Here is a 576,716-nt window from a genome sequence, read left to right as displayed (position 1 = left end):
CGGAACATCAACTTACAGTGATGTTTCATCTCCTAGGGAAATTGAATCTCCTGTTGTCATGACTAAGGATCTCATATTGCATGAACTATCTATTTTATCTGTTTTCTAGGTAATTTTGTTATTCTTTCATCTTATTTTTCTCTCCTCCAAAACAAGAATGAATTCTTGAAATGTTTCTTTATTCTGGTCTTTATCTAAAAAGACTGTTTCTTTGCACTAAGCTGATACTTTAAAGTTTTCGAATATTTCCTGGCTGGCATGCTGGGTGATTGGTCCATTGAAATGTGTTTCCACTGCCTCTTTTGCAGTTCTCCATTGCTTCGCATCATTTTAAATGTTTGTCTGAATTGAACTATATTTGCCATCTGTTGTTCCAGGCTCTAAATGATCTGAAACCTTTGAATTTTGTTAAATCATTCCTCATTATTGCCTTTTTAGTAGTTTCTATAAAGTCTATCCTTCTTCCTTCTCCCCATTTCCTTATGTCTGCCATTTACATATGCTCTTGTCCCCGAGGAAGGAAGTAAACAAGCAATCAGCTTCGAATGCACACTCCCTAGTCAAATGGTAGCTGATCTATTTTGAAATCAACTTTATCACTTTGCCTCTATTTCATGGTTGTTGTTTTCTTAAGTGTATTCATTTAGTGCTGACTACAACCAGTCAATGACATCTCAGGACCTTTAGTGTATTAGATCTTTACATGGTGTTGTTTTAGAAGCCCTCTCCCTCCACAGTATTAAAGATTTATTTTCTACTTCATTTATTTTATTACTTTAAGTTTTTTCTACTTAGTTTCCAAAAGATACTTTAATATTCATGTACACGAAGTGATCAAAAGAAACAAGCAGAGGCTGGAGAGTGACTAGGCAGTGGAGTGCATTCTACTTTTAGAAAGGACCCAGGCTCAGTTCCTCGCTTGCAAGTCAAGAGCATAATATCGCTCTCAAAGTAAAACAATAAAAATAAAAGCTTTCCTCACTTAAACTTTAGAGGGCCTTCCAAGAATTTTTTTAATTCTCCGTCATTTTCATTAACATATGCAGTACCAGGGCCTTCTCATTATCCTTAGCATCTATACATGGGAACACGTTCAAAGCCTCCCACATAGGTGGGAGTAGTTTAAGGAAAGAAAGGGCAACATACCAAGTCATGTCCTATATAATGTAATATTCCTGCTTTTATACAAGCTTTTATATCGATCAGTTGTAGTTATTTCTATGTCATTCAGTTATGTATAGTGAGTAAGCACAGGATTATTGCCTTAAACAAAACCAATTTGCTCCATCATGGGGTGGATGGGGATGCTTTGCTTTTTAAAGGCAGTATTAATTGGAACCGCTCATGAAGGTATATTCCTCTACAGTGCTGGAGCAACACTCTGGAACGGATATCCCGTTCACAGACCTACTGGGTGGAGAGGATTAGTTGGAACACTGAGCTTATTCTCCAGAAGCGTTGTTAAAGAAATAAGTACACTAGTGATCTAACAAAGAGAAAAGAAACCCTCCAGGTCTGTCATGAAATGGGTCCAAAAGTAGACCAATATAGCTTGTTCTACATCTAAGGATTAAAGGAGGATTCACAAAAGATCATGACTCTATCCCATGCCTCCATGAAAGGTACATGCATGTCCAGACTTAAGAATTAATAGCTTGATAGCTATATATAATTAATATTCTCCACATATGTTACAGGTATTAATTTCTGCATGAGATCCCTCAAATATATTTCCACTCATGGAAAGATGTAGCTTTGACTAAGAGTGCATGCTCTCATTTAAATTAGGTTTTCTGTCAGGCTTGTCAGATTCTACATGCTTTACCTTAAAGACTTTTGAACTTAAACATATAAGGTATAAAATGACCCACTACTAACCAACATTGATCAACATTAAAGAAACACAATGATCATAGATATGCACAAGAAATGGGAATGAGATTCAATAAGAGACCATAGTAATTTCATAACTATAGCTATGAAACATAAAGGAAAGGAAATATAAAACGAAACATAGCTAACAACATGTGTTTATATTTCCCAACATCACCCAAAATGTGGAATGTTTCTGATTTAATGATCCTCTGTCCTCTCTGGCAGTGTTTTTATGGTCCACAGTTCTTAGCACCGTGTACTGTCTAGGCTCTTGGCACCACTCTTTGAGGAAATTTCCATTTCCTGAGAACATGTTCCAGACTTTTATCTAATTAAATATCTCATCTTAGTTTATACCTATAGAAAGCTGAGATTCAATGCCTCCTCTTCTCTTTGAATTGTCTTTTTTCTTTTCAATTCAAATGCATAAAACATCTTCTAGTAAAGTTCTCTTTAAAACTTTATGGGCTTTCTACAAGCATTATGAGACTCTTTCCTTGATTCTAAAACCTAGTGGTTTATGATTTTATTATTGTAGCATCCTTCTCCAAGCACTAATTTCTGTCTCAGTCAGAATTCACTAACCAAAGCAAAAACATTGTAAACATAAGATAAAGGCTTTATTTTAGGTGTTAGACTTCTCATAATTGTAAGATAATAAATACAAAAAAGGGAAAAGATGGAAAAATTAGAAGACCAACTGGTCAACCTGAGTGACCAGACACAGTAAGATGACACCATGGGAAGCAGAACTATGAAAAAGTAGCCAGTAAAGATATTTACCAGAAACTTCATTCTCTGCGTTTCATCCAAAACCTTGTGTAATGATGGTTACTGGCATTCAGGTGTCAACACTCAGGAAGGAATCTCATGATGCATTGTGAAAGAGAGAAATATGGGACCTAAATACCTCTATGACTAAGTTGGATTAATTACCACAATCTATAGAGAATAATGGCTGCTATATCACTTCTAATTCACAAATTTCACACATTTCTCCATTAGCCAACTTTATCCCTGTACAAAGATAGAATTCTAAGCAATGGTGCTTTCAGTTTTGAGAAGTTGGTTGAAGATATTAAAGATTCGTCTAACATAGCCACAGACAAGAAGCATGTGTAGCAGACAGTCTCAACTGTAAACCCGACTGCATGGAGAGATGCTTTGGAGATTAGTGTGATGAGGTTCTGTGTATATTGATCATGGCATTTATATAGACAATTAGATCATTATGCCCTGGGATCATAAATAGATTAACTCCTTGGTGAAAGGAAATATGATGGCAACATTGAGAATTTGAAAGGTATGAGGTAGAAGCTAGCTGGAGAAAGTCAGTCACTGGAGGCTTGTCCTGGAAAGCTGGGTTTTGTCCTAATACTTTCCTATTCAGTCCCTTTCTTTGTTTACTGGCCAACAGGGCATGAAAAACTCCTATCCTCCTATCCTGGACGGACTGGAACCTAGGAAATAAAATCTAATCTTTCTTTTTACTTGTTTCTGACAGTTTTTGGTTACAGTCAAACTAAAAGAACACTGTTTCCAAAAAACCTTAGTGACTTTCAAGCAATATAGTGGATGCCTCCATAATAAATGGAGATCATTTTAGTCCAGTAATTTGTATACTTCAGAAAGATTGTTCAGCCATGACTCAAGCTTTAGTGTAATAATATAGCCTCTATTTAAACTCCAAATCTGCTATTCTAGTAATGTGGCCTTGGGAATATTTTAAAATTATTTTCCAAAACTTAAAAGTAATAAGAGCTATCCATTTTGTAACTATCAAAAATAGATAACAAAGAAGCTGGCAAATGTTAGGAAGGCTAAGCTACTCAACAATGTTATTATTATTGATGTTATGTCCTAAATGCCTTGAGCATGTTGGTCTTTAATATGTCTAACATCAGATACCAAATTACATAGAGGCCTGTAAGAATGTTTTTCCAGGATGTAACTAGGTTCTAACAAGGGAACACCAGCCTAAATATTGTTGAATTTTGCTTAATGATAAATTCAGTCTAGATTTTATAACTGCCTTCGATCTATATCATTCTGCCAAAAGATAAAACAAACATGGGTCAGCAATTGTACAAGAAAGCAAGTTTGCCTGTAAGCTTTCTATAATGACTTTATGATTTCTAAAAAGCACTTAATTGATATTGGCTGATATACAGGTCTTTGCTATAGAGGTGCTCTGGCTTCTTATGGTCCTGAAAAGAGTTGAGTAGAGGCAAATATGAAGCAGAAACAATTGATTAGCTTAGTATTAAGGGGGTGGGGTTGAGCAGATGGGAATTAAACTATTCACCCTCAGTACAGAGAGTAAGGGTCTTCATATTACTTAGGACAGACACAGGTTTTGTAGCTCACTTGCATCACACCAACTTTTTGGACATGCTCTGTTATATGTAGCTTTACATACAGCTTCATGCATTACATGCTTCATCACCACCTTAAATACCTATCCAAGGTGTGTGCTGTAGCATTATGAGCCATAGGTTTTTGTGTAGTCGGTCTGGACTGCTTCTGCGTCTGTCAGCCCCTGTGTCTAGGCCAGGGAAAGGCAGTGCTTCCAGCCTTTCTCTATGTTGACTATTATATACCAATTTTTTAAGGTTTTGTGGAAGGAGGGCCCTTCCAGACTTCCTGCTCTGTCTCATTATGCTTCAAGATGGCATTTCTATAGTGTATATGTAAATGGCCTTGCTGCCCATCACAGAGAAAAAGGACAGAAACTGAAACTGTGTTTCATTCAGAGAGTCAGCAATCTGAGAAGACCATGGATTAGCATCCTAATATTCTGTTTTAGGTCCCATCGTCAGGGAGTGAACATAAAGGTAGTCTTCATTCCAAAGCTTGATCTTGCCCTTCCAGTCAAGAGTTCAGTCCTGCCTCTGAGAGCCCTTGTGCCTGTGCCTTTCTATGTATCCTCTCAAAGTTGACATCATAGTCCAGCTTCTGTTTCAATGACTACAGAAACCTAAACACTGAATCCTCCGACTCCAAATCAAAGCACTGCTTAGGCTCCCATTTCCTTGGTTTCACAGGAGTCCTAAATACAATTCCAACCCCACAGCTTCCATAGGTTCTCATATGCCTTTTGTTCTACCCAATCTTACTTCATTCATTTCCAACAGCCATTTATCTAGAAAACACTCAGAATGCTCTCCATACAATTCTCTGATAAAAGCCTGTTCCTCAGAAAAACAAGGTTTGGAGCTGTTACTTTATACAAGAAGAGGATGAGGAGAACAAGAATTGGGGGTCTATTTATGATCAAATATTTTAAACAGGTTTCTATACAAATTCTCAGAATATACTCAAAACAGAGGTGTAGCATACAGCACTTTCAGCAGATATATGTTGATACAATATTTAGATGCAATTACCCTATTACATAAGGAGATGCTATTAATAAAAGACTGAAGAGTATATGTATATATGTTCCACAATGGCTTCTTTTCTGCTATCTGTAAGTACAGATGTCTACAGTTGTTTTGCATTCCTGCTTTATTTTCTATAAGATTCATAACTGGCAATGATATGTTAAGGTAGTAATGTCTGCCTCGAGCATATGATTACATTCACAGTAGTTCCAAACGGTGCTCATTTTTAGCCTCACTCCAACAGAAAATAAGATTTCAAGTGCTTTTTTAAAAAATGTACAACAGACTATTTAGAAGCAAAGAGAGCCTAGTAGTGTAGTGACGTGAGTGTCTAGCCAAGAACAAAGGCTTTTAAGCTGTATCTCTCTCTTTACAGAAAGAGAATAGTATTAGTTTCTGAAACTATCTTCCCAGGAGTCTCACTATTAGTCTCTAAACAGCAATCCTATAACACTATTGAAAGCATAGTCAGAATAGATTGAAGGTGTTTCTATTTGAACTGAGGGCCAGTGCTTCTATTACTGTGGAATCTCCAGAAAGATAAAAGAGAAAAATATTTTTACTATTTTGAGAGGTATCTCTACCCTTGGATCATTCTTGTTTTATTATTTGTTTAGTGTTGAGAAGTGGTGTGACTTAAATATTAGGGAGTAACTTCTCTGACTCACATAGAAATATCCTGACAAAGTCCCAGGCAGAAGTACATATTTAAGCAATTTTTAAAACTAGTGTGTTTATATTTTTAAAATGACTCATCATATTCTATTGTGTAAATACATATTTAGACTAGTAAATGGCTTTATAAAGCTATGAATTAAAGCCAAATGTACGTATTGGAGTTAATCTCTCCTGCCTGCTTTAAGCGCCATTTTGAATGAGTAGGGTAAAATTGGACATTGTGAGTGTATAATGATAAAAAATGAAGGGCTACAATAAGAAATAATTCTTTTGATTTCTAGAACAGAATGGCCTATGAATTATGTTTTAAATTAATGAATGAGAAGATAGAGAATGATTTGAATCTCATCAGTAGCTATTTTTCTCTTTCGCAGAGATAGCAATGAGCCATTTTCTAAGGGATTTGAACTTCTGTGAGCAAGTCCCTCTAAGCTTCTAAAAGGTCTTAATTTGAAGCTGAACCTTTTAATGATGATTTGTTTCACTTGAAAGAACAAACAAATAAGCAGTTGGACTTCCTGGGAGGTTTTCATTGTGGAAAGACAATTTCTTTCTAAAACTAAATGAGATTTTAACATTTGGGAAGATATGCACATTATAGCACATCCTCTTGCCATGAATGATCCCTCTTCCTTCAACTTCACAAGCAGCCATGAAAAGAGAAGTTATGCTCCCACAGAAAGCAGCTTAGATTTAAAAAGAGAGATATGTTGATTCGAGGAAATGTTCTTCTCTAATTACACTCTCCAACACTACATAAAGAAACTTGTCAGTACTGTTCTGTTCAATAGAGGACTACAGCTTTACTTGTTCTGTCTTCTACTGAAACATACTTTCTTTTTGCTGTTGTGCATATAAATGCACTGTTTGGAAAGATAAAATTTCTGGTGGTGGCAGAACCATACTATAAGACATGTTATGTATGGGTATTAGTGGTCCTGCAGCACACTTGAAAAGGTATATAATATAAGGTGTCTACTGCTGTACTGTGGACCATGACCACAGATTTACCATCTGTCATGGAGGGAAGTTAAAGCAAGGACTCAAGGCAGGAATCCAAAGCGAAGAACTAAGACGGAGGCCATGGGGGATGCTGCTTATCTGCCTGCTGATTTGCTTGCTCCTTGTGGATTATTCAGCCTGCTTGTCTACACAACTCAGAACACCCTGCTTATGGTGGCGCAATCTGTCTGGATCGAGTCAGATCGTATTAATCAAGAAGTGCCCTATAGACTTGCTTACAGGACTCTCACATGAAGGTTCTGTTAAAATCCAGTCTCCCTCTTCCCAAAAGACTATAGCCTGTGTTGACAAAACAAAACAAAAACAAACAAAAAGAAAACGTAGCATATGCTGATACAATAGCACAACTCTCGATGGATGGAGCATAAGTGATTGTTTACTCTTCAGCCAAATATTAATAGCCGTGTCCCATGAACACAGATTAAGGCTATCCAAAAGTTACTGTTCAAATGTTTATGAAATTCTTACAGTAACAGAACAAGGAAGTAATAAATCAAGGTGTCTCCAAAAGACACTGGTGTGCTTGCTTCCACTGTATTTATATAAAAATTCATATATTTGTTGGAAACATTAAGTAGGTGTTTACAGCCCAGGGGAACAGATGTAATCCTCAGTTGCTATCTTTGAGCATTCTTAGACAGCCTTTTGATTGGTGGAACTAGGGTTTGTTAAGCTAAAACATTTCAAATGTTTTTCATTAATCTGTTTTTCAAGATGTTACTTTATCTGTTAGGCACAATATGTTAAGTTCCACATAGAGCATGGCTATTTTTTAGGCTAACGGTAGCCCAAGAGAAACTGAAATTAAACTCGAAGCTTTCTACATCATTGATGCTTTAATCAGTCAATCAGCCTTTGGAGATAGAGACTGTTTTACCAGGAATTGTCATCCACAGCTAAAATCTGACCGATGTTCCAGGGCAATATCTAAACCATAAGTTTGCCCATTGGTAACCCTTCTATGGTGAAAGGTATTTGATCACACAGTGAATTCCATGTTTGTGTTATTTACATAAAATATCTGTTTCTATTTGAGATTTTGATTAGCCCTTAGCACATACCTTTAATCCCACTGCATGGAATGCAGACATGCCCTAGCACACATCTTTAATCCCAAAAAATGAAGATAAAGTTGGTTTGTAGAAGGACATGCCCATGTTTAAAAGTGATATCTAATTGAGTGGCAGACAATGTGATGAATCATAGAAAGATTTGACAGAATAGTATATGCCTAACTCTCATGAGAAAAAAGAAAAGAGAAGCTACTTGAGGGAGCAGTACAGAGAGGAAAGAGACAGTTTTATTAGGGGAGCTTTACAGAGACAGATTGAAAAGGGAACAAAACATAGGGTAAAAAGGGTAAAGACAAAAAGAGCCAGAGAATGAGAAGGAACCAAGAGATTAGAACATATTGCCAAACAGTATGTGTCTAAGCAAAGCAATTCAGTCCAAGGCTGAGAGAGAATTATGATTAAATCAGTCAGTTTGGAGAGAAGTTTGAGCTGGAACAACTTATTTGTACCAACCACCCAGAGTTTAGAAAGAATAAGAAAGGCCGAGTTTATCTAGCAGTAAGTCTCAGAGGCTGAAACATTCTATATCTAGATTAGATTGTACAGAGGTTAGAAGCTTCCAGGACTAGGCCTAGGTTAGCAGACCTCAGTAAACCTTGAAGACAATAATTTCTGTAGGAGAATAGAAATTATATTTGCACATCCATGTTTGCTTGTCTCAGGCCTACAATGCTCTTCAAAGTGAAAACAGTATGGTCATTCATTTCACAACTACTTTGTTCCCATCCCCTAAAAAAATCCTGTAGGTTTTTCATTCACCAAAAGTAACTCTTTCCACTCTTAGATTTCCCAGACTGTAGTGCCTACATCATACATTGTACACAAAGGGTCAATCTTCAGTGGAGTGTCAGTTTCAGAATTAGGATTTTACTTAAACTACTGTTAACTCCTACTTTTTTTTTATTTCACCGCAGTAGTGCACACTTTATGTGAAAATAAAGAAAATGATAAATTAAAAAATAAAATTAAATTTTATGCTGATTAAGATGTTCAGAACACTATTCATATATATATTCATACACACACATACACACACACATATATATGTATGTATATATATGCTATTACCTTTAAATTTTATGCTAATTAAGATGTTCAGAACACTATTCATATATATATTCATACACACACACACACACATATATATATATATATATATATGTATATATATGCTATTACCTTCTCCTTGTCAGTTGACACTCTAAATCTTTTTAAAAAATTTTTTCCTTTTAGGAGTTTGAGCATTGTGTTTTTTCCTTGAGTGATTTTACTTGAATTCTTATTTATGTGTTATAATTTTAGATAAGATTTTTATCTAGATGGCTCAATGAATATGAATTATTTTTCAACTACTACTGCCATTTCTGAAACCTTACATAGATTTTCTTCTGGCTGTTACATTTCAATGAAGTCATTATTGTCTACGTAGCTTTCATTCAGCCTTCTTTTTTTAAAAGAATTATTTATCTATTTATTTATTTAATTATTTATTTATTTGTTTTATTTTATTTTTATACTCCAGGTTTTATTCCCCTCCTGGTCCACCTTCTGAATGTTCCACATCCTATACCCCACCACCACCACCAGTCTCCAGGAGGATGTCCCCACCCCACCCACCCCATCAGACCTCTAAACTTCCTGAGGCCTCCAGTCTCTTGAGGATTAGGGGCATCTCTCTGACTGAACAACAAAGAATATTAAAAGTTGCAAGGGCAAGGGGCCAAGCAGCATACAAAGGCAGACCTATCAGAATTACCCCAGCCTTCTCAGCAGAGACTATGAAAGTCAGAAGAGCCTGGTCAGAGGTCAGGCTCGAAGAGACGTAAATTCCAGCATTCAGCCTGCTATGCTGCCATCTTTCTGTCCTTCTGCATACTGTTGGAGGACCCTGGGGTCTTTCACCAGCCTTACACCCATCTGCCTCGGGTCAAGGCTAGTCCAGGTTCCATTCTTCACCCACAGTCCTCAGGAGGAGCAGGAACATTCTTGAAAAGCCGAAGAATGTGCTGACTGATAGTCATCTGATCCTCTGGTCCAGAATATGGTTTGAATGCATATCATATGCTTGCTAGCCAATAGATTCAAAGGTCAATATGCTTAGCCAATAAGTTTAAACTGTAACCTTGCTGCCTACAAAGTATAAAATCTGCTTGTTATAGCCATCCAGGGTCACCTTCTAGTCACTTGTCACGAGGGGCTGATTGAGTCACGAGGGTTGACTCTGATGCTCTAGAAATAAACCTCTCGGGTTTGCATAGAACTTTGTTCTCCTGTCTCACTTGGGGTGTGGGGGTGGGGGGTCCCGGTAGTTAAGACTCACTTCAAGTCTTAGACTGTCAACTGTTCTTCCATATTTATCTCATAGAACAACTGATTCAGATATATTCATTAATAAAAACACACCCCAATTTCACCGAAAGCGCGTTCTCTTATTTTATGGGCATCCCCCAACTCCTTTGCTCTGCATGTCATTTCTCCTGATGTTCCATGTCTTTATTTTGTCTCCTGATGACTTTGTTCACCTTAATTACTTATGATGGCATCTATTTAATGCTGAGTCCTGCTTGACCATGTGGACGGGACAGTGGGACATGGTTTCCTACCCCCGGAACAGAGCCAGCAGGGCAGAGGCCTCCATGAGTGTTGACAGTTGCCAGGTGTAAGACTTGTTTGCATATTTTACTTTATCTTCCTTCTTCTGGGCGAAGTTCTCTCTGCCCAGGTTAATGAAGCCGTGATAATCAGAGATGGCAGGAGTCTAGAAGGAGAGGGTGTGTCTATGTCCTTAGCAAAACTGGTAAATGCTGAGAACTTCAGGGCAATGTTTAAGGCTATGGGAAAGAACTCTGAAAATATGAGTTCAAAATCTAAAATTTCTCAACTCTGTAAAATAGAAGGATACAATATCAATTGTATATGGAGCTTTTTTATGGACCTAGAGGAGCACAGACAGCTGTACTGTGAACCCCGCTTGTCAGAAAAATACAAAAGCAAATACAAAAGCAAACAGATTCCTGAATTCAAGATCAGCCTGGGACAAAGCCCAGGCATGGAGGAAATGGTAATCTCAGGGTGAGGCCCACCCACCCTACTTGTTTAGTCTGTCCTTAACAGAGACAGGCAAATTTCTAAGGTCTTTAACAGTATTAAAAATAAGTGTGTATTTGCTGTTCCTAAGAATCAAGGGGTTAGGGTCATTGGGTGCTGATTCATGGGACAATCAAAAGGGAACCTGGGCTAATACCTGAGATCTTATGTAAATAAAATACTGGCTTTCGATCTGCAAGAAATGAGCTACCCAGAGAGGTTTTGAAATAACAAGAGAAACCTGGGTCTCAAGCAGAGAGCTATCTGGAAAGCTGTGTCTAGCAGTCTCCAATAGAACAGAGGCGGTCAGTTTGTAACCCACTATTTGACTTTGAGTCATTGGTTTCTCTGCTCCCTGATATCCTTTCCTCAGAAACCCTCTTCAAGATGAGGCTGGCCCTTGGGACATTATATATTAAAGAATAGTGCTCAGTGTGTGTGTGTGGATATTTGTGTTGTGGTTTTCCCTGAAGTTATCTGTATTTTGATGCTAATTCCACTGCCGCAAGAACAGCTGCCTAGTCTTGTACTCAGGAATCAGGTGACTTCACCAGAACCTCATACAGGTGAAGGGCAGGTACAGGATAGAAGGAGGCCTGTCATTGGAGGAGAAGGAAGGATGGGTGGGAGAGAAGTTTGAAGGAAGAGGAGGAGACTGGGAGAGAGAGGAGAAGAGACAGGACAATATGGCGGGTGACGTTAAGATTCCACGCTGTACCTTAACAGTTGTTACAAATGTTCTTAAGGGATGGATGGTACTGGGTTTTGTATGTTTAGGTGGGTAATTATATCTTATCAATTGGGTCAAAGATTATTGTGTTGTGTGTTCTTTTATGTGATGGTTTGAGTGTAGGAAAGTGTGTGGCGACAGGAGACTCTGGGCCGCCGAGGAGTTGGGATGTGTTTCCGCCAAGTCATCTAGCAGATACCTTGGGGCACCGTGGAGCCGAACCTAGCGGGGTAAAAGACAACCATATTTTTTTTTTATGTTTATATTTTTACAACAACATATGTGTGTTTGTGTATGATGCCTATGAATATGTGTGTGCATGATATGTGCCAGTGTGCCCAATAGAAATCAGATGATAGCCTCCAGTGTCTGACACTGAAAAATTAACTGGTCAAGAAAATAAAGAGAATAGAATCTCAGGTCTTGGTGCAGACAGAATGTTCCAGTTATGCTATTCACTTGACCAAAAGACCACCTCTAAGAAGACATATTTATCTTGAGCCATGCTAAATTGATAGAATAATTCGGGTTTTATTTCTATTTCATAATCCCCACCTCAAATGGAGTGGTTTGCAGAATCACAGGGCCAGAGTGGGCCAGACATGTAGTGTTGTAAATATGCCTGGAATTTGTTGGTGGTGGTGGGTTTTTTATTTTTATTTTTGGATTATACAGAAAGGCATAACCTATCCCTTTCTTCTTTCTTGTTTCTAACCATGCTTTCCTTAATACTTTGCACACTACCCTGACATATGCACAAAGATGCACACGTAAGATTTTTTCATGTGCTGCTGGCCATACCCCAACTGTTCTTTTTGGGTTCTTTCTTGATGGTAGGCCGACAGGGAAGATCATCAGCTGGGGTGAGATGTTTAGGGCTGCTGTTTGATAATAAAAGTTTTACCTATCTTAAGTCTAAGTCACTATGCTGTCCTGCCTGAGTTCTTTGGGCCAAGAAACTGAAGTTTCTGGCATTTTAGCACCTCTTGGTAAAAAGCAAGAGATTAAGTAAAGGATTAATTGCTAGAGTCTTTTCCTTCTTATTCTCTTTAGTGAGACTAAGCCTGCCTTACTATTTAAAAAAAATAAAAAAGACCTGTCTGTCACATAGTTAGGAGAAGCCTGTCTGCTCCTTCTGCTTTCTTTGCAGCTCCTTCTTTTTTCCTCTTCCCCTCTCCATTCTACATATTGCTCTCTTAATTTTTTTATGTTGCCTAATAATTTCTAAGTTATTCCTCTCTGCATTCTCCTTCTAAATGTGTCCTCTCCTCCCGCTCTGATGCAAGTAACATTGTCTTTGCTCCCAACGCCATATTCCCAATGCTATGCCTTTATTTTTTAAGTTCTTCTTCGGTTCTGCTTTAATAAGTTCATGTTCCTCTCTTAGTCCTCAGCACTTACTAATCTTTCAGAATTTATAATCTCATTGTAAAAAGTTCACCACAAGTTTACACATAAATCATAAATTGAATAAGAAGTTTACAACAGAGATTATTTATATGCACATCCATTAAGAATATATGGTTAAACATTCATCATCTCTCCTCTCTAAAGATTCATGGAGAGTTAAAAAACACATTTTTCTGTGACTAAGTTATTAGCTAAGTTTTGTATAGAGAAACCCAGTCAATATTTTAACTTCTGTCCTTGCACCTATAGTAAATTGTTAGTTCCCTTTTTATAACCTTTGGTTTATGGTTTTACAACTTCTTGGAATGCCCTCTAAGTTGAAGATGCGGTCTTGCTATCTCAGGAGCAGTTAACTGGTGACACTTGAAGACTTGCAGAATTTTCAATGTAGTCTTGATTATCAGAAAGTATTTAATAGAAGTCTTATTATAAAAGAGCATAATAATAACATATTTTAGGAATTCATATAGAATCATCATTCAGAATTAGGAAATCATCTATTGTGTCAGTTTAAAATGTCACAACTTTTATTTTCTTCTCCTCTCCAGAAAGCTTTTGGAGTTTTGAGGTTTCACAGCTTGCCCACCCCCAAGCTTCAGTTTGAATCCCATCTTCCATTTCTGCTGTATCACTTGCATTTCACATTAGCTAGGACAAAGTCATTTTGTACTTTGCCCCTGTGGGTGGCAGGTTAGCTGGCCAATGAGCTTCCAGGATTCTCCTGTCTCTGCCTTGCCTTTCTCCTTAGGAGTTCTGGGATTTCAGAAGTACATCAAGCGCTTTGTCCACTGAGTCAATAAGCCATCTCTCCATTGATTTAATTTTTGTTTTATTCTGCAGAATCCAGCACCTGAGTTGCTGGCAATTCTTGGTGTTTGTTGATGTTTTGTTTTGTTTCCCCGGAGACAGGATTTCTTTGTGTCCCCTTGACTGTCTTATAAATACTCTGTAGATCAGGCTGGCCTCCATCTCACAGAGACCTACTTGCCTCTGCATTTGGAAATATTTGTCTCGTTTCAGACCCTGGGACAAAGGACCGAAGGACATATTTTATGTATCAAAACAGACCTGGCCTCCAGGTTCTCCTAGCATTGCTCAGGCCCTACCTGGCATACTCTGCCCCCAACTCTGAACTTCCTAGCTCAAGAGCTGACCTGCCATTCCTATATAATCCTCTCTCTCTCTCTCTCTCTGTCTCTCTCTCTCTCTCTCTCTCTCTCTCTCTCTCCCTTTTCCACTCTGTGTTTTCCCCATAGCAACTTCCTGGCCCCAGTCCTTGGCCCAGTGAACTGGCCCATCTGATAATAGCTTCCCAAAATCCCTGCTTTTAAAATAATCTAATCTGGCTTGAATTGGCTTGTTTCACCAGTGGAGAAATAACCTATTTTTTATCAATTTTATCTTGAAAAATCTGAAGGATTGTTTTAAGGTACGAAAATGCAAATTAACCCATTTTCTATAATGTTTTACATACCTATTATTTTTTTAACTACCGGAAAATAGACTTATTGGAGACTATGCTTCCAGTTATTGATATGGATTATCTAATTAAAGAATAATCTTTACTAATTTTTGAATACGTGAATATAAAAAAAAGTGACTTCAATTTTACCAGAAATCTAAGCCTGTTATAAAATAACAAAAATCAAAGTCAGCCACCGTACCATTCTTAGACTCTTTAAGACCTGCTCAAATTTATCCAGGCCATTATTAAAATGAAGAAGTCAGGCTGAGAGCATTATCAGGCATTTGCTTTGACCACTGACAAACATAATGAGAATAGGATGTTTTTTACCTTCATGTTCTAATAAAACATGTGGTAATAAAATCTAATAATCAGTTATATTTATATTAATATATTTTCTTTTGCCATTATTTGTTGCAGTCCAGGAGAATGAGAGAAGTGGGCTTTCTGCATGCCAGAAAAGTGCTACCTACTATCCACATTTTATGTTTGTATGGTGCATTTTTAATTGACAATATTGTCCACTTTCAAAAGTCCTGATGGTAGATAGGTAAGTAAGTAGGTTTTTTATTCTTAAATTTTTACAAATTTTTTATGTATACCAAAACCAGTATTTAAAACAGTAACTGCCTTTATATGCAACAAAGCAATGTGCAAATCAACAGCAGCAGTTCTCCATGGAGATTCCAAACCTTTGTGTTAAAGTTCTGGGTAGATTTGCGTAGGAATGTGCAGTTGTCTGAAAGAAATATTCACTTCACGTGTTAAAGGTGTTACGAACAAAGAACTGGAAAGACAGGTCTATGCAAAGGAAATTGATTCTAATTACCCTTAGAAATGTAAATTATTAAGGGAGAGAATTTGATGTCTATGAAAGGTCATGACTAGGCCTTGAGGTGGAAGAATATTATGAATATTATAAGAATTTTAGGAGAGAGACATCTTAAGTAAGAGTGTATAAAAATAACCATCTTATATCACATGATGCAGAGACTAAAGGAAAATAACCTTCAGAAAAAAAATTGAACAAAATATAGCTTATAAATATAATAACTGGATTGCGTGTTTTTATACACATTTATTGGAGTTGGAAATTACTACAACATATACATTTTAGGGTATGAAACACCATTCCATATGTTTTATGTGTGAAGAATGGCTAGGATCCCTGATTTCTCTGTGAGGAAGAAAGCTAGGCTAGCATTCAGCACGTATCCATATTCAGAGGCCTATCCATTGTTGGAAAACAAGGCTTGATTTCAGAGAGAGACAGAGGCAGCAGCTAAATGGCGTATTCTAACTGAGTCAAATAAACTCCTTGAGTGGGTCTAAGCACTCTCTTGAGGAATTCATACTGGTTGTCCAGGTAGACCAAAGACTCACATCCAAATCTGGTTATATTGATGATTAGATCTTCTATAATTCATGAAATTTGGGAGGGGATACAAGCTTCAGTCTATAAGCATATAATAATACATAGTTATTTCCACAATGAATATAAGTATAAATAATGTTAATTATAGATAATAGTGAAGTGTAATAAAATAATCAAGAAGTGAAGAGCTCTCTACTGCTTTCAGTTTTGATATATTTTCTATAACTAAAATTTGTATCATTTTAATTTTAATAAAGGCTAGTTTGATAACCAACTTGTAAATTTCTTGAACTTTGAAAACTAATTTTTGTGATCTGATATAAAGTAGATCCAGCAAACTACTGGATAAGTGGAAGATATTTCTTCAAGTATTTGAAGATATGCCATAGGAAAGATAAGTTTAGTTCTTAATACCTGAAATTATGATCATTAGATTCAAACATAATGTGACAGGTTTTAGGTCAATTTAAGAGCAGACTTTTTGTGTTTGTAACATATGTTTATGTATGCGTGTCCAAGAATGCCTATACAAGGTGCTAAACATTGAATCCAGGGCTTAAGTGTACTAAAAAGGACTCCACCACCGATCCTCACCCCAAATCACTCTGAGCTACAGACTTTTTAATGGTGAACTTTTCTAATGGGAACACAAAGCTTTTGTTATTATCCAAAAAAAACCCCACTGTTTTACTGAAATGCCCGACATGCCGAATAAACTTAAACCCAGAAATAGAGAGGATTTTGTTTGTACTTTGCTTTCATATTGAGTCATAGTATTGATTATTTAATATCTTCTTTGATAGGTCTTAATTTCAAATCAATTATTATAGAATTCACTTTTGAAATTATGTTTTGTTGGTTCTAATGGATATAACACTGCTTAAAAATCAACTAGGTAGAAAGTACATACCTTAGTCTTTTGCTAGTGTCGAAAGCTTACACATGTGAAGACAAGCACAAAGCCCAGCTAAAGTCCTAAATAGATAGGAAACCAATAGAAAAGTTAACATTTTGTACATCACCACTCTTTTGAGAAAGTGGAGAAAAGAGAAGGAAGAAAAGCAAGCAAAACAGTGTATCCACATTTTTCCTCAAAGGAGCTGCCTTGGCTCCTGACGTAACTATATTTGGTAGGAAATGTGTGAAGTTAACAAAGTAAGCCATGTTTGCAGAACAAGGGAAACCAAGTTTAGAGATTTGTCTCCATGCAGGCATCTCAGCAATAAATGCCCAATGTGGAAAATCGCACCAGAATTCATGGCCCCATCTGTCTACGTTAGGTAAAAATTTGAGAAGCCTCCATAAATATAAACTAGCTAAAAATAAAGCTGTCATTTCAGTAATTTGAATATGCAAGTATTTTTTTTGCAATTTCATTATAACTGTCAAAATACTTTAGTATCTTGTAGAGATTCAGCTTAAACAATGTGGAGATGATAGGTCAGGAGAATCAGAAACTGAAGAGTATATAAACATCACAGTAAGAGTAGAAAGAGTCTTAGTGATGTGGTAAAGGCAACTCTTCATAAAGGTGCAAGACCGTTGCCCATGATTGATGCCCTTGACTGTAGAGCTTCAAGCAGCCATCATTGTGTAATTAGTCAAATGAATTACCAATAGGCATATAGCCATGAGGCTGACTCACATTTGCACTTTATCCAGCTTTTGAAACATCAAGTTTTAATATGCTAATCTCAAAGTAAAAACTTTCATATTCTGATAAATTAACAGCCACATTAAAACCTGGTGGTACCAAAGCTGTGATGATGATGTAGGTAGTTAAATCTGTATTTAAGACCGTGGAATCCCACCTATAGGGTCTTGCAACCATTACCACCAATATGTAATAAGTACAGCAACACAGAGGTAATGAGTGCTCCTGGGAAGCTACTTTAAATTGTGGTTCAAAATGGTCCAAATTATTTAATGTTAGATGTCTTTTCTTATTAGTGCAAAATGCTTGTGCTTTGATAATATACTTATTTTTATAACAAAAATTTAAATTTAAAAGTGTTTTCTTCCTTTGTTTAGATTATTTACATGGTGAGGAAAACTCGTGTACACAACTTCCTACATACCATGACACCACACTCTCTATCTCTGAGGTTATTAATGTTCTTGAAATATGCACATTATACTAGTAAATTGTCGTATACTATTTAAGCTTGTTAAAGAAGATTCTGCTAGTAAGGGGGCCCTTGTGGTTTTCTCTAAAACTCCTCCTCTTGGGTCAGGAAGGCCTTCTGGATTTGTGATGGGGAAAGGGAGAAACAGCAAGCAGCTTGGGCTATTAAAAGCACTGCATCCTTCATGCAGGCTAGAAAGTAAACCATTTCAAAAGGCTTTGCTCTTGTGTCCCTCATGGTCTAAAACTGCAGTAAGAACAGGAAGCAGGAACTGATTTAAAGACTGCTCAGTCCTTTCCTCAGGAACTGGAGTAGATTGCTGCTGGGAGGTTTAAGCCCTGGCTTGATAATGTTACCTTTCTTTCCTCTTTCAATCAAGGTACCCCAATCCTCTCTGCTGAATGCTGGTAAATGCTTAATTCGATGAATTTTGCCATCTGCTTACCTATCTCTTTCTTATTATTTGTATTTTTGCTTTTGTTTGCTATGCTTTTACGAAACTCACTTGTTAGGACCTGGGAGCATTTCTCTTCTAGATAGTTCTTCAGATTGCACAGAGCAACACAGAGTGAATCTATTAAAATACTCAGGAAATGTTTGCATCCTTGACATTCTTTGACAATCACCTTTCAATCAATCATTAATGTTTAATTGCTCAAAACAAATTAATAATGTTTAGGAATGAGATGATTCATTCATTTCTCAAATATCTAGTCATGAAAAACCATCTTGGAGCCTATACCATATGGCCAGTTTTGTGCATATTCAAAATTTTTCATAAGAACTCATTTACTGGAAATGGCAATAATAAATTACCTATAGAACAGAGAATTGGAAGGTATCTATTGGAAATTTTCTGGTTTGGTCACTACCTTTCAAGAATAGTCATATTTAAATTCCCATAGATATATAAGTTTGCAACTTGGTCCATAGTACTACAGAACTGGAATACCAGAAACTATCTTGGAATGCCATTCTGCCTTAATATGAAGGAATTCCTTCTTCAAAATGACAAAATGCATTTTAACGCTGAATACCTTAGGCAATTTATGGACAGCAATCCAGAGAATTTAATCTAGTAACAATTTTCATCACTAAGGTCGATCAGCTTTGTCCTAATAAATGGAAACAATTTTGACGATCTGTTTCTGAAGCATACATGTTAGTGACAGTGAAATTAAAATGATTTAATTTTCTATATATTTAAAGATTGATACTTCATTTTAGTCTTCTTCTTGTTAACAAATTAAAAATATGTATCTTCAAAGCTTTAAGCAGTTTTTGACAAGAAGTAACCATAGGCTGTGCTAGTAAATTGAGTTAGCAGAGAGAACAAAGCAAATCTACTCCAATTCTGGGAAAGTGTAAAGAAAAGCTGAATTTGTTGGCTTATTTGTTTATCTAGTAACTAATTTCTTAACGAGAGAAAATATAGCTTTATGCCAGCAAGGTTGTCTCTATTCCTCCTTAATCTGAGAGGGTTTTTTTTTTCCAGATACTTGATAAAGGAATGAATGAATGAGTGAATGGGTGATACATTATCATTTCTGAAGACGAATTTATTTCTGCTGAGGAATTACATGAACTCAGTATCTGAAAAATAAGTGTTTGGTGTCTTGTCAAATACTGAAGTGTGTATCAGTTGCTTCTCTCATTATTATTACTACAAAATACTTGTCAAAAACAAATTAAAGAAGGAATGGTTCAATTTGGATCCGAGCGTGAGGTTATTTTCCATCATGGAAGATAGTGCTGAACCCGGTTCTAGCCATGAGGGCAGGAGTGTGAGGCAGTTGGCAACTGCAACCACAGACAGGAAGGGGAGAGAGGTGAATCCTGGTGTTCAGTAAACAATCCCTTGTCTTCCTTTTTCTTCAGTCTAGAACCCAGTGAATGGAATGATGCCCCCATAACAAGCTAAGTCTTTCTTCCCTAGTACAAATTATCTCCAAATGGAGCTGGAGAGATGACTCAGTGGTAAAAAAATGCCAATGCTCTTCCAAAGGGCCTGGTTCAATCCACAGCACTCACATCGTGTCTCATAACTGTCTGGAAATCCGGTCCCAGGTGGTCCCAGGTGGTGTGCCTTCTTCAAGCACACACAGGTACATAGGCACACATGCAGGCTAAGCATCCATACACCAAAAATACTAAATAAAAATATATGAAGAGCAACACAAAGTCATATAGTTGGCCTCAGGACTTGGAATGAAACTTTCACAGCCAAGACTCACACCACACCGTCCATGACAGAAGGCATACTTCATGACTACCACAATACGGCTCAACAAACACTAGTCCCTAAGAGTTCACTTGGATCTTGACCTGGGAAGTTGCTCTATGGGAAACATCTCTAGGCACCTTGAGTCTAAGAACAAGTCTATCTTCTCTATCAATAGAAGTATTAATTTATGATGTATTTTCAAATGTTAATATAAAACCCAAGACATTGATTATCAAGACATTGATATAGTTGCTATTACTGAGTTCACCACAAATATGAAATAAAAAGTGCAATGTGAGAGTCTGAAACTTGTTTTTTTTTAATATTTTTAAAGTTTTTACTCACTTTACATCCTGATCACAGTCCCCCTTCCTGCTCTCTTCCTAGTCCCACACTCGCAAGTCCCTGCTTCCATTTAGTATACTAACTTACCAAAATAAGGGCTAAGTGATAACAAATATGTGAAAGAATTCAACGAAGGAAGCAAGAGAAATATTAGAGAAAAGATTCTTAAGGCACACATAGCTTAAACAAATGATCCTGTATTCTCTGCAATACAAACAGAAATACAAATTATTATCATTTACCTTAGCATCGTTTCAATAAAGTGAGTCTGTTCCTAGTTGGCAAAGACTGAAAATCTGTGCCCATATACTAATTTTCAGCCCTACTCCCATTTCATCTAAATAGAGAAGACTCTCGATTATGCCTCTAGAAATAAGAAAGATGCACGCCAATACCTTTGACCTAAAGATTTCCATCTTTGCATTTCACAACACTCAAGGAAGATGCTACTGGTGCTCTTACTTGATAGATGAAAAAAGATCATATAACAGGTCCGAGGCTAGTAGGATGAGAGTCAAGGATTTATCTAGCACTTCAGCTATGTCTCTAACACTAGGAGGACATTTTAATGACATGTCTGCATGTCATTAAAATAATGCAGAAATAGTATTAAAATTACATATAGCTTCAGCTTAAACAGTGTTAATAAAATTATAGTGTATGTCCCATAGAAGAGATAGGACACTAGTATCCTCCGTGCTCATGAAATGGACACTTTTTGTTTTGTTTTGCTTATTCTTCATCAATGTACTAAATTTTAATTAATTTATTTTGGAGACTCTTTTAAAAGTAAAATCAAGTAGAATCAAGATTCCCCCACAAATGTCTACTGTTAACACCTTTAAAAAAAAAGATATAACAACAAAATTCAATTCTGGCTAGAATGTAAGGAAGACAAATGTAGTTTTGAGAAAAAAATGTTGGGAAAATTAATTGAGATACATCTCTGAAAAGCCTTGAGTGCCATGTATGTGAGACAGGGCTCTTTAGACACAAGAAATAAAATGTATACACACACACACACACACACACACACACACACACACACACACACACACACACACACACACTGTGGAATTGGTCCTCAGGTTATGTAGTTCAATATGATTAGCATGGTGGAGGTTAAAGTAACATTTCCCAAAGCATGTTACATGGTACATGTCTTAGTCAGGGTTTGTATTCCTGCACAAAACATCATGACCAAGAAGCAAGTTGGGAAGGAAAGAGTTTATTTAGCTTACACATTCACATTGCTGTTCATCACCACAGAAAGTCAGGTCTAGAGCTCAAGCAGGTCAGGAAGCAGAAGTTGACACAAAGACCATGGAGGGGTATGGCTTACCAGCTTGCTTTCTTACAGAAACCAAGACTACCAGCCCAGGGGATGGTACCACCCACAAGGGGCTCTCCCTCCTTGATCACTAATTGAGAAATACCTTACAGCTGGATCTTGTGGAGGAATTTTCTCTAGGGAGGCTACTTTCTCTGTGATAATTCCAGCTTGTGTCAAGTTGACACACAAAACCAGCCAGTGCAGTACATTTTCCCAACAAGAATGGGTTTAGAATCTTGGTCCCAGATAACATCATGGAAGTTCACAAGGCAGATGAGCATCTTAACAGCAGGGGAGTGTTTCACGATAAAACCTGATATCCTGGTTTCTCTTCATGTGCTTATTGTTTTGGGGTGTGAGCCTAGCCATTAACAGCTGAGCCATCTCTCAGGCTAATCCAGTGCTTTGAATAAATCCAGACATAGAAGGCTTTTTTGTTCTTTTCTGGTAGTATTTACTCACATCAGAAATAGTGTTAGAGTATATTAGTTAGTGAGTCCTGAAGGAAATCCTGCCTAAAGGATGGTTTGGATTTGGTGTGTGTGTGTGTGTGTGTGTGTGTGTGTGTGTGTGTGTGCGCGTGTGTGTGTCCTGCTAAGGTCACAAACTAGCAGTCAGTCAGCAAATAGTCAACAAAGACTGTCAGTCAGCCTTCCAATGGCATCTGAGAGGCACCCTCCCCATTCGACTGAGACCCCTCTTATTCTCCGTATTGTCAGGCTCCATTTACTTTTAACCCGAATGTCCCATGCTGAAGGAAATTGTGCTGCCACTTCATGCAGCACTTCGGGATTTTGTTCAATTTTGAGAAGGAATTTCTCGATAACAGAATTGCTGTGTTAAGTATTTGTTTAAAACGAAAGCAGAAAACCACTCATGAGTAACTCAGGCAGCTAAATGGTACCATCTGGAGCAAGAGGCATCTGTAAGTGTCCTTATTTAAAAACCAGTTTACAAATAATAACAGACCCCTGGAATTAAGCAGTTAGCTTCTTTGTCATGGATAACAGCATTCGGGGGAAATAGCTTGCTTCATTGCTTTTGAATCTTCACAAACAGAGCTACCCTGGTACGCTGGCTCCTTCCTTAGACTCAGACATGGGGATCTCGTAAATAATATAAAGAGTTAACAGGTAACTCACTTGTGTTCCAATTGCACTGGACAGGGGACAAAAATTAAATTTCATATTTAGAGGAGGGAGCAAATTAATATAAATGAGATTGCAGCTCAAGGAACAAAGGATAATTATGAGAGGAAAAATAAAAGCAAACACCACATTATAATAAATAGAAACAGGACCTCTTTTCTAGTCATCACCCATCATAAATTGCACTCTCTGTTTTTGTTTATATGACTAGCGTTTAACAAAATATTTTTTAAAAATTATTTTGCATATCCATGACATATTTTATGCGTTTAAGAGGTACTTCTAGACTAGGTATACATAAGAACAGAGACAGAAATGTAGTCATAGATACAACAAGGAGAAATTATCAATGACTGTTCTTCAATAAAACACAAAGCAACTTAAGTCCGAGACCCAGGATGCCAGGGCTCCTCGGTGCAATGTTTTCCTGTCATGAGATGGCATTTGTAGGGCACTGCTCCAAGCAAAACACACAGATGTCGATCACAATGAAAACTGTTATGGCCTCTGGCCAGCCAAGGTTTCACAAAACTGCATCCAGGCCTGTGGGGGTTAACGTCTCTGCAAGCTCTGCCCTCGGTGACTGAAATATTCTTTCCCTTGCCTGTCAATTCTGTCTGTCAGCTACCTTTATGCTAGCCTCCCTGAAAGCAGGGTTTTTTTTTGGTGTGAGTTTGTTCTTCACCCTCCCTTCAGATATTACTGAAGATAAATATTAGTATAACGGAGGATATTGAGTCCACTTCTAGTACACTCAAGCAGTATAACTGGTATGTTTTCATTTAAAATGCTTGATGCTTTTCTGTGAGCATCAGAAATGGCCTTTATGCCAAATAGATTAAAATATTCAGAATATAGCATTACACCCTACCAAAGTATCTCTCATAAAACACACACAGTCAGTGCATTAAAAATCTGTACAGACACTAAACTAGAGTTGGCTCTAGAAATTTGATGTGGATTTATATATTTGACATTCTTGATGTCCTCATGTGTAATATAATCTCCATATTCTGTGTTTAAGCACTTTTCCCCCCCTTACAGTGTTCTTAAAAGAGGCCTTGCTAGTGTCTCTAGAGAATTCTCAGTGAAGTAATGAATTCTACCTGCTGTATGAACTCCAAGGCAGTATACAGATGTAATTGCCAGATAGCAAGCCGCCAGACCGCTCAGCAAGTGCGCATGTGCACACTGGACAAGCGAGGGCTAAACTGCTTAGCAGTCATTTCGCCAAATACCTCCTGTTTTTTAAAAATTATTTATAATACTTCAATCTAAAAGCATCATGCCAACTATTTATCCACATGCAATGCTATAATTCTTATTACTTAGATATTAAATATTATAATACATACATAACGAAGTACAGTTTCCACACTTAGATTAGGCCGTGTGACTTGCTAGAATATTTTGTCCATCTTAGATAACCTCTGTCAATATGATGTTTCACTGGTTGCTTTTGAAGCAAGAAAAGGAAGGGTGTGGCTGGGATAATTCCTCAAATATTTGTTCCATCACACGATATATTCAGTCCAACAGTTGTGTTTCAAAGTTAGGTTCCCTGGGTAATTTTTCCATCACTCGATAGCTTCTTCAGAGGAGAATTCTTCTTTGTTTTCCCCCATTTCTATATATCTTTGCACACCTGAAGTAACTGTATCATCTACTGAGCTTTCAGAGACGACACAAAGCTTTCTATTTTGGTAACATTTGAGGTGCTCTTTGAATGTCATGACACAGTTTGGCAATTTTGGCAAAGAAAACAAAAGCATTCACTAATATATTATCTTTGCAAATAGGTACAATATGCCAGCTTTGCACAATGCTGCTTGAAATCAAAAGGCTTAATTTACAGAATGAATGACTACATAATGCAGTCTTTAAATATAGAGGGGGAAAAGCTTTCTAAAAATGAAAAGCAACTTAGGCATTATGTTTTCTTTTTTCTCACATAAATTTCTTAGAAGCTTTCTTAGACTCATCCTTCCCCCTCGGTGTAATTGTATCTACAGACTGCTGCTTGCATTTCATGTGCCCTGGGTACCAACCTCTCTTGATCTGAGAGAGTGGTTGAGAGTGGAGGCTGGACTACTAGTCAGTCTTCAAGAGAAGAGAAAGTGTAGGCAGACCCCGATGGTCTCAGGAAGGTAACTGGACACAGTGACCACCCTGCAAGCTGGTACCAGGACACAGACATGTGTTGTAGTCCTTGAGGAGGCTACTTCCGCTGTTGAACAGTTTCTGTGCCGGAACACAAGAATCTCTTTGTTTAGTCCACCTCTGCTCTCCACTTTTGCAAACAAATTCATACCTGTTCATCAAGGCATGGGGGGATTATGAATACATAAATATGATTGAAGCATTTAGTAAAAGTGGAAGGTTGCTATTAATAAAGGAACTTGCTGATGTTCATGAAATTTCATTTGTGGAACAATATGAGTGAAATTATTCAATATTTGATTGTTAGAGTTAATTTGGATTTAACATTTTTAGTTCTACCAATTCAAAGTTTACTGTTAAAGTACAAAGTGAGATCCTAGACTTGTAATTTGTTAATTAATTTTATTAGAATGAGAGCACAACCAGGGTCATATTTCCCAGACCATGTCATCATTCCCATGAGAAATGTGATACACACACCACACACACACACACACACACACACATACCACACATACACACCACACACACACACACACACACACACACACACACACACACACACACTCAAACCTGTTTTAGAAATCCTTCTATAGTCTGTAGGTAAGAAAGAGGCAAGTCATAATGTTTAATTTCTAAACCATGTTTGACTTCAAAAGAAAGGGTATGGTTGAAGCTATAATTAAAATTTATTTAAAGGGGGCTGGAGAAATGGCTCGGTGGTTAAGAACTCCGACTGTTCTTTCAGAGGTCCTGAGTTCAATTCCCAGCAACCACATGGTGGCTCACAACCATCTGTAATGGGATCTGATGCCCTCTTCTGATATGTCTGAAGATAGCTACAGTGTACTCATATGAATAACATAAATAAATCTTTTAGAAATTTATTTAAAATGTATTGGGATAAGATGAATTCTTCTTCATATGTGAACAAGGTGTTGACTAATTGTGACTATTGTATATTTATTATGCATCCGATTGAATGCTAAAAATATTACATGTAAAGACTCAGTTATTTCAAGGATTAAATGAAATGTATTCTGAAAAATGTGCCATCCCATTTTATAAGTGACAAAACCAATGATCAAATAGTCTGAAATATTAGAACTTTGTTGAGCTTAAGCACATACTATGACACTAAACACTATACCACCCTTCAGTGGCTTACATGATGGCAGACACCTTATATGTAACTGATCTTTAGAAAGCACATCAGGGTCATCTACATAGTAAATAGAGTCTGAAGTAGGAGGCATTACTGAAGTCCTGTATACTTTATTCTCTCATATCTCTTTCATACTACCTATATCTTCAAGACTACATTAAACAATGTAGATACTTGCGCAAGCAAGATGTTCAATAGATAAATGTGCTTGCCACCAAGCCTGGTGACCTGATTTTGATTCCCAAGATGCGCATGACCGAAGCAGAAAAGTCATACCTACAAGTCATCCTCTGGCCTTCCTCTGTTCACTCACTTCCCCGCCCTCACATCTCTGCATACACAAATGAAGACATTACAACAAAAAATAAAACAACACCACCAAAGTACGCTATCCCCTGGGTCGATGGTGGTGAGCATCAATCCCAGGAGAGCCTCCTCAGCACCTCCTATCCGAGTGAGAGTCTTACTCTTCAGGCTCTTCCCCTTAGTTCCACTGGGTATCAAAGACAAAATGGATGAGTGCATTCTATAAATATGAATTCCTGTACCAAACAGCAGTAGCAGCAGCAGCAACAACAACAGAGGTTACAAAGGACAGACAAAACCTGCAAAGAGTTTGCTTTTGTCTAAATGTACTGATCCCTCTAAGTCTAAAATACTAGGTCTCTAGGGGGAATAAAATAAGATCAGTTTCTCCCCGCTTCACCCTCTTCACCCTTTGATCCTCCCTTGCTGCCAGCCAGGCTTTTTTTTTTATTTTCTTTCTTTTTATTTATTTATTTACTTTTGCGCTAAATACTTCATATCAACTTGGTTTTCTCTTTGTGGTAGTGTTTGTTTTCCCTAGAGTAGAAAACAATAGAGACTCCAACTGAACGTTCAATTTTTTCAGGCATGCAACAAATAGCTATTTCATTTTTTTCTTCAAGCCTCCCACATCTTCACCTTAGTTCATAATCGAACTGAACATTTCATTGAGAAAACAGAGGCAACTAGAAGAAGTAGGCTTGTTTCTGCAGGTCTGCCAGTTGGCAGGTCAGGGTTTGAAAGTGCTTGGGGTCCTCTCTGTTTTCGTTGCTACTACAGAACAGCTGCTATTTGGATAAAAATTCACCCTCTTGCATAGTTAAAGACAATTTTCATTATCTCTGATTTCTGGAGTCATTTATTTCTCCCACATTCAGACTCTTCCTTTAAGTCCATCTCTATATAAAATAGCATTAGATGTACAATTTCAAAATGAAGGAAAGGAGGAGGTAGGGTGAAAGGAGGGAGAAAGATGGAAGGAAGGAAGGACGGATGGAAGGAAAAGGAAGGCAAGCTACATGACCCTCTGTTTCTGTTTTCTTGGAAGAAAAAAAATAAAACTTGTGCCCTACTTACCCCTCCTAGCTCCTCATATAATTTTGCCACATTCACTGATATTCTCTTCATTAATATTTCAAAGACCCCACTGCTGCTGCAGCATCCACTGGTACCCAAGCTGAACACTTGACTTCTTAAATGTCAACAGCCAGTTTCTTCTCATTCTGCTCATATCAACTGTCATCTCCTTGAAGAGGCTTTTAAAACCTCTTTAGATGAGACCTCGTAGTGATTATTTTACTAGTTATCATACCACTGAATGTAGTGGTTCAGAATATCAAGTGTCATACATTTTCTTTGAGGGATTCAGAAAAAGGTTGGTTTTATATTATAGATTGGAATTTTCCATGATATTTACTCAGATTCTTGTCCTCACTGTAGTCATAAGAGTCCCTCCCACAGTCAATGAACCACTTCCAAGATGGATAACTCATGAGGCCATCTCCTGATGGATGTGTGCAACAGACTGTGTATCTTTACCAAGTGGAGGACAGTCTTCCCCAGAGCAAACAATGTAAATGATCAAAGCAGAGACACAGTTCAAGAAGTCAACTAACTGTTCACTATATTTTACCAAAGAGTCGTTAAGAACGGAAGAAGGAAATCCACAAAAGGAAGTGAATACTGGGAGGAGAGGTAACTCATCCTTCATGAGCTCCAACACCAGCCTCAGCCTCTCTCTATCTCATGTGTTTATATTAATACTTAACATTTTGTAATATTTATTAGTCACGTTTTATTTATATCTTTGATATTTCATTGTTTGTCCTCTTACATAAATATAACCCAAATTCACTCAATGAATTTACTTCATACTCTACCAAGTACTGAGGTAACATATGGAATAAAACAGGTCTATCTTCAAAGAGGATATAGCATGTATATTAGAGAAAATGATGAATAAAAATAATAATAAAATCACAATATTGTAAATACTATTTTAAAAGATATTCTCCAGTCTTGGGAAAACAGTGTGTTATTGGACAGAATATTAAGATAAGAAAGGCTTCTGGGAAGAGGTTATCCATTTTACAAAGTTCAGGAGCAAACCCAGTCTCAACAGCTAATTATTGTACCCTTTCAAGCATGGAGCACATATGGAGGGACTGTTGAAGAATAAGGCTGGGGAAGCCTGGAAAAGATTCCAAATGAGTTTGTATACCATGCCAACAACATGACTGCTGCACTGAGATGACAAGGGACGGAACAAGAACAGAAGGCCTGGCACAAAGAATACCAGTGTAGAACGTTGTCTTGTTAGGATCGTGCTAGGTGTTATAACAGGTAATTTTAGAATTCACTGCTCCACCAAAATGGGAATTGTTTTTGTTTATGTTTTTAGTTAATTACTTTTTATAATGACTCAACAATTAAAGATGGGGCTAAAAATATTCTCTTCCCCCCCCTCTCTCTCTTTCTCTCTCTCTCTCACACACACACATATACACACACACACACACACACACACACACACACACAGCAAATGCCTGTGTGTGTTTTGGGTGTGTATTAATGTGTGGTGTATAGATGTATGTAAGTGTATGTGAAAGGTAGAGGTTGATTTTAGCCTATCAGAGTTGTTTTCTATTTAACACCATGACTAAGAGCAGCCTGGGGAAGAAAGGTTTTATATGGCTTATACTTTACAACAGTCATCTTTTTATATCTTGCTCCCACGGCTCACTCTGTGGCTTTACATCCCTGCACAAGTTGATTTGGATGGCATCACCTTCAGTGGGTGGTACCTTTTCAAATCAATCACTAATCAAGAAAGTGTCCCACAGACATGCCTACAGCCCAATAGGATAGACGTAGTTTCTTAATTCGAGTTCCCTTTTCTCAGAGGATTCCAGTTTCTGTTGAGTTGATAAAAGCCTTACCAACACAGATGTTTTCTACCATTCTTAATGATATTTGTGTTTGTTCATTTTTTGAGAGGAAATATCTCACTGAAACTGGAGCTCAAATAACTGGCTAGACTGGCTAGCCTGTAAACTCCAGGGGTTTTCCTGTCTGCCTCCTAGTGCTAGAATTGCAAGCACATGCTACCTTGTTCAGTTTTTATTCAGGAAATGGGGATCCAGATGAAGGTCTTTATGTTTGCCAGCAAGCACTTTACCCATTGAGCCAACTTTCCAGCACACTCCCTTGGGCTTTGATTCATGTTTCATTTATTACACATTAAGTTTTGCTAAAATCTTATCCATTTTGAAAAGGATTTTTGGAAAAGTCTGCTTCCTTTAGCAGTGTGGTACAACAGAGTACTGAGTCTTGATTGACAGTCATTCCAACTCTTGGTGGGGAAAGACTGGTGGGATAAGGAGGAAAATTCCTAGATTCTCTTGCAGTTACAATCAGGTATAATTAGTTTTCTTATTCAGGCATACTAATATAATAAGCAATTTGCAACTTAGTCAAATGGCAAATATAAAATACAAAATCAATATTACTAATAAATCGTTTTACTGATATGTTACTAGCAGAAGTGGCTATTCTGAACCAAACAGCTACATCAATTGTCTCATTATTCAGAAGCAATTCTGACTATAGTAGAGGGAATAACTTCTGGGTACCCCGATTCTATGGTTGTTGGGTGTTGTTTTAGGATCTAGCCATTACCGTCTTTTCTCAGGTCTCTCCGTGGCTGGCAGTCTCTGATTGCTTTTGATAGATTAAGAGTTCTTAACCTTTTTCTGCTTCCAACATTTTCCACAATGGAAATAGTGTTTAGATTTATTTTTAAATATATACCATGGTGTGTATATATGCCATTTATATGTAGAGCCCATTATGGTCAGAAAAGTATGTGGGAATCCCAAGAACTATAGTTAAAGGCAATTTTGAACCACCCAAAATGAGTGTTGGAAAAAGAACTTGGGTTCCGTTGGAAGAGCACCAAGTGACTTAAATGCTGGGTGATGTCTTCAGGGCCCTATTCAAAGAGTTTGATGTAACTGAAGGCATACAGGTATATAAAAATGTATAAAATTTACTGATCAAAAATCATAAAGAAAACTGTTTTAGACCAATTTTTGATATACATATAATTTACTGTATGTTAAAGGTGGAAGAAAATGCTACTGAGTTGGATATGCTTGATTACTTATATATAAAGAGTAGATTCTTGACTGATTACTTGATAGAGTAGCACACAGACCATCTTCAGTAATTTTCAGAGTTGATTGATATTTTTATTTTATAGCAGTCAATGCTAAAAGCACTACATTACATAAATACCTAGTGTCAAACAGGGAAATGTGTAGGACTATTTCAGAAGTCCAAATCCATCGAGTACTTTTTTTTTCATCCCCTTGCTCTCCTTGTTTAATAATTTCTTTAATGAAATCTGTCAATGACTCAAGAACAATTTCTAAAAATCAAGTATTCCAAAACGGTACAGTCAAAAGTTATGATAGTATGCACTTACATGCCAAGGAGTAAGCAGAAAACTCTTCAGTGCCCCTGTTTTCCATAATTCAACCACAAAGTTTCTGTAAGAGCAGACAAAGTTACATATGATGGAACATTGTAATTCAAAACATACAATCATGGGGCATATGAGTTGAGATCCTTCAGACTACACCATCGTGATGTGTGCACTGATGGCACATGTAGTGGAGAGCACACAAATGTTGTGCTGAGACCAAGGGTGGAAGGAAGACAGAAAATGTAACTTAAATCAACGCTGCCAGACACGTACAGGTTAGAGTCAGTCCAAGTTTAGTTTTCAATTTGTGGTCATTGTGCACTCAGAAACCATTTATTGTTCCCATATTTTGGACCTCCTGCATTCAGTTATTGAATCTCCTGGGGGGGGGGTCCCAACTCACACATTAAGAACATGTTCTTCTGCTGTCCTTAGCTAGAATGGACTTTGTTTTCGGTGTCTTGAAAAATAAATTAGTTAAAACAGCCAAAACAATACCCCAAAAGCCTTGTGTGAATTAATATTTGCACCTTCTTAATAAATTGCTCTAGGCAAATATCTACTTTAAGTTTAATAATAGTGTTAATAACAATAATGGACAAGAACTCTCATCTCCTCCATTCTCTGTGTTGTGAAATTTTGAGATTTCCTGGGATTCATTAAGTTCCGACTTTCTTCACCACAGCAGAGTCAACATCAGTAGGGAAGGACATGATTGACCAAGCCAATCCTCCTAGCTCTGCTGAACAGTTCCCATCAGGGCAGTGTGATCTCAAACTCAACCCTTTTCCCATTCTTTCTTGTTATTGGTCTTTCACGTCCTCGCCTCAAGGTACTAAGTCTTTTTTTATGCATTAACAAAATCTAAAGGAAAGTTACAGTAAAGTTTTGTTCTGAAATGTTGGGACTTCTAACCTCAGTGACTCCAAGCCATCGTGAGAATCGATACGGTCACAGAGTAATCAAGATGGAAAACGAGCATTTGAATTTGAGATGTTACTGCATTTTCAGAGAGATAGATGGGAATGAGTGCTCCGAAGAAGCTACAGATATGTGGAAGTCAGACTGACTGGAGCTTCCTGAATGTGGACAGTATGTTACAGACAGAGAAACAAAACCACATTGGGCTATATCTTTAATTCTTTTACTAGGGATTCATCACCAACTTTTGTATCTTACCTAACATCTTTGGAAGTATTGAGGAGATTTTTATAATTGTATTATTGAGCAGAACATTGCCTTCTACTGACATCTAAATCCAAAAGTATTTCACTGTCCCATGGTGCCTGAAACCCATAGAAGAGATTTCTCTCCGCTGTAACTCAATATACCCACCAGCATATTTGGTACATGCACTGATGTATGGCTTTCTTTTGTTCTATGACAGTAAACATTCTTGTAACAGTAAATCGTGCCATTCAGAGTAACGTGGATGTGTGTTCCTTGGCCATGCCCTCTCATGTTTAGCTTGGCATATACTATCTCTTATTCATTTTGGAGTGACAACTGTGCTTGCGTTGCAAGCCGCCGTGAGGAGAGAATAAAATGTAAGAAAAAAGCAGTGCTATTTTTAAATCCAATTTCCAATCCCTACGTCTTTCTCTTTCCCATCCGTTAACAAAGTGCTCTAGAAATATCTGAGAAATCCCACGTGTGCACATGTGCGTGCAGGAGATCAGACTACGTGAAAGAGTTAAGCAGTAACACCTGGTGCACTGCTTCCCCGGAATGACTGTTTAATGTACCATGCAGGAAAGGACATGCCTCCTTGTTTCCACCCAGTGGGATAGCTGTTTCTACTTTGGGTTCCGTCTACCAAAGAGACCTTAAAACCCTGCTCGCATAGCCACAGCATGCATGAGGAAGGCAGACAAAGACTTCCAGAGATGAAATGACAAAGAATAGTAGCATTACACAGCACTAGCCACGATTTGGTAGAGCATGAGAGAGGAGAGTAAAATCTCCCACAGAATGCAATTGATAAAGACTCTGCTCTTAAAGACTGCTTTGAAGCTGCACATCATAAAACACTAGTGCAATGGGGGAGGGGGAAATGACTGGAGAGGCAGGGCTTTAATTCCTTTTACTGAGCAGAATACCAGCTGCTTGTCTGTTTAGGCAGAGGTAAAAAAGCCATCTTTGAGCTGATCTTCTCAACTCTGCAGTCGCACAGTTATGCAAATGTGGGGAATAAAGTCTCTCTTAACTGAACAAGTCTCCAGTTAGACTTAGCAGGCTGAACCTAACTCTTAGTAACTGGAGCTCTGGAAATAGGGGCCCCGCTTTGCATAAGGAACCCTTGGCAGAGGAAGGAAGCAAAATCTCTGAAACCTCCCCTTTAGATTACAAATTAACGTAAGCCATTTGGTGGGAAGCGGCAGCCCTGACTGAATTCTGCTGACATTCAAGACTCCTAGGAGGAATTCGTGGGGGGAATGAAGAAAGTAAATGAGTGAATTTCACTCAGTGGTATTTACTAAAGAGGGAAGGCAACATTTACCCTAGCTTATGGCTATAAGAAAGGGACAAAAAACTATCCATGATCTTGAGTTCATTCACTGAATAAAAGTACAGTAGACATAAAGATCAAGTCACTTACTGTACTATCACTAGATAGGCAGAGTTAAAGGACAGGGTTCCGGCCACAGATTGGCAAACTTCCTGGATCAGCTTTGGAGAGTCAACTCGTTTTCATTTGGGGTGAATCAAGGTCTATATATTTTTGTGAGAAGGAGGTAGAGATTTCCAGGGTGGGTAAATATCATTGCCTAGAGTTTAGGGTGTGGAAGAATGCCTCATTTGCATGGAGAGGCATTTCTGGAATTCCAGGTGCTTGCTTGACAGGTTCTTACTGGGAGAAAGGAAGCTGAACCTATGATCTCACCAAGGCTACAAGACATTTTTTCAGATAGAGAGCATGGGGTCAGACAAGGTCAGAAAAGGGTCTTCCGTTTTATGGCAGCTCAGAGAAGCTATGGGGACATGATAGACTATGACCTTAATTAGCAGGGTTTCCCCACAAAAGCTCAATAATGGGGAAATGGCTCACTGAATAAATTACTTCCTATGCTAGGGTGAGGGCCTGAGTTTAAATTCCTGGGACTAATGTTACAAAGGCAGATACAGTAGTATGTATCTGTAATCCCAAATTACAGATGGAAGGAAGAAACAAAGGAATCTCAAGAGCCAGTAATTGTGGCATAAAGCACAAAAAACCAACAGAGAGATTCTGCCTCTAAAGAGTTGGGAGTGAGGACCTATACCGAGGGTTGTCCTCTGATTTTTACATACACACGGCAGCAAGCATGTACACAGCACACACACAAAACAAGTTTAAACAAATAAATCCTTTAAAGGAGAAAAAAGAAAATATTCAATCAAATAATTATATTCCTCTGAGATTCTTTCTCCACTTGTCTCTCAGAAGCAACACTGAGCTGTGGTAAGCCCAGTGGAACCATGCGTGCCCGATGTCTTTGCAGCCTAGTGTGCACTTGTGTATAGACTCCTCAGGCTTATGTTGTAAAAATGCAATGGGAAGAAAAGATACTAATGAAGAAGTAATCATTATAATCTAGAGTCTAGATCTAGAGGAAATATTAAGAATATTTGTTATAGTGGCATCTCCATTATTTCTTATTTTAACAATGTGATCAGAGGTTAGGATGCATGTTATGATGCACAGATATGATGATGACATATACTAGGGGTTGATGCTGTGGGGATAGCAAAAAAGAGGGGTTTTCTATAAACAGAAGCAACAGTGCTAAAGATGGAGAGAGCAGACAGAAAGTCGTGGCACAGAAGAGTGAACCAATGATAAACAGGTAAACGTCACCCTTGCCAAATGTCTACCTTGCTGCCAGGTGTCCATCTCGCCTTTGGCCTCTTGGGCCAACTCCCATAAACAGACGCTGCATATCATGTGGAATACAGATTCTTTTAATAGACATTCCTACTATCTCATCATGGAAGAGAAAATGTCTTTAATTTTATTGCTATTAGGTTGATTTTCTTTAAGTTTTATCAAGCTGGATCTTTGATAATTTTTTTTTCTGGATTTATTTTCTCCCAGTGGAAACATTGTCTTTCAAGGAGATTCGGTTCTACTAGGCTGTACAGATTTTGTAGCATTATTGGCTTAAATGGGCTTTGTGGGCTTACCCTGGGAACCTGGACACCATTTGTAACATTTCTGTAGGGAAAATGCAGTTCAAATTCTAAACTGCCAGATGTAGAAAAGCTCATTAGTAAACCAGGAATGCCCTTTCTTTTCTTTGCCTCTTCCCTGTCTGTGAAAGAAACAACCACACTGGTATGAACTGCATTTTTAAACTACCTTCTTTTATCAGTTGGAATGCTTTTGTCTGTAAGTAACAGAAGACCCTGCTAAATGCATCTTAAACAATAAGGACATTTATTATGACATTCAGGAAGTCCAGAGAGAAGCAGATCTAAGAACTGTCTCGGCTGCTTAACAACGCTTTAAAGTACCTGAGTTCTTGCTAACCTCAGGCTTCGCCATACTCGAATGTCACCGGTCCTCCTCATCCTGAGCCCCTTAGCAGCAGTATGCATAAAATCTTCATAACATCCAAAGACAGAAAGTGAAGAGGGACTGAGGTGTTTTCTCCTCAAGCATATTTCTTTTCTAAGAAAGAGACCTTTCCCAGAAGTCCTTGGCCAGAACTCAGTCAAATCCCAGACTCTGTAGGAATCCCTAATGACAGCAGGATGAGGTTATAACGGAAACATTTCATGTCTAATTCCTCAGGCTAGGAGGGACTCATCTATGCAGAGCACACCTTCCCCAGACATGAACAAATTTAGGTTTCAATTAGGAAGCAAGAAGAAGAGAAGCCTGTTTGCTGGGATGTAACCAATAGCATATGTCACGATGTAATTTTCCTCCTCTTTATTTCCTCTTGCTTGAGAGGTGTGCTCTAGCCCAGCAACATATGGTACTGGGAGACAAAGATGAGACTCTAATGGAACTCAAAACACATTAGCAAAACATGGGCTGCATTACAAAGCTACAGTTGTGCTGCAAGTGCGATTCCGCGACATCATACTCCTGACTAGACAGGATAAATAGTGCAATGCCTGTTTGGATGGTAGACTGATTTACTGAGTTTAAAGATAAGCACGGGGAGCTCCCTGAGAGCTCACTGGTGCTAAGGGTACTCACTTCTCATTGACGATGTCCAGTGAGCCCACCGATAAGCCACGTGGACTTCTCAGACAAGCAAGAACGTTAGTTAATGCGCATGCACTATACATTAAAGTTGTAGAAGCGGTTCAAAAATTAGTGACGCAAAAAATTCTTTGTCCAGAGACTATTAACAATTGATGAAAAGAAAAAAAAAGCTAAACACCAAGGGAACCTTTTATTTTTCAGTAATATTCCAGATACTATTTTCAAAAGAAATAGTTCTTCCTTTTGTATGGCTCGTCCTTTAGCATAAGGTTGTGTAAGATTAGTTTACAACCTAGAAAATGTAACTTTAAACACCTTCTTTGTCTCAGCAGAATATAACGACCCCTGCCAAAGACCCGTTAAAGGAAACCTGTGCTCCAGAAACAATTCAACTGGACTAAAGTAATCAGACACAGGCAGGGCTACAGCTCAGCTCAATTATCCATCTCCAAGACAAAGCCGCGCCGTTTCAATACATAGAACTAACAGCTGAGCAGATTTCTAGAATGCACTGGGGCAAAGAAACAGTCAGGGAAGCACCTGCCAAGCAAGCGTTGAGTTTGGAGCCTTAGGCCTCACATAAAAGCCAGATAGGTCAACAATGCCTGTAGTCTCTGTACTGGGAAGGTGGACACAAGAAGATCCCTGGGCCTTGCTCCCCAGCCAGTCTGTTCAGACTGGTAAACTGCAAATTCTATTAGATAGACTGTCTCAAAAAATAAGGTGGTTAAAATCATTTGTCAACTTGACAGGGGAGAGCCACCCAGGAGACAAGCCTCTAGGACTAGATTGGGTTAGCCTCAGGACATGCCTGAGAGGTGTTGCCTAGATTACACGTGGCTCAGGACAGTTCTAAGCGAGGTTAACTGAGACAGAAGCCGTGCTTTCTCTGAAGGCAGCACTATTCTATGAGCTAAGTAGAAAGGAAAAAGCCAGCCGAGCACCAGCACCCATGGTTCTCTGCTTCCAGTCTCTAGACGCCATATTACCAGCTGCCTCAAGCCTCTGTAGCCTCAGCTTCTCTACCCTGATGGATAGGACCCCGGAAATAGGAGCCAGCAAACCCGTTCCTTCCTGCCTGCCTGCCTGCCTTCCTATCCTCCTATCTTCCTACCTTCCTTTCCTCTTCCTCCTTACCTTTCCTTTCCTTTCTTATTTTCTTTTCTCTTTTTTGTCTCCTCTTTTCTTTTCCTTTTCTTTCTCTTTTCTTTTCTTTTCATTCCTTTTGTTTTGTTTTCTTTTCTTTTCTCTTTGAGACAGGGTCTCTGGCTGTCCTGAAACTCACTTTGTAGACCAGAGTGGCATTAAATTCTCAGAGGTCTGTCTGCCTCTGTAGGTGCCAACATGCCTAGCTCTTTTCTTTTTCTTCTTTCTTTCTTTCTCCCTTTCTTTCTTTCCTTTCTTTCTTTCTTTCTTTCTTTCTTTCTTTCTCTCTGTCTGTCTGTCTGTCTTTCACCTTGGTTAAGTTTTTTGATCAGAGGTCTTTTGGTTTTAGTGGTTTTTGTTCTTTTCAGCACTGACAAAACTATCTCTACACGTTTGATCTCCACACATAAGTGGATACAACAACCTGTGTACAGAACACATGAACATATGCACATGCACAAATCTAGGAAATTTCATGGGATGTGGTGTGATCTATAGAAGAAAAGCTAGTCGTTCTGGAGCTATTCTCTGCTTGGAGCTTAGCAACAAGATCCAGGTGTAAGGCACATTATATCCCTCGTATCACTTATCTTCCCTCTGAATGCAATGGAGTCATGTTAACTGTGTGTTACTATATCTTTCTTTGACTTATTCATCTTCCTGTAGGAAGTCAGAGCAATGAGGGTTATGACAACAGTATGATGTTTTTTCCAAACATCAATTAGAGTGGGAGGAAAAACTTTGGGAGAAAGGGTATTCATACTTCATGGGATATATGTATATTTCTGAAAATGAAGAATACAGCTACAAAAAGTATACAATGTTTCACCCTCCCCCCAAGACACACACACAAAGCCAAAGGAAAAGAAGGCATTAAAGAGCAGAAAACAGATCACACTTGCAATGGAAAGAAACATTTTTAACTGCATTTAAAGTTGACCTATTAATTTGCCTTGCTTTGTTATAGTGAGTAAAGTAACCTTAAAATTAGAAATTAATAATGTTGACCTACACATACCTATGTCATATCAGTTGGGATCCCCTAACCACTGTATTCTTTAATGGAATACTATTAAATTGCATGACTTAAAAACTTAACTTATAACTAAAGAATCAATAATTACTTAATAAGTGTTCAGCTCTAGGCTTAGATCTGTTTGTGGAATCAAGGACTTGAAAAAATACAAGGTTTGTCTCAAGGAGTTTGTAAGAGAGTTGAGGAGATGATTATTATCTTCGAACGGTAGGGCACAGTGTAGATCACATGCAAATTAAATGCTAAACTCACATGCAACCCTAAATGTCTACAATGCATACATTTTTAATATGTTATTTCTCATCTGCTTTCCACTTACGACACTCTGTATGTGCAGTTCCTCTCCATTACCTTGGCAATTGATCTTTTAAATGTGGGCAAAGCACCAGGCCTAATGCAGTAGATTTTCTCTAAAGCTGGTATTTGTGACAGGACCTGCCTGTCATTATAAAGCCCCAAATAAAATGACACTAAAGCCCTCCTAAGCTTTCTATAATGTGGAGAACATCCTGCTTGGTGAAATATTGTTTAGAATTGCTTCTCAGAAAAGAATAGACACTGGTCAAGTTGAAGAGTTAATTGGGCTTTCCACAGGTCTGTGATTATGTCGGAAGGCTTGTGCATACACAGAGGCTTCCCGGGAAATAATAAAGGGCTTTCCATACCCTGTAAAGCAAGAGCTGAAGCTGAAGCAATTTTTAGCATTCTTTGCTCATCTTGTTTTCTGTAAAACTTTACTTCCAAAAATTATATCTGTTTAATTAAAAATTCAGTAAATATTTGTGCTTACTTGGAGAACAGATAGAATTGACTTATAACCATATATATATATATATATATATATATATATATATATACACACACACACACATATATATGTAAACCATGACATTTAGAATCTAAGTAAATGAATAGATTTCAATCTATATATTTCTATCATGATTTCATTTTTTTCATTCATAAATTAGAGTTATCTAAAAATAGCCATGACTGACTCAGTTTTACATCAGATGTAAACTGTAGCACAAAACCTTAACAAGTGTCTACAAAACAGACATTGAAAATATTTTTTAAAAAGAGTCTTTTTTCTCCCCCTCAGCAATAATTTATAAATACATAACACAAATGCTGACCTAACCACCCTTTTCTGCCATTGATTGACTTTGGGATGTGGGAAATATTTTGGGTTTCAGTTTTCTTAGTTACTAATCTTAGTGGATTGGTGGTCTTCTTTTGGTTGTTTTTGGTTTTGTTTTGTTTATCTGTATCTAAGTGGGAGATAACATTTTATCATTTAATAATTGCTATGCCAGGTATAAAAAATTGCTCCTTTGGAAAAGTAGGTCAAGTAAAATAGGGCAACTTGTTTATGAACAAAAGTATTTTCATCCACTTACTCATAGTTCTTGGCTTTTGACAAGATGTGTATGACATCTGAAGTGGAAGTATTCACCATATAATTATACAACTTTCATATATATTTATATATATTCATGCTAAAAAAAAGTCAGATGAGCCTATTTAAATAGGATGGGCCATCATTAAAATTGGGAAATTCATTCCATTGACTCCAATCCCAAAACTTATCTTTGTATGACATCAGAACTTTTCCCCGAGAAACTTTTGTACACAGTATTAAAGTTACAAAACTTCTTCAGATACTTATATCTGTGGGCCACTTATGCTAATCAGGTCCTCAGTAGGATAAAGTTAATTTGTACACTGTTCCACAGGCCTTTACAACTAAATTATAAAGAGATTACAATGGACAGGGTGATGCATTAGCTAAATAGGGAAGCCATTTTAAAATTCTGTACTTAAAGATAGCAAAAGGAAATTGAAAATAAAATGTTATTTCAAGGAGTAAAAACTGATGTAAAACTTTCCTGTACTTAAAAAAAAAAAAAAAAAAGCTCTGTGTCCTAATGCTTTTTAATATGAGCCTTGTTATAGTTCTTACAGGATTTCAGAGTTTCCAGAGAATATTGTACTTCTGCCCACCAAATTTAATCATTACTGATATGATTTTCTTTTTTATAAAGGATCTTATAACTTATCTATCCCTTGAACTCATGATCTTCCTGAGTTACTTACTTAGACATCCTTATATCAGAATATTTAATTAATTGATTTATTATAAAACCTTGTAAATCTGTCACCTTATTACTTACTATTATTTCAGAAACATAAACTAATATTTCTATGAGTCAAGGACACTCTGAAATTTAATGGATAATAGGCAACACCAAAAAAAGTAAGTGGCTTACAGAAATTAGCACCCTTCCCACTCACCAGGTTAGCTGTAGAGCACCTAGGCTACAGAACCTCAGTGGGTCTAACCTGAGCTTCAGCTGTGCTCAGCTGGACGCTTAGGCATGGGAGTAGTCTTCATTCCATGTGTGTTCATACTCTGTTTCCACAGGTTCTTCTCATGGTAGTTGCCAAAATCAAGTGCTTGACAGTACATGTAAAGTCATGCGAGTATTCTGGTTGAATACATACTATTGGCTGATGTGGGTATAATGGCCAAGTTCAACATAAATGCAATAAGAAAATACAGTCCACTTACCCTGTAGGAAAGCAAATGTACAAAGGACCTTGTTGGAGGAGAGCTCTAGTGTGCAAATTACAGCCAAGAAGAAACAATCAGTAATGTTCTGAATTTTCTCAAAGTTTATAATAGGCACTTACTATTTTCAATTTACAAGTGTATTTACATAACTTAAATAATTTTCACCTGGTCATTATGATATCGTGATCTACACGTAACAATAGCTAAAACTTTAAAATATAGGTCAAACTCACACCCTTTTATATTAAGAGCATAGTTTAAGCAAACATTTACCACTTACTTCCATTGCTAACATATGTGAGCCCTTGTATTGTATCTCCCAGAACAAGCAAATGAAGAGAATGACATGTAACATATTAAGTAATATTACATTGTTTGAAAGGACCTTTTATTCATGATGACTAGAAATAAATTTTTCTGGCATGACTTTAGTGCAAGTCATAGCCAGTAACAGAAATGTAACATTTCTCTTACATGTCAAGGAAAAATACTTTTCTAATGTTGTTTGAACTATGCTCTACTGTAAACAATGTTACATAACCTCCTGTTATGTAATGACAGTAAATCTAATGTCAAGAAGAACTCAAGTATACTAAATTGTGAAGTCAATGAAAAACTCCTTCAAATCCTTCCTTGTGTACCCGCTCCAGAGCTGGCTGAAGGTTTCAATAATCAATCCCTTTGATTCTTGACACCACTGCCCAATGTGATAAGAAATAAAAGCCTGCTATATTGTAGGGTTTTTGTTTTTAATGTGTATTTTTAGTGCATGACTCTCTAAGCATTGATGAACAATATTTACTATGTCTAAAGTACAATGGCTACTATGGAACACAGAGATATATATGACACGATAGTTTTTCTACTTAGTGAAAGTCCTTGGTGAAGCTGGGTATTGTGCCAAATGTCTATACTTCCTGCAAATTTAGGATGGAGGCCGAGGCAGAAATAATGCAACAAGTTTGAGGGGTGTCTGGGCTAAAATAAGGATACTAGGATAGCTGAGAATAAATTTAGCAAGACTGCACGCAACTGAACAAAATAGTATATTGAGTAATTCCCAGTTTATCTACAGAATAAAACCAGTTTTGAGCCATTTACCTCTCTACTTTTCTCTACCATCCTCTTAACATCCTGGCAAATTAGCCTTTTCATCTTGACAAGTGTGCCTGGGTTTGCTCAGCTTTTAAAATATGTAGTTGTTTTGCAAGGCCCCTTATCTTCTGTTATTCATAACTCAAATGACCTTACAGCATTTTCTCCCATTATTAACTTAACTTTAATGCCTCAATACAATTTCCTTCACAAACTTTTCCCGAAACCCCTAAGGTTATGTGTGTGCTGCCCTCCACCATTAATGCTTGTATTTCTGTCCTAGGTCAGGTTCTCTTCTGAAGGTCATTTTGGGCTTCAGCTGTAGCCCAGGGGTGGAGCACTTGCTAACTATGGGTAAGGCATTGGGTTTGGTCTTCAGTAGCTCAAAGTCCACTTGGTTTATTTTATATCTTTTCTTTTGGTAAAGTCACTGATACCCGAGGCTATCTTATTCATCTGTGTGTGTCTGCCATATCATATTTCTCACAGTAGAAAACACACAGTACTAGAAAGTGTATTGAAGAAGGGAGTCTACTAATTTTTCTTCATTTGCCCATGAGTTCTCACAAAATGCTATAAAACCCAACTTTAGATTTAAGCAAAGCACCTGCATCACAGATATTCAATGAAATGTAACAGGGTCATTAGAGGTAATTGGATCTATTTGAGGCAGGAAAAGGCTGTGCTTTTTGCCTTGAGGTATTTAAAAATCAAAGATCCGACCTCATTTGTATGGGTTGGTTTGAGTGTGGGTCTGCATAACACTCTTGACCTCCTCAATGACAATCGTGGCTCTTTATTAGTAGTTTTCAACATTTACACAGTAAATGATTGACTGATGAAAATGAATACTACTGTTTTATTTATATGATTACAGATCTCTTTATAAATTAACTATTTTCACTTATATAAAATGGAAACGCTTCTAAGATTTTATATTTTCAGTGATTTTTTTCAATCTTTTGATTTCTTTTTTATCTTCCCTAAGTACAGGTTTTTTTTTATGTCACTAATTGCTCAAAACCAGAGAAGAACCCATTATTTCTTTATAGGCACAGGGTTTTAATGCTAGATGAGAGTAGCAGTCAACGATTCTTAAGTGCTAATTGTATGTAATGCCAACAGAAGCCCATAAAAATTATTATAATAACCTCAACCTCTGGGAGGTTAAGACAAGGCTACCGTGTAGGTCTGCTGACCTCCAACAGAATCCTATGTCTACTTCATCTCTACAGTTCTTTAAGCTCCCATTTTTCTAGATCTCTGCAGTGCAACTTCTTTCTAATCACTTGGACTTTTTTTCCTGTCAAAGAAAACCTTCACTCAGGGAAATTGCCTTGTATAATGTATGATATTTCATGATTTTTTAAAAGAATCCTTCTATCCATATTCAAGATCTGATTCTCTTGTCAGAAACCTATTCTGCTGTGACACCATGTAATGTCTTGAGTTTTCAAAGAATTATTGTGTATGGATCGAGTTCTATAGGAGTGGTTTTGATGGTTGTCCAAAGGAGTTTACAATATATTTAAGGAATGTAAAGATAGCCATGTATACAGAAAAAAGGGAGTGCGGGAATGTGGACACAATGTACCCTAAAGACACAATGAAGAGGGAGAGAAATTTTAGTTAAGAATATCTCAGTACATGAGTGTCATGAAATTTGTGTATTTTAAGGAAAATTCTAGAAAACAGCAAGCTCAATCAAAGACAAAGTTTGAACGTCACACAAGGACCAGAATGGACAAATAAACGGGAACAGCAAATAGTGTTCGGTGTCACAGGGCCTTTGTTTCCTTAAATGTAGTGGTAAGGAGCAAGAATAGGGATGTTGTGGTGACTCTTGGTCACAGACAATATTAATTCTCTAAGCTTCATCTTCTGAGAAGTGAGACTATTGGAGAGAGGCAATGTCCTGATGAGAGCTCTGCTTAGGAAGATTAAGTCAGAGAGAGTCTATGCTATGAAAGATGCATCCCATGACAGTTCATAGGGAGTTGTAGCATTATAAAGCAGGAAACAACTAGCAGGGACTTGAACTAGCACAGGAAATGGAGACGCAACTAGAGAGTGCGGAGTGTTACTACACTAAGACAGCTGCAGAAGGAAACGTGCGATGGGTAGGAGAGTGGGGAATAGACATTGCTGGGTTTAGAGAAGAGATGGGCAAGCTTGTAAATATGAATGGAGTTAGAGCAAAATGTTATTAACTGTGTGGTAGGATCTAAAGAAAAACATTAGACCCACCTTAGGAAAGAAGAGTGAGTTCTTTAAAGTCCCTTGTGAGTAGGAAGGATGAGGTAGTTTCAGCAGAAAGCTGGTTGAAGGTATCCTGTTAGAATAAAAGACACTGTATGTTTTAGCTTGTGATAAAGTAAGCCTTTCAAAAGTCTCAAGGACATCCCTGGATAAGTAATAAAAATGGGCTCAGTTAACACTGGACTTATATGATGGTTGGTAAGCCTCTTGTCTGTGGTCTGGGGAGCTGGGATGTTCCTCCTTTGCCTCCAGCCTTCTCCATTTTAGGGCTCTGCTACCTTGAAGCTGTTTTCAGAGGAGAAATATGCTTTCTGTTGTCTGTAACATGACAGATAACAAGAAAATCCGGGGGGTGGAGGGGGGGAGAGAGAGGTGGAAATATTGCAGTATTGCAGGGGAAATTATTTCAACATTATGTCCTGTTTGGGGATGGGGATCTTGCTATGTTGCCCATGCTAAGCTCCAAAACTGATCCTACAATCCCAGCTACACAAGGAGCAGGGATCACAAGTGTAAGTGTATATAACAAAACACTCAAATGCAGTAAGGTTTGCCTTGTCTTTAGTTTTTATTGATCTCTTTTTTGCTTTACTCCTTTCCATACAATAATATCTTTATAAATCCCACATAGAATTATTTTTTTAAAAAAAATCACATCTTCTCATACTACAGTAAATAAATGACCTATAAAAAGCCTGTACCCTAAATTAAGTTCAAGTACAATTTCTTTTTTTTTCCTTTCTTTTTTTTATTGGATATTTTTAAATTACATTTGAAATGTTATTCCCTTTCCTGGATTCCTGGCCATCTCCCTCCCCTTCTTCTATGAGGGTGTTCCCCCTCCCCAACGACCCCTCTTCCCACCCCCATCCCGACATTGCCCTGCACTGGGGTTCCAGCCTTGGCAGGACCAAGGGATTCTCTTTCCTTTGGTGCCCAACAAGACCATCCTCTGCTACATATGCAGCTGGATCCATGGGTCTGTCAATGTGTAGTCTTCGGGTAGTGGTTTAGTCCCTGGGAGCTCTGGTTGGGTGGCATTGTTGTTCATATGGGTTCAGAAGCCCCTTCAGCTCTTTCAATTCTTTCTCTAATTCCTCCAATGGGGACCCAGTTCCCAGTTCAATGGTTTGCTGCTAGCATTCACCTCTGTGTTTGACATGCTCTGGCTGAGCCTCTCAGGAGAAATCTATATCAGGCTCCTGTCAGCATGCACTTCTTGGCTTCATCAATATTATCTAGTTTTGGTGGCTGTTTATAAATGTGCTGTATACTCAGGTGGAGCAGGCTGTGAATGGCCACTCCTTCAGTCTCTGCTCCAAACTTTGTCTCCATATCCCCTCCTAGGAGTATTTTTGTTCCTCTTTTCAAGAAGGACTGAGGTATCTACATTTTGGTCATCCTTCTTCTTGAGTTTCATGTGGTCTGTGGATTTTATCTTGGGTAATTCGAGCATTTGGACTAATACCCACTTATCAATGAGTGCATACCATGTGTCTTTTTCTGTGATTGGGTTACCTCACTCAGGATGATATTTTCCAGTTCCATCCATTTGCCTATGAATTTCATAAAGTCATTGTTTTTGATAGCTGAGTAGTATTCCATTGTGTAGATGTACCACATTTTATGTATCCATTCCTCTCTTGAAGGGCATCTGGGTTATTTCCAGCTTTATTGATTTCATTATTTCTATGTGCATGGGTATTTTTCCTGCAAGTGTGCATGGAACATTGTGAAATCCCATGTAAGGGCCTGAAATCTAACCTGTGTCATCCTAAAGAGCGGCCATTGCTCTTAACCTCTGAGTAAGCTCTCCAGGTCCAGCTACACTGCTTTTAAAATATGTTTAGAAATAAAATTGTGGTGCATTCTAATCATGCACTAAAAGTAGCGTGTGCATAGATCCTAGATGCAGTAGAGATTTAATGTTTAGTTAATAATTAATATTTGTATCAATTTTAAGTTAATATCATTGTGTCTCTTCAATAAGACCAGATAATTATCAACAGATAAAAATTTTAAAAACAAGGCATGGAAATGAATTAACATGTACAAAATTTAGAGTGCACAGTGAGTCACAATACAATTGCATTTTTCCTATCTAAAGAATAGGAAAATAAAAGTATTGAATAATAGTTTTTAATGATGCATGCACATAGTCTAAACACTTGAAAGGCTGAGGTAGTAAGGTATTGAGTATGAGGGCAGCTTGGGAAATATACTGAGAATAATCAATTTCAACTTAAGGAGAACTTGTTTCAAAATAAAAGGAAATGAAAAAAAAAACAAAGAAAAGAAAACTGTTAAATAGCTTGTCTACAATTCTGGGGATGACACAGCATCCTGCTTCATTTTGCCAACTCCTGGACTTGGGAAGTTTGTTATCATTTGTCTTTCTTCTTCTTCTATCAATGGGTGAAGGCTGAAAGAAGCAGTTGTTAGCTTTGAAAAAGACATCCACAGTTACATATGTGAGTTCAAGAAGAAAACTGGGTGCTGGAGAGATGGCTCAGTGGTTAAGAGCACTGACTGCTCTTCCAGAGGGTCCTGAGTTCAATTCCCAACAACCACATGGTGGCTCACAACCACCTGTAATGGGATCTAATGCCCTCTTCTGGTGTGTCTGAAGACAGCTACATTGTATTCATATACATAAAATACAAAAATAAAACTTTAAAAAAGAAGAAGAAGAAAACTGATTGCTACAGGAAAGGTTGAATGTGTTTATGAAAGTATACAAGAAAGAAAAATCACCAATTCCCTCTCCAACTTGTCTCAAGACAACAACTGTTATACAAGGCTATATAAATAAATGAAATATAGCCTTTCTATTCGCTTTGTACTAGGGTACAGAATTTTAAATCAACTTTCTTAAAGAAAGATATTAAGTTTTTCATCTAACTGGCAGATGTTTTTCCTTTTCTTTTAATGGGTTTAATATAGATGTATCAAAGTATCTGTTTGTAGTAAAACTATATGTTTTTACTTGAGCTTTAAAGGCAATAATCAAATTCAAGAAAGTTCTAATTAAGATTTTAAAAATATTTTTGTATGAAAATATACATTTTGATACATTTGTATTGTAAGTATATTAAATATTTACATTGTAAACTTGTAAAAGAATCGATTTATGTAAGTATAATCCATTTTGAAACAAAATATGAAAAGCAGAAGTTTTCCTGATGTCAGAGAGCCAACTTCCAATACATTGGCATAAATAAATTCTACTTTATCAAGTTACAACACTTTTAACAACCGAATTCAACTGTAAAACTGAATTACAAGCCCAGCCTTTGTCTCTTTAAATTACCAGATCTTGCTTATGAAGAATGTTATCTCATAGGCAGACAGAACAACTGAGTCCAAACAGTGAATTGAATGATCTTACTTAATAACTACAAAACAAAGGGAAAAAAATCACAGTAGATTGCCAAAGAAAAATTCTACTATCCTCTATCTTCTTGTCATTAAATAGCATGATTTTATATAAATGTTCATTAAGGAAAGAAAGGGTTTCTTCTAAAGGTTAACGTATGTTACATGTATTATTCTTTCTGGGAATATATCAATATTAACTATGTATGTCACTTCACATGAATCCTATGTGTTCTAGATCAGGTCCAAATTGTTATATGCTGCAAATATTATCTTTGACAGTTGTGTCGATGATTTCTATGGTATATTCTGCCCCCGAGATTCTCTCTTCTTTCTCTTGTATTCTGTTGGTGATGCTTGTATCTACGACTCCTTGTCTCTTCCTTAGGTTTTTTATATGCAGGGTTGTCTCCCTTTGTGTTTTCTTTATTGTTTCTATTTCCGTTTTTAAATCCTGAACAGTTTTGTTCAATTGCTTCACCTGTTTGGTTGTGTCTTCCTGTAGTTCTTTCAGGGATTTTTGTGTTTCCTCTTTAAGGGCTTCTACTTCTTTACTTGTGTTTTCCTGTAATTCTTATTTTTTTTATCTTTATTAACTTGAGTATTTCTTATTTACATTTTGATTGTTATTCCCCTTCCCCGTTTTAAGGGAGTTCTTTATGTCCTTCTTAAAGTCCTCCATCATTATCATAAAATGTGATTTTAAATCTAAATCTTGCTTTTCCAGTGTGTTTGGAAAGCCAGTATTTTCTTTGGTGGGAGAACTGGGCTCTGATGATGCCAAGTACTCTTGGTTTCAGTTGCTTAGGTTCCTGTGCTTGCCTCTAGCTATTGGGTAGTCTCTGGTGTTTGCTTGTCTTGCTGTTTCTGGGAGTGACTTGGCCCTGCTGTAGACCTCTGTGTCAGCTCCTGTAGACCTGTTTTCCTGTTTTCTTTCAGCCTTTCCTGAGAACATGTGCTCTGATTTGAGGTGTGTCAGCGCTCCTGGAGACTGTCTGCCAGCTCTAGGTGTGGGCAGGAATCCAAGGGTCCTGCCCTGATTGCTCCTAGGTCCTTGCATCCTGCGGGCACAGTTGGCACTTTGCAGTTCTCTCTTGGGTCTGGACTGTGGGCAGAGGGTATTCTCCTCTGACTTCTCAGGAGTGTCCACACTTCTGAGGGTCCAGTTCTCTCCCTCACAGAATTTGGGTGCGGGGAGCTGTTTGGCCGGTTCAGTTCCATCCTGGGCGCAGACCAGAACTGTAGGTACTGGCGGCTGACTGTCCCTGTATTCCTGTGTCCAGAGGCACTGTGCAGTTTCCCCTTGGACCAGAGATGTGGGCAGAGATGTGCAGAAGTGCCAGTCTGTTCTGTGGTCTCAGGATGTCTGCACTTCTGGGTGTTCAGCTCTCTCCCCATGGGACTTGGGTGCCTATATGCTGCATATGGAAGCAGCTTGGTCCAATGCAGAAATGGTAGCTAGTATAAAATGTAGGAAAGCATCTTTGTTAGTATTTTGGTGTATTTTCAATATATAATTCCTTCCCAAATCCCACAACGAAGTAGAATGATGTAGTAGAAATTGAAGGATGCAAGGAAAAGAAGATGAAGAAGAAAAAAGGGCAAGGGGGGAGGAGGAGGAGGAGGAAAAGAGAGAGAGAGAGAGAGAGAGAGAGAGAGAGAGAGAGAGAGAGAGAGAGAGAGATCCATGGAGAAATAGATGCACGTCAATGATAGAGCACTCAATTAACATGCTTAATATACTAACTGCTATTGCCAGCATCACACACACACACACACACACACACACACACACACACACACGATACCAATTAAAATCCTATTAAGACTGTATTGAATTCCTTTCCAGAAAAGTCTCTTTCTAAAATAAAAGTTATGTGGCTCCCGAAATTTATCACCACAACAGCTTAACGTGGACAAATGGGTGACAGAGTGGTCTGGATCCTGTACCTTCACTGGTTCTCACACCTCATATCAGCATTCCTGAGAAATGGAGTGAGAGCTGAAAGCTTTTGCAGACTGAGTCTGGTGTTGACAGATGGGAGGAAGTAGGAAGCTAGGCAGGGATTCTCCATGGAGGCTTGTTAGAGTCCTGCTTCAGTGAACACCGATATGTCTATGTGTGTGATTAATTGTGTCAAGAACACAGTCTAACTTTGCAGAGGTGGGGGGGGCTGAAATAGATGAAATCTAAGAATCTAAGAATTAATGCGGAGTGAGGCACTGAACTTGAGAACATTGTCTTACCATCAATTCCTGTAAGATAGCCTGATTAGGCTAGAACTTTAAAAAAGCTTAAAAGCGAAAGAAACCAGCATACCACTTGCCCATTTGTATTTATGTCTCCTCTTTTAATTCAGTGCACTATTTACCTGACTTGTGTGGGGCATTTTAAAAGCCCTGCATCTTATATTATGACCTAAAAATGACCTTTCTTTGCTTCCTCTTTCTATTACTTCCTCGTGGACAGTGAAATATTCTCTGACAGTAACACACAATTTCCCCTGACTGGTTATTTTTCATTATATCTCAGAAATAGTTCAGCTCATGTGTGTTCTAGCTCTTGACGAAATTATCAATTAAAAATGAAGAAATTGGTCATTTTAGGAATGAGAATTACCAGTGGAAACACAAAGAAACAGATACACCATAACAAGTAAGAATCCTTAAATATGGGGTGAAAACCCTACATATTAAAGAGATCAAAATAACAAAAACATCTTTAAACTGCTATTCAAAGAACAAAGGTTGACCGTTGCAAGATAAGCAAACAACTATCTGTAGAGGTGTTTGGGTCTGGACCTGGACCGCTTTCTTCTGATGATTTCAAAACACACAGAATTCAGAGGGTTCCTCTGCACTGAGACAATCTGGTCAAGTGTGGTTCCTGCAGGCTGTTTAGAAAGGCCCTGCTTGTACCTTTACACATACACGGGTGCCTACTGATCCACCCAAAACTGTCAACTACGAGTTACCGTCTTAAGATGGAAACTGCTGTTCGTGCTGACCTGGGCATGCGATTGGGCACATCTCTTGACTTACAGACGACCACGCCAGGAATGGGCAGACTTTCAGTCTAAACTGGAGTTTACTGTGTATTTCCAGGTGACTGGAAATTTTATTATGTCCCTGTATGTCAGTTTTCTTATTGGGGAAATGAGGAGTTGGGCTGGATTATTTCTAAACTCATTTTCGGTCGTATGACGCTAGACAAGTGGAATGATGAGAGGAAAAAAATCCATGTGGTTTTATTGAGTTGCCTTTGTCCTTGGTCGCTAACAGCTTTGGACCTAAGGGTTGATTCATTATGGCCAGGAAAGAACATTTCCATTTCAATTTCTAAGATAATCATGGCAAACTTTAACCCTTTCAGATTAAATGTTAATTTTCTTATATTTTTTAGACCTCTATATTTGTTAGCCCAGGACTTCCCTGTAATTAGATGTCACTCTTTTGATTAATTCTGCATTTGCTTCAGGAAAGTGCCTATTTTTAACCCTGAGATTCTTTCTAATGTGTGCACTTCCTGCCCTATGTGTGCTTGCTCTGGTGTTTTTATGCCCTTTTCCCTGCACCTAAGTAGTACTTTACTTTAGATGATAATTCTCTTTAAGAGTCTGATCTTGCCCTTTAATAAAGATTCACCAATTCTATCCTAATAATATACAGAATGATGTCTGTACCTTTTTCTCTTTCTGCTTTAACTCAAAACATTTTATGTTAAGCACAGCAAATCATCTTCCTATTGTATTTTTCCTCAACCATCTATAATTTTCCTTAAAATAATGTGTGTTGTATATCCTAGCATAAAAACTATTCCAAAGTTTTATTTGTTATATGGGTAAGAATATATATGTCCCAGTATGTAACTTAGAAACTTATGGTGTTTGCTACAAGTAAAAAGGTTTTGTTTGTTTGTTTTTTTTTAAAAGTATAGTCAACAAACTGATGCCCTCATAGAAAATATTTGGACAAGATACAAATTCAGTTTAGTTGTAGGGTCATTAAATTCAAAGGCTCAAATGGCTATCCTAGATTATAAATTATAAGGTGTTTTTGTCACTCATGAAGGCATATTGACAGACTATTTTAATGATCGAAAAAATACACAAATGAAAAAAGAATATTTTATATCTGGCTTTCTTTCTCTTAACACGGCATCTATAGGTTTTCTTTCACTCTAAAGAAAAAAAGGGAATGAACTAGTGAGTCCTTAAAACATAAAAACTTAGGTAGGAAATAATTATGCTAACTAAACGTGTCTGAATTTCTCCATTGATTCATTCTCAGTGGCCCAAATAGCACTGTCATTAATTTACTCAATAATAGTTAAAGCAAAGTCCTAGCTGCTGACAATAGGCAAGGAGTCAGGTGGCTAAAGGTGGATAAGAAATTGTTTCCTTCAGCAAATGCTTAAGAACACAAAACCATACAATAAGCACATAAACACCAATTATTGCAAGGACGGAAGAATATGATTGTGCCATTATATTTCTGCTTCCTACACATACCTCAGAAGAAGTGCCCTTAGTTCTTTTCAGAGTCTTTTACCCTTCAAAGCTTTTTATAGGAACTCTTCGAGCACAGAGAAAAACAATATTAACATTGTCCAAAAAAAGGAAGTCTCAAGCTTCTTGCTTGGAGACTTTGATTAAAATTCTAAATGTTAAGCTCCCCAAATGGCAATTCATTAAAAAGTCATCCGGTATTTTAATGTTTCTATAGCATTCAGTGAGTATTTAAATGTTTTCAACTGTTGTAGGAGAAAGTGAAGGCATATGATATATGGAAAGTTTCCTAAAGTAAGTCACCTATTCAAATCTTCTTCTATACCTGCAACAACTTATACAAATTGTTGGCTGCATTTTGTAATTTATGTTCACTAACAATTAGCTTATAGTTTGCAATATATTGAATGTATAATACAGAGTTCTGGTTTTACTTGCATGCAATTTACGTCACACTGTATGTTCTTTAATAGTTACTGTGTTTATTAGTATATTTATACTTATTTTAAACATTATTTTATTATTTTGTGCTTATGGGTGTTTTGCCTGCTTGGATATCTGTGCACTATAAGCATGCAGTGTCATCAAAGGCTAGGAGAGGGCCTGAGATCCCCTGGGACTGGAGTGACAGGCACTTGTGAGCCCAAGAGCACTGAAAGAGCAGCCAGTGCTTTTAACTCGCAAGCCATTGCTCAAACCCGAACTTATACTCCTGTTATGGTCTTCATAAAGACGATAATACTTTGAATTTTTCTAGAGTTTAAATGCGTGTCATATGCGAATTGTTTTGTTTGTTAAAAATTATTTGCTGAATAGGAGTTGCAGAGATGTCTCAGCACTTTAAAATGCAGGCCATTCCTTCTACAGGACCTGTGTTTAATTTCCAGGATCTATGTGGCAGCCTACAACTCTGAGTAAATCCAGTCTCAGGGAACATGATTCCCCTCCTCTTGTGTTTGTCACCCCTGCACACACATGCAGCACAGACATACACTCAGGCCAAACACCCATACACACATAGATAATTTTTACGAAGCATTTACCGAGACTTGTGTGCATCAATGCCAGTGATTGAGCAACGAGGAGATTCTAATTTTGATGCTCTTGCTATGAAGAAATATTCTAGTCTGTCTCAACTAGTTATATTTTCCTTAATAAGACACACAGTGATGTGCTGTAATAAAACAATGATTTTTCCATAATTTAATTATGGTAAAACAATTTTTAAAATAGACAATGAACAGCTAATGCTAAATATCCTCATGACCAATTACCTTCAGATCATCTCAGCCGTTAGTTGCACTGAAAATCTAGTTTCCTCATTACTAATAATGCTTTGACTTTATTGCTCTAATTTTATGCATGGGAAATTCTACACATGTTATTGAATCTTATATTTTATAGTTCTACTCTACTGTCATCAGATATTTTCCATATGCAATATGATTGATTTTTAGTTCATCTCTGTTTTACTGTCCCTTCCTCCTTACTATCTACCCCATAACAATTTTTTTCCTGTTCAGTCTCATTTCAGAATCTTTTGTGTCATTCTGAAGTAAGAACAAAAAGGAAACCAGTAGGGAGACATCCTTTACTAGCTAACATGTTCTTGCCATCTGTATCAACATTGTGGGTGACTTAACAGTGGAATTGACGTGTCACATTGCTGTACTCTTAACATATTTCTGTGGCATATTGATATACTGTTAACAATTACCAAATGTTGCTATTTTGCAACATTATCAGTGTTTCCCATATAAAACACCTAGTCATAGTTTTTCTATGAAATTATTAATTGAAAAATCTTATTGTTTTTGATGAACTGTTGGGAGCGATGCCCCTGAAGCCCTCCATTATTGATGCTATTATTATGGTTAGAATTAAGTATGACTAGGTTCATGGAAAATCCCCAGCCAGTTACAGAAGACTAATACAAATCTGGTGGTCAAAATGAATAATAATATGATAGGTCAAGATACCCAAGGTGATGACCTGTAACCCTTCTGAAAAGCCAACATCCTGCTGACTAATAGATATGACAAACCTTTGACTTTTCTAACATCCTGTCATCATCAGCCGATTCCCTGACCACACGAATATTGTGTCCTTGGCCTGTGTAAATGTTTCTTACTCCCCCCCTCCCTCTGTTACCCCAGTTTTGGTATATATTCAGCCTTGGGGAAAAATAAAATTGTCGCCTTGATCAGACTCTTGGAGTCCTTCTTCGTGTCCCTTGTCCCCCATTCTCTTACAGGTACCCCCTGAACCCTTCACTTACAATGAACTATAAAGTCCCAAGAGTCATATGATCAAGTACATCTTTGTCTTGACTATCAAGAAACAGGCAACGGAGGCAATCCAAGCTTTTTCAACCTCAACTTCGACAGTTTTTTGACTCCTCATTTATGAGTACCAAATAAAGTTGGTATGGAATAATCCAATCCAATGTTCAAAATCTAAAACTTAAGCTTAACTAGTTACTTCTACTGGGTACTGAACTTTAGTCTCGAGTATTAACATATTCTTTGTCCATCATTTTGTTGAGTACTAGATAAATTCTTTTCTACAATTTGGATTTGTGCCAAAGAATAGTCTAGATTTCTATTAAATATTATATACATGTAAACCAGCATGGCCCTCTAGGTAATCGCCTGTGGTTTTGGTTTTATTGATACTTACATTTTTCTCTTTATATGATTAAGTGCAAGGAAATTCAATTTTTTCCTATACATTTTTTAGCTGACATAATAATTATATATTATATATAGCATATTATATGTATATGTGAGAGAAGAGTATAGTGTGATGTTTTATATCTGTATATCATAAAATAATCAAGCTAGCCCATTAAGTGTAGTCACTACCTCATACTCTACCATTTCTCCCTTATGAGAACATTTAAACTGCTCCCTTCAAGTTATTTTGAAAACTCACTATGAAATTAACCACCATAATCCTACAATGAAATAGCACATCTGAACTTATTCTTCTTATCTTAACATAAATCTTAATAGCTCTTTAAACGTAACTTTTAAAGGGTAATTGATTAGTTTGGCTGTTCTTATCTTTTATAATTTAATTTTTATTTCTTTGCTGTGGATTAATTAATGCTTTTGCATTTTCCACGCTGATAATTTCATTATAAACTATTTAAAACTTGTTCCAATGTCAGCAGATTAAAGTTATTACTTATAGTCAGATTCTCAACTTTGTAGATCATACAAGAGTAACACATGGCTAAATGCTTGGTCCTTTCTCATTGCTTTATTTTTGTCATATTTGATATGTTGCAAAGAAAATAAAAATTTATTTACTGAAAACAGCAAAGTTTTTATTTTACATATATTTGCATTTTCTACTATTATATTTTCACAATCCTGGATAATTGATAACAATATACTAAGTATCTTTTTAGCTACAGATCGAACTTAACATATGCTTTTAAATTTCCATAGAAACAAATTACGGAAATAGTAATACTGCAATTTTGTTTTGTCACACAACCCTGTTTATCTAGTTGCAGTATTTGAATCTACCTTTGTAGTATAAAGTTTTAAGAAAAAGCCTTAAGGTTAAATAAAAAGAGTTCAGTTGGGTCACAAAGCATTTGGCATTCAAGCCTGAAAATCCAACATCAAACTAGACAAGGTAAAGCACCTATAATCCTGGTGTGCTAGGAGGGAAACCGAGCCAGACTAAAGCAGTCCTTTAGCTGGCTAACCTTGGTTTTTCTGAGGAGAAGAGGCCTTGTCTTACACAAAGTGATCGGGAAAGGACTGATTCTTGAAAGTTATCCTCTGACCTCTACATATATGTCATGGCATGGGACTTGCAAGGCCTTACTCATACACATATTACTCATACATATGTGTACACACACACATACACACACACACACGAAGCTACATTAGAAAATAATTGATAGTATCTTTAGATATTTGCACCCAATCTTCTGGCTTCCAGTTTATAATTCAAAGTTTCTGCTAAAAAGAAAAAAAAAAAAAAAGGTTTCCACTCTGGAAGTCAATCTGGGGTATTCGCAGAAAACTGGAAATAGTTCAACTCAAATACCCAGCTAGGTTGCTCCTGACCATATACCCAAAAGATGCTCCACCATACCCCAAAGACACATGCCCCACTATGTTCATAGCAGCTTTATTCATAATAGCCAGAAACTGGAAACAACCCAGATGTCCCTCAACCAAAGAATGGATACAGAAAATGTGATACATTTACACAATGGAGTACTAGTCAGCTATTAAAAACAAGGACATCGTGAACTTTACGGGCAAATGTATGGAACTAGAGGGAAGTGACCCAGACCCAAAAGGTCTTGCATGGTGATGTACTCACTGATAAGTGGATATTAGCCATAAAGTACAGAATGCCCATGATACACCCCACCGACTCAAAGAGTTAAATAAGGAAGGCCTAAGCAAAGATGCTTGAATCCCCTTTAGAAGAAACAAAAGAGTCATTAGAGGCAGAGGGAGGTCAGTAACGGGAGAGGGGAGAAGGAGAGGAATGGGAAGGCAGGGACGGGTGCAGAGAGAGAGGGGAGGACCAGTGAGTCAAAAGAATAAACTGCAATCTTCAGCTACCTCAGGTGGAGGAGAGGGGAAATTTTCTAGGAAGTTCCAGAGACCTGGGATGGGGTTAGGCTCCCAGGAGTCAATGAGGGTGACCATTGCCTAAATGCAAAGTAGGGATAGAAAACCTGTAGAGGCCACCTCCTGAAGCCAGGCAGGACCCTCAGTGGAGGGATAGGGATACCAATCCACCCACTCAACCGTCCACCCCAAATGTGTCCCATCTAAAAGTAATGCAGGGATGGAGCAGAGACTGAAAGAAAGGCCAATCAATAATCAGCCCAACTTGAAAGCAATCCCATGGGCAAACGCCAACCCCCGACATCCTTAATGATAACTCTGTTATTCTTATAGACAGGAGCCTAACATAACTGTTCTCTGTGTGAGCAGAAACCCCAGGAGCAGACGGAAACAGAAGCAAACAACCGCAGCCAAACGTTAGATGGAGGTCGTGGATACCTATGGAAGAGCTGGGGGAAAGACGGAAGACCCAGAAGTAGATGGGAACCAACAGAAAGACCAACAGAATCAACAAACCCGGACCCCTGGGAGCTCTTAGAATCTGAGCCACCAACCAAAAAACAGAAATGGGCTGGAATGAGACTCCCCAGTGCTCACGTACCAGACAAGTGCTCAGTTGTCACGGCTGCCCTCTCTCTGGCTTCAGTGGGAGAGCATGAACCTATTCTGGCAGAGAATTGACGTGCCAGGGTGGCGGGATAATCTGCGGGTGGTCCCACACTCTCAGAAGGAGAGGGCAGAAAGGGACTCGGGGAGGGGGAGCAATGCAACAAATAATTAAAAATAAATAGGCAAATAAAAACAAAAATGGGTTTTCTTTAATCTATTTATCAAAGCATTAGACTAAAATGTTGGATGTATATTCTGAAACAAGTCACGATCAATCCTTTTTGTCAAATAACCTTATTTTTAAGTTCATGTTGGTCTAGGCCTAATTACCCAAAATGGAATATTTCATCGAACATTCTGTTATGATTTATTATAATTCATGAAACCCATTAAAGTGTGGTGATTGAGTGAGAAATGTCCCCTGTAGGCTCAGAGAGTTGTGGACTTGGTCTCAAGTTAGTGTGCTGTTTGAGGAAGTTATGGGATTTACAGAAGGAGGCTTACTGGTGGAATTATGTCAGTGGGGGTGGGCTTTAACAGTGTATAGCATTGACCCACTTCCAGTTCACTCTATGGGTTCTTCTCCCTCATCTATGCCTATAACCTAAGGGTTTTTTTCCCCATAGTATCTCATATTTCCAGTATGTTCCTTTTCTATATGTTTCTGTATTTCTCGTTTATTTGGTCTAGATTCTTTACTTCATCTTTGAGTTCTGTTAATCTGTCTTCTTCCTGCTCCATTCTACCTGTCGAGCTTCCCTTTGAGTTTCTAGTTGGGTAATTTGTTGTTTTTATGTTTTTTTTTTATATTTTTCAACTTCATCTTCATTTCAGATTAAGTTCTTTCTTATGTTTCCACTGCTTTATTAAATTCCATTTTCAAGTTCTAGATTATCTTTCTCCTTTCCATGAGATTTTGTTTCTGTTTTATTGGGCACCGATCAGGCATTTATTCTCCCTGCATTTTTCTCTTTAACTTCATCAAACTGTTTTATGTCTTCTTTAAACTCCTTGGATTCTGTCATAAGTCAATAATTATTCTCTAAAATTCTATATCCTGGGGTTTATCTGGGGTATATCCTGAGGTTCTCAACCTTCCGACTGCCATGATCATTTGATACAGTTCCTCATGTCTTGGTGACCCACAAACATAAAATTATTTTGTTTCTACTTCATAAATGTTTTCTTACTATTATTATTTTTTAACATTTATTTATTTATTATGTATACATCATACGGCTCTCTGCCTGCATGTATGCACCTGCAGGCCAGAAGAGGGCACCAGATCTCATTACAGATGGTTGTGACCCACCATGTGGTTGCTGGGAATTGACCTCAGGACCTCTGGAAGAGCAGACAGTGCTCTTAACCTCTGAGCCATCTCTCCAGCCCGTTTTCTTACTATGAATTGTAATGTAGATGTCTGACACACGGGACATCTGATATGTGACCCTATAGGGGGTGACATGCCCAGCTTGAAAACTATTGATCTAATTCTCATTTGCAGGCAGAAAGATTTGGCTTGAAAGGAGATATTCAATTTATTTTCTTAATATTTTTTCTGGTGAGATCTTTGTTAATTCTTTGAAATGAACAGAGAATGTTAGGCAGACAAAAGCATATATAAGTAGGTTAGACCTAAGATTGGAAATGGTTTGGGTGGAATGAAATTAGGTGGACAGAGGGGACATGGTTAAGGTGCAAAATGTGCATTCTGGTCCAAGCTTAATATGTGTGGATAGCTCTAATTTGGTGGGGAGGTTGGATGTTGTGTTGAGGGACTGTAAATAATGAGCACATGAGGTAGGTGTGCCCTGGCATAAACCTAGAGGTTGAGTGTGGTAGCAGCAGTAGTCCCCATCATAGGCTGAAACATCGGATGTGGGAACTAGGCAGATCTGGTGGGTTTGTGACAGCACTCCATTAGAAACAGCAGAAAATGAGGTCTGTAGGAACTACTATTCTGCTCAAAGCAAGGAATAAAACCAGAACTTGTTACTCTATGGAAGGAACGATATTATATATATAGCTGAATCAAAGTTTTCTCTGTTAGGTTTCAGTATAATTTCTGTAATATAAGCTACCATGAAAATTAAAGAAGCAGTATTTTGACTAAGCATAAATTGTGATTACTTACACAACACTTGACTCTATTTCTTTCCTCTAAGTCAGTGGTTCTCAACCTCTGGGTCATGACCGCTTAGGTTAGACCTGTGTGTCACGGGCTTTCACAGGAGTTGCCTAAAACCATTAGCAAACACAGGTATTCACATTACAATTCACAACAATAACCGAGTTACAGTTGCAGAGTGCTCGGGACCAGCAGAGGACAGGGCCCGAGAAGGGCGATGTGGAGAGGAATTGCACAGGCCAGCACCAGGTTGAATGTTTTCCTGAGGATGTCTGGTCTGTGCTCGCACTCTTCAGATAGATCACAGAATCGAAAGCGGCTCTCTCAGGGCCACGGGACTTACTTCTATTGCTTACAGGAGTGATTACATCATCTCCTGTTTGCATTTTAAAGAGTTTCTGATACATAATTATTAAAGGGAAACAAAACTAAATATCTTTTAATGATTGTAGTCTAGAGTTCAGCGGCCGCATATCCCGTGTATATGAAACAAATGTTTAAGCGGGGTTGGGATGGGGGGTAGAAGAGGAACTTTAATCTCCTTCCTGTCAAAGCTGCTCAGTTACACGTAGTAGACTATTGGAAGTCCGAGGGAAAGTGGATCTTACCTCTGATTTCAATGAACAAAGCAAAAACTGTAACAAACTGAATTATAACCAGTTTTAAGCCTTTTAAAGTCTTAAGCCTTGTGCATATCTCTCCACATGCTCTATGCTGGTTCCGCCATTGTGGGCAAGGAGGGTGCCACACTGTTGTCTCTACCAGGTTATTCTCCCTGTTCTCACAGACTCCAGTAAGATGCAGCAGGACTTCTAATGTTTAACCTAGACTCTCTTCTTTTGCATTTATTTCTTTTTAAAACTTAGACAGATATTATTCATACAGAATAAACAGGAAATGTCCTCAGTTTTGTGTGTGTGTTTCCTACATGTCCACAGACTTGGCCTCTGTCCCAGCCTCCAGGGACAAGGTAAAGACGTCCTGCATGATGGGTTTATTAAGTTACTTTTGACACAGGTAATATTTCCTGTTTATCTCTCCCAGACCATCTCAGAACACCAGTGTTTTTATTATTAGCATAGGAAAGAGGCAAATAGGGAACACTAGAAACAATTGCATAGATGAATTTTGTCCAAAACCGAACTGGACCTTCATCACACAGTCTTATGGAACGGAACTTGTAGAGCATGTTGGTCAATGGCTCTGCCAATGAAGTAGCAACAAAAATAATTTTATGGCTAGGGTCACCACAACATGAGGAACTGTGTTAAAAGCTTACAGTATTAGGAAGGTTCAGAACCACTGCTGTAAGTAGAAAAATTGTATTAGTTACAATCAGATTACATCATATCATAAGATTTAAGACATTAGGCATTCATTGAGTACTGGCTTCCAGGTGGCCAAATACTTAATTCATAAAGCATGTTCCAATTCAATATCCAAATTTCTATGGAACAGTGTCTCACTTAACTTAGCACATGTACGTTTCAGAGTTTGATCTTCAGCACTGAGATTTGAGCACCCAATTTTTGGAAATGTCATCTAACCCGTACCTGTTTTCTCTTTGAGTTATCCCGCGTTTTCATGTGTAAGTCTAATTTTTTATTTATTTGTATTACTGCATGAGTGAGGTCTGGAGACAGCTTGCTAGAACTGGGTCTCTCCTTTCACCATGCGGTTTCTGGGACTAGCTGGAGGTTTCCATGTGTTGACACAGGATGTTTGTGCTGTGGTAATAAGCGAACCTGGAACTATTAGGTGTAACGTAATGGTTGCTATTCTGCTTGTTCTATATGTTCAGGTCAGACCAGCGGAGAATTTTGCTTTTATCTCACTTTCAGACAGAAGGCTGGTAGACAGTGCAGCCACATCCTGGAAAACTGTCAATCACTCTGGCAGCAGGAAAGGCAGTTCATAAAGGTCTAACTCTGACAGTTAGACGTTCTGGCTCCAAGGGACTCATGTTACTTTTATTCACAATTGCGTAGACCAAAGCTCATCATATGGACTTCGCAGAAGGAAAAAGAAACGAGACAATCAAATTTGAATAGATGACCAGAGATTAGATGTATTTCTGTGAATTGCACTAGGCATTTCTACAGTACACTTATGCACAGCACCAACTACTATTTTGAAAGTAAATATTATTGACTGAACAGATCATTTAATGTTGTCTTATATGACAATCATCACTAAAATGTAATTCTAGCAGGTCACAGTTCCTTGCTGTTCAGAGTGAAAGAAGCTGACTTAAGAGCCACCTCCTGACAGAGTGCTTTGGTGACCTTTCTTTCCACTTTCAAAGCCTTCTTCTAATAGTAAGCTGGTGTTGGAAATGGCATTTCAAAAGACGAGGTGACGTCCTTACAAATATGTTCTGCAAATTGGTCAGATACTGGCAAGCAGCATAGGTGACTGGGGGACAGAGGCTGGGCAAAGGGAAAGTACACGAAAGTCTAAGTATCTCAAGCTGAGAAGAAGGTCAGCATTAAAAAGATATTTTCTGAAAGAGTTGTTGGAGCTCAGCCATTTGAGCTCAGCAATTTTGAAGACAGACAGTTATCCTGATAAAGTATATTTTGCCTGGCTTCTACAGAACATTTCCCAAGTAAGATGTTTTTATCAAATTCCTTTCTCAAAGCTCTGAGACGTATGAGGAAAAGGGACAAAGGAGGTTGAAAAGCTGAAGAGCCGGATGTGGTGGATGTCTTCAAAGAACCCACATGTGATAGACTTATCAGGGCTGAACTCACACATAAGACCTGGATTCAGGAATAAGACAAAAATCCAGGCACTGAGATGAGAAAGTGAACACAACCACCCCTGATGAAGAAGTTGTATTTGCTTAGAAAGGAAAAAAAAATCTGCTTTTTTTTCCCTTTTCCTTTTTTTTTCCATTGTAGTAAAACTTGTTATTTCAATCACATTCCAAGGCAAGTCTTATGGCCAAAAATAGCTGACCAACATAAACAAAATCTATAATTTTTGAGGGTGTTTCATTTTATTTTAGTATATTGTATCTTATTGGTGTTTTGTTTGTTTTGTTTTGATTTTTGTGTTTTTGTTGTTGTTGTTTTGCTTGGGGGAAGAGAGAGAAAAAAATGCAAAGTGAAGTTGGGTGGATAAGGAGATGGATAAGATCTGGTAGGAGTTGAGGCAGGGAAATAATATGACCACAACGTTATAATTTTAATAAAATTTAAAATTTTTAAATGCTGAAAGTAAACGTAGGAATCTTAGGAAGCACTCTCTGCCTACTAGATCCCCTTAGGGCATGCCCAGCCATGGTGAACTAAACCCTGTCCTTTGCGTCCCATTTTTGAGCCACAACTCTGCCTGCTTTCTTGCAGGCCTTGTGGGCAACAGGGACCATCAAGGGTCTAAAGGCCAGCTTAAGAACACAAAGGACAAGAGCCAATATGACACCACGATGGCTCAGCTCTCCTAACTGAAGCAAGCCCAGGAAATCCTAACACAGCGGAATCATAAGAAGATGACCTTAAGGTGGACACAAACTACCCATATGGGAGAAAGAGGGCTCTGGGCTGGAGGCAGAAGGGACAATAGGATGTGTACTCAGTGACGCAGGGGTCCAGATCAATTTAATTGCACTGCCAGGGGATGCGGAACTACAGGAGACACCTAGGGAATCCCTCCTCCTCCTGGGTCTTGATCATGGTAAAAAGAAATTATAAGACTAGTGTGCCCTACCAGGGCGACCGAGAGTATTGGGACACCCGTGCACAAACGCCTCCTGTAACCCAATACTAATCAGATTCACTCAGAAAGGCAAAGAAGAAACAATGGGATGGCTAAAGAAAAAAACTTGGGGACTCAGGTTGTAAAAATTGGGGTATGATGATTGCCAAGGTGAGAGAAGAGCTAGCCAAACAGAAGGAAAAAGAACAGAGCCAGGGCTGGTTCGAGTCTTGGTTTAACTCCTCCCCTTGGCTAACCACCCTCATATCCACTTTCTTAGGACCCCTAATTGTTCTCCTGCTGTTGTTGACCTTTAGACCCTGTGTATTGAACAAGCTTATAGCCTTCATAAAAGAGAGAATAGGTGCAGTACAGCTGATGGTCTTGTGCCAACAATATGAAACCCTGAGAATAGGACCTGAAGAACATAAGTTAGTCACCAGAAACCCCTGAGGATAGCTCCAAGATTGAAGCTTGTACAAGGAAAAGGGGGAATGAAGGACCCTAGGGGCTTTCACCAGCCTTACACCCACCCTCCCCAGGTCAAGGCTAAGCCAGGTTCTGTTCTCCACCCACAGGAACATTCTTGAGTAGGAAATTCTCAGAATGTACTGACTGGTGCTTGCTAGCCAATAAATTTAAAGACCAATATGCCTAGCCAATAAATTTGAACTGTAACCTTACTGATGCAACCTGTGCCCCTAAAAAGTATAAAAACTGCTTGGAATAGCAATTAAGAGTCACCATCTAGCTTCTAGGCACTCGCATTGAGGAAGTATATTGAAGGTCGACCCCAATGGAAAATAAACCTCTTGTTTTTGCACCAGAAAAATAAAAAAGAATATAACTTTAAATCTAACCTTCTGAAGAAAGACTATTAAAGCCTCAAGGCCAAGTAACACATCAAAGCACATCTATTAGAATGAAACCTGGGCAAATGACTTGGAGTCTTTAAGAGACCAAAGATGCCATCCCAGACTACTATACCCAGCAAAAGTTTCAATCACCATAGATGGAGAAAACATGTTAAAACCAAACTTAAGCAGTATATATTTACAAAGTCCCACCCAAGATACTAGAAGAAAATTCCAACTCAAGGAAGTTTACTACACCCAAAAAATCACAGCAAATAAATAAAGTCATACCAGTAAATCCAAAAGAACACACACACACACACACACACACACACACACACACACACACAGAGAGAGAGAGAGAGAGAGAGAGAGAGAGAGAGAGAGAGAGAGAGCTATTATTACTATCACCAATATCATAACAGGAATTAACAATCATTAGTCTTTAATATATCTCAATATTGATGAACTCAATTCCCCAATAAGAAGATATAGACTTTCAGAATGAATGCGAAAACAGGATTCATTATTGTGCGGCATACAAGAAACACATGTCTGTGGCATGCATCTTAGGGTCTATCTATGGTTCTGCATCCTCCATTTCCTCCCTCAGGGTCTCCAGGTGCTATTGTACACAGGACTGGAAAAATGAAGAAGAGTCTGGAAGAATTGAACAGAGTCTTGCAGATCCATAAAATTCCAAGAAAAATATCTACCAATAGAACATCTCAATTCTGAACATCTATGCTCCAAATGCAAGGGCACCCACAGTCATAAAAGAAACATTACTAAAGTTTAAACCATACATTGAATCCCACACATCATTTGTGTGAGACTTCAACACCCCACTCTCACCAATGAACAGGCTATCCAGACAGACACTAAACAGAAAAAGTAATGAAACTAACAGATGCTATGACTCAAATAGACCTGACAGAACATTATACCCAAACACAAAAGAGTATACCTTCTTCTTAGCACCTCATAGCAAGTCCAAACAGATACAAGTCCCAATAGATACAAGAAAATTGAAATAATCCCCTGTATTTTATCAAGCCATCACAGAATAAAACTGGACTTTAACAAAAACAGAAACCCTACAAACTCATGGAAAATGAACAACTCTACTCAATGACCACTTTGTCAGGGAAAAAAATCAAAGAAAGAAATTAAAGACTTTCTAGAATTCGATGAAAATGAATATGCAATATACTCAAACTTCTGGGACACGATAAAAGCAGTGCTAGGAGGAAAGTTCATAGCACTAAGCGCCTTCATAAAAAACTTGGAGAGGGAGCCCGTGGGCAGAACCCCACGAGCGAACTTGAGCCTCGGGACCAAAGGTAAGACTAACTTATCTGCTGCAAGTGACTTGCCGGGTGGAATCGGGACAACAGAGGCAGAATCCCTCTAGGACCAGGCACGTCCTGTGTTTACCGGAAGTCCCACACCCGCGGAGACGGCATCGGAGCTATTGGCGGGACTGGAGTTCCGACGGGGGCTCTTCCGATCTCCTGGTCAGGTGGGCACTCCTGAGGCTGCAGAGCGGAAGAGATCACCAACACTGCCCACCCCTGCCCACATCCCTGGCCCAAGAGGAAACTGTATAAGGCCTCTGGGCTCCCGTGGGAGAGGGCCCAGGTGAGGCAGGAGCCCTGCCTGAGACACCGCCGGAACCTGAAGGAAACAGACCGGATAAACAGTTCTCTGCACCCAAATCCCGTGGGAAGGAGAGCTAAACCTTCAGAGAGGCAGACACGCCTGCAAACCAGAAGAGACTGCTCTCTACACATTGCTGATTCCAGAGGAAAACACGGAGGCCATCTGGAACCCTGGTGCACGGAGGCTCCCGGAAGGGCGGCGAGATCTTCCTGGTGCTGCCACCTCGGAGAGCCCGTGGGCAGCACCCCTTGGCGAACTTGAGCCTCGGGACCACAGGTAAGACCAACTTTTCTGCTGCAAGTGACCTGCCTGGTGAACTCAAGACACAGGCCCACAGGAACAGCTGAAGACCTGTAGAGGGGAAAAACTACACGCACGAAAGCAGAACACTCTGTCCCCAATACTGGCAGAAAGAAAACAGTAAAACAGGTCTACAGCACTCCTGATACACAGGCTTATAGGACAATCTAGCCACTGTCAGAAATAGCAGAACAAAGTAACACTAGAGATAATCTGATGGCGAGAGGCAAGCGCAGGAACCCAAGCAACAGAAACGAAGACTACATGACATCATCGGAACCCAATTCTCCCACCAAAACAAACATGGAATATCCAAACACACCAGAAAAGCAAGATCTAGTTTCAAAATCATATTTGATCATGATGCTGGAGGACTTCAAGAAAGACGTGAAGAACTCCCTTAGAGAAACACAGGAAAACATTAATAAACAAGTAGAAGCCTACAGAGAAGAATCGCAAAAATCCCTGAAAGAATTCCAGGAAAACACAATCAAACAGTTGAAGGAATTAAAAATGGAAATAGAAGCAATCAAGAAAGAATACATGGAAATAACCCTGGATATAGAAAACCAAAGAAGAGACAAGGAGCTGTAGATACAAGCTTCACCAACAGAATACAAGAGATGGAAAAGAGAATCTCAGGAGCAGAAGATTCCATAGAAATCATTGACTCAACTGTCAAAGATAATGTAAAGTAGAAAAAGCTACTGGTCCAAAACATACAGGAAATCCAGGACTCAATGAGAAGATCAAACCTAAGGATAATAGGTATAGAAGAGAGTGAAGACTCCCAGCTCAAAGGACCAGTAAATATCTTCAACAAAATCATAGAAGAAAACTTCCCTAACCTAAAAAAAGAGATACCCATAGGCATACAAGAAGCCTACAGAACTCCAAATAGATTGGACCAGAAAAGAAACACCTCCCGTCACATAATAGTCAAAACACTAACCGCTCAAAATAAAGAAAGAATATTAAAAGCAGTAAGGGAAAAAGGTCAAGTAACATATAAAGGCAGACCTATCAGGATCACACCAGACTTCTCGCCAGAAACTATGAAGGCCAGAAGATCCTGGACTGATGTCATACAGACCCTAAGAGAACACAAATGCCAGCCCAGGCTACTGTATCCTGCAAAACTCTCAATTAACATAGATGGAGAAACCAAGATATTCCATGACAAAACCAAATTTACACAATATCTTTCTACAAATCCAGCACTACAAAGGATAATAAATGGTAAAGCCCAACATAAGGAGGCAAGCTATACCCAAGAAGAGGCAAGAAACTAATCGTCTTGGCAACAAAACAAAAGAGAGGAAAAGCACACAAAACACAACCTCACATCCAAATATGAATATAACAGGAAGCAATAATCACTATTCCTTAATATCTCTCAACATCAATGGCCTCAACTCCCCAATAAAAAGACATAGATTAACAAACTGGATACATAACGAGGACCCTGCATTCTGCTGCCTACAGGAAACACACCTCAGAGACAAAGACAGACACTACCTCAGAGTGAAAGGCTGGGAAACAACTTTCAAGCAAATGGTCAGAAGAAGCAAGCTGAGTAGCCATTCTAATATCAAATAAAATCAATTTCAACTAAAAGTCATCAAAAAAAGATAAGGAAGGACACTTTATATTCATCAAAGGAAAAATCCACCAAGATGAACTCTCAATCCTAAATATCTATGCCCCAAATACAAGGGCACCTACATACGTAAAAAGAAACCTTACTAAAGCTCAAAAAACACATTGCACCTCACACAATAATAGTGGGAGATTTCAACACCCCACTCTCATCAATGGAGAGATCATGGAAACAGAAATTAAACAGAGACGTAGACAGACTAAGAGAAGTCATGAGCCAAATGGACTTAACAGATATTTATAGAACATTCTATCCTAAAGCAAAAGGATATACCTTATTCTCAGCTCCTCATGGTACTTTCTCCAAAATTGACCATATAATTGGTCAAAAAACAGGCCTCAACAGATACAGAAAGATAGAAATAATCCCATGCGTGCTATCGGACCACCACGGCCTAAAGCTGGTCTTCAATAACAATAAGGGAAGAATGCCCACATATACGTGGAAACTGAACAATGCTCTACTCAATGATAACCTGGTCAAGGACGAAATAAAGAAAGAAATTAAAAACTTTTTAGAATTTAATGAAAATGAAGGTACAACATACCCAAACTTATGGGACACAATGAAAGCTGTGCTAAGAGGAAAACTCATAGCGCTGAGTGCCTGCAGAAAGAAACAGGAAAGAGCATATGTCAGCAGCTTGACAGCAAACCTAAAAGCTCTAGAACAAAAAGAAGCAAATACACCCAGGAGGAGTAGAAGGCAGGAAATAATCAAACTCAGAGCTGAAATCAACCAAGTAGAAACAAAAAGGACCATAGAAAGAATCAACAGAACCAAAAGTTGGTTCTTTGAGAAAATCAACAAGATAGATAAACCCCTAGCCAGACTAACGAGAGGACACAGAGAGTGTCCAAATTAACAAAAATCAGAAATGAAAAGGAGACATAACTACAGATTCAGAGGAAATTCAAAAAATCATCAGATCTTACTATAAAAAGCCTATATTCAACAAAACTTGAAAATCTACAGGAAATGGACAATTTCCTAGACAGATACCAGGTACCGAAGTTAAATCAGGAACAGATAAACCAGTTAAACAACCCCATAACTCTAAGGAAATAGAAGCAGTCATTAAAGGTCTCCCAACCAAAAAGCCCAGGTCCAGGCGGGTTTAGTGCAGAATTCTATCAGACCTTCATAGGAGACCTCATACCAATATTATCCAAACTATTCCACAAAATTGAAACAGATGGAGCACTACCGAATTCCTTCTATGAAGCCACAATTACTCTTATACCTAAACCACACAAAGACCCAACAAAGAAAGAGAACTTCAGACCAATTTCCCTTATGAACATTGACACAAAAATACTCAACAAAATTCTGGCAAACCGAATCCAAGAGCACATCAAAACAATCATCCACCATGATCAAGTAGGCTTCATCCCAGGCATGCAGGGATGGTTTAATATCGAGGAAAACCATCAACGTGATCCATTATATAAACAAACTGAAAGAACAAAACCACATGATCATTTCATTAGATGCTGAAAAGCATTTGACAAAATTCAACACCCCTTCATGATAAAAGTCCTGGAAAAGAATAGGAATACAAGGCCCATACCTAAACATAGTAAAAGCCATATACAGCAAACCAGTTGCTAACATTAAATTAAATGGAGAGAAACTTGAAGCAATCCCACTAAAATCAGGGACTAGACAAAGGCTGCCCTCTCTCCCTACTTATTCAATATAGTTCTTGAAGTTCTAGCCAGAGCAATCAGACAACAAAAAAGATCAAAGGGATACAGATCGGAAAAGAAGAAGTCAAAATATCACTATTTGCAGATGATATGATAGTATATTTAAGTGATGCCAAAAAGAGTTCCACCAGAGAACTACTAAAGCTGATAAACAACTTCAGCAAAGTGGCTGGGTATAAAATTAACTCAAATAAATCAGTAGCCTTCCTCTACACAAAAAGAGAAACAAGCGAGAAAGAAATTAGGAAACGACACCCTTCATAATAGACCCAAATAATATAAAATACCTCGGTGTGACTTTAACCAAGCAAGTAAAAGATCTGTACAATAAGAACTTCAAGACACTGAAGAAAGAAATTGAAGAAGACCTCAGAAGGTGGAAAGATCTCCCATGCTCATGGATTGGCAGGATTAATATAGTAAAAATGGCCATTTTACCAAAAGCGATCTACAGATACAATGCAATCCCCATCAAAATACCAATCCAATTCTTCAAAGAGTTAGACAGAACAATTTACAAATTCATCTGGAATAACAAAAAACCCAGGATAGCTAAAACTATCCTCAACAATAAAAGGACTTCAGGGGGAATCACTATCCCTGAACTCAAGCAGTATTACAGAGCAATAGTGATAAAAACTGCATGGTATTGGTACAGAGACAGACAGATAGACCAATGGAACAGAATTGAAGACCCAGAAATGAATCCACACACCTATGGTCACTTGATTTTTGACAAAGGAGCCAAATCCATCCAATGGAAAAAAGATAGCATTTTCAGCAAATGGTGCTGGTTCAACTGGAGGTCAACATGTAGAAGAATGCAGATCGATCCATGCTTATCACCCTGTACAAAGCTTAAGTCCAAGTGGATCAAGGACCTCCACATCAAACCAGACACACTCAAACTAATAGAAGAAAAACTAGGGAAGCATCTGGAACACATGGGCACTGGAAAAATTTCCTGAACAAAACACCAATGGCTTATGCTCTAAGATCAAGAATCGACAAATGGGATCTCATAAAACTGCAAAGCTTCTGAAAGGCAAAGGACACTGTGGTTAGGACAAAACGGCAACCAACAGATTGGGAAAAGATCTTTACCAATCCTACAACAGATAGAGGCCTTATATCCAAAATATACAAAGAACTCAAAAAGTTAGACCGCAGGGAGACAAATAACCCTATTAAAAAATGGGGTTCAGAGCTAAACAAAGAATTCACAGCTGAGGAATGCCGAATGGCTGAGAAACACCTAAAGAAATGTTCAACATCTTTAGTCATCAGGGAAATGCAAATCAAAACAACCCTGAGATTTCACCTCACACCAGTGAGAATGGCTAAGATCAAAAACTCAGGTGACAGCAAATGCTGGCGAGGATGTGGAGAAAGAGGAACACTCCTCCATTGTTGGTGGGATTGCAGACTGGTACAACCATTCTGGAAATGAGTCTGGAGGTTCCTCAGAAAATTGGACATTGAACTGCCTGAGGATCCAGCTATACCTCTCTTGGGCATATACCCAAAAGATGCCCCAACATATAAAAAAGACACGTGCTCCACTATGTTCATTGCAGCCTTATTTATAATAGCCAGAAGCTGGAAAGAACCCAGATGCCCTTCAACAGAGGAATGGATACAGAAAATGTGGTATATCTACACAATGGAATATTACTCAGCTATCAAAAACAACGAGTTTATGAAATTCGTAGGCAAATGGTTGGAACTGGAAAATATCATCCTGCGTGAACTAACCCACTAACAGAAAGACATACATGGTATGCACTCATTGATAAGTGGCTATTAGCCCAAATACCTGAATTACCCTAGATGCCTAGAACAAATGAAACTCAAGACGGATGATCAAAATGTGAATGCTTCACTCCTTCTTTAAAAGGGGAACAAGAATACCCTTGGCAGGGAAGAGAGAGGCAAAGATTAAAACAGAGACTGAAGGAACATCCATTCAGAGCCTGCCCCACATGTGGCCCATATATATACAGCCACCCAATTAGACAAGATGGATGAAGCAAAGAAGTGCAGAAGTGTAGATCGCTCCTGAGAGACACAGCCAGAATACAGCAAATACAGAGGCGAATGTCAGCAGCAAACCTCTGAACTGAGAATAGGACCCCCGTTGAAGGAATCAGAGAAAGAACTGGAAGAGCTTGAAGGGGCTCGAGACCCTATATGTACAACAATGCCAAGCCACCAGAGCTTCCAGGGACTAAGCCACTACCTAAAGACTATACATGGACTGACCCTGGACTCTGACCTCATAGGTAGCAATGAATATCCTAGTAAGAGCACCAGTGGAAGGGGAAGCCCTGGGTCCTGCTAAGAATGAACCCCAGTGAACTAGACTGTCGGGGGAGGGCAGCAATGGGGGGGGGTGGGGAGGAACACCCATAAGGAAGGGGGGGGAGGGAAGGGATGTTTGCCCGGAAACCAGGAAAGGGAATAACACTCGAAATGTATATAAGAAATATTCAAGTTAATAAAAAAAAAAAAAAAAAAAACTTGGAGAGATCTCATATTAACAACTTAACAGCACATCTGAAAGCCCTAGAACTAAAAGAAGCAAACACACCCTAGAGGAATAGATGGCAGGAAATAATTAAATTTAGGGCTGAAATCAATAAAATAGAAACAAAGAGAATGATCCGACAAATCAATGAAACTAAGAGCTGGTTCTTTGAGAAAATCAACAAAGTAAACAAACTCCTAGTCAAACTAACTAAAAGGCAGAGAAAGAATATCCAGACTAATAATATCAGAAATTAAAAGGGGGGACATAACAATAGACACTGAAGAAATCCAAAGAATTACTAATTCTTACTCCAAAAATGTGTACACCACTAAATTGGAAAATGTAAGCTAAATGGATCATTTTCTTGATAGACACCAGTTACCAAATCAAGATCAGGTAAATAAACTAAATAGACCTATATCCCCTAATGAAATAGAAGCAGTAATTTAAAGTCTTTCGACCACAGAAGACCCAGGGTCAAAACATTTTAGTGCAGAATTCTACAAGGTATTTAAAGAAGAGCTAATGTCAAAAATTCTCAAATTCTTCTACAAAACTGAAACAGGAGTATTTCCAAATTTATTTTATGAAGCCATAGTCAAGTTGATATATAAATCACACAATGGTCACCTTCATAATTTCTTGGTTGAATCTTTGTGTGGTTAAGATATGAAGGTGACTGTTGGTGTCTTATACAGTAAAAGAACTTTTGAAGGTATCACCATCCCTGATTTCCGGTTGTACTAGAGAATAATAATAATTAATAATAATAATAATAATAATAATAATAACCCATATGACACTGGCATAAAAACAGACATGTTGACCAATCAAATCAAATTGAAAAACACATGTAAATCTATACACCTAAGAACAGTTGATTTTTGACGAAGAAGCCAAACCTATGTAATGGGAAAAAGCATCTTTCACTAATAATGCTGGTCTACCTGCAGGTGTGCATGTGGAAGAACGAAAATAGATCCATATCTATGACTGTGCAAAATACTGAAGTCCCAGTGGATCAGACTTCAACATGAATACATAAATGTGACAGAAGAGACGGTGCCACAAGGACTCTTGTTCATCTATGTCCATAGCAACTTTGTTCACAGTAGCCAGAAACTGCACACAACCTAAAGTTCTCTCAACCAAAGAATGAGTAAAGAAAACGTGGTACATTTACACAATAGAGTATTATTCAACCATTAAAAACAATGACATCCTGAGATCAGATCGATCTAAGATGACGACTGTGGAACCTGGAACCAGAAACCACCCCTGCCAGTAATCCCCCTCCTGCAGAAGAAGAAAAAAGCAGAGTTTAATCAGGAGGTTGCTAACCCAGAGCACTATATTTAACACCCTCTACAGAACAGGTGGGCACTCTGGTTTTTTTGTTTTTTTGTTTGTTTGTTTGTTTGTTTTTGTTTTTTTAATGATAAAAGCAATTGGGAAACAAACCTTCAATTCATCTCTATGTTTGATATTATTGAAGACTTTTGGGCTCTATACAACTATATCCAGTTATTTAGTAATTTAACACCTTGTTGTGACTACTCACTTTTTAAGGATGGCATTGATCCTATGTGGGAATATGAGAAATACAAACAGGGAGGACAATGTCTAAAATTACATTGAACAAGCAGCAGAGAGGAAGTGACCTCGATCACATTTGGCTAGAGTCACTGCTGTGCCTTAGTGGAGAATCTTTGAATGACTACAGTGATGATGTGTATGAAGTTGTTGTTAATGTCAGAGCTAAAGACGAAAGGATAGCAATATGGACTTCTGAATGTGAAAACAGATATGCAGTCCTGCACGTAGGGAGTGTATACAAAGAAAGGGTAGGACTTCCTCCAAAGATAGTGATTGGTTATCAGTCCCATGCAGACACAGGTACGAAGAGTGGCTCTACCACTAAATATAGGTTTGTTGTTTAAGAGGACCCCTTCTGAGTATTCTCTCAGGAGACTGCATCACAGTCAAGATTGGGAGCTGAGCTAATGCCTCATCAAAGCAGACTGGACTGTACTGAAGTTGATTCCATTCACATGATGCTAAGATATAAGAGAAGCCTCATTCACCTTTGTCTTGTACTTCTGTGTTCATTCTCCTCCCCCATCCCCAATTTTTGCTAGTGTGTCCACTATCCCAATCAAAGAATTACAGTATTTGTCACAGTAGAACCAGCAGATGTGTTCCTGGCCTGCTCTGTAACAGCCGGGTAGAATTACCATGACATACACACACACTTGCCTTTCCACAGTATTTGAAAAAGAACGTGCATTCCTATCACCTTAGCAGGAAAAGATCTGGTTTTGTTCCACTCCACGCAGAAGCAGATTTTGTTGGTGTGAGAGTCTGAGTGTAGCTTTGTAGCAACCTTCGGTTTCCTGTCACAGCATTGGACTTGCTGTCTTCTTGCTGATGGCTGCTAGATTTTGATTTGTTTGCTTCCCTCCTTGATAGCATTAGTTGATTCTGATTTTAGTTTTTCATTCGTTTTGCTTTTGTTTTTTTTTTCTTCATGTAACATCAGTGAAGGGTCGAAGTATATGATGGAAAGGTGGAATAAACTTTAAATTTATGCATTCTTTGGTACCATTTTTTTTGTAACTACAAGGTTTTACTACAAATTTATGTATTTCACTCAAATCAGTGATCTATGTGTATGATCCCTAAACATAATTGCAGACTGTAAAAATATAAAACTCTACTTAACGTTCCTCACTAGAATGAGTGTGCCTGCTTTTGTATCTTTATGCTGTACTTTAACACTTCGTATTATAAGTTGTTCTGCTTTGGTACAATGGCTCAAGTAGAAAAGCAGTCCCATTCATATAAAGTCACTGTACAAAACTCTTAAATAAAATATGTATACTGAATTGTTGTAGTGGCTATTCCCGGTTGTCAACTTGACTGTATCTGGAATGAACTACAATCCAGAATTGGAAGGCTCACCTGTGATTCCGATCTTGAGGCTGGGAGATACAAGTTTGTGACCTGGGTCTTGGCATGGACCTCTTGAGGCATAGTGACTATGAAGCCCAGGAGACTAAAGCAAGGAGACTTCTGAGTTCAAGGTCATCTGGGACAAAGAAAGTTCCAGATCCAGGCGTGGTGGTACACACTTTTAATCTGGAACACACCTTCTGCTGGGGACCTACATAAGGACATTGGAAGAATGAAGAATCTCTCTCATTTTCACCTGCCTACCTGCCTTGCGGGACTGAGCCACTGCTAGATCCTTGGACTTCCATTCACAGCTGCTGCTGACCATTGTTGGGGAGTTTGACTACAGACTATAAGTCATCAACAAATTCCCTTACTGTATAGAGACTACCTATAAGGTCTGTGTCTCTAGGGAAACCTGATTAACACAATTGTCTTTAAAAAAAAATCATGAAATTTGCCAACAAATGGATGAAACTAGAAAACATCATTCTGAGTGAGGTTACCCAACACCCAGAAAGACAAACATGGTATGTACTCACTTATAAGTATATCTTAGTCATAAAGTACAGGATACACACTGCAAAACACAGACCCAAAGAAACTAAATAGCAAGGACAGGTGGAAAAGGAAATAGATTAGACATGGGGCTTGTGAGGGTACAGGGAGGATATTGAGTTGGGAAGGGGTTGTGGATGGGAACAAGAGGGATGAGGTGATCCAGGGGATAGAGGAAGAGAGTATTGGGAAAGACAACCCATCTGTGGGATGAGCTAGAAATCTAGGACAACAAAAATCCCCAGGAACATATTAGGGTGACCTTCACCAAGACTCCTATCATATGGAGCCTAATCTGGCTGTCTCCTATAACTTCCGTTGGAGGTATTAGAAGACCAATCCAGGCATACAACCTCAGACCCACAATGTGTCCTGCCTACAACACTCGCAGGGGTAAAGATGGAAGGAAGGGCCAACCAATGATTGGCCCAGCATGAAACCAATGACGTGAGAGGGAGCCCACCGCGGATACTATTAATGATATTCTGATATACTTACAGACAGGAGTTTAGTGTAACTGTCATCAGTGAGGTATTACCGAGTAATTGATGGACACAGATACAAAGACCTACAGCGAAATCGTAAGAGGAGCTTGGGAAATCCTGTGGAAGATGGAGAGGAAGAATTGAGGGAGCCAGAGAGGTCAAGACACCACAAGGAAACCTACAGAATAAACTACCCTGGACTGATAGAGACTAAACTGCCAGCTAGAGAGGCTGCATGGGATGGATCTAGACCCTCTGCACATATGCAGTCGTTGTGCAGCTGGGTCTTCACGTGGAACTCCTCAAACAGGAGCAACAGCTGTCTAACTAATCTGCTTGACTTCGGATCCCTTTCCCCTAACCGGGCTGCCTCGTCTAGCCTCAGTAGAAGATGTGCCTGGTCTTACTGCACCTTGATGTGCCGAGACTAGATGATATTCATGGGAGGGCTCCCCTCTTCTGAGAAGGGGAGAAGGAGAAACTGGCTGGAGAAGAGGAAGGGAAGAAGTAAATGGTATATAAAGCCAATCAATAGCTAATCAAAATAAAAATAAAAGAAAACAAATGAAGAAGAAAAGACTACAGTCTCAAGCACTGGAACCTCTTCCCCAGCACATTGCAAATACGAAAGAGAGAAACAGATGCATGCTACATGTCAGCGATACTGTGTCAGTGCTTCTGAAGATCTCCAGTGAGTAGAACAAAGATCAACATGGCTTTTCATGTAACTTCTTACCTTCTCTGGGATGATGAACATCTTGAAATCAGAAGAATACTCCAAAGACCAGAGATGCATCTTGTGGATGCTGCGTGAGAAATAGCCATATGTATGCATATGTATGTATATGTGTATATGTATGTATATATGTACATACATATATATATATGTATACATATACGTGTATGCATATGTATGTATATGTGTATATGTATGTATATATGTACCCACGTTGTGGAATTGAGTAATGTTTTGCATTAATGTTTCACATTTTTGCTATTCTGAACTATTTAATAGGGAGGGGAAAGTAAAATAGTTGTAGTAATTTTTAAATGTTGGGGAAACTGAAAATAAAATAATGATGTAAAGTAATTATTTTTATACTTATTTTAAAATGCAGAAATGTATATAATTGTTAAGATACGTAGGCAAGTCTATGTTTGAATACAGGATAGTTCTGATTTTAATTCTGGAACTTCTTCAGTTCTGGAATTACAAGTGTGTCCCATCACACCAGCTTTAAACTTTGCTATCATTAGATAATAGTACATACAGCTGAGATTTCTTGATTGTGTGTCAATGCTTGCACACTGAAATGATCACTATAAAATGTGTTTTATACACATTCATATATTTTATCATTATAATGCATCGGAACTGACAATGGCACTAACACCTGAATTCACAAACAAGGCCATTGATACAAGGTCTGAGAGCGGGAGCGATGGCACGATAATTAAGGTCTAGTGTTTTGCTTACTGAGGACAGATTTCAATTCCCAGTGCCCACATGGTAGCTTGCAAACTTCTGTAACTCCAGTTGTGTGGAATCTGAAATTTCCTTCCAACTTCCAAGGTAGCAGGCACTTCTTCAGTGCTCATATACACACACAGGCAAACATTCATACACATAAAAATAAAATAAGTCTAAAAAAATTAAATGCAAAGTCTGATTGCAAAACTTCTGTCCATACTATTTTAAGAATATTGTCTTTGGAAACAAAGAAGCCAAACAAAGAAATCCCTGACTTAGGAATCTCATCCTTCCATTTAGTAAAAGTAGCAGCTAAGTTTGATGGGTGCTGAAGTTCTGTAAGTATTGATTTCTTCATTGCTAAACTCAAAAGCTTACCAAGGAACTGAAATTACTTAGCTCACTGTGTTTTCCCTAGTAACTATGTGGATACTAACCAATATTATAATTTATGATGTCATTGTTTTCACTAGGTACAGAGGAAAGCATCTAGCATATTTTCAAGAATACAGAAAACACTTAACAAATACATCTTCAAAAATCTTCATGAGCTAAATTGATCAGGGACTACTTCGTATGTGAATAAATCTCTCTGGGATGGAATCCCATGGGAGTTTTGAGCGTGTGTCTGTGAATGACCTTGGACTGAAAAGCCAGGCACTCCTTTTAATCCTGTTTCTAAATTTAACTGTGTCATAGTCTCATATTCTTCTTCTTATGCCAGAGAGTCTGGTGTTCACTTAACATACACTGGGAACATTTTTCAGTGGATCAGCTTTCAAATCCTGGCAGAGAAACCATTTCAATGACTATTCATATTTCCTCCAGAGTGGAATTTAATAAAAGATCTGTGGACTGAGATGGGGGACAGGGTGCCAGGATATGAAAGATTTATGACAGCTCTGATATATTTCTTTCCTCATTTCAATAGCAAAAATCACAAAGCTCTTTTAAATTACTGAGAAAATTGCAACTGAATTGTTAGCAGTCTTTAAATCCAAGCACCATCAATGTGTGATAAAATGAATACAGTACTAAAATGTGTTTGAGATTCAGTCCTTGAAGCAAGAGTTATGTGAGTACCAAAGGAAAATTTTGTACTGTCTAGTTACGGACATCTGTCTACAAAACTCAACCTCATGGAAAACACTGAGCTTAGGTCAATTTAATTAACATATATATATATATCATTATTGTGTTATGCTTTTGTTTTTCCTTATCAAAATCAGAATTTTCCAATTAAAAGAGATTAATCATTCGTCTTCTCACCTAGTGCTGTTCAAGAACAATGCTCTTCAAAACTCCAAAGTCACAGGTTAAGGAATAGCTCTGTTGACAAATTAGCTCAACAAGTTCAAGAGGTGTGGATAAAGATGCTGTGATACTCTTATTTCTAAATAGGTTTTTAGAAATGCCAAGTATAATTTACAAAAGCTGATCAAAGGTAAACCTGGTCCTTTTCTGTTATCCCACCAAGTCAAGAAGAAACTCACTCCAAATATCATTGTGCACTCAAGAAGAATTTGGGCTAAGAATTGTCATAAACACTAGTTCAAAAATGGTTAAAAGTATGTGAAAGCTTCATTAGTTTTAACAAAAATTAACAATGTATGTGAAACTTGTTTGGCTTAATATTCATAATGTGTTTTGTCATATTAAAACAGAATGTAACATTTACTACTAACATTTAGTACACTTATGGATGTTAACTTATCTGGAGTTGAAAGTTTTCTTTTTTATTTTGGGACTTTAGAATGTCTCATTTAGTATTATCTCATTGATAAAGATGGGGAAATGCAAAACATGTATCAATCAATCAATGGTAATAAGCACTTTGGTTTTGCAAATGTTACACTGGCTGGTAAAAGTCTTAGTATTGCTAGAAAATTGAATCTTTGTTTTACTGTGCAGGAGAAATTGGTTGAAGCAATAAATAAAATGAAAGCTTAGTCTTCTTCAAATGCTACTTAGGAAAGAAAAAACAAAACAAACAAAAATCCCCTTCTCTCTTTCTTCTTCCCATGTAAATCATTCTAGGTGACTGATCAGTAGAGAAAATGATTTGACACCATATGCAAAATCCCAACTACAAAGCTTGATAATGAAGTAATATCTTCACACAATGAGCTTCTTCTTTTATAAATTAGAAAGTGAACTGTGGCCAGGGATCTGATGCGTCACTTCTGAGGAATCATGAGCAAACCAACTGCCAGTTGCTTGCACCCTGGACACAGTAAGCACTGTATGTTAGTACAGTTGTGCACTGGACCCAAGGATGGGATGTTAAGATTGACCATGGGTTGTACTATATGTTTCTTGATGTCTTACACCCTAAACAGAGTCTTTTGGCAAGATGTATGATCGATCAATGATGAATCTCATAAGTTGCAGTTCCTTTGAATAGCTGTGAAGTTTTTAGCATCATCCAAGAAGAAATATGTTAATAATCTCGCTAATTGGGGCTGTGGAAATATAAACAAGCAATCAAGGGCTTATTGTAGTAAATCATTTCTCAGTTATAGCATAACATACTAAAAGTGACTTTTCATTAATAGTGATTTATAAAATAATGTGCTGCATTCTAAAAATCATTTGTGAGAAGATAAAGTAGAGGTGTCTTTATGATTAGTTCTTGGCTTCTGCTCGCTAAAAGATTAGGGGTTTGTGTGTCATTGTTAAATTAATATAAGGCTCTTCCTTCCTCTGTAATTCATGGGCACCAAACATTTTTTTTTTTTGGTCCCAGTTTGACTGTCTTCCTTATTCAGGAGGAAATACTCTGACATATGCTCCTTGACAGGAAGATTCCACAAGAATTCCCTGAGAAGACAATCGCATACAGCATGTGTTAGGTTTTTCATTTTTATTTGGCATCTTCTGACTCAACTAATTATGTTATCACTCAATGTAAACTTTAAAAAAAGTGCTCAGTTAAGAAAGAAACAACAACAACAACAACAGCAACAAACCAAACCATAAACCCTTAAGTTTTTTGCCTGACTTCATAGTTATTCTTGCCATCTTTAAAAAGAATAAAATTAGTTTGTATTTTTAGACACTGACATCATTTTAACTTTCTTTCTCTTTCCCTCTATGTTCTTGTTTTTGAGTTCTTTCTAACTTACCAGCACACACTACTTTATATATCTACACACACATATATGCACATAAATATGTGTGAAATGATCACATAAAGATAAAATTATATTTGTATTTTTTATAGCTTCTTATCTCTCTATCTCTCTTCTTTCCCCATCATTTATGTGTCGATAACTCTGGAATGATTTTCTTTCTCCTTTGGAACATGTAGCCTTTATTAATCTAAACAGAATTTGCTGTCCCTTTCTCAATTTCTAATATTCCTAGAGACTTACATGTTATAAGTCGTCCATCAAATATATCTAAAACATAAGTCTTTCTCTGTTTCTCAGGTTGTAAGTTATGCAGACATTTTGCAAAATGTAAAAAATTAAATGTTCAGGCTTAACATGCATTGAAAAATGTGGCAATGAGCACAAGCACAAGCTACCAGGATATGTATAATCTATAATATATAATGGAGTTATAATCTCCATTGTACACTTGAGTATAAGGAGTGTCACTGGGCATGTGGGAGCTCTTCTTGGTTGTTAACTTGACTACAATTGGAATTTAGTAAAAACTCCAAAATGACTGGGCACACCTCTGAGGGACTTTTTGCTTACTTGGATTATTGGAAGTAGGAAGACACACTTTTAATCCAGATCTTTTAAGGGAGGGAAGAGAGATCCACCTTCAATTTGGGCCACACCTTCTGCTAGAAGCCCATATGAAGAACATGGAAGAGAGAAACATTTTTTGCCTGCTTCCTCCCTCCCTCACTAGCAACTGATTTCCTTCATGGGCATTAGAGCCTCCTTCATTGGGATTCTAATGTAAACTGAAGATCATCTAAGACATCTAGCCTCATGAACTGACCCATTATTGGATTCTTGGACCTTCCACACATAGGTAGCCATTTTTGGATTATTGGGACCACAGCCTGTAAGTTATTATAATAAATCCCACATATTAATTCATATACAGAATATATTCAAATGAATATATATACATATTCATTCTTTAAGTTCTGTTACTCTAGATAACTCTGACTGATATGCATCAAAGAAAAACTAATTGCACTTAAGCTGAGCTGCAAAATGTACTCCTTGTTTATAGATCAAGAATATGAATGGACGGCAGCACAGGCCTGGTGAAGTGTGGTTAGCTTATGATGTTGACACACTTTCCCCTTTCATATAATTTGTAGTTTTAAAAACATCTAAGGTATCAGAGGATGCCTGAAGAGGATATTGAATACCCTGGAACTGGAGTTATGAGTCACTATGTGTGTGCTGAGACTTAACTTAGGTCCTCAGCAAAAGCAGTGTTGCTCTTAATCATAGGGCCTTCTCCCAATCTCCCTCTCCCACTTCCTGTCCAGGGGATTATTTTAACTTCCCTCTATCTTCCTCTGCATTGGAAATAAATCTACCTGGAAGTATTTTGCTGACTCTGTTTGATTTTAGGATACAAGTTTTTTTGCCCTGTATTTGGGTTCCTTCCAATTTATGTCAAAGAATTTGGCTTCTCTCACTACTGTGGAATTAATTTTATTTATTCGGTCTTCAGATAATCAGGGACAGTCAATCAGAGATATCTAAAAGCTGACACATGATTCTCATGATCTAGTACTATTATATTATCCCTGACTAAATGAACTATTCCAAAAGCACATAACAATTTTAAAGATATTTGATGACTTCTTTTTAAAAACGTGAGAGAGAAGAGGTTGGTCCCCTGTGCCATTCATCCTTCTTAATACCAATTTTCCTAGTTTTCCAAAATATAAAGGGAAGAGGGTACCCAATTATTCTGGTTTAAGCTCACAGTCCTTATTAGAGCTGTGCGTTCTCTCTCATCTCCTAAGGGAAAGTGGTTTAATAATTAAAAAGTTGGTACCATAATCCACCCAGCTGGTCAAAGAATGAAACTTGGGACTCTTCCTTGTGAAATGAATGATTTGCATTCATCGCTGGTTCTTAAAGAATTAATACTTTTGTCCTTTTGTGGGGAAATTCAAGTAAGTACAGATAGAAAAGCAGGTGTGAAAAATGAGAATGATGAGAGATGTTATCTACATGGTTGATTGTCTACATATTCACAGTGTATTGTTAGAACTCTAGTATTAAAATCAAGAATAAGCTTCGGCTTAGGGAAACATTCACCTAACCTCAAGGAGAAATTTCTAAGAGCCACATAGCAAATAATAGGAATTTATTCTCCTTCATTCCTTCCTGTCTTCTTTTCTTCCTATTGTCTTTCCTTCCCTCCTTCCTTCCTTCCTTCCTTCCCTCCTTCCTTCCTTCCCTCCTTCTTTCCTTCTGTCTGTCCATCCTTCCTGCCTGCCTTTCTTCCTTCCTGCCTTACTTTCTGCCTTTCTTCTTTCCCTCCTTCCTTCCTTTTTTCCTCTTTCCTTCCTGCCTTCCTTCCTTTCCTCCCTCCTCCATTTCAATTTCCTCCCATCCTTCTCCTTGTTTGTTTCCTCTTCTTTTCTCTTGCCTCCCTTTGCTTCTGAATTTTTTGAAAACCTGAGCTTGACCAAACATTAGGAATACAATAATAAAAGTGACTTCATTTCACCCATTGTGGCATTTATAGTATCAGAGGAAATAGACGTAGAGAAAAAGGCAATTGTGTTATATATGCGATCTACTCTCGTATTTGGCATATCTGCCTTTTTATTAGAATATTAAAATATGTTTGTTTATATATTAATTTGGAAATGATTTTGAACTTCTAGCTAAAGGAAAATTTAGTCTCCTTGAGGCTTCCTAGGTCATAGACAACTAACAATATTCTACGACAACAAAGTAATAAATAAGAATGAAAAGAGTGTGAAGTAGGCTAAGAATTATGTTGATGATAAAGATAGAATCACTCATACTCAGGGAAGACATTTATTTTTAAGCCATTTGAAAAGCCCTAGACTTTAGTATAAGAAAAATGAGAAACTACTAAAGGGTCTTAAGAAATTATTGTATTGATTTTTTTCTATTTTTAGCATCCCTGGGAGTTAGAATGAACTTGAGACAGGCTACATTGAATGAATGATGGGAATTAATAGAAAACTATTGCAGTATTCTGGATAAAGCCACAGTGGTGGGAATGAGAGCTGGATAATTGGCAGTAGAGTTGGAGAAAAGTGGAGAAACTGAAGAGCAGTTGAGAGATAAAATTGTTAACTAGTCACTTCCAGTTATTGTCACCAAATACCTAAAGCAAATGGTTTGAAATGAAGTGTGAGGAATTCAGCTGTAGGTCTAAATAGATCAGGACTAAAGACCACACCTGAGGGCTCTCGCCCTAGCGACGGTGTTCATCTCATGTCAGGACGAGACAGAGGAAGTGGCCTCTATGATAAGGTCCATATTTCAAGGACTTGGAATAATGTTCAGTAGAAGACTACTTGGCCACTCTGCCAAACATTCTGGCCTTGTATCCTTCGCACCATATGTGTAAACTCTTTGACCTGACCTCACCGATACAAGCGGGGCTGTGTATTGGAGGTGATGCTTGTCGATAGTCAATATTTACCATAACAATGAAGAATAAAATATCGACCGCGGTCCAAAAACATTTCTTCCTTTTGTTTATGTCAGATATCTTGCTATTGTAACGCATACCATATGAATTTAAAACTACAGTCTGATTTGTCTATTCTATGATTCCTTAGTACTCTGTGGTGTAGAGGCAGAGGAAGCTCAGAACTACTGCATTTCGGCAGGTTTTTTTTTTTTAATGGTAGTTTTATTACTGTTCCTATGGCTCTGATAAAATATCACTAAAACAGCTTGAGGATGAAAGGGCTTATTTTGTCCTACAGTTTTCATTCCATCATTCAGGGAAGTCAGGGCAGAAAGTCGGAATAGGAACTTGGAGTCAGAAAGTGATGCAGAGGCTGTGTGTGAGGGATGCTTCGCGGGCTTACCAGGGCCTTGCGCTTGCTAGGCAAGCGCTCTACCACTGAGCTAAATCCCCAGCCCCTCGTGGGCTTATTTCTACTGGCTTGCTCATCCTCCTTTCTCACAGAACCCAGGACATCCAGACAGGATCATCACCACTCACCATGATCTGGGCCTCCCCATAACAATCTTCAATTAAGAATGTCAGACAGGCTTGCCCACAGGCTGATTTGGCTGGATGTTCTCATGATTGAGGTTTTTTTTTTTTCTTCCCAAATGTCTGTAGCTTGTAGTAAGTTGACAGAAATCTAGAAATCTGGTTCTGAATACCATATATATATACATATATATATATATCACAGAAATTGCTCCCAGCCCTTCTTACTATCTTATTCTTTAAAACGAGTATTTTTCAAATAACACAAACCTTTATGAAGCCACATATCTGCTTATTTATTCATCATGCTTTGGATTTATTTTTCTTAAATTTTGGCTAATTTTGTTGCTTTTTCCATGCCCTAATTTTTCCCCTTTCAGACACTACTGCATCTTTTACCTCTATAAATATGACGTTATTTTCTTAATATGTCTACTTAACTTTTGAGACATATGGAGTTCAGGTATACTAACGCCTTGCTGTCCTTGATTCTCCTAATTCTTACGCCTGTGTCAGTTTTGAGTCGATTTTGATTGATGGCCTCCTCCATTGTGTCTTCCTGCTTCACAGCGTGATTGACTGCTAGACCTCATGGACTTTTTTGGTTGAGTGACTATTTTCATATTTCCATAAGTACTTCTAACTTGTATGCACTTAACTTACACAGAGAAAGATAGTGTAGGGTCTTAAAGTTGTAACTGTCTATGTAGTTCCTGGAAAATGGCTATTCTAAGCCTAACTATTCCTGGGGTTAGAGAAAAGACTTTTCAGAAAATGAAATCCTATGATATATAAACTATGGCTTTTCCTATCTAGCTGTAGAGAATGGGTATTTTTTATTGGCTCTGTATAAATATAAAGAACATTCTTTTTAATTTTTCAGTATGGTTCTTTGAAAGGTTGTGGTAGTTTCTTCAATGCACACACTGAACAGCATTTCAATGAACGCTCAGTAGGGAACCTTGGCATATCTGAGAGTCTTTCTCTGTGCAGATATCTTCTTTGTGGTATTGCGTTATGAACTCTAGGTTGTCTCTTCCACACTCAAGCTTCCATCTCATGAAGCATCTTCCAGATCCTCTTCCCTGAGCTGTGGCCTGAATGTTGCCAGGGCTTCCTTAATTTCCTCTCTATCTATTTGGAAAAACCATCTTTGCAGGATGTCCAGTACCTATTATTTCATGGTTGATATTAAGTCCTCCCATCTCAGCTAGAAACTAACTCTTAGCTGCTTTTAATAATCAAGAGAGCATTTAGGAAGATTTAGAAACTAAACATAATTATATAGAAAATCAGTATCATGCCAGATGCCTGTAATCCAACATTTGGAAGATTGAGGACACAGGATCAGTTCAAATTCAAAACCAGCCTCAGCTATAGAAAGCCTATTTCAAAACAAAACAAAAATCTTAGTTTCAATATTGAATCAACTTCTTAACTATTGACACAACCATATACATACATGTATATATATATATATATATATATATATATATATATATATATATATATATATATCTTCCTGCCAAGTATTTATTTTAATGGATGAGAAATGTATTTCCCACCATGTGGACAAAGAAAAGTAAGGAAAAATACAAACTTGAACACTTCAGAAATGTCTTGTCCTTTAATGAGTACTGATATCTTCACAGTGGCGTGCACCCTACTTCTGTTCCCCAAAATCCCTTTGTATTAGAGCTCTTCTTAGATCTTAAAGACTTTTTTTCTACTTCATTCCACCGATGAGACGTTTTGAGCTGTCTCTGTCAAACAACTTTTTTTTTTTATTTCGGATTGAAAGCACAGTGTAACTAATAGAATATTGAGATAGGTGGAAGGATAAACCTTGTGAAATAATTCGATTGTTTTAGGAAACGCTACCCTCTCAAATGAGAGTTAATTTACTGCGCATTTGTGGACGGAGGTATGCAGAAATACCTGCAAGATTACTTAACACTGACAAGTTTTCAACAGACGTTTTGATATAGGTAAGCTTACATTATTAGTTCACGTTATTAATTTTATGCAAAAGCAATAACTTCCCAGAATAAGAAACCCTTTAGCATTCAAAATGAAGCACAGCGTCCTAGATTTCACTACATGCTCTTTAAATAGTAAACTATTAAAAAATAATTAAATAGTATACTATTTAGTGGTTAACATATCCTAATACAAATCGTGGAAAATAGGAAACATCAAGCAACGCCAACCAACCAGAGCTTCCAGGGACTAAGCCACTACCTGGGCTCCAACCTCATAGGTAGCAAAGAATAGCCTAGTAAGAGCACCAGTGGAAGGGGAAGGCCATGTTCCTGCCAAGACTGAACATCTAGTTAATGTGATTGTTGGGGGAGGGTGGTAATGGGGGAGGATGGGGAAGCCCATATAGAAGGGAGGGAGGGGTTGGGGATGTTGGCCCGAAACCGAAGGGAATAATAATCGAAATGTAAATAAGAAATACTCAAGTTAATAAAGATAAAAAAATATGTAGAAGGCTTAATTCTTATTTAAAAAAAAATCAGTTTTAAACTTCTCATTGGCTTAAACAATTCACTGCTACAAAATTTGTTTCGGTAGCAAAACCCTCTGTGTTACATAGATAAATGGGAGGTTTTTTTTTTTTGTCTTTTTTTCTTTTTTTTTTATTGGTCATTTTATTTATTTACATTTCAAATGTTATTCCCCTTCCCAGTTTCTGTTCCACAAGCTCCCTACCCCCTGCTTCTATGAGGGTGCTTCCTTACCACCCACCTACTCCTGCCTCAAGGCCCTAGCATTCCCCTACCCTGGGAGCCTCCACAGGACCAAGGGACTCCCCTCCCATTGATGCCAGACAATGCCGTCTTTTGCTACATATCTAGCCGGAGTCATTGGTCTCCCGATAAGAACTCTTTGGTTTGTGGTTTAGTCCCTGGGAGCTTTGGAGGTCTGGTTGGTTGATATTTTTGTTCTTCCTATGGGGTTGCAAACCCCTTCAGCTCCTACAGTCTTTGCCCTATCTCCTCCATTGGATGTTTGGCTGTGCAGATGCATCTGTATTGGTCAGACTCTGGCATAGCCCCTCAGGGACAGCTATACCAGGCTCCTATCAGTAAAGGCTTCTTGGCATCAGCAATAGTGACTGTGTTTGGTATCTGCTGATGGGATGAATCCCTAGGTGGGGCAATTTTTGGAAAAAAAGTGGGGGAGTTCTTATTGAAATTAATTTCAGAATCAATAATCTGGGAAATATGAGCTCAAATGTCAGAAATTAATTCTTACAATTTAGGATACTTATCTGTTTCTCTCTATATTTCATTTAAGTCCATGTTTTAAACTTTTTAGCATGTAACCTACAGACAGTCACTTTTCTTCTGCTCCCCTCCCCCCACTGAAGATCAAGTTATCGCAAAGTACAAAATGGTAATTAAAAATTTCTAGTTCAGTGCCAGGCACACATTGTTCCTTTAATGAATCAGATTATCTCAACTTTGTAAGGATTAATTAGGTACTTGTAGCAGTTCCTTTAAATTTCTCTGAACACTGCCACCAGATAACTAAGTGGCAGCCTTATAAACTCAAAGAGTTAATAGAAGCTCAGAAAATCCATTACACTTAATTCCACCAGAAGAGACAGGAAGTTTTGATTAACTACAGCATTAAAATATTATTATAGTTTTTCATTTAAACATTAGGCACAGATTGAGGAAGGGCTGAATATCACTGGGGGGAATAGATAGCAAGTACTATACTTTTTTCTTCTAGAAATAAAGACAATACAATATTTGTAATGAACGATTTTAATTTCTCTACAAAATCAGTAAACATTAAGATTGTAACAGAGGTGATAGCATAATTAAAATGCATTTTGCAGTAATTTTTACTTAAAGGTTTTCAAGAGAATACAGAGTTCTCATATGCCTTCTATCCAACTTCTTGTGCTAGCATTTGCTACATGCATATTTAACAAAATAAAGAACCTGACATTTGTATAGACCACTGATACTCTTCTGTCTTCTTGGTGGGCTTTAAGTGTAATGGACAGGGATTTCACAGTTTACCTTTGGACAGGGATTTCACAGTTTACCTTTGCACATTATCATGTGATTAGAAACTCCGCTTAGAAGTGAGTATCTTAAAGGAAAAATGCTTACCTCCATCACATCGTATGAAGAGTGTATAGACTCCAAGTATGATGTTGCTCTAACCTTGATGGGCTAATGTCTATTCTGAAAGATTTCTCCACTGTTTCTCTTTCCGTATTCTATTATTTCAAAGTATGTAGCTAAGTCTAACCCATATTCAAGCAGAAGAGATTAAACACCACTTCTTGGAGAAGGGAGAGTACAAATTATTTGGAAAATTTTAAGAAAGGAAGATTTTCCCTTTATCTCCTTGTGATGATTTGTATATGCTTGGCCCTGGGAGTGGCACTGTTGGGAGGTGTGGCCTCATGGGTGTGGGCTTTAATGACCTTGTCCTAGCTGCCTGGGATTCAGTCTTCCACTGGCAGCTTTCAGATGAAGATGTTGAACTCTTAGTTCTGCCTGCACCATGCCTGCCAGATGCTGCCATGCCTTGAAGATAATGGACTGAACCTCTGAACCTATAAGCCAGCCCCAATTAAATGTTGTCCTTATAAGAGTTGCCTTGGTCATGGTGTCTGTTCACAGCAGTAAGTCCCTAACTAAGACACTCCTATTTTATTTAACTAGTCATTTCTATAAAGATGTGTAGGCTTGCATTTTCCAAAACCCTCTTTAATAAGTATACTTAAATGCACTAACCTCCCTTTTAGCCTACCACCCACCAGAGTTAGTGGATTCGTTAATAGGACGTGGAACTGTTTAGAAATAGTTCCGTGGGCTGGATCCAATCTGCATTGTCAGGATATCAGCAGTTCAGTTCACAGGAATCAGCAGCGCTAGCTTGGTCTAGTCACAAACGCCATTCAGCAATCAGTAATGGCAGTCTGATCCAGAAGAAGCTGCCGCTCAGCCTGAGTCCACGGAAGCAGCAAGAAGCTGCTGGAACACCATCAGAAGTTCTTTGATGTGTTTCTTGTGACAGATGATGACCAGGAAAGAGTGGCAAGGTGACCTGATACCACACAGATTCATCGACTGCCTGTTGTGCATCATTTATACCCTTTCCAAACATCAAATGCTCGCTCAAGCTTCCTAGAGAGGTCTAATTGGCCTTTTCAAGGGATAGGTCCCCTGATGGTTACTCAATCCCAAGTGATCTACCTAAATGTATATGCATACAAGCAACAATGAATTGACTCAGCAGGTTACGTGTGTGTGTGTGTACCCATATAATGATAAAGAAGCTATAAATTTGAGAGGAAATTGGGGTATGGGAAAGGTTTGATGGTAGAAGGGTTCGGAATGACTTATATATGAAATTCTCCATAAATTAAATTAAAAATAAAAATTGTTTTTTTTAAAAAAAACAAACAAAACCAAATCAACCATTCCAAAACAAACAAATAAGCAACGCACGCACACACACACACACACACACACACACACACACACACACACACACACAGACACGAGAGAGAGAGAGAGAGAGAGAGAGAGAGAGAGAGAGAAGAAACCCTAAGATTGGTTTATCATATACCTATTTACCTATTTTTACCTGACCTCAGAATCGGCTTTTCTCTCTCTTTTTTTTTCTTTCCTTTTTTTTTTTTTTTTTGACTAAAAATGATGTTTAGAAACAAAGATGAGTATATTTCCTATTGTCTTATTTCCCTTCTATTGATTTGAAGAGACACCGTGACCAAGGCAACTTATAAAAAGAGTTTAATTGGGGACTTGCTTAGAGTTTCAGAGGGTGAGTCCATGAACACCATGGTGTGGAGTATCTCTGAGGGCAGGCAAGCCTGTACTGAGGCAGTGATATCTGTTCCACAGGCATGAGATGGGCAAGAGAAGGGAGGAGCATCTGAAGGGATCTGAGTGAGCACTAACTCAGAATGGTATGGGCCTTTGATACCCAAAAGCCCATCCCCAGTTACATAGTTACTCAAATAAGGCCACGCCTCCTAATTCTTCTCAAATAGCTTCACCAACCTGGGAATAAATATTCAAATATATGAGCTTAAGGAAACCATTCTCAATCAAAACTCCACAGTGGGATACTAGATGAGTATCTCTGCCTTTTTGTTTTGTTTTCCCAGCTGTTTGGAAGACTGAGATCAAGAATCTATGTAGGTCGATTCCTCTGTCTCCTGTGTGAGATACGTGTCGACCCGGGATCCCGCTAAGACCTGGGATCTCCAATAAAAGCTACCTCATGCTTTTACATCAAGAATGGCTACTCGTGATTCCTGGGGCACCCCACCCTGCGATCAGAGCGTAGAGACACGTCCCCATTTTGGGGCACGCTCTTTCATTTGGGGGGCCTGTCCGGGATGACCCCCGAACCCGAATGCCCCTTGGAGGCGTTGGTGTGAGTGTTGAAAGCGCCGCTGTGTATGTGTGTGTATGTGTGTGTGTACATTGTGCTTCTTGTACTGTGTATTGTGCCATGGTCTAAGGTTTAAGTTGGGTACCCGGGTGGAAGGGCTTCAACCCCGAATTGAGGCACCCGTTTGTCTGGGCAGATGGGTTTCTGCCCGTCACTGGGCGGAAGGGTTTCCCTGACAGACAGACACCTTGGGCAGATGGGTTTCCTGCCCGATTTGAGTGTACTGAGCGGAAGGGTTTCCCGGGACAGGCGCCTGTGAGTAGAAGGGTTTCCTACTCCGAATAGTCTTTTTCTTTCTTTTTTTCCTTTTTAGAAAGCGCACCGGGGGACGCCCCAATCTCGCAGGCTCTGGGACGAGTGAGAGACGTTCCGCGAGCCAGCCTTTGTCGGAAGGACCCGGCAACTAGCAGTCAAAAAGATCTGACTGTGACTTGACTTTGGAGGTCGCGTTCGGCTGCCTATTTGAGTATAGGCACGGACAAATGTGCTTAGATGTGTTAGTGTCTGTTGTCTGTATTCTGTTTCTGTGTTTGGTATCCCAGAAGCAGCTAAGGTTAAGCTGCAGTTTGGGCCAGGTACTGAAGGTACCAGGCATCTGTGGAAATTGGTTATAGGATGCTTTGTCTTGGTCTTGTTTGTCTGGATTGTTTTCTGTGGTATTGTCCAGTGTCTTTTTGACTTTTTGTTTCGTGTTTGAATTTGGACTGACCCGTGTTTAAAATCTTGACTAAAATCATGAAACTGTTTGCTTTGTTCGTCAAGAGTTTTACTTCCTCTTGGTGCTTAGTTAAAAGTTGAAAATAATTTGCTTGAGAGAAATTGTTTTCTGCCAGGAGTTTTATCTTTCTCTCTTTGAGCCTCCTCCCCAAGGAGAGATGCCCCAGGTTGGGGGACAAAAAAGAGCCCCTAAAATAGTTTCAAAGAATCTAAACAAGCTGTAAAGAACTTTGTTTTGTTTTGCCAGTCAAAATTTAGAATTCAGGCTTTGTGGCCAAGGTCAGAATTAATGTGTTCTTTTTCCATGGGCCTTTAAATCCAGTGAGACAGTTTGGTAAAGGGCTGCTACTGAGGTCCTGATAGCCCCAGGTGAACTGGTTACACAATTCTTTGTCAGCTGCTTAGCATCAACCCAGGTTCTAACCATCTCTCCATCCTTTTTGTTACTAGTTGTTACTAGAAGCCTAGTGTCATTTGGAGGTTGGTTCCGTGAACTTTTGCCTTGAGAGGCAAAGCCCAGCCTTGTCTAAATCTAGAGAGATAGTGGATTTATCTGCCCTCTCTGCTTGCCTTTCTGTTTCATAGACAAAGCTTGTGCTTAGCTGTGTGAAAATGCTGTTTGCCCTCTTCACAAGATTCTCTTGTTTTTCTCACCATCCCACTTGAGATGCTTGTTAGTAACTGTTAGAAGTCTTCTTTACCACTGAGGAAAGACCAATCCTACTAGAGGCCAGAAAGAATGTTCCAGACATGGGTGGAAGGCCCTCCTCCTGACTCTCCCTTTTTCTGCCCCAGGCTCAAGGTTTTCTCCCTAAAAATGCCCCACCAATCTGGCTAAGATAAGGAAAAAAGATATGAAGAGAAAGTTACAGAAATTTGAAGGGTTAAGCTAAGTCACTGAGGGAGTTATTATGTAAGTTGTAGAGAAAAATAAGTTGATGTATGGTTCAGGGTCTGTGCAAAAAAAGTGGACAGCACCTAATAGCTGTAGAAGAAGATTGAAAAAAAAAAAAAAAAGAAAGAGGTAAAAAGAGCAGGAAGCTAGGGAAGAAAAGAGACAAAAAGAAGAGGAAGTTAGAGAGCTAAAGAGAGATAAAAGACAGGAGAGGAACATATACTGGCCACAGTAGTTAGGGAACCTAGGAAGACACTACCTGGCAACAGAAGAGAATTCCTGGCTAAAGATCAGTGTGCCTAATGCAAAGAAAAAGGACACTCGGACACGGACTGCCCCAGAAAGAACAAGAGGGGCCACTGGAGCTTCTTGGTCCTAGAATGCTGGGTATGTACAGAGATAGAAGGGAAGCCATTGTTTTGTGGACAGGGACCCAATCTGTATCCTATGCCCCCCCAGTGGGCCAATATCCAAAGACCTTGAATGCAAGGGGCTACTGACAAACAATACTTATGGACTGCCAAGAACAGTGGACCTTGGCGTGGCCGGTAACCACTAGCTGTGATGGTCATCCCTGACTGCCCTATCCCTTGCTCATGAAGATGCATATCTGCAGACTGTGTCACGTGGGGCTTAAGACTTGTCTCAGTACACCAGTACCTGATGCTGGGAGATGTGTGGCTTAGTTCTGTTCTGCCTGGAACACACATTCCTGCCAGCCGGGCACTGACAATTATCACCCAATCCAGGACTTAAACAAGTGGCTGATGTTTGCCTTTTGAATAGAGGTCCCAAAAGATGGGACCACTGGTCAGCTGCCATGGACTAGATTCTCCACTGGTTGGACAATCTGGTCACCTTGCTGCCCAATCCGGACCTGGAGCCACCACAGCACAGAAAAAAAGCACTGACAGAAGCCCATGGGTGGAGGAAAGACCTCAACTGGCTGATTGACCCCTGCTGAAAGCCAGGACCTTGTCCACAGAAGGGGAACAGTTCTCTTCATGAATGAAGGTCAGAGACAAGGGTGCTGCCATGGTGGACAACACGTCATCTGGGATGGCTGAACTTCTACCCTCCCAGCACATCAGCACTGCAGATGCCTTTACCATCTCTTGATGCCTCAAATCTGTGCTATTCATTGCTCAGGATATCAGGAGGGAAGAGATTCAGTGGCATGGGGCAATACAGACAGATCAAGTGGCTAACAAAAATGGCTATAGGAGCTATCCTGGTTTTGCAGGCCTGCAAGAGACAGCCACTGAGAACTGGATCGGACTAAGGGATGACCTCACTAGAAAAGGCCCAAATTGCTTACAAGATAAATGGACAATGACACACTTGAGGAGAAAGCTATACTCCCCAGGGGAAAAAAAAAAAAAATAACTTAGCAAAAAAAAGAAAAGGAATAACTAAGAAAAAAAGTTTGTCCAAATAGTTAAGGTGTATGTAATAGACTTTAAGATTTTAGCCAGAGAGACAGTAGAAAGTATAATGTCAATATTGAGCAAGCAAACAGGGCAAAGAGACCTTTTAGTGAAAAGTTAACTTCACTGAGATAAAACCAGAAAAATATAATCACAAGTATCTCCTAGTGCTTGTAGATACTTTTTCAGGAATAGATAGAAGCTTTCCTCACCAAATGAGAGACGGCCTCTGCAATCATCAAGAAGATACTGGAAGAAATCTTCCCCCGATTTGGAATGCCCAAGGTAATCTGGTCAAACAACTGGCCCTACTTTCGTTGCCAAGGTAAGCCAGGGTGTGGCCAAGTATTTAGAGGTCGATTGGAAATTACATTGTATTTACAGACCTCAAAGTTCAGGACAGGTAGAGTAAATAAATAGAACTCTAAAAGAGACCCTGACCAAATTGACCATGGAGACTGGCACAGACTGGGTGACACTCCTTCCCTCTTGCTCTCTTCAGAGCAAGAAATACTCCTTCCAGATTCAGCCTTACCCCCTTTGATATGGGGCCTCAGCTCCTCTGACTGTATTAGGTGATGTTACTGAACCAACATGTCATAGTAATAATGATTTGTGTGCCAGGCTAAAAGACCTACAGGTGATACAGAAAGAAATCTGCTCACAGCTGACAGCAGCCTATGCCCCGGAGACCCCTGAGACATCCCATCAGTTCCAGGTCGGAGACTGCAGCTACACTGAGCCCAGACATTCGAGCCTCGCTGGAAAGGACTGTACCTGGTGCTGCTGACCACTCTGACAGCCGTCAATTTTCAGCCCTCACCAGCCCTGTACTAGCTGTTAGGGCTGAGAGCTGGGACCTAGAGGGAAATTCAGTCATGTTTGTCCTGGGTTCTATCAAGATAGGTGTGGGGATAGGCTTGATTTCCATTACAAATGATGTAACATTGCATATGTTAGTACTCCTAACACTTCTTGGGAATGTGCCTCAGGGATCATAATCTGTATAAGTTTAGAAGTTCTAAAAGCTAGTCATGACCTTGGTGTGTGTGGAGGTTTGAATGTCCACAGATTGGAATCCTGATGCTAAAGACTTAGTAAGACACAAAAAGGAGTTGAGAATTACTTAGGGCTAAGGTTATCTAGGTGCTGCAAAAGCATGTAAGGACATCTGCTGTTGCAATGCAAGGCTTATAGAGAATTCAGAACTGCCATTCAGGAGTAATTAAAAACTGCATGAATAAACTTAGAGAAAGGTTAGACAAAGGCAGACAGAGAAGCATCAGGGATGGTTCGAGAGCTGGTTTAGTAGATCTCCTTGGATGACTACTCTGGTATTTTCCCTTATGGGACCCTTCTCTTTTGCTTCTGCTTCTGATTATAGGTCCATGTGTTAGAGAAACTAGTTAATAGGTTTGACTCCTACAAAAAGATAGAGATGCTCAACAAGGTTGGTTTGAGTCTTGGTTCACACAGTCTCCCTGGATGACTACCCTCTCTCTGCTATATGGCTGGGCCATTAAATAATAATTTTCTTGGTTTTTAGTTTTTTGACCCTCTGTGACAAACAAGTTAATTGCTTTTGTTAAAAATTGAGTGGGTGCTGTGCGGTTGATGGTTCTGAGACAACAGTACCAGTCGGTTAGGACAACTGGTGAGACCAAATACGAGACTTGATGTCAAAATTCTAAGATTAGAATTACTTAGTAGAAGAAGAGGGGAATGAAAGGAAAATTATACAGATGTAAGGTTTAAAAATATGAAGTTAAAAGAAAATTCAGACTCAGGATTAAACACTGTGAAAAAAAACAAGTCCAGGCAGCCCCGCCCTGCGCTAGGGACAACAGACCATAAAGATAAAGAAAAGGGAATGCAGGAACCAGCCTTGAGTTATCAGGACTGCCCCAAACCATCTGGCAGAAGGGCACCTCCCCAGCTTACTCAGAGTCACACCTTAACCAGATGTCCTTCAAACCCTGATACAGCTCCTAAAATCCTGTACGCCTCAACAATACTAATTACTCTCCTGCTGTAATCTCACTGCCATGTTTAAATGAGCCAATCACCTATAGCCTCGCCAGAAATTAGCCAATTGTGTGTAACCGCCAAACCCCTAACCTCCCCTATATAAACCCCTGAGTTTGGAGGTTCTGGGTCGATTCCTCTGTCTCCTGTGTGAGATACGTGTGAAATGCCGGGATCCCGCTTAAGACCTGGGATCTCGTTAATAAAGCTACCTCATGCTTTTACATCAAAAAAAAAAAAAAAAAAAAGAATCTATGTATTATGCAAACTGACATTTACATATAAGACATGGTTTTCAGTATTTGTTTTTCATGTGCACACATTTGTATTTCACAGATGTGTATATTTATGTCTGTTAATTCATCACAGACTGCCTCTGCTACACTCCACCTACTGTGTGTTTGTAACTTCTTTCTCAGATGAAGAAACCTGGTGCTGATTTTCTACAATTTACTCACTTATTTATCCAACCATGATAGATAAGTGAAGTGTCTTCAGTGCTCCCAGCCAACTTGGGAAAAAATAAATAAATTTTGGTAAATTCAGTCAGCCCAGAACAGTTTTATCTATAGTTCTTTTTGTTTTTATCTAGTGTCCAGTCAAAACGTTGCTTTCTAAAGTTAATTCAGGTTGTCCTCTCTTTTTTCATATTAAATAATGTAGTATGAAATACAATTTTGGCCAAAGTGTTGCTTAGTGAGAGACCCATTGTAAGCGTATGTGAGGCTTGGGCTGATTCTTAAGTACTCAACCAATTCAACAAATGGGAAAGAACTTGATGGTTCTCTTGTATAAAATGTACAAGATACAGCCAAGTTCAACATCTCCGGCTCTCCTAAATTAGAGTTATGTTGGGTTAGTTTTTTCCTGGTGATGATCTTACAAGCATCATAAACTAACTCATTTGAAAGTCTCATGTGAAAACATGTGTTAGCTTGCAGTTTACCAAATCAAATTGCCATAACTCAGGTGGCTTGAAAAAACAGAAACTTATTCTCTCACAGTTCTGGCCCAAAGTTTGAAGTCAAAATGTTGCCAAGGCTATTCCTCCTCTGGAAGCTCCAGAGGAGACGTTACTTTGCTTCCTTGGGCTTTTGACCTTTCAATCACTAGTTTCAGTCACATTGTTGTATGTTCTCTATGCTCTCCTATACGGCTATGTAAGATTTCTTGCATATCTAGATGCTATCCCCTTAATGACACTCTTATTTATAAATAAGGGAACTGCCACTGGCTCTGAGAATTAGGATATATTTGGTCCTCTTGGAGAATGATCAATGTCAAATTGATTTTTGTCAAATTAATGCAAATTTAGATGTAATTAGGAAGAGGGATCATCAATCGAGAAAATGCTTCCAGACAGTGTTTTTCAACCTGTGGGTTGCGACCCCTTTGGCAAACATCTATCTCCAAAAGTACAGTTATGAAATATCAACAAAAATAATTTTATGGTTGGGGATCACCACAACATGAGGAACTACATTAAAGGGCTGCAGCTTTAGGAAAGTTGAGAACCATTTTCTAGGAGATTACTTATTGGTAAGTCAGTAGGGTATTTTCCTGATTAATTATTGATTCAGGAAGACCCTGCCCACTGTGAGAAGTACCACATCTGTGAGGAGCAGGTGGTCTTGGGGCTTAAAAGAAAGCAAAGTGAGAAACCCGTGGAGAACAATCCAGTAGGCAACATTTGTCTATGATCTCTGCTTCAGGTTGTGCCTCCAGGTTCCTTCCTTGAGTTCCTGCTTCGACTTTCCTTCTTGATGGACTATAACTGTATGAAGAAATTAGTTCTTTTCTTCTTAAGTTGCTTTTAGGCAGTGTTTTATGACAAAATAACAAACAAACTCATTTGACTGCTACAGTGGAAGTCAACAGTGGCAGACTGTGTTCTTATACTTTGTGCCAAGTTCCCTACATGAAGCTCTTGTCGTTTTGCTCTGTGTCTTAACTTTATGTGAGGGATTCTCTCCATTGACTTGAACCCATGTTTTTAGGTGTCTGGTTTCTTCTAGATTGATTTTCCAGGAATCTGAGCTTCATCCAAATGTTACTAGATACTAGTACTATTTAAAATTTATGCATAGACCTAAAACGTGTCCTGCCTACAAGACGTGCAAGGACAATGATAGAGCAGAGATGGAGGGAATGACCAACCAATGACTGCTTCAAACTGAGACCCATCCCACGGACAAGAATCAATCCTTGACACTAGTAATGATGCTCTCTTATGCTTGCCTGGCTTAACTTCCTTTGAGATGCTCCACCCAGCAGCCAATGGAAAGAGATGCAGAGACCCACAGCCAAACATTAGAAGGAGCTCAGGGAGTAATCTTATGGAAGAGTTGGGGTGAAAGATTTTGGGACCTGAAGAGGATAGGGACTCTGCAGAAAGATCAACAGAGCCAACTAATCTGGACCCTTGGGGGCTCCTAGATACTGAACCACCAATCAAAAAGCAAGTACGGTCTGAACCTAGGCCCCCTGCTCATATGTACCATATGAGCGTCCTAGTCCTCATGTGGATGCCCCAACAACAGGAATAACAGGAATAGCAGGAGTGTGGCCTGTCCCTGAATCTGTTGTCTGCCTTCCTGTGGGTTGTATTCCCCTAACTGGGATGCCTTATGTGGTCTCAGTGAGAGAGGAGACTCCTAGTCCTGCAGTGACTTAATGAGTGGTGTGTGTGTGTGTGGGTGATACCTAGGGGGGGGTTCCCCCTTCTCAAAGGAAAACGGGAGAAATGAATGGGGGTAGGATCTGGGTTAGGGGATACTGGGAGGAGAGGGGGAACTTATATTGAGATGTAAAGCAAATACATAATTTTAATAAAAATATATAGAATAATTAAAATTTAAAATATGCATAAAATCTTAAATGATTATAAAATATTCTATATTACCACTTGAATTTCTTTTCATATATGACAGCCATTACAAAACAGTTCTGAAGACTATCGGCTCTACAGAAATTGTACCTGGGTTCAAATACTTAGACCTTTCTTGAGCACGCTGCCTTGTTCAGTGCTTTCTATGCCTGAGGTCTTCCCACAAGCTCACTGAAGACCCTACACAAGCACAAGAACATCCCTGCTGGACGAGTGTGTAGGCTGGAGGAAGACTGCATCAACAGCTATCAGTCTGAGCAATCAGTGCAGCCTGCTCTCAGGATAACACCTGACTGATAAGCTCAGCTATCCATCCATTCTCATATTAGTCTGTGCCTAAAATGTTTGCAGAATTTTCAAGGGAAAGTCTAGAAGTGCTGAAAATTTCAGGTACAAAACTCTCACCACAGATAATACACAGGCATAAGGAAAAGTGTAACGGAGTGAACTAAAAATTGCCATTTTAGAATCAGGAAAATTGGTTCAGTTCTAAGGGAGAAACCCTGCTGTTCAGAGGATTTGTTCACCTTTAGGTCACTGCTTCTCATTCAACCTGTGACAAAAGTAATTGAAAATCACTGTCCTCTAAGAACTCTTCCAGGCCAACTTAGGAAAAGTTGTTTGCCTCACTCTGGTTTCAGGTGGCAAAATTCACATCACAGAGAACAGTCATTACATGGCATTTAAGTATTTAAGCATTAACTTTCTTCTCAGTTTTCTGAGAGGCTTGGCAGCTGATAGAGGGAGCATGTAGCAAACCTGCCTCTGCCAAACTTAATATGGACACCAGGAATCATAAATCCTACCGAAAAGTTGATACAGTGCTGAAAATTATGGATTTTTAAAACAGTCATTATCTACTACTAAAAGCACAGTCAACCCCCATATAGCATCTACTGTGTGCTAGATATTATCCTACCAATGTATTAAGTTACCAAATATTCAAATATAAAGAACACATTTTGGAAAGTCAAGGGACACAGAGGTTGAGTGATTTCCCAATGTTTTAAATGGCGGAAATAATAAATCAGGCAATCGGATCACAGTTTGTTTTTTAAACTAACACTTTTTCTTATCCTCTTGAAATCCTTGGTCAGTTGTAACAGAGGAAAAACCCAAACAACCCAGTCGAAAAATGGGGTGTAGAACTAAACAGAGAATTCACAACAGAGGAATCTGGCTGAGAAGCACTTAAAGAAATGTTCAAGGTCCTTAGTGATCAGGGAAATGCAAATCAAAACGATCCTGAGATTCCTCCTCACACCAGTCAGAATGACTAAGTTCAAAAACTCAGGAGACAGCACATGCTGTCGAGGATATAGATAAATAGGAACACTGCGGGCTGGGGATTTAGCTCAGTGGTAGAGCGCTTACCTAGGAAGCGCAAGGCCCTGGGTTCGGTCCCCAGCTCCGAAAAAAAGAACCAAAAAAAAAAAAAAAAAATAGGAACACTGCTTCATTACTGGTGAGATTGTAAACTGGTACAACCACTCTGGAAAATCGATCTGGAGGTTTCTCAGAAAATTGGAAATAGATCTACCCGAAGACACAGCTATACCATTCTTGGGCATATACCCAAAAGATGCCCCACCATGCCACAGGGACACGTGTTCCATTATTTTCATAGGAGCCTTGTTATTGATAGCCAGAGGCTGGAAACAACACAGATGTTCCACAACGGAAGAATGGATACAGAAAATGTGGTTCAATCACCAAAAGGAATACTATTCAGCTATTAAGGAGGAGGACATCATGCATTTTGCAGGCAAAATCGATGGAATTAGATCTCAAACTTCCTAACCATCCTACTAACAAAATTCCACTGGTAAGAATATATGTGGTATACTTAGCATATGTGGTATACTTAGCATATGTGGTATACTTAGCATATGTGGTATACTTAGCATATGTGGATACTTAGCATATGTGGTATACTAAGCGATAAGTTTCTTAGTTCTGCTGATTTTTTGTCTTATTTACCCTGTGAACATAAAATCATAGCTTCACTCAAATATTTAGATTCAACATAGACAAATTGGGAAATGGCAAGCAAAGACTAGTGTCAAGGAAACTTTTTTAGTTAGGGTTTAGTGCTGTGAGCAGACACCATGACCAAGGCAACTCTTACAAGGATAACGTTTATTTGGGGCTGGCCTACAGGTTCAGAGGTTCAGTTTATTATCATCAAGATGGATACATGGCAGCATCCAGGCAGGCAAGGTACAGCAGGAGCTGAAGATTCCACATCTTCATCTGAAGGCTGCTAGCAGAATACTGACTTCCAGGCAGGTAGGAGTAGGGTCTTAAAGCCCACGACTACAGTGACACACCTACTCCAACAACACCACACCTCCAAATAGTGCCACTCTTTGGGCCAAGCCCATACAACCTTCCCAGACACCAAGGCAGTATCTCTTATTTTTTGTGCCCTGCTTCAGTGATGCTCCACTATTCTTATGGAATCATCTTATCTTTGCTTACTCTGTCTTACCCAGGACAGAGTCACAGCCCATATCATCAACAATGCATTAAGCAGTGGTAAGTTAAGAATTTTGCCTATTAGAATAATATTTGACTTCTCAATGGAGATGTTAAAACTCAGCAAGGACCTGGGTAGATCAATAATTAACAACTCTAAGAAACTACATATGCCAACTTAGAAGATTTTAACCAGCAAAATTTCCTATCACAATAGATGGAAAAAATAAGACATTCCATGATAAAACCAAATTTAAGCAATATGTATCTACAAATCCAGGCCTACAGAAGGTGCTAGAAGGAAAATTCAGGTCGAAAGAGGTTAACTGCACATTATCAGGTGCAATTGTTTCATTGAGTTTATCATCATTTCGCCTCCTTGGGTAAAGAGACATTTCTCCAATCTCCCCAAAGCAAGTCATGAAAAATAACTGTTGCACAAACAGGCCAGGACAGAACCAAAGATGAGTTCCAGAGAAGTCTTACATAGATGGCTTCTGTGTTTTCTGGTAAGGTGTGCCACTAAGGTTGGTCTGTTTGACTGCAGCTCATCCATACTGATGTGGCCCTTTGCCCTATGTTGTGTGTGTTGGTTTATCTAATGCTTTCTGTGAGTGATAAGACCTGTAACCAAAGTAGAACTACTTGATAATCGATCACCCTTGTGGGGAAATCCCAAGGTGGTCATATCCCACTACACCATGTTGGTCAGCATTTTTATTTTATGCAATGGATCAGCTACATGACTGAGTAGCTGTCCCCTTCCCTGAAATGGCCAATGGCCTAGAGAAGATATTACAATTTCTGAAGGGATTACCTGTGAGGCAAGAATATAAGCAGGCTGTGTTGTCAGTTGTATGCATTGCTGTAGGTCATGTCTGCACAGAAGGATCTTGCCTATATAAAGAAGTAATTACAATGGGAAAAAGACATACAGCTGTTCCCTCTTGCATTAACCTGTGGTTTGGTTGGGAAAATGGAGGTCAGGAGAGAGAAAGGAGGAGATAAAGGTGTTAGTACAAATTATGTCTGTACTAGATGCATTCCTGGGATCCAAAAATTTGCAACCCATGGGAATACCAGAATAAGGAGGAGGGAGAAAGAAGGTGGGAGATATCTCTTCAGGTCTAATTTCTAATACAGAGGAAGAGATAATCACCAATACTGCATGCAGATGGGGTTCTCAATGACAGAGTGCAAGAAAATGTAACAGTCAGGGAATTCAGTACATCTGAACTGCTTGAATTAGGGCTTCTCCATGTGAGCATGTGTGTGGTTGTGTCAGTGTAGGCACAGGTGAAGGACAGAGGTTGATATAGTGTCTTTTTCAATTGCTTTTCTACTTGATTCAAGTTATTTTATGTATGAGCTTTTCCCCCCATATATGAATGTACATTGCATGTGTGCAGGGGTCAAAAGGGCATCAGATACCCTGGAACTGGATTTACGGATGGTTATGAGACACTGTGTTGGTGCTGGGAAGTGGCCTATGGCCTTAATTACTGCCATCCCTCCAGCTTACTTTGTCTTAAAGTAGATTTATTTTTATCTTTTAAAAATACGTCTGTGTGCATGCGTGTTTGTGGGTATGATGTGCCTGTAAATGCCTAGAGTCCGGAGACATTATATCCCCCCCTACAGCTGGAGATGAGGTGGTTGTAAGCAGCAGACGTGGGTGTTTGGAACTGAACTCAGGTCTTCTGTAAGAGCAGGGTGTGCTTTTAACTGCTGAGCCAGATTTCTATAACCTCCACTTTATTTTTGGAGACGGAATCTTTCCCTGAAAATGGACCTGTGCGTTTCTACATTTCTTCAAGGCTGGCCGGACAGTGGGCCTGGGGATTCCCTTCTTCCCACCCACCTCATGCTGGGTTTACAGGCACAGATACACCATCATACCTGACTTTTATGTCTGCTGGAGATTCATCTCCTCACTCTGAGTATTAAACAGAGCTTTAATTATTTCTTGCAGTGTGACTCAAACATCTGAGGGACACAAGATAATGTGATTGGTACAGATGCCCTGGAAGCAGAGAAATCTGAGCAAGGTCACTAGCACTCCTCCTTGATAGGAAGATTGCATAAACTGAGGCAGTGTGAAACCAGCCATTCTCTGATGGACTGGGTTGTGGGAGCTCTTCCAGACAGGAGCTCTCGCTGACAGCAGGTCTCCCATGAATTCCAAGAACTGGGAGATTACTGGGGGATGGACAAGGATTACTCAGAGAAATGGCCAGTGAGAGGAGAAGTTTGCTGCTTACTTCAAAAGGCCTGCTAGGACTTTGCTTACGGTACAGTTAAGGAGTTATCCGAGCAGGGATTTAAGGACTGAGATGAGGCTTTAGTGGCTTTGCTGAACCCCTATCATGGATACAATCTTTAAGGGGCAAGAGAGGTTGCAACCGATAAGAGTGATTTAGAATAGCAAGTAAATCAGGTTCTGAAACTGCTAACAAATCAAGAGAAACGAAGGGAAAAGTAGACAAAAAAAAAAAAAAAAAAAAAAAGAGTCTACTTAGCTCTTGTCAATGACAAACAAGACTTTTTTCTAGCTGCAGTACCTAAGTGGGAAAACTAGTAGGAGTCTAAACAATGGAAAAGCAGTGCAGGGGAAAGTACTTTTTGTCCTGTGTTGTACAATCATTTCCCAAGCATATGCTATACACATTTTGATTCTGCAAGAAAGTTTATTGGGAGTAAAGACTTTTCACTCACCCCTAAACGTTTTTCAGCAGTCAAACATGGCTGATGTAGAGGTAAAGGCCATGGTTTTGACCCAGAGCCTGCTCGATCTAGGAATCTGGCTTGGACTGCAGGTCTAGCAGGTAAGAACACAGCTCTGATTCTCGCTCTTCCCCCACCCCCATGCAAACCTGCCCTTTCTGGGGTGGAGAAGTACATACATCAGCTCTAGGAGGAGAAAGCATGGCACCGTGTGGAGCATGATCACAGATTATAGTATTAAGGTACAATTTTATCCATGCTGTGGTCTCCAACATAGCTTTATTTATATATTGACTTTTTTTCCCCCAGAAGTAATTGATACAAGTCATGAGATCTTGTCATGCTGTATTGGACATTCCTCATGCCAAATTTTAGTATTCCCTTAGTTGTTAAATCCCAAGTCCAATGTGCAATTTCTAGAAGTGGATGAAACTTCAGAGACAAAGTTCACCCTTTGTGAAAACATTTTATTGTATGATGCTGGCCTCTGGGTGCCACACAGATTTGTAGAAGCGTCCGGGAGGAGGATAAAAGAAGGAGAAGAGGTCGAGCTAGGGCAACTCGTGCAGGTGGGAAGAGTCTCCCAGCCATAAAATTTAATATCAGAGTGCCAGAGAGGGGCTATCTCTTGACTAGCTGTTGGCTAGAGACATCTCAGGGTTGGCAAATCATAAGGGTCATTGCCATTGCTGTTGGCTGCACGTTGGAACTAGACAGGAAGTTCTTACTGCTGAGACAGCACTTACTTATGTGACATGAAGAAATCAGGCTGAGGCTAAGACAGAGTCCCTTCCATCCTGCAGCCATTTGTGTGCCAGAAGGCAGGAGATAGTTACTGGGGATAAACACTGTCATTAATATTCTTCCTAAGCTGGGTCCTGCACGTCATATTACCAGCATACCAGTTATGCACACTGGTGACAAAAGGGCAGGACTAATGGGGGCAAGCACCTGCTTTCCTATTGGACTGAAGACTTACTTCATAGAGAAGAGACTAATCTGGTAATATAAACACGGGCAAAGCCAGTGACTGGGGAGGTTGCAAGGCTCAGGTGGGACAGTAATTGAAATGATTTCTGTTGATCTACATCATCAAGTTTGTGGTACACTACTGCAGCACCCCTGTGAAGCTTAAAAAAAAATCTAAATTACTTCTGCATTCCTTGGGCATTTATCATAAATTCCACATCTTCATTCCACCATCCTCTCAGTATTAGTTCATCATCTTCTCTCCTAGACACCAGTGCTGGTTCCTAATTCTCTTCTTTCTGTTCCTCTGCTCTGCTGGACCATTTGCCAGAGAGGGTATTTCACTGTTTTCATTTTACGCAGTTTAAATGTTTGCTTTACATCTCAATATCAGCCCCTCCCCCTTCTCTCCGTATCCCCTCACACAGATCCTCCTCCCTTTCCCCCTCCCCTTCTCCTCTGAGAAAGGGGAGCCTTCCTCCTGGGGTATCAACCTCCGCACTGGCTTGTCATCAACTCACTTCAGGATTAGGTGCATTCTTGGGGAGGGTATTTTAAACACAAATCAAATCCTTAGTTTTCTCCTCAAATCCCTCTAACTACAGATCTGCAAGACCAAACAGGTACCCAGCACTAGCTCACTTCCTGGCACTGTCCTGCTTCTCTGGACACTATTGAGGCTACTTTCCTTTCTCTTCTTCCCTTTACTCCTTTGCCCTGAATACCTCAATTCCTCATTCCAGAAACACTGACTCGAATGCTATTCCTCCATGGCTGCGTCTTATTGCAGTACAACCTAAATGTCAGCAGGAAATGGTATTCTGTGAACACCAGAACTAAAAGAGGTGCATTTGATCAGTATTAATTCTGGTGCTCCTGCTCCACTGGAAATGGGCTTATGTGATATTTATGACAGTCCCATTTAGCTGTACTATGTGGGCAAGAGGTTGGTATATAAAACAAGGTAAACTAGGACCCCGATCTTAATAAAGCTTGCTTTTTAAAGATTAACACGAAGCTTACATTGTGTTTACTTTAGCATAGAGAGAATGGGCTGAAGTAGTTTATTCAGAAAGAATTATGGGCTTCTGATTTTAGCTGTCTTAGTGATGACTGGAAGGAAAGTAGCAACAAACAAACTAAGGAAGAGAATCCCCAACAAAGTAGAAATCTCAGTGCTCTCAGAATTCTCTCAGATGACCTTCTCTCAGAAGGTCCATGCCACTGCAGTACAAACTACAGTTTGTATAATGTTTTAAGAAAGACCAAGTTCATATTTCACTCTAAGTGAAATGGCAAGCCATTTAAATTGTTAATGACATTATCTGATGTATACTGTAGAGTTTAGCTAGTCTAATTATGTAAACCTGGCAGCATCAGTATCCCCTGAAAGTAGTTAAAAATATATTCTGGTATATGGATCCCAGACTCAGAATGCACATTTCACCAAGATAAAGAGGTAGCTTGCAAACTCCGGAGTAGCAGGATTCATTTCTCTTGGTGTCCAAATCTGTGCTTTTTTTAAAGTTTCTGTGTGTGTGTGTGTGTGTGTGTGTGTGTGTGTGTGTGTGTGTGTGTATGCCTGTGTATCAGTATACACGTGCCAGGGGTGAAAAATATGTGAAAACTGATTCTCTCCTTCCACAACATGGGTTCTAGGGATATAATTCCGGCTATATGCCTTGTCAAGAACTTTTTACCTAGTGATCCTTTATTTCATCAGGCCCCCAGTCCGTGTTTAAAAGGAACCACTGGACTGAAAGCTCAGAAGGTAGTTATACTTGGGAGCTTGGGCAGAAGAGTTCGTGCTTTATCACTGTTATTAAGCAGGAGAGTGCAGTACGCTTTACTGACGTTCTCCCAGTCATGTCTCACAGACAGTTTTCGTGGTGAATAGCTTGCGGAAACATAAATGCCTTTCTGATTTCTGTAGGGGGAACCAGGAAAGTTCTTGTTTTTGCTGTGACTTCAGGGATCGTGCTATCCATGTATATATCCATGCAACCTTCAAAGACTCTCTTGGTTACTCATGAGACACATTAAACTTAGGGCAGTAGGGTTGTTAAATGACATTAAGATTCTCAATAGTTTCACCACGTTATCTACACTTAACTATTGTCCTGGAGAATTTTCTACTGTTTGAAAACTATCATCCCTAGGAAAAAACCTCAGAAATGAGAGCAGGTGTTTGAGGAGAGGTGACCACTAGGCAGGAAGGGGAAGGGAGAGCAAATGGTGAGACCCGCCTCCCGGTGACTAGCCAGCACTGTTCAGGGCTCCAGGGGCCGGCCCTGTGAGTGGGCGGGGGCCGCGCTGAGGACGTGTGTCCCGGGCTCACCCTGGCCCGCTCTGCGGCTATAAAGGGCAAGGCCCCAGCGGCTCGCCTAGGCTCGCCCGGCTCCGCCCTGCTGCTCGCACACCACTCGGGCCACTCGACCCTCTCGGGCCTCGGCTACTTGGGCTGCGGCGAAGATGGCGGCGCCGGCGGCTCCTGCGACAGAGGAAAAGGGCTCCGAAGCTCAACTGAAGGCCGCCTTGGCCGATGTGCCGGAGCTGGGCCGACTTCTGGAGATTGACCCGTACCTGAAGCCCTACGCCGCAGACTTCCAGCGCAGGTACCAGGGGACCCCTCCACTGCCCTCTGCCTGCGGCCAGCCTCCCCGCGCGCTCCCCGCCCTTGTCGCCCTCCGCGCCGCCCCGCCCCCTTCGCGCGCCAATCATGTGGTGGGCGTGGCTCAGGCTTCCCGGAGGGTTCCTGGTGCCTGGAGTGTAAACTTCTTGCTGCACGTCCGCCCCGTTCGCGCGCAGTCCCCGGCCGCGCGCCCTCATCTACGTGCTGTAACAAGCCGCGCTGGAGCCACGCAGCCGCTTCTGGAACTCACAGGCCGCGCTCTGGTCCTGGGAGTTGCAGTGGACGTGACCTAAGGCGTGTGCGATTGTGCCTTTCAAACTTTGTAGTCTACTTCCGATCAGCCTTTTTGCAGTCTTCTCAGGCAGTCTTTCAACACCTTGCACCCCAGTGTTTGCTCTTGTGAGTGCATTAATCTTCTTTCACTTTAATCGTTGATCAGATCTCTTCTGGCTTAAACCAACATAGAAGAGCGACAGTTGAGCGGGTGTTGACCTCACCTTCCAGGAGAGGGAAGAGGGCATGGATAGCCAACTTGCAGAGCCCAAGTGAAAAGCCTTTAATTTGAGCTCCTCTCCCACTAGGCTTCCCACTTATTAGAATCTGCTCAGGTTTAGTCTGAAAATTAAAATAGCTAATATATAAACTACAGTAGTTATGAGTCCATTTCAAGTCTTTTGTTGGCAGTCATATTGTGATACTCGTTTCGTTCTTAAAGCCTAGATACTTCAAAAATCAAAACTACCTTGGCAACAGATTACAGACTTTTTTTTTTAAATCACAGAAAACATCGAACTAGTTAGTGACATTGGTAATTATGAACATGGGTTGATATGACTTGAAAACACAAAAACCCTTAAAGCTCACATCCTAGCTTTGTCATGTTATTAAACATATTCACATAAGTAACTTTTGAGAAAACTGCTATTTTTGAGATTCTAAAATGGTAGGTATTATAAGCAGCTCACTCCAGAGTTATTCTAATAGAGGAACCCCCCTATCCCCCAAAAAGCAACCAGCTGGGCTGATGCTCTCTTGGAGCATGTAATTGTGACCTTCGATTAAGTACTGGGGAGGAGTCTGGCAACATTTCACTCAGAATACTTAGGCCTGTGTCCCCTGAGATAATTAGCGTGTACTCCTTGAAGTTAAAAGACTTGATCAGATTTTGAAACAAGTGATTTTTAGAACAAAAGCAAACATTTTATCTATTTTTGTATGAAATATATTTACATGGATCAAAATGAAAACAATATAGAAAGGAATGTGATAAAGACTTTCAGCTCTGTTCCTGTCTATTTTCACCATATTTTTAATATATTAATATATATTATATATAAACATATATTTATATATATTTAATATAAAAATCATTTTGTTATAATGAGCACACAAATTAAAACAGGCGATTAAAGTTAATGCCCAGCTTTGTTAGAAGTGCTTAATTTTATTATGATTTTACTTGTGTGATTTGTAAAATGACCTGTAAGAAATTTCTAAAGCAAGAGTTGTGGGAATATTTTGCCTGTGTCCTGTTTCCAGTTTCCACTGGCCACAAGCAGACAAACACCATTTATTCACTTCCTTTTGTGTGTGTGTGCGTACTTCATATTCAACTCCACTGGGATTGAAGCAATTACAGTCATCGTTCATGGTTTGTCAAACTTAATGAGAGGAACAAAGGGCAGAATAAAGAAGTGAGGGAATCGGTGTCTTGGTGAAAAGTCTGGCCCAGCGGGTCCTTATGGCTTCTCTGTGACCTGCTTTCTACTTATGTCCTTGGTTCTGGGTAATTACCATTTTCCAGCACACATGTTCCATTTAGGCATGTCAAATAGTAATTTGGCATTTGGCAGTGGTGACTTGTATTGTTAGCCATTGGAGAATAAAAACTTTTTCATAGTGTCATCACGACCATTGATTGCTATGGTTTGAATGTGTCCTTTACACATTTTAGGTGCTACGGCTGGAAAGAGCTAGACTAAGCCATGAGGGTTCCTTCCTCAGGTATGAGGTAAAGCCCTTATCCTCATAGTCAGCTTGAAGCCTTGGTTAAGGAAACATCCTTTGGGAGTGGGCTGTGGTCCAATCAAAAATCGGACTTTGTGGACATCCATGACACCCATTCTAATGCTCAGGGAACATTACGGAAGAAAGGACCAGGGCTGTTAGAGCAAGAAAACGGGGGCCATACTGTAAAAATCTGTCTTTGAAAATGGCTTTTCTATGGCTGTCACGAACACACAGCGTCTGTGACCACTTTCACAGGATAGGCACCCACCCATCGCACTTCACAGCTTCACCCAGGGGCATCTTAGACGCCTCAGTCTCTCAAACTGTGAGGAGATACGTTTTTACTTTTAATAAACCATCTCTTTTTGGATATGTTGTCAAAGCCACAATACTAGTACATTTCATTTTTGGTTTATTTTAAGTAACTGCTTGTGCTTGGCCTAAAATGTCAAGACAACCATTTAGTGGCAAAGTGTGCTTATTAAATACTGCAGAAAATTTGAGGCACAATTATCAATATGTAACAGTGGGGACAGGGAGACATTTTCTTCTCGTGGATAGATCATTGAATCCTTTCCTCATCAAAATTGCTGTTTGAAATTCTGTTGTGGGGGTTCCCTTTGTCTTCTGTGATATCCAAATCTAGTGCAGAGTGAGTTGCTTTGCATTGTAAGGGTAAAAAGTAAGTTCATTAGTGTATGGTCACTGTGTCATTGATTAGCTCCTGTGGTGACGTCTCCCACTTGGCGCTTTCTAATGTCAGTAAAGCTGTTGATGTACTCCAGTCAGTTCTCATTAGTGATCGTATTTGCTTGCTCACATCTTATATGGCACTGGGAGTTGGCCACGGGCTTCTCCTCACAGCAGTCATTCACTGATCTAGGATTATGAAGGATTTGTTTTGAAATTTCCTTTTCAGTTCTTGTAGCCTGGAAAAGAGAAAGTGAAATTATGATTTTCTTTATTTTTTATTTTTCCTAGCAGCAAGCACTTCCTATTGAGATGTTACTCCACGCAAGAGGTTCTCAGCCTTTTGGTTGTGACCCCTGGAAAACTCATATTTCCGATGGTCTTAGCAGACCCCAATTCTAAGTTTATTTTCATTGCTACTTCACAACTGTAATTTTGTTACTGATTGGTGTCTCCGTCCCTAAGACACTGAGAACCACTGGTTTGGCTTATCTCCTTGTCTAAACAGAGGGCTGACATTTTGAGCACTGGTCAGATACATACAATGCTTGATTCCCAGTGAGTATGCTTTGTTTAAACTTTATATACTATTTCAGTGCATATTATGATATTTCATCTTTCAAACATCATCTTACTAGGATACATAGTTTTTCTGGCTTGCCTATGAAAATCGGCATAATACCTGGCAATACTCTACTGAGATTAATCTTTCTTTACTAATACTGTTCTTTTTATTTTTATCTGTGATTATGTGTATATGTGTTTGTGTGTGTGTAGGTAGTGTGTCTTTGTGAGTGAATGCCGTGTGTGGGTATCTGTGGAGGTGTGTGTGTGTGTGTGTGTGTGTGTGTGTGTGTGTGTGTGTGTGTGTGTGTAGGTGTGTGTTGTGTGTGTATCTGTGGAGGTGTGTGTGTGTGTAGGTAGTGTGTCTTGGTGAGTGAGTGCTCTGTGTGGGTATCTGTGGAGGTATGTGTGTGTGTGTATGTGTAGGTAGTGTGTCTTTGTGAGTGAATGCTGTGTGTGGGTATCTGTGGAGGTGTGTGTGTGTGTAGGTAGTGTGTCTTTGTGAGTGAATGCTGTGTGTGGGTATCTGTGGAAGTGTGTGTGTGTGTGTGTGTGTGTGTGTGTGTGTGTGTGTGTAGGTAGTGTGTCTTTGTGAGTGAATGCCGTGTGTGGGTATCTGTGGAGGTCACAATTTGGAAGATGAAGTTATAGACAGTTGTTTCCCTGTGTGGACTGCTGGGAACTGAATCTTGGTACCCTGCTGGTGCTCGCAAGTGCTCTCTCTTATCCACTAAGCCATCTCTTTAACTCCTATTAAAGTTGTTCAGAAGAAGTTCATAAACATTGAGGGAGGAGAACGTATTGAAAACAACAACATAAATTAAAAAAGAAATCCATAAACGTTGTCTTGATAATTTATTATATAGATTCCTTCTCATTAGCACTGTATAGTACTGGCTTTCTTGGCTCCTTGTAACCATGGTCTTCCTTTTTCTCCATGACTTTTGTAGGTTTTACTTCGGTATCCTTCAGACCATATGGTATAAGTCATCCAGGGTGACTCCCTATTCGCCATGTCTTTATCTTCTTTATATGCTGTTTAATTTCTGCATAATATTCTTTCCTTAGACATTTAAATCTTCCTTGTAGTTTCAACCTCTTGAAGATACTAAAACTCTGTCTTCGCTCTAGATTTTTGTGCTGGTCTGCACATTATTCTAACGGGCTCAGTCTGGGGCCTATAAAGCCCAGCGTACATAATCTGAATGTACAGATTTTCACCTCAAAGCTGTTTTTTTTTTCATACCCCATCTTGCTTGTAGTATCTTCACTTATGAGCAACTCAGTCGTGAAACCTAGCATTTTCTTCATGCATGTGTGATCATGTGTTGGGATGAATGGGTTCATGTGTGTATTTAGCCTTTTTTGGAATGATTCTCTCATTCCTCGAATTCAGTAGGCTAGACTGGCCTAGTCAGGAGCCCCTGGGGTTTGCTTGTCTGTCTTCCGAGGCTTGTCTAACAAGAACAGTGCACACCATCTGCCTTTTTACCTATGGCTTCTGGGTATTGAACTATGCTTACAAGGAGAGCACCCTAACAAGTGAGTCATCTTCTATCCCTGATAAGTTCTCAAGTACTTTTCCCTTCATCTCTCAGTTTAGCGATTGCGTCATTTGCCTTTTTGAATATGTGCTATGTGCGAATCTGCATGGCTATTGTTACTTTATTGCAAGCTGCTGTGCATCTAGACAGGTGTGAGAACAGGTTCCAAGCTGCTACTTCCTTTTCAGACTTTTCGCCCTACTCCATCTGTTCTGCCCTCTTCCTTCCCAATTTTCATGACTGAATGTTGAAATAGGTGTATGTGATCATTGTCGTGGTTTAAATGAGAATGTCTTCAGATGTGCCACTGTTTGAATCCTTGGTCCCAGTTGGTGGTGTCGTTTGAGGAGGTACAATAGGTACAGCCTAGCATTCATGGTTATAGACAGGCTTTGTATGGCTAAATTCTCACCTACTTCTGGTTTTCTCTCTCTCGGCTTTGTGCTTGCATTTCTACCTGTGAGCCGTCACTCCCTGTTCCTTTTGCCATTGCTCCACTTCTCCATCATGGACTGGTAGCCCTCTGGAACTGTAAGCTCAAGTAAACTTTGTTTTATAAGCCGCCTTGCTCATACTGTTCTCTTACAGCGGCAGAAAAGTAACTAAGACAATTAGGACACTATTCTGCCTGCACCTTTGCAATAATCACTCATTTCTGTTAACCTAGGCCCATCTGCACTGTCTGCTCCTTGTTCTTTGTTCTAATCTAATCTCTATGTGTATCTCAGATCCTTCATCGCTCAACAAATCTCAGTTTGTTCCCTCTAATAAGATATGGGGCGGGGCTGCTCTGTAAGGGATACTAAAAAGTCTTTAAAATAATTAGGAGCAAGGTATCTTTTTTCACAGTTATGTTCCTTTAACACTGAATGTTGAATATTTCCTTCTTATAATTACCTGTATATACAGTTTAGGAAAGTCATTGGATAGAAAGCAGGATGTCAAGAAGAGACATAAATTCTGTTCGTTATTGTAAGAGTGAGTTTTTTAGCTTAGTACAAGAAAATTATTATGCAGACCTTTTCTTGTATCTTTGATACAATAATGAACAATACATTATATCAAGTAGACATTTAATACACTTATGGATTCTAGCATAAAGGTGTGCCAACACATGCCGCTTTACTGTGTAGTGTGTGTTTTGATGGAGCTCCAGATCAGGCTGTGGTTTTACATGTGCTATGACTTCTGCTTCGTGCATTTTTTGCTTCTGTCCCATGACAAAATCCAGTATACGTGTTGGGACACAGCTTAGAATGTTTGGGTTTGAAGTGTCAGGGATCATACCCACATTTTTTTTCTCATAGCACAAGACTTTTAAATGTGACCTACTGGTCTACTTTTCCCCCTTACCCCCAGCTACTCTCTGGATTCTGAGGAACATCAAATGTCAGTGGTTTTAGAAGGCAGGGAGAAGCCAGAGTTCATGCAGCTGACCTGCTTTCCTATACTGGAACACTCATTTGCAACAGAGTTCTGTCCTAATTCCAGAGTCACTCTTAGGTTATTGATAGCAGTGGCCAAGAGTCCCTGACCTCTTGTCATTTTCAAAGTGTCTTGAAGTGACATGATAGGACTTCTGTTTAGAACAGGCTCCTGGGCCAGCTGCACCACCTTGGAATAAATCTCTCTTTACATGATAACTTCTTGGTTTCATTCCAGCTCTCGTGACGCTGGGCCCTAGGTATGTGATTACATAGTCCTTATGGAGTGTAGGAGAGGGTTAGAGCAATTGTGCTCTTATTTGGAAACATAGGCTTTTGTTAACAGATATTAAATGAATGGAAGTCTGCTGTTCCTTCACTTAAAGTTAGGATGGCATGTGCTGTAAGAACACACACACACACACACACACACACACACACACACACACACACACACACACACACAGAGGAACAGAATTATTTTCTCATGGTGATATCTGCTCACCAGTATTTGTTCATTGCTTTCGTGAATCCAGGCTGATTTTATGCTTAATGCATGGAGCCCTACTTCATTTTGTGTTGGAGGTAGAAGGAACCTGGAACCTCAACAAAAAGACAACATTAAACATGCAGTTTTATAATTCACATTTATTGTTTTATTTAATCATTTCATTGCATATTCTTTGCAACTGTGTAGCTATGGCAACTAACTTGTAAAACTTGATTTGTGTGTGTGTGTGTATGTGTGTGTGTGTGTGTGTGTGTGCGCGCGATTAATGTTTTCATCTAAACCTAACTTTTTTTGAAGGTGAAAAATTAATTAAAATATATCACTTTCCATCTCTCCCTCTTCTACCTTACCATGTCCCTCACTCCCTCTAAAATTCATGGCCTCTTATATTAAAATTATTGTTTTATACACACACACACACACACACACACACACAGACACACACACACAGGAACAAATATGTAAATATTTGTTCATTAATTATAGCTTGTTTTTGTATGTTTTTTGGTACAAATGACTTGGTATTGGATAGCCAGTTAAGGGATCATCCTTGGGGAAGACTAGTTATCTCCCAGTAGTCTCCAGTTGCCTGTGTAGCTCTTCATCTGCGACTGGAGCACTGTGAGATTTCCCTCACCCACATTGCCATGCCAACTGGTGGTGTTCTAGTTCAGGTCCTGTTTAGGCAGTGATACTATTGTGTGAGGGTTTTTTTTTTTGTATCACACTCTTGCAGCAGACGTCCTGGACCTTTCACCCTTGGACTGTTTCTGTCCCCCCTCACACTGTTCCCTTAGCCAGGAGTATAGGGTTTGTGTTGCGGACATACACACTGGGGTTGGACACTCCTTGTTCAGTGGCTCAACATTTAGTAGTATAGCTTTTTATATACAAATAATCCGGATAATTTTCTCTCTACCCTTAGGTTCATTACATGCTAAATATGAAAACATTATGGAACGGTTGTGTTATAAAGTTTAGGAATAAGACGAGGCTGGATCCGCAGCTCTTATAATTGTCAAATAGTTTGAGTCCAGGGATGGCACTTTCATACTCAGTGGACAAAACACAGAAAGGTGCTTTTTAAAGTCCCTTGAGGACTAAGGATATATGCAAAGATCCTTAATGTGCCACAATTTGATGCCATTAGATAACTGTCCAGCTTAAATATTATTTTCACTGCATTTTATTTTGTAACATTCTTTAGTTCACTTAAAAAAAAAATCAAGCTCAGACCCTCCATTCCACACTACTCTTTGTTTTTCTAATTAACTGTGTTGTTCTTTCTGGAGGGACTCACTCTTTGTCCTGGAGGTGATTGGATGAATGAGGTGAGGCAGGTGGCAGTTTTAATCACAATGTAGTAGAGAAGGAAAAGAGCATGTTTAAACCTTGATCCTTAATTTCGAGTGGAAATGAGGAGGTAATTGCCAGGTTCACTGTAAGCTGAAGGCAACATGAGTCCCGGGACATAAGAAGCACAAAGCTGCTTTCTCTGAAAGCGGTAAATGCTCGCCTGCAGACACCCAGACTCCCGTCCCCTTGATCTGTCCTCCTGTCTTCTCTCTTTCATCTGACTGGTAAGTGTTCATATTCTTGAGCATCAAACAGCTGCAGGGATTTTCTTCCCCCCGAACTCTGGATGTTTCAACAGATGATCACACTGAGTTTACTAATAGCCAGGATAACTTTGAAAATAGGACCGATGTGCAAGAAGGAAAACAGGAAGATAGTCACTTCAGTGTTTGAAAATGAGGGTGTGGTCCAAACATGTTATTCATGATTGTTTGTTAGTGAGAAAAAAGCTATAATTGGTGGCCCTGCCTTCTTTTTTTTTTTTTTTTGTTATTTGATCTTGGATGATGTCAAGGTAGTTTTTTAATAAACCTGTTTTTTTTTTTTTTTTAACCTATAGGAAATAAAGGGATGGAATCTTTATACATATTTAGTGAAGCTATTGAACAGTCATCTACAATGAGACACATCTCTCGGCAGATACTCTAGTACTGTAATCTCAGACTGATGTTTCTGAGTTTATATTTTGCACAAGTACAGTTGGAGTTTTTAAAATATCCAGCAACTATTTGCTTTACCAATGATATGCATTAGTAAAAACCATCTACTTAGTTTTCTTTAGTAAGTTCCTAAGGGTTACATTTAGGCACACTGTTAAAGAAATATGGGGCTATCTCTTACACATCTAGTTCCACTTAATAGAAAAGCTAATGTTATAGCAGTAGAGGGTTAAATTTCTCCCAGAAATTAAAGGTGAAAAAGTTTTGGCTTTCAAAAGGATCGGTTTATAGCTTTCTGCTCTTTGACATTTAACTTTAGGATTTGATTTCTATCCTCATAAGATTAACAGGCAAAGCCACATCCATGGTCTTACTGTGTAGACATGTAGATTTACACTGTTTATTTAGTCAGACATAGGCTAGCTATCTTGATCTTTCTGAGTACCAGTTGCTAATCAAGAGTGTGCTGTGGTTCCTTACCTGGAAGTGAGCCTGGGCCAACAAGGCTTTAAGTTGCATAGCCTCTGCCTAAGAGATGCCACATTCCCAACTCACAGTGCTTCCCAGAGCTCTTTCCCTTTCCAAAGAGGAGGCATCAGTCTGAACAGAAGAGCCCCAGTGTAGGATGATGTCATACAGGTGAAGGCAGGTACAGAGGCCTGTCATTGGAGGAGAAGGAAGGATGGGAGGGAGAAAAGTTTGAGGGAAGAGGAGAAAGCAGCGGATAGAACATGGAGGCGGATGTTAAGATTACTCTCTGCACATTTACAGGTTGTTATGAATATTCTTAAGGGATGGATACATACAGGGCTTTGTATTCTAGGTGGGCAATTATATCTTATCAATTGGATCAGAGGTTATTGTGTTCTTTCATGTGACGATTTTAGTTCAAGAGAGTATGTGGTGACTGGAGACACTGGGCCGCCACAGACTTGGGATGTGTATTTCCGGCATGGTGGCAACCTGCTTTGGGAACTAGATGGGTAGAGAGATTGTTACCAGGCTCGGAAAGAAGCCTGATATGGGATGGAGCAGAGCGGGTGAGAGAGTTTGTTGATTGAGATAAAGCTATTCACCAGATATTTTGGGGCACTACAATGCCGGATTTAGTGTGGGGTAATAGACACCTTTTTTTTTTTTTTTTTTTAAATAATTTTATAGCAACACCGCAGCAAGGAGATCAAGGAGTACAGTCCATCATTTCTAGGGATAAATACTCCTGAGCGACATCCAGCCCCTCCCTCCTCCTGGCCCCCCAATGTCACTACCATATGCTCATCACTTGGGAGACCTGATCTGTGTTTATTTTAGATTCCTTTCTTGGAGAACTGTAGAGACATTTGGCTGCCTGGCCTCAACCATGCTGAACTCTTTGTTGCCTTAATCGATACCATGTCTTGGGGAGCTCTATTGTCTCCCACAGACAGTGTATTCTCTCTCTCTCTCTCTCTCTCTCTCTCTCTCTCTATATATATATATATATATATATATATATATATATATACACACACACACACACACACACATTTACATTTCAAATGTTATCCTCTGTCCTGGTTCCCCCTCTGCAAACCCCCTATCCTCCCCCGCTCTCCCTGCTTCTGTGAGGGTGCTCACCCACCCACACACTCCCATCTTTCTGCTCCGACATTCCCCTACATGGAGCTTTGACAGGACCAAGGGTCTCTCCTCCCATTGATGCCATACAAGGCCATCCTCTGCTACATATGCAGCTGGAGCTAAGGGTCGCTCTATGTGTACCCTTTGGTTGGTGGCTTAGGCCCCGGGAGTTCCTGGGGGTCTGGTGGGTTGATATTGTTGTATTCTTTAAAAATAAGAAACATTTAAAAGAATTGCTTCACACATTATTAATGATAGTTGGGTTATCTTTCAGTTATTTGGAAAACGTGATATTTGTAAGAGAAAATAATGGATTTAAAATGTCAGTTAATTTATGTTCTGTTTTTTTTCTGTGTTTGTATGTGATGTACATGTGAGAGTGTATACATGCACACTTGCATATGATCTTGTGTGTAAGTGGGGGTATAAATATGCCACACTATTCATGTGGAGGTCAGAGGACACCTTGCTTTTGAATCAGGACCTTTTTATTGTTGGCTAATGTGTGTCCTACATGATTTGGCCTATTAAACTTCTGGGGATCCTCCTGTCTCAGCTTCTAAGCAGCACAGAAGCTCAGAGATAACCGGCACCTGTGCTACTGTGGCTGGCTTTACGTAGGTCTTCGGATTCAGACTGAGGTCTTCATGTTTGGATGCTTTACCCATTGAGTGATCTCAACTCCTGGGCTCAACCTTTAACCAAGAATTGTTTTGTTGTCTAACCATGGATGTACAAACTTAGGAAACTTTGCTGGTCAATCATTCTGTTTTGCTTTAGAGATTGTGATGCATAATTAGAACTGTCTTGTCAGAGCGTACTTTTCAAATAGATATAGGCTTATGTCATCACAGGCAAGTGTCACAGGCAAGTGAAGTGACTTCATCTCTGATGACAGAGTAAAGGACAGTTTGTGCCAGGTGAGATTCCCTTTTGGTGTCAGAGGACAAGGGATTTCTGGAGTCATACCGGTGTTTTCTTCCTAAGAGAAAGGGGTCAATTTTCCTTTATCCTTCTCTATTGTTAGAGACTGTAGATTAATTAGTCACCAGTACCTGAGATGCTCCTGCTTTAATTAATTAGTTTCTGCAATTCTTCCCTCAGGTAGACTCACCATTATCCCAGGATTCTGAAGTGAGTTCTCAGTGAGTTCCTGGCTGATATTTCTGTAGTCCCCTTTCCCAGCCATTGTCTTTGCATATCAAGAACAAACAAGCTCCCAACATTTTGATCCTTCTATTCCTTCTGTTCTTTTGTGTTTCTGTTACCTGTGAGAGCTGTCCATCCTCTGGACCATTTCAGGTGGCAGGCCTGGTTTTGGTTTTGAAGCTGTGTTCCCCATTGCTAGAAATATAGTCACTGGAGATCTCTTTTTGTTTTACTTCCTCCTTGTGGCTTTCAGGAAAAGCTATCTACTGTCCATGCTGTACAAAGCACAAGTCGCTGGACAACACCACACAGAAATAGGAAGACATGACTAGAAATACTGTTATCAAAACACAGTATTTAATGTAACAGGTTAGCAAGGGTTTTAAACTCCTAGGACATTTAATGAAAGAATTACAAATTGTATTTAAAACCATTTCACTTCGAAGCAAATAAAGGCTCACAGGAAGTTTCAAAAATAGCACAAAGGAGGCTCCAGGACCCTTCACCAGGCTTGCTTTTGTGGTATTCTATTGAATAACTGTAGTGTGGTACCAATACAAGGAAGTTGAGGTTGGTGCAACCCGTAGACCTTATTCACGTTTCTTCAGTTTTACAAATGCTTATTCTTGTGTGTGTCTACTTCTTCATGGTTTTATCAATGTATATATTAATGAAACTGGCACCGCAGTGGAGATATAGAATTGTTCTGTGACCACAAAGAAATCCCTCATGCATAAAATTCATATTACTCCTGTCCCACCATTCCTAAATTTGACAATTACTGACCTAGTTTCTAGTTCCATAACTTTTTTCATTTTGAGAATACTATATATATTATATTATATGTAATCTTTTGAGACTGACATTTCTTCTTCCCTCCTCAGCACAGTGCCTTTGAGGCATAGCCTAATTGCATGTAACAATGCTTTGTTTCTTCTTGTTACTGAGTACTATTTCATTGTGTGGGTGGGCCACCCGCCCAGTTTGTTTATCACTTACCTGTCGGAGGTCATTTGGTCATTGGATTATCTTTAGGTCTTTGAACTATTTCACTAAAATGCTGTGAACCTTCATGTACAGATTTTGTCTGAGATAAAGCAAGCTAGTTATATAATAAGCATGTATTTACATGCTTAGCATTATAAGAAGTTGTCAAACCTCTTCCCAGCGTTTCTGTTTCTGTCTTATCATTTATGAGCAACCCAGTTCGGCTGCATGCTTGTCAGGGTTGACACAATATTTTATTAGCCTCCCATTAGTTACGATGTATGTATATGTATTCATCCTTCTAATTGGCATTTTTTCTCAGAGTTCATTAAAATTATCATTGAGTTATTTGCTATCTATATGCTTTGTTTGCTGAAATGCCTGTTTATGTATTTTGTTTAGTTTTCAAACTACGTTAGTTTTCCTTCCTTTAAACAAGTATTTAAAATTGAGAATTTTTTACATATTCCATATTATCATTAAGAAATCTTTTCTCTCAGAATGTGGCTTGTGGTTTCACCCAGAAAAACAGCAACAAGAAATTCAACAACAGCAACAACAGCAACAACAACAACTAGGACAATGATTCCCAGAACCCATTTTCATTTTGAAGTCTAATTTCTTGAACTCTTTTTTTTTTTTAATGGGTTATATTTGGTTTTGTTCTTATGAAGACACTTCCTAGTCTTAAAGATCTGAAGTTAGTTTTCTAATGGTTTTACATAGTGCATTTAAAAATGTTGGCTTTTCAGTGTGAGTTATTTTTTGTTGTAAGGGTTAGGTTAAGCTTACTTTATTGACTATGAATCTTGGATTCTCATTTTATGTTATAGCATGCTGGTCTTTTCTCCACCCTAACTGAAAATATATAAGCAATTATAATTGTAATATACATTATGGTTTAATTACAGTGTGGGGATGAAGTATTCTATCACCTTCCTTATTTGTAATGACATCTTAAACACGTTTCGCTTGGTATCTTAACATATCTAAAAACTTTAGGATGCAGAGGAAAATCTGAGAAAAAAATAATTTAATCTCAAATGGGTACTTTTATTGTTTTTCCGGTGTTTAATTTTCTTTTCTGTCATTTCAGAAATTATTGATTTATATTCTAGTTGTTGAAAATTTATGTAGCCCTCATTTTATTTTAGACTTTAATTTATAATCTTATTTTGTTTTAAAATGTTCTAAGATTTTATGTGATATGCTTAGAATGTTTTATTTGGCTCTATTATGTACTAATGGGATAAATATAAGAAATACATGTTTTTAAAATCTTTTACTCAGTTATTTTTTCACTAGATCTAAATGACAGGTTAATCCTTTCAACCTTTTTCTGATGTTTGTAACTGTAGGAGTGAATTTGTTAATTCTTAACTAATGCAGTATCAATATTTTCCAAAATTAGCTTCTTTTTATCTAACTGAAATTGGCCTTTGGTTTATTTCAGTCTTACTATTTACTTTGATGTTTATCAGGGTTGATTGTTCTAGAAATACTGCTAGCAATTGGAGCACATCAATTTCCAAAGAATTTGGTTAGATGTTGAAATAGAACTGTTAGTACACTTATTTCACAAAAGTTGCAAAACTTTATGTACCTTTACATATGGTGAGAAGTTTTACAATATAACTCACTCTAGGGTACATGGCAGTCCATATATTAACTCAACTAACTAAGTTCCTAGATTGGTTCGAAAGACATAATAATGACTTTTTCAAACCCTGACAGAAGGGAAAAGGGATTCCATCATGGCCATCATGGGCACGATCCAAGTTGCTTTTTCTTGCCTCTTCAATATGACTTTCCTGATTGTCCTTGGAGTTTTAGGGTGACATATAAAAGGTGACTTGCACAGAAGACACATTCCCCAGAAATTGTGTTCCAGGCACCTGAGTCGTGGTCTGCTCATTAATTTGGTCTGGAAACCTATTCCCACCATTCTCTTTGTCTCCGGCATTTTTCTACAGGACATAACAAGTGCAAATACAACGGGCTCCCTGCCTGACAGCTGCTCAATTAGAGATGAGAACTTAGGCAGGAGAATAAACCCAGTGTACTACTGACGAAAGCATAGTGGTCCTGCTAAAGAAGGGGCATGCACCACCAAGAACTGCGCTTTCAATTCTTAAAATTATTTTTCTCTAAAAGGAAGGATGGATCTTTCAGGATGTGGACAATTTGATGAGACTTGAGATTTAAAGCACTAGATAAGTCATTAATCTTCATTAAAATAATTAGTCAAGGTATCATGTGACCTTATACAGGGTTTTGTTACTTAATTTGGAAGATTCCTTTCAAAAAAAGGGTTCAGTTGCAAAATTCGCTTGTCTAAGAATTGCCACATTGTGTAAGCATTGAAGCTTGTAAAATACACTGTAAATCATATCTAATGATAGACCAGCATGCTTCTAGCTAAGCTTCTAGACAAGCACACTTTGGAAATGAGAGTTGACTATTTTTAGAGGCAGTGAGCAATTTCGAAGTAAGCTAAGGTACTCCATTTTTGAATGAGTCAGGGGGATATTAAGCTTAGTGTCACTTGGCTAGGTAGATTCTAGGGACACAAACAAGTGTCTGGTGTTTCATCCTTAGCTTCCCTTAAGTTTCTTGCTTACACCAGCCTTGTCTATTCGTAATATAATATGAACCATGTGTACAATTTAGAATTTTCTAGTAGTCACAAAGGCAAAATAAATGGAGTCATTTAAATGTCCATTATGTAATTCACTGGATTCCAAATGTCATCCCAACATGTAACTAACAGAATTCTGGTCATATACTTTATATTTTACAAATTTGGTCTTCATAATCAGTTTGTTTTCCCCTTACATCACATCTGGGCTCTGTAGCAGGTGCTAGTGGCTACTGCGCTCCACAGGGAGGGTGTAGATTATGCGTCAGGCGTAGGGGCCATTCTGGGAGAGTTAGCATGACCCCCACAAGGAGGATGAAGATAAAGATTAAGTAAGTAGCAAGATTCAGTCTGCTTTGTGTTTGCAATAGAGGTAATTAGACCCACAGAGATTACAGTTTTACCTAAGAGACTCCCCAGTTATTGAACCCTGTTTTTTTAATACTCAAAGATTTAAAGGAATGGTATCGGTAAACATCAACAGAGAACAATCCCACGCAATTAACTGGATGGAGGTAAGTGGGTAGCCATGTTTCCCCTCCATCCTTTGAGCCAGCTAATCTGGCTCTTAATTAATTAAGGTGATTTTTATTGCCAGATTCATTTCATATTAAATGAATTATATCTGTCCCATAAAGCAAAAATCACAAACAATATAATGCAAAAGTATGGGCCAAAGTAAACCTGGTAAAGATTTAGTTCTTGATGAAGGGACTAAGAATGTGCCCCCGCTGTTTAATTGAAGACCTTTCTGGGCACGCCAACCTCACTTACACTTAGGCCAAATGACAGCTGTTCATAACTCTGCTGTCCCAAGGATTTTGCTTCAGAGCAATGGTGACTCATTATGACTTGCATTATTCCACAGTGGACTTTAACAGAGAGGAGGGCTGGAAAGATTGCTTCTCTGTCACTCTTAAAATAGTGACCACGTCCTAGTAGGTTCCTGCATGCTGGACACGTGGGTGTCATGTATTTTATGACCTTTTCTTCATGACATATGCTTGTTTCCTCTAGATCAAAAATTTATCAGTGTTCGTACTTGCATTTAGTGGTCACCTATTTCTAATACCTCATCATTCACCCTGTAATGATACCGGAAACATTTCTGTTTATGGGTATTTGACCTGTAGCTATCAATCATGCTCTTACCCGAAGGCTGCTTTTTGCTCTCTTCAATGTTATGTTTGCCTTGGTCCAGCCTGGTTTACCTAGCATCCCTGGATGCTACATGCGTGCCTTGAATTTAAGAATAGAAGAATATGGTTAGGGAGCACATTTTTGTCTTCTGGTGCTTTCTTTAGCACTTAGAATAGAGGTTTCCACTCTAGGGGTGTTTTGTAAATATCCATTGACTAGGGGTCTGGTCCAGCTTGTTCTGTAATATTAAAAACCTAGAAATATTTATTACTGTAGTTGTTTGGGTATCCCTAGGAATGTTTGAGAGTAATTCTTCAATCATGTTGTGTCCTGTGGTGGGCAAACCCCGCACACGCACAGCTTAACCTTTCTCCTGTCTAATACAACTGCGAAGAAGATTGTAATTTGTGCATTGTGCTTTTATCGGGTTGCTGCTCCCAATGCAGTTAGTGTAATTTTTCATTTCCTACAGTCCTCGGGCAATACTGTTTAACATGCTTTCTATTTCAGAACATTCTTCTATTTAAAAAACCGGTTGTTTTTTTTTTTTTTTTTTTTCCTTCCTTGCCTCAGGGCCCACATGGTTTTCTAGCTAGGCCAGTAATTTCTACCCTTGCTGGCTTCACTCACCTTCACTGTTAAAATTCTAAGTAGATCTACTTTGGACGTCTTAACTGATTGCTTCAGGACAAAGTTAATGCTGGGATGCTGCTGATTTGCTCACATTATGTCTGGTTGGCAACAATGTTATTTATTTTTATTTTTATTCTTGTGGTGGTGTATGCCATATTTAGTTACTAAATGGAACTTGGACTTTCTACTTATTGAAAGATAAAATTTTCCAAGATGACATTAGCCACACTAGAAAGGGAAAGTGATTCATTGATAGTTACCCTACCCCACCATTTTTATAGTTTCATTCACTAGGTAGTCTTAAGGTGGTCTTCTTAAGGCTACAGATTAGTCAAACAAGTTGTCTGCATCACTAGCTCCAAGATCATGGATTAGGTTTGATTTCTTTTTAAGATGAGATAGAATTCTAAGGGAGATTTTAAAGCCATTCTTTGAGATAGACTCTGATAATAAATAATCTAGAGAGAATTAGATTTTTCTTAGACAATGCCCAATAAGGAAGAGCGTGGACAACCAGGCCTTTGTTCTCATTGTTGAGGGAGATGCTGAAGCAGCCGTTGACGTCATCAAGAGATTTTAGGAAATGCCTATGTAGAGAACTGAGGCTATGCTAAAGTCAGAACTTGGGTAGGCTATAAATACACGATTGTGTGTATCTTAGATGCGTATTGTCTGTGTAGCTTTGACGTCACGCTTTACCTTGATCGGAATTTGGCCTCTTATCCACTGTGCTTATTTCTGTGTACAGACATGAGGGAAGGGCTTTTCTCCATTTAGAATAGTGAGCCTAGTATTAAGGAGCAAGGAAGAGCCCTTCTCTTGTTGATGGATGTAGTTTGCTTTGAAATTTATGACTGCTCCTCTCAGTTTTCGTCTGGGTTGACATATGGGAATCCAGTCATTGATTTACCTCAAGTGGAATATGCAGCTTGTTTTGTCTAGTGGAATGCCACTGGACATACCAGCCACACTTCAGAGTAGGCCCCCTGCCTAGGTGGATTTGGCCATTACAAAGCAGATTCCATTTCTTTTAGTAAACTTATGTTTTGTATTGATATTTTTGCATCACTATTATTAATTATTGATATTGTTTTCTTTTTAGACCGATGGCGAGAAAGAACATGGAGTTCATAAGTGTGTGTGTGTGTGTAGGCAGATGGGGAGGATCTCAGAAGAGTTACTGAAGGGGTTGGGGATTTAGCTCAGTGGTAGAGCGCTTGCCTATGCGCAAGGCCCTGGGTTCGGTCCCCAGCTCGAAAAAAAAAAAAAAAAAAAAGAAAAAAAAGAGAAGAGTTACTGAAAGGGAAAAATACGAAAAATATGATTCAAGAGGGAAATAATATGATAAACATATTTATTATAAAGGAGGGGAAAGACATGATAAATATATTTAATTATGTGGGAGGGGAAGAGTGTGATATATTGTTTGAAATTTTTTAAAATAAAAGATAAATTATAAAAGCAATTTACACTTTATTATTTTTCTTAAAGTTATGGTATGTAGTCCTGGGTTGCCTAGAGTTCATTTTGTAGACTAAGCCGGACCCAAACTTGCTGCTCCACCTCTTTCTCCTCAAGTGCTCGGGTTCATCATGTGTGCAAGTGTGTTCTGTTCAGCTTACACCTTTAAACGCTGCTGAGGCTCTGTTTCTCACGGCAATGCCAGGTCTGAGGCTCTGTTTCTCACGGCAATGCCAGGTCTGAATTGGTTTTCTTTGTCCTTAAAAATCATCGAACATTTTGTCAAAGTAAATATTTCTCAAGCTTTTAGTGCTTCTAATTATTATTTATTATTAACCACTTTGAAAGTGAAGGGAAACTTTCCACATAAATTCAGGGACAGTATTAAAATGTTAAGCACTTAATATTTTATAATCTCAAAGAGATGTTTGTAGAGAGATGTTATTGGTAAGTGCCATTTCCTGGTATTGTGGGTTTATCTTCACTCTTTTAAAATTTAAGTATAATCATTGACCTGTGAAATAGTATACAACTGAGTAAACAGAAACCAGGTTTGGGGTTATGTGACCTATGTCTGTCTGTCTGTCTGTCTGTCTGTCTGTCTGTCTGTCTGTCTCTCTCTCTCTCTCTCTGGTAAATGATTTGTGCATTGACCTTTGTCTAGTAACTAAGTGGCCCAGCCACTTGACTTCTTATGATATTCTTTAATGATAGTTACAATGGATTTTCTGTTTTGATAAAAACGACGTTTTTGTTTTAAACAAATCATGTGTGTAACAAATTGTGTGCGTGTGCGTGTGTGTGTGAGTTTTATGATAATTTTAAGCAACTTAGAAGTTTGTTGTGACTCCCTCATGTATTTTCAAGCCTGATGATGACTTGGTGGAATAATCTAGTCACCTTTAGTACTAAAAGCTGTGTAGCAGAAATTAGGGAGGAGGGTTATTTAGGGCCAGTAAATTTGAGTAGTGCTACAGGCTAAAAACCAAGTTGTATAAATCTCTCAGACTCGTTCACTTTCAGAATGGAAAGACCAGGACCGAGGGATGTCTGTGTTGCTGGGAAACAAGGCTAAGCAGTATTTACAGTAGCTGAAGATACACTTCATTCCTTGGGAGGAATAATAAAGCTATTTGTTTCTTTAAGTGGAAGGCATTCCAATGACATTCTTTTAAAGAAGGGGAAAGTATGTGATGCTTAGTTAAGAACTAACTAAAAAGAAAACGGTATTCTAAGAGCACGTTAGGTTTTCTTACATAACATGATAATAAATACAAGGCTCTCAAAACTGAACAGACACAAGTGGGTGTCATATGAACAATTAGTCATTTCGATAACGTTAGGGATAAGACTGTTTTTAAGTTTCTTCTCATAGAGTTGTCAGAAATAGCTAAGGCAAAGCTACAAGTCATTTACATTAGATTTCACTGGGATTATGCTGGTGTTCTGCACCATGGGTTGTCAGGATTGGTGTAGGCTATAGAATGTATTCGCTAAGTTAATACTTTTTTCCATCCCTACAGTGTAGTTTCTGTATAACATTGTAGAAGCTAACTAATCACTTCAGAGCCAAATATACATCATTTTGTTTTATCAATCATTTTGTGCTAACTGCTCTGTGTCTGGGATTTCCTCCTGTTAACTTTCTTCTGGTTCCATTTCTGTCCTCTGACCTTTAAGGTTCGTTTTTCTGCTAGCTAACAATGGGAGATTAAGGAGATTAAAACAGAAAATGACTTAAGTGTATATTTGAATGACTGACAGTGCATGCTTATGGTCCAAGGTCAGCCTTTTCATAGGCCATGAGAGCTTCAGTTGTGAGTGGAAGCTTCATCTGCTCTCCACCCATTTGGCGAAGGAAAAAAAAACGAACAAAACAATGTAAACAAAGAAACAACCTAAAACAGTCAGTCATACCCTATTTGGTTTCATGTTGCTTTTAAATGCCCGTTTTTATTTATTTGTTTTTGATTTTCCTTTTCTGTAAACGCACTAGGCAGAAGAAAAATGAAATAGAAAGAGCTTGCTGTAATAACCAGCCAAAGGCTGCTAATCAGTCCTGACCTCAAACTGAGACTTGTTAGCTAACTAATGCCGTGATAACATTGTTTATTCTAACAGTTCACCTCAGTAGTTACTGAGTCACTTGCTGCCCGTCGTCTCCTGAAGCCTGGGAACGCGCCTGTGAACTTGCACGTTCCTGCCTGTGCAAGACCTCTTCAAGTTGTCAGGGCAAAACTGCGTGTAGTTGGTTATATGGACTACTCACATTCCTCCACAGCTTATCCACTTTTTTGCTAGCCAGGGAGGGCTGGACCTTGGTTACTACATTTACCTACCTATGCTTTTGTGAATGTGTGTGCTTGCGTGTGTGTGTGTGTGTGTGTGTGTGTGTGTGTAGGCCAGATGTTGATATCTGGTATTGTCTTCCATTGCTTTCGATTTATTTGTTGTGGAAGAGTCTCTCAATGAATCTGGCAATCAGTGTGTCAGCTAGATTGCCTGACCAGCAAGCCCACGGGATCTGCCTGTCTGTCCGGATAGCACTGGGGTTACAGAAGAGCACTGCCCCACTCGGCTTTTACATGGGTGCTGGGCATCCAAATGCAGGCATGTTTGTGCAGGCAGCAAGCAGCTTACTCATTGAGCCATCTTCTCACCCCATATCGCTGCTTTTATATTTTCTTTAAATCAACGCTGGCATGGTGGACCCATCTATAATTGCACACTTGAGAGGTTGTGATGGTTTGAATGCTTGGCCCAGGGAGGGGCACTGTTAGGAGGTGTGGCTTTGTTGGAGGAAGTGTGTCACTGTGGGGGCGGGCTCTGAGACCTACCTCCTAGCTGCCTGAGGACAGCCTTCGGCTGTTACCTTTGGATCAAGATGTAGAACGGGCTCTGAGACCTACTGCCTCTGCCATGCCCTAGATGATAATGGACTGCCTGAGGACAGCCTTTGTCCCTTATAAGAGCTGTTAAACCTTTGAGATCAAGATTTAGAACTTTTTATTTATTTACAGCCCCCATTTTTTTTCTTGGATGCTGCCTTTTCTTTTTCTTTTTTTTTTTTTATTATTAACTTGAGTATTTCTTATCTAAACATCCCTCTTGATGATAATGGACTGAACCTCACTGATCCTCTAAGCCAGCCCCCATTAAATGTTGTCCCTTATAAGAGCTGCCTTTGAAACCCTAACTAAGACAGAAGTAGAGACAGCAGCAGATTTATAGTTTTGAGACCAGACTGGACTTATAAAGTTAGACTGTCAACAAAGAGACAAAACAAATCTCATAAACACCTTCAACACTATGTCTTTGAAAATAAAATCCCTAAAACTTTTCAGCTAACATTATTTTTTTTAATCTTTATCCCAATTTTAATAGTAAGGAGTGTTTACTTCTTCTGCAAGTGGTTATCAAAGATGGAAGGGTTTCTATAGAAGGATAACTCATTCTGATTATCTTCATGATGAGCTGAAAATAAGACAGTCCATCTTCAAATGTAGTCTAGTGATCACGTAAGCATCCCTCCAGCATTACCCTGCTTGCTTCTACGTCTCCACGTTTGTATCTTGATGGTAGAATATTGCTACCAAGTCCATATTTGAGCTGCAGTAAATCATGGTTTTGTATATCAGCTTCATTAGACTTGATTATTGTGCTCAATCTTTGTCATGGAACTTAGTGGGTTCATACTGGAGATTAATGCAGATAATTCACCTATGAGATTGTCTGTTTGGACATCACCAGCACATTAATCGAGAGGGCCACTCTGACCCCGAATCCAGTGGGCTGTGAATCTGGATGAAGTTAAGCTGGAATGTGGGAGAAGGCAGATGGTGTAATCATTGTCCTTTTCCCTACCTGGTCTGTTACTTGTTTACCATCCTCAGGGTTCAGGGCCCAGAAGCTGAAGCCAGGCACCCAGTCAGCTGTAGGCTGAGAACAGGAAACTGTGAGGTAAATTAAATCATTTCTTCCTTAAATTGTTTAGATCTGTTGTTTTCACAGTAGTGAAAAAGTCTTAACTACCATGCTTATGATCCTTGAACTGTGGGAAATTATGTAACATCTAATATTTAAATGTCCACAAATCCAGAGAAGGATAGCTGTAGAAAATTAATCAAGAAAACTTTCAATACACTATTCTGGGAAAGTGATTTCTGTAAAAGGAGTCAAAGGCCCAGAGGGCAGCTCAGAAACTGAGGCAAAAGGTTTATGAAAATCTTAGGTTAGCTTGGGCTATACAATGAGAGACCCTATCTAAAAATTAGTTTCATGCATTGTATGAAGTGAAAACAGTACCAAAAACGTACTAAATGATTAAACTGTGGAGCTTGGCTTTGGGACAAGGTTTGAGTTTTGGCTTTGCCTTGGGAAGGTTTTATTTCAAAAAGTCACAGTTTTTCATATCTGACAAAGGCACCACATGTCGTTTTGTGCCAGGACTATCCTGAAAACTAACTTTAGAGGAATATTTATTTGAGGATTGTGTTTCCTGGCAGGCACTGGACACTGAAAAGAGTGATGTGCAGTGTTGATTTTATTGCTTTTTAATTTTCTTGGTGCTGAGAAAGAACTAAGATATGAACTATACAGAATGGAAAAGTATACATGAAATAAAACTATCGTATAACACATAGTATGCGTGATATAAATTGAGACAAGATTGTCTGAGCATTGTCTACTGGAGCCTGGACTTAATGTATTTGAGCATGCTGAAGTGGTTTATATGGTTTGCTGAATTATGTGAGACTTGATTCAACAGTGCCATCATTTAATCTCTTTGAGATTCCTAATGATCACTAGGTAGGAAAGAAGGAAGGAGACGTGGGCAGACTGGTAGCATACGTCTTGCATGTTCTGGGCTCTCTTCTACCACACTCAATCCTTGTGAGCTACTAGAAGACCTGCCATTGATTCCGAAATTGAGAAATATGTTGGTGCAAGGGAGACAGACCTTGGTGGCAGCTGTAGTCTTCGGAATGTCACAGGGATATGCTGCCACCAAACTTATAGGCACCTTGATTTCAGTGGCCATCATGGCTTCTCTGGAGTGTAAAGGCCTTGGCAGAGCTTAGGTTTCAGGAGTAAAATAGCTGTAATTTTTATGATAGGCTTTACATGTGGCATGGCAGCCTATAGATGCACATAGAGCCTTCTGTGCTGGTAGCTGATGGATCACAGTGTCTTTAGAAATGCAGTAGATTGGCAGCACTAATGGGGCTTTACTTATTTCTTATGGTGGAAATTCTAGGTAGGTTCAACAGAAACTTGACTTGTATACAGGAGCTCTGTAATAATGGAAGACTGAGTTTTCATGAGAGAAGACATGGAATACCTACCATAAATAAATACTTTAAATCCTGTTGTTTACTAGGAACATGCCCATGCCTGTAAAAATTAATAAAGTATGTTCACAGACCTTGGGTGAAATTTATATGCACGTGAGATCAACTGTGATAGATAAGTGGAATTGGACCTTTCATTCATTTATTTATTTATATATTTATTTATTTAGAGTTTGAGTTGCTTATGTATGCAGAGCAGATGTCAGTCTCACAGTCCTCTACCTCAGCCTCCTGAGTGCTGGAATCATTGATGTGTGTTCCTATGCTGACCCTCAGTAAACTTACTATTGGTTGCATTTGTGTCACTGTGAGTCCAGGGGATCAACTAGCAAACCCCATTCTTTCTATTTCTAGAAACATCATTCTTTTTATTTCCTGATGGTGGAAAGATGCGTGTAGTTTTTAGATGTTTTCCATCATGATTTATTATGGAATTTATTATGGAATGTAAGCTATTTAAAGGGACCAAACGGGAGCCCTAAGCTGCCATTCATTAACAAAAGACAAAAAGGCTAGCTAGTACTACATTCCTGGCTGAATTCGGAATCTTGCAGAGTCTGAAGGGAACAGCAATAGAGATTACCAAACATCCTATTGATTTACTATTTTTGAAATTTTTATTTTTTACGAATTTCAAAATGTGCATATGTTGAAATATGATTATATACAGTTCTCTTCCCTATGTCTTTCCAACTTACGCTAACTCCTCCCAATAGCTTCCCTCCTAAGTTCATTTCCTCCTCCTCTTCTACCGCTTCTCCCTTCTCCTCCTTCTCCTCCTTCTTCTTTTCTTTGATAACTCAATAACTCTCATTGGCTCTGTTTATATGGAGATAGTTTTAGGGTCAACCACTAGAAGACTAGAAAACTCCCACTGACGCCACCTTTAAGGGAAAATGATTTTCTCTCCTGTAGTTATATAAACTGCCATTCGCTTCTAAATGAGGCATATGGTGGTAACATTCCCATTTATATGAGAACTTTGGCTGGTTTACCTTTTGTAGTTTTGTGTAGGTGGCCATAGTTAGTGTGAGAGAGGCTTCCTTACTTTATAGTACGCAGTGACCATGATGGTCTGCTGGTGAAAGCACAGACGAGGCTACCTTGACTCCTTAACTAGTATGTGTATGTCCCCACACCACCACAATATAAGGGCTATGGAACAGGGAAGAGCCATGAAATACTTCCCTACAGACAGGACACAGTTGTTGCACACATGACTGGCTAGTTTTATGGATGGGTCTTAGAGGACAATCATAGTAGGGCAATCAATCTCATGCTTTGTGTGTGAATTAGTAAGAGCACTGAACATCTTTATGATTTAATGATAACATGACTATTTTCTTCATCAAGACGTGGTACTTTGGGATGTAATCATCTGAATATCTTGGACCTGTCATCCAGGTCCAGCATATCCTTAGACATAATGATACCTTTGGACCTGGTGACCCCAAGCAGCAGTGAGTAGTCTAGACAAAGGTCTTAGCAAGACTCACAATGGGAGAAGGTGGTCGCTAAGCTCTGAGCTGTTGGTTATTGCAAACCTGGATTTAGAAACATAAAAAAGTGCTGATTCAGCATCTTAGACTCTCTAGGTTTTACTTTCCTCTAACGTCTGGTCTGTATGTGAGAAAAACCAAATCACACTCCCACTTTAATCAACTTAGCATCAAACTTCTGATATATGAATTTCTTCATAGCTTTTTGAGTTGAGTTTTATGTTAAAATTGTGATTTCTTTTAATTGAAGGTCTTTAACTAGACAGTAAATATATGAAATTAAATATATATTGTATACATGTATACTCACAAAAATTTACATAGTACATAAACAACACATCTCTAGCCTAATCAATTTTATGTAAAACCATAAAAAATTATTTTAGAAATAACCTAACGCTTCTAGTCTTAAGTTGTTTCTCACTGTGTCTAATGCCGTTGCACAAGTAGAATCAAGTTAGTAGAATAATAGGTGATGCTAGATAATCATTTACTGTTTGTTCCAGAGAAGGAGGCAGCCATGGTTGGGATCTGGGAAATGCCTGCGACTTCTTCACGGAATCTGTGTTCCTATGCATTGAAGTATTTGACATCCGTTCACAGGGACCTTCTCTTCAGCATCCACAACTTGACCGGCGCCAACTTAAAAGTTTCTTTTCTGAGCAATTTTCAAAGATCTTTTGTTCTGATTTTTTTGTTTCCAAGTCTCACAGTTGGTGTTTTAAAGCCTAACTAACAATACTCATGGGAAAGTCTGAATGTCTTGCTGCTTTGGAATTCCCTCTGTGAGGCTGTCACCTTTGAACTTAGTTATGCACAGTCCTCCAGGGCATTAGCTAAATGCAGAAGTGTTTATTTCCAAAACTTAACATGATGGCCTCTAATCGTGTTTTGAACAGTGTTCCCGCTCAGTAAAGGCTCAGTAAAGTCTTTTTTCTCTTTGCATTCTGAGCTCCCACCAGAACCACCCTTTAAGCTTGGCGATTTAGCATTTGAAGCTTTTTCCTGCTTGCTTCAAATGTCCCCAAATTCCTCCCACATATCACCTTTAAAGGTTTTCTGAAGCGCTTGGACAGGTATGGTAAGAGACAGCTGCACTGCTCAGTGGCAGCTTTGTATATTAAATATGTTTCATCACTGCAACAAAATGTCTGGATTATACCACCTAAAGGAAGGAGAGTTCCTTTTGTCCTCCCTTGAGCCAGTCCTGGCTTAGGTCTGTTACTTTCAGGCCTTGATTAGTGAGTTTGACAATTATGGGGAGATGTATGTAGGAAAGCAAACCACTTTCCCTCTTGACAAACAGAGATAGACAAACCTAGGAGAGCTCTGGGGGAAAGATGTCCTTTTCAGAGGGACCTATCTGCTCTAACAAGGTCTTACCTATTGATGAAGATGCTCTTCTTGTGCTACTGTGTAGCCAAGCTGTAACAGTGCTCCTCCAGTTGTGCGAGCTACTTTGTCTTTGTTCTCACAGGCATTCCAACAGAAATTAAAGCATCTTTGAGGATAAATAACATCTTCAGGACGTTAAAAGGAAACAGATGATACACACTGAAACAGTCTTTAGTAAGTTTACTTAGGAGAGTAATCTTAGTATGGTGCAGTGGGTCATTTCAAAGACTTACTTTTTGAGTTATCACTTCTGTGCCGAAAGATAGGAGGGAGAGCTGTTCATGTAATTCTGGAAGTCAGTTGCCAGGAGGGTGTGTGGAGAACTAGTGTTCCTCTCCCTTCCCAGGCCCTAGTAAAGCTGCAAGTCTATTGATAGGATCTGTTCAGGGCTGTGTTCCTAGGGCAGAAGACCTGGCATGCGATGATGGGAGATGAGACTGAGGAACATGTGAAGGATGCCTGACAGTCTGCTCACTTTGCCTCTGGGCCCATGTTCTTTTTCTTTTCCAATCCCAACTTTGATGACATGTAAGAGTACTGCAAGTCACCTTGTCGTTGAGTGTTGTCAGAGACCTGGTACCCTACCCAAAACATAACACTAGCTACCCCAGTCTTCTTACAAGGTAGCCTGAGACAAAAAGAGAGGTGGGTCGAACGCAGCACAGTTGGAACAGGCCCGTCCCTGTGGATGAGCCCGAGACTCCGTTTATATTACTAGTATTTCTCTGTTGGCTGTCTGCGGCTTCTCGAGGCTGCTTGTGAAGAGATCTGTAATGAGGGAACTGCATGGCTTGGGCCCTGTTTTGTTTTTCTTAGGAACTCCTTTTCTCTTTAAGGGGTTAGAACGTATGTGAGCTGCATATTCCCATCCTATATTCTGGGAACCTAATGGTCTCAACACTACACTAGACCACTTATTTACTCTTTGCCTCATCTTCTCTGCCTAGTTTCTTTTGTTAGTATTTTCCCTGCTTTTATATTTAGGAGAAATTTGGGCAATGTGATTTTGTATTATTCCGTTATCCATCTTTGTTAGAATAGATGTATGGTCAGGGCAATTAGGATGCTTATGAATATAATTAGAATAAATCAGCTTTTCTTGCATTGTCGTAGTTCTGCTGCACGCCTACCCATACAGCTCCTACGGCAGAAATTACTAATTTTTTTTTCCTACAAACTTTAAATTACTTTTGATACATTTAATTATATTTAAGATGACAGTTGCTTTTGTTTCTATAATATGTATGTGGACCAGATTATTGTTCCAAGAGACATTTTAAAATTCAGACAGTTTGACATTGTCCTCTCTCCTCTTTAGTATTGTTGAGTCCCTTGGTTCATTTGCTGTGCTTTATAATACTTATGATTCTAAATATATATACAAATAAAATAGATACCATCAGGAAAGGACTATTTATTATAAAGGCAGTAATTGGGAGAGTAATTGCTATTTGGACTTAACTGGATGATGAGATTCTAAATAGTGACTGTGTCAGCATCTTTGAAAATCATCTTTGTGTGTGTGTGTGTGGCTGGGTGTCAGTGTTAGAGAGAGAAGGCTACATAAGAATCCGTTGCTTAGGAGGCCATCAGGATAGGCTGGAGTTATGAGAAACCAAATGTCACTTCAATTTATTTAGCATGAATTCATCATCCAAAAAGAGCTTCGAAGCACACTGTCTACATTTTTCTTATCTTTTCCCCGGGTTTTATTTTATGTTGACATTCTTACTCTTCTTTGTACTTTAGCTTGAAGTTTATTACAAGCTTTTTTTCTCCTCTAAATTGACCAGATTCTATTGAAGACCTTTGTGTTTGTGTTACCTGTTGATTGCAGCCTGGTAGCCAGTTAAAATTCTTTATCTGTAAACATTCAAATGTAAACATTTAAATTAAGCATTTAAATTTAGCAAGTCTGCATTGCTGCTACTTAAGCAGTTTGTCACTTGGTAAATCACCATCTGTTGGCTTACAGATCCACCAGCATTCATCTGATAATGAAGGATCTCCCCCTGATAAATCGGTCTTCCATGACTGTTTAGTTTGTTCTCAAATGGGTTAGACCCGTGGCCTTTCTATGAAGGGTGCTGTGCCATACGTTGTTGAAGTGATTGAGCATGAGCTGTTTGTAAAACTTCTACGAGGAAGTTTTGCCTAGGAATTAATTATGTTGTATTTTTTGTTAGAGAAATCAAACATCCTGGTCATTTCCTCAGTTGTGTTAAATGTTACCCTGGCCATATTTCTTCCTTATGCAAGAGAATACAATTTGCAGCCTTCCCCATCCTAGCTATAAACTTACTTCTCCATTCTTCATTACTACAGGGTGTAGCTAGGCAGGACTATTTAAGTTGTCAACAGCTAACTGAGTAAGCACCCTCAGCTGTGAGCAGTGAAGGCTGTGACATTTGGAATAATGGCTTTGTTGGTACAGGCTGGCAACACAGCACTTATAAGCTTGTGCAGAGTGTCCCAGTGTTGCCTAGCACCTTCCTTATATAGCTCTTCTATGTATAACCCCTTGAGTGGTCTCTCATTCTGCTTGTTCTGGTTGAAACATCTTGAAAGGAAAACAAAGCCTTCGTCTAGAGATGGGACACTTTCATATATAGTCTGAATGCGTCTCAGAGTGTCCTGAGGTCACTTTTAGTAAAGCAAGCAAGCAACGAGTCGAAATAACATCAGTGTTAATAAAATAGCCCTCACCGAACAAAAGCAAAAAACTCTAGAGGGGGCGTATTGACAGAGGTTGTAACCATGAGAGGAGAAATATGATTGTATTAGAAATAAACACACTGAAATTTTACCAAATCTAGAATATGAGATACAATTGAGTTTTTGATTTGACTCATTGTGTTTCCTAAAAAAGAGCAAATAAATAGATAGGAAAGAAGAATAAATTCCTCTTGATAAGTTTAACCTTCAGTAAGAAGATATCTATATATCTATATCCATGTCTCTATCTATCTATCTATCTATCTATCTATCTATCTATCTATCTATCTATATGAGTAGACATTTGAAACAGTTTGGAGTATGTATAGGAAAATATATGTGTTTATATGCCTGTTCCTGAGCACTGTCTCCAGAAACTGAGCTCGGTAGCATGTGTCTTGGCAAGCATCTCTCATGCTATGATCTTGCTAACATTCCAGTTGAGTCAAATGCAGAGAGGGCCATTGGAGGGTAGTTTTAAATGGCGATCCTTGCACACGACGATTTACAGACACTTGTCTAGGGTTGGTGTCAGTCTTTGGCTTTTGATCATTTATACATGAGGACATACTCCCTTTCCCCCAGAACTCAGATTTGCTTTCTTTTAAGAAATTTAATTTTTGCTTTCAGTGTAAACTGTACGTTTTTATGTATTCAATGAAGTCATTAAATAAGTGTTTGCTCCCTGACTGTATTATGGCTCCGTAAGGTTTTGGAACTGTTACAGGGACTAAAGGTACCAAACAAGGAAATTTTGCAATCATTTTTCCTCTGGAAAAGTTTTATGATTTATTTATTTATTTATTATTCTGATAAGACTCATGGTTTTCTTTTTTGGTTACAAGGATTTGAGGAAAGATGACTGTTGGAATAATATATTTGTAATATTCATTTTGACACCACAGAGCTGTGGGAAATAAGTGGGGAAGAGTATGTTAATGAATGTAATGTAATTGAAAGCATTTTCATCTTCCATGTTAAGAAAAAGAATAAGGAAATGGTGGGAAGCACACTTTAATGTGGTTTTAGATCTATTTCTTCTTGCAATGCCCTATATAACATATTCTAAGGGAATACATTTGTATTTCCTGTCGAATAAATCTTTTGTTGCGTTCAGGCTTCTCTCAATTACAGCCATGCTCACTGAACCAGTGCAGCAGCCTAGGATGGAGTCTGGTGGAGAAAAATATCCAGCATCCTTTTCTCTGCAGTTGTTAAGCCGTCCAGTTCTTGATGGATACAATTATTACTCAAGGGTTGACTCTGGGAACAAGTTAAAAGGGAGGCCCAGTGTTTCCGAAGGATTAGAAATACAAACAGCCCAGGAAGGAGAAGGAGGGAGCATACAACTACATCTCCAGCTTTGATGCTGAAGTGGATTTGTGAGGCGGAATGCCAAATGCTCTCCCTAGCAGGTGAGCAAGAGGTGAGCAGATAGATTGGCTGCTCTATGCATAATTACACAGCTGCCTCGGTCCTCTCAGGGAAAGTTTTACATAGAAACAATGTTACTCTTGAGGATGCAGAGCCTGCCTGTGTACTCTGGTGGTAACCAGCCTCGGAGGAGAATGAGCTCATCATGCTTCAGTGCCCCTGATCTCTTAGTATTTATTGTTTGTAAGGATGCTTTTCAGAATGTTGCTGAAGTCAGAAGAAGAAGCGGAAGTAGGCATTGAAGCAGACAATGATAAAATAGATCTGTCACGGGGATTTTTTATGTGCAACAGGCAGTGAAGTAATTTAAGATACACTTCACTATTTGTTTGTTTGTTCAAGGAAAACCTGGGAGGTGGATAAAACGGTCTGTTCCCTTGTCCTGTCGCTGTCGCAGCCTCGTTTACGTTCTTTTCCCGGATTTAAAGCTGAGACTATGCATGTCTTCGGGGAAGTGGAGTTCACATTTTGAGAGTCGCTCAGGAAATCCATAGGGCTTTACGTGTTATATCCTGGGGGGCATGATGATGCAAGAGAAAAGTTCAAGGGATATTTATTCCCGGTGTCTCCTAATATTCAGGTGCCTAATAAAGAAAAGGAGATTATGCATATTCGACATTAGGGATATCTACACACCTAGGTGGTGTGTGCACATGAGTTTAGACTCAGGCCTTGGGAACAAAGCTTTCCTTTGGGTGAAAATAGATGGCCGAAAGGCTTGGGGGAAGTGAACACAGGCAGAATCAAGCAGGCATGAGTTTTCACAGGCCTTATCTCTTTGCTTTGAACCATGCATGGTAGTGAATCATACTCTTAACTATGACAGTTAGAACTTTGAAAATTACATTTTATGTGTATCTGTGCGAGTTAAGGTCACAGTCTACCATGACCCTATAACTCCTCTGAGCTTGGCTCAAAATGGAAGACTCCCTTTACCAGCAGGGCTTCCCCTTCTTGACCTTGTCTGGGGATCCTGACATCCCCCTCGCCCCCACTCCCTATACCTGGGGAAGGTCAAGTAGTCCTTAGCAGACTTACAAGGTCAACTTCTTCTTTCCAGATAAGAACCTTCCCTGCACGTAGTGAATACCTGGCATTCCTGGAATGCCTACCCTTAAGGCCTAGGCATTCTCAGAACATTTTAAACTCTAGCCAGTGCTTTTCATTTACTCTGAAAACCTCTTCCCAGTCTCCAAAGTTCATACTTGGACCTCTTCCACCCCGAATAATGTGTATGCTTACAAGCCTATCCCAATAAACTAAGATCTTCTAAGAGAGCTGTTCCACTAAGATGGTCATAGAAGGCCTCTCTGCCTGCCCCTGCCCTCCCTCCCCACTCCCAGCCACACTGGGATCTTGCAGACACCACCAGTGGCACATTCTATTTCATCCTGTCAGCCCGTGTGTGCTGGGTGTGCCACTCTGTCCGGACACCTGAGAGTGAGGGAGCCAACAATACAGAACCGCAGTTGGTCTCCACACCCATCCCATATGTGACTGAGTCTACGCATGAGCATCATGAACTTTTAGACATCAGATAAGGGCATCGAACCTTCCGGAACTTGACTTACAGCGGGTTGGGAACTTTCTTGTGGGTGCTAGGAACTGAACCAGGATCTTTTGCGAGAGTAGTAAGTGCTCTTAACCCCTGAGCCATCTCTTCACCCCACAGTCACTGTTTTTATTACAATTCTTTGAACAGCTTTTTGTTAAAGTAGCCAATAAAAAATGTGCTTAGTCTTAAACTGTAAACTTGTTAAAATGAACATTAAAAATAATAGAAATATTTATGTAATTTATTTCATTCTCTTATTTTTGCATGCTTGTACTGGAAAAATAGGAAATAGAGATAAAAATAAAAAAAAAAAGCTTGCTCAGTTACAGTCTGTCATAAACTATTCAGATAACTTTGTTTCCGTAGTATGTATCTATAATCTAAATACACAACAGCCTTTGAATTTAATTCACCTCTCATGTTGCGGTATAGATGAACCTTGTATGTTACTAAATATAGATCTAACACTTCCTGATATTTCATGTATGAATGTCACATACATATTCAATAAAATCATGTCTGTGCTATGCATGGACAGTGCTCCGTAACTAGAACTCATTATACAGAAGTATTAATTCTAGCTGCTAAATTTTCCCATAAGAACTTTGAGAATTATTAAAAGTGATTTGAAATTGAGATGAATTAATCACTGTTACAAGTCACTATTATGAGAACTACTATTTTTAAAGATTCTTTAACATAAAGTTCAAGAGATTCTTTTAAAGTTCTGTTGCTGCCAATAATTTTTCTGGGGTTCTCTTGGTCAAATACATTCACTTTTTGGATCCTCGGCTTTCTCTATAATTTCAGAAAGGCAGAATTCATTCCCATATAGCAGTAAGAGAATTAAGTAAGCTAGTGCTCACGGAGCACTTAGCATCTTCTTGGATGCATAGGAAATGCTCAATAATGTAAACTCTCAGGGCAGTGACTCCAAATGAAGACAATGTCTCCCCTCTCCGGCGTCTCCTGATCAAACTTGCTGGAAGAACCTTTTCTTGGTACTCACTACCTTAATGAATTGTGTACTAAAAAGCAGAAATATAAAATGGAAAACAAATAGGCAAACACAATCCTGTTGGCCTTAGTACACATATATCTGTGCTGCCTAGCTTTTGTCAGTTTGGGGGAAGGGGACTCTCAACTGCGGAACCACCTCCAATAAGTTGGTCCCTGGTGTGTCACTGTGTCACTGGGCATCTTATTTATTGATTGATTGATTGATTGATTGATTGCCAATGATTGTCGGCAGGCCCAGCACACTGTGTGCAGTGCCACCCCTGAGCACATGGTCTGTTGTAGCAGAAAGTAAGCTGAACATGTCATGGAGAACAAGGCAGGACCCGGCACTCCTCTGTGGTCTCTAGTTCCTGCTTCCAGCTTCCTGCTTGTGCTGTTGTCATGGCTTCCCGGACGATGACCTGTAACTTCTGAGATGACTGAGCCTTTTACTTCTCCGATTGGTTTTTAGTCACTGTGTTTACCTCTACCGCAGAGAACATTTCAGAAGATCAATAAGGAATTCATAATATTGAATGGTTGTACAGTTTTGGAAGATTGGACTTAGCGTTCTGTGAACCTAACCTTGGGAAAGTTGGCCTTGAGCTATGGGAAGGCTATAGGAATTCTAGCTTTGTCATTAATAGGGCATAGTACTAATTGTCAATATTACTATGAGGTCTGTCGGTATACTTTAGAAACATAATGGTGGAAAATTGTTGCCCACGAGTACAAGTATTCTTGATCTATTTATAATTCTAACTGATGTCGAAAAGACTACTGAATTACTAATCTTGGCTTTGCTAAGAAGTGAATGTGGTACTACCTGAATGGAATTTTTTTTTTCTTTTTTTCGGAGCTGGGGACTGAACCCAGGGCCTTGGGCTTGCTAGGCAAGCGCTCTACCACTGAGCTAAATCCCCAACCCCACCTGAATGGAATTTAACTTGGAGTTTTTGCCAAATCTGTTTCTAGCATGTGATCTCTGTTACAGTTGTTAATTTATTACAGGCACTCTTGGTAATCTGGTAAATCAAAATTTTAAAGGTTATTCTCTATCCACGCTGTGTTATTCAACTGTATGAGAGTGTTTCCTGACAGCATTGGAGTGCCTATTCTTAATCCCAACTTGGGTATAACTTAAAAGCAGAGTATGTATTTTGCTACCCCAGTAACTTTCAAGGCTACTGTGTTTGGACTGTATTATGTCATTAGTTGTACAGTAATATTTATGGAGATGTGCATTCAAGACATATGAATTGGCGATAGAATCTGCATTTTATAGATATATGTATAAAGCTTGAAATTTTATCTCTTAAAAGAATTCTTTCTCTCTCTCTCTCTCTCTCTATATATATATATACATACACATACATATATATATACACACATACATATATATGGTGAGTAAATGAATAAGAACATTGTTTAATATCTATAGTTTTGCAGCAGACAGAATTTTGAAACCTTCATTGCCCATTGTAAAGGTAAAAAACAGTTTAATTTTTTTGGTAGGCCTTTAGTATTTCACTGTATGTTCTAAAAGATGTATTTTCCCATTGGATGTCAATGTATTTGTATCAAAATATACCTTCTTGGCCTTTTTGATGTGTATTATAAAGTAAGGTGTGTCCATGGTATTATCAAAGTGAAAATTGGTACACTGATACTATTTCTAATAAAAAAAAATTCCCAAAGTTCAAACCAACGGCTGACTGACTGTAGCTTAGTAAATTCTTGAGTGTGGCCGGGCAAGTGCCAATACACACTAACTTTCTGATAGCATGGGAACAAAGTTAGTGTTTGTTGGTTTTAGTCTTCTAACAATAGGTTCAGACACTGTCTGAGTAGTGCTAAGTATAGCTATTAAAGTATTAGGTATCAACTATGAAGACAGTATTAAAGCAGTATGTCAAACGGTTACAAAAGTAGTGTCCCCCTTTTTCAGTGTTATTCGGACTTATTATGGTATCCCTTCCCAATATAGAGTTCATGGGCAATTATAGGCATCAGCACTGTGACAACCATACTTTGTGACTTTTTATTGACCTAGTTAATAGTGCATGCTCATGCTCTTTGTGTGAGATTCATGATGATTTTATTTTTGATCCTATCTGTCTGTCTGTCTGTCTGTTGATCTATCTATCTATCTATCTACCTACCTACCTACCTACCTATCCGTCATCTATCTATCTGTATCACCCTTGTAGCAGATTTTTTTCTTCATTCAATTTATTGAAACACTTAAGCATATTAAGTGAGTAATTTTTTACAGAAGGTTAAGTCAGTTGGAAAACCACAAACTGTACAACCTGATATTATAAGGTACAAATATTCTGGAGACAAAATCCCATATTTATTTCAGTTTCACCAGCCTACTAACTACTTCAGGAGCTTGGCTAACATGGTTATCTTCCTTAGTTTTCCCAGTATCTCTTCCCTATCCTGACTCATCCCGAAGCTTAGTAAGTGGACGTGGGTGGCTTCTGCCAACAGTGCTTGGACTAAAGTGAGGGCTCTGGAAAGAGCTGTTCACAAAACATTGTGGGATTTATTTCTTCCATTCCTAGAATATTCTTTTGGTTTTACTTACTATTCCTTTAACATTCTCTGGATGCTTGATATGCTACATTTTATTTCAAGGGAAATAGTGTTTATAAAATTGTGTGTGTGTGTGTGTGTGTGTGTGTGTGTGTGTGTGTGAGCGCGCGCACATGCGCGTGATATTCCAGCTGGTTTGAGATGCATATTTTCTTTACTTTCTTGGTTGGATCAATGTACTATACAACTAAGAATTAGGACGCTTGGAGTAATGGGTTAGATGTTGGTAGACCTGGATGTGGCATTTCAATTTTAAGAAAAAGAAACCACAAGCCTCCAATGCCTATTTTCCTTAAGGTTATATGGATGGTGTTAGGTCTAGGGAATATGCCGTTTGGCTCATTAAAATATCTCTGCTGTGTCTTTTATGGTGAGTATACAGTTTTTGACAGCATTTAAGTAAAGTTTCATTCCCATCAAAAGACAGAAAAGTATGCACGATTGTTTTTAATCTGTTCATTGGTCCGGCTAAATTCATCATAAGACCAAGATTTGAACAGGGTTATTATGGGAGCTTGGAATTGCCTCTCACCAAGTTGGATGGCCATGAACTCTCTGGGGCCCCGCAGATTGTGGTCTGCTAAGTAGAGGACCCAGGGCTTCAGTCTCTAGTGTATACAGACTGCCGTTCCTGTGGGATTTCCAAACAAGGAAGCCTGAACACAAGCGAGCACATTGCTGTTTGAGCCAAGACTGTTGAAACATGAAGTCAGAATTCTTTGTAGAAATCAGTAGCCTAAGACTGTGTTAGCTCGTGTTTCAGATTACACAAGAGAAAATAAACTGAAAGGTCACTTGAACAGTTACAGCGCTGCCCTTTTCCGCAGTAATCAGCTGAGCATGTAGCAGAGACGTGAACAGGAGCGTGACTCGAAAGAGGGGCTGGGAAAGGGACTGGCAGCTTCTGCTTGTGACAATTCCTGGTGCTCCCTGGACTGACCAGATGGGCCATCTCCAAGGGTTTACCTCCAGTAATTCTGATTTATTGCAGTCAGAGAATCTTTTTTTTCCTAGGTAGGCAATCATGTTTTCACTTTGCCAGAAGACTCCAAGAATTTTAATATTGACCATTAATCATACCTTAGTAAACTGCAAGGACAATACATTATTAATTTGCTCAGGACCACGAGACAAGGCACAGTGATTAAAATTAATTTCTACCTACATTTTGTTAATTTATTATAATTAATTAATCTGTTTAGAAGTCAAAATACGTTTGCATTAATGGCTATATAGTAGGTGTTTCCCTGTGTTTCTTCAACCATGTATATAGCATTTACCTTCAATAAGTAGAATTCTAACAATAAATATTTTATAGTGAAAAGAAGTGAGTTCTAGATGACTTTTTAAGTAATATCAAGTGGACCTTATTTAGTAATTATGAATTAAATATGAATATTTCACTAAAACGTGGAGATTTTAGACCTGAAGGGATTTCAGCAGTGGTCTGGCTTTCCCTTAGGTATGGCTGTGTGGCAGGATTAGGAAGGAAAAGCAGTCACTATTTAGTTTCCCAACACTAAGAACAAGCAATGCCACCCGTTAAAGGACAACAGCTTTCAGTGGACTTCCTTTTTCTTCCTCCTAAAATTTTACGTTATTTTGGTATAAGCAAGGGACTATTTTTAAAAATAAGTTTGACTGTATGGTAATTATGAAAAATTGTTATTTAGATAACATTTGTTTCACAATATCAGAAAGTAAGACTTTAACTCTTTGTTGGGGTCCTGTGCTTTTTATTTATTTTATGTGTGTGTGTGATGGGGGGGGGAAGGGAGGAGGAGGAAGAGGAGAAAGAGGAGGAGGAGGAGGAGGAGGAGGAGGGAGGAGGGGGAAGAGGAGGAAGAGAGACACAGAGACAGAGGGGGACAGAGACCAGGAGAGAACCCACGTGCCACAGGAGTGTGCATGAGTGCCACTATGCAGAACATGAGGTTACAGGCCAGCTCTTGGGAATCTGTTCTCTCCTGCCACCCTGTGGGACCTGGAATCAAATTTAGTTCAAGGTTGGCCTCTGAGTTTTGTCACTGACTGAGACATCTCACTGCCTCTGAATAGGAGCTGTTAAAAGTTATATTTTGGAGTATAACATTTGTTTTATAATTGAATTAATGTTTTGATTTTTGGAAAGCTAAAATCATTATCATAGAATTGTTTAAGATTTTTGTGATTTGACATTTCCTGTTTCTTTTTTATTTTTTAAAAAATATTTATATTGGTTTTCAATTCAGGGTCTCTCTACATATCCTCCTGAATACTGGGATTAAAGGGATACACTACTGCACCTGGCTTTCTGCTTCTTTTAAAAATATCTTTCTATCTTAATTCCTCCCTCCCTCCCTCCTCCCTCCCTCCCTCCTCCCTTCCTCCCTCCCTCCCTCCCTCCCTCCCTCCCTTCCTTCCCTCCCTTCTCCCTCCCCTCCCCTCCCCCTCCCTCCCCTCCCTCCCCCCCTCCCTCCTCCCTCCCTCCCTCCCTCCCTTCCTCCCTCCCTCCTTCCCTCCCTCCCTCCCTCCCTCCCTCCCTCCTCCCTTCCTCCCCCTTCCTCCCTTCCTCCCCTCCCTCCCTTCCTCCCTCCCTCCTTCCCTCCCTCCTCCTCCCTCCCTCCTTCCTCCCTTCCTTCCTTTCCCTTCCTCCCTTCCTCCCTTCCTTCCTTCCTTCCTTCCTTCCTTCCTTCCTTCCTCCCTTCCTTCCTTCCTTCGTTGTTTTGTTCCTTCCTTTCTTTTTTCCTTTTTAGGAAGGAAATAGGAAATACTGTAAAGGAATCTGCAGATGATCTTGTATCGTCAGTATATTTTATCTTATATCTTAATAGAGTATTGCTTTTTCTGTGTTAACCTCAGATGTAGCAATCTTCTTGAATACTTTTTATCATTCTAACAGTGCGTTCATTAGTTATTTTATGGAAAAGGTTATTTCGGTATATTACCATTGTATATTTAATACATAGGTTTTCGTACCACAGTTTCAAATTATTTATGCTGTGAAGATGTAGGCTTTTGTTTTAAATTTGGGCATATTCCTAGTCTGGATTCTAACTTTATTCCATCAACATTGCATATACATCATGGCACGGAATATGTACTCACTAAAATCTCCAAACTGAGTCCTTACTATGTTTCAATATTTTAGGTGCTTGTAATAATTAGATTATGGAACAGATATTTTCCCTGTCTTTGTGAAATTTACATTCTGACCAGTTCTTTCCCGTTTTAAAAAATCTTTTAAAATATGTGCATGAATGCTATCTGTATGTATACATGTACCTGCTCCCGCCTGTCACTGTGGCACATGTATAGACTGAGCATAGCCTTCGGTATCTTCCTTCACCTTGCTTTTCTTTGAAACAGGATCTCTCTTTGTCCCTAAGTAGTCGAGGCTAGCAGCCCAGTGAGCTGACTGGGATCACTCTGCCATAGTTTGCCATGTCTGCCTAGGATCTGGTGGATTCCATAAACACACTATCTGACTAGCTTTTCTGTTTGTTATAGAGATGCAAACTCAGGCGTTAGCGGAGCACAGCAATGCTGTTAGCAGCTGAGCCATCCCTGTCTCTGTCTGCACGTTACCTAGGGAGAGCACTGCTTCCTCCTGTGCTGTTTTCACACACACATGGCCTTATCTCTTCTCAGCCACAGAAAATAGATGCTCAGCAAGTGTGTGAGAAGCAGGTGACTACCTGCCTGTCACCTCTGCGGACATGGTTCCAATCTGCCACTTCCAGGTAAAAGTCAAGAGTGTATCTTACAGCGAAAGATTGGAAACATTCCTGAAATTGAAATGGAATGTTAAAAATTCATGCATTTCCCTTGACGAGAGACACTCAAAAACAAGGAATCCCGTTGAAAAATAAGGAACCACATTGGTATGGTTTGGATATTGAATGTCCTTATAAAGCTAATATGGACAGATAAAAGGTGGAGTTCTGTGAGCAATGATTTTGTACATTATCAGAGGATGAACTAACAGGACTGTCCAGTCTTAGACTTGAAACTCTAAAGCTGTGAGCTAAATACATTTTCCCTTTACAGACATTTTGACTTAATTTAGTTAAAAGTAATTTTGACAATTGATACATGTAAGCAATATTTGATGATCATATTTATCCCCCACACCTCCAACTCTGTCTTATTCTCCTTTCCCTTCCTGTGACTCCTTTTATGCACAGCTATTGCCCTTCCTGTTTTTACTTTGATTGTTGTCTGTGCAGGTGTTGCACAGGCCTAACCCTTCCGTTGCTCATGGTTGCTTTGGAAGGCACGTGCAGAAGGCAGTGTTCTGTAGTGTTCTTCTCTGTCATCTGACTTTAACACTTTTCACTGCTCTCTGTGATGCTGCCTGCCTTTGTAGAGTAGACTATAGATATCCCAATTATATGCAGTTATAAACATCCACTTACAGATGTCCGTTTATAGATCTTTTTTCTAAAATTAGCTGCCCCAGGTCTTTTGTTACAGTAACATGAAGCTGACTCATGCCAACATGCACTATAAAGTCAAAGTTTAAATTATTTTCAATGATTACTTTTGTATAACAGAATTCCAGTGCTTTCAACTTTTTTGTTTAATAAAGATTTCATTAATTTATAGACCCATAGTAGCAAACATCACCCTTCTAATTATTACTCTTAAACATTTCTCTGCTAATTGTGGTGGTGTATCCCTATGATTTCCAGCATTGTGGAAGGTGAAGTATTGGGGCTTTATTTCTTGTTAAACATTTGCATTTGATTGAGGGACACAAAATACTCATTCTAAAGTCTTTTTTTTTCTTTTCGTCTTTTCAATTTTCTTTATTACTAGATCTCATTCTACAGTTTTAAGCGGTTAAGTATTGTTTGGCAAGGTCAACATGTAGATACTTCTGTGTATTGTGAATATTTTCCCTGTAAAAAGAAAATTTCCGCTAAACCTCTATATTAACTATTTTTTAATGTTGCTGTAAGAAGACTTTATGACCAAGGCAAATATAGAAAACTTATTTTGTGCTTATTGTTTCCGAGGGTTGGAGAGCATGACAGCGAGCAGACAGAGCATGTCTGAGGCAGCCGGAGGGACAGGACACAGAGGGAGCCCTGGAGCTTCCAGAGGCCTTAGAGGTCTCAGAGCCCGCTCCCAAGACACATCTCCATCAATGTCACATCTCCTAGTCCTTCCCAAACAGTTCTGCCAACTGAAGTCCATTCAAACATAGGAGTTTATGGAGGCCATTTTCATTCAAATCAACACAACACCTGAATCAATTTAATTGTTGACTCAATGCTTTTTGTCTTTTTTTTATTGGATATTTTTTATTTGCATTTTGAATGTTATCCTCTTTCCCAGTTTCACATCCATAAACCCCTATCCCATTCCCCTTCCTCCTTCTTGTATGAGGGTGTTCCCCCACTCATCTACCCAACCCTTCCTAACTCCCCGCCCTGACTTTCTCCTTCACTGAGGTGGGTGTAGGGATGTCAAGTCTTGGCAGAAACAAGGGCTTTTTCTCCCATTGGTGCCCAACAAAGCCATCCTCTGCTACATATGCAGCTGGACCCATGAGTCTGTCCATGTCTACTCTTTGGATGGTGGTTTAGTCCCTGGGAGCTCTGGTTGGTTGGTATTGCTGTTCTTCAGCTCCTTCAATCCTTTCTCTAACTTCTCCAGTTGGGAACCCATTCTCAGTTCATTGGTTGGCTGTGAGCATCCTCCCTATATTTGTCATGCTCTGGGAGAGCCTCTCAGGAGATAGCTATATCAGGCTCCTATCAGTGTGCACTTCTGGCATCCGCAATATTGTCTGGGTTAGGTAGTTGTGTATGGGCTGGGTCCCCAGTTGGGGCAGTCTCAGGATAACCTTTCCCTTAGTCTCTGCTCCAAACTTTGTCTCCATATCTCCTCCTATGAATATTTTTGTTCCCCCTTCTAAGAAGAACTGAAGCATCTTTACTTTGGTCATCCTTCCTCTTGAGCTTCATGTGGTCTGTGGATTGAATCTTGGGTAATAAGAGCTTTTGGGCTAATATTCACTTATCAGTGAATGCATACCATACGTGTGTTTTTGTGATTGGGTTGCCTCACTCAGGATGATATTTTCTAGTTCCTTCCATTTGCCTATGAATTTCATAAAGTCATTGTTTTTAATAGCTGAGTAGTACTCCATTGTGTAAATGTACCACATTTTCTGTATCCATTCCTTTGTTGAGGGACATCTGGGTTCTTTCCAGCTTCTGGTTATTAAAAATAAGGCTGCTATGAACATAGTGGAACATGTTTCTTTGTTGTATGTTGGAGCATCTTTTGGGTATATGCCCAGGAGAGGTATAGCTGGGTCCTCAGGTAGTGGAATGTCCAATTTTCTGAGGAACCTTCAGACTGATTTCCAGAGTGGTTGTACCAGTTTGCAATCCCATCAACAATGGAGGAGTGCTCCTCTTTCTCCACATCCTTGCCAGCATCTGCTGTCACCTGAATTTTTTTATTTTAGCCATTCTGACTGGTGTGAGGTGGAATTTCAGGGTTGTTTTGATTTGCATTTCCCTGATGACTAAAGATGGTGAACATTTTTAGGTGTTTCTCAGCCATTTGATATTCCTCAGTTGAGAATTCTTTGTTTAGCTCTGTCCACCATCTTTTAATAGGGTTATTTGATTCTCTGGAGTCTAACTTCTTGAGTTTTTTTTATCTATTGGATATTAGACCTCTATGGGATGTAGAATTGGTAAAGATCTTTTTCCAATTTTTAGGATGCCATCTTTTCCTAAGGATGGTGTCCTTTGCCTTACAGAAAGAAGCTTTGCAATTTTATGAAGTCTCATTTGCTGATTCTTGATCTTAGAGCTTAAGCCATTGGTGTTCTGTTCACGAAATTTTCCCCAGTAGCCATGTATTCGAGGCTCTTCCCCACTTTCTCTTCTATTAGTTTGAATGTATCTGGTTTGATGTGGAGGTCCTTGATCCACTTGGACTTAAGTTTTGTACAGGGCAATAAGAATGGATGGGTTTGCATTCTTCTCCATGTTGACCTCCAGTTGAACCAGCACCATTTGCTGAAAATGCTATCTTTCTTCCATTGGATGGTTTAAGCTCCTTTGTCAAAGATCAAGTGACCATAGGTGTGTGGGTTCATTTCTGGGTGTTCAGTTCTATTTCACTGGTCTATCTGTCTCTATACCAATATCATACAGTTTTTTTTATTACTACTGCTCTGTATTACAGCTTGAGGTCAGGGATGGTTATTCCCCCAGAAGTTCCTTTATTTTTGAGTATAGTTTTCACTATCCTGATTGTTTTTGTTATTCCAAATGAATTTGCAAATTGTTCTTTCTAACTCTATGAAGAATTGAATTGGAATTTTGATGGAGATTGCATGAATCTGTAGATTGCTTTTGGCAAGATGGCCATTTTTACAATATTTATCCTTCTAGTCCATGAGCATGGGAGATCTTTCATTTTCTGAGATCTTTTTCAATTTCTTTCTTCAGAGGCTTGAAGTTCTTGTCATACAGCTCTTTCACTTGCTTGGTTAGAGTCACACCAAGGTATTTTATATTGTTTGGGACTATTGTGAAGGGTTTCCTTTCCCTAATTTTTTCTTAGGCTGTTTATCCTTTGAGTAGAGGAAGGGTACTGATTTGTTTGAGTTAATTTTATATCCAGCCACTTTGCTGAAGTTGTTTATCAGGTTTAGGAGTTTTCTGGTGGAATTTTTGGGTTCACTTAAGTATACTATCCTGTAATCTGCAAATAGTGATATTTTTACTTTTTTTCTCTCCAATTTGTATCCTTTTGAGTCCCTTTTGTTGTCTGATTGCTCATAGAGAGAGAGTGGACAACCTTGTCAAGTTCCTGATTTAGGGGGATTGCTTCAAGTTTCTCTCCATTTAGTTTGATGTTGGCTACTGGTTTACTGTATATTGCTTTTACTATGTTTAGGTATGGGTTTACTTGAATTCTTGATCTTTCCAAGCTCTTTTGCTTCAAAGAGCCTTTTCAGTCTTTTCCTGTTACCTGTTAAAAAAAATTCTTCTCGAGCCACTACCTTTTTTTTTTTTTTTAAGATTTATTTAATTATTTAATGTATATGAGTACACAGTAGCTATCTCCATGCACACTGGAAAAGGGCATGTGATCCCATCATAGATGGTTGTGAGCCACCATGTGGTTGCTGGGAATTGAACTCAGGACCTCTGGAAGAGCAGTCAGTGCTCTTAACCGCTGAGCCCTCTCTCCAGCCATTGAGCATTTGTGCTTCTTCCCTGGATAGATAATTAATTTCCTCTAGGAAGCAGAAAACAGAAATCAAATCTCATGATCTGAGCTGCTGAGAAAGGAACTTCCCCTAAGAGTTTCTTATTTCCATGTTCATGCATAAGGACTTGATTGTTGAAGTAAAAATAAAAAATTGATTGGTGGCTCTGGGTACCAGTGAGTTTCCACTCCGAGGGGGTCCGCAGGAGCCAAGGGATCTAGCTGTTTCTCTGCCGGCTGCTTTCCCACATTCTCCGTTATGTGTCGTTACCAGGCCTGACACACATTTAGTTCAGAGGGCTGTTCTAGCGTGGTACCATGGAGGCTAGCCCGAGGCATGCTATAGCCTAGCAAGGCTTCTAGAACTGAGACAGCTTGTCTCTCTACTACCAGAAACTGTTCATATCCCCTGTAGTCTGGTAAAATCAAAGCTCTAGAAACTTATAGTTTAACAATTAGATGTATATGTTACATTCTCAGTCTACAATGCAACCACAGAATAAATTCGCTGCCAATTAATAAAGATAGAAACCGCCCACCTAGACAAGAAAAAATGACCTAGACCACCTGGATCGGAATCATCCTTCTGTCTCCATCTTCCTTTCTTTGCTACTCCTCCCCTCTCCTTCTTAGACCTTTCCCTTGCCTATCATTCCTTCTCATCTAATGATAGGCTTTGCCTTATCCTGGGCCCGCCTTGCTGCATAATGACATCATCCTACACTTGAGCATGTGTTCTACATTTTCACTTAGGTCTTGAACTCTTCTCTAAGATACAACTGTGCTATTCAGAACCTTGTCTGAAATTGGAGCATCAATATGAACATAGGATCTGGTATAAGTCATCATCCTGGAGATCAAATTTTAGTCAATTCCCTTACCCCCCTCCACATTCCTATTTTCTTTTATTTCCTTAGAGTAGCCTCTCTATGGGTTTAATTCATTCAATCAATTTTGTTTTTAACTCAGATTTTACCCCAAACCTGTATATTACAGTCAATATGGAATATTGAGACCATGCTATATGGTCACGTGTGTTTATTTTTCTGGAATAGATTCTCAGAGACATTTGGAATTTGGGATCAACACATAAATATTCCCTAATTAACATGTACATTAAAGTTTAACCAGGTCTTACAAATGAAAGGAAACTGCTATCTATGTTTCAAAGACTAGTGCCATTTCCACTTGGAGGAAAGGTGCAGCCAGGAAGCATTGAGTGTCTGCTGGCTGCTGTGGGAGGACCCCACTGTGCCTTTATTGATCCCCATGACCTATGAGGTTTCTCTGCATTGAACAGGGGCAGGGAGGGAAGAGAAGAGAACTTTAAGTGGCTTATTCAAGGTCACATACAGAGGCTCAAATAATGAACCTGGACTGATTCTTTCTAGAGATGAAGCTGCTGTTATCCTGTGTGTTACTTCTAATTGTAAGATGGATAGCATAGGAGTAATGCACAGGCTCGGTCTTCTTAAGGACAGATGATTTTAGTTTGAGATGTTATTGAAGATACCTCTTGGGACCAATCGTGTTACATCCTATCGGTTTTCTTTTCCTGACCTTGAATAATGTACATTTATGGGCCTCTATTTTTTCCTTTTTTTTTTTTAAAGGTTAATTGATATAGGTTGCATCCAATAGTATTTACAGTAATTTTTCATGCCTGTTCAAAAGGCTCGATCCTGTATTAACATCATAATATAGTTTTGGTTACCAAAATTTGACCTAGTTTTTAAGCATCCTATAAATTCATTGAAAAGATATTAAGGGAGCCGACTGTAGCCTGAGAGGGCACAGGCATGATGAGCTCTCTGTACCTCCAGGCACTTCCTTTTCTGAGCCATAGTGATTTCAAAGTGGAGTGTGCATTCCAGTATTAGAAGCTAAGGGGCTGACCTTGAGGGGAGGCAAACTATTTGGTGAAAGTAATAGAGTGCAATAATCCTGTTTCCATTTGAAACTTTACCAAATGGAGCACTGGAACAGTATCGTAGCAAATTTATAAGAATGATTAGAAAAAAATAACACGTTAAACCTAAGAATGTTTTTAATCATTCATATGTAGATTAACAATGAAATAATGATATGTATTTAACCTCTGGAAATATGTCTTTTAAAAAATAAGTTAGTACTTTTCTTTTTATTATGATAATTTATTTTTTGACCTAAATCCTGATTGTTTTTTGCTTGTTGCTTCATATCGTTTGGTCTGTTTGTTGCCTGATAATTCCTTAATGGCATTTGCTTTAAATCATTTTCCTTATAAATGAATTTCATCTAAAAAGGGTCCCCAGGAAAAAATGCACACGAAGAAGTACATACACTAGTATATGAGTATATAGTATATAAGAAACTTTTCAGGTTTAAAGAGGTTTTGTTTTTATTTTTTTGTTTGTTTTGATTTTTCTTGTATCCTGTCAGTTCTGCAACCTGATTCCTTTGCCTGGATCATCATGTTAAGTATTTTGAAGTGGTTGCTACCATTTAAATTCACAGGAAACTGAGATTTTTTTTTTGGTCTTGAGTAAAGTGTCTGAAATAGAGATCCAGGCTCACAGTGGGTCCAGGGCTGCTCTCCTCAGTGAGCTCTGTCTTCTTGTCGCTGCTACCCCTGTAAGGCAAACCTCAGTAGCATGTTTGTGTCATCTTGTATTTTGTAAGTGTGTTAAGTGCCTCATCCATAGTCACCAAACCCTCAGAGCTTTACTAAGGGGGCCAGTGTGTGTCTCTGGGGAAGGACTGTGGCGAATCAGAGTCTGGCATTCTCTGTACATCAGCCCTTGTTTGACTGTGTTCTTTCTTCCTAGACAAGAATTGTAATTTTTTTTGTCCCAAATCCTGATTTCTTTTGTTAGTTGTTTTGTATTGTTTAGTCATTTTATTATTTGATTATTACTTAATGGGATTTGGTCTGAATTAGAGCAATTCTTGCCATTTACTGTGTGAATATTTTTGTAAGTTTATTTAACTAGTTTTCCGTTGTAGACAGATCGTTTCCCATAGTTTGGTGATAAAACAGCGCCATGATTATATGTCTAGGTGTTCTTACTTTTTGTGGAAAATATCTAAAGAATACATTTCTAAAATGGAAGTTACTTGAATAAAGCAGTTTTGAAATTTAATTAAAGGATATGAGATTATTCTAACAAAGAACATTGAGAATCCCCATACCCACCCTGTATATCCTGTCCACACTGGCTGGTCTTGCAGTAGGGAATGGAACTGAAGATTAAGATTTGGACCTAATTGGTTTTATTTATTTATTTTCATTTCTCTGTAGTTAATGTTTATAATTTTGATCGTATTAGAAATGACTGTTGTTAAAGATGGCATTTTAATGGCAGGCTTACAGGTTGCAAATGAGTTATTAGACATGCAATTTTTTTCTTGCTAATTTGCAATGCTGTCTTATCACTTATTAGTGTGATCTCAACCCATTACTATGTCAGAAACCCAGGTTACTTCCAAAGCCTCATTTCACACGGTTTCAGTTCCATATATCTAGGTTTATAAACATAGTTTTATATACCTAGTGAAATTCCTGTGAATGTTATATAAGAATGTTTAGCTCATTTAATACTATAAAAACCATTAGCAGCATGGGCAACTGATTTTTTTTTTTTTAAAAAGTATGACTCACATTTTATAAATGAAAATGAGAGCGTTGTAAGAGAGGCTGAGGGAAGGAACTGCTAAGGACCAGCCTTGACTGAGAGGGCCTTGAGGAAGGCGTGTGTGGGCGTGGTCAAAGGACCACTGGGGTCTGCAAGCTCACAGCTCTGCGCTCTGCTTCCCTAGGCGCTCGGACAGCTATGCACATAGCTCAACTCTTGCAGAGCGCAGCCCAGCCTTTTACTTATGTATCCATTCAATCATTGCCCCAGGTTCCCTTTCGATTATTCCTGGAACCAGACACTTATCTGTCCCCATTTCATTCCTTAGTCTTTATTTATATTTGTCTTTATTCATATAGTGCCTTAGTTCACAAATTGGGGTCAGTTTTAAATTCACTCACTGTTTCATATGAAATGTATACAGATTCTGTCTGGTAAACTCTGCTCATCTTTTGTTTGTTTGTTTTGTTATCTTCTCAGATTTTGTATATTCCCTGTGTGTATTTCCATGTAGTCTCACAATATCTTTCTGGGAATTATGATCTCTGGGCCCCATATTTACAGGAGATACTGGAGAGAAAGTCATGCTGCAGTTCTGACACCTATGCTTTTTACATGGAAGATCCGTGTGCTGGCTAGGTTTATGTCAGCTTGACACAAGCTAGAGTCATCAAGGAGGAAGAAGCCACAGTTAGTGACTGATGTGGGAGGACTCAGCCCATTGTGGGTGAGGTCTCCTGGGGCTGGTGGTCTTGGTTTCTATGTGAAGCTGAGCAAACTCTTCCATTGGCTTCTGCATCAGCAACTGTATCCAGGTTTCTGCCCTGTTAGAGTTCCTGCTTGATTTCCCTCAGTGATGAACAGTGATTTGGAACTCAAATAAGCCCTTCCCTCCCCATGTTGCTTTTGGTCATGTGTTTCACGTCTACATTTGTAACCCCAACTGAAGGACCTTAGTTCTTACTGAAGTGTAAGTGCTATTACATAGGTTGGCCTGGCAGAAAGTTGGTATGTTATGGGGTTCCTTTGAAGGACCCTAGGGGCTTTTGCCAGCCTTACATCCACTGCCTCAGGTCAAGATTAGGCCAAGTACCAGCTTCCAGCCCCTGTTCAAGGCTAGGCCAAGTTCCATTCTCCACTCACAGTTCTCTGGAGGAGCAGGGACATTCTTGAAAAACCACAGAATGTCCTGATAGGCACCTGATGCTCTGGTCCCAGATAGAGTTTCAGTGCATAGCATATGCTTGCTAGCCAACAGATTCAAAAGTTAATATGCAGAGCTAATAAGTTTAAACTGTAACCTTGCTTATATAACTTGTACCCCTAAAAAGTATAAAAACTATTTGTTATAGCCATTCGGGGTTGCCTTCTAGTCACTCGCCATGAATGGCTGATTGAGGGTCGACCCCTATGTGCTGGAAAAATAAACCTCTTGCATTTGCGTCGAACTCTGTTCTTGCGTCTCACTTGGGGGGCCTCGCAGTACTTAAGACTCACTTGGAGTCTTACAAACGTAAGACAGTCTACTTTGTGCATTGTTCCTTTATTTTTACTGGTTCCTTTTGTCAAGTTTGCATCAGATGTAAAGATGAATTCGTGAAAGGAAGTAGAGGTGTTGTTGTGGTTGTTGTATTTATCTTTGAATGCATCAGGAGTGATCCTGGGATCCTAAGGATCTAGAGGAGCGTCAGGAGCAGCCAAATGCTTGCTGTGCCTATCTCAGTTTGGGAATCGTCAGTTTCACTTTATGCCTACTGGCTTTTGTGATTGGACATGGTATTGTTCTTTCAATGGTCAGATGATTTAAAGATAGACAAACTACAGCCCACAGATCAAATTCAACCCGCCCCCACCCCCACCATAGTTTTAAAGACACAGTTATTGGAAACAAGCAAGCTTTTCATTAACATATTATTTGTGACCTCCTTCATACGTCAGAGACACAGTTGAGTAGCTGTGACAAAGAGACTAGATATCTGCCAAAGTTTCTGCCCTATTACAGCTCTGCTGAAAAGTAATTTTATTTTTTTGCTGATTTGACTATGTTACTTTCTTTTCGTTGGAAGACAAAATTTCTAACTTCTCTTTCTTTTGTGCTCTTTCAAAGGTATAAGAAGTTTAACAAGGTTTTGCATGACATTGGAGAGAATGAAGGTGGTATTGATAAGTTCTCCAGAGGCTATGAGTCATTTGGCATCCACAGATGTTCTGATGGTGGCATATACTGCAAAGAATGGGCCCCAGGAGCAGAAGGAGTTTTTCTTACTGGAGAATTCAGTAAGTATTTTGAAAGCATTGAGGGTATTAATATTTTATTTTTCTGTCATGAAGACTTAATTTGCATGTTTAATTATATTAATATTAATGATTCAAATAGTTATCTGACTTTCCAGCTAATGTCATAGTATTCACTAAATATTTTACTTCATTTGGTCTAATTGCTTCTGCTATGCAATACATGTATTCATGAATCTTTACTTTCTAGAATACAGTACACAAAAATAACAGGGTGTGAGAAAAATAGTGTTAGAAAGAGGACTGCAAATTTACTCAACATTGCTGCAGTGTCCTGACAAAAAAGACATAATATTGCTAAAAATATTGGCATAGGTAATCTCAAGAGCTTTTGCAGTTAGTAGCTGGTATCACATTTCTTGGATTTTTTTTTTTTTAGTCTTTTATTGCTTCTGAGTCTTCAGTAAAAGTAGACAGTCTGCTACATAGGGACCTCGATCACTTAGATGCTGTTTTTCTTCATCATCTTCATCTTTCTTTTCTTTTGTCATCCCTGCATTAGTCAGAGTTAACACTACAAGCAAAGCACAGTATCAAGAAATAAGACTTCTTAGCTTGTAGTCTAGTAGTTGGAAGGAGAACCAAAAAGGAAGAAAAGCCTCCCAAAACAAAAACGTACCAAGTAAAGCCACCCCCACCCCCCAAGAAAAAATCCCTTGCAAGAGAGCCTGCCATGCTTTATTCTTGGAGAATAAGCAAATACTAATACACAAGAAGGGAGAAAGCTATGTTTTGAAAATGAAATAACTGGATCAAACAGACATTGTCAAAAAGTCTTTGATATCAGCAAAAGGAACATGAAAATGATTATAATCTTTAGTACCATAGAGGAGTATAATGCTTCAGATTTGATATTGTCAGGCAAGAATGTTTTGCATGGTGTATTAATCTATTCCAGACATTCTGGAAATGCCAAATGGATAGGGAGAGAAAATAGACTATTATCGGGGGAAAAGGGCACAAGGGTACTATCTGAAAATGATAAAAGTATTTTAAACCACAGTTACTATGCTGGTGTATTAGTTCCTTTTTGTTGCTGCGTTAAAGGCCATCATCAAAAATGACTTTCAGCACAAAGGGTTTATTTGGTGGTTTGTGGTGGTTTGAATAGGTTTGTCCCCCATAGACTCATGTGATTACTTGAACCACTATTAAGAGGTGTGGCCCTGTTGGAGTAGGTGTGGCCTTGTTGGAGGAAGTGTGTCTCTGTGGTGGGAAGGGGAGCTTGGCTTTGAGGTCTCCTATGCCTAAGCGCTTCCAGTGTGGAATCCTGCTGCCTGAGGAATACAGTCTCCTCCTGGCTGCCTTTGAATGAAGATGTAGAATTCTCAGTTCCCTCTCTAACATCATGTCTGCCTGGATCCTGCCATGCATCTCACCAGGATGATGATGGAGTGAATCTCTGAAAATGTAAGCCAGCCTCAATTAACTGTTTGCCTTTATAATAGCTGCCTTGGCCATGATGTCTCTTCCCAGCAATGGCACTCTAACTAAGACACAATTCCAGGTGGAGAGTCCATATTTATAGGGGAGGGGTTGCAGCAGATGTCTAGAGTAGGAACATGAGAGATTGCACCTTCAATCACAGGCAGAGAGCAGAGCAGAGCAAGAATGAGAGCAAGAGCGAGGATGAGAGGGAGGGAGAGAATAAATTAGAAGAGGGGTGAGGCATGAACCTCTAAAACCTGTCCCCGGGAATGTACTCCCTCCATCCTTCAAGTCTGATAATTCCTCAGACAGCACTGCTAACTGGGGTTCCAGGTCTTCAAATATGTGAGCCTATGGGACATTTCTCATTCAAACCACCATCGGTGATTATGTGACTATGTATTAATCAAACTGTATAGAACTATAAACAGAAAGTAGTTTTTTTTTCTCTGCATGTAAGTTATAGCTTAAAGAAATGTACAAAGCCAAGGCTACCTGGATCTAGGATGCTTGAAAATCCGACTGGAACAGCGAAGGAGTGAAGCAAAGGTAGAGACGAGATTCATGCACAGAGAAGCTGGGGTCAGGTGGGTTATACGTGCTCTCGTGGAGTGATGCCAACTGCTGCAGCCACTTGGGACGTCAGCATGTTTGTTCTGTACAATGCAAGGTCAGGCTGCTGTCCTCCAGGAGGAGGAAGCTGCAGTTGCTAGGTTTCACACACGTTGGTCTGTTGTTGGCCAGCACCTCTTCTTGCCTTTGTTGCCAACGTTTACACTCAGACCAGAGGGAGTCTTTGCCAGTTGCTCTGAGCCTTACCCATATGGCCTGGCCAGTCTCACATGTATCTGAGACATTCATTCTTGACATGACTGGCTCATTTGAAAGAATACATCACTCAAGACTTCACTAGCTCAAGACTCTACTCGGTCCCTACGGCGTGCCTTTAAGTCCAGCATTTAGGAGATAGAGGTTGAAGTTCTTTATGAGTTCGAGGCCAATCTGGGCTACATAGAGGGCCCCAGATCAGGGATATATAGTGAGACCTTGTCTTGAAAATCAGAAGAATAAAAAAAGGCTTTATCAGACGTCTGAGGTTTCGTCAAAGGCAGTACTGTCTAGGAGAAATAAAATTCATTACCCTGTATAATTCAAGATTTTTCATAATAGTATAAAGTACAAGAACACTTTAATGAGTTTTTATAATATTTTGTATAGCCTAATGTATAAAGGTGTTATCAAATTAATATATATTAGTCTTAAAACTCATTAAATGAGATATTTTTATCCTCATTTTGTAATGCTTTTGAAACCTGATGATGGCAAATTTGATCTCAGATGCTGACATTTCATGAGGAATACTTAGCACGTGTTTTGATTTAACAAAATTGCCTATTAACAATAGATTCACAAACCTGGAATTTTCTTTCCACTTAGTTAAAATTTTCTCAGTAAATGACTTGAATAACAGCTTTAAATATTAAATTTAATAAAACAATAAAATGAATGGAAATGAAATTAGTGTAAAATTCAGTGTCTCAGTAGTATTAATTAACCTCATTTCTTATTCTCAATAGCCATATTTGGTACTGGATCTCCTATTAACATTTACTTTTTTTTTTTTTTTTTTTTTTTAATTCAGTGCTGAGAATTGAGCTTTGTCTCTCATCCATGCTAGGCTCAAAGCTATGCTTCCTCTCCTGTTCCACCTACCCTGCACTCAATTTTATCTAAGTAGAAAGCTATTTCCATTCTTTACATTGTGAGTATTCATTGAGAGGATTCAAGTTTAGAGGCACCCCCCACGTATTATTTTGGAATGTGTGTGCGTGCTTGCGAAGGCTAGAAGGATGTTGTAGGAGTCGAATCTCTCCTACCACTTGGGTCCTGGGACTGCCACCACTTAGGTCCAAAGGATTGGTGGCAAGCTTTCTTACCTACTGTACCTTTTTACTGGCCCTCAGGTTAAATTTTATATATCATTCCTACTTCCAAATGTGATGTAAGAATTTCAACTAAAATGATACTAGTATTTTATTCTCTGTTGTATTTACAAATAGAATAGTTTATTATAAATATCAAAATATAAGTAAGAAACTGAACATTTTGAAATTATAGTTATTACAAATGTTGATTTATTAAAGCTACCAGTGGTGTTTGAATAATTAGATTTAAAATGTCTAAGTACTGTTTTTAAGTTAAGTACACACAACTGTTAAAAGCACAACGATTCAAAGGCTTTTTTGTAAAATGAAATTAAAACTATGTGGCACATATTTCAAAAAATGCTTTTCTTTTTATTAGTGTGTGTATGTGGTGTGTGTGTGTGTGTGTATGTGTGTGTGTGTGTGTGTGTGTGTGTGTATGTGTGTGTATGTGTGGGTGTGTGTGTTTCTCAGAGGACAAGTTGTAGAGTTCGTTCTTTCCTTCCACTCTGTGAGTTCCAGGGATCTAACTCAGGTTGTCAGGCTGGGTGACAGGAACCTTTACTTAGCCACATTGCTCTGTAGTCATCTGTATTTTAATGTGAAGTCCTGTGTTAACTTTTTCCTTTTGTATTGAACTGAGTTTTAAAATCCCACCTTTTATGAAATTATACTATCTAATTTTAATGCTTTTCATATCCTGGAGATAGCATTCACCCAAACGATTTTTGATCAACCAAAATTTGCTTAATAGTTAAGGTAGCTAGGACCATTACATCTAATAAGTGAACCTCATTTTTTAAATTGCAGTAGGATATCAATATGAATTTTAATTTGTGATTAAAAGCAGTCAAGACTAAACACTACTTTAGAGATATTTAAAACTCAAACCAATTATTTTTTAGTAAGTGGGGGAGGATAATGTTTTTTCTCTGCACTCCATTACATGGTCTCAGGTCTTCCTCTGTGTGAGGTCGTAATTGCCTTTGTCACTAAAGAGCTGGGCGTGGCAGTGTACACCTGTGGTTCTAGATGGAAAGTCTGGAGTCTCTGGATTATTCCCTGAGCTACTGTCTCCAACCACAACAACACCACCAACAATGACAGGCAACGGTAACACCTTGATGTAGTTCAGTGGGAGCTGCCTTGGCTCCTTTGGTGTCTCTGGATGAAGTCTCCTGCACTGAATGAGACTACAGTCATCTGGGATCTGTTTTTTCCTTCTACCTTAGGATCTGGGGAATCAAATTTAGGTACTCAGACTTGTATAACATTCAGCTTTACCTGTGAGCCATCCTGCTGGCCCACCACCTGTGTTCTAAAAACTTCTTGACAAAAGAACTTCCCAGTTTACAAAGTACATTTGTTTTCTTTATTTGAGGGAAAGTGAGACAATTTTTTTTTTTTTTAATTTTCTGCCACTCAGTTTTAACGGGCACCCTTGCAGGCAGCTAGAGGGTGTGGTAACAACCCCAAAATGGTCCCCGCAATGCTGTTTAGCATGGGAGCATTGCCAAGGATATTGAAGTCACTTTCAATTTGGAAAGGTTTTTGTTTGGACTTCATATCATCTTCCTAATTCTATGCACCGTCTGAAATAGATTCCAAATTCTCCAGAAGGATAGTTGATGTAGCATCACAGTTCAGAGGCACTGACTGGAAATGCAGTGATTATGTCGATTGGTTTATAAGTATTTTATAATCGAGCACTGCAATCCTGACACTACATGCTTTTGTATTAGCTTCCTTCCCCTAATCTAAGACAGTGACGGTCAGCTCTCACTGCAGTGTGGTGTCCTGTGAACAGCTCCAACGTTTGAATAGTTTATAAAGACAAAGCCTTCCTCATCCACTCACGTTGGCTTCAGTAGTCAGCCCTGGCTCTGCCCAGTGTCTGATTCGTCACAGAATCTAGGATACTGGAGAAACATCTCCTTGGGACATTGTTGATCTCCTGAAAGATGGGGCCTGCGGGGAGAGGAAGGTCAGTGGAAGTGTCCTGGGGTGGCTCTGAAGGCTTTGACTTAGGAGTCAAATGTGATTTGAACTTTGCCTCCATCACATAATCCAGACCAGCCTGACGTCAATGACATCCTTAGAGGGTGAATACTGTTCCATGGAGATGCTCAATAGATTAGGGTCGCCTGTCCCTTAAGGACAAGGATGCAGCCCACAGTTTGTTATAATCATTTCTTGTTTCTTATTATCTTGTTTCCATGGGGATACCATAGCATGTACATACTCCTATGGAGACTCTGAAATCAGGTACTGTTTTCTCTTAGGGAACACAGGCACATGAGGATTTTAGTTGTTGACTGAAATGTCATTGTATAGCCCATGCCTATATATGATCCCAGAAATAATCACAGCTTTGTATATCGCATATAAATTTAGCAGATTTCACTATAGTTTCTGACTTTATTCTTTTTCTGAGGGAAGAGAGTTGGAGGGGCAGGAGAATGCTTTATGTAGATTGTTTAGAAGTGTCTTGGTTTATGACTTATGCATTCCAATAGATCTTCAAAGGAATTCTTCGCCTGGTAGACAGTCTCAACTCCCCTTCCTGTGAGTTTTCTGTGTATTGTTACATGGATTACCTTCAATTTGCTTACTGGAGTTTTGATGTTTCTATAAAGCAGGGTTTTAGGACTATTCTGGGAACTGCTTGGCAGAGGGGTGGCAAATTGCAAGGTAGGTCAGGAAAGCTTTAGAGCGCCGCTCATCCAAACAGTGTCCCTGCTGGCAAATGTCCTCTGTAATGAGTGTGACTCTAAAATAAGCAATCAGGAAAAAGGCATTCTGTAGAAAGTTTTCAGTAACTCCTCTCACTTTCCACCTTGTTGCTGGCTCTTTAGCCCCTCCATTGTTTATTGGATTTACTGTATTTGCTTCTGTTTACAGACACACTCTAAGCAGTGTCCAGTGACTCCCACAGAACACTAAGCACGGGGAGTGGATTTCTTCCTTCCTGTTACATGCACGCAGTCCGAGTGCGTCTACCCTCTTGCACCTTGTGCCTATTGTGAAGTGAATATTTCCTTCCATCCACCATCCCATGAACGATATTTCTTCTCATTACAATTCTGCACCATAATATTATATGAAATGATGAGCATGCATATGACAGGAAATAAACTCGTGTGGCATTAGCAAAGTCGGAACAAGGATAACTTGGAAGAAATAAATTCTGTGCAGGTGAGCTGAGAGAAAGATATACATTTAAATGAATTTTAAGCGCTCCCCGTCCCTCGCTCCCCCGCCGCCCCATATGTCTTACACCTTTCATTCCACTGTAATTGGAAAGAAACCGGAAGCTATGGACTTTGTACTGTCTTTATTGTTTCTGTAAAGCAAGGCGGCTTGCAATCCTTATAGAAGATCCAACTGAAAAACATGGCTTTAGCCTTCCATCAGAAGATGGGTGGACACATGCTTATGTTTCTATTTTCTCTTTAAAAGATAAAATTCATACATGTATAAGTACATGGCTGTGTATTTTCCTTGTCCTGTTCTAACTAATATTTTCACTCCATGTAGAGATTCAGACCCCAGCTGTGGTAGATCACAGAGTCTTGTTGGAATCCTTAATGGGATTATATCTGGGGAGATGCACCCTTCCTAGGATTTCAGAAGATTGCTGTTAGAGACCTTAATGCTTGAAGGGAGATTTTGAACTGCATGACATAAGTAGTAATTTTCTATCACCATATTGCCTTTTTTTTTTTATAAAAATCCTCTTAAAATTTTATGCTGTGTGGATAAGATGGCACTTCATGTTAGTTTTAAAATTTTGGTATTTCACTTGTATGTAAAATCTGTAAACTTTTAAAGTGACGTTTTAGCAGTGGTCTATTGAAATTTTAACAATTTTGTCTATCAGAATGATTTTTATTAGACTTACCATTTACTTACACAAAGGTATATTATTCTTTTATTATATTAGAAGCTTTCTTAGAGGAGCGATGTTCTATTTCATAATAGTCTCATTGAGCCAGGACTATGACAGATTTTTAACATAGATCAACATTTTCAGCCTCTTAATCACAATGTAGCTATTCATTTTAACTCTGAACAAAGAGACTGTCAGTTGTGACAGACACAAGAAAATTCCAGTTTAATTTGTTGGTATTTTCCTTCTTATGTCATAGATACCAAGTGTCTTAATATCATTTTGCATTGTGCAAGGGCTTATAGAATGTGGCTTACCTGTCAAGGGTGGACAGCGTTTATCTCCTGTCCTCAGACCCATGTGTTTTCCCTCAGAGCACGTTTCTTTCTTTTCCTGTGAAGCTTGAAGATTGCTCCTGCAGCTGGCTTCTCATCTCACTCCATCGCAAATCCACCTTCTTCTTCTGTATTAGCTTGAATCCTTTACATTTTAATTTTTTTATTGAAAATAGATTTTTTATACAATATATTTTGAATATGGTTTCCTTTCTCCCAATCCCTCCCAATTCTTTCTTACCTTTGCACCCCCCAAATCCACAAAACCAAACCAACCTAGGTTTCTAACTAGGGTCTAAATCTGTCCAAAACCAAACAAACAGAAAAAAAGCCCTGTACCCCCAAGTACAAAACACACACACAGGTACTGAGACTTGCACATTGGCACACCTAGAAAATCCATAAAAACAAAATCAGAAACCATACTCTATAAACAAATGATCTGTGAGTAAAGGAAAATGCCCAGGAAAAGCTTTGCGAAACAAAATCTTCCCCAAATCTCATTGAGTTTCTTTGTGTTGGCCGTTTCCTGTTGAACATGGAGCCTGGCATTGAGTGTGGTCTGTAAACCCAATGAGACTACAGAGAATGTGGCAGCATGTACAGGTCTTAGCCAGATGGGGTCCCTGACCCAGAGGCTATCTCAGATTGATAATTACTCACAAAGGAAAAAAACATTTTTTTTTTTCCAACCAGGATCTCACTAGGTATACAAACTAGATTGTTAACTCTTATGAACTATTTTTCTGTAAATACCTGGATGTATTTCAGAACATGAATAGATTGGTGTGTGTGTGCGTGTGTGTGTGTGTGTGTGTGTGGGTGTGTGAAAATAAACTACCACTTTATTGTGTTTTAGCAGTTTCTCTTGTGAAAATGTGGATTTATCAGCTCTTGTTTAGATTTCCAAATCCCCTTTTCTCATAATGGATTTCTGAGAAAAATGAATTCAGTCACATTGGGAGCTTGTAGTTGGTAACAGAAGTACCTCAGACATATTTTTTAGGAACCTGAAAATAACTATATTTTTTGAGAAAGAATAAAATGTCTTAAGCATTGAGGTACTTATACAAGAAGTCACTACCTAACGACCATGGAGAGAGTCAGATTTTGGATGCCTAACTTTCACTTCCACTTTTTGGGTTGATTTTTAAGTTACCAGAGTACAGGGATAGTCTAACAACACAACATTAATCAGTTTAAGGTGTATGTGTGTTTTAGTTAGAGGTTCTGTTGCTGCAATGAAGCAACATGACCAAAAGCAATCTGGGGAGGAAAGAATTTATTTAGTTTATATTTCTGTGTTGCTGTTCATCACTGGAGGAAGTCAGGACAGGAACTCAAGCAGGGCAGGAACCTGGGAGCAGGAGTTGATAAAGAAGCTATGGAGGGGTTCTGCTTATGTGACTTTCTTACAGAACCCAAGACCACCAGCCCAGGAATGGCAGCACCCACAATGGGCTGGGCCCTCCCCCCATCAATCACTAATTAAGAAAATGCCTTACAGCTGCAGTCTCTCAGTTGAGGTTCCCTTCTTTCAGAGAATTCTAGTTTATTTGCCAAGTTGACATAAGACTAGTCTGCAGAGGGGTTGGGGATTTAGCTCAGTGGTAGAGCGCTTGCCTAGCAAGCGCAAGGCCCTGGGTTCGGTCCTCAGCTCCGAAAAAAAGAAAAAAAAAAAAGAAAAAAAATATATTGTTTAAAAGACTAGTCTGCAGAATGTATAATATGTTATATGAATATTATTGGGGTGTAATTATAGAGCACATGGTTATTTCCTCCACAGACCACATTCTCCATGTGACATGGAGTACTTTTGTGCTGGATACTTTCTCTTAGCATTATGTTTTACAGTCCATACTTCTGACATTCACTAATCCTGTGGAACCCCCCCTTTTTTCCCCTTTGTGGCCAATTGATATGTAAATGATATATTTACTTCAGTGTATCAACATTTGGATGGTTTCTACTTTTGTCTATTGGGGATACTACTACATGAAAATTAGTTACTGCGAGTGTGGGGGACATGTTTGAAACTCTCCTTATTGCCTTGGTTAGTGCCATTTTCCTGTCCTTCTCTGTTCTAATTTATTTGACAGCTCCCTTGGTCTCTATGTATGTGGAGCTGCTTTGTGGGGACACTAGTGGCAAAATGGAACACTGGAGAAGTGCTGGGCCACCTTAGATTTTGTACAAAACTATCTCCTTTCTGGGCAGCAGTAGACAATAGATCTGACTTTTTTTTTTTTTTCCTTCTTCTCTATAAGCAGGTAGATTTTGTCTCAAACCTCCTCAAGAGTAGGGGTTTCAGTTAGAGAGAACACGACTCAATAAACACATCAAATAATTTATTTTGGTCCTGAAGTGGATGGCAAGATAATGACTTTAGGAAGCAGGAACATGCAGACTCCAGGGTTCTCAGTGAGGCTAAGAAACTTAGAGGAACTTCTGAGTCGTTCATTGCATGGGGAGTTTGAGATTAGCCAGGGTTGTACTGAATGTGATTTAAAGGAACAGACCATTAAAGCCATGTTTTTTAAGAAAACTTTTTGGAAGTGACCTCACAGTTAAATAGTATTACATTGTATATTCAGAGGAAGAAAGGTTCAGTTTCTGTTCTTCTGTGGATTGATTCCTTTGTAAGCAGACAGTTTGGTAGGACCTAGCACAGTATGAAGAGACTCATGTGCTTCTCCCTGCAGATGTCACAACTGTTTGCAAAGGGGCCACAGGAAATTAGAATGTACTCCAGAGGAGCTTCCTGGGAAGGAAGTGCTGAGGCCTGGGGGCATCCGTGGGAGAAACCTTTTACCAGAGGAGGAACTTGCTTCCTGTAGTCTATTGCTTATTTGATGGCCTTGCCTGACCCTGGTGGAGACAGATGTGGAGTTGAGACTTTAGAAGACAGAGAGACACACCTAGATCAGACTGCTTCTTCATCTTTCTCTCTTATTTTTTAAGTAGTCTCCTTCCTGTCAGGATCTCAGGGCAGAACTAGACAGTGGGGAAGGGAGTGGAATCCCTGGACCTCGTTGTTCTTCTTGCTAATGTGACCATATGGTGTAAACCTACTTTTACTGCCTTTCATTAAATTTGTCCCATTTAACTTACTTATTGAAGACAGGTTCCAAACTCTACTTCTTGAGGTGGAAGCTGTGACCCCTGCGTTTGGTAACACTTCCCTTGTTCCTTTCCTCCTCCTTCTTCCTCACTTCCTGTGTGTTACTCCAGCCAACCTCGTATCTGGTGCTGCAAAGGGAATGGATTTCAGGCTTCCACAAAAGCAAATTGCTTGCTTTATAATAATTTATCAGAGGCTTCTAAAATATCATCAAGCAATTGACATGAGGTTGTTTATGCATCTAAACCCTATATAAATCCTATAAATTCATTTTGTCTTACATTTTCCATAGCTTAAAAACATATGAAAAGATTCCTAAGTTTCTTTGAGTTATTGTATCAGTTAAGTGCTTTAACTATTTTCTAACTAAAAATACTGTAGCATAGGTACAATTTATTACTTCATATTGCACTATTTTCTTCATCTTAGGCACAGTATTATTTATATATCAGATACGTTACTATTTTATTTGAAATTCTATAATGTAAATGAGAGTAGAAATGTTCTTATCCAGTAAGTACGTGGATGAATGGTAACCACATTAAAAATAACATTATATTGAACATCTCTTCCTATTCTGAGTATTTCTTGGCATCTATATGTGACATTTTAGTTAAAAATACATTTGTAAAAGCTATCATTACGAACCTATTTTAGTAAATAATTTAGCAAGTGTGGGGGGTTTAAACGAGAATGGTTCCCTTAGGCTCATATATATGAATGCTTGCTCTGCAGTTAATAGAATTGTTTGAGAAGGATTAGGAGGTGTGGCCTTATTGGAGAAGGTTTGTTACTGGTGTTGGGCTTTGTGATTTTTATCTATTTTTTTAACACTTATTTATTTATTATGTATACATCATACAGCTTTCTGCCTGCATGTATGCACCTGCAGGCCAGAAGAGGGCACCAGACCTGATTATAGATGGTTGTGAGCCACCATGTGGTTGCTGGGATTTGAACTCAGGACCTCTGGAAGAGCGGACAGTGCTCTTAACCTCTGAGCCATCTCTCCAGCCAGGCTTTGTGATTTTTAAAAGCCTACACTTTTTCCAGTTAGTTCTCTGTCCTCTCTCTGGTTCTCTCTTCCCTGATACTTTCTCACCCCCCTTTCTCCTCACACCTCTTCTTCCTCCCTTCTCTCTTTCTCTCCCTCCTTCCCTCCCTTACCTCCGGGCTATTGTCTCAGTATATAATCTATCAGCACTTGCTTCAGTTCTATGCTTGCCTGCTGTGGCCGGGTTCCTCATCTCAATGCCATCACGTGCAGAAACTGAGATCTGAGACTGTGAGCGAGCCCCCAATTCAACGCTTTCTTTTGTAAGTTGCTTTGGTCATGATGCCTCTTTACAGCAATAGAAAAGTAGCAAAGACTGGAAGACATTTTCGAAACTATGCTCTAAAGTAAGAACAAATGCTAAGACTAATTTTCTGAGACTTGTAAATAGTTTGTTTTTCATATTATCATTTAAGTGCTTTGATTATTTAGTTTGCTGATAAGTTACACATTTATTTTTAAGTCAAAAGATTTGAAAATAAGCTTTTGTGGTACATTTCTAGGGAATCTATAGTTGATTTAAATGATACATGAGACATTTTTCTCCCCCAAACTTGAACTGAGCTAGAAAAAAAAATCTCTTAGAATAGCTATATTTAAATTTTAATGAAACTAGGCAGAGAGGAGACTAAAGTGAATTTCCTTTTTAGTCTTTTAAATGAAAAAGTGCATCATTTGTTCTATATAGCTTATTCATCATCCGTCACAGCAATGCATTCATTCCCATGAGAGAGATAATGGATTCAGCAAGCCTGAGGAATGGAAGAGTGTCATTCAATGCAGATGAGTTTCAGTAATATTCTTATCACAAAGAAATTGGGTTCCAAAACCCTAAGATTTAGAATTAAGTTGCTATAGATGTATTTAATTAAAAGTAGATTGTGTTAACCTTTCTTTAAGTTAGAAGTAGGTTTAAAATCTTAAATTAAATTTATCGTTAGTTTATATTTAACTGGTATTCAGGACTTGTCTTTAATATGAATCCCTTCTAAAGTTTAGTCACCAAAAAATATATTTTAATTGAAGTATTATAGTGAATACATGAAGAAAGTTTTTGAGAGAATTTTATTACCTACTTATTGGATAGATATAATTTACATTTCCCTTCTGGAGAAAGTAACCAGACTTGCCAATTCTGAATAAAACAATAAAGTGAGGCCATACCTTCCCCTTCCCCTCATATTTCAGTGGCACAGCTGCTGATATGTACTAATATTTTAATGTTATTAACCGGCAGACTAGCTTCTTGTTTTAGCACTCTCCGGTGAATATTAGTCTTCTTAAGTTATAGTGAATGACAGAGTAAGTTATTAAAGCATAAAAGCACACATGTGAGACTGTATATTGTTCGCATATATCGGCCAGATTGCAAATTGTCCCATACCAAATTGGTTTAAGAGGAAATCAGAACACCTGACACACACTCTGTGATGCAGTGTCGTTGTTGCTATAAAAACTGTATGAAAGAAGAGAAGGCGAGTAGAGCAGCATCAATGGTGGTGTAGCAAACCACCGCTCCTTCTCATCCTCCGCCCTGGGTTTGCAGCTTCTCATTTCAGGATGCGAGGCTTCGTTTCTTGTTCTGACCAGGTGTTGAGGTCATCCCAATTGGCCTGTCTGACAGAAGCAGGAGGGATAGAGATGGGATAAGATTGGCAGCTGCAATCTGATCATGCCTATGGTTCCTGTCTGTCAACTCATACCTGAGTATGACCCCCACAGTCTGAGGATTCTAAAGTCAGAAGATGTCATTTCATCCTTTACTCGTTTCCTGTCCTGCCTACTTTTCCTTCAGGTGCTTTATCAAATGTGGGGATGAAAACTTTGTTATCATTTTCCTCTTACGATTGGACCATGCTGAGTAGCACAAACGTATTTCACATTAATTGTCCACATTAAATCAAAACAAACTCTGTCAAAAGCTAAGCCTATTCGCTGCGATTTTCATTTCATTTTGAAAGGAGCGACTTCTATAGAAAATAGTCTGTATTTGTTCTCCTTTTCCCTCCTCTCCACAGGATGAGGAATCACAAGCTGAAATCTCCTGTAAATATACCATCATTACCCTGAAGGTAATTGCAACATTATAGAGTTGTTAATCTTTTCTCAATGAAGATTGAGATTCATTCACTCTCGGAGGCTTAGTAAGGAAGCATGCTCATGTGAGGCGTGCAGAAAATTGGAAATCATTGTTGTAAGCAGATGGATTATCCTCATCTGCACTATATTTTGTTGCAGACTTCCATCATTAGCCTTGCAGGAAGAACTTGCTGTCTATAGTGTTAGATTGCTAGTAAGATCAAATGGAAGTTTGCTTCTGAGTGGTTTTAGCATGGTGCCTTCCATGAAGCACCTTTAGAATAAATGTTTTCTCATGCCTTAATTTTGCATTGCTTTTGGGAATTTCCCTAAAGTTTAAATGACAACTACGAATAGTATAGTCTAGGCAAAGACTAGTCCCTCACGGGGTCTTAACTTCTGAATGTCTTGGATGGAGCAGTAACATTTCCAGTTGAAATTATATCAGTTTACTAATTTTTTTCTATGTAACCAGTGGATTGAACATGGTTGTTTTAATTAGTTTTCCATACCTGTAGTCATAATTCCTGAGGAGGAATTTGAGGTGAAGAAGTCCTTATTTTGGCTCATGGTTTTAGGGGTTTCCATCCATCACAGCAAAGAATGTCAGGTATAGCAGGGCCACTGCCTTGTGGTGGCAGCTGGGCAAGGGAGCCATTGCACCTTCAAGTTTCTTCTCCTTTCTTTCCTCCATCCATGTTCTGAGTTAGTTACACTGGTTTTAGTGTGGGCATTTCCATACTTGTAGTGTATTTCTGCTTATTACCCTAACAGGGATATTGTCTTAGTATTCTACTGCTGTGAAGAGACACTATGACCATGGCAACTCTCATAAAAGAAAGCATTTCACCGGGGCTGGATTTCAGAGGTATAGTCAGTCCATTAGCTCCATGGTAGAGATAGCAGCATGGTGATGGCAGGCAGACATGGTGCTGGAGAAAAAGCTGAGACTGCTACATTTGAACCTGCTGTTCAGAGTGTGGTATCCATGACAATCACAGCAGCTGACAGGCAGGGATGGCGCATATACATATATATATATATATATACATATATATACACATATGTACGTATATACATACACATACACACATACACACATATATATGTATAAATATATATATATATACATATATATATATGCAAAACAGGCAAAGGTAGGAGGCAGAGGCAGAGGCAGAGGCAGAGGCAGAGGCAGAGGCAGATTGGATATGGCACAGACATTTGAAACCCAGTGACACTTTTTCTACTGTAAGGTCACATTTCCTATTCCTTCCAAACAGTTCCACCATTTGGGGACCATGTATTCAAATATCCAAGCTTATGGGAACCATTCTCATTCAAACTACCACAGTGATTTTGTGGCTTTCAGAGCTCTCAAATCTACAGATGACATGTTACTGTTCTAGAGGTCCCACTGTGCTCTGTGGAAAGAGGTTGGCCCAGGGAAAACTGCTGTCAATTGTTCTGTCACTGGAGTATTGAAGTTCAAGAATGCATACTCCATTCCCAAGCCTGTAGTATGAAGTACTCCATTATTGAAAACAAGCACCAACATCTACAAGTAGAAAATTTCCCACCAGGAAACGTCATTTCAACCATTAAATCACTAAAATTTGTATTAAGTGAATAAAATATACATGAAAGCTAAATGAATTTTATGTTTAGTCTTGAGTCCCATTACCAGTGTCTCTCTCTCTCTCTCTCTCTCTCTCTCTCTCTCTCTCTCTCTCTCTCTCTCTTTCTCTCTCTCTCTCTTTTTAATGTATGTACTTCACAATATGAAAAGAGTAGAAATATAAAACTCTTATGGCACCAAGCATTTTAGGGGTAATGAATACAACCTAATTATGTCTGTATGGTAGCCTTCAGTGCTCAAGAAAAGCTGAGAAGCTGAAAGATGCTTAGTCATACAGTCTGATCAAAGAGTAGTGCAGTAAAACCGAGCCCTCGATCCTGGGAAACTAATAGCATGGCGACGAGACAGCAGAGCCAGGCGCCATGAGCAGGCGGCTATAATTAGAACAACAGGTTCATGGTTTTGTTTCAAATGTAAGAGTTTTATGAGTTTGATCAGTAGTTCAGTTTACAGACTATTTACCTAATTTTACTATATTAAATATAGTTTTCTTAAATTCAAAGCTAAAATTCATAGTAGGAAATAGTTAAAATGTCTCTCTAATGGAATTACCGTAATGGCAGTCGGCTTTATTCTTGGACACGTTAAGCCCCCACATAACTTGACAGTATTTTCCTGAAATTGAGTCCCTCTGATTTCTGAAATGGGAGTGGGAAAAGATGTGAAAAATGATGGCCTCAAGCTTTTTAAAATCCAAATTGAAACTTGTACTACAAAGAGAGAAGTTTAACCTGAGAGTTTATGCCTCTATCAGCAGGACTCAGAGCAGCAATTGAAGTTTTCTTACACCCCACGGATCTAATAAACACACTGGTTCATTTAAAGGGATTCCTCTTTTGCTTGGATTTTGGAATTCGGAAAAGCAGGAACATAGTCTAATGCATGACATAGTATACATGCTCTAAATGTACAGATCATGTATAGAGGTCTGTTTTAGATGCCATTAATATATTTATAGAGACAATTAAGCATTTAATAAATGTCTAAACAGGTTGTTGAGCATTATAGAAGATTGTTTTGTTGAGTGGAAATAATCTACTGAAAGGTAACATGTACATGCATAATATGTATCTAATTTATACAAGTTATATTTCTATATATTATGCAGGTCATTTTGGGATTTATAGCAAAGAATATTAAGAATCTATCTTAAATGATGAATAAATACATTTAAGCCATGTAGTTTTCATTTAATATGCTCTTGCTATTTTTAGTTATAGATTTGATATAGATCCTTATTAATTGGAAAAAATTAACAGAAATAACCACATGCGTTTTATGCTTTTAAATAATTTATATCACTTGATAAAGCACCAATAATTTATATATTATTAAGGTATAAGAAGAATACAACTTATGATAACCTATCAAACAAAGTGGAGGTTTTTATTAGTTCTGCTTTTTATTAAATTTTCAACTACCCAATTAGGTTAATATTGTCCTGATTTGACATAAGAAATTGAAACATTATTTCAGTTTATACTTGGTGACTTTTTAATTATGTGTGAAGTTCTGTGTTAGGTTATTTAATATTGATTAATTGTAATTTATGTACATACCTAATATATTTAATTTATATGGATTATATAAATTCCATTTATTATAAATGTTTTGGAATTTATAACAAAGAATATTGAGAATCTATCTTAAGAGAGAAACTTCTTATGCCAAATCCAGACTATATTAGCCTAATTAGGTAGTTGGAAATATAATCAAAAGCGAATAAATAAAACCCTCAACTTTGTCCTATGGGCAAATTATAACTTGTAGATCTCACAATGCTTATCTGAATTTAGATACCTTACAGTAAGAACTAAAACAATGCCTATAACTGCTTAGTCTGTGTGTGGGGAGTTTAGCTGGTCACTCCTATTCATGCACAAGTTGGCTATAGTCATCGTTCTACAGCAGTGTGCTGTATGGCACAGTATTATAAAACCCAGCCTATGACAGTGGTGTATTCATTTGTTAGGCATGAATCTGTGCATCAGTGAGGGTGACTGTGTTGTAGACATCCGATAAAAGAACAGGAAGGAAAGCGAATAGCACTCGAGATGAGAGACGGGGCTGCTAGTGAACAATTGAAGAAAATTGTTGAAAATCCCTTTTTCTTCTTTTAAAAATTATCACTTCCTTCTCAAGAGTTTCCTATGTCTACACGGTGAAATATGATCACATCTAACCCCCATTTCCCTTCCAGAACTCCACTGTCATCCCCAAGTTTCTTTCTTTCCCAAGTTCATGTCTTTTTTTTTTTTTTTTCCCTTTTCTTTCTCAAATCTATTAAGATCAGTTAGCGCTTCCTGTGTATGGGGACCGCCCACAGCAGCATGGAAAGCTGAGCAGTGGGAATGTGAATGGTCTTCCTGTCCCTCAGCATCTAGCAGTGCCTGGGTACCCTCAGGAAGGGGCAGGGCTTCAGTTCTCCCAGTTATGCTGAAATTTTGGCCACTTTGACCTTATGCAGGTCTTGTGCAGTTAGCCCCAGCCACTGTTAGTTAAAGGAAATCTCTATCAAAATATATTTTGAAAACTAAATATAGTTTGAGAACTATCACTATGCAGGCATGCTTTTTAACTGTTCTAATCCCATTTATTCCCAGCTGCTGAGTCCTCTAGGCCCAGACATTCGGTGCCGTGACTGCTGACTACTTTTCTTTGATCCTACATAGACTCCTTACTTTGCTCTTGAGTATTTCATGTCTTTTCACCCTTGACTTCCTACCATCCCTGCTCTATAGATCTGTAGCATGGCAGACATCAAACTGTCTAATTTTTCTTCTGGGACTATGGAGAAAAAAATCACAGGGCCTTGTGTGGAACCGCTTGCCTTTTATAGATTCATGGTTGCCAACTGCACAGAAATTGATTACACACTTCGGACTCCGCTCTCTCCATTCTCTACCTATCTATTTTATTTTTCTCACACTCTCTGGAATCCTTCTCTTATTTTTACCATGGCACTGTTCTCTTTTATCACAGCCCTTGGTCTGACTTCTCTGAGAGAACAGAAGCCAGACAAAAGGCAACATTTCGGCCACCAAGTGTCTCCCCTCAATGCTGTTTGTATTTATATGTGCTTATAAAAGATAATATAAAAAGTGATGTTACAGATCAGTGCATTCTCTCCTTCTTACCCTGGCCTCTTTGACAGTGTGAATCTGTGTTCATTTCCTTTTTCTGTGAGGCCCCTCAGTGCTGTTTCACTTCTGTACAGAATTGCCACACCTCTCCTTCCTGAAGTGTATTTATAAAGAAAAGGCTGTCTGTCCTTCATTCACTTCTGACATAATTCTTTTTCCACTCAAAGACCTATGTTATTACTTACTCATACATATCTCTGTGTGTCGGAGAACATGTGTGGGAGTGTCTGCCAAGCCAGAACAGCCTATCTCCTGTTGACAGCTCTATTAACTAACACTGCTTCTTATCTATATTAACTGAACTAGCTTTCAGATCTCTGCCCTCTCTCTTTCTCCAGCCACCATTATGGTTTTGGAGCACTGACTGGAGCCTATGGAGTCTTGGCCAAGTGTTTCACTGAAAACTTAAGTAAGGTGAAATCTGAGACTAGAAACTGGGGTTGGAAATTTGGAAATCACCATGAATTCAGCCTGGGACATTTTAGGGCACCGATCTGACCTGAAGAAACAGAGGAAGAATTCAAGAAACTGGGCAGTCAGTGCTGAGGACTTGGGTGGGAAATGAAGCTTGCTTCACTGTACCAATTTATTGTGTTTGAATGTTGGAAACAAAAAGACCCAGATGGGATGGTCAGAATCCTTAGAACATCGAAAGATAATTGAAATAACATTGAAAAAGCTACGAGGAATGGATTCAGGCAGGGATTATTCTTAAGGAAAAGGCAGAAGGAAATAAAATTAAAGTCAGAAGCTGGGGAGATGGCTGAGTGGGCAAAGGGCTTTCTGTGCAAGCATGAGAACCAAATTCAGATCCCCAGTACCCACAGTAAACACCAGGCATCATGTATATCTGTCACCCCAGCCTGGGAAGTAACTTCCTTGGCCCGTCTTTCAAAAAAGGCATCTTCAGTATTCAGTATGAAATCCTGTTTCAATATAAAAACAGGAACAAAAGCAAAAACGTCAATTAGAAATGTGGCAGAAATGAGTGAGAAAGAGCAGAGTCACCTGTGCCCTCTCCAGTATACAGAAGTGGTGTGCATAGCTGTCTGCCCAACTGAAGGGTCTTTTCTCTTACAGCTCCAGTTGTCTCTGGAATAATGAACTCCTGTCTTCTGCAGGTATTTGTACTGGCTGCTGAGACAGACAGAAATCTACTGAAAAGGATCAAATGAACTATTGCTCTCTGGGTGTCTGTTTCCTCTCTGTCTTTGAATTAATTTCTGTCAGTCTCTACATCAGCTTCCCCCAACTCCATCCTTTCTTCCTCCCAGCCCCCTTTCTCCCATTTTCCTCCTTTCTTATCCTGCTCTTTTTTAATTTTATAGTTATCTCCCATAAGTCCATATGCCAAGATTACTGCTAGGTTCATTGTAAACAAAACTTGTTAACATTTAAGGTTAAAAATGGCCTGTATTCCTAGCACTCAGAAAATAGTTGGAGGAATGAGTTCAAATCCACCCTCAGCAACATAGACCTCAATATTGACCTGGGTGAGATCATCTCATATGAAATAAACCATTGCAGGAAGAATTCAAGTTGGATTTTCAAAGGAGAAGCCTAAATAACCAATGTGTCATGTATTTAGACGTCAAGAATGAGGACTCACCCCAGCAGTGTGACCCCTCACCTGAGATGTGGACTTGAATTGTTCTTCCTGTGGCACAGCAGTCATGGTCTGACTTACAGCAAGCAGACATATAGAATTAAGCTCTCCTACTAAAGCAGAAACCAACATAAGACAAAAAACAAAATAGCCGAACCAACAAAGAAAACAAAAGAAAAGCAAACAACACACACACATGCGCGCGCGCACGCACACACACACACACACACACACACACACATCTGCATGCAAAATTTGTTTTCCAGAGTGTAAGGTTCTAAGACAAGAAACTGCAAAGGCAAAATGCAGTTGTGAGCCTGCTGTGGGTTGCATTATGAGCATCGCTGTGCTCTATCATGCCTCTGTTTATATATGGCCGAGGTGACAGCATTGGGAGGTGGGTCTTTGGAATGTAATTAGACCTTGAGGGGAGAGCTTCTAGGAATGGAAGGCGTGTCTTCTACATCACAGACTCCATGCGAGAAGGCGTCTTTCTCCCCTGTGAGACTGCAGTATGAAGATAGCACTCCTCTGAAGGAAGAAGAAAGCCTTGTCAAGGACCTGGCCTGCTTGCTCTATGATCTACTTGCCTGGCTTCTAGGACTGTGAGGAGAAAACCAGTTTAAGTATCTGTTGTTGCAGCGCACACGGACTGAGGCCGATGTTTTCTGCATTTCTACTGGAGATGCATACTGCCTGGATCTAGACGGTCTATGTATGTCAGAGAGTAAGAAGAGAGTGAAACAGGAGTCAGGCTAACATGAGTCTGATCCTGGCCCTGTCAGAAGCTCTGAGACTTGTGCCTTGCTACCCTCGCTCTTTGCCTTCATTCTTCATTATCCGTCAAGTGAAAAATGTAATGCTCTGAGGGACTTTTGAGATAATTGGGTAGATATTGAATGTCCAGCACGAAGGAGAACACATTACTACTGCCGTTACCGTCAGTTTGACCAGGCCACTTACTTACTGCTATTGTAAAATTTTCATAAATTTTTTTTATCATAATAAAACTCTATTTCTGTATCATTAGATCTAAGACAGACTCTGGGCCTCTGCTTCCCTTCATCATAAAATTGAATGTATAGTATTTTTTATGTTTGCCAATTCCACTCCCCTGAACAGTTAATAATGTTTATCTGTATGGTTGACATCCACATGTAGCCTCTCTTACTTCACCATCCTGGATCTACAGTTCTTAGTGTTTTCTCTTTTTCCTGATAGTTACTCCGTCACTTAGCTTCTGGTGTATATATTAAAGGTTTAGACTTTCTAGGATACAAGACATTTAGTTTTATTGTCTTTTTTCTTTTTGTTTTCTCCCCTTCCCTTTTTATATTTGAGATAATGCCCCCCCTCCCCTTAATAGTGCAGGCTAGGCTGGCTTAAACCTAACTGTAGCCTAGGTTTTCCTCAAGTTCCCAGCATTTCTGTCTCAGCCTCTTAAGTATGGGTCTCCAGGCTTGAACCCCATACGAGCTCAAGATAAATTCTTAGGTCATTGTCATTAGCTTTGTGTGTGTCTGTTGGCAACCATCTGTACAGATGTAGCTTGCTTGTGCCCTCGATGGAAAGGTGGTTATATGTATTTATGTTCGGTTCAAACTCTTTTGTCTGCTCCCTCTTGCCCTAAATCCTCAAATTGCTCTACTTTGGCAAGCCTTTAAACTTTTAGTCATTTCTCTTCAAAGACATCTTTGTCCATCAAACTTGGCTTTTCATTCTACCTATTGACCAGGCTATCTTCTTAGTGTTAAATTTTTATATGTCTCCCTATGTGGCCCTTTCCTTTACAATATCTCTGACAGAACTTGATTTGAGTCCAAGGCAAAGATCAATGAACACAAACAAATAAAGGAAGGTTACCTGAGCATTGTTTCTGAATTATTTTTAACAGTTTCTTTCAGATATTTCTCAATATGAGATAATTATTATAGCATGCATTTTACCCATTTAAAGTATACAATTCCCTTACTTTTCATAGAATTAAAAACTAGCTTGAGTAACACTCACCATTCTCAGTTTTAAAACATTTGTTTTTTATTTCAAAAGAATTCCAGGATAAGTGACATTTTATAATTGTCACAGTATCCAGGCAGCAGTGATATACATTTTGCCTATAAATTTGCCTATCATAAATATTTTGTACAAATAGCATATAATATGTATCTTTTGTGGTTGGCTTTTGCCCCTAATATAATTTGTGTTCATAGGGTTCCACATTGTACTGTGCAGTAGTATCTCATTCCCCCGTGTGACCAAATGTGTTATTATATGTTATATAAATATTTCCTTTGATGATCTCTTAAATGATTTGATTGTTTCCCCTTTTGATTATCATGAATTATATTGCATACAGCACTATTCATGCAAGGCTTTGTGTGAACATCTGTGTCCTAGCTTTCTTTCTATTGCTGTGATGAACATCACAACCCAGGCAATGGGGGAAGAAAAGATTCATTCGGTTTATATGTTCTGATTGCATCCCATCATTGAGGGAAGCCGAGTTAGCCACCCAAGCAGGGAAACAGGAGCACAGACCATGACGGGGCACTGCTTACTGCCCTCCTCCTGCTGACTCAACTTGTTCTCTTATACACCCGGTACCACCTTGCCCAGGGATGGCACTGCCTACAGTGGGATGGGCCCACCTCATTCCTTATAAAGAAAATAAAAGCCCAACAGGCCTTTCCACAGTCTTGCCCATAGGTCATCCCTAATCTGAGGCTTGTTCTTTCCAGATGACTCCAGCTTGTATCAAATTGACAAAAAATGAATCAGCATAATTTGCTCTCCTATATCTCGGATATATATGCTTGAGTTGAGTTTGGGTACAATGAATTTCTAGGCTGTTTTCCAGAGTGGTTCCATTGCTTTTCTCTTCAAGAAACAGTGTGGGCTATGCAATCTATTCGCTAATCACTAGGAACCCCTCCCATGTCTGCATATGTGATATAGTTTAGGTGGTGTCTAATTAGATGAAATTCTGTGTTTCAGGGTACAGAGGAAGCTCTCATATTCATTTGTATTCTAGTACTATAAAACCATAAACCGAATCCTCTGCAGCAGTACTGTTAGAGCATCTATCAACAGTAGAATTTGTCTTGTCTGTGGAGAGCCAGCCAGTGGGCACCACACATTGGCTGAAGTGGAGTAGTAAAGTTCATTGTAAGTCAGTGAAACAAAGGGCAGAGCTACTCCAGGAACAGGCATTCCATCCCTGTGGTTACGGAACCTCTTCAGTGAGCACCCCTACCCTTTTTCTTCTCTAGTCTGTTTTTTTCACTTAACATATTCTTCCTAAGCAAATGAGAGGTCTCTTCCAATTTAACCATTTGTTTCCCACATACTATCTAATGTTTCTGAGAAACTGAAAGGCTGATCAAGTTTAGGTCGAAACCAAATTCTTGTGTTTCAGGTTAGGAAGCTGCTACAAAGTACCAGAGGTCAAGGCAGCTTATCAGGAAAAGAAATTTGCACTCCACACAGGCTTTAAGGCTGAAATTAGCAAGCATGGTTGGGACCTGATATGGAGCCGTTTCTGGGTTTTATATAGATGGTTGATTTCTCCTTGCCTTGTCACAGAAAGTAGCATGCTCTCTGAAGTTACTTTTACATGGGTCCTAATCTTACTTCCCTGGGTTTTGCCCTGTGACCCATGCTTCTTCCAAAGGTCTCACTTTTCCATGTACTCATCTTTTGGGACAGAATATCAACACAATAGATTGGAGAAACACAGAAGTTGGTCAGTGATACCTACTTTGAGACATCCCTGAGTGAGACTCTGAGATGGAGACTGATACAAAAGCAAGAGGTTTATTTTCCAGCGCATTGGGGTCGACCCTCAATCAGTCCCTGGAGGCGAGTGACGAGAAGATGACCCTGAATAGCTATTACGAACAGTTTTTATACTTTTTTTTAGGGGCACAGGTTACCTCAGCAAGGTTACAGTTCAAACTTATTGGCTAAGCATATTGATCTTTAAATCTATTGGCTACCTAATCTCAGTCAGGATGTTCTGAGAATTTTCTACTCAAGAATGTTCCTGTGGGTGGAGAATGGAACTTGGCCTATCCCTGACCCAGGGCAGTAATCTGGAACCTGGCCCAACCTTGCCTGAGGCGGGTGGGTGTGGGGGCTATAGAAAGGCCCTAGGGTCCTTCAATTTTAGACTAAACTTCTATCATATATATTAAAGCACTTTAAGTGTGCCAGAAGATAAAGTAAAAAAAAAGGATAATATAAATAAAATGAAATTACTTAATTTCAATGATCTATTGAACATGATGATGCTCATATACTGGAATACTATAAATTCCAGTGTGGTGTTAACTGCTATTTGAGTACAGATTACGTTTATCTCATTTATTGCGTCCTAGTTTCTGCATGGGTGTGAACATCAGTACCCTCTGTACTCTAAAATGTGTATTTGACCATGTCCTTTACCTAATATGAAAAACCTAACATTGTACATTTTAATGGGGTGGCATCAAATGTTTTGGTATATGTGCAGTGTATGAGTCTCATTACCCATCTCTGCCTTCTCATATACTAATCATTTTTAAGTAAAAAAAATCATTTTTCTAGCTTTCTGACATATATCTGTGTTTCTGAAATATTTGTATAGTTACCCTGTAACTGCTCTATCTGGGCTACAGGTTTTTTTCCTTGTCTCATTTTGCTGACCCTACCCCACCTGGCAGCTTTTAGTAATCTCCAATAGACTCTCTGTTTTTTTTAAAACCATTTCTTTTACTTTTCAGATTACAGTGTAATTTTATCATTTTCCCATTCCCTTCCCTCCTTCCAAACCTTACCCACATACCCCAGCCCCACCCTCCATTGGCTTTCAAATTCATCACCTCTTCTTTTTCATTAATTGACGTTACATCTAGCATTCTGTTAAATACAGAACACAACCTGCTCAGTCTGTTACCTGCATGTTTTCTGAACTGACCACTGATGTGCTACTCCTTGGGGCATTCCTTAGTTGCCCATAGTTCTCTGAGGGTCAGGGGGTTCACTGTGACATTTTGACTTCTAGGACTATGAGACGCTAGTCCCATGATACCTCACCAACATGAATAGAGGGAAGTCCTTGAGTTCTTAACACAAGTAGCGCTTAGGTTTAAGAACTGAATTCTGGGCTGTGGAGATGGCTCAGCGGCTGAGAGCTTCCGGTTCAAGCATGAGGATTTGAGTTCAAACCCTCAGCATCCACGTCAAAATCAGGCACGACCAAGCATGCCTATCAGGTCAGTGTTGGAGGTGGACACTGGAAGATCCCATGAGCTTCCTTGGAAGCCAGTTTAGCAGAAAAGCTGTTTTCACTGAGAGACAATGACTTGAGCAAATAAGGCAAGGGGTGACAGACAGAGGAAGATACTTGATGTCCTGCTCTGCGTTTTGCTTGTATGTAGGTATCCACATGCACATCTGCACACATATGCTCACTCAGGCACACACCACACACTTATGTCATACACAAAAGAGCCGAGTCCTGTCTGTCAGACTCAGAAGGGGAGAAGGTTAGAGGGGCACAGGCACACAGTCATATGTCAAGCAGAGCATTTCTGCTTTGATTTGCTTTATATGGTTTTCATGTTGGAATCCTCTACCAAATTTATTGTAATAAAACTGAATGGCTTCAGCTGCTAAAAGTAAATAGGTTGGTAAATAAATAAATGCTGTGATTGCCACTGTATTAAACCTCAAAGCAAGCCACGCTATTATCTTCATTTCAGTAAAAGTAGAAATTAATGAAAGAAATTTAGGAGGAAATGTAATATAACTCAATTTATCCCCAATAACAATAAGGTTAAAGAGAATAATCAGTGGCCCAATTACAGCCCATATTGAAAAGAGATGAAAACGGTGTATATCAACTGTTATTGTTACAGCCAGAAAAATGATGAGAGAAAATGTCTCTCATGCTGGTAGTGCATCTGATCCACGGGACACAGAAAATGATGTGTCTGTTTTCTCAGTCCTCTCAAAGATGGTACATGTCCTGTTCTGGATGTGTTGAAGAGGAGTTTATGTATTGCATGCAGGGGATCCTTAGGGTACTAGAGCTTAATCTTTTCTAATCTGGCTGAGCAACACAGGCATGGCGTGTTATTAAAATGATAACCCCTGAGGAGATGGGTACTTGAGCATTCCCCGGTGCAGCTGGTAGGAGTGTGAATCGAAACTGCCAACCCAGAAAGTAGTTTGCTAATCTGTTTTTGGAATGATAAATATGTTAAGGCCTGATGTCCTTTGCCTGATACCATCACTTTACAACTGATAGTAAAGAAAGCTGGTGTTTCTGCACAGAGACCTGACACCATGAACTTTCAGTTTGGCACTTTTGGAAAGGTAGAGAAGTCCTGTATTCAGCTGGCTTCAAGGTGATAAACATTTTGCTTGTCTTGTTTCATCCATTTTTCTGCCCCGTGTATATCTAATATTTTTCTGATCTTAGAGAAAATCATCGTAGATGTTATTTCACATTCTCATTTCAATTTTAATAGTTTTACAACATGCACATCTCTATCCATTACCTTCTACATATTTCTTGATCTTGACGTAAGAGGTATTTCTCCTCCTCCTTCTCTCCTCCTTTTCTCCTTTTCCCCACCTTTTCCCCTCCTTTTCTCCTCCTTCTCCCCTCCTTTCCCCCTCCTCCTCCTCCTCATTATTATTATTGTTATTATTATTATTATTATTATTATTTTGTGTTTACAGTTAATTCTTCTGTGAGCAGTTCTAAATAGACTCTTATGTTGACTTAGGGGAATTTGGCTAGGGTAGTGCCTGGGAATACGGTCCTTGAGTTGTTGAGTTGGTATCACCTGAGGGCCAAGTTGTTCTCAGTCATTTTACCTTCTGTAGTACTGTAGTTTGTATATCCTTATTGGATGTTTGATATTTTGAAACTTTTAACCTCTTCCTTTGGATATTTTCTTTGCCCACTTTTCTGTTGGTTTGTTTCTTTGTTCCTTGTGTTATGTTTTTCAAATGCTTCTATCCTGTTCTCTGAGTGATTGATATAGGTGTTAGATTGCATCTACCTGTTACGGAGATAAGCTTACGTCTTAGTGATCAAATTTACTAGTCTTTGCTTTAACATTTTAATTAATTATGTTTTTGGGATACTCTTCATTTGAGAAAAAGAAATTCCCCCTATCTGTTCTAAGGTTGCAAATACCTTTCTCTGTTTTCTTCCTAGGTATCCTCCAGTTTGATTTGTCAGATTTGTGAATGGTATAGGGCTGTGTGAGAAGGTCTTGGTCCATTTTCCTTATTTGCAGTAAGCATAACCAGTTGCTTTCACACCTCTGCCTTAAGTATTGCAACTATGTTGCTTCTTTTGTGCAAGGGTTGACTTGTTTATAGAGGATTTTCTCCCTCATCTGAAGCATACTGCCCCATTACTCCATATTTGAGGTTAATTTTCTATGTTTCAAATTGAGGTATTTCTCTATATTTTATTTGGACTAATTCATATTCTCATGAATTTGGGTACATATAAATTATTTCAATCAACTTTTATGGAATGCATGTATCTGATCTAATAGGCTAGACTGTTCCTTCTTTCTCACATAATTTTTCTTTGTTGATATTTATTTAAAATGACTTTTTAAACTTTATATTTACTAGTAAATAGATTCAAATTTGAAAGTACATTTGAAAAGTGGTAAAATTTATGTTTAATTTGAGTTAACTGAAGGTAAAGTTTTAGATGCATTTTAAAATTACTTTTAACTTACATTTAAAAATTATATTTAGGTGCATGTATGCAGGCATGGGTGTGTGTCTGTGTATGTCTGCATCTCTCTGGTTGCACATATTAAGGCATGTGTGATGAAGTCCTGGAACAAATTGTAGGAATTGGTTCATTCTTTCTACTGTGCTTGCCCCAGGGATTGAATTCATGTCATTAAACTTGGTGGCAAGCACCCTTTCCCTCTAAGTATCTTGCTACCTCAGAAAAGCATTTCTTATAAATTTCGAACCATCCTATGTTTCTCTAAGTGTATTGTAGAGTATTTTCACTATTATTAAATGATTTTTTAAGCAGCTTTAGTTTTACAGGTCATCACTGTTATATCCTACTTTAAATTCATAGTGCATGGAGGTTCTTGATCATGTGGTCTTTATGTTTTTAGGTGGTTGGAATCCATTTTCTCATCCATATAAAAAGCTGGAATATGGGAAATGGGAGCTGTACATCCCACCCAAGCAGAATAAAACTCCCCCAATACCTCATGGGTCCAAACTGAAGGTATGTATGTTCCCTCCTCTCTCTTTGTTTCTTTCTTTTTCTTGACGAGGTATTTGCATATAGCTAAGCCTGGCCTGAATTCAGTCTTAAGTGTACACCACAGGACCACTGAGGCAATTAGAAGGCCAGTTTTGAAGGACTGCGTTTAATAGCTGGCTCCTTCTTAGTTCCCTAGGTTTGCCTCTTCTGAGAACTGTGTGGATTTCCTCTCTTTCAAAAACATTATACTACTCTTTATTTTATTTAGGTAATTTTGTGAGCCTAGATACCTCTCTGGCTATTAAAATGAAGTGTTGATTAAATGAATTTCACAATGTAGTTTCTATGGAAGTAATAAAGTAATTATATCTGTTTGTGAGCTTTTCAAATCCAAAATTTCAACCCTGAAATCTTCAGAATCAGAAGCCTTTTGAGAGTTGACACGATGACACAGTGGAAAAATTCCATACCATGAAGTGTTGTTTCTTACATAAATTGTCAAGAATCTCTAATGCTTGTCTTCAGGCTGTATGTGTGGCAGAGATGAAATATGCATGCATTTTGTGTTTAGATTTAGATTTTCTCTCTAAGACGCCTCATCTATATGCAAGTATCAAAAAGACGTTCCTGAGTATTTTGGTAAGGATTACTTAGCCCATCCCAGGGATGAATGATTTATGTCAACACTGCCTTGGGTGTCTCCCTCTTTACTCTGATTGAAGGCATTTATAAAGTTCTGTCTGTGCTACATATTACATTATGCTTCCTTTGCAAAAGTGGTCTGCCTTAGTCATGTCAAACGTTTGATATTATTTTGGCAGATATTATTATCTCATGGTTAGAAATTGTTTTTACATTCTCATCTGGGTTTTTAGAAATTATTGCTTAGTGTTGGAAAGATGGCTCAGAGGTTAAGAGCGCTGGCTCCTCTTCCAGATGGCCTGAGTTCAATTCCCAGTATCCTCACGGTGGCTCATAACCGTTTATAATGAGATCTGGTGCCCTCTTCTGGCAGACAGGCATATGTATAGGCAGAACACTATATACATAATAAATAAATAAATCTTTTTTTAAAGCCAATTATGTGTTTATAGCAGGGACATATTAAATAAATATTAGGTAAGCTGTAATTTCTTCAGTATAAAACTCTAAAATTTATGGTGAGAGTAATTAATTAGAAAGTCTGGTACAAGATATTATTATCAGTGTTTGGACATTTCAGATGATAAGGGTACACTTGGCTGTTACTGTAATACTAAACAGTGACATATTTATTTATTCATGTGTGGAAACTGATGTACCTTTTGGGCAAAGCTATTAAAATCTCTGTAAACGTCTACTGATAGGAACTGTTTGGCCCCTTACCCTAATGTTATCCCTGGGTATTCTCTCCTGGTAATTAAAAGCTGTGGTTTAAGCAGGACTTGAAAATTTATTTCAGTCCACAAAGGGATTGACCCTTTTTATTGTAAAAATCTCTCATGAATTATCTTGTAACCATTCACAAAATAAGCATTATCTACTGCTGAAATAATAATTTTGTTCTCTGCAAACCACTTAAAATTTTCAACTGAACTATTGAAAAAAGACTTTACTTATATTATAAATAAACCTTTACATTTTTAAATCTAATAATATTTAAAGAAAAATGATATAAAATAAATTAAACATTCAAAGATACAGGGAAGACCACTTAGCTGAGGGATAATTTCATTCATATTATTCATGTTCTTTATTTTCAATGTACATTATTTAAAAAGTTTGTTCACTATTTAAAGATATATACTGATAGTACCATGATTAAATCTAAATAAAAGAAATTAGCAATTTTCATAGTTATTACGTTTCCTTTTTTGTTTGCATACTATTCTTACCTGTTTGTTCTTGAAGTGTAAGTGAACACAGCACACGCACAGGTACACACACACACCAACACTTACATATACCATGCATGTATTTAAAACAGAATGTGCTGTTGGATTGCAGAATGAATGAGCAATATGTTCATTGTGTGATGTGTATGATGGCAACAGAAACTTACAAGGCGTAGTGATGCTCAAGTACATAGAAGTAGATCAGAGAGCTCACGGGAAGAAAATCATTCTAACCTGAGTGCTGAATGAATAAAGGTGTGCATTCATCCAGCTCCCAAGGGGGAAGCAAACAGCACACTCACATAGTACACTAAGACAGCACACTCAGACAGTATACTCAGACAGCACACTCAGACAGTACACTCAGACAGCACACTCAGACAGTACACTCAGACAGTACACTCAGACTCAGACAGTACACTCAGACAGCACACTCAGACAGTACACTCAGACAGCACACTCAGACAGTACACTCAGACAGCACACTCAGACAGCACACTCAGACAGCACACTCAGACAGCACACTCAGACAGTACACTCAGACAGCAAACTCATTCAGTACACTCAGACAGCACGCTCAGACAGTACACTCACACAGTACACTCAGACACAGTACACTCACACAGCACACTCAGACAGCATGTTCACACAGTACACTCAGACAGCACACTCAGACAGCACCCTCAGACAGTACACTCAGACAGTACACTCAGACAGCACACTCAGACAGCACGCTCACACAGTACACTCAGACAGCACACTCAGACAGTACACTCAGACAGTACACTCAGACAGTACACTCAGACAGCACGCTCACATAGTACACTCACACAGTACACTCTAAATTGGTATTTTTTTCAGGAAAGCTATTTTCATACGTGAGCATGGAAGGAAACGACTGGGGAGTTCACAAGACCACTGAGGTAGAAGTCTAGAGAATCTAACTCCCTCTCTGCCACTGGAGCAAATATTAATAACTGGAAACCCCGTGGGAGAACTACACTGTCTCCACGGGCACTGAACTCCAGTTGAGAGCTAAGGTAGTTTGGAACAGCCTTCCGGTGATGGAGCAAGGGAATGAAGGAGACACTGAGCTGTTCCCTCACCCCTTCATCTCCAATATGTTATTGGAGCCTGACACTGGCCAAAGCTCCTAGGAGGCAGAATCTGAGGACACAAGGCCAACCCTTGCATAGGAGATAAGGGCGAAGAGATCAGGAAGGTAAACTGAACAGTGTCACTTGGGGCAAAGTGAAGGTTTTCCTCCCATACACTAGCCCTAGCCTTGCCTTGCCTCACCTAGCTTTGCCTCCTGCCTCACCTCTGCCTTGCCTCTCCCCGCCTCCTCTCCCCTCTCATCGCCTCCTCTCTCCACTCTTATTTTCTTTTCCCACCCTCTTTTTCTCCCCTTCCCCCCTCCTCTCCTCCTTTCATCTCCCTTCCCCTCTCTCCCCCTTTTCCTTTACTATTCTAATTAGAACTAACAGACTAGCAGTGACAACTTATATTTAACGTATTTTCATTGTCTATTATCTTTATGCACTTTAACTATTGCTTCCCAGTCAGTAATGAAGATGCACTAGAGCTATCTGGGCACCAGGCCTTTAACATTTACAAAGGCTTACCTGGTTTATTAGTGAAAGGGGCCATAACAAATGCCCTAGCATGGATAGCTTTAGTCACAGAAAGATGTACTTGTTCATAGTTTGAGATGCTGGAAATCCTAGAGGCCATGTTGATTATGTTCTAAGCTATTCCTCCCTAACCTCAGAAGGTGAGACTCTTTGTTTTGTCACATGGCAGATAGAAAGGAAGGTAGGGTATTGGACAGTGCATTTGTGTAAACTCTATTAAGCTTTACAAGGGCACTGAGCCCATAATATACTAACCTTGTTTCTCCAAATAGACCTGATGAATTCCCATGGTCCCCGCTCCCAGTAATGTCATCTTAGGAGTTCTTTTGCTTATAAATTTGGACAAATGTAACTTATTGCATAGCAGGATTATCCTGCTTTTCAATTATGAAACATATTCAGATGCTACAGAATTGAATGGTAGAAAAGAAACCTGAAACCTAACAACTACATTTGCGATTCTGACAGTTGAAAAAAACCTTAGAAGTTAAATTCATTTATTTTCATCCTCCATTGTATTCCTAGGAAAGAGGACAGTCCTTTTTAAAGGTAAATTTACAAGACCACAAAGTTAATGCATTGTTATACGCTGCGTCTTCATGGGAGTCTGTCTAACGGCATGGGTCATATTCTGGAATGTGCCGCGCTGCACTTGAGGATGAGATTTTAGAAGGCAAACCAGAGAGGAGAGACCGGCCCAAATAAAGGAGACCGGGAAAGAAGTCCCAGATCTAAAGTTCATGTTGTACCATGCTCTGCAGAGTGTCGTCTGGCCTCCATTTTGTTTTAGCATTCTGGAAGACAGAATATTGACTCTTTCCTGACAGCCAACGGAGAAGTAGATAGATAGTTTGTGGAAAGAGTCTGGGGATAGGATGCGGTAGATCAAAAGTAATGACTGAGAACCGGAAGGAGCTCCGCGCGTAGCCGTGAAGGCGCTATGCAGAGGTCTGGGCTAGGGATGTAGCACAGCAGAATTTCCTGTCAGTCATTGCCTAAGAAGATTGATCTGATGACTTGTGATCCTTCATCTCGGGAACATTCATGTACTCTGTCATTGCCAATTTTCCTCCCTTTCTACTGTTTTGTGCTTTTAAGGATACCTAATATTTGTATATCGATTCTCTGAGATTTTGTCTTTTTCTCTTAACTTGTGCATCATTTTGATTTCTGTTACCCCTTTAAAGATGATCTTGTCTTTCACCTGCTTTGATTTCCGGGTATATGTTCAAAATCTCTAAGGTTTTGCTTTTGGCTTCAACTTTTAAGTTAGGTTATATCATTAAGTGCTCCTCTTTCTGTGTTTGTTTTTAATTTCTGTATGTGCTGTCACAGGTTGTACTCACTACACAATGATTAAAAAGTTATATTTCAAATTTAGCTTGGAAAGGCCTTTAACTTCTGTGTCTACAGATGCTGCTAGCTATCTGGTCAGTTTCATTGTTAGGTATTCATAGAGCAGCCTGGCTATGGACTGGTGGGAGTAGGGGAAGGGTTTCATTTGTTTGTTTTTCTCCCTTCTGGTAATGTTTTTCTTTTCTTGAGCAGTGTATTACAGTGAGTGGGCAGAGTGGCCCTGGAACAGAGGGAGGGCTGTATACTAGTCTATTGGTGGGGAGCTAAGAGCAGGAAATATGGAAGAGTGGCCTACGTACTTTCAGTCAGGTTATTCAGACATCTTCTGACCTTACTGACCATGAGTCTGGAGGCTCCTCAGTCAGTAGTTTTCAGAGAATAAACTATAATTTCCCGTTTGAGGGAGTGCAAAGGGCTATATATTAGCCTGTTTGGCTAATAGGAAGGCAACCCCCAGCTGCCGTGTGTTCTTACTTTAGATTCGTTCTGTTTCCTGGTCCCAGGGTCTCCTGGATGCTGAGTCTTTCAGAGGGCCTTTGCTGGTGTGGTTAGGCTTCTTCCTCTGTAAAGTCAGATTATAGATTGCCTTTCTTTTTTACATCATTATTTTTTAAAAATGTATGTTTATGAGTGTTTGCCTTCATATGTTATATAGGTACACATGTATGCCTGGTCCCCATGTAGGCCAGAAGATGGCAAATGATTCATTGGTTGTGAACTATGCTGTGGTTTCTGGGAATCAGACAGGTCCTCTGCAGGATCATATAGTGCTATAAACCATCTCTCTAGGCCATTTTTGTCCTCCTGTCTAGTTTCATATCCTTTTAACTGCTTTCCATTCTCATAACATTTCATTGCAATTTATGATTTCTCTCTTCTTTCTTTCTTTCTTTCTTTCTTTCTTTCTTTCTTTCTTTCTTTCTTTCTTTCTTTTGTTCCTTTTGTCTTTCTCTGTTTATTTGCTTGGGTGAGAAAAGAAACCATGGGGAATTTGTCCTTTAATTCCAACTTCAAAATAACCCCTTTAAGATGTAGGAAGCTGAGAGAGCACATCTGTTCAGTAGAATACTTAATGATTTGAGGCTTCCGCTGGGTCATTGAATTCCCGTAGTGTATGGTGATCATAAGATTCTGACCATTTGTATTATTTGTCCCATGCGATGTCCTTACTTATTATATGTGATATTATTTTTCTTCTGTGACCCACAGAAAATCCTTATTCATTTCATTTGATACCCAGTTCAACTTAATCAACCTTAAGGCCCTGAAACATCTAATTTTTGAGAGAGTGCACAGGTAGAATTAGATGCTTTCCTTTACCACATGATGATGATTCTTTGTGTTTGATTTCAAATACAGTGAATGTTAATGAACCCAAGTAAAGTAGCAGAGAAGGGCTTCTTTTCTATAGATGAGAGTAAAGCCGTGTTAAAAATGGACTCTTTCTTCCCTTTTTTCTTTCTTGTGTCTGCACATGCATGCTTGTACATTCTTAGCATATTGATAGGAAACACAAAAAAATTGTAAAATATATAAAGTAATGTTATATTTTATCTGTTTTTTATCTTTTTCTTTGTGGCTGCAAAGATAATTGGGAAAGTAGGTATATTCATTTGTATTTTATGCTTATACCTATAACTTAAAAACAACCTTATTTTGATTTTTCTTTCCTAATATAGTAATTAACAAGTATTGAATTTCATATTTTTGTACTGGGAGTATCTCACTGTCAGTTATGAACATAAGGAAGGAAGGGGCGATGGCCGTGCCTCTCTTGAATTTGTAGTGCAATACAAGAACAAAGAAAACAAAACAGAGCAAACCCTTTATTACTATGTGCCCTAAGACAGCTTCCATTTCATGTTCTTTTCCAAAAATGCCCCTATCTTAATAAAACTTCGTACTTCCTGTCCCAATTTTCATACCCTATTCAGAGTGGCCATCATACTAAGACATGGGATTCTCTCTATGTCGTTCTCCTGTTTTAAATGCTTTGTGAAATTACCTGACCTATTTGCTTCTGTATGAGATTTTTGAAGGATACGAAGCTTCTGGTTCAGCTTTCATATTCGCTGGTACATTTCCCTTTGCCAGTCACAATGCCATGTATGGCTCCGTCTAAATGAGCACTTACTGGTCTCAGGTCACGTGCTTTATATTCCGTTGCGAATTCCGTGCCTTGTGGCTCTGTCCAGAGCCCCCATTTCTGCCTCGTGCATTCCACTTCAGTTTTATCTTTATTCTTTATGTGAATTATACTTGTCTACTTGTTGTTTATCTAGTTTTGAATAGTTTGGTCTTCTCTCAGAGTAGTCCAGACGATACCCATTTTATGCAGAATGCCTTTTTCCCATTTTAGAGCCTTAGAGTGAAGCAGTACTTATGGGGAGATGCTTCTCATATTCTCAAACTCCAGTTTCCCGTCGTCACTGAGTGTCCCTTCCCTTCTAACCTGGAGTCTGTTCCCTCTCATGCCGTGACCAATATCTACTCCAGTCATAGAACAATCTATAATCCTGTCTGTAATTGATCAGGAAACTTCACTTTTTACAGAGTGAAGTTTTGGAGGGTTGGTAATGTCTGACTTGTAGGAACAATCCCATGTTTTTTTGTGCTCATGAATATAGGATATTTACCATTAATAACTGGGCTTCACAATAGGCAACACTTTTATATTTTCATATTAAACCCAAAGTGAAAGGAATGTATAAATTTCTATGGAAATATTAATATCCCAGGAGTGATGCATTTAGTAGTATAATATCCTAAAGAGTATTTTATAATAAGTAGAATTTCTGTGTGTGCTAGAAGAGTTCTGTTCACACCAGTCAGAAAAGGAAAAAATAATTATCACATAAATATTAGTTTAAGTTTGTTTTAATGAATCTTTACCATTCTCTATGGTTCTTGTTATTTAAAAATATCATCATTGGTTTTAATTGGGTAATTAGTATTTTGTTGTAGATTATGTGCCTGTGAATGTATGTGGTATGTGTGCGTGCATGCGTGCCTGTGCGTGTGTGTGTGTGTGTGTGTGTGTGTGTGTGTGTGTGTGTGTGTGTGTGTGTGAGAGAGAGAGAGAGAGAGAGATTAAATGGAAGCTGTCATGAAGTTTGGGTAAGAGCTTAACCACTGAGCTGTATCCTCAGCCTCAGTTGGTCTTCTTAATTCTGGGAAAGTCTGTATTTTTACTGTGGTGCCTTGAGTGGGAAGTGTCCCCCTAGGCCTGGCATTTGAGTTCTGGGTACCCGGTTGGTGACACTGCTTGGGAAGCTTTAGGAGGCCAGCCTTACTGCAGGAAGGAAGTCACTCATCACTTGAGAGTTTAAAGCCTTCCTCCACTCCTCTGCTCCGTGACCCCATGTTAGGTCATAAGCTCTCAGTTTCCTGCTCCTGCCAGCCAGAATTCATGCGGATTGGGGCCATGCCTTTCCCTTCACCGCATGCTGGGAGGTCTCTACAACTGTAAATCCAAATAAACTTCTCAGTTACAGGTCATCATGATCATTTTGTTTTATCACAACAATGGAAAAGTGACTAAAACTCTCAAAGATTTGAAATATTTTTATTTAGTGGCGTCTTTTCCTCTTTCTTTATCCATAAGGGAAACAATAAATATCTGCAGGACTATGGTACTCAACCTCCACTGTTTCTGTCCGAACAACTGCCATTCTCATTGTGTTTTCAAATATTCCTTTACAACCTTCTTTTGGTAAGAAAAAGAGACTAATATCAAAATTAATGTATGTAAATTTGGGAATAATGGTTTTAAGTATTTATTTTATTTTATTTCAAATCAAGACTGAAGGTGGCTTTAATATTCCTGCAAGTCACCTGTTCACAAATGTACAAGGCCTAATACTTTGGTTTTGTGGTTGAATACCTGTTAAGATAGGAGCTTCCAAAATATGTCTGTTCTGGATATGTTAGAGATCAGACTGCCCAGTGGTTTGTGCTGACAATGTGAGGGAAGTTCCCGTGATGGTGTGCTTACCTCAGAGTAATGATTAAATGCTATTTCTATACCACACATGAGCTACTGAATACCTTCTCAAACCTTGAAGAATAGGCATTTTGACATCGCAAAAAAATTGGACTGTGTTTCATAATCCCCTGTCTCATACTGTCATAAGGGACAGTAAATGACAGCAAAAGAAGATGAAAGCTCGCCCGTCTCTTTTCAATGTCTAGTTCCAATCTTATTCCAGCTTGTTTGTGTGTAATCCGATCCCCGTGCACCAGGGCTTCCACGTCAGGGTCACAGGGGGAGCAGCTTCTGTAGTTCTGTTTTCCCTTTTGACTTTCAGCTGAAGACCCGCAGTTCTTTCCAATGAGTCACCAATGGTAGCAGAAGTGGTTTTAAATTAACCACTAACGGGCGGCTTTCTGTGGTAGCTCGTTTCTAATTAACCACTAACGGGCAGCTTTCTGTGATAGCTCGTTTCTAATTGAGTGCAGATAGACGAAAGTCAAACACGAAGAGAACTCAGTTTTATCATTATCTTTGACTCTGTTTAGTGGGTGATCATTGTGCACCACAGCAACCTTCCTAATTCGTCCCTGTGTGATGAAGAAGCTAATCATGGTCAGCTCAGGGAGCGAATAACGTGTGTTATTCCAAAAGGGTCACCTCTGTAGACACTGCCCACTGATGCTTCCCCTTTTTTGGTTTTCTTTTTGTAAACACTGGTTAAGAAACCAATAGTTACATAGTTGCAAATGTGTTATGATTGGCTAGTCAGAATATATTTCCTAATTTACACTATGATAAAGTTTAAAAATCACTTTTTGTAAAACATTCCCCTCTTTCCTTTCCTCTCTTTTTCTTCTCTTTTGTTCTCTCCTCCCCTCCCTCCCCCCTCTCCCCTCTCTCCTCTCTCCCTCTCTCCCTTCTCCTCTCCTCCTCCCCCTCCCTCCCCTCCTCTCCCCTCCCCTCCTTCCCCTCCCTCCCTTCCCCTCCCCCCTCTCTCCTCAACTTTTGAGTACTTACTATGGATCAGGTACTATTTAAACACTTTCTGAAGATGAGCTATATTAGTGCTAATATGAACGCTTCCCTAGAAGTCTTATTGTTATTTAAGGGGTAAATTAAGGCACCAAGTGTTAGATGTTTCTTTAAATGATAATTAGCAATTTGGAGTGTGTTTTTATAGTAAAGGTATAGTAAAGGTTTCCAGTGGACATATGACAACAGCCACAAATATGAGATCCTTCTGGTATCTTTCTGTTAGTAATGGTCAGTAAAACAGCAATTGAAAACAAACTCAAAAAAGCGAATGCACATAAATTGGCATGGTGTGAACTAATGGTATCGGAGTCTCTCTTTACAAGTGTGTGTTTAGTTTTATGGCAACTTAGACCAGAACATTAAAGGGAAAGCAGAGCTTACCCTTAATAGAGCTTACTTTAAATTCATGTTTAATTCTTTTAAAACATGAATATGTTCCCACACACAGCATATCATGTATGATTCCTGTCAAGTTTATTTCTTGTCAAGTACACCCGTCAGTTAGTGGCCTTCTAAAAAATGAAGGATCAGGAGAAAGGAAGACAAAAAGGTAGCAGTCCTACTGTGTAGTTGAGATTGCATTGGTATTTTAGAAGGATGTCAGTGACCTTATAGAATCAAAGCCCACAACAGCCATAAAACACAAGTAAGGATAGAGTCAGAAACTAATTGTTCATAAAACTATAGATGAGGTCAAAGTGATTGTGATTCTCTCTCTCTCTCTCTCTCTCTCTCTCTCTCTCTCACACACACACACACACACACACACACACACACACACACACACACACACAGAGAGAGAGAGAGAGAGAGAGAGAGAGAGAGAGAGAGAGAGAGAGAGAGAGAAATGAACTGGAGTCAGGGAGTTGCTGCTTTGAAATTCTCTCTTCTGGACCTATTGAGTAATCACTTCAACAGCAGCTGTGATTATCTGGGTATGACCTGCACAAGATTAAGCCTGTCAAAATACCAGAATAAGTGGAGTTCTTGAGGCTTTACCTTACTCTTAGCTATTGTCAGTTGAGAGGTGCTAGAGCAGGAATAGCATTCTTTTTTTAGGGTGTGATTACTGGGGATGGGCCATCCCTGGTTCAGTGGATGATCCCACAGCCCTCCACATATGGACAGCACCAAATGGATGTAGTGGGTTATAGAAACAGGAAGGATGTGAAGTTAGGAGGGAAATGTGCTGGAGGGATGTGGGGCAGAAGGCGGGAATGGAAGGGCAAATATGATCATATTAACCTTCTCATGGGCCTAATGGAACAGCAAAGAGGACATGCTGTTTAAGAGTAAAAGATTGCTTAATACAGTGAATACTGTAAATTGAAATTAAGTGTTGTAGGCAATAAGGTATATTTTAAGGGTAGTCTCAGAAAACCAGTGAATATGATTAAGGAAATAAAGGGACTCAGTCAGGGCTGAATGCTGAACTTCCAGCATCATTTTCCATATTGTGGTCTGAATGTGCTTGCTGTCCCACAGACATAGAGATGGAAAGGTTTATTGCTTGCGTGGAATCTGTGTAAATATGGGAGGGACAGTTATAAAGCATAGAACATGGAGTCAGCACTGACAGCACTATGGCTCGGGGTCTGTTTTCTGTTTGTCTCCTTCATTTTTTGCCTTTAGGCCAGGGTTTCTCTGAGTAGGTCTGGCTATCTTAGAACTTGGTTTGTAGACCAGGGTGGCCTCAAACTCAGAGATCTGGTTCCTTTTGCCTCTGGAGTGCTAAAATGAAGGGCGTGTGCACAATACCAATATATATGATATATAATACATGTATGACACATATAACGTGACATACACATCTATATATATATGTGTGTATATATATACATACATGTACATGTATGAATATGTATGTATATATGTATATAAAATAAGCCAACCTCCTTTAAAACTGAATTTAGAGGAAAGCTCAGCGGGAACATTTGAGATAAAAATAAAGCTTAAGAGTTTGGAAAGTTGAGCCTGGTGCAGTGAGTCAGATTTTAAAGGCATACACCTCCCTCAACACTGGATGGCTTGAGTTCTGTCCCAGAAAACCACATGGGAGAAGGAGAGAACTAATTGCTTTGGTCTGCACACAAAGACACATAGACACAAGCACAGGCACAGACACACACACACACACACACACACACACACACACACAGAGGCATGTATACATACAGACACACACATACACACCCACACACACACACAGAGGCATGCATGCACACAGACACACACACACACATAACATACAGGCATGCATGCACACAGACACAGACACAGACACAGACACACACACACACACACACACACACACACAGAGTCGTGCATGCACACAGATACACTGACTTACACCCATGCATGATAAATATATATGCTTGAATGAGGAGAAAAAAACGAATTTGTAAGAACGTTCCCATTTCTTACCCTAGCTAAATTCGCAATTACTGAAATAATTTTTTTGTATTGATCATGAACCTCATGTCAAAACGATTTCTATTGTTTTGTTTCTATACTTATCACTGCTATTGTTTTTGTTGCTATTTTGTTGACTACTGAAGCATATGGACTATTGAAGTGTATGGACCTTCCGTGCTTTCGTATGGAGGAACATTCATTCTCGTTCCCTAACAAGAGATTCAGCCCTTCACACTTCCCTTGAACAAATGCTGTGGAACATAACATATTAGGGAAAGGGTGTAAGACAACATTTGTCTGTTGTCATAAGAGTACATGAAAAAGGTTTTAAGTATTTTACACAATACTAGATGCACTCTATAAAGAAATCTGCTGTTGAAGTAGGGAAGTTGGCCGACCATTTCAAAGGCAAGCATTAGTCAACTGAACCTTACTAAAATAAGAACATTCCTGAAATCTGTGTCTTGTAGTGTATTTGAAAGTAAAACTATAAAATGTCAGCCAGGACAGTTCTTCAGCTCGCTGTGTCTAGTGTACCCTGCCACTTCTCTAGTGATATTGACCTTCTCTCCTGCTCAGCACTGTCTGTGATGACTACAGTTTACCCATCAACTCTTCTAAGCTCCCCCTTACCCTTGTCCCTCTAAGCTATGCTGACGAGAAGGTGAATCTTTACTTGTCCAAGATTTTCAGCTGGGCATCCCTAGCCCCATGACAGATAGGTAGAAAAATGTCAAAAGACAAAACAAAACAAAGAAACAAAGAAACAAACAAGACTGTGCCAATGGGTGCAGGGTGCACTGCCTGCAGGAACCCTGAAAGCAAAGGCATTCAGAGTGGTCGCATAGGGTATGTGTAGCATCTTCCGCGATGAAGGTCGTATAGAGTTAGGTCAGAGTAATAGGAGCGGTTTCAGGAGGGAGGCACCATGGGGGCTACTCTTGGAATGACACTAGTGGGGTGAGGCTTATTTGCAGGTTCCGATATCTTCTTAGGGATTTCTCTACTCAGAGAAGTATCTGTATTCTACCCTTATGCAGAGAAGGGGGGATGCAGAGAGAACTGTTCTTTTATTTGCCTCCAGCTACAAATTCTTACGTCAAAGAGGAACTAGTCACACTGTGATTTTGCCTCCGTCACAGCCATCTATCTAAGTGGGTGTAGCAGTATACCAAAGGGTAAGCTCCCAAACTTTAATAAGTGTTTCCATCACCCGAGAGACTAGCTGCTCTGGTAGGATGGCCTGGGAACTTATATTAAACAATTATCCATGAACATAGTGTTAACTGAGACCCAGTGGTGCTGATGCTGCCAATTCACAGTCACATTCTAATCACTGTTCAAGGGATTCTGTTATTCGAGGGACATAACGTTTGACTGGGACACAGAACTTTGAAAAATGGAACTGTTCATATATATCTATATAATATATACATCATATATATTATATATTTCTTAACTTTTTGTAGATATCAGGGTACCTAGCAAAATTGTGAAGACTGATTGACTAGTTATAATATTTTAACTGTGCTAACTTTAATGAGGAGGTATAGAGATCAGATGAGAAGGGAGATGTTAGTTTCTTTTCTTCAATGGAGAAACTAAAGGTAGTGACATTTTTATTGAATATTCTCTTCCTATTCCTCACCACCTATATTTGCATTTTACTTCCCCATTAGACACAGCCATTTTAGTTGTAGAAAATCAAGATCCGCAACAGTAACAACAAAACAAAGGAAAACAATCCCAGAAGTTTTCTGTAGTCCTCTTCTAAGAAAAGAATAGGATGCAGGAATTCATACAGTTATATTAAGCCAATAAATAATGCCTAAGTTATCTTAAAGGTTTAACATTAGAGAGCTACAGTAAACTAAACAGTAAACGGTAGTTTCTAGGACTTGCGTCCTAGTACTGTCTCATTGGCTAGATGTCATGACAGATTATATTGTGCAATTGGATCGCATTAAAAATCTTTGGAATGTGTGGTTTCATATTTCCCAGTTTTAAGTTATATTTCTTTGAGCAAGTTACATATCTAATCCTTTTTCTTTTCTTACAAACATCCAATATATCCACAGCATTTTTCAAGAAAAAAAAATGGATTTTCAACTTTCTGACTTATATTTGTAATAAATAAGAACTGTAGTAATGACTTTTATTCTACTTGGGTACATTTTTCATTCTCTGAGGTTTCAGTTACTTCTATGACACGTTTGATAGTACAACCTATGTCCTTGGAGTTTACTGTTTAAAGCACTTGAGGAAATCTTACTGTCTCCACTGACTGTGTTATGTGTACACAACTCAGGTTAACATAATATACCTCCCTCCCAGGCACTCTGCATCACCGAGGCCTTGCTTTATGTTGTACATGTGTTATTACCTTTCAGGGGCTCCCTGGCCCAGTATTCCCTTGCACTGTGGTGGTAGCATAGTGTGTAGAAATGTGAGCTCCATCCAACTTTCGTCCCTAGCACTGGATAACAGCGTGACTTTTGACAAGGTACTTTTTGGCTTTGTCTATCCCAGACCGTGGGTTTTAGGACAGAGATAAAGTCATTTCCTTTTAAAAATATGCTGCTTTATCATTACTCCATACGTACCTAGCTTTCCCCATGCATAGGTCAAGAGACCATGCTGCATTAAGCCTTCAGTGACTGCCTTGTTGTACACATTATGATTGCAGATCTGATAGTTTATGAATTTATACTAGGGTCTAATCTGATGGTTATATGTAGCTCAGCATTTGCTCTCCCTTTCATATGGGCCAGATTCCATTGCTATGGTGTTCACGAAATCCTTCCAATAATCGCCAAGTCGGTATAATGATATTACAGTAGCTGTATTTTATCACTTACATCCTGAATATAGTTTGTCTCTCTACAACCTCAGATGAAATGTCAATGAGATGCCAGGGAAATCGAAGAGACTATGAGACTGAAGTTAGCACACTGAAGGCAAGCAGAAAAGATTTAGTCACAGGAGAGCTATTGGAAAAATATATAAACAGGTTGGGTTGAGAATAATCAAATTGGAGGACTTGGTGTGAGTGATCACCAAGTCGTAATCAACATGGTAAGGCAGCCAGTGGGGATGATTTGCAAGGATGAGGAGTGTTGGCTGGCACTGGGCTTCCACTCCTGCATAAGAGCCAAGGGTCCTTTTTCATTAGAAACAAGAAAACTCCCATTCTCTCTTCACTGACCTCTCTGGATCCTGGGGTCAGTATCTTTCTGTCTTCACTTATAACTCCTGAAGGCTGTCAATCATGTATTGATTTACCAATTATTTTATGACTCGTGCGACTGCTTGAACATACTGTACCGAAATTTTCTTTAAAATAAAACACCGTAACTGCTAGCTAAATTTTAGTTATGATTATTTATGCTATATTATACATATCCAGCTATAATGTACAAATGTATTCTGAATGCAAGATGCCTTTTTAAAGGGAGCCATCCTGTAATATGCCCCAGTGCTGTTTAAGATCAGTTCACATGTCAAAGTCGTATGTCGGGAAGCAAAGGTTCTTTTACTCATCATAGGTGCTAGGTAGTGTTTGCAAACAATCTTTGTTTACAAAAAGCATGGTTTCACTAGAATTACTTGAGTATAGTAGTTTAAATTAAGCTAATGTTGAAAGCAATTTATATTTGAAAATAAAATTGTAAGTAAGATTCAGTAAATACTTTTTTTGTTGCCTTAAGATTTTGTTTTTTTTTAAGGGTTGGGGTTTAGCTCAGTGGTAGAGTGCTTGCCTATAAAGCGCGAAGGCCCTAGGTTCGGTCCCCAACTCTGAAAAAAAAAAAAAAATTTTAAAAATTTCTGGAAGAGTAAAATCAATATTGGTTAGCTTGTCATCTGTGGGTTTCAATAATGCATATATGGACTTGGAGGGTGTGAAAAATTATATAAAAGCAGAGAATATATCCATTCATGTATGTGGCACATAAATATACATATATATGTGAAACACATATTTATATTATGTATTATATTATATTATATTATATATATTACTGATGGTACCTAACTGAGAAACATTGGAACCCATTTAACAATAATGCACTTTTAGTTCGATGTACACATCATTGAGTTATTGTTTGACCCTTGGAGCCTCAATTTATTTGCTCTCCCCATCAATACCTTGAATTTCCCGGGAATGAGACCCTTCCAATCAAAAGCAGCCTTTTACCTGATGTGCTGTGAAGAACCACAGACATTATTACTTTTTACTTGTAATCCCACATAACCTTCTAAATTACTTACTGCTCTCAAAGGGTCTACTTTCCTCTTGGTGTCTTCAAACTATAAACTTGCAGTTCTTTTACCTTTTGTCTTTCTTTTATTGTCACTTTCAATCAGTCGGGAAATTTAGCAGATTCTACCTCAGCAGGATTTCCAGAATATTGTTCTTTTCATCTTTAGCACTGGCCTTTATTGTCTCCTCTCTGAATCACTCCGGCGGCTTCCTCTCTCCACTGCAGAAGACCTTGGTGATACATGCCTATTTTGAGCACCATGCTCCTCGGGAGATGCTGTCCGTTCTAATCACACACACGCTTCCAGAGATAACTTTGTACCACCATAAAACGGCTCTCTGTTTTGAAACAGCGTCTCCTCATTTTGATGCCTTACTGTGTTTGGAGCTACTGGCATGTACAAGAAGTGATGAGCTGATTTGAGTTATTGTTTGACCCTTGGAGCCTCAATTTATTTGCTCTCCCCATCAGTACCTTGAATATCATGCCCAGTGGCAGTGTAAAGATAACATTGAAAGCTCAAAATGGTCTGTTATTGTTTGACTGCGGAATGTCCTCCATAAACTCATGTGCTACTTCTCTAGGTTTTACAACCCCGAGGAGGTGGGGCATGCTGTAGGAAGTGGTTTGTTGGGGGTGGACCTCGAGGTTTTATAGCCTGCCCCCTTCCTTCTCTTTGTCCCCTCCCTGAGGACACACACACACACACACACACACACACACACACACACACACACACACACACAGGCTCTTGGTTAGGGTTTCCATTGCTGTGAAGCGACACCATGACCAAGGCAGCTTTTATAAAGAGAAACATTTAACTGGGGCTGGCTTACAGTTTGAGAGGTTCAGTCCATTTTCATCATGTGGCTAAGCATGGCAGCACACCGGCAGACAAAGGGCCAGAAGAGCTGCAGTTCTTCATCTGTACATCTGGGTGGGAGGGGCACCCAGGAGACTGTCTTCCAGAGGCAGCCATCAGGAGGGTCTATTCTGCACTCGGTGGAGGCCGAGCATAGGACGAGATCTAAAATTCTATCCCCACAGTGGAACACTTCCTCCAACAAGGCCACACCTCATAATAGTGTCACTCTCTCTATATAGATCAAGCTCTATGGGCGCCAAACCTGTTCAAACCAAACACACACACACACACACAGGACACCAAACCTGTTCAAACCAAACACACACACGCACGCACGCACGCACGCACGCACACACACACACACACGTATGTATATAAAATCTTTGTAATAAAGATCCCAGAGTTTGCAAGCAAGAAATTAGTATGAGGTCATTTCTGACTAAATTTAATTTTAGAGTTGATATATTTGAATTTCGATGAATGACATAGCTTGTCAATATAAAGCATCTTCTCATTATTGTGAAGTAGAATATTAAAACAATATTGATGCTTATTTCAAAATATATTAGCAGTCCTTGTTTATTATATGAATATAAAGGTATCAGTAGAGATGTTTTTATTTGCATGTCAAGATTGTAGATAGTATTCTACAGATCATTTTATGTACAGATTGTATATATTATATACATATATACATACATGCTCTTTTACATTATATATAGTATATATTATATACAATAATATATACATATTATTTATAAAATTAACATATAATGTATAATGTATACTATATAACATATATAGTATATAGCATTATATATCATATGTAATAAAATACAGCTTATATAGTGTATATATAAAATTTTGAAATGCTGAGTGTTGTGGTGAGAGCACACATTGAGACAGGTGAATTTCTGTGAGTTCATGGCCAGTCTGGCTTCCATGTTCACTTCTAGTACTGTTGAACGTATATAGAGAGACAGAAAACCTCCATTTTAAGTGTTGTATGTATTGAATATTTTCAACATTTTATTTGCTTAATAACTTGTTTGATTTTTGACTCTTGACCAAGGTCCTACAAAGCATATATAATTATTTATAGCTTAAACAAAAAGTTCTGCTAATTAGAAATATGACAAATTCCTTCTAAGGACATATGTGGCTTAAATATTTAAACTCTATCTTCTGCCATGCACTGACTTCATGTAGAAGCCGAGAAACTCTAGGAATCTTAGAAATTAATCTAAAATCTTAGGATTTTAGAAATAAACAAACAATTCTAAAATTAGACTTATTCCTTTTTATGTCTGAGTGTTTTGTCTGCATGTATGTCTGTGTACCACATGTGTGCTGGGCGTCTTTGGAGAACAGAAGTGGGCATTGGATCCCTGGAATAGGAGTTACTGACAGTTATGAGCTACCATTTTCATGGTGGGAATTAAACCTGGGTCTTCTGTAAAAGCAGTGAATTCTCTTAATCACAGAACTATCTTTCCATCCCTTTAAGTCCTATTTTAAATGTGTAGAAACTTGGTGATTTTTTTTTACTCCATTCTGATTAAGTAAAGCAAACCATCTATATTATTAACTACATTCTCATGGCAAGAAGAGCAGACAGTGTTCAATGGTGTGCTGTATTCACTGATGCTCTAGTTTAAGCTGATTTTGTGCATTTGAACTTTATGTGTTTGTGTTTTCTGTCTGTCAATATTTAACCTACAGGCTTCAGTTCTTTTTAGAATGAGTTTCCCAGAATGATGATATTGTTTTTATCAAGTTGAATCTGGAATCGGCTGCTATTATCCTTCATGCCCTGGTTTTGGTTTATTCTCTTAATTATAGACATTTTCTTTACTTTGAGTCTTTCAGTACATTGGATTTCTTTTAAAGCTAGCTTAAAAGCTTTATTTTATTCTGATTTTCGAAAATGCATTTTAATGATATGAGTTAGTTTACAAAGCATTGTGGGCATCATTTTCAGCAAAGAGAAGCAAAGGATACAACGTTTAATTTTTAGTAGTTTTTGTTATTGTTGCCAGATATTGCCAATTTTGTCTCTATTTCTTCTGAATACTAGGAAGTCTGGATTTCCAAGAAATAATTGGAGCCCATTCATTTTAGCTTCTTTAACATCTGAGGTCTTGGAATCCTCCAGTCTCTAAAAATGCAAACCCCACAGTTTAAAATGTAAACACTTACAAGACTTGCATACTTGTTTTATTTTGCAACTGAATGCTCTACCGAGAAACTGAAGCGGGTTTTGTTTAGTATTGTGGATCATGTTGTCTTCCATTGATTTAACTATACTTTTTATGCAATTAAACTTAAAAGGCCTAAATAAGCTTGGAATTTGAGGTTTCCTTTAAAATGCTTTCAGAACCATACCAGGTTATGTGCAGAATGTGTCATTTAAGTGCTGTGTTGTCACTGTTGTGATAATGGAGTTCCAGCTCCCTCTTTTGGGAAGCCAAAGCACACTGCCATTTAGACCAAGAGTAAATAGTTCTTGCACTTACTTACTCTTCCTTTCTTTCCTGATCATTATGAAGTAAAATCCCATTTTACCCTCTCTGAGGTGCCACCCTCATCACCCCCTGCCCCGGTGCTTTGAGAGATCTTGATACACGGGATGCAAAGAGAACGTCTGAGTTCACAAATAAGCAAGTCCATTTCTTCAGACACGGTGAACTCCATCCACTTGATGGTGTTTGAACCCGGAAAACTTTTTATTATTTCACATACTCTCATTTTTATCATTTTTATTTTAGGAGAAGTAGTTGTTCTTACTTTGTAGACATTAAAAAATTCATAATGTCTATAAAAAATAACTAAATTAAACTAATAACAAAGGTGGAGATAAAAAAAGACCATCAGGGGCCCACCTTCTGCCTCCCATCCACTTTTGATCGTTGTGGTGTTCTTCCTGCTTTGTTTTGTCAGGAATTTATAAATCTGTTTTTCCTCGACCCTATTTCCTGTATGTATACGCTATTTATTAGCATAAAATATCATTAGACTACTCTCCATCCCACTTGGTGTTTCAAGCATCCCTTAAACATTGAATTATTATTTTACTTACTCAAATCAAATATGAACTCATGCCCACTTCAAGAGTGATGTTTACGATACTAGGGGCTTCTGCTTACTCTGGTCAGCACTTTATATTTGTGTGAATATTATAAGTTATAAATGATTATTTTCATATTAGTATATTTTGCACCTTCCTATTTTATTAATTAGCTGGATATCTCACAATAATCCCGTGCCTTTACATTATTGAAAACAGAAGGTTACATGTGCACTGCAGTGGATTTCAGGAGCTCACTCATTTGCCTTTCTCTTCTTATTTCTTTGTGTATCTGGAGATAAAAACTACTCTGTCTTTATCCTCTAAATTGTTCAACAGTGTTGAGATTTTTCCTGAGTAAGGTTTAGCTAAAAAAAAAAAAAAAGATGAATGTAAGGTAATTCAGATTAAATTAAAACAATTAAAATCACCTGCTATAACTGCTATAAATAAAATGTAAAAAGAAAATATTTACAAGAGCTGGGGGCTGGTTATTATATTTGTATCTAACTTCACTTTGGTGATTTTCATTTATTTCCTTAATCTTCATAAATTACTTCAGAATCTACTGAAAAGTAAGCCTTCTTATGCGATTGCAAACGCTGTGTCAGCCTAGAGAAACAAATACGATGTAATCATAATGAGACTGCTTCTATGACTATTATGAAACATGGTTATGAATTGTTCCTGAATTTTAAAGTATCTTTTTAGTATATTCGTTATAGTGTTATGGTGTATTAATACAGACTGGAGATTATATAGTAATACTGTCTTGGTCTTTTTGTGCCTGTCTTCAATGTCATTGGCATTTCCCTGTTTGTATCACAGTAGATTGGCTGTGTCATCATGCTAAATAGGGTTAGTTTGTGATGGCTAATTAATTCTGTGTCACTGACTGACGGCCCATTTATAAGCAGTCCAGGGGACTGGTTTGAAGGGATAACAATAATGAAACAATGATTTGCAATGTTTTGCACTGATGATTACAGACAGTGCTTTTTATAGTTCTCTGTTGAAATGAGTGCCCACACCAGTCCTTCAAGCAAACATTCGATGCATGGAAAAGTAAGACCACAGCCACCATTACCTCAAGAGCCTTCTAACTGGGAAATACATAATGTTACTTTGGACTGCTTACATGAGTATTTGATTGATACTAAAAGCAGGTGGAAGCTGAGTTATAAATTCTGTCATTTGTCCAGTAGGAGCATCTGTGAACCTCCCCACCTCACTTCTCAGCTGGAGAGCATCACGTTCTGCTTGTTTTTGAGGCAGGAACGCATGCTTAAATCAGTAATTACAACAACAGTATGGGTAGCTATTCTAAAGAATTTCTTTTCTGTTTCCAAAGGCTTTTGAGTACTCCAGGCCCATGCAGGGAGCCTTGGCTGTACAGAAACTCTTTTGGCCTTGGCCACCTCCTGTTGCTCTCTTCTCAGGACTTTAATTTTCTATTCTTGCCTGCCAATTGCCAAAATGACTTTTTTCTCTTTCTATCCTTTGGCTCTCTGAACCACAGTGCTTTTAGCATTTCTTCCTGTGAGCCTGCATAGTGCGTCACTCCTTTTAGACTTGCTTTGCCCATGAACTTTGAACTTCAGGTTTGTTGTTCTGTAGGGCAGTCGTTTCCTGAGGTTTACAGTCTCTGTTCTCCATCCTTCTGCTGACTGAGCCCTTACGTTTCTTTTCAACACCTGCATACATTTTACACAACGATCATTGAAAGACTGCTGATAGGATATACATGTATTTTTCTAAACTTGAACTTTGAAGACACGTGATCGGAAGGAGTTTTGCTCATATCGAACAATTTTTTTGTTGTTATTTTTTGGCAAGAAAGCTGATTGTGGATTCTGAATGCGGATGTATTCAGGCAGAGGAAAGCATGTACAGAAACTACAGATACTGTGAGCTCCTCCATTCTCACTGACTAGTTGGTTTTTGGCGACTCCCATTCTGTGCTGAAGAAGATGGCATTTTGTCAGATTAAGCACCATTCAAAGTTCCTGGGTTAAGGAGACAGAGGTCTGTAAGATGTATTTAATTTGCCTACTCCCTTCTTCTGGATTTTCCTTAGAACCTACGACTAGGCCTACTTTCCACGGAGTGGGAAAATAGGATGCTAAGCTCTGCCTTCTCTCAGCTGCAGTCTTGTCCATTCAGAGGTGCTGGGAGTTTGCTTGGTGAAGAGGCATTAATTGCTGAAACCTAATAAAAATTATGAATCAATCGATAGCTAAAGTACCAAAAGGAAATAATTTAGTTTCTGTAGCTGTAATAATTTAATTTGAAATTTTTTTTAGCTCTTATGTAAGTAATTCATCGGCATCTAGACAGTTAGATACTATAAAAATTTGTTTCCCAACTGGATTTTCTAGAAATACTTTAAATGTAGGACAAAGGCTTTTTGTCTTTGTATTTATGTACACCAAATATCTTAAATTTATTTTATGATCTTTTCTTCTTTCATCTGTCATTGTGTTCATAATATATTAAACGTGTTTCTAAGATTGAGGAACTGAACGCCTTCTTCTATTTTACCCCTAGAAATGTGCATTTTTAAAAATATAAGTCATGTTTTAGCGGCTTTTTTTTTTTTGCTGTAAGCTATATAGGCATCTATATCTTCTTTTCTTTCTAAGTGATTTATCTTCTAACTCTGTGTGTGTGTGTGTGTGTGTGTGTGTGTGTGTGTGTGTGTGTGTGTGATTTGCGTGTCCATATACACACAAGATGCCGTTACCTGTGAAGGCCATGTTAGAGGGCTCATGCTAGGTAAATCCTTGGGCACTGACAGCCAAACTCTGGTCCCCCAGAAGAGCCTCTAGAATTGCTAACCATTGAGCTAGCCCTGGAGGCCATGCTCTGATTCTTGTGGAGCTGGCTTTTCTGTTATCGTTAATCTTTTAACAGTTTGTCAGAGAAAAACAGGAAAAATTATATTTTGTAACTTAGCTGCTTATTACTTCTGCTTATGTTTAATAAAAATGTTTGTACTTTCACAAATATGTCCTCAACTAATAATAAATAAACATTTGTGTATCAAGTGTAAACTTTTGCTTATGAAATAATGCATATTTTTCCACCTTTTTATGGTTTAGGCATATTCAATTATATTTAAATTGAAGCTTTTTTGCATACCACAGCTAAATGTAGGTTAAATGTCAAAATTATTGTTTGAACTATTCAAATTTAAAGGTATTTCTTCTTCTCATTCTGTTCTCCATCTCTCCTCTCTCTCTCTCTCTCCCCCTCTGTTTCTGTCTTTTTCTCCCTCTCCCTCTCTCTTGTCCTTTCCTTCTTCTCTTACTAATCACGCTGTTAGCTCAAACTGATTTTAATGTAATAATAATATTAAACTTCTCCCCTGTGAATCAGTTAATCCTAAATAGGAAAGTAAAAAGTGATAGAAAGATTATTTTGGAGAACAACATTATGTTGTGTATCATATCTTTCCTACCTATCCCAGAAACATGGGGGGAATTTATGTTTGATAATTTGAGCATAGCTGGATGAGAAAGGTTTCAAGTGAATAACTGTACAGTGATCATCCTAGTATTGATTACTGCCTCTTCTCATCTTCATTGTTACAGCCACCAGTGCCAGAGTCCATTATTAAAGGGTCACTTCGGTTCTTGACTATACTTTTGAGCCACAAGGAAATGTATACAAAAATCAATTGACAAGAGGGCATCAGGTGTCCTCAAGTTACATCTTAAACCACATAGTCATTCCTTCCTGCTATATGAAATATTTCTTCCCATTGTCATTTTATTTCTGTAATAATTTCTCTATTCTTGTTTATATAAACCTTCTTACAGATACTACTTGTGTCTGATAAAATACCACTTATAGCTGACACAAAATATAGATTTTTTTTCTATAGAGGATAAGAGAATAGCGACAATGTCAAAAGCCAGTACTTTGAGACTTTCATCTATAAGGGTTGTCTGAGTGCCGGGAATCCAGAATTCCCATCATCAACTAGTTTCTTTATAGTCATTAACCACTCTTGAGGAATAAATCTTAGTGTACATTAAATATGTAATTAAAAGATTTCTTAGCTTATAAATCTTACAATTCCTGATCAGTAGATTTTTTTTTCAGGGGAGGGGGAATATCTCTCTCTCTCTCTCTCTCTCTCTCTCTCTCTCTCTCTGTCTGTCTGTCTTTTTCCCCCCTAGAGGTTGAATCATTTCCTCTCCCCCTACTCCTATACACTTAGAATGATTGCTTAAGAATCTTATCCCTTCTTCAATTGATTCAATTTATCATCAAATAGACTTTTATAATGCCATTTAATAAAACATTCTCTGAAACCTTTAGCTGGTCCATGGCATCACATCCTCTCTCCTATTCCTTCTGATTGTATGACTTAGGTTTTGTATTGGCATCATACCAGATTACAACCATGTCTACTTAATAGAATTCCAGCCTTCACTGCACATGGATGAAGCTCTTTGAAACTCACTTTTTCAATAATGAAAACTCACTGATCTTTTTTTACCCCCCATGACTTTTTTCTTTTATTACTATATTGATCCTTCAATACCTCGCATGTTTAAATCCTTTGTTCTTATGTCATAGGTAATTCATTTGTTTGGCCTAAGACACCTAATCAATCTTTAGCTGATTACAGAAGCTCAGCATTGTTCCTTTCCTTTTGACTTAGGTGTATTTATCCTCACTTGCTCAGGGATATCATTTTCAATACCTGCTTCCTAAATCTCTAATAATCCATTTGGATTTTCTCTTTCTGTACTAGCCTCCCTTTATAAGGTTTTTGTTCAGATAATGTACTTGAAATGAACCAAGCATTTTATCAGTTCTGCTCAGTTGTCTTTTTATTTCTCAAATATTTGTCTCAGTGGAAAAGCAGAGATAGGAAAAAAAATGCAGCTGTAATACTGATTATCTGGGTTAAAAGATTTGGGAACTGGGCGTAAGCCTTCGGGGGAGAGTAATTATTTTTATAGGAAGAAAACATTTGTCTTTCTAAACCATTGTAAGTAAGGACCTGCTTTTAGAAGAAACAACTGCTGCTTTCCACTCAGTTCCCTTTGTCAGTATTCTTCTGTTTCTTTTCTCCTATATTATAAAGATGAGTCTCTATGTCTAATTCTATAATTTGTGTTAAGCCAAAGGCAAAGTAACTGACTATTTTGTCTCAGAAAATAGTTGTTCTTCTTGTGCATGAGGGCATTCTTTATCCTAATGTTTGGTATTACTTTTTGTTCTTATTGTGATGCTACCGCATTACAGATATGTTTTGTGGGTCATATGTTTAGTCTATGAAGAAGTTCTTTTTTAGTCACTTTAATTTGGTTAGTGAAGTCTTTTAAGTATTTGAACATAAATTCTTATGCATCCAACTTGGGCAACATATCTTTCTTTTCTTAAAATTTTCATTGAAGAAAGAAAGCTTGTCATGGCTTGTTTCAAAACAAGCAATCTCTTCCATATATTCTCCTGTTATCTTATAAATATCATACAAAGTTTAAACAACGAGTTAAACAGTAAGTATTAAATAATGAGAAAAATAATTTTATCAAAAAATTACTCCCCTCGTCGCTGGCCAGGCCATCATTCTTTCTTCTGTGCAGTACCTAGTATTGTGTAACATGAGACAGGGGCTTAGTCTAATCATTTAACCTCTCACCCATTCCTCTCAATCCTTTCTGTCATTGTAGTCACAAGGGATATGATGAGGATATTTTTAAATCTGTATATGGCTTACATAAAGTTATTTGACTGAAATTTATAAAATCAAATGAGAAAATATATGAACCATGGTATCAGGATCAAACTGTGAAAAAACTAGTTTTTATAAAAATAACAGCTATGTTTATTTAGTACTCAAAGAAGCTCAGTAAAACATATCGTTTATAGCTCAAATATAACCCAAGTTTATATAAAATCACCACTGAATTTTTGCAATTTTTTTAAAAAAATGTTTGATCTAGGAAGTGTTCCTCAGTCAAGATTTTCTAGGTGAACAGAAACAGTAAAATACAAAGTGTTTTATGAGATGGCTTACATAATAAAAGTTGATTGGTACAATAATGGATATCTTCATGCTGGTGAATTGGAGACCCTGGTAGCTGCTCAGTCCATGAAGCGAGATGGCACAGCCGTTACAATCTAGGGCTGAGGGTGTGGAAGTTTCCCGGTGAAGCCACTGATTTCCAGTCCATTGTTGGAACTGGAAGAATCTGGAGACTATCGGTAATGGTTGATGGTAGCAGCATCCACAGCAATAATAAGATAACTGTTCATCAGCAAGGAAGTGAAGGCAGGAGAGTCAGCCCCTCTGCCTTTCTCTGTGGCCTCTTTAGCTCTTTGTGACCAGAACATGCTACTAACTGTAGGAGAGAACCTTCCCTCCGCAGTTAAATCTTTCTGGGATGGCCTCACTGAGCTGTCCAGATCTTACCTCTTGGTTGATTCTGGATGTAGTCAAGTAGAGGAGAATGCTTATCCATCACCAGTACCTTGGTAATTTGGTGACTATCTTTATATACCTCCCTCACTAACAGAAATGGAAAGATAAAGTACACAATGAAATGCATTTAAATATATGAAAACATTTCTAATTTTCTTCCTTTTAATTAGAAAATTCAGATTGCTTGATAAATGTGTGTCAGAAATTTGGAAACAGAACTCACTGGAATCAACCTGTGTTAAAAAGAGACCTAGTCTTGGTTTTGAAACTTTGTCTCAGAAAACAAAATAAAGGAGAAAGTAATGTCTTTTCTAAAGTAATTTTTTCTTTTCTTTTTTTTTTTTTTTTTTGGTGCTGGGCTTGGTGGTTGTGATGGTTGTGATAGTTTGGCCCCCTTAGACTCATGCGTTTAATGCTTGGTCCATAGGGAATGGCACTACAAGGAAGTCCTATTTGAGGAGGTGTGATCTTGTTGGAAGAAATGTTTCACTGTAAGGTTGGGCTTCGAGGTCTGCTAGACTAAGCTCTGCCCAGTGTGGAATCAGAGTCTCCTCCTTGGTTGCCTGAGGAAGATAGTCAGTCTCCTTCTGTCTGTCTCCAGCCCCATGTCTGCCTGCATGATACCATGCTTCTGGCCGTCATGATAATGAACTAAACCTATGAAACTGTAAGCCAGCCCCAGTGAAATGTTTGTCTTTATAAGAGTTGCCTTGGTTATGATGTCTTTCACAGCAATGAAACCTTAAGACAGATGTTGGTACTAGGGACTGAAATATTGCTATGATAGGCTGGCCGTGCTTTTGTTTGGAAGAGTGTGGATTGTAGGACTTTGGATACAAGGGGATGCTGTAAGTGGGGCTTATTGGGCCATATTTGTAGAGGCATGGAAGAGAGTGATGCTGAGGGTCATTTGGTCTGTGGGGGTCTGGGTCAAGTGGTTTCAGAGGGGAGGAATTTTGGTATGTTGCCTGAAGATTGTTCTTGGGGTATTTGGTGAAGAATGTGGCTGCTTTTTGCTTTTGTCTGAAGAGTGTGCTTGAGCCTGAAATGAAGAGATTCAGTTTAATTGTATTGACAAAAAAAAAAAAAAAAAAGATTCAAAAAAGCCTAGCATAGACTGAGTCCGGATTCCTTTCTGAAGATTGTTTTGATCAGATATAGCAGACTGAGAAAGGAAAATTCAAAGTCTATGCTTCAAGAATTAAAAAGTACAGGAAGTGTAATGGAGCTAAATCCTATTTTTAAGGTTTTTAAATGGAATTAAGGGAGTGGTGACCTCAGGGCAAGATACAAGCACTGAAGAGGAAGCAGTGACAGTTGTATCCCTAAGTTTGAGACTAGCTTTCTGTTTACATAGCAAGTTCCAGGCCAGCCAGGGTTAGGTAGGAAGACCCTGTGTCTGAAAGACCAGCGGGGTGGGGAAGATCCCCTCTCAAATCTCGAGACAACGCAACCCCCAAGAACTCATGAGAAACCAGTCATGATGTAATGAACAAGAGGTGTATTTGAGAAACCAGAGCTCTGGGCATGACACGTATCTCACACAGGAGACAGAGGAGTCGACCCCGAGCCCAATTAGGGGAAGGTGTTTATAGGGAAAATTACATAGGTAGTTGGCAACAGTCACACAAAGCACAGCAATTTCACTGGTTTGTTTACATTGGCGCACATGATCTAGCTTGGGCTTAGTCCAACTCCAGGCCACCCTGCCTCTGGGGCGAGGTGACCCCAACTCTTTTTCCTCAGGACTGGTAAGTCAGGCCTTAATGAGGCCAGATGGCTTATGTTCGGCCATGCCTTATCGAGGCCGGATGGTCTATGCTGACCTAGGCCTTATCGAGGCCAGGTCGTCTATGGCTGGACTATAATATGTGATGTTATTCTTTTGTGAGGTGCACTGGCCCTCACAGCAGGGATGGTGGGGGATAGTTTAAAAATCTTTATTCTTTCATGTCAACAACCAAACAAAACAAAGCAAAACAAAACAAAAAACAATGACAAAACCCACAAAGCAAAACTTTTTTGTCAGCTACACCTGTTACCCCAGTCTGCGAGGGCCTGCGGATTAAAAGGAAAACACATACATAAGTTACCCATTTCCAGAGAGTGCCACCAAGGCTTTACTGAGATCTCCTTATATACATGAGGCAAAAGCCATGGAAAACAACAAGGCAGGTGAAAATCCCCAACTAGGAAAACAGGAAAAGTCTGTGTGGTGGAAAGTTCCGGGCCCAGTCAGGGGCATAAACAACTTCTTAACAACAACAAGCTGGAAGGCTAGGTGGGGAGGAGGGGTGCCATGGAAGATCTAGGCCCCAAACCAGGGCTAAGAGCAACTGCCAAGGGTGTAAACAACTTCTTGCTATAGCAGGCTAAAAGGCTCAGCGAGGGGGAAGGGAAACACCAAGGTAGGGCCCAACACTTTCTTTTTATGTTTCACATGAAGTATCTCCCCTACCCCCTGTGTGTGTGTGTGTGTGTGTGTGTGTGTGTGTGTGTGCCGCGTGTTGAGAGAGAGAGAGAGAGAGAGAGAGAGAGAGAGAGAGAGAGAGAGAGAGGAGGACTGTTCAGAGGTCAACCTAAAATTAGATCTCTTTCCACCTATGGAAAACTGAGAATGTCTTGGCATATTGGCCATTCACATATGTAGACACATGTATGAGAAATGTTCATAGCAAGCATTGTGCACAGGCTTGGCTATACTCACTGAGATAAAATTATTTTTATATTATTGAGTAATTTATAGGACAAAACTTAGTCACTACTATGTTCCTCCTGGGATTTCTGCAATTCACCATAACTCGGCTACTAACTGGTTAACAGCTCACAATTTAGAAGCCTGTCCGCTGCAGCTTGCCTCACATGATTGGAAGGCATGCGATATATAATGTATGTTATGCTTATGTGTATACATATGATAACATCATTTTCTGTGATGTTTACTATTTAGGTCAGATTTCTCACAAAAGTTAGAGTACAGGAGGAATTAAAGACGGAATAGCTGTCTCATAACTTGACTTTGGTTGTATCCTTTGTGACTTGAATCTCCTAGTTATTTTAATCAGTATTATTTTCTGTTATTCTCAACAGTTTTTTTTATATTGTTTCTGTTTTTTCTTTTTTGGTAAATGACTGCTCCTTCTCACACGGACTTTTGTGGACTAATTTGGGCAAACTGAGTATTATTTAATATCTGCTTTTTTCTGTGTGTATGTGCTCTATATTCAGTCATGAAATTGGAGTTACTTTCAGCACCGTCTTCCAGAATATGATAACGCTTGGCTTGTTATAACTAGCCGAGCATGTGTCTGTTTTTATACAGAATTTCTGGCCACCTGAAGAGAATCCTTATTTCAGCAATTTTCCAGTGCATCGAAGACATACTTTTGCAAGAAAGATTTCAAAAGATATTCCTTCCATGACAGATCTTTGATTTATTTATTTATAGATATTGGCCATTCACTAATCTTTTTTATATTGTATATTTAAGTTCCAGCCGACAGACATTCTCTATATAGAATTTGACTCCACACAGTTTATTTAAGTCGATTGGACTTTTATACATCTAGAGGTTTCTTTTATTGACTCCTTTCTTTATCCTGATAATATACTTTTAATATGACCTTTACATAAGGTATATAAGAAGTTTGAAATATTAAATAAAAGGCTCCTCTAAAATAATTAACATTTATAACAGTGTTATAAGTTATAATTTCACAAATTATTGGCCATATAAATATTATTATGCTATCGTGCCTATTAGTGTAATACATTAATTTGACATTTTATTGCATAAATGGTTATCAACAGGATAATGTATAAAAAATTTAAAAGTAAAGTAGCAGGAACCCCTGGAATTGTGTGATTACACAGGTCACATATTTGTAATCTTTAATGATGTTTCCACATTTAGAATCTATACAAGGGATAAAGTGATAATTGAACTACAATGGACAGTAAAATATGCTGTCCCCCTAGTCTATGCATTTAAATTTGTGAAGTTGAATACATTTTTTTCATAATTTGAAAGAATATTTCTTGATTAAGGATCAGTAGTGTGTTTTTAACATTTAGACCTTATTCATTGTTTTTTATTAATAAAAACATTAAATGATTATTAGACAGGCAGATCGTTTTCGTGGATACACTGTGATTGCTTCCATGAAACTAATTACATAATTAAAATTGCACAAACCTCAAGATTATTTTTATTGGACTTCTACTCTGGTAAATTATCTTTAGAGATTTTATACTCAATAGCTGGGAGTGAGATTTTCACTATGAAAGTATCAAGTGGAGCTTTGTACCCACGCATTAGTAAACTTGAAAAGGGCAATTTACTGTAGCATGCGGGAATACTAGCCTCCGAAATGTGCTAAAAGGGAGCAGAAGTTACTAGAACACAGGAAATATTCAGGAAGCCAAGTCCTCCCTCCAAAAAGGATCTATAAACAAAAGTATATATAAAATATATCTTTTCCCTTATTAGTCTGTCTCCTGGTTGGATTTATCATAGTACTATTAATTGGTTTCTAAAAATAATGACATTGTGAAGAGGTAGTGAACATAAAATGTTTATCCTGGTCAAGTTGTGTTAGTAAGGAACACCCAGCAGGTTAGTCAATTAGAAAGCTATTATGTAACAATCATATAATTTTCCATTTGGTGCAAAGATTTCTCTACACATCATGTGGACTTTTCTATGAAAGGAGAATGAAAATGAAAGCTGACATTCTTTGCAGTAATACGTGTCCCTAGGATACATGTTAGAGAAAGGAGAAGCAGAACAGGCGGGCAAATGATGCATTTGGTGACTCTTTGTCTGGTATGATGTCCTTTGATTATATCTTAATGACAAGCTTGTGAGTTTTTCTGTTACCACTTCAAAAATTCTGGGAGAAAGTTTGGACTTCCAGGTTGAAGACAAATAATTTATTGCTTAGAGCACCAAATAAGTCAAAACCTATGTTTTCTCATAATTTTCAAGTCCCCGCCCCCACATGAAATTGTAGGCTCGGTTGACTCTAGCCTACTCAGTGGGCTTGCATCATTGTAGTGGGCTGATGAGTTTGAAAAGAGCCATTTTTATGTAGCAGTCAGTAAGTTTGTCTGCTCTGTAGTTTTCACAAAGCCTGACCTTAAGAAATGGTGTTAGCATCCCCAGCAAAAGCATTAGATTCTTTTGTTAACTGACCACAAGGTAGGAGTCTGGATGCTAATACTGGGTCTGTTCCTTTTGCTACTTATAACTAATTGAAATATGATGATATCAAAATGTACAGGACAGGCAGCAAAATATTGTTCCAACATGCTGTTTTGTTCTGTTCCCAAAACAGAAAAGATAGCGAGATATATTAGAAGTGATTTTCACTCATCTGCCTTTGTATTTGTCAGGCTCTGGCAGAGCCTCTCAGGAGACAGCTATATCAGACTCCTGTCAGCATGCCCTTCTTGGCATACACAGTATTGTCTGGGTTTCATGACTGTATATGGGATGCATCCTCAGGTGGGGCTGTCTCTAGATGGCCTTTCTTTCAGTCTCTGCTCCACTCTTTGTCTCCATATTTCCACCTGTGAGTACTTTTGTTTCCCTTCTAAGTAGGACTGGAGCATCTACATTGGTTTTCCTTCTTGAACTTCATTTGGTTTCTGAATTGTATCTTGGGTATTCTGAGATTTTGGGCTAATATCCACTTATCAGTGAGTGCATACCATGTGTGTTGTTTTGTGATTGGGTTACCTCACTCAGGATGATATTTTCTAATTCCACCCATTTGCCTAAGAATTTCATGTAGTCATTGTTTTTAATAGACGAATACTACTTCATTGTGTAGATGTACCACATTTTCTATATCCATTCCTCTGTTGAAGGGCATCCGGGTTCTTTCCAGCTTCTGGCTATTATAAATAAGGCTGCTATGAACATAGTGGAGCATGTGTCTTTGTTATATGTTGGGGCATCTTTTGGGTATATGCCAAGAGAGGTAGTTCAATGTCCAATTTTCTGAGGAACCTCCAGGACTGATTTCCAGAATGGTTGTACCAGTCTGCAATCCCCAACAATGGAGGATTGTTCCTTTTTCTCTGCATCCTGACCAACATTTGTTGTTACCTGAGTTTTTAATCTTAGCCATTCTGACTGGTGAGAGGTAGAATCTCAGCATTGTTTTGATTTGCATTTCCCTGATGACTAAAGATGTTGAACATTTCTTTAGGTGTTTCTCAGCCATTTGATATTCCTCAGCTGAGAATTCTTTGTTTAGCTCTGAACCCCATTTTTAATAGGGTTATTTGACTCTTTGGAGTCTAACTTCTTGAGTTTTTTGTATATTTTGGATCTTAGCCCTCTATCACATGAAAGATTGGTAAAGATAATTCCCAATCTTTTGGTTGACATTTTGTCCTAATGACAATGTCTTTTGCCTTACAGAAGCTTTGCAGTTTTATAAGGTCCCATTTGTCGATTCTTGATCTTAGAGCATAAACCATTGGTGTTCTCTTCAGGAAATTTTCCCCAGTGCCCATGTGTTTGAAACTCTTACCCACTTTTTCTATTACATTGGGTGTATCTGGTTTGATGTGGAGGTCCTTGATCCACTTGGACTTAAGCTTTGTACAGGGCAATACAAATGGATGGATTTGCATTCTTCTACATGTTGACCTCCAGTTGAACCAGCACCATTTGTTGAAAATGCTATCTTTTCCCCACTGGATGGTTTTAGCTCCTTTGTCAAAGATCAAGTGACTATAGGTGTGTGGGTTCATTTCTGTGTCTTCAATTCTTTTCTATTGATCTACCTGCCTGTCTTTGTACCAATACTATATATTTTTTTAAACACTATTGCTCTGTAATACAGCTTGACTTTAGGGATGGTGATTCCCCCAGATGTTCTTTTGTTGTTTATAATTTACAACCCAAGAAAAAGAAGAAGAAGAAGAAGAAGAAGAAGAAGAAGAAGAAGAAGAAGAAGAAGAAGAAGAAGAAGAAGAAGAAGAAGAAGAAGAAGAAGAAGAAGAAGAAGAATACAGGGATGGACCTATGGCTCCAGCTGCATATGTAGCAGAGGCCGGTCTTCTTGGGCATCAGTGGGAGCAGATGCTCTTGGTTCTGTCAAGACTCAATGCCCCAGTGTAGGGAATGTCAGGGCGGGGAGGTGGGAAGGAATGAGTTGGTTGGGGAGTATCCTCATAGAAGCAGGGCTAGATAGAGAGGGTTTCTGGAGTGAAAACTGGGAAAGGGGATAACATTTAAAATATAAGTAAAAAATGCCCAATAAAAGAAGAGAAAAAAGAAGTCTTTTTCATCCCGTGGGTTATGACCCCATTGAGTATCAAAGGATCTTTTCACAAGGTTTGCACATCAGATATGCTAGATTTAAGATAGTTACATTATAATTCATAACAGCAGCAAAATTACAATTATGAAGTACCAAGGAAATAATTTTATGGTTGGGAGGTAACCACAAAATGAGGAAATACATTAAAGTATGTAACATTTGGAAGGTCGAGAACCACTGTATTTACTGGTTATAGTATTTTATTGTGGTTGAACAACATTTTAAAATTGTGTTTGTATGTATATACATTTCAAGTACTAAACAATCCTACTCATTCAGCATCTGAATTATTATAACTTATTCCCACAAAGGAGTAAAGAAGGTGATGTCTGTATAAATCCTTTTTCTCGGTCCCAAAACAGGAATATTTTCTCTGTGTGATTGACTTACTGATAGCAATTTCCAAATGATCTTGACATTTTAGTATATGCTGTATGTTTAATTGACTACTATAATAGTTGGTTTGCAATCATAGAAATTGCAGGAGGGTCATAAAATATACAATCTATATACATCTCTAAGGATCCTATTGTAATAGCAGATGAGCAAAGGATTTAAATATATTTTTGTGGCTATACACCTGGGAACTCACCTAAATTCTTAGCTCATTCTGCTCCTGTGTAAAGCAGTGCTCATTAAGGGTTGCGGACTCGTTTAGACTTACGGGCCTTTTCTAAATCGGTACTGCCTCCTCTTCTTTTTAGGTAGTTATTACCAGCAAGAGTGGTGAGATTCTGTACCGCATCTCCCCGTGGGCAAAGTATGTGGTTCGTGAGAACAACAACGTGAACTACGATTGGATACACTGGGATCCAGAAAACCCCTACAAAGTGAGAGCAGCAGATTTTAAATACCTGCTTTTATGACAATGCTCAAATTCTTTCTTCACCTCTTGCTTAGTGCTCCACATGGTAGTGTCCCTGTATTAGGCATCTTACATATCAAAGTCTGTCATGTTTTGCCAATGAGGCATAGAGGCAAATTTTCTTTCTGCTCTTTTTGAAGTTAGTCAAACCAGTAAATTTCCCTAAAGAAGAAATATTAATATGAATTGATTATTAATTAATAATTAATATTACAATTCATAAAGAAGAAATATTAGTATTTGAGGTATAATTTCTAACTTACAAAGATTTAAGTAATGTAATATTTTTACTATCAGAGATGTGAAGATGGATTAGTGCAGTTATGACAGGGGCATTGGGATGGCAGACTAACAAATGTATTAGGTAGGGGATTTTTTTTGGTTGTATGTTTCACACCTGTTTTATATATATTTTAGAACTAATCTTCCAGGCTTTTGTAGTACTCAATCTTGCTAATGAGTGATATATATTGAATAATTAAATTTTATGCACCTCTCAAGATTCTATATTTTTCCTAAGGCATAAGGTAAATAAAATAGAAAAGAGAATCTCTCCAGTCAGTGATGCTGCATGAGTCCATTCGGGATTATTTTTGAACAAATGGGTTTCTTGATACAATCCTGGAGATGATTAAGAAACACAGTGCATGCGTCCCTTGCCTTTGTGTGGAAGGATAGTCACACGTGTTTCCCGAGTTTCTCCACTGTTTAGTTTCCCATGTCTGAGTAGGTAATGTCACAACTGAACTCTCGTCTTAATTCCATTCGTAACTTCTTCTGTAGTTCAGGCATTCCAGACCTAAGAAACCCAGAAGCCTAAGAATTTATGAATCTCATGTGGGAATTTCTTCCCATGAAGGAAAGATAGCTTCTTATAAACATTTTACCAGCAATGTACTACCAAGAATCAAAGACCTTGGTAAGTAATAATTGTGATTTTTATTCAGATAAAATTTTAATGAGACTGTTCTCTTATTAGAAAAGCTAATTACAAGTGTCTCTTTTTTTGAGTTACGAGATTAAATATGTAATAGAAATGCATTTTATTTCAGGCTTCTCCAATTGCTCTGTAATAGTGATAGCATAGAAAAGAGAATTGGAATAAGATAGAGCATAAGCATTTAAGATATTATTCCAATTTCAATTTAAAGTAATGTGAACTGATGGCTTCCGAATTGTAGATAAATACGCAAGTGTAATTACTTTCCAACAGAAGATAACCTCTATCACTTGCCGTGGCCATTGATTATAGCCTGTCCATTTCAGTATTTTAGGGAGAAAAATATCTTGTATTTGTAAGGTGTCTGGAATTCGTTTTGGCTCAGTTATTACATAGTGTCCATGCTTGGATGACGTTTTTCCACAAACATTTCAGACCACATTGGAAACGTGTTGAGATGTTCTTGTATCGGACTCCCATGACATAGTCTGACCTCAGAGAGCAGCAGAGTGAATAGTATTTGGGTGACTACTTGCTTCAATAGATTTTGTATCCATTATTTTTCTTTTTATGGATAATGCCGTTCATAAAGAAATTGCAGCATATTTGGTACCTGCTGCAAGAGCTAGACGGAAGACAAAGTCCACTTAATTGTATCACTTCTGCTAGGGAGTTAAATTTTTAGCTGTAGGAAAGATTTAAATGCAAGTCAGGGTTAAAGGTTTCACTTAATTTATAGGTCCTGATTATCTGTGATTTTTGAAGTATAATTTCAGAAACCAAAATTAACTAAATTTATTGTTAGCTTTGGTGGATAGGCAAGATGTTACAAATACTTACTGAAGTTCTTTCCTTATGAGAGAATAATAAATTATTTATACCTATCTTTTAATATGGGCTCAGCAGCCCAGGATACTCCTCTGCAATGTTGCTTACACTGCCTAGCAGGGCCCACAGGGGACAGGAAGCACGGCATGATTAGCGCTGTTCAGATCAACAATGGAAATGTGAGGTGTTACTCTGTAAGAATCGTGTCTGGTATACAGTGGGTATTTAATGGAAAACTCGGAGTCTAAGACGTATGATAATTGTTCCCAGCATCTGAGCAAGAATCAACACCTGGGTTTCTGTCAGGTTTGACAGAATCAAATCATTTTCCGTTTTCAACAACATGCCAATGGTGAGAATACTTTAAATATATAAGTTCCTGATCTCAAACATGCATGAGTAACCGACGGAGAATACTTTATGTGCTAAATACAGTCACGAGAATCAGCGACATGGCGACCAAAGACAGGGAAATTAATTTAGATTTGGTTTTCTCAGAAGTTCAGTTATACTTTTAAATGATTTGTTCATGAATCTTCTCTTATGTTCTCCTTAAGAAAATTGCGAAGTTCATACAAATTAGACATTAAGAAAATAATAAAAATATTGAGGACATGTGTTAACTTTCCAAGCAACCAGATCATATGGGAAAAACGATCAAACTGTACTTGGAAGGAAAAAAACCCCCGATTTTTCTCATTTTTCTGTTTTGTATTTTCATTATAAGATCAAAGAGGTTCTATCTTTTCTCTAATTATTTACTTGTGGCTAATTCTACTTCTGTTATGAATATTTAAAGGACAATCCCTACTCTCTGAGTGACATCATTTACCAAGAGAAAAACGGATTCCGATAGAGAAAGAAAGGCTGTGTGTTTGGCCAGTGTTTAGGTGTGCACATGAAACACACTGTTATTTTAGCTTAATCCCACAGTGACATTAGCCCTGGCTTCAAAAGAGCTACTTTGTCGAAAAGAAAAAGTGAACTTGGTAATATTTCTCAAGCTATATGTTAAAATGTCTGAATCCTAATGAAAAGAGGCAAAGGAAAAGCGTGTGTCTCGCAATCAGTCACTTTTATTTAGCCCCATAATCTTCCATATGGATATTACAAGTAAAACCGAAGTTTAGCATATGCAGATTACCGTGTTTAATATTCTAAGGCAAAATTATGTGTACATTTGCATATCATTTGTTGCTTATTAAAATGAAGACATTTCAAATAAGTAGGCAGAATGTGACTCTAAGAGACAGAAGTCCGATTGTGTTAGAAGGTCAGACAAGTAAATTGTGTCAAAGTGGTAGGACTTTGCATGAGGATTAGAGCTCCCAGATTCTTTGTAAAAGTTACGTGTTCAGAAAAAGAATTCCTCTTTTATTCTTTTTAAAATGTATGTAGTCTTGACTTTCTTTGGGGTTTGTGCATCTAGGGTACAACTGCATTCAGTTGATGGCGATCATGGAACACGCCTACTATGCCAGCTTTGGGTACCAAATCACCAGCTTTTTTGCAGCTTCAAGGTAAAACGAATATTTCATCTTCATGTGTATTCCAGTCAATGTAATCAAATTGAACTTTAACATTTGACCTACTTGTGTTCTGTAACCTCATTTAGGGATAGTGGTTAATAGAAGGTGAATGTCTTCTCGTATGAGGTCATTGACTTTCTTCAGAAGCACAAAGCCTTGGTTGGCCTAGATTTAATGTCACATTCCATGGAATGATGTCAGCTGATGAATCTCTCCTTAGACACTGAAACTTATACCTTTGGAAGCACTTTGTCAGAAACTGGGTCCTGTCTAAGCCAGTACTAAAGAACTCACACCTTTTTGTTAGGACGGAATTGATATAAGGTAGAAGCCCATAGACTGCACAGACTCATCTCATACTTACATCTCCCAGAATGAGGAGAGGGACTATACTAAGTGGTCCCATGTGCCACTAGTTTGAATCCCACGCATTGTCTAAACCCAACATTAATTCTGCTGCATGCAGCTTACAGTGTGGGGAAATAGACATAAATTTAGTACCCAAATACAATGTTTTCTACTGTTAGTAACAGCGAACAATAAATTGTTGTTTTAATACCCCCAGATTGACTGTAGGTTCAGTGTGATGTGATACTTGAAGTGGACTGAAATTGTATTAATAGTGTAGCTGAAGACAAAGTTAGAAGTGGCTTTAAATGTATTAGAGTCTAGAAGGAGATAATAATGAATTTTCTTACATCTCCCTGTAGTTTGCTTTGCATAAGACCCCCCCCCCACACTCACACACACATATATAGACATACACACATTCACACACATTCACACACATACACTCGCACACATACACACACATTCACACACACACATCCACACACACACATACACACACACATTCACACACACACATACACACACACATACACACAAACACACCACACACACATACACACACACACTCACACACACATTCACACACATATACACACATACACACACATTCACACACACATACACATACACACTCACCCACACACACGTTCATACACATGTATATTGTCTCTAAGTACTTTGTAACTGTTATTTTCTGAACTTATCCAATAAGCTCTCACTCCCTACTATAAAGTGTTTTTGTTAAAGCTACTGGTGACCTTCATACCTGACACATGGCAACTTTTCTTCTTCACCTCCTTGGAAGATGTTTATTTATTTATTTATTTTTCTTTAATTCCAGAGCAGTGTATCCTGGCGTGGCCTCTCTCTCCTCACTGTTTGCCTGCGCTCCTTTGCTCCTTCCTTCTGATCCTCCCCCTGCATCTCTCTATGGAAGAGGAAACATTTTAATTCTGTTCCATTCAGTTTCTATCCCTTCCTTTGGCTTTAGTGCACTTTCTGTGCAAACTCCCAAGCTGATGTTTGTAGTTCATGTAGGTTATGTTCCTCAGCGCTGTATATGTCTCATACACGGCGTCTTTAATGTTAACTGAGTAAATGTCCCACCATATCCTCTGTGCTCCTTCCCCCTCACTTTTCTTATTCAATAAGTGACATTTCCATTTCCTAATTGTTCAAGCCTAGATCTTCGCATTATACTTTGCTATTCTGCTTATGTCTGTTTCTGTACTCTGCTTATTCTAAACCTTAGCCGTCTGCCACTTCATATGGTATCCTAAATCTGGTTGCTCACCTGCCCCAGTCCTCCTCCTCTGGTCCACATTGCCAGTCTTTCACTTGGTTTATTTCAGTAGTTCTTCACTGGTCATTTGAATTCTTTTGTCTTCATTAAATTTGCCTTGATTCAAATATCCATTTTCTGCATGGTAGCCTAAGTAAAGCATTTAAAGACAAATGTTAAATCTTATGAATCCCCTGCTCAGGTTCTCCATCAGTGATTCTCTTCCAGAAAACCACAGATTTTCAATTGGTCATATGACAGCATTGATCAGGCGGGCTTGTGCTCTCTCTCTCTCTCTCTCTCTCTCTCTCCTCCCCCCTCCCCCTCCCCCTTCCTTCCTTCCTTCCTTCCTTCCTCCTTCCTTCCTCCCTCCTTCCTTCCTCCTCCTCCCCTCCCCCCCTTCCTTCCTTCCTTCCTTCCTTCCTTCCTTCCTTCCTTACCTGTCTCTGTCCTTCCCTCTTCCCTCCCTCCCTCCCTCCCTCCTCCTTGCCTTCTCTCCCTGGACAGTGCCACTTCATGTCTAGTTTTGTCTTCATATCCTCTTAGCCCCCTTCATCCTGTCTGCTCCTGCATCCACACACACTTTGCTGAACACTCTCCTGGTAGATATGTGCCGTCTTTCCCCTCGCTCCCTTGTTGCTCAGTATCACCTGTGAGAACCATTCATAGATGACTGTTTTTGAAATTTTTTTTTTCATTTTGCCATGGAAAAACGATTTGCTATGTTATTCTCCATATCTTGTTGATGTTTCTCTCCCCGTTCTAATGTACATTCCAAAACAGTGATGTTCATAATGTTCAATATGCAGTCTCTGTCCTATTGAGAATATTATAATATCATTCTCATGGCTAGTGATAGACGCTTTAATCCATATTTGATGAACAAAGACAGAATGAAAGAAACGTGAATGAAATGCGAGGCTGCACATTATTGAGAATGTTGTTCAGTGAGAAGAACCAGTTCAATGTGGCTATTGTTAAAAAAAAAAAAAAAAGCAATGGGGAGCGTGGTGCAGGCGAACCTAATGCTGTGAGAAAGATCTTTCCGACCCCAGTCTTCCTTCATCTTTATAACCTTAGGGTCACAGCGGTTTTTGTTTTTGTTTTTTTAGAGGATAACAGGATCTGTTTTACCTTTTAAAGTGACAGCCCTGGGGGTGGGGGTTCTGGTTGGTTGATTTTGTTGTTCTTCCTATGGGGTTGCAAACCCCTTCAGCAACAGTATCACCAACCAGACCTTCCCAAAGCTCTCAGCACTAAACCACCATCCAACGAGTACACGTGGGAGGGACCCATGGCTCCAGCTGCTTTTGTAGCAGAGGATGATCTTGTCTGGCATCAATGGGAGTAAGGCCCTGGGTCCTGTGGAGGCTCATTTCTTCAGCATAGGGGAATGCTTGGCACTGAGGTGGCAATGGAGGGTTGGGTGGGCTAGCACCCTCATAGAAGCAGGGGGGACAAAGGGATAGGTGTTTGTGGAGGAGAAACTGGGAAGGGGGATAGCATTTGAAATGTAAATAAATAAAATAATAAATAAAAAAAATAAAGTGGCAGCTCTTAATTGGCCAGTTGAGTTGTTTATGGGGAGATTTGCTATATGTTAAGCATTGCCCTGTATCACAGAACAGCACATGTCCACAGCCTCTGCTACATAGAAACATGTCCTCTCACGGGCAGGAGAGATTGTAACAATATCCAGGGCAGTTATGTGTGTAGAGGGCAACGTTGAGAAAATAGTACTGTGAGATTGTCCTGAGAAGAAGGAAAGCGTTCCAGAAGTGATATTTGTTTTCTATACAGATAGATCAGGATATGGAGACTACTTACAAAATCCCTGTTTCTTCTGCATGGTCCAATGTGGCTCATTCTCTTAGCCCTCTAATGCCAGGGACATTTTGGCTTAGAAACAAGCGCAGATTGGACATGCCTCTTTGATGAAAGAGGAACTCTAAGGGTCCATTAGCACCAGTTCAGTTGTATGCCGTCAAAGGGATGAGCAGCTGGAAAACATCAGTGACCATGACTGGCTAGGTTTGGTTATAGACATCACAAGCCAAAAAGATGAAAACATAGAGTTTTATTATTTTCTTATTCCAAAATGTAACTTCTGTTTAGCATTTCTGTTCCATTTAATAGCTTTGGTTCATTAATGTTTTATTTAATGTTTTTAATGTACTTTATACCTTCAAGTATGTATAAGTAGCATCGTACAGCATTTGTGTGTCTAAAATATTTAACATTGTGACATAGGCATTGATGTGCAATTATGTTGGTTTCAATGTCATGTAATACTTCTCTGCACCCTTGGCCTTCAGCCGTTATGGAACTCCTGAAGAGTTGAAAGAACTTGTCGACACAGCACATTCGATGGGCATTGTCGTCCTCTTGGACGTGGTACACAGCCATGCTTCTAAAAACTCAGAAGACGGGTTAAACATGTTTGATGGGACCGATTCCTGTTACTTTCATTCTGGACCCAGAGGAACCCATGATCTTTGGGACAGTAGATTATTTATCTATTCCAGGTAAGTGCATATAACATGAAATTCATCGTTGTTGTCTACAGTCAATTTCAATTATTTTCAATAACCAATTTTGTGTGTGTTCTGTTACTGATTTTCATGCTTTCACTTTGATTCCTAAACATTATGTGAGAAGTTGTAGCTATTGCACAGTACACCTATTTACGGCATATTACGTTAACTTTCAAGTTTGTCATATATCTTTTTAAAATACTTTGATGATATTGGCAGTAAAACTTTTAATTGAGCCATTTATCATTAACATTAAATAATAACTATCTCATTGGATCGAACAGAGAAAATCTATTATTAAAGAAATATTTATTGTTTTAAGTAGGCCACTTGAAACTCACACTTTCTGTCTTTAGATGTCAGCAGTACTTCCGTGGTTTTGCTTATGGCTAAATTACTAGGCAAAAGTGAGATTATTTTGTACATATCGCATTTCAGGAATGAATAAACTAAGTTTTAGTGTTTAAAATATTAAATTTTTTTCTACCATACACATACACACATATAAAATTTTATTTTTTTATCTGATTAAGGATTCAGATATTGTGTAGAGTATTTTAGCATGGATGCATTTTGATTTTAACCTATCTCATGAGACTGAGTGTGTAATTTTCAATTTGTAGCATCAAAATTCAAAGAATTTCAGATTGTTGGGTGTCAAAAACTTACACTAGGGAGACTCAACCTGAATATTAGATACCAGAATCTTTGCTGCTTTCAAAATAAATGACATCAAGTATTTATATTTCCACTTATGGTAAGTAATGAATATCAATTGAAAACATTATGAGTTTTCTATTTTTATCCAATTATGCTATTTAAATGTAATCAGCTGAAATGTTCACAGTTGTGGAGAGCATCGTTTCCTGACAGCTCAGGTGTTCTTTGTTTCTCTGTGTGATTTGCCTGGTTCCTGCTCCTTCAGGCTTTTTGTTTTAAGCTTCTTCTGAGCAGCTCAGCTTGTCTGACAGTGATTCTCAGCTTATATATTATTTGTGAATGAAGGAACCTCATGAATCTTGTCAGTTTCAGGTACTTCCTGAATCTATTTTCAGCTGTTTATTTCCTGACTTACCAGCTTCTCTGTTAGATGGAATCTTTCCCTTCCACTTACACTATCCTGTAGTTTCACCTCCTTGTAAATAATCTGCCCCCAAATATCCAGTGGATTCACTTTCCTTTTGTGTCCTGTATATCTTAAGATGTTTCCTTCCAAGATGGAATGTTTTAACATAAAAGAGGAAATTGCTACACAAACATTTACTTCCTTTTATTAATTCTTGCTTATATAGTTTATCACTACTCTAAATCCACTTGTATACATTTAACATTCACAAGTCTACTCTGCTGTGTTTTTCTTTAGTTTATTTTTCGTAATTTGATGAACTGTCTGCAAATTTGCGACATAAGATACCAAGTGCTTTGAACTTAACAAACTTTTCCTGTTGTATCCCGTGCAACATTGTCATTATAAGTAGAACATCTATGTTCAGTGTGATTTTTCTCCCATAACTGACAGTTGATGCTAGGCATCAGCCATGACCATGAGCCACCCCATGTACTCCTTGGGCTTTTCTTAAGAGACAGAACGTTCATCAAGGTTTTTCATATAGTTTGGCTCCAGTGGTTAGCCCAGGATCACTTCTGCTGTGAATGGTTGGTCAGTCAGATTCACGAGGTGAGGGTGGTGGTCCCCTCATTCAGTGGGAAACACCAGGGAATTTTAAAACCCGTGTTATGAAATCTCCACATATAACAAGATTTGATCACAATTAATAGACTACTTCACAAATTCAAAAGAGGTAATTAAGATACCCACCCATGTGGAAAATTGTTTATCTCTACCGTGTTTCTGCAGTATAGATAATGATATCTATAAAAGGCAATGTAATAATGCACTTCTACATTAGAAAATGCAAAAGGCATACAAATCCAAAATAAAGAGAATCTTTTATAAATATGCATAACTTTCTCTATAAGTGCATATCCCTCTCATGCATATAGCTGTATAAAACTCAATACCGCACATTTGCTCTCTTCATATGATAACTAGTCTGTCTATGATTTTGTGTCTATGCCTTATTCAGATGAAATCAGAAATGACAATTTCCATTCCATATTTTAAATATAATTTATTTTCTACTCTTTTTCTCTGATCAGTTGATTAATGTTACAATCTATTGACAAATAGATATATAAGTGGCATGTGGCCCAATTAAAGTGTAGTCTTGTTCTCTAAAGACTTTAAAATGAATTTTAAAATAATTATATGACTGCTCAAGAAACTCATCTATATTGAGTCACTCCTGCAGAGGGATGTTGCTCATTTTCATCTTATCTATATGTCACAACCTGTCACCATTTATAATCTCTGATTCAAGTGCCATCATCTAACTTATCAGAATTAAATATGTCTCTGAGTAATGCCAGAGAATCCTGACTGTACTATTACCTGCCATGAATAAATTTCCAATCAGGAGCTGCCCATGTTTTAATTTACTGTCTACTCCACGGATCTGCCTTGTAACTCTGCTAAATTACAAATGACAGTTCATAGCAGGGAAATGGTTGTCCGTTTATGGTTGGTACAGAGAACTTTTTGATAGGTCGGTCACCCACAAGTTCCAAGAGTACCCAGAAATGAAAACCAGTGGCTGTACCATGGGAAGTTCAATTCCGTATTCTGCTTACACACTCCTCTGGAATCCTGCGAACTCACTGGAGAGAGCCATGTAAGATTGGTTGAAGTTAAGTACCTACTGAGCCTTAACTATCATTATCAAATTGCCAAACGGCTGCCCTTCTTGCTAAATATCGTTTACATAGAAAAGATTCTGCATCTCTGAGTGGCTGTCACAGTCAAGCTAATGATCATTAACCTCTTACAGTTCCTTGTGGATGCGAAATTAGTATAACTACATTCTATCATAACGTGTTCATAGTGTGACCACTACTAATGATATTCTAAGTGTATCCTAAGTTATTGGGCTTCCTCGAGAAGAAAAAGCAAACAGAAATTTTCTTCTTCTATAATCATGATTATGTATAATAAAATGCCCCTTAGATCAGACAGTGTAAGATTTAGGTCTTGTTAACCTACTGATTCCTCTTCTATAAGGTTGGTGTGGAAGAAAATGCAGAAGGTCTTTGTTTACAGTATATTTTCGTTTTCAAAGTTGGTCAATGATAATATAACGTATGGTTTTTCTTCCTATTCATTAATATGATGAATTACATTGATTATCTTTGATGTCAAAGCAATCTTGCATTCATAACATAAGCTGATATAAATATAAATGCAAGTATTCTCAACATAATTTTAGCATATATGTACATAAGCAGTAAGATCATAACTAAAACAGTACATAATGATAAATCTTAAATGGTTATTATACATTGATGTATTACTTAATAAGCATAAGACACAACCATAATAAGCAGTATGTTTAAAAACTAAGCATCCAGGACATGGATCAAAATGCCTAATGTTATATGTAAAATACAGGTGAACCCAAAGTTTGTGTTTTATTATTAAGGAAACTATTTTTTCTTAGGACATATGAATATCCTTCTTTGAGATGATTTAGGGCATTTGGCTCTCTTATTTTTAGGTTTAAAAATTTAAAAAATATCTGTAAATATTTTATGGTATGTCTTTGGCATGTAACCAATTTTTTCCCCATCAATTTATTTCTTTAGTTTATATCCTGATTGCACGTCCCTCCACCCCCACTCCGGCAGTCCCCACTTACATAGCCCTCCCCATCTCCTATTCCCTTCTCATCTCTGGATGCTTAGATTTAACATATTGTTAATTGTGGTTGTATCATATGTCACATGTCAACTTTTCCACTCATGACAACACATTGACACCTTCAACAGTTCACATTAAGAGAATATTTCCATTTTGAATTTTCAGATGAGGACTCACCATTTTGCAGAATTAACTTATATACTCAAGTAACAAGGTGATACTTCGTGGCTCACTTAGAGAGAGGTGCATATTAGGACATGCTGCAAAATATATTTGATTAGGAAGCTCCCTTGAGTTTGAGAGCAATGAGAGATATATGCAAGGGTTTTCAAAGAAGAAAAGGAAGGGAGAATTGATGTAATTATATTATAATCTCAAAGAAAGAAAGAGAGAGTAAATCTCCTGTTATTCTATTCAACAAGGTCCTGTGTCTCATTTTATTTTCCTGCAGTCTACCAATCAAGATGTAAAACTCTTTTCTTTTTTATTTTTATTGGATATTTTTTGATTTACATTTCAAATATTATCTCCTTTCCCAGTTTCCTCTCCAAAAACACACTATCCCATTTCCCCCTCCCCCTGCTTCTATAAGGGCGCTCCCCAACCCACCCATGCACTTGGTCCTACCTCCCCACGCCCTCACCCTAACATTCTCCTGTGCTGGGGCATCTAGCCTTGACAGGATCAATGTCCTCTCCTCCCATTTATGCCAGACGAAGCCATCCTCTGCCACATATGCAGCTGGAGCCATGAGTCCATCCCTATGTACTCTTGGGATGTTGATTTAATCCCTTGAAGCTCTAGGGGATCTGGTTGGTTGATACTGTTGTTCTTCCTGTGGGGTTGCAAACCCATCAGCTCCTTCAGTTCTTTCTTTAACTTCTCCTTGGAGACCCTGTACTCAGTCTAATGGTTGGCTGCTAGCATCGGCCTCTGTATGTGTCAGGCTTTGGGAGACCCTCTCAGGAGATATCTATATCAGGCTCCTGTCAGCATGTACTTCTTGGTATCCAGAATTCTGTTTGGATTTGGTGGCTGCATATGGGCTGGATCCCCAGGTGTGTCAGTCTCTGGATGGCCTTTCCTTTAGTCTCTGCTCCATACTTTGTCTCTATATTTCTTTCTGTGAGTAGTTTTGTTCCCCCTTCTAAGAAGGACTGATGCATCCACACTTTCGTCTTCCTTCTTCTTGAGCTTCATATAGTCCTCGGATTATATCTTGGGTAATCTGAGATTTTGGGCTAATATCCACTTATCAGTGAGTGCATACCATTTGTGTTCTTTTGTAACCGGGTTACCTCAGGATGATATTTTCCAGTTCCAACCATTTGCCTATGAATTTCATAAAGGCATTGTTTTTGATAGCTGAGTAATATTCCATTGTGTAGATGTACCACGTTTTCTGGATCCATTCCTCTGATGAAGGACATCTGGGTTCTTTCCAGCTTCTGGCTATTATAAATAAGTCTGCTATAAACATAGTGGAGCACGTGTCTTTTTTATATGTTGGGGTATCTTTTGGGTATATGCCCAAGAGAGGTATAGCTGGGTCCTCAGGTAGTTCAATGTCCAATTTTCTGAGGAACCTCCAGACTGATTTCCAGAATTTGCAGAATGGTTGTACCAGTCTGCAATCCCACCAGCAATAGAGAAGTGTTCCTCTTTCTCCACATCCTTGCCAGCATCTGCTGTCACCTGAGCTTTTGATCTTAGCCATTCTGACTGGTATGAAATGGAATTTCAGGGTTGTTTTGATTTGCATTTCCGTGATGACTAAGGATCTTGAATATTTCTGTAGGGGTTTCTCTGCTACTCAAAATTCCTTAGTTGAGAATTCTTTGTTTAGCTCTGTCCCCATATTTAAAAAAGATTTATTATATATAAGTACACTGTAGCTGTCTTCAAAGACACTAGAAGAGGGCATCAGATATCATTACAGATGATTATGAGCCACCATGTGGTTGCTGGGATTTGAAATTGGGACCTCTGGAAGAACAGTCAATGCTCTTAACTACTGAGACATCTCTCCAGCTCATTTCCCCCATTTTTTAATGGAGTTATTTGATTCTCTGGTATATTTTGGATATTAGCCCACTATCAGATGGAGGATTGGTAAAGATCTTTTCGAAATCTTTTGGTTGCCATTTTTTCCTAAAGATAGTGTCTTTTGTCTTACAGAAGTTTTGTAATTTTATGAGGTGCCATTTGTCGATTCTTGATCTTAGAGCATAAGCTGTTCATGTGCTGTTCAGGAAATTTTCTCCTGTGCCCATGTGTTTGAGGTTCTTCCTCACTTTCTTTTCTATTACTTTCAGTGTAGCTGATGTTATGTGGAGGTCCTCAATCCAATTGGACTTAAACTGTGTACAAGGACATAAGAATGGATCAATTTGCATTCTTCTACATGCTGACCTCCACTTGAACCAGCACCATTTGTTGAAAATGCTATCTTTTTTCCATTAGATGGTTTTAGCTCCATTGTCAAAGATCAAGAGACCATAGATGTGTGGGTTCATTTCTTTGTCTTCAATTCTATTCTACTGATTTACCTTCCTATCTCTGTACCAATACTATACAGTTTTTATCACCTTTGCTCTGTAATACAGCTTGAGGTCAGGGATGGTAATTCCCCCAGAAGTTGTTTTATTTTTGAGAATAATTTTCGCTATTGTGAAATTTTTGTTATTCCAAATGAATTTGCAAATTGCTCTTCTAACTCTATGAAAAATTGAGTTGGAATTTTGATGGGAATTGAATTGAATCTGTAGATTGCTTTTGGCAAAATGGTCATTTTTATTATATTAATCCTGTCAATCCATAAGCATGGGAGTTCTTTACATCTTTGAGATAGATCTTTGATTTCTTTCTTCAGTGATTCTAAGTTCTTGTCCTACAAATCTTTCACTTGCTTGGTTAAAGTCACGCCAACATATTTTACATTGTTTGTGACTAATGTGCCATTTTCCTAATTCCTTTCTCAGTCTGTTTATTGTTTGATTAGAGGAAGGCCACTGATTTGTTTGAGTCAATTTTATATCCAGCCACTTTGCTGAAGTTGTTATAAACTGTCAGAATTCTCTGGTGGAATTTTAAGGGCCAATTAATATACTATCATTTCATCTGCAAAGAGTGATATTTTGACTTCTTCCTTTTCAATTTGTGTCCGTTTGGCCTCTTTCTGTGGTTAAATTGATCTGGCTAGGACTTTGTGTTCATAATGAATAGGTAGGCAGCCTTGCCTAGTCACTGATTTAGTGGGGTTGCCTCTAGTTTCTTTCCTTTTTTTAATTTGATGATGGAAACTGGTTTGCTGTATATCACTTTTACCATTTTAAGTATGGACCTCGAATTCCTTATCTTTCCAAGACTTTTAACCTGAAGACATGTTAAATTTTGTCAAATGCTTTCTCAGCATAGAATGAGATGATCATGTGGTTTTCTTATTTGACATTGTTTATGTAGTGCATTACATTGATGGATTTCTGTGTATTTTGAACCATCCCTGTATCTCTGGGATGAAGCCTCCTTTGTCAGAATAGATGATCGTTTTGATGTGTTCTTGGATTTGGTTTGTGAGAATTTTGTTTAGTATTTTGGCGTTGATATTTATAAGGGAAATTGGTCTGAAGTGCTCTTTCTTTGATGGATCTTTGTGTGGTTTGGGTATAAGTGTAATTGTGGCTTCATGGAACCAGTTGGGTAATGTTCCTTCTGTTTCTATTTTGTGGAATAATTTAGACAATATTGGTATTAACCCCATTTGTTCCTGGGCTTTTTTGGTTGGGAGATTTTAATCACTGCTTCCATTTCTTTAGGGCGTATGGAACTGTTTAAATGGTTTATCTGATCCTAATTTAACTTTGGTACCTGGTATCTGTCTAGAAAATTGTCCATTTCCTCCAGATTTTACAGTTTTGTTGAATACAGGCTTTTTAGGTAGGCTCTGATGATTTTTTGAGTTTCCTAAGATTCTGTTGTTATGTCTCCATTTTCATTTTTGATTTTGTAAATTTAGATACTGTCTCTGTGCCCTCTGGTTAGTCTGGCTAAGGGTTTATTTAACTTGTTGAATCAAAGAACCAGCTCCTGGTTTTGTTGATTCTTTGTATAGTTCTTTTTGTTTTTACTTAGTGGATTTCAGTCCTAAGTTTGATTATTTCCTGCAGGATGCTCCTCTTGAGTGTATTTGCTTCTTTCTGTTCTAGTGCTTTTAGATGTTTTGTCAAGCTGCTAGTGTATGCTATGCCAGGTTTCATTTTGGAGACATTCAGAGCTATGAGTTTTCCTCTTAGCACTGCTGTCATTGAGTCCCATTGAGTTTGGGTATTTTGTGCCTTCATTTTCATTAAATTCTAAAAAGTCTTTAATTTCTTGACCAAGTTATCATTGACTAGAGCATTGTTCAACTTCCACGTGTATGTGGACTTTCTTTCGTTATTGTTGTTATTGAAGACCAGCCTTAGTCCGTGGTGATCTGATAGGATACATGGGATTATTTCAGTCTTCTTGCATTTTTTGAGGCCTGTTTGTTTAGTGATTATATGTTCAATTTTGCAGATGGTACCATGAGGTGTTGAGAAGATATATATATATATATATATGTGTGTGTGTGTGTGTGTGTGTGTGTGTGTGTGTGTGTGTGTGTGTGTGTGTTGTTTGTTTTGTTTTAGGATGAGATGTTCAATAGAGCTCTGTTAAATCCATTTGTTTCATAACTTCTGTTAGTTTCTCTATGTCCTTGTTTAGTCTCTGTTTCCATGCTCTGTCCATTGATGAGATTGGGTCATTGAATTCTACCACTATTAATGTGTGAGGTGTAGTGTGTTCCTTTCGTGTTAGTATAGTTTCTTTTATGTATGTAGGTGCCCTTGCATTTGGAGCATAGATATTCAGAATTGAGAGTTCATCTTGGTGAATTTTTCTTTTGTTGAGTATGAAGTGTCCTTCCTTGTCTGTTTTGATAACTTTTGGTTGAAAGTTGATTTTATTCAATAGTAGAATGGCCATTCCAGCTTGCTTCTTTGGACCATTTGCTTGTAAAATTGTTTACCAGCCTTTTACTCTGTGGTAATGTCTGTCTTTTGTCATTGAGGTCTGTTTCTTGTAGGCAGCAAAATGCTGGGTCCTGTTCACATACCCAGTCTGTCTATATCTTTTTATTGAGGAATTGAGTTCATTGATATTGCCAGATACTGTGGACCAATGATTGTTCTTTCTTCTTAATTTTGTTGTTAGATTTCTGTTTGTGTGGCTATCTTTTGGGTTTGTTGCAAGAAGAGTATTTGTCATTCTTTTTTTTTAGGGTGTAGTTTCCTCTCCTTTTGTTGTAGTTTTCCATCTATTATCTTTTGTGTGGTTGGATTTTTGGAAAGATATTGTGTAAATTTTGCTTTGTCATGTAATATCTTGGTTTCTCCATCTTTGGTGGATGGAGACATAAGCTGGAAACCAAGGTGCAAACCATGTCTGCCAGAGTGCTGCTGTGCTTCCTGTAATGATGGTGATGTATTCAACATCTGAACTCCTAGCGATCTCCAATTAAATGGTTTCTTTTGTAACAGTTGTCCTGGTCATTTTGTCTCAGAGAAATAGAAACCCCAACTGTGACAGGGAATGCAATATGGGTGATTCCGTTTCAGCTGACTGAAACGGTTTACTGAGAAAGTGTGAAGAATGATAGCTTAAAGGTTGGGTAGGAATGGGGCCTATATGACCTGGAAGAAACTACACCATTAAAAAAAATGAATAAATGTCGCGTGCCCAATGTCCCGCCAGCAAGAACGACTCGCGGCAACAGGATTCTTCTGCGAACAAGCCTTTATAGTGTTACAGCTCTTCTTAGTGTTACAGCTCTTCTTAGTGTTACAGCTCTCTTGAACAGGGACACTGAGCAGCAAAGTCGCTCGACTTATATACACAACAGTATGCTAATTATCTCTCAGGGATTGGTGGGGCATGGATCACCCCACTACTTGTCCTCCAGGGATTGGCGGAGAATGAATCACCCCATTAGCATATTAACGGTCAACTGACACCTGGTGCAAAAACCGCACATGTGCAGTACCGTTGTTCACCACTGGAGGGCGCCCTACATCTCATTATCGTATGGCCGCCCTAGCAAGGGGACAAGCCTGTACATGCGCAGTAAGTTGTCGACATCCAGACAAGGCTGGATGGCGGCGCCATCTTTGTTTCGCCGTGCCGCTCTCTACAAATAAACACCACAAAGCAAAAGGCTGGTAGCCTATTTTTATGTATCATGAGCCTATAACCATAATGTACTTGCCCACTGTTGAACAATTCAGGTCAAGAAATGGGTTGGTCATAGATTTTATAGTCACTGGAGATGTTCACATGTCAGGTAACAACAATCTTGATTTTGTCCGTTTTCCTCATCCCATCTCCAAAGGATCTTTTACTCCTTTGGTCATCAAAGGCCTGGTTTTTGGCCTTTCTGAAGATTAAACAAAAATTTGTTTCTAATGTGGGTAACGTACTACTAAAGTGGCACATAATTAATGCTCTGTAGAGGAATATGCTAAGGAGCTGACTGATACAGCGCACATAAAAACCCTTTATACATTAAACAAGGAGTAGCTAGAGAGATATGCATTTTTAAAATTAGCCCTTTTGTGATCAGTCCATTAATTTGCTCATTTGTTTACTTGACAGATTTATGCAGCATCTGTCATAATCTGTGCACTTTAGAAGTTGCAATTTTCAGGGTGTTTAGAATTTGTCACCAAATCCTAAAATATTTGTTTTTAATTTCTTGGGATAAACCAGAACTTGGATATATTTAATCTATGTGATATAGCATATTTTAGACAGACAAATTCTGTTCCACCTGCTGGTCATAAAAATCCTGTGATTCCGCATAGTTAGCTTTCAATGTAGTTTTAGCAAACGAACTGCCCCACAAAGGACTAAGACAACTACTAACTTATATCAATAACTCATAGCTTAATTTTCATTGAAATTCATTAAAGTGCTAGTTAAATTCATTTTACACTAGTATTAATAGCATTTGAGACTATTTGGTGTCTGATAAAAATAACTTTAAACCGTATAGAAGATTCACATCTAGTGTTTTTCTGCCCCTTTTCCTTTACTATTTATTCCTGTTGAAGTCTGAACCTCACTTGAGCTTGATTAAAGAAAACAGTTAAATCTACTCTTTCAAAGAAAGTCGAGTTACCTTCAAAACTCAGACAGACTAATTCTTCTTCATAGAAAAGATTAAGAAAGTTTCTCCATCAAGCTAACCTGTCTGGAATTGAGTTTGAATAGGAGAAATACAGCCTCTCTCCCAGGCTTCATGAGATTACACAGCCTAGCAGAAAGGTTTCTATTGATGCAGAGGCAGCAAAGGGTGAGGCTTTACTGTCTCGGGCTAAACTTTGTTCCTGGTATTATCTGTCTCATTTATTCCTCACACGTCTACAACGTAGGTCCACAGGAATATCATGGGAGCAAATGAGCCTTTCAGTCTCACTCACCTGTAATGTCTCCTTCCCAAATAGGAACTCTGTCAAAAGTAGGACAGCGTCATAAAACTAAAATGCTTCCCACTGTCCTGAAAGCAACTTTCAGCTTAAGACAAGGCATGTGCTTGTGAAAATAGTTTCAAGGTCTGTATTCAAGTGATTATCCATTTAAGTCAGGGAATTTTGTGGAGTATATAATAATAATGATATCTAGGGTTTTTTATGACCTTTTTTTTTTTTTTTTTTTTTTTAAACAAGCAGGTAAAAAGTAGGAAAAAAAATCAATTTTCCCCCTGTTTTTATCTGCGTGTAACAGAACAACTTGTTTAAGCATGTCTATTTTCTGGAGTCTGGATTGCAGCTTTGAAGCTCTAAAGAGATATTTCATGGTTTTCTAGCTGAATGATTTCCTTAGTGTTCCAGGCAGATAAATAAACCGTGTTGTACCGAGCCGCTTACTTTCAGAAAATATAGGTTTCTCATAAATTTGAAAAGGTTCATAAATAATACGAAATTGTTCATTTTGAGGGCTTTCTCCTCCATTAATTTAGGTTAGTGACCAGAAATATTTTTTCTTTAATCTCTGGCTTCCCTAGATACATTTTGTAAGGTTGAAGGTTGTGTGCACCTCTGGACTTTAACATTTTTTTCAATCATCCCTGTATATCTTTTTTTAATATTCATTTTTATTTTGTTCATTTTTGTTGCTGAAGGCACACATGTGAACAGGTGTACACATGTGCCATGGCATGTGTAGAGATCAGATAAGAGTTGTGTCCTTTTACCATGTGCTTTCTGGGGATCAGACTTAGGTCAACAGGCTTCTTCTCCGTACCTCGTCCCCTCACTCTTCCTCTCCAATGCCCTAGACATCTTATTGGCCTTCTCTTGACTCATTCCTGGGCCTATCTTTGCTTCTTTAGTTTCTTTAACTAGTAGCCTCCCAATGCATTTCATTACCCCTTTGTATACTACAACCCTTCTTCCTCCAAGTACCTGACAAAAGTAGGCGTTTGCTTAAGAAAGCCTTGTAAAAAGTCTGCATGTAAAAGTACTAGTAAAATTTGGGACCTGTTATAGCTAGCTAGCATCCTCTCTCAGTACTTCAGGTGACAAAACACCAAGGCCTTGTTTTTTAGCATTGTTTTAGTGTTGGGGCTAGCAATGGAGACTGACTAGCTGTCCAGGTGGGCTCATCTTGGACGTGATGAAGCTAAACATATTGCTTGAGTGTTTTTAACTTTGTATTATTGGATGTTTTTGTATATCCCTGACCATCTGATATAAGATAACTTCTCCAGACCCCTATTGTTCCCTATCCCTTCCTGATTCTTTAACATCGTGATGAAAACTGTATAAGACTATGGGCATATAATTATTGGTGTTTTTGTTCATATTTTCAGTAGCGCATTTGCGCCTATATATGTTGAACCTGAAGGTTAAGGGTTTGTCCATAGTGCTTATGTTTCATTTAAGTTGGACATAATATTTTATTGACTCTCTTTTTCTGCTTCTCTTGCATAGTTTTTGCCAGCATGACTTATGGTGGTGTTACAAAATAGCTTTGTAAGGATATCTTTTGTGTGTACGCATTTCCCACGTGGGCCCCGGTGCACATGCTGAAGGCAAAGGTGGATGTCACATACTTTCCTTTGTTTCTCCTTATTGCTCTGGGACACGTCTGTCACTGAGATGGGATCCTGTTATTTCAACTCGGTTACCTGGCTAGCGAGCTGTCAGGAGTGACGTGTCTGTACGTGCCAGTGCTGGGATCTTGTGTACATGTAACTGTGCTTAGTTTTGGTGTGGCTTCTGGGGACTCGACTAAGGTCCTTCTCCTTACAGAGCTTGCGTTCTTCCCCACGAAGTCATTTCACCATCCTTTCTTTCGTTGAGTTATTCTTTACAGCTGGAATGAGTGAAAAGAAGAAAAAAGGGGGCTTTTATTCCAAATAGTAGGAACAGTGCAATAATATATGTCCAAACAATTAATTTGGTAAAGATGTTCCATAATGTAATGTTATGGCTGCTGGTTTGGTTATCTTTATCCCGCAGGTTGAAGCAAGCATGGTTTCTACCTGAATCTTGGTTTCCTCTGTGAGAGAGCATAAGGATGATTTTTTTTTATGTGTCATGGGACTACATAAAATCATGTATCTTAAGATGTCTAACCAAGGAATTATATATATATGGTGGAGTTGTGCTTTCAGACATGTGCTAAACACAGCAGGTTGCGTGGGGAAGCATGGCCAGCTCTTGCCTTTGGCAACCTTTGACAGTCCTGGTTTGAGTCCCTTCCTGCTAGCAAGTGCCGGTCAGGATTTTCCATGAGAACACACGGTCTCATTTAGCCTCACTTTTCACTTAAGAGAAGTCAAAAACACACACCTTAGATGAGTTCCCTCCATTTTTAATGTCACACAGTTAGAATTTTGAGATCATTATTTAATACAAAGGAATTTTTTTGTACAAAATTGATAAAATTCCCAGCACAATAGGCCTATCTTTGGACTCCAGTGTGTGCGTTGGGTCACAGGATTATATGATTCTCCCAGACTTCCAATTAAACTATAAGGAGTCAAATGTGGAGAAGCTGATAATAATTTATGGCTTAACTATAGTATTGTAGCTCAATTCCATTGTGTCAGGAAGGAAAATATTATAAACCTAAACTAGCAGAACCTCATCGCTGAGCCAACTCTCAATACTGCTTGATTTTAGTAAATGAGTAAATGAACTGTCTCTTCACATCAACCGGAAACCACCTAGGAGCCTGTCCAACACATCTACAGCTAACGTTGATTCACTTTGAAACTTTCAGTACTGTACATCAAAGTTGAAAAACTTTTATCTTATTTTAAATGTGGATATTGATTTGCAGACAGTGTCTACTGTTAGCATCAGCCCTCGTTCAACCAAAATAGTTTTTTTTTAAAATTTGTAATTAGATCATTTTCGTACCTCATAATGTTGTAAAGATTCATTGACACGAATCTAGACTCTAAGTTATGCTCAGGATATCACCGTGGAAATCATCTTGTCGTCAGACTTACAAGCCACCTTAGTCCTGGGATGCATTATTAAAGTTATAAATGCAAGAAATGGCATGTTTTCATAACATCAAAGCTTGCGACACAATGGCAGTGGGTCTTTGTCCATGGAGGTCTGATGCTTTTAAGGTATGAGAAGTTCTTCTAGGTGGCGGCTCAAAGTGAGAATCAGTTGTTGAAATGACCAATTGTGACCCCCAGCTAATAGTATTGAGTAGTGGCCTCTGAGAGCAGTGGGAAAGGGAAAACCTATCAAGGTTAGAAAGCAGAACTGACAGCACAGCACCGCCAGGCCACTTAGGTGCTGCAGCAAACAGTTCTGCAGGTTGCAATTGTCCCTCTGGGCATCATTAGACCACAGCGTTGGATAATAATTGATCATAACGAACCTGAGTCATTATAAAACTCAAAATTGTTTTCAAAATTTGTACATAAGGTGCCAAGAAAAGATTAAATGCAATTTAAAAGCACCTGTAGTTAGATTGTTTAATGTTTTAAGTGTGATGTTAATGATCTAAAGTCAGCGTTTGCTCGCTCGTTTTTTCTATCCCAAAACGCAGGGCATGCTAGGCCAGCATTCTACCAGCAAGCTGTATCTTCAACTCTGCTATCCAGTTTCAGTAAGGGTTTCTATAAAGTGTTTATTTCCCTGCACTAATTTATTCTGAATTGTGGAATAAATGAGGCATCCTTGTGCTATATTTAAATATTTTCAGGTCTTGAAGTCATTTTATGAGTTAGTTTTGAGTTAGTTTCTTACTTTGCACTGGAAGTCAGATGTTTTTTTAGGATCCTATTTTCTTTAAATTAAGGTCTTTCTATGTGTGCCAGGGTAGCTCTGAATTTCCTATGCACCTCTAATGGCCTAAACTCAGTGGATTTCTTCTTTAGGCTTCAAATCCCAAGATTAAAAGAGTGTATCACTGTGGTTGGATTTAGAATTCTGTAGTATTTCTCTCTGTTCTAATTGAAAGCATGTTTTGTATTGTCAAAGCATTTACTATAAATAAAAAAAAATCTGATTTCCCAATAATGGGATTGGGTGATAACTTTAAGATGGGATTCTTACTGAAACAAACCAGCAAACAAGTCTGCTTTATTTATTTATTTATTTATTTATTTTTGGGAGCTGGGGACCGAACATTCCCAGGGCCTTGCGTTTGCTAGGGTCTGCTTTATTCTTATGGGGTGCTCTTCCGGATTTCTCTAATCATGGCTGTCGTCCACACTGGGAAGTATTTCTGTGTATTATACATTTTTTTTAACCCAGTAAAGCACTCGTTGCTGAGCTGTGTGTTGCTATTTGATGAAATGTTATTAGCAGTTACCTTGTAATTCCTTACCATTGATTTGACAGAGCAGTAGTTTCTCCTTTCCATCATCTGCTCTCGGTTGTTTGCCTAATTCGTGTGGTTATATCTGAAGGATTATTAGAAATACCCTTTCCAGGAGTAAACCTTATGGCAAGAGAATCCAGGGGCTTTTATGAAAGCTTGTAGCACACCGAGAAATCAATGAGTTCATGCAGCAAACCCCTCCATGTCATAAAGTGGGTGAGAGACGCTCACAGGGCCCCCAGCATGGAACATGGTTCTGTTGCTTCACTGCTGGGCTGCAGGCTCAGGAAAATTGTATGTGAGGTTTACATGAAATTAGTGTAAAATGGAGACCCACTGGTCCTGCTGAGGCAATGGTGTGACACTGCTTAAGATAAATATATGCAAGTGGCATGAAAAAAATTAATTAGTAGCTGTGTTAAAGTATAAGGTTAAGGGTGAAGTGAGCAGAACAGTTATATTATATTTTCCTCACCAACTATGGTTATTCAAATAATTCTTTTCAATATTTAAGTTATACAAATATATATTTATATATCTTATTTTGTCATATTTACATATACATGCATGTATATATGTATATTTAAAAGTAAATTATTTACACTGGAAATATGAATCTATACACTTTTGTTGTTCCAATCATGCTTTACTTGTGCAGTAGTGAAATTGGGTGTCAGTCCTTGAATTTCAATTCATAGTAATATAAAAAGCATTTACGAATCCATTTCAGTAGTCACCCTAACCTCCTGCTAAGGGCTTAGTAGCCCCGTGTGCATAGTGTTGTGTGACACATTAGTACGTTTGAGCAAGTACCCTGAAGGCTTTTGAGGTAATGGCTTTGTAATTGATTAGATTGGGTAAATACACATCAATTTATTGAGCTAGTTGAATGAAATGCCATTTTATTTTTCAATAAATTTACTAGCAGTGGACTCAGAGCATGAAAGTGTGTGCTTTATAAAACACTACATTTCAATTTCTCAGGAAATGGATGATAAACATATAACGTGAGCAAAATGTCCACTGACATTTATTAACCCTTAGCCTCCAGCAGTTTTATGGAACAGCCAGTATAATAAACACCAATTTGTCAGTCAGCAAACATATAAATTTAATTGTTTTGGCATTCTATTTTTCTCTGGCAAATGACCCAGACATCTGTGATTCAGAAAGAATGATTCAGTCATTCTGGTTAAACAGGAAATAAATAATTTACCAACACACTCTGCTTCAAGTAATATAGCAGCACTTGTTCTTCTTCATGCATATTTAAAAAGTTCGGGATTTCATTGAGGGGATGTATAGCCTAGATAAATAATGAAAAATGATTTTTATGAATTTTAAAGACCTATTATGCATTTGCATTTTATAAATATGGTAGAATCATAGGGAAACTGTGGTGGCAGTAATGGAGAAAAGATTACTAATGTGGTATGTAATTTGCTTAGTATTTTTCCCCTCAGTTTCTTCCCAAATGGTGATATGACTTAAGAAGCTTTCAGGTTCTCCAGAGCTCTTGCGTTTGTGTTGAATTCCACAACATTCCGTGTGGCATCACCCTCTCCACATCTCTCATCTGCTCTGCCTTCTTGGAGCCACCACTTCCTCCACAACGAATTCATTCTTACAGAAGTTCGAACCCTCGGTGATAGACCCCGTTACCTAGATGGTAAACACACGGCTTACATCGTCAGCAAATCAAAATCTGATGAGTTTGATGCTCAAAATGCAGGATAAAGTAGCAGAGGTTGGCTTACTGATAGCTGAGGACACAGGTAATTAGCTGTCCGAGCTGAATGTATAGAATTGTCACTAGATATCTCTGCAAGGATAATCCCTGCCTATCTGTGACCTAAGGACGAAAGTGACATGAATTCTTGTGCACTTGTATGTTTTCCTTAAAATACTGGTTAACATGGTGCATACATAGAACTATTGTGAAGTCTTTAAAATTTGTCCTTTCTTGTATTTTAATTCATACAATTAGACTTTATTGCTGTTGCTGTGAACTCAAATCTGTTTCTCTTACAGGCTGTAACCATAAATTCATTTCACTGTTAACAATTATTATAATTTTACTTTGAAGTTATTTTTCTACTTTTTCTACTTTAGTATTTAATTCTTTTTACTTATTTATTTTTTATTGGATTTTTTTATTTTTATTTCAAATGTTATTCCCTTTCCCGGTGTCCCAGACATAAGTCCCCTATCCCATCCCCCTTCCCTTCTTCTATAAAGGTGTTCCCCCTCCAACTACCCACCCCTTCCCACCCTCCTGACATTCCCCTATACTGGGGTGGGGTTCATCCTTGGAAGGATCAAGATCTTCTCCTTCCATTGGTGCCCAACAAGGCCATCGTCTGCTACATATGCAGCTGGAGCCATGGGTCAGTCTTTGGGTAGTGGTTTAGTCCCTGGGAGCTCTGGTTGGTTGGCATTCTTGTTCTTATGGGGCTGCAATCCCCTCGAGCTCTTTCAGTCGTTTCTCTAATTCCTCCAATGGGGATCCCATCCTCACCCACATGGGTATACAGCCCATATACATACAGCCACCAAACCCAGACAATATTGCTGATGCCAAGAAGTGCTTGCTGACAGGAGCCTGATATGGCTGTCTCATAAGAGGCTCTGCCAGAGCATGTCAAATACAGAGGTGAATGCTAGAATTTATTTTCCATATCTGGACTTCATCTTTGTTTTCTGCCATGTATAATGACTGTTGAAGCTGTCCACACTCTCTGGTTTCATATATTCACATATATATTTAGTGAATAGTTGGATTGTGTTACTTTGATTCGAATTCCTTTACTATTCTCATGTACACAAAATAAGAATGTAGCCTTCAGCAAGGCAAGTATCATATCTGTCTTGTTTCCTATTTTATCTCTCATACTCAGGTAGGCCTTAGCATGTTCATATACAGATTTGAGGCATGAATAAATATGTAGGTACATTTACACTCTCCAGTCCTCCCAGTTAGAATATAGACCTCAGCAATCTTACAGTATTATTTTTAGGGAGCTTCTCAGTGTCTGTCAGAAAGTACCTCTCCAATGTGTATTCAGCTGAGTGTACATGAAATTCATTACTTCTATGACTTGATACTTCTTGAATAGCTGAGTTTCTTTCTTTCCAGTTAGAGAAAATGGAACTCCAGCTCATTTGTGTCATAACCATAGCATCTGGGTTCATCACAGCTCCTTGTTCTATGTAGCTGCTTAGAAAATGGCTTCCACAAGAAGAAAAGAAAAAAAAAAAAAAGGTTATTATCCTGTCCACATGAAGAATCTTCAGTGCCCTGGGAAATTTAGATATCTTTGAATTTATAGAAATCTTTACACTTTTTCACTGAAATAGGTTTTAGAATATTTTGTTAATTTGCATTTAAAATTTTATGACTTATTAAGTTTGTTTTTTGACACTTTGCTTATACATGCTTGCTTACACACACTTGTTTTCAGGTGTGTAGTCACTGAGTTTGACCCAGATCATCTGCCTTAGTATGGGTAGGAAATGATCTATCGGAGTCTGATAGGTTCTTCAGTGAGAACACAACTAAAGCAATGACTGTCCCATTCCAAGAAGCCGTTAGTACACAGTACTTTAGCAAAGAAGGGAAGGCAGGGCCCCATGAGCCCCTCCAGAATCCATTTTAAGCATTGATGGCTTGGTTTTGGTTGGCCCATTGTAGGCAGCCACAGTGGCTAAACTTATGAATACCTTGGCTCTGCCATTGCCCCAAATCAGTATTCATGGCCTCTGCCCTTTCCTCATGCTTCATATGTTCTTTCTGTCTTCTCTTCAGCAATGATTCCCAAACCCTAGTGGTGATAGTATGTCCTACTTTGGACTTGGCACTCAGCTGTCACTTATTCTCTGAGCGATAAGCAGTCAGTCATGTCTGTGGTCTCTGATAATCACTGCAAAGAGAGGCCTCTTTGATGAGTAAAGTTAGGGGAGTCTTCAACGACTGTAAACATAAATGCCTTTGTTTGGTGCATGGCAGTTTAGCGAAACCACAGCAGAAAGTTTGTCACTAAGACCTAAGACTAGTCACCCATGAGTGCTTAAATACCAAGTATGAATTCCTTCTTGTGAAGCAGGCTTCAAAGTCAATCAGAGAATAGTTGATTATTCATTAACTGATTAATGGATAATCAAATGAGACATATATACATAGCTAAATTTCATTCTGCAGTAAGCAATGCAGTTATAAAATATGCAGATAAATGGAACTAAAATAAAATGGTACTGAGTAAAGTTACTCAAACAAACAAATGTAAAAATCATATATTTACGTATATATATATATATATATATATTTTCACATCCACCTTTAGATTTGCATGCTTAATCTATAGTGCCTTTGTAAATAAGGGAACTATGGAGAAGGTGTTGTGGAATGGGAGCTAGTGGACATGATTACATGAAAACAGTAAAATCGGCAGGATTGGAAAGTTTAAGAAAGAATTAGGGATAGGAAATATATGTGTATAAAAATTCTGCCTTTTGAAGGCGCATCTTAGGATCAGGGTTTTAGGAACAAATATTAATACCAAAGAAGTTTACTTATGACATAATATATTAACGATAAACAGATGCACTAATGAACAAAATTTGAATATTTATTGTGTACTTGAAGTTTCTACAAACTGAATTTTATAACAAAAGAAAACAGATAAGTCATCCACCCTTAGATCCCTGTGATCGAGTGAGAAAAATAGAGACTGTGAAATCAAATTTCAGATGAGGATGAGAAAAATAGTGAATTTGAAGCCAACTCTCTCATGAAGATGAATATCAGGAAGGGATTAAAACCGTCAGCTTTAGCCGGCATCGTGGTGCATGTCTGGGGTTTTAGGACTTGAGTGACAGAAACAGAAGGACTTTGAAGGCTGAGAATCGTAGGTGGCACAGCAAGATTTTGGTATCAAGCAAAGAGAGTGTTATCCAGAGAGCATATAGAGTGTGTGTGTGTGTGTGTGTGTGTGTGTGTGTGTGTGTGTGTGTGTGTGTGTATGTGTGTGTATAAACAGGGAGATGTGAAGAAGTAAGGAAAGAATTTCTCTTTGCCAAAGCACTTGTCAATTGTCAGACCATGAAGCCCCATAGGCCCTTGGAAGGAGTTTGTGTAATCTTCTGTTTTACTGTTTATCTGTTTGATGGCAAACTGTTTCAGCAGCTTTTTTAATGCTTGAAAGTTGTTAATTTACTGAAAAGATACTGCTGCTTACTATGTAAAAAATTAAGAGGCAGAAGAATATTGCGTAGATATAGAAAAGATGAGCATGTTAAAGAAACTTTCATTTGCCCATTTCATTTTGGCGTCTTAAGTCTGTGTATTAACATCAATTTATGTTAAGAATTTGATTAAAAACTGCAAAACATTTCAAAAGTGGTCTGGAGAATCCTGCAGAAAAACTGTTTATGTATGAGAAGAGGGGAGAAATGACACCAGGTAGTAAATTAATGCTGTCATTTGTCCTTGCATCTGATTTTGTTGTTCTTGTTTGTTTGTTTGATAAATAAAACACAAAAGCAAGCACTTGGGTTGAAAAAAAAATCTAAGTCCACTCAGTTGAGGTGGATTGAAGAATTGTCCTCCAATAGGGTAGAAATTTGTTTCAGTGAAGGAATAAGGTGACAGTCTTGATTGGTTTTCAGGAATTGGGACCAAGGAAATTGCATTTAGTGGTGTGTGAATGGGATTTCTGTAGGAGTAGGAGAATGTCCGATGGCGGGAAGCTCCAGTAGACTGTTGTATTGTTGGAATTTGGTTTTTGGAGCAGTCTTACATAAAGATTCACAAAGCTGTTACTTTGCATAAATCACACCCATGGCTTCTTTATAGCCAGGAGAAGGATAATTCTTGGAGTCATTTAGTAAATGTTTCAATGGCCGTCTGCTTCTCATTTCCCTTAAGGTTTCATAAAATACAATACCAATAAATAGCAACAAAAGCAACCATAAGTTTTCAGGTCAAATCTGTTAAATACTATTAATTAATAAGACACAGCAAGAAGTATAATTAACTAAAAACTAAGGCTGGAATACAATTGTTTCAAACATACTCACTTCATCAAATTCTTCATAGTGTTGCCCGATTAGAGCTTTCTAAAATGTAAGTTTGATGTGCATCTCACAAGTGTGAATCATTCAGTGTAGACTATAGCCTGTGGCAGTTGTTTTCCAAGCAGAATCATGTGTAGCTCTGATAAACATGACCTGACATCTGCTGTGTCCTCTTGTCCTTCAGGTTATCTTCCCTCTACACACTGTGTCTAGTTCGATAGCTTTTTTTGTGTTTGGTTTTGGTTTTTACTGCCAGAGACAAATATAGGTTCCAAAGTCATGCAAATACAGTTTCACATGGCAATTCCTCCATGTCAAAGACAGTCAGTATTTTAGCGATAAAATGCTATTCTTACTATTTGTAGACCAAGACCAATGCTTCAGTTGCTTGGATGGTGTAGAAAGAAGATTGCATGGTGTTGTGCATTAAAACAGACTGTTGGCAACAAAGGGAAAAAAACTGGGGATGTGTGAGTTAAGTGAGCGTTGTACATTATCAGGAGATGAATGGGTGTGTGTTTGTGCATATGCCCTGTGTGATAGTTTGTATATGCTTGACCCAGGGAGTGGCAGTATTAGAAGGTGTGGCCTTGCTGGAGTAGGTGTGTCACTGTGGGTATGGGCTTTAAGACCCTCATCCTCGCTGCCCTGGAAGCCAGTCTTCTGTTTGCCTTTGGAACATGTGGAAGTCTCAGCTCTTCCTGCACTATACCTGCCTGGATGCTGATAATGGACTGAACCTCTGAATCTGTAAGCCAACCCCAGTTAAATCTTATCTTTATAAGAATTGCCTTGGTCACGGTGTCTGTTCAAAGCAGTAAAACCCTAACTATGATAATCTATGTGTTTGAATTTGGGTCAAAAGCAACACTATAGGAAATCCTCATCTTTGCCCCCTCCCCTGCAGAGTTGATATTTTTTTTAATAAAGTAGTATAAGTTCTCTTTCAAGATCCATGGCTTCAGTTGATGTGCATCTCAGTACCAGACATGATATCCTTTTTATTGAGTGAGGTTTATGTCAAATTAGAGAGATGCCTGCCACTTATAAAATATGCCTGCCATTACTGTATCCTCTAGGTTATCAGGCCACTTTGATCATAGCTGTGGTTCACAGGTCTCAGAACGGCCTGGATCTGTTGATCACTTCTCTGCTTTGGAACCTTGTGTGGTACCTTCTGGAAAGCTAATCCTCAGGGAAGAGGCCTTTAGGTCAGTTCTAGCTTTGGGCCTCTAAATGTGCCTCTGAAGTGCATGGCGTCTTCAGCAATACAAAATTAGAACTTACTTTACATCTCTTATGGGAACCAAGACCAATAGTAATAGTCTGTACAATTCTTGGAAGTCTCTTGGACAACCCTGACCAACTACTCAAAAGAGTGCTTCTTATGCTTCTTAAGGATGTTTATTAGATGGTCTTTGATTCTTGGCAGAACACAGGGCAGCTAAGAAAAGCCTACTTAAACTATATATGTATATTTACACATACATTTGTATGCACTAAATTTTTTTAGGTAGATAGTTAATAGTGTGACTCTTTCTGACTCAGCACATCCTTCTTACCTTCCTTCTAAATTTATCTGTTCCTGTTTTCTAGTTAGAACTCCTCCACATTTTTTTCTGATCAGATCACCCAGACTCTATTATTTCCATCTCTCCTGCTTCTCTATCCCTACCTCCCTGCCACGGTCCTGTTTTCTTTCCTGGTTTGTGCAGTTACTCCAGAGTACATACTCACAACTGAAGATTTGTTGGAGTTAAGAGCATCCTATGAGAGACACTATATGACATTTGTCTTTCTGGGTTTGTGTTACCTCACTAAATATGATCTTTTCTATACTTCTAGTCCCTTTAATTTACCTGCAAAGTTCATGGCTTTCTTTTCTTTAACAGTGGAATGGTATTGCATAATGTATATGTATCACATTTTGATTTGAAATTTGTGAGTGGAAGGATATTTAATTCTTTCTCATTTCTCAGAGTGGAAGGGTATTTAGTTTTCCCCATTTCCTAGCTCTTGTGAATAGAGCACCAATGAAACTGGCTGAGGAAGTTTCTGAGGAGCAGGTTGTAGAGTCTCTTGTCATATGCCAAGCAGCCCTAGAGCTGGGTCAATAGGTAGTTTTGTAATGGTTTTAGCTGTTGTTTTAAGCGTTTTGAGAATTCTCCATGTTAATTTCCATAGTGGCCTTACCAGTTAACCGAAGTTCTATCTAAGGGAATGAGGCTTTCTATTCCCCACACGCCCCTCCAGCTTGTTGGTTAACTTGTTGACTTTGCCATTCTGAGAGTAGATGAAATTGTAAATTTATTTTAATTTGTACTTGCCTAATTGCTTACGGATAATGAATATTTTTAGTTATTTTATATGCATGGATTCTTTTTGTTAGTTTTGTTTTGAATTTTTTTCTTCCTTTTTTTTTTTTTTCTGTTAATTTTGAAAACTTGTTTCAGGTCCCACATTCATTTTTCAAGTGGACCACTCTTTTTTTTTTTGTTAAGTTCTTTATATATATATTCTGGAATCCTCTGGCAGATTTAGAGATGACAAAGTTTCCCTGTTATCCTGTAGGTTTCTTCTTTACCTAGATAATTTTTTTTTTTAGATATTCAGAAGCTTTACTGATTTTAAAAATGATTTATTTATTTTATGTATATAGTGTTCTATCTGGATGCCAGAATAGAGCATCAGTTCCCATTAGAGTTGGTTGTGAGCCACCATATGGTTGCGGGAATTGAACCTCTGGAAAAACAGTCAGTGCTCTTAATTGCTTGGCCAGCTCTCCGGCCCAGCTTTACAGTTTTAAAAAGTCCTCCTGACCTTAATTGGCCTTAAGTCTTGAACAAATATAATCAGTCCTATTGAAAAAGTTCTTCCCTCTACCTATATCATGGAGGATACTACCTGTGTTTCTTCTAGCAGCTCATGGTTTCATGTCTAGGTCCTTTGATCCGTTTGGAGTTAGTTTTTGTGTAGGGTGATAAAGATCTAATTTTATTCTTCTCCATATGGATTTCCAGTTTGCCCAGTAAAAAGGGGTTGAACATGCTTTCTTTTAGTCGATTCTTGCTGAGGCTTAGAAATTACTTTTGGTATAGGCAGGGGTGGCTAGACAAAGCCTAGGAATTGAATGAGGGACCTGTCTGTATCTAACAGTGAAGGTACCTTGGGTGGATCATGGAGACACTGATCAAGGCCCTGGATGAAGATGTCTGCCTGGAAGGAGGATTAGGTGTCAAATTTTTTTCGTTTTTTTGAAAATATGTTCACAGTTCTATGGTGCCATAAGTATTACAGTCTATTAAATCATTGCTACATATTATTCAGTTTTAATTTATTCAAGTCCTGAGTTTCTAAGTAAAAATTAAGTATAAGAAATATTTATTTTTAATAACCAACTGTAGAATATAGTCTAGTTTGTCCAAAGTATGAAGACATTTAGTTCATAAATTAAGAGCATTTCATGTTGATGCCATTTTATTATTATGCTTTCTAACTAACCATGCAAAAGTTTTTTTTTTCCTGAGAGACTCATTTAAAGGCAGTTTATTTTGAATACAACATGCTGTTTTCTTTTCTCATATTAAAATGCATTTTAAAATGTCAAAATAAACAGACAATGCTAAATTTACTTCTCTTGATCATGTTTGAGAAATGATAACTCTACTTTAATTAGTCTCTCAAGAATTTTTAAATGTGACTGTCTCTAACCTAGAGGATAATTTTTAAATAATTATGTTTATAGTTTTCTCCTTTAAAATTTTATTTAGTCTTATATAGTGTCATTCGTTTATTGACTTATGTTACCTATACTTGAAGTGATGAATTTGGTGATTTGTAAATTTTGTCATTATATTTTTAAATTGATTAATATATAAAAGTGCCAAAATTAATTTAATTTACAATTTGTTAATATGAAAATACCAAATGATACATTTAAATTCTAAAGTAATGTAATTGTTTACTTTAGTTCATTAGGATAACCATAACATTATCGAACCATCTGCACATGGGGTTTAAGTCCCTCTGTTCTGTTTTTAGAATAAGTCGATTGAGCATAAGGCCTGGTACCAATGTGTTTGTTTTAAGTAGAAAAATAATAGAGCATTCTCCTAGAATTTATGTATTTATAGATACAGTTTCAAGACCATTTGGGTCCAGTTCATGTAGACTGAGATAACATGAAGAATGCAGGTTCTATGGAATGAATGCTTTAAGTACATGTGAGCTGTTGCTGTGCCATTGTTAAGATTCAGTTTCTCATTGAGTATTTAATAATGTAACAAGGAGTGCTTCAGACTTCAGCATTATTAGTTTGCTAAGTTAGGAAACCCCTCCTGAAAAATAGACAAATGGAACTTTTCTGATCCTTGCATGAGATGACAAAATGATAAGTGTGACTTTTTAAATTTGTTTTGCATCAAAATAGCATTTGTAAATGGTGTCTTATTTATTTGTATTTCTGCCACCCTCATTTCTTACTCCATGTTACTTCTTTCTGTGAGACACAATCTTTACCAGTCTAAGTGTTGTCTCATGCTAGGAAATTCAGATTCAAGACATCAGAAGGCCCTCAGTGACATAGCCGAGGCTAATCTTTTGTTGATCCTCCCTATTTCACCGCATCTAAGAACATTTTCAGTAGATTGAAACTGATCTCATGAGTTAGCCCTTTCATGTGTGTGTACAAGCCCCTCCATGATAAAATTCCATGTTACATTCAGGGTCCCTCGGCTTGGTACCTGTGGAAGTCTGTAATGAGGACCAATCCCCCCACCAGTGGGTCTTTCAGAATTATTATGCAGGATTGCTTCCATTTTCAGACAATTTTCATTGTCCCTCAATTGTTTTTCTTTTTGCCATAGAGGTTTATAATTTTCTATTCATAACAAATTTGAAATTGTCTATATTTCTTTTCTTTTTGCCTTATCTAAATGTCTTTGGCATCTGTATTAGATGCTTTGTTTACGGATTTCAAAGCAGCTTTTGTAGTAGACTATAAATGTCTGCTTATTTACTTTATCTCTATTTTTGTCAGAATGTTTTTGGGATAGAACTCCTTTTTTTTTTTTACACTAGTTATTTTATTTCAAATGTTGCCACACTTCCCAGTTTCCCCTCCACAAATCTCTTACCCCATTCCTCACTCCCCACAGCTTTTATGAGGGTGCTTCCCCACCCAATTGCCCTGTCTCACCACCCTGGCATTCTTGTATGCTGGGGCATTGAGCCTTCACAGGACCAAGGGCCTCTCCTCCCATTGATGCCAGACAAGTCCATCCTCTGCTACATATGCAGCTGGAGCCGTGGGCTCCCTCCATGTATATTATTTGGTTGGTGGGAGCTCTGGGGATCTGGTTGGTTGATATTGTTGTTCTTCCTATGGGGTTGCAAACCCCGTCAGCTCCTTCCCCTAACTCTTCCACTGGGGTCCCTGTGCTCAGTCTGATAGTTGTCTGCAAGCTTCTGCATCTGTATTGGTCAGGCTTAGAAGAGCCTCTCAGGAGACATCCATATCAGGCTCCTGTTGGCAAGGACTTCTTGGCATCAGCCATAGTGACTGAGTTTGTTATCTGCTTATGGATGGATCCCAAAGTGGGGCAGTCTCTGAATGGCCTTTATCCTTTTTCAATGTTAGAGTTCAAATACAATGCAATGTTCAATGTCAGGGTGCAATATACTAGATAAGTACTAACTTTTCATAGGTTGAGTCAGAAATTTCTTAGCCACTGCCTCATGTAGAAACATATCATCATGTTGGGTTTTGTATTTTATGCTTAAAATACAATTTGTATTACAGTACTTGCCATATGCTTATATTTGCTAGTGGTCTGTCTTCTGAACAGTGTTGTACAAATGGATTGGAAAAGTCCTTCTTCAGTGGGGATACATTGTAATTATTATTGAAAGGAATGTAAAGACTACTTTTCAATTTTTTCAAAACCTCAGTATATGCTTAGATTCTGTTAAATGAATGACTTAATTTAACGTGATTCCTTGAGACCGTCACTGGATTCTGTCTCCCATCCCAATATGAATGAGATTGGTGTTGTGGTAAGATTAAAAGGGAACATTTTCTATCAGTTCCAGCCTTGCTCCTCCTCCTCCCGCCTTTCAAAAACTTTGTCCCCGCCCCACTCTCTACTGTCCAATCATGTATCACCTTGACATCAAGAGCGGGTGAGGGGGGAAGCACACCACTTTTAGGCTGTTAACAAGCTATGCTGTGAAATTGCCAGTGCTCTTCATCCAGTTCGTCCAGTTCACACTGTACTCGAAAACCATCTGGTCACCTCTGGCCCCTGGGGCACACATTGGTAGCCACTGAAGAGAAAGGATCTTCTCATGTGCAGCCATTGCAGTCACAGGTGTTATCAGCAAACCCCGGAGCTGTGGAGACATCGTGGCTCCTGCTCTTAGATACCATTGTGATGTGACAATGTTCCAGAGTTCTCGGGGTCACAACCAAAAATTTGTCTCTAAAAAGACCACTCTTTTTTTTTTTTTTTTAAAACGACATAAAACCTTCAGTTTATCTAAATCATTTTTTCTTGCTTTAATAAGATCATGAAGCTTCAAAGAATTATTTTTTCTTGTGAAGTGTTTATAAATTATTAAAAACAAATTCAGGCCTTTTCTATATAATTTTTTTTACAAGAACACATTTGTCTTTAGATAGATACTCTTCTCTTTCATCTTTAAAATAGGCACACTTTGGTTCATTTTTTTAAAAACTATTACCAAAGACTGACAAGTTCTACAAAACAAAGGGTATGAAAATAATTCTTTGATTAACATGGTAAGTGAAAGGTGAAAGGTCAACATGTTCTGTGCTTGTGTGGTGTTGTGGGAAGGGCTAGCTTCATGAGCAGAGTTCTCCTGCTGGGGTGAGACTCCTCTTATTCTACAGAGAAGGTAAATTTTAAACAAAGAGGTTTGCAATGCAGCATATGTCATTATAATATCTGGAAACATCAGGCAACTGTGGGAGGAGTTTATATATATCACAATCCTAATTATTGTTTATATACTAATTTTCTGAGTATTTCTATTTACTTGCCTGTTTCCAAATCTTCTAACCTTTGTATCATGAACAGCATTTTACTAACTCGCCTTCTCTCACGTTCTCCTCATGGACTCCTTTCATAATTGGCTGGGAATGAACTGGGATCAGATTTAAATGAGAGTAACCAGAGGAGTGCCCAACATGATCTGTTGGATGCTGTTCTGTGTTCAATGTGTTTGTTCACAGCCTCCAATACTTAAATTTATCCACATCTTTTCTAAGGAGGCTTAACATAATCGTCCCACAGTATCAATGGATGCATTGGAAAGAGAGTTTATAAATTGAAAGCAAACATTTGCAAGCAAGAAGGTTCCAGAAAGTGCAAAGTGAAGGAGGTTGCTGTAAGGTCCAGGAGATTCCTCTGGTACAGAGCTTCACTGACTTCACTGAAGTGTATGCAACTTGCAAAATAGTGGGCAAATAGGAAAAAAATTAGGAAGTAAAATTGAAGACACGATTCCAGTGGTGTATGAGCTTGTGGTTTGTGATCCGTCTGAGACCGAGCACCGTTTTGAAACAGGAGTCAGGTGGAGCACGCCCATTGTCCCAAACTCTTCCTTATTTGTCCACGTCATTTTGGGTAAACACAAATTTTTGTTTATTCAATATTTCTTGTTTGAGCTCTTTTTTTTTAAATCTAAAATTAGACAATGTGACTCTGTTAAAGGCATCCAGGCCTTACCAATTCATAGTGTTCCATCTTGACATTCAATGGCTTCACGCTTGAGAACACTCGGAAAGTAGCAGATGCAAGTAAGGCCCTGATTCTTCACCACTTAGAACTCCCAAGAGAGTATTGCTTTCCATATGCCACAAGCAAAAAATGTTCTTGGTTTATTATCAGAGAGGGGAGCTAGAGAATTGTGTAAAATGTGCCATGCTAAAAATGACTTATGATATAAATTTTGTAAAAAAGCATTTGTATAGAACTATCAGGACCTATGTTTGAATCCTAGAAACCATGTAAAGGCTGGGTATTGGGGCATAAATCTAAGCCCATCTGTAGTGGCGGGTGGCAGAGACAGGTGGATCCGGGTTCTTAACTGGGTGGTCAGCTAACCTAGCTTCATCATGGTCAGGTCTAGTGAGAACTCCTGTTTCAAACAAGTAAGTTAAAGTATAACAGGACACCCATGCCAGTCTCTGGCATCTACAGCCTGTGTGCACGCAGGTTTATCATGCTACACATGTGTGCTCACACTTTCACACACAGACACACACATACACACACACACACACACACACACACACACACACACACAGGAATGGTGTCTAAGGTTGAGCCCTGGTCTTCACAATACGTTCATGCAACCATAAATACCTTTTACTTTCCGTTGTTTTCTCTGTTGCTGTGTGACAGCCCGCAATCTCTTTGAGCCTAACTCATTCATGTTTCCATGTTGCTTCTTTGGATCTTTATTCTACTGGGAAGACTTTTGTTTCATGGAAAATTTAAATGTGTGTAATTTACTAAGTCATATTTCAAATTAATTTTCTGGTCCAAGTAGACCTTAAAGGGGTGAGAACATGCTTGTTCTCCCCTGCTTCCTATCACGGTGCTGTGGGCCAATAAGTATAACTTCATGGGAAAAGCACCTACTATGTTCTGGGCCCTCTGAAAATGGGAGTTTTCTCCTCTTCCTTCGGTCAGCGTTATCCGCAATGAAAGAGCTGAGTCACATTACCAAGTTAAGGAGTACTGTGACTGACAGTTATTTTCATGCTGGGTGTTGTTCGGAGTTCATGCTGTGGAGGTGTCTGAAATGTTCACACTGATCGTTCAACATGTCAGTTAAAACCAGAAAATATCACAAGACCGACCACTGACCTTTAGAGAAGCTTGAGGAAAAAGTATTGAAGGTATAGTTTTAGAAAACAAGTCTGAAAGGGAGAAAGACACTGTTTTTTTTCGATAAGCAGTTTTTCCTTTTCAAAGTCATTTTATTGATTTATTTTATGTGTGTGGATGGACGAGGCACACAGTCACCATCTCTGGCATGTGGAGGTCAGAGGACTGCTTTCAGGGATGTGTTTTTTCCTTCCTCCTTGTGGGTTGCAGGGCTGAATTCTCTTCACTCTGGACTGCATATTTCTTGACCTACTGAGCCATCTCTCCACTCTAAATAGGCAGCCTCCTTAAATGCACTGAAAATGTATACGCTTAAATACAGTATTCCATAAGGTAAGTTTTAAGTTAAAAAGGCATAGGTGGACTTTAGGCTGTAAAATTTAAGGATTTTTAGGCTTTCCCTGGGTGCCCTGCCTAGCCTCAAGCAGTGCTTCTGGGACCAGATGCCAAATAGTTTGGACAGTGTCTTGCTTAGTGGAAACAGTGGTTTCACCCAAGAATGCTGTAAACTGAACCAGAACACCCTGTGGATGCTTGTACGTGTAGGGACATGGTAATATCTAATAACCACTGGAATTTGCTGAAATTTTAGGAACAAGACTTAACATTGGTAAAAGTAGCAGATTTCGTTCCTAAGGGGATTGCGGAGCCAATAAAAAATTAATTCGATGGATATGATTTTTAAGCTGAGTGCACACTTTGAAAAACAAAGTTCTATGAACATGCGTTCACTTATTAAGTAAGCTAAAGATAAAAATACTTAAGTTTTGGTAATTAAAGTTAGAATAAGAAAATTAAGCAAAAGCGAATAAAATTCTAGTATGCATTACAATACTGTTTAAATGCCATCTTCCTCAGAGGCAAAGGACGTTTCTCCACATTTAGATAACCATAGTTGATAATGATCTCAATAAAAAGAAAAGAGAGACCAAGCAAAACAAAACTCATCTTTCTTTCCTTTTCTGTGTGTGTGTGTGTGTGTGTGTGTGTGTGTGTGTACTTGCACAACATTCTCCAAACTAAAATGTATAATCTGAAAACATCAGTATTGCAACTTTTATGATATAATGTGAAAAGCCTTATTTCTAGTTCTGTGCTTCTGGTCATTTCTTCATTTTGCAGGTATTTACTGTGTTGTCTCAATAACAGGTGCTCTGTTCACTCTGAGAATAAAGTTACTGACAAACTAATATAATTGTTTGCTTAGCACAAATTTATTACTTGAAAGAAGACTGTAATGTATCAATGTGTAAAACAGGAAGATGTTGATAAACAGAAAGTAACTGTAATATATGTACATGATAAACCATGAGTGAAAGCTTGGGGTTAGTAGAAAACTAGGTATACATAGATATAGTTGGTACGAGATATGATTGACATAAAAGTGGGACTCTGCTCTAAGTACAGAGAATTCTAGCCTAAGTGATAGCTGGTCAGACTCGGTAAGTGGGAGGAGCTCCGTCATGCTTCAGGCACAGAAAGGAAACACTGTGGCTCGTGCTTTGTGGGTAAGGTACTCTCAGAGTACTCTATGAAAACCAGATCAGCATGGACCCTGCTAGTGAGTCCGTGAACTGGAGTCTATTGCAAACGATAAGTGACTGTTTAGCATGATAGGCATAGTGTACCAGAGTGTGTCGTGAGTTCAGAGCATGCCAAGTAGAGATCATTATTCACAACCAGGGCATGCACTGCACTTTTGTAAGAATCCAGGGCATAGATAGCATGGTAATTTGTTGGATGTTTCTCATATATTCCCAGACATCTTAATACTTGATCTATAGCTAGTGACACTGTATGAAGGTTTCGGATGGGTGGTCTGTCTGGAGTAATACCACTAGGGGTTGGCTTGGAGGTTTCAAAACTGTGCACTTTTTCCAGTGTGATTTCTCTGTCTCTTGTTACAAAAGTGACCTGTCAGTTGTTCTTGCCGCCCAGGCCAAACTTCCATGTTGTTAGAGATAGACTTTTACCCTCTGGATCTATGAGTTCAAAATAAACCATCCCTTCTCTAAGTCATCTTGCTTACAGCACTAGAAAGGTGACTGATACAGATCACTATATATAATACCCTCTGTGTAGCTGTGGTAATTCATGATATATAGTAAATATTTTATATATATTACTATTTATATAATTCATATATTATTACTATATAATATATACACATATAATATACAACACACACATATTTATACACAAACATATATATATACATATATATATATGTATATATATATACAGCCACACGTATGTGCTAAGCATACCATGAAACTCTAAGAAACAAGACCCGTACGGACTGTTCAGTTCAGGACTTACCGTCTATTTTTAACCTTATGGCCCAGCGTACTGAACAACAGAAGCCTCTATTATTATTTCTAAAGTCATGCTTGTTTCTAATGTATTGATTTATTTATTGATAATAGTTTATTTTTATTCCAGAATATACCTCTGCACCTTTTACTATTGTGTTTCTTTAAACTGTCTGCCTTGGTAGATTTGTGTTTTAGTCAACTGCTTTCTGTATCATATGATATCTGGGTTAAAATTCCATTTTTATCACATTCTATATATGTACCATGTGAAAACTAAACATTGAAACTGGTACAATACATATATTGGTATTGCCTGGAGAGCACATTACGTGACCCTTGTGCCAAGTCTGGCCTGTGACTTGCTTTTGTAAATACTTGCTACTTTATATTAGCTCGCGACTTCCTTTACTCCATATCTACAGAGCTGAGTCATTGTATAAGTCAAGATGTCCAGTAGTCCTCCAGGCCTAGGATGTTTATTTACTGCTTGTACAAGAGAAGTTTACTGGCCCTTGTCATAATTTGTGCTTGTGAGAGTCATCATGGGAATTACATAATTAGCCATGCAAAGCACTCATTACAAAGCGTATCCTTTAGTAAGCATTTATTATATATCACTATTTTAACTTCACACAATCAGATCAAACTAGTTGTTAAAGACACACTATCGTTTCTATTCATCTTCACGTGTTGACTGAGAAAAGAACCCAGCTTCATGGCTTTATTTTTAGATGTAGTATTTATTCTGTTGACACTGTCCAGTTCCACCTTAATGTAATTCCAGGATTTTGGAAGTTCTGTTTTGCCCATGAAAAGATCCTTGATATAGAAATCCTATGTATGTAAATGTTCTTGATTATATTTGATCAATATGGATGATTTTTTAAAAATTAATCATTGCAGCGCTCTTTGAAAATCTAGGCAGCAATGTGCAAATGCAAAATTTATAAATGGAACAAACAAAAAGAAGCTGGAGATTCCTCCAGGACCCTGAATGTTCACAGCTCTGTCCTTCTGTTCTCCACCAGAGACTTAAGGAAACATTTGGGGAAATGTTCAATATTTGATCATAAACATTCTCACCCAGTGTAGGCTATGTATGCAGGCCGGTGTGGACTTTAACCATGGTGCAGACATACTACTGTGTTTTTTAGTTGCAAGGTATATTTGCATGAATGTCCATGTGTGTTAAAACTTCTAATAGAAAGATGTGTTCATCAGTAGGAAAATAAGATAAGGAAAGAGTTTAATGATTTTCCTTTTGCTAGTGGTGAGCATGCTGTGAAGATCCTAATACAGAATTTACCTTTCAGTCTACCATTGGCTTCATGAGACTATATGAAGCTATAGAGAAACCAAGTTCCACATCTCCTGTCAAAAATCAAATTTCCGATATTTAGCCAGATTATATGTTTCTGTGAACTTTGGAAAAAATTGCTACAATGTGGCTTTTATTCTTAATTCCATTTCTAATGTAAAGAAGATAATTTTGACTCAAAATTTCAAACTTATCTCTTACTCAGTTTTCTTCATGAGGTTAGCGCTCTAAACTCGACATTGACTAATCAGGGACACTCTTGTCGCTTTTCCTCATATGATGCTCACATTCATGTTTGATTTAGTTCAGGAGCCAAGGAGTTTTGTTGATTGCAATTTTCTTTTCTTTTCCTTATGTCTCTGTAAAGTATCATAATGTAATTTCAGTTCTTTTCCCTGTTTCTCGGTTGAGGCTGTGTTTTCAAAGAGCCTTTGTTTGGCATCTATTTTTAAAACTGAATGTGCATTATTAATTTACAGCAGATCATTTAGGCTTAAATTAACACAAAAGGGGCACAGAAGCCAGTTCCCATCACACAGCATTCATGAGGAAGGAAATAGGGACTCGCTCTCATAAAGGTTGCCTTGAAGTGGCAGGATGCCCAGAATCTTGGGAAAACTTTATGTTGGTGTTCAGGGATGGGTAGATATACAGTGGGAGAAAGGCAGAAGAGAAACCTGGTGTTTGTCTCTTATATGATAATATTTTTGTTTACAATTCTCTGGGTGCATGTTAAGTCATATTATTTAGTCCGTATTCTGAAACTGTTTCTGAGCTTGAATTCCATCTAAATTTAACTACAAGAGATTATACAACATTTTAGAGAAACCGAACTCCATACTTTCTGTCAAAAATCATGCCTCTGAGGTTTAGACAGGTCAATTGTTCCTGTGAACTTCATTAAAATTGCTAGAATATGGTTTGTATTCTTAATTCAGTATTTTTTCCTTGTGTATTAGAACTACTAAGATTATTTTCATAAAGAGAAATAAGGCATAACTTTCTCTTGAAAAACATCAAGCTAGGGTCCCAAATATCTTTATCTTTACAGCTCCATACTAACACCCCCCCACACACACACACTCAGATACCCCCCACCCCCATTCACCAACTCACTCAATGGGATCAAAAATAAAAATAAAACAAATGGGTAAGAAAAGAGGAAAGCTTAGAAACAGACCAGTCCAATGAGCGAGCAAGAGTTCTGCAGAAATTCTTATGTCTTATGGGTGGATGCCGTTTTGACCCATATATATCTCTGCCAATCCTTCTTTTGAAGTGGAATTCCTTAAATATAAGTAAATAATCATTTTGTACTTAATTATACCATAATAAGATAACGCGGAATTACCCTGTTGAGAAATTTCTAAAATGAAAATATTGTAAAAGCTCATTTAAATATTTTATTCTTTTTAGAAGTAAAGTGAAATGAAAAGTGAAAATGTATATGAATATTTAATTTCCTCCAACTTTTACCTTTAACATGAGCCTGTAAAAGCTAATTACTAGGTAAAATATATGTCTTTCTGCATACATAATCAAGTTACTTTCCCCTATTTTTATATGAAGTGAGAATCAGTTTCAATTTACAACAAAGTTGAGGATTTTGATAGTGATTGGAAAAGCACACATTTTCATGTTGCCTGTGTGTACCTAACTACTCTACAGTACTCATCCCAAGAAGAACAGTGTTTTCTTAGCACTGCCCCTGTAAAGTTCCACAGAACACCTCAGCTCTGTCTGACTAAATGTTATAACTTTAATGAAACATAGAAGATTAGCTTGGCTTGCTTTGGAAAAGATGGTGACAAAGTTCTCCCAAGACTTAAAAGTGAGTGTCCCTGTGTGCATGAGTGTGTGTGCGTGTGTGTGTGTGTGTGTGTGTGTGTGTGTGTGTGTGTGTGTGTGCATACACATATGCAGGCACAGGTGTTTGTAGGAATGTGTGCGTGTATGTGTACTTGTGTCCTTATGTATGTGCTCTTATCTGTAGAGGACTGCAGAGGGCTCAGAATGATGCCAGCTGTCTTTCAGTGTCTTTCCCAGTTGCCCCCTTCCCTCTTTTTTGAGACAGGTTCTCTCACAGACCCCGAAGATCAGTTCTGTTAGATTTGCTGTTCAGTAAGCTCTGGGGATCCTTCTGTTTCCCTCTTTTTTTTTTTTCTAATAAGACTACATTTATTCAATATCCTAGAGTAAAGTTTTGATTATAAGTATCCAACAGTAGAAAAAGTACAAAACAAATCAGTAGATTTCTAATATATTATTACAAAGTGCATGACTACATACAGTACATCCTATAGGAAGAGAGTGGAAGGGGAGAAGACTGTGGTTGAGGTCTAGTAATAAATAAACAAACAAATAAACAAATATAGAAGTAGAGATGATCCATCAAAGTATATTATACAACCAACACTGCAGCCATAATGTACAAAAAAAAAAAAAAAACCCAAAAAAACAAAAAAACAAAAAACCCAATCCCATGTCAAAGTAACACAGGAGAGTGGTAATGTCTGGACTCTGTCCTACACCAGGGTTGTGGAGAATTGACCCATTCATTGGACAGTCTGTGCATATGGTAGCTGGTACTAGGTAGGTTTTCCCCTAAAAGGAAGAAATACACAATGTAAAACTATAGGATGCCACAAACTGTGGCTTTTCCTTGTTGTGAAATGCTAAAAGTCTTTAAAAATCCAGTTAATAAAATAATCATGAGTAACAGACTCATGAGCACACCTCCTCTATGAGGTCTCAAGTGGCACTGCTGTTTTCCTGAACTTTTGAGAAGAGGTGATTAGACAACTTCAGTTGGACTCCACTGAGAAGCCAACCAAATCATTGAGGTCTAGGTGTGGAGCTCCACTCAGCTATCTTAATGTTAAGAAGCCAACCCAACCGACGAACTTAGCCTCAACACACAACTAACCCTTCTAGTCAGCTTTAAATAGTGGGAGAGAAATGACAAAACAACAAAACCCCAAACCCTAATAAAGTTTATGACAAGGCAAAGAGCTACTCTACAGATAAAACCCCCACAAAGGTCAACTGAGGTAATCCAGAGAATCTGAATCCTGTGGATTTCAGCCAATCCCAGACAGTCATGTTAACACCAATGTCAATTATTTACATACTGTGAGCCCTCTTGGAAACACGCCCCAAGCACCATCATCTGTACCCATCATCCCCCGGACTTACACATTCTGACTAAGTAGTTTCTAACCACATGTGTTCTCTATTTTGTGGTGATACTCTGGTACTATCCCTATAGGATCTTGCCCATCCTAGAGGCAGGCCTTCCCCAGAAGGAGATCTGGTTCTGTTTTACAAGATCCACATAAAGTCTTTTATCAATGTGAAGATAAACAGAGGCGACGCGGTACTAGCTGTGTGCTCAGAAATTGCTTCCTCTTTCAAGCTATTTGCAGAAAGCTCAGTCTGTCCTGCTTAATAATCCATAGTACAGGTCTGAATCATCAGAACCTTGACAATGCCTTAGCATTTAAAAATTTTTAACTACCTTCTAGGGACAGGTCATGCTACTGAGTTATGACAAATTATCATGAGGAAAAAGAAGTGTAGCCAGCCATTTAAAAATGCCCCAACCACTCCATCTCCACAGAAAGACTAAACTACATGTGCTTTATCATACAACAAATCCCATCTCTGTCCCCTGAAATTCCCCTATTCCATTCATTAGAGGGGATTTTAGAAAAGACCTAAAGAGCACTTTACAGCAGCATTCAGCTTTTTTATGAAATACTCAGCATCTTCAATATTATGCACACGTCTTTTTCTTGCAGTAAGCTAGAGACTGGCTTCAGAGTTTGTTGGGTGAAGGGTAAGGAAAGTAACCCATTACCTCTCTGCCTTTGCGCCAGGCCCTGTACACGGGTGCTGGGTATGTGAACTTAGTACCCCATGTTTACTTGGCAAGGACTTTACCAACTAAGCTGTCTACCTAGTTCCTTAAATCTGTTATATTAAAAAAATATGTGTTGAAAAATATACATAATAAATATTGTGTTTTGCTCCTTTTGCAACAAACTTTGATCAGAATATAAATGATAGGAATCATTTTATTTATTTTTCTTTTTAAATTTTTAATTAATTAATTTTTTCACTCCAGATTTTATTCCCCTACTGGTCTACCCCCTGACTGTTCTATATCCCATACCTCCTCTCAACCCCTCCACTCCCAGTCTCCATGAGGAGACCCCATCCTACTCCACCAGACCTCCAAACTTCCCGAGGCCTCCAGTCTCTTGAAGATTAGGTGCATCTTCTCTGAATGAACCCAGACCCGGAGTCCTTGGCTGTGTATGTGTTGGGAGCCTTATCTCAGCTGGTGTATGCTGCCTGGTTGGTGATCCAATGTCTGAGAGATCTCTGGGTCCAGGTTAATTGAAACTGCTGGTCCTCCTACAGGGTTGCCCTCCTCCTCAGCTTCCTCCAGCTTTTCCCTAATTCAACCAGAGGGGCAGCAGCTTCTGTTGATTGGTTGGGTGCACATATCTGCATCTGACTCTTTCAGCTGCTTGTTGGGTCTTTGGAGGGCAGTCATGATAGGTCCCTTTTCAGGAACGCCCCATAGCCTCAGTAATGATGTCAGGTCTTGGGGCCTCCCCTTGAGAAGGAACTCACTTTGGATTTTTCACTGGACCTTCTTTTTATCAGGCTCTTCTCCATTTCCATTCCTGCATTTCTTTCAGACAGGAAGAATTATGGGTCAGAGCTTTGACTGCGGGATAGCCACCCCATCCCTCACTTGATATACTGTCTTTTTGCTGGTGGTGGGTTCGGTAAGTTCCCTCTCCCCAATGTAGGGCATTTCATTTTAAATTCATGTGTTTAAAAACATTAATGTCTTAATCACCCTGGGCACTCATTCATTAATAGAGTGGATAGCTTTTGACTCACAATGACTCTTTCTATCAGGAGATTAGCTTTCTCTTATTTTTCCCCTGTTGATGTATTGTTAATTCTATCATATATACATATGGGCATGCAACATATGCATGTATACACAAATATGCTCACACAGTTATGTGTGCACAACATACACATGTACACACAAAAGCAGCATCTTACAAGTTTCTTTTTCTAAATCTTTCTTGGGCAGATAATATATAATATATTATAGAAAAAGAAAACTTGAAAATATTTTGAGTATTTTTACAATATGTTTAGATGGAAACATTTAGGAAACAAATTAAACAGTATGATATTGTATATTATTTATTTATTTGTTAAAGTAGACCTGCATTCCTGTTGTGATGGTACACATAATTAACTCCAGCAGTAATATAGGCAAAGGCAGACAGATCTCTGTGAGTTCAAGTCCAGAATGGTCTACATATGAAGTTTTAGGTCAGCCAAACATATATAGTGTAAACCTGTCTTGGTAACTGACAAACAAAAAGAGAATCTCTCTTGACTTCAGATCACTTAGTTAGAAACAAGTTCGGTGCTACTTATCATAAGCTAAGTATAACCTAGTTCTATGGTGAAAGTTATTATTTTTAGATATAAATTTGCATTATTGGGGGTCACTGGATATAATCTTACAAACCTCTTTGGTAGTTTTTATCAACCAGATGATAAATATAAATTAGAAATGTCCAGTCATCATTTAGTATGAGTTTTTCTCTTCCAAAGTATGTATTAGACATTTTTAGTAATACATGTATATCAATACTTCATGGTCATGTCATTTTTTTGTCTTACTTACTGAGTTGATTGTACAAAACATAAGAAAATCACATCAATGTATTTTCTTAATTAAAAAAAAGTGGTATGCTTTTAGGTACACCTTTGTCAAGGGTGGTATATAAAGAGTATTATTACAGTAATATCATATTATAATTTGGCTGTTTTGGGGGCTGCATTACCTTTCATATGAATAAAAAGTAATCTTTACACCCCTAGCTGAGGAGCTGCTCCCAGTTTATGACTTCTGTGGAACAGTCAGTTTTCATTCAGGGCGTGGTCCCTGGAAGACGAACCATGCTCCCATGGTGGCCCCACAGCCATGAGTACATGAGTGGCTCCAATTAGACGTGGCCAATTATAAAAATATAAAAGAGGACAGGAAGTTGAGGGGGCCTGGAGGGTGGTAATCAGATCTGTGAAAAACTATGTGGGTGATATTGGGTCAATACTATTAAAATGCTCTGTGGGAATGTATCAAATTCCCAAATAATAAAATATTATACTACGAAGAAAGAGAACAATCTCAGAGAACCTTTTCTCCTCAAGTCCACTCAGTCCCCTCAGTTTTGAAGTTTAAATGCAAATCAGAACATCAAGGATTTTGCTTCATGTTATTATGATTTATTCTTTAATAGCTGTGCAGCCATACGACCTGAAGAACAGCTAAGAAGAATGGATTGCTTTTCCTTGTTTATTTTGTGTGATTCATCTGTTTAATAATATCTTACATTTATTAGTATGTAATATTAGTACATTTAGTAACATCTGTTGACCCAAGTTGCTTATTTTGAAAATATTATACATTATTCTGGACCACAAATAAATAGGACATTAGGCAAATAGATTTGACTTACAAAATGTGATTTAATTAAATCAATGTCATTATGTCTGATTATACTTGCTTGCCAAGAAAAATTGGCTGTGTTTTATTTCATTAGAAAGTTTATTGGCAGACTGCGAGACAATCAACAATTTTGAGTTTACAGATATTTTATAAAAATCTTAATATTGGAATTATCAATGCATGACAAAAATTTCCTTAAAAAGTCTCATTACTTGATTAGAGACTGACTATTGCAACCATCTAAACCAGTTGGAATTCTGGTTATTTTGATTGCTAGCAATTCTTAGATGTATATATCATCATCTATGTATTGAGTTTAAATATGAGATATCTATGATGTAATCATTTAGTAGCTGATGAGTAACAAGAATATCTGCTTTGTTCCTGTATATTTTTCTGGATTTTTAAGATAAGTATTTAAAACAAATATCTAAAACCATGTTTAAACTTCATTTAAGTGAAATGGTGGGGAGTCACTCAAATGAGAGAAGGTAGGATTAGTTTCTAGTTCATGTATCAGTAGTGTAGTATTTGAGATCAATAACTGAATTTGGTTCCTTCTCTAGTGTTTTCATGTTGGCCTACCTTGGGCACAGACTAAAGAACACCATTTAGTTCTTGCGATGGTGCAGACATTATGTTTCATCACCATGGCTTATCAGTGCAGGGTTAAAAGCCTTACGTCATGAGAATAATCTAAGAATCAAACTTGACCTTACATGTTGAAAACAATACTGGCCTGAGAAATTCTGCTTTATATTTTTATGGGATCCTAGTCAACTGGATATATCAACTGAGTTATGAGCTGTCTGATGATATTTTGAGGTAGAAAAAGTTAATTGGATTTTTTATCATACCATTTGCCAGACACTTTTTATTCTTTGACTCAAGGTAACCATTAAGTTGAGAAGAGTGAGTCCATTTATGTAGCCAGAAAGCACACAAAGAAGCATTTATCATTTGGTAAGAGTTTGGAATACATCATGACTCCCCCCACCCCTGCCTATCTATGCCAAAAGATGGGAAAAATAGAAATTCTCATTACTAAATTTGAAATTCCTAGACACATAGTTTAAGTCATCCTTCATAAACAGACTCGAGGGGAAATGGTTTGCATGGCATCATTCATCTTTGCTGTCAGTCCTCACATATTCATTTCAACTTGTCCTAATGGTCCACTGAGAAGGCAAAATTTAAATTTCACAGACTAGTCCATTCCTGTGTGCCATTAATGTTTTCACTGTCCATGTGAACACTGGAAAGTTGCATTCAGGACCTCACCTGGATAGTTAAACTCCCTTTGGTTGATCTTGATATCTCGCAGCTTCAAATTGATATTAAATTATGCTTGCTTTTCCACACAGAGTAGTATCGCTAATTATTTAATACTGATCTAGTCAAAGTTAGGGTCTGGTCTCATAAACAAAAGAAAATCACATAATACATAATTGGGATTGTCAGAGAGACACCTGTTGCCAAGACTAGCCCCGGGTTAGTGGCTAGAAATTCAGACTTTAGGAAGGCTTTTACTGTTTCTAGGACTGGTAACAGAGTCTGTCTGTATATTCCAACAATGTAGTTATATTGAACACCTGCTTTTTTTATTTATAGAAGTCTAGACTTTATATGTACTGTGATAGTGGGTCCATGCAGACAACCTGCACATATTTGATTATTGATTTAACTTGTATGATGCCATGCAAACCATTTCCCCTCGAGTCTGTTTTATATTTTTATGATACGAAACTTTTGGCTATCCATAGATGTAGCTCTATTCCAAATCTGCTACCAAAATTCTTTTGTCACTCTCTGAACTAAGCAGGTAGTCCTGAGAACTCCTGGATCCGTTCTAATGTTATTTGGGCTCAGTGAATTGAGATAAATGTATTTATCTAATAAGCAAATACATTGTCTATATCAAATTGAATGTTTACATGTTAAAGTCAAACATCAAGAAAGCTACATCTTCATCCTGGTACCATGGTAACACTCCATGATCTGACTGTTTTTCCACATTGAGTCCTACACTCTGTGCATACAAATGTGTGGACTTGGGCACTTGCTCTGTAGACTCGTTACTCCCCCTGATTCTCTCTGTGAAGTTCTCTAATTCCATGATTTACTGACTTGAGCTTAATCAATATATTTCAAATTAGTTTCACCAGGCCAGTGAGTTTACAGTCAAGCACATTGTCTCGATGTGTCAGGGTAAGATAGTACACACATCTGGACCACAGTATGGGACATTCTTTAAGATTTGCCTTTTTTTTATATACGATTGTCTTTGCACCTCTTTTCTCATGCAACAGTGGCCAGCTATTTGTAAAATTTTAGTCATATAAAACCAATTAGTGTTTGTTTAACTGCTCTGAATAATATAGTGTCAATAATTAACAATCTAGTCTTAATAATCTAATATTAGTAAGATAATCTTGTTGAACATGTTTTATAGAAATTGAACAGTCCTTTGTGTCTGTCTGTCTTTCTCTCGTGTGTGTGTATGTGTGTGTGTGTATTCACTAGTATGAAGATTTTACATATGTATGTTCATGTACTTTGAAGTTAGAAAAAAAACCTCAGGTATTCTTCCTTGGCTATCCTCTGTCTTTGTCTTTGTGCCGGGCTATTTCCCTGGCCTGTGTCTCCTGATATAGAGAGAATCTAAGGCATAGGAATCTCCTGTGTTTGCCCCCATCATCTAGGATATAATCAGTGCCATAATACTTGTGTATTTTATATTGGCTCTGGTACTGACCCCAACTCTTCTTGCTTATACCACAAACCCTTTACCAACAAAGCTATCCAGTATTCCCCAGAGACTTAATTTTTTTGACTTTTGCTTTCTGCTTTCTGTACTTAACTTTAAATATTTGTGTTTGAGGTTTTTCTTTTGAGCTTATTTTCTGTGTTTATCATTTTGTAAAAGATGAAAAAATTCATTTTAATCAATGATTCTTAAAGTATAATGACATTATTTTGAAGCCAATACAAATTTGATTTATTCTTTTCAGAAAGATAATGATTCTTTTGCTTTGGTTTAGTTGTACTTTAGAAACCTAAATAATAAAATTTACCCTTTGAAGATTTCTAATTTGATACCCAGTTGTCATTTGCTTAGTTTTGGAATATCAAAATACAGAGTTTTTTTTCTTTTCTTTTTTAATCCATGCGAATCCAGTGTCTATGCACATTGTCACACCCAGACATAGCTATTCCTTTTCATATGTTAAAGCATTTTATTGTTCTTTTTGGTCAAGAGATGAATGGGGGACTACTGTATAGATAGGAATCAAGGGGACGTTTCTTACTTCTGCCCTTAGTTAAAACCCTGAGCTAGAGAAATGCTTTCTTTTCGGTGATTGAATTCACATCCATTCCCTCTTCTTGCCTCTGAAACACAATATCACATGATCAGGTTTTCATTTTCTTTTATCTTCCCAGATGTTATGATGCATTTATTTGTTATGAATCTATTTTACCTTTGAAATTACCCAGTTCACGATTTTTCCATTATATGAAATTAATGTCCATTAGTATAAGCCAGTCATGTAAATAAGTAGAAATCTTTAGCATAAGGAATGTGGAGTGATGAAAGCTAAGAAGACCTAGAAGGCATTGACTGTTTTCTGCATAAATTAAACTTTTGTAAAAAAATATAAAGTACTCTTTACCCCACCTCACATAAAGAATAGTGAATGTCAGATAAGCCTAGGGACAGTTGGTATTGTCTTTTTTTTTGGTTTTATATCTGTGTACATCTGTCAGGGTATTTATCATTTAAATAAATAGTTGCCCCGAGGTATCTTTTAATAAAGAAATGTGTTTAGTCAAACAGAAAATGTGGGCTGGAGACATGTCTCAGTGTCTAAAAATTCTCACTCTAGAATTATTAGGACCACCCTGTGGATCCCACGTTGCAAGTCTGACACTCTACAACAATTCTGGCTCCTTGAGGTCTGAAGTCATTACTAGCCTCTGTGTGGAGGACAAGAGCAACAGACACAGATACAGGCACACTCACATGCACATTCAGACACACACACACACACTTTCTGACACACAGAATTACATATAAATACATCTTTCAACAAAATGAAAGTATGTAAAAATAATGACATTATTTTAAACATATATGTGCTTTGAAAACTGCATTTTCAAACTTATTAACATGCAAAACTGTAACCTATTCAAATCTTTTGAAATTTTCATATAGCACTGAACCTTCTTTTCAAACAGCTATAGACATATATGAGGGAAAAAGGTATCTAGGAAATGTCTCCATGACCCCGTTCTAGCTTTGCTGTAAATCCCAAACCTATAAAAATCCTAACTTATTAAATTAACTTAAAGCATCAAAAAGTAGATCTATATATTCTTATACAAAATAATGTGATCATTACAGAGCTGTATTATCTCTTTGTGTCTGCTAGAGAGAGAGCATAGTCAGTCAGGCATTTGCTCTGTAAGCAAGAGGACCCGAGTTAACCCAGCACCCAAGTAACAATCGATAACGTGCGGCTGTAATCCTAACCCTAGTGAGGCACAGATAGGAGGGCTCCCTTGGCTGCTTCGCTAAGTCTTCTAGGAAATTCCATGTTCAGTGATCTATCTTCTGTATCTTAGTTACTTTTCAATTGCTATAACCAAACAACAGGACCAAGGGAACTTCTAAAAGAAAGCGTTTAATCTGGGGCTCCTTGTTCTAGAGGGATAGAGTCCATGACCAACATGGCAAAGAGTACGGCAGCAGGCGGACAGCCATGGCACTAAGTCAACGCTTAGATCACAAGCAGGCAGCAGACAGAGCTAACTGGGAATGCCGAGTGTGTTTAAAATCACTAAGCCTGCTTCCAGTGAAACCCTTCCTCTGAAGACCACACATCCCAGTCTGTCTCAAGCCTTCTCAGGCCCTGGGGACTAAGCATTCATTGATATGAGCCTATGGAAGCCATGCTCACTCAAATCAAAACCTAATCTAAAAACTTAAGATGGAAAATCAATTGAGAATTATACATGATGCCCATATGTGAATTCTTCTTGGATTTACACACCAAGCCCACATGTGTATATGTAGTCACAAAATAAATGAACATGGGTTAATAAAATATGATTGAAATTTACCTTTATACATATTTAACCTAAGCTTCCTGAACTTCCAGGTTTTCCTTCATGCAACTATCATGGCTTATACTTCTGGGTTTTCCTTTCCAAATATTTTTCAAGTATCCAGTAAGTTTTTAAAGTTCGGGGAAACTTATTTCAAGTAGGTATTCGCATCAGCATTCATTTTTTCCCAAGGTCAGTTTTCTACCTTTGGGGTTGATTGTGATGGCTTAATCTCTGCTTCTGTCAGATCGTGCTTTAATATGAAGAAGGTTTAAAACTACATAAATTTGAGCTGTGTTAAAGACTTGTATATACAATTACAGCTTTGTCATTAAACTAAATGAGGTATTAAAGTCTTAAAACTTCAGTTGTAATAAGATAGAGAACTCAACCATGGCTGAGCATCTGACGAAAATGCTAATTGATGTTGCCCTCTCCTTAGTTGTCCGAAATAGATTTGCTTCATGTGGAGTTTTTAATTGAGTAATATAGTTCTTTTTCCTTCCGTTTCGATAGATGTGTAGCTCTTTATTGTATACTTTATTAAAATGTGAATATTTTTATAATTATATTTCATCTTTCCCTTTATAAAAGAGCAGTCTGGTAAATGCAATATTATTTATCATGTGATTAAGTCCTTCTTTTTATCATTTATTTCTTCTTTGGTATTATAGCTGCTTGAAGTTTCAGCCAAGGATTTTGGAAAGGTAGCCATTGAAGTCATTTCTCCAACCTGTAATAAAAAAATTGTTTGAATAGAAAAAGTAACCCCCTCTAATTCTTATGGTGTAATTGATGAAAAAAATCTTGATTAAAATTGAGTTATAAGTAACATTTTCTTTTTAGCTGTATCAGCTCTAGCGGCCGTTCTGGTTGCTAAGAGTACACGGCTGAACAGGACCGCGCAGGCACTTGTAATTCTTTCCTCTTCCATGTTCTTTTCCTCAGACGTTGAATGATTTTGTAGCTAAAGGGCATTTAACAAGCTCTCATTTTACAACGACTTCTATTATCCAAATGGCGTGGCGTTTTCTCCTGTACGCAGTATGTGTTTCTTGACTATCGCACTTCTTGGGATACATAACTAACTCTAACGCACAATCTGAACAAGTGATGCGTAACTGAGGAAAACCTGGCTTGCGTTGTGCTTAATTATGTTTTTCTCTAACATTTCAGCTGGGAAGTCTTAAGGTTCCTTCTGTCGAACATAAGATGGTGGTTGGAGGAATACTGCTTTGACGGCTTCCGTTTTGACGGTGTCACCTCCATGCTGTATCATCACCATGGCATGGGTAGGTGCCTGTTACAGGTGTAAAGGATGGGTTTATTTTCCGTTCTTAAATTGTGGGCTGCCTTGCGGTTCTCTGACAGAAACGGCTGTGGCTGTGGCTGGCAGCTTCGGCTTTAGTTGACTGCGGTTAATGTGTTATGGGGCGTCATTTCTGCTACCATTTAGTAAGAGGGAAAACAAACATATGCCTTTCTATCTTTGTATCTCTCTTAGGAATAAAGGATTAATAATACATGGCTTTAAAAATAAATGTAAAGGAACTGTTTACCACAGCACATTTGGGATGTATTTAGCATTTATATGAAAATAGATGCAAAAAAGATAAGTGGGGACATTCTGTTCTTTTTACATGGAGAAAGCACACACACCATTCATTTGATTTTAATTAAATTGAAGGACAGATCAGGCCATCATTTTGAATGTTGCACAAAATTAAACTCAGAGTCCTAATTCCCCCAAATACATGATCTAGAGACAATTGGTTTTCTTTTATATTGTTTTTCTTTGTTTTTGTTTTTAAGACTCAGTCTTGCTAGATATACTGGACTGAACTCAAACTGCAAATCTTCTCCCTCAGCCTTTTGCGAGTGACAAAGTTTCAGCTATGGGCTCCCACACCCAGCATTACTGCACACTTTTAAAAATACATTCTGCTCATCTAGGGCCGGCCATTGGAATGTTTGTTTAGAGGAGTTTGTTTCCCCAGTAGAACTTCATTGGAGGAAACGAATTTTTTCGTTTTTAAGTCGTTACTAACTGGAGATGACTTATAGCTTAAAGATGGATGCCCAACACAGCTCTTTGGCATCGCTGAAAGCTCTTTGTCTTATAATGTATTCTCACAGCATTTTTTAACATTACAGGTTCTTTGTGTATATGTTATGATTTCGGATTCTGTGTTTTTATGGATTTCTCTCCGTGTGTGTGAATGTGCATCCATGTATGTGAGTTTCTTGTGCTTATTCTTTGTCTCTTTCCCTCTTGTTGTTCGTTTGCTTCATCCTATTCTAATTTACTTTGTTTTCTCTTATCTTACGACGATTCCCCTGTTTGTTTTCTAAGCTGTGACAGGAAGGGTGTGGGTCTGGAGAGGGTAGGAGTAATCCAGAGGAGTGGAGATTGTGGATACCATAATCAGAATAGAGCATATGAAAAAATCCTATTTTTAAGAAAATGAAAATAGTAAAAAGTTTGAGGATCTACTTTACCAAGAAGAAAATAAAGATGAGGAAAAATGTGTGGACAGTCAGTCTTGACAGGTGTCTTCTGTGGTGGGGAGCAGAAACTGGAGACCACTGCTGCTTCCTCTCAGTCATGGCACGGCCACAGCGAGTAGGAAAAACGTCTACAACGTCACACTCCAGGCTTCCCCTATATCCGCCTCTCATTTTAGAGAGACGCTGTCTTTGAGGAGACAAAGACAAACGTGGCGAAAGGCAGAGACCCTTTCAGAGTTTAAAACTGCTTCTACTGAAGGCCAGGAGACCCAGGAGGAAAGGCACTAAAAGGGTGGGTCACGTAAAATATGTCCCATGATTGGGGACCTCCGACACCATAAGGAAAGGAACTCTGAGTCACTTTACATTTTTTCCTTAAGAATGTTAATGCAAAGCAAGTGGACAGACAGATGCTAAAAAGAAGTGATGAACTCATTAGTATAAGGATGAATGAAGTATTTAATCTATAAACACAGGGAGAAATTCATCCGGAGATCTAGGGAGAAAAAGGAAGTTGCTTTGTGGATTAAAAAAAAAACACACAAATAAGGTCCGAATTTATGTTTGTCTGTTGCCCAAAGCAAAGCGATATAATATTCAGAATTCATAGGTAAACAAAATGAAGCGTATGATTTTGATTGCTGAAGATCGTCAGGGGCAGGGAGCTGGAGAAAATAGGGATTTTAGCTGAAGGATGCGAACTCTCAGTCTTAGAGCATATATATTTGAAGATGCTCTGTAACATCCAGGATGACAGATGTAGTGATCTCTACTATATTTTTGCTATATAATTAATTGAAAGTCAAGGTTTTCAATTCAGGAATTTTTTTGAAAAGCACCCCCAGTACGTGCACTCCTAACTCGCAGGCATATTCTACTAACAGGGCACACAGGAAATGTGGTTGATCTGAGCAACACTGCACACCTACACGGAAGTGTGATCTCGGGCCAGGGAGATGGGTCAGCGGATAGAAGCGCTTCCTGTGCAAGTCTGATGGGCCTGTGTTAGCTATGACGTGGACTTGTCCTCTGCCCCCCTGTTCACCTTAACGATCCCCCTGAAACAACAACAGTAATAATAAATAGCTTTTTAAAGGTTTTCAGCTGACTTAAGCTGACACACTTTTTGTCCATTTTGTCCTGGAAAGGAAGGAATGATGTTGTCAGTAGGTCGGAAGTTTGACAGAGAATGATTATTGAGGTGTATATGTTCAAGAGCTTGAGGCATAACCTTTTATAATCGCATGTTAACTTATCCTTAAATGTCACAACCCAGCAGATGGACAGGACAAAACAAGGATCAAAACACAGTGCTTAGGACAATGGAACCAGGAGTGGAGGTGGGGGAGGGAGGAGGGGAGAAAGATGGGTATTAAGTTTTCATTTTATTTAGTATAAAGATAAGAGTAATTGTGAATACATAGCGGATGGTATAATCATGCTAACCTAAATAAAAAGTAGGTCAGAGGAGGCAGTAAGAAGTTTAGGCCTAATTTATTCATCATCACAGCAAATCTGTATTGCACAAATCACAGCCATTTTAATGTAAACAATAATGCTTAGTTTTCAACGTGATTTTCACACTTCCTCTGATTTATCACCGAGGGACCACCTAGAACCTAACATTGGCATTTTATCAAAAAAGTATCTGTAGCTAAACGTGTTCTTTGCTGTGTCTAGAGTGCGTTCTGACCAAGCTCCTCGGCCGCTCTCTTATCTCCTCCCCATGCTAGCAGCCATCCCTCTATGCCCCTACCCTTTTCCAGATGCATGGCTTGGCTTTGTTTGTAAGCCACTGGGTTAACCAGAGCTGTCAGTGTGACCACAGGATTGAGACCTTCTGTCTGTGCCTGTCGGTGCGGGCGCAGACTTACCGGGAATGAATCCTCCCTGGATTGCCCACAGCGAGTAGCTGAGTAGTGACTGGTAGGCCCACTGAGGCCCTCCTCTACCCATGGCTGACTGTTTCAGGGACCACTATTTTTCTGTTTCCTGATAGGGGAGAGACACATTGTAAATTTGATGTATACCGGTCAGGTTCAGTGTCGCCTTACTTGCTACTGTGGAATTTAGTTAGAGTTAAATCACATCTTTAATGTGCTCTTCGCTTTGTTTCTTTCAAACAGAAACTGGTTTGCAGGATTTTCTGATCTCTGGGCATTGAAATCCCGAGTTACTACATTCTTTGTGGTAACTTCACTGTACTTCTTAGAGTAATGCCTCCCTGCCTATCTGAGGCATGTTTTCATAGATAAACATTTACATATTTATGTAATATATTTTAATTTTTTTCTCGTGTATCAGGTCAAGGTTTTTCAGGCGACTACAGTGAATATTTTGGACTCCAAGTAGATGAAGACGCTCTGATTTACCTCATGTTGGCAAATCATTTGGCTCACACGATGTACCCAGACTCGATAACAATAGCAGAGGTAAGTCTCTATCGCAGTCCTCCTGTCTGACTCCTTTAATACGGGATACTTTGTTAGCATACAGTACCTGAATAGCTAAACTCATGTCATCAGTAATTGCAAAAATGGACTTATGCCCTGATGAGGGTCCAACTGGCTTGTAAGGATGACACATTATTTGGAATCCACTGTTTTCCGAGTTAGGGGATAATCCACACTAATTGCTTGTCACTATTCCATTGTTAGAAAGAACATGGCAGTGGTTAGAAAGTAAAATGTCCTGATCAGCGGACAGGTCCTCCTGGCCCGAGACCTTCAGTGGTGAAAAGAATCGAATATTAATGTGCATCTGTCGGTTTATTTATTTATTTATTTATTTATTTTTTATTTATTTATTTTCCGGTTTAGTCGTTAGAGATGGCATGGGTCACTGCCTGCCCGCATTTCTGAGCGTTTCCCTTCCCTGTTTATGCTACTGCTCTCAGGCTGCCAAATATTCCCTAGTTCTTCGTGATTACTAAAAGTCCATGATTAACTGTCCCAAAGCTGTGCTGGAACGACATAATTCGGTCTAGGCATAATTGGCGATTCCCTTCTTGGTGATAAATGTGATAAATTAAGAAGTTTGTTAAATGCTTCTGCTAATTTAGATTTAATATTAAAATCCCTCTTGGTTTTCAGAGTCTTCTAAGTAGGAATTACTATTAAAATTGAATTTAGCATGTTGATCATTTTTATATATAAAGCATAGTTGTGGACGTATATGATAATAATCTGATGTTGAAGAGTCAGGGTTAAGGTGTACACTTGTCCTGCTGGCTTCCCATGTACTGGGATGAGTGTCCTTCTTATAGCATGGATTATTTCTAGAGCCCTCTTCCTGTCCATCATTTCTCGGGTCCACAGTATCCAGCTAGTTCATGTAACTCTGTTGTTAGACTAGAGATAGAAAACTCTTCTATTTCTGTCAGGCCTTTTGCCTTTTAAATGCCATTTGGGAATAGCCTCAAAAGATATTTCTGAATGACAGAGAATTAATACACAAGTTCAAAACTACAAAACACCCAGGACTATCCACACCAGCTACTTCACTGGCTCCTCTCAGAGCTGAGGGTTCTGCTTTGTTCCCATTCCTTTTCACAGCAGGGTATTTTAAATTTCACCTTACTTCTTAAAAAACAGTATTTTAATTTATCTGTCAAACATCAAAAAATATTATGTCAATTATATTTGTGACAATCCAAATCAGAGATAATATATGTGACAGATTACTACAAACAATTAATGACAGAACAAATCAAAAGTGAATGCCAAAGAAAAAGAAGCAATTATTCAGAACATGAAAGGTAAAATTGTTACATTGATCTTTCCACTCACTTCAGGTAAAATAGTTTCATCATCCAGGGAGCTCTTGCCTGATTACCAGTGTTTCTACCAATGAAACTCTCAGACTTTAGCCTACTTTATATTACTTGGTTTTAGATTTTTTTTTTTTTAAAACAAGATGTGCTTTCAATTTACTCTACTCAAATTGAAAACTGCTTCAATTTCAATACATGACTTTTCTGTCTAATGGGAGGCTCGTCGAAATGTAGAATTGATCTTCATGAACTTTTTTTTTTTTTAAAGAAATGTGCAATGTGTAAGTGATGGAGCTTTATATAAATTTACCTGAGTAATATGAATTTATTACTAACAACAAGTATAATAAAAATCTTAAAAGTAAAGGCCCACCATTGTACAGTTATTTTATTAACTAAAATATTTTATATTGGTTAATATCCTGGTCAGTACTGAAAAGTACTTTTTAGATCTTTAAAGAATTAGATTTGTATTAATTTAAAACACATTCTCTTCTTATATCCTATATCAGTGGACATGTATCTTTTATAGTGTGAACATATTTAAATGTGAAATTATACATGTATATTATATATTATGTATTTATGAATATATATATCATACATATATAATTTCACATTTAAAAAAGTGGGCACTAGCACTTCACTTTCAAAAGAAAACTTGGAATAAACTCATGAACTTATCAGATAGTTTTCTAGAATTCTGACTTAGGTATTGTGACAAATTTGATGTCTGTGTTTTCCTTATACCTTATTTCTTCAAAAGGTACATCTAATACAAACTTTACAACTGTTTTCTCAAGCAAAGTTAACTTGAACTTAAATCCTAGATGCTAGCAATCTTTCCAGATCATTCTTTTCTGGTCATTCGATCAAAGTGTAACTCTTTGCAAAGTATTTTTTTGTAACTCCAGCTTCTAATAAGGAGATTGATATTTAATAGATTTACAGCCCATTTTTTAACAGCAAATTGAATTAAACACCCATAATATTTGTAAAACCATCACTCCTGTTTTGCTAAGTATGACTTTTAAAATGTCTACCTTGTTGATCTTTGTTCCTCATGTTTCCCTCATGAGTTTTAAACAACTACAAAGAAATCCAGTGTTATGGTTGAGCATGCTAGTTCCCCATGGCTGTCTCTCAACATATCACACATGTATTTATATTGGGGTATCCTAATTAAGAGATCCATTAGTTAGGAGCTCAGAGTACTCAATTGTTTCTTTCTCTAAGCTTTTCTGTGAGTAGATTATCAAAACAATAGTATTTTAGCTATCTCAGATTTCAGAGCATGACATCATTTTATAAAATTTGAAGAATTTGAATGATGACATAGCTTATCACAAGCCTAGAGAATACATATTTCAGAGGAGACAAAATATATAGAGTTTAAAGATTTAGGGGACCCTGGTGGGAAGGTGTAAGTCTTTCTCTCTACTGTCTGTGTCAATTGTCATATACGGGCTGGTAAGTATTGTCATTTCATGGTAAGTGTAGGTATGTTTGTTTATGTCCTCATTTATGCATGTAGATAATTTTGATAAAGATACATTATCTTGTACCACCAAGCAACTTTAAGCCCCTCACATAGCAAATATTTATTGAGTATCTTTTTTGTGCTATCTGTGAAGCAAGATTCTTAGCTAGCAAAAGCAGCTTCTTCAACTATTGGATCTTACAAAATCCAGTAGGGAAATAGAACACTGGGTAGGAAGGTGTATAGCAAATGCTTAATGCTTGATGAGATCATTGAATTCGAATCATAATAGCGAATATTATAATCCTATTTTTACTATTATGTTTTGAACTTTATTATCTTATATAATACAAACAAAATGATTTCATAGAACGTTGTTTGTTATTGTGACAACAGTTGTAAATGGAGATGAAGTCCATTTGAAAACATGCAGTCTAAGGAAGAGGTGGTTAAGAGCTAATGAGCCTGGCCACAGAAATGAACAGATGAAAAGGATTTGTTTGAAATCTAGCATGAGTTAGAATGATAGTATTTGACCTGCATTTTGCTGTAGTTATCACGAAAGTATCTTCTGGTACAACTGTATCCTTCTACCCAATTTTTCAGCTCAGTTGTCTATTTGATTAATATTTGCTTATCGGTAGTCTAGGGGAATCACGACAGGTGAAAACACTCTGTCAACAGGCTCGATGCCTGAACCATGACTCCACCATTAATAAGTCCCTATCTTTCTTGATTCCTTCACCTCTGTGTGCCTTTGCTTCTGTATCTGCTAATGAAAACATCCAGGAGCTGATCTCAGTGACCCTTTCCAGTACAACCCACCGAAGTGAAGCTGCCTTACTTCATTCTGTGTTTGCTGTGTTTTCTATTTCTTCAGAAGGTAGAACTCACAAGGACACACACACACACACACACACACACACACACACACACACAGATTTATATCAGATATATTGCATATGAATTTTGTTTTTTGGTAAACCTTGTAGGAAAAAAAATCATTTCTCTTAAGCCTAAACATTAAACTGTTTTTGAAAAGCCTTTTGCTATTTTCTGTTCTCAGAATGATACTAATGAAAGGAGCAAAAAGCCTTTTAGATGAAACTGGTACTGGAGTGTAAACATTAGACAGAAGTCTTATTGGGAACTAAGATATGAATTTACCACTATATCTGCTTTTATATTTATATTTATTAAAGGACTCAGAAATCTATGCCTCCGTTTCTTACATTCAATTCTTTGCCCTAAGCTTTCCTGACATGACAGTTGTGTGGAGGCTGATCATTCTAATGTATTTTATTTCAGGATGTATCAGGGATGCCGGCTCTCTGTTCTCCAACGTCCCAGGGAGGAGGTGGTTTTGATTACAGATTAGCAATGGCCATTCCGGATAAATGGATCCAAGTAAGATTTCTCGTCTCCATGTATCATATACAAATTTATTTGTTGTTCGGTTTATTTATGAATCATAATCATTAATTGTAGACATAGGTAAACTATTAGTTCTCCTGCAAATGCATGATTTTGTGGTTTTTTTTTTTTTTGTAAGATGGTTCTCAAAATTTTGAAGTAATATTCCAAAGCTTTCACATGTCTATTATCCAGGCAAGAGAAATTAATATTAATAAAATATTGAGTGGAATTTTGCTTTATAAGTATAGATCAGTGAAACTGCAATAGTCTGTGCTTAAAAGCACATTGAACTTTATGAAAACACTTATTCCTATCCATAATCCTGTAATGATGTAGAAATTACTTAATCTCTTATACTTACTGTGGAATGTGCTCTTTCACTCACCAGATCTGGGACAACTTATACCTTTATTCAGTAATCTTTACCAAATTGTTAAACAGTAAAATAGAATAAGCTAGATAGCAGCTACATATTCTTCTCAATATACTTTTATTTATTCTAAAAATTCAAATTATTTAGGTTCCCTCCATCCCTCTCTTTATTCCCTCTCTGTGTCTCTCTGTATCAGTCTCTCTCTTTGTATCTTTTTCTCTGTATGTTTCTATGCCTCTCTGTCTCTGTCTCTGTCTCTGTCTCTGTCTCTCTGTGTGTGTGTGTGTGTGTGTGTGTGTGTGTGTGTGTGTGTGTGTGTATTTATATGAGTTTTCCTAAAGGACTAAAGGCATTATATAAACTTAGGTTTGATAAGCACACATTGAAAAACAAATGCCTATAATCATGGTCTGAATAAAATAAGGAGTAAGACATCTCTATGAGCAACTGTAATTTCCCAATGAGCTCTTTAATGCATATGAACTACATCCAAGAGACCACAGTAATACAAATATACAAATGTTTCGCGATGCTGAGGAACTCGTGGAATCCATGATGGATGTTATTGGCATTATTACTTGTTGTCCTTTCTGTTCTAGGCAGATTCTGTAAACCTGAGCTCTAATACTAAGGTCGTACCAACTTGGCGCCACTTAATAATTCTTTAAACTATAGCAGGTCTACACACAAGTATTTTACAAAGTCTCCTAGGTTGCATGATTATTGTGGTTTAGGACATTGAAAGATGAGTTAAGTTTGTTACTATACAAACAATGTTTGTCTTTTCACATTCTTTCCTTTGGCATAAGGTTGTCAGCCCAAACTTCTTAAGCCTTCTAGTCTTTTGTATAGAATTATTTCTTTCCTAAATGCCAAATCCTACTTTGTAACCTATTATTAAATTCTTCGCCATCCTTTGTCTAGGCTCAAGAATATATCAAAAATATTGATCGATGTGGAATTATTTCCCAGTCAATCATAGCTCATAGTGCTTATAATCTTCTTACAATGTTGACAGTGTTTTCTTTCTCTAAGTCTTTAAAATTAGTCTACTAAACCTTCGAGAACCTTCTGTACAATAGTGTGTTGTGAAAATAGGAAGAAGAGCATCTGACGCCTAAGATATGGTCATCTTGAATTCAGGAACCCTCTGAAGGCAAATGACATTTCCTATTTTATGCAGCTACTCAAATGTGCTTCTGCATCACCAAATCTGGGCCTTAGTTCATAAATCTAGAGAGTTAAGATATCGTTAAATCTTTGAATACAGTGACTTTTCTCTGGTTTTATGAGCTGCATTGTTAAAAACCTAATTAGGGACTGGAGAAAAAGCTAACTCCTTAGGAGTATTTGCTGGTCTACCAGAGGACTGGATCCATACAATTCCCTATACCGAAGGATGACTCGTGAGTGAATGGCTGTAACTCCAGCCCCAAGAGATCCAATACCCTCTTCTGGCTTCTGCAGACAGTGCATTCATGTAGTCCACAGGCATGTGTTGCCTGCAAAACACCAAACACATAAAAATAGTTTTCATTTCTTTTTAAATAAACAGATGACAGTCATTGTCTGCAAATAGCAGCGACACAGAGGAATATATTAGAGCAGTGGAAACGTCTTTTCAGAATACATGTGGATTTTACCATCAGCTGATCAAACGATATGAATGAGACAGCACTGCTAGATCGCCTTACATAATGCATACAGATATGTTTGATAAGATGTCCATTTGTGTTCTTTAATACTCAGTTATTGAAATATCATAATTTAACCATTTTCTTAAGTATTTATAAGTATTTGGAGTACTCATTACATCTGGTTTGATTTGTTCTGATCAGAATTAAATAACCAAAGTTCTCAGATACAGATGACATGTCCTGTGAAGGCTTGTTTCCCCAGTGTAGGAGAACGCCAGGGTGGTGAGGTGGGGGGGAGTGGGAGCATCTTCACTGAAGTAGGGAGAGAAGGGATGGGAGAGGGGGAAACCGGGAAAGGCGATAACATTTAAAATATAAATACATAAAATATTCAATAAAAAAATAAAGGTGACATATGTATTTGCTGGAACTTATTCTCTGCCCATCCTACCAGAAATCCTTTGTGTATTCAGTGTCATTTTTTTGTGATATAAACATAGATTTTACTTATGCTTTTTTTAATTGAATTTTTTTTATTTACATTTCAAATGTTATCCCCTTTCCTGGTTTCCTGACCAGAAACCCCAGTCCATCCCCCTTCCCCTGCTTCTATGAGGGTGTTCCCCCACCCAGCCATCCACCCCTTTCTCTACTCCCAACCCTGTTCCCTACACTAGAGGATGGAACTTTGGCAGAACCAAGGGCTTCTCTTCCCATTGATGCCCAAGAAGGCCATCCTCTGCTTACTTATGCTCTTTTGTGCCGATAAAGCTATAAATTCATGTTTGATTTGTAATAAGTTCCTCTAAATTTACTAATTTGTACAATGCCATAACGAATGTACCTGCACTGGTCCAGGTCAGCTGTGAAATACGCCCATGCTGTCTCTGTAAACATCCATTTTATTCCAACTGCCAATCGCTCCTTAATCCCTAGCAATGACTACTGTGGTCTCTACTTCTATGTGTATTTTACAGAATGTGGTATACATGGAATGATTTAATTTGTAATTTCCTGCATTAGCACGTTCTCATAACAAAATCCTCTGGAGATTTCACTACATTTTTCTGCTACCAATATTTTCATTAGTTTTCTATTTATATGCCAGTTGGGTACAGTTTTGGAAACTGGCTGCATTGCTCAGTTATGATCTCATCCTCAGACTGCATTCATCATAGCACACTCTTCTGAGATACCAAAACACTCAAGATGAGGACAGACACAAAGACACGAATCAGAGACAACGGGAACCAGGCAGCCTTCTTGTAGTTTTGCCTAGAAGCAAGTTTTCTTGATCCTTTGAACAGAGAGTTGGCCTGAGCAGAAAGAATATATTGAATAATAGAGAAAGCACATTTAGAACACAAGCTCAAGCAGCTTCCCTTGAGGAAGCTAGGCAGGGAAATGTTTTGCATGATATCCATGGAGTTTGGGAAAGATGAACCATCAAGTACGCAGTGGTAGACTCCACTAGGGAGCAATTCATATGAAGGAGAGGGTCAGCAGTGTCATGTACAGGAAGTATTTATCTAAGAAAGAGCAATTACTGACCCAAGAGCTGACCGTCTGAGGTCTTCGGTAGGTCAGTGGCATCACAGCAGGGTTAAAGGGCAGAAGCCACACTGAAGAAAATGAAGTGGAAAGAAAATCAATGTGCTCTATTAAGATAATAATTATTTTGTGATAATTAGCATTTCCACTCTGGAATAATTGTTTTAATTATCATTGTTTATGAGTGGAATACAATGCTGTTCCTGCTAAGGCATTTTTATTCAAGTCTAAAAATGTAACAAGTGCATCTCTAGTGTGTTAAGTTATAGGAAAACCTATTGTGAAATAACAGTAAAGTGAACCAGAACCGACTGCCAATCATGGTTCTGCAGGTATCACAGGTAATAAAAAAGTGGTATTGATCGCAAAGTATGATTTAAAACATATGTAAAAAAAATCCTCATATCTCTTGCACAATACATTCATGGTATATTCTTTCAATGCATGGATAGAATTAATCCTTATACACTGATATATAGCAAACACAAATGAAACCTTGCATTTATTCATACCTCATGGGTAGATAACTACCTGGCCCAGTTGCCGTATGCTTTACTTCTCTTGGGTGCTTATGTCATTTGAAGATAAAGCTTTACTGTCAGTAAAACCACAAAGATGCCATCACTCTATCTCTATGTCACATGGTTTAGATTAATATGGATGCCTGCGGATTGAGCTCATGTGTATGGATGGATACCTGTGTTTCTTAGAAGTTGCTTTTCTCTCTTGTATGTAGTTACTTAAGGAATTCAAAGATGAAGACTGGAACATGGGCAATATAGTGTATACGCTCACCAATCGACGCCACCTTGAAAAATGTGTGGCTTATGCAGAGAGCCATGATCAGGTAAGTGTCTATGGGTAAAGTCATTATTCTTCCACGTCAATATTTATCTCCCTCTTATTCTTTGTATTCTGTTGCATCTCTAACTACCAGCAGTTATAGTTATGTAGAGTATTAGAGCATGTTTGTGCATGGCATGCATATAGATGCATAAATTCACATTTGGAGAACACCCTAAGCTCGCTTTGCAGGTCTATAAATTACACTTCTCAGTTGCAGTACAGCTGGCCACATTAAAGTTGCAAGTATTAACTATTTTTTGGTCATAAGAAGAATAGAGGTTTGAATCTATGTGATAGGTTTCTACTTAAACTTATTCTTCTTTCACACCTTTCCTTCAAACACAGAAGTCTCCGCCCACCATTGATCACCCCGACGGTACTTGTGCCACTTTAGCCTACCCTCTCTGTTGTAGCATGCGCTATTTTCAAAGAGCTATTGGCCGAGGCTTGCCAGTCACAGGCACCCGTGCAGGACCCATGTCCTCCCTTAGCCAGCTCTCCGCCTTCTGTCCCATGCTATAGAACTTGTGCGTGTTTCGGAAAGGCCCACTTCTTCCAGTCTTCCACTTGCCTCTCACCTGCTTGACCTGAGAGGGTCCTACTCAAGTATCATGTTCTCTATGAAGCCACAATTCAACATGGAAGACGTACTTGCCTTGTGCTCTATGTTCCAGACAAGCATCAGGGCGAGCAGAAAGTATGTTCTCATTCATCTTGTACCCCTACCTTTGAATACTGTCACTGCTCGTACAATTCTCAATAATTATAGGGTGGAAGACACCATTTAGCAATTTTAGTTTCTTTTATGTTTGCATGGCCGGTTCTTCTGTGCAGATCCAGTTGTCTTGGAACTTACTGTGTAGACCAAGCTGGCCTGAAATTCACAGTGCTCTATCTTTCTCTGCCTCCCTAGGAATGGAATTGAAGGCATTTATCACTGTACCTGGATCAATTTTACCATTTTATCAAAAATATAGAAATTCCATTTTATAGGTAATAAATGGAGGCAATAAATATCTTGAAATTTTGGGGAATTCTATATTAAGAAACTTATGGTAATACATGTCTTTGTTATTGTAGTATAATTAGGCATGTTTTCTAAATAATGGCTTCACAGTTTTCTCCTCTTTTTAAGAATGTGCAAATCGACCGTTGACAAAGTTCCTGCCTCATACTCTACCTCTTTCTGTCGCCTGTGAATACACTAAACTTCAACACTGCTGACCTTGCTGAATTTCATGTTTATCCCCAAAGTCACTTATTTAAGTACTTGTGATATTATGCACCTAAAACTATTTACTCTTTAAAACCTTAGGTAGAAATTTGTTGAAGGGGTGGGGATTTAGCTCAGTGGTAGAGCACTTGCCTAGCAAGTGCAAAGCCCTGGGTTCGGTTCCCAGCTCCGAAAAAAAAAAAAAAAAGAAAGAAAGAAAAAAAGAAATTTGTTGAAGTGCAAAGTAGGCTCTACCTATACTAAATTTGCAACTTCCAAGTTTGCCATTGCTTTCTTATCAGCTTAAGTTGTAAATTCTGTGATGGACGTTAATAGACTGAATACCTGTAAGAGCACAGCCCAGGAAAGATCCACAGCTTGAGGAGTGGAGGGCGAGAAGCAGGGCGTGGGAGCTTCTCACCAAGTATAAAGCAGTGTAATTAAAACTGGTGCATACGTCATTGCTATTCTACTGCAGACATGTAGAAATCTCAGCACACTGCAAATTATCACCATGTAGCAGGAATATCCATTTGAATAAATAAAAGCCATTGGGCTAGAGTCAAAAAGTGAAAATGAAAGTTTTTTGATTTGTCAGCTTTTTAGCCTTTCTGGGAAGAGGTGTAGATTTTCTGAAGGATTTGTTTATTCTTTTAAGGAGTACAAATGGTCAGGCATGTCAGAGTGAACCAAATGCACTCTGATTCAATGACTTTATAAAATGTCATTCAAACAAATATTTATACAATGGATAAGTACAAATACATATAATACATGGTAAAAGGTTTTAGATGATATTTCCATAAATTCTTAACTATTAAGTATCTAAGAACATCTACGAAGATTAACATACATATTAAAGTATGTATGGGTGTGTAAACGATTCCCAAGGGTCAGTATCTGAGATTGTCCCAGTGGTATGCATTGTAACAGGGTCACTTGACTTGAAACTAATCTTCCCCTGTGAATAACTACAGTCATCAAAACCCTTTCACAGAATCGGGATTACAAAAGCAGACAGGTACATGTAAGGACACGAGGAGGAAAGGCATGTTGCTTAGGAATCTCTGTACATCTTGTATTCATCTTTCAGAAAAACCAATCTAAATAAAATAGCTCAGTGGCAAAATAGGTTTAGACATTTGAGTAATTCCAACATGAAACTTGTTATAATATACTGCGACTGAGACCCCATACTTCAGATTTCTCTAGTATGGCAGTTAATGAGCACTTTCATTAGTTAACTGTCTGTAGTTTTTTGTTTTTTTTTTTTTAAAGATTTATTTATTCATTTTATATGAGTACACTGTAGCTGTCTTCAGACACACCAGAAGAGGGCATCAGATCCCATTACAGATGGTTGTGAGCCACCAAGTGGTGGCTGGGAATTGAACTCAGGACCTCTGGAAGAGCAGTCCGTGCTCTTAACCACTGAGCCATCTCTCCAGCCCTATCCCCGAAGAAACCGAAGAAACAAAACCTCATGGCACGGGATTAAATTCAACATAAAATAAATGCAGATAAAGTTAAGAAACAAAGCCTCTAGTATTAAGTAGTTCATGTCAGAAACCCTTTTTCTGCAACCTAGCGCATCAATGCGTCACTTGTCCTAAACATCAAGAGTAACCCCGCCTATGCTACTCTAAGTTATGACTGCGTAGTCTCATCTCCCGTGCCCCATATTTATGTCAGTGAGTTGGTTTTGCAGGCACTGGTTGGTGACAAGACACTGGCATTTTGGTTGATGGACGCCGAGATGTACACGAACATGAGCGTTCTGGCGCCTTTCACCCCAGTAATTGATCGAGGAATACAGCTTCACAAGATGATTCGACTCATCACTCACGGGCTTGGTGGAGAAGGCTATCTCAATTTTATGGGTAAGTGTGACTCATATACAAACTAAATCTGTGCTTTAAAATGTTAACAAATATCAATGATGAAGAATATTGTGATTTGGTTTTTTCAGATTAAAAAATATAACCTTGAATTTTATTAAATATTTTTGTCAATCAGAATGCTAAAATATTTTATTCTTTTATTATTCTTTTTTTTTCTTTATACATTCTAGATTGTATTCCCCTCCCGATCTACCCTCATATTGTTCCACATCCCATATATCACCCCCACCTCTCCATCCCCCCCACCCCCGGCTCCACGATGATGTCCCACATCCCCATCCCTCTAAACTCCTCGGGAGCTCGAGTCTCTTGAGGGTTCTCTTGAGGGTTAGGTGCATCTTCTCTGACTGAACCCACACCCAGCTGTCCTCTGCTGTGTATGTGTTGGGGGCCTCATATCAGCTGATATATGCTGCCTGGTTAGTGATCCTGTGTCTGAGAGATCTCTGGGGTTCTGGTTAATTGAGACTGCTGGTCCTCCTATAAGGTCGCCCTCCTCCTCAGCTTCCTCCTTTCCCCAGTTCAACCACAGTCTTGAATTTCTTCATTCTTCTTTCATCTTGAATCCATTAAAAGAATCAGTCTATCTAGTGCCTTATCTAAGTATGGAATTCCTCTGCTTTTAAATCATAATCTCTTAATTCTTTTAAATTTTATTAGTAAAAACATTTGTAAAAGTTAATATTTTCCTACTTGCTGTCATAATTTTAAATATCTTATTATTTTATTTTGTCATCATGTCCCTGTACTGTTTAAAAGCCTTCAGTGTCTGTGTCCTCTAGGGGACCTGTTAGCCTTGAATGACAGAGCAGAACCCCATCACCACCCCTGGGTCTCTTGCCTGATTGCTCTGCTCTGCCAGCTACACTTCGTTTCAGTTTATTGAATGCCACTGGCTCTTTCTCATCTGAACCCTAAGACTTTTGCTCTTTCTCTGCTTGGGATTACTGCACTAAAACACTCTTTCCTCTGTGTCTTTCTGCTTAGTAACTGTGTTTATTAAGTGCCCCACCATAATAGTTCGTCTTAATTTCCTTGCATGTGACTTAACAGAAGTGCGTTTTGACTATGTGGCGTCTTTGATAAACTTCGTTCTCAGCACACGTACATAGAATCCGCATCGTACTTGCCTAGCTGTGAGCTGGGCCTACGCAGCGGGTTGCAGAGCTCTCCCCGCTGTCCTAAGACAGAACTCTGTACGGCGACTCAGTCTTCCTTTGTTTTGTTCAGCGTTGATTCTTGATCTGAAAACACAGCTTGTTCGCACAAACCTAGGAATTTCTGAAACATTTAAGAAATTAATATTTAGTTGGAGCAGTTATAGAAAACCTGTTAGCTTTGGAAGGAATACACTTGTTTATTCACATTTTGTTTTTATTTCTCCACTGGTAGAGTTAGAAAATAGTACGTTTAATTTAAATGATTCCAGGTTCTTTGTATGTTTTTGTCTCATTTTGGTTTGATAATTTTTTTCTTTCATTGGTTTTGACTGGATTTTGATTTAATTTTGTTTTAGCAAAACAAAGTACATACCATAGGCTGGGTAGGGATGTGGGGGGGGGTCTGGGAGGAGTTGGGTAGAAGCACGAGTATGATCAAAATATATTCTTAGGAAAACAATTAAAGCCAGTGAACACAAAACTGTACAATGATTCCCTGGCCTTTGAGCATGTGGATATGTGCTCTGCTTTTCATCCCATCCACCTCTGTCTGAGGATCCTAGTAGATTCCACTTCCGCCCATTTGCTTTCCATGTTTTTCTGGATACATTGTTTCTAGAGTAGGGTTCCAAAAAAAAATATCGTGTTATCAATTATGAAAGAATCACCAGCAAGTGTTGATAAAATAAAGAAGCGTCTCACTTTTTCTGACATTTTTTTGTTTTCCCTTCTTTTCTTTTTCTGCCAAACCTTCGGTCACAAGCAGTCTGGGGACAGAGGTTAGATGAATGCTAACTTAGGCTTCACCCCAATTGCAGCTGCTGTTATCCCAGCTCTGTGCAGTAACGGTTTAATGGTGTCTAACTAGGAAGTGGCCGCAGCTGGGCCCTTGTTCGTTCTCATGGTGTTTAACTTGAGAATATTACAGAATAGTTATACTTTGCTCAATTTGTAGATTAACCGCAAATGTGGGGCAAATGATGGAATAGCTTAGAGGGTTAAAAAAGATCTGCTTTCATCAAGTCTTCTTGGTGTTTGGTTGAATGAATGGGGACGAGAAATCTTTATGCTGTATTGTCAGTTCTTCCTGGAAGTATTGTGCCTGTCTCACAGGGTTTTCCTGGGGTGCACTGGGGTGAGAAAAATTAATGCATAACTCTCCAAACATGCAACCATATTCAACTCACCTATTATTAGTTATTTTAGTCAATGTATGGCCCCTACATAATGTTTTAATTCCACATAAGGGTATTTTTTGCAGAATCTTTTTCAAAGGTCCGTTGAGTAACATGAGTTGCTCTAAGCCATTCAATCCATTCATATTTCAAGATATCAGATTGTCACCGAGAACAGGGACTCTTGCCAGTTCATAATCTCAGATAAATTTGAAAATAGACTTAGAAGGAAGCTTAAGGACAATTTAGAGTTTACAGACAAGTGCAAAAGAAGAGAGGAACTGGAGATCTTAGCCACAGAAGGAGGAGAGGGATGGGATGAAAGGGTATGACTTCTGAAATAGAGGTCATGAATGCAGGCAGACTCAACTGGTCCATATGTAACTGCATGGGGGGTGGCTGTATCCAGAGAGCACAAGAATGCTTGAGATTCCAAGCAAAAAACCTTAGCATTTTAGCCAGTCTCAAGAAAAGCAAAACCTTATACTTTTTTGAGTCCACACTTAGCCAGAAGGATCTGTAAGCTGCCGAGTCCGGGGAGTGGATCGTGGGGGTACCTATTCATATCTTGCAAAAGAGAAAGTTCTCTGCCAGTCTTTCTAATGTAGTCAGGTATATCACGTTACTTGAAGTCACTATAATAGACAGCTTTCCTGAGCAATATTTGCCTGTCAAGGTGACTGACAGGCTCATTTGGGGTAGAATATCCTTGTCATCATATATTCTCTGAGGCAGGTAAGAATGTCTCCTATCTATCCAGACCCAGAGAGGCTATGCAGGCCATATTCCTGTAATGAAAAAAAATCATCCAACTCACTGGATGTAAAATAATATTGATAATAGAGAGAATAGAAAGATGACCTAGCATTAAAAGCAGTTCCTAGGACCCCTTGCAGAAGACTTGGTTCTGTTCTCAGAAACCAAATCACAGTTCAAAATTGCTGGTAGCTGTGGTCATGTTCTCTTCTGACCTCCTTATGCAACTGTGTACATGTGGTACACATAGATGCACCCTCTCCACACATACATACACATAAAATATCAATCATCAATCAATCAATCAGTACATCTAGATTAAATGAATAAATCTATAAAATAGCCACATATTCCCAAAAGGAGATAAGCTTCCTTAATGGGCTTCTCTACTTCCTCCTCTCATATGCTGTTTGAAATCATAAGGAGGGCAGTGATGATAGGTTTTTCTTCTTTAAACTTAGTTTGTTATCAGACTGAGAAGTTCAGCCCAAAGTTGATCATGAAGGAGATACTTACTTTCAGTGGTCTCTAAGACTGCTAATTTCTGAAAGTCTACATAGAAAGAAATGGTAATAATTATTTGTTAAGAAGACATTCATCTTTTCCCAGTTTATATTGTATAATATATTTGAACATGTCTGTAGTCAGTAATATCAAGTTTAAATATCACCTTTCCCATATACAATATATAATGAGTATTTCTGCAAAGATAACCTTAGATCTATGTATAAGTAGGTCAGAGTTTGCCTTTCTTGTTTAAGTTTACTGGCAAAGCCAGATTGTGCTGAACTGCTGACATGTCTTATGTATCTTTTGGGTGATATTTATGTGTCTATAGGATACAATCATATAGAACACCAAAACATATGTGTTTTTATAGTGTATCCACATCATTTATGTGCTCTCTGTCTCTGTCTCTCTCTGTCTCTCTGTGTCTCTCTGCCTCTTTGTCTCTCTTCCTCTTTCTCTCTTACACACACGTGTGCGTGTGCACACACACACACATACGTGAACTCAAATGTGCACACATGAGAAGGCAAATTGGCTCTTTGCAGGTTCATGTTTCAAAGTATCTTCATATCTGGATATGCCCTACACGCAGTGAGACAGTAAATCGAGGATACTGTGTTTAGCAAGCATCCAGCTGAGTTAGGAGATTTTGTTTTTGAGCCTTTTCTACCAAAACAGTTTGGACTGGGAGGATGAAGGAAAGCCATGTTTAAAGTCAGAGTAAATGTTGAAGGCAGCTGAAGGTTCTTTTGAAATTAGAGTTCATTGGTAACATTAAATGTAAAACAAACGGGAAACAAAAAAACTTATTAGACAAAAGGATTTACAGTGTTTTGGGGTTTTGTTTGTCTGATTTTTTTTTTTAGCCAAATTTAATGGTTAAAAAACAAGGTAGAGGCTAGAGATCAGGCAGTAGTTTAGAATGCTTACTATGCTAGAAGGAGAACTGAGTTTTGATCTGCAGAATCTGTACAGAATCTGGGGAAGACATTAGAAGAAATTAGAAATATTTAATCATTAATTGGGAAATAATAATGAAAATTTATTGTTTTAAGTGTCAATTTTATGATAAAAATATTATTGTTGTCTCCGTGGTTTTTCATATAAAAACACTTTCTAATTTAAAATGTGTTTTTAATACCAAATAGTTGTATTACCAAACATTTTCTTCATTTAAACAAACACCTCATAGCTTTATGAAAGCCTATTTTATTTTTCAGCAAATGTTTGGCTTTTGTCTGTTTTTTTTTTTTGTTGTTATTGTTTGATTTTTGTTTTTTTTATTTTGGTGAAACTATATTTTTTATTGTTTTTCAATTATTTTTTGGGGGGAGGTCAAAACTACATTTTCCAATCAGTTTGCCTTTAAAGGGTCTTCCCTTCTTTGCCCCTGGTTTGACTTCATCCTTAGTTTCACCATCTGTGGAAACAGAGATGCAGGGTGACAGAGACTGTCATGTTTGACTAGTTCTGGAACCTTTGATCTGAGGAGGCACTGCTCTTGTCACAGAGCTGGCTCACACCTTTCATTTCTTCTTCCTTATGGGAGCCTAGCCTTACAGAAGAATGATTGTTAAATGAGCACACCTTCATTTGACTTGAAATTTTAATGGGGCGTGTGATCTCTGGATCTACCTCAAAGCATAAATAATTCAAATTTTTCATAAAACAAAACCACCACCACCAGCAACTGCAAAACACCTGATCTGGCAAAGTAAAATCAACAGAGCCAGCAGGATTTACCACTGTAATATATCAAGGGGATCCGGGAAGCTCAAAATGTGTGCTGTCCACTTAAACACACATTTCCCAGGATATCGAGCAACTCTTGCATAATTGAGACACCCAACAAAATCTGGGATCAAGTGGGATTATTGACTTCTTCCTTCTCACATAATTAATCCAAAAAAAAATACATTTGTTGATTCATTGTTCAATCTCTGCCTCTTTGACGTAGAAAAGGAAAACAAGAAATAAACTAAGTTAAAAATATAACCAAGGAGCCCATGTGCAAAAACTTCTGGGGGGAAAAAAACCAAAAAACAACAACAACAGCATTTGTCAAATCCAAAATTTCTGTTTTGTTTCCATGATTTTGATGACTTGTACCTGCTTGGCCCAGGGAGTGGCACTATTAGAAGGTTTAGCCTTGTTGAAGTAGGTGTGTCACTGTGGGTGTGGGCCTTGCTACCCTTGTCCTAATTGCCTGGAAGTTAGTCTTCTGTTAGCTAGCTGCCTTCTTAGGAACAAGAGGTTGAACTTTCAGCTCCCTTGACCCATGTCAGCCAGTATGCTGCCGTGCTTTCTCGCCTTAATGATGATGGACTGAACCTCTGAACCTGTAAGCCAGCCCCAATTAAATCCTTATAAGAGTTGCCTTGGTCATGGTTTCTGTTCACAGCAGTAAAACTCTTAAGACAGTGAAATTTACCATTTCTTTCCTCTGTTTTACCTTGTATCAAATTCCCGGATGGCTTTTCTGTTAAATAGTCGATTTAGTGATTATATACTCTTTTGAATTTAAAAGTCTAATACCTACCTTTAAAAACATTTATTTTCACAGAGCGTTCCAAAAAACAAAATAGAGTTGTGCATTTTCTTTTTTCATTTAAAATTTCCCATACATAGACAAGTTGATATATCCAGTTACTTTTATGTTTTTATGGGTTGCTTTTAGAGTGTTTTAGAAACCCCTACCGTTGCCATCCTAACTGAAGTTCGAAGTTAAATCTAGTGTTGGGCCAGTTGGTAGTCTCCTATACTCAGGAATTAGAGGTGTTAAAAAACACTGCCCCAACACCCTTTTTCTGTCTAGGTGCTTTTCTGCTGCTGTAATAGAATACTCTATACAAGGCACCTCAGAGTAGAGAGGGTTTATTTTAGCTTTCAGGCTTGGAGGGACAATCCTCAGGATGGAATATCTTGGCAACAGCCAAGGAAAGCATGGTGTCAGGAACCAGAACTTGGCTGATCACATTTTCAAGCACACACATGAAATAGAGAGGGCTTGCACACCAAAAGGAGGGGAGAGGAGAGAGGGAGAGAGGGAACAGGAGTAGGAGAAGGAGGAGAAGGAGTTGGAGGAGGAGAAGGAAGAGAAAGAGTTGGAGGAAGAGAAGGAGGAGTTGGAGGAGAAAATAGGGTGAGCTAGAAAATCCCAAAGTCCAAGGCTTCCCCTCCTACAGGCTCTATAATCTTCATGACTGACCAGCAGACTGACCAGCACAGTGACCAGCATAGTGACCAGCATAGTGACCAGCACAGTGACCAGTATGGGGACCAGCATAGTGACCAGCATAGTGACCAGTATGGGGACCAGCATAGTGACCAGCATAGTGACCAGCATAGTGACCAGCATAGTGACCAGCATGGACCAGCACAGTGACCAGCATAGTGACCAGCATGGGGACTAGCACAGTGACCAAAACAATGACCAGCACAGTGACCAGCACAGTGACCAGCATAGTGACCAGCATAGTGACCAGCACAATGACCGGCCTAATGACCAGCACAATGGCCAGCATGGGGACCACCTGGAGACCAAGTACTCAAAAACACACACCCAAGGGAAACTGTTTATATTCAAACCACACCAGAGGGTTATAACACTTGGCTCCCAATTTTGTGTGGAATGTTATTGTTTGCCGTGGGCTCCTCGTTTGCTGGTCACAGGGGTGTGTTGAACAAGAAGAACAAATCTTCCACATGGAAGATTTTGTAGGGTAAGTCTCAGTTACATATCTTAACATTTCTCTCCAATTGAATGCTTTATTCCTGAATTTAATTAGAATTTACCACTGTAAGGGAGTGCCTAGGAACATTTGAATTTTACTGTTCAAAATGTACTTTTTGTCTCATGAAAAAAAAAGTAATGAACAAAAATGCCGATTGTTTTCTAGATGAGAATTAGTGCTTAGAACAGCTTTACATGCTCTGGGAGCTGGGAGCTGTGGCCAGGAGTGACTGTTCCATTTACACTCCAGCATCTTAAGTGGACACAACGCACATTTCTCTGGCTCTCTGGAATTCTGGCTGTGGAGGCTAAATCCTAACCTTCCACTGGAAAGCTTCCCTGGGAATGCAGGGCTTTCTTTTTGAAAAATGGAAAACAGTCCTGAAAGCATCTAGAACCTTTCAGAATCTGCCTCGAATAAATTCTTTCCTGTGCAATGCTAAGTAACCCTGACTGTGAGCGTTAATTTAGATCTGACACTTTAATTCATTATATGTTTGTGTATGTATGTATGTATGTATGTATGTATGTATGTATGTATGTATGTATTTTGTTTTTCTTTTGAGATAGAGATTTTTAAGTCGTCCTGGCTATGACAGAACTCAATACATAGACCTGACTGATCTCACCGAGATCTTACCGCCTGTGCCTCCAAAGTGCTACATTTAAAGGTGTGGCAAACCAGGATGACCAGTCAGTATGTTTTTGAGACACAACACTTGTCAGAAATCCCAGTATTAATTTCTTTTAGGAGTAACAGATGCAAATTGCCGATCACTAATGCAGAACATGAAAGTGCGAATGAATAATTTCACACACACACACACACACACACACACACACACACGTTAAAATTTAAGCTGGCATGATGACTCAGCAAGTAAAGGAGATTGCCACAGCCCAGTTACCTGGCTCCTAACTCCAACAACCCACATAACAGAAGAAGAAAAAGTGATTTCTGATGGCCACAAACCTGACCTGTACTGCACACGCCCACAAAACATACACATATACACACAGACACATACATAGATACACATACATACACACACACACACACACACACACACACAGTTTTTTTTTTTTACATTTTCATTAGATATATTTCTTTTTTTTAACTTTTTTTTTTTTTATTAACTTGAGTATTTCTTATATACATTTCAAGTGTTACTCCCTTTCCCGGTTTCCGGGCAAACATCCCCCTCCCCCCTCCCCTTCCTTATGGGTGTTCCCCTCCCAACCCTCCCCCCATTATCGCCCTCCCCCCAGCAGTCTAGTTCACTGGGGGTTCAGTTGTAGCAGGACCCAGGGCTTCCCCTTCCACTGGTGCTCTTACTAGGATATTCATCGCTACCTATGAGGTCAGAGTCCAGGGTCAGTCCATGTATAGTCTTTAGGTAGTGGCTTAGTCCCTGGAAGCTCTGGTTGCTTGGCATTGTTGTACATATGGGGTCTCGAGCCCTTCAAGCTCTTTCCAGTTCTTTCTCTGATTCCTTCAACAGGGTCCTATTCTCAGTTCAGTGGTTTGCTGCTGGCATTCGCCTCTGTATTTGCTGTATTCTGGCTGTGTCTCAGGATCAATCTACATCCGGCTCCTGTCGGTCTGCACTTCTTTGCTTCATCCATCTTGTCTAATTGGGTGGCTGTATATGTATGGGCCACATGTGGGGCAGGCTCTGAATGGGTGTTCCTTCAGTCTCTGTTTTAATCTTTGCCTCTCTCTTCCCTGCCAAGGGTATTCTTGTTCCCCTTTTAAAGAAGGAGTGAAGCATTCACATTTTGATCATCCGTCTTGAGTTTCATTCACACACAAGTTTATAAGTTTAAAAATATATCAAAAAGTGTTAAAAATAAACAAAGTTAAAGTGATCAGAAGACGGTCTTTCAAAGTTTGACCTGCTTTGTGAAACGAATGGAATTAAAGAGCTTTCTAATTTTCCACTCACCTCCCTGTCCAAGAGCTCCTAGGCTCATGGTGCCTCGGTCTCCCTGGAGCCACTATCACAATCAGATCGCCTGCCAGGATCTCCTCCCCCACAGACATGTTCTGTGACATGTATACATTCAGGACACTCCATATAGTCTGTACCTCAAGGTGAAGGGCAAGGTGGCAGGCACGACTATTGACGACTCAGCCGTTGGCGGTAACTCCTCCAGAGAGCCACGGTACTGACAGTGCATTCACCATTGGCATGAACAGGACCAGTCACCATCACATAGAGGAAGCCAGCCTTACAGAGAGGTGTACAAGGAAAATATCAAAGATGTCAAGAATTCCTCACATCACCTTGGTGAGCAGAGACCACAAAGGATAAACACTTTCAGGTTCACAGCTGCAGAACAGCCCCTTGCCAGTTTCATTACATACTATTATTCGTTGAAACTTAAAATCCAGTGGCGAGGTTCCTTTCGTGAGTTACTCTGAGCATGAGGGGATTCCACATGTGATTTGATCTGAGGATTCTTAGGGATGGAAACCGCAAGCAAAGCTGGCAGCTCCTTTGGATCTCTCAGCTGCCATTTTACCTGTGTACTGGCTGGTTGTGTGTCAACTTGGCACAAGCTGAAGTTATCACAGAGAAAGGAGTCTCAGTTGTGGAACTGCCTCCATGAGAACAGCTGTATGGCATTCTCTCAATTAGTCATCAAGGGGGAGGACACAGCCCATTGTGGGTGGTGCTGTCCCTGGGTTGGTACTCTTGGGTTCTATAAGAGAGCAAGCTTTGCAAACCAGGGGAAGCAAGCCAGTAACATCTCCGCAAGGCCTCCTGCTTCCGGCCTGCTTGAGTTCCAGTCCTGGCTTTCTGTGGTGATGACCAGCAGTGTGGAAGTATAAGCTGAATAAACCCTTTCCTCCCCAATTTGCTTCTTGGTCATGACGTTTGTGCAGACAAATAGAAACCCTGACTAAGACAACCCCTTTGATGTCAAAGACAACTGTTGTGCAAATGCCTTACAAATGGGTTTCTTGGAGGCATTTCCTCAACTGAGGCTCCTTTCTCTGTGATAACTTCAGCTTGTGTCAAGTTGATCCACAAAATCAGCCAGTACTCTTGTGTCACCTACAGGCCATCAGGACTTGAGACAAATAGAAACAGTACTGGGGACTCTTCTTATAAAGGTAATTTATTTGGAGTGGAGGCATTTTTTTTTTAAATGCCACACATAGGTTTTCTAAAAGTCAAGTGCTGTAGACCTATCAGAGAATGCCCTTTGTTTTAACATGTTTAAGTGGTCCTGGTGGTATAGATTGTGCCTGGTGGTATAGATCAGTGCTACAAAGCAGAGATGGTTCAGGTAGCTGCTGCAGAAGAGAGTGCCTGTGAGACCGAAGTATAGAAAGGAAGAATCAAGGTTTTAGTCCGAGTTGCAGTAATGGGTGTGAATAGACTGTTTTAGAAACACAGGCATCATTTGAAACAGCGACTTACACACACCATCACTTTTCATGGAAGAAGATACTATGGGAAGAGCTGATGAAAAAGGGACCAGCTCATTTGAAGCAAAAACCACAGAACACCTCTTTTCAGATAGATAACAGGCCTAATGGTTGTGCTCTTGGGTGGTTCCTAGACATAAAAAGAAATTAGTATAATGTTAAGATGGGGCTTTAGTATGTATATGATAAAAGCATTTAGTTGGGAAGGTGACCAGAAGTTTATTTATAAAGATGACGTAAGTCCTACTACAGAAGTAGGCATTGTATTCAGAATTAAATTGGATTGAGAAACTGGAGATCCAGTTTGGGTTTGGGGAAGGTAGCTTGAATGAGTTGAGAGAGAACACGGGTGGTGCTGAGGTGGTTGGAGGAGGAGTTAGGAGCAATGATGGGATCAGAAGAGACAGCGGAGCAAAGATAGAACCATGAGTCAGTCAGCCTAGCTACTGGCTTGGAAATATGACTAACAGCAATTAAGGGTTGGCCTGAGGCAATCAGTAACTCCCTTACTAACTGGGAAAAAGCGTTGGGGAGTCAGATTATTGTGTAAGCAAGGACTGTTAATTCTAGACACACAACCATCAAGCCACATTCAAATGCAAATGGTAAATAGTTGAATTCAGAGCATACCAAGGCCAAGAGATGTAATCTAGTTACAGCTAGAACCATGATATAGCCATGAGGCAAGATCAGAAAACTAAGACCCATTGCCCAAGAGTAAATGACAGCACAGAGCAAGACCCTAAGGAGCAACATTGCCCAAACACGAGGGAGCCATTGGGGGAAACAGAAGGAATTTGGGAGAAAGGAAGAAAAGGCACTTGAACTGTAGTGTCATGTTCACTAATGACAAAATTTCAAATGTGCAGTCAGTCAAAACAGCTGCTTCTGCCCAGCTGAACCGGGATTCTGAGGTAAGGAGCAATAGGAACACTGGAATGGGCGTAAGAGCAAAAGTCAGTTCCTTCAAAACACATTCTAGCAAGTGGTAAAGTAAGTCTAGATATTCCAATGGGACTCAAGGAGGCTTGCTCTTTTTTTTTTTTTTTTCTCTTCTTTCTTTTGTATGTATGTATGTATGTACTTTGGAATGAAAGATTAACATAGAAGAAAAAGGAGGCTACAATTAACATTGTACACAAATTGTGTAGATATCTTAGTATTCGTACAGAAGTACTACTTTGACCTGAAGCAATGAAGAAAAGGGGTTCAGGTGCAGCTAAGAGGGAAATTTTGTGAGGTGGAGGTCATGGTCATAGCTCAGGGAAATCATCATTTGAGTGTGATAGAGAAGACAAAAGATGTCTGAAAAAGAACAGAGACGGTAAAGAGACATCTATAAAAGTGAAAATAGCAGAAGACAGGCCTGGGAGTGGGGGGAGGGGGCGTGTTGTATGCCATGCACATCCCCTTGATGGCTGATTCAGACAACACAGAGTCAGCATTGCCTATGTTTCTTTCCCCTTAGAAGGCTTCAGTTGATCAGAGATTAGAGTTGTCTGGTACCTGTCAAATAGGAAGGCTTTCTGTGAGGAAAAGGGAACCTGGGACAGACCAGAGAACAGAAAAACTTCAGCTGTGAGTAAATGTCCAAGCTAGTGGGCGGAGCTTTGACATCCCTTGGTATGCAAGGCATCATGGGATGGACTGCTCCCGAGTATTATTGAGAGTCTTCGTACCTTTATTGATATATAAATTTGTATCTCAAGGTTTGCATTTCCCTTACATTTGTTCACAAAGCATTTGTATATTCCTATGTACAGAATATATATAATTGGTTTGTTTATAAGGTAGAATAATGTTGACAGAGGAGCGCTTTGTTTATAATGTGGGTCATCTGATATGCGTCCCTATGTTTCTTGTTTAGGAATTTCATTATCGTGATGTTATTCTTGTTTCTGTAATGAGTGATACCTGTGGAGAAAGAGGCACAATTACAAACTGGCAATTTTCTCTCTCAGCAGTATTATGAAATTTCCATTACTAAATTTGAAGGATTTTCTCCGTATGATTATATTGTATTTTGACATTTGAAAATTCTGTGGGACATTTTTTAATGAGTATGTTACATTCTCCCAAAGCCACAGGGAAAGTAGATGGGTTTTGTCCTAAGTGTCAGGCTGCATTTATTGATGGCAGCATTAGACATCAGTATAAAATGTGAGACCTTACTTCAGATCTTCCCTCTGTGATTGTTTAGTGTCAAACTTATAAATTCTTTTTTTTTTTTTCTGATAGAAGGGAATACAATAAAAATTTAAATGTCTCCCTGCTAAGTGCTGGAATTGAAGCAGTTATAGGAAGAGAAAATACACTCTCCTGAACAGTAGGAGTGCTAATTTCTGGCATTTTCTCTTAGCTTGTTGAGGCAAGATTACCAAACGTAACATGACTCCTAGAAGTCTATAAAGCTGAACTGTGAAAAATGGCAAAATTCTCAGTGTGAGCAGTTGCAAATGACTTGGAGCGCCATTAAAATGCTCAGAGACACAAATAGCGCATATTCTAAATAGCTGAGACCTAAAAGAAATGGGGCAGATTTGATTCACAGCACACCGAAAACTCATTTCAGGGGGCATTTGATGACAACCTACCATGATTATTGTACTTTTAAGAGTGAAGCAGTGGAGCTTGAAACCACTGAAATTCAGGGTCCATGTGAGTGGGGTCCTGACGTCTCAGAATCCACAAAGCCCACCAAATGATCTTCTTTTGTGGAGGTGCTGACCAAGGGAAAAAGAAATGTGAAGGTTGGTCTAGAGGCAGAGACCTGCTCATAGGATATCTTCTTTCTCCTCTTTCTCGGTACTGAAAAGTCTCCATCTGCTAGGTGCACATTCCAAATAGGACTCTATTTCCAACTCCTTGCTGATGATAACCACTTTTGAAAAAAAAAGAAACTTAACTCCAGCTATTAGAAAAGCGTGTTGTACATATATTTTCTTTACTTCATTCCTAAAAACGAGTAGCACACGTTGAACACATTACCAGTATGAAAATGTTATCATCTAGATATCGAGAGAGGACATTCCACTCCTTGGTCCCTAGTCTCAGGAACACAATCCTCCTTTACTTACCACTAAAGAAACCCAGTTAGGAGCGAAGGGATATTATTAGTTTTGCCTCAGTAGTTTATTTTCAGTGCAGAATTTGTTAGAAATAAAATTGCTTTTCCTTACAGCAATGTATTATTATTCTTCATATGCCGTAGATTTAAAACCTGAAACCTACTGTGTTGAACGTTTGTCTCTGTCCTTGAGAAAGGATATGATCTTATCACCATTTAGATTTCAGGAAGGGAAGTGCCAAGCGCAGGAGCATCTCATGGGCTGGCTTCCCCTCCCCTCCTTAAAGTGAGATCTGTGCACACTGAAGTTTAACTCTGGAGGAGGCACAGCTAATGTCCTAATGTAACCAAGTGGTCAAATAGGTGTGGATCTCAGCATATGCTCTAAGGTAAAGAGCATGCTTGCATCTCAATTTAAATCTGTGGTGTTTCCCCCTGGGCCAGTTATTTCACCTTGAGAAGTAGAAAAAGAAAACTCTATCTTGTCCTTTTAGACATGCTTGTGCACATGCACACTGGCTATCCCTTTTTTACAGGACATACTGTACATTTTTGTACACATTTTGTATATCTAGTGCTAAGTGTATTGCATATGCCTATGAATGGGAGTACACTATCCTTGCAGCCCTAGATTAAAAGAATGGGCATACTATCTTTTCATCTCCCTCTGTCAGTTATTGAGTTTGCAAAAAGAGGCTTTATCTGTCAAATTTCAGTAACTATATCAAAATCTATAAATTTTGCAATTTATAAATAGCAAAATTTTATTTAGTCTCCTAGTGTTAAAAGTTTTGGTTAATAATCAATGGGAGCCCATTTCTTTGCTTTACATTTAGACAGAAACATCATGATTGAGGCTCCATAGCAAAGTAAAGCCAGTCACTTCACTGCTAAAAATAAGTAGTGTAGAGTAGGTCAAAGTCTCCATTCTCCACCAAAGGCATGCCTACAGAGCAGTGCCTAGGGCCTGCTCACCGTTCCTACCTCCTAATGGTCGAATCACCTCTCAAGAGACATATTCTAGAGCCCAAGAACTTATGAACAGGACTTCTGTGATGTAAAGTGTCAGAGGCACTATGCATTTTATTGTATATAGAAATGTCAACCACATTCTATTACTTATTGATATTTTAGAAGAGCCATCAAGCCTTGCTGGCAAGCCCTGAGCTTCAGAATCCTGTAGAAGATTCTTGCAAATGCAGAGGCTCTGCCACTACTCATGTGGTCTTCCTCGTGCCTTACTCTTCTGAAGGTTTGTGTGTTGAGGACAGGTGAGAACGCTACCCACAGAAATGAAAATAGATAAATTACTCCACTGTGTGATCATCCCTAGTGCTGAATCCCTAGATCTGTGTTGTAATGTCAGTGACACTTGATCTAAGACCAAGAACCCTCCTCAGTAAGACCTCATCTCACTGGTACAACATGCTTTCTATTTCCACCGATTCCGGGTCATTCCGTTGGGCGAGGTTCCATGTGTCTGGTGTGCACTGGACGCTGCAATCTCTCACTTGTTTTTGTTCTCCCCTCACTGTTACTCTTCGTAAGTCATCTTTTTCCCTCTAGCCCTTTTTATGGATTTTTAGAAGAGAATCAAATAACATAGATCTCCGTCTGAAGAGAATTGACTAAGGAGTCTAAGTTTTAACTGAAAGGCCATGCCTGGCTCTTTAGTATTAGCCAGTCAGGTCGTGATGCTGCACAGGCTTCTCAGTGTGACTAATTGCATGTTGCTCATGCTGCTGGGCTGTAAGTCTGTCACCTAATAGAATGCTGGGAAGCATGTCCTGAACACAGATATTATGGTCTAGAAGTCTTTCTACTGAGTAACTCACCAACAGCAAACAAGGAGTTTAGAAGGTGAGCCTCTGCTTCTAAAATCCTAGATAGTTATACCATATCTTTTCCTCTTTCCTCCAACCCTCCAAGCCAATAAAGAAAAGCACGTAAAGGTGACATGGTGTATGTCTCATCGAAGACTAGTGAAGGATTATCTGGGTTCCTTGGGAGACAGAGTAATTTTTCTTTTTCATTCCTAACAAAGCGAGGAAACGTTTCTCCATCAGAATGTATTTTCCTGTGAAGTCTGAGACAATTAAAGTGATTTGGATCTCAATTTGATAATATCTATTTGACAAGGAGGGTTTGATTTTAACATGTCGATTCTTTCGGCTCCTAGCCAAATCTGTGCACTAACCATGGGCATAGTGGCTACATGGAATTAAGTAGGTAAAGAAGAGTGAGGCATTTATTGTCTTAGAATGTGAACAGTGATAAACAACTTTTAACTTGAGCATAGAAACAAAGACTAGTTCATAGGGAGTTATGGAATGGTTGCACAGCAAGTCAGCATAGAAAAATGGACTGGTTAGATAAGTTACTTGATTAAAACCCTGAAAGATGAATTCCAAAGAGCAGTCATCTCAAACTAGGCATTGCTGCAAGATATTTTACCATCAGGATAATTTTAAATTTGGTTAAAACTGTATATATCTAAGTTCTTTCCTTACATCAGTGATAGGACATGTCCTACCACCCTAGATGAGTTATATACTCACTTCATTTTAGACATCCATAAATATTATGAAGAAAAGATTCTGTTTTCCTGGACCATGCAATTACCAGCAACTATTTATTTCTTAACTCAAGTGAGAGGGAGATTTTTATATTTTTATGTTATCTAAGGTATCTTGTACAAGCTGGACTGCATTGCTTAAAAGACTTCCATTGCACATTTATATCCAAAATAACCAGATCTTGGAGTACCTCTTGTCTATGCATGCAAGAGTTCTATTTCCAAATGTACCAAAAAAATGTCCTGTAGCTGTTGCAAAGCTTTGCTATGTGGTTTGCATGTGACATGTCCCCATCGAATGTATGAGCTGCACTACCTGACCCCAGCTGGGAGTGCTGGTTCTGATAGCTTTTAGGAAAACCAGTAGGGGATAGGGCCGTAGTGGAGGAAGTAGGTTTCGTGGACAGTCTCCTGAATCCTGTCTGAGTTCCTTCTGTTCTTGGAAATGTACAAAGTATACCTAATTCCAGTACCACAGAGAACAGCTGGGCCTACCACAGTCAACAACATAAGATACTCAGAACCTGATTTGCTTCCAGTAGGTATTTTGTTAGGTTGTTGAAAAAAAAATACATTGTCTTTAATTTGAATGGTAAAATGTATTGTTCTTTAAAAAATTCAGTAGTGGAGCAAAAATCATAACTTGTCTTTTGTAAACACAATTTATATAAGTCACGTTGCTTAAAGTAGGTTGTACCCATAGAACTATAAATACAAAATGCAAAAGTGAAATAATTGTAACTTTTAAAAGTATGAGCAGCACTATTGTAATGCCTGTGATACAATTATTTTCTGTCCTTCAAAGTGCATTTAGCAGATTATATCTAACTATTAACTTAAAAGCATATATGTGCAATCTTAAAATATAAGTCCACTTCAGATTTTCCTAGGCAAATGTATTGGCTTTGACATGTAACCCAGGAATATCTTTTCAACGTTATTCGTGTATCATTTACCTAGCACTATTTTACACATTTTTAGTAAAGCCCACCGCAGTGGCTCAGTGGGTAAACCTGCTTCTCCACTAGCTGGACAACGTGAACTCATTAGAAAGAACCCACAGCAGTCAGAGAGCCAAAACCAAAGTCATCCTCTGCCCTGCACAGGAGAGCTATGGGACAGCCATTCCTGCACTCACATGCACAGACACAGCACTAATCTTATGAGGTTTTTAACAGTGCCCAAGTGACAATTGTTCAAGTTTATGAACATACTGGAAATCGCTGTCAGTTACAGGGATTGACTGAGCTTCTTCCATGATCAAATTGCAAGATGAGAAAATAAAGTTTAAGATCTTTTTAAAAAGTACCTTTTCTTTTTTTCAAAAAGTGTTCATAGTCTGTACAAAGATTTTAAGAAGAAGTTACCAGAGTCATGGGTTAAAATTTCACAGTATTTAGAAGACACAGGGTGACTTATCGTGAGATCACCTCCCCCAGTTACTTAGTTGGTTCTCCCTCTCACTGGATGACTCAGCCTATGTGACAGTTCCTCCAATCAACAGACCACATAGAATCCTTGGTTTTCTCCAACATATTATCTATAGATTTATAAAAATAGCACTTCCTTCTGTCACGTAAGAGATAATTTACTGCAATTAACTTTACATTCTGTATTTCTACCCTTTTACTTTATTGTAGAATCACTGTATACTTCATGATTAAGGATCAGCTGGTTTTATGACTAACTGTAGATTTTAAAATTTTGATGTAGTAGACAAACTTAATGGTTACCCACTGGGAAAAAAATCATTTATCCCTCGAATATCTTAAAAATCAGTGTATTGACTTTGTAAAGGCATAACATAGGATAAATCTGGAGTTTTCTCGAAGCTTATTATGTAAGAGAATGAGTTGGTCTCCTCTATCTTTCCCAAACCCCCTGTGGGTCCTCTTCCCCTTCCTCCTAAGTATGGGCTCCCCTACTTTAAAAAGGCCAAGTAAATGTCAAGAAGATAAATAAGAATACTTGAATCTATTCTTCTGTCTGTATAATCAGGATGTCCCCATTATGGATGCTAAGAGTTCATGAATTCTCAAACAAGGATTTCCTGGGAGCTGCTTCAGAGAGCTGGATGTTGTGTTTCTACAGAGATATAAGCAGTGACCCTTTTTCAAATGCTACACAATGTGCACAGCTAATTCTAACACATGAATTTATTTATGGTTTCCTAAACCATGCCATAGTGATTCAGGCTCAGTAGAAGTAACAGAACTCTCCAGGAAGACAGTATTTTACACTTGTTGAAGGAGGGTACTTCCTTCAGACATCCCTAGCATGTAAACATATGGAATTTATATGTAATGTTACAATTTCATGGAGTGGAAGTAATGAGCTGAAAAATGTCTGGAAAGACACATGGATTTGGGGGATCCCGAAAGGACATATAATGAATAAAGTATAAAGCCACTACATTGCTCTTATTTACCATCTTGTCCTCTTCTCAGAGATTGTGTGTTAGATTCTGTGTACAAAAGTCTGCTACAAGAATAACTGTTTCAGCTTTCAAGCTTAGCGGCTGGGTAGATTTCTCCTTTTAGCATGGCCTACACTTTTGTCCTTGTCTTCTTATTCCGTGTGCAGATGTGAACTATCAGATGAAATAAGAACTTTATCTTCATATTCTGCATTGTTTGCTTTTAGTTTCTGAGTGTAGAGTTGGTTTTCCTATGGTACTGAAAGCTGGGATACACCAGGTCAGAGAAACTGTGTTGAGATAGAACACAGTGGTAGATCGAGTGGTCAACAGCGGAAGGCCAAGAGAGTATCGGGTCAATGGTGGAGGAAGAAGGCCAAACCCCATGTGTGAGAAACCCACTGCAAATAATGTTATCACCCTGATCACTTTATGAAGGCCCACTTCCGACTTTGAGAACACTTCTAATGAATGAACATGTCGTTGTGTGTCATAAATATTCTATTGAAAATATTTCTAAAGTAGCTGAAAGTTAAATAATACAGGTTTTAATACTTTGAACGTTAAAAACAAGTTTGAAATGAATACTAGCCTACTTCCAACTTAATTATTTTATTCTGTTTGCTTTCTTCTTTTTCTCTTGTCAATATAAGCTACCCTTGACTAAATGAGGCCCAGGATTGCCTGAGGAAATATAACATCAAAGGGAACACACTGAAGATAAAGAATTTTAATTGTAATTTAGAAGGGATAATTATAACTATTGCATAGAAAGAAGACTTTTTATAGTGTACCACACTTGTTAATGCTGCTCTTTTTCCTACCTGTGCCACCATATTTTTTAAATAACACACAGCCTTTTCTTTGAATTTGATGGTGATAATAAAGGTATTTTTTAAGACATAATTTAATGAAACAACAAATGTATTTACTCTCGATGTAGTTTAAGGATGCACTATGAGCAGTAAGTTAGAATCGATTCTTTTCACTTCATATGTTTTATTTGATAATTATGTATTTTAATTATTATGAAAATTACAAACAGTAACTGGGAAATTAATCTTAGAAACTACCAGAGATACTAAAATCTCTTTTGAGAATGCACACTTTTCTGATCCTTAGAACTTGTTAATATTTATCTGTGTCCCCTCCTGTTGGTTCTTCTTCATTATGTAGTTAAAGGTGTCAGAACCACCTGTCTGTTCTCTGTTGGCCTCTAACTTTTGAAAGTTTCCTTCTGTTCATCTACATGTCAGACATTTTACTTCCTAAGGTTGTACTGCTTGCTAACCTCTGCAGCCTGTCCATGAACCCCTTGGCCTCGCTGATTGGGTCTTACACCCGATCTTCTTCTTTTTACTTACTTTGTTTCTTAGCCATGGCTGCCTAGTCTCCTTTTCCTCCTTTTCTGGCTTCTCTCACACTGTACCTGTTTCATCAGAACCATCAGCCTCTTTTGTGACTACCGTATTTTCCCCTTTGGATAAAGTTCACTTATTTTACATTTTGATCATTTCTTTAAAGTACTTCCCAAGTCAATATTTCAAAGTGTAACCTTGAATTATAAACCATCAATATAAGCTTTGTAACTTCCTACCTGACCTTCTTACCTGGATACTGAAGTGACTACATAGCGATTGGTTCCAGAACTAACATCTTTTCCTTTAAGAACCTTGGTGCTCCCTTAGGGTTGCTAGAATCCAGCTATCAAAGATGAAGTGCTCCAGCAGGCATTTGACCTCTGATGTCCACCCCTAACTCTCCCGTCTAATACTTAAAGTGAAGGTGTCATCCTGTAGCTAAGTCTGATATTAACTTTAACCTCACTGTGTAGACCAAGCTGGCTACAAGCAACAATCCCCTTGCCTCTGTCTTCTGAGTCCAGGTACTAGGCAGGGTCCTTACCTTCCTAGATATATCGGCTCTGACACACTAACTCTTATTCATTGTTGGTAAAGAGTAGATCACCATGTCTGCTGTACTAGAAGGCAATTGTATGAATTACAGTATTCAGTAAGTGATAAATTTGGGATAACTCTTTATGCTTAAGAAAACAAAAACAAAAACTAGTTACCAGGTTGTCGTGGCTGGTGCCTTTAATCCCAGCACTCGGGAGTCAGAAGTAGGTGAATCCTTTGTGTTCAAAGCCAGCCTGAGTTCCTGGCCAGGCAGGGCTTCACAGAGAAACCATGTCTCAAAATGCCAATCAACCAACCAACAAAGAAAATCTTCAACCCATTATAGTACCTATAGCACTAACAACGACAACAACAACAACAAAAATCATACAGCCTGAACTTATTAGAATTTTATTGTGTATAAAATTTATTATTTTTATATTTATATTTAATTCCCATACTGCATACTTGATTTTTCCTTTTTTAAATTTGTAGACAAATTTTAGAGACTACACCAGTCATGTTAGAAATGTATTAAACAGCATAAAATTGTACAGAAGAATTGGCAGTAAATAAGTTCTTTCTTAGTGTCTTGTCACTCTACTAATGATATGATAAAACACCAGGTTCAAAGCAAATTACAGAAGGGACTCACAGTCCCAGGAGCTTAGGATCACGGCGGGTGTGTGGAACTAGCATCAAGCAGGGACAAAAGCTGAGAGCTCATATCTTGGACTGTAAGCAGAAAATAGAAAGGACATTGGGAATAACATGAGTCTTTGAAACCTAAAAGCCTGCCTTTTGTGACAACTTTCTCGAGCAACACTATACCTTCTAATCCTTCCCAAGTGGCTACCAACTAGGGACCAATATTCAAGTGCCTGGGACCTATGGAGGACATCCCATTGAAGACATCACACTTAGTGTTCCTACCCTGCCCTCCCACTAATCACATAAGGGGTCAATTTTAATGGATCTTAGAAATAATATTAAGTTATATACATATATATTGCTTAATGATAGTCTAGAATGTCTGCCAATTTATGAATATTTAGCTATTCATGAGTCTTGACATCTGTCACTTGGAATGTTAAAAGTTCCTTTCTACTTCCAAACACCTGACACATTTAATGATCCTTTGTAAAGTTTTGAGAAGTTTGGAGGAAACTTTGATAAAATGTTCATTTTTTTCCAGAAATACATTCATATTTCAGTCTCTGAAGGACCCCAGATAGCTACTGTAATGTGGTGCGATTCTGGAGGCTGATTTCTTCTTTTTAGTTCAATTAATTAGTCTCTTGGATATTTCCTTACTCTTTAAGTATTCTACTACATTTATTTCTGAATATATTTCTTTACGTTGTTTAAATTTTAACATTGATTTTTACATAAAATAAATGTTAGTTATAGTTAATATTAATTCTGATTCATGATCCTTATCATATTTCCCTTCAAGTTTTCCTCTTCATAATGAGAAGAGTAAGAGTATATTTAGATGTGTCTCTAAGCAGTATGTGGTCAGTTCAATGATATGAGTTCTCATGAATTCACATCCATGGATCCCAGACACAAAGCCGAGATGCAGTCCTGTTTACATCATCAGGTCTAAGTTTGCAAACATCCATGTGCTCAGGGGGAAAGAAAAGGAGCGGAGGGTTCTCCTTGGAAGATTCAATTCCACATTCCCACCATTAGACTGGAAACCACACTACAGGCTAGGGAAAGTACCTCTTTGTCGAGAAAGTAATTTTTCAAACTAGAAAAAGGAAATTAAGTCTCTCTAAGAGAAAAGGAACTGTATCTCCATCACAGGAGATGATATCTAACCCGAGTGATGAAGATAGAACAAATCTAGGCAGTATGATTAGCAATCACAAGTCAAAGAACTGGGGGCAGACACAGAAGGAGGTTCCTGGGTCAGGATCTGGTTGGTTAATGGGCACTGGTCCTGTGTACTAGGAGTTAAAGAAGAACTGACAAGTAAGAAATCCAGTTATTCAAATAGAATAGAAGGACATGGTTGGACAGTGGCAAAGCCAAACCCTGCAACAAGCAAAGTACTCATTATAGGAGCTGTTTTCTCATTGACAGCTTCTCTCTTTTATAATGTTGTCCCTTGTGGAAATACATTATTGGAGATTTTATGGTTTTCTCAAATGGAGAATATTGCTATTTCTTTCTGTTCATGCTGTGTTCACCTCTCAGGGAGACTTACGTATGATTTATGTATGATGCTTTCAATGCAATTATCTTGAAAGTATTAAGAGTGTTTATGTTGTTTTCAGTCTAGCATCTTAATAGCCTTCAAACCTAGTTGATAGACCAATTCATAAAATCATATTTTGTTAAAAATCTCACGAGAATTTTGTCAAGGGCAATGTCTAAAGTAAGGACTCTTCTTCCTAAGGGAAGAGGAGTCGCGTTGCTCACAGATGCCCTGCTGCTTTCGAACTTTCTTATTTCTGTTGGCATTGCTAACCCAAAATGAAGCAAGAGCTGATATGCAAGTCCCCAACCAGCTGTGATCAGGAGCATGCACTGGACAGTAGAAATGTCAAAGAATGGCACACCCCTGCAGGTCAATCTATTATGTCATGTGGAATAAAATATTATATATAACACAGGAAAGTCTGTATTAGAATTACTGCCCACTGATGAAAGGCCATGGAAGAGACAGTCCAGCCAAGCTTGAGCAGGAAAAATCCTGACGTTCTTTGAGAAGCACTCTTCTACCTTGAAGTAAAACGAGTATTCAGAGAAATGGGTATTGGTTTTGAAAGAAATATTTTCTTTCCAGCCTTTCCCACCCTCTCCAGTGTTTTGCCACTTCCTTTTGTATGGCATTGCTTAACACTGCAAGATTAGATGACTGGGGATTTTGGTAATCTCCATTGCTTAATATGACAACGTGTTCACAAAGATGTAATGGCGATGCAGTGGTAGCGTTTCATCCCGGATATGCACACGTAACTCCACTAGTAATCCTCCGAGTCTAAACTTAATGGTAATAACCACAAAACACAGTCTTCCCACATCCCTGAGCGTGTGTGTGAGAGTGTGTGTGTATCTTTCAGTCAAGCAGTTTTGCCTTCATTTTATGATTCCCCTTTTCCTACTATTCCATGCCACCTAAGAATAGGTAGAATCGTTTAGTAGATGCCTTATTGCAAGATACTTAAAGCCCTTTCTTCCAAGACAGCCATTTGGAAATGCTTTCCTGAGGTACTTTCTGCTCAGTTGCCAATGTTCTGAATCCAGTAAAGGGTATCCTAGTGTCCTCTTTTCTCCCACCACTTTGTTATTCTTTGTGTGGTTTATTGTTTTCCAGTAGTAGTATGATTCATATAATATAAAATATACTTAAAATATGTCAGAGAATTTCTTTCCAATCGCTGCCAATCTTTGTATTAAAAAGAAAACAATGGAGTGGGAGCATCTCTATAGAAGCAAGGAGAGGGGGGAATGTAAACACATGAAATATCCAATAAAAATAAATAAATAAATATTTTTAAAAAACCCAATGGCTAGTTAAATGATTGTTTTAGTAAGGGAAAAACAACGAAAACTAAAACCAACCAAACCCAAATAAATGATAAATCAAATGGCAGTGAGAGCCAAAGGGAGGCAGTGAGGCCTTGTGCAGGATTTTGACAAAGACATACTGAGTGAGGGGACCTGTGTATCTGCTTGTGTGTAAAGCATGAGGTACGGCCCCCAGGACTGCCAAACCAAAGCAAATAGAAGGGTTTGGAGACTAACCAGCCGTAACATATACTATTAGCAGCAACAGCCCCAGAGCAGGCAAAGTGCAGAGGAAGGACAGGGCAGTAATCCATATGTTTATTTACAGCTCTTGTCCCCTAATCTCTCCTAGCCCTTGCACACTCATGGGAGCTTTACGTGTATATTGTTTGAAACACATACTGGGGGCGCAATACAATGAATGGAACACAGACATCAAATTCGAATGCTAGCCCACGTGCTTTATGCCTGAATGGCTTCAGAAGGTCCCATTAATTACTTTTCTGAAATATTTGTAAATGGGAATGGATTTTGTATTGAATAACTTTTGTTAGCCTTAAAGTAACTGCCGCTGTAGCACATGCATATGTCGGAAGCCCTTGGGAAGTTTTAACTGCTTTTATTTAATATCTTTTAATTATCATAGATCTCATGTATTAGAATTGTTTTCCATTTGGTGAGTAAAACAGCATTACTGTATAGTAACCCTTCACTGTTAATAGTTCTGCAGTGTAGCATTTCGAAAACTCCTTGCTTGCAGGCATGGCTGTGCTCGTTCTACTGTAGCGATACATAATACAAAGTTAATCTGATTTTGTACTTACGAGCACTGGTTGTGAGGTATTCTTGTTTTTGTTTTTTGTTTTGTTTTGTTTTAATAATTTTCTTTGTTTAAATTTCAAATGATATCCCCCTTCCTGGTTTCTCCTCCACAATCCCCCCTCCCCTCCCCGCCCCCTCCTGCTTCTATGAGGGAGCTCCTCTACCCACTCATCCACTCCTGCCTCACCACTCTAATATCCCCTTATGCTGGGGCATGGAGCCTCCACAGGACCAAAGGCCTCCCCTCTCATTGATGCCAGATAAGGTCAACCTCTGCTACATATGTATCTGGAGCCATGGGTCCCTCCATGTGTGCTCTGTGGTTGGTGGTTTAGTCCCTGGGAGCTCTGGGGGATCTGGTTGGTTGATATCGTTGTTCCTATGGGGTTGCCACCCTTCAGCTCCTTTAGTCCCTCCCCTGGCTCCTCCATTGGGGTCCTCAGGCTCAGTCTGATGGTTGTCTGTGAGGATCTGCTTCTGTATTGGTCAGGTGCTGCTATGTTTTTGTTTTCTGTTTGTTAGTTCATTGTATTTTGACAAACTTCGTTCTCAGACATTTAACCTAAGCGTTTACTTTGTCTACTGCCATGTGCCTAACTCATAGGTTTGACCAAGTCCAAAAATAATTTTGAATCGGTAATAGTGTAACAAATGCCTACAGCCCATTTTACAGTCCCTTCCGGACGTTTTGTGCATAATTGATCAGGGGTATGAGAGCACCAACCTGTGCAGAAGAACAGAATGGAACCACCTTGCTACCACACACCTAGCATTCAGCACTACACCACAGGCTCTTGATCCCGCTCTGCTAATGGAAATGAATGAATGCTCCATCCTTACACAGTGTAAGAGGAATCGCCCGGCATTTGTTCCAGATGCCCACCCTCTTTTTAGGTGGACAAAGAGCTAGAGTGTATTATCTGTTGTGCATAGCATTTTAGTTTTATAGTCACCATTACAATTTTTGTGGATACTAAGTAGGGCACTAATCTCTTTTTATTTTAATAACGTAAAATAGAAAGCATATGATTTATGACTGCCATTGGGAATCACCCTTCTCTGTCCGGTATGTATTTAAGTTCTTGTAGGAATATCTTGAATGAAGAAATAGAAAATTCAGCATGGCTATGTCTCTTGATTCACTCTTCAGTAATGTGGATGTATTCTCAGATATATTCATTGGTATCTGCTGTTGTTAACCAATTATTCTCATCCATGAAACTTTACTCAACTTGGATGCCCACTGTAGTGCTTGCATGGCGGGCATCCTTACTGGTGGGATATCTCTTTCCCTGAGCTCAGCTTTCAGTTTCCCGGTTCCACTGGCTTGGCTTCCGTCCCTCTGGACTTCAGCTTCCTATTCCAAGTCTTCCTCTTCTGCCCAGGAAATCAAGTTTCTTCATTTCTGTCTTATTATATCCTCTTTCGTCTCTGATTTATGTATCCATTTCTCTGTTTCTCTATGCTGTTCCTGGGCCTAGGCCACAGAGACTTGGGTCCCTGCTTAACAAAGGTAATTTCCTACAATTCTGAGAGTACTTCTGAGGACTGCCTTCCTCTGTAAGAAGTAATGTTGAACAATCTTCCTTTACCTCCCAATATGCAAACCAGCCTCTCTCCATCTAATCCCTGCTGACGGTAGGGTGTCTGGTATTCTCTCCCACTGTTTTTGTTATAGTTATCATTGATCCTTTACATCTTTTTGACCAGCCACTTTGTCTTTCCTCCCCCTTAGCTTCTAGGCTATAAGAGAGAGATGGCGTTGGTGCATACTACATGTGCTTACAAGCAGTATTGAATAAATAAGCATCAGTTAGAGTCCTGCACATGGCCAGCGCAGAGCTAAAAGGAACCGTTGGCTGTAGGAAGCACACATGAGAGTACAGCTCTGTGTCCAGGAAGGAGGGTAGGGATTGCAAGTCTATTTTTCTACAAAGGGAACTATTAGCGCCCAGTTTGGAAAACTGTTTTATCCTGTATTTTTCCCTTTGTTAAGAACCCACTCATTACAGGCCAGAAATATAAAGTAGTTTAAAATAGAAGGCTCTTTTAAAAGATAGTTTTCAGTGGAGTTAAGCAAAGAAGTAGAAAGAATTTTCCCCCTCATTAGGACTGTGTATTATTTTCATATGTACATAAACTGGGGAACAACAAAGAATTGTGTAATGGAGGGAGATATATATATATATATATATATATATATATATATATATATATATATATATATCCCAGAGCACTGAGGCCACTGTAGACTTTAATTAATTCCTAGGTAAAATTAGTATGCATTGCAGTTTAGAGAAACAAAATACACACGCCTGCTAATCAAAATGTTCAGCTAACAGAACTGGGGCTTTTCATTAGTTATATTGTCTTGAATTCCATCACTCTACCAGCTGGCTTCTTGTCAATTTATAGCTTAGACCTTTACATCAAACAGAAAAAAAAAATTAATCACAGGGAAAGGAATCCCAATAGGAATTTTGTGCTTAGAGGTTTTTCACAATTAACCAGACATGAATGGGAACGTGTACCGAGGAAACAGAAAGGAAGAGAAAGAACTTTGTTGAATTTTCTAGAATCATTAACTGTAGCAGCATTAGTCACCTGCTTGCCTATTTTGTTCTAAAGTTGTTTCGCCAAATATGTCAGTCATCTCTTTTCTCAAAACACTCAAGTCTGGTGCGCCGTTGAACTCAGTGAATCATGACATGAACTGCAATTTTTTTTTTTTTTTTTTTTTTTTTAACAAATTGTCCCCAGTGAGAGCTCAAAAATTGTTCTCTTGCCTTCATTTTGAATTTGGTAACATCCTGTGTGCTATACTACAGATCATAATCATAACTTAACGAGCTGAAAGATGCTTTGATGGTGACTGCCTGGTTACTTGTAATGCGTGTTTGGACTAAAAGTACTTTTCTCAAGTGTCGCAGTCCTTGCCTCTGGGTCCCACAGTAATTTCAAATGTGACTTTCCTAAGCCTCTTATCTGTTGAAGGAACCATCCAGCAGTTTTAAAAAATGTTTCTGTCTTATATTCTTTTTCTCGTGTTGCTTAGAAAAATTTTCCATGTGTCCCATATTCCTAATTCCCAAGATTCAAATAGAGTCTTTCTTTTTCAAATACATTGAAGGCTAAAATGCCTAGAAAGTATGGAGAAAACATTTCCACTGAAGAATGGTGTATATAGGACTGCCCCTGAGGTGTATTGCTTAGGAGACCAGGCGTCCCCCAGCACCTACTGAGCCCAGGTTCTGACTACCTGTGGAACTGAACAGGGCGTGACCACATGCCACATGACGCCCAGACACAGCATCCGTGTGCGGTTTAGGGTAGCATTTTCCATTGAGTTAACTTCAAATGCTTATTAAGACCATGCTGTTCCCAGCCCGTAGGATTGTCTATTCTAAAATAAATTCACCACCTTCTTGGACATCACAAAAAGCACATTTATGTTCCTCATCATTTTTAATATACACCAGCCCCTCGTTATCAGCTCATTTCGATGTTCATATTTCACTGTACTGTCTCGAGCAGTGCCATATTTCCTAAATAATTTGTAGACCACAACTGAGGAGAACATTTTTTTTACCTTCCTGTAATGATAGTATTTTTCTTCATTAAGGCTGTGCGCTAGGACTCCTAACAGGCACTTTGCAGGTTTGGCAGGTCAGCCTAAGAATGCTTTGCTGCTCTTCCAAGGTCACCTTCAGAGCCTCCACGTAATTTACTTCCATTTATTTTGCACTTGTGGCTATGACTTTGAACCAAATAAAAAAAGAAGTATGAAATTTCATGTTGGGTTTGTCTGCATCAAACTTCATTTGCTGCAGGTCGGCACATTTACAACTGTGATGGCATCCAAACCCACCCTGTGGAGTACGTTGCGTGTCAAGTCACTGATACAGGTTTCTCTAATTTTGTTTTTGTTGTGGCTGTTGCTGCTGTTCCCTTGTACAGCTTTCTGATGGTTGCAGTTGTTTGTTGTTTTTTTTTTTAAAGCCTCTTCAGGGAAGATTTTCCAGATGATCTGAATCAGTAGGACTCCACCTGGGGGTCTCAAGCCTTTAGTGGTTGAATGACTTTTACTCAGAGGTCACATATCAGACATCTTGCATATCGAATGTTTCGATTTTGACTCATAACAGTAGCAAAATTACTGTTATGACATAGCAACAAAAATGACTTTATGTTTGGGGATCACCACAACATGAGAACTGTATTAAACGGTTGGTGCATTAGGAAGGTTGACAACCAGATGTAATTCTAATTGAGATCAATATGTGATTACTTAATCAGAGTTTTATCATGTCACCATATTTTTTAAAAGGGCTCTATTTTTCTTTATTTGAAATTTGATTCCATGTTCTGTATCAAATAAGTATGCTTATTGGTTTATTAGTTTGTATTTTAAATATGCAAATTTATATCTGATAACGTACAATAAATAAAAGTTACAACAGATAAGAAAATTTTAATTTGAATCGTGATCCTAAATATTTGACTGGGATTTAAATTTAATAACCCAATGTGTCTAATCGGGCCTCTCGTGTAGTCTTGGATATGGGACCATTCGCTGGAGCTTGAGTCCACACCCTTGAAGAAGAACTTGTTCTCCCTCACTGAGAGCCATCCACTTTCTGTAGCTCCGCTGTAGGGTGAAGGCCCCTCCAGGCCGGCTTACTAGTTTGATCTCGAACAGGCTTTGACTTTGAGTGCAGTACCCCAGCCCTGTCTGTAATACAGTGTTTCTCCCCAGTTCTTCCTGACCTCTAGCTGTTTTAATTTTTCTCTCCTGTCTTCTGAGATGATCCTTGAGCCTTGGTGGGAGGTGAGGTGTGGATGTCCCCTTGTGTCTGTGTATTCAACTGATACGCATTCTTCCTGAAGAACACTCTTTCTGAGTGTACCAAAAGGGGGCCTCTTGTCTATATGAGCATCTTAGAGTTGGCTCATAAGGACAGAAACATATCTTTCCTCTGGTATTCTATGAACACAGCATGTGAAGTATTTTCATTTAGAGGAAAATAATAAAATTTTGCAGAATTACTTTTATTACTCTAAACCTATAATGTTCGATGTAAACTGCACAATTTCTTAACCAAGTTCACTATGCAAAGCAATTCCATGATAGGTCATTTTAAACCGCATTTGTCTTCTGACTCTCATCACTATAGGAAGAAATAATATTTAAATTAATTCTTATCTATGTGTCACAGTTGTACACCCACACGCACCAAATTATAGATACATGCGTAAAGTGACCAGGAAACTTGAGACAAGAATACGGACAAAAATTTACAACACGTGTGCCGACTGCAGTGTGGTAGAATAATCTTCATGTTTTAGTTAGCTGACGCTGAGCCACGGGGTTTCAGAGTCGAAATGTGATGCTCCTTGGTTTGGTTACTGCTGCTGCTGTTGGTGGTGGTGGTGGTGGTGGTGGTGGTATGGTGTGTGTGTGTGTGTGTGTGTGTGTGTGTGTGTGTGTGTGTGTGTGTGTGTGTGATGCATGTGAGTATATAGGTGTATGTGCATACAAATGGAGGCAGGGGGAGCACATCTGTGTCCTCCTCTATTGTTCTCAACCTTACTTCCTTGAGTCATGCTTATCGCTCAGCCAGTAGCACTCTGATTTGGCTACATTGGCTGGCCAGTGTACTTTAATTATCTGCCTATTTCCCGTCTGTGATGCCAGGGTTATAACACATGCAGCCATGCCTGAGGTTTAGAGAATTGAGCTCACATACCCATGATTGCACGGCAAGTGCTCTTCCTCCCTGAGACGCTCCCCAGGCTTGGTAAGTTCTGTTTGTAGAGTAGATGCCTCCATTGTTTAGAGAGGCCTCTCTAATGAGTTACACTCTAAATCTAGTTTTAAATAAGTTTGGAAGTATGGACTCATAATGTTCTATTAGTGAGAGATGCTCCTGTTTCTATTCTGCATTTGAGAAATGTTTTATTTGTTTTCATACAGGGAATGAGTTTGGGCATCCTGAATGGTTGGACTTCCCAAGGAAGGGAAATAATGAGAGTTACCATTATGCCAGAAGGCAGTTTAATTTAACCGATGATGACCTTCTTCGTTATAAGTTCCTGAATAACTTTGACAGAGATATGAATAGACTGGAAGAAAGATGTGGTTGGCTCTCAGCTCCGCAGGTAAGATCTTCACTCTAATGTGATGTTTTAGTCACCAGTGTCGGGCGTGCTCTGAATGGCAATTTGTTCACATCTGCATGCAGACCTTCTAAGCGGCACTCCATTATTCAAGTGTGTAGTGCCCTGTAATGTATTGTAGGTTGTCAAAACATGTCACAGGATTCTCCCCAGTAGATAATGGAAATCTTAGGCGTATAGCCGGCCCTGCTTAGTTTCCTGTTTAGTTGGTTGTTGTTGTTTAAATTTAGTAATTTTCATTTCAATTGGTTAAAAATAAATACCAGACACTCTGCATGAAACCCATTTTGGAAATTGCTGTGGAAACATCTTAATTGTTTTGACTGGTTTTCCTTTGTGTAAATAATTATGCTGTCGAAGAGAAACTACGTTGACAACATGGAGGGTTTTATTTATTTATTTTTTTTAAATTCCAGTTTCCCCTTCTTTACCGGTCTCTAACTTGTCATTTCAATAGATGCCATTATACCTGCATGTTGCTTGGTATTTTGCGTAAGTCTGAATTCTCCTCTGTTATTAAAGTCCCAGTTTTCCATAATTTGAGAAAAATGTAATTAACAGGTGCAAATTTTACATGGGCTTTTTCCCCCTCCTTGTAAAAATTAGCATATTGTAGGTATGTGCTAGTTAAAATCCTTTTACTTTCTGCTGGTCCTGTTTGAAATTACTGTCGATAAATTTGTTCTTTGGCATCTATGGTTCGTTTAGTGACTGAACAAAGGTATTTGCATATTCAGTGTGACAGGCTACATGATGTGTATGCTTTAATCATGTTTATTAGCCACGCCATTTCCAGATACAGAGGGCCACAGGATGCTTCTTTTCAGTAGGAACAAAGTATTTGCTCTGCAGCCATAGCTCTCACTGCTAACTTGCTATGGCAGGCTGCTGGTCAACATGGCACTCAATCCACAGCTCTAGACTTAGGTGAGAGTGAGCGGAAGATGCAAGGCCTTTCAAAGACAGCTAGCAACAAGGATCCAGGTCTGTGAAAATGTAATTTACTTTTTAGACCTTTTCATATTATTAAGAAATATTCCGCAGTGGACTTTACCTTGCTATGGACAGTCTGCAGAGTTATGTAAAAAAAAGTATGATTTTTAGAATAACAACAATTTCAAAACTGGATGTAATGCTATAGTGACTTTGAAAAAATAATTGTATTTACTTTACTTCACTAATCTGGTTGCTAAAACAAACTCTTCTGGAAAATGCATTTTATCCTTATGTCTAATATACACAAACACTATGTCCTACAAATGCTATGTTTGCTACTCCAAAGTAACCCACAGCACTGACTGGATCCTCTGTTTGTGCTCTCCGGGTGGAACATGAACAGTGGAGTTTTTATATTCTTGAAGCTGCTTTTAATATTGTTTGTCGAAACTGTAACATTCAAAAACCGTAGAGCTCAGAGATTTCCTTTCGGCGTAATAATGAGCAATGCATATTAAGAATGACAAGAGAAGCCTGACGGAAACCGTTTGCTTGCAGTAGCATCTCAGAGTGACAGGAATGTAATGTGATATCGTTGCAGGCCTACGTGAGTGAAAAGCACGAAGGCAATAAGACAATCACCTTTGAGAGAGCAGGACTTCTTTTTATTTTCAACTTCCACCCAAGCAAGAGCTATACGGACTACCGAGTCGGGACAGCCATGCCAGGGAAATATCCTTTTCTCTGCCAGTGAATATGCCTGTTATAATGTAATATTTCCTAGTATAAGCATATGGGAAAAGACCAAATACCACTTTGAACTTAGCCTCCTCACCTGAAAAGTGAGGGACTTGTGGTAACTAACTTTGCCTAGCATATTTGGGCTAAATAATTCATGATCTTTGCTTAGTCTCTGAAATTGAGATTCTGAAAATTTTTGAATGTAATATTTTGTTCTAGTAAGCAATTAATTATCACTTCATTTTTCTATATAAAAACCTTCATAGTTGCAGCTAATAAGCATCTCTCGTGTGTGTGTGTGTGTGTGTGTGTGTGTGTGTGTGTGTGTTTTAGATTTTTTTTGTTATTTGTGGTTGCTGGGATTTGAACTCAGGACCTCTGGAAGAAGAGTCAGTGCTCTTAACCACTGAGCCATCTCTTCAGCCTTGATAATCATCTCTTTACCCTACTTCTCTGTCTAGGGAGGATATAATTCAATGCCCCATCTTCTTTCAGTGTCTCTTCTAAAATTTAGGGCATGACTCACATTTTAGATCCTAGTGTCAGCGAGGCAGGAGGAGAGCAATGAGCAAGAGACGGAGCAAGGAGAATATTTCCGATGCTGTCTCCTAATTTATATTCACAGCTATCATGGCTTCTGTTTCAGTCCTTTCTGATACCTTTGCTATACTGCCCAACCCTCACTGGAGCAGAGATATATAAAACAAAAGTGTGATAGGACAGATATTTATTTATATCAATAAATGGGAGAGAAGCAAAAGTGTTCATGGGAAAACAAGACAAGGACAAGATAAAACAGCGGAGGAAAGAATGAGAGGCCTACACCCAGGGCATTAGGAAGAAGATAGTAAAATAAGGCAGGCAGCCCAGTGGTTGGAGCATAGACCATCCTTAGATAATAGGCAGTCCTACAGAGTAATTGAAGAATGGTGACTACTATAGAAGTACTAAGAGGTAAAGCTAACAGCACCATCGACATCATGCAATAGAAGATTGTTTTAAAGCCATATTAATTAGTTTAAGCATTTTTCTTGACATTTTTATGACACATTGTCGAAGGCTTCTGAACTAGGAGTTTACTTGATAAGAATGTATGTACTATGGCAAGTTGTCATGCTTGAGTCTCAATGGAGAGAGAGATTTCCAGTTCCGGTGTTAATCATGGGCTATTGCAGAATACCTTAAGTATAACTAGGACATGAACTTAGGTGCTGGAAATAGAATAACAAACGGTACATGGAGCTCATTCTGAAGCAGAATGGACTCTGCGACTGTTTGTAGGGGAATTTTAAAGTTTCATGTTTTTGAGTTTTTATCTTAAAATGATTTACATAATAAATATTTATCATATTCTTTTCCCTCCTTTAATTCACCCAGATCTTCCTACCACCTAACTTGATGTTCTCTCTCTCATCTCCTCTTTCTCTTTAAAAAACAAGACAAAACAAAACAAAATGCGCAAAGAGATAACCTATAAACAAGAAAACTAATAAGACAAAAATAATAAAAGAAACAAATAAACAAAACCTCACAAAATACTATCAAGTCCACTTTTTTTGTTGGGTAACTTCCCCTGGGCATGAGTCCTGCCCTAGACAGTGACTTCTATAACAGGTGACAATGCACTGGAGGGGACTGATTTTTCCTTTCCTAGCAGGTAACAATTGAAAATACCTCTGTAGCCAAGGGTGGGACTTTGTGTCTAGTTTACCCTCTCAATGCAGAGTGGTGGTAGTGACCTTTTGTGAACTTGTGCAGGACGTCTGTGTTCTGTTACAGCCTCTGTGAGTTTTCAGTCCTTCTTGATTAGAAGATACTATTTCCTTAGAGTTATCTACCATTTCTGGAACTCAGAATCTTCTGTGCTTTGAGAAGAGGGGTTTGATAAGACATCTCATGTAGCGCTCCATGAACATTTAGGGCTTACTGCTCCAAAGTTTCTCAGTCTCTTCATATTGTTCATTGTGCATTCCTGTACTAAGTTCCAACTACTGCAATAAGCTTTTCTGATGATTCTTGAACAATACTCAGTTGATTGGTAAAGCAATATCTCAGTATGCATCAATTCATCACCAGGTTCCTTTAGCAGCCTTAGTCCTTTTGTCTATCTAGTCTCAGGTTATTGCCTACTATAGAAGTGTCAGGTAAGAGTTTTATCTCATCCGGTGAGCTTTATAGACAATAAATTGTGGTTGTCTACTTCATAACACTTGTGCCACCATTGCACCAGTTTATTTTGCAGGCAGAATGCTGTGGTGGTCACAGAGTTGGTAGCTAGGTGATACCCATGGTTACTTTTCTCCTCCAGTAGCACACAAAGTATTCTTCAGCAACATGAACTAGTCAGTTTTACTTTTAAGAAGTAAATTTTATCTCCATCCAAACTAAGGCATCAGCCTGACTCTGATCATCTGAAGCTGTCAGATTTAGCAGCTTAGTTTTACAAATGTGGACAGGCATGAGGGGGCCAGGTGCCACACCTGTTGCGTTACCATGCTGACCGATGATGTTTGATGAATGGAGTTATAGTGTCATAGTCTCTACCAACAGCAACCACATCATACATTCTCCCATTGTACTCTCTCATTCAATGAAAGATTTTCTTCAGATGCCCCAGTGTAATATCTTATCTCTTAAGCTTTATTTAGAAAATAATTTTAACTCAAAATTCTAAATGTGACATTGACCACGAAACCATACAGTGGGTATTAGTGTTTGCCTTCTAACCTTTTGAAAGAGATGGTAAAGGAATTCTTCAGTGGGTGCTTCTCTGTATTTGTAACTTTTAGTTACCTGGGGTGCTTTTTGTCTCAGATGTTTGCTTCTGATTAAGATCATCCTTTCTAGCTCTTTCTGAACTCTAGCTGTCAGATTCAATTTACCTATTCTGGTCTAAACTCTTCTCCAAGCAGACTGATTCAAACTGTCTTCTCTCATCTTCTGACTGTGTTGCTGTGCTTAACCTCAAACTACCTCTGACAATATGTTCTAATCTTCTGGACTTTTCTAAGACGGCTTCGATTGTCTCTGTTGAACTCATGAACAAGCTCAACTCTTTTCACTGCACTCACTGCAGTGACTCCCAACTGACTGACCAGAACTCAGAGATCTGTATCACTCTGTTGCCATAATGCTGGGATTAAAAGCATGCCATCTTTGGACCTAAGCTTTTCTTTTTCTGAAACTTGCTCTATACAAGGCTGGCCTTGAACTCAGATATCTGCTTGCCTCTGTCTCTTGGAACTAAGGCATGTCTGTATTTCAGCTGGATCACACAGATGTAGACAGTCTTTGGTATGATCCCTTGTCAGAGTAGCCATGTTCCTGGATTAAAATTCCTCCACAGTTCTCCACTGCTAATCTCTTAAGATTCTGCCAAGTTCCTTAAGCACAGAGAGATTTCTTCTTGAAATTTCTTATTGTTCCAAGCTTAATGTTCTCTTTATAATCCATCACATTTTGCAAATCTCATTTGATTTTGACCTTTCCTCACTTTTACTTACTCACCTTTAAACTGTTACAACATGCTTTTAGATATAGAAAGTATGAATAAATTAAGATTCTGTTATTACATTTCTGACTTTACCAAAATGGTCTATGATAATTGGTTTTTCTACATGTAAATTGAATCTGTAAAGATTCTTCAGTGTCAAGACTGGATGTATTCATTAAGTAAAGAAACTTCAGATTCTGAATTCCTGATCCCATTTCTGGAAAAGTCACTTGAATTTATTCTGTCACTACAAAGTACCAATATGTTATAGGTAACATGTTTGAATTCTCCAGCACTGTCAATGTTTAAACTTGTATGTCTTGCATATTATGTAGCAAGGCATCAACCTGGCTCAATCTTTGGAGAATTCACTTTGGGTTCTTCCCAGGAAGCTGTAAATGGAGCTATTTGAGAGATAATGCCAGGAGAAAGCGAGGAGAAAACTTTAAGTATGCTTTTATCTATTTTTCACAATAATACAAGATTTGGAAAATTGGGAAGTAAGTCTTATTTGTATCAATAAGATTTTCAATGTGATCTTTATAGTTATTATGAAAGGATGAACACTTCTTCTATCTAGAAGAATAACAAAAACATCAGCAAAAGCCTTTGCTTATGCATGCACACTGGTTGTCACTTTTACACTTAATGTCCAGTGTTCCAGTAATTAGGGTTCCTCAACAGAGTGAGGTAAACAGGCACGTTTCACATTTCATGCTTAGAAAGGGAGGATATATTTTCCCCAGTGTGTTATATTTTTCTTGTGATTTCACTTTGTTCATCTACAAAGAGGAAAAATCAATACCCTTTGTATTTTCTGTATCCCTGTTTCATTTCTTCACCTAGAATATTATCAAGTGAGTATCAAATCAAAATTAAAACTTGTGAGCCCCAAAGGAAAACCTGTCCTTTCTAATCTGTAACTTAAATGGGGGTGGGGGGTTGCCACTTTCTAAATAATATGAGAGAAAGTTGTATATTGTGGTACATCTTCCAAGAGCCTACTGATTTTTTAAGTATTTAGCCATATGTCCCTGTGTACCTTGTGAAAGGAATTGCATTGGCTTCGTGTAGCAGACCAGTAAAGAAGCCTGTGGGGACCCGAGGCTTTTCCTCTGGCTGTGCTGGTAAAACCACACAATGTGTTTAACAATGGAGGCCATGCTTATCTAGTTGTCTCATGGTGCATATGGTGCATATATCTTTATTTTTATGTTTTCCACATGTGTTTAGATATGATAGCAATGGTGAGATTGGTGATGATTATTGATTTCCATAATATTAAAAATTACATTCATACATTTCTGGAGAAAACAAGTTGTATTAGGAAACTGAACCAATAAAGAGTCACATACTACATGCTTTCCCAGTCCTCTCCTTTCCCAACTCACGATCAACTCTAGCATTTTCTTGTTGTTTTGTTTTCTGTTTGTTTGTTTTTTTATCTTTATTTATAGTTCAGATTTTATCCCCCTCCTGGTCTACCTTCTCGCTGTTTCACATCCCATACCCCCAACCCGGTCTCCACTAGGATGTCCCCACTCCTCCACCCCTCACCCCACTAGACCTCCCCACTCCCTGGGGCCTCCAGTCTCTTGAGGGTTGGGTGCATCTTCTCTGACTGAACCCAGACCCAGCAGTGCTCTGCTGTGTATGTGTTGGGGATCGCACATCAGCTGGTGTATGCTGCCTGATTGGTGGCCCAGTGTCTGAGAGATCTCGGGGTCCAGGTTAGTTGAGACTGCTGGTCTTTCTATGGGGTCACCCTCCTCCTCAGCTTCTTCTAGCTTATCCCTAATTCAACCAAAGGGGTCAGCAGCTTTGTCCATTGGTTGGTGTAAGTATCTGCATCTGACTCTTTCAGCTGCTTGTTGGGTCTTTCAGAGGGCAGTCATGATGGGTCCCTTTTCCTGAGTACCCCATAGTCTCAATAAGAGTGTCAGGCCTTGGGGCCTCCCCTTGAGCTGGATCCCATTCTGGGCCTGTTGCCGGACCTCCTGTCCCTCAGGCTCTTCTCCATTTCCATCCCTTCATTTCTTTCAGACAGGAACAATTATGGGTCATAGTTTTTGACTGTGGGATGACAACCCCATCCCTTACTTGATGCCCTGTCTTCTTACTGGAGGTGGGTCCTACCAGTTCCCTCTTCCCACTGTAGGGCATTTCACCTAAGGTCTTGAAGTCTTGAGAGTCTCTTACCTTCCAGGTCTCTGGTACATTCTGGAGCTCACCCCCATCCCCCACCTCCTATCTTCCAAGGTTGCCTGTTTCCATTCTTTCTGTTGGCCCTCAGAAATCAGTCCTGTTCCCCCCACCTAATACCTGAGCATGTTCCCCCTTCCCCTCTATATTCTTTTCAAGGAATTCTTCCTTGTTTTCTTTGTGTTTACATAAAGTAAAAAAACATTTTTAAAAGTAAAATATAGGAATTCAGGTCATTTTCCATTACTGTTCTGTACTCTAGAGTAGAATAGATGCACCATGGTTGTATATTTCAACCCCTCTACTACATCCAAGTCTATTGTATAATAGCGCATGCCAACTTTGAACCTCAAAGATTGTTTTAAGGCATATTGCCTGCTAATGAATATCACACTGAAAGCATAACCACCAGAACAGTCACAGGGTTTTAAGTCAGTATGCTGCTAGGATGGAGGTAGTCATGATCCTGTCATAGCATCTCCCTATCCAAATGGCATTCCAACTGTTCAAGGTCAGATGCTAAAGGGAGCCATCACAGTCGTGGCTCCTGAGGTGTATGTGAGCACGAGTCAAAATTGTTACAGCTAAGAGAACAGATGAGTAAATACTTGAGTTTTACCTGAGATCTTAGAAATATTTTTATTAAACTGCTGCAATATGTACCTTTCAAAGTGTAAATTCAGAGTATGACATTTGCAACCAGTATATCCCTTTTCTAATGAGCAAATAAGGTCATTTGGATGGCTCACCGGAATGTGACTGCTAACGGCTGTGCTGCTTGATTTAGAGAAGCTGTTGAAGTGTGGTTATGTAACACTGTGATATAGAACCAGGACTTCGTGAAACAAGTAAAAGCGAAGGAGTTAATTTAGGATTAGCTACACGCTGCATTGCGTTAAGACAATACAGAATATGTAAAGAATAATTTCTAAAGAAATAGAGTTTAGATTTTTGTTTTACAGGTTATAAATGTTTGGGTAAAATGCAAAACATCCAGACAAGGATTCCTGCTGAAATGCATGACAGTGACTAGGAACATATGCACACATCTTTCCTCTTGCATAGCTGGATATCACCTTATCTTGCTTTTTATATGAGCAGGAGAGCATAAGCAAACAGAAATTTAATATTTAATGCAGTTGTTTCTCATCTTTAGTTTTAAGGAATACATGCTCACAACTTGAGTTGACCACATTCCCTTATTCAGTCTTTAGATAACAATATTACTTTTAAATTTTTCTTAGGGGTCTAAGTGTTTTTTGCTAAACACTTTTTAACAGTCCTGACACGAACTAATGCAACATTTTTAGGCTGGCTTAATATATATTCATGTGACTATAGGCAGTAATGAATAAGCATAACTTAATGGGTAAATAAATTTTTTTAAATTGTGGTTTGGTGTGATAATAGGGGAGTGAGGGGTTGCTTTGTTCTGAATATTTACTGCAGTGCTGTGATATGCTCAAGAACTGTTCTCTGATGGGTCTCTAATGCACTGAATATCACCTGGCCATAGAGATGCATACACAAGAGCTCCGTCTAGATTTCTATGCTCAACTTCATGCTTTTCTGTATGAAAGTGAGTTTAGAAATATAATATCCTTCAAAGCAGTACATATTTACTTCTTGTTATACTATCAGTGATTTAGGGAGGTGCTTGTCACTAACTAATAAAAGGGAGGCTCACAGAGGAAACAAACTACTCTTAGGAATCACCTACATACCCCACAGTACATAACCAACAGAAAATGCACTCTAATGCTTTATCTCCCCAAGGCATGTGTAACTGTTACAGCCTCCAGATGTGTGGTTTGTTAACTTTGTTATTAATAAATCTGATCTCTATGCTAGAAGAGCGTCTCAGATATGAGTGGCTAAGAGGTTCTGGTCTATATCTGCCCTGTTTGGATTAAGAAATTAGATGGTTTTCTTGTCAGTATGTTCATTACCAAATCACCTACTCATTGTCCTGGTGTGATGGTTAGAAACCGATGTTCTGAGGAAGTCCTGGGAGTAGTGAACTTATTGTATTATGTTGTATTTATTAGAATATTTGGATTCACCAGTAGTCTTCCTCACTATGGCCTGAATTCTTTATTTCCATGCCCAATTCCCCAGTTTATTAACACATAACAATTCCTCTCTCTTCCTTTACAGAACTATAACTGAATCTTGTCTGTTCTCTGCCAAGCCCCTTTTTATTCCTCTGCTATTTTTACAGTTTTGCTTCTAATCGCATGCCTTCCTCTATACCGTAGCATCATGTTGTGGACTTTCTTTCCCTTCCCCAACTTCTTTATGAAATAGCCCCTTCTACCCAAGTCTGTCCTTCTTGTTAATTCTCTTCTTTGCCATCCTTGCCCCGAAGAAATCATAGATCCTCATAGATTCAACAGTTCACACTGTGATGGGATTCCCTATTGAACAGCATGCTTTAGCCTCTGCTCCACTAGACCACATCTGTATAGATGACTGGTGATGGAGGAATGTTAAGGAATTTTGGGAAGCATGGACTGTGATTTTCAGACATAGAACTCAAACATGACCTTTGCAGCTTATTCAAATTAAATAGAACTTACCTTGGTGAAGAAGTCTCTGTGCTTATTTTAAATTAGTGTCAGACATTAAATTTCCATAACACTTCCTAGAGCTCCATTTACATTGGCCCACCCAACCCTCACATTATGTCTGTAAGGCTGGTCAGGCCCGCTGTTCTTATCCTTAATCTACATATGAGGATCAGAAAGATTCATAACTTTCTAAAGGTCAAAGTCTTGGTAAGTGAATACATGAAATTTAATGGAGTTTCTCTATTTCAGCACAGTTTTATATTTGGATAACAAATCATCTTTTTGTTGCCTTACAGAAATGCAGTTACTGTACATAGGGTGTGGCTCACTGATTAGAATGATAATATTGCGTTCTCCTTCCCTCTTTGTAAAAGTTAATGGTTCCTCTGACTAAATTCTGTTTGGGGGTTGGGGGGTTAGAAGCTGGCTGTCTTAAGTTATCCTAGTTTGCAACGTTTAGTATGACAGTTCAGCATGGAGGGGAAATGTTTCCCACTTTATTGGAGCATCACTGATAAATTAATGTTGTATTTATTTTAAGTATGCAAAATGCTATTTTAATACACAGATATATTGTAAACAGTTGCTTCAGTCAGCCGACATAGACTTGACCTGGCACAGTTACCTGCTGCATGTACATGTGCCTGTGTGAGGAGAGCGCCTCTAATGAAGACCCATAGTTGGTTTACTCTCAACTCTCTCCTTACTAAGTGGAGTCGTCATGCTGTGCCTTAGGCCTCTGGAGTTTGTTGACCAAAAGCCTTCCATTTTTCCTGTTTCCCACTTGCCCTGCAGCCCACAGCAATCCCTGTTTGTCTTTCTTAGGAATTGAGCTCTTTAGATTCTCTATGTAAATGACATCATTTAGTATTTGCTTTGCTGTGGCTGGCTCATTTCCCTTCCCATGATATCTCCTGGGTATATGTTATTGCAAAGAGTTTCTTTATGTCAAACACTCCATTACAGATAAACATCGTGGCTTTTATCCATTCCATTTTGGACACTGAAGTTGTTTCATGTTCTTAGCTATTGTGAACAGTTCTGCATGGGTTCTTGGCATCTACATATTCTTCAAACTGTTGAATTAATTTACTTTGGCTATATACCTAAAAGTGAGATTGTAAAATTGTGGCTTTCAGTCATATTTATATTTTCCACATTAGATATAAAAACTTGTAGCCACAGCACTTTGCTTCAAATCCTTGCCAATGGTTATCACTGGACTCTTTCAGTGATAGCATTTCAACGACGTGTGTGCTACTGCACCACTGTTGCTTACCATTACCCGAATTGTGATGTTGAACACATTTCGTTTCATTCTTTTCGAAAAGGACACCCAGCTTCCCCACCACAGATGACTGGGGATAAATTCTTCTCTACTGGGTACTCTTGGCCCACTGTCAATGATTGATAGATTATGTGATTTGGTCCCCAGGCTTTCTGGTCTGGCTCTTTGGATTATATATCTGTTTTTATGCCATTCACATGCTGTAATAATATCACTATAATTTTATAATGAGCTTTGAAACCGGAGAGTTTAATGGCTTCAACTTTGTTCTTTCTCAGGTTGATGTAGTCTATTCCAGATATCCTGTGGTTTCATATACGTGTTAAGATTTTTTTTATATTTATATGGATAATGTCAGAGGACAATTGATAGGGATTGCTTGGTAGCTGTTAATTGCTTTGGGGAGTGTGGACACTAACAGTGTTAGTTCTAATTCATGGAAATAGGCTATCTCTCTGATGGGAATCACTTTATTTCTTTTTATTTCTTGAGTATGTCATAACGTACTATGTAAGTACTTTTGGCTGCTGTGGTTACAGTTGAAATATGTGCATATGCTTTCTCCAAATGTCTTGGTAACCATAAAACAAAATCATAGAAAAACTCATAGAAAAGAAAAAAAAGGATAAAGAGAAACTAATTTAAGATTTTCCTCTAAGAACAATATAAGGATATCCACTGTCCCTTACCCATATGTAATTTAGTAAAAGAATTTGCTGTTAGAAAAGGCAAGTAAATGTCATCTAGAGTGGGTACCTAAGTGTATTGTGAAGTGTACTAGAGTTGAACATTATCACAAGGAATACAATTAAGTATATAAATGCCATGATATTGTAGATAGAAAATAGAACTATTGGAATCAACAAAATAGTTTTATAAATTTACATTATGAAAAATTAGACACAAGTCAGTTGCAGCTATATGTGAGAAATGTAGTCTTGAAATGTTTTAAGAAAACCATGCTATTTTAAAAAAATAGAAAATGAGAGATAGTTTGAAACAAGTTAACTAGTGTTAAACATATTTTAAAATAATTTAATAATTTTAAGAGCATAATTATTATATTCAATTTTATATTAAAGCCAAGGTTATTTCAGCTTCATAGAAGGACATCAAATAATCAAGCTCACCATTTATTATTAGAGGGCAAAGGGGTTTAGCATCCAATGTTCTGTTAAATACAGCAAAGATTCTTTATGAAGAGGTAAAATGTAATAATTCTTGTCTCAGAAGCTTTCTTTATTAGCTCTTTTTCATATTCTTCCATGAGCTGCAGAAGTTTTGGTCTCCATGTTGCCCACACTTTACTGGCTTATGCATTACTGGTTCAGAGCCTCACATAGTAAGTATATGTATAATTTAAGAGAACTAAATGACATATACTTTACTTTATGACCTAAATAGCTTTGCCCGTATACATTTTTTTCATAATGATTCTTGTCTGCTGGCTGTTCCATTTAACCTACCTTAAGAATAACACAAATAGTAACAAACTTCTGGGGTTGAAACATCATGATAATCAAGTCTAAATAAGAACCATGTGTATTAAGTAAGTATGAAAATAATGATTAAAATGTGTGTGGAAATCTTGGTTCAAAATATGCCAGAATTCTGGGTGATTTAAAATGTTGTAAACATCTGTTTGACCATCATAGCTAAAACATTGTCATTATGAATGACAAAGGAATGTATTTTTTGGAAGTAATGTAGCAGATATGTGTATTTCTCAGATATGTGTATTTTTTTACAACTTCTATATAATAAAATTATGGTTGTTTTTAAGGTAGCATTACTGTATCAAATGTACCAAACCCATGGAAATGTTTTATAAAACTCACAAGTGTGTGTTTGTTTAAACTTATGTAGTTAAACCGTCTTACTTTTAAAATATACACACTTGGTAATTAAGAACTTTGACTCCACAAATTAGAGTGATGGTCGCTACGTGTGGGCTATATGCCCATAAGTTCTCGGTAATCACTAGGGTGATGATTGACATCTACACACTCCTGCTCCAGCACACGTATTACACCTAGATATTTCTTCACCATAGTTTATTAGCTCAACCCCGGTTCAATCAATCAGCTTTCTAGTATGCTGAGTAAGAGTAAATAGTGATATTCTGGAAAGTTACTAATGGAAATGTGATGGTGTGAATAGGTTGACTCATTGAAAGTGTCAGGGGATGGCGTCTTATTGGAGAAGGTGGAGCCTCGTTAGAGGAATTGCGTCACTGTGGGCGTGGGCTTTGAGTCTCCGATGCTCAGGCTCCACCCAGCGTGGAACGAGAATCTCCTTCTGGTTCACTTTGGATCATGATGTAGGACTCCCAGCTCCTTCTCTCGCACACGTCTGCCTGCAGGTTGACATTCTTTCTGCCATGATAATAATGGACTGAACCTCTGAAACTGTAAGCCAGCCCTGATGAAATGTTTTCTTTTATAAGAGTTGCCTTGATCATGGTGTCTCTTTAGAGCAATGAAACATGAAGACAAAAGATTAATGTATTTCTGCTCTACTTCACACAATAAAAATATTATATGCCATAGATGCAATAATGAATTTTAGCATTTTTAAGAATTTTGATGATTATACACTTCAAAGGAGAATGATAGAAATATACAGTCAGCATGTATATTCTGACTCTGCCTAGTCAAAAAATGTGATTTTTGTCTAGTCTTTTTGAAATTCTGTGCTTAAGTTTAATTACTTACTAAGAAAGCTAACCAAGGAAGCTGGTGAAGCTCTTTACACCTGTCACGTTTTTAATAAACTTAACATTTATCCCCATCAACTAAGAATAATGTAAAATCTCTTATTTCCAAGATTCATACAAGTCAGTTATTCTGTTGAGAATTAACAGTTTCACATTAACATGTACTTGTTTTACTATGGTGAGTTACCTCAAAAGGATATCTATTAAAAAAATCTATTAAAAGGTTACAGAATACTTTTAAACATTTAAGCCTTACAGATAATGAAATAAAACTTGCCAAGCACTTGAGTAGATAGCTTCTTTATACAAATACAAAATTTGAATCCAGTACCATGAACGAAGAAAAGCCAGGCTGTTGTTTTGTAGCAAAAGCAGTGGGGAGTTTTACAAGCATTAACTGAGAATGGGAATCCAGGGAGGAATGGTAAGAAGGCAAGGGAAAGATGGGCTCATAAATATTACCTCCATCCTCAACAACCAGGAAAGAAATACGGCAACGTCTCACAGAGACTGAGTCAAATGATGAGAAAGATAACAAATCCATAGTATTTTAAAGTTTATATTATCTTTAAAAATCGGTACAGTTTCAATAGAAAATCCTTAAAATAAATCAAAGCAAGAAAGTGTAGGGCCATGTTTAGTTTGGGATATGAGTGGCTGGAATAGGCTTTTCTAAAATGATTCACTGTCTTCAGAAAGTTGAAGACCATTGTCCAACTTGAAAAATTGAAAGTTTTAAATATCTAATGTTCAAAAATCTGTGTGTGCTGGTTGATAAAACTTGACTGTAGAAGTTTGTATACGAGAAGAGAAACCTTAGACTCATTCTAGTTAGAGAGGAAGAATTCGAAGAGAATCGCACCCCCATGAGGAAAGAGTTGGCTCAATTGATGATGAGTGTAAGGTAAAGTACAAGTAAGTAGGTTACACTGACAGTTTCCCTCTTCGAGAGAACAGTATGCCTTGCCCAGTGTGTAATAGCCTTAGCGACCACAGGGAGCTACTTCAGCAGCTTCCCTGTGCTAAGCACTTGGGTAGATTGCTCCAGGTTAATCCCTGCAAAACATGTCTCATTTCCTACCTAATTTGCAAAAGAGAACCAGAAGCTCATGCCAGTACGTAAAGCTCAGAAGCAGGAAGTGATGGCAGAACTGATTTCAGAGTAGGTTGTTGGATAGAAAGCCCACAGAGTGCTTGCAAAGACGGCCTCCTGTCTTTGGCTGTCTGGATGGCTGTGGTGATAACACCTTAGTGCTTGTAATTGTCTGGTTTTGTTTTTTCGTTTTTCTTTTTTTTTTTTTTTCAGAAACTTTGAAGCGCCAAAGCATCTTTTCTATTTATGTACATATGTATTCAACTTTGTTGCAGACTTTTTCAATGTAAGGTTAGAGTAAGTTTGCTGCGGGGAAGTTCATAAGCAGGAAGCCTATTCACATCTGATTAGCTCACTGGAGCAAGAAGTGCATGTAGAAGCCAGAGGTTCCTGCAGGAATTTTATCAGCCCATTTCCCTGTCTCATCATTTTGTAAGGTCTCTCATTAAACCTGGAACTTGACCTTTAGGCCAGGTGCCATCAGGGAGTCCCTGGGTGGGTCACTGAGATGCCCCACAACACTAGAATTATGGATGAATGCTGCCACACCCAGGTTGATTAGTAGATACAAGGGATACGATCTCATATCTTTTGCTGTCCTAGAAAGCTTTCCCACTGAGCCACTCTTAACGTGGGGTCAAAATCAAAATTAGTTTTTAGTTCAGAGGCACAATATATTTGGTATTTTAAGAATTTCTGTACATGGTACAAACTGGGCTTGATAATATGGTTTCTGATTTGAAGGCAAGAATAACTTATGTTTCTTTTTCATTTCTAAATAATTGGTATTGCTCATTAGGTAGCTGGATCTATAAGTATGCAGATAATGATGGTATCACAGGGCATATTTCCAGAGGGAACATGGACTAGAAATGTGGGCGCTTGTGGTTGCTGCTGTTGTTGCATTTCTCCTTTCTCGAGCTATTGAAAAGCGGTGGCCTTATTAAAAGTTACATAATCTTCCAGGACAGTGAAACGCTGGAAAATAGACTATTGAGAAACATTCTGTAGAGTATTTAGAATATTTTCCCTGTTTTTATACAGAGTTGTATAGCCCTACGTATTTTGTATTGTCTTTCAATCTGCTATTTACTGATGTGCGTCCTTAAGCATACTTGAGAATAAACTAAGATTCTGCATGAAAATGCATTTCACAAAGTATACTCATCCGTTAATTAACACAGAAGATAATGACATTTGAGCAAGACGTCCTTTGATCTTGTTTTATTGATATTCATACCTCACAGTATCTAGAAATGTCTAAGACATCGATCTTACAGGGATTGGAGTTTATTTTTGTTGATGAAGCAAGCACATCCCAGCTTAGACTAGGACTGTGCTTCAGTTTGGCACATATTAGCTCTGGCTGTCAGTTGTCATTTAAACTTTGGATAAAGATGCCATTCTCAAGCGTGATTGTCTGTGTGGCTCATGCACGAGGCTCTTTCTCTTGCTAGGACTCCGTAATTAGTTGGTGCTAATAAGACTAAGAAAGTATCCCCCAAAGGAAAGTTGCACTTTACATGTATTATCTTTTAAAATATTGAGCATAGTTAGAGGTAAATTTCCAATTTAGTTTTCACATTCTTCTTCTACAAGCATTTTGGAAATGATATGCTATAGCCTCTCGGTCTTTTGGCTAAGATAAAGTGTAGAAATTGTAGGCTGCTGGGGGATTTTTTTCATCGAAGCCCAAGAGAGAGAATAGTAAATGCTTACTTTATAGAAGGAAATGAGATCATACCTGTTAATTGTCATCAGAGGTCTCAAAAGTAAAATATCAGAACACTGTTGCAAGAGTTAAATATTTTAAAAGAAAGATAGAAATGCCTAAATGCATCATGCCCTACACAGACACATGTGTGACACATACCAATAACACATCACAAACCTTTACTCTCTCTCTGTTTAATAAAAGACCAAACACATCAAGTAAAGTTGTCCTTTCTACAACATTTTTAATACAGTGTATACAGATTTTATTTCATATAAATTGTAATGTAACTTATTATAAAATGAAGACCTTATATACCTATCACCTAAGATTTTATGGGTTGTGCATGTCAACAGAAAGTTCAGCTTGACAAATGTAAAGCAGGAGAGTGTATTTGAACATTATGGGGAACCCTGGGTGGTTATCTTCAGACTACTGAGATCCTGAAACCTTCCTTGCCTCCCAACAACTGTTTATACTCTACCAGACATTTCGTTACTCAGGGTTACTTCAATTAGAGTGGATCTTAGAGTCTTGACACTGTTTTTCTCTCTTGGGTATAGAGTCTCTTTCTTGACATCATTCAGTTCACTTGAGTTAATTATAATGGTCATCAAATGAGTGTGTTCATTAATGAATTAGATATGAGACAAATGATTTCAAATGAATGCCCTATTATATGTTTTCACATGTTATTACATCTTCATTTGGGATGTCTTACAAGGAATAGCACAGTAATGTGTTTCTCTTTACTACAGATATATAAAATTTTTGTCTTAAATAGATGAGATTTCTTACATTCGAAGATATATGCTAAGTTACTGGCTATGCCATCTTTATGGTCATTAAATCATTGACAGACCCCTCCCCCCTTTCTGTCACTCAATTGGAAATCACAGGGGCTGTACCTTACAAATAAATTTCCTCAGCCCTATCAATGGGAGTGAAGTGAGTTTGGCACTGAATGATATAAATGATAGCTCTTCTTACATCAAAATGCTCACACTTGGAACAGACACTTTATCAAGTGCCTGAGCAAACACAGCAGCTTTTGAAGTGTTTGAAGAGCCATTCAATTTGAGAGTCTTCATGCCTTCACTGTTCCTTAATCTTATTAGTGTAGGCCTCTTTCAGAATAGGCTCTTCCTTGGTTTAAATTTAAGGACATAGATTATAAAATAATGCTTAAAACTTCTTATCTACTTCAACCTGTTGATAGATATATCAAATACTTAGGAAGCTCTTGAATTTAAAATGAGAAGTCATAATATTTTAAAATGCTATCCAAATTGGTAGGAACCTATTTCATCTCCCTTTTTCATAGAAAGGAGAAATCTCTATTTAAAATTCTATTATTCTCTTCTTATTGCATTTTCTAAAATTAAGCAAGGGGGGAAAATGGTTCACAAGTGACGGGTTAAGAGAATGAGATTGGATCTAACCTAACTCAGTAAACTGTTCCCAATGTTGAAAGCATCCGTCTTTTACATTCAAGTGTACTAACTTCGAGGGCCACCACTTAGGACTTTTTTAATGTCCTCATACTGTATTTACTCCGGCTCATTTGTGCCTGGACTCAACTTTAGCATTGAGCAAGAAACGGCGTTCGTCACTATTTGGCTTGGATCTCCCGTGAATTGGAATGGGAGCATCGAGCCATCTTTGACCCTGCTTGACACCCAACCCTACCACTCACCAGTTTGTCCTCCTCCACTTTCTTCTCACAAATTGTGCACCAGCCTTTTTATCCTTGGCCGCTGTTAACCTCCTTATTATTTCCCCAGACTTTTTTTTGGGGGGGAGGGGTGACCTTTATACTTGAGTTCTGACTTCTAGGTTGAATTCCTTGATAGTCAAACCATGTTTGGCTTAAAATGCTCATCAGACGTAATCATCAAATTACATATTAACGCCTTGCCCTGCTTTCCTTCTCCTTTATGTACAGACTGGCAGCCCTCCCTTTTCCCTTCTCCCCCAGTCTCTCTCATTGCATGTCTCTGGTCTCTAGTCACAGATGTTCACATGCATGGTTAGTCTCCCCACAACCGGGTGTGAATGGTGTAAAACTAAGAGTATTTAGTGATTGGTATCTCTTTCTTGCTGTCTTGTAGATTTTATAAAAACAGCTACGAATGAGATAGTAAAAATAATTTACTCCCTGTTTTTCTAAGGTAAACGCTTACTGTCAGCAGTTTAACATCTGAGAGAGGATCAGTTTAAATGGTTTATGTAGGACGTCTTGGAAGGGACTTCTTCTGGTGTGGGGTGGTAGTTGTGGACAGTTGGAGACTGAGGATATGCCCTGATGAATTAGGTTTACATTCGTGCAATTTGAAAGCACATTAAGAAGGTAGTTTAAAATAAGTTAAAATTATCTTGAGTTGTATATATTTTTTAAAAAAATACTTTTTATATGTTTTGAGAGAGATTTTAAGAGAGATTAAGGGACTTCCTGAACGTGAGAATATTTAAAGTAAGTAAATGAAGTCACCTGCTCTAATAAGCTCCTCTTAAGGTCTTTGGCCAAGTTTCCAGCTAAGCCTGGTACAGGGACCGTTTCTGGATGATTGAATAACGTGCCATAGCAAATAACAACTAGAAAATGACTTCCCTGTCTTTATCCTTAGTATTTCAGGTTGTAGAAACTTCTGAATTTAAGCACTGTAGTTCCTTAAGGAAGCTAAATTGTTCCCCAGGTGACAGAGACCAAGCTGGGGAGTTCCCAAAGTGGATACAGATGTCTTTCCTTAAAAATTGTAGAAGAGAAAAAATTTAAAAGGCAAGTTGATATCTAGAAACGTCTCCATCTTTTTTTTTTACAAGCTGTTCCACTATGGCTCAAATTGCACAGATATAAAGTGGACTATACCAGTTTTATTATGCTCATTCCTTTCGGTTTCCAAGAGAAAAAATATGCCTGTTCTTACTGTATCCCTCATTATGAAAATATAAAAGCAAAGGTGTACTGTTGAATTTTTCAGTGGATTAGCATTACAGCAACCAAAAACAAAAATTCTGTGCTCAGACAGTGACTGATGCATATGGATCCTCTGTCGATTAAAATAATGCATCTGTCCACACAGAGAAACCCTTGTAGTGTGGCTACCATTTTGGAGCCATAGTGGAAAAGTTTGTAAGAAAATCACAGAAGTTTCACGAGATGAGAGCTATCGATGGTGAAGATATGCTTGCCTTCTATAGCCTTTACCAAAATTCCTCTTGCTAACCAGTCATTTGTTAGTAATTTAATTCAATAGTTATGAAAAACATATTCTGGGGCATTCTTCTCAAAATTGTGACTTTAGACATGAAGCAACTTCTTTGGTGTACTAGAATGGAGAACAGGAGACTTTATTTTGGTCATCCCTTGATGCTTCCCTGATTTACTGTGCCGACAGTCAGTCATGTTCATCAATGATATTTCCCCATAAAACTTCCTAGTAGGCTTAAGTCATTTCATCTGCATAGACTTCAGAGTGCGCTGGTACATTCTAGCCTGGAAAACATCACTTGAATCCTCACCACCCTACCTCTTTGAGCATACTAGCACCCTGAGGGTCAGCATCAGGGGGAATCCAAGGAGACTGACCTGGATTGATCTAGACAGAGTCACCGCTTACAGCAAATTTCCTGTGGTGTGTCCATCTGCATCTCTGACCCAGGCCAAGGTTTCAAAAGGATAAAAATGATGGCCCATTGATCATCTCTCACATGCACGATTATTAGAATCTTTTTTACAGCATGAAAAATGCACAAGCATTCTTGGTACTGAAGATTTATATACCAGGAAAAGAAAACTGAAATGCCTTAGTACTATCTGTATTCAGCATAAGGCTAGATAAAAAACAGACTCTCTAAGTACTGAGAAATTTTTACTTGTGGACTTTAATGCCAAGTACTATTTCTAGATATTTCCAGTTAATAAAATAGCCTTTAGTTGTCTTCTGTAAGTGTAGTCACTCTGAAACAATACATGTTAGTCTGAGAGGACACTGGGATAATATGTTGGAGAACCTGTGTAATCTTCCGTAATGCAAAGAGGGAAACGGCTATTAATTTATGGCAGATTCCAGGGTCGCTGCGCAAATCCACCGGTGGCAGTGACCATCGGTTTACCTGCCTGTGCTGTCTAGAACCAGAAAGTTGGGGTAAGGCTGCACTGAGACATCTTCCAGCCATGTTTTGTTCATGTCATTGTTTGTTCCTCTGATGTTCATGTTTTAAAAAACAAAGTAATGAATTCGAAAATAAGGAAGGAATAAAAAAGTCTTCCAAATGAGGATCAATTTATGCATGTATGTGTATCTTTTATAATGCATTTAATGAACAGATGTAACTAACCAAGTGATTATGTATCACAACTGTTTAGTAAATGTATTCTTTGTGATTTTTCTAGCTAGAAATATTACCAGTGAGCCCCATTTCTCTTCAGAGAGGAGGAAAATGTCAGAGAGTGGATGGGTTGTTTCCCGAGCAAAGGAGATTCTCATCAGCAGGGATTCCAGGCTGCATGATCCCTCAATGGTCATGAAACCTGGTGGGGATGCTAGATCTTGAAACTCTTTCAAGCAGGAGAACTTCCTCAGTGTTTGAGAAGGAACAAGTTCACAGCACAAATCATGATTTAACCTTATTTAGAGTGTGTGTATGATGTCTCCTTCCACATTTATACAGTTGTGAACTCCTTAATGGCTATACATTCAAAATTGTATTAGATTCAGATGCAGCAGAATATGGAGGACATCAGAGACTGGACCACAGCACCGACTACTTTGCCGAGGCTTTTGAACATAATGGGCGCCCCTATTCCCTTTTGGTAAGTAAGAGTCATTAGATTATATTCATTCCATTTTAACTTAATTCTTTAATTTTGTAGTTATGGTTTTGTTCAAAGAAACAACTCTTTAAGTAGTAATGGGACAGGAGCAAAAAGATAAGCAAATCAGGAAAAGGTAGTGAGAGACACTGGGTCTTAGGAATAATAAGACTGAAGGATATTTCGGTATATTTGGAAGAAATGCTGATAGAATTTAAAGTTATTTCTCTGGGATTGAGGGGACAGATTTGCTTTATTTTTTTATTACAACCGTGTGTATTCTTTATGTAACAACTTAATTATTGCTTTCTCTGCAGTATATTTCATTAAGTGGATTTGTACATTATTGTCTATGTAATAAAGTTTAATTTAAAACATCTTGAAGAAATACATGATTTATATCTTTTCTGTCAACTAGTAAATTGAGAGCTGGATTCTTTGTAGTTATAAATTCTCTCAATTATTCATGCACCTGAGAAAAGCTTTGTATCATTTGAGTTTTGTTACACTGCAGTGTCGGTGATAAGATGCTGCCTTCAAATACTGTTTCCCTTCTTAGAAGATGCAGAGTTTAGCAAGATATTAGACTGGGGAGATTTTGCATTTAATTTATGGCCAGATAGTAGGCTTAGGTTACATATAAATCATATTTTCTTTCCTTTTCCTTTTTCTGGCTGATCTTGCCTGTTTTTCTATCTGCCCTCTCTCTGCAGCTCTCTCTCTCTCCCCCCCCACTCTCCCCTCCCTCCCCCCCTCTCTCCCCTCCCCATCTCCCTCTCTTTTTCCTCCCCCACCACACACACACACACCCTCCATTGTTCTCTTACATCCCCTCTCCCCACTCATTCCCTCCCCCTCCCCCCACACAGACACACAGACACACAGACACACAGACACACACAGACACACACACACACACACACACACACACACGCACGCACCCCTCCATTGCTCTCTTACACTCCCACCATCAGGAAATAGCAGACCAACATGTGGATATATCGTACCAAATAAGCACATTTTTATAAATTATTCAGTTTTTATTGGATTTTTTAATTTACATTTCAAATGTTATCTCCTTTCCTGGTTTCCCATCCATAAACCCCTATCCCAATCCCCCTCCCCCTTCTTGTATGAGGGTGTTACCCACTGTCTCCTGCCTCCCACCCTGATATTCCCCTACACTGGGGGTCCAGCCTTGGCAGGACCAAGGGCTTCTCCCATTGGTGTCCAACAAGGCCATCCTCTGCTACATATGCAGCTGGAGCCATGGGTCTGCCCATGTATAGTCTTTGGGTAGTGGTTCTGTCCCTGGGAGCTCTGGTTGGTTGGTATTGTTGTTCTTATGGGGTTGTAAGCCCCTTCAGCTCCTTCAGTCCTTTCTCTAACTCATTTTTCAAAAAGTTTATAAGTTAAGCCTTGAAATATGTAACCTGGGTTCCATATTCATATTCTACCCTCCTACTTGAAGTAGCACAAATCCCCCATTTAGTAAAATACTTTATCCTATGCAGAGCAGTCAGCCAGAAAATACACAAAAGGACAGCAGTGATGAAAGTTGAGGAGTGATGCTAGCTTACTGGCCAGCAGACCCAGCTGTTGTGCTTGTGAGTGTGTTGATAGCCCTGATGTAGGTTTAGGCGGGGAAAGAGGGAAAATGTCTCCTTGTGGTTAAGAGAGAGGGCTCACACATACTATCATATTACATTTTTGAAGAACTACTGTTATAACCTGTCAGGGCATTCCATTTTGACATGAGCAATAAGATTGATAAAAAATAGTTCCATAAGTGAGTGAGGAAATTACCTAAAAGATGTGAAATAATCAAAAAGGTAGAAGACTCCCGAGGGCATGGGAGAGATGATTCAGCTCCCAGGGAGGAACACGAGAAGCTGCAGCCTGTCCCAGTGAAATGGAACTTCATCGACTGGAGTTTGACAGGAGGAGTTTGAAAGATTTAACAAACGTCTTTTATAGGTAGACTTATCAAACATTCCCATTCTCGAACAGAATTTTGCTAGGGCAAGGGCTCTGTTGCTATGCGGAAATGATGAGGGAAAAAAAAAAATCCCATGGACGAGACCTGGAATACAGTGTTCTGGCTGCCACTTGACCACCTTAGTAATTTACTACATCCTCCCCTGTTTTCCTCATTTTTTTAAAAAGATTTATTTATTATATGTGAGTACACTGTAGCTGTCTTCAGACACACCAGAAGAGGGCATCAGATCTCATTACAGATGGTTGTGAGCCACCATGTGGTTGCTGGGGATTGAACTCAGGACCTCTGGAAGAGCAGCCAGTGCTCTAACCACTGAGCATCTCCCCTGCCCCATGTTTTCCTCGTTTGTTAATGAGGGCATACAGTGTTGTTCTCTCTGTGACAAGAGATTCTTAGGAAGGCCAAACCCATTAGCATGGCCAGACTTTGCAACAACTGCCAGAGGACCTCCTCCCTGTCTTTAAGTCCTCATGGTCATGTACGGACACATTACGTCATTTTACTATCTCGAACATAACAAGACAGTCAGTGCCTCGAGAATGTTTAGATACAAACACCTCCCCCAAGTTGGAAGAAATTATTTTCATGGATAAGCACCCAACTGTTCTTGGTGTAGATAGAGAACACTTTGGCATTCATTCAATTTCTTGGGAGAAAAATAATTCTGACATAATTAAATCTGGTCAACAAGCCAGTGTTGGTGGCAACCAGGTTACTTCCCAAGCACTGCTTGAAGTGATTGGGCAGACGTGTCACAGCTTCCCAGTTGGCAGGGTGAATGGGGACCCCCACCCACATACACACGGAGGTTTAGTAATTCAACCACAAGCACAGAAGAAATAGCAAAGGTCCTAAGGACCATGTATAATACAACTGTGAGTCACCTCAGTCGGGAAGGGGATGGAGAGCCTGCCTTTCTTACCACAGAGCCTGGTTCTCAGAGACTAGAGATGCTTGAGAAAGCATCTGTCTAATAAGATCAGGTTCCAGATAAAGTGATCACTGGAAGAAACCCAAATGAATCATATATATATATATATATATATATATATATATATATATATATATATATATATATATATGAAAACAAGTTCCTTCTTGCCAATTATCCATTAAGCAATGAGGGCAAAGGGCAGGGGACAGGAAATTACACAAACAAAAGCATCTGTTACAGGAATGCCTCATTAGAGTCAGAAGTCCTTTGTAACGTGATTCGTGTGTGCTGGAATCCAATTAAGTGCTTGCAAGTGACCCTTGGTGCACTAGGACTCATACCAATAAGACCAGCTCTATGTACAGCAGTCCCGGAATAATGAAAGGAAAAGTAACTATAAGTTTCCCTCATCCCATGAAATTTCTGCCCATCATAACTGCTTCACAGCATTTGCCAAAGCTTAATGTGCAAGCTCAGTAATCCACGGGATCTGCTGAGTAGGTGTCAAATCTGTTTTCAAAGACAGCGACAAACAGAGCTCAGAGGCATCTTAAAATACACCTGCATCCTGCAGCATCAGCAGGTACTGCCCAGGCTCTGCCTGCGATTCCTCACTGAGAACCAGAAAAGCAGAGGTAACTAACTGGATTCACACCACCACCGAACCGCTATCGGAGAGTCAGGGCACCGGAAGAGCTGCTGAAGTAGTAGGGCGGACCTCCTCCGCCCTGCCGAGCTGATGGTTTGGGAACGCTCCATTTTTCTTCCACGATGATTCAGCGTGATTATTTCTCCATAGTCTAGTTTCTGGCATAGAAGCTGCTACTATGTGTGTGAACTGTCCCGTGCTGGGCGAACAGACCCCCTTTTTCCTTCTCTGACTCCTAAGTTCACATTCCGTAGTGTAAAGGAAAGCACAGGGACTCCAGGCCTCTTTAGAACCACAGAGACAACAGTCATGCTGAGGATGGGCCTCAGGAGGTTGCTGGGCATTAATGACTTTGTCAGCTTGGCTCCTTCCAACAAGGAGTTTGTTGACACCTATTCTAAATCTGGGGGTTCATAGGGTTCAGTTTAAATGGAAGATCTTGCATGTATTTTGTATTCTCACTCTTCTATAAATATTAAAACTACAATTTAATGCAGCTGGAGCATGTCTTTGGCACGATCTATGGAAATGTTTCCTTATTTTAGAAAACAAAAGCACTTAATTCTTAGAGTTTTGTTTCCTTAATATTTCTAAATTAGTGTGTCCTATATATAATCCTGTATAGATCCTGTGTAGAGGAACTGGGAGTGGCTTAGTCGGTAAAGTGCTTGTTATAATCCTGTATAAAATTTTATAATGTATAGAATTTAAATTGATAAATATGGTTTAATTATAACGTATGGGTATGTGTGTTTTTTCTCCTTGCTCTTAATACAAAATGAGACCTACTTAAAACTTTTTTCTTAGAAAGTACTTTGTAAACTAACACATGTATCTGAAGACTAAAATTACGTTAACAGTTACTTTTTAAAAGAAATATATTAACTAAGAGGTCTGGCCTATATTTCAGTGAAGAATATTTTCATCCCATCAATATTATATCTGAATGAGCTGTCACTAAATTTGACACTCTCTAATATATTTTCAAAATGCCCTGTGTAGCATTATGTCTTTTTTTTAATGTTGTCATTGCAACTTTTAGACACCTTCTTTTCCAAAATTATGTAAGTAACTCCTTGATGATCCTAAAGAAAAATAACAGGGCCAGGCTGACCTAAGGACTCACTATGTGGTCACGTGGTTTTGAGACACAGGAGAGGCTACTGTAATAATTAAGACTTTTGAGCTAGCCACAAACATTGGTAGAGTTGCATGTATTTGACACTTCGTAAATGACACAAAGTAAACTTGCTTTGACTGAGGCTAGACATTGAAGTTCATAGGCCTATATATATTACATTGTTTCATTTGCTCTTTTTTGCCTTCACTATAACATGTGTAAGGTTGAAAGTCTAATCAGATATGTTTTACAGCACATATGGTCTGTAACATATAAATCTTTTCTGTATATGTATACCAAGATGTAAGTTATATTTAAATATACTTAAACAGTTATGCTTAAACCCACTTCTGTCTGTGTCTCTCCTCTTGCCATAGAAATCAAAGACACATTGGAATTTAAATAGGGAGATGAGACTTACAGAGCCTGTACTTAGGCATTAAGTTTTAGCAAGAGGCCCCAAATTGTTCACATTTCTAATGATCTCATAAGGACCAACACTGATTATCTTCAGTCTTTAGTATAATTGGCAGTCATTTTCAAATGGCTAAGAAACTCAATTTACATACAAAGAAACCCAGTAAAAAATAAAACTCAAAAAATTCTTAAGTAGCCAGAATGGGGGAAAAATCACTTGCTTATAGAATTTTTCTGCTGTTTATAACACAACAATATAACACAAAGCAATATAAACATATTGTGGTAATCAACAGTGCAGCAAGAAGTGTAATTATATAATATTCCCTTTAAAATATTATTATATGATTACCAACAGAAGGGTTTTGAACAGTTAGTATTGCAACTGGAATGGCGGCCATAAACTTCCTTTCACACAACATTCAGTATCACTGTTTAATTCTCATTTTTGATCATTTAATGCCAAAATGGAAAAGTCAATGCATATATCACAATCTTAAAGTTCTTATATTCTCTTGTTTTCGATTCTTAAATTAGAACTAGCTGAAATATGAAAGGAGCCAAAGAAAAGAAACCTCCTTACAAATGATACTTATCATTGATATTCTATCGATAAATCGCTATGAACCTATGAATCAAACAGTAGCTACCACAATTGCCTAGAATCCAAATAAGAGATTGAGTGGAACTCTTCTGATGTATCACTGTGTGATACACTGACAAGAACTGATCATTATTCATCCTCATCCTGATTAATGTGTCCCACGGCAACTTCTCCAGTATGAATTGGCAGATCCCTGTCGCCCGTATTATGGGACAATATCTTCTCAAGATGATTTTAATGGAGAGGAATATAAACTATCTGGTTTCTGGTGCTAGGTCGAAATCTAGATTGTTCTTTGACATGAGATTGTTTGTGGCAGAGCCTTGTATCTTACCTACTAGTCCAACTCAGTAATTAGGATCCTAACGCATGGACTACAGTCCTAGACAGATAAGAGGACAGATACGAGGAAAGAAAAAGAAAAGGAAGGAAGGAAGGGAGGGAGGGAGGGAGGAGGAGGAGGGAGGGAGGAGGGAGGGGGAGGGAGGAGGAGGAGGAGAGAATTGTGTGAAAGGATCCTAAGGAACCAAATGGCTGCTGTGATTTAAATGGAGTGGAGAACTATCAGTATGTGGGATTGTCCTGGGGAAACCTGGCCATGGGCTAGCGATTGCTAAGACCCGAAAGCTATAGAGACCAGGGAACCAGGGAAGAGTTTAGAGCATAAGTTACCTTCCAGACAAGATTCAGAGGACTGTAGACCCCTGTAGCAAGAGGCTGTGATAAGGACCTTAAGGGCGGATTGCAGTAAGATAGCAACCTGTAAAGGGCATGTCCTATCTTAGAGAAAGGGTAATTTGTTTCTTATTCCGTTTTTTTTTTAAATTGGGTTAACTCTATTGAGTGCCTAATTGTTGTATTTATTCTTCCAATCACAACAACCTTGTGAACTGCACACAGCCCTTGTGCACCAACTAATAGTGAAATGTAGTTTAAGAGAGGCATTTACTTCATCCCTGTAAGGAACTGCATCTTTTGTAAATGGTTTGGAGCCCTCTAGTGGTTACTGTTGTAATAGCCTTTGCTGCCAAAACTTTCAACTATGAACTTGAGCCTTCGGATGGCTGGTAGAATTAGATGAATCACTGTGACCCTAATCGCATGAGAGACTGTATGGTACATATGTCACTTTGCTGTTATGACAGCGTGTTCCACATTTCCTTTAATTACACCGTTGTGACTGTGTTAACAGGTGTACATTCCTAGCCGAGTGGCTCTCATCCTTCGGAACGTGGATCTGCCAAACTGAAGAGACTGAAGTCAGCCCGTCTCTCCCGGAGCCGAGTTGCCGCTGAGCCTCGTAACGGTGTTGATACTGTGCGATCTTTGCAAAACACGGCTGTCTAGCCAAAACATCAGGCTGGAATTCAACGTTGGAATATGTAAACATATAAGTTGCTTATGAAGTAGAAGGGGGGATGTGCTTAAAATATTAACAACGTCTATTTCAGAGCCATCTGAGGAATTAGGATTTGCAAATGAAGTATAACACATGATAATTTTTAAATATTACTTTACTGGCAAAGTATTTGATTCTTTAATTTTAAATTTGAATTATTCATCAGGCATGATTATTTGGGCTGTAGTAAAAACTGTTTTTTGAAGTAGATATTTGGTGGCCTTATTTGTTCTAATATCTACTGGTATGAACAATGGGGTACTGAGCTTGTTTCTCTGCTGTGCCTTTTGTAATTGTGTTTAGAAATGCTATATTAAATATGTGGCGTTAATATGAAAGTAAGAATCTCATAAAAGAGAATATAAATTTCTTATCTGTGCCTCATTTTACATTAAGTTTTATCTTGTAATCTCCTGTTCATAAACGGTTCCAGTAGACGCTGATATTTCAATCTTCTGAAGACTTGAAGTGGTCGTTGTAGCATTTCTGAAAATGTCTTTCATTTCAGTCAATAAAAAAAAAATGCCAAATTGCATTGGCTAATGTGCTTTTTATTGTGCTATTATAAGGAATGATTTGCAACAAATACTAGTGAGCTTTATTTCAGCTCTGATGTGTTCTCCATGTAGATTCACATATATAGAATGGATCAGGCAGCTTTTCTCTCTGCTGGGTGCATTGTGTAACTTAAAATCAGAGTAACCAGGGTCCTGGGAGCTGGCCCAGTGGCCCAGAGCACTTGTGAATGGGAAGATCTGTGCTCAGAGGTTGGGGGAATTCTTCAGTGGCTGTTCAATTATTTAATGGGGTACTCCACCTGACCTAAGTTCAGTTCACAGTACCCACATCAGACCTGCCTGTGACTCCCGCTACACTGTTTCCAATATCATTTCCTGGCCTCCAAGACTAATCAACCTACATGTATATACCTACATGTAGGCACGTGTACCTAATCAAAAATAAAAATAAAAACCTTTAACAAGTTACAGTGCAAGTTCAAATCCCTAGAACTTCCATTAAAACTAGGTGACTGTGTACACCGATGACACACGCTTCAGGCAAAGACGGCAGGCAAATCCCAGCAGTTGGTGGCTACCTTTGGCCAAAGAGTTGGCTTCATAAATGAGATGCCGGGTCTTTAAAAACAAGGTGAACGGTGATAGAGGAAGGACCCTAGCATTTTCTTCTGGCTTCTAGGAACATGATAATGGACATGCTGTCACACACACTAAAAAGCCCTACACAGAGTTCAAACATATACTATTTATCAACTATGAAGCGAAAACCACATTAATGAATTTAGATATCTAAGTGATTCTGCTTTGAATCAGAACCTTTAGAAGCTGCATTATCTCAGTCCAAATTCTGAAACTTGCCTTTTGAGTCTCAAATAATTGATGTGTAATTTATGCATGACAAGTAATGATGCGTTCCTGAGAAATGTTTAGTCCTTTTATATTTTTATGAATATGAATTCTTGCTTTCTATTTTGTTTTAGCTTGATTATTCATAACTAGTAAGAAGTGCTTGGAAGCAGGGGAAGGGAAGTAAATGGGACCAAAATATCCTGTGCATGGATAACATTCACAGAAATGAGCATTATTATATTTAAGAATTTTTTTTAACTTAGTAATGACTATGTATGCAATAGACTTGCTTTTGCATCTAAACCTGTACATTAGCCATTAGTTCATTATTCTTTGAGACAACTTTGAGTGAAACCTCGGAGATCTAGACCTCAAACATGTTACCTGTCTTCAGTTGTAAAAATTTAATAGCTTGGTTTCCTAAGACTCGACATGGACAGTTAATAGTGGTGCACACAACTTCTTGACTGAAGTTGTCTGGTGTTTTTCCTTTATATAAATGCATTAGGATCTGTGCTGCCATAGTTTCTGTTCTGTAGCTGCTAGGGATAATAACATGATATGCAATTATGACATGACCTGTACTACTATAAGATTCATGACTATTGACTTGGTTGTATATAAGGGAAGATGACCTTTTTGCATCAGGAATTGTATGTGTGTGTGCTTTTGTATGTACATGTGCACATATTCCAGTATGGGTGCACTTTCATGTGTATGTATGGAACGGCTAGAATACAGCCTGGGGTGTATTTCGTCAGAAGTCACCATTTACAAGATCTATCGCTAAGTAGGCTAGATAAGTTGACCAATGACCCCACCCTACCCCAGGGAATTAAATGTCTCTGCCTTCCCAACCATACCCATAAATTTCGGGGACCCCTCCTGTTTGCAAAGCAGGGATATCAACAACTGAGTTCTAGCTGTAGGCCTTGGGTCTGCAGAAGGTGTTGTTCATTTGTTTCATTTCGTTTGTTTTAAAAACACTGTTCTTTCCCTGTGAGCTTGTGGAAAAGTTTAAATGACCACAGTGATGATAGCTAAAGTTTCTCTATATTCAGTATGGCTCCCTGTGTGAAGTTAGGTTTTATCAGTCTAAGTTATTTACCCATTCATCGTTGTCCTCTCCCCCAGGAGACCAAGAATAGCTGTGGATATGTGGATAGGTGGGGATTATGAAAAATAAAAAAACTAGATGAAATATTAAATATTTAAGTTAAATACAATTTCCCGTTCTCTGTCTTGGTACACCAGTTTTAGAGACCCGGTAACTGTCTAGTATATTTCTCTGTAAGTCTTTTATATTGAGCAACTGCCATCCCTATCTTTCTTTTTATTGGCTAAATGTTTCCAAAATTCACAACCGACAGGTATAGAATTTCACACTTTGTGCCTTGTAATGCTTTTCCCATGGTGTGCTTATTCCCAACATCAAAAATGAGAATAGCCTGTCTTCATTAACTTCCAGAATGCATCTTCTTGCTCCTTTAACTTCATACGTCCTAGAAAACAGAGATAACTTCCTATTTATTTGCACCATATCCTAACAGTAGCAGATGACCACTAGCAACGGCTCTACTATCCAAAATAAAATGCATCCCTGATGTTACTAATGTTTTAGGTTGATATTCTTCTGCTCAGGAAAAGCCATGGTTTTAATAGACGAGAATGACACGGTAAACACGTTCCACGGGGTTTCTCAGTCTGTACCACTTGACCGCTGACAGTCAATGCGGCTCATATTGTCTTTTCCATAAATGCATTGTCTCTCGCACTACCCTCTGTTTAGGCTAAGTGTTCATCTCTAACACAAAATGAGGGATTTAGTCGCCATGTTCCTCTGGTTCAAAAGAGGCACCAGTGGCAACAAATTGACTTTTTATGACAACTGTCAAAGAATGCACGCCCTCCCCTCCCGCCCTCCGCTCTGACTCGAGCCCTTCCTTAGTAGTATCAATTCAAAATGTGTCACCCACCAAGGCTGTAGGCATCGCTATGCGGATCATACAGGAGGTGGTCTGAATCCGAAACCTATTCTTCAAACAGTACACAGGCCAGTGCAGACAGATCAGGGAGGAAGCAGTGACGGGTAATGTATTTTTCTCTCCTTCTGCTCTCGGCTTCCGGGCAGATTTCTTTTCACTGTTTCTGGTCCTGCAGCCGTTGAATCTGGCCATCAAAGCAAGGTAAAATAGCTTTGCTATTGCTCTTCTGTATAGAATGAACCAGAGCAGATAAACTTGATAGAAAGAAAAACAGCAAAGCAGCCTTCTGGCTGGCCTTGCGCCTTGCACATCATTGCTTTTTTTTTTTTTTTTTTTTTTTTTTTCTGCCTACTTTGAGGCATGCCCTGAACTTGAGTTCTTCAGACTGTTGGGGTTCATTTATCTATTCCTTATGAGGGACCAGGCATTGAGCTATGAACTTTGTGAGGCAGAATATTCTGATGAAAGAAAATAGAAATCTAAGGCACAGCCAATGTCATGTCCTTTATTCAGTGCAGTTCATGTATCATTCACTGTGCATTAAAATTGAAATGTAGATAAATTTTCCTACTAAAGCCAGGCTTTCGAGGAGCAAAAGAAAAATCAAATGAACTCCCTACTAATTTTTTTCTGCTCTATTATCTTATTAAGGTTGGTTTGTAGAGAACTGCAGAAAAACATTTACACTTTAGGGCAAAAATTCTTAATTGTAGTGTAGAAATTTAGATACAGTAGCTTTAAGGGGTCTTTTATTCCTCTATAATTTAAAAGTTTACATCAGACTGAACTTGGCACAAAGGATGCAATGTTTATGTACATGAAGAAAAAGGCACTTTGTGATACACGTGCTCTTGTTACAGAGCATGCAATGCTGGGCGTTTGCTTGTAAGACACACTGTTTCTTGTCATTTCTGATGGCCCAGGGAGAAGGCTAGCCACCATGCACAGTTTCTCATACAGAGAAGCATGCACTGTATTTTACTATAGCAGTGTGTCAGAATGATCAAAAGACCTGAATTCAACTCCCAGCCATTAATTGCAGGTTCCTCATGTAATAGACTTCTTGTATGCCCAGAGATTTAGAACAAATGCCCTGGCCTGGCAGCCCTGACAGGCCAGTATCAGTGATTCACCCTGACACGCCAACTAAAGTAATGGCAAACGCTGTTGATAAGCAGAGAGAAGAAATGTAATCAATTTGGACACACGGTGCAGAATGGATGGAGGTCTCCAGTGACCCCAAGTCTATTTTTGGTGGACTGACCTGAGCTCTAGGTTTAAATAGAGAAAGAATCGAACCAAGGGCCAAGAGGTATGTATAGCCAAGCATTCCTGCCCAGCCTGTTTAGGGAAATCAATAGTCAGTATAAACGGAATACTAGGGAAATAGCTTGGCTCCTTCAGAGGGATACAGCATCCAGTTGTTGAGTGTAATCTTTCCCTTTCCCCTGTCTGCTCACAGCCTAGAATAGACTAGAGAAGAATGAAGCTTAAGAAAGCTATAGAAGCCACACTCAGAAGGCTTGCTCTGTCATGCTTTAGACTGGAAAGTCGTTCTTTCTTCAGAAACACTGAACCTTAAATACATAGAGACTAACTCAATATTAAGTTCTTAAAGGTAGGCTGGAACATAAAGTTTTGCTCCCCAATCTTGCCAGTGATAGAGTATTTATAGCAAGATTTAAAGCAAACTTCAACAAGAGGTATCATGGTATCATTCCGATTGACTTGGCTATAGAGCAATGTAAGTCAACTGGTAAGGGTTCAAATGGTATGTGCAGACTTGTCTAATATGCATAGAAATTCTGAATATATACGAACCATAGGCTTTTTCAACATGCGTGTCCATGCCATATCTAGGAATAGTTTAATATACATAGGGCAACATATAGAATCAGGAAATCAACCAAACATACACAAGCTCATTGGCTCCAGCATTCATATCGAACTAACAAATCATTTGATTTCAAGTATGATATTCATATTGCACTTTATGTATCTTTGGTTTAATTGCAACTATCAGATCTCATTGAGTCGTTTTATTGATGTTTTAAGTTCCTATCGTGTAGGATAGGTATCAAAGTCTTTATACCCTGGAGAACTTCACCTCCACATGTGTGCTTACTTTTCTTTTACAGTGACAAAGGGGACTGAAATATGTATTGCTTCTTTCCCACCCACTAGGAATTCCTTTTACTGAGTCCTTGCTGTCATATCCCATCCAGTCTGATGAGATGCATGATGAGATGCATGATGAAACAGTGTGTGCAACTTTATTATATATATACCGCAAGCTATACTGTGACCAGATGGCTAAAACTGACCAACTGAGATGTGGTTCCTACATATGTGCACAGAGTGACATTCAGTCCCCTGTCTTCTTAACACGAGTGGGCATCATTTTTCAAAACTAAAACCAAAAGCTCATGAGAATATCTATTATTTTCATACAGATAGAGATTTTTAAAGCCATAATGTATACTGTGCATGTATTGATTCTTATCACTTCCTATAGCAAGGTGTTCTGTGTATTTTTAATCTGAGTATTTCCAAGTATAGCAAAATGGCGATTTTTGTCCTCTTACCCAAGACTGCTGCTCATTTTAGCTCTGTGGTCTTCCATGCCATTTCCCCCATTAAATTAGACAGATTTTTTTTTATCAGAAATTACAAGCTTCCTTTCTCCTTTCTATTAGTGTTCTTTCACTGCATCTGAATTCCAACTGGAGGCAGCAAGCCACACTGCCTTGAGAATGGTTTCCAGTTCCCAGGATGGGGTCTACCTCAACTCCATTTTCTAATAGAGCCACACACAATTTGGGTTTTCTCGAGATGTGCTTACCTTGCTGTCTCTTTCCCCTTCTCCTTTGCTCTGTTGCCTCATTTTGAGGTTGCTTTCTCATGGACTCAGCCTGTCACTGTCACGACTATTACCTGTGTCTCTGCCATGAGGAGAATACCAGGTCATTGTTTATGTTTCTAACTTACATTCATCATTTAAAGATATGCACTTGACTTCTATTCAGTCTTTCTTCCTTTGCTTAAACTTAATCTTACTCATTTAGAGAGCTTTTCTGTTACCTTCATATTTTTCTGAGGTCCAAATTTTGGCAGTAAATGTTTGCACTCATTTAAAATTTGCCCATCTTCAAATGGAGGTGGAGAAACTTTCAGTGGAAAAATTTTAACACTCCCTTCCTTTTCTGAGCATAACTAACAGGACAGAAATATTGCCTCTTTTGATGTGAGGCAAGTTGGAGAAAAGCTACATAAACTATGATGGATTTCCTCTTCATGTTAAACATATATAAGGATGTTAGGAACAGATTAAACTTCACTATGAGAAAACAGACACATGCAAAATCTGTAATGAGTTGACCTAAGTTGTCAGCAAGTATATGACAGGAAAATGAGTGAGATGCCACCTATTACAAGCTACATAAGAGGAATTCCCATATACCACATTTAGTCCTAAATGTAAAACAATATCCTACAATATTCTATGAATGAGATGGTTTTAGATATTCAAGAAAATACAAATATTGATTAAGAGGGTCTTACAATGAAAATTAGTGTTAGATTTGTGATATTATAAAGAATTAGAATTAATGATGTGATAAGTACTTTATAGTTAACCAGGATAGTCGTGTATGGTTTAGATTTGCACACTCATAAATGGATGATGCAATATCTCAGAAGTTTATAAATGTTTTAGAGGACAACTGAGGAAAGGTACATTGTTATGGTTGGTGGAAGTAGCTGGTGGATCTGTAGGCATTTGCAATACTTTTCTGTATAGGAAAACATTGCAAGAATTTTTTCTAATGTAGTTTTTTTCATTAGTTCCTTAGTTCTGATAATTCCTTTATTGTTCAGCCTATTTTGTTTTAATCTACTTTTAGTATCATGCTTCATATTTAACTGCTGCTTGACATTTCTGTTTTAATCACTGCCTCATTTAGAAACAGAGAGATAGAGACAGTATGTATCTTGTTCAATGTTTATTTCATGTACAATTTATTTTGTCATTTAAATGTCAGGCCAGCAGCATGGCCATGGGCACAGCAGTGGTGAGGAGAAAGCAGCCGATTGGGAGCCCCAGCCCTTGCTTTCTCATGCCTAGGTCTGGCTGTCTTTCAGAATAACATGGAAGCTCCTGTCATTACCCACAAACCATGAGGACGCTGATTTCCACACTCATGATGAGACTCAGGGAAGTGTCCCGAGAGCATGTCATTGAAAATGTGAATTGTTTCTCAACATAAAATTCCACTAGCTACATACGGTGTTAGCTTACTCTAGCAGTTTCCTTCAAGAACTTAAGAGCAGCCCATGAATTCTGCTCTCCCCATTTCTACCTTACGTTCAGCCTCCATGTTGTTGATTTGTTGGGTTTTGGTGTTTGTTTGGTTGTTGTACATATGTTCATGGAAATGAAAATGTCAGAAGAGCTAAGACCTAGTTTGTTAACATCACAGACTTTTTTTTTTAAATGACACAGCATCCGGCACTCCTTGGAGACCTGGCTAATTTGAGAGCTGGGGTGAAAGTGTACAAGGTAAATCTTCTGCTTCCACAGGAGCAGAAAATGAGTCCCAAAAACAAGAGGATGAATTACTTATAATGAATACAGATTGGAATCCAATGGCCACACTTGGGAAAATGGGAACAATGAATGAAAGGAGAGAGTGTTTCATAAATTCTCAAATAAATATGCATTACTTCCTTCTGGTGCTATTAACTTAGTAGGTATATTCAGGAGAAAATACATCATCCATTCCTGTGCCTTTCATGCACATGAATGCTAAGTGAGGTTTTCCCTGTTCCTTATAAGAGAGAAGCACTTCCAGCCCTAAATGTCAAGCACATATTAACTCCTTCTCCCAGGGCTCAAGGATCTTCATGGAAGAAAAAGAAGAAACATTGTAAGTAGTCGAGATACCCAGAAACATCACTTTCCAAGTTTTCCAACACTAAAGCTAAATTACCTGGGTAGTTGACCATAGGAACTTCCAACCAATGTGAGAGCACGTACAAGACCTGAGAACGTTCCAACCAGACAAAATGCAAGGATAGAATAAGGAAGGCAGTCATAGAATCTCACCACTAGCTGAGGTGCTATTGGTTTTTGATGGCTCCTAGGAAGGGGAGAGTCAGTCTTCTCAATGATGTGAACTCCTGATGCATTTACCACACACACCTTATCTCCCTCATAAGCTGAGCACCACAAACAGAGAAAGCCATACTAAAAGAAATGGGGAAATTAGGAGGCAGTGTTAATTGAAAACATGAGAAGAAGAAGAAAGAGAAGAACAAAATATCATGTTGCCCTCCTCCTCCAGCAGCACCAGTATGAGTATAAGATTACTTTCTGACAAGCTGAGTGGCACCCTCAGTGGGCGAATTCATAGTAGAAAACTCTTGCCTGCCTTGCTGAATGTGGATACTGTCATCATGGTAAGTTGCTAGGATGTCCTCTTGACAAGTGATGAGGCTGATGATGGGCCTACAGCCACCATGCCCTGTACCACTAACCTGGCTTGAGAAAACCATGTGTAAAAATGAGAAGTCATGTCCATCATGGCTCTCTGGTGCAACCATCTTAGAGGGATTATGGTGAAATATGTAATCTATTACAAGATTATGGATGGATGTGTTTATGTGGATGATTATGTTTCTCGCACACCCACAGAGCAGCAGGGCGGTATACTGAAAGCTTGGGCAAGCATGGATGTGACTTTCAAGAAGAATTCCTTCTACTCAGAAATTTGTTCTTGAACTTAAGGTATTAAATTGATTGGATAAATCCCCACAATATTATACTAGGTAATTTTAAAGTTTACTTTTTATAAATGGTAATCACTACATATTCAAAATTTTTTGCAGTATGTACTTCCATGTATTTCAAAGCTAAGTATTAAAATCTAGGTAATGGTACCAAAGAGTAATTACTATAGAACTATTCAACAAAATACTAGATTAGGCAAGAAAATGACACAGGAAAGAAAAAGAGGAGGGGGAGAGGGAAGGAGGAGAAACCAAAGGAGATGAATACTACAGCTAATCCTACACCCTACATGCAATATCCACCCTACATGCAATATCCACCCTACACGCAATATCCACCCTACACGCAATATCCACCCTACACGCAATATCCACCCTACACGCAATATCAACCCTACACGCAATATCAACCCTACACGCAATATCAACCCTACATGCAATATCAACCCTACATGCGATATCTACCCTACATGTAATATCCACCCCACATGTAATATTCACCCTACATGCAATATCCACCCTACATGCAATATATCCACCCTACATGCAATATCCACCCTACATGCAATATCCACCCTACATGCAATATCCACCCTACATGCAATATCCACCCTACATGCAATATCCACCCTACATGCAATTCCAGAAGAGAAAGCAGACATCAGATATGCATCAGTGGCAAATGAGTAAAGGTGCACAATGCAGGCATTTTTAAAATATGAAACAGAAATTCAGATACCTGAATGTCCAGTTCTTTACAGAGCAAATACATGCAAAATAAACTATATTTGTTGTTCCAGGAAAACAAACTAACCCTAAAACAAAATGGTTTGGGAGTATGAGAGCTTGACCCAATAGGAGTTGTTTGAAATGACAAATTATTTGTAGGTATTCTCTAAAAATTAACTCAGGTAGCAGTGAAGATTAAATTATGGAGCAACAATTTAAAAACGCATTCTGATTCACACTGCTACCTGGAGCAGGATTCCCTCTCTATCGCGGAGCCTGCTGTGCTATCTGGAATATACAGAGCCAAGCACATGAAAGAATAAAAATAATTTGAAGACAAAGTTCGGGCTTGGAGTTGGTTTATGTACTTTAAACTCTCCCTTGTGTCCCACATGACAAGCTAAAGCTCTCCAACACTGTCATGACTTTAACAATGGGAGACTATGGGCCTTGCTGCATCAGGGAAGTCATAAAAGTAATAAAATAATAAAGATGTAATGAAAACATAGCATGCTGCCATCCCAAATTGTCAGCTAAGTTCAGGAGCTCTCATGCGCTGCACTTCACTGACTCAAGATACAAGTTAAAGACACTGCTAATAACAACATCATTTAGCATGGTGTTTGCCAAGCTTCTAAAATATTATTTAGCTTAATCCTGATCCACTGAAAACATTAATAACTCCTTGACAAACATTGTATTTGACTAAAAGATTTGAATACATGAAGTTGAAGGTACACTGATCTCATCCTATGTTTAAGAGACCTGTAACTCCTTTACAAAAAATTCTTGTGTGTATGGTTTTTGGGGTGTGTGTGTGTGTGTGTGTGTGTGTGTGTGTTGTGTGTGTGTGTTTGAGTGAGTGTGTATCTGTGATTTCATTGTATCCTTTAAGTCACCTAATCTAGTAGTCAGCACTTACAGTCATTGTGACAAATTTTATTTCCCTAAGCACAGAATTATCCTGATTGCTATTTAATTACATCTCTACAAGGAATGATTTTCCCTGCCTTATATCAAAATTTATAACCAAACTAATAGTGTATTCCTAAGGAGAAAGTGAGATGTCATGGTGGATTTTCATTTAGTTACCTATCACATAGATTGATCTATTTATTCTTATTTCTTATTAGATTAATCTCCCCTGCCCTGTTGCTATTGCCTATACTTATACATTTTAATATAATATGAATCAATATAGGGCATTTGTAAGTCATAAAAATAAATTTTGGAGTAAGGTAGTAAATGAATGATGGATGGATAGATACATAACTAGATAGATATAGATAATAAATGAATGTTTTACAGATGGCTCTGGTTGTAATAGTAGAGCTTGCAGTTAGGTGTTTTCTGTTTGGGGACTGGTTGCTGAGGATCCACTTAGAGGTAATGAGGACTCCTGGAATATCCCTTGATATTTCATTAGTGTACAGCAAGGGTTTGCGAGATTCATGAGTTTTTTTGTTTTTGTTTTGCACACCATTACAAAAGGAGGATATTTACTCTCCTTGTAATGTGTAAAACATTAAATATGTCAGAAACAATGATGAATTTTCTATGCATGACAAAAACAAGTACTTATCTGGGCTTTATCTAATTTCCACTTATTTTTGTATCCATATCATTAAAGAGAACAGGAATGGTTATTTATTGATAGGTAGCTATTGGAATGGATTTAGGAATGACCTACATTTATCTTTTGTTTCCCCATTAAAACATTTCCTGTTTCACCTGTCCAATCCCAATGCTTCTCACTGTACCAGTCCTTGTAGAATGTTAGGACCTATCCCGATATTCCAATATCCTGATCACACTTATAAAATATAATGCTATAATAATTCATTCATCTGCTATATGCTAATGCTAGTGCACTTGCTTTCTATCTGACCCCTTTACTCTTACTCTAGTTTTACACATCCAGACCTTCTATTTATCAGTTAAAATTATTCAGTTTTATCAGTAAGTGAGTGATATATGTAGTGTAACGTAATGTGTTGAGACTCTTGTTACTAGTGTCAGTAACAGAAACATGAAAGAGTGTACTGACCTGACCTCAGTTGATATGAAGCAAGCAGATTTATGTTCATGGAAAAATGTACAAATTATATGTCTAATATCCATTCTTCTGTCATTTAAGAACAGAAGCACTATTCTTGTGGCAAAACATGTTTGCAGCCACACAATGAAATTCCATGCGAAGAGGAAGTTAGTTTTTACTGTTATTCAGGCCGTTTACAGGGAAAGAGCTGGGGCATTTACTAATATCAGCCAATTTCTTCCTCATTTGCTTCTTTGAACATGGACAAAATGTCTGGAGATCCCTGTCTTTACCATAGCATGGCTTTGGTAAAGGTTAGAGGGGAAAAAATGGGATACTCCTGACAATGTTAGCCCAGTCACACATCTATAAACTGTCTATGTTCTGTTTTTATTTCATGTCAGAAACTTCTAGTACTCAGACACTTACTAATGTATGTAGACATTTTTGTTATGAATTGTCAGTCCAACACTACATATATCATTCACTTACTGATGAAACTGAATAATTTCAATAGAGAAATCGAAGACCTGGCTGTTCAAGAATAGAGTAAGATTGAAGGGGTCAGATAGGAAGCAAGCACAGTCGCATAGCAGGAGTAGGAAATTACATAGAACACTCCCTAAATACATAAGGATTCATCCAACAGAAACTAGTATTCCAGAGACGTTGAAGCTCAGGGTCTACCAAGAAAAAAATAGAGATAATATATGATTTAGACAGTACCCTACAAAATGGCCTTAAAGACTAATCTCAGAATACAATACAATGTACTTAAATACGAAATTATAAATATATCCATATATATATGTATGTATACACACAATATATATATATATATTTATATGAAACTAAAATAAATAGTTGCAGTATAAGAGAAATCTTTTTAAACTGAACTGTCCTTAAAATCACACTTGAAGTGATCTATCCTCACATGACTTGGGAGATCCTCGTAAGAAGTACAGAGTGCGCAGGATGCTGGAGTCTGGAGATTGGAGCCAGGTCCAAATGCTGCTCCCCTCTCCCAGTTCCCCCTTTTCACCCCTCCTCTCCTTTGCCTCTGAGAGGGTGTTCTCTGTATCCTCTCACCCTTTGGGCATCAAGTCTATACAGGATAGGCATATACTCTCCCCCTGAGGCCAGACCAGGTAGCCCTCTGCTAACTTGCAGAAGTAGCCAGGGCCCTCAGACCAGTCCGTGTATCTCTTTAGTTGGTAGCTGTTTCTGGGCGCTCATGTTGCCACTATAGAGTTGCCATTCCCTTCAATTCCTTCAATCCTTCCCCTAACTTTTCCTCTACAGGGTTACTGAATCTCTGCCCAATGGCTGGCTGTGAGAATCTGATCTGTCTCAGTCAGCTGCTGGGTAGAGCTTCGCAGAGGCCAGCCACGCTAGGCTCATGTCTGCAAGCACAACATAGCTCCAATAATAGTCAGGGATTGGTGCCCGCCCACGCATGAGATGGATCCCAAGTTGGGCCTGTCACTAGTCGACAATTTCTTAGTCTCTGTTCCATTTTTGTCCCTGCATTTCTTTTAGACAGGAGCAATTTTGGGTCAAAAGTTTTGTTGGTGGGTTGGTGTTCCCATCTCTCCACTAGGGGTCCTGTCTGACTACTGGAGGTTTCCTATCCCCACTGTTGGGCATTTCTGCTAAGGCATCCACATAGAGATTTCCCATGTCAGGTCTCTGGGACTCCTAGAGGTCCCCAACTTCCTAGAGGTACCCATCCCCAGCAACTGGCTATGTCCATTCATTCTCCTGACCCTCTGGGCCTCTCTGTTGTCTCCCCTCATACCTGATCCTGCCCTGCTATTTCCCTTTCCCTCCCTTCTCCACCTGGGTCTCTTCCTTCCTCTAACTCCCATAATTATTTTGTTCCCCTTTCTAAGTGGGAATTAAACATCGTCACTTGGGCATTCCTTCTTGTTTAACTTCTTAAGATCTGTAGGGCATATCATGGGTATTCTGTACGTTTTTGGTTAATATCCACTTATCAGTGAGTATATACCATACATCTTCTTTTGGGTCAAGGTTACTTGACTCAGGATAATATTTTCTAGTTCCATCCATTTGCCTGCGAAATACACAATGTCCTTGTTTTTAATAGTGGAATAGTTTTCCTTTGTGTAAATGAACCACATTTTCTGCATCCATTCTTCAGCTGAGGGACATCTGGGTTGTTTCCAGTTCCTGGCTATTCCAAATAAGGCTGCTATAAACATGGAGCACATGTCTTTGTGGTACAGTTGGGTATCTTTTGGGTTTATGCCCAGGAGCACTATAGCTGAGTCTTCAGGAAGAACTATTTCCAATTTTCAAAGGAACTGCCAGATCCTCCTTCAAAACATTTCAACATTTAGCCCCCCTCCCCACCCACCCACACACTTTCACCTGCTCATTACTCCACTAGCCCTTCCTTTACCCAATACAAGGCTAATTTTTCTGTGCAATTTTTGGGGGGAGGGGGAACTTGTGATTCAGGAGTACTTTGCCCATGATCCCATCTTGAATTAAGACTTGACACTTAAGTCAAAAGATATGGTCCAGCTTTATCCATTATGTAATGGTGCACACCTGAGTGGTGCTTCTAAACCTCTTCTTCCATTTAAGTGTTCTTCAAAGGGGAACCATTTCAGATTCTGAACAACTAGCTATGCAGTGTAATTCTGAGATGCTGGTACCCTGAAGCCATGGAAGTTTTAGCAGAACTACATAGGTGAGGATATGAATTAGTCACTCTTAAAGGGTCTACAGTTGCTTTTGTCAATAGGATAATTAAACTTCTCTTAAGTCCTTGTTTGCATAATTAAATATCTTCTCTTAGGCCTTGTTCTTTAAATCCTCAGACCACTTTTTTAAATATATACACCACTTATCTTGAATATATACATGATCAATATCCTGTAACTTCTTATTGAAGAAAATAATTAAAGCTGTGAATTTAAGTTGCAACATATAGACTCAAGTTTTGGGCCCAAATTTTAAAAGGGTACATGAAACCAAAGGCTACATGAGATAACTTGTTATTTCAGTCTAAATATAGGCATTGCAGCCTTCTGATCACTCTGTGAATGGAGAAAGTTCATTAATCCCAATGTAGCATCTTTCTCCACAATTATTCTTGCCACCTCTTTGATATTCACATAAGATCAATTTGGTTTTCCATATTTTCAGTAGGCTTTATGTAAATGGTGACTGTAAATGATAAGGTAAATAAATATTAGTCATTCTGTCTTAGGGACTAACATTTCATTTTCCACTGAGGCTGCTCCTGACTTCAGATGTAACCAGATGATATGAACAGCACAAAGATTTATGCCTACATAGTTCTTCATCTATGAAGTACTTCTGACTCCGAATCCTCTAGGTCAGGAGCAATCAGGAAACGGATAGCACAAGGAATATTCCAAGCATAGGGTACTTGATAAGGACCTAGAGACAAATGTTAAAGAACTGTCAAAGCAAAGGTCAAATGATTATTTGTGGCTTTGCAAAGTTCTGGAAATGTCAGACTTAGAGATATCTCCTGGTCATGGACTCACTCCTGGCACCAAAGTCGGTGGATCTCAGGCCGAGGCCCAGACACTGCTGGAAGTAGTTCTTGATGCTCACCACTGCCTGTAGCACAGAAATGGGTAATTCTCAGGAGGATGTCTAGAAGTTGCTGGCAAGAGTCCCTCTCTGCCATCTGCTGATGCCCTTTCTCTAAGCAGAGTAAGGAAGCTGCTGAGAGAAAGCAACCAGTGTCCTGCATGAGACACGTGCAGATAGCTGAGGAGTGGACACTACACCCACTTTCCACTTGGCAGAGTAATAAAGAAGCTCTGTGAGAGCAAAACCAGGCAAAGCAGTTTTAGCTATTTTAGCAATCAAGAAAAATAAGAATTGTTTTACAGCCTTTAATGTTTTGTTTTGTTTTGTTTTTCTTTTCTTTTCTTCCGGAGCTGGGGACTGAACCCAGGGCCTTGCGCTTGCTAGGCAAGCGCTCTACCACTGAGCTAAATCCCCAACCCCGTTTTACAGCCTTTAAGATAGTTCTTCAAATATGTAAACTCCTGGCCATTTGTAGCCATATGAGCAAATGAAAAACAGCTGCACGGATATCTCTTTCCTGTATAGCACAGTGATTTGAAACATTGGAAGTACTGATAACTTGTTTACCTCTTTGTATAAAACCCATTTACTGCTAACCTGTTTGCCCCTTTGTGTAAAGTATGCCCGGTGGAGTCCGAACAGCGTTTGCCTTCTCATCACATAGCTTATTCAGACAAAAGAATGTCTTCCCTATATCGCTGTGAGTTACACAATTGCTTCTTAGTTGGAGACAACTATCGATGTTTTATATCATGAAGTTGTAGTGCTGTGTGATAGCTCTCAGAATTCCTTTACTGGAGCATTTTGTCCTAGCATCACTTCCTCTCTACCTCATCACACATTAATTTTTTCACTATTCACTTTCTTTATGTGTATATACCTCACATGAGGGAGACTGGTGCAAGTCTCTTAAATATGGGGCGTAACACCTTTTTCATGGTGCACTTGTTTTCTATAATACTGTTTGCATAGGATTTGAATTCCAGCATGATCCCATTGCACTTTTCATTACTACACTTTCATGGTTCTTGACTTTCATGGTTGACTTTTCTTCTTATTTACTTTTGTAAAATGTCACATTGGGGTCAAATCAAAGTAGTTATTCATGCCCTACATTCTGTGCATAAACTGAAATACAGACATCATGAATAGCCACCAATGTTTTTTGAAGGAAGTTATGGTATTGGTTGCTAATCATGATGCCCATTTGTCATTCAGATAATAAATTGTCAATTAAATAGCTAGTGGCTAGTCAATATTTGTGCATACTACCTATCTAATACATCATGGTAAATGAAATATGAAATAGGTTGCTGTTTAGAATTTGTGTTATTTAACTAAAATATGAAAACTGAAACTCAGATATTAGGCCCTGTTTGGAGGGATAATCTCATTGATTAATTAGAATCTTCAATGGGTGGGACATAAGGGTTGAGAAAGAAAAAGTGTAAAAAGTGGGGACGCTAACAATTTTCAGGAGTAGAAGTAATAGAATAATTAGAAACAAAGATGGAACTAATGTAAGCTCTGTGGACTTTAAAGGCACAAGATTTCAGAAGGTTGTAAAACTTCTAATAGGTTTTCAGGAGGTTTAGAGATACAATGAAAATTTGGGTTCTGTCCTCAAAAATAGAGCTAAATAAAACTAACAGTAGAAATTTCTGTACTCAGACTCTTCCGAATACTTCCATGAACAAATAAGAGAAGCCTTCATGGTAGCATACAGTAGCATATAAATTATCTAATATGTAGTTCGGTAACAAGGTAATGAGACTTTAGAACAGAATCTGGGACAGCTATAATACAATAGTAAGAAATGTTGCTGAAGCAAACCACTGAACTGAGAATGGGACCCCCATTGAAGGAATCTTAGAAAGGACTGAAAGAGCTTGAAGGGACTTGAGACCCCATATGAACAACAATGCCAAGCAACCAGATCTTCCAGGGACTAAGCCACTACCCAAAGACTATACATGGACTGACCCTGGGCTCCAACCTCATAGGTAGCAGTGAATATCCTAGTAAGAGCACCAGTGGAAGGGGAAGCCCTTGGTCTTGCTAAGACTGAATCCCCAGTGAATGTGATTGTTGAGGGAGGGTGGTAATGGGGGGAGGATGGGGAGGGGAACACCCATACAGAAGGGGATGGGGAGAGGTTAGGGGGATGTTGGGCCGGAAACCAGGAAGGGGAGAACTATAGAAATGTAAATAAGAAATAATCAAGTTAATAAATATGGAAAAAAAAAAGAAATGTTGCTGAGAGGTAAGAGAAATCCTAAGTAAAGACAACTTGCAGGTAAGGTATGGCAGTATATGCCTTTAATCCCAGCTTTTGGGTAGATGAGCTTAGGAAATAAATGCTTGTAGAAATCTTGGGTTGCATAGGAAGACTCTGTCACAAAAAGCAATGTTATTATATTTCCCATTTAGAGGACAAAGTAAATCTTTGGGAATAAAAGTAACACTGGAGTGCTGGGATATGAGAAGACTTAGACACTTGGCAGTTGATGGGTAGCAAATGTGGAATATAGTATTAAGGTTGGTTAACGAAGATTAAACTCCTTGAGGAAAAAAATCATGTCCCCTCTTATTAAGAAAAAAGTGTATGTTCTGTGGAAGAGAAGATGCTAGCAAATAAAGTGGGAGGTTGTATACACACAGAAAGAGAAGCTAGAGAGGAGGAGGGAGCTGACTAAATATGACTCAGACTCTAGTACAGAGCAGAGAGCGGGGGTGGGTGCTGAGACAGAAGCCTTCTCTCTTCACCATGAAATAAAGTGGAGAGGCCACTCCACAGAGAAAAATAGGGAAGGTCAAGATTCTCACTCATGAAGGCCTGGGAGTGGCTTATACCAGGCTCTACAGAAAACGAGGGAATGTGTCTGAAAGCATTGTTTAGAAGTTGTTTTGCCTCATCTAATAGATTACAACGTATCATTTTGACTTACGGATGAGGCAAATTTCATGAAGTTTTTAAAAAGAAATCATAGTCCTTAGCTACCTGAGAATTAAAACGGAGAGAAGAAGTTTTCCTGGGGAGATAATAGGGCTGCATAAGACATAAATCAAGAAGGTGACCTTTTCTTGGTAGAAAAAGCATTGTTGAGGAAGTTGTCTGAGACAGGACAGTAAAATAAATTTCAGCGAATTGAAAATAGTTACTATGGATAGAGTGATAGAAAATAAGTTTACTAAGAGTAGCAACAATTCTTTGTGCAAAAAAGAAATTTTCTATGTCTGTGCTCCACAAACGTTCATCAATGTCAAATACTTTATCTTTCAGTTCAAATATGTAATTAAATTCATACAACCGTAGGGTGCCTCTTCAGTTTCGCACGTATTTATATCTTTTTTCAAAGAATTATGTCAGGCTGCAGAATCGTCTAGTCTTTGTGTGTGGAAAGCTCCCCCATCCCCAGATACACACTACATTATTCTGATTTTTTATTTGTGATTTTTCAGTCACTATTATTACATGATTTTCTTTCTTTTCTATCAAATAGAAAAATTCCTATCTAGATATTGTAAGAATACAGATCGGCTCTTAACAGGGAAAAACAACAAAAAAACAAAGCCGACAAAAGACGACAGTGAGGCCTAATAGTTTGAGGACTTTGGCTGAGTGAACTAAAACAAATTGCAGATATGTTTACTGTCATATAACTTGAACTTAATCAAGATGGCTCTTCTGTCACATAACTTGAATGGTTCAAGATGGTTCTTCCTAAACCACAAACTGGGAGTTGATTGTACGCCTTGTTTTCTTAGCTTAGCACTGTGATACACATATCATTTCTATATCTGCTATTTCTAATCTGCTATTCTTCTGGAATCACTTAAAGGAAAGTGTGTGTGTGTGTGTGTGTGTGTGTGTGTGTGTGTGTGTTGACTGAACCCAAGGACTAAAACATACTAGGCAACCCCTGTGAGACGACTAAATTCTAGGCACTATTACCTGCTGACCAGCTCACCATTCTTCACCTTAGAAGTTGAGATCTGCTTCTGTGCTAGAAATCTCTGACTCGCAACTCACTTTAAATGGCCATGAAGGAGATGGTTCTGGAAAGTATCTAGCATATTTGTGTAGGTCAGACTTAATGCAATTGCGAAGTACTTCTCAAGTCGTGTTTCTAGATTCCCCTTCCTCTGATTTCAAAGCATGTGACATGCTTCAGAAACAGCCTTATTTAAAACTATTTCATGATTAGAAGGCTACCATAACACATGTATGTTTTGATTCCCTACTATATAGCTTTACAACTTGAATCTTCGAGAATTATATGCCATATCTTGCCTTTTGTTTTTCAAGGCAGAATGAACTTTATAACAATTATACATAGAACAGTCTCAATTAATTTGGATAAAATTATGATATTCCCAGTAGATGTTTGCTTATACACATCATTTACCTCTTCAGCTTTTTGTTGCCTTGTTTCTTCATAACAGCGAAGACCACTATCCCAAAATGCTGAGATCAAAGTGGTTTAGCTGTGTAGTGCCTTTTGAACCCAGAGGGTTGGATAAATTTGGATATATCCTTTGCAGTTGAGCAGCAGAAAGTTCTCTGAAGACTTTCTTTCCACTGGAAGACAAAGGAAGTTAAATGAGCAACAGACATCATGGAGGGTGGGTACTGTCATGCACCTTGGGGTTAGGTGGTTGCTTCACAGTATGTCCTGCTTTTCTACAGTACGAGTTGGAAGCATAGGGATAATTGCATATCTTTTGAACCTAAGTCACTTTCACACTTAATTTTTCATAAAAGTGTTTTTCAGGGTATGAAAAGAATTAAAATATCTTATGTTTGGACTGTCTTAGAGGAAAGAGGTGGAAAATAAAATTAACTGCAACGAAACAGTGTGTTATGCACCACTTTAAAAATTATTCATTTTTAAAATTTCTTTTATTGAGCTACAGTTTTTTTCATGATTGACCTTCAGATGATGGTTCGGAATATTGCCTTCTACCACAAACTTGAACAGACTAGTTTCTGGTCTTTCCTTGCATATAAACCATAAATTAAATTCACTTTCCTGAGGCTTAAGGCTGAGATTCCTCGGGTTATCTTTTAATGGAGATATATGAAAGCATTTAAACTTACTGTCTGGATGTTAATGTCCACCTGTAATCATTGTCCATTTATTCTTCAACCTCGGTGGTATTAGTGATGTCATTATTATAAGCTGAATTTAGCAAACAACAGAGTTGTGGAAGATGTAGCATGAAGTAATTGAGCAATGTAAAGAATATCATAGAGAGTGATGATTTGATAAAACTCCTTGATAAATGCAGCATCAATTTCTTAAGAAATGGGTTATATCTTAATGGCATGAAATTATTCCTCAAATAGCCAAAAATTTAAAAGGCAAAACAAGAAAACGATTATAGGTATAAAGCTGAAAAGGCAGCATCACAACAGACAGGAGTATTTCCGTACGTTGATACAGTTACAATTTGGCCCCCACACAGAGTAGAACTTATATTCATGGATGTAAAAATCACCATGAATTAGAACAGATGAAGTAACATTGGGAAGCACACAGATGTAGTCATGAACACAGCATGGCAGAGGACAAACAGAGTTAGACATATCTAAGATGACTGTGAATGGGAGAGTGTGGTGAGGAAGTGGATTGATTACTCTTCCATTGCTGTGAGGGAATACTGTGACTGCCTCAGGTTTCCATTCCTGTGACGAGACACCATGACCAAGGCTAACATTGAATTGGGGTTGACTTTTATCCTACACACTCGCTTCTAGCTTCTTTTTTTCCCTGTTATAGTCCTGTTGGAAATCTCTATTTTCTTCAGTTCTCATCTTTCATTTACTTTAATCAATTGAAAGCATCAATATAATCAATCTTTGCTGAAGAGTAATGTCATTATCAAATTCCATAGCTAATAAACATACTGAAAATTGATTTTCCAGTTCTGGCAAGTTTTGGAAAGAATCTATGGCTTCTTCACTTTCCCCTGAGGTGGTTTGAATGAAATATGTCCTTTGAAGATCATGTATTTGCAGTCCCACCAGCAATGGAGTGTTCCACTTTCTCTACACCTTCACTAGCATTTGCTCTTGCTTGAGTTTTTGATATTAGTCATTCTGATTCGTGTAAGATGAAATCTAGGGTCATTTTGATTTGATTTCCCTGATGACTAAGGCAGTTGAACATTTCTTTCTTTTTTTTTTCATCATTTTTTACAGTCCAGACTTTATCCCTTTATCCCCCTCCCAGTTCCACATCTCATAGCTCCTCCCCGCATTTCCAAGAGGAGGTTCCCACTTCCACACCCCACCCCACCTGACCTCCCCACTCCCTGGGGCCTCCAGTCTCTTGAGGGTTAGGTGCATCTCCTCTGACTGAACCCATACCTAGCCGTCCTCTGCTGTACATGTGTTGGGGGCCTCATGTCAGTGATGTATGGTACCTGGTTGGTGGCTCAGTGTCTGAGAGATCTCAGGGTTAGTTGAGACTGTTAGTCCTCTTATGAGGAAACCCTTCCACTCAGCTTCTCTCAGCTTTTCCTAATTCAATCACAAGGTTCAACAGCTTCTGTCAGCTGCTTGTTGGGTCTTTCAGGGGGCAGTCATGATAGGTTCCTTTTTGTGAGTGCTCCATAGCCTCAGAAATGGTTTCAGGCCTTGGGCCCCCCCCCCTTGTGCTGGATCCCCCTTTAGGCCCTGGACCTTCTTTCCCTCAGGCTCTTCTGTATTTATATCCCAGCAGTTCTTTCAGACAGGAACAATTCTGGGCCAGAGTTTTTGACTGTGGGATGGCAACCCCATCCCTCCTAGCCTTCTACTGGAGGTGGGCTCTACAAGTTCCCTCTCCTCACTGTAGGACATTTCATTCTTTCATCTGAAAATTTGTCCTGTCTAAAAGAAATGCAGGGACAATGATGGAAAAGAGACTGAAGGAATGGTCAACCAATAGCCAGCCCAACTTGAGACACATCTCATGGGAAAACACCAATCTCTGATATTACAAATGATATTTTCTTATGCTTGCAGACAGGAGCCTAGTATAACTGTCCTCTGGGAGGCTCCATCCTCTAGGAAAGGATTGAGGGTCCTGAAGGGGATAGGAACTCTACAGGAAGACAAACAGAGTCAACTTATTAGACTCCTGAGAGTTCTCAGAATCTGAGCCACAGACGGAAGAACATACATCAATGGACTGAGGCCCCTGGCACATATATGGTAGACATGTAGCTCAGTCTCCATGTGGGTCCCCTAACAACTGGTGCGAGGCTGTCCCTAAAGCTGTTGTCTGGCTGTGGAGTCCAATCTCCAACAGGGCAGCCTTGTCTGGCCTTAGTAGGAGAGGATTGACCTAACCCCCCAGAGACTTGTTGTACCCGGGAGGGAGGATACCTGCATGGGAGAGGTACCCTTGCAGAGGAAAAAAGGGAGAGAGGATGGAGGAAGGGACTCTGTGAGGGGGTTTGGGAGGTGAGCAGTGTTTGGGATGTAAATAAATAAATAAATAAATATCGTGTATTTGAAAACTGTCACCAGTTGGTAGAGCTTTCTGGAATGTAATGAACCTTTACAACCTGAGAGTAAATAAACCATGGATCCATGGGTTTGCGAACACTACTGATCATTAAAAAGAAAGAAAAATATAATCAAATGACTCCTAATGGCATTCTGATATTTCCACAGATCAGTGCCTCCCTCGGCCTTCATCAAAGGAGCTTAACTCTGCAGCACATGTGAGAAAATACAGAGACCCACAGCAAGGCATCATGCAAAGAATGAGGGACCTTGGAACACTGGGACCTGGAAACACTGGGACCTGAACAGGATGTGTTCATAAAATCCTTCCCCTCAGTAATAATGGAACCGGGTAGAAAATGTGGCAGAAAGAGTGATGGAGGAGATGAAGGACACCAAGAAAACAAGGACCTCAAAATGAAAAGGATCAAGGCACATATGGAATCACAGAGACTGAAGCACCATATCCTTGCCTGCACATGTCTGGCCCAGATGTGGTCTTAGAGATAAAAGAAGAGGACACATCACACCACTGCCAATGTAGAAGCATTCATTGATTGATAACCACTTGTAAAGGAAAATCTAGTTTCCCTCAAGGCAGTATTACTGGAGAAACAAATGATTCTTAAGGGTAGGCTGCATGGGTAGCAGTAGATAGCTAGCAAGAATGAAGACAACAGGATATTTGAAGGTTCCATAATAATTTGTCAGGGTTTTTGTTTCTTTTTATTTTTTTAAAATTCTATCTTAATTTTTATATTTAATTCTTATATTTTTATTATATATTTTCTCCTTTCTTTCATACAGTTCTTCAGTATATGTAGCATGGGTTCCAGTTCAGTGTTTTTATGAGATCTCTGAGCATGTCAACGAGTGGGTCTCTGCATCTCTGTTTCTTGTGCCCTTTCTTGAGCTCTTTTCCTTATGTTTGTTTTGTCCTATTCCAATGTGTTGGTTTTTGTCTTATTAAGTTTTATTTTATTATTATCTCTTTGACAGCTGTTTCTTAATGAGAAACAGAAAAGGAGTTTATCTGAATGGGAGGGGAAGTGGGAAGGAACTGGGAAGAGTAGAGGGAGAGGAAATAAAAGGAAAAAATACTGTGACAAATTGATACCGCAATTGTTGCTTCCTCTACATAAAACCTTCTGAAAGGAAATGTTAAAATCCTCCTCTGAAATTCTCAAATCCATTATTGCTGTCTTGTACTTAAATTTGTTTTGATATCAATAACTTCTTAGCGACTACTAGAGGCTTTTTCCTTCACTAAAACCACTTAGAAATGACTTCAGTACTCATACCAACAAAGCAGATCTCCACTCTTAAACACATGCTATAATTTAGTGACTTCCTCCACATATTTGACATGCAGTATGAGAGTGGTGCAAAGCACACCTGGCAAGCTGACTGCATTCTGCAAATCAACGCTAACTGTCCCTACCTAGTGGCTGTAGAAACAGTAAGCTTCCTCATGGATAGGATTCCACTTACAGAGACACCTACATGTGTGTGCTTTCTACAGTAAAGAGTAAGGTTTAAATGCAAAGAGATATAAACATTTTTTCCATGTAAAATTATCTTTATTTTAAAATTTTGACAATATAATATATTCTTTGATATCATGATTTATATAAAGTATTTTGACCATATCCATCTATCACTACCTCCCTCCAACCACTTGGTGCTTCTCAGCCTGTTTTCCTCCCATCTTTATTTATTGTATATATTTTTGTTGCATTTAATAACCTCTAAATTCCATTAGTGCTACCTAAATGTACATGAGTGTGGGACCATTCACAAAATCGTGAGCAGCTTAACAGTGGCTGCTTCCCAAAAGGAGAATTAATGGTTTCCCTCAGTAGTCATTGACTACTCAGCTAGAGGCAGCCCTCACGGCTTTTCCCCATTTTTGAATGACTTTATTGTGTGCATGTTTGGACAGTTAACCACAGCTGTTTTGAGTTCATATATCCAACGGATATGTCATATCCAGAATTCAGCATTAAGCTTCTCTGACCAAAGTTGATAACAGCATAAATTCATGAGCAAACAATATTGAGAATGCAGTTTAACAGTATTTACTATCTAACTGATCAGCAGCAGTAGGTGGCCCTCTAAAGCCTGTGGGATCCTCAGTCATAGGCTTTTGATCAGGTTCACAGTACCCAGTATGAAATCCCTTCTAACAGAGCAGACTGTATACTCAGTTGGATTAACCATCACGCCACTGTTGCACTGATGTCTATCATGCCAGGAAGATTGGCACTGTGTATTCTGGGTCCACGATGTAGCTGTCCTTGTCATACATCTGTTGCAAGTAACTTCTCTTCATCTTTCTGTAAGTAGCCCAAGTAAGCTACTAGTTTTCCAAGTTAGACAATGGTGGAATCATTACTTTCATTTGTCATTGGTTCCCATTCTGGAAGAAATAAAAACGAACAAAACAATCAATCAAACAAATATTTATTTATGTCTCCCCAGAACAAGTGTCACACACACAGTCCTAATATTCCTTTCAATTTTCTATATATCATTTACTTCTTTGTTCCCAATATATTTCTAGTTTTATGCAGAATATGATACTTTTTTCTTCTATAATAAATATTTAAAGCACTTTCTGGTTGATTATTGTGGATGAATTACAAATGCATTTAGGATGTAGGACTTTTGCTCTCCTCTTTTACAAAATATTAGATAAGTGAGAAAACTGAAGATAACTGTTAAAATTCTATGTTTGTGGGCTGTATGTTTGCTGGATGGTGTGAAACACCAGATTGAGTGTAGCATCATATTTACATGTGCTACCAGCAATATTCTTTTCCTTACGAAAGCCTAAGTCTCAACATGATCCCTTGATTCTCTCATCAGAAGGGATTAGCATACAAGTTTTCTTGACCAGAAAAGTGACCTTTAGCTGACAGATGCATGGAAGAAAATGAAAGACAGCCGTGATTCCACTCCTATCCCTTTATTCTAGTCTCTTCTGATTTATAAAATGTCTCCACCTTCAAAACTTTATTGTTTTATATCTGCATATGTTAAGGGAAGCTTTAAATAATTAAGGTACTTTCCTGATGTGAGCATACATATAAATTTAAAAGTTAAGGAAAGCAATCAAGTATTCACTTTGAATTAAAGTGAACTTGCTGAAATGATTCATTAAGCCTTTAAAATAATTCAAACCACAAGAATATATACTAATGAATATTTTCTATATAGCTTGCAAATTAAATGGAGAAAGCTTCACAGCCATATCTATCAATACAGGAATTCTGATGTCTTACAGATTCTTGATTATACTATTAAAATTCATTAATGCATAAAATTGGAATGGCTGTATACATTACAATACATGTAAAATTGGGAAACTTGCAAAGCAATTTGATGGAATTTTTTTCCTAAGTCTACTCCTAAATTCTCCCAAATGACATTTATTGCAGTAAAGCATTTCCAAAGGAAGCATGGGGAATATAAAAACTAGATTAGTTTTCTTGGAATACCAAAATCCTATGATGGTCTGTTACTTTGTACATGCATTAGTGATATCATTGAAGTAAAGATAGATTTGATAGAATTATGTCAAAATTACTACTCATCTTGTTTTAAGGTGCTATTTATGTATTTTCAGTTTGAATTTTAAAATTAAGAGCTACCCTTTTTTCATATTGAAATAAGTTTCCACTTTTAACTGGATTAAAAGACAATAATGCTTACAAGGCTGGACCTCGAGAACATTATCAGAAAGTTAGATGCTAAAGAGATATTTAAAATCAGTTATGGAGAAATTGGGTTTCTTAAGGGACAACTTAGGAATATGAGTTTCATAGCTATCACAATTTTTGTTCAAATTTTAAGTAAATAAAACAGACCTCTTTATGTAGAAGGATGTTAATTAAATGCTATTTTTTTAACAATACACGGGCTAGGTGTTAATATGCCTTTTTGTATAATGGATGGGATTGGTTTTCAGGCAGCTGTCCAAAATTTAAATGACTAGTTAGCAAGAAGGAGAAGGACATTCTTTCTTTTTTTTAATTCAGTTGTACCTGACCCCAGAGACTATATTTCTTCCACCGGATGATCTTTTGTTACAAGTAGTACTTTTCTGTGTTTCTATATGCATTTTTGAGTTATCCATCATGTAGGTTTCAATAAAGAAGTGCTTGCTGATATTTGATGAAATATGGCAGTAATATAAATTAGTACGTCATTTTGAAAAAACAAGTTGGCAGTACCTAGCCCATATCTGTAAAAGTAACTATACAGATTTTTTTTCTATGAACTTCATATCCAAGTAAAGGGGAAGGACTATAATGTTTGTAGGAAAAAACAAGAATCAGATTCAGGTGCTAAAATGGTGTATGTGTGTGTGTGTGTGTGTGTGTGTGTGTGTGTGTGTGTGTGTTACATTTTTGTGTTCTTTCTGTGCATTCTGTCTTTATTTTTTGAGCCTTGTTTTCGCCACAAGATGAAACCATGGACAAACACAGTATCTTTTGTAAAGAAGTTAAACTAGTTTTCAACCACCCACTATGCTTTCCCAAAATTCTTCATGAAACTCTTCGGAAAGCAGTGAGCTCTGCCTTTGGCCAGGTGCCACAACCTGGACCAATCATGACTTAGGGAAGGGTGTAAGAATTGTAACTGACAGCGCATGAGTCACACTCTTATCATTAAACCCCTTCTTGCTTCAGAAAAGTAAGTTTCTGTGAAAAGAGCAAACAGAGAAGAAAAGCAAATAAGGGTGCTCTCATTAAAAAAATGTTCTGGGAAGTAGAATGTGATGTAAAATATGAATTGAATAGAATTAAGCAGGAATTTGAAATGTGGAACATGATGGTAAGGAAGGGTAGAGGGGAAAATGTGGAGGGGAGAATTGACACAAATGTCTTTTTTTAAAAGAAGCATTCTAAAATATATACCTATGCAAAAGGAGTTCAAATAGAGCTACCACATAATGAGGAGCACAATACTCCACCACTAAGACAGCAGTCTACCTAATGAGATTCCAGGTACCAGGAATGCTGTACATCTTTTTGTGAGTATTTTTGCCAGTGGGATTGTATATATCCCCCAAATATTGTCAATGCTATTTATTTCCCTATCCAACTTGACGGTAAGACCCTATTGGTGAAAATACCAATGTCATCAAATACTTGCGTCATCTGTCTTAGTTAGGTCTTACTGCTGTGAACAGACACGATGACCAAGGCAACTCTTAAAAGAACATTTAATTGGGGCTGGCTCAGTCCATTGTCATCAAGGTGGGAACATGGCAGCATCCACGCAGGCCTGGTGCAGGAGGAGCTGAGAGTTCTACATCTTCATCTGAATGGTGCTAGCAGAATATTTCTTCTAGGAAACTAGGACGAGTGTCTTAAGGGCCACACCTAAAGCGACCTACTCCAACAAGGCACGCCTTCTTTCTAATAGTGCCACTCCCTGGGCCAAGAATATTCAAAGGATGACATTCCACCCTCTGACCCCATAGGCTTGTTCAAATACATGAATCTATGAGAAGCACACCTAAACCTAGCATAATGCAAAATACATTTAGTCCAACTTCAAAAGTCGCCACAGTCTCTAACAGTCTGAACAACTTTAAAAGTCCAAAGTTTAAAGCCTCTTCTGAGACTCATCCAATCACTTAACTGTAATTCCCAAGGCAAGACAGGAAACCAGCTGGCACACTCCAAACTTGGCATAGCGATGTCTGATGTCAAAGCGGTCTTCAGATCTAGTGGTCTTCAGATCTCCATCTCCCTTCTCATCTTTGTTGACTACAACAAACTTCTTTCTCCTGGGCTGGTTCCACTCCCTGTTACCAGCTTTCCTCAGCAGATAGCCCATGGCTCTGGCATCTCAAACATCTTGGGGGCTCAAAGGCAACTTGAACGTTACAGCTTCTTGTTTCAATGTCTGGGATCTACATATGGTCATCTAGGCTCCCCCGAAGGGCTTGTATCACTTCTCCAGCTCTGTACTCTGTAGCATTCTAAGCTCAGGATAATCCACTCCATTGCTGCTTCTGTTCTTGGTGATCATCCCATGGTACTGGCATTTACAGTATGTTGGGGTCTTCTGCTGCACGTCACCAATAGCCTTTCTTCATGGTGCCAAGCCTAACTCTTTTGTGTGACTCCTTCAGTTCTGGGCCATCAACTACAACTGAGGCTGGATCTTCACTCATGGCCTTTCATGGTCTCTCACAGTGACAAGACTCAGCTGCTCTTCATGATACCTTCATGCTTCAAAACTAGGACCACCCGAGTGACTCTTACATATGCCAAGTACAGCTGCTGCAGGAGGTGCAACCTCGGCTTTCTCTGGAACACAGGCTCTTTGTGCTCTCAGGAAACACTTCCCAGAAGATTTCACCTCAGTGATGCTGGTCTCTTCTTAATCACTGCTAATTTCTTAGCTCCAGTTAACTACCATCAATTATTCCCATAGTCCTTTCGATTTTTTTGCTCTAAAGCCAGAGTCACATGGCTGAAGCTGCTGAGTTCTGCTGCTTGCTGGGGCTGGAACATTATTCTCTTGTTCTATTACATTATCACCAACTTTCTGTTTTTCAACTAAGCTTGGTTGTTCTCGGTCTTGCTATGTAGTTTGACCTTGAACTCAGAGATCAGCATGCCTGTCTCCTGGGATTAAAGTTGTGTATCACCATGCGTGGATCTAAATTTATCTGGGTGGGATCTTACCCTTAATCTGCCATCTCCTAGAACACAGGATTCAGCTCCGTTTCACTTCCTGGTGCCGTCAATACTCAAACCATAATTTTTTTTATTTTTTACTTTCTAAGCTTGCTATGCTTGTTCAAAATGTTTTCCTGTGACCTACCCAGAGAACAAAGTCTCTGCTGAGCATTGTAGAGACTTCCCTTATCAATGCAATTAATCTGAGTCTCTTCACCTTAGCCTCAGGTAGACTCTTCAGACAAGGGCAAAAGTAGCCATATTCTTCACCCAAATACCGCAGTAACAGTTTCTAGGACACATATTGAAATTCTTCACTGAAATCACTTGGGCCAGGTCTGTATAGTTCAAACCATTCACATCAACAACCTTCTTCCATATTCCTACTAGGATAGCTCATTAAACCGCACTTAAAGCTTCTTCCAAAGTCTCAAAATCCACATTCCTCCAAACAAAAGCCTGGTCAGGCCTATCACAGCAATACTCCAGTACCTGGTACAAACTTTGTTAGGTCTTAGTTAGAGTTTAACTGCTGTGAACAGATATGGCGATCAAGGCAACTCTTATAAGAACAATATTTAATTGGGGCTGGCTTACAAGTTCAGACGTTCAGTCCATTATCATCAAGGTGGGAACATGGCAGCTTCCAGGCAGGCATGGTGCAGGAGGAGCTGAGAGTTCTACATCTTCATCTGGAGGCTGCTAGCAGAATATTTTATTTCTTTTAGGATACTAGGATGAAAGTCTTAAGGCCCATGCCCACAGTGACACACCTACTCCAACGGGGCCACACCTTCGAATATTGCCTCTCCCTGGACCAAGCATATTCAAAGCATTACATCATCAAACAAGAAAAACAATCTACCTGGTATACAATTGGAAGCTTCACTCCTATTGGTCAATAACAATTGTGCTGAAATGCGTTGGGTATGCTACTTGATGTAAAAAGTAATCATTTGTCTTACCTAGCTATGAACTTTAAAAAATCATAATAACAACCAGCCTGCAAAATATACTGATGGTGCAGTAGTGGCACAGATGTTCCAGAAGCAAACAACTGCTTTTAAAAGTTTGACTTAAGGCCTCTCTCTGCAATGAGTTGGAATTCTTATCTGACATTGCCAGTGAGGCTAAGGACTGGAAACTAGGTAGGTCATAGACCCTAATGTAAAGTATTATCACTATACTAAATGAAACTAGAAATTAAGTTTCTCCTAATAACATATTACTAAACTCAAAGATCAATACATTGTTCAACCCTTATCAAATAAGTTTCTTGCACTAGATACTAATTAACAAAGAAATCTACAACTGGTTATCTAGCTGAGAATAAGCCACTCTGGAATGTTAAGTGATAAATAGGATGTTTATATCATACTTCTCTCCTTAAGGCTCAAGACTTTGTGCAGAAGAGAAGGCAGAAATATTTAAGAGCTAGAGGTATTGGTTGACTTCAAAGAAAATGCACTTTTCCAAACTCAAAAGGGCAGATACACATGTATCTGTGACAGTACACATGACTTGCACAAGCTTAGACAGAAAAGATCCCAGAATGGAGTAAAGTCCTACGCTCAGAAGTAGTCAGCCAACATAAACGAGACGCCGAAGTTGTCAGTGCCTATGTTCACTTCACCTTTCAGAGCCAAAAAGAACATGGTGTTTGATGGGTAGGGAAACTGGGCATAATCTGGGAGAAGTTGTAGGGTGGATAATATAACCAACCCTGAAATTCTTTAAGAATAAATAAAAATATTTAAAAATATACTTCCCTTTTGGGACAGTGCACCATCTTGGAAAATGAGGTAGTAAATATTTAGCGAATATTCCGATGCTCCTCGTTTGGTTGTTTTGGATTTCAACTGCTGAGATCAAAGGAGTTTAAATTATTAAATACAGTGAATTTTATATGTGAAAGACTATAGTAAAGGAGGAATCTAAAGAAAGAAGAAACTTATGTGTATAGATGTCCATCTCCATACATAAATAAACATTTCTTGCTGTTCAACATTCCCTTTGCTGTGTATCCTCCTAATGTAACCTCATTATTTTTATATCTGTTCATTCTCCCAAACCCATTCCATGCATTCTTCAGTATCTGCTCTATTGTCTCGGGGTCATCCTGTGTCACCTCACAACTGATACCATTCCCCAAACCTAAGCCAAGAACCGAATGGCATTCTGTGAGATTCTGGTTGGTTGCAGCAGGATTATGGTGCTTGGAAGAGCCAGGATTATGACTTAAGGCAAGGATCGAGGAAAGTAAGGCTCGCTTCCCTCCCACTGTTAGCCCCCTTCATTGGTAGATACGAAGCCCTGGAACAGCTGAAATCATAAGGGAAGTTAATCGGGGAGGAAGGCAGCTGCTGAAGATCACAGCCGCTGAGTTACAGAGGCATGGTGCTTCGTCTATGTCTGTATATACTACTGCTTAAAGAAATACACATCTTTCCTGAGCCATTGGTGGCTTTTTCCTTTCTAGTACCAAATATTTCGATACATGGAATTTTAACTAGACTAGCACTGTAATCGAAAAACTGAAGAGGAGGGGCAGATATGCAGGAAATACTGTGTAGACATTGAACAGTTTGACTATAAGCAGTTTGAGGAAGCGTGTTACTTTGAGGTTTACAGATAGGTGATCTGCTTTGGCTTTCTGATAACCGAGTCATCCATCGGCAGCTATCAGTGATACTGAGTCTCATATTTTGTTGCTACTGATGCTGGGTTTCAGTGCTCTGACACGACTGAGAATAAGATATTCTGCGAAATGAATTACCTGGATTGCTAATGCTCTAAATAATGAATTTGGGTGGGAATACTTATCTGAAGTGTTTTTAAGTACTTCTGGCCTGATTGAAACAAGGTCTATAATTTAATGCTTATTGGATAGCATGGGGTCATATTATTGTTCCTATCTATTGTACTGTGTTTGCTAGTGTAATTATTTGGGAAGACATTTGCCTCAAGCAGCTACGCATTTCAGTCTTGGGTCAGTGTGTTGTATTTACTTCTTACAATCACACTGTCTATTTTATGGCTCTTCTTGTCCCTCGTGGCAGGCTGTCATTTCTTGCTGTTCTTTGATGGCCTGTCAATACAGTCATGTTCCCTTCTAATTTTCTAGTCCTACACTGGTCTAGATTACAAAATCAAGTATGTGTGCTATATCTTTAAAACAATGGCTGTTGAGTGCCTTTATTAAGAACAGTGTCTGCTGAGGTTCTGGAATAAGGATATAGAATTAGTTCATTTGAACTAATCAAATAGTGAATCCTCTACTCTTTTCTTCATTACCTAATTACTTCCTGTCACTTGTGCATGAACTATTTTTTTCAGTTAAGCATCCTAAAAATAAGGATTGGTTGTTCTGAGCAATATCTGTTTAAATTTCAATTGAATTTTGCTCTGACATGGGCATGTTCTAAGTTATATGTAAATTGTAGATCTATAATGAGTCCTAAAACTGGGAATGACAGCAGCTGGGTTTATAGGTCAGAGAGAAAGCAGTAGCAGTGTTCTTAGGTCAGAGAGAAAGCAGTTGCCTAGCATACACAAGGCCCTGAGTTTGAACCCGACATCGACAAAATAAACCAGAAAGCTCATTAGCTAAGGACTTTCATAAGGATCCTGTTCTAGTAGCTTTCCTGAGTTGTCCCAGCAGAGGACAGAACTGATCTACTAGTCCGACACTCCACGGCGCCCTATTCTGTTGATTGGGAACATCTGCAGAAAACTACTTTTCTTTCACTGAAATTACACATTGTTCAGCTGATGAATGTTTTGAAAGATCAGTCAGGAAAGAACTCTTTAAATCTGAGTACCTAGCCTTTGCATTCTTGGACTGAGATTATTTTAAGTATCAAAGGATAGTGCATAAATATCAATCTGAGACTCCCCAAACAGGACCATATGGAAATTATGCTTGCAATGTTTATTTGATGCTTTCGATACAATTATTTTTATTGTCATCTTTAATGTGTCTGCTGGCTTAATAGCAGCCTTTAGTCACTGTTCTTTGCTGGCTAAGGCATATAAAGTGCTGCCTGGTGTTGCAAAGTGTCATTAGAAGCAAAATCTTCAAGATCCAATTTGCTAAGTCAAGCTTCATGGTCTTCTGTCTGAAATGGAGATTATTCGTAAACTGGGTCATAGATGAGACCTTTCACTCGGAGAAAGTTTCTAAGAATTGTTTCCACATTTTTCTTTTCTCTTTCTTCAAGAAGGGTGAAAGTGATATTTAGGAGAAGTTCTCTAGCGTATGAGTCCCTACACAAAAATGGCAAGGGAGAATTCCAGAGCTCTCAAGGGTACAAGGAAGGAATTTGCTTCATGGGAAATCTGCCCCAGATTTCCTTATGGATTATCTCGAAATGGTTTCCATCTCTTGTCACCTTGCTGCCTTTGACAGCAATGAACCTATCCCTTGGATGTTGCTAGATTTATAGCTCTGTAAAACAAACTCTTCAGGCGTTTCCTACATTCAATTGTGTTTCTTAGCTGCTACATAGACCTGAGCTACTGTAGTTTGCTTCATTATTAAAGACGTATGAAGACTGTTGTACAGATTTTCCCTTGGGCATCAGAACTGATAAAAGAATAAAGAATTCCAAGAATCTGTGTCTCAAAAATAAGTCCCAAGGTATCTTTTTCATTTTTTTTTAAGTTAGAGGGAAGCTCACAAAATAATTTCCACTTCTATTTAGCTTTGTACTTATTGTATAGCTACAGGCAAATACAGCTTTAACTAGACAAAATTGTGACGTATGAAATAAGCATACATTACTTAAATTATATGGCTCACAGAAATGCTAACGCAGCTGTCCTAGAGTCATGGTGGCAGTCATGGTGGCCGGTGTATGATTACAGAGGACACAAGGACACATCAATTAATATTTCCTACCGTTTCCTTGGACAGTTTTTAATCTCACTTAAATGTATTGTGTGGTCAATTGTGAAGGACTGTTACTGTGACATCCTGTATCTCAAACAAAGCCTTAATGTCATTCCGTTGGCCCTGTGACCTGAGTGCCATGCTACTGAATCTGTCAAAATGTCTGGTCTTTTGCACCCACCTGGGAAACTTTTTGTAATCTGAGGTGAGGTACTAAGGTTTTATATGTCAGTGGGAAAAGACAATCTTAATCTGGATATATTTTCATCTTTTGGATATTCTGGCCTCACACAGCGTCCTCGATTCTTTTTGGTCGTGGAAAAGACAAGAGCTAAAGTAAAGAGTGGGAATTCACAAATGTAGGCCATCTGTTAGAAACCAGCCCAGAAGCAGGAGCTGGCAGGATTCCCAAGGAGGTTTTCCAGCTGCTGCAGCGTTGGCCATCGACAATAAGACTTGGATCTGAGCAACACAAGGAGGACGCTCATTCTAACATTCAGCTTTATCTCCTTAAGCAGTAAAAATGGCAGGAAGTACAGTTACACCAAGAAAGTTACACATGGAACAGATAGCTCGCAGTAGATATAGCTTTAATAATTATAATTTTTATTTGAGAGGCAACTCATGCAAGTCTACAGAAATTCCTTTGTGTCCCAGCATTGAGCCTATTCATTTAAACAGCACTGGTGGCAATACGCACTGAACAACCCTTTGGTAGTGGTAACTGCTCTCAACTGGTTTTAACTTGTTCTGCACAAGTTCATTACCTCAACGTCTAGGAAAACATTTATTTCTTAACCTGAGTTGGTGACTGTAAATTATCTCCTCAGTTTTTTTAAAAGCCTTACACATGTTCTTTGGTGAGAAATGAATTTAAGAAAATGAACTCGTGCAAGATTAAAATGAAAGTAGGTTTTAGTAAAACAGTGTAGCAGAGCTTCAACTCTCTGGTTAGGAAACTGTGGCCTGCAGAGGGGGAACATTTTATTGAGGAATGAAGTTAACTGATTTTAGAAGGCAAACTAAAATTTAGGTTTTCTATTCCCTAATAATCATTCTACCTTTTTTTTTTGCGAAAATAATAAACCATAATGACTAAGCAGCTATTTAGTAGATAATATATAGTAAATTATTTAAATAAATCTTTATAATAAACCTTTCAATTGCTTACTATCAGTGTTGTATGACATAGTGAATATGGAAAGTTTTTGTGCATACTATTAAACCTGTTTATACCTACTAATGTTTATCTATATCTACTAATAACTCATCCATCCATCTGCTTTTGTGGTAAGCATAGTACTGAACTTAGATATATTCTATGGGAGAAGAGTCATTTTATTTGATGCAATTATCCAAGAATTAACACCCAGAAGTTAAACAAGAAGGTCAGATTCAGTGTCCTCCAAATGTGCAGTATTTTAACTTCAAAACCACGTAAAAATGATAAAAATAAATGCATAGTTTAACCTATACCAAAGAACTTTAGCATATGTGCACATACTTCAAAAGTATTGTCAGTCTTTCTTACACTAATAATATGTCACAAATTAGAATTAGGGAAAGATTTAGAAATAGAAACTGCAAAGTTTATTGTTCACTGTTATGACCAAGCTAGTTATAACCATAGCTAGTTACTATGCATATGCTGTTTGATACCTTGAATGGGGTAAGAAATAGGGAAATGTGATTGTAATCTCTTCACTTTATAAACCCACTCTGAGAAATTTTCACCTACCCCATTCAAGTCATTTTCAGTGGGGGAAAAACGTGATAACTTCCAGGAATTATGTTCAGACCACTCCAATTTAAATCCTTTCAATACTCAGTAGGGTGAAGCCAGAAGGCAGTGAACTAAAGTCTAGCTTGTGTTATACTGTGAGCTTAAAGTCAGCTTGACTAATTTAGACAGACCCTATTCAATTAAACAAAAAATGGAGATAATTCTCTATAGCAGGGAACACAAACATCTCAAGATCTTTTTTATAGAAAATATGTAGTAGGAATGGACATGAGGATTGAAGTGTGGTTCCCTAGATTTCAATTTGCTTTCTACCAAACTAACACAGTTCAAGAAGTAGTCTAATTTTATTGTTTTCGTGTGTGTGTGGATGTGTGTGTGTGTGTGTGTGTGTGTGTGTGTGTGTGTGTGTGTGTGTCCTTGTGTGTGGATCCAAATCTTAGCAAAGATGTATGTTAGAGGGCCAAAACTGATATTGGGAGTCTTTCTTGGTTGCTCTCAAACGTACTAACTGCGCATGGTCTTCCAGTTGAAACTGGCATTAGGATACCATTACTGTAGTTAAAGACTCTGCCTTCCATTTACTGGAATTATAAGTATGGTACCTGGCCAACAAGGCGCTCATGAGAAGGTGCTGGACCTGAAATCCAGTTCTTGGTCATGGGTCATGTGACGAGCATATTATCCACTGTGCTCTGTCCTCAGACCTAGAGGCCTTATGATCTTTTGGTTATTTGCTTGATTTTTCTTTCTCCCCACACTTCAAAGAACCTTATTTTGTATACCAGTTTTCATTTTTTTCACTGAGGGAAAATTAGATGTTCGGAAACAAAAGTCTGAGGTGTCCAGTATGTTTAAAGACATATGTCCTTATGTATCAACATTTTCTCAAGGTCTAAGGACTTTCTATCTACCACAAAAATTACCATGAGTTTTCTTTAAGTTACCTTTTACCCAAACAGGTGATTGAGTTTTTTAATTTTTTTTTAATTTTAATACCATATGACAGTGGTTTGATAGTCATCCTCTACTATCATCCGAAAAAACAATAATAACAGTATTTGTGTATCCCTAGGGGGGTTAGAGGAATCAAAACATTTAGTGCAGAATGAAATTCATGTTGCCTTTTCTCTTAATTAGTGTTTCTGTTGCTTCGACAAAACATCAAGACCAAAAAACAAGTTGGTGATGGAAGGGTCTATTCTGCTCACACTTCCTGATCTTTGGAGTAAGTCAGGACAGGAAGTCCAAGCAAGGCTGGAACCTGGGGCACGAGCTGATGCAGAGGCCACAGAGGGGCACTGCTTAGAGTCTGGCTTTACATGGCTCAGGCTGCTTTTTTGTAGAACCCAGGACTACCTCCCAGGGATGACACCATTGGTCACTAGTGGAGAAAGGACCTCACAGCTGTATCTAATGAAGGCATTCCTTACCTGAGGCTCTTTCCTTTTTGATGACTCTTGCTAGTGTCCAGTTGACACACAAAACCAGCCAGGACAACTTTCATCTTAGAAACTCTTAATCACAAAACTAATATTCTCTGTTTCCCTTTCATTTACCCTCTTAAGGTAAGAGAAAGAGGGAAGGTGGGTAAAATGGAGACAGAAGGGGGAATTTTAATTTGGACACATTCTAAAATCCCTAGACAGTTAGCATGAAAAGAATGAAACAGAGCACCCTCCCAAGGGCAAGTCATGATCCATGGGAAACACAGCTTCTACCTTTTTTCTATCCTACCCACATCATTGTGCCCACTAAATTATTGAGTTTAAAATTTGTTTCTTCTCCAATTTCCATGTTTATTTGTACCAAAACTTGGTAAGTCCTTTGAAGATGTAGTTATGGTTGATATCCTGACTGTCTTTCTCTCAGGACATGACGTTGCCTCAAGGTTAAGACATTCTGATTTTAAGATTGAGGACTTATCTTGAAACTGGGGCCAGGGATTTTGCACTAGTCTGCTAGGTGGCAAATAGGAACAGAATGTGAAATGTTGTATAGGGCCCCCTTCTCTCAGCTCCACCACATAAGTCTGGCTTCTCCCTAAGAACAATGTTAGAGAGTAGAGTTAAAGTAAATGATAATGAGGAACATGATTTTTAATGTGCGTTATTGCCTGTTGAGTTATTTTCGGAAGTGTCCTTCACTATTTTTCCAGCTCTTACATTTGGTTGGCTTTTGTTTATTTGTTTATTTGTTTTCTTGTTTGGTTAATTTTTTTTCAATACTGAGATCTAAAACCTTTGATATTCTTGGCTCAAACTCATTATCAGAGATAGAGTCGCTTATTTGTTGGTTTATACTTTATCAATTGAGCTTCTTTTTCCAATGATTTTTGAAAGGGTCTGGTGGTCATCTTCCTACTTCAGATAATGTCAAATGCCTGTCCTTGAATCACTTATTGTAAATGTGTTTGAATAAGTGTAGCCTATTCCTCATTCCTTAGAGCAAAAGAGGTTGGTTCAAATTTTACTAGAATTATTTTAAGAGAAGAGTAGAGTTACAATGATTAGAAGTAATAAAAACCAGATAGATGAGAGCAAGTCATCACTGCAGTCTGGAGATATCAAGGCGTTAAATTAGATTAACAGTCTTAGAGGGCTGGTTCTTCTCCCTGGGAAACTTGGTCCAGTCTTGCATCTTTGTCTTCTAACAGAGTGACCCTAAAAGTTTCCTGCAGTAAAATAGGTCCATGGAGTTAACTTGCAAAGCCATATGAAGCCATACCATGTTTATAATGTCAAAACTTTTGGCAAGTAGGGTAGGATATTAAACACTGAGTATGTTTTGATTTCTTAATAATGTTTATAAGCCACAAATGATCAAGACACAAAGGTATTTTTCTGCTGTCAACAGTTCTACACTGCATTTGGCTAGTTTGTGATCTAGGTTCTTTGGTAGAATTGTCAGTTCAAATAATTGGTATTCTGATCTCTATTAGTACGGTTCATTTTTATAGCGATTAAAAAAGTCCATTTAGCTGATTTGTAAGCCTTGTAAGAACTTGCTGTTAGAATCTCATCAGCCCTCTTTGGAGAAGAGCCATTGGATAAGTTAAAGGGCGAGGAGATCTTAAATCTTGTTGAATTCATTTTTATTATCTGATGCAAATCACCTAATGTCTACCTATAAATCAACTCCAGCATCACCTCAAGGTTAAACAAGCTTGTTTTTTTTGATCATCTCTTGGTCTCTGGATATAGAGATTTAACATTTCTCTGGACGAGTTTGACCATGACAGTGTATCACTGTTCTGGTACCTGAGTTCTAGTATCGTAACAGTGTAAAGTCAACTGAAATGCACCCTTGCATACTTCAACAGCTAACTCAGCTTAGTTTTAAGAATTCTCCTTCCTAATTTGACAGCTCGGGTCTGAAAGTCACAGAACAAATTGGATACCAATTTGCAGAATGTATGTTAAATAATCAGTTGTCTTGACCATCATTTAACTCAGAAACTAAAATGTTTGATTAATTATCCTCTCCTTACACATAGTTACTTTACCTTAGCCCCTTCCCACTGTGGAACACATCATGACAGAACTCATTTGATCTTAGTACCTATCTACTTTCTGTCTTCGTTTTCCCCTATATATGCCTGTGGTTTGGCCTCTGTAACTATTTCCGCTTCTTTCTTAATAACAAATCATTGTGTAAAACTGATCTTTGCTTCTCTTATATCATTGAAAAATGTTTCCCTTTCCTCTATTTTCTTTCTTAATGTCTTAAATTACTGTAATTCTCATAAATTATTGGACTGCATATTTTCAGTGTATGTTATCAAGCCTGGAGAGTAGTTAGCAGCAAACTTTCTTCCTTTAACCCCTCCTTCTTCCACTCTGTTTTTTCCTTTGTTCTTTTCTTTCATTGGCATTCTGCTCTCTTTTCCATGCTCTCTTCCAATGACTTCTGTGAGGACATTTACACGTTCTGATGTTTATCTTCAGAGAATGATGGCCATTCTACATTAATAATAGTCTTTATGAATTGTGATAAGGATGCTCAAGTTTGGCTTTCCATAATTAATAGCTTCTTGTGGGGCGTATGGGTGAGGAAGGATTCAGTTTTCTTTAAGGGTCTGGTCACTGGTAGTTTGAGCATGTGAGTATTTTCGGGGGAGGGGGTCCACAAGGGTGGGAGTTTGAGCATGTGAGTATTTTCAGGGGAGGGAGTTCACATGGGTGGGAGTGGACCTGGGAGGACTTGGAAGTGATTGTGATCAGGGTGCATGATGTGATATTCCTCAAAATAATCAATAACGATATTATGTAGAAAAGAAAAAAGAAAAAAATAGTGTTTAACTCCAAAATTTGCATTACAGTCAGAAAAAAATCGTAAAATGGAAGGAAATCCAGAAGCCAACTGGATTTGTCTGTCAGTGTAAAGGCATTTCCAAGGTGGAAGGCTGTGAAAGCAGATTTGCATTTCCCTTTGAGATCCACAAGAACTCTAGCTCTCTTTACTTCCGTGCCAAAGTCTTTGCCACAGTGGACCTGACAAAAAGATTCCAGACATACATTCCTGACAGTGTTTCTTTTCATGTACTTAATATATCATATCGCTTCGTTTATATTTCAGAGACTATAATATAATTACATCATTTTACCCCTTCCTCTCCCCATTCTAAACCTGGCAGTCTCCAACCCATGGGTCTCCTACCCATTATAACTTTACATTATGATTCAGAACAGTAGCAAAATTACAATTTTAATATGGTAAGGAAAATAATTTTATGGTTGGGCATTACCACAACAAGAGGCACTTTACTAAAGTGTCACAGCATTAGGAAGGTGGAGAGCCACTGCTCTAAGCCTACCCATATACTCTCCATGCTCTTCAAATTTATAGCCTCTTTTAAAAAATGTTGTTATATGTATGCATGTATATGTATATACACAAATATTTCTAACTACCTTTTGAGTTTGTATAATGTCACAGATGTGTATATTTTCAGTGGTTCTTTTCTCACAGGTTATGTATCTCCTACAACAGACAAGGAGTCCTTGCTTGATTTCTTTTTTATCCAATATAGTTTCCTGTGCTTATAGTTCTCAGTCAATATATAACAGGCTGTGGTTTTGCTTTTCATAATGTTATATTTGCTCATTTTTACATATAGGTGTTTTTAATATGTTAGTGTAAACTTGATCATTTATCTATACGTTTTCATTATCTATATAAGAAGCAGCTCATTGTGGTAGGTTAAGATTATATCCCTAAGTGGTGACCAGTAAAAAAATTAAGTTGTGCTCCTAACCGATGTCAATTGTAAGACCATAAAGCTGCTTAACTTCACAGTATTCCACTCTCCTAAACACAAAAACAACTCTAACTCAAAGTTTCAAATGAGATTCTGATCTATAAACCATACTTTTAAACTTCTTGGTCAGGTTGTCACTTAGGATAGTACAAAGAACTTCTTTTAGATTTTTAAGAGACTCTGTCTCTCTGTCTCTCTGTCTCTCTGTCTCTCTGTCTCTCTCTCTCTCTCTCTCTCTCTCTCTCTCTGACACACACACACACACACACACACACATCTCCCTGAAAGCTGAATAAAGTTGCTGGCCATGCAGCATTCATATCAAGTTATGATGTTAGGTGAATATTACAGTAATTTCCAACCCCAATAATCTTGTACAAAAAATACACAACCTAGTTATATTTATAATCAATATGCCTAGATTGGTCAGAACTAGCACATACTAACTTATTTCCTAGCCATGAGACCCTTTGCTACTTGCACTCTCTTCTGGCTGCGTGGTTCATCCTCCTTTTCTGTCTTCTCTTCTTCCCTTCTCATACTTCTCTCCCTACCTGCCCCCACTCCCAAAGAACCTCCTGTCCCACCTTTCCCTTCCACAGCCTAATATCACAAGCTCTAGCCTTTATGGACCAGAAGGTTTACATGAGATCATCTGAGTTTGCGAACAACTGCTTGTCTAGGTGCCCCCTCTCTTGAAGAAGCAGAATTAACATCAGAATTCAAAAAGCATCAGGACAAACCATAACAGATGAGTTCAGACTAAATTGGGTTTTCCTGTTGAAGGTGTTTAGAAACAATAAAAAGGTTTGAGAGCTAGAAGCAGACTGAATAAAGTATCTAGCTATGTATTCAATGCACATGTGGTTCCTCCTTCACATCTCTAAGATCGATGACCTTACCAGTTAACAAAAATATTACTGTATACTGACCACACGATATTAATCTTGACATACGCTATTGTTTGGTGGAAAACGTTTGGTGAAAGTTGAGGTCCTTCTTCCTCCCCAGGACATGATCAACAATAGTTTTGTAAGAGTGTGAGTTGAATCGTCTGTCAGTAAAGAGATGGGTTTCAGCCTAATACCTTTTACTTTTTAGGATAATTTATATTCATATATATTCATATAGTATATATTCATATATACATTTTTTTCTTTTTCCTAGCCCTGAGGGGTAGAAACTTCAAGCATAGTTGTAAATGGCTATGAGTGTTGGCATGATTCCTCACACCACCCCAAGGCCTTCTCAGAGGCCTTTTCTGGAGACGATAAAAAATGAAGACAAAATGGTCTTTATACTTAATGGCCATTGATCTAATCTTAAGGTTCACAAATAAAAATTAACTAGAACTGAAGTATGGTTTCATATATCTTAAACACAAATTTATAAATATTACCCTGCCTAAATATAGAGTAGGTCATAATCTTTTGCTGGTAAATAAAATCTGCGTTTTATTTTTAGCCATGGGTGATTTTGTGCTAAATGAAATGTTGTAGTTGTTTAAGGATGACAGTGTTAATTTCTTACAGTTTATTGTTAAAATATCACTGATCCAATAAACAAATTATATACTTGCACTTTCCTATATGCAGACTACTATAGTTTGGAAATGCCTATAAACACACAGATGCTATAAATAGCCTACCCAAGCGGTCTTGCTATGGATTTTCCTCAGGATTTCTCTCACCTAGGTACTCAGGGAAAGGTGAAACTCACTCAGTAGGCCACTTAATTTCCAACCTAAAATTCCTCTCTCTTGAACACTTGCAATGGTGCCCTTTAGGATCATTGTCCATTGAACTTAAATTCTGTGGCCATTACTCTGCAGAGGACATCAGGCTGAGAAACAATCTCTTAAAGGAAAGCAGTTTTTCAAGCCACATTATGGTGCTTTTAAAGGGAATAAAACCCTTAATGAGAAAATGAGTCTCTTGAAGCTTCGGGCTCCAAGGTCAGACGTGCACACTTGCCCTCTCAGTTGGCAGAAAATCTGTTAAGGGACATTTCTGGGAGCCCATTCTCTAAAAGGCCCACAATGAAATAGGATGGCAGGTGATTCTCCAGAGCTTCAGCTGGGCAACTTTATAATTCTCTGACAGATTTGCTCCAGAGCTCCTTCTGCATAGCAATACCCCAGGATGTCAGACTCTCCCTCAGCTACAAGCGGAACATGGAAGGAGGAGGAACTGGGTTGCTAAGGAACCTGTTGTAATAACACCTTATGGAGCTAACACTTGCCAACTAATAACAGTTCAGTGTGAATACACTTATGAGAGTCTTCTCAAGTGGATTAATACATTGTCAGTGTTGGGAGGCCTCGGGCTCTATTTTTATTTATTTTTATTTTTATTCGCATCTAGCATGGTGCTAAATAAATGTTTGGAGAGTGTCAGCTGAGGTCAGCCTGATCCACCAGACTGTGCTCAGCTGACTCTCCAGGTTGGAAGTGAGGAGGAGGAGGAAGAACATTTGCTCGGCTGTTACTTGCTCGCCTATGCTGCAGGTGGTATGAAGAGGTGGCTGCTTTTAGAGGAGACCTGAGGGAGGACGGAGCTTATTGGATCTTCAAGAGTGATGCTACATGAGGAGAGAGAAAATGATGCTTCTGACTCAGAGCCGTTCACCCAACGTTAGAATGGACATTGTGAATACTGTTGAATAAAGGATAATGGGAAAGTTCTAAAAATCACTGCCTGTGAGCCTTTTGGTGGCCCCGTGGTGGTCTCCATTAGCTCCTGGTGCAATTTAGGCATAACTGTCCCTTCTCTAAGACTGTGTGTTTAAATGGAGCCTTGATAATGGCATCTAGAAATCAGGATATATTTTGCTCATTCCCACCTCCCATGCACCAATGTAGGCTTCTTGGTAAACTGCAATACCTACTTCAACATTCTGAGAAATAGATATGAAACGATAATGTAATTACATTTAATTTATGGAATGCAGAATAATAGCACGCAGCAAATGAGGACAAGGAAGAAGAAAGGCGAAAGTAATCTGGTTTGCAGGGCCTCTCTTCTCTGTCCCCTTTAGCATTAACCAAGGCTCACTGTAAGGCAGGAAGACGATGAATTTACTACTGCAGTTCTTTGTTATTTTTACCTTTGCTCAGAAATGTAATTAAGAAACAAATCATATTACCTTGATGACAGAGACAAAGTGTGTCAGAAATGACACCATTACTGCAAAATTACAGAAGACACAGACTGGATTCCACTCCTAATTTATCACAATGGTGATAAAAGGTCTCACTGTTCCTAAACAGCGAAATTGAATGAGAGTTATCAGCATTGTATTACTTAGGACCAGAACCATTTTCTTCTCAGCCATACAAAATTAATTATGTAATTTATGATGTATTTTTTCCATATTTGATAGTGGTATTCTATAACAGGAATAATACATGCAGTTCTGTTTTGAATAGCTATTTTCTTGAGCTCTTATTGGCTTATTAACTCACAGTATCCTGTGATGACTTCCAAGTCATCAACATAGTGCTTTATGACTATGCGTGCGTGTGTGTGTGTGTGTGTGTGTGTGTGTGTGTGTGTGTGTGTGTTTCATGCCTACATGTACATGTATTTTTGTGTGCCTGCTTGCCCAAGGTGTGCATGTGTGGACACCAGAGTTCCATGGTCAGCTGTCTTGCTTTATTCACCTGATTTTCAAGCAAGTGTTTCTTCCTGAACCTGGGGCTGGCCAGTTCAACTTCGAGTTACAGAATCACACCCCCATCACCAGCCTTTAGATGACACCAGGGATCAGAACTCACGTCCTGAAGTTTGCGCCCTAAGCTCTTTTTCCACTGAGCCATCTCCCCAGTCATAACATGGTTAAGTGGTGCTCTTGATTAAGACAATGAGCCACAAGGAATTCAAAGGTTTATACAGTTTAAATTTATGGAGCATTTCCCAGGAGGGAAAAATCACCACCTACTTAATTTAACATGCCTCCTCATCCTGAGCGGCTGAGACATAATAAAAACCATGGGCGTGGGCTTGCTCAGTGCCATGTCAGATGTGCCTTTTGTGTTCTTATTCAGGCCAGAGAAACTCAGCGAACACCTGCTGTAAAAAGGTTCAAACATACACTTAACAGTCTGTAGATTTTCCCTACCAGACACCTTGCTGCCAGGGTACCTCAGGTGTCTCCAGAATTCAGAGTTTTAAAAACCAGTCAGGCTCTAGGAATAACACTCTGCACAGCTGAGGGGAAGTCTTGGTCCTACACTTCCCTCTAAGTTACTTTTATAATATGAGGATGGAAGAAGAGAGGGAAGGGGGGAGGGGGAGAGGAAGAGGAGGGGAGGGGGATACCAAATGTATGTATGCTGGTGTCTTCCCCTAGGAAGCGTGAGAGGCTAGGGGTCAATGTCTGCTATTTGGCTTCTGCCATGACTTTAAACCTTATTTTTGTGTGATCTGCTCCCCCACTAAACGCATAACTTCCTCTCTCAGGTAATGGGTCAGCAAGTTCTTGAGCTCAGCCCTGGAGTAACAGCCATAAGCCTGTTGTTTCTTTGCACCTACATTTTGATGCGGTTGTTAGGGATGCAAACTCAGTTTCTCTTGCTGGAACAAAATATACTTACCTTCTGAAACATATTCTCTGCCCCAAACTGATAGAACTTTGAATGTTCAATCTCAGTTCATAATCTGTTGTGCCAAGTGGGGCTTCTTGAAGACTTTAAAACGTCATTCTCCCTCCATCGTACCCCCTGGTCTGTCTTCCATTTTTTACGGTAGATCTGACTCTACTTGGCATCTATGTAGGAGAGACAGGAATGACTAACAGCAGAAGTTGGGGAGCTGGTGTCATGCCTGATGCTGTTGAATCTTACCTTTGCCGTGTAGTTTTGGGGGGGAAGTTGTGTTCCAGAAGTGGTTCCTTGTAAACAACCACCTGTTCCTATTTGACCCTTTTTATTTACTCATGAGGTATAGCCACTCCAAAATTTCATTTGTTACCTCATGGATAATAAGCTACACACCCCAACTCACTAATTAGTCAGAGAAAATTACCCATTGACCAATTTCTCTTATCTCCAGCTCTCCAATTCTGACTACCCCTCAACCTAAGCCACTAGAAAAGATCCTTAAGGATCTTGCCAAAAATAAGTTGACCTCTGGGTAAAACTTCCTGTGATATCCATTACCTGCTGACTCATTATTCTACTTGCCCAAACTCCATGGTTTCCAGCCCTCTCTTGCCTAAGTTTTGAGACACTGAGAGAGCTCAAGCCTGGGACATTCATGCTATTGCTATAGTACTTTATGTCTATACTGCTTGTGGTACCTTACAATAAATTAAATAGCTAGACATTCCTTTTGCAAAAAACCAAGCCTTGTATCACTGTATGACACACATACCCAATTGAAGACTTTAAAATGTCATTCTTATGCCCATTCTTATGCCCAATCACTCTCTTCCTGGAAGAGTATAAAATAGGTGTTTATATTTCTCTACTGAAAAACAGATACAATGGTTGAAAAGTTATAATGTAAGTAATCCCTTATGCCTAAATTTCTACCTTTGATCTCCTTCAATTGCTTAGCAGATGAGTCTGTTAAAACCAATTGGTATGTCCATGTGGTTTGCCCCAAGGAAAGCAAGCAGAGGAAACACATGCAATCCTTTTATTTTAATTGTTTGATTCCACTCTCCATAAACAAAGCATTATCCATAAATAAAACAGAGACATCAAACTGCCATATTTAGCTAAATAAATTCTGAGGACTGCAGAGAGAATAAATATAGCATGGTTGTATTTTTCCTATGGGGAAAAAGTCATTCATGTCTTAAGTTAAAAATAATATTTGTTTTCCTTCACATTCATTACTACCCAGGGTCTGCATAGTCTTTCAAAGTTTATGTCTTTTCAAATTAAATTTGAGGTGCCCACTACTTTTCCTATCAGGGTGAAACACATTCTAAATCCTAACAAATCCATTTCTTTAATATGCCACTTGAAGGATAATAGAGCAAACAAAAACACATAATGGGCTCCTCTTGAGAGAAAGGCAAATGCTTTCCCTCCTGATGAAAGATCCTTTGATAACTCACTCCTGGTTTTGCCACTTGATTTATATCATCTTCCCACATTAATTTGTTTTTAATTTTTTTCCTGCCTTCTAAGGCTTTTCTGATTTCAGTGACACATACGTGACAGATGAGGTTGATGAACTACAAAAGTAGAGGTTGAAAATTATTCTCGAGTTCCAAAGAAGTCTGGATTTCCAAAGGGCTTCACCACAGTTTTCAAAATTAGCAATGAAATACCAGCAACAAAGCATTAAGGCACAGTTGGGGTTTGTTTGTTATGCTGTGTTTTTTGTTTTTGAATGGTTTTCCAGAGTGTGTTATTTCCACGTCTTCAACAAACATAATTGTGTACTCTTGACGTAATGTTAAGGTCATAGAAGCACTATAAAATTAATTTAAAATTTAAAGCTTCTTTCTCTTGCATGTTTATACTAAATTAGAGAAATAAATAACTTGGTTAACTATTTTGAGTTAAGAAGGAAACAGAATAACTGTCAATGCCTTAAGGTGAAGCTCAGTATTTGTGAAAATACTTCCAGCTTGACAGTTACAGCTCATGCAAATTTGTACGCAAGCACAAGTCTGTGGATCTTGTCGCTTTCTACCAGGTAAGTTAGAAAAGGCTCACTGGATCAGTTTCTATATGGATTTATGCACCTTACTCTGAATGGCCTCAGCTGTTAATTTCATTGAAACCTGTTATAGACTGAAAAGACAATTGACTTAAGGTGATTGAGGCTGGAATCATGGAATCAGTGCTGTCTTCTGTAGAAGGGATACTTCATTCCTTGCCATAAAATGGAATTTGGATGAAAAGGAAAATATCACATTTAAACCATCCGATGAGAAAGAATCATCTGTTCTTGTATTCATTTATAGTTGAAGGGAATACATTCTATTTACTAAAACTCTAATTATTTGTGCACATTTGAATGTTCATCTTGCAAGTACATGTATATGTGTCTCTTGTGCATATATGGAGGTGCACGTGGATGAGAAAATACAGTCTTGCTTTTCCTGCTGTAGCTGTCACCTTGTTTCTTTAAGACAAATTTTCTGCTTGACCTGGAAGTCATCAAGCAGGCCCCACTGGTTGACCAGTGAGTCCCAGGGACCCAACTAACTTGACCTCCCAGGAGCTGGCATTACAAGCAAATGCCACCACTTCTGGCATTTATCTTATTGTGGACTCTGGGGATGGGACTCAGTTCTTTGTGCTTGGAAGTGAAGCCTTTCATTGACCAAAGTGTCATTCCCAGCACCCCAAATTCTAATTAATTTTATCCAAACTGCACCTTTGGATTTCTCATCCCATGTTTAGAGTATGTTCAAAATGGGTAGCTAGGAAGCTATTTCTATTTCCCTATGCATACATTTGAAGTGAATCTTATTTTATATTAATATTTTGGAGAAAGTAAATTCCCAAGGAGGAGGAGTAATTGAAATACTTAGCAAAGTGAATAAAAATAATTGAGTTTAGTTAATTTATAACTTAGCATCCCTGAAACAGTTGTGGTGCTCAGAGCATTGGAAGCATTCTGCTTTTTTGCTTAAATTAAAGGATATTTAAAATGCAACTAAATCAAGGGATGGCAAGGAATATTCTTGTTGAGCGAAAGATCTTCCTGGCTTTATTATGGTCAGTTTAAGTACAGGCATGTGGTTGTTATAAGTTTATTACTGTGTTATTCTGTACAACTATGACATTTCTCAGTGTCTTAAAATGCAAGCTTATGGCTGGGTTTGTCCATTTAAATTTTATAATTTACTTTCTACATGGATCCAAGTTTTCTGAGCCATCACATATGCACTTTAAACTGCAGTATTTCCTAGCAACCCACCCACACTACTGACTTATTTAGATGTGTTCTATGAAGCTGTAGGTGAGAATTCTTGAGAAGCATTTGTTTTGTCGCTGTGAAGTGATATTTTTCCCACTGACAAATGTCCTAATAATGATTTCCATGTAGAGTTTGGAAGGAAGTATTTAGAAATACTGTCTCAGTTTCTTGCACCCAGGATTTTAGAGACAGTTTGAACAAAAGGCACCTCCCAGACTTTTCTTAACAGCTTTTAAAAATCAGGTCCTAACATTATGATAACTTGTTTTTTTTTATTCTTCCTTTGAATTAATGACTCACTTATTTGTCTTGGTTATCATATTTTCTCTCCAAAGGAAACTGTAGTAATATATATATGAACCAATGTAATTTCTACAGTTGTAATATTAACAATACTAAGTTTTACTAATCTCCATGGCAACCTTGCAAACATATCTATTTTAAGAAATAATAAACATGAAATATGAGTTGCTTCAGCTATACCACTGGGACAAAGAGATGAATGTAGGTTCTTTTGCTCTTTAAAAAGACAAGGAGAAACTTCTTTGGGCTCTGACATTTATGGACTGGTTTTCAGTCTGTAAGTAGAAAAAGTCCTAATGAATGAATGCGGACTGTTGACAAGGATTCTAATGACTCAGACCCATGGGAAGAGACAAATCTGGTCCTTGTGCAGGTGTTGACAGTGTATGTAAAAACTCGCAATAGCAGCTTTTTCCCCCTGGATCAGCAGAACCTGAGACTGTAGTCCCCTACAGAGACCTTATATTAGCTAAGCCTTCTCCCTCTGCTGCACGGTAAACTGGTAAACTGGCTAAGCTTTTGGGTTGCTGCGCTACAGTGACTGATGCTCCATCAGAGAAAGCCCAGCCCAACCGATCATCCTAGCTTTTCTCTTTGCTGTCCTCACTCCATTATTGTCCCATTCAGCTTTGCAGCAACAAGCTGGGTAGCACTTGGTGTTAATACTACCCTATAGGTCAAATCTGTAAGTGCTAGAACCAGAGACTCACAGTTCCAAGTGCACAGAAACAGTCATTTGGAGTCTAGGCATTGAGAACTAAGGGTGCATTGTGCCAGGTTTTCAAGGACGGAAACATACAGCCCTAGCTGTTGCAGTTAGCTTTTTATTGTTCTAGGTTGGAAATGCCAAAGACCCTGGACTTGACAAGTAGAATTCAAGTTCCAGGCTTTGAGTGTTACTACCCTCCAATTTTTACCTTTGGTGGGTCTCTGGAGCTCTTCCAGTGAGTCAGAGCTGCACTTCTGACCCTCTCTTCACAGCAGCTTGCTTTCTGTAGATTTAGCTTTCCACTGCCTCCAACACATTGTTCAGCAATTCTTCATTCCTTCTCAGCTTCTGTAGCCTTCCTCTCAGTTCCTTTCTGGAACTCTTCAGCTTTTTGAACAAAGGACGTCAGCAGCTCTGTGGAGCAGAGGTCTATATAACTTCCAGAGTAACTCCCCAGCCAACCTCTGGCTGATCACACAGCCTACAGGAGCAAAGTAAGGGTTTTGTTTGTCAACCCCTAAATCCTCTCTGCCCTTGGTAAAGGCCACCTATAGGTGTAAGAGATCATTTAGAGATGTGAGGTGGGGAGGTATGGTCAGCAAAGGGGGAAATAAGCTGTCCTGGACTAACTACCAAAAGAAAGAAAGCTTGCTTACAGAAGTAGAGTAGATACCATTCTGTTATACCTCCTATTCCACCCCCCAACTAATTTGTGAGTTTCTTCTCATTACATCAATGACTAGTCCATATATACATTAAGCACAAACTTTTTATTGAGCCTCAAATGAATGGGTCCTGACTGAGAGTTGATGCAGTGTGGTCAACCGAGGCTTGTCATATACAATGTAAAGTCTCAAGGAGATGGTGCAAGTTGTCATAAGGGTCATGCCTTGAATGTAGTTTAATAAAGTAGAGGTTGTGGCTTTAGTGACAGTCATAGTCATAGTGTTTTGTGCAATTGACATGGCATTTCCTAAGAAACTTTATGGAATGTTCTGAACAACCAGGCTGCCATGATGGTAAATAGTTGGACTGGTTGTCAAAGAAGAGATTGCCTAATTGACAGCTTCCTGCTCAGGGCTCAAGTGAAAAGAGAGAGTTTGTTAGCTGTCAGTCAAGTAGCTTGCTGGCCCCGTAGAAGAGTGTTGTTCATTCAAAACATCAAATAGTACTTACTGAAGGCCTCACATGAAATTAACTTTCTCAACAATAGCTAGTAGGACTAAACCACTAGGTAAATATTCTTAGGGAGAGCTAGATTTTTCCATCCTCTTTCAGACAGATGAAGCACTTACCACCTCACACATTCTATCAGAATGACTTGCTATAAGCATTGGGAGTATACATGGAATTTTGCAATATATCTAAAATGCAAAGAATATATTTCCACAACCGAAAGAAAGAATGAAAGAGGGAAGGAGGAAGGGAGGGAGGGGGGAGGGGGAGGGAGGAGAGGGAGAGAGAGAGAGAGAGAGAGAGAGAGAGAGAGAGAGAGAGAGAACTGTTTATTTCAGTTCCTAGCTTCAGTCCACCTCCGTGAGCTGTGAGTGCATGGTGAGGCAGAGAATCACTATGAGCACCGTGTTGCTGAGGAAAGCAGCTTCCTCATGGCAGCAGGAAGGATAAAACTACACACAGCTGTGTAGCTGCACGGCTCATTCGTGTACTTCTTTGGACCATACTCAGCCATCTACCTTTTGCATCCTCCCAATAATGTCATCATCTAATGAATCTGTCCAGAGATTAATCCATTGAGTAAGTCAGAGACTATAGAATCCAAACATTTATCAAATCGCCAACAGCGAGAAAATGTATTTTATATATGTATAGAGACACTTACCATTCAAATCATAACACATAATTTGTTCACATAATTACTTCATATATATATATATACATATATATATGCACCTTGGTTTGTTCATATGTAACACATACACGTTTACTCCTCTTCCTTTGTTCTTTGGATTACAAAATACAAATTTCCAAGTAATAAAGTGGCAGTTATGGTGCTTACAATGGCAAGAATTAAGATTAGAATTATGTAGTTTTGCAAAGTAAGGGGTCACATGTGTTTAGGAGAATAAACAGAGTAGACTGGTTCACAGGTTTACCTTGATGGAAGTATATTGGAAAAATCACTTCCTCAGGAAGGTTTCCTCCATTTTCTATTGAAGACATTTGCAAACTCCTAAAGTAAAAGGATGTTCTGTTTAATTAACGGCTTAAAATGACAGTTCTCTTGGGAGGGCTCACTCTGAGCGTGATCAAACTCTTTTGTGTGAGAGAATTTCTGAACAGTTAATCAGAAAAGGAACTTAGAAAGGCCAGTGGCAGAGAGCCAGTATACAGTTACTTTATACTAGTACATGATAGTCTGTGACCAATAATGAGAGTCAGTGTCATTAAACACACAAATGACTCTACAAAGGCATTTCTTTTGCCACTGCTGGCCTAACCTCTGACTCATTCAGTGTCAGTCACTAATTTTATTTTTAAAGTTCATTTTACATATATTCAACATCTGGATAATTATAGTAAAATCTAATCAGACTCCCGGTGTATGGGAATATTTGGAAATAAATGGCTAATCAGCTATTGTTCTCTTAATCTCTCTTCCAGATGGAAATAATCATAGTCTCAACGATATTCAAAGATTACTCTCACCATTTTAACTTTTCTACTAACAAAATAATAAACATGGAAATTATTTTAATGAACAACTTTTTCGTATATTGAATATTATGCATAAAACTATGGGACCATATCATTCTGCTTAAATTACCCCGAATTTTAGCAGAATTGTCTACATAAGGGATATAAAAGAAGCATAAGGATCAACTCACATTCTACTGATTATTTTCATTCAATGAAGCCATTAAGTTACAATGACTACAACAAGTAGTAAATGATGATGTTGTATAGCCTGTGACTACCAATTTGTTGCCAATTTGTTCCCTTGGTGTGCCCGGAAATGTGGCTGAGTTTTACATTCAGGGAGTGTCTGAATCATTCTGATAAATCATTAAAGGACATATAATTTCTTAGGACAGAGGACCTGAGAGAGAGCTTGAGTTATACTGGTCAGTCCCATTCTATTTCTCACACATGTTCTACAGTCATTTTGAAATCTGTAAGGAGAAAAGAGGGACAACTCTAAGGCAGAGTATTGTCTTGCAGTCACTTCTTCACGAACGCACCCTTCACAATTTCTCCTGTGCAGGCTCCTTCACGACTACAGCAAACACGACTTACTCTTCCGAAACATAAAGAACACATCACAGCTTGCACAATGAATATTTTATAGCTTAATGTTTCCTCTTAGATTATGAAGCCAGTTTTAATAAGATGGCAAGAATTCTATCTTGTTCAAGTTTCAGTTTGTAACATATGTTTAGCAAAGGAGTAAACATGTTATGCATACAGTTAATGTTTCCATTTTTGATAACAGAAAACAATAGCACAATGGCTGGGGAATTAAGGAACACACAGTCACGCAGAGTTTATTTAGTTCTTATTTGCACTTTCAGAAAGGACTACAGTTTAGAAGATGTTTATCCCTTGTTAATATTTTATTTTTACATATTTTGAAAAGCTGTAAGATAATTTTAATATATAAAAATGCAAGAACGCTAGTTTAATACATTTAAATGAGAACTCTTTTTGTTACTTTGTGACATTGACAAGTAGCACAGATCAATCTACTATCATCTTTGGCCTAAGAGAAATGAGGAGTTAAATACTTTGTTCTAAAAATATTAGCGCATAATCACATTGTTTTTGACCCCAGCTTCTTATGATAACCTATGGTATATTTTTAGAAATCACCTTATAATCCTCTTATGTTAAAATGACAAGTCATAATATTTTAACGGAGAGAGTGGAAAATGTAAGGCAGAATAGTGTCAGATATTAAGTAAAATAACTTTGTAATTAAATATAAAGGCCATTTTAGCTCAATAAAAATTTTCTTTCTACCTATTTTTATACATTCATGGCACATATCAAAAATTTAGGACTGGTTTCAATTATCCTCTTACCAATATCTCTTTATTTGCTTCTTTCTTAGCAAAATCTTGGATGATAGATCTTTTTGTCTATATTTAGGCCAGGTTGTTGTACATGCCCCATATTTTGTGGAGTGTATGAATGATTTCTTTTGGCATTAAGAAATTTCTGGGGATCGTGTTGTATTTTTTAATACAAGGCACACAATATTACATGATTCCAACATTTATGTCTTAGAGCTATGAGACTTGCACCTCCTTAGCTATCATATTTAGGTATTTGGATTTATTTATCCCACTTTCTCTGGCTTTGGAGAATGAAGAGATCATTACCCATGGAACTGCCTAACAGGATCCGTGATTCTATACCATCATGCTGCCTCACCGAAGGATTCTGAGGTTTTATAAACTGAAGGGAGCTGAGTGAGAAATGCCAAATTTCTTTGACTCTCTAGTGCCTATGATTTTCTTATGAATGGTTCTGTGGGAAGGAGAGATGTGGAAAGATGAAGACATATTTTGTAGATAGAATCAATAGGACTTGGTATCAATGAGATTTAAATTACAAGGAAAAGCACAATGTGGAAGATGGCTTTGTCATCTGGTATATACAGCCATCCAATAAACTGGCCATCTTCCCTGAATATGCCAGGATATGAAGCAGGGCTAGGGAAAAAATACAGAATATTTTAATGCAGAGACCAAGCGAGAAACTGCTTAGATAAGCTTCTTGTACTGTTGAAAAATATGAAGGGCTTGTTGGAAGCAGGATATTATGATACTCTGTACCTTTTCTTCTTGTAGCATTCAGCAGACAAAAGAAAGAAATCTTATTCATCTAGTCTGGGGATAATGCAAATTAGTTGACACAAGTTTGAATGGCACTTGAGAGATTTTGGGAAGTATGTTAGGTAGATATGTTTAGGGGATCAATAGTTTTTTAGCACCCACAGGATCAATAGCTACAGAGAAGGGATAGATTATAGCATTGGATAAAGGGAATTACTGACATTCAATATGGTGAAAACAAACGTCTCAGTGAACCCCACTAGGAAAGATGAAGCCGAGTTGGCCTGATAGATTTCTCTGTTTAATATAGGAAGGTGTTGATTTCAGATACTGTGGAGATCTAGAATATTTCCAACATGAAAAATGTCTCCTTCTATGAGCTCATGGCAATGGTTCTCCATATAAGAGCAGCAGAATCTCCTGAGTATAAAGGCAAAACACTGAGTACACTGAAGACATACTAAGCACACTGTAGATCCACTGGGCACTCTGCAGACTTACTGAGCAGTTCTTCTGGTGGTTCTACTATAGATTAAAACTGGAGGTCCATTGGCTATAGTAAATTTTTAATGACGGTCACTGTCTGTAATGCTACCAAGAGTGCTTCAGTCACATGAGGGAACAAAGGACCACAACACTACATCAGTAAACAAAAGCAAAATACCTAGACCAAATATATGGGCTTCCACTGTGAGTTAATAGGATTAAGGGCAATTTAATAGGAAGGACCCTAATAGGTTAATATTAATTATAAAAGTGTACTATGGACTATTCTTATTCATTGCTGCCTTGTTCTTTAACTTAAGTATTCAACACCTTAAAAAATTTAATGTTCTTTAATATCAACAACTCTTCTGAAATCAACCATACTTACAATAAATATTCTCAGAGAACAGTTTTATATTGTGATTAAGCAATGGAATACTTCACTGTTCAAACTGGTAACAGTAACTCACATTACATTTTTCACTTTTATTATGTACAAACTGGTAATAATTAAAGGAGTAGTTCTGAAGGTGAATTAAATTCCATAATATAAAATATTAATCTAAAGACAGTATTTTTTAGCTGTTTAGCATAGATTCCAGGTTTCTAATTAGCATTAGAATGCCTAGTAATTCATAAAAACATCCAACAGATTGTGTGAAACTTTACTTTAAACCCTCATCCCTCCAATGCTTTTCTAAGGCTGTTGGTTATATACATATATTTTATTGCTGAGCTTCCTTATTTTGTGTCTTTATAATATCAACCTTGGCTAGAGAATAAGTTAGTGTCCATGTAAAACATACTCCATGTGCAGAACAGTTTCACTGTTTGCTTGTGAAGTCTATATTCTATGCGGTGAACATTTAAAAAAAATTCAGCTCAGAGTTGCTAATATCGGGAAATGCCCGTCCATCTTGAAAAAGGGATCAAGAAGAAACTTATATCACTTTACCTAATTTATAGGTGACGTTGGAAAAACAAAGGAAATACTTCAAAAGCCTGTAAATTTTATGTGCTACCTAGAGTAGAACAAATTCTTCCCTGAACTTGGAGACAAATGAAAACATTCCAAGGCCATTTAAATGCACTGCAGAGGGCATCTAGACTTTTACTTTGGTTCCTACTAGGGGATCAGCAGCAGGTCTTTAGGAACAAATCCAAGTGTAAACCTCTCAATAAACTCAGTTCAAAATGAAATAAGATGTGGATCAGACAACGAGCAGCAGGACACTACAATGCAGATGCACAAATACACTTACCTGTGATATTTCCTTTCCAGTTTTAGTCCTGCTCTTCAAGCTGGACCACAACCTCAGTACTGTCAGATGGGCCAACCATTTGTTTCTTGTTAGTGAGGAGTCAGGTTCCTCCAGATACTATTATTTAATATCTTAGTGCTGCAGAGAAGAGGGTTGACAGAATATGTTAAGTAATATTAGACAGTGGATCCAGACTCCACAGGAGATAAAGGAGGAAGATGGACTTAACTGCTGGCTGTGACTTGTGGGACAGTAAGGGTAGCACAGGATTTCCTTATCGTGTTAAAAGTGCTATGGAATTTTACTTGGTGATATCTAGCACAGATATTAGCTGACTATATCTAGGTAGTTTTCTTATACGGAAGAATCTCAAAAAAAATAACTTTCTTACTGTGTCCTACACATATTTATCAAATACATTGCAGCAAATAGAAGTTAAACTATATTGATAATTAAGAATTATATATATATATATATATGTTCAGTGCAGTAGGTTGAAATATCTATGCAGTAGTTTATAACTCAGTACTGTAATTAACATAATCACTGCTTCATATAATTCTAATAATTTTGATGGTGAGAGTGCTTCAAATCTACAATGCAGTATAACTATATTAACCATGCTATGAAGTAGGCGCTTGAAGGTATTCCTCATATTTATTAAAAATTGTAATTATTATCTGCCAAACATCTGCCTTTGTTACTCATTCTGTTTTCTGTTCTATGAACTTAAATTTTATAGATTCTACACATGGAGAAAATATGCTCTCATTTTTGTATCTCCCATTATTTCTCCTTACATAATTTCCCTTGGATTATACATCACAGACTGACATACTTCTTACTCTGAATAGTCTTCTAGGGCACACATGCGTGTGTGTGTGTGCGTGTGTGTGTGTGTGTGTGTGTGTGTGCATGTGTATGTGTGTGCATGCGTGTGTGTGCATGTGTGTGTGTGTGTCTTTGTGTGACGGTCCTTATACATCTATCCACTGATAAACATTTAGGCTGATTCCATACAAATAATATTGCAAAAAAACACAGGAGTGCATTAGATCAGTTAGCCAAAATAATTTATTTCATTTTTGGATACATGCCCCAAAACAGCATTATTGGATCATATCATAGTTCTATTTTTACTTTGTGAGAAATGTCTATATTATTTTCCATAATGATCACACTAATTTGCATTCCCACCAGCAGTGTTCAAAGCTTCCCTTTCTCTAAATCCTTACCAGTTCTTTTTATCTTTCCGCAATTGGATAATAGCCATTCTAATGGGCATGAAGTGATAGCACATTATGGATTTAATTTTCAGTTCCCTCATAATTAGTCATAATGAGCATATTTCATATATGTATTGAGTATTTGCATGTTTTCTTTCAGAAGTGTCTGTCCAAGTCCTCAATATTAAAATAAGATTAGTTCTTTTTTCTTTTGTTCTTTCTTCCATTCTTTGTTTAGTCTATTGAGTTAGTGGCACACCATATATGTATTGAATATTAACTTTCTCTTAGAGTCATCATTTTCAAAGATTTCATCTTATTATTGCACTCTGTGTTGTATAGCTTTTCTATTAATTGTAATGATCCTATTCATCTATTTTTTGTTTTTGCTTATATGTTTTTGCTACAATATGTCATATAGATTTCCTTTATATCTTCCTTTACTAGTTTGTCAAGTTGGGGTTATACCTTTAAATTTTTAACACATTTTGGAATGACTTTTGTATACAAGGTGAAGTAAATGACTACATTCAGTCTTCTAACACAGATATCCAAAACTATTTTTTTAGATATGTTCTTGGTACCTTTGACAGTTAACCATGAGTGTGTGAGTTTATTTCTGGCATATGTTTGGTGTATACATTTGACATTGACCTCAAAATGTAAATTTCCTTGACTTCTAAATTTCTTCATTCCTATTTACACATTTTCCTGTTTTAATGAGCACTCCTTCATGTATCTGTGTCTATCATGTGTTGTAGAAAGCTGACACAACTGTAAGATGCAAAGATAGCATATAATCAACCTCTAGGGTACTGCAGTTTGCAGAAATTAACTAGTGAGTTAACCAGTCCAATCACAATCTGTGTCTCAGGTCATCTATTTGGAGGCAGTAGTAGAAGTGTTCTTCTATGTCGAACAGGATTGTGAATATAAGATTTCTTGCAAGCCATTGGGTTACATTGCTAACCATGAGGTGAGATGTTACCACTGAATGAAATAGACACCAAGGGAGATGAGTTGAGAAATATATTTTGAGTTGCAGTTAACTATCTGAAAGACTTCTTAGACCTAAAAGTGTAATTATGTTGGTTAGCCAAGCTTGTTTGAGCTGTGTTTTCTATTACCTGAAAATAAAATCATAATAATAAACACAATATCATTGATTTCCAATCTCTCAGATGTAAAACCACAAAAGTCAAAACAAAAACAAGTATTAATAATATTTTTACAATGATAAAAGCTTTTTTCTAATTTTGTGGTCAATTTGCACAATGTGGGTGCATGTAATATTTTATTTTAATTAATAATCTTGTTTCAGGATAGTTGGAGCCACATGAATTCAATATCAGTGTATAATTTGATTACTGTTTTCTTCTTCTCCCTTTCTGTGATTTGCTGTCAGGAAGATACCTAATATAATCAAGGTATTGGTGAGAAGTCAAGATTGTTCTCAGCATTAAGAGAAATGGATATCTTAGCAAAAATTCTGTCTCATTTAACTCTTTTCCCCACAGTAATAAAGTACATAAGAAAGATGAATGAGAGATCAGAGAACAAACAAATTGTTTCTTCTTCTTTTCAAAGATTACCTGGAGGATCTGTTGACCTATGCTATGTAATTAGAAAGATACATTACTTGAAGTTGAAATTTCCGGTGAATAAAAATATGTTTTCCTAAATATATGGATTTAATATTATATAAAAACCTGCATGTTTTTATTAAGATCAAAATTCACCAGAGAAGCTCGGTCATTAAAAACTTTAAACAGTATTTTCTTTTTACTTAACTATATGTATATATGCCTATTGACTTCACATTCTGGAGGTCTAGTTTTAATGTATTAAGGGCTATATGAACACATACTGTGAATACTGATAAAGATGGAAATCCTTGACTCAGAGAGATAAGTGGTGAGGTCAAAATTAGTTGACTGATAGATAGCTTACAAAGATCCAATGACTTTCGACTGAAGAATTAATATCTTATACAAAAAAGGTATCACACTGAGCATCAGTCATCTGTGGAAGTACAAAAAGGGGTCATGCATTTCTTCAATGATACTGATCATAGAATCAATGAACACAAGCTAGTTAGTCATTAGATATCATGTTACTTACATCCTACTCACAAAGTTACATCTTGGGTTTGGATCTCAGTATTCCTGATTCCATTCTGAAATAGAAACCATGATATGATTGCCTTTGGCCATTAAGTGTCGAATTAATCTTGTTCAAGAATTCTGATTCCCTAGGCTTTCTGCTTCAGCTTTATGGTCCTTATCATTATAATATTTCACAGCAAATCAACTAAACAGACTTCGCCTGTGATTGTTGTATAGGCAATTGTTTTACTACTTGGACACACGGTGTCAATATTGTTGACACTAATGTTTGTAGTTGGTGTGATATTTATTTCTGAGTTCACAAAGAGAGATGTCTTCTGTGGTGAGTAACTATGTAACAAACTCTATATTAATTAGTAAACGTTTGACAATCTTTCACTTCCTGATTTTTCTACAGGAAAGTGCTAAATCTGATGCTACGGACAAAAAGAATCTTAGAAATTTCAAACTGAATCTACGGTTAAGGAAACTTCCTTTGTTTAAATAAGAGTCTCCATCTCACATTAGGCAATACTAATCAAACATCTTCAAGCACTATGCATTTCTAGGTTTATGTCATCTCTCTCATTTCCCCCCTCTGTCTCCTCTCTTTCTTTCTTCCTCTTTTTATCCTACACCTTTGTCTTTCATTAACTCATGGGTGTCATCATTATCGTTCTTTTATTACTAGCCTGAAATTAAAACCTATACTAGGGAGAAGGCTCAGAGATTGAGAGCTCTTATTGATCTTTCTGAGGACCTGCCTTTGTTTCCCTAAACTCACATAAGGTGGCTTCAACTACCTATAACTGTAGTTCTAGGAGCTATGATTTCATATTCTCATCTCTGTGGCCACCCATACACAATATGGCACCCACACAAACAGGTATACATACACACTCATAAATTAAATAAACAAAAAAATCCATCAACCAACCAACTAACCAACTAACCAACTAATCAGTCAACTGGCTAACCAAACACCAAGCAATCAAGCATGCAACCAATCAACCAAAAAAGTCAAAACAGTAAAACAAAACAAAACAAGAAACCTACTCTGGAGATCTTTCAAAATATTTTTCAAAATAACATGATATTCTAGAGTCATTTCTGTTGATGTGATAAAGTATCCTGACAAAAAGGGAAAATTAAGGGAGAGAGGGTTTGTTTACACCCCATCATTGAGACAAGCCAACATAAGAACTCAAGCAGTTATCCCATCAGCTCTGCAGTCAAGAGCAGAAAGAAAGAAAAATATTTGAAACCTTTGCTTGAAGCTATGAGATATTTTATCTTTAGTAACCAGGACTATATTATGGAGGCAATGGTGCAGCTCTCGATGGGCTGAGTTTTCCCAATCCAATTCATGACAATCCCACTCAGGTAGCCATTGGCCAGTTTGATCTATGAAATTCTTTAGTAAGACTGTTTCCAGGTGATTTTAGAAGGTGTCAGTTTAGAAGGTGTCAGGTTAACAGTTAAAATTAGTCAGCATAAATAATTAATTACTGACATTTTGAAACAGAATTGAATTGATCTGTCATAAACATAAGACCTCTGATACAAAATATGAGTGCTTACATAATGGGTCAATGACTGACTTACTTTAACACAATAGAATTGAGTGTTGAACATAATTCACTTCCATATTGTAGAACTTATTGTTTATTTTTCTCTTAATTCATATGCCATGCCACATACCTTAAGGAGGGTCTTTGAACTCTGATTCTTGGACCCTATGTAACCATGTGTTTCAAAAAAGAAAAAAAGATGCAGGGATGGATGTATGGTGACACTTAGGGATTAGAATCATACTGCAGAAGAATGAACGAATACATCCACATCCCATATAAGCCTCATATATGTCAGGTGAACCATTGCTCATTCAATCAGATTATGTTCATTGCTTGATGGTATGATGTGATATTATGGTCCTAATACATATGTAATATGCCATTGATCTTTCTAACAACGATCCTGGATAAACAAGGTACACATTGATGTTGAACATGCATGATATAGAGCAATGCTTAGGACTACAGGAAGAGTATGAATAGCCTTAACACTGTTAGACTCCAGATCAGACAGCAGCTCGGGCTCTTTCTTATAGCTACAGCCACTTCAGGAAAACGACACGCCTCCTACCGCAAATCTGCACATAGATTCCCAACACATATGCTCAGATTCCATGAGAATGGAATGTATCCTTTTCAGTGCTCCAAGTAAGGGACATCAAATGGTGACTGGCAGTTACTGGTAGCTGCACATTTCTAACTCCGAATGGTTGATACACTAACTGGATATCATCCTTCCTTCTCAAGTTCAGAAGTGTACATTCCTACACTGGAATACTCCCTAAGATCTGGCTGAGGATTCTGGATACCTTGACTACTTGTAGCCTTCCTTCTTCCTCACAGATGTATAAAAACACACCTTCACTATACCTTGTGGGCCTGAGCTCTTATCAGGGCCTTTACCATGATATCTGTTTATCTATAATTTTGAAACCTGGATTCCCTTCATAGCCTCACCAGCTGGATTTCTATCTGCCTATGTTATTGATAACTATTTTAATACATGTCTTATATCTTAGTGATCCTCTTCAACCTCAAACATGAGTCTTTTCAGACACAGCTCTCAGGTCCTTCTATTGCTATGCTTTCAGTAATTAGCAGGTCAAAATTAATGGGTATAAACAGTTATGATCTGTTAGTATTCGTGGATTGGCCATATGTGTGACAACTAGGATGTGTTAGAGACATTTCTCTAGTGCTAAGGCATGAATAGATTATAGGTTAGCTTTAAAGGTAATGTTTTTCCTGAGGGTGCCCTGGGGAAATGAGAAAATGAAGACTGCTATTTGAATACAAATTTGGCCTCTGGGGAACCTGTTTTAGCTCAAAAGATTGTAGAGATCTTTACAACTTTCTGAAGATATTCCACATACACAATAACTTGGTGAAATAAGGACCCAGCAGAACACCAAAAATTACTGACGGGTGGCTTTTTCTGAAGCAGAACTGAAGTATTGCCCTCTATACACTGCAATAGTCACTCAACATGGTTGTGGGCAATCCTTAGAGAAGTGCAAGTAAAAGTTGTCTATATGAAATATATTCTAAGAGCTTGTGAGCTTCTCGACAAACTAATCGATAATAATAGTAATAGCTGAGAAAAGAAACTGCGTATTTTTTTAAATACGTACGTGTGTGTGTGTGTGTGTGTGTGTGTGCGCTCATGAGATTTGGGGATCAGACTCAGGTCATCAGGCCTAACGAAGCAAATCTGTTTATTCACTGAGCCCTTCTTGCTCTACCATAGTTTGTAAAGATTTGAAAGGTGATGAAGTGTGGTCCCCTTTCCCAAGACCACCCTTCAAAATGGTGAGAAATGAAGCACTAGAGCAGGTCACCAATGCCAACTTTTCACTCTGGGTCCACTTGGGGAAGAGTTCCTGGGCAGGATTAGTTCATTAATCTCCTTTGAGCCTTCTCCCATTACTCAGAAGGCTTTGCATGGAATGCTCCCCTTTTTGGCTGGAATTTTTCAGAGCTCTATTTCTATCAAAGGGGACATCAAGAGCCAAACACTCCCTAAAAATGAAATCCTACGGCTCAGCCTGCCAGCCGGCATAGCAGGCTTGCAACCGTAAGGAACCTCTTAAAGCAAGTCACGCGCAGAGGAGAAGAGACAGGAAGATGCCCAAGCAGCTCATGACAGAATGAGAAAGGGGCAGACTGGGAGCGGCAGGCAATAAAACCTCGGAAGACTCACAAAGGGAAATTTTTGGCTTAGCTCTCTAGAAGCCAAGAGACAGAAAAGAAAAAAAAAACATAATAGAGGCTGATTTAGGTGTGCAATGCAAAGACATTGCCAAGCCCAGAGACTCGTACTGCCCAGGGTATCTGCAGCTATGAGCAGCAGGGTGAGCACCACACGAGCCCTCAGCTTGCAAAGCCTCTGGGTTATGCATCACACTTGGCAGCTGTATTTGATGCTCTCCTTGTCAGCTGTGTCATTGTTCAATAGAAAGGGCAAGGAAGTAAAGAGCAGCAGAGACATCTTAAATATTAAGGTTATACAAATGACACCCTCAACATGAGATCACAGCCATAAACATTTCAGAAAAGGTTGTTTAAATGCTCTATGTATCTGCTATTTTTATATAAGCTGACACTTCCATGGCGGCCTTGGGAAAATGGAAAAAACATTTAAAGTAGCCACCCTTTTTCTTCTGATCCTCTATTATCTTGCAGCTACTATTCCCACACAGCAGAGAGATAGAACACAGAGACAGGTCATGCATGATGGGTACAGAAGGGTACTTAGAGGCAGCGAACGCGTGTATCTTCATTTTCTAAACCAGATCCCTCATAAATGTTCAGGGAATTCTCCTTTCTTCCCTGGCAGTGCTTAATCTCTTTCCTGTGAAACAAGAAACAGTGTCCTTGTTTTACTCTGGAACTACTTTAATGGCAGAGATGAATCTCGATATGGAGGAAGGTGACAGGAACCCGGAATTGTTATTCAATCACAGTTCCATTTTCTCCCTATGATGATTTCATTTGTCAGAGTAGTTTTAATGCAAAGCTTGTGATCAGGATTTTCCCCCCCTTAAACAATTGGCACTACCATCTGCGTCACCTGAGGCTTCTTTTTTCCAATTATTATGCGTTGTAGCTTCGTGTAATGTGACACAATGAAAACATAAATAATTCCAGTCTTGTTTTGCCCGGAGAGAAATCTCCAGACAGGTACATGGTGCCAGCATACCGATTCCAGAGCAGGTGAGGTGACGTAATATTCTTCACACAGAACATGCCACTTAAAAACAAAAAACAAAAAACAAAAAACCGTCATCTGCTCTTTAAAATTCTTTGTTTAGTCTGATTAGCAATAGACTTCAGAGGCATTTTCTAGGGCACAGACCTGTGCGCCTGCAAACTTCCCACTGTGCTGATGAAGCTTCCTTCACCTATGCTGAGCCGCTGGAGTTCAGAACAACCCTAGGGCATTTTTGTTTTCTGTTTCATATCTCGTTTGTTCTTTCTCTTTGTTCTCTTCCATTCAGAGGAAGGTATGTGCTAATGCCAAGGTGTTAGAAGTGGACCAGCAGGAGGGGACCCTGAGCAGTTTGGATTCTTTGAACCACATCTTGCGTATTTACCTAGTGTGTTATATTACAATTAGAGAGTGGCCTCTTCATAAACTCAAAGGCCCACTCTGCAAGCTGTTTATCTTAGTTAGAAATGATTCAGGTCTTTAAAAAAAGCATACGGACTTTGAGTATTCACTCCAGTCCTCTATTATTAGCTACTAGTCTCTGACCTGAAAGGCCAGGAGGGATGAATGTTGTCTATATTTTCTGGAATAAAGCTGTCTACCAGAAAACCATACACCTTGGTGAATAATTGAAATGTTATGTCTGGAAGATGCTGGACTTCAATAGTAACACTCTCTTCTCTGGTGTTTTTCTAGGTCAGACAGAGCATGCCCTTTGGCCCCTGTGATATCCTATTAGAGAATGCTAAAACTAAACACTGATGGTTAAGATTACTGGCTAAATTTCCAGAATACATCTGAGTGATAATCAAAAGCTTTGTCAAAGTTCTTCAGAAGTCGCATTGGAGACCCAGGCTCACATTTAGCTTGTGGGTTCATGCAACATTCAAGCTGGCTGCTTTTGATGCATTATTTTTTGTTTCTACATGTTTTGCTCTCACTGGGACCAGTGTTCTGAGGTGGTGATAAGAAAGCGATCCCTCTCAGAGTGTTTCTGTACTACAGTAACATCCCTGAAATCCATTCCCCTCTGAACATTTTTCCTTTCAGATTTGTTGAACCGTGGAAGCAGGGAGACTGACAAGAAAGTATCAGAGACAACAGGGATTTAGGGACTCGGTATACTTACCGCTTTGAGGGTTACTTGGCTATCTTTTTCCCAATTAACTACTGCTGTTCCTTGGTGCTCCGCTGGTCTGTAATTGCTCTAGTTGATGGGGAAGCACGAAACGAACTCGGACGCCCTCCAGATTTAAGTTTTGTTAGGCATTTAGTTGGGATGGCTCTCTGCTCCCCAAATTTCCTTTGTATAATTTGGATGTGAGCAATTCAAGAATCCTACTTGAAAAGCCCTTTTTCCATCACAATTGTATTTTTGATATTTTATTTTAATATTTGGCTTCTAAGCAGGACCGGTTGTATTTTATCTTGAAGAGGCTACACAGGCTTGTAGGTCAAGCAATGACTGAGCTCGTCATCTTTGATTCCAGAAACTCCATGCGAACTATGGTTCTCAAAAATTCTGTTGGAAAATCCTTCCTCTCTTTCTCTCCATTCTTCACATTATTAATGCATTATAAGATGAACTCACTGGTCTGCCATAGGATCACTAATGCTCAATGTCTCAACATTGTTGATGTACTGACTCCCCAGATCGATCCATTATGGCAATATTTGGGTTAAAGGAGTCTATTGATAGACAATTGAGCTAAAATAAAGCGATAGTTAAGAGGGCAAGCTGAGTAATTCAGAAATATTGGTTAAGTTTTATCACTCTATCTGTCTTTCTCTTTATCTCTCTATCTCTCTACCAATCCATCCATTATCAAGTGTTAGATGAATTGCACATGCCCATTCCTTGGTGGGAGGATATAAGTCCAATACTCTGTAATCAATTGTCTCCTTCTACCTCTATGTGGGTTCCGGGTGTAGAACTCAGGATGGTAGGTTTGCTCAGCAAGAACATTTACCCTGGAGCCATCTCTCTAGCACTTAGGTTAAAAATTAGTTTTATCTCATAAATGTAATAATAGGATAATGAGGGAAACAAAAGTATAGTAAATGTTTATTAAAAAACAAGTGAAGGCTGGAGATAGAAAATGAATTATGAGATGGAAGATAGTTTGGTTGTTTTTATGCTTGGGTGGGTGAAATATGACAGGCGCATAGCTCTACTTACGTGCGGAAATAGAAATAAGTGTCAGTATAGTATAACATTTAGTAAGGTGACCAAGAAAGGATAAGGGTAGGTGAGGAGAAGGGGCAGAATATAGGAAAAATGATCCGTGAAGCAGGAAAGAGGATATACAGATAGTTGTTTTCTATTCTTTCATTTTTTAAAAAATAGCTATCCTTTAAATAATTTTTCTACTATATTCATTTAATAGATATACTGGGGAAGGGTTCTTGAAGTTTACTTTGATCAGCATTGTGTGAATGTCCCACTGATAGTATTGAGTTAAGGGAGAAAAGCAGAACCTGTTAGAAATTCATTGCCATGCATAGAGTTGGGGACTGGAGAAGTGAGTGGTACCTTAATCTAGCTGTTAGGACAGTTTTATTTGTTAATTGATTATTATAAAGTGATTTTTATCTTTAATAATGGAGAGGGACTCTAAACAAGAAGAAAGTAAAGCTGAAAATGGGATGCACTTACACATGGGAGCCTGGCATGGCTGTCCTCAGAAAGGCCCTACCAGCCGCTGACTGAGACAGAAGCAGATACATTAAACTCAAGTTGGGGATCTATAGGTTTGAATTAGGGGAAGAGTTGAAGAGGTTGAAAGGGAGAGCAACCCTATAGGGAGACCAACAGTCTCAACTCACTCAGAGCCCAGGGAGCTCCAAGATACTGGGCCACCAACCAGGAGCATGCACAAGCTGCTCCGAGCGAGGCCCCTGCATGTATACAGCAGAGGTGTGCCTCAGCTGGTCTCAGTGGGAGAAGATACACTTAATTCTAGAGAGCCTTGAGATCCAGGGAAGGGGGAGAGCATCTTCTCAGAGCCAAGCAGGTGGAGGAATGGGATAAGGAACTGTGTTGGGGAGCAATGACTGGAATGTAAATAAACAAAATAATTTAAATTAAAAATAGAGCTGAAAGCAATATAGTCCCAAACTAGGCAATATTCAGTGTTAAACTTCATTTTTTTTTAATGCTAAACCGAAATTTCTTTTCTTTGAATTTCATGAAACCTGTGACCTGACACTGACATGTAAGACTACTTAGAAAATACAAATTTTTTCTTTTATATTGTGTACCACAACAATTGAAGTTGGTTAAAGACATGATCATGAGTCAATTGTAAACTGTCTTCTATTTGAAATCATAGTAAAAGACACGATTGGATAGTGACTTAAAGGTTCCAAAATTTTACTACATTCTATATTGCTAAGTTTTATGAGACTAGAGAATCTGATTAGCAATGTTCTTGCAGTGAGGAATTGATGCTCCATTCAAAGGGGAGGTAGAAAGAGGAATGCCCTGGGTCATTCTAGTGGGAGGGGGAGTCTCCAAACGTCACATGATGCAGAGCCCAGATGAACATGCAACGACACAGAAATTTTGAATTGTATTTATCGGTTTCTTCCTTGCTGCAGACTGCCATTGTTGATGACAGATTATTATAAACAGAAACCTCTTACCTGTCATATATCAGCCTTGGCAATTTCAGAGCATCTGAGTTCTTTCTGGGTTTGCTAATCAAAAAAAAAAAAAAAAAGCCTTGGTAGACAGATGAGAATCCTCTCCCTGCAGCTGCCAGAGGTGAGGCGAGGCAAGATGCTGCTGCTCACATGTTCATAGAAGATGCTTTTCAGCAAAGGTAATCAGACAACACCCACACAGTATGTATTGTCAGTATAATCGTATGGCTAAGAAGCTGTAATGCAGGTGATCAGGTTGTTTCCAAGCTGATTTCTTGCAAGTGACAGTCCAAGAACTGCACATTAGATCTGGGCTGCGTGCTTTTCATTTTCTTCCCATGGTCTTTTACTCTTTCAACCTGTACAATTCCAGCTTTCAGCTACGTGCCTCTGTGTACAAAGATCTGGTGGCACTTTTCTGCCAATATTTATTTTATGAATATTTTGCCACGAAGAAAACGGCCTAGGAAAGAGCAACAAAAATCAGAGAAACAGGAAAGTTTGTATCATTAGTGCTATTAATGTATAGTTCAGTTAAGTCACATAAATTATTCTGAACACTGCTGCAGTAATGGGGAAACTGTCTATGTTTTCCATCGAAAGAGCATTAGGCAGTAATCTTATGTTTCAAAGATTAATCTCTTTGATAGTTCACGTCTTAAAGTTTGACCCACTTTCTTTAAGGTTCTAAAAATTCCTAAAGCTCTGTCAATCACTTTATGTAACAGCATATTTCTGAACAAAACACCTGGGTAATAAACTTCCTGGTGAAATGTACATTTTCCTGGTGGAAATATAATCTGTATCTACATATGTAATTTCCCCATATAGTACCACGGTAAGGGTTCTATATACATCTAGAGTGATTGAAAAGCATAAATAGTTCCCCTCTAACTGGGACAGTATCCTTTGTTACCATGAAGAACAAGAGAATAGCTGAAAAACATGAGGAGAATTGATTGACATTTTTTAAAGACTTTGGATTTTAATAAAACCATATTCAACCTTGTTTGGGAAAAATAGGGAAATAGTAGATCATGTACATGTAACGTATAAGGTATGGTCAGAGTTTAGGTGTGACTAATAAGTGAATCTCTCTTCCCCACACTGTTGCTGATGCCAAGAGGCCCTTGCTGAGAGGATCCTGGTATGACTGCCCCCTGAGAGGTTCTGCCAGCACCTGACCAATACAGATGCAGATACTCACAGCCAACCATCAGACTGAGCCCAGGGACCCCATTGGAAGAGGAAGGAGAAGGACTGAAGGAACTGAAGGGGATTGCAACCCCATAGGAAGAACAACATCAACTAACCGGACCACCCAGAGCTCCCAGAGACTAAACCACTAACAGAAGAGTACACATGGAGGGACTCACGCCTTCAGATACATATGTAGCAAAGGATGGCCTTATCTGACATCAGTGGGAGAGGAGGCCCTCGGTCCTGTGGAGGATCGATGCCCCAGCATAGGGACATGCTAGAATGACGAAGCTGGAGAGGGTGAGTGGGTGGAGCATCACTCTCGTAGAGGCCAAGGGGAGGGAGATGAGGAGGGATAGGATGGGGATCTTGTAGAGGGGTAATCAGGAAGGGGGATATTATTTGAAATGTAAACGAATAAAGTGATCAATTTCAAAAAAGGATGCCTCTCTCTTTACCAGCTAGGGACTCTAATGAGCTGTCTGAATTCTCATGCTGGTCCCTCCATGCTTCGGGCTTTTAGGAGCCCCTAGAGGAAACCATTTAGGATCACGCAAAATTAAGTGAAGTTCTCTAGCCACCTTAAAAGCACTTATAGAGAACTTTCCAACGTTTTGTGTTGACAAAGGGAAGTGTATTGTTAGAAAAGGATGTGGTAGTGAGTTGTACATTTTCTGAAAGGTCAAGCAGCGGAGTGAGGAGAGCTGAGCCTCGGGCAGGGCTTCACCTTTCTTTCCCGTTTCACTATAATATGCATGATTTAATCAAAATATCTTTTAAGAACTATAAAAGTAATTTCCATGTTAGTGTGGTTGTGGAGAATAAATACACACATACTTCCCAAAAATAAATTGCTTATACTTATAACTGTAAATGAAAGAAAATCTTTAGTTCACTTTATCATCACAGTTCTTTGTATTGAAGTCACTTGAGTTAAACTTGCCATTTTATTATTGTAAGTAAAAATTAATGTGCTTGGATATTGTAAAAAGATTATATATTCCTTATATTCATATTATATTTTGTGACATTTTAAAGATTATGCAGATACCTAACATTTAAATAATAAATAAAAACTAACAACTTACTTTAACTCTAAAATTTTATATATTCTATATTTCTTTTAGTCCCCAGATATAATGACAAGAACATGTATTATTAGCTAAGGTTCTCTTGATCTGGTTTTCAAAACACTTTGAATAAGCTTAAGCCAGTTGGCAACTTAATGAATTGCTTTGAGAATGTCTTACTGATGGAAAGGAAAGAAGGTTTACTTAAGCAAAACAAAACTTGAAGCTCAGTAGTAGACGGAGGGTACAATATTCAACACTGAAATCAAACCAAACCAAAATTGTGGAAAAGAGATCCAGTTCTCTGGCAACCATACTGACCACTGAGGACTTCTCTCCTCACTTTCCTATCTACCCTTCCTTTTTCTCCCCTCTTCACCTCTACACTTTCCCAGTCCTTTGCAGTGATAGGGACAGCTACTCACTAAGAGGAGGCAAACAGCCATAACAGGCAGGAAAAAGCAGAGGTATTTTCCAAGACCCATGTATCCCCATGGTGAAGTCGCCACTATCCCTGGAGACAGTCTTCCTTTCTCAGCCAATCTTTCCTGTCAGTACCTTTACAGATCCTCCCAGAGGTCTCCTACTTGACAACAGGCCCAGTCAAGTTGGCCACTAAGAAAAAACACCATGGGGACCCAGTCTAGTGATCAGAAGTTGTAATCTGAAAAAAGCCTTGTTGCAACATTTGAGTCAGATGCCCAACTGTGATCAGTATCCATCCCATAAATATCATTCTCATAACTATAGTATATAGGGGAGAAAAATAGAATTCTCCTCTAGTTGATACATCTAGTGATCAATTGCAAATTCATTGCTAGTTTTGAGTTATTATTCAAATACTCATTGAGAAAATAGTATGTTTCTGTTACCTATATCTGCATCCTTTATTTTGACATTATTGTTAATATGAACAAAAACAGGACTTGTCAAATTCAATAATAGTTACTTATGTAATATTAAAATCAAATTTACTTTTTTGAACTTAAGGAATAGTTATAGCTGTGGAGTTAGACATAAAAGAAACTTTTTTAGGGGCTGGAGAGATGGCTCATTAGTTAAGAGCACTGACTGCTCTTCCAGAGGTCCTGAGTTAAATTTCTAGCAACATGGTGGCTCACAACCATCTGTAATGGGATCTGGTGCCCTCTTCTGGTGTGTCTGAAGACAGCAACAGTGTAGTCACATACATAAAATAAATAAAATGTTTTTTAATCTCTTTTGTTTGTTTGTTTGTTTGTCTGTTTGTTTTTGAGGCAACATTTCTTTGTGTAGCCCTACCAAGCCTGGAACTAACTCTGAAGACCAGAGATTCCAGTGCCATCTGTCTCCTGACTGTTGGATAGAGACATGGACCATCCCTGCCCAATGACATGTCAGAATCTTATGAACATATATTCAGGGTGACAGGATGGCTCAGTGAATAAAAGTACTATCCACACATGTCTAAGTGTCAGAGTTCAATCCCCAAAATGCACATAAGTGTACAAGGAAAAACCTGGCTCTGACCAGAAAACTGTCCTTTGACCTGTCTAGGACCTCTGTTGCACATCTACCTATATGTATATCATACACTTTGAATGATAAATGAAAGTTAAAAAAATAATAAATGTAAATTTTAAAATTTATGAACATTTATTTTTATTTTTTAGATATACTTTTAACTAAAAATACATTTAGATCCCGCTCTCCCTCCCAAATTCTCTCCCCTCAACCCTTCCCATGTCTTCCCATCTCTCAAGTTGATAACCAAGTTTCCTTTGATTATTATTGTAACATATATTATATATAAGCTATCATTATAGTGTATACAGTAATAATATATGCACAAATATATAAATACAATCTGCTGAGAGTTTTTTCATTGCTTGTGAGTGTATAGTATCAAGGTTGACTATTTTGGACAATAAGGAGGCTCATGCCTGGGAGAGGTTAATTCCTTTCCCAATAGACAATAATTGCCTATGGTTTTTAATTTAATGGTAGGTTCAAATAATAACTTCCCTTCCTTGGGTTATGTGTACGTTGATAAATGTCAGTGGTTTAATGTTTTTCATAAATCCACTTTCTCAGAAAATCTGTTTCACTGTAGATATACTGGGTTTCCGGGTCATGCAACCTTTCTGCCCCCTTTTCTGTAATGTTTCCTGAGCCATAGATGTAGGACCTGTGGGGTAGATGTATCAGCTGGGTCTGGGCTCCCACCATCTCCTGACCTCTACATTGTGTCTAGTTGTGGTTCCCTCTGATGCTCTTCATTCGCTGTGAAGAAAGCTTTTTTTAACTGAACTTTTTTTATACAATATTATTCTGATAACCAACAGTTTCCCCTTCCCAAATGCCTGTAGATCTTTCCTTCGTACTCACCCACCCAACTCCAAGCCTACCTCCTCTTCTTCCTTTGTATCTTTAGAAAGCAAGCATTACATTCTGGTCTCTCTAATCCTTACACCTCCTATTCTGCAGTTCCCTGATCCTCAAGAGAAGGGGCTTGATGAAAATATCCCTACCAGGTCTGAGTATTCCAAAACCAAGACAACTAGCTTGTTCCTTTTGATGAGGCATCACAGCTACATTCATCCGTGAGGATAAAGATAATATTTAGAAGGCAGCAGGGAATTGTGCTGTATCAAAGTGGTAGTAGTAGATTCTTTTCTAACCTCCATGACTTCAAAACTCTTAGGAAGATGACTAAATCGTTCAACTCCAGGCATGGTTTCCTATCAGTGAATGGGTGTTAAGTCCAGGAGACAGTTATGCACTGCTCCCCAGTTGTGAATGTCACCGATTGTACCTTACAGATGGGACAGCTTGCCATACCAGTCACTGTTTGTTCTCATGGAGGTGCACTGGGTGGGACTGTTTAATTATTCCCCTCCTTCTGCAGCCTGCATACCATTTTCTCCCACCATGGAGAAAAGAAAAGCAGAAAAGGCCTATGTCCCATATTTTTTCCTCATCTGAGGTGCTAACTCCAAATATTCAAATGTGAGTATATATCATGGACTAACCACAGGAGCAAGGAACATATAAAGGGCTCACAGGTAGCAGAGGTGGGGCGGGAGCATGGTCTGCGTTGAGGGGGATAGTAGAACTCTGGTGGTATGAAATGGGAAAAAGAGAAAGAGAGACTGGGCTCCAACAGTGAGAGGAGAGAAAAGTCAGTAAGGATAGAAAGGAGTAAGAAGAGGCAAATCAAACAATTTGTTTGATAAAGCTTACAGAAGCCATATTATTTTATAATTACCTGAAATTCTGAAATTTTATACAACACGCTCGCGTGCTCACACACACACACACACACACACACACACACACACACACACACACATTCATCCTAAAGGAAGTTAAGCCACTAGGGCTGAGAATGCTCCCCACAAGAACCATAGACTAATAAAATACACAGAACAGGCACAAGGAATCTCCTAGCTAATGGTTGTTCAGAACAGTCCAAGTGACTCTCAAAATAGTGTGGACAATGGCTGCAGTTCTCCCCTGCTTCATGTGGCTGAAGACACCGTTCATTTAGGACACAGGACTCAGATGATTTCAGCTGGATCTGAGCCGAAGGAAAAAGTTTATATATCTATATGTTCTTTGGAGATTTTTCACATTGGGTATTGATCTGTGAAAGGCATCTAAAGAGGATTCTTGTCACATTTGAACACATACACACATACACACACCCCTACTACTTTAAATGTCTCAAAGGATTTTTTTGTGCTTATCCTTGGAGATCGCTAAAATCCTTTAACAAAAGCTGGAACTAATCTTTATAATTAAAGGGAATAGCTGATTTTAAGAAGTCAGTTGAAATCACCTTTAGTGTAAAAGTTTTCCAGGCCATCTAGCATACCAAAGAGCCACGGATGGAGAACATGGGGCACCATCTTGTCACAATTAGGCAAACACAAAGAAAAAAATTAATTTTTAGAAAAAATACAATTCTTTTTTTTAACGCTTTGTTCCATAAACGCACAGATACAATTGAGTAGCTTATTAAACCGGAAATCATTTCACTAGGTGGATTACACAGTATCAGTAAGAAACTGAGAATTCAGGCCAGCTTTAAAATTTGCTAAAGTTCGCCATCTAGAGGTCTATGGGAGTATATTTTTGGAAAGTACTTTGAGATTGATTTTTCTCTAAAGTACAGATTATTTTTGTTTATTAAATAAAATGGAGGCTCAGGAGAAAGGGATATTCCACTGATTACTGACTGCACACATGGCACTTTACAATTTTGAGCATTTAATTCTAAGTGCAGGCAAGGTTGCTTCGAATTTTATGTGGACAGCCATTTTGGTGGCGACATCCTCAGAGGTCTTTTAGGCAAGCTGGTTTACAAATTTCTCCACACTGTATGAGAGACAGAAAAACAATACATTAGAGACTGGTAAATGTACCATGGTGCTTTTAATGATTAACAATTTTTTGACTATCAAGACTGACAGTCGGGGTTATCTGTATTCCTGGTGAGTACTGCAGATGTTCATGTTAAACAATGTAGGGCTATGGGAAGAAAACTATCCCGGTAAAGAAAGAAAAAGGCATCAATCTAAAACGAGGGCTGAGATCCCATTTCATAATTTGCACAAATATGCAGGCGAGCACATCACACACACACACACACACACACACATACACACGTGTGCTTATGGAAACACACAGGCTTGTCCTTTTAATACTTTATTAAGGAGTTGTAATATACATCTCTGTCATGTTCTTTGCTACAGCTGATGGCACAGTAGAAATATTTATCCAGAACATGGTTGTGTTTTCATGAGTGTTTCACACGCCGATGCTGCTAAAACATGGGAAAATGAGCTTTGAAATGTAAGTTATGGGATCACAAGAGAAGCTACTTGTAAGGAAAACTTCCTAAGCAGCTGAGTCGAAGGTTATGTATCTTAAGGCTTGCTAAGTCACAGCGTGCTGGGTGTGGCAGCAGGGAGGCATAATGTCAGATTGCTGCCATTCAGAGGAAACACATTCACTCGTCAGGAAGGTGTGGTGGGCATCTCAAACGACCCGGGCAAATGTGCTTCATGTTAACAGCAGTAGAAAACACAGAAAAGGTTTATTGTTATTTTATTATTATTATCATTCTTCCTGTAGCTCCTCTAAGCCATGGTAAAAAAAAATCACTCTAATTTTTCCCCTTAAAAAGAGCCTCATGTTTGCATTGTATCTTAGCGTTAAGAGCAATATTTAAGGGGAGGGCATCACCTTGTTAAATGGATACATTTACATAACGACTTCAGGTTTCAGAATTCTGATGCAAGGCAAAGTGTTTCTTAGAGATGAGAAATTGCTGTAATATAAAAATGACCCCATTGAGTAGAGATAATATGCACCTCTGTAATTAAGAGCCCCGTGATATGGTGTAATTACTTGCTGTCCTTACACTGACCTCCAAGAAAAGAGTGTCTAAACATTACAATGTAATTCTAGCATTTGTCTTTTGAAGTGTGTTTCTTCTGTGAACAGCAGTGCATCTCCGGATAATATATCCACAGCAGGTCACTGACAAATGTCGTGCCAGCAGCAGTGAAGTTTCTTTTCTTCATTCCACAGACCTCATATCTTGAAATCGACTTAAAGACAGTAATAAGGTTGAAGAGATAGTTCAATCTCGGCTTTCATCAGTGCTTGGGGACTACATGAACCAAGGCTACTCGAGGGTGTTTGTTCATTAAGCACCATCGACAGGACATTAACTATAGCACACCTTTTATGTTAACAGTACCATGATCTGTGTGTACACAAGGATGGATGGAAGTGTTGCCCAGGGAGAGACACTCTATGAACCTCAAGCTATTCTTCCATGCTTAAAGCAGGAGGCTGCTCACAGGGATGGTTTCTACTTACTGGAAGGTTGAGAAGCCTCCACGGGATATTTCTGACTACAAAGTCACTTCTTCCCACCTTGACCGTGAGTGAGTAGTCATGCACGCACACCTGTGTGCTTCTTAAGTAGTATGGTACATGGCTTTGTCTTTGAGAATCAAATTTAGTCACCTCTCATATATTCGAACCCTTGTTATACCAAAGAAAAGTAATTCATTTTCTTTGAAGAATGGGTTACTCGTATATTTTCATGGACACAGATTTTGTCACTGTAGCAAAGAAGTTAACAGAACAGATGCAGAATTGTACCATTTTGTTCATGTTCTGGAACTCCTGCTTGCCTAGGCTGTAACTTGGGTCATTACTTAAAATGTGTCTGTACTTCACTTGTTTATGATAGAAATAAGGATGCTATGTATACTTTACTATAGTGTTATGCCAAAGAAAGGAATCTAATAAGAAGTCAGTCACTATTAATGTTTAATCACAATACGCAGCCTTTATAAAGGCCAGCCGGGTACATTTTCCTATGCCAGCACAGTCTCCTTCACTCTTACTAACAAGAGAATCCACTGTATACGTCAACACCTGCATTTCATCAGAAGCTTTTGAGGCCTTTAAGAGGTGAGCTGCATTCTGATGTGACACTATTACACAGTAATTTTTAAAGCACATGGTTTCCTAAAGCCCCAAAGAGATTCTTTTGAATGTAGTGCACACAATTGAAAAGCAATGGTAGGCAGCATGGCCTTGACACTATGGGCTTCAGCGTCATGCTTCTTACCAATGGCAGATTTGGGACTTAAACATTTTTTTGGGGGGTGGGAGGTGGTTTTTTCCTCAGCTATAACTTAGGAGAATTTTATTGCTTTAATTAGAGGTGGTATGCAGATTTTCTGTTAATATAATTAAATCATACAGGTATGAGGCAATAATTAGCATTTTTGCTTCTCTTTAATGAGACGAGAGACAGCAGGCAGAAAATGGCTAGATGTGTCACTGGTCACTCCCGTACTTCTATATAGTGCCTGATTCTGCTTCCTTCTACCTATTTCTATAAAAATGATTCCTCACTGCCCCTATCGTATCCCTGTCTGCTAAATTCCTCTTTTGTTCCTGAGTTATACATTCTCATTTCGTCTCTTCATATTTCCCTTTTGTTTCCCACTAAATCCAAAGCAGAAACAGGTTTTTAGAAGAATTTTTCTAAGCTTAATAAAACAATATTTATTTTTAATAATTAAGTATACTAAGAAAACATGACTAGTATCTATTATTCTGAATAACTGGAAGAAAACATTTATCTATCTATCTATCTATCATCTATCTATCTATCTATCTATCTATCTATCCGTCTATCATCTATCTATGCATCATCTATCTACACACACACACATATCCATTTATCCTCTATTAATTTATGTGAATGTTCACCATTAGTTTGCTTCATATAAAGAAGAAACTATCAAAATTTCAGTAAAAGGCCAGATACTGATGCCTTAATACTGTAGGCTTTCTTATTTTTTCTGAGGATATATGAGAAAATATTTATTTGCATATAGATGGGACACCAACGGACAGACGAGGTTTCTGCTCAATAACTTTGTTGACATACTTGCAGAGACACTCATGGGTGACTCAAAGGCAGATTTACCACCAGTGAGTCCCTGAAGCAAGTTACTGTTGTTGAAGTGTTCCACAGCATGAACAACTCATAAAAAGGGGTATCACTAAAGAACGTTATGGTTCAATTTTACAAGCTGCATCAACAGAGATCTAACTCGCTAAGTTATCTTTTCTATAATTTTAAAAAGAGAATGGACTGGTAAGCCTTAGCGTGTTCTTCCCAAGAGAATTCTAACAGGCGCTCCCCTCTATGGTATCCTATGGATTAGTACAGCTGCTTTGGTAAAAGACCATAAAAGATGGTAGAGCACATGATCAAACTCAAGAGCAGAGAAATATGTCAATAGACTGCTTGGTATTGGTTGTCACTGTGGTATAAAGTCAGCCATGGACATCAATAATCAAGGAAGCATGGCTACAGTAAAATAAATCTTATTTATGGATGTGTAAAATTGAACTTCATGTAACTTTGAATATTAAACATATTTTTATACTTTCCATCTTTTCTTCAGCTCATAGTATGTAGTGAATTAGGCATTGGGACAGGCTTGGTTCACTGGCCAGAATTTATAAGAATGTGGTTAACCTGTGATTTGTGCTGAATTTGCCGATGCACGCATTAAAATCCCCCAGTTACTTCGAAGCAAATTAGAAGGGATACTCTGAGGTTAGGTATGGACATATTATGGAAGACATGGGCTAACAAGAAAAGGCATTTTAATAAACGATGTTATCAACAGATTGATTTGTTTCCTTTTAAGAGGAGAATTGAGTGATAGAAAAAATTAGGAAGATTCATGTAAGGTGCTACGGAGTGAGAATTTAGAAGGAAATAAGGCGTGAACGCTCAGCATGTTTCTGTCCTCATCAAGTATCAGATAAGGAGGGCTCTGATTAGGCAACGACTTAATAAAAAAACAGAGAAGATAGAAAGAAGCACCAAGAAAACTTGGCAAATAATGAAATTTCAGAACTAAAATGGAAGACACAGTTAATTTAGACAGTGGTCAATTTAACCCACATTTGAGATACGATATAGAGAAGTCTAGAAACAGGAGTCAAGATATCTTTTCATGGATGAACAGCTGAGGAGACTGGATACTCCAGAACTTGCAAAGAGATTCACAAAGGAAAAATCTTCTATGCGTTTTGAGCCTGTGGTACCCATTGTTGTTACTTTTCAGTCAAGTAACACAGTGGCGTGATGGGGTGCAGGGAGCATGTAAGGATGACTCTGACTGGGACCATTATACAACTTTCATGTAAATGAGAGAAATAAAGGTTGGCTATTAGAAAATCACAGACAACTGAAGTCCTCGCAGTTTAACAGTTTAATATGTATATTTTTCTTAGTTGTGTTGGTATGTATTGATATAAAATGGCTTTGTTCAGATGTCGTCTTCTGGGCATTTTTGCATCAGAAAATTCAAGGATGTTTACACTAAGTAAAGTAATTTACTAGTACTCTGAATTACCAAGAGCTCAATAACTCAGTGTTTTCTACAGAAAACTCAAATTTATAACTGCATATCAGTCCTTCTGGGGCCCTGCTCCTCCTCAGGCTCTTTGCTGAGTTTTTTCCATCATTAGGAGACGCATTTCTGCCTTCTAGGAAGCAAGCACTGGTGCTGTGTTAAGTCTCAGGACTGTGAGGTTATGCACCCCCACCTTCTCTCAGTAAAAGCTGTTCTTTAAAAGAAAAGTATTCCCTTAAGCAGAGGGTGAGTTTAAATAACCCATTTGTTGTTTGCCCAGAGGTTGGGAGGTATTATATAGTGTGTTAAATGTATGAGTTTTCATACAGTCATTGACTTATGAATCTATGTGAAGGAGTTTGAATCCTTGTGGGTTCTTTTCTGTAATGTGAATAATTGCTTCTTCCCAGCGCACTTCTTTAAATCAAGAAGCCAAAACGTTCTTGTCTGTTCAACGTGACAGAATGAGAGCCATCTACATCACTTGGTATGCAACACCTTTAGGCCCTATCCATGAATCCCTTAAATCAACCTGTGACCTGAATAATAAAAGGCATTGAGGCCTTACTGGTGGGATAGCTAGGAGGGTAGTTAATATACAATGTTGGCTACAGTTAAAACTCATTTAAAAGTTGGCTTTCGTGTATACTTTAATGACTTTCTGTTATAGTAAAATGTGTGACTGTGAGTTATTCAAATTCTGAGATGTAAAGTCAGGATTGTCCTGAAAATTGATGTTTTCTAAATCTCTAGCTCAATCATCTATCTATCTATCTATGTATCTATCTATGTATCTATCTATGTATCTATCTATGTATCTATCTATCTATCTATCTACCTACCATCTATCTATCATCTATCTATCTATCTATCTATCTATCTATCTATCTATCTATCTATCATAGCAGGTATGATATATCGTATGTGATCAAATGATGTTAATCTGGTGAAACATGTAAGCTGTATGGGTGTGATAACCATACTGATTTTAGAAGTCCCCAAGCTGGAAGAATAAAGAATGCTACGTTTCCTTGCCATCGAGGGATGTATCTGGCTTACTATTGTGTGACCAGTGTTTACACTACCAGCACAGAAGGAGCGGTCTTTTGTTTTCTTGAGAGACTAAATAATAGGTGGTTGGGTGAATCATTACAGCAAATGAGAAAAGGAGATGATACTGACTTTGATCACTAACTTAGTTCTACCATGAAATACATTCACCTTTGTGTTACTACGGGAAATGCTTCTCTGGGTTATTATATAGCAGCACAGAAGCACAGTTCCTCATAAATACATATTTATCCTCTTCATCCTCAACTCACTGAGCTCTCCAGATCCTATAATTTGTAATCGCTCCTCATCCTCAAGAGTATGAATCTAAACACGGGTCCCATGCTTACTACAATCTGCTCTCTCTCTCTCTCTCTCTCTCTTTCTCAAAAGATTAACATTTTTTTTTGCTTTTGTGAATGAGATTTTTTTTGCCTGCATTTGTTAAGTGATCCATGTTTACAAGTGTTCCACAGAGGCCAGAAAAGGATACCAGGCCATGGAATGAGAGTTACTGACAGTACTAACTGCCATTTCAGAACCCGTGTCTTCTGAAAGAGAAAGAAGTAATTTTGAATCATCTCTATAGTTCATATATGTTCATGTCTTACTTCTAGCTGCTGTGATTATCCACAAATTCTAAAACAAAACTATTTGGCTATAAGCCAGTTACCTATGTTAGTCACGATCTACCACATTTCAGACAAATCATTTCTTTTTCTTCACAGATATAGGCCTCTGCTGTCACAGTGGATTGTGGGTCTCTTAAGTCTCTATCAAGAATGGATTCTGGACAGTGAAATGGCTTAACAGGCATAGGTTCTAGATGTTCAAGCCTGCCTACTTACGTTCCCAGTAACCTGTGTGCATTGAACATTATTCACTTTTCTATTGGTATGCTAAAGCAACACGACCCAAGGAACTCATGGGAGAAAGAGTTTATTTTGACCTTGCCAAGGAGTTAAACTCCATCTTGTCAGGAAGCTAGAGCTGCCAGTTCAAGGAATAGCAGCAGGAAAAGTGAACTGAGAGACAACACCCCAATGACAAACACAGAGCAAAGACCCAAGCTGGACGTCTCAAACCTGTCCCCAGTAATGTACTTTCCCAAGACTCTCAAACAGCACCTCAGCCGGGGACAAAACCACCAAATGTCTGAACTGACTGGAAACATTTCTCATTCATATCACCACACCATGCACAAGTGGTAAGAGGGAATTCACTTCACAAAATCTCTCCTCTGGTTTCCACACATGTGTTATGGCATTTCCATTTCCTTGCCCACAGGAATTAGTTCATTCATTAATTAATTAACTGACATTTTTTATTTTGTGATAGTTGCTATAAATTTTAAACATTTTGAGATCTTAATTAGACTAAACTTTAAAATATTGCTTGTTATAATCTAATATCTAACTCTTGCTTAAAATGAGGCTCAGACAAAAATTACATTTGAATTAGCTGCAGATAGACTCTTCTTTAAAAAGGTGCTAGTCCATCACTTTGAATGAGTTTCGTTCCAATATATGATGGGAGAGAAAATTGTTTAGGAATATTGACTTAATTTCTTCCCTAAAACTAATTTTGATGGTATTAAGTAACCACAGAAGCTATAAATGGAAAAAACAGGTTCCCCAGTGCACGTGCGTGTGTGTGTCTCTGTGTGTGTGTGTGTGTGTGTGTGAGAGAGAGAGAGAGAGAGAGAGAGAGAGAGAGAGAGAGAGAGAGAGAGAGAGAGAGATATCTGACCCACTGGCCTCAAGCATCTTTCTGCCTCTGTCTCCAGCACTGGTATTGCCGGGTAAGCTAACCTCATCTAGGTTTTTAGGTGAGTTCAGAAGATCCACACTCAGGTCCACACCTGCAGCAAGCGTTTCACGAAATGTTCCTTCTCCCCACCCCTCAGTTCTATTCCATTACTTTTTTCTCTAACTTGTTTCTGAAATTGTCTAACAACAAGTTCTAAATCACTTCTATTCTTGTGATCTGTTTTCTACTCTCATAGTTTCTTTCTTTCTTTCTCCTGCATTAGGTTGTTTCTGGGTTTCTTTTTTCCTAAAAGGAAAGCTTTTTTTTTTTTTAAATTCCCACCTGTCATGACTCAAAATCTCTTTTAAATCCCGTTATTTTTTTCATTTTCAATCTCATATATGCAAACATCGACCATAACCTACTCATCTGTGATGTTGCATTGCGATTAGTACTAAATACTAAATTTATACTGTGCACAAATTTATCCCCCACATTTATGATGTGCACTTATTCAATGATTCTACACATCTGTGTGCTTTCACTTTGTCATTGATCTGAAGTTTTAAAGTTCCCCTCCATTTTTTAAATTTCCCTTACTTGCTATAGTAAAAAACAAACTACCTTAGTGACTACTGATGCCAAACAGTGCATGAAGTCCTAGGGTGTCAATTTTGCTGAGACTCTTTTTCCCTGATCTGAAGAAACTCCTAAATTCTGTATGGCTTGCATATGCTTGGCCCAGGGAATGTCACTATTAGAAGGCGTGGCCTTGTTGGAGGAAGTGTGTCACTGTGGGGGTGGGCTTGGAGACCCTCCTCCTAGCTGCCTGAGGATGCTCAGTCTGTTCCTGGCTTCCTTCAGATGAAGATGTAGAACTCAGCTCCTCCTCCACCTGCCTGGATGCTGCCATGCTCCCGCCTTGATGATAACGGAGTGAACCTCTGAACCTGTAAGCCAGCCCCAATTAAATGTTGTCCTTTATAAAACTTACATTGGTCATGGTGTCTGTTCACAGCAATAAGACCCCAATTAAGACAACTTCTTAAGACAAAATAAAGGGCATAATAAGGACAAATAATTAAGGGGGTGGATATTTACCTTTAATTTTTATTAGGCCTTAGTAAAATGGTGGGATTTGTAGGACAAAGCAAGAAGGTATACCGGTTCTCCTGTCCTTATACTCTTGAAATTTATTGTTACTTATTTCTACTTACTTTTAACCCACGATAGCCTTTGTCATCATATCTACCTGTCAACATCCACTTGACTTTAGTCATTTGATTCAATATTTGTTTTTCAATTGATTGTCAGTATATGCACTTGTTTGTGAATGTATGCATCAGCATAAGCTCTCTCATTAACTTTGTGATTACTCATTAGCATTGAATTTGCATATTGTGAGAGCTCAAGATACATCTGCTGAATCAACAAGTATGAGAACAATATGCTATTAAAAACAGCGAAAATCGAGTTTGTACATGGACTTTCAGTTTGAATCAGGTTTTCTTTCTACACACTTATGAAGCAAGGGATGATACTCGGCTCGTTTCTTCTTTCTCTTGTAAATTACTTTAACCGTTCAAATTTACAGAGTATAATGCAATAATTTGACAGATTTATATAGTGTGTAATGATCATATCAATGTATCAAGTCTTTTTATCTCCTTAAATTAAAACTTTTTCATTAATACACAATAATTATAGATATTAATGAGACGCACTGCACTATTTCAAGACATAGTATGTGATGATTAAATCAGGATGAGTAATGTGCTCATGTCCTTATTGTTGCTTTTGTTTAAAGACTTTGATTGAGTTTTCCTACTTATCCCTAAAATATGTAAAAGATTATTGTTAATAATGAGTTTCCCCACTGCTCTATCATACACAAGTGCCTATCACTTCTATTTAACTGTCTTGATTGTCAGTAAGGAAATCTGTGTACCTTCCTCTAGCCCATCCAAGCCTCTAGTTAGTTCTACTCTAGATTTTGATCACCATTTTTAAAGGAGCGTGCGCACCAGTGAGGGAAGCCGCAGCTGTGCCATTCAGCAGCTGACATTTCGTCACACATAACCTCTAAGTGTGAAGTGAAATGTATGTAACTTGGTGCCCGGCAGCCAGAAATAAGCAGCCTCTTTACTAAGTGTGTTCCACAACAAGTATTATGGCCTGTGAGTCTATTATACTATCAGCCATTAAGAAGTGAAGTTTATCACATGTGGGCATTCGATGGTAGCGAACGACAATTATCTGTATCTTTGATTTCTCTTAATCTTTTTGTTCTCCTTTTTCCGAACTGTGACTGGCACTTGCTTTAGTTTTGAAACTATGGAAAGGTTTAATTTTTACTGATTCATTCACTGAATTATTTTGTACCTGCGGAAATAAAATATACTGACATTTAATATTTATTGAGTGCTTGCAATGTACTAGCCACTTCACATATATTGCTCTGCTTAATCTTTATAGCTACCCTATGAATTATTCATCCCATTTTATGGATGGAAACTAAGTACCAGAGTGATAAAGAACAGCCTGAGTTTATAGTCCTAGAAAGTAGGAACACTGTATGTGGCCACTTGATCTAATATCAACCCGGCTCTTATGCATGCTGCCCTTAACAACTAAAAACCAAAACATACATAAGATAAAGGAATTATGACCATGCCCTTTCAAAATATATAAACTTGGGGCCAAAGTGGTGGCACAATCTTTAATCTCCAAACTTCCAGAGACAGAGGCAAGCAGACATCTGTGAGTTCAAGACCATCCTGGTCTCATGTTCAAATTTCAGAACAGAGGGCTACATCGTGCGTGAGACCCTGTGTCACAAAGATTTTTTGCAAAATTGGCATACTGATTAATTCAAACTAATGCTACTTGTGTTAGACTTGGAAAGATTCCCTCATTTTTCTCTGCATTCTGAACGCTATACTGTGGAGAGAGTTCCTTTACACAGCAAAGCTGGAAAACAAACTTTGCTACCGGGAACTGGTAAGTTAGTTGCACATGTCCTAGGGTTTTAGTGCTATGAATAGACACCATGACCAAAGCAACTTTTATAAAGGTCAACATTTAATTGGGGCTGGCTAACAGTTTCAGAGGCTCAGTGCATTGGTGGGAAACATGGCAGCATTTATGCAGACATGGTGCTGGAGAAGGAGCTGAGAGTTCTACATCTATTCTTGACTCTAAAGCTAGAGCCATCTCTAAAGCTGCGGAATTCTGCTGCATGCAAGGACTGGAACACGCTCCCTTTGCTCTATGACATCTTCACCACCTTTCTTTTTTTTTTTTTTTTTTTTTTCTTTTTTTTTGGAGCTGGGGACCGAATCAGGGCCTTGCACTTCCTAGGTAAGCGCTCTACCACTGAGCTAAATCCCCAACCCCCACCTTTCTATTTTCAGTGATTTCATTCACTGCCTAAGATTGGTTGTTCTGGAACTTGCTCTGCAGAGTAACTTTGAACTCAGAGATCTGCTAGCCTGTTTCTGAAAGTTTATACCACCACACCCAGATTTACGCTTTTCTCTACTTGGAACTTGCTGTCCAATGCTGGCATTCATCTCTGAGATCGGCTTGCCTCTGTCTCCTGGGGTTAAAGGTGTGTACCACTGATTGGCCTCTGCTGCTAGGTGGCGTTGCTTAAGTCTGCACCTCTCTGCTTGTTATGGCCGTGGCCGTCGCTATGAAGACAGAGGATGCTGGAAATCAACTATGGTTTAGCTGGAGTTTGAAGTTGTGTAGTGTTTAGCCAACCCAAATTACCTTAATTTTCTTGCCCAAAGAGGTTACTTCAAAGACAAAGCTTTTGTTAATTAAGTACTTGCTTTTCTGGAAAGAGCAAGAATATGCCAAATATCTAAAGGACCCTCAGTGTTTACGTGTTAGAACCGCTCAGTGTTTACGTGTTAGAACTGCTCAGTGTTTATGTATGTTAGAACCGCTCAGTGTTTATGTATGTTAGGACAGCTCAGTGTTTACGTATGTTAGAACTGCTCAACTGCTCAGTGTTTACGTATGTTAGAACCGCTCAGTGTTTACGTATGTTAGAACCGCTCAGTGTTTACGTGTTAGAACTGCTCAGTGTTTACATATGTTAGAACTGCTCAGTGTTTACGTATGTTAGAACTGCTCAGTGTTTACGTATGTTAGAACTGCTCAGTGTTTACGTATGTTAGAACTGCTCAGTGTTTACATATGTTAGAACCGCTCAGTGTTTACGTATGTTAGAACCGCTCAGTGTTTACGTATGATGTTAGAACGTAGTGTTTACGAACTGCTCAGTGTTTACGTGTTAGAACTGCTCAGTGTTTACATATGTTAGAACCGCTCAGTGTTTAAGTATGTTAGAACTGCTCAGTGTTTACGTATGTTAGAACCGCTCAGTGTTTACGTGTTAGAACTGCTCAGTGTTTACGTATGTTAGAACTGCTCAGTGTTTACGTATGTTAGAACTGCTCAGTGTTTACGTATGTTAGAACTGCTTAGAACTGCTCAGTATTTACGTATGTTAGAACCGCTCAGTGTTTACGTATGTTAGAACTGCTCAGTGTTTATGTTAGAACGTGTTAGAACCGCTCAGTGTTTACGTATCTTAGAACTGCTCAGTGTTTACGTATGTTAGGACCGCTCAGTGTTCATGTATGTGAGAACGCTCAATTTCGTGAACTCTCAGTGTTTTTCGGGCGTTAGAACTGCTCAGTGTTTACATATGTTAGAACTGCTCAGTGTTCACGTATGTTAGAACCGTTCAGTGTTTACGAACCGCTCAGTGTTTACCTGTATTAGAACCGCTCAGTGTTTACGTGTTAGAACTGCTCAGTTAGTTTTCGTGTTAGAACTGCTCAGTGTTTTCAACTGCATTTTCATGTTAGAACTGCTCAGTGTTCGTGTTTAGAACTGCTCAGTGTTTCATTATGTTAGAACTGCTCAGTGTTCGTGTGTTATGTTGTTTACGTGTTAGAACCGCTCAGTGTTTCATTATGTTAGAACTGCTCAGTATTTCACGTGTGTTAGAACCGCTCAGTGTTTTGCGATGTTAGAACTGCTCAGTGTTTACGTATGTTAGAACCGCTCAGTGTTTACGTATCTTAGAACTGCTCAGTGTTTACGTATGTTAGAACTGCTCAGTGTTCATGTATGTGAGAACTGCTCAGTATTTACGTATGTTAGAACCGCTCAGTGTTTACGTATGTTAGAACTGCTCAGTGTTTACATATGTTAGAACTGCTCAGTGTTTAAGTATGTTAGAACTGTTTTACGTTTAGAACAGTGTTTACGTGTACTACTAGAACCGCTCAGTGTTCAAGAACCGCTCAGTGTTTTACGTATGTTAGAACTGCTCAGTGTTCAGTGTTTACTGCTCAGTGTTTGTATGTTAGAACCGCTCAGTGTTTACGTATCTTAGAACTGCTCAGTGTTTACGTATGTTAGAACTGCTCAGTGTTCATGTATGTGAGAACTGCTCAGTATTTACGTATGTTAGAACCGCTCAGTGTTTACGTATGTTAGAACTGCTCAGTGTTTACATATGTTAGAACTGCTCAGTGTTTACGTATGTTAGAACTGTTCAGTGTTTACGTGTTAGAACCGCTCAGTGTTTACGTATGTTAGAACCGCTCAGTGTTTACGTATGTTAGAACCGCTCAGTGTTTACGTGTTAGAACCGCTCAGTGTTTACGTATGTTAGAACTGCTCAGTGTTTACGTGTTAGAACTGCTCAGTGTTTACGTATGTTAGAACCGCTCAGTGTTTACGTATGTTAGAACCGCTCAGTGTTTACGTGTTAGAACTGCTCAGTGTTTACGTATGTTAGAACTGCTCAGTGTTTACGTATGCTCAGTGTTTACGTATGTTAGAACCGCTCAGTGTTTACGTGTTAGAACTGCTCAGTGTTTACGTATGTTAGAACCGCTCAGTGTTTACGTATGTTAGAACTGCTCAGTGTTTACGTGTTAGAACCGCTCAGTGTTTACGTATCTTAGAACTGCTCAGTGTTCATGTATGTTAGAACTGCTCAGTATTTACGTATGTTAGAACCGCTCAGTGTTTACGTATGTTAGAACTGCTCAGTGTTTACGTGTTAGAACTGCTCAGTGTGTTTAGAACCGTAGTGTTTACGTGTTAGAACTGCTCAGTGTTTACGTATGTATGTTAGAACCGCTCAGTGTTTACGTATGTTAGAACTGCTCCGTGTTTACGTGTTAGAACCGCTCAGTGTTTATGTATCTTAGAACTGCTCAGTGTTTATGTATGTTAGAACTGCTCAGTGTTCATGTATGTTAGAACTGCTCAGTATTTACGTATGTTAGAACTGCTCAGTGTTTACATATGTTAGAACTGCTCAGTGTTTACATATGTTAGAACCGCTCAGTGTTTACGTATGTTAGAACCGCTCAGTGTTCATGTATGTTAGAACTGCTCAGTATTTACGTATGTTAGAACTGCTCAGTGTTTACATATGTTAGAACTGCTCAGTGTTTACGTGTTAGAACCGCTCAGTGTTTACGTGTTAGAACCCCTCAGTGTTTACGTGTTAGAACTGCTCAGTGTTTATGTGTTAGAACCGCTCAGTGTTTACATGTTAGAACTGCTCACTGTTTACGTGTTAGAACTGCTCCAACACTTTTAAAAGGAGTTGGGGAATGCTCACTGTGTAGAATTTATTGACAACCGCCAGATTCGACACTGGCCACACTATTCGGGAAAGGGGATGCATCTTCAGCAAACCCTGGCAGAGCAGCGACAGCAGAATAGCACAGCAGGAAAATAAAGAGATGGCGACAGAGCAGGCTCTTAGGATATGTATATAATGCATTGCTATTGTACAGTACGGAGAAAAGAAGACTCTTTTGCCCCCTTTATTGTGGTAGCACTCAGAAACTATAGTGTTATTTTTGGTCAGTAAACTTTTTGTTAATAGATTACTTCTATCAAACCAAAAACAGAAAAAATAATGGTGTGTTCCACCAAGCTTGAGTCTAACCTTTGCATGGCCACTGTGTCTCAAGATCCTGATCAAAAGCGCGCCTCTTATAGCTCATGATCTAGATTTCCCTCCATTTCCGGATTCCAGTTCATTCCAGGTTAAGTGGCCAAATGAAAGCAGTAACCAGTTCAAAATAGGGACTACCATAATACAACTATTCCTTGTTCAACTGCAAAAGTATAAACAATAAGTTTAGCTGGGTGGGATTGTGACCCTTGGTCACTACTCCCTTAATTACATTCAATATCGTTGGACACAGGATTTAGCTCCATTCCATTTCTTGATGCCCCTTTAATATTTAAAGCATTTATTTTGTATTTTTACATTTTCAGCTTAGTCCTTTTCATCAAAGCACCACTTACTATTCATTAGAGTTAACTTTAGTAACCTCACAACAAAATGCATACCAGCCTGTTTTGTGATTTCCTTTCCTCGTGCAATTAGTCTAAGTCTCTTCAGGTTAGCCCCAGGCAGACTCTTTGGACAAAGGCAAAATCACCACCTTCTTCACCAAAATCACAAAAACAGTCTCTAGGCTACATATTAACATTCTTTTCCCCTGAAACCTCTTGAACCCCCAACAGTCCAAATCACCCTTAGCAACAATGTTTTCCATATTCCCTACTATGATGGCCCACTAAGCCCCACTTAAAGCACCCCGCTGCCTCCCAAAGTTCCCCAATGGACACATTTCTCCAAACAAAAGTGTGGTCAAGCCTATCACAGCAATACCCCAGTCTCTCGTACCAACCTCTATCTTAAGTTAGGGTTTTATTGCTGTGAATAGACACCTTGACCAAGGCAACTTTTTTTTTTTTTATTTATTTATTTTTTTTTTAACTTGAGTATTTCTTATATACATTTTGAGTGCCATTCCCTTTCCCTTTCGAACAAACATCCCCCTTCCCCATGGGTGTTCCCCTCCCAACCCTCCCCCCCATAGTCTAGTTCACTGGGGGTTCAGTCTTAGCAGGACCCAGGGCTTCCCCTTCCACTGGTGCTCTTACTAGGATATTCATTGCTACCTATGAGGTCAGAGTCCAGGATCAGTCCATGTATAGTCTTTAGGTAGTGGCTTAGTCCCTGGAAGCTCTGTTTGCTTGGCATTGTTGTACATATGGGGTCTCGAGCCCCTTCAAGCTCTTCCAGTTCATTCTCTGATTCCTTCAACGGGGGTCCTATTCTCAGTTCAGTGGTTTGCTGCTGGCATTCGCCTCTGTATTTGCTGTATTCTGGCTGTGTCTCTCAGGAGCGATCTACATCTGGCTCCTGTCGGCCTGCACTTCTTTGCTTCATCCATCTTGTCTAATTGGGTGGCTGTATATGTATGGGCCACATGTGGGGCAGGCTCTGAATGGGTGTTCCTTCAGTCTCTGTTTTAATCTTTGCCTCTCTCTTCCCTGCCAAGGGTATTCTTGTTCCCCTTTTAAAGAAGGAGTGAAGCATTCACATTTTGATCATCCGTCTTGAGTTTCATTTGTTCTAGGCATCTAGGGTAATTCAAGCATTTGGGCTAATAGCCACTTACCAATGAGTGTGTACCATGTATGTCTTTCTGTGATTGGGTTAGCTCACTCAGGATGATATTTTCCAGTTCCAACCATTTGCCTACGAATTTCATAAACTCATTGTTTTTGATAGCTGAGTAATATTCCATTGTGTAGATGTACCACATTTTCTGTATCCATTCCTCTGTTGAAGGGCATCTGGGTTCTTTCCAGCTTCTGGCTATGATAAATAAGGCTGCGATGAACATAGTGGAGCACCTGTCTTTTTTATATGTTGGGGCATCTTGTGGGTATATGCCCAAGAGAGGTATAGCTGGATCCTCAGGCAGTTCAATGTCCAATTTTCTGAGGAACCTCCAGACTGATTTCCAGAATTGTACCAGTCTGCAATCCCACCAACAAAGGAGGAGTGTTCCTCTTTCTCCACATCCTCGCCAGCGTCTGCTGTCACCTGAGTTTTTGTCTTAGCCATTCTCACTGGTGTGAGGTAAAATCTCAGGGTTGTTTTGATTTGCATTTCCCTTATGACTAAAGATGTTGAACATTTCTTTAGGTGTTTCTCAACCATTCGGCATTCCTCAGCTGTGAATTCTTTGTTTAGCTCTGAACCCCATTTTTAATAGGTTATTTGTTTCCCTGTAGTCTAACTTCTTGAGTTCTTTGTATATTTTGGATATAAGGCCTCTATCTGTTGTAGGATTGGTAACTTTTATAAACGACGATATTTAATTGGGTCTGGCTTACAGTTTCAAAGGTTTAGTCCCTTGGCAGGAAGCATGGCAACATGCATACAAGCTGGCATGGAGTGCTGCAAGTGGAACTGAGAGTTCTACATCTTGATCTGAAGGCATCCAAAAAGGAGTCTCTCCCCAAGGAGTCAGGAGAAGGTTCTCTTTCCACAGTGGGTGGAGCTTGAGCATAGAGAAGTCAAAGCTCACCCCCACTGTGACACACAGCCTTCACCAAGGCCACTCCCTGGTCCACCACAGCACTGGATGTTAATAAACAAACTCTGAAGTAACCCGTATCCTTGCTAGCTTCTTCCTACTCTCATACTTAATATCTCTTAGCAGTGTCCCTGGAATTTGCTATTCTATCCAACACCATGTTTGGATAATTTCTTTGAGCTTCATTCCCTTATGAAGATCCCCAGGCATAAGTAAATTAAGTAAACCTTTTATGCATTTTTTTTTCAAAACAGCTCTCTTACTAATTGGTTCTTGGCTTGTATGAGGACTAAAGAAGAGAACGGAATCTTCTTCCCTTTCAATTGGAACTTGAGGGCAGAATGTGATGCTGCTTTCTTTTGCAAGAAGGTATACAGTAATTACCCAGCAAAATTCATTGACTTGATGCATAGTATATCATAGCTGAAGCCATATTCTTAAATTTACAGCATATCTTAAAATATTATATTAGCCTGTACTCTTAACAGATTTTTGGATATTGGAAAAGGATTGAATGATGGATTTCTCAGGTATTTTAATCTCTAAAAATTTTAAGTCTAAATTGTCAATAAATAAAATGACTTTACTTTGTAACATGTATAACAAATATATTCTAAGTCAATACCCAAAACAACTTAGTTATTTTAAAAAAGGTTGATAATCTGATGTCTTTTTTCTGTTGGCTTTGATTAACATGATGTTCACTCAACAGCCAGGTGAGAATTTGAGAAGAAAATAACTATTATGTTTGTAAAATAAACATTATAGAAATAAATAAGTTAAATATTATTTTTGTTCATTGAATGATATTTGTACAAAATCATTCACTAGAGAAACCACAGGTGCTCAAACTGGGCAGTGTCACTCACAGAACCCCACAAGGAATGAGGTACTTCAATTTAAACTTCCATTTTTACTCTTGTTTTTGTCCTTTGAGGGCATCATATATCTATGCTGCATGAAATTTATAAGTGTTTAGGAAGATAAACACTCTGCCTTTGTTTGGTACAGCAGAAGAGCTTATATATCATTCATGAATCCCCGTTTACCTGTCTGCTGCAGGGGGAGACCATAACCCTCAGCAGACTCAGTACATTATGGATGACTGCTGTTTGGTCCATCATTATTGCTGATCTCTTGTCATTGGTTTACAGATGTCATGGAAGATACCAGTCTAAGGATAAGATTTCTGTGGCAAGGCCAAGAATCATTATATGTTATTATTTGCTTGAAAGATGATGATTACTGTGTTAAGATTCAAAACAGATTCTGGAAATAACTTTCAAAGACATATACACTTAATCATTCTCTGCATGATTTCCACTTTCAGAAATTAGATGCGTTGTCCCTGATTTATAAATAATTCTTGGTATTTTAAGGAGTTTTAATGGCCAACTTTCACAGTTTGAATCAACTCTTCATCCATAAAATAAATCCAGAAAAACTGGAGCCTATAACACTTCCAATTAATGAAAGACATTGAGAGGTCAGTTGTCCCTATTTTAATAGAAACTAACTGACCACCCTTTTTTCCTTTTTCTACATGATTTGATCAAATTGGGATAGAGTATTTGCTTCATCATCCTATGTGTGCCATTTATATCATATATGCAGTCGCTTATGGCTGGCTGCTTCATCATCCCATGTGTACCATTTATATCATACATGCAGTGTCGCTTATGGCTGGCTGCTTCATCATCCCATGTGTACCATTTATATCATACATGCAGTGTCGCTTATGGCTGGCTGTAGTGAGTTGGAAGGACATGTGCTCTGGAACCTCCGTCAGTTTTACAGTGTCTCTCACATTTTCATACAGCATTAGACTGCCATTGTCAACACCATCTACTTTTTTAAAATTATTTTTTGTTATATATTTCTTTACTTATATTTCAAAGGTTATTCCCCTTCCCGGTTTTTCTGTCCATAAGCCCACATTCCCTCCCCTCCCACTCCCCCATATGGGTATTCCCCCTATACATCCCCCTTATTCCCTTCCCCCATATTCCCCTGCACTGGGGGTCCAACATTGGCAAGACCAAGGGTTTTCCCTTCCACTGAACACCATCTTCTTAAATGGAACTAGCTACAGAATTAAAAATGTTCACTAAACATCAGGGTTGAGCTCATGAGACCAGAATAGAGGCTAATCTACAGTGTATACATATCGTCTTCCCAGACATTTAAACTACTTTGTGTATTACAGGTGTTTTACATGGTAAAATATTAAATAAGTCAATATCTTTTGCTTTAAGGAGTAGTCATGACATAACGTGTTTTCTGCCTTTGCATTGTCTAGCTTCAATATGGGACTCAGAATATTTTCCTCTTGTCCCCCCAAAAGAAGCCTTTACCCACCCAGACCAGTTTAATGAGTAAATAATGATTACCCTCTATGACATCTGGTCCTCTTCACATACATTCTTTATTAAAATCTTGCTTTAGACAACCCTTGAATGGCTTTGCATATGAAATACTAAAACATCATCAGTTTTAATGAAATAGTCAAACTAGCACTTGAAAAAAAATTATATTTATGGCCCATAGACTAGCAACCCTCCAACATGAGCTAGGTGATGCATTTCTAGGAACTTCAAATTAATCCTTTTCATTACAGGAGTAGGTACCCATGAAAAATGAATAGAAATTGCTGATCTCATTAAAGGCTGAATTGAAACCAATTCTTACGGTGGCGGTAGCTACAACCTATGATAATCTCCCTAGCTGCTGTATGTCTGAGGTCCTATAATTACTTCAAAAAAGCTAAGTAGCATAATTTGGTTGTAGTGTTTTTTTTTTATGTGTATATGTGTGTGCATGTTAGAGGACTGATGATAGAGATGTATTTAAATAAACTCGTATTTTAATTGTATTTGTTTGGCTGGTCTTTTTACATGCCTGGGAATTTATAGATGTCTTACATTCTTCCTGTAATTCTTTTTGATCATCATTCTCATTTTCGAGAGACCGATCCTCAGATTATGACTCTTGTTATAAATGCATACTGTGCTAGAGGCTTATTTTTATGCTCACAGACTCAAATCATTCTGGGAGTTTAATTTCTCTTCTCTAGTTTGAAACTGACTTTTGAATTTAAAAAGATGAAGACATTTGTCCTTGCCCTGGGGCCTTGATTTAAGGTTTAAACAGAAGGTTAAATATCAAAGCTTTCATGTAAACATATAAACCAAATGCATATATTTCTCAATAAGAGTCTGCTACCATCTGCACAAGCAGGCGTAAGTTCTTCTAGCTAGATGGTTAGAGAGTCTGTTTATAAAAGAATTCATAATTTATATTGGACAGGCGCCCTTCTATCAAATAGAAGAGATGAGGCACGTTCATTTGTCATACAAGCACACCATTTCCTTTTTAGTAAGTTAATGCCCTTCCTTAAAAGGAGATTAGTCCTGTGAAGTAAAGAAATTGGAGTTGGCAGTCAGCATCCAGGAACGGATACGGATTCGAAATTCTTAAAAAGCCCATGAGTTCAGACTCCTTTAGAATACTGTAAAGACATCACCGGAGGGTCCTGGTATATCCACATTCAGTTACCAGGATTATTTCAGAATCGTGATCATGTAACTTTTCACAGAAGCAGTCTGATGGCAAATAGACATCCCTTCTGAGTATACATTGAGAAAACTCATTGGTTAATGTCAGAAGGAAGCAATCACAAAGACCAGAAAGCATGGAAATTAATCTTAAGATATGACAGGATAGGTCATACCTTGATTTTAGTTAACAGCTATCCTGTACAAGAAAATGAACCTATCATTTAAAAAAAATTACCATCAAAATTAGATGCAATAGGCAATTACAATTTAAATTCAGCCTCTGATTTCTTTCATAGATGAATCTCATACTTGGAACACAAAGATAATAATAGGCCAGAGAGCATTTAAATATTTATGTAGATTTCCTGTTATTTTATATTGTGAAATCTGCAATGCTGGTTGAGAAAAAAATGATTCTTGTCTTTCTGAAAGTAATTTCTAGGTCTTTGAATTTGAATGTTAGGAGAGAAAAACCATGGAAAATCTCAGTGACACTATAGATTTCAATGATAATAGTTCTATTAAACTTTCTTTCCTAAGTCACAATCAGGGGATTATGAATAAAAGAATGTACTTGTATAAGAATAAATTATAAAGATGCCAAATTGTTTACGATAGTATAATTCAAGAATGCATATAATACTGATACCATAATAAATATACATTAAATTTTGTTTAATGATTTTGAAGCACTATAGGGAACTTGCCTCAATTTAGAATCTTCCTTAATAAAATTATAATATTAAGAAAAAAACCCACATATTTAAAATTTCTTTATTTGGCCTTGCAATACTAGCTTGTTACATTAATTTGTTGTAAAATATAGAGGTAAACTTCTTTTCAGCAAAGGTGAGGTATGTTATTTCAACAACTGTATCTCATTTATACAGTAGTTTTGAGAGAGAAACATACAGTCTAGGGAACTATATTTCTATAGATGAAAAAACAATGAAAAACAGAAAAGTAGACTGAAAATATGTGTCATGCTGTTAAATTTCAAAAAAAAAAATGAAAAGAAAAAGAAAATGCTGCATTAGATTAAGTTCAATCCCAGCTTTAAGACACTTACTGAGTGACTTGGAGCACAAACCACAAATATTCCAGTACGTTTACCCATAACCTGTAAAGCACAGTGCATCTAGTATTTGGTTGTTGAGGGCGTGGAGGAAGATGGTAGAGGTGTAGTGATGTTCTTATCGGATGCCTGTGCTCTATCTCTGTCTGCACTGCTCTGTTAGGTGGGAAAGGGGAGCAAGTTCAATAGTTCTCTCACCTCTTGTCATAGAGGTCTTCAGTTTTTCATTTCCTGTCTTTCCTATTGCAGAGACATTGGTGAGTAGAATCGGGTGAATTTCATATACACCATTCCATGATCTTTATTACTGGCAACAGAGATTTTGGGAATCAGTGGCCATACAAAGTGATACACAGTGCTCACCTCATTGACAGATGAACTCAATGCCTTCATTTTTCAATTATTGTTAACCTGAGCATTTAGTTTTGTTTGTAACAAATCCCTATTTAACCTGTACAGAAGCTACATTCCTACGGGTGGATATGATTGATGTTTTGCAATTCAGACTGTACTGTATTATGAAGTTTGAAGCCGTGAAGGTATTACCTCAAAGATGGTCCTGCTGTCATGGACAATAGGAGAGGTGTCTACACTGAACAGTCTTTCTGAAAAATATTTCTGAATACATTATGCTTTAGAGGACTGCTTCTAAACCTTTCTAATGAGACTCGTTGATACAATCCCTCATGCTGTGGTGAACTCCAACCAAAAAATTAATTTTGTTGCTACTTCATAACTGTAATGTTGCTACTGTTATGAATCGTAATGTAAATATTTGTGTTTTCAAATGGCCTTAGGCAACCCTTGTGAAAGGGTCACTTGATGTACAAAAGGGTTGTGAACCTCAGGTTAAGAACCGTGCTCTAGAGTAACTATGGCACTCTTCATTTTGTGAGTGCAAAGATATAAACTTGGCTGGTATTGTACTACTTCTCAGATCTCTTTTGCTACATTTATTATTATTTTTATTATTGAAACTATATAATTTCTCATGAATTAATGTATTTAAATTTAATGGGTTTTTTTTCCTACATAATTTTGGTTCTTGGGATGGCTATTCTTGGATATCAACTTGACTTCATCTGTAATTAACTAAAGCATATGTAAATTGGTACAGCAGTAAGGGAATTTTAAAATTAAAACACTTGAAGTAGGAAGAACGACCTTTAATCCACATCCTTTGAGCTGGGAAGATCCACCATTAATCTGGGCTAAACCTTCTGGTGGCGGCCTATATACAGGCCATAGATGAAGGAAACCTTTGCTGTTTGCGATGCTTGACCTCATTCTTGCTAGCAATTAAGTTTCTTCACTGGCATCAGAGCCTGTTTCTTTGGGACTCAGGTGTAAACTAACGGCCAGCTGAGACATTAAGTCCTATAGACTAAACAGCTACTGGATTCTCAGACTTTGTATTGGTCATCAGCCACTGTTGGCCTTGCTGGACCACAGCCTGTAACATATATATATATATATATATATATGTATATATATATATATTATATGTGTGTGTATAAATATATATACATAGATTATACATACACACATAAATGTGTAATATATAATGATATATGGTATATAGGAAAGTATACATGAAATATAAATATATAATACATGATATATGACATATATGATACATGGTGTACGATACATGATATGTGATATATAATATATATGTACATGCGCACACACACACACACACACACACTCTAGATAACTCCATAATTCTCCCTTTTGTTTGTTGCTCCAATATAACAGGGTTTCACTATGAATCTTCTTCACTAACTATTAAAACCTACGTGATAGTCTGAACTCAAGTTTCTTGAAAGAAGCATCCTATATCTACACTGAATAGTCTACAAAGTATGTAGAATTTCAGTGACGGTGAGAGCTAAAGTGTCACAGGTCCAGAGGCAAATTTTATTTTTGCTGTCTTGGATGTGTGAAAAGAGACTTACTGCCCAATATAATGTGTGACCTAGCATTCTGTGACTATTAAGTAGTTTGGCACTTGGCTTCCACTAAGTTCCACAGTTAAGAATGTCATGATATAACATCTGAAGTCTATAGCAGAGGCTTTCCCACTTTTCTCTCACCTGCTATAGCCACCAAAATGTCTGAAAGTTGTTTCGTTTCCTGTTTTTGTTTATTCTTTTAGTAGAAAGACTTCATGGAATCATTGGAATATAGGATTTAGATTAATTTGTGTTCCTAAGCCATGATCACTAACATTTGGCTTTAAAATGAACTAATTTATACCGTTTGAGTTCTAATTTTGTTAGCATTCATATAACTTACGTAATGGATACCTGTGTATTATGTGTATTATGTGTTTATTATATGTGTACTGTATGTGTACTGGTAGCAAGACTGGTTAGTAAGTAAGTGAGGTGATCATGATGGAACCAATATCTTTAAATACTTCTTTAGTGAAAATAAAACCATGACTAGTCAGTGAAGGAAATTTCTAAATAAATTCTGCACAATTACCTTTGACTTCTATATACAAACCTTGATACAATGTAGGTACCCACTCTATCCCATATAAATAAATAGAATAAAAGTAATGGTTTATTTATAACAGTATACACATTAATTTCATAGGGGTTTACTTCCATTACATTAATAATTATAACTTTATTAAAAGTGTTATCTCACTCAATTCTTGGCTCCATGAAAAATATATTATTGATCTATACACTGTTGATCTAATTTATTTTAACAATAAAAATCACACGTAAGAGCTGCTGAAATGGCTCAGTGGTAAAGGGTACCTCTAGGAAGCCAAAGATAAGCTTGAACTTTTTTTTTTAGGATAAAAATCATTTATTACTAGGAACAAAAAGAACACAGCACAAATAACCGTGGAAGGATCAGATTAACAATGCGGTAAGTGAGGAAGATAAATTTGGAATTGCAAAGATTTCATCAATTTTAAAAAGTGGTCTAACGAGAAGAGGAAAGGAGTATGGGGGGGAGAAATGTAGCCTCTGGCAGTGAAATAAATATTAATCTGCTCCAGCGGTACTGAAGAGATCAACCATTTCACTTGAAGTGCTGCTGATACTGCTCAGATGCTAAAAACCCATAAAGAATCAACAGGCTATATTCCATGAGCTCTGAAGTTTGATGTGCCACTGGCCTGGGTAATCGAATCTTTGATTTCAGTTCCTGTAAAGTAAAAGTTTCAATTAGGAGTAGAAAGCAAAATCTGTCCTCCCCACCTAATTACAATGACTTGAAGGGCTACCTACCTCTAACACACACCTCATCCCTTTCCTCAGACCTGGAAAACAGATAAACCACCTTGTTTCCTTTTTAATCAAAGTGATAATTCTTCCCTTTCTACACATACAAAAGATCCCTCAGACAGTTCCTTCTGGAACAAAATTTCCTCTTTTCCCCCAGCCAGCCCCAGTGGGTTCACCTTTTCAGGCTCTGGAGCTAGGACAGGAAGTAAGACGTGTGAAATTTCTTCATAGGGAAAGCTTGACCTTCTGATAGCGTCCTAACTCTACCTTGTGACTACAGTGCCGTCAAGGTCAATACATTTGGTGCTGGTGGTAAAACCAAGGGTAGCCCTCCATCAGCTGAGCAATATCCCCACATTGTGAGTTCTTGATTCTATACATATACACATATAATATATATACAATACACAAACAATACAATACACCTACAATATACTCATACATATATACCATATACATATACATATACACATACACATGTATGTGTGTGTATATATATATATATATGCATATACATATGATCTGTTCCAATCAAGAATCATTTGTACTTTTAAAATTTATGTTTTATTCCCAATTTGTGGTCAGAAATTTGTTTTCATTAAGTCATATCCATTGATTATAATCCTCTTACAAGGATAATAAAGTCAAAAAATTCTGGTGTGTTTATGGGAGATATGAGAGTAGAGTAAAATAGGTGAAACTATACTGAGGTGTGTAGTTACTCTAAGTACAAATAACAGTAAATTCATGAAAAGATTAAATTTCAGAGAGGCTGAGAAAAATATTTTATTTTCTTACCTGAAAAAGTTTTCTATCTTGAATTCTATATGGGTGTATTATTATTTTAATGCAATAGCACTGTAGCAAGAAAACCATGTAATACTATGGAAATCCCATCGAGAACGTGGAGAATTGCTCTGAGTCATGTGCAGCCAAGGTTATCCAGTGAGGAAATCATTTTGCATCAGATGCTGGGGTCCAAGCAGCAAAAAATGAATATTTTCAAATATCTCATATTACTTGGAGAAAATGAAACAATAAAGGAGATATTTCTGTCATTGACAATGTTGATAAAAAGTTATTTTTTTGGAATGACCAATAAATCAAAGGTATCATATAAGGGTCCACACAATCTACATGCTTAGGCAGAATAGCAAGTGTGTATCTTGTAGTGTGTCTTGCTTTTGAACTGAATGGTTTGCTATGAAGGAAAGCACAAAATAAGTATGCGTTTCTTTAGTATTATTATTTATAATAAAATCTTCGTAAGAGAACTGAGGTGTTTGAAATTGAATGATTTTATTCTTCAGTAGAAGGAGGTTGAAGAATTAATATTTACAGGACACTACTTAAAAGATGTCATAGAACTGTGGGCAGAAACAAGAAAATATAGGAAAGAGTCCTATGCTGCTTACATGGAGTAGTTATTCATGTACCATTTATGGAAATAGCTCATTAGGAATTGAAGACCTACGACACAAAGGCAGATAGACTTCAGTATAACATTATACTGAACATTCAGCTGCCTCTTTCTTTCTCTCTCTCTCTCTCTCTCTCTCTCTCTCTCTCTCTCTCTCTCTCTCTTTCTCTTTTATAATGTTATGTTAGTCCAGTTTACTTCTTGGTGTTTTAGGTTTAATGATACTCTCCCACTTTGTCCCTCTGTTCTCTTAATTGCTGTCACCAGAATTACTCGTGTGTGTGTGTGTGTGTGTGTGTGTGTGTGTGTGTGTGTATCTGTATACAAGATCAGTCTTCTCCAGATATAAGCCCCTTGATAGCTTATCCAATCTTAATCATGAGTGACTAGCATTTTCCTTTTTAGTCAGCTCAACACTAAACATAGTACAGATTTTCTTCTTTTTTTTATTGGCTATTTTTAATTTACATTTCAAATGTTATCCCCTTTCCCGGTTTCCCATCCATAAACCCCCTATCCCATCCCTCCCCCTTCTTCTATGAGAGTGTTCCTCCACCCATCCACCTACCCCCTGCCTCCCCACCCTGATATTCCCTTACACTGGGTGGGGGGCATCCAGCCTTGGCAGGACCAAGGGCTTCTCCTCCCATTGATGCCCAACAAGGCCAGTGTCTGCTACATATGCAGCTGGACCCATGGGTCTATCCATGTGTACTCTTTGGATTGTGGTTTAGTCCCTCTGCTTGGGAGCTCTGCTTGGTTGGCATTGTTGTTCTTATGGGGTTGCAAGCCCCTTCAGCTCCTTCAATCCTTTCTCTAACTCCTCCAATGAAGGCCTGATTCTTAGGTCAATGGTTGGCTGTGAGCATTCACCTCTGTATTTGTCATGTTCTTGCAGAGCCTCTCAGCAGACAGCTATATCAGGCCCCTGTCAGCATGCACTTCTTGGCATCAACAATATTGTCTGGGTTTGATGGCTGTATGTATATGGGCTGGATCCCCAGGTGGGGCAGTTTCTGAATGGCCTTTCCTTCAGTCTCTGTTCCAAACTTTGTCTCTGTATTTCCTCCTATGAAGAACTTACTCAAATTTGCATAGAGATAAAGTCTTAGGGTTTCAATTATGTGGTGAAACACGATGATCAAAAGTAAGTTTGAAGGAAAGGGTTTATCTGGATTACACTGTCATGCATCACTTCAAGATGGTCAGGACAGTAACTCAAACAGGGACCCTGGAGGCAGGAGCTGATGAAGAGGCCATTAAGGGGTGCTGCTCACTAATTTATCAGTCAGTTGTCTTATACAACCTAAAACCACCAGCCCAGGAATGGCACCAGCCATAATGAATTGTGCCCTCCCCTATTAATTATTAATTATTAAAATACTCTATAGCCAAAGGTTAGGAAGTCATTTTCTCAACTGTGGTTCTCTTTCAGATAACACTAGTATGTATCAACTTTATATAAAATTGGCCAGCACAATTGACCCTTTCTCAACTTGATCCCAAAACACATTACTGTTAACCTTTCCTTTCTTGTTCTTCCCCAAGATCACCTATTAATATCAACATTACATTATAAACATTCAAAATTTTTACAGTTATGCCATCTTTAAATATTCAAACATTTGAAAATTTTATCTTTTTAGAATAGACATTTTTTATAATTCAAAGTCTCAGCTGTGTGCTACTATAAAATCAAAAATAAATTAAACTCTTACTTTAAGAGGAAAGAACCAGGGCACAATGACAATCCTAAAAAGCAAAATCAAACTTCAAACGTGTACATAACTCTATGTCCAATTACATGGGATTCACGCATGATCTTCTGGGGTCTTTGTAACAAGGGCTTGGGTTATATTTCTGCCTCCTCTTTCTGTGTTCACACAGCTTATCTTCCAGGGTCCAGCTGGCTCCAGTCTATGGCTATTAATGATCTTGGTGGTCATTTCACAGTACTGGAACCTTCAAGATTGCTGGCATCCCTTATCTGCACTGTACCTTCACCAACAGCCTCTCCTGAGCGCTCTTCAGTTATTCCATCCCTACAAAGTTCCAAGCCTCGGATACTTTCCATGGCTCCTTCATGCCTTCCAAATCAGTACCACCTTGATGACCCTTACACTCTTGAGTTCAGCTGCCAGCTTGAGGCACAACCTTGGATGCCTCTAGAACACAGCTTTTGTATTCTGATATTAAGGAAACACTTCCTAGCCTCAAAGATTTCATTGCAATGACGCTGGTCTCTTCTTAACAGCAGCTGATTCTCCAGCCACAGCTGACCAGCATCTATGTTTCCGGTAAAGCAGAGGTTTTACTTTTGTATTTCTGGTTTCCTGTTAATAACAGCTGATTTTTCAGCCCCAGCTGACCGTCACCACAGATTATTCACACACAGGTCCTGCTGGAGTCTTTGCTTTCCTTTGAAACTTCCTAAGCCAGACTCCCACAATGGGCATTGCTCTCCACAGTCTCCTCCAAGTTCCTGTAGAATAGCCAATTGAGCTTCAAATGTCAGTGAATTCTCTAGTCCAAAGTCACAAACTCTTTCCATAGTCCTCACCAAAACTACATAGCTAGATCTGTCACAGCAATACCCCACTCTTGGTACCAACCTTTCTTGTTAGGACTACTAATGTTGTGGATATATATATATATATATATATATATATATATATATATATATATATGTCTTCTATATATCTATCTATATATCTATATGTATCTATCTATCTATATCTATATCTATCTATCTATATCTATCTATCTATCTATCTATCTATCTATCTATCTATCTATCTATCTATCTATATATATATATATATATATCTTCATCCAAAAGCAAGCTGGAGAGGAAAGAGTTCATTTGACTTATACTCCCACATTATAGCCCATCGTTAAAGGAAGTCAGGGCAGGAACTCATACAATGTAGGAACCTGGAATCAGAAGCTGATGCAGAGGACATGGAGGGGTGCTGCTTACTGAATGGTCAGCCTGCTTTCTTATGGAACCCATGATCATCAGTCCAGAGATAGGATACCATACAATAGGCTAGATCCTCCACTATTAATAATTATATTTAGAAATGCCTACAGCTGTATCTTACAGAGACAGAAAATTAGTCATAGGTATGTAGAAAAATTTAGAATTGCTCTTAGAAAATCCACTTGCAGTATCCTGCACCATTAACAACCACACTGTTTAGTGTTTTGATTATCACGTACCATGGGGAGTTTCTTTTTCGATGGAGTCTATTTGGTGTTCTGTTTGCTTCTTGTACCTTCATAGGCACTTCCTGTTGTGGGGTAAAGGCCCAAAGACCACTCAGCATGAACAAAGTCCAAAGTGAGAGTCTATATTAAGCTGGGCAGCGACTGCCTGGAGAGAAACAATTCTCACAGAGAAGCCTTGAATTCATTTTGCAGGGAACTTTTAAATGCAAAGAAAACAGAAAAACTACATCCTGTTTGGCAGTTTCAATGGGAAGTAATGCAGTTTAAAAAAAGTGAAAATCATGCAGTTAGTGGAGTATTTTGACCCCCAAGTTTCCATAACAAGGTTGGGTACTTTCCCATACTTCTCATGGTGGTGATAGAAAAGGGAGAGTAAGGTTCAAGTTAAGCAAATGATAGCTTCAGCTGAGACACAATGGTGGAAACTTCTTACTCTCCTTTAGGTTGAGGAAATTTCCATGTAGATTTGTTGAAAATATTTTGTGCCTTTAATCTGGGTTTCTTCTCCTTCCTCTATATTAATTTTCAAAATCATAATGTTCAAAATTTGCTGGATGTTTTGTGCTTGTTCTTTTTTTTCTTTTGTGGATTTAGCATTTTCTTTGAACAAAGTATTCATTTCTTCTGTCTTGTTTTCAATACAGACGGTTCTTTCTTCCATCTCTTACATTTTGTTGGTGTTTTGCTTCTGAGTTTCCTGTTGGAGTTTTTAAATTTTCCTTTCCAGTTTTCCATGTTTGGGTTTTCTTTATTGAGTCCATTTTCACTCTCAAGTCTTGCATTGTTTCTTCATTTCATTCTGCTGCTTGATTGTGTTTTCATAGATTTCTTTAACAGATTTATTGATTTCCTCTTAAGGACCTCTAGCAATCATAAAGAATATTTTGAAATCTTAGTCTTGGGTTTCAGCTCTATTTCATTTTTCAGGGCCTTCAGTAGTAGAGTGGCTGGGCTTTCTAGAGACAAATTGACCTGGGAAATATATATATATATATATATATCTCCCAGGCAACTGGGTTTAGAGTAATTTTAATTCTAGATAGTAACATCTGGTCTTGTTTTGTTGGGCAGACTTTCTGTTTCTTGATTTCTGTTGGCCTCTCTGTTTCATAGGAGAGTGTGTAGCTCTGGGTGCCTGGTAAGAAATGTTTCTGAGATCCTGGCAGGTATGGAAATTGAGGCTTCAGACTAGAATGTGTTTCTTGAAATTGGAACTGACATTTAGAGATGGAGATGAGCTAAGCGGTGGGGCCCAGAGGAGACTACAGGAGGTCCATAGAAGTCCATAGAATGGAGGAGATCAGGTTATGCCATGAGAATATGCTCAGTCCTCTGAGAATGAGGTCAGAAAGAAAGGAGGGACCACAGCTATTAATCTGCTACATAGTGGCAATATTTTCAGTGTTCTCAGGAAGTGCCTCTGGGAGTTAACAGCTGAGACACTCTTCCCCCCTACTCCCCATCCTCCATCCCTGCTGCAAGGGAAGGGGTAGTAATGAATGTTAGGGGGCAAACTGAGTTCATCTGAATGTGGGGTCAGAGGGGAAAGTGGGCTCCAGCAGGCAGTCTGCTATAGGACTGGGTGTGAAACTGGGGCGTTGAAGGTAGAGAGAAGTCAGAGTAAAGATCTGAATATTGCTTACCTGCTTCTCCATCTGGCTTGGCTGAATTTAAATTTTAGTACTTTGTGTTTAGAGGGAATGAAATTCTGCTTGCTTAAAGTCAAGTTACAAGAAACTTCATGGTCTAATTAGTAAAGTATTTAACCTTGTGAGAATAGCTAAGGAAAATAGCACAGAATATGAAACCTGTTATGATGCATGTGCTCCTTACAATAAGTGTTTAAGACTTTGACTTTTGTTTTATTTCTCTTCTGTTCAACAGTTGGAGCTATTCATTGACCTTCATTGGTGACCCCTGGTGAAATTATTCACCCCTGTAAAGACTTTTGTAGCTCAGAACTGGATAGAGAATTTAGAAGACTATCCTGCTACCCAGCCATCTTGTGTAAGGGGGTGATGGAATGCATATTAGTTTAGACTCCTATTCTAGCACAGGATTCCACCATCTTAAAATATTATACAATTAGAACTACAATTGATTTTTCCTATGTCACTAGAGTTTCCTACATTCTAGGACAGCTTACCTCATCTCTGGTGCCTTAGTTAGGGTGGACAGACACCATGATCAAGGTGACTCTTATGAGGGCAACATTTAATTGGGGATAGCTTACATGCAGTGTCCAGGTAGGCATGGAGTAGGAGGAACTGAGAGTTCTACATCTTGTTGCAAAGGCAAACAGGAAAAGACTGGCTTTCAGGCAGCTAGAATGATGTTTCTTAAAGCCCATGCCCAAAGTGACATACCAACTCGGACAGGGCCAAACATACTCCAATAAGACCATATTTCTTAAAAGTGATACTCCCTGGGCCAAGCATATGCAAACCATCACATCTGGCAAACATCAATTTATTTGGTTTTCAGTGAGTCTTTTGATCTCTGAATATCTTCCGTATGCTCAAGAGATGTTTTTAGACTGACTTAGTAACTTCGATAGCAGCACAGAGGAGCACGCAGCTGTTAGACAATACCTAAGGGACAAGATTCTAGTAGATTTCAAACATAGCCTTCTTTTGACAAAGTGCTTGCTGACAGGAGTGAGATATGGATGTCTTCTGAGAGGCTCTTCCAGAACCTTACTGATACTGAGAAGGATGCTTACAGCTAACCATTTGACTAAGCATGGGGACTCCAATGGAGAAGTTGGAGAAAGGACTGAAGGAGCTGAAGGGTTTTGCAACCCCATAGGAAGAACAACAATATCAATCAACCAGATCCCACAGAGCTCCCACCACCAACCAAAGAGTACACAGAGGGACCCATGGCTCCAGCTGCATAGGTAGCAGAGGATGGCATTGTCTGGCATCAATAGGAGGAGAAGCCCTTGGTCCTGTGAAGGCTAGTTTTCCCAGTTTAGAGGAATGCCAGGGTGTTGAGGTGGGAGTGGGAGCACTCTAATAGAATCAGAGGGAGAGGGGATGGGGGATGGGAGAGGAGAGGAAAGGTATAGCATTTGAAATGTAAATACATAGAATATCCAATAAAAACAAAATGCTCAAATTTCACAATAAAAAGAAAACAAACAAACAAATACAAACAAACAAAGGCAGGCTTTTACTTTTTGGCGAATGGTGCCAGCTCCAGGAAGAACACAGGTGAAATGCTTACACGCTATTTATAGAGTTGCTGAAAATAACCTTGACATGTCTCATACTTTTGGAAGGTATTCCCAGCCCCCCTTTCTGTTTGCTTTTGTTCTGAGTATTCCTTTCATCCATATTGTACAAACTTACCAGGGGCTTATTTCTGATTATGGCTGGTTTAAACATTGTAGTGCTATCCAGGCTGCTGAAAGGGATGGTCTCAAATTTGAAGCATTACCTAGCACTTACTGTGGCCTCTCTTAACACGCCTTTGTAAATGCAAAGCTTTTTTTTTTGATTCTCCAGTTGAGTTCCCAGACCTGTTATTAGCATACTACAATTTACAGGAGAGTGAGATTTTTAATAGCAACACCGAGAAATCAAAATTTGTTTGTATATCCCAAGAGGTTTGAGAGCACATAATAAAAACAGGGTGGTCATAATAAAAAGTCATAACAATAACATAACCCATGATCATCCTTAACTGAAGAAAACATCCAATTAGGACCCAAAGGCTGTGAAACAAATGTTTGATCACAGTGCATCATTCCATAAATATAATTATTTAAAATGTTTGAATTGTAGTTAAGGACTTATGCAATGGTGAGGGCTTCTCAAGGAACAGTAGACAGCTGGCTGACTTGAAACCTTTGGTAACCACGTTGGAGGCTGCCAGGACTTCTACAGTTCCATTTTAGCTGAAGGCAGGATTACTGAAGCTGCATTATACTCTTCCCCCATCTCATTTTCAGCTCTATTGCACCAATTATGCTGCATTGAGGCTTATAGGGGCTTACATTGCGTTTCAGATAGATGGAAGGAGCCAGTCTATATTCTTTGTGATAAAAATAGGCATTAATTACTGAGACTTGTAAACCGCTTAGCATCCTTCTTAATGTGGCCCATCAGGTGCTTTGCCTTATTCTATGGCTAATCAGCAAAAGAGAAGAAAAGTCCATAGGAAGAAGATGATCTTTTTTGGCTCAAACAGAAACCCAAGTTAAAAATAAATTTAAAATGCACCAAAAAACCCAAGCCAATACGCACACACTGGCACTACAGTGCCTTTTCTTTTCAATCCAAGTTGATTGCAGGGGAAAATAATCTTAGGACATTATCGTATATGAAAATTAATTATCAGCATAATATTCCTTGCCTGAAAGAGAACAATGAATTTGGACGCCAGTTAAAAAGTTAGATTTATGAGAACACATTGAAAAAGAGGGAACTGTATTAGATAATTATCAATTTAAAGAAAAGCAAAGTGTCGTTACGATCCATAAAGCATTTACTTCAGAGGAAACCTACTGAAGAGTTGCTGAAGGCAACAGTGGAGAGTTTCATCCTTAAACAAACAGCTTTGATTTGCTTTTCTGGTAGGGTCTCAGAAGAGGCTGCTTTGCAATTAAGTGTCATATCCAGTGTTTGGATTTTATATGTAACTTTATGCTTAATTGACAGACATGCCCATTTGGCCACTTCATTAAGGCAATCAGAATCATGGATACTAACTGTCACTGTGGGGAACTGTAATGGCCTTCCTTTTGTAGGCACACTACAGATGAATGACTTTCACTTGTAAATCTATCTACAGGTTGGAAAAGATAGAAGGCATGCTTTTGTGGAATATAAACACATACTGAGGGCTTCTTTCCTTAACATACATATTTCATAAGTTGCAAGCACGCTTTCAGGAATGCCGTGCAAACACATTTCATGCTTTTCGATATGACAAATATTCGTGAACGGGAGCACAGTTTTTCAAAGGAATGAGCAAAGAAAATTGAAGTGATGGTATATCGGTTAAGTTGATTTTTATAAAAGCCTTGTAGAGAGCTTTAAAAATGAACAGTATGTGTAGGGGAAAAGAGCCTACAAGAGAAATTACAAGTGGGTTTCAGTACATTAGAAGCTTGAGACTGTTTATTAAATGCATAACTTGTTCTTCTGCTATGCCAGGCGTTTTACATAAGTGTGTGATTTGGCTCCCATTTATAATGTGTAACTGCGGCATGCTTCAATGACGCTACAGGGGATATTTGTTATGGTTTGAGTATTTGGTTAAGATATTTGGAAAAACTCCAAAAGCATTCACATATTCCTGGCTGCTTTGGGTAAGCAGTTTGTTGTTGTTGTTGTTGTTGTTGTTGTTGTTTGGGTATTTTTTTCCCCCAGCTCATTTTTTGTCCTGGTCAATTAGAAGCATCCCTCTAGATTGGGAAGATGATAGAGTACCACTTGGGATCCGTCACTCCCAGATTTTATGGATTGGCAGACTCTATTAGAATATAAACTTTTATTGCTCGTTGGAAAGAAGCTGCTTTAGAATATGTTTATTAAATTTTGTACTATTAATGGACATTGTACTTATGCCTGGTTTTTAATCCTTAGTAATTACTAAGGTTCAGCCCAATAATATCCAATGATTATCTTAGTACACCTTTAAAGAGAATATTACACAGAAATTATACAGAAATGTCATAAAAGGTGCATGAAGGAGTTGGAGGGGGTGTTTTGAAAACTTCTGAGTAAAAAGTAATTTGTTCAAAACAGAGCAAAGTGTTTTTGTTTTCTTAATTTGCTGAATGAGAAAGGATCTGGTAGATATTTGATCATGACAACCAGAGAGAATAAAATCAAAACAGCAAAATATTTCTTTTTAAAAAAACTAGGATTTTTCTTTTAAAAGTTTTTTGAAAATGTATCTTTTAGACATAAATCTTTATGTCTTATTTTTTGAAAGGCAAAATAACCTTCAGAGAGAGTTAAAAATAAGAGTCAAGATAAAAAAAAATGGAGAGAAACATTTAGACAGACAGAATCCAGGATTATTTGTTTTCTAGACGTTCTGTGGAGCGTCTCACACAATTTAAAAGGTTTCACAGGATCAATCTGTTAACAGAGGAAAAACAATCATTTTTCACAAAAGGAATGCACGTGGAGACCGGTAGATGCGCGTGGAGACGGGTAGATGCGCGTGGAGACGGGTAGATGCGCGTGGAGACGGGTAGATGCGCGTGGAGACCGGTAGATGTGCATGGAGACGGGTAGATGCGCGTGGAGACGGGTAGATGCGCGTGGAGACCGGGTAGATGCGTGGAGACCGGGAGATCGGTGGAGTCGGGTAGATGCGTGGAGTCGGGTAGATGCGCGTGGAGACGGGTAGATGCGCGTGGAGACCTGTAGATGCGCGTGGAGATGGGTAGATGCGCGTGGAGACGGGTAGATGCGCGTGGAGACGGGTAGATGCGCGTGGAGACGGGTAGATGCGCGTGGAGACCGGTAGATGCGCGTGGAGACCGGTAGATGCGCGTGGAGATGGGTAGATGACACCAAACATGGTTTCGTTTGCACGGTCACTACTCAGGAGAACTCAGGACTCTCAAACCACTTTCTCCTCCAGTGTCTCCTTTCCTAACCTTAAAGCCTTAGCTTCTTCCACATCTTTTCCTATGGTGGTCTAGGATCTCTTCAGGATTTCGGACTCTAGCCTCCAACCCTTAGGGGATCTTCAAAATAAATGGTGTAAAACAAAACAAAACAAAACAAAAACAAACAAAAACACCCCTTCGTTTGATTAAGTCACCACCTCAGAGCTGAGAGTAACGTGTTTGTAGGAAGAGACCTAAAAATTCTAAAATATAATTCATCACCAGAATTGCTCCTCACCATCAGGGTTAATAAGAAATGATCAACTGTAGGGGAGGTGGGTCAGTCCTTTTTGATACTATCTGTCACCTGGTGATCTTCAAGTGTTTGGAACAGACAGCTTTCACTGTGTTCCTTAGTAAAGTCTAATGGGTTTGTGTTTCCGAAACTACGAGTAAGAGCTCTGTGATAGCACATTTCACAGGTTACTCAATTGACAGTTGTCTTTCTTGTCAGAGCAGGTAAAAATTAAAACAGTGATCTACAGTTAAAACACCAGTCCAAATGGAAGAAAGTAAGAAGTACCTTTGGTTCACAGTATAGCATAGATCTAATCACAATTTGATCTATGAATAAATTAATCTTATGACGGGTTATGTGATCTTTCCAATTTGAACTTCTGTTGTTTTTGGTCTTTTCTTTGGGGACTATCATCACTTTCAGAAACAATAATTTATAGCACTTCCAATTCCCCAAATAAATATTGTATGCCTTGATATAAAAACAATGAAAAAAAAAAAAACCAGAGGATCTGGTAGTGAAGTTTTTGCCTCTATATTGTTTTCTGCAACTGCAAACCCTTTTCCTGATGCTTTAATACATCCACTTTATCTCTAGTAACAAAGAGTAAAAATAAATGTAGACCTATAAAATCACTGTTTCCATAGTTTGTACCTGTGGTTAGCCTCAGGCTGTCAAACACAGACTTTTTTTTTTATCGGAGTGATTGTCTCCTATCTGTAAGAGAGGAATAGAACTCATTTCCATATCCTTTATGCATGATACACCAAGACAGTCTTGTAGGCAGATAGAATGTAATCATAATTAATTGTATAATCCTCCAGTGTGGAAAAAAAATAAAAGTAAGTGGGTCTGCAAAACCCTGCCAGGCTTGGCTGACTTGGGTTCTGCATATCATTTACACCTGCCTGTATTGATTTATTGATTTATTTGTGTATATGTACGTGTGTGGGTACCTATGTGGTCAGAGAACAACTTATGGGATTTCATTCTCTCTACCATGTCAGGATAGAACTCAGGTTAGTACGGTTGATGGCAGACAACTTTAACCACTGACTCATCTAACCAACATCATTATTAAATCATAACTGCAATATGTAGCATGAGAGATCAATGGCATATGATATTCTAGTCGCCTAATGAAGCTATATTGATTAGTTTGCTAGGATGCATTCATTTTTTCTTTTATTTATTAAAAATTGATTCATCTCTCATACAATATAGCCTGATCACAGTTTTCCTTCTTTCCACTCCCCTCTCTCTCAAATAAACTTCCCTTGTTTTCCCTTCAGAAAATAGCAGACTTCTAAGAGATAATATTCAAATTTGAAAAAACAAGATACAGTAAGACAAGGGAAAAGTTCTCCTTAAGGCTGAAAAAGGCACCCAATAGGAGGAAAAGAGCCCCAAGAACAGGCAAAAGAGTCAGAGGCACAACTGCCCCCACTTTTTTATGTATGTATATACATACATACATACATACATACATACATACATACATACATACGTACTACCTCTTGTCCATCATTTTGAATGCTTATTTGGGATAACTAGAATATGTAGTTTTGGAGTAGTCATTCTTTCCGTTTTTTATAAACTCTCCAGTTTCGTTTGTTTTGCCACTACTCGAGTTTGAACATAACCTATTGTGCTCAAAGCAAGTGCTTTACCACTGAGTTAGAGCCTTATAAATTCTTTATTGCAATGGTTCATGTAACTCTATTTTCCACAAACACAATACAGGTTGACGAAAACAAACACAATTGTGATAATTCTTAACTATAAAGCTGAAACAGAAGCAACACAGAGCTTTGGATGTGTAACTACCCGAGTCCGTCATAACTGAATCCCATATTTTTTCTTTACTTTTTCTTTCTGCTTGAGAAGCAGTATTTGACAGACATAGCTCAGAGTGCTTCTAATCCCACAAATATGGCAGCTTCCAACCATACCGAGGAAAGCTTTTCAAAGGTATGCAGAGACTCTGTTCAAAAAGGAAACCACTCCAGGGGTATGAAGAAACTCGCCAATCATGAAAGACATTTGCCTTTCTCTGTTAAACCCATAAGAAAGCAACTCTAAAGAGCAAAACTCCCCTTTCTCATGATGCATGCGAGCATAGGAAAAATCTCCTCCTGATTGGTAGTGATAATGACACAGTCAGTATAATTAAGCTTGGCTTTCTCTGTGTCCTCATTACCCTGCCCATCTGTCAATCTCTAGGGTTAATCAGGATGCTCAATCTATAAGTCATAGGTTCTATAACGAGAGAATATTCAGAATAATACACGTAGAGGCCCATGTGAGGATGCTGTAAGTAAAGGTGTAGGTGTTTGTCAGTAAACATGACAACCTGAGTTCAATTCTGTACCCTACATAGTGGAAGAGATATGCCCAGTCTCCCAAGTTGTCCTGTGATGTCTACAGGATTGATATAAATCACTTGCGTAAAACACACACACACACACACACACACACACACACACACACACACACACACACACACACACACACACACACACACACACACACACGGCGGGGAGGCAGACAACAGACAGAGACAGTGAGAGAGAAACACAGACACAGAAAATAACCAAAATGTAGTTTTTTAAAAGTGAGATATTAGTTTACAGTCAAGGTAAGTTAAATATGTTAAAAATGCAACTACACATTTGTTAAAATTTCAATCTTCAATAAAAATTTAGTTCAAGTTATTAAAAATCAAGTTGAGTTCTAAAACTATTCTTTCATGTTTTGGTCAAAATATGACTTTTATGTATTTCAGTTTTCCCTCCACGAAATGGTGTTTTCCTAATATTTCAGTCCCAACTGTCTATAGTTATGTTATTGTGAGAGAAAGCATTGATACCGTTGCCAATTTACATATTTTAGCACACTTCCCCCATCCCCTACAAAGACAATCGAGGAATAACTATCAGAACACGCACAGCTGCATATGGGATAATGTCTGTAAGTGTTCTGTTTGTGTCCATCACATTCCTGTCAGTACAATTCTCCTCACTCCTCTCAGGAAAACATGTCTCTCCTTCTGAACACAATTTTGGTTCCCAACTGTGTTAAGTAATTTATCTCCACTTGTTGTCCCAAATCCTGCATCAAATTACCCAAGTTGTCAGTCAGGTTTCCACATATTGATTCAGCCATCTCGGTCTCGTGTGCTGCCCAGCTCCAGCAGAGGGTTGATTGCTTTAGCACAAAATCCTTTGAAAAGTTAAATTGTTAACAATACAAATTCATTGGAAATTGGGATAACTCTTCGCCTTAGCTTCAATCTCTTCACCTTGAGCCCTGGGCGTTTAAAACTCATCTCTGGGCAGCAGGGTGGGGAATTAGAAAGGTAAGTGGTAATGCAGTTGCTGTCAGGAGCCCAGGGTGGAAACAGATGTCCACTTACTCCAGCAGTGGGAGCAGTTCATGTGCCGGTGTATGGACAGGTACCTGCCAGAAACCCGAGTACTGATGGGAAAGTCCAGGTAAATACAACATGCCTTTCAGAGACCTGCTTTTTCCTAGATTAATAATACAGACAAAAAATGGTCCCAAAGGTTAAGAGGATCCTTTTACTTTAATTTGAACCTTTGCTTAGATTCAGCCCCTGACCTGAGAGAAATATTTTTTATACCAATTAGAAATACTGTTCCGTAGTTACTTCCATAATAGCTAATAAAACCATATCTGATTGCAAATAACATACCTTTATAAGAGTCACTAAAGCCTTAAATAGCCTTGAGTGCTTTTTACTAATGTTCAATTTGTAGCTAATATGCTTCAGGAGTTAAGTGCCAGTGTTTAACCTGTTAAGAGAGTCTAAGTTAACTTGGGTGTTTAACAATGAGCTATTTTCAAGAGTATTACAAGTGAGCAGGTGTTTAAGAGAGCAGATCATAATTTAAAGTACTTGACAGAATAAAAAAAAAGCACCCAGAATCTTTAAAATGACATTTAGGTATTGAAGTCTAAGCACTGAAAGACGGAATGGTTCAGGTCCCTTACTGCTTACTTCATAACCCCCATGTGAAAGAGATGTAGAGTTCATTCAGGGAATCTTTTATACATCATCTAAAGATGTTTTGGCATGCTCCTCAACTTTTCCACATCTCCACATTCTTTAGATTTTTTTTAATTTATTTATTTTTTACAAAACGAAAAAATGCAGAAGTTAGGAGGATTTTCTTGCTTCCCACTCTTTCTCAATTCCCAAGCTGAACCTACGGCAGCATAAAAAAGACCTCCACCTGGGGAAATCCAGATGTTCATCATAATTCTTATCCGAGTCAACATGAAGAGGATTTTTTCCTTTCTTCCTTTTGTTCACAAAACTTAAGATCCACACATTCTTCTCATGCTCTTTTCTCATCAGCTACCACTTTCTCATTTTCATGAAGTTTTGTTTAACATTTTCCATTCATTTAATTGGTTTTATTGTTTTTTAACATTTTATTTAAATATTTTAATTGAAATATAATTGCATCACTTCCTGTTTCCCTTCTGGCCTTCAGTTCCTCCCTTGTTCCCTCCCTCCGTCCCGCTCTAATTGATAGTTTCTTTTACCGTGAACACTATTGCAGCACATGTATAGATTAGATGTAAAAATATAGACATAAACTTTCTGAATCTGATTTTGTTATCTATGTGTGTATGCTTTCAAGGCTGACCACGTTGTATTGGTAAACTCATGTGTATCTCTGTGTGTGTCTGCATACATGTGCGTGTGATAACAGAGAACAATTCTTAGGAGCAGGTTCTTTCTTGTTACTTTGTGGATCCTAGGGTCAGGCAGATAGACATACATGCATGGAAGTGTTTCCACCCTCAGAGCCATGCTCATGAGGCTGTACTGTCAGGTTATTATAGGGGGGCCATTGGTTCCCATATACTCAGGTCTGAACACTGGACTCTTGCCTGGCACTATTATTTTGGGTATTTGTAAGTTTTTTAGACATGGGGCTTCATCTGACAGACTTAGGATTATAGAAGTAGAGCTTGAGGTTTTAAAGCAGCTCCTTTTCTCCTGGGAGCTCTATGCTTCCTTGCTATAGCTATAACCCACTGCGTCACGATCCCACTTTTACATCTGTGAGCCACACCTTCTGCCAGGCTTTAGTGTTCAGCATAGTGTCCAGTTCTCAATGCTGTAGGGAGAACAAACGGTTTCTTCAGAAGCTACATTTCTCTGGTACCTTATAAGAAGAAAATTACAACCAATATAGGAATCTACAAAATGTTTCTTTCTACGTTCACTACTTTAGGAGATTTTTCTGATTTTATAGCTTTTTTCCTTTAGCCCCAAATAATATATTGGTATTCAGTAGCTACTAAATAATAGTCTAGCTTTATTTTGATCTACAAATGCTGTATCCTTCTCGGTTCATATGCAATATTTATTTTAGGAACATGAATGTTATCTCACTTCACTAAAGTACAGCAGAGGCCATATACCTCAGAATGAGTGTCTTAACAATGAATAAAGGATATGGAAAACTTCAATGCTAACTGAAATGAATAGTGTTTGGAGTTTGGGGACATGACTCAGTTTATACAGTGATCGCTACACAAGCACAAAGATATGATCTTGGGTACCTAGAACTCACATATAAAGATGAGTGAGGTATGTGCCTATAACCCTAAGAATGAAGAAGTGAAGAAGGTAGTTCTTGGGGCTGATTTTTATGCACTCTAACAAGCGCACAATCTCCAGGCTCTGGGAGAAGCTTTGTCTCGAAAGAAGAAGATGGAGAGCGACTGAGGAAGATGCCTGCTGGTGAGCTCTGACTCCACATTCATAAATCCACACAGACACATATCACATGTGATCTCTACACACACAGGTTCATACATAGACATTCATGTGACCTGCTCCCGCCCCCCCACAGCATTTTGTCTTCACACTTGAATAATTTGACAGATTTTATAGATGACAGAAATTGTATTTTTCAGAAATGCAAGATAAGTCACCTCCCAAACTCTATTTTCTTAACTGATTCCTTGACAAAAATCATCACAAATACTTTCTTACTATGTGTTCAGTCTTGCACCATAATTTCTCTTTGAATTATTTGAATCATCATCTGTTATCACCAATAGCAGTAGTTGGAATGTGAAGTTCAAGATGCTTACTGGGGATCAGTGCTTGCTAAGGGAAGAGAGAACATGTTTGGACAGAGAAAAGAGTGGGGCAGATTTTGTATGGCTTTCAGCAATAGAGCAGGTTGCCTTGGAATCTGTTTGCTCATTGATTGTTCTACACCAAGCAAAGCTGTGCAAGTTTCCGTCTGTATCTCACTCAGAGACCAAATGCAGCATGTCTTCGGAAGGACTGTTCTCTACAAGTGAGGCAAACACTGGAGTGTGTGCACTCACTACAGAAGACCCCTCCTTTAAAAGTACATCTGCATGCTTACTACAGCAAACTCCTGTCACCAGTATGATAGACTTATCTCTCTTTGGGATATATATATATATATATATATATATATATATATATATATATTATATTTCAGCATTTCAAGTAGTCACAAGCAGATGTCAGACTTTGTTTTTCTATCATTAGACATTTTGTTGTTCTTTTTTGTTCTTGGGCATTGAACTACTTGTTCTAAAAGATCTAAATTATTTGTTTTTAATGTGTTTTTCTGCACGATTCTGCAGGAAATAGGACAGGAGCTTCACTGTGGATGGTCAAAGAAAGACACTTGTCAATCATTTAATTCCTCATTAATTCAGCAACTGATCATCTTCCTAAATAGGGAATTAATGACTCTTGGTCATATTCATAACATCCCTTTATCATTATATATAGTATTTCCTCCTTGAATCAGAATGACTGATAGCTGTACCAATTTATCCTATAATTCACTTATAAATCTTCCAGCTTCAAATCAGCAGTTGCTGCTTTATTGGACAAAATTGAGACCAAAGTCTCAACCTGACATGTAGCAATGATGTCACCATTGTTTGATGATTGCTGAGTAATTCACCCCTAGTTGATGACCTAATTTCTTTCTTTTTTATTGGACATTTTATTTATTTACGTCTCAAATGTTATCCCTTTTCCCACTTTCCTCTCTGGAAACCCCCTATCTTATCCCCTCTCTCCCTGCTTCTGTGAAGGTGCTCCCCTACCCACCCACCTACTCCCACCTCCCCACCCTGGCATTCCCCTACACTGGGACATTGAGCCTTCACAGGACCAAGGGCCTCTCCTCCCATTGATGTCCATCAAGGCCATCCTCTGCTACACATGTGGCTGGAGCCATGGGTCCCTCCATGAGTACTCTTTGGTTGGTGATTTAGTCTCTGGGAGCTCTTGGGAATGGGGATCCGGTTGGTTGATACCGTTGTTCTTCTGAAGGAGAGGGAGGTGACTTAATTTCTTATGTCTTATTTCTGCAATCCCTTTGGTGAGATGGGGCTGGAGTTGCAAGGTGATAATGAAAATTTGTTTTATGAGTAAATAATCTTAAAAAGGCAAAGTTAGATCATGTAAATAGCAAAGGAGACTTCACCAAGCCTCACCTCATCTGGGAAGGCTCTCTAGGGTGAAGAATGACCATGTCAGTCCAGTATTTCTAGGTGTTTATACCTTTACCGTGCTCAGTCACTGCATATGGTATAGAAAAGTGTGACTTTCAATACTGAATAAGATGACAATGACATCTGAGTGCCACATTAGTCATTTGATCAGAGAGAATCCTTGGATACTTTTGTTTCAGCAATCACTCAACATTGTTATAGATATTATTAAATCTTTCATTTTTAATATTTGCCTTTTCACCTTTTGGAAAGTCTGTTTACTAACAGACCAATTGAACCTCTTCCCCATACTTTCTTCAGTCTGCGGAAATGAATATCATCTTTCTTCTTTGTACATACACTCCACTAACATTGGGTTTCTATGCATACTTTTAATGAAGTTAGGAATCTAATGATACAGCACTTAGGAGAATTTTCTGTGTGTCCTTTACCTGCCAAGAAAGTGCTTCTCTTCCTATAACCTGTCCATAATTATAGCTAAAGTTTGTGGCTTTATGACTTTTGGGATGAATATAGGAAGACTGTAACATATGGTGCATATTTACCAACAGAAGCAAGTAGAGTATCTATTACCAACACATACAGTATCTGTATAGGACAGTGAAGGGAAGGACGAAGGGAATGGAGGAAAGGCAAAGAGAGTTAGATGACTCATACATGCATAGATAGTTAGATAAATAGGTAGGTGATAGATATAGATAGATGATAAATACTTAGGTAGTGATAGATTCTATCTATTTATCTATCTATGAATGATAGCTATCTAGATTATAGATATAGATAGATGATAGACAAACAGGATCAATTTAGATGATAAATATGTTCATAATGATATATGATATATGATAGCTAGATACCTATCTAGATGATAGATAATATATTTATAAGTAGATGATATATCTCTATCTATCTATCTATCTATCTATCTATCTATCTATCTATCTACCTATATTATAGACAGACAAGACATACCTTAGTTAGTGGTACGGGTAGGCAGGGTAGACAGGAATGCTTCTTTGTGATTCTTGAAGGATACAGGGGCTGATACTGGTAGCTAATGAGTTCCCATTTCAGAGAATGAAGGGGAGTACTTGGTTGACTGTAGAGCAAATGTATTCATATAGCCAAGACCTAACACGGCCTAAATCAAGAATAACAGAAAAATTAAGGAAGAATGGGACAAAAAGGAGATTTGAGTTCACTGATTTTTACAGTGAAAGCAGAAAGCATCCAGAATCTAGAGGAGAGAATACAGGGCAGAAAGCCTGGATTCACTAACCCTTCCCCATACAGATTGGTTTCCTGTAAGAAAAAGAGTGGAAGGAGAAATGATGCTGATGAGGGTAAAACTGAATAGTGAAACTTAATGAATTTATATGAAGCTGTCAAACAAAATAAGAAAGCCAGTCTTCCCATTGGCACATACCAGGATGGAAACTTCCAGGCAATGTCAAGGCATATAAGAAAATAAATGCCTAGAGGGCCAGGAGAATGAATGAAAATATGCAGTTTCTGGGGGTGAGAGGTAAGATAACCCTCTAGAAAGTCTGAGAAACCTGGGAGATGAGAGACTTTCAAGAATCAATGGGGGTGACCTTAGCCAAAATACCCAACAGTAGGGAGAGGGAACTCAAAGAGTCCATCTCCAGTAGATAAATAGACACAGCCCGAGGGAGGGATGAAATTATCAATACAAGGTCAAAATTTCTGACCCAGAATTGTACCTGTTCAAAAGAACTTCAGGGACAAGAACTGGAGAAGAGACTGGAGGAAAGGTAGTCCAGTGACCTCCCCAACCTTGGATCCATCTCATAGAGGGCCGAGTCACCAAGGCCTGATGCTATTATGATGATAGAATGGCTTTACAGAAGGGAACCTGGCATGGCTGTCTTCTGAGAGGCCCTACCGTCAGCAGACTGAGACAGAGGCAGATACTTACACCCAACAATTGGACTGAAGTCGGTGACCCCTATGGGGGAAGTTAAGAGAAGAATTGAAGAAGGTGAAGGTGAGAGCGACGCCATAGGAAGACCAGTACTCTCAACTAACCAGAATCCCTGAATTGTCTCAGACAGCGAGACACCAATCAAGCAATAAACACAAGCCGGTCTGAGTCCCCACCCTCACCCTCACCTCTAGCACATAGCAGAGGACTGCCTTGTCTGGCCTTTGGGAGAAGATGTAACTAACCCTCCAGAGTCTTGAAGCTCCAGGAAAAGGGGATAGGAAGGAGACAGTGGGGTGTGGGGGGATCATCATCTTGTAGGTAAGGGGGGGATGGTGTGAGGAAAGGGGAGTGAGAGCAGGGACAATAACTAGAATGTGAATAAACAAAATAATTAATTAAAAATAGAAAATAATTGTTCTCCATTGTTTCTTTCAGTCTGATTTATTTTCTAAATACCAGTTTCCTCTCTGAGAGAGCAGGGATACATACGAAAGAAAGGGGCTTGGAGGGATTGTGCTTAATAATTATTTATTTGGTTATTGTTCTGTGTTTCTGATAAAGATCCTCTAAAAATCCTTGAAATTTCTTAAATAGAATAGCTGACTTTTTTCTCACCACACATACAAAATCATTATTATATCTTGTGATTTTTCCTGTTCGGCTAGGGGTGTTTTTTAGATGTCTCTAGATTGGACATCGTTACTCCTTATTTTCAGATATCAGCCTGGAACTTAAAAGTTCATAATTAACTTTTGTACCATCAGAGAAAGACTGTGTTCTACCTTTCTATATTTTGTTCTGGGGCTAACAGCTGAGATTTTCAAAGGTCATTTGGAAAATGTGCTTTACATTTAATTAGATCACTTCATATGGGGTACAATTTTCTCGTCTATGTGCATAGATACCTACTATTGATAGAATAGGAATTCTTAAAGTGTTTTGAGAAATTTTAGAATTAACGTGTTCTCCATCTTTTTTTTTTTTACAAAATATTTGATTTTTTTTCATTTTTCATCTCACCTAAAATATTCATTGGTTGTTATTTTAATTGTCAACTTCGGTGTTGTTAATTGATTTGCTGCTTCCATATATATTTTAAAAACTCGCTAAAACCTTAAGAACAAAAATGTGCCTAATAAGAAGTATTTATGACTAATGCACTTAATATTTATCAGATTTAAAATATGAATGATACCATTTACTGGAACAGAAAAAAAATTCCCGTTAATTCCTTCTTTAATTCTTGCCAATTTGCTGCAACAGTGTAATTGCTTGGCCTCCATTATGGTTAACAGGAAAGATTAGAGATGTGGCATTTTATTGTCTCTGACAGTGTGATGAATTGTGACTTGAAGTGAGCAAGAGCCTTAGTTCTAATCGTCTCATTTTCATTAGAGCTGGGAACGATACTTGGATATTGGGGAGCTACTCCTTGATGCTTTTTGTCTACAGCTGCTCACCCTGATGAATGTTCTCTACCTAAATATTTACAGCCAGCTCTTTGTCTGTGTATCACCCCCCCTTTTATCATTTCAAGGCTAAAATTGAAGGAGATCAATCAATATTGGAGACTGAAAAAAAAATCAGGAAATAGATTGCCTTTTCTTGCTTTCCAAAAAGGAAATGAGTGAGGTGCGAGGCTCCTTGACGTTGGGTTACGGACATGCATTGTGCTATCCAGCAGAGTTGTTCTGCTTCACTTCCTCAGTGGTCCAGAGGAGTTAACGCTGTTTAGCTTTGGTCCTTTGACTCCTCAGAGGAAATATTTGTTTTGCTCTTTGCAGAATTATAGGGATGTTATGAATTTTTTTTCAGTTCAATCACAAGTCCATAGTGTATACTTTCATTCATTTTGCACACAAATTTCAGGGTCAATTCTGAACCAGCGTCTGCACTAGATACAATGCCAAAACAAACAAACATGAAGTCCGCATGTCTATTCGCAGAGAGCATACTTTTTGTTTAAAGGCTAGATTAGAAGGGAAACTTGACCTGAGTGGCTGAAATTTCTCTTAAATAGTGAGTTATGTCTAGAGAGATAGCTCAATTCCTCTCTCAGAGAGGAAACTGGTATTTAGATAATAAATCAGACTATGAAAGGAAAAAAATGGTCATTTATTTTATTTTCTTAATTATTTTATTTATTTGCATTCGAGTCATTGCCCCTGCCTCCCACTCCACATTTCCTTACCCCATTCCCCTCCCTTTTGACTCAAAAAGGGTGCTCTCCCTCACCCCCTCTTCCTTCCCCCTTCCCCCTTCCCCTTGGGTCTCAAGTCTCTGGAGGATTAGGTGCATCTTCTTCCACTGAGGTCAGTACAGTCCTCTGCTATATGCAAGTGTGTGTAACGTGGCGATGTGTGTGTGTGTGTGTGTGTGTGTGTGTGTGTGTGTGTGTGTGTGTGTGTGTGTGTGTGTGTGGTGTGTGTTAAACCAGCTCATGTATATAGTGCCTGGTTGGGGCTCAGTGTCTGAGAGGATTCAGGGATCCTGGTTAATTGTGACTGCTGGTCTTTCAATCAGAAAGGGGGGTTCCCTGCTGTCACCCACTGTTTACAATAAAGAACCTGTTACACTGACCATCTACCAGACATAGAGCGCATCTACTAATGTGTACCAAAAAGTGCCTGGGAGGCAAGGGACAAAAGACGGCACCTTTTCAATCCCCTGCTTCCTTTCTATGGTCTCTCTCAATAACAGATTGTCAACAGAGTCTTTGAAGGAATATGACAAACTCTGCTATCCAATGACTAGTGGCAGAAGGTATTTGCTTCATTCTGGAGCAGTCACACTCGGTATTTTTCTTCCTTGACTGCCATATATTTCAATTACTATACAAAGAAAGCATTTTTGATTCCCACATTTCTTGGTTACCTCTCTGTTTATCCACATTGTTTCTTAGGATGGTTCCACGTGTAGTGTCTTTCTGAATAGAAGATGGCTACTTGATATGAACCAGAGTACATATCTTCTTTAATTCATGGCTTCGAGGTTAGGGATTCTTTGAGATTAATAATTCTTAGATTAGTCCCTTGTCATTAACTCTACTTTAGACATGAGCTCTCTAATACGAGGATCAGACAATGGCTTCCCATATCTTAGAGAATTTACACATTAACATTAATTACTGACTTGCAAATTTATTTGCTGTGGTTTTGGACTATAATTCTCTTAAAAAACCTCACAAGTTTTATAGCCTAGCAATAGTTTGTTCAGGATCTGTGAACCAACATTTTAAACACAGTCCAAAAAAAACCAGAAGACTTCAGTATTTCAGTTTTTCTGGAAGGGTAGGAATCTAACTTAGGATACACTGTCCTGAAGTGGAAAAGCTGTCTTCTGATGTGAAGCATTGACTCATCTCTTGGATAAAGATAATTAAATACATATGGCCTATAAGCCCCATTTGGCTAATCTTTCTCCCTTCAAGTTTCCTTAAGAAATATTATATTTATTTTTCTTACATTCATAGTGTTGGGTTAATTATTCTTTATAATAATTCTCAAACAAGAATGGACACATTATACTCTATTTCAGGCTTTGGCTCATTGGAAACAGTAAAATTCAGCTATAATCTCCCCTAGAATAAGGAAGGAAAAAAAAGGGAGCATATCCTGTTGACTCAGATTGTGTCACCTAGCCAGTGTTCCAAGGCTTTATGAAGCAGGTGATTACTGTGGGATACTGTTCAGTTACATTCAGCTCTTGTGCATACAGCAGAAAAATAAATAAATCCATGATTAAAATCTCACAGTGATGGATTCCTTAGGAAAGAAAGACATTGTCAGTAACTAGTAGGAAGTAAATAGGACTAAGGAGGTACTGAGAAATGGATGTGTACAGAAGGCAGGGGATTACGAAACTCTCACACAGTATAAAAATCTAAGAAGCAGAGTGAAGAATGGTGTGATTGCAGAGAGGAACTTTGCCGAGTGTAGTGATTACTTTTGAGGAAACTTAGAAGAAATTTAGAAATGTCTCTCAAGCTAGAAACATGTTAATGGAGGGAGGGAATTCAGAAAGCATTTTGAATATGAAAGTACCAATAAGATTAACAGGAGTTTCTGAGAAATGCATCCCTTCTGTCTAATTTATTCATATAAATAACTGCAATATATCTGGCTTCCTCTTTAGTGAAAACAAAACAAAAAACAATGCAAAAAACCCACAAAATCCAAAACAAAACAAAAACAACAAAAATGTATCTATGTATACCCGAGATGGTAATATTTGAAGGTAATTTTAGTAACTCATGTTTTAACTGGCTAATGGGAAAAGTACAATTATGTACTAGGTTTGTTCTACGTTATCCCATTTCTTAATTAAAATGTGCTCATGCGTATTTACATGACACACTATCAGATGAATTAATTGTGAGTCTTTTTGTACATTTTCTAGTAGCTCAATGAATGAATCAGAAAATAACTTATTAATGTAATAATATCAAAATAATGTTACCTCCCATTATAATGGGGAAAATGTATTCTCTTCATCAAAGAATCTGGGAATTCAGGACAGTATAAAAGTTATCTGACATTGAGATCAATGGTTTGCTAAAATGTCATTAACCAATGGTATTGGAAGACACAGAGCAGACTACTAAAACGTATACAGGAGTGACTCTTGTTCATGTGATGATGCATTTATGAAAATGACAAAAGAAACGGGTACCAAAAAGATTTTTCCTATGTAATCTTTGGGTTTTCTACACATATTCTTTAATAATAATATTTTTTAAATCAAGATGGCCCTACTTAATAAACTATATAGTATATTTTTACCTACAAAGCTTTGTAGAAGTATCACCAAAAGTCTGATAACTTGAGAATGACATAGAGTATGATAGATGAAGTCTTAGCATTCTAGGATATTAGTGATTTTGGAGAGTGGTTGTCCTTGACAAACCTCTTCTCACTACAATATTGACATCTAAGCACAGGTGACTAAATAAGGCATTGCCACACAACCAGCCACGAGAGCTAATAATGTACTATTGCCTTAGAGACATTCATGGTCCATTAAATAAAAGTTTCTGATTTCCTGTTTCTACCTAGAAATAGGGAGTCCTATCAATTGTTCACTCTTCCTGAAAATTTAAGGAAATATATTGTATACTTCAAATTTAATTAAAGTCTGAATATTTCTGTCTCTCTCTCTCTGTCTCTGTCTCCCTCTCAAGGTAGCAAATTTATTATTGAATGCAACTAACAGGGTGCCATCTTGATCAGCTTCCCAAACAACAGAAAGAAGTCCTATCTTACTGTATTAATTGCTTCAGATCACACGTGTCAGATTCTTGGAATTAATTCCCTCTCTGTTGAGAGCAGTAGGGAAACAAGCAAGAGTCAAAACAGAAGTAGAAGCAAAAGAAACAAACTAAAGTCTCTACTGGTATCCAATGGCCTCTAGACCTTTGGACTTGCAAGTTTTAGTTAGTTGTTTAGCAGTAGCCAGTACCCTTTAGTTTGGCCCTAATAAGAGCAAGTGATTTTCATTAGAATAGAGGTTGTATAGCTTTTGCCTACTGAGCTTCTTGAGCTATAGATCCCATAGAAAAGATAAGCCTAAAAATAATCAGATCAAAAAACGTCATGATACAACAAATCTAGAGCTGGTGTTGATTTATGAATTTTGGTTAATTTTATCAACAGGTTACTTTCTATTCACTTCTATGAAGTCGATCCACTGTACCTTCATCTAGGCTCCTATTTCAATAGTCTATGGTATTTTTCTCTTTTGGTCACTGGTAGAAAGTAAAAGTTCTATAAGGAGGATAGATGCTGTGAAAAACTATAGTCCCTGTTAAACAAAGTATTTGACTGTAAATCAGTGATAATCTACAGAATCTGTAGCCCTGTGCAAGGACTTAAAGTATAGTCACATAGGAGCAGATCTCTTGGAGTGAAATCAAATGCCATGTATTAGAGTTCTGTAGAAGAACAGAATAGATAGAATTAATTTATATTAAAATGGAATTATAAGATTAACTTTCACCATAATGTCAGAACAGTAGGCAATGGCTCACTCTTATTGGGGAGGATGGGAATTCAGTATTTTCTTAGTGGATACCTCAGCAGTCTCTGTCTGGTATCAAAAGGCTAGATGATTTCTAGAGAGCTGATGGTCTTAAGTCCATGTTAGAAGCATGAAGAAGTTGGTTATGTCATTAGTGAGGGAATTTTGAGCCACAGAAACAAAGTAGACAAACTCATGGTCAAATGTTAAGATCAATTGAATAGTAGGATCTGATAATTTTTTGAATTTCCTCAGATTCTGTTGTTATGTCTCCCTTTTCATTTCTGATTTTGTTAATTTGGATTCAAATACAGAGGGAAATGCTAGCAGCAAACCACTGAACTGAGAGTGGGATCCCTGTTGGAGGAATTAGAGAAAGGATTGAAAGAGCTGAAGGGGCTTGCAACCCCATAACAACAATACCAACCAACCAGAGCTTCCAGGGAATAAACCACTACCCAAAGACTGTACATGGACTGACCCAGAGCTCCAACTGCATATGTAGCAAAGGATGGCCTTTCTGGGGCACCAGTGGAAGGAGAGGCCCTTAGTCCTGCCAAGGTAGGAATCCCAGTGCAGGGGATGTAGTGGGGGGAGGGTGGTAAAGGGGTGGCTTGGGGGGACACCCTTATGGGGGAGTGGGGGAGAGGAGATAGGCGCTCATAGACAGGAAACCGGGAAAGGGAATAACATTTGAATGTAAATAAAGAAATATATCCAATAAAAAAATAAAGAAAAATCAATTGAGTAAGGGAATATTGTATAGCTCCCCCTCTTGTATGTCTATTTATATGAACTGGTATCAGAAAGTGTTCCCATCATTAATGGTAGTTGTTTCTACATCAATTAAGGCTAACAAGCTCCACAGATGTGCTCACGGGATAGCTAGCCTGATGTACACAGTTTCTCAGTGAGTATCTTCTAGGTGATTTTATCTTGGGTTAAACTGACAAAACTAACACCATAAATCTCTACAGAAGCCAGATGCATCATTAGGGCTTAAATATATTGTCTGCCTTGGATAATTCATTACCCGAATCCTGAAGGTTAAGGAAATGTAGGGGATCTGTAAGTTGATGTCATTATGCAGGTGAAGGCAGACAAGATTAAACTAGGCCTGTCATTGAATGACAAGTTAAGGGAGGCGGGAATGGAGATTTTAGGAGGAGAGGAAGAAGCAGGAGAGAATCAAGGTGGAGATAGAGAAGGATGACCCAGAGTCAGGTGGTCTTGAATTGCCAAGGTAGTTGGGACGGATTTCTGTAGGCAAATTTATCTTATCTTGGTGGGAGGTTTATAGCCTTATCAATTGGTTGTGAGTTTATTGTGTGGATATATCCTGGATTGAGAATTTAACATACATATATATATATATATATATATATATATATATATGATTGCTGGGTAGCATTTTATTGAGTATTGATTTCACTGGGTTGTTGGGAATTGAGCAGAGTCTGTGGAGCTGAGATAGGTCAGCCCATGCTGGACTTCTAGAGCCCTGATTTTGCCTAGTAGCTGGAACCAGAGAGTTCACGGCTAGCAGAGAGCTGCAGGGAAAGATACTAATTAGAGATAAGTTATGGTTAGTTCTATTTGGCCCCATGAGTGCTAGAACACCAAGGTGCCATGCTGGAATGGCTCGTGGACGCCGGGTCAGAGAGAACCCGGGAGAGAAGCATGGAGCTGTTCTCAAGGGAACCAGTTATGGCATTTTTTTTTACCACAACAGGGATACATCTTTTTAATGTAGGAAAACATGATTGTAAGCCTACTTGTAAGTTTACACATGAGTCTGCCCACATTTATAAAAATTAATTTATACTGAAACAACCTATTAGGTCTCACTGGGCATCAGCTCTATTTCTGCTCACTGTGAGACTATGATTGGCTGTGGTTACAGGGACAATTCCTCAGACTGTAGTTAGGGATTATGCTGGTTTTGAAAGTGGCATGTGTAGGTTCTTTTCTAGATCCATGACATCTTTAACCCTGGCTAGTTAACTAGGTTTCCAGTACCTGGTATGATTTGCTTCTTGATGAGTGAATCTTAAGCCCAGTTAGAGAACTGTTGGTTATTCCCAGGTATCTGTGCCGCTACTGCACTCTTAAGAGTTATATTATATCATCTTTTTCTTGTCCATTGATATCATCGTTGCGAGTAACTGTTGGTTGCTTACCTAACTGGGAAGTTTTTATGGTACCTTCTGGTATGAAAGCCAGTCCTCAAGGGGGAAGCTTTCAGATCAATACCAGCTCAAGATTTTCTAGGCCCTGTGCTTAAAGTGTGTGATCTATTCAGCTATAGAAATTACTCCGTTACATACTGACAAGAAAATCTTGGACAACCATGACTAATATCTCAAAAGTGACTTCCCATGCCTAATGTTGGGCTTATTGTTAGATGGTCTATGGCTTTGTCAACCCAGATGGAAAATTTTCATTTAAACTTTTACATAATAAAGCTTTCATTTAAAATATATGTGCACATGTATATTTAGACACCAACTTACATGCACTATAGCTATTTTAAGTAGCTAATAGTGTGGATTCGTATGATTTTCAGACATCTGTACAATTATTACCTTCCCCTCTCTTCTATACTCATTCTCTCCCCATTTATAAGCTATTTCCCATTTGATCTTTCAGATTTCTTACATCCTGCTACTACACTCTCTGTTTTTCTTTCAACTTCCATCTTCTTCCATTGAAAAATGGTCTCTTCTTTCTTTTCTAGATTTTATAGTTACTCCAGGTTATGTAGTTACACACTAACTAGGTTACTATAGTTACTCCAGGTTATGTAGTTACACACTAACTAGGTTACTATAGTTACTCCAGGTTATGTAGTTACACACTAACTAGGAACGTCAGATGGAAAAGAACGTGAGATATTTCTTTCTGCGTCTGGGTTACGTCACTTATGTAATCTTTTTGAGTTCATTTCATTAACTTCCAAATGTTATAATTAAAATTGCATCTATCACCTTGTGCATTTCAAGTGGATCAAAGGCCTAAATATAAAAGCCAAAGCACTGAAACTACTAGAAAAAAGGAAAACAAAACAAAACAAAACAAAAGATAGGCAGTATCCCACAGGATATAGGTATAGGAAGGGCTTTTTGAAAAGGACTCACAAAAGAAATCAAGGCCAAAATTGCCAAGTGGGATGTCATAAAACCAGTATCATCTGTACAGCTAATAAAATCTGGATATTCTTAGATCTGTCTCTTGTCTTTTACATGGGCATATAGCATATAGCGTAATTTATAAACAAAGTGCAGTGGAACATCTGATATTGGCGTGTCTACCACAGACCGCTAATGGTAAATAGTCAGTCTGGATTTCCTATGTTACAAATGAATGGAGAAGTCACCATCTTCTCAAAAGCATCTCAAAGAGTGACTTGTTGTTTGTCCCACTACCAGGACACCTCCCTGGCATTTATTCAAGAATCGCCCTCATACCAAATCCATAATTTCTCTTGGAAAGAAATACTAAATAACCTACCAAAGGTCAAGGGGTATACTGAGGAGAGAAGAAATTGCAAGGGTCAGAAGCTTATTGCTTCGTTGATTTTTGGTCATTTATCAAGCCATTTTCACAGCAATCTTGAATCAGATCAGGAGGAAACCAACTTGATAGCAGGCACTGAGCACAGAGGAGCCGCAGCTGTGGTCTCCCCATTCCTCCTTTCTAGTCAGCGCCAAGACAAAGAAGGAGGCACGCACTTGGAGGCATCTCTGCTTTTCAGTTTCCAATAAACCTTGCTTTATGTTATCTTTACCGCTACAGTGCTTTTATGAATGTGTAACCATGTATGACAAGTGCAAAAATGCCCAGTAAAGCTAGACCTTGTTTCTACTCATACACCACTGCTTAGCCCGATTCTAGGGAGGAAGAAGATATATTAAGGTGCTAAGAGGAGCCATAAGATTTGTCCATATTATTTGAAGTGGATACAGATAATTTACAACCAATGAATATGTAACACTTAACTTAAAAGGTTTCAAATGTAAGAAGCAAGTACATTGTAATAGGGCCTAGGAGACAGAGAAAAATATTATGAGGCCTTTAGTGCATGCAGATAACTCTGGTTCTATTACCATTAGATTGTAATGGCAAAAGCCATGTATGAAATACAATAAATCACAGTGCACAAGAGCTTCAGCTTGGTGAACAATATTTCCTGTGAAAGCAATGTTAGGCACCAGAAAGGCATACACATGAGTTTTCTTCCCAGTGAGATTTCCATAAAGATAACAAACTTACTAGCAATCATCCAAGCTTGCACCTACAACTACAAATCCTATTTTGCATGGTTATTGTGAGCCCAACGATGAAATTGATATTTCCATATGCCACTGAATGGAACATGTATGACTTTAGAGAAATTCTGCATTAGGAAAGTTTGCCTGTGGTGTTCAGAGCTCAGAAATCATCGTAAGTAAGAATGGATTACAGTGTTTTGAACTTTTGCATTTACTGACATGTTTAGTGAAACCAAGCACAAGGTGCACGTTACCGAGGATTTCTGCATAACAGTGAGAGTAGTCAGGGTAAGTTAGAGGATTTGAAAGACAACCATGAAGCAGTCTCTGAAAAAGGAACTGTCTTGAAAGTTGTTAGGCGCCGACTCCTAGTCAGTTAAAATTCTTGCAGTCTTAGAGGCAGTTATGACAGGCATAGCTGCTACTCACGGTACATTCTTTGAAGGAACTGAAATTGCAGTGTTCCTCACTATTGGACTTATTAAAAATACATTGGGAGAAAAATGAATACTCCTAATATGGAAAATCAGAAATAGTCGCAGATAATGTAGCTCATGAATCTTTAGGAAGAAACAGAATAAAAGACGATCGCTGCAGTTTTATCATGGTGAAAAAATAGAGCACTTCTTCAATTTTAGGAAAATTACTAAAAATTTTAGTGGCATAACATCAGAAATGATTAATGACAAAATCCTGAGGACCAGTGGCTACTGTCCTATAAGAGGAACAGAACTGAACCCAAGACAAAGTGAGGTTTTATATATGATCGTGAGCTCAGGGCTGCTACTTGTTATGCCCGAGTCAGTCCATTCCACTACAGAAACACAAATTTCCTTCCACTTGATGAAGTACTTATTAATATTCTTGTTTTATTTTTACATGCAATATGGGTGCACTTTTGGTAATTGTAGTCATAAACTAAGTTTCTATTCAAGTACCAGGCATGAAACATTTTTCCTTAAATCATTTTGAACTATTTTTAAATGGTAGGATAGTCCACTCTGACCATTTAAATTTAAAAGTAAACAAACCAGCAAAAGCACACGAAGAAAATGCTTTCCAGATCTCCTGAAGGTTGTCAATTTTTTATCTGGTTGGTCTATGCCATAATTTTAAAACACTTCTGCAATTTATGGTATATATTAAAATTCCATACAATGCAATTCACATATTTTGGTGTATAACTAAGATTATAGAGAAAATTGGTTATGTACCACTATGAGAAACAAGGCTTAAATAATGGGTTGAAGAGATGACTCAGAGATGATGTACACATACATCTCTCAGCCACAGTTGGGTTCCCAGCTCTCCTATTGGGTGGTTTATAAGTACCTTGACTCCACTTCCGGGGGTTTGTCAGTTTCCTTCACAGAAACCTACATGCATGTGTGCACACTCTGTGCATGCACTAACACACACATGCACACACACACACACTATATATATGTATATATATATTTAAAATAAAATAATACAAATAATATGCTGTTTGCTATTTTATTCATTTTATGCTTACAATTTAGTGACATTATACCTATACTATTGTGCAATTATCATCATTATTTCTAAAATTTCCTCACTGGTCCTACAAGAAGATCTGGAATGAGTCTTTAGTCTACTCTCTCCACTCCCTGGTAACCTATATGTTCTACCTTTGGTAATTTCATTAACTGTTGGTAAAAACTGTTTCTATGACAACAACTTTTAGGTTTTCTTAAAAGAATTTTATCCTAGTACCTTTTATATTTATCATGTTTTAAATTTTAGTTAATGTTTGTCTATATTTTGAAGTTGCAGTTAACATTCATTCTTTTATACATGGAAAGCAGCATCTATTGTGGATGCTGCCCTTTCCTCATTAAATAAAACCAGCTATTTGGTCAATAATTGATTGGGCACAAACGGATGGGTTAATTTCCAGACTCATCATTCTATTCTTTGAGTTAGATCATCTGTTTCTATGCTGTTGACTTCACAGTACATTATTGTTGACTTCAGAGTACATTATTATTGTAGCTTTGAAGTAGGTTTGGAATTTAAGGTACTTGGGTCTTTCAGTTTTGTTCTTTTTTGGGCTTCATGTAATAGATTAAATATAACAGTAATAAATGTATCTCTTCTAATTGCAACAGACCAAGCAGATAAATCAATGAAATAAAGAAAATTGGGCAATTTCAAATAAGATGAAATTGGAAACTGTCTTATGTGACCAGTGGTTCTAAGAACTAAAGAAAGAAATAAGAAAACACAAAAGGATGAATGGAGAAGAAAACTATTTGTATTTTTAAATCATATTTTGATATGGTTGCTTATAATTGAGTATGGGGAGTAGAAACATTAATAAGAATATATTGTATAAAAATCTATTTTCAATAAAAGAAAGAGAAGAAAGGAAGGAAGGAAAGAAGGAAGGAAGGAAGGAAAGAAGGAAGGAAGGAAGGAAGGAAGGAAGGAAGGAAGGTAAAAAACATATCCATCAAAGTCTCTACAATGAACCAAGGCATTTCTCAGAGGGTAATCTGAAGTATTCATGACAAGACAGGGTTTTAGTGAGACTTTTTGTTGTGTGTTAGTGTTTACTTTGTATTTTGAGACATGTTCACATAGAGACACAAGAAGTCATATGTAGAGATGTGCAACTCTTCCTGTTTGGTTGCCCCAATAATATCTTATATCATGATAATGCAATATCAGGGAACTGATAGATCCTTCTAAAGCTATTAAGTTTTATTCCTTATTTGCATTAATGTGTTTGGTGAACTTCAACTGATTATTGTCACACTCAGATTTGGCAACCTAACACTGAAAATACAGGTTAATTTTGTTTGCAAGCCCCTGCCATTTTCTTATGTACAGTAACTTTGTCCAAGCCCCATTGCAGTCTCCTAACCTGTAACAAACCCTAGTCTACTCTCCACTTCTGAAAGCTGTCTATGCAATGTAACTATACAACGTGTGGTATTTTAGTGTGGGCTTTTTCATTAAGCAGGATGGCCTTTATTCTATACAGGTTGTCCTATTTGTCAGTCCTCTCTCCTCATTTTTATTAGAGATTGGTGCACTTCGTATACATGTATTAGGGTTTATTTGTCATTAGAAGAATGTTTTGGTTGCTCACAGTGTGGGACTACTAAGAAATAAAGCTGCAATGAATATATAAATATATACGTTGTGTGTGGACATGTGTTTTCATTATTATGGGATGGCTACCCAAGAGCAACAGTCTTGTTGTGTGGGCAGTATCTGCTTAGTTGAAGAAGAATGGAATGTATGGTGTTCCAGACACATCACACTACTTTGCATTCCTACCAGCAATAAATGAATGATTCATTCTTCTAATGTTTTATGTGTCTTTGTTTATGGAACTGTAAGGCTAAACTGTAGCTATTTGAGGAAAGAAGAATGAAAACTGAAACAAAACAAGCTACCTCCTGTAGCTGAAAAGATCCTATCTTCCAGTGTCTTTAAGTTAAAAATGGAGTTTCTTTGGGAGATTTTGCTATCTGTACCCTCTACAGAGCTCTGGAGGCTGTCTTCACATCAGCTAGAAAAGGCCTACGATCTGCTTCATATTAAGTTATTACCCACTTTATATGCATCCTATTCTGTGTGTAAAAAGGAGAAACCTATCACATCATGGATATGCTGGACCTTGCTCAACTGCTGACAGAATTCCCTGATCTCTGTGTTAATATTTCTCATATTCTGAAGCCTATGGTTTTGTGGTATTATCACTACAATCTAAACATTTAACCATTAGCAGAGTAATTTTTCTTGGTTTATTGGATAGTTTTTTTTTATTTATGTTTCAAATGTTATCCTCTTTCCTGGTTTCTCCTCTGGAAAACCCCTATCCCATCCTTCCTCCCCCTGCTTCTATGAGGGTGCTCCCCTACTAATCCACCTACTGTCTCCCACCTCCCCAACCTGGCATTCGCCTACACTGGGGCATCGAGCCTTCACAGGACCAAGGGCTTCTCCCATTGATGCCTGGCAGGGCCATCCTCTGCTACATATGTGGCTGGAGTCAAGGGTTCCTCCATGTGTACTTTTTGGTTGGTGGTTTAGTCCCTAGGAGCTCGGGAGTATGTGTGGAGGGGTCTGGTTGGTTGATATTGTTGTTCTTCCTATGGGGTTGCAAACACCTTCAGCTTCTTCAGACCTTCTAACTCCTCCATTGGGGACAGAGTCGGATGCTACCAGAATCATTTTACAAGATCTTATGAACTATGAAACTGTTGGTACATTTTCAGATGCATTATTCTCAGTCTTTTCTTCCAAATGGACAGATTTCTTTTGTTTTGGCACAGATAATGTGTAAGTGTTCCAAGGGGGGTTTGTGCTGAGGGGTGACTGATTTTGGAGTGATTCATATCACTCAACTCATGATCCAGTAGTTAAGGGAACATCTGACAGCAAAGAGGATGAGTGCTGTGAACTCCATGCAATGCTTTGAAACCAGCATGCATTTGAGGTTCATTGCCTAGGACCCCTGTGCAGCGCTTCAGAGCTTCATCTTAAGAGATGATTAAATAAAAGGCTTGCCGTGTTTATCTTGTCACAAAACAGACAAACAGAAAAATGTTTTTAGTTTCTACTTTTCTTCTGATGTCCTTCCATTTAACAGATCTTTGGGTAAGAAGAAAACCACTTCAATATAAGAAGTTATGAACCTACTTTGTGATATATTTGCGTGTCCAAATTCCTTCTGAGATTAGTGTCTATCTCTAGGTTAATTAACCTTTGAAACTATCTCCTTATGAGGGCTCACCCAGTGGTTTGTTTTAAGTTCTGGTTTACCTCACTTCTGCCTTTGTTTAATCGCTTTAGGCTGCAGCTAGTGTCACTAAATCAGTAGAAAAAAGTGACCCTTTCAGGGACACTTGAGCAGTGGGAATGCCTAAACTACCTTTTAACGTCCATTACTTAGGCCCCAGGAGGGAATATTCTGTTTCCTTCTTGTGTCTAATGTCTTTCTGAATGATAATATTGAGACTTTATTTTTTTTTTATTTGACTGCATGATACATGCAGGTTATCCTCTGATGGATTAGGTCTGTATGTGGGTCTACCATTTGCTGACTATGTTACTTAAGATAATATTATAACATAATCTGAAGATGTCATTAATATTATGCTTTGAGTTAGAATGGTCCCCATAGGTTCATACATTTGAATGTTTGGTCCCTTGTTGGTGGAATTGTTTGGGAAGGATTAAGAGTTGTGGCCTTGGTGGAGGAGATATGTCATTGGGGGCAGGCTTTCAAGTTTCAAAATAATCAAACCACCTCCAGTTAACTTTCTTTCTCTGTCTCTAACTTGTGGATGACTATGGCTCTATTGGTCACCATGCCTTTCTTGTCCTACGTGGGCTCTGATGCTCTGAAATTGTAAGCCATAAATTAAACATCTCTCTTCCACGTTTACTTGCATATAGTGTTTTATTTACGTAACATTAAGGTTACTAAGAAAAAAATATCAGTCACAAAGAATTTGGCCCAAAGTTAGAAATTTTTTCATAAACAATGTTTGTGAATGTTTTAACATGTAAATGCAAGCATAAATGTAATATGTAAGTCATTAAATGATATTCAGCATAAAGGGGCATTATTTTAATAGCAATAATGTATATTTACAGAGCAATTATTCATCCCATAATTTAAAAAGGAAGTTTAAACTCTTAAGTGAATGTTCTGGAGCAGTGGTTAGAGTATTTAATATATCCTATATTTCAGTTTTCCTACTAACATCACCTGGTATGCTCTTAAAACTCAAAATAATTTGTATTCCAGTTTAAAGTTGTGTTTTATTCAGGCTTTCTTTGAGGTTTTTGGCCTCTATTCACTCTTTTGGAATCTACATATAAATTGCTATGTACTGTCAATTTTTGTATAGTGAAATACATTTCAAGGCCAAACATCGTGATTTTTAAAACAGACAAAGAACAATTATATTTGACAAACAATTTTCACATGACCTGAAAATGTCTTAGGATTAAAAAATGATCCTTTTATTCTCTGATTTTCTTAGATGTGTTTTTGTAGTGAAAACTTGTGGAATCCTTTCCCTTCCCTTTACAGACTGAACAAGTTAGGAAAGTCTCAATACAGGTTTTGAATTTTACCTTTCTTTGCTCAGTAGAGTAAGATTTCCCACAAGAATCACCAAGTTTCTATTGTACATATTAGTGTGGTTACAACTAATACTGCAATCATTTATACAATTACAATGAATACTCAGGAGACCATAGTGCCTTCAGCTTTAGAAGGAGTGCAGATTTAGTGCTGAAAACACTTGACAGAACTGTAAAGATACTTCTAGTGTCGAAAATAGTAGGTTCTTACCTTTCGTTGAGTTTAGCTATATAAACTCTTTCTTTTAATAAGATCCACTAAGCATGTGGAAACTTCAATGCCAATCAGAGGCAACACTGAAAAAACCAAATTTCTATTCCTGCACAAACATCATGACCAAGAAGCACGTGGAGGACTTGTAGCACTCTAAGCTCAAGTTGATCTACTCCTCTGCCACTGCTGTTCTTGGTGATAATTCCAAGATACTGGCATCTGCAATACCCTGGGGACTTCTGCTGCAACTAGGCTTCACCAATTTTAACTACCCCAAATTTCAGAAATTTCTTTAACTATAAGTTTGCCTTCATATCATTTACAAATCTTTTTTTAAATGGAAATATATTCTTTTCTCATACAATAGAGGCCAGCTACAGTTTCCTCTCTGTCCACTACTCCTATCTGTCCCTCACACTCATCTCTCCCCCCACCCCGCCTCCATTTCCTCTCCAGAAAAGAGCAGATATCCAAAAAACAATCGCCAAATAGGACAAAACAAGATGGAATAAGACAAGGAGAAATCCCTTTTATTAAGTCTGGATAAGGCAAAATGCCCAACAGGAGGAATGGAGTATCAAGAGCAGGCAAAAGAGACTGAGATACACCCACTCCCGCTGTGTGAAGCCCCACACAAACACCAAGCTAACATCCAGAACATGTAGGCAAAGGACCTGGTGCAGACCCATGCAAGCCCAAAGGTCACAAGTTGAGTCTTTGTAAGACCATTTGAACCTATAAATTGATTCAGTGGGCCATATTTGCCAGTGTCCTTGATCCCCTCTGACTCCTACACTATTTCTTCCCGTTCTTTAGCATCATTCCCGAGTTTCTAGGAGAGGTTCCTCATGGAGACCTCCACTTTAGACTCTTTGTACAATGTCTGGCTGTGGGTCTCTGTACATGCTCCCATCTGCTGCCAGCAGAATCCTTTATGATGATGACTGGACAAGACATCAATTTATTTTTTAGGAATGATTTCATTGGTTTTGTTTTGTATTTTGCTTGTTTTTGTTTTTGTTTTGTGCCAGTCTCTGGACTTTCTAGTCTCCTGTTCCTATCCACCCAGGGAGTGTAGGGCATAGATTCCTGCTTGTGGCAAGAGTTTCAAGCTAAACCAAACAGTGATTGGCTTTTCTCACAAGGTGGAGTCACCATTTCTCTAGCACATCTTGCAGGCAGGATAGATTGTAGGTAAAAGGTTTTGTGATTGGGTTGGTGTCCAGGTTTCTCTTATTGTAATCTTCACATTACGTTCCCACATGCTTTAGTTGGGATTTTACTGCTGTGAACAGATATTGTGACCAGGGCAAGTCTTATAAAGGACAATTAACTGGGGTTGGTTTGCAGGTTCAGAGGTTCAGTCCATTATCATCAAGGTAGGAGCATGACAGCAACTAGGCAGGCATGGTACAAGTAGAGCTTAGAGTTCGACATCTTCATCTGAAGGTTGCTAGCAGATACTAGCTTCCAGGCAGTTACGATGAGGGTCTTAAAGCCCACGCCCACAGTGACATACCTCCAATAAAACCCTACCTGCTATAGTGCAACTTTCTGGGCCAAGCATATACAAACCATCAAATACCACTCCCTTGCCCCCATAGGCTTGTCTAAACACAAGTCTTTGGGGGTCATATATAGCTATTGCATAATAAAAAAGTACATTAAGCCCAACTTCCAAAGTCCCCATAGTCTATAACAGTTTCAACGATGTTAAATATCCAAAGTTCAAAATCTCTTCTGAGCTTCATCCAATCACTTAACAGTAATCCCCAAAACAAGACAGGAAACCAGCTAGGTAAACTCCAAACAGTGCATCTGTATGTCTGACATCAAAGGGGTTGTCTTAGTCAGAATTTCTATCCTTACACAAACATCATGACCAAGAAGCAAGTTGAGGACTTGTAGCACTCTAAGCTCAAGTTGATCTACTCCTCTGCCACTGCTGTTCTTGGTGATAATTCCAAGATACTGGCATCTGCAATACCCTGGGTTCTTCTGCTGCAACTAGGCTTCCCCAGTATCCTCTCATGGGTTCTCTTCAGGGTGACAAGCCTCAACTTCTTTGCATGACCCCTTCAGTCCTGATCTGGAAACTGCAACTGTGACTGTACCATCACCAATGGCCTTCCATGGCCTCTCACAGTGCCAGGGCTCAGCTGCTCTTTATGACCCCCTTCACACCTTTAAAACCAGTACCATCTGGGTGACTCTTATACATTATCAAGTACAGCTGCTTCAGGAGGTACAACCTTGGCTATTTCTGGAACACAGTTTCTTTGTGCTCTCAGAAAACACTTCCCAGAAGATTTCACCTCAGTGATACTGGTCTCTTTTTAAGCACCACTAATTTCTTAGTTCTAGCTAAACAGCATAAATTGTCCTATTAGTCTCCTCCTCCTCTTGACTATAAAGCCAGAAACATGTGGCCAAAGTTGCCGAGTTCTGCTACTTGCTAGAGCTGGACATAGTTCCCTTATTACTAAGTTCCTCTTTTCCAACTCCTTCATTGCCTAAGCTTGGATGTCCTGGATCTTGCTCTATGGATTGACTTTGAACTCAGGGATCTACATGCCTGTCTCCTGGGATTAAAGGTGCGTGCCACCATGCCTGGATTTAAACTTAACTGGGTAGAATCTTGCTCTAAAGGCCCACTCCCTTAATTTTTATCTCCTTGAACACAGGATTCAGTTCCATTTCACTTCCTGGTGGCCCTTTAATACTTGGACCATATATTTTATATTTTTCCTTTGTCAGCTTGCTATGCTTGTTTAAAATGCTCTTCATGAGACAACCAGAGAACAAAAGTTTATGATGGGCATTTCTGAGACTTCCTTTGTCAATGCAATTAATCTGAATCTTCTCACCTTAGCCTCAGGAAGACTCTTCAGACAAAGGCAAAAAGTAGCTACATTCTTTGCCAAAATACCACAAAAACAGTCTCTAGGCCACATAGTGAAATTCTCCACTGAAAGATCTTGGATCAGGTCTGCACAATTCAAATCACTCTCAGTAACAATCTTGCATATCTCTACTAGAATACCCCATTAAAAGCATTCCACTGCTTTCCAAATCCAGTGTCTCAAAATCCACATTCTTTCAAACAAAAGCATGGTAAGGCCTATCATAGCACTATCCAGTCCTTGGTACCAACTGCTATCTTAAGGTTTTACTGCTGTGAACAGACACCATGACCAAGGCAAATCTTTTAAGAACAATATTTAATAGCTTACAGGTTCAGAGGTTTAGTTCATTATTATCAAGGTGAGAACATGGAAGCATCTAGACAGGTATGGTGCAATTAGAGCTAAGAGTTCTACATCTCCATTTGAAAGCTGCTAGCAGATACTGGCTTCCAGTTAGCTTGGATGAGTCTTAAAGCCCATACCCATGGTGACACACCTACTTCAACAAGGCCACACCTACTCCAACAATGCCACACTTCCTAATGCTGCCACTCCCTGGGCCAAGCATATTCAAACCATCTGACATATTAATGAGACTAGAATGTAGGTGAGGTGAAGGCTCGAGCTCACTAGCTCCACCTCTCTATGCTTAATGAGTTGTGTGGGAGTTCTCTTCAGCGATAGGACTCACTGTCAATTTTTAGAGGGCAATCTTCTTAATTCTACTGAAGTATATTTTTAGTAAAAAATTCATAAATAGATTAAAAATAATCACATTTACTAAGTCTGTAAGTTTCATTTGAACAGCAGGTTTCAATTTATGCTCCAATTTTTTCATTTAGAAATTCTTTGATGGCTCATGTATTTCTACTATATCTGGAATTTTTTTTCTACAAGACAGTGCTTTAAAATTTTAACTCCTATAGTTTTTAAAGAGTAATACAGTAGATTAAAGTATTTCTGGCAAATTGGTTCTCCTAATAAAACACATAAAAGAGCACTTACACCATCCCTGCCACCCCTCCCCCCACCAAAAAAAAGAGAGCAGTTTTGATGTCCTCTTCCTGAGAATAAATAACTTGCCTGCGAAGAGAGGGCAGTGCCTTCAAAGCTTTGCTTCTTTAAAAGAGGTCCCATCACATAACATCCTCTGTTCTTTCAAGTGAAAAGGTTTTACCAGGTTTGAATTAATTCATAAGCGCTCTTGGAGATTAGTAAAAAGGCCACCTCTCACCCTTATAAAGGAAAAAGAAAAAATATTTTTCCTAGGCTTAGAAAAAAATGAATAATAGGCTCTTAAATCCCTAAGTAGAGTTCAATGTTTGATTTTATAAATCCAGTACCTAAGGGTCAGGTCGTTTTTGAAATATCACACCACATCACAAACACACAAGCATACACACACACACACACACGCGCGCGCATACACACACATGCTCACATTTTAAACTTGTTTTTTCTTACAAGAATTCATCAAACAGGAGATAAATGTAGTTGATTTAAGTTGTGAACAGTATGAACAGTAATATAAAATGACTATGAAAGGAGAGCAGACCTCCTCTGTCACAAGTTACTGTGTAGTTCTAAGCCCAAAGCAATAAGGTCAAGTGACCATGAATTAATGGAAAGCAATAAAACTTTCCTCATTAAAAATTTATTAAGTCAAATAAATAAACATTCCTCCTTATCCCGTATACTGCTGTAAATTTTACTATGTATCTTTGAATATAATATGTAATCTCATAAATCTTATATTATCTAGTTTTCTGCATTAGACAAACACCCACAACCCCACACACGCACCGTGCACTGTCTCTATGAGAATTGTACTTTATTTGGATGGTTTTGGGTCTTAACTATATGCTCAGGATCTGTTTGGTACATAGAGAGGAAGTGGAACTGTTGGGCTAAGGGAGATTATGCAAGGAAATAAGTTGTCCCATAGGAGATAAGGCGTAATGGGACAATTGAGTTGCTAGCCCCTTTTGTATTCTCTTGCTTTATATTACCCTGGGGAGAGCAGACCTCCTCTGTCACCAGTCCTGTGTAGTTCTAAGCAGAAAGCAATAAGGTCAAGTGACCATGGGCAGAAACCTCCGAATTAGTGGGAAGCAATAAAACTTTCACCATTATAAATTTATTAACTCAGACATGGCACAGTAACGTAAAACTGACCACCAGAGTAACCTACAGGTATCTAGAAGAAGGAAGGAGGAGAACATGAAAAATGCCGTGCTTGTTTCAAAATTCTTTTACATGTTTTCATTATCATCATTTTGACAAATATAAGCTATTTTAATTACCAGTGTGTTCAGTTATTACATCCTGAAATTTTGACGTATTTCAATCTGTCAACTTTTAATTTATTAACTTGCTGTTATTTTTTTATTAAATAGAATAAACTTCATGTATTTTTATATATTAGCTTTGAATATTTAGTAATTTGTTTTAGACATTGAACTGAAATTAACAGTAATATAATATGAACATACATATTATCTTGATAAGAGTACATGGTTTAATATCCATTACTAAAATTCTGTATTCTAGAAATTACTAAATTACATTAATTAACATTAAACAATGAGAATTTAAACTCTAAAGTTTCATAACATGTTCTTGGTTCTTAATGCATGTCTTTTACTTTCACTCCACAGTCCAGTTTTTTACATAAAATTTAATATATTGAATATAAAGTGTTTTCATCTAACCATATTATTGGAACATTAATCTGTCGCTGGTGGGAAACAGCTTTAGAAATAGAAAGAAGCTGCATTAGTTACTTTTCTATTTGGTGTATTAAAACGTGACCAAGGCAACTTATAAAATGCATCTAATTGGTCTTAATTTTCCAAAGAGTTCTAGTTCACAATGTCGGATTGAAAGCATTGCCATCGTGGCTTTAGCAACTGATGCTCACATCTCAAACAAGGGCATACTGAGGATGGCTAGCGTTTGGTGAACCTTCAAAGTCCACCCACAGTGACGTACTTCCTCCAAGGACACAACTCCTAATCCTTCCCAAAAAGCTCCACCAGTGGGCCCCTAGCATTTAAACATATTAACCTATGATGTCATTCTTATTCAAACCACCACAGAAACTATAGTTAGAACCAGCCACTCTGAAAACTTGTCTCAGCAATTCCACTATGGGGCGATTTCTCCACTAAAATGAATCATATACCAACAATATCTTTGAAAATGCTTGTTTCATTACTATTCCAAACAGCTTCTGAGGAGAAACAGTCTACAGAATGAATATTTAAGTAGTAGTTATTATACAGTACAGTCAAACACATAAAATCTCTAGTATATTTTATAACATGTTCTACAAAAATGTGGTGATTAGGTATATTGACCAGTAGTGAAACTGGAGAACTGTATGGTGATAGGAATTACAATGACTGTTAAATCTGGAAAAATTGCCATGTCAAGTATGAATGCTGAAAATGTGTGTGTGTGTGTGTGTGTGTGTGTGTGTGTGTGTGTGTGTGTGTAACTTCAGGCACTGAGAATTATGTAAAAATTCATTCAGTTTATTATACTAGTTAATTTTTTATGGAAATGAGTGGGATCAATACTTAGTGAAGACAGACAGAGGAAGGACAAATACATGTTTCCCATTTATGTTACAAACACTTCTATTTGCCGTTCTTATCCATTCTCTTTTGAAACTTAATCTTTTTTTCTTTAAGTATTTTAATTCTGTGTTCATGAGTCTGAAAGTGAGTTTTTCTGATTAATTTGCTTTAACTGATCAATCTTGCTATATCTTCAACTCTTTTGAAAGAATGAAATCCAATTAATAGTTTTTGTCCTTTGCTTTATGTCGAGTAAAATCTGCCAGAAGCAAAACATTTGCTACCACAGCATATGCCTCTTGGCATTAAGTGTATATTGTACATTCCTTTGTTATCATTGTTTATATGTTTTTCAGAAGAAGTGTATGATTGACATTCATGTTGCATTGAAGCAAAGTGAAATAATCTGAACCCAACTGGAAAGTATACCTGTGTCTCAGACGAATACACAAGGTGACATAGTTAGAAGGAGCAGCAGACCTGAGCATCCCCTGGAGAATGCTTTAACACATATAATAGCAATTATTACAGTGAAATAAAGCTCCCTGTTAGCTTTAAGTTCCAATGGTTCAAGCCATTTCCACAAATAAGTATTTTTACAAAACTTGCCTTGTAGAATGCCATGAATTACTAAACTATTCCTGATAATCACTTTATGTCACAACTGAGGTTTTTAATTTCTCCCCCTTTGATTTCATAGCTTTGCTACTTTAATTGGGGTGTGGGGTAGTTTTGTCAATTATGGGAGTAAAGGCATTTAAAAGGGTAGACCAGTTGGTCCTTCTCCTGAGCCACAAACACTCATGGGTTTTCTTGCTCAATTGTATTTCTATCCATTCTCAGCCTCATTCACATCTGCAATCCTTCTCTTCATGACTGTGCTTTTTATTTGGAAATCCAACCTCAATTTATTGCAGCTGCTAGGTTCATATAGGCAGAAAGTGCAAAGTTCTTAAAGGGTGCTTTCTCATGTCATGGTTTCTAGTTGATTATGTAGTCTGTGTGGTTCATCTCTTCATAATTAATGTGACAGAGCTCTGAAGTATCAGTGTGAAGACACATGTCTGTAATAGTGTCTGCAATTGAACCCCTTGTTAGCTTTTTCTTCTCTGCCCTGTACTCCTTTTTCCCGTTTAGTAATTTCTCCTAGAAATGCATTCTTTGTCATTACCAAAGAACTGTTATATGCTGCCCATAAGCCAAATGGCTAAGTTCTAGTTAGAGTTAGAACAGATTTCTAAAGATAACTTTAGTAAAACTCTATAGCAATTGCACTACTGATAATATTTCAGCTTGGTATTTTCCCATAACTATGACTCATATTTCTATACTACCAATAATATTATTGACTTCTCATTGTTGCTGAGGAAGTTTTATTCTCCTGAAAAGATGGTAGCCTGAATGTAACTGTCTTTATTTAGTACTTGATAGTGGTTCTGTTGTTCTCTTCATAAAACTGGAAAAAACATTTTTGAATTGTCAAAAACATTGTTTAAGTTAGTAACTTCTGTGCATGTTTAATGATTATAGGAATGCAGTTGACTTTGGATCAAATAGAATCAATGTGAAATTACAGTACTGTGTGTATCTATCCAGGGAAAGCACCCTGCTGTGACAAGAAGCTCTTCTGTCTAGTGGCAATAGACTGATCTGGTCCATGGAGTGACCCATATGGCCTAGTAACTAACCCAGTTGTGACTACATATGGGTTATTTGGCCCATGTGGCTCAGAAACTAACCAGAAGATGACTACACTTGGGTTAGCAGCCTATCAGAATCTTCTGAAGCAGGAAAAGATGTTCCTTTTTGTTTTAGTCTTTCAGTATTCCTCCTGCACCCTCTATTGACCAAACTTGACATGTACTAGCTGACATGGGAAAATGTCTGAGTCTAGCTTCAATGTGACAAAAAGAGTCAAAGCATGTATTTGGAACTGAGAAGCATGAATTGGTAATCACACACACACACACACACACACACACACACAAATGCAGTTTGTCTTACATTTAAAAGAAATCAGTTACTATTTTAGAAAATATATGACTATATGGCCACTTTCTAGGGTTTTTCAATGAAAAAGTATAATTGCAATGAGTCTTATATGGAAGGAGAGAATGCTGCTCTTCCCTAATTAAGGACTAGCGTTAGGGCCTAAGGTTTTATGATTTAGACAGACAAGTTTTTCTGCACCTCACAGTGGATCATGACTTTTATGTTATCGCTGTTGCGAGCTTAATTCAAAGAGTTATTGAAATTTTGGTCTCTAAGTTAAATTCATGTTAATATTTGATACAGTTTTTGTATGTGCATTTGTTCTAATGAAATGAAGTATTTTAAAATTTCTATTCTCTTTTTATCCTAAGAGGCATAGTATTAATTGTGTAATTATATATAATTATATATGACATCAGAATACCTTTTAATATTTTAGATGAAAATGTTTGAAAGTTAAATAAATACATTTTATTTCATTTTTATGACAGAATAATGCAAGGAAGAAGAAGTATACAATTATACAGTGTGCACATTCTTTTTCTTTGGTTGGTTGATGGTGGTGGTGCATATATATCAACTGATTGCTGTGTAACTAGATACCCAGTAGTGACTCATAGCAAATAGTTATGTCTTGGTTTTGCAGTTTGATCCTTTAGATGAGACATGGCTGAGCAGGTCTTCTGAGTTGTTTTTTTTTTTTTTTTTTTTTTTCGGAGCTGGGGACCGAACCCAGGGCCTTGCGCTTGCTAGGCAAGCGCTCTACCACTGAGCTAAATCCCCAACCCCTTCTGAGTTGTTTAGAGACCTGTCACTCATCTTTGTTTCTGCACTGGTAATCATCGTTACTGATTGTCTAGGTGCTTTCAAATGTGAAGTTCATTGTAACAATTCAGCTGACTTGAAGCTGTTGTTCTGTCTACCACAGTGACTCAAAAGTTCACTATTTCTTTCAATATGTTGATGTTGGCTTTCGACTAACCAATTCTTCCTACAAAACAAATATACTCTGTATGTTTACCTTGGTTAGCTTCATGAGAGAAAAGGTTTTGAAAGGTTCAAATAATATGAATGAAAGAACACACTGGAACTGGAAGAGCTAGTGAGTGAGGCTGACGCAATGCCATTCTGTTTGGTTGACTCCAAATTTATCTATGAATAGAACAAAAAAGATGCAAAGACCAATTTTCAATTGAGGGTAGCCTATAAATAAGAATTTCAGTTCAAACACATGCTTTTCCATGAGAATATCCATATAGAAAAAGAACTGGAAGCAGTCTGAAGATTGACAGCAGTATTCATAAAATTGGTATCTGCATTTGTATAATGTAGAGGCTAGATAGTCTTAAAGGAGTAGGGGTTTCAGAAGAGAACCGAGCCATGGTAATGTATGCATCACTGTTAGTGTTGGAGAAACATGATGGAGAAATAATCCCTCCATAATTTAAATCTGAGATTGTGAGTATGGAAGACTGAAGATCCCAATTGCAGGGATATTTAATGCAATCAAAGCTCACCCATTGAAACCTTGTTACATATGAGTACACGAATAGTGACTGCTGCCCTAATTCACTACCTATGACTTTTTTAGAGAAAGTCCTGTATAGTCAATGCTGTCATCCAATTTGCTATGTAGCAGGGGCTGGGCTTGAATTACTGATCCTCTTGTCTCTACCCCAGAAGAGCTTGTATTTCAAGCTTGCACCATCACACTTGGTTCATAATGTTTTGATTTGTATTCACACAACATTTTTCATAATAATGTGAACTTATCTTACTGATGGGAATCAATAGCTTTCTTCACACTGCTTTGATACTGCATACATATTGTCTCATTGCCAACTATGATTTAACCCCTGGTTTTTTAGTATTCAAGTGAGAGACTCTTTCTTTCTGCCAACTTATGAACTAAAAGGAAGACCTTGCAAGAAAAAGGTTGAGGTTAAAAGCTTTTAAAAGTTAATAGCTGAACTTCACCTTCTATATATTTACCTATGGGTATGTTTTAGCTTTTCTCACTGGTATCAAGGCATTACAAAACTGTAAAATGAAAGCCAAGCTTATTTGATAGCATCGTTTGAGCATAAATGAAATATTAGAAAGAAGAAAACTTGAAATTTGATTAAGAAGTGGAGGGCTGAAGTGTCACTCCAGTGCCTTGGGCTGGAGTTTCAAAAAGTTGGCAAGGGAATTGAATCCCACAGTGCTCAGGCTTATAATGGCAAGAATAAAGCTATTTTTATTCTCTAGGCAACAGTTTCCCTCTGCCAAATTTCCCAAGACTCATACAATGAGAGCATCCATCCCAAAACGATTAATGCAAATTTAGTAATTGTGCGCATGGATCATTTCTCTGTCACCCATTCCATCCATAAAATGTGGCTTTTTCTCCGTGCACACATTGCTCGTGTTTTGTGCCATTCACCTGTTGCTGGGGGCATGGAACAAATTACCTCTTTGTGTGAGGCTGCAGGAAAAAGAAATTATCACATTTGTGACTGGCACCCACTACTAAACCAAGCATATAATTATGTGAATCAGAATGATTGTACGTCCAAAGTCAGATTCATCTTGGATATCAGAAAGAGAGCATATGAGGTCTGATCCACAGCTGGAGGGTTTCCCAAAGGGGAGCATGGGTGGGCAGACACGGGCTTCTGTTAAAAACGATAAATTTTTGGCAGAAAAGACAAATTTCAGCCAAAGCCAATGAGACCTCAGGGGTTCTGGCTTTTGTAAAATTTTAAGTGAAGTGAGTGCAAGTGTGGGGTTTTGAGTTGAGAGCCCTGGGGAAGTTAATCACAAAGAGAAGCATTGTGTTGCCAACCTCACAGTGTGGACTCCCCCAAAGCACTTCATACAAGAACCTCAGACTTAATCAACCAACAAGGCCCAGAGGAGTAAGCGAGAAAGCCCCTCGGGCTTGTGATATCCCTTTTAAGCTTCCAGGCAGCATTGATGCCTGCCTAATAAGGCCTTTCTGGAAAGGACCAACTCCTATTCAGAGGTTACCAATCAGCCTGAAACTGTTCCCTCTGAGCTTTAAATTGACAGCGTAAGGCAGAGTAGCCACAGTAAGGCATGGGCTTCCTCTGAGGAAGCCATTTGCTGGTTAAACATCCCACTGCTTGCCGACACTCCCATTTACTAACTTGAGAGGCTGTGTGCTCTCTCTGCACTCTGCCGTTAGAGTGGAATAGAGTCTATGGAATTTTTCTTCCACACCACAGGCTGTCAAATAGACTTCCTGAGACAAACACACTTTTCTAAGTGCCGGTAAATGGTGCTGGATTAAAAACACATGCATTTTCTTCACAGGCAATTGGAAGCAACTTTGAAACACAGCCTATAGTTATTTCTAAGTGTTAGCCAATGGTGAAGGCACAGGGAGTTAGGTGAACTCATGCATTCTCTCCTCAAATGTCTTGCAGCCGAGTTCTGTGAAGTGCCATTTTTAAGGAAGCGTGGCTACCTCTTTCTTCTTACGTTAGGATTACTTGAAAAGAAGTAACAACATGACATGACTTAGAACATGCAATAAAGTTAGATGGTTCTACTTGATAGCATCATATAGAAAATTTGTGAAGGGAATTAGAGTGGGCAAAAGTCAAAGGTTACTGAGCATCCTCCACAGCAGACCTTTCCTCTGAGCAGACTGTGTCTGGTTCAGCATCTTCCATCCTTTTTGCATTGTTTAATAATGCAAATGGTCCTTATCCATATAAATGAAAATTAACTTTGTCTAGTAGAATGCGACTTATTATTACTATGTGAATATTCATCAGATTTATAACCATTTGCAAACTGATTTCAGTGTCTTTGATTGCCTGATGCATGTGTGAATAGTTTGAATTTTCCTTTGAACCAGTTGTTCAGTCTTACTGATTTTCTCCCTAATGAATGAGCTAAAATATTTGGGACATGTTCATTTTATATGTTTATATAAATTATGACATTTCTGTGATTTGTGTGTGTACCTGTGTATGTATGAATGTATGTGTATATATGAGTGTATGTGTGTATGAATGTGTGTGCACCTGTGTATGTATGAGTGTGTATGTGTGTGTGTGTGAATGTAGTGTATGTTGGTGTTTGTGTTATGTGTTGTGTATTTGTGTGTCAGTGTGAGTATATGAATGTGTGCGTGAGTGTCTGCATGTTTGTATGTATGAATGTGTGTGTGCGTGTGTGTGTGTGTGTATATGTGAGAATGCATGTGTGCATGTATGCGTGTGTGTGTGTATGTGAGAATGCATGCGTGCATGTATGCGTGTGTGTATGTGTGTGTGTGTGTGTGTGTGTGTGTGTGTATAGATGTGGAAGCAGGAAGTCAGCCTTGCCATCCATACTCAAGGGCGTCATCTACTTTATTTCCTTTGAGGCAAGGTTTTTCACTGTTTTGAAACTCACCACTTAGGCCATACTGACTGGTTTGTGATCTGCAGGAATATGAATGTATCTACCTTGTCATCACTGGAACTACAAGCTTGCACCAACATTCCAGCTTTTACATGGCCTCTGGCAATACAACCCAGGTGCTCATGCTTGCATGGTAAGCACTTTACAAAGTGAATTTCCTAGCCCCAGTTAACTCCCTATAACCTTTTGAAAAGTGTGTTCTTTTAAAATATCAAGTCAGATCTGGATTTTTTATTTTTGCTGTTAGCTCAAATTACTGTGTTGACTCATTTTTAAATTCATATTCTGTTGAGGACATGATTCTTAACAAGAAGGTTAAAAGGAATTGTTATCAAAGAACCTGGATAGACCTTTTCCATTTATCCTTCAGGATTTATGGATAAGGTTATGGGGAACTCCATGGTGGCTTCTAATCAAGTCTTCTATTTTGTATTTTGATGCAATTTTGATTTAATGTACACATTTATTTATTGTACTGTTGTACAAATAAAAATAAAATGAATTTAAGATATTACTGAATCATTTTTCTTGGGTATATCTGCTTTTTTCTTTCTTACATATTCCATACTAGAAGATAGTTTTCTTCATTAAGGACCAAGGGAAAGTCCAGACTTAGATCTCATAGCTAAAGTTTCATATCATATGTGATATGTGTATGGTGATGACTTCAGGTTACAGGCTATGAGTATTTAGTGTCCACTCAACCCCCAAAAGACTTTACCTTCCTACCATTTTGGTAAGGTATTTTGTTTCATTGTTTTGTTTTGTTTTATCATCAGTGAAAACAGACTAACCCTTCTAAGAAGATAACTGGCAAAAAGAACAAGACCATCAAAAAAGTTATGAAATTTAAATTTACATTCACTTTTTTGGTGGGTGACATTTCAATCCCTAATGTTCTGAGCAGCCGAGTTGAAGGTAATGCCATTGTTGTTATTCATTTGCCCTTCTACTCTTTGACTACTTACCTGTATATACCAGAATATAACTAGCATGTCATACAATACTGCTTATTTCTTCTGCCTTAATATTACATACAAAAGTGAGAGAGGAGTAAGGAGACTAGTTATCAAATAGCCAAGAAGCATCTAAAGAAATGTTCAACATCAACATCGTTAGTCATCAGGGAAATGCAAATCAAAACAACACTAAGATTCCACCTCACACCAGTTAGAATGACTAAGATCAAAAACTTAGGTGACTTGAGCTTTGTATAAGGTGAAAAGAATGGATCAATTTGCATTCTTTTACATGCTGACCACCAGTTGAACCAGCAGCATTTGTTGAAAATGCTGTCTTTTTTCCACTGGGTGGTTTTAACTCCTTTGTCAAAGATCAAGTGACCATAGGTGTGTGGGTTCATTACTGGGTCTTCAATTCTATTCCACTGATCTACCTGCCTGTCTTTGTACCAATACCATACAGTTTTTATCACTATTGCTCTGAAATACAACTGGAGTCAGGGATGATGATTACCACAGAAGTTCTTTTATTGTTGAGGATAGTTTTCACTATCCTGGGTTTTGTTATTCCAAATGAATTTGCAAATTGCTCTTTCTAACTCTATGAAGAATTGAGCTGGAATTTTGATAAGGATTGTATTGAATCTGTAGATTGCTTTTTTGTGAGATGACCATTTTTACTATATTAATCATGCCAATCCATGAGCATGGGAGGTTTTTCCATTTTCTGAGATCTTCAAATTCTTTCTTCAGAGACGTGAAGGTTTTGTCATACAAATCTTTCACTTGCTTGGATAGAGTCACACCAAGGTATTATTTATATTATTTGTGACCATTGTGAAGGGTGTCACTTCCCTAATTTCTTTCTCAGCATATTTATCCTTTGAGTAGAGGAAGGCTACTGATTTGTTTGAATTAATTTTATATCCATCTACTTTGCTCAAGTTGTTTATCACATTTAAGAGTTCTCTGGTAGACTTTTTGGGGTCACTTAAGTAAAATAACATTATCTACAAATAGTGATTTTTTGACTTCCTCCTTTCTAATTTGTATCCCTTTGACCTCCGTTTGTTGTCTAATGTATCTGGCTAGGACTTCGAGTACTATGTTGGATAGGTAGGGAGAGAGTGGGCAGCCTTGTCTAGTTTCTGATTTTCCTGAAATTACTTCAAGTTTCTCTCTTTTTAGTTTGATGCTGGTTATTGGTTTGTTGTATATTGCTTTTATGGGTCTTGAATTCCTGATTTTTCCAAGACTTATAAAAAGCCATGTTGAAATTTGTCAAATGCTTTCTCAGCAACTAATGAGATGGTCTTGTGGTTTTTTAATTTGAATTAAAATAGATACACTGAAACTAATAGAAGAGAAAGTGGGAAAGTGCCTTGAACACACGGGTACAAGGGGAAATGTCCAGAACAGAACACCAATGTCCTTCATCAGAGGAACGGATTTAGAAAATGTGATACATTTAAACAATGGAGTACTAGTTAGGTATTAAAAACAATGACTTCATGAAATTCTTAGGCAAATGGATAGAACTAGAAAATATCACCCTGAGTGATGTAACCCAAAAGAAGACATATGATATGTACTCACTGATAAGTGGATATTAGCTCAAAGCAATCCATAGACCACATGAAGCTCAAGAAGAAGAAAGACAAAAGTGTGGATGCTTCAGTCCTTCTTAGAAGGGGGACCAAAATACTCAGAGGAGGAAATTTGGAGAAAAGTGTTGATCAGAGATTAAAGAAAAGGGCATCCAGAGACTGCTCTACCTGGAGATCCCACATGCTGTCACCAAATGCAGTCGCTAGTGGGGATGCCAAGATGTATATGCTGACAGAAGCCTGATATAACTATCTTCTGAGAGGCTCTGTCAGAACCTGACAAATACAGAGGTGGATGCTCACAGCCAACCATTGCACTGAGAACAGGGTCCCTAATGGAGGGCTTAGAGAAAGGATTGAGGTGATTGAGGGGTTTTATAACCCCATAGGAAGAACAACATTATCAACCCAGAACCTCTAGAACTCACAGGGACTAAACCACCAACCGAATAGTACACATGGAGCAACCCATGGCTCCAGTCACATAAGTAGCAAAGCATGGGCCTTGTCAGGTATTAATGGGATGAGAGACCCTTGGTCCTATGAAGGTTTGATGCCCCAGTGTAGGAGAATGCCAAGGCAGGGAGGCGAGAGAGATTGTTCTTGACCTCTCTGTATTTTCAGTCTTAGAATGTTATTTCCTGTACGTGTTATGAGGACTTCTCTGGGATGAAGATAGTTCTCAGATTGTGATCAGAAGATTTTCCTTCAGAGGCTTTAAAGAAGAAAAGCAAGTGGTCAGTCCTCCTAACTCTGCTCCTGCCTCAAATACTAAGGAGCAATATGTTAGGGTAATGTGTCTTCAGTGCCATTATGAGTAGCAATAGATTCGGTTAAAGATTATCAAATTTATAAAAAAGAATATAAACCCATGAAATCATCTGCTAATTAATGCAAATGATCAGGCTCTTTGAAACAATTTCAGACAAGAAGTTTCAAAATAAAAATATTTCTTTTTCCTGAGAGCTGAGTAGAGAGAAGTCACAGCAGAGCATTTTTGAGGCAGCAGTACTGGCTATAAGAGCTAGTTCATGAAAATGATTGATAAGTGATGGAAATTCTTTTTTATAAGTAATGGATGGTACATTTGTGGACTGTGTTTATTGGAATCTGTTTTCTAATTATGCTTGTCACTTCTTGAATGAGCTGGCTTTGTTTGCAGTATGGTTTGTGGAAGTTCTTAGACTAGATTTGAGAAGGCATTAAAGGATATTTTGAGACAGCTCTCAGTAAGATATGTTAGCCTGAGGATGACATTTTTCTTTCAAGAATAAGGTTAATCAGATCCCAAAGTCCATTATCTGATGAGAAGTAAACAACTGATCACATCAGAGCTGTCAGCATGAAATATAGTCCAGTGAGGGACTTGTGGAGGAAAATGGAGAAGAAATATTTAAAATAAAATCTGTCAAACATGGAAAGAGCTAGTCCTTTCCTTTGTACATTAAATGCAGCAATAATTTTATACAGATATGTTAGAAAAGAAATGCTACATTCCTAGAGTTAGAAGTAAGCACTGGCAATTGACTACACCATTTTAAATAGAAGCCCTAATTACTTTAGGACTGACTCATTGGGTGGTTAAGTGAAAGAATCTATACTTTATTGAACTTAATTTAAATTGTTTCCTTTCTTTGAACCTTTTAACTGAAACTGTGTTTAAAACCAAATAGACCACCCTTGTTAGGGTATAAAACAAAGTGCTAAAAATATCATTCACAAAAAACACATATTTCTGTAGCCTTCATATGAGTGCCAAGGGCAGAAGAAACTAAGGAACAGAGAGTTCAGCTCCACGATGGTGCGCTTTCATGTAGTTTTGTATGGTTTTTATACTTAATCATGTGTGCGGCTGAATAATGTGAATAGTGACCCAGTTCTTGAGCTTTTCCATTACCACTGCTAAGAAATTCTTCTTTGTTTTCACAGGTTACGACTATTTTCATCCAGACTCAGGAAACCAAATCATTTGCTATTGTTATAGGTATCTATACTTTCAGAAAAAATATATAATGGAATAATATATATATATATATATATATATATATTGTGTGTGTATGTGTGTGTGCATGACTGTATGTATTAGTGAGTACATGATGTATCTGTGTGTGTTTCTAAATATTGAAGCCAAGACCCTGCATATATGAGAAAAATGTTGTACCACTCACTTCCATCCTCAATCCAAATAAGACTTTGTCGCGTTCTACCATTTGGAAAGATTATTATTTTTAAATCTTTATTTAGTTATGTGCATGAGTGTTTTGCCTTGAGGTATGGTGCTGATAGAGACTACAGGAAGACATTGGATCACCTGAAACAGGAGTTAGAGAAAACTGTGAGTCATTATGTAGGTGCTAGGAGTTACATCCTGGTTCTGAGCAAGAGCTTGTAACTTTTACCCATCTCTCCAGACACAAACATTAATTTTAAAACTGTACATATAGACAAATTTTAGTCCTAAAATAAAAGATAATGTTCAATTCACAGACTTCTCTAATATTAATAATTTCACACCAAGGTAAAATTATAATACCCCAGAAATATTAGTAATGATCTGACTTAATAGTAGAACCAAAACAATACCATATTTAAATATACTTAAATCTATAATTATCAAATAGTTTTATATAATATTAATGACATTTTTAACAGGAAAGAAAGAGAAGATGATTTACTCGTGAATTCTTTGATATTCTATACAACATGTTGCTTAGTCTTGTGAAATATGTATTATTTCACAGTCTTGGGCAGGACTCAGGCAATGTTAGCATTTGTGTTGTCTGGGAAGAAAATGTTAAATTTGTGTCATATTCTCTATGTTTTTCTAAAGAACACATGGCATTCTATTATCAATAAAATGGAACTAAAGTCTTGTTACCTTGTTTTAGGGATGTGAAAAATGGACATTTTCCAAATACACTAAAACTCCTAAACAAAGTGTTCACATGTTTGAATAGTAAATTAGACTGCCTAGCATATGTTTCATGGTATTTGAGAGGCATTCATCTTCCTAAATTATCCATTCTAGGTTTTGCTGAGTAGGAAGCACTTCGGAGTGTGAAGACACCATTGTTTCTTCAATGTGGTCTAACCCTCTAAACTGAAGAGACAAAGTTTTAACTGAAACTCTTTCACAGTGACTGACAATTGGAGTATCACCTTTGAGATAATCTTCCATTTTTAAACAGTCACTTGTGGTAAATTTAATACCCACCTTCTAATAAATGTGACATTACATGTAGTTTTAGAAAGACCCCTTTTCATCGATCAATATAATTCATAATATTTCTAATTAAATGAAATCTTTCTTACATTTTAAACATTTAAAAGATTCTTAGTAATTGTTTTCAACCCACTACTCCAAAAATTGCAGTCAGAGTCTTTGTAAATATAGTATTACAATTTTATCAGATTTTTAAGGTTATTTTTGTTGTATGCTAATTTCTGATATGATCAATAAAAGAAAGAAAAAGAGTGTAAGTCTTACCGCTAGACTTTAAGGTCTTATGATCATGCTGAAATGACTGTAAAAAATATTTTAAAAGATTAAGCAAGTCAACAAGAGGTGTTCAACAAGACATGCATGCACGTGAAAACTCCCACCGGTCCTTCCACCTGAAAAACCTTTGTGAATAATTGTCAATTCAATTTTTAACTTTTTCCATTTTAGAAAACATATTCAGGCTGTTTTAGTCTACCCCTAGTTAACCACAGCTAATAGAACATGACATGAGTGGAGCCCGGGACAAGTCCCTTGGGCAAGAAGCTACAGATATGTGGAACACCAAGAAACCAAGTCAATTCTCAGTCAGGGGCAATTACACTGACAGCTCAGAGGAACAACACTGGAGTTCCTTGACAGTTGGAATCCAGTAAAGAATTATCAAAAATGCCGGATGCTAAGTTCGTGCCTAAGGCAGATGACCTGGTTGACAAGGTTGCCCAAGCTAACTATATTAATGCTTCAGATCAGTGTAAGAGGAACTAGCAGCCGTTCTCCTTAACTAATCATGCTAAAACTCTTGGCAGGTTTCGTGCCCGCCTTTCAGTGGCATAACTGTTCATCGGCAGGGTGAAGGGAGAAGTTCATGCAAATTGCTTAGAATTCAGGCATGCATCTTCCTTCTTGGTGCACTTGAAGCATACACGAGCTTTATTTTGCTGCTTTGTTTTTCCAATGTACAGGTTGTTTCTCCAGTAAGCAAAGCTTTCCTACGACAGTTAGTATCTTTGTACTTAAAAGACAAAAAATATGAAACCGCAAGATGAATCTGTCAGTTTTAAGGATTATGCTATGCAATGGTGAAGCTGCAGATATGGGTCAGAAGCTTCTGTGAAGAAAGTGTAAGCTCGGGCTAAGTTCAGAGGCACAGATTATTAAAATCAGGTTCAATAGGAAGATAAGTATTTAACCAGTAGTTAAATCTTGGGGCTTATAACTGTGATTGTGAAATTCACATTTGAAATTGATTAGCCATGTTTTTATGTCTTATGGCCAATAATTTTAGTTACCTTTGTTTCAGGGAGTAATTGGATTTTTGAATAATCTCCAAATTGCCTTGCAAGCTTTTTAATTTTTTCCCAGAACTCCCAAAACACATGTCTGTACATGACTTTGTTATATTAAGCTGTGGTCTTGCCGTCTCATTTCCTAAGGAAATAATAAATCTTACCTGTCAAATATAAAAAAATGATATTCTTATCAATAATATCAACTCACATTGCGATTAAAACCCAGAAGTGTTTTTATGGTTATTTCTCTATATCTTTACATTTCTCTTTAGATAGGTCTTAGATTAGTTTCTGTGTAAATCAGAAAAGTTTTCTTTTTATTCTAATGATTTGACTCTCAGCTATTATCTGTCTCACTTCTGGAGAGAACTCTATGTTTAAATTATGACCCATTTCTCATAAGAACAAGAAATTGTGACATTCATTATCCACAGGCATCTATTCTGTCTCTCATCCAGTACCACATGCAAGAAAATAAGTTGACTTCATTGCCCCATGTTCATTTTTCCTTTATCCACTATGTGACACAATAGATGCACATCCTCAGCATCCATCAAGGTATAGATTTCTTCTTAAACCCCCAATTGTGTCTCTACCAATACCATATGGTTTTCATCACTATTGATGTGTAACACAGCTTGAGGTCAGGGGTCATGATTTCTCCAGAAGTTCATGTATTATTGAGACTTGTTTTAGCTATCCTGGGTTATTTGTTTTTCCATATGAGGTTGAGATTTGCTCTTTCTATGTCTGTGAAGAATTGGGTTGGAATTTTAATGGGGATTGCATTGAATCTATAGATTGCTTTTGGTAGGATGGCCATTGCCACTGTTAATCCTTCTGATCCTTGAGCGTAGGAGATCTCTAAACCCTGACACTATTACTGAAACTATGTTGTGCTTGCAGACAAGAGCCTAGTATGGCTGTCCTCTAAGAGGTCCTACCACCAGCAGACTGAAACAGATGCAGATATTTACATATAACCATTGAACCGAAGTCTGGAACCCCTGTTAAGGGAAGGATTGGAGGAGCTGAAGGGAACGGCAACCCATAGGATGACCAACAGTGTCAACTAACCCTGACTCCTGGTAGCTCCCAGAGACTAAGCCATTGACCAAAGACTATACACTGGCTGGTCTAAGGACCCAGCATATGTGTAGCAGAAGAACGTCTTGTCTGGCCTTAGTGGGAGATGAGCCTAATCATGTAACGTCTTGATGCGCCAGGAAAGGGGATCCCTGAGGGTGGCAAGCACCCTCTCAGGTGAAGGGTAGTGAGATAGAGGGAAGAACTCTGTGAAGGGTGACTGATGGGGACAACATTTGGGATATAAATAAAAGAAATAATTAATTAAAATGAAATAAAGAAGGAAGGAAGGAAGGAAGGAAGGGAGGAAGGAAGGAAGGAAGGAAAGGAAGGAAGGAAAGGAAGGAAAGAAGAAAGAATTGTGACATCGGATACTCTCAGCTTAACGGAACTTAAGTGCAGGCAAGCTGAAAGTGATGTCCTGGGAGGGTTTATTTAGAGCTGTACAGTTCACTATTTATATCTTGCATCTTTCAAGTTCTATAGAAACATAATGATTGATGAAGAAAATACTAATTTTCATTTTGCTCTCCAAGTCAACAGTGACTCTACTGTGAAACATGAGAAAAACCTCTGATATCAACTTGAAATGTGTTCTTGAATATAAACAGTTCACTTTGCCAAACTTGGTGTGGATAAAAACAAAGTATATAAATACCAGAAAATATTGTAGATTCTATCAGGGTTTCCTTATGGGTGGGACTTACATCACTTTTAATCCCTTGCTGCTCTAAAATTATATGGTTTAAAATCAGTGAAACATGATTGTTGGAACACTTGTTACTTTTTAATATCTCCCCTTAATTTTAATTATAGTCCAATCACTTTATGATTTAAAACAATCTAACAAATGCTGGATTTTTGAATCACTAGAAAATGCTTAAACGTTCTTGTCCTTTCTAATTAAGAATGTTGCTTAAATAAGAAACATGTACAAGGCTGGAGAGACGGCTCAGCGTTTTAAAGCAGTTGTTGCTCTTGCAGAGGTCCTGGGATTGATTTACGACATCTATATCGTGCATACAACCATCTGTAAATCGAGTTCCAGGGGATCAGATGCCCTAGTTCTGCCTTTGTGTGTACCAGGCAGAAAGTTTGCTCACAGTTATACAAGCATATACAATAAAAAGAAAAAGGCCTACACAGAGGAACAAAATGTACCCCAATCCACTTTCTGTATTTTTTCAGACCTTGAAACTTAATTCCTGTCTAGCATGCCACATTTGTTCTGAACTTGCCTATGAATAGAATCATTTTTAAATCACTGTCTTGGTAGTGCTTGCCTTTTATCCTATCCAGCATATGATGGTTTTTTATTTCCGTTTGCTTCCTGGATCCTTTGTGATCTGTAAAAGAAACACCTTGAACAGAAGCATATTCATATAGTTTGATGAGAACTGACACCACAGTTTCTGGTCGTCAGTAACTATATGGCAATTATGAATAAAAAGTAGTTACACATAGAGCAAGATGCAAAATAATAGTGGCAGCTAACACTTGTTAGAGGTGTAACTGTGTTATGTCCGGTGTGAATGTCTCAGATTGTTCTCATTAGCAATCCGCTTAGGTATCATTTCAGAAGACTACCTTCCTACTCTCATGATTTTAAATATGGTGGGTTCCAAATATTAGTTTCTAAACTTATGATTTTCTAGCTACCAGATATCTACGTTTATCCTCACCCTTAGCCTCAATTTCTAATACTCTTTTGAACTTTTTTCATCCTTCATATGGTTTCCACACCATCACCATCTAACACTTTGGCTCAGTTCTGCCTAATGAGTTCCTTGGGCTTAAGACAGTCTAGAAAGATTGGGACAACATAGTCGATCATTGTGCTCCAATTTCTTACTAAGTCATAGAAATAAAATAAAAGATATAAGTATATATAAGATATAATAAGATATAAGTAGATATAAGTCACAGAAATACTTTCTAGTAAATTTGAATTAATCACATGGAATTCACTTCAAGCATTTGAAAATGATGTAATAATATTTGAGTCTCATCAATGACACTGTGAAATGCAACCTTTGAGTAGCCATTACCCATCAGATATCCTCCATGTTTTTTTACATACTTAGTATATAGCAGATGACATGTGAGAGGTCTCCTTTTATGTAGCTACGTGGAGACAGAGAACTTTCAATTTGCAAGAAAACAAACAAACAAAAAAGAAAACTTCTACCTCTTTTTTTTTTCTTTTCTTTTTTTCGGAGCTGGGGACCGAACCCAGGACCTTGAGCTTGCTAGGCAAGCACTCTACCACTGAGCTAAATCCCCAACCCCAACTTCTACCTCTTTATCCTAGATTTCTAGTGAAAAATTATTTGATTTTCTTAGTTATTGAATATCTGAGTGTGTAATATATTTTAAACATGGTAGCTGTGACTAAACATTAGAATTGAACTAAACATTTTTGAATTTTCCTATATCATTTCTGCCTAATTCTCAGATAGAAATGATACATGGATAGCAGTAGAGTAGCATTATTCAAGAAGCATTCATTTATATAAAATATCTTAAATATTTGTATTGGATATCCCCAGTGATGATGATTACAGAATTTTGTACATGGCCAACACCAGGATTGGCAGTTAGATGAGGTTCAGGCTATTGGAAGGGTAGGAAGGCAGTGATTTGAAGACATAAGATTTATCCACTGGGAAGTGGACATAGATCATTCAATTTAATTGCTTGTTCCATAGCAAAATTCGTGAAATGAATTAGATTTTATTGTTCAATAATGATGACCTATTGCATATGAGTGAAAGTGAAATAAAGGATATCATTATGACATTGCAGTGTATGTGTGTGTGTTGTGTATATAACCTAAGAATTGTGCAAATGCTTCTTATTGGTGGGTTATATATTTTCCATAATCTTAGTTCATTATGGTTCATTTTTACATTTTCTTGAAATAATATGTATGTTTATACATACACATGTACATATATACAGACCCATACACACATCATATATAATATATATATATATAATATATATGAATGATGGTACCTATTTATATATAAATAAAAAAGTGAAATACTGCTGTCAACTTATTTTTACACAAAGTAAATTCAGCTTCTTCAACATCAATGTTTAAAATATAGAACTCAATCTTTAGTTATTATGAAACTTTAAGGTAATATATTTTCAATACATTTAACATTACAAACAATGACAAAGTTGGCTTTCATTTAAGGTCATAGCCTTTAATTAAAATTCATATTTTGAAAAAGAAAGAGGGGGGTTTCCTTATAACTGTCTAAATTGATTTTATTATATCAAAACCTCTTAAAACTTTTACATCACAGTACTTAACCAGAAAAAGTGATCTTCTAAAATAATGACAAGCAACTAAGAACCTAGTAATAAAAGGAATTAGACCTCATTTTTCATATTTCTGAGATTCCACAAACATGGCGTGCAGGGTTCTGCGTGTGGTAGCAATTGTCCAAGTATTAAGGCTGTTCTTATGACTCACATGCACTGTCAGTATTTATGCAAGAAGGTTAGATGTATAAATAAGCATATGCATATTTTGTGGACTAACACATTTGCATAATCATTCTAAACAGATAACTCTAAAGCAAGTCAATCAATAAATAATTATAATTAGATTTGGAACACTTATAACTTCATAAAAACCTTAGATGAGCAGAAAAAAATCATGACTGCAGAGTGATAATTAATGCATATTTTAATTGTAGAAGTCACTCAGATACTTAGATTTCCATAACTGTTGAAATCAAGTGTACCAGGATTATAAGATATATATCATTATTTGGTAGGAGAGAATAAGTTAAACATGAAAAGAAAAATATTTAAAGTTTGATTGACATATTCAAGTAACAAATGTGCACAATCTTAACTTTGATGATTCTGTACATTTTTATTACACTTTTTTCATTATAATTGTTTCCAATATATTTTGATTCCATTTTGCCAGTGGCTTTTAGAGTTACAACTTACTCTTGTTAGCTCAAGTAAAATGTAATTTTTATATGTGCTGTAATTCATTTTCAAAGCAATTAACTTGCATTAGTTCATTTGTGGTTTTGTTGTTGCTAGAGGAATATTATTTGGCACAATGTCATTCAACTTACTGTAGTATTCATAATTTTCTTGAAACATGAGTTAAGATATGAGCTTACCTACAATGAATGCATGGTGTTTCATGATAGCTGGGTGGTATCTACATTAGAAACTGTGTTTACTAAGGAAGCTGTTATTTGAAACATTTCCTGGTTATCTCAGGACAACACTGTAAATTATATGCATTATTTAAAATACTAAGCAAATATTTTCAGGAGCTCATCGAGCCCTTGACTTGCAGCTTTGAAACTGTGCAATGTGACTCGGAGAACAAATCCTATTTGTGTGTATATTATAGAATTAGACTACAGCAAGCCCAGAAGGCAGATACAATCATTCTTTGAACTGTACAATAAATCCTGCTGTTCTGAAAAGCTTGAAAGCCTACTTGCATTTGGCAGAAGTAATGAAATGCATCTTAGTAGATTTAAATATGCAGCATTCATAAATATCAGCCAAATATAGCTATTTCCTTGGTGTGATCAGGTGGGCTCCTAACATGAAGCTATAGTTAGCTCTGGTGTATTTTTCCCATTTGCAGATCAGCAGCTATGAACCATTAGCAGACTTGAGAGTGATTGAGCTTCAAAATTATTGTGTGGAAATAAAGAGGCATTACTTCATTTTCAGCAAACACTTAATGAAAAGTCTTATTCAGTGCTAAGGATTTCAGATCTACTTTTAGTTTCATTAAAGACAAAATGAAAAAAAATCCTTTTCTCATGTGTCTACAATTTCAAGAGGAAAGCAATGAGGAAAAACTGTTCTCCTAAGTAGATTTACATGTTTACCTATAATTACAGAACGTTTCTTGTACCATGACACCATCTATGGACAGATATCTGACTTAACAAGCTTTTCTTTTCATAGACCTTGACATTGGGAAATATAGGCTTTTGCTTTTTTTTTTTATAACGGGTTTTGAATTTCAGATGGAGCTACCACTCACAAAAATCTTCCCCTGCACCAGAGCAGACCGAGAGCAATGTCAGAATTAGCATTCCTGCTTCATGCACTATTCCAAATGGAGATCTTTATTCAAGCAGGGAGAAATCCTTCCCCTCTCCCAATATGCGGAGAGCAGAAGGTTTAAGTGGGAAGTGCTATATATTTATTTGTTCTAAATCACACTCGAAGGACCTAAACACAGTGGCATCAATAAAAAGGAATGCCCTTCAGAAAAACAAGGGCCTCGCGCTCATCACACCTGGCTTCATTCTCGTCACAGCTGATGTGTACAGGAATGATTAGAAATCATATAGATACTGATGAGGAGTGAAAGGAGGGGTGCTTAAAATTCTGCTGCACCTTGTGCTCAAAATATCTCTAGCAGCTTAGAGTCACTCTTAGAAACAATTTAGGAAACCAAGCCTTTTAGCCTGAAAAAGCTTAATTTTATGAATATTCTAGATACATGAAGCCAGATTGAAAGTTTTTAAACTGCCAACATAGCACTTCCTTCTATATTGTATAACAGGTGTAACTAGAAAAAAAAATATCAAAGAAAAAAATATAAGTTGAACACATATTTACTGGAAAGCACAGCTTTCCCTCCGGGAAGATAACTGTTATATTGGTTTATGTTTGTTTGGCTTCTCGTAATAATAATTGGAATGTGGGTCTAGCTTTTTAATGTAGTAGGCAACTTATACCTTCTGCGTTTTACCCATGAATGCAAAACTCAGCATAAGAATGCCAGCTAGAAAATAATTCAAAAGCTAATTTTGTTGGAAATAGACCAGCAGCATCAACGGTCTGAAGGCACCGTGTGAAACACACACTGGGCAAGTTAGAAATCATTTATAGAATGGCTTCGTGGTAGACTATTATTTAGACTCAAAGTTTATAGTCAAGCAATAGGATCATGATGTTAATTTTAACCAATTTTCAAATATACCCATTTGAATTTCACCCTAAATAAGAATTATATCAAAATTACATGTTACTGGTCAATAAATGTAAGAAGACAAACGTTGTATGATTCAATTTGCTAAGCAATATGTTTGCAAATGATTACATATAAACAATTGAGCCTGATTTGACTCCTTATTTAGTCAATTTTGCATGGTCAGCTGATTAACTATTTGTCATACAGATTCTTAGGAAGGAATACATTTTTTTTTCTGATTTTAACCACATGCATTTTTTATTTTTTTTTTTTTTCTTTTTTTTCGGAGCTGGGGACCGAACCCAGGACCTTGCGCTTGCTAGGCAAGTGCTCTACCACTGAGCTAAATCCCCAACCCCCTTTATTTTTTGTTTTAAAGGTTGACTATTTTCTACTGATAGATATATGTCTGGTTAGTTGTAATGTGTGCTAAGGTAGTTCTTTGAAAGACATGTAGAGTTACTTCATAATCTTTCCCCTAGTCGCTCTCTATTTTAAACTTAAAATATCTGTAGGCTGCTACTTCCACTGCAACACTGATACCTTCCTTCACTTGTTCTGTGTTTTTCATTGTTTTTTTCTAATTTTTTATTAGTTAGTTTATTTATTTATTTTCAAATGTTATCCCCTTCCTGGTTTCCCCCTGAAAACCCCCTCTCCCTTTTTTTCCCCTTCTATAAGGGGTGCTCCCCTCCACCCACCCTCAGCATTCCCCTGTGCTGGAACATTGCTGAGCCAATATGCATTCTGCTTTACTTCATCCAGAATACGACAATTTTATATTTTATAGTTTGAACCCTTGACAATGTGCCCTATTATTGACTTTTCTAATCTCCATTAACTTCTTCCTCTGAGACCAGTATTTTCATCTGCTGGAGCGCAGTTCTGTTGGCTATGGTTGTTCTAGTTGTCAATTAAAAGGCCTTTTAAGAAACTGTAAATACTCCACTGTGTATTTTTTTATCCATTCTTCAGATGATGAACATCTGCACTGTTGCCAGTTTCTTCCTCCTATTAATTAAGCTAAAAAAATAGTTGAACAAGTGTCTTTATGGTAGGATGGAGCATCCATTGGGTATATATGCCCAGGAGTGGCATAATGGGTCTTGGGGTAGATCAACTCCAAATTTTCTGAGGAACTTCCATATTGATTTCTCTGGTGGGTATACATGTTTGCACTCCATCTAACATTGGTACAGTGTTCCTCTTGCTCCACATCCTCTCTAACATAAGCTTTCACTTGTATTATTGATCTTAGCTATTCTGATAAATGTGTCACATTTACACAATGGAGTATTACTCAGCTGGTAAAAATGACATCTTGAAATCTGCAGGCAAATAGACACAACTAGAAAAAAAATCATTCTGAGTGAGGTAACCTATACCCAGAAGGAAAATAGTGGATATTAGCTGTTAAGTTAATGATTTTCAAGCTACCACCCATAGACTTCGAGAGATTATATAAAAAGGAAGGTTCTAGAGTGAGGTGCCTGGATTGCACCAGAAAAGAGAAATAGGATAGTTTTTTTGGGTGGGCTTGGGCAAGTGTGGATTGGAGTGAAAGGGAGCGGGTAGGAAGGATGGAGATAGTTGGAATATGAGGGCAGTGGAATCTGCCTGGAAGCCTATTACAGTTAATACTTCTCGGAATCTATGAGGGTGGCTCTAGTGAATACTATTAGTAGTGGCAGATATGGAATCTAAACCAACAATCTTTCTTGGTCACGCAAAACTTCAAGTGGTAGAACTGGGCTGCATTCGGTTGAGTTGTTGGCATCCTATGAAGATCCCTATATAACTCAAGCTGCTGCTAGGACAGAGGGTTGCTCTCCAAAAACCAACAGGCCCATCGTCAAGGATAATGTTCACAAAGCTCATTGATCTTAGAGAGGTTGCACTGATCCCTACATGGAGCTTTCACCCCTATGTTCTAGTCTGTTTAGCACAGGAAGGTGCTCTGAAGAATATAGAGACTAAAGGGACACCAATCCATTCAAAAACCCTTCCATCTACAATCTGTCCTGCCTGAAAGATGTGTTGGGGCAATGGCAACAGAACTTGGGGGAAACCAGCAAATCATTGTCTGGTTTAAACTTGAGGGCCATGCCATGAGAGGTAGACTATGCCCTACACTGCCTGAATAGCCAGGAATAGGAGACTAGCTAGCCTAAAGACTTCGGGTAGAATCAAACATGGCTGGCAAGCACACACATGTACGCAGAAGCTATTCCTAACAGTCATTTGGTATAATCATAGATCAGTGCTGTGTCTAGTCATCATCAGAGAGACTTCCTCCAGTAGCAAATGGGAGCATTTGCAGAGACTCCTAGACTGTAAAGAAGATAAACCCTGTGGAAGAGGATAAAGCCTTGTAAAAGTCAGAGGGCACAGAGGACATGAGTAGAGCTCAGGGCACTGAATCAACAGAGCAGTGTTCCTAAGTGTTCACAGAGACTGAAACAGTAAGTATGGAGGGTGCACAGGTCTGCACCAGGTTCTCTGCATGCATGTTATGGCCATTAGCGTGATGGTTTTTCATGGGATATTTAATGGTGGCAGTGGGTATATCTCTGACCCTTTTGACTCCTCTTGGGGGCTTTTCCCAGCCTCAATATGAGGGCTTTTGCCTTGTCATACTGCATCTTTTTCCTCATGTTCGGTTGTTGACTTTTGGAGGCTTGCTCTTTTCTGGAGGAAAAGGAGTGGGGATAAATTTGGGGAAGAGAGCTGGGTGGAGTGGAGAGAGTATACTGTGGTAGATATATAAAGGAAGAATCTATTTTCAATTAAAATAAAGAAATTATAAATAGAATCCATCCTACCCTGTTTATAATGTAGTTTGATGAACATATAGGCTAAAACATTAGAAGATATATGTCTGGGTTTTTTGCTCTAGAATTTACTAGCCTTGTGGTAATTTACTAATAGGATAATAAATACCTACTCTAATATGCACTAAAGAGTTTTGATGATGTGGGGAAATATTTTTGTGACATTGTATTATGAAGAGCATGAAAGATTTATATGTAGGGTGATCACAAGCATAACAAAACAGATTATATGCTGATGTGCTTTAAAAATACAAGTGATAGCTTAGAAAAGTAATTCAAAATAATTTCACTTGGGATGTCATCTCACAATATAGATCACATTAATAGATATATTTTAGTGAATGTGTCATGTATTTTAATAATACTAACCAACACAAGATTAGATTAACTACACTTTTGTATCATACAACATCTCATGATCTTTCTCATAATCGACTTTTGTGAAAATCTAGAAACTTGTGTGAAGAGCGTTATTCCCTTTACAAAACAAACTTAGAGAAATATTTGTGTCATTTTTTTCCTTCACAAGCTCCATTCTAACATAACACAGAGGACTTAAGTGAAGCTTTTTCTAGTCAGCTTGTTCTTCTATCCCTAGATTAGATGGGATGTTCTAGTAATAAGACAAGATAGAAAAGTAATCCCATAAAATATCACCATTACATTCTGGGTTGGAACTTGGATCTCATGCTGTGTTCGTCAGTTACCATGTATGCTTTTGTATCTGTCTCTCTTTAATCATTTCCTCACATCACTTGGTGTAGAGCTGTTCCGTCTAAACAGAGCAAATATTGCCTTGAAACGTCTCTATCTCTGAAACACACCTCTTTCACTGTCTTTCTTTTGTCAAGCAAAGGAAATGTTGATGTTAAAAACCCAATAAGGTTAAATATTACTACTATTAAAATAGTATTATATAAACAAAAGATAATGACCAGACTTGTTATGTAGTAGTTTCCTTTGAGGTTAAAACCTTTCTTTAAGAAAAAGTTGTTACCACATAGGATTTTAGAATGATGTCAAACAATAGGATTTTTTAAGGGGAGGTGACATATTGCATCTTGCAAGGGAAATCTTTAAGTTCCAGAAGAAAACAACACATAGATTTCAGAAGTCATTGACATTGACCAGATTCGCTAAGCCCATCCATCACCAAGCATGCCTAAAGAGTAAAGACTTCAGAAAGACCCTGACACCATCAGTGCCTCTAGAAAAAGCAAAACAGCCAAGAGGGCAGCTGAACTGTCTAGAAGTCAGACTAGCTTATCTACATGGAAAGGACACTCTGTTCCTTGTTGAGTTACCCGAAGGTGTAATATACAGTGTTTCACCAAGTCATACTTTGGTGTTATCTAATGTGTCAGTTGATATGGAAAAAAAACACCATGACAAAAAGTAACAGAGTGGAAAGTGCTCATTTCACTTACACACCGTAGTCCACTGTAGAAAGAAGAAAGAACAGAAACTCAAGGGAGGAATCTGAAGAAAGGAACTCAAGCAGAAACCATATAGGAATGCTGCCTTCTGACTTTCTGTAATTTTCTCAGCCTGCCTTCTCATAGCCCTCAAGGCTCCAGCTTAGAGGTGGAAAAACCACAGTGACCTGGACCCTCTTACATCAATCATTAATCAATTAAATGTCTCACTGGTTTGTCCACAGATCAATCTAGTAGAAGCATGTTCTCTATTAGCATTCCTTCTACCCAATGACTCTACAATTTATCAATTTAATTTAAAACTAGCAGCACGAGTCATATCTATTCTATTCTTTGGTTTGTCACTGAGGAGACAATTTGTCTATGTCTCCAAGGGAATACTATCATCAACACGGTCACAGTTTTCTTTGTTATAATTTCTTTCTTGCATTTAAAAACTGTGCTCACATAGATAATGTGAACTTCTGTGGAAGAAAAATTGATCCATATCTTAAAATTATATTATTTAGAATTCTCAGAAATATTTCTTAATATGTTTACACTCTGCCATAATGGCCAAGGAAAATAGAAAAATATATAAAGTAGTATTTTGTGCACTGAAAACACCCCAGCATGTGTATTTGATTCATCAGAGACAGGAAACCCAGAAAATAGGGTCACAGTCACCTTATCTTTTAATGTAGAATCACTTTTCAAGCTTTGTTGGAAAGGATAGAGTCTAATAAAAGATGTCACCCTCTCCACACAAAGAAAGCACAGTGGGCGCTAAGCCAGCTGTGATTTTTTAGGGCATACTATGATAGAGAATAGTCAAGAGACCTCCAAACAATGAGCTGCTCTCAAAGGTTTTAGTGACTCCTACTTGTCTCATACTTCAAGACTATAATGGTTCTTGAAGTAAACAGCTACCGGAGCTGTGAGCTGATACTCTTAAATATTCTGGAACAGAGAGGGAGAGCATAGGAATTTATGAATGTATAGTGAGACAAACTGAGTAGCGATATTAACTATTCAGCAAAAACTCCAAGAGAGGATACATCTTTTACTTGTTTTTCATCGAAATTTATGTTGACTATTTTAAAGCTTCTTGTTGGCATCCCAAAGAGAGTATCCAATTAGCATCTAGAGTCATTTTCCATGATGTGAGTGCCCACATTAATTATATAGTCTATGAAAAATGACAACAAACCACTTACCTGTCAATCATCAATCATAAATAACAAACAGACATCACAGTCTTCGGTTAATGTTAATATGGAAATCCATAACTAGCCAAAATGCTGACAGTAAGGGATTGGGGAACACTCTGCTCCAAATGGGGTATCAGTCTTTCTAAGGCTAAGGACACATAGTAGATGAGGGCTTGGAAGGAATGTAGAATCCAGAGGATCAAATGTGAAGGACACATCTTTGTACCCTTGAACTCACGTTTTATATCTTCTGTATAGTTATCTGCCCAACACCCACACAAGATGGAGCCTATCAACATTTTATCACCAACAATTTGGTAGTTTTCTCTAAGAAACTAGTGGCAGTTAATGCTTGCTGGGGAGAGGGTGCATAATTTTCTGTAGTGCAAGCATTGATACGTTGCCCACACTTCAGTAAGTAACCACCCACCCACACTCAGGCATATAGCTCCAAGCCAACTAAATATATAAGGACATAGGTGTGGAAAGAAAGATTTTAGTGGGAAAGGGAGGTAGGGAAATAAAAGACAAAAAGAGAGGGTGAAACAGCTATGATTCATTAAAGATCTATAAATAATAAGAATGATAGACAGCCAAATTATTGGAAAAAGAAATCAGAGCCATATAAACCCTGCAATTCTTGGCAAAAGACTTCTTTATCTCCCGTTGTTCCCTTATTGTCTTTCTTTCCTCTCCCTCTCCATTGTCTCTTTTCCTCCATTTTTCATTCTTTTCATAGTTTTGAATCCCAGGTTTTACACATGCTGGGAATATCTCTGAGAAAAACCCCTGGCTCCCTTTAATAAACTGTATTAAAGTCCTTGAAGCAGAACTATAATTGTTCCTTATTTGCTAAAATATTTGCCATTTTAATAACTTTATTTGATATATTTTTTCTCTTTGAAGCTTATTCTCCCTTTGAAGCTTTCTTTCTGTCTCTCTGTCACCTTCCACCAATCTTGGCTTCTCTTTCTTATTTATCTACATTTCCAGGATGTCTCTCAGTCTCATAATTTCTTCTATTTCCTTTAGATAGTGTATTGGAGACAATGGTTTCAATCTAAATTCAGTAGGTTAGCTTGTTTTCTTTCTCCTTTTTCAGATGATCACCTTTACGGTGATGTATCAACAACATAAACATGTAACTCTCACATCTATTCAGGCTCACATCGTGTCCTACTCTACTACAAAAAGGGCATCTCTACTCGAATCTCACCTAAATTCCCTGAAGGTATTTTTCCAAGTCTTCAAGGAAGAATTTACTTTTTCTAAAGCATAGTCTTGGTGCTGATGTATGACAAAGATCAAGTTTAACTCTGGGCTTTCTCAGTTTCTTCCCCTTAGCCTGGATGCTCCAATAAAACTTCCAACAATTTGGTCTGTGAAATGTTTTATTACTCCCTTCCCCTGCTGTGTATAAAGGACCAACCAAAGCTTCATCTATGAGGAAAGGGAGCCTTGTGCCTCAAACATTTGTTGGTCTGGCTCCTGCCTGTTTTGTAACTTTTATTTTCTTTTTATATGAAATATTTTTCTTTTGGATCACAAATGACATGTATTACATAAATCTACTAAAACTTTAAATTCATTTTTCCCCATACAAAAATTCCCATACAAAAATGACAGTCAGAGGGTTTATTAATGATTTAAAATTACAGGGATGTGCCTAGAGTAGAAATCATTTTCTAATGTCAATCATAATTTCCTATGTTGAAAATAGTCATAAACTTCTTTTGAGCTTCATTTATGAAAATGAAACTGAACACTGTTAATCTAACAAGAACATCAACCAGGCACAAATTTAATTAAAATAATTAGTTTGTTATAATTTTTTCTCAGGATACAGTAGACATAAAATATGATTGATGTTTTACTTTAAGAATTAAATAAAATGCTTTTTGTTATGATTATTATGAATTTGCATCTCTGTTTTTCTTTTCTAATTTTTAAAACTGGTTTCTAGACTAGCTACTATCTTTCTTTAACTAAATGTTTGATTATGAGACAATTTGGACAGCATATCTTTCTTTTTCCTTAACAATTTCCTCTAGTTCTGTACCTTCCATAACAGTCTTTTTTTTTTTTTAACAATTTGAATTTCTTTCAAAGGATTAGCTATGGTATGTGCACTTAATACCGCTAGCACTGGGACCATCTTTCTTGTGTTTTCAAGGGTGAACATGTGTTGTTGTTACAAATCAAATAATGGTAAATCTTTGTCTTATTGAGTGCAGTTTATGTAATCTGTTTTAATAGATGTCAAGGATTACATGGTCAAATGAACTCTTGATTCGTAACCCTCACCTTGGCTTCTTTCATAACTAGAAATCTGAGATGCATCTTAAGTAGTGAAATTATCCTTTCAAAATAACTCCATTGAATATATAAAATTAGCAAAGCCTCTGAGTTTAAATAAAATAGCTTCAGCGCTTTCTGTTTGCTATGGGAAGAGATTATATCTGAGTTTTTGTGTATAAGGTGAAAAGGCACTCGTTATTTCTTTGTATTAAATATGGTAGGGATCTATGGTCTTTGCTAAGGTAGCATGCACTGTTTCATTGCTGTCAAGAAACCCCACGATCAAGGCAACCCTTATAAAAGAAAACCTTTAATTGGGGGCTGGCTTACAATCCAGATTTAGTCTCTTATCATCATGGTGGGAAGCAGGCAGCATTCACTGCGGACATGTGCTAGAGAAGTATCTGAGAGCTACATCGTTATTCAGAAGCAGAGAGGAAAACATTGGGTTTGGAATGGGCTTTAAAACCTCAAAGATTTCCCAAAGTGACACACTTCCTCCCATGAGGTCTCACCTATTGATTCTTTCAAACAGTGCCACTCCCTGGCGACAAAGCATTTAAATATATGAATCCATGAAGTCCATTTTTATTCAAATCATTACAAGCGCATAATAACCACTAGTAGTTATTTGTACTATATTAATTTTACTGTTTCTGTGATAAACTATTCTGATGAAAGCAAGTAAGGAAGAGTTTATTATTTTAGTTCATCATTCAAAGTACATCCAATTGTGGCATTGGAGATAAGACAGCAGGAGCTTAAAGAAGCAAGTCCGGTTTTATTACATCAATCAGAAGGAAAAAATTATTCAGGTCTATAACACCAATCTTCATAAACAGAATGAAGAAGATTGTTTAAGATAGCCAGCACATGGTCCTTCCCTGCAGATTTTATACTCCAGCAGGCGAGGTGCAATACAAGAAGGGCATAGGTTCCACGATGGATATTTGACTTGGAGCTAATTATAAATAAAGAAGGAACTGTCTCCATCTCATATCCATGCTTTGTTTCAGAAATTCCCATCTTCCGCTTGTTTGGTTTAAGAGTACTAACAGGGGGAAAATGTCCATTGTCATCGGTAGTACAAACTCAAGTAGGGCACCTTCCTGTTCCTAACATATGCTAACTCACATCAGTATCAGGGCCAGAGTGATGATGGCTCAGGCTCAGTGGGTAAAAACCCTCACCACACAAATCCGAGGACATAGAAATCCCTCCAATACATGGTGGGGAAAGAATGTCAACTCCACGAAGTCTTATGACAATGACAAGATATGCATAGCACACACAAGTAATAATAAATGCTAATAATATTATTAAGTTACTATACTTTATATTATTATAATATTTATATTATTTTTACAATAATAATAATCATTAGTATTATTATAAAACCAAAGAAGCATCCATCCATGGACAGGATGTCTAAAACTTGCTTTTGCTAATTACATTCATCTCCCAGGAGCCTTTCTATAGAAATAGTGAACAGCAAAACAACTGTGACTAGATGATGATCCAGCATATAATTTTATCGAAGTTTTATGCCATACCCATTTTTGAGCCATTTTCAATAGAGTCGCACAGGTAACCAGTGCTTGAAAATATGAAGACTGAGAACAGTCACCTTGTATCAAATGCAGTATGTCCACAAAAGCGCCATGTGGAAGATCAGAAAAGTAGAAAAGGAAGACTCACTCAGCTGTATTTACAATAAGCCAATAGGTAAAAAGAAAAAAAGACGACTGAAACTAAACGCATGGCGATGTCTAGATTCAGACAGATGCTCTCGTAAATTGTTAATTGACTGTAAGTCAGGCTTTGGGTGACAGTGCTTCAGATGCCACTGACTGGATGTAATGAGCCTGAGCCCAAGAGCACTAAAAGTTTAGGCAACTCCTAAACTTTATACAACCTGTTAGTGGCAGAGCAGATTTTAAAATTCACCTCTTGATTCCATTAAGTCCTGGAGCTTAGTCCATTAAGTCATGCTGCCTCCATTTAAAACCTATTACCAGGTTGTTCTCATGCCTAGAATTCAGTGTTTAGAGGAATCTATTCACTACGATTGAAGTTGCATCGTCTTGGATAGGTGAATATATGTACTTGCTAAATGTCTTTTATTCTATAGCTGGCCATAGGTTTTAAATTTATGAATTAATAATCATCTCGTCTGATTAATAATTTCTTTCTGTGTTAAAAGCCCTTTTAAAATCCCTGCGATTATTTGCAGAGTGACTGATGTTAATTTTGCAGGCTGTGTAGGCTGAACTGATATCTCTTAAATCACTGTGGCTGCTAAAGGAAGGAGGTTAATAAGGCATGGGTCATTACAATTGTAGACCTATCCTAATTTATACTAATGACTAACAGCAAATGAGAGTCTGTGAGTTGGAAAGTGAAATGGCTTGATTAAAAACAATGAATTTTGTGAGCTTTAGTAACACACAAAGAGAATAATAATTTCAGTGTCATCTATTCCTGATAGAAAAACCATCAATATTGAAAACAGGTGATTACTTTTGAATAGGTTTTATGAATAAAGATATTCATAGATTCATAGCAATTCAGGTCCTGGCACAATGAACTCTGAGGTGTCTGATTGTTGTACTTACATTTTGTTGAAATATTATCAGAAATAAAGATTAATTTGATAGAGAATTTTTGTGTCATGGGAACTATCATTGAACTTGCTTCTGTCTTGACAGGATTTGATCTATAGAAGTAATCAGTTTAGCTGATTTCTTGTTATGAGTTTTTGTTTATTAAGAAATATTAAAATGGCAAAAATTATGTAATAAAAGAAAAACAGAGTCTAGAGTGATGACTCTGTATTGAGGCTGCAAAGAGTTGTATTTTTCAGAGGGCCCAAGTTGGGTTCCCAGCACCCACTTTGGGTGTTTTACAACCACTTGTAACTCCACTCTAGGGTATACAGCACCTTTTCTGGCCCATGTAAGTACCCATACAGAGGTGCTGGGTGCACACATACACACACACACACACACACACACACACACACACACACACACACACACACACACAGGCACTAATGATGCTGACCTTGTATTTATGTATTGATTTGTCTCGTAGTTGTATGCATGTATACATCTGCATCTGTGTTTCATCTTGGACTGTGAATTTATGAAAAGTAGATTTTGAGTAAATGATATTGTGCTATTTATGAATACATTTTCCATTTTTTCAGGTAAACAATAACACACATAAAGAGGTTTCCTTCTAATGTTAGTAAGCTATGATAACAGTATGGGGATGTGTGTGAAAGACGCTTTTAGATCATGCGTGTACCACTTATCATCCTTGCAGAGTTAGTTTGGCCTCTGTAGAGCTGTGCAGAGACTGGCTCTGGCATGCTGACTCTTATTACAATATTTATTATCCTTGGCTCACCACAAGGTATCAAAATTATAGTTTGGATACTCATTTCATACAATTGCCATTATTTAGTAAGTTTCAATTTTGCAAACTAACAACGTCTCTGTATGAATAAGAGTGGTTACTAAAAATGATAATAAAAGGAAGGATATTAAAAGCTTCTTAAAATTACTATTCCCAGAGCAATTTTAAGACTGTTAATTTGGCAGTGTCTGATATTTCTTTGGAAAGAAAAGTGGCTAAGGTCTTGGTAAGTGATGTGAGCAACTGTGAATTATTTAACCCCAATGCCTTTCCAATTGCCACACATGGAAGAAGACCCATAGTGAGAAAATTCAGAACTCTAAACTCCGTGGTTAAAAATTGACCCCTTTAAAAAAGTTGATAGAAGCTTTTTTCCAAATAGTGAGTTACCTGTTATAGGTAGGAAGGCAACACAATCGCTAATTAATGAAAATAGGTATAGTTGCAGGTATATATTCAAAGAGGGGTCAGTGGCAGGAAGTAAGTATGATATACTATGATGTGTGCATTGCACTAATTTGCAGTAATTTCTTATTCATCCCCATTGTACAAAAATGGGGTATAATAATTGCATGGAATAAGAATGAATGAGCTGCCCTGTACAGGCCCTGTGCATGCTGCCACACCCTCTGTAAGTTTGTACGTGAGTCAGTCATGTTGTGTCTAGAAGGCCTTGTTTCACTGGTGTCCTCCATCTTCCCTGGACCTTGTACTCTTCCTACCTTCTTTCCTGCTTAGATCTATGAACCATGGACGGAGAAATTTGACTGATGGTGCCCAGGCCCCGCAGTACTTTACTTGCCTAATGCAAACAAACTCAACATCGTCTTTGGAGGGTCTTGGTTGTGTAATGTTGAGTTGAGCACAGACATTGTTTCCTATTTTTACTTTCCCTGCTACAGTTCCTTTGAGTATACATTATAGATTCTGGTTTTATATTTTTATGGGATTCCTGTGTATGTTTCTCCATCTGTATGTGTTTTTGTGTTTCTTAAGCTTTTTTTTTTTTAATTTGGCTCTTCGTCTTCTGTTTGTTTTCTCTTATTCTGATTTGTTTTCTTTTGTCTTATGCATCTTATTATTCTTTAGGTTCATGTTTGCTTTCTATGGAAAGACAGAAAGGGTAATAATGGCTACTTTTGGAGGGGTCATCAGTTGTCTTCAAGGATATGGCTCCTAAAAGGTGACCCATGACCTAGTAGATGGCCCAGCAGTCATGCACAGGACAGATAGCAGCCACACTGAGCAGACTCAGTGGGTTTCTAAAAAAATAAGCACAGGAAAAATGGTGGGGAGCAGGGAGAATTTTGGAATGTGTATTTGATCAATGCATATTAAATACACGCATGGAATTCTCAAACACTAAAAACTTAAGAAAGGTAATTATAGATGACAGAATGGTTCCGCATACCAACCAAAAACAACAACAAAACAAATAAACAAACAAAAAAAATCCCAAAACAAAACACTTCATGGAAAAGGGAATAAAGAAGTGAAAAGCAGGGGTTGGAGATTTAGCTCAGTGGTAGAGTGCTTGCCTAGGAAGCGCAATGCCCTGGGTTCGATCCCCACCTCCGAAAAAAAAGAACCAAAAAAAAAAAAAAAAAAAAAAAAAAAGAAGTGAAAAGCAAGAACATTTTTGTCATTGTCCAGAGAGGGTATAAATAGGAGCTGTCTCCAGAGTTAAGAAAGCCTCACCCATTATAAAAGAAAATTGAATAAAAATTACTCTTCTACCTCTGTATGGGAGTGAAAGATGATGAGGATCCTTTTCTAGACATTGTGCATGCTAGGCAAGTGATTGGGTCCTGCTATGTCTCCTATGCCTAATACATAGAGCATATTTACTTATTGTATACTTTATCTTAGAGTTGATCAGATACAATCTTTATTATAGAATGTACTTTATCTTCTTTTTCTATAAACATATGATATGGGAGTGATGTTAACTAGAACTAATAAATTTCCAATCCTTTAAAATACAAAAAATCATATGGATGTTTGAGATAATACTATAATAGTATTAATTATATAATAGATATAGTATTACATACTTGAAATCGTGCTTTAAATTTTATTGCTTCTATTATGAAATTGTGTTATTTCTACAGTAAATTTGTTGAACAATATCACAGTTCTGAACAAAATAACATCCCGTGGGATTTCATAAAATTTCAGTTGTTTGAAAGTATGTGACAGCGAAAGTGGAGTTACAAAGGTGACTTCCATTATTCCTGTTATTTTTGTCTGCAGTAACTAATGAAAACCTGTTCCTATAGAACTGAACATAAATTAAATGAAAGCAGTGTCACTGGCTTCCAGTAATAAATAGCAAGCAGACAGCTATGGGGACTTCCCACTGTTTTTCTTTGCAAGTGTGTCCTAGGAATAGAGGAAAGAATATCTAGTTCATCTCTCAATTTTTTATGAAGTATACTCCTGTTTTCATACTGCTCCAGAAAGAGAATATTGGTGTAATTTCAAAGTGAGCCATCTCGGCTCTTAATGTGACAATTCACGGCATAAAACACAAGAGGAGAAATCTACATTTCTGTACGACATCGGTTCTGCTGAAAGAATATCAGCTGTGTAGCTTTAATGAATGAAATACATCTTCATCAGCTTCATTTATATCTGAATTTTGGAGGTAAATTCCTCAGTTTTGTTTACTGTCGTTGAGGGGAGGAAAACTGTCAGTTTAATCAGATGGCGAGTCTTGGGGAAATCAGTTTCCCTTACTGGAAACACAAGGTGGGAATGGTAACCCTGACATCTCTAGTCTGCTCTGAAGACATGATAGACACCTGCAGGGAGAGAACACCTCCTATGATATATACTTGGTCATTTCCAGCCCTTAGGATTTGTGGCTCTATACCTCATATTTCTCTAACTCTCTCTTTTTTTCTTTTATCTTCTTTCTTTGACTTAAGCTTCTAGGGCAATGTCACTCTTTGCAATATATTTTCAATAAGTCCTAATGGTTTCAATATCAACATAGACAGTCCTTTCATAAACATGTCCATCTATTTGACTTTTTTCTAATACTCACCTCCAATTTTCTTGGCTCGTCTTTTACCCCACCATTTTTAATGATATCATATCATGCCCTTCATAAACTATGAACTACATGAACTTTCTATGATTTATAAGAGAAATTCTCCACTTAAATTTGTTTTCTATTCCCGCACCCTTGCCAGTTTGATTGTGAGTGTTTAACAGATGAGCCACTTCTCCAGCTCTGTTACAGCATTCCTGAAACTAAACAGATTTGTATGAACTCCTCTACGAGGTACACATCTTTACTTCAGTTCTCAGACAACCAAGCTGAAACGGGCCCTCTAAGTACTTTGGAGCAGCCATTTTATCTTCCATGTGGCTACTTACAGTCAGTCCTTTTCCTGATTCTTAGTATGTAGTCTCCTCCCCCATTTTAAGCATATAGCATTACTTCCTGTCTCCCCAGGAAAGGTGTATGATTGTTGGACTATGGTCACAAGCCTTTCTTATACAATGAGTGACTAAGTATGTATAATCTACTTTTCTTGCCTACTTTTGTAAAGAGTCAGCTGTTCATGTTATGTCCCATCCCTCCCTCTGAAATTACCTTTATTCCCTTTCATCTAACTTTACTACCCTAGAAATCTTTCCACATTGTTACTTTTTTCTCTATCAGGTCCATTCTATTAGCATACGTATATACTATAATTTGCACTGTCTTAAAGTAATTTTGCCGTGAGATTTTTGCCTCCTAGAAATGACAGGGAAGATACAACCATAATACAGCAACAACAATCCACAGGCCTTCTCAAGACCCAAACAAGGGCAATGTTAATGGACATACTAATGAGGAAGGGGATTCCTTATCTATGCAAAGAATTAGAGGCAACTAATCACAGCTGAGAGAGGGAGAAACTTTAGTGATGAGTCCTCTAATTGGTTACCTAATATGAATTGTCAGCCCTGAAATAATATGTTTATAAACAAAATTAGATGGACTCAGTAGGTTTTACTTATATATTTATGCAAACATATATGTAACAATAATGATCATTAATTTGAGAGGGAGTAAAACTGGATTCTATACTTATGAGAAGGACCAGAAGAAGAGGGTTGGGAGGACTTGGAAGGAGAAATTATGTAATTAACATTTTAAAATTTATGTAATTAACATTTAAGATAAAAGAAAAATATTTATCTTCATGTTAGAGTTCCAACTATTTTTCCATTATTAAGATTTTCAGTAAAAAAAATCATCAAATTTTTTTTTTTACAATTCTTTTCTCTCACACTCTCTTAAAACAATTCCATTTTTTGTCTGTAACCATGACTTTCAGTTGCCTTTGCATAACTACAAAGCAGAAAACTACACTGGTAGGATGTGTATCTATTTTAATTCACTGGAGCTACAGTGGTGAGGCACTATAAAGTATGTACCTAATAAATAATAGAAATTCAATTCTCAAGGTTCTGATGACCAGACGTCTGCCATACAGATGTCTGCAATTCAGGTGTCAGAGTGTTCTGGTTGTGCACAGCGTCCATCCTCTTCAAGGTTCAGATAGCTGTAGTCTTATATTTTCATACTGTACAAAAGAGCAACCATGTTCTCTACCATTTCCTTAGATGGGCAATAACCCATCCTTGAAGGACCCACTCATGTAACCTTATTGCTTTCCCAAAGCCCCTTTCTTATTCTTGATCTATCAGTTTGGAGAACAGAATTTCAATGTAATAATCTTGAGAGATAAAGCCATCCATCAATAAAAGAGTGTCATATCTATTCATGACATTCGGCTCATTGTCTGATGTGTATGTCATATTTTGAGCTAATTTTGACAGAAAAAAACCTTGCAAAACAAACAAACAAACAAACAAAACATGGCCAGATCAATAAAAACTTCCCTTTTTATACTCAATGCCTATAAAAAGAGGAATTTGTACTCTGAAGTAATAGCATTTTACAAGATTGCATCATCAGAATAATATAACATTATGACCATAATCAACTGAATAGAAGACTAAGTAGCCAGCCAATCTCAAATCCAAAATATTCAGTTTGAAATAAGGGACATTTCTTAATCCCAAAGCTTGTGTAACATTTAAGAAATAACGAAAGAGTTTTTTTTTCTTTCTTTGACCTGTCTTTTGAATAATTCTCTCTGTACCTTGTCCCTTGGTGATTGTCACTGGCTTTCATGTTTCCATGTTTGAATCTCTGCACTGCTGAAAGAGTCCAGTTTAGTCGGACATAGGCGTTGTGATCAAACTGTCCTTTTGCGTATAAGACTCTGATCTTGATCCCCAGCTGCCTTGTCTACACCCTCTCAGGAGAATCTGGCACAAGTTCATTTATAGATCACAGGAGAGAATCACTCCATCAACTCTGCTATGTATAGCAGGCCTCCTCCCTCTTCCTAAGAGACCAGCAGTCTTTAGACAGGGTCTCTTGTGGTTTCAACATAAGATGTCATTTCAGAAGCAAACGGTTTTGAAATGTTGAACACTAACATTTATATGCATTGCTTTTGGTCTTCAATGACCTGAAGCATCATTAATGTTATCCAGATTGTTATTAAAAAAATTGTAGGGCTGAACAATCTTAATGCTGTTTTATATCACAAGTAATTCTTTTGTAGGCAATTTTATTTTATTTCCATAGAACATTGCATAAGCTACCTGTCTCCTTGTTTGTAAACACATAGAAATATTTTATTTTATTGTTCAGCTACTATGGGGATGTAATCAGGGGAAAGACACTGTTTAATTTTTGTTTATGTTTAGTATTTTTATTGTTTTTTTTCAGAATTATTACTATTACTAGGTTATTAGCTTTAGTAGCAATTTTGTTTATTCTTATTTAACATGATTTATGGTTTGTAGGGGATTTAAAAATACAGAAAGTACAATCATTACAAACAAAATAATCATGCTTAATCTATACATGTTTGCACACCCAGATAAACTCATATATATATATATATATATATATATATGCTTAATGCATTACTTTGAAACAGCAACTAAAACTATTCTAAAACCTTTTTCCATCTAAGCATGCATTTACTTTCTGCCACAGAGCCATGAATGAGCAATTAGAAATTCTGGCAATAAAATGTTGTTATATGTTATTTTAAATTGAAGGCTAGGTCCTAAGATTCAAATATTGGATAAAGATATCAGCCAGTCCAAATTTATAAGACATTTCTTAAAATATAGCTAACCACATTTGGAGAAGATAGTAATATTTGGAGATTTTAAATGCATCTTGTATATTATTTATTATCAAACATGTTTGCACACTGAGAGTTAGCTTAGTCAATCAAGTGATTGTTGCACAAGCTTGGAAACTTGATTTCATATCCCCAGAATACAGATAAAAGCCAGGTGCACCGGTATAGTCATCTGCACTGTTACTGAGCCTCTACTCAGAGGCTGGAGATAGAGACAAGTTCATACCAGTAGCTTATGGAACCAGTAGTTTGCCTTATATGGTACTGAGCAACAGTATAGACCATGTCTCAAGCGAAGTGCATAGTGAGCACTCAGTGAGTGTGTGTGTGTGTGTGTGTGTGTGTGTGTATGTGTGTGTATGTTGTATGTGTGTGTGTATGTGTGTGTGTATGTGTGTGTATGTGTGTGTGTGTGTGTGTGTGTGTGTATGTGTGTGTGTGTGTGTGTGTGTGTGTGTGTGTGTGTGTGTGTGTGTGTGTGTTTGTGTGTGTGTGTGTGTGTGTGTATGTGTGTGTGTATGTGTGTGTGTGTGTGTGTGTGTGTGTGTGTGTGTGTGTTTATGTGTGTGTGTATGTGTGTGTCTATGTATGTGTATGTGTGTGTCTATGTATGTGTATGTGTATGTGTGTGTATGTGTGTGTTTAGGTTTATATACTTTTTGTTTTAGATAAATTATTGGTAAATTTGTAATAAATCTTAGTTTTAAAATTAGATCATGTAATGAGTTATTGTTCCATCATGGATGATTATGGGCTTAATGCCTTCTCTAAAACATAGTCCTGTGTGTGAGGTGACATGGAAGATTTCCAAGAGGGGAACAGGCCATTACTGCATCATCATCATCTGCATGGATGGATTAAGGTTGCTACTGCAGTATTATGGCACTGAGTGGGAGAGTTTGGTATTATTTGTTTATAGACTATTTGGGAGCAATACTGAACAAAGTAGTTAGCTTCAAAAGGAGGAAGCAGAATATCATTATAGTTACCTGGTATAAAGCTTACTGCTTGACTGTCTTTCTCTGTAATGTGCATGAGCGATCACCCTCATGATTCATAGGCTTTCTTTTGCTTCCAAATAAACTTCCAGGTCACCTAAATGTTCCATTACATCATTGAAAAGGATTTGAAGGGATTGTTCTCACTTAAGCCTGTTCATTTCCAAATGTAAGCAATACAAAAGATTGTATCTGCAGATAGCTGATGCACTATGAATGTTACTTGCCTCAAAATGCAACCCAAACAGGAGGGCTGTTTAGGGATTTATGATGTTTTGAAAAATTTGTCCTTTATGTGCAGTATAGCACTTCTAAAAGTGAGAATGCTGCTGGAAATTTCCTCATATTGCTTAAATATAAGGAACTTCAAAGCAGCTGGATATTGCAAATAACATTGCATAAATTATATCAACTTGAATAGAGCAGATTTTAAATGACTAGGAAAAGCAACTATCATTGGCTTTTCAAAGAAAGTGTTGCTGTTTGACAAAATACCATGTACTTCCCACAAACATATGCTAATTTATAAAATTTGGATCTGTTCTTCATGGGCCATGTTTCCATTGGAGAGTTAGGAATATTTAGACAGTGAAATTGTAGTAACACCTTACCATCTTGTACAATTCTGCACTAGGGATATATAAATCAAAAGTTATGGTTGATACTTTACTAAGAGAAAGAGGAATGAAACATAAATTTTTAGATAAATGAACATTCCATTTAAGTTTTATCTAGAGCCTTATGTACTGACAAAGACATTAGTATATGTGAAGTTAAGTTCAAATTTCTAATGTACAGATATTTATGATACATAATCTGCCATTTTACTTTATGTGTATTTTTATTTCAACACTTTAAAATTTTGTTTCAATTAAAATGACTATGAGGTTCTTATAATATTAAATCAGTAAATATATTAATTCATTGACTTCTCATATAAATTATTTAATGAATGTCTTACTTGTGATATATGTGATTGTTTTGCTAGATGAAATAATATACATTCCACCCTTTTATATTTTGACATCTTGCAAAAATATTGTCTTCAATGATTTTAATAGAGACAACCAGTAAATTCCAAGAATGGCAAAGTCTACTTGTCAGACATACTTGCAACCTAAATTTAGATTTTTCAGGTGCCCTTTTAGTCAGTACTATTTTACTGAAATAATTGTGTGCATGTTTTTCCTAACTATAAAACTATAGTTTTGCTAGGGAAGAGTAAATCAACTAAAAATGATATTTAATTATTGTTTTTATAATTGGCAAAACTTCTGACTTAAACATGCCTATACATAATTCTAATTTATATTTATATTTACATATAATTTTATTTATTTAGTCTATAAATCTTTGTTAATATTCTGGGAGGAGGAAAAGTGTAAGTGAAAAATATTTGTATCCTTTGATAACTTTTCTCTCACATCTTTTTCTGGTTTTGTTCATACCAGTATTTGTTAGATATCATAATTTGAATATTTTTCTGTGACTATTTATTCAAATCAAGGCAAAGAAAGACAGCAGCACACTGAATCCATAGATATTTCATTTGGCTGTCTAATTTTTAAGAACTTGGCACAAATCTAGACAAAGCCTGTAAAGAAGGAATCTCAGATGGGTGGCTACTCAATTAGGCTGCCTGTGGCAGTGTTTGTGGGACACTTTCTGGTATAATAACTGATGTGGCACATGCCCAGTCCACTGTGACATCTTTAGGCAAGTGGGCTTGGGCAATATAAAAACTGAGAAAGCCAGAAAAGTACTTCTCTGTGGTCTCTGCTTCAGTTTCCTGCCTCCAGGTTCCTGCCTTGACTTCCCAAGGTGACTGAATGAAAGCCTCATAAACCCTTCCTTGAGTTGCTCTTGGATAGGATTTTATCACAGTAACAGAGAGGCAAAGTAGCAGAGAAAGACTACCAACGTACAGTTCCATTGAAAGTGCCTAATAGATAAGGATGAGATAAATGCTAGCACAGAAGCACATACACAGACTCGTGAACGGCAACGTGACTGTATGCCTAAGGTGAATCAGGTGAGATGTGCCTGCCTTTACGAGCTAATGCTTTTGAAGACTGCTCGCTCTGAGAGTGACTGAGATCAGATGGATGTGGGGGCGGGAGAATCATACTTAAAAAGCAGCCGAAGAAAGCAAGAGATACTTAGCTTAGAGGAGGGAAAACTCTAGAGGCAGACATGACAGCTGTCTTAAAATAGTTGAAAATTTTGAACATATTTAAAAAAAGTCAAGATTAAACTTCAGCAAGTGGCTCAGAGTTTTGTATCAGCCTTTGACCTTTCAATTAACGGACTAGGTGACCAGCATTAACCTTTTCAGGTAAGCAATAATGATGATCACTAAAACATAATTAATTGAATGTTTCATGTCCCCTGTTTTGAAAATTCCCATCATTGATGACCCTAATGTTATCTGTGTTTACCCGGAGTGGTAGAAACTCCTGAAAGGCAATGCAGAGGTAAAGAAATATAATTGGGCCTTAGGGATTTGGAAAGCTCAGCAGGGTTAGTTCTTAGAAACTGTGCTAAGCAGAAGCTTAGAATCGCCCAAATCTTGGTGTGTATATATTCTCTGTTTGGCTAGAACCAAGCTCTAAAGGGTAATATCTTGGAGTTATATCATGTATTTGAAGGTTCTAAAGAGGTTACATTTGAAAGTTCTGAAGAGTAGATAATAGGCTGATTTTTAAGCCTACTGAGTGAAAATTATGGCATTACAGACTACAGACTCTCAAAATATCAATAATTGCTACTGCGATTTAGATCACCTTCAAATGTAACACTGTGAACCCCATTGCTACTGCCACCAGCAACAGAGTGGCATTTAAACAGAGCTAGGAATTTCCTTCCATATTTTATTAATTAAATGATTGCTCAGCAACTCCAGGTTAGTTCTATTTTTATCCCTGGTGCTAGGAGACAAGTTAGTTTTTAATAATATCTTTCTTTAAAAGCCTGTTGTTTATGGAGTATGACAGAAGACCGAGTGTTGAGGGAAATTTCCAGCTAATGATCAGCTGTCCTTCCAAGTTTGGAAGAACTGGGTTGATGAAACGCCGAAAGTGAGAAGATAAAACAATGTCATTTGACATAAAAGACGAATTTCTGAAACAACAGTAAGGTTACCCAGAAGCCACTAAGTTGACTTTGTGTAAACCACCTGGGTAAGATCACTGATTCTTCAGTTCAAAGAAATTACCTTCCTTAGGGACTGGAACAATAGATATAAATGCTGCTTTCCTGAGCATCAAAACTCTTCTTTTCAAAGAGGACAGCTTAAGGAGATGAAACAATTTTGAGCCCCTGTCAAAAGACCTTTTGGCCTCTTAAGAAGTGGATTGAATTTGACATGGATAGCAAAGATTTCTATTGTAGTTCCCTTGTGGTTCATCCTACAGGCGCTTTTGACTGATGGACATAACATTCATTTCTGTAAATCTGCAAGAGTAATTTTATTTATGAAAACAGGGGGAATGGGAAGGCTTAGTCTAGGGAAATAGTACTCATTTGTTCACAAACTCATTTGCTTGCTTTACTACAAGTAAATAAACTTAATACAAATAACACAAATTAAGAAAAACCATGATACCGCAGTGAAAGCTGAGTGTAATTGAGAAATCTTTAAAAGGAAGCTGTATAGAAATTTCGAAAAAAAATAACTTTATGATAAAAAATGATAATTGAAGGTCATTCTAGCATAATGGCCTGTTTTGAACCTGCCCACTATGTTCCATTTTGCTTTTAATCATGAAAAACTTACACTAACACATCGAAATAGTCACCTGTAAAGTAAAATCAATAATATTTTCCATTATTTTTCCATTTCAAAAAGTGAATCGACCTCACCGGGCTCCTTTTCAAGGCTGAAGTAAATGGCTTCTCGTGAAGATAGGACTGCTTTTCATTACGTGGACTGCGGCGGTGCTGAGCTGATCAGTGCTGATTGATTCATACTTTCTTGCTCTCTGAGTAGAGGGCAGTTAACAGGTGGCGCATGTGTAAATTGGATTCATATTAGCTAACTCTATGAGTCCTGCTGGAAGGAGACCCCGTCAGTTATGGGAAAGGCTTGCTCTGCTTGCTTCCATGTACAAAAGTTCGAGTAGGACAGTTTTGGGAAACCAAATCCTAAGCTTTTCTTCCCTATATCCGGCACTTTTTTAAAGGCAAGTAAATTTAGCACCAGCAGATTGCTTTATGCCTACGCTCTATAAACCCAGGTGCAGGAGGCTATGGAAATAAAACGCAAGCGATTGCCCCTGTTTCAAAGAGGCAGCGTTCAGCTCTCATTCTCTATCTGCTTCAGTTTAACCAGGGACAAGGGGAGAGGAAGAGAGTGAGAGAGAGAGAGCAAGAGGAGAGAGCGAGGTGTGTGTGTGTGTGTGTGTGTGTGTGTGTGTGTGTGTGTGAGAGAGAGAGAGACAGAGAGAGAAAGAGAGAGAGAGAGACAGAGAGAGAGAGAGAGAGACAGAGAGAGAGAGAGAGAGCGAGAGAGAGAGAACAGAGACAAAGACATGCAGACAGAGACAGAGACAGACAGAGAGACAGAGACAGAGACAGACAGACAGAGCCAGACAGGGAGACAGAGAGACAGAAAGAGAGAAACAGAGATTAGGGACACTTGAGTCTGATTACCTTCTGGCTTGGCTAGGCTGTTTAACAGTGCAGGGGAATGCTCTGCACCAAGCTACAGGCTCAGCCGTAATCTGTCTAACACAGCTGCTCGCCACGATTAAGCATGGATATTTAAATATAAATTTCTTAAGATTGCAAACAACGGCTGATTCTATTTTAATTTAGTCATTCTAATCATATTTCAAGTGTTTAGCAACCACATACTGCTAGTGGCACGTGTAGCACAGAGGTTAGAGACTAAATATGACCTTCCCTTAGAGACAGCTGAAGGGGCATCCCTGACGGTTTCCCTAGAATATGCAAGGATGGCCGTCTGAAAGTCTAACATCCACCGCTAGAGTTGAGACTTACCGCTATCCTCTTTGCTTTATAAACAGGTTCCCTGCTTTTTAAATTTAACCTTCTTTTTTTTTTAATGAGATATTATGAAAATTCATGAAGTCTGCTCAAGAGTGGTGCATACATTGGAAGAAAAGTTTTCTTACAACATGCAGCTCCAAGTCACCTGGGGTTGCCTGAGCAGATACTTTTTTTTAAGTTTCTGAATGCAGGGCTGCAACCTAAACTTTATAGTTTTTTTGCACGGGATGGGCTCTCATAACAAGTAAACAAAAGTGTTTTAAAGTATTGATACTGATAGCAAGTACTGCGCAATACATAAAAATGCGGAGTTGAAAGATATATATGTATTCGGCATTTCAGCCTTATCAGCCAACCTACCGGGGTCATTTGAATTGTAAATATTAAGCTTGTTTTGGTAGCTATGACTGAAATGAAAGTTTAACAGAGCACCATAGTTACATTTGCGATTTTATTGAGAGTTGTTTTCACTGGGGAACTCTCAGGCTGTCGGATTAAAATGGTAAAGAGACCTTTTACTGTGAGAGCTTTGACAGTTATCCCCTTAGCAAAGTTTGCTTTTGTGATAATTACACCTACTCTTGTTTACCAAATGAATCACTGTTCAGTGCTGCGTTTAACCTTGACTGCTTTTCCCTTTGATGATTACTTTGTGCTATGATGAGATGCTCAGAAATACATCGCACGTTTTGCACTGCTCTTTTTCAAGCGATGTTTGCTCTTGGTTTTGTTAAAAGTAGATTTCCAAAGTTCATTTTAGGGGGCAGATAATAGGGGGAGAGAAAAGCTGGCATATGTCTTTCATGCGCAGGAGCAGAGATGTGTAGGGGCTTAGTGAGAATAATGACAGCTAATTTCGTGCTGCCCTTGGACGTATCTAGTTATCTCCGAACCCACTGAGCATTCTGAGGAGAGGAAGAGTGATTCAGTGAACAGTGGATGAAGTAGAAACACAGAGTTCCAGGTATGAGGGTCAGTGTGATGAGGTAGCGATAAAGCTCATCCTCATGCAAAGAACATTGGGATGATAACGTTCAGGTGCCTGTCTTCTAAGCGCCCGTGATTGAAACGCAGTGCTTATCAATGCCAATCTAATCTTTCAGGTTCCAAACAGAAGGTCTTGTGATGTGTTGAGGGTCATCTATTCAGATGTGGGGGAAGGAAAGAGGGGACCAAAGGTTTTTTTTAATGGTAGTAGTGGCAGTAACCAAAGGATCAAGAAGTGTTGGAGGAATCCATCACAGGAGAGGTGCCACCAATGTTACATAGACCAATCTAAGAAGCTGTGAAAAGAGCACTTTTAGGTCAACCAACTAGCACAGAACACAGAAAATAACTGATGAAGTTGCTGGTACCTGGAGTCACAATTCCAAGGAAAGGAAGTTTGCAGAGGTGGATGAAATCCTAGTTAACATTACTATTCCAAGAAGTACGACCAGGAAGTGTAGCAGGCAAATGAAGGGTTGATGCAGGCAGACATTTGTGTCTGGGGACATTTCCCGTCTTCCTAGGACCCCTGTATAATCACATGATCCACCTTCCTCATTCAGAGTGAGGCACGCCAGTCACTTGCTAACTCATTTATGAGTTGGGTTCCCTTCTCAATCTACAGGCACTGTGTTCTGATGCTTCTTACATTGCCCCTCTGAAAAGGAACCCCTTGGAATTGCTGAGTCTGTATGCAAACAGAACTTACTACAAAATAAAGTCTGAACATTCAAATTTTTCTTTGACTTGAAAAGCCAATTTTCTTCTCTTGAAAAACACACTTCATTTAGCTTTTGTCTGAGTGTGTCAGATAAAAAGAAAAAAAAAATTCCATTTTTTTTCTCCAGGACCATTCCTGTCTTGTTAGAATAACCTCCTAATTATTACCACTTCAGTTTTTAAAATGTCTTCTTTTCTTACTCCATATACATTGGAGGTGTCTGAGAGTGAGGATGGAAATCAGTGGCATCTATGAAATACATTTAAAAACCATCGACATTTGAGTGCTACCAAATAAGTACTGTGGGCCAGATTTCCCCTTAGACTTCTTAGAGAGCTCTTCTATGCCTTGAAATCATTTTTCCAATTTTCCCTTCTATTTATTTCCCCCCTTTATTAAAGTTCTTCATCTTGTCAGTTACTAGTTATCCAGACAGAAATACCCAAAAGCAATAGGTGATTCACCCTCTCTGGCCTTCATCCTCAGTCCCGAGTAGCAACAAATGGAAGTGAAGGCCTTTGGATTCTACTGTTTTGAAGGTCAGTTTTTCTGCATTCCATGTTTTTCTACTGCTCTCACCAGGCTACTTTCCTGTGCTTGTCTTACACTTTCTATGCTACCTTTCGAAATGCTTCAGGTGCCATGTATTTTGCATTCTTAATCTGTTGTCAATCTAGCCTGATCTCAAAAAATAAGTAAATAAAACAATTCAGACAGTCTTGTCCTTGTGGCCTCCAGGAATTCCTTACCGCCACTGTGGTACAGTGACAGTTGTGGTCACCACTCTGCCTCTGTCTTGTCAACCATGCCTGAAATATTCCTCTTTCAACTAATTTTTTGGTATTCCTTTCTTTTATCACCTCACTCATTTTATCCTTACTCCTTTCTTACTTTTCTAAGAATGACCTGGTTTTTCATATCTTACAAACAGACATTTCTCGAGAAGATATTTCTGGCCATTCCCTGAAAAGCTGGTTCCTATAATATCTGCCTCCACAATCACATCAAGTTAGTTTTTAATAACCCAAATCTCTAGAAATCTATTTATATGTTGTGATCTCTTCACTGTGATAGTTTGTATATGCTTGGGCCAGGGACTGGCACTATTGGGAGGTATGGCCTTGTTTGAGTAGATGTGACCTTTTTGGTGTAGGTGAGTCACTGTGGGTGTGGGATCTAATATCCAAGTCCTAGCTGCCTGAAAGTGCGTATTCTGCTGCTAGCAGCCCTCAGATGAACATGAACTCTCAGCTCTTCCTAACCATGCCTGCCTGGATGCTGCCATGCTCCTGCCTTGAAAATGGATTGAACCTCTGAACCTATAAGCCAGCCCAGATTAAATGGTGTTTTTATGAGTTGCCTTGGTCATGGTGTCTGTTCACAGCAATAAAATCCTAACTAAGATATTCACTAAATGTTGCTTGTCCTTAAATTAGGAAAAAAGGTTCTAACATGTATGGAAGACATTATATAAGTATGCAGACTACATGGATGCATGGACAGAAATACGATCATTAATCAATATAGCACCAATATTAAATGCAATGGAGACTCATGAAGACATACATACAACATACACAGATATGTCTGCTGTAACACCACACAAAAATTCTTAATGTTTTGTTCTTAAGAGTGTCCCACTAAGGAAGGGGAAGCCCTTGGCCCTGCCAAGGCTAGACCCCTAGTGAATGGGATTGTTGGGGGGAGGGTGGTAATGGGGGGAGGATGGGGAGGGGAACACCCATATAGAAGTTGAGGGGGAGAGGTTAGGGGGATGTTGGCCTGGAAACTGGGAAAGGTAATAACAATTGAAATGTAAATAAGCGATAAGAAATACCCAATTTAATAGAGCTGGAGGAAAAAAATAAAAGAGTGGCCCACTAAGAATAACAGTCCTCACTGGAAAAAATAGAAGTAAGCAAAAATTAAACTTCTGTGATTGTTAACTAGAGTGTTAAATAAAACACTAGTTGGATATCTAAAAAGCTAAAAAGCAAATGCATATAATTCAGTGTGTCTGTTTGGATCCTGGGTGATAAAATTAAAAAAAAAAATGTCATAGGATAGCAAACTAGAAATGCTGCCTTGTGGGAATTAAGATACTGCTGTTCAAGTTGAGCTCAGAGCCAGGGATTTAGTGGATAAGGAAAACTACCATGAGCTGAAAACTGTGCAGTCTTAGTGGGGCCTCTGAGGCAGGAACTCACCTTCAGACTGAACTATTTTACTTTTTGTAAAGTACAGTTGAAAGAGCTTCTCTCAATGGTTGAACTAAGGCCTCCTGCCTTATAAAAAGCTGTAATTATATTATATACTGTGGTATAATACAGTGGTCGATTATTAGTGTTAGAATTACTCGTGTAGGAGTGGAACAAACATGAGGAATTGGACTTGTAGTCCCTAAAAATATCTACTGATATCCAGAGTTAAACTCAAAAGGAATAAAAGAAGTCAAACTATGATACTGTGCTGAACATTTTTAGTTATGGTGAAACAATACATGCTGATGTAAAAACCATTTAAGGAGGGATTGTGGGCATGAGCTCAGTAACAGCATCCACAGAACAGTGTGGAATGAGATTTATTGAAGCAGTAAGATCATATCATAGAAGTCATTTGGGAAGTAATGTCCTGACAAGAGGAAGTCCGGTCCTTAGGACTTCTGTGAGTCTATCAAGCAAACTTGCATAGAGATCAGTGTAATTCAACTCCTCTGTCTGATCACTGTGATCACTATTACTGACATACCAAGAGGAGGCTGAGAGCACACCAAGCTGGTATTTGGGAGAGAGCGCTCTGTTTTGAAGAGGAAGATCTAGCAACTTGATACTTCTGGGCACTTTCCTGTTTATTCTCATGGCTTAGTACACTGGCCTTGGGAGAAGAGGCTAAACTTCCTATCTGCTTTCCAAATCATGGGTAGGTGCCTTATATGACAAACTGAAATTTGGAGTCATATTGCAAAGGGGTCCTTTGACAGGGTTATAGTGACAGTCTAGGCAGGCTGACGTCTAGAAGGCACCTCAGCAAAGAGGCCTGCCAGAGGACTGAAACAGCCTGGCAGGGCCACTCCAAAGGCACTTTTACTCAAGAGTTGCCTTGGCCTGGAGAGAAGGTGCCTTGCTGTCGGCCATCACCGTTTTCAAAAGAAGACTTTTACAGAGGTGAACTGGATTTGAGACATGAGGCAAGGGGCAATGAAAAATGAAATTGGTAGGACGGTACTGGAAATGAAGAAGTGAAACATTTTAAAACATGAGGTTTTTTAATTTTAAAATATGTGATTAGAGCAATTATTTGGAGTCTAAGTATTATGAGATCTGAGTGGAATTAGACATGAGAGCCACCTCTGGTGAAGCTTTTTATGTATAACCCACATGTCTCTGGGACTTCTTTCTTGCAGAACAGTTCTTTTGTTTTAATCTGAAATACCTGTCTCTATATCTATAGGTCTCATTTCATGCAAGATAAGGCTTGATTGTCAGATAACCAGGAGAATATTAAAATTGTTGTACATTGTCTCTTCCCTTACCTTCATATTTCTTCATATCATTTATCAGTATGTTAACTTAGCTATTTACTGTGTCCAATTTTTTCTAGTGTCTGACTTTTTCATATACATGTATATATATACGGAAAAAGATATGCTCGACTTTGCCTCCTACTCTTTCTCTGACTGTTGATTTAAGAAGACGCATCTAGTCCTATGGTAACTTGATGTGCCAGCGTGAATACCCAGAACGACCCTTCCTCTTCTCAGAGAAGAAGAGAAAGGGGGAATGGGAGAGGGACAATGTTTGGGGGCACTGGGAGAAGGGGGGCTGCAATTGGGGTGGAAAGTGAATAAATAAATTAATAATTAATAAATGGAAAAATGGTGTTAGGATGTTAGCAATGGACCTTAAACAGTAAAGATGACAAAGCAAAGTAGTTTGCCATCCTGACCTCATAGTGTAAGTAGAATTGTACCCTTTTCCGCAGATGAGTTTCTCATTCAATTTATTTTGGGGGTTTGCAATGATTTTGAGACATAAGGATAGTCCTAGTTCTTTATTTCTATCTGTCAGTAGAAGACCTCATTCAATAGATGGCAAGAAAAATGCCAGGGATTTGCTAAGTCCTTTTCCACGTGAACGGTTAGCGTGCTTATACATTTGGCTAATATTATTTCAAGTTGGTGGAGCCCTAATGTGAGCTCACATGCTTTGTAGTATGGGGGGTGCACTTGCTATTCCTTTTCAGAAATGGGATTAAATGAATCTGCTGCTGGTGTTTCTGAACAGTCTCCATCTCTTCTTAGCCTGATTAGCACGTTTGACAAATGACAAAATGGCACAGTGCTGATTGTAGGAAAAGCTGAAAGTATTTAACAATCAGTGGATGTTTTTCACATGTCACAATTGAGGATCTAAGAAGCACGATCTTGTTTCTCAAATAAACATGATTCCTTTTGTGGGCCTTTAGTATTTTATATAAAAGAATTTAAAAATAGACAAACTTGAAAAAAACTTGAAGACAAACTTACTGGAGTTTGATAGAGAATCAACAGGGCAGGTACGGAAAGGTCTTGGTAGCTTGTGAAGGAGATGAATAAGAGAAAAGATATAAATTTACATTTGGGGGATTAGAGATGAATGAAGTGGACACACTCATCAATGGGAATCTTATGTGGCCATGTGGTTTTTCTTCAGGAAGAATAAGATTGACCAGATCTCAGGAGAATCAGACTTAAGGTTTAAGTTGTTGTCCAAACAGGAAAAGAGAAAGAGAAAAAACAAACAAAGCGTACATCACCACCAACGAAGGTATACTTTCTAAGTGAGAACATGTACAGTGTCTAGGCATGCTGTGAGCCTTAGCAGGCAGGCAGCTGACTAGGGGGTGGGTTATGAGCATAGAGCTTATTCAAAATGCTATTATTTCTTCTATCTTCTTAGCCTGTTTTCAGGCATACCAGTTTTTCTCAGAGGTTCTGAAATACATGTTTTCCCTTGAGGATGACTAGTAGACCCATTTGGATTAATTCCTTTTGAAGGGACAAATGCCAAATATCTTATATTCATTCAGACAGGGCTGGGGTACTACTAGGTCTCATTCTTTCCATAAAAAACAAAAAACAAAAACAAAACAAAGCATTAATTGAATACAATTTAAGAAAGGGAGGAAGAATAAACCCCACAAAACCTAGCTTTGCCTTGGTAAAGTTCTCCTGTCACCTCTTCCCCCCTTTCATGAGATTTTTTATATGGGAAGGGTATATTCCCATAGTGACGCAAGTCTTTAATCCCAGTGTTCACTATCTCTGTTAGTTTGAAGCCATCCTGATCTACAGAGACTTCCACAACAGCCAGAGCTACATAAAGAGACCCATCTCAACAGGGCAGGGGTCGTGGCAGTAGCAATTGTGACAGTTTCTCCCTATTTTTATATGCCATTATATATCCCTATTTTACTCTCCCTTTGTAGTGCTAACAGATAGAAGGTTTGGCTCCTATATTGATTATGAAGGATGGGCTCCATCCTTTAAGACCTCTAAGCCTTATAGGGTCTAACAGTTTACGTAGAAAACTGGGATTAGATTCAGGGTTGAGTCAAAGGTTCAATTTCTACTAAGGCACAGAATGGAAGGTTGGGCAACACAAGAAAGTCTGAAACATTGAAAGAAGATTTACCACCAAAAGATTTGGGAAGAGTCTTAGAGAAGACTGTGTTTGAACACGGCATCACTGTGAAGTAACCTTTCTATCTATGCTCCTTCCCATGGTCTGGAGGTTAGCATTCAACAAATTTTCTCAAAGTTACAGATTGCCTTGGGCACTGAGGCCCACATGGACAGAGAAACAAAACCATTGGCCTGAATGCTAAGAAGGACTACTTAATTGCCAGCTCTAAGGCCTACAGTTAGACTTGCAAATCAATGGTGGGCTGTGAGGACCTATCTGAAAACTGATGAATATGAATACAAGTACATGGTAATTGGTGTAATTAACTAGGTGAAGTTGATATCATGTGCTAGCATCTCTATGGAGTTTTGGGATGCATTCTTGTATTTGCTTGATAACTGTTTTTTGTTTTGTTTTGAAGACCGAGGATTATTGTTATTCCTTTGCCTGATCTGTATTCTGCTGTGTTGCAGAATATGCCATTGGGTTTGCTGCTTTTCTCTCAATAAAAAGCCTAGTGCTGTAGTAATGGGCCATCTATATTAAGGTACAATCAGTTGAGTCATCTCAGGGAGTTGCTTATGCATCATTTATGAACATGTGAGTGCCAATGTGCCTGGTGTGTGTGTGTGTGTGTGTGTGTGTGTAGAAGGTTCTGGTGTTTCTGGTGATCTCTGATTACATGGTTACACTTAAGAAGTTCCATGGTTCCAGGATATCTTCATTGTTATGGTCATCAGCTACAGAGTCTTAGGAGTCATCAAAGTAAAGTCCTGGAATCAGAGAGCTCAGTGGATATATTCCTTAGTAGGTTTTTTTTTCTTTCTGTGAGTGAGTAAAATGTATATGAGTGCTGCTGTCCTGCTTAATTATAGGGCCAAGAAATAGGCAGACACATTGATGCAGCTTTCAAGTTAGCAAGGGAAAAAAAAGCTAGGGGGTTATTACAGACGTCTGGATGGTGTCCTCAATTCCCCCCTTAGCTATTGAGTCTCAGCTGTCTGCAATCAAGAACTGAGTCACAAAATGGCTTGTATTGTGTTGCTATTTCAGTTTGACAGACTGTCTTTCAGCATGGAAATTTCGAACAATGCACCAGGTTTTGAAATTTCTATAAGGAAAAAAAAAAACACATTTAAATGCAGCTAGAACTTTGGTTATAACAGCACTAAGTATAATTCCGCACAATATTTTAATACTTATATGAATATTCAGTAAACCTCATTAAGTTGAAAAGTAAAGTGGAAACTCCCCTACTACTAGCAGATTTTAAATTAACTGTATTCAGATAAACCAATAATTTTATCAAAGGAAAGTAGGCCAATTACTTTGCATAATATACAATTTGGAGAAAAGAGATACCCGATTAATTAGGTATTTCTGAAAACAGCAGACATTTTCAACCACTTATTTTGCTAAAAAAAAAAAAAGTTTTATTGAGTTCTCATCTTCCTGATACAAAAATTCAAATTTGCAAATGTTTATGTTGGCGTGGATGTGTGTTTATACATGGCTCTATCTAAACATTTTATATTTGGCTCATTGGCACATACAGGTACTGACAAGATGGATGTAGTACACATTGTTGGGATATGTGGGGTATTTATGATGATTATTTTTATTAGCATTGAGAGTGTCCTTGCCTCTGCTCTTGTAGAACAGTTTTTGGGAAATCAATGAAAGGAAGTCTCAATAATTTTGAAACGCTGCTTCCTTATGGTTCAGACAATATGTTGACTTTACATTTTTAAAAACCGTTAACAAATGCTCTTCAAAAGAACAGTGCATGCTATTCCTACGAAGGCAGCAGGTCTTGAGGCTTTCCGAACAGGACTGCCAACAAAAAGGGCGATTTTTCACCCTTCTAATCTCAGCCTAACGGGATTGCAGTCTTCTTCCTTTTTATTCTTGTTTTCCTGACAAATCGCTAAAAGGAAGCCAAAATGTACTCCTGGTTTGTCTGTGTGTGCGTGTGTGTGTGTGTGTGTGTGTGTGTGTGTGTGTGTGTGTGTGTGTGTGTGTGTACATGTGCATGCTTGTTTTAGCAGAATTCTAAAAAATGAACAATTTAAAAATTCGAGTTTTATGCTTGGGGTTTTGCTTTTTACTTACTCTCTCAAACAAAACAAAAACAAAAAAAATAAAAATTAAATTAAAAAAGTTCTCACCTCCCTTCTGATTAAGTTTGTAAGTTTTTTGTTTTTTGTTTTGTTTTGTTTTGTTTTTTTCACCTAGCCAAGGACAGTTGAAATAAATCAAAAGTTATCTCAGTCAGGAATGATCTAAAGTAAATAAGCAAACAAGCAAGACTAATAATTAGGCAAGTCACATAATTCACATTTATGGTGTGCCGTGAAGATTGATTTTAAAACACAGCACTTTGCATTCACATTTATGGTGTGCCGTGCAGGACTTGGCAATGGGAGTCTTTTCTACCATTGTCTCCATTTAACTTTCAAAATAGCTCTGCTCTTTAACACTGAGCAAACTTCACAGAAGAATATATTCTAGGTTTTTTTTTTTTTTTTTTTTGTCTTGGGAAGACATAGTGGATAATGAACTTTCTTTGCAAACGGAACTGGAATTCAGATCCCAGAACTCAGAGGTGAATGCTCGCAGCCAACCACTGGATAAGAATGGGCTCCCCAATGGAGGAGTTAGAGAAAGAACTGGAGGAGCTGAAGGGGTTTGCAACCCCTTAGGAACAACATCATCAACCAACCAGACACCTCCCCACCCCACCCCCATGCCAGAACTCTCAGGAACTAAATCACCCCACCAACCAAAGAGTACCCATGGAATGACCCATGGCTCCAGCCACATATGTAGCAGAGGATGGTCTTGTCAAGCATCAATGGAAGGAGAGGCCCTGAGTCCTGTGGAGGCTTGATGCCCTAGTGTAGGGGAATGCCTGGGCAGGGAGGTGGAAGTGGGTGGGAGGAGGGGGGAGAGCACTCTCGTAGAAGCAGCGGGGGGAAAACGGTAGGGAGTTTCCGAAGGGGAAACTGGGAAAGGGGATAACATTTGAAATAAATAAATAAATAAATAAATAAATAAATAAATAAATAAATAAATAAATAAATGAATGAATGAATGAATAAAATAAAATTGGACAAGCATGGCCACCACTTTGAATCCCAATATTGGGTACGCAGAGGCAGGCCGTCTCCTGGTCGACAGGCTTGAGTTTGCAAGCTCCAGATTCAGCAAATGACAATGTGTCAACAAATTAGAGAACAATCAAGAAAGATACCTGATGTGTACTATGTACCTGTATACAGGCACACACATGCGTATGCACCCCACAAGTACATATCTACTTATGGAAACATGCACGCACACATTCTCATCATTCACAGAGTCCAAAGACAGCAAAGGAAATACAGGGTTTTGATTTCATTTTGCAAGTAACATACTTATTTATCCATCTGCTCAAAAACGCTTTAGGCCCTCCGAAAAGGTAAGAAATATCCCACCCCCAACCCGGAGCCAAATATTTATGATCACGGCGAGTAATTTATTTGGGAGGTGTAGGCTAGCCCCAATTACAAATTCCCACATCTCATGAAGTTTTTATAGTAACAGAATGGAGAAAATCGTGAATCAAGGCACATTTCAAGTACACTGGTGGAAGCATCAAGCAGACATTTAACCGCAAAGTTGGGAAATTACTGTTACAGAACAGAGGTGGGCACAGTATCCTTAGTGTTGTGCTTGGTGGAAAGCAGTGGTTTATTAGTACGTTCCAAAAGATTTTGCGTGATAATTATAAGGATATTGGGTCAGAAGTAAAGGTGGGCAATGAATGGCTATGAATGCGTAAACGTAGCTTCCAAATAAATTACCGTTAGGCTCAAGCCTGCAATGCCCCAACTTCACCGTCGCTGGAACGTTTACCAGTTAATCGTTCTGACAGCTGGAAGGTGTATGTAACTGATTTTTACCTGATCTTCTCAAACCAGAGAAACCTTGTTTGTAACTTTAGCGTTAGACTTTAAAAGGGTAAAAGAAAAAAATTGTGTTGGGACATAGAATCAAGCGGTAAAGTTTATTAGAAATTAGATACAAGATGGAAATCACTGGTTTTGTAATCACAGGACGGATATTTGAACATCGGTATAGGGACGTAACCATAATCTCCAACAAATTAGCTTCCAGTGTCAAGTTCATGCTTATATTGTTCGTCTTTCGAGTAGATGATAGGTTAGGTTTGTTCTCAACTTGTCACAGATAGGCTAATCTGAAAACAGAGAGCCTCAGTTGGGAAAAACAGCTCCAGCGATAGCCTATAGGTCATTTTCTTGATTAATGATTGATACTCAAAGAGCCAGAAACTATAGTGGCGCCCGCCGTGGCAGGTAGTCCTGGGTTGTATAAAGAGGCAGGTTAAGGGAGCCAGAGGGAACCACCCAGTAAGCATCAGTCCTGCTTTGTCTCTGACTCAGTTCCTGTCTTCAGGTTCACAGCTTGAGCTCCTGCCCTGACTTTCCCTAGTGAGGGACTAAGAGGAAACAATGCTTGCCCTTCCCAAGTTACTTTTGGTCACTTTATTTATCATAACAACAGAAAACAATCCAGAAGACTTTTAGTAAAATGTAAAGGAGGAATGGTACTGGGCATAAAATTTTTATATTCATCCCTTAAAATTTAACTTAAGACACCACATAATGAGGAATTAATGGTGCATTAGTATTTACATATGTTATTGTCCCCTCTTCTGATAGCCTTTTCCTACACACTTTTTTTTTGTTGTTTGTTTGCTTTTTGTTTTGTTTTTTTTTGTTTTTTTCTTTTAAAGCATGGAGTTTATCTGCAGCTATCCTACCTAGGATTTCTACTGAAAATGGGAATTTTGAAATTACACATGATATATGATATTGACAGATAAAAGACAGAATTAAGCTTACAACGGATAGAAATGACAGGGTGCCTTAAAACAAATGTGAATTTTTGCATTTTGGTTTTGGACCACGTAACACTAACACTGATTCACTAGATATAAGCCCTCTTTTTTGAGCTGAGGATATTGTTTTCTGTCTCTTCTAGTGGTTAGGGAAGAGTATAAATGCTGTATATTGAAAATGGGGCAAAAATTAGCAGAGAAGAAGTTTAAGTGTGTTAGATTAATTCTAATCATTATTCACTTATAAATATTGATAATTCGGCTTATTTTAAAACACACGCTCTTGGCTGAAAAAGAATTTCAGTTTGTAAAAATTGGCTGGGAACAAACATTAGCAATTAGCTTCTAGTTTGCGTAAGCCATCCTTGTCAAATGTTTGTCTTCTGAATCATTTTCAATGTGCGTTTGCCTGTGTACAAGGATTTGTAGGCAGTAACATTGAGATTGGTTCCGACTTCAGTAATTGTTGGCATGTATTTTAGACCTGTTTTCCCACGGGATAAACTGCTATGTCTACCATTATGTACATACAAATCCAAATCTGACATCTTTGAGAGCCAGGAAAATTTCTCTAAAAAAAAAAAATACTTTTAGGAGATCTCGTATGCTCTGAAAAGCTCTTTGATATCCTTTATAATAATGGCTTGTTAAAAAAAGAAGACTAAACTGCAACTTGAAACTTTCCTTTCATTCTTGCACATAATCTCTATTTATTTATTAATAAAAACATCAGTTGGAAGTGGTTTCTATTTTGGAGTCGGAGATAAAAACCACTCTCTTCTGAGTCCAGTCATGAGGCCTCAATCAGCACTGGTAAAATATGCATTTCAGAGAACTCTGACCAATTCAGGTGATCTCACTGCATCGCAAACTAAATTATAGCATGATTCTCTAGAGCGAGGCCTGTGGATGACAGGGGTTTTGTACAATGGAAAAGACTCGCACTTCTGTTGTCATGAAGCTCTGTTTCACCATTGCTTGCCAGAATTGTTGTACCTGTTATAAGGAACCTGATATTTCAGGACATTGGTGCACTAATGTAATTTATTAACGAAAATGAATATTTGGAATGTGCTTTCTGGTAACTGAAAAGCAGAACTGGAGCTGCTGTTGGGCTGTCCCTGACTCAGTCTTTTGCCCGCTCCCTTATTTACAGAGAAGACCAATGAGCCACAAACAGATCTTCCGTCCTGAAATGCTACATCACACGTTCAGCTCGGGAGATCACTTGGGTCTCTCAGCACCGTCATCCATCACATAGCCCAAGCTGGGTTCAATGTTTTTCCCCAACCTCCCACTCTTTTTCCCCTTCAAAAGAAGTCTGGTGTATAAATACTGTGAAGGCAGAGGTGATCGTGGGCTGAAATAGTCTTTACTGGTAGAATTCATGTGAACACCCCATGCACATCCGCCTCTTTCTACGGGCTGAGTGCGTTTTATCAAACCATCCGAGATTATATTTCTGTCTCAATGGCAGCTGTGTGTCCTAGAAATGGAGGTTCACAATGTCACAGAAGCATGATGGGCAGGACAATACTTATATTTTTGATCACTACATTTCTTTGTTATATTTGCTCTACCTACACTCAATTTGTTCAAACATAGACTCCATTACAGGAGAGGTATTGCTTTGTCTGAGTGGAATACCCATTCGGAGCTTGGCTAAAATAAGCTTCCATGACCTCACAGGCACCAATGCACGGCACCGTCCGTGTGCAGTCACCTCAGACCCGAAACTCACTCCCATCATATGTGATTCTTATGATTCTTTAAAATTCCTCTAATTTTGTATGTAGTGCTTAGGTTTGTAAAACATTTGAGCTCTCTTTCTGTATCTTTGTTTTCAATAAAGTGTATATAGTGTATGCACAAGGAAATGGCATATTGAAAAAGTATACATTGGTAAATTTTGACACATGCATATGCTCATTGAAACAACTATCTCCTATGAGCTATGTTGTTCATATTCTCCTTTATCTCAGACAACCATCGATCTGACTTCTATTGATACACAAACTGGATCTCATTTCATGGTGAAGTCACTGTCATGGTGGCATGACTCTACATTAGTCAATGATAGAATATATATATATATATATATATATATATATATATATTACAATTGGTCATGTAAGGCTGTAATGGGGCTGAAGAATTATAACTTGCGTATTTATGTCATAGCCATCATGGTATTGCAGGCCTCTCGGGAATATCAGGATGCAATAAGACTAGGCATAGCCCTTCATATTAAGGCTGAATGACAGGGAGAAGAAAAGGGTCCCAAAAGCAGGACAAAGGGATAGATATAGCACCTGCTTCCATTGTTAGGAGTTCCACAGGAAGACCAAGCTATGTAAGTATGACATGTATGCAGAGGGCTTACCTCAGTCTATATAGGCACACTCTTGTCAGTTCAGTTTGTATGAGCCCCTGTGAGGCCAGATTAGTTGATTCTGTGCTGGATGGAGCCTCTTTGATGACGATTATGATAGAGAAAGAACATTGGGAGAGACTAGAGAGAATTAGGGGCATTTCGGGGATGAAGTAGAAACTTAGTGTTATTGAAACTCCCATGAATCTGAGGGTGAACCTAGCTAAGACTTCTAGTAAGGGGAGTTGTGGAACCTGAACTGTCCACCTTCTGTAATAAGAAAAGGCTTCCAGGGGAAGAGTTAGAACATCAACCTAGACTCAAGACCTTCAATATACAATTTGTCCTACCACAAAAATGTGCTGTGGTAAAGGTGTCACAGAAATTGTGGGAGCTGTCAATCAATGACCTATGGAACTTAAGACCCATGACATGAAAGGGAGCCCACCCCTGACACTGACTGGGAAGGCAGGAAGCAGAGCATAGGTAGTTCGGGAACCTAGGATAGAATCACATTCATAGATGTGAGACTGCCATGCTCATTCTTTTCTTTTAAAAACTATTGTTTTTAATTTTTAAATTAAAATGTAACTAGATCATTTACTTTCTTCACTTTCCACCCTGAAGCCTCCCGATTCATTTCCTTTCTCTCTCAAATTCATAGCCTTTATTACTTTAATTGTTATTAAACACACACTTTATCTCTCTGTATGTATATACATATAGTGTGTTACAATATATATATGTCTACATATTTATATATCTATATATCTTATATCCTCTCTTATCTATCTATCTATCTATCTATCTATCTATCTATCTATCTATCTATCATCTATATGTATATAACTATTCCAAAATATACAGATACAACAAAGAGTATGTCACTTGCAAGCTCTTTTCTGGGGGAAACTATTTCTTCTACTCCTTAGCTGTCTGAATTCTTTGTCTAAGGTTGAATCTCTATTAGATTTTCCCTTTCCTTCTTAGCATGTTTAGTAATATCTCTGGAAGAAGATACAGATATACTTAATGTTTAAATCTTGTTAAGCATATCCCAATTGATTGTAGGTTTAGAGAGTTTGTGTTGTAATTTTAATAAGAATTACTAGACTGTGCCTGGGTGAATTTGCTTGTGGATATTCTATTTTGGTCTATCTATGTGTCTTTAATTGACTACCAAACTGTTTTGTTCACTATAGTATCTTAGTAATTTTTATACTTCTTCAAACTCTGCAATGTATTAGTAGTTTTGCTTTAAATGACAGATCTTTTAATCTTTAAACTCTAAGAACTATCACCTATACATTTTCACTAATATCATATTCAGTCCCCTTCATTTTCTAACAATATATATTAGTGGTCATTCTTAGTTTCCTTGAGTTCTCATCCTGCTGGATGTTGGATGTTTTATATCATATCCTGCTGTAAAGAAATGCTGGTCATGAATCCATTCCATTTTTGTGTATCTGAAAAATACAACTTTAGTTTTACTAAAAGTATAGTTTTTGCTGAGATTGAGGCTTTGGTTGTCAGAGACTTCCATATCATTTTTGCTTTTAATTTTATTTTTAAAAATACTTTAAAGGTATTGTTTCTGTCCTCTCTTTTGACTTAAACTTATTTCAACAATAGCCTTGCTGTCTTTTTCATTGTAGTTGCCTTTTCCATCATGCACAGCTGTTGCTGAAAATACTAAAGACAACAGGGACACCATCCCACACTACTCCGGGCACTGACGGGCCACATGGCACCAGCAGGGTGTTCTCATCTCATCAGACTCTCTGGCTTTGAACCCCCAAAATCTCTCACCCAACTCCCTGCTCCCATTGGCGGGTCACTACCACGCCAGCCCCACACATCCATATTCCATGGCTGGCTGGGCTATCCCATATTTTCCTCTGGAACTCAGTTGAGTCACTGCATGAAGGAAAACACCACATAATCTTAGTTCAGAATCAACAGGTAACATAATCGCTGAGGGCAACCACTAGCATCCTAATTAATAAGCTATACTAAATTAAATCCCCTGGTGGCAGATCTGATCTAGTTTGTTACGTCTTCTACAACAAGCTCTCTGTCCAAAAACCCGCCAAACCCTTTTCAGCTTTTCACTTTACCACGCCCCTCTCCAATCTGGAAGTCCCACTTACTCCTGGATCTGCGATTGGTCCCGTGAAATCTTTATTCTTTAGGGGAAGGTCCTTGCCACACATAGCTCCTCTGGTTGCTTCTTAATCTTGTTTCGAGGGTATTTGAGTCCTTGTCTTTTATATATTTGTACTTAATTAACTTCACAAAATTAGTTCTTCTTTCTGCTAATATTTGTTTGGTATTCCCACTCTTTTTGTACCTTGGTGATACCTCTAATGTTTTCATAATATGACTTCAAGATGCCCCACAACTCCTCAGTGCCCAGTCACATATTTTTAGTCCTTTTGTGTTTCATAGGGCAGAATTACAACTTGTATGTTTCAATACTTATTAAACATGTTCACTGAAATATGTATTCTATTAATGCTAGTCAGTATATTTTGTTTATCCAGATACTTCTAGAAGTTTTTGAATAGTTTGTATACTTAGTATCTTTAATATGTGTGTTTACTCCTTCTTCTAGAAGCACCTGCAGGTAGACAAAGTTGGAGCTATTCAATCAGGCTAGCATGATTTTTGAAACCTTGATTTTTTATAAACAATTTCTGTCTTTATTAAATATTTTTTCCATTATGTTGTTTTTAAAATGCCTATTTTTATGTCTAATCCTTTTATTTTGTAGGTGTGTGATACACAATATCATTTGTGTACATGTGCATGTGCTTATATGTGCACATGAGTAGAAGGCAGAGGTCTAGATTGGTGTCAAAATTCCATAGGTGTTATCCATAATTTTCAAAGTAACAGTTACTCTTGCTGCCTAGAAATTCACCAAGTAAGCCTACTTGGCTAGACTGGATGACTGGTGAGCCCCAGGGATTTATCTGTCTCTGCTTTCAGGGTACCAGGTTTAAAAACCTGGACTAGCACAGTTAGCTGTTTTAAAATATACAGATTCTGTTGATTGAAATTATGACCTCATGCTTGCTTACAAGACAAGAATTTTCTTAACTGAATTTTTATTTTTAAAAGTTTATTTGTTTGTTTGTTTGTTTATGTGTGTATTGATAATTGGGTCTAAGTCTAATACAATTCTCTGAGTGTAGTAAGCTTAAAGCAGCTGTAAAAAGAATAAATATTCACTATAAAAGTTGAAACCAATATGTTGGGGGTTGAAAATATTTGACTTTATGTCTTATTCTGGGTCAATAAAATAACTACTTACCTAGTAAAACTGTCAAAAAGAGTCTTTAGGCAAAGGTTCCTCATCCTATACTGTGTTTAATGTTCTGTCAAGTGTATAAGGAGAACAGTCTTCCATTTAAGAAAGAACAAGGGAGAAGAGAACAGTTCAGGTAGGGATAACTCATGATTTGAATGACTCGGAAATTTTGACTTTTTCTTTAATGTCACAGAGCTGCAAATAATCTCACTGGCCCATGAACATGTATTTTTATATTTTTATTTTTTAAAATGGAAAGATTTTTTTCGAATGAGCTGAGGACAGATGCTTGAATTTATAGCCAGAAAGGGCTGACAGAGGTTTAATCTGCAATGCAGGTGGACACAGTATTTGGACCAGCAGCGATTAGGTGCCAGGATGCAGGAATGTAGCAGCATCTAGTTTTTATGTGCATCAAAAAACAAACAAACAAACAACAACAACAACAACAAAAACCCACTCCACCTTTCCCAATTCACAAACAATAGCAAAAATCAAGAAACAGTGGGAAAGTCCTGTGAAAGAAGGGAATCTATTGATCTTCTGAGTAGTGGAGGACTACAACACTGAAGCCTTAAAACATTGTTTTCAGCAAAGTCCAGTGCAACTTCTTTAGATGCTGTGGTCTGTTTGTGCAGGTTTGTCTTCTTCTTTCCTGGGAAAATCCAGCCATTGCTGTACACCAGTCAGAAAAGAATGAACCAAAGTCCTGAATGGGTGGGTCAGCAGGATCATGGTTGACAACCAAGGAGAAAAGGTCTTCCCCGAGGATTTTAGTGTCATAGATCTCTTAGATGATATTCAATGAAACAGCTTGAGCACATGCACTTTATTCAGGGTGAATCAAGGGCGGTATATATGAACCTTGGCAATTGGGATGGGGCTCTTCTTATAGTGAAGTTTCTTTGTCTGAGGCTGAAGTTTCTGGAAAAAACAAATTTGCATGGGGAGATGTTCCAGAAATCCCAGGTGCTTGCTGAGCAGGTTCTGATCTGGACAGAGGAAGGTGAACCTGTTATTTTGCCAAGGACTACGTGACATTTCTCAGGTAGGGCACTGGGGGTAGGGCTCCCCATCTCAGGCAGAGAAGAGAAAGCCCAGGTAAGAAAAGAGAGTCTTTCATTTTGTGCTGAGGTCAGGAAAGCTGTCTGGACATGGTAGACTACAACCTTAGAAGCAAGGGGTGATAATTTGCACTGAAAGAGCTGAAGCTTTACAGTTTCATGGGGTCCTTTCCTAATTGCTGGTCATAATACCTGTACTATCAGTGTTCTGTTCACAAAATCTGTTCTTGGGCCAAAGAGTTTAAGGCTATTCCTGCACTTTGTCTTCTATCAGTTTTAGTATATCTGATTTTATGTTAAGGCTTCTGATCTACTTGGACTTGACATTTGTGCAAGGTCATAAGTATGGATCTTTTTGAATTCTTCTACATGCAAACAGGCAGTTTGACCAGTGTCATTTGTTGAAGATGTTATCTTGTTTCTGTATGTATTTCTGGCTTCTCCAAAGATTTGTGTCTTGTCTTCAATTCATTGATCAATATATCTATTCTTATTCCAATACTATGCTGCTTTGATTATTACAGCTCTGAAGTACAACTTGAAGCTTGTAGAGCCTTCAAGCAGCTCTTGTATTGTTCAGGATTGTTTCAGGTAGGTTGGTTTTTACTGTTGTTGTTTTGTTTTTCTATATGAAGTTGAGAATTATCCTTTCAAGGTCTATAAAGAATTGTGTTGGATTTTTGGTGGGGATTGCCTTGAATCTATAAGTCATTTTTGGTAGGATAGTCATTTTTACTATGTTAATCCTACAAACTGGCAATGGGGACAACACCCATAGAATTCATTCAATATGAAGAAGTTGAACTGGGGGTTACATGGACCCATCATCCCTATATTGTCCTCTCTGTGGTGATGGGATGAATGTACTCTGAAGACTATCAAAAAAAATAAAAAGCCATAAACACCAACCCAAACACAAAATCTTTGATCTATATTATATACTGCTTACAAAATAAACTAATGCAATGTTTGCACAGAATTTGGCAGAGTAGCCAGTGTCTGATTTGACTTAAGCTCTACTCCGTAAGAAGAAACCCATGTCTGAATCAAGAAGAGGAGACTAGATAGTCTAGAGACCTAGAGTAAAACCAAATACTCTGGTATTAAAAACAAACAGACAATATCAGTAAAAAGACTTCTGATGTTTAAAAAAAACATAAAAGAAAGATGAAACTAAGCTATTTGTTTCTTCCTGAAGAAACCCCATGAAACTCCTAGAAGAAAAATTTTCATAGCAAAAACCTAGGGCACAAAAATGACAGAGAGAAAGGCCTTCTAACAGGCTTAAAACATCAAATGCTGTTTTAACTTCAGTAGTCACAGACTTGGGACAAATCCAGAGACTTCTATGTTTCCTATGAAGCTCAAAGGGCAAAACTGTACTCCAGGTGAGAGTAACAAGGCTGTTGTCACCTTGAAGAAACATAAGAGAAAATGCATTGGTTTTAGGTGATGTCAAGGTCTCCAAACATCTGACTTCAGAACAGTTTCAATCTAACGGGATTCAAAAATATACTTTATAATTCACATAATATTATCTATGACTAGATTTTTACCATATGGTTCTCTGATACTAATACTGGAGAACAAAACACAGAGTTGGCAAGCTTTTAAGCTCAGTGAGGCTGCATATAAGGTCACCATGAACGATCAAAAGATCCTTAGAGATAACACCAAGGAAAGCTGTTACACCCCATTCTATTCTTGGGAACTAACTTCCCTTGTCAGCATTTAGTTATACTTCCCAGACACAGATGGCAGTTATGTGGAAGGGAAAGAACTCATATTTGCCTGATGATTATGCTAAGGGTCATTATTGTTTAGATCTTAGGTTAGGTGAATTGTACCCTGTTCATGAGAATAGTAGGGCCCACAGACATGGGACCAGTTATCCTATTTATCCCATAAGTAGTACTATAGACAGTAGATTCATCACTTCCCCTTATTGATAAATCTAGTAACAGGTTTCCCCTGACACTGAAAGAGAAGTTATGAGTCTTGGTAAGGAAAGTCAGACCAATATTTTTTAGGGATGAGGGTGAAACCTGTCATTGCTAGTAGCAAATTAATTAATGAATTGTGTGGATGGGCCTGTTTCTGTGGGGTTTTCTAAGATGAAATTTCCTACTGGATAGAGAAGGGTGGGTCTAAGATGCTGGCCAATTCTTAGAGGCAGTATACAGAAGTATTAGTGCACTCCAGCTAAAAATCAAACGAAAAGTGTCAAGTGAGTAAAAACTAAATTTCTCTAGTGGATAATGAGCAACTTTCCATCTGTCTTTACAGTCAACACTTTCTGTCCTTTCTAAAAAAGAACTTATAATTTTTTAAAAGGTTTAAAACCTTTCACTTTATACATTTACTATTACACATTCTTGAACTCCTTTATATTAATTCCTTGGGTAGATGCTCCATGAATTATTTCTCAGTTGATTGGTAGGCATTTGCCTTGATATTTGTTACTTCTACTCTAAAGACGTAATGGTCATCTAAACATTTATTTCTGTGAGATAAATTCCCATTCAGTTAGCCAGTAAAAGAATATCAACACTTAGGATTTTAGGGGATGGTTGAATTACTTTCTAAAAAGTTGGACTCATTTAAACTTAACTAGACATTGGCAGTACGGCCATATGAGAGTCTTGTGTTATTATGCTTTGGGCTTTGTTATTTAGGCTGTATTATTTGTGATACTTCATTTCTGAGTGCTTTTCCTATTCTTATTTTTCTTCTGGAGGTTTTCTGTTACTATCTGATCATCTCCGATGGGCCTGCCTCTGTGCTGGTTTCTAACAAACATCCAGGAGGATCCTGTAATTGCAACCTTAGTGGGTATAGCATCAGTAAAATTATGAAGGTCCTCAGTTGATTCTAAGTGTAAATGATTGTGATCTCCTACCGGACAAAGGCATTACTATTATTATATTTTTGTTTAAACAGAAATTCTTAGGTTTTAAATAGGAAAAAAAGTCTTTGAAAAATGATGCAAGAAATAGAATTACTGAATACAGAGCAGGGGAGGGCCATTTCAGCTATGTTCTTTACAGATTAAAGCACTGATACCTGTCTACTCATACCCAGAATAGGTAATCAGGACACTGTCTCGTTGCTTGCTGATAGGCAATTGTGAATCTCCAATTTCTTGGAAAGCTGACTCGCTACAGAGTTCTTTTCGTTTGTTTGGTCAGCATGGCTACTTCCCTCTAGTCTGATGAGGTCTCCTGGGCCTTGGGGCAGAACCTTAGCCCAAAGCAAGAGTCTCCCATGAATTTAACATTGTCCATACTTTGGACTTAGTTTTGTTTGTCTCTATGACTCCATCTTGTCAAGTCTGTGTAACTTCATTTTTGTTACTCATTTAGAGTGACCATAGCATTCTTACTATGCTTCAGAGTTGAAAAAAAAATACATTCAACAAATAAAAATCTCATTATTTCTCATATTATAGAAAATATGCAGAACCTTCATTCCCTGTTGAATGAACGCACCAATGATGGGCTCAAAGATGAATATTACAATATATGAACAGCATCGTTCTCAGAATCTGACCTTGCTCTTCCTTGTCCTTCTCTCATACCAATTCTCAAATTTGCTTCTAGAGATAATTGAGATTTCATGGAGCTGACTTGAGTGCTAACTGAACTTTGGTCAAGATGCAAAAATAATAAAACACAAGGAAACTTTTAATCCTATTTGCACAACCTTTTTTATATGTTCAATTTTCTATGTTCAAGGAGTAATTTCAGTGGCTCATTGGAAAATATCCAAGAATAGCTCCCTTAATATATATTTTCTCTCTGATAGTTATTTATATTTCACAGATTTCATTTAAGGAAAAAGACCCTAAGGGGACTTGAAAATACATCTAATTATGAAATGTTTCAGGGTTTTATTAAAGATTTTCAACATTTGAGTTCAAAGGGCACAGCTTTTAAATTACATTACACAGGTAAATACTTGTTCTAAAGTGAGATATCAATTATGTATGCTTTCTTTACTATAAATAAATAAACACAAAGATGCATGGGTTATCTGTGACTACATATCATTTTTATTAAAAAGGTAGAATCTCAGCCTTGTGCTCAACTTTTCTTTAGACACAACTATAGATGACAGAAGAATTTGTCAGTCTACGTTCAATACAAAACTGAGCTTGTGGTGCTAAGATAAGAAGGGAATCAATCAGAAATCAGTTAAAACATCAGCAGCAAATTTCTTTACCTTTTTTTCCTGTGGAAAGGTGGAACATGCTAGAGAAAAAGTGGTTTCAGGATAATTAGATCATAAACCAAAGTAGAGATGAACAAGGTAAATAAGAATTAGAAACAAATACAAAACAACCGCAAAGAGAACTCTGCATATCATTGGCTTACAGGCTTCTTTTATTAACCACCATTTAGGACCCTGTTACCCACTCATGAAGATTATGTTAACTGGTGCCAATCTAAACTATTTATTGTTTGGGGGGCTTTTTAAAAATCTCTTTCTTTTCTGAAAAATATAATTATTGAAAAACATGGCAGCTTCTGGGCTCAATTGATAATTGAAAAATTTGCTAGCAAGGAAAAGAAAAGAATCTTCGAATGTCTGTAACATTTCAAAGCTTCCTCAGAAAGACAGTAACACTTGTGATGTTTGTTTTTTCCCTGCTCAACATCATTGACCTACATAGGCCACTGGCCTGAGCTTAAGAGAGAAAAAAAAAGTGTTTTATCACAGAAGCCAATGATAGCTTTTGACATCTGTGCTAGATCCATTTCTCCCCCGCTGTGCTTAATTTCAGAATTCAGTTCTATCATTACAATAAGAACTTCGTTGGCCTCACTATCCACGTGCCACATTACATCAATTTTCTCCAAGAATCGGGTACAATTTCTAGGTGCCACTGTCTCGTGGATTTATTTGGAATTTTAGATCCATCCTGCTACCCTGCTGCATGAAATGATCTTGTACACTGCGGCATGGCGTGTGACCTGTGGAGATATATTATTTCTTGAGTCTTTCTTTCAATCTTAGGTCCTGGAATGACCTATTTCTCCTATATCTTCGAAGGCCTCCATTGTGATTCATCTCCCATCTCACAAACATTACCGGTCCGCTGAGAGAGAACTGACCATTCGCATTGTGTAAGATACCTTCTCTACCAAAGCTTGCTGTCATAAGCCAACTAGTTCTGAGCAGGAAGGCCGTGTGCATGTTTTCAGCGTCATCCTCCATCCTGTTTTGTGTCTTGAATTCCAGTTTTCAGCTGCAGCTGAGAATACTAATTCAGAGCCTTATTACTGAGTAGCTTGCATTGGTGAAACACTAAGGATGTCGACATCCTTAGGAAACAAATAATGTAAGGATCATTGAAGTCACTGAATTTTGACATTACTCAGAGGCACAGAATGGACACATCCATGCAATATATGTTCTTGGATTGTACAGAGGAGTAACTAGGGGAATTCCAGATACTGACAAAATGGATGCATTTTCCATTCAGAGTACCAGGATTCACACCTGCTCTTGTTGAGTTCTGCTTTACCATTTCTTAGCGGATCTTTTATGAGTTTATTAGTGAGGAGGAGGACGCATGCTGTGCATTCTCCTCCATGCCTCAATTGCTCTTGAAGAGCGCTTGCTCTCTGCTCTGATCCCTAAGGCAGAAACCTGGGTATTGTTCTGTAGTCACATAAGGACTAAACTCCAGTCTTTTAACTTTCATAACTGCATTCCATACACATTTTGCCTTTTCTTTTCTCATGATTGCAGGTTTCTCATACAACATCATCTGGATTTCTGCAATCAACTTCCTGATTTGTCTTCAGTGGCCCTGGAGAGATTATGTCTAGGAAGATTATGCGTTTTTCCCCCTTGCTTAAATTCTTAGAGTCCTCATCACATACTAACTACAGAGCTTAAGAGTGGGATAGCATAGGGGAAATGTGTACAAATCTTGCTTAGTAATTCCAATCTATGTGTCTTTTCCCAAACTAGAAATGACTAATCTAAAAGATAACCACAGCTAACATTGAAAGCAGGCATATCTTAACAACTGAACACATATTTATCATCCTGTTTTATAATACATATTTATAACAGTGTCTTATGGCACTATTTTATGACCACACAAGAAAATGGAAGCTGAGAAAAGATAAATAACTTATATAGGATTACAATAAAACTCAATCCTAGCAGAACAAGAAGCAAAATGGGTATCCTGTAGATCCCACATCTATACTCCTAAGCTTTGCATTTATTTAACTCACAATACAGTGTTTATTTCATGCCTCTGTGTGTATGCAAATATTGGTGATTTTCGTAGATTTCATGTTATATTTCTAGTTCCAGCCTGCCAGTGTTTAAAATCTCTTCTGTGCCTTATTTAGGATTCTTTCAGGAAGGGATAATTTTGTTGTTACAGAAGCACAGATTTCTTTAAACTTAAAATGATTTACTGAAGCAGGTGGTGCAGATACTTACTTATATGCAAAGCCTGAAAATAAGATAGGTGTGAAGGATATCATCAAAAAACAGTGCAGTGGGAAATGGGAATTGGAAAAATATACAAAAGATAGCATAGTATTGGATTTTCTGATGAGGCACAGTGTCACAATGTTTCTCTCTAATAAAGTATGATTACAATAGCTGAATAGATTAAAATAGAACTCTTGCTACAGGAAGTCATCATTTGCTTACATTCGTTCTCCAATAGTTAAGTTAATGACAATGAAAAAGAACAGTAGAGTCATGAAAATATTCAGGGAAACAGGCCAATAGATTATCTGCAACAAATGAGATGAATAAACAGGACACTTCACATCTTCAAAACAGTAATTCTAAGGCTGAAAGATAATATGGAAAACAGTGCTTCTGAGCTACAATGTGATATAACCTTGTGGAGGAAGAACTTTACAGCTCTACAAGGGAAAGTTGACTCTTGATGCACCTGTTACTTAAGATAATACAAAGCATCACATTTTTTTTTCATATTGAAGGCTACAAATGTATTTTAATACAAAAATTCAATAATAATTAATTGAAAAATCTTAGATATTATTGCTACCTATATAGGCTTGAAAAGACATTGGTACTTCAATTTACCACATATTGTTACACATAGATATATTTACACATATGTACATATACATGTACACAAACATACACATACTCATATATGCGTTCATAAACACACATACTTGAACATACACATGTATATACATATATATGTATACACAAATACACAAATATATGTGCACACACATAACACACATAAGCATATAAGCATGCACGTAAACACACACACACACTCACTCACACGTAAGCATATAAGCAAGCATGTAAACACACACACACACACACACACACACACACACTCACATGTTTTATTCTCTTGGCATTTTTCCAGTTGCTCATGACAGAGGATATAAAACACTAATAACAGAATTTTAGAATTTTTGTTACAGTGTTTTATGTTCAATTTTTCTTCTCTTAGATTCCAACTGCCTGTTTTGATTTTTCCTATGATGAGAACTTTCAAACAGCATCGTATCGCTGGATAAGAAGGGCTATGCAAACTTATCTGCAGAGAAGATATGAACTGTGCAATGATTTGATTTTTTTCCTAGAAAACATTTATGGAGATGTAAAATTTGTTTATACACCAAGCTTTGCCTTCACTGTTATTATTTAGTTTTATAAAATTCACATTAGCTAAGAAAATTTTGCTCATTTGCGATGATTGTCAGTTCCTACTTCTAACTCAGAATAACTCTTCTCCCTTCTATATTTCCATATATACCTTTAGTGTTTTATTCAATTCATTGGTCTTCTACAGTGGAGCCTTATCTCCCTAGAGGAACCGCATTCTAAATGAGTAAATGGTAGAGTTCCAACACCATTTTCTCCTTTTATTCTGTGACCCTAGAAATATTGTCTCACCTTTTGTTTCTGAGTCCCCACCCACTTTTGGTAACATGTTGAAAACAATATCACTTACTTATTTTATAAAAATTTGTTAGTAATCAAATTGTTAAAATTCTTAGAATATATCACAGAATATGGTAACATTACAAGAAATAACATTTATTTTTATTGCTCTTTTAAGAGTGGTTGTTCTATGGGCTAAGAAATAGAAAAGAGCTAAGCAAATTGTGAGTCTTGAATAACTAGTGCTGTTGTTCCTGAAGTGTTCTGTGGAGTAAAAAATCTCTTTCTAGGTAGGAAAGTAAAAACTGAATATTCTTCTTTTGGCATATGTTTAACAGATTTGTGAATGGCAACTTCCTAAATTGAGGCTGGAAACACATTTTCTTTCATATGGAGAAGGGTGAAGAATGCAACATTTTATCCCAGGATGAACTCTCCTTCTCCTCCTCTTCTTCTTCTTCTTTTCTTCTTTTAAATCACGTGTGGTTTCCTTCTTGAGACATTACTTCTTCATAACAGACAAAAAAGAATCAAATGATTATGGGAAAATTGCACAGGTTTCTCTATTCTAACATCAAAAAGGAAGAATGACTTTTAAAAAACAAGTTCTGCACAGAGGCCAATTTCTGTAGCAGAGGTCTAAATAATCTCTATTCATCAGCCACTCTGTCACTTCCAATGGATCTTTTTTTTTCAAAGCTAAATGGAATGGTTTGTTTAGTCCAGATTTGTCCTGTGAAACATAACTGGTTGACCAATCTGAGGAAAAAACTTTGGGGATAGTAGATGCTATAGTCTTCAAATAGCTGCCAAATTAGAGTACCTTTGAAAAGTAAATCATTATTTTTGTGTTTTTGTCCTTTTTCCCCCTGGAATAATTTTAACAACCTATTATGAAGCACTGGTAAAACTTCCCTATATCTTTCTGACTACTGAGATAGATTATAGGGGGAACACATCACTTCTAATGAACAAATGTCATTTACTGTGTGGCTACATTTTCCATGGGATCAACCATATTTCCCCCAGTATAAAAAGTGAATGTCTAGGGAAAATATTTGCAGATTGGTCTTATCAAATCAGTCTTATACAAAGGCGATTATTTCTAATTCAAAAGATTTACATTGAAAGCAAAAGGAAAATAAAAGAATGGAAGCTATTCTATGCTACTATTTATGTTTTTCTAGATTCAATTAAAATATCATAGATTTTTTTCTTTATTTTATTTTATTGGACATTTTTATTTGCATTTCAAATGTTATTTCTTTTCCCGGTTTCCTGGCCATAAGCCTCCTATCCCATCCTCCTTTCCTTCTTCTATAAGGGTGTTCTCCCTCCCCAACCACTCCCCCCTACAACATTCCCCTACACTGGAGCGTCCAGCCTTGGCAGGACCAAGGGTTTCTTCTTCCATTGGTGTCCAACTAGACCATCTTTTGCTGCATATGCAGCTGGAGCCATGTGTCTGTCCATGTGTAGTCTTTGAGTAGTGTTTTAGTCCCTGGGAGCTCTAGTTGGTTGGACCCAACTGCATATGTAGCAAAGGATGGCCTTGCTGGGCACCAATGAAAGGAGAAGCCCTTGATCCTGCCAAGGTTGGACTCCCAGTGTAGGGGATTGTTGGAGAGCAGGGGGTGCAGTAAGGGTGGATGGGTGGAGAGGGGAACACTCTTATAGACGGGGAGGGTTAGGGAGCTTATGGACAGGAAGCCTGGAAAGGGAATAACATTTGAAATGTTAATAAGAAATACTCAATTTTTTTTTAAAAAAAAAAGAGAGAAAAGTTTGCAACAGAGATTATTTGCATGTATAACCATTAGGAGCAATTATCTGGCTAAATATTCATCATCTGTTGCCAGTTCTATAGGCTCTTAAAGAGTTAAAAACCATAATTTCCATGACTAAGGTATTAGTAAAGTATCATATAAGTAAACTCGGTCAATATTTTATCTTCTGTCCTTGCACCTATAGTAAATCCTCAGTTCCTTTTTTATGACCTTTGGTTAATGGCCTCACAACTTCTTGGAATGTGCTTTCTAAGTTGTAGATGCCTTTTTTGTAGCTCAGAAGCAATTAACTCCTAACACTTAAAGACAGGAAGAATTTTCAGTGCAGTTTTGACATCAGAGGGGACATTAATAGCAGTGCTAATATAAAGGAGCTTAATAAATATTAATATAATTTTAGAAATTCTTGAAGGATCATCATTAAGAATTAAACTATTTGAGTATCACCACAAGACAGTACATCTTTGTTGTTCTGCAGAGATCAGCTTGAAAAGGGTGAGCTAATACCTATATATATATATGCATATATATATATATACACACACACATATATATCAGGAATTATATATATATATATATATATATGGAAGTATATATATCAGGAAATATATATATATATATCGAATTTTTTTGGCTATGAAATTCTCCTCAGCCTTGCCTACAGGAGCAAATCTGTTAGATAGTTTAATCTAAAGCAGACCCATCTCAGGAAGACCACCCGCTAGTTTTTTGTTCCTCCCTGATGGTTCTTGACAAGTGGATTTAATCATACAGATTACGAATTGCATCTTTTCCTTTAGAGGTAATTTGAACCATCAACCCAGCATGAATTTTTTGTATGTAATTTTTCTGTTTCTAAAACTAATTACCATTTCTACCATACTGTTATTTAAATAATAACTCTCTTCTAAGTTATTTTAATCAAATATTTTAAAAATCGATTTTGTTTTATTTTTATATCATATTGTTGAATTATTCATTTAAAAACACTATTTCACCTATTGTATAACTACATGCATGCCAACTGTCATGGAATACACAAATCTATATATTCTCTAAGCAATGAACTTAATTATTTTGTACTTTATATTATATATTATTTATTATTATTGTTATTATTTACAATATAATAGATGATTTTTCAATAACATTATAGTTTGTGGTTTGGAGGAGAGTGACCTGAATTCACTTTCTGAAGGCTTCATGTGAGAATTTGTATGTAACTGGGTAGGTGATGATGAGACTGACTGATCTAGAAAAGGAACTCCTAGTACATTGTTCTTAATAAGTTAGTTTCCACAGGGTTATATCAGACTGATAATGTGTGACTACCAAACACAGAGGCAAAGTATAGTCAGTGTACAGCATTTCATCAAATGATTATGATTTGAAGTGAACTGTGAATGTCCATGATATATCATGTAAAATAAGTTTTTTTCAGCAATTGTTTTACATTTCAAAATAAACTCATAAGACCTTAATGCTTTTCTATATTTCTCACCTATATTGAATTTTATTTGCCTTGCATGTGTGTGACTCATGTGTGAACTTATGTGAGCTTGCAACAATTAGATATGTGAATCCCAGGGATCAAACTCAGGTCTTTAGGCTCGAAGGAAACGGCCTTCACACTGAGACAGTTGCCAGTCCATACTTGTTGTTTCTGTAGCAGTGCCTTCCAAATATAAAAAGAAACTATAAGCCATTGAAGATGAGGCTGCAACATGCTTCTATGAAATCAGTAAATCTACAAATGGCAAACCATTTCTAATCCAAATTAAGTATAATTGACAAAAGAGAAAAAACAGTATAACACCTATGAGAAAGTAGTGGCTTTGAAAATTAAGAGATAATGCACACCCTAAAGGTTGGTGACAAACAACATGTAAGTTATTTAACAGAAATTATTCAACAGGAGAAACACTGAATGTATCTCTTACTAAAAACACCTATACAAACAAACATGCTAATAATGAGTGATGGTTAAAGCTCACTATCTGCTAAGATAAGATGTAGAATCACCACGGAGACAATCCTATGAGCAAACTTGTGAGTAATTAATGTAGATTGGGTTCAGTGAGGAATGAGGGTTCATTCTAAATTGGGCAGCTCCATTTCCTCGTGTCCTGGATTGAATAAGGAGAAAGTAAACTGAGCATCGCACACATCGTTCTCTGCTTCTTAACAACACAGTGAGAGTCCTTTTCCAGCTCCTACCACTGTGCCTTTCTCACCATGACTTCCTCACCCTGACTACCTCAATGACTGACTTCCTCACAGTGACTTCCTCACCATGGTTTAGGCAATGCACTCTTCAATTGTGAGCCAAAGTCAAACCTTTTCTTCAAGTTGCTTTTGTCAAGGCATTTTATTATGACAACAGAAAAGTAATTAAGACATAATCTAGGAAAGATCATTGACTAGAAACAGTGAAGACCGATGAGAACTTAGAAAATATTAGTGGTCTAATTTTCTGTATTGAGATTATCAGCACGTTCAAGCTTCTTACTGTAGTTTATTTAAAATTTAAAGCAATTTATTAATACCCAAGTGTCATATAATTATTAACATTATTATATATGTGTATATATATATATAGAACAGTAGTTTTATCACATTTAAGTCTTTAGTCATCATAGTTTTTGTATTTCAATTCTGTTTATACTGTTTCTCAGTTACATAGGATATCAGATGACCTGTTTAAAGCCTTATTTCAACTGTTTTCTTTAATAAAAGCTAAGTCATAGAATTCATTTCTACATTAGGACCAGGAAACACTTGAAGAAAGTCTGCCTGCAGTTTATTTATTTTGAGATGAGTATTTTCCATCATTACAGTTATAAACTTAAAACTTTTCTAAGAACAAGTAGTAAAACTGATTCTGTAGTTTGCTTATATTTTCATATTTATGGTAAGAGCAATTTATGTAGTCAGAAATCTGTTGCACATTTATACCCTACATTGAATTGAAGACATTGAAATCAGCAAGGACTTCATTGTAATGTTTTAAAAGTAGCAGAGAACTGATTTTTAAAAAATTCTTATCCTCATGTAAGTTCCAATATCTTCCTAAAACAATAATAGATACTATTCTTCTTGTAACAAGTATTATATCTTATGGGATAACTTGTATCTTCCTGCCCACAAAGAAAAAGCCATCTTTCTCTTTTCAACATTGATACGTTTGTCACATATCTCAAAAGAGCACCAGTTAGTGAAATTCAGTCACAGGTCACCTACTTTGGTAATGTTATATTAACCCGAAAAGGCTTTAACTTGTCATTACTTTCAATGGTCTAAATCATTCTCAGAATGTGTTATCAGAGATGCTGAATTTTGCACAGTAGCCATTCCAAATAACAGAATAATACATCTATCTGCACTCTGTTCTCTCATATTCTGTGCTTTAGAAATTTACCTGCTGTTTAAATTCCATAGCTCGGCACTCTGATATTAACCTTGAGCCCCAAACACCACAGGATTTACCAAACACACAGACAATGTCCTATTAACTTGTTCTCTGACTTCCTTTCTCCGTATTTCACAGATATGAGCTTGTAATTTTCTGTGGTGGGGCACTTGTGGGTAATAGCTTGTGCCATCTAATTGAATGAGGGGTTTAAAGAACATTAAGCACTTAGAGGGAAATTGTGCTGGGAGAGAGTGCCCATTCCAGGCTGTCAGCTAGTCTACGGGGTCCTAATCAATAGGCTGATCAGCAGCTGTAGGAGAGACGTCCAATGACAGACAATTGTGTAATGCATAGAGAAGCAGAGAGAGAATCAGATTCTTTCAAAGGGGGATGGAAATAAAAATTGAAGGACTGAAATAAAAGGAATTGACTTTATATTTTAGAAATAACTATGAAATGCCTACCATGTACATAACCCAATTTATGTTTCAGAATAATATTTAAAAAATAAAAGATACATCATTCTTCCATCAGTAGTGTACCCAGGCAACTTTGAAAAAAGATTTTCAGTATCTGTGTGCTTGGTTTTACAATTTCTATGACTATGGCGCAGACTTGATGGTGTACCTTCAAGTCTAACTGTCTGTTCTGGTTTTAACTGGTGAGCATATTTAAATAGAAATTTATGGCAACTAAAGTGAAAGTAGATAGGATGTTGGTATTCAGGGCAGATGAAAGGGCAGTGTTTATGTAGAAAGAACTAATCCTTCTTAACCACATATTGGCTCTTAGAGAAATCCTAAACAGTATTCAGGCTGAAAAATAATTAATGATATTGGGGTAGCTTTTTATAATCTCATAGCATCTGAAATATTTGAACTCTGCTTTGTAACTGGAGTGCAGTGGGAGATCATTTGGCTGGGAGGAAAAGGAAGAAAGAAAAGGATGAGAAGTATAAAATACATATGAAGAAATATACATTTCATTCCTTTTTACAAATGCTGAAGAAAATAAAAATACCATTTTTCTCCTTTTATTAAAATCAGAGTCAAGCATACAGTGTGTGTCAGTAGCAGATCAAATATTAAAAGGAAAGTTGAATAAGCAAGACTCCAGAAAGGTTTTGTAAGGCTCAAGAGATTTGAGCAGGAATGGTCATTTCAGGGAATTCCACAGCTTGGGAGCAGAGCAGGTGAATGCTCTGCTGCCCATGGATGAGAGGCCTGACAAGGGGTTGATGAATTTGAGATTTATTATTAGAAAGGAAGGACTGAGGGTATGTGTAAATGGAGGCCAATTCTGATAGGAATGAAAGTGAAGTTCCACAGAGGTAATGAAAAACTCTGAGGCAGATCTTAAAGTCAGTGTACTGACTGATAGCAGTTGAGTGTAAATCTGCCATAACTGGAGTAATGTGATTGAATTTACTGCTGTGAGTAAATGCAGGGGTTGTGGTGGGTTGAACAGTGATGTGCTTTTGTGAGGGATAGATTTTTGTGAGTTCCTCTATTAACATAGTCTTGTCATAACAGCATGCATTAAGACAGAAAAAGAAGCAGATACTTTAATAGTAATCATGGATTAACTGATTTAAACCCTTGGAAGAGCTCAATAAAAATATTTTTCTTTGATAAAGCTTTTAGACAGTTAACTGTAAGTGATTTCAGAGAACAGAGAGTAATGTGGAAATAAAAGTTCTACACAGCAATAGCAGGACCTTCATAAAGCCATTTAAAGTGAAAGTGGCAAATGTGAGAAGTAGCTAGAGGTGCACATTAACTGCTCATGGTAGAATGTCAAAGGGAGTGTATGCTGTCAGCAAGGTGTGGTGTTACATAGACAAATGACTCATGTAAGAAAAGAACAATTTCCGTTGTGAACAACAGTTAATCTTCCAAATACAAACACTGCACTCTGGTATTTGAACACTTAATGTCTCTTATTCTGATCTTTACTGCATCTATGATATTTGGGGGCTAAAATAGTAATTGTCAGTGGATTTTAAAGGGGTTCAACTCACTATATAGGGATTTTAACACACACACACACACACACACACACACACACACACACGTGTATCAACTGACAGAGAAAAGGGATGCAGAGTTTGTGCATCAATTTCATGATTTGAATTTAAATAGTAAATATTATTAAAATACCTACATTGTTACTATGAAATGCTTGAGAGGTAAATAAACTTTTGAGAAAGTACGTTTTATTTGGGGAGCTTGTTCTTAAGTAGAGAGACTTGGGTGAAGGAATACAAAAATACACATATTGCATATCACGTTATGCAATAATGGCATGGAATAGAACAGGAGGAAAAAAACTATGAATAGAGAATATAGCAGAGGGATTCAAGATGTTAAACATAATAAAAATTGGTTAGGTATAAGGGAAGAGTGGAAATATTTGAAATAAATATATTTGAGGATTTCTGGTGGGAACATATAACATAAGGTGTTCAAGGCAGCACAGAGCACACACGGTTGGATTGCACACGTTCATGAGAGGGAGAACTCTAGACAGAGACAATTTTTCACCTTGTGTCTGTGTATTTGTGTACCTGAGCTTATAATCACTAAGTGTGGAGGCACAAGCTGAGGCCAGAAGAGGGTGTCAGGTTCTCCAAAACTGAGCTTGAAGGTGGGTGTGGGCTGCCAAATGGGTGCGGAACCCTGGCCCTCTTCAACAACAGCAAGTGTTCTTAATTTTTGAGCCATCACAGAACTCCTTAACTACATTTTTATTCTTAGGGGACAGACTTCTTGATTATGTGAGGCATCTGATGCCAGAAAGGAGTGAGATAAATACAGGGTCTGAACCTACTCTGCTCTGCTCTCAAATCAAGAGCTTTCTATAGCACCACATCATGTTTCTCTGAGTAAGTAGTGTGGATGTTCTCACACTGTTTAAGACCCAAGAAATGCACCATTCTCTATGGACGGCTATTATTATTATTATGCATTCTGAGACATTTAAGATAGTACCTGAGAACGCTTGCATCCTCTTTTATTTCTATATCACATTTATTTTATTACCTTTTGTACCACTCTTCCTTAAGGCTTCCTTTCTTTTCTCCCCTCTAAAAATTCTAGTTTTGTGGCCTACACATATTTGTCCCCATATAAGTGCACGCACATAAAATATATGGAACTGGAGAGAGATGGCTTAAAGGTCAAGAACATCTACTACTCTTGAAAGGATTGACTTCCATTCCCAGCTACCACTTAGGGTCACTTTCCTCACCTACAGATCTAGCTGCAAGGAATTAATGCATCTAACCTGTTCAAACACCTGTAGTCACATGTACATACTCTCTACTCATATAATTCACATAGTTAAAAATGTAGAAGTTACAGTCAATCTAAAAAGGCAGAAAATAATACTCCTTATGAGAGACAGCAAGATGTGCTCATCTTTCTGAGCTTGAGTTACAATTTTTGTATTTATGGTTCACTATAATTGCATTGTATTTATGGACTCTGTTGGTCATCCATGATGCGTGAAAATATTTAAATGGAATCAAGTCTATATTTTTTAAAGCGTGTCTTAGTTTTTATTTTCTTAAATTTTTGTTAAATGAATTGTACTTCTAAAAATTCTCTTCAGCTCATACCCCCACTATTAACTTTTTGAACTTATTATGAGTTACCTAGCTTGAATATAGGAACCACACACAGTATAGGTATACCTTGAATCTTTAGGTTGTAGCATATATATATATATATATATATATATATATATTGCATAAAATTTAACCTTATTAAAAAGAAACTCAAATATTCTAGTTAACCAACAGAAGCAATGAAATAAATAGTTTGATACAAGTAAACACATGTTAGATGACCACATTCTTTCTTTCAATACTTTCAGTCCATGATACTAAGAACTATAGAGTCAGAAATGGATCACAAGAAGACCAAAGGACAGAACGGGGATATGGACCTGAGTGCTATTGTGTGGCATGTATTTATTCCTTTTCTTTCCTCTTTTTCTGTGCTTGCCTTTGTTTGGGTTAGCAGGAAATTTGAGCGGCTTTTATTATTCCAAGAATGTAATGAATGAGAAATGCCAAAGAAACGTCCCCAGTACCATCAGCTCAGAAGACATGAATCAGGGGCTCAGTATGGCATCCAAGTAGACCTTCACACTCCTACTTCTCCTACCTCAACTTCTGACTTCTGCGAAAGTAGGTGTGTGCCGTAGTAGTTCTTTGTGTACATTAAATTCTCAGACATCAATTTTGCAGAAGGTTAATGAGGAATTACTTAAGGATCCATTTATCTCTACCTGTATCTTTGTATATGTCTATATTTTTTTATTGGATATTTTATGTATTTACAATTCAAATGTTATCCCCTTCCCAGGTTTCCCCTCCAGAAACCCCCTATCCTATCCTCCTCTCCCTGGTTCTATGAGGTTGCTCCCCCTACCACCCACCTACTCTCACCTCACCACCTTGGCATTCCCCTACATT

At 38.2% G+C, this 576,716-nt stretch overlaps 1 protein-coding gene, 1 non-coding gene and 2 pseudogenes across 2 annotated transcripts; 3 read left to right on the top strand and 1 right to left on the bottom strand.

Annotated features, from left to right (window-relative positions):
* The first annotated feature begins 73,591 nt into the window (after nucleotides 1-73,591).
* Nucleotides 73,592-74,284, top strand: LOC116898381 (annotated as a pseudogene).
* A 33,583-nt stretch (nucleotides 74,285-107,867) lies between these two features.
* Nucleotides 107,868-352,366, top strand: Gbe1 (1,4-alpha-glucan branching enzyme 1). The gene is made up of 16 exons (XM_032900525.1): nucleotides 107,868-108,143; nucleotides 158,043-158,212; nucleotides 186,600-186,715; nucleotides 221,659-221,784; nucleotides 222,603-222,738; nucleotides 225,017-225,107; nucleotides 229,065-229,274; nucleotides 276,367-276,482; nucleotides 280,003-280,130; nucleotides 284,259-284,357; nucleotides 288,664-288,774; nucleotides 291,695-291,866; nucleotides 322,935-323,119; nucleotides 324,675-324,805; nucleotides 344,589-344,706; nucleotides 351,625-352,366. Exons 1-16 carry the CDS (start codon nucleotides 108,001-108,003, stop codon nucleotides 351,679-351,681), a joined length of 2,109 nt encoding a protein of 702 aa, XP_032756416.1. The 5' UTR covers nucleotides 107,868-108,000; the 3' UTR covers nucleotides 351,682-352,366.
* Nucleotides 352,367-438,321: 85,955 nt separating this feature from the next.
* On the top strand, nucleotides 438,322-441,426 carry LOC116898011 (annotated as a pseudogene).
* A 10,663-nt stretch (nucleotides 441,427-452,089) lies between these two features.
* Nucleotides 452,090-452,214, bottom strand: LOC116899807. Its single transcript, XR_004387809.1, has one exon. It is a non-coding gene; the product is annotated as a small nucleolar RNA SNORD22 (small nucleolar RNA).
* Nucleotides 452,215-576,716: the final 124,502 nt, after the last annotated feature.

Source organism: Rattus rattus, chromosome 4 (genome assembly GCF_011064425.1).
Source record: "Rattus rattus isolate New Zealand chromosome 4, Rrattus_CSIRO_v1, whole genome shotgun sequence".
Lineage (NCBI taxonomy): Eukaryota > Metazoa > Chordata > Mammalia > Rodentia > Muridae > Rattus > Rattus rattus.
This window is presented reverse-complemented; position numbering and strand designations above follow the sequence as displayed.

Coding starts and splice junctions, on each gene's coding strand:
- Gbe1 (XM_032900525.1), top strand. CDS start 108,001: ATGGCGGCGCCGGCGGCTCCTGCGACAGAGGAAAAGGGCTCCGAAGCT. Junction 186,716..221,658: donor CTCATGGGTCCAAACTGAAG/GTATGTATGTTC, acceptor TCTTCTTTTTAG/GTAGTTATTACCAGCAAGAG. Junction 324,806..344,588: donor GGGACAGCCATGCCAGGGAA/ATATCCTTTTCT, acceptor TAATGGCTATAC/ATTCAAAATTGTATTAGATT.